A 510,776-nucleotide genomic window follows, 5' to 3' on the forward strand; every position below is an offset into this window, starting at 1 on the left:
CGCCCACAACCGCAAAGCACTGCAAAGGGTGGTGCGAACTGCCAGACACATCATCGGAGGTGAGCTTCCCTCCCTCCAGGAAATATATACAAGGCGGTGTGTGAAAAAAGCTCGGAGGATCATCAGAGACTCCAGCCACCCGAGCCATGGGCTGTTCTCACTGCTACCATCAGGTAGGCGGTATCGCAGCATCAGGACACGCACCAGCCGACTCCATGATAGCTTCTTCCCCCAAGCAATCAGACTTCTGAACTCTTGATCTCCCACGATCAAAATACATCAGCACTGCACTTTATTACCCTTACTCTTATATCTCACACTGGACTGTCATAAATGATATTATTATTATATTATATTCTCTCTTAACAACTGACTATCAACCGACAGCCTGAATGTCAATACAGTACAATACTGTACATTCTATATATACTATATATACTTTTTTATATATTTTTATTTTTTATTTTTATTGAATAATGTGTATCTATATAGTGCGTATTGTATACTGTACAGTGTATGTTATTATTTGTATATTGTTGAGTATAATTATGTGTATATCAGATGTTTAAATTGTGCTGTGTTAATTTGATGTTATTGTAAATTGGTACTGTCTCATCACTGTCATACTTCAACATCACTTCATACTTCAACAATACCAGTCATATGGAAAACATCAGTTGTTATTCCTGTTCCCAAAAAAAACTCATCCAACAGAGTTAAATCACTACAGGCCGGTATCATTAGCCTCTATCATAATGAAATGCTATGAGAAAATGGTTCAAAACATTATGCTTCCATGTGTTCTACCATTTTTGGACTGTCTCCAATTTGCATATAAGCGGAAGGGAGGTACAGAGGATGCAGTGGCTTGTCTCTTGCACTGTCTACTTCAACACCTGGATATCCCTGGAAATCATGCCAGACTTCTTTTTATTGACTTTAGCTCCGCCTTTTATTCAATTCAGCATCATCAGGTAATCAAGAAACTACAGTGTTTGCAAGTTCCATCACCACTAGTATATTGGATTTATAATTTCCTTTCTAATAGACCACAAGTGGTAAAGGTGGACAATGCATTATCGCCCATTATTGTTCTCAACACTGGCACCCCTCAGGGGTGTGTACTTAGTCCATTTCTTTATATTCTCTATACAAATGACTGTCAGAGTCCAGTTGCCACCACTCATTACTTTAAATATGCAGATGATACTGCCATTCTTGCACTGTTTAATAAGGACAATGATTCTTTTTTGGACTATCAATGCTCTATAGCATATTTTAGTAAATGGTGTAATGATAACTTTCTCCACCTTAATATCTCAAAGACTAAGGAACTGGTTTTTAGCTCTTCCAAAACACTGATCCATCCTTCCAGTATTATCATTAATGGAGAGATGATTGAAAGGGTGGAGCATTTCAGATATCTTGGCATTACATTGGATAAATATCTCAACTTCAATCAGCATACTCTAGGTATTTACAAGTGCTGTCAACAGAGACTTACAGATATTCGTAAACTTAAACATCTGTCTGTTCAGCCTAGTCTTCTTCCTCTTCTGTATCGAAGTATTATTGAGCCAGTTCTTATGTATGGTGCCATTTGTTTCTTTCATATGTTAACGGTTAACATAAGAACAAACTCTTGAAGATAACTAATTTAGTGAGAAAAATGATTGGTATTCCTACCCCTAATTTATCAGACTGTGTCATTTCATATACCCTCCGGAAGGCACATAAAATTTTAAATGATCCAGGCCATCCAGTTTATCAGTATTTCATCCTCCTTCCTTCTGGCCACAGGGATAGACTACCCATGTGCAGAAAGGCCAGCTATGGTAGGAGTTTTGTTCTAATGGCTATACGAGCTTTAATCATATAGATAATCTGCCATTGTGATGCCATCTTATGCTCTGGTATTCGTTGAATGATCTTGTTTATATATATATATATATATATATATATATATATATATATATATATATATATATATATATATATGTTTGTGATTGTTTTGATGGTTAATATGTATGGTGTTGTTGTGTTTATGCTTTCTACGCACCCACGGAGGAAACAAATTTCCTCTTTGAGGACAAATAAATTATCTATCTATAACAGAGGGCATTTACAATGAAGTTTAAAGAAGGAGCTGAGGCAAAAATTGAGCTTTTCAGAAAAATGGCCAGAGACAGGGTGGAAAATTATATTATATTACAAAATTATGACTGTTTTGATGAAAAAAAAAAAACTTTACTAACACTATCAGTGGACCTCAGGGAAGATAATGAAACTATAAATAAGAGCATTTCTTGACCCTTTTAACCACTGGAGTCACATGAATTACTTTTACTACAATTGGTTGTGCTTTTTGGAGCTTTAAAGTGCTGATCACCATCCACTTGCATTGTATGGACCTACAGAGCTGAGATATTCTGCTAAAGAAGTCATACACATCTGGGATGGAATGAGAGTGAGTAAATGATGAATAATTGAAAATTAAATGAGAATTTTCATTTTTGAGTGAACTATCTCTTTAAGAAAGTCTGTATATCTTATGCTCCAAGTCTCCAGCAACACCTACATTGTACATAGTAAGTCAGGTACTATTTGCAGACTATCAGCTTGCAGTCTGTATTTTTAAGCCTGGAGTTTTTTAAATGTTTGAGGCTCATCTGGAGTTGTAATTTAGCGGCTGTCAGTTCATAATGTGAATCATGACACTCCTAACCTCCTTAGCAGATCCAGTTCTTGCACCAGAGTAACGGCTGCTTCTGTAGATTCTTCAAAACATCAGTGCTTAGCATTCCAGGCTGAGCTATGATAGTGTGTTCATAAAATTGGTCTGCCAAGACTGTGATTGACTGCTTCACATTTCAAAAATGCTTTTATCCATTAGAGTAAACAAGCATGGGTGAACAGTAAAGCTGCAGTTTAGAGTTCAAGTCAAAAGATTCTGACATAGCCGGGTGCAATTTACTGACACCAACACTGTCAGAAAATTGTACATTTAGGGATACAACAGCTTGTTACTGGGTCAGTGCCCTCAAAGGTACACCCACTGTACCCTTTATTGTTAATCAAAATGTATTTGTACCTCAACTGTCCCGAAAGTGTACATATTAGTACCCTAAAATGTCTTATCTGTCCCTAAAAGATACATATTAGTACCTTTAGGTGTAAAGAAGGTACAGTGGGTGTAACTTTGAGGGTACTGCCCCAGTGACGAGCTTTTGTACCCCTAAAGGTAACATTTTTGCAAATTTTTCTGATAGTGAATGGTTAACACTCTCATGCATTGTGCTCTGCAGTCACTCATAAGGACAAAGCTTGTGCTTACAATTTAATTGTCCTTCATAATTCAGAAGTACAGAGTCTTGTGAATAAAGACACGCCTGTTTTCTCAAACTTATACAGTTGAAGACAAAAGTTTACATACACCGTAGCTAAATACATTTAAACTCAGTTTTTCACAATTCCTGACATTTAATCATAGAAAACATTCCCTGTCTTAGGTCAGTTAGGATCACTACTTTATTTTAAGAATGTGAAATATCAGAATAATAGTAGAGAGAATGATTTCAGCTTTTATTTATTTCTTTACATTCCCAGTGGGTCAGAAGTTTACATACACTTTGTTAGTATTTTGTAGCATTGCCTTTAAATTGTTTAACTTGGGTCAAACATTTTGGGTAGCCTTCCACAAGCTTCTCACAATAAGTTGCTGGAATTTTGGCCCATTCCTCCAGACAGAACTGGTGTAACTGAGTCGGGTTTGTAGGCCTCCTTGCTCGCACATGCTTTTTAAGCTCTGCCCACAAATTTTATATCAGATTGAGGTCAGGGCTTTGTGATGGCCACTCCAATACCTTGACTTTGTTGTTATTAAGCCATTTTGCCATAACTTTGGGGTCATTGTCCATTTGCAAGACCGATTTGCGACCAAGCTTTAACTTCCTGGCTGATATCTTGAGATGTTGCTTCAGTATATCCACATAATTTTCCTTCCTCATGATGCCATCTATTTTGTGAAGTGCACCAGTCCCTCCAGCAGCAAAGCAACCCCACAACATGATGCTGCCACCCCCATGCTTCACGGTTGGGATGGTGTTCTTCGGCTTGCAAGGCTTACCCTTTTTCCTCCAAACATAATGATGGTCATTATGGCAAACAGTTTGATTTTTGTTTCATTAGACCAGAGGACATTTCTTCAAAAAGTAAGATCTTTGTCCCCATGTACACTTGCAAACTGTAGTCTGGTTTTCTTTCGGCGGTTTTGGAGCAGTGTCTTCTTCCTTGCTGAGCAGCCTTTCAGGTTATTTTGATATATGTCTCATTTTACTGTGGATATAGTTATTTTTCTACCTGTTTCCTCCAGCATCTTCACAAGGTCCTTTGCTGTTGCTCTGGGATTGATTTGCACTTTTTGCACTCTAGGAGACAGAATGCGTCTCCTTCCTGAGCGGTATGATGGCAGCGTGGTCACATGGTGTTTATACTTGCATTCTGTTGTTTGTACAGATGAATGTGGTACCTTCAGGCATTTGGAAATTGCTCCCAGGGATGAACCAGACTTGTGGAGGTCCACGTTTTTTTTTTTTTTCTGAGGTCTTGGCTGATTTCTTTTGATTTTCCCATGATGTTAAGCAAAGAGGCACTGAGTTTGAAGGTAGGCCTTAAAATACATCCACAGGTACACCTCCAATTCAGTACACCTCCTATCAGAAGCTAACTGGTTAATTGTCTAAAGCCTTGTCATAATTTTCTGGAATTTTCCAAGCTGCTTAAAGGCACAGTTAACTTAGTGTATGTAAACTTATGACCCACTGGAATTGTGATATAGTCAATTAAAAGTGAAACAATCTGTCTGTAAACAATTGTTGGAAAAACTACTTGTGTCATGCACAAAGTAGATGTCCTAAATAACTTGTCAAAACTATAATTTGCTAATATTAAATCTGTGGAGTGCTTAAAAAAAATTAGTTTTAATGACTACAACCTAAATGTATGTAAACTTCTGACTTCAACCGTAAGTTCATGTCTTATAAATCTCATATCTCAAGTTTGAGCTTCAACATGTAGGGCTCTATTTACATGACTCTGCTAGGCACAGCGTAACACACATATACTGCGCACTATGTCTTATCTAATTCTCATGAGAGCACTAATTCTAAGGGCAATTTTTGTGCCAGCGCAAACGCAAGTGGGCATGGGTGGAAATATTCGCACTATCTCTAGGTGTATGCACGCAAACTGTGGGTGTGTTGTATGCTAATAAAGTGCCGCAAAGTGCAATTTGCTATTTTCCTGAGAAATAGGTAATTGTGCATAGAAGATTGAGAAGCATGTCTATTCTCAGCACAAAATCTAAAATCAGTTCCTGCATTTGCAGTTTGGAAATTCCACCAGCAGGTGGTAATAAAGTTAATGTTCGAACTCTGAAAACATGTAGTGGGACATCAAATTATATAACTGACAATCACTGTTGTAGCCATTTTATTAAGATGAGATATTTATGAGATTTCTGTTAAACTTGTCATGGTTTATTATTATTATTTATAATACTTTCAATTGTATTTGTGATTTTATTTGTATTGGTATTTTTCCACCTGTTGTCATAGAGCGATATTTATATCATTGCAAAGGAGCCTGTTGAAGAAGATAAATGTTTTTAAAGTTTAAAGTTTAATTTGAATTTAGAAATATTTTTGGTTTTACATTTTCTGTTTCAATCAATTAATTTAATTTTTTTTTTTTTTTTTTTAAAACTTACTGGTATAAGTGAAGTTTGTGTACAAATGATCACATATTCCCCAATCCACAGCCTACCCTGGAAGGCCAATCATCACTATAGCCATGATTTGTGTCTCAGTAGATCAGTATGATTAATAATAATTACATTCACTATAATTTAATGTAGCCAACATCTATGTCCTGACGAGAACCACATTTTCCATGCGAAAATAAGACGCACATTAGTGACATTTAAAAAGGACGCAGTTAATGCGCATTAGAACATAAATCCTAGGGGTGTGATGCATCGATCCAATAACCATCGATCCAATGTTATCGATACAACGCGTAAATATCGATATAGACATTTTTTTTTTTTTTTTTTTTAAAGATTTATTTTAATACTCTCATGTCAGCCACGTCCGTACGCATTTCCGTCAGGCGATGAGGCAACCTTATTACATTAATTTCAATTTATAAACACTAAATACGCTTTTTATGAGGGACAAGGATGTGCGCAGAGTCTGTAAAGCCAAACTGTGCTCTGCTATACCCGCGCGCGCGTCAACGGGGCTTCCTGCGAGATCCAGACAAACGCAGAAAGGCTCACATGCACGATTAATTTGGACTTCCATCGATATCGTTGCTCATGCGACCCATTTGAAATTTACATGAGAATTTGCTATTTAAAAGTACCATGGAGCAGTTTAAACATCATGTGAAACGTCTTGACAACGCCGACATTCTGAACAGCACTAATGAGGGAAAGAGAAATCACCTGCTGCCCAGCACTAGAATCAGTTATAAGACTTTACACATTTACACATCAACACACTTACTAACATTTATCCCAGTTAACTGTAACATAATTTTTCATTACAACTGTGGAAGTTGTAGCCAAGAAAACGAGCGGATAGCTCGGACAGTAGGACATGAGTCATTGGTATGTAAGTAAATCCATTTATCATTCATTCATTTCATATTCAATTAGGAATTCAAAATCGAAAAAAAAAAAAAGAAAAAAAAGAATTATTTCATTATTTGTTTACAAAACCAATTAAAAAAAATAATAATAATAATGACTTGTTTTTCGTAATTTCGATTTAATGCTCAAGTTAAAAATAGGAAATTAAATTTCTTATTTTTAACGAGCATTTTTTTAACTTGAGCATTAAATCGAAATTATGAAAGGCAAGTCATTATTTGTTTTTTAATTTTGGTTTTGTAAACGAATAATTAAATAAGTCGTTTTTTGTTTTTCAGATTTTGAATTCCTAATTGAATATGAAATGAACGAATGATACACGGATTAAAGTACTTTGAATTGGATTAAACTGAAAAATAAGATGTAATCAAACGATTGATGATCACTTGTGTGTAATGTTATTTTTTTTATATTATTATCTGTATATTTTTTTTCAGCATCTGAAGTACCTTATTTTGTTGTGGATGTCCCAGTGTGGATACTAAATTTGCACTTTTCAGAGAGCTCAATAAAATATTCAGATTATATTTTGGTTGCATTTGAGGGCAAAAATTTTTTAATTGATTGTGTAAAATAGACTTTGAAGTGTTGGCAAATATCAGATGCAGACCAAGAGAATCCATATAAGATCATATTGTGATGATACCTCCGATTTACACCCATAATATATCCATATTTCTATTCTACTAATTCATTATATACAATCCATTTACACTACCAACTTCTTATGAATGTGCTGTTTTTGTGTATATCACTGGTGCTTCACAGGGAATTATCTATACAATAGGACATAGATGTGCAATAACCGGAGAAGAACCTAAGAATTATATTGCACTTGACCCAGCCCATTAGTGCTTGCAGGAAAATACCAAAACTTCCTAGCCATGCCCACTGACTTTGCACATATGATGTATCACACAGCACTGTGCTGAAGACATTGTGCTCTTAAATAGGGCCCATAAGCTCACTTTGAGAAATTCCTCATAGTTAAAATGCTGTGATTAACCAAGAAAAATTTTGAGCATGTTTAATCATTACTGTGCCATAAATCCTTAACTGTTGAGATCAGTCATGTTGGAGCTGCTCATGTATGTTTTAATTTGTGATGTTTGATTCACAACTAAATCCTTTTAAGCTCGAATCAGTCATTTGAATTATACCAAAAATGTTGCAAAATAAAGAACTGTAAAGAGACTTTTAGGTTGTTGTTTGGCTGTAAGGTGACTTTAACCCATAAACATTTAATGCATGTGCTGTTCCTAAACTGATTCAGTGAAAGAACAGTTTGAAATAACTGATTTGGTCAAACTGTTTGAAACATGAGTGGCTAGTGCTTCAGGTCTTGCAAATCAGAAGATGATCAGAGCAAACTTTAAAATGTTGCTTTCTCCATTTCCCAGACCTGCTGTATTCTTTACTAACCCTTCTTGTGTCTCTAATCACATTTGTGTCTGTTCGTGCATTTTTTCACTCTGTAAAAGTAAAGTAATGTAATAGTCTGGAATGGTGTTCATTTGTTTATTTGTTCGATTTACTATACCTTTTATTTCATTGTTTGTTTGTTTTTTCTTTCACCACTTTTCAGAGAACAAATTAAAAAGAGTCATGTGTACCACTGATAAAAAAATAAAACAAATAAAAAATAAAAACTCCTGTATTGAGAAAACATTTTTTTACCTTCCTATTGTGACTACATGTCCCAGAATGGGTAATTGCCTAATTGTTTCTCTCACTATTGAGAGACTGACATATTCAACAAATGAGACATATCTCTCTGTCTGTATCACTCTCTGTTTGGCTGAATGCCAGTGTCAGACTCCGGCCTCAGGACACATGAAGCACTGTCCCTGAATAGAATATTTGTCCTCTCTGTTCTCCCATCCCCCACCAGCCTCTCTCTCTCTCTCTCTCTCTCTCTCTCTCTCTCTCTCTCTCTCTCTCTCTCTGTGCATTCTGGACATTCTGGGAGTTTGTGCGTGTGAGAGTGGTGGAAATTCACCTGATTTCTTCTGGCTTTAGTTGTTTTTCTTTTTCTTTTTCTTTTTTTCCTGCATGGTTTGGTAAGTACTTATTTATTCAGTTATTTTTGTTTTTTTGAGTGAAGTGAGTTTTTGCGCGGAGGGATGGCGTCTCAGGTTTGAGACGCTATCCTTGCGCAGTGGTTTCAGGTGTGTACCTGCTGAAGGGGTAATGTTGGAGGACGTGCTTGTTGCGACAGGGGAGGTGGTAGGCAATGAAAATATCTGCTAAATTTGATCTGCTTCTCGTATGAATAAAGCAGTTGTGGGTTTTTTTTTTTTTTAAAACACAGCATCTTGTTAATCAGTTGATTGGAAGCGGAATCGTTGTAAACGAAAATTTGGCGCAGATTACTCCTCTCTATGCTGTCTTTTCTAAAATCATGATTTCGAATGTGCCGTGATTCATTACTGATGAAGCACTGGAGCGCGAGTTAGTGCGGTTTGGTAAGATTGCTAGTTCTTTCAAAGCTGTCTCCCTGGGGTGTAAACATCCAGCTTTAAAACATGTAATGTCTTTTAGGAGGCAAGTTTATATGTTTTTAGACTCTCCAGAGCGAGTATTAGATGTTTCCTTTCGAGTAAAACACGAAGGATAAACATATAAGGTTTATGCTACTACAGGCAATCTGAGGTGTTTTGAATGTGGAGATGTCGGCCACAAGCGGATTGCTTGTCCTCACAAAGAGAGAGAAATGGAAAGAAATCGTGTCGGATTGGAGGATAGCGGTACAGTTATTCAACCTCCTCCTAAGTCGCACGGGAGGAAACTGCGGGTCCTTCTGAGGTAAGAGTGTCAGAAATGAATGAATCTGCATCTGTACTATGTATTCAATTGGAAATTAAGGTGAGAGTAAGCGGAACAATGGCCATTATCTCTGAACCTAATGAAGTTGCTATGAATAATGTTGATGACGGAACTAATACTGAGCCGTCAGTTGTTGAAGAGGTCAATATTGATGAGGCAGGTGCTGTACCAAACACTAGTGACAATCAATGTGATAGCAGTGGTGGGGAATTGGCAGATGAGTCTGCTAGTAGAACAGGTAATGATATGAGTGGAGTAGATGAAATGATGTCAGATGAAAATGCATCTCTTCATGGAATGATATTTGTTCACAGAGAGATAATCTATGTGACCTTGTAATGAATTGTCAAGAGGATTCCAGTAGTGATTCCTCTTTGTATACGCAGTGGCGGTTCTAGCTTGTATGGTACCATGGGCGAAACCCGCTTCAACACGCCCCCAAAGTTGTGTGGGTGCCTCGTGCCACCCCCCACAAGATGCCGCCCTGGGCAACGGCACGTGTCACCCATGCCTAAATCCGCTACTGTGTATACGTTGGATGAGATAAATGCTTTTCTGGATGATACATTTGGGAAAACAGGTCAATGGAGAAGTCTGAGAAGTCAGTAATGGTACTTAAAAAGAATGTAGGTTTTGATCTTCTCAGTGAGAAGAAAAGGTTTAGTTTAAAGAAACACATAACAATGATTAGAAAATGTAAAGAGCTGGGGAAAAGAATGTCAAAGAGTATGACTTAATTGACCATCCATACATCACGCGGTGTTTCTCTGTATGCTCTCTATATCTGTCTGTCTCCTTTCCATTTTTCTACATATGGAAGTGTTAAGAGTAGGCTCTCTTAATATTAATGGGGGGAGGGATGCATTATTTTAATAATGTGTGTGCACCAAATTTAGGGTTTGAGAGGTTAATGTTTTTTAATATATTAAGTGATGTGTTAAAACACTGTTTTAATGATGGCAGTATTGTAGTTGGTGGAGATTGCAAACCTGCCAACTTGTACGCATTTTGCGTAGCGGGTACGCATTTTGACCTCAAAGTACGCTGGTACGATTTGTCACTCTAAACTACGCAAAAACCTGGTGACGCCTCTGTGCACGCGTAGTACTCAAATCAAGCAACAGCAAAAGAAGAAGAGTTCGACCAATCATAGCGCTGGGTTCATTCCCCAAATAGCAAGCGGGGATTATTGACAAATGCGCGTAACATTAAAAAGAGACTGCAAATCGTCAGCAACACAAAATCCCACTCGATCCCCCTTCCACTCCCGTCGTCTTACTGATTTCTTAAGCGAGGACAGTACAGTAGTCACGGTCATTCTAACTCCTTAAGGTAAACGGGTTGGGGTGGATGTGGAAAGTTGAAATATTGAATTGAGTTAACGTAATCCTCTGGAGTCGACGATCACGCTGGCGTGATCTCATGGATCAATTTAAAATACTCCGTCATTCATGGTCACTCAGATAAGAGGAAGACATCATTCAGCCATGCAAATTATAAAATGCTCAAGTAATGCTGAACAATAAATCTAAATAAAATTGAAATTGCTATATGGCTTAGTGATTATGAAAGTGCTGTGATATTTCGATGCGCCGCGTGTTCCAGAGTGAAGATTTCCAGAATTGTTCAGGCGCGTGGTCTGTGCTCAAACACGTGGTGTTTTTCCGTCTCAGAGCGGCTCATTTCACTGCTGCTCCACACTAACTCATTTGGTGTGTGTTTGTGCCGCTTATAACGCGCAAGATGCGCAAAGATTTCCCCTTATTTGTAATGAGAATCGTTTATAAATCAGCGTTTACGAAAACGTACCATGGTTTTACCATGTACTGTACTGTAGTAAGTGTTTTTTTTTTTTTTGTTGTTTTTTTTTGGCAGAATGAAGAAATTAAAGACAGACATACAGTAAATATGAGTATTATCCTAGTTTTGGTTAGATTATGACCAGTGATTACTCTAAAATACTGCCTTAACAGGAATAGCTTAATAATTGAATAGGCTAAATTTTTCATTTGGCCTATTTCAGGATGTGTGCCTATATAAGCTGATTTAGTTATTAAACCAAATGGAAATTCTGAACACAAACTTGGGTTTTATTCATATCTCACTGACAGTGTTTTACATCACAACATTTTTTTTGTTGTTGTTTTGTTTTAAACATATGTAAATTAGGGATCTGCGAGACTAGTCGACTAAATGGTACAGCTGCTGCTAGTCGGCATTGGAAATAATAGTCGACTAGTCTGTTAATACTGAATTCCCATAAAACATTTTATTTACACATTTAGACTTTGCATTATATTGTTTTTATCATTACTTAAAAAATAATTATTAACACAATTATTTAATAAGCGTTTATCTGGAGGATGATTTGATTTCATGCTTCTCTCTTTCACTCGCGGTGCGCACAGAACAATGTCCTGATGAGCAAAACATGGTATGTTATTCATGCTTCGTTCTTCATTATTATTCGGCCTGATATCATGGATGACTAACAAGCGCGAGTCTGGAGAAACAGGCGTTTATTTATTCATTCTCAGTGTTGAGAAACGTAGCCTACATGTGTTACGTTTTGTGTTAATAATAACTAAAGTACCTAATTATGTTACATATTTATTTTGTATGAAAACTAGCGCGTTAGTTACTTATGGATTAAAAAGTACCTCTTCCTAAATGTAAATATGTCTTTTCATTAAAAGAGTTATTCTGAAAAAAAATGTGACTGCATTGTTTTCTTCACAACCAATTTATATGTTGACAAATTTGAGAATATATGAACCCCCACTCCCCTCAAACCCCGTGTCCCGTCCCGTCGCACTGATGGTACTCAAAAATTTTTTCCATGGTAGGCAGGTCTGAGATTGGAATTGCACAGAAGATTTTACTGTTGATCATACTGCTGAAGAACCTCAAAAACAGTCCTCTTCTTATCTATCAAGGTTAATTAGAGCCAATGAACTTTTAGTTATGTGGAGGATTAAACATTCAAATGCAAGACAATATACATGGATCAAGATAAATGATAATAGAGTTAGCGCTGCTCGTTTGGATAGAATTTATGTATCAAAACATTTAAGTAGCCAAACTATTGATTGTCGTATCATTACGGTGGGTTTTTCAGATCATCATTTGGTTTTTGTTTCAATTAATAAATGTCAGAGTGTAAAGAAGTAATCCTATTGGCATTTTAATATCAAATTACCTTTGGATAAAGATTTTTGTAAATATTTTGAAATCTTTTGGCAACAATGGAAACTGAGGAAAGGTGACTTTGAAAATTTAAGGCAGTTGTGGGATATAGGAAAAATAAATATTAAAGTGTTCTGTCTTCAATATACTGCTAACCAAAAGATCAAGAGAAATCATTCAGTCAGTTGAAAAAGAGATAATATTGCTGGAAGCAGAGTTAATTGAGAGATATGTCCAGTGACACATAAAACTTTACAACAGAAGAAATTGGAACTGAGGACATACTTGAAAGAGTAAAGAGAGCTCTAGTAAGATCTCGATTTATATCTGTTACAGAAATGGATGCTCCTAGTGCTTTTCTTTTTTTAATCTGGAACGTAATGTAGCGAAGCAGAAACAGATGGTTTGCCTTCATATTCCTGATGGAAGAGTGACCAGTGATGCCAGAGAAATGAGTCGTCATGCAGTAAACTTTTATTCTAGCTTGTATACTGCTGAACATTGTGATGATGAATGTACGGCAAAACTGTTGAAAGATTTGCCTCAAATAGACTCTGACTCAAAGACTGCTCTTGAGAAAGATATATCCTTTCAAGAACTTACTACTGCAGTTGGTCAGCTCAATTCAGGAAAATCCCCAGGTATTGATGGTATTACAACCTGAATTTTATAAGCATTTTTACTGTATTTGAGGAGATCTTTGTGAAGTTTTTAAAGAATGTAATCAAAAAGGTTCTTTGCCTATATCTTGTGAACATGCTGTGTTATCTCTATTGCCAAAAAATGGAGATTTATCTTTCTTGAAAAATTGGAGACCAGTTGCCTTGTTGACTACTGAATATAAAATTTTATCCAAATGTATTGCTAATAGGCTTACAAAGTATTTACATAAATAGTTCATAGGGATCAGACTTACTGTGTTCCAATTTGTTTTTGATATGAGATGTTTTAGATATTTGTAGAAAGTTTAAAGTTAAAATTGGGTTAATCTCTCTAGATCAGGAAAAGGCATTTGATCATGTTGATCATGATTATTTATTTAAAGTATTGCAAGCTTTTGGATTTGGGGAGGGTTTTACAAAGTGGGTGAAATTGTTATATGCAGATGCTGCTTGTATTGTTAAAGTAGGAGGGGGGTTAAGTCGGCCCATTTCAGTGTCAAGGGGCATTAGGCAAGGTTGTCCTTTGTCAGGGCAATTATACAGCTTAGCAATTGAACCCTTTGTTTAAGGAAAAAACTGTCTGGTTTTATGCTACCAGGTTTTTCTAAAAGCCCAGGAATTGTATTAAGCTCCTATGCTGATGATGTCACAGTCTTTGTTAACAATGTGCAGGATGTCAATGTTTTGTTGGATTCACTTTGTTTATGAGAGAGCTTCATCAGCTAAGGTAAATTGGAATAAATGTGAGGCTTTCTGGGTGAGTCATGAAAACTTGAAAGAATGTCCACAGTCTTCTGGGCATCTTAAATGGGGAATTTAGGCGTTAAAAATATTAGGTGTTTATATTGGTTCAGATGAATTTCAGAAAAGAAATTGGGAGAGCATAGAGGAGAGAGTATACACCCGATTGTCTAGGTGGAAGTGGTTGCTACCCCAGTTGTCCTATAAGGGGAGAGTTTTGGTTGCTAACAATCTTGTAGCATCGACTCTTTGGCATAAATTTAATGTGCTACAGCCACCTGGAGGCTTAGTCCAAGGAATTCAAAGACAACTAGTGACTTTTTTTTTGGTCGGGACAACATTGGATACGGTCTGCTGTTTTGTATCTCCCTATTCAAGATGGGGATCAGGGCTTAGTGGACATCAAGGCAAGGATAATTACTTTTCGCCTACAAACAGCCCAAAGACTACTATTTAACAGAAATCTTGCTTGGATAGATACAGTGATGGTACTTTTGAGGGTGGGCAATATGAAACTCTACAAACATCTTTTCTTGATGCAATTAAGGGAGAACGAGCTAGTGGATCTTAACACCTTTTATAAATCGGTGTTGGAAGCATGGAACGTTTTTTCTGTCTCAAGATCACCTGATTTGAAAGCGGATTTGTGGATGTTGGAGGAACCCTTGTTTTTTAACTCTCTCTTCTCTTCAAGACTTTTGTCCTCTGGAAGGCTGTGCTCTCGTATGATAGCTGCTGGGTATGTAAAGTTGGGCAACATTTTGAACAACAGCCCAGAGACTGTGAGTCAAAGAACTGGTGTGAAATCTGTAAGGATGATATGGCAGTTAATCACAGAACTATGTAGGAATCTAAAAGAGTTTTTGTGGAAAATATTTCTTCTCCTGATGGATTAGGGTAGGAGCAAGACTATTTTTTTCCTTCAATCACTATCAGCGCTGCTGTGGAGAATCTGGAAGAAGATGATCGCTGTCTGTTGACCTTTAAAACTCCAGAGCTGGACTCTTTTGAGACTACTGGGAAGAAAACTATGTACTTGATATGTGTGAAGGTGTCTAATATCAACGTTTTGAATGGGGTAGTTTCGACGAGATGGGCAGAATTTTTTGGACCAAACTCCTCCCCCAAAGGTTGCTGGCGTGCTTGTACAAATGTCAGATTGATAAACGGAGTGGAGACCTCCAATGGAGGATTGTACATGGAGCAATAGCTACAAACAGACATGTGGTGCATCTCAATCCTAGTATAGGGGTGGGCTGCCCTTTCTGTCTTGAAGTAGAATCAATATTTCATCTTCTTGTGCAATGTTTTCAATTAGGAAACTTGTTTTCTATTTTAAGTAAATGGTTTTCATCTTTGGGTGAAGTTTTTTCTTTTCAGTTGTTCATTTATGGGCCTAAATACTCAGCACAATGGAAAAAGTAATTTTTTTATCAGGTACTGCAAAACTGGCTCTCTGGAAATCCAGGAAAAATAAACTATTAGGGCAGGATTCAATAAGTGTGGTTCCAATGTTCTTAGGGCTTGTAGCTGCTAGACTGAAAGTAGAGTATGCTTATTATACAATGGTGGAGTGTTTGCCAAAGTTTGTAGAAATTTGGGGGATAAATGAATTTCTGTGAACAATATGTGAAAATGATGACTTGATACTGACTATTTAGTATGTATGTGTATGTATATAGACATACATATATATATATATATATATATATATATATATACACAGTATATATGGATATATATATTATTATTTTTTTAATCGTGGGAAATTGAATAATATGTGATGTCTATTTCTGACCTATTGATGTGTTTGTAATATTAAAGGTGAATTTCAAATTCAACTCTCTCTCTCTCGCTTTACATGTTGGGATTGTTGGGTGTGTGAGCGTTTTACGGGTGAGGAGCGAATCTTTTTTTCATTTTTCTTTCTCCTATTTCTTTTTTGGGTTGGTTTGTTGTTTATTTTTTTCATTGATTTATTTTGTGTGTGTTTGTTTGCTTGCTTGTTTGTTTGTTTGTTTGTTTGTTTATTTGTTTTCTGACCTCGTGGCGGGGTGTGGAGATGGAAGCTCACCCAAGTGAGTGGAATTCTTCTCTTTCATTCCGTCATGGAGTCAGGTGTGTGCCTGTTGCCGGTGCGTCTGTGGAAGATGTGCTCGTGGCTGTCGGTAAACAGATTGGCTTTGAGAATATCATCTCGGCCTCAAGAATGAACAAGGCCGTCGTGATCTTTTTGAAGGAGCGCGGTTTGGTTGGTCGGCTGATTGAGAGCGGCGTGTGGGTAAGTGGCGTTTTTTTTTGTTATTTCACCGCTTGTGTCACTCTCAACGAGGGTTACTATTTCCAATGTCCCGCCGTTCATATCTAACAGTGATATTGAGCGTGAATTGCTGAGATTTGGAAAACTTGCTAGTGGAATAAAAATGATTCCTCTTGGTTGTAAAAATCAAGCGTTAAAGCACGTGTTTTCATTTAGACGCCAGGTGTTTATGTTCTTGGAATCGCAATCTCTGGATATCTCTTTCCGCATTCAGCATGAAGGGAAATCCTACATGATTTATGCGAGTACTGGTAGTCTGAAATGTTTCGAGTGTGGAGATATTGGACACAAGAAATTTGCTTGTCCACACAAAACGCAAACTGAGAATAATGTGGATACAAACGGAACGAAAACTGTAGTGCCAATAGCGGAGGAAGCAAGGGAAGATCAAAATGTAACCAAAAATGAGAATGTACAAGGTGTGGTTGTGCAGGAAAGTGTGGAAAGTACAGCAGGTGTAGTGGTGGAGGATCGTTCAACAGGTGTAGTGGTAGAGGATAGTTCATTAGCTGTAGTGGAGGATAGTTCAACAGGTGTAGTGATGGAGGAAAGTTCAACAGGTGTAGTGGTAGAGGATAGTTCATTAGGTGTAGTGGTGGAGGATATTTCAGCAGGTGTAGTGGTGGAGGATAATTCAGCAGGTGTAGTGGTGGAGGATAGTACAGCAGGTGTAGTGATGGAGGATAGTACAGCAGGTGTAGTGATGGAGGATAGTACAGTAGGTGTAGTGATGGAGGATAGTTTAGCAGGTGTAGTGGTGGAGGATAACTCAGCAGGTGTAGTGGTGGAGGATATTTCAGCAGGTGTATTGATGGAGGATAGTTCAGCAGGTGTAGTGGTGGAGGATAATTCAGCAGGTGTAGTGGTGGAGGATAATTCAGCAGGTGTAGTGGTGGAGGATAGTACAGCAGGTGTAGTGATGGAGGATAGTTTAGCAGGTGTAGTGGTGGAGGATAGTTCAGCAGGTGTAGTGGTGGAGGATAATAGTGAAGTGATAGAGGCTGCTTGTGTTGAATCTGAAGCCTCTGAAGTCATGTGTACTTTAGAAACTGTTACCCCAAGTGCAGAACAGTCTTCTCTTTCACAGATAGAGGAGACAGGAACTAGTGATGGTATGGAAGAGATAGGTGATGATAACATTTCTGAAATGTCGGACATCCCTTCTCAGTGTGGAGATGAACAGCTCTACACTGTAAAAGAAATTAATGATTTCTTAGATGAAACATTTGGCAGAACAGTTGAAGTGCGAAAGTTTTTCCCAGACATCAATAAGTTTTTGATTTCATTGGGAAAAATACAGAAGTCTGTGGGTTTTGATGAGCTTAGTAGAAGGAAACTGTTTAGATTGAAGAAAATTGTCACAAATTTACGGAGAGGGAAAACCTCAACCAAAAGACTAACCAAACCATGTTAATGTCACAAGGGGTAAATCTTCTGTCTTGTTTTAGATTGTTTTCCTTCTCTCTTCTTGTTCTTTTTCTTTTCCCTCATTTCATGGAGAGCTTAAAATTAGGAACAATTAATATTAATGGAGGGAGGGATAGAAATAAAAGGGCAGTTTTATCAGAATATATTCAGACTAAGAACATTAATATTTTTTTACACGAAACTCATAGTGACATGACAAATGAAATGGACTGGAAAATGTTGTGGGAAGGAAATATCTTTTTTTAATCATGGCTCTAATGTAAGTGGGGGTGTTGCTATTTTATTTGGGAAAAATTTAAATATGACTGTTGTTTCTTCTTGTGAGATAGAAAGAGGACGATGTTTAGCTGTTCAAGTTGATATAATGGGCCAACTGTTTGTACTTGTTAATATCTATGCTCCAAATAATGGAACTGAGAGAACTAGGTTTTTTAATAAAGTACAAGATGGTTTAAGGCAATTTGATAAGAATGCTTTTTTAATTTTAGGTGGTGACTGGAATTGTACCCTAGATTTTACTTTAGATAGAAATGGAGAGGAACCCTGCCCTCCCTCAGTAAATGTTTTAAGTAATATTATTAGAGATTATGATTTACAGCATCCAAAGGCAAGACAGTACACCTGGGTTAAAGCGTCCAATGCACATATTAGTTCAGCTAGGTTAGATAGGTTTTATATTAGTAGAAATAGGAATAATAGAGTTTTAAAATCTATTATTTCTCCGAATGGTTTTTCTGATCATCATTTGTGTTTATTTGAAATAAGTTTAAATAAATCACAACACTCTAGTTTTTATTGGCATTTTAATGTTAAGTTATTGCATGATGTAGTTTTTTGTGAAAAGTTTGTTTTATTGTGGCATGAAAGGAGAGAAAAGAAAAGTGAATGATGATATTGTACAATGGTGGGAGGTGGGGAAAACCCAAATAAGAATGTTCCATCAAAATTATACTGCTCACAATAATAGTTTGTTTAAAAAAACTCTTAGAGAACTTGAAAGAGACATTGAACAACTTGAAATGAGTGTAAGTAACAATAATTTAGCAGATATGGGAATGTTGAAGAAAAAAATAATGCTTTAGGTTCTCTTCTTCATGAACATGCAAAAGGAGCTTTAATCAGAGCCCGGTTTTCCTCGTTGCAGGACATGGACGCTCCTAGTTCTTTCTTTTTTAGTCTAGAAAGAAAAGAATCGGAGAGAAAACAGATGCTACATCTGAAACGAACTAATGGAACTTTGACGTCTGATCCAAAAGGGATGCAGACACTTGCAATGGACTTTTATAATGAACTGTTTGGAGCACAAGAGTATGATGGCCCTAGTATGGACTTTTTACTTAAGGATCTGCCTAAATTGAGTGCTGAGCAGCAAAAGAAATTAGACTCTGAAATACAAATACAGGAATTGTCAAAAGCAGTTCAACAACTTTCTGTTGGTCGGGCCCCTGGTATTGATGGACTTCCTGCAGAATTTTATAAACATTTCTGGGACTTATTTAAAGAAGACATGTTAGAGGTTTTTAAAGTTTCTTTTAAAAAGAAAGAATTACCAACAAGTTGTAAAAGAGCTATATTGTCTTTACTGCCCAAGAAGGCTGACCTTGGTCTTTTAAAAAAACTGGAGACCTGTTGCTTTATTATGCACAGACTATAAGATTCTTGCAAAGTGTTTTTCAAATAGACTAAAGCAATACCTTGGGTATGTGGTACATAAAAGCCAGACCTACTGTGTACCCAACAGAACTATAATGGACAATCTTTTTTTATTAAGAGATGTAATTGATTTAGCATGTATGGATGATCAAGATTTGGGTATACTTTCTATTGACCAAGAAAAGGCTTTTGATAGAGTTGATCATTTTTATTTGTTCAGTACTCTTAAAGCTTTTGGAATTGGAAAAAAATTCATATCAGGGATAAAACTTTTATATGCTGGGGCATCGGCCATGTTAAAGGTAGGAGGTGGGCTTAGTCAGTCAGTTTTAATACATAGGGGCATTAGACAAGGTTGTCCTTTATCAGGGCAACTATATTCTCTGGCAATTGAACCCTTGCTTTGTCAGTTAAGGAAGAACAGACCTGTTAATATATCTGTATATGCTGATGATATAACTGTTTTTATAAAAAATGATAATGATGTAAGAGTGTTAAAAGAAAGTTTAAAAATCTATGAAAAGGCCTCATCTGCAAAAGTCAACTGGGGAAAAAAGTGAAGGTTTTATTATAGGGAGCTGGCAAGAGAGAAATCTCCTGTAGTTCCAGGTGGAGTTGAATGGGGTAGTGAAGGGCTAAAAATTCTTGGTGTCCATTTAGGAAAGGAGGGGTATCAGAGAAAGAACTGGGAGGGTATGGTGGAAAAGGTATGTGCCAAGTTGTCTAGATGGAACTGGGTGCTGCATCAGCTATCATATAGGGGAAGGGTTCTAGTTGCCAATAATCTAGTTGCTTCCATGCTCTGGCATAAAATGACTGTGCTTAATCCACCAGAGGATATTGTTCACGAGATACAAAAGAGACTAATTGATTTTTTTTGGTCTGGATGTCATTGGATGAAGGCGGCTGTGCTTTTTTTGCCCGTTCATGAAGGTGGACATGGATTAATAGATGTACAAAGCTGACTCGTGACCTTGACTTCAAGCTGCACAGAGACTGCTATATTCTAGAGGATCAAATTGGATTGAAACAGCCTGCGCTTTGCTGCAAAAAGACATTTTTAAATATGACAAGCAGCTGTTTTTAATAAGGCTGACAGACTTGGATTTGAGTGGCACTTCGTTTTTCTATCAGTCAGTTTTAAAAGCATGGTGATCCACTTTTAAATTGGAGAGAGATTTTTCAAATCTTGGAGACTGGATAAAATCTGAACCACTTTTCAGTAATCCTCTGATAGAAGCTAAGGTGTTAAACCTTAAGAGTTTAAGGACTATAATGGCAAAAGCTGGTTGTACCAAAATATCAGATCTGAGAGCTGGTGAAACGTGGAAAAGTCCTGAGGAGATGTGTTGCCTGATGGGCATTAAATCTGTCAGGTTCATGAAGATGGTACTTAATGAAATTTATTCTTTTTTACCTTCAGTCCTTAGACAAGTTTCTGAGGCCAACAAGATATCTCCGCTGGAGGAGGAAGGCTATCTTTTCTTTCCAGAGATAAAGGTTTTTGCTGCTATTGAGGAACAACCAAAGGAGGACTCGATTCTCAATTTCAGAACTCCAGAACTAACAAAGTTTGAGGAAATCTCTAAGAAAGCAATGTATGTAACATGTGTGAAAGTGTCTCATCAAGCCTCCCTAAAGAAGCTGAAGGAATCAAAATGGCTAGATCTATTTGGGCCAGACTCATCCCCTAGGGGCTGCTGGAGGTCCCTGTATAAGCCTCCCATAGAGAAACGCACTGCGGATCTCCAATGGAGGGTTATTCACTGGGTGGTAGCCACAAACAGACATGTGGCACATATCGATTCCACTGTGGAAAAGGGGTGTCCGTTTTGTACATTTGAAGAGTCTGTAGACCATGTTTTTTTAAACTGTTTTAGACTGAAAGGGTTGTTTCAGACTTTGGGGGAATGGTTTAGGAAATTTGGGGAAGTTTTTAGCCCAATACATTTTATATTTGGACCCAAGTATGTTGCTTCAGAGAGAAAGAAAATTTCTCTGATAAACTTTATAGTGGGTGAAGCAAAGTTGGCAATATGGTTGACAAGAAAACGGAAATTAAGGGGGGGGAAATTCAGTAGACCCTGATTTGACTTTTAAAGCCCTTATAGGTGCTAGAATTAAAGCAGAATATGCTTTTTACAAAATGACAAATAATCTGCTTGCTTTTAATGATTTTTGGGGTATTGGTGTTTTTATATGTACAGTTGATGAAGAGAACAATTTAGTTTTAATTCTGTAATTATATGTTTTTTTTGGGGGGGGGGGCTTAGGATTTTTGTTTCTGTTGTCACAATGTTTTAATGTTAAAATGTTTTAATAAAGGAGTGTTAAAATTCAAACTCTCTCTCTCTCTCACTGTGACCCTTAATCCTTTCTCTCTCTCTCTCTCTCTCTCTCACTGTGTCCCTTAATCCTTCTCTCACTACATCGTTACCTGATTTACATAACTCGTTTAGTTAGGGATGCTCCGATCGATCGGCCACTGATTAGTATTGGGTGATATTCACTTCATTAGATTCATTCTTTGATCTCATAAATTTGGTGATCACATAAACCGATTACATAAGTCACGAAAAAGGCTGCTTTAAGACGTCAGCATTACTATCATGTCATCACAGGTGTCTGGAGAACATTGAACGAATATTGTATGAAAACAAACTTGATTCAGCACTGCTTGCCACATTATGTGCGAAAAGTTTCAAGTGAAATAAAGAAACTTATATTACCAACATCAAACAAAATTAAAAGGCAGAGAGCGTAGTTAAAATAATTCAGTATACAATATTTAAATAATATAATGCATTGGTAAATAAAATAAAAAAATGAATAAAATAATTAATAATTATAATTAAATTAAATAGTGACATTGGCTGTAAATATCCTGATCAGAGCATCCTTACCTTTTGTGAATCGGTTTTATAACAACACAGGCAGCATGTGCAAATAAACAGTGCTATCAGCGGGGGAAATTAAAAGATTTAATCATAATCAGTGTTACTCATCCTCCACTGAAATGTTTTTACCTCTGAATTTTGCATTAGTTAATCATGTTGAGTTTGTTTTGATCTAAAGCTATTGTATATATTTTCACTACCAAGCACTTGGAGGCAGTGCAAAAACGGCCTTCAGAAGAGCATAAGTGTGCAATATCATCTTAATCCTCTAAGTGCTATAGAGGCATATCCTTGTCATGCTATTGGTTACACCTCCTTTGGGAGTGATTAATGGAGACACATCATATTACACAGAAATCAATTATGGCATTGTCGGAATGGAATGATATTATTTAGGAGCTGATTGTGAACCAGATTTTTGAAATTTCCTGAAATGTGTAGGTCAATTTAAGTAAGGGGTGCAGGTCCAAGAATAAAGCTTTTATTAAACTGATTAGGGGTTGTCTGAGAAATATTACCACTACAGAGTATGACTATTTTTGACATTGATTTTATAAGCTGTATTTCTTATTTTTGATGGATGAAAAAGACAGTAGACCCTCTCTGAGCACATCTTTGTTCTTTTGTAGCTTGTTCCAAACACACAAAGCTGATGCACATGAGCAGTGTAGTGCATTACAACCTGTGCATTGCATTGAATTTAATGTAATCATGAGCATTTTCATCATCTTCTGATATAGGGATCTGTTTGCTCTTGAGACTGTGCAATGAATAGCAGGTATTCAGTGACTATTTTGCCCAACGCAAAGAAAAGTTTGTGTTGCCCTTTCAGAAGAACGGTGCTCTCTCTGTCTGTTTAGAAAATGTGACTAAAACTTCTCTTTTTTTGCAGTGCAATGTCTTTGTCTATGGTGTTACACTCTTAACAAGTAAGGATTTAGCTGGGATTGAAAGAATTTTCAGAAGTGCAGACACTTTAACCATAAGTTGACCTTTATTCTCTGAATTAACAAGCTACTTGATGTCTTGATTCACCTGATAATTGAAATAATAAAATTATAGATGGAAGACAGATGTCTGTTTATGTCCAGTGGATCTTTATCAGGCCAAAATAATTGGGAATATTATAACAGTGTGTGGATATACACTCACTGAGCACTTTATTAGGAACACCTGTACACCTACTTATTCATGCGATTATTTAATCAGTCAATCATGTGGCACAGTGCAATGCATAAAATCATCAGATACGGGTCAGGAGCTTCAGTTAATGTTCACATCAAGCATCAGAATGGGGAAAAATCTCAGTGATTTCGACCGTGGTATGATTTTTGGTGCCAGACAGGCTGGTTTGAGTATTTCTGTCACTGCTGATCAGTCTCTAGAGTTTACTCAGAATGGTGCCAAAAACAAACAAACAAACAAAAACATCCAGTGAGTGCTGCCCATACTAACCACCTGGCGTCTGCTTGACAGGAAGTCCAGGATCCAGCTGCACAGCGAGCTGTTTAAGCCCAGAGCCCGGAGTTTCACATCAAGCTTGGAGGGCACTATGGTGTTGAATGCTAAGCTGTAGTCTACAAACAGCATTCTCACATATGTGGTCCTTTTTTCCAGGCAGGAGAGAGCAGTGTGTACTGTAGATGCAATGGCATCATCAGTGGAGTGGGTGTTGCGGTAAGCTAACTGCAGTGAGTCCAGTGAGGCAGGCAGCACAGAGCAGATGTAATCTCTGATTAGTCTCTCAAAGCATTTGCTGATGATAAGGGTCAGAGCAACAGGATGCCAATCATTTAAGCAAGTGATTTTGGATTGCTTTGGTACAGGCACAATGGTGGATGTTTTAAAGCATGTGGGAACCACAGACAAGGAGAGGGAAAGGTTGAAAATATCCATAAAAACACCAGCCAATTGGTTCGCGCACGCTCTGATGCGGCCCGGAATGCCGTCTGGACCCGTGGCTTTATAGATATTCACCTGTCAGAAGGATCGGGTTATATCCGCTACTCAGCTGTCTCCGTGAGGGTGGTGTTATTTCCCTCGAAACGAACACAAAATGTATTAAGCTCATCCGAGAGAGAGGAAGCAGTGTTCACGGCAGAGTTTTTATTCGCTTTAAAGTCTGTGACGATATTAATTCCCTGCCACTTGCTTTTAGAGTCGGGGGTGTTGAACTGTCCTTCAGTCTTGTTCCTATACTGGCGTTTGGCTGCTCTGATAGTTTTGCGGAGGGCATAACTGGTTTGTTTATGCTCCTCCGCGTTCCCGGAATTAAAAGCGGAGGGCCGCGCATTAAGTGCTGCACGAACATCGCTATTAATCCACGGTTTCTGGTTGGGGTAGATCCGTGTTGTTTTGGTCAGCACTACATCCTCTATGCACTTCCTGATGAAACAAGTTATGGTATCAGCGTAGATCTCGATGTCATCATCAGAGGCGGACCGGAACATCTCCCAGTCTGCATGATCAAAACAGTCTTGTAGCATAGAATCTGACTGGTCTGACCAGCACTGGATCGTTCTGAGGGCGGGTGCTTCCTGTTTCAATTTCTGCCTGTAAGCGGGCAGAAGCAGAATGGAAGAGTGGTCCGATTTGCCAAATGGTGGGCAGGGGAGGGTTTTGTAGCCATCCCGGAAGTGAGATGGTCCAAAACCCGGTCCCCTCATGTGTTGAAACTGATGTGTTGGTAGTATTTTGTTGCTATGGGCTTGAAGTTGTCTTTATTAAAGTCCCCGGTCACAATGAATGCAGCCTCAGGGTGCGCGGTTTCCTGCTCACTTATACTCCCATACAGTTCCTTGAGTGCCCAGTCTGTGTCGGCTTGTGGGGGGATGTACACAGCTGTGATAATGACCGCTGTGAATTCTGTAGCCAGAATGGTCAACACAGAAGCATAAGAAATTCCAGATCAGGAGAGCAGAAAGACGTGATAGAATGTATGTTCCTCGGATCACACCAGGATTTGTTGATCATAAAACATACACCACCACCTCTGCTTTTACCTGAGAGGTCTTTCGCTCTGTCCGCTCGCTGCACGGAGAACCCCACGGGTTCGATGGCCGAGTCTGGAATCTCCGCAGACATCCAAGTTTCTGTAAGGCAGATAATGCAGCAGTCCCTTATCTCCCGTTGGAAAGAAATCCGTGCTCTCAGCTTGCAGAGCTTGTTGTCTCTTGCCAGTAGAATGCTGGGTAGCAGGAGTCGATTTGCGCAACGTCTTAGTCTGACGAGAACGCCGGTTCTTCTTCCCCTTTTCTGGCTATGTTTCCGCAGCCAGGCTCCCCAGACAAAGGGCTCCGCTGTCTTTTTTGTAAACAGTGGGTTGGCATCGAGGTATTTAAAGTCCAGTTTTCGGTGTGCTATTGCAAAACCAATGTCCAAAAGTGTTTGTCTATTGTAGACAATAAGGCAGACAACATCCAAGATAAAAAAAAAACGTAAGAATTGTAGACAAAACAAACAAAAAACTGCAATATTGGGTCGGCTCGCAACGCAGCAGCCATACTCTGCGCCATCTTGAACTTACCAGCCTCAGTGAGTGTATTTATTGTGATGTTTCATGCACTCTCTCATACACTATCTTCTTTTCAAAAGAATAAAACTAACAATGAGTGAATTGGTTGACAAGTATTTGATTAGAAAGAAAAAAAGGAAATGTTACATTTGAATGTGACTGCTTTTGGTTTAAAATTCCCTACATGTTTTAGTACTGACACACTAAACACATCAAGAGTTTGTTATAGAGACCTGTGCATCTGTTGATCCTAGTACATGTTTTTTGCCAAGCACTTTTACTCTTCCTTCAGCATTTTTGGGGAGGGTATTGTAGGAAATGTAGGCTTCTTTGCAGCCAGAGCCTTTTTGTTTATGCCCACAAAAAGAACTTTTGTAGCTAAAAAGTGAAGTGTTTGGATGAATGTTATCGCTGAGCTAGTCAATCCAAAGCAAAGAAAGAGCCTTTCACTATCATAAATGAAGTGAAACCAGAGATTCAGTCTTTATGTTGTGGGTATCAACACAAAAAAATCAAAACATTTTCTGGTTATTTTGCAAGATGTTTAAGCAAGCAGTGGTACAGCCACTTCTTAAGAAGCCAAATTTGGATATTACCAACCTCTTTCATTTCTGGCCCATTTCTAAAATACAGTTTTTATAAAAAATCCTGGAGAAAATAGTTTTTTCTCAACTCTCTTCATTCCTATCTGAAAACAACATTTTAGGTACATTTCAGTCTGGTTTTAGAGCTTGTCACAGCACAGAGTCTGCACTACTCAAGGTGACGAATGATTTACTGCTCACTTTGGATTCTGGTAGACCTGCAATTTTAATGTTGCTTGAGCTTAGTGCTGCTTTCGTTACAGTTGATCATACTCCTCCTAGACCATCTTAGTGGTGCAGTTGGTATTAAAGGCACAGCCTTAGATTGGTTTACATCTTACCTTTCAGACAGAACTCCGAATGTTAGGATTGGAAATTCTTCCCCTCCTTCTGCACCTTTCACTTGTGGGGTACCTCAAGGTTCCATTTTAGGCCCAATTTATTTTCTTTATATATGCTTACCCTGGTGTAAGGGGGTTCAGTGGAAAGGAGGAGGTGAGAACCGGCTTGACAACTTAAATAATAATTTAATAAACAATTTAAACAAAACACACAACCAAAAACACACAGTACAGCTGCCTGCAATTCTCTCTCTCTCGAACCGTCGTCCCCGGCCGCCTTTATCCCTCGCGCACCCCATCAGGCTGATTGGGGACCGGGTGTGTCTCATTCCAGCCCGGCCCCGCCCTCCTCGGCTCTACACCTGGGTTCAGTTTTTAGGAAATATAACATTTCATATCATTGTTATGCCAATGATACACAGCTGTATGTCCCACTTAGTTCTGATGATGCATATTCTGACATTTTTAAATGCTTTCAGGATATTAAATGCTGGACAGCAAGAAACGTTCTCCAGCTAAATGAGAGCAAGACTGAAATTGTTGTGTTTGACCTCCCTAGCGCTGTCTCTGATATCACTAGCAATCTAACGACCCTGTCATTAAATGTTCACCCCTTCGCTAAAAACTTGGGAGTGATCTTTGACACAGCTCTAAATAAAAATAAAATAAAAAAAAGTGCTGTGGTGAAGGTCAGCTTTTTCCAACTCAGGTTGATTGCTAAATTAAAACCATTGCTCTCATTTAAGGATTTGGAGATAGTTATTCATGCCTTCATCTCATCCAGACTTGACTATTGTAATGCACTGTACATGGGTCTTAGTCATTCATCTCTGTATCGCTTGCAGTTAGTCCAAAATGCAGCTGCTGTGTTGCTGACTGGAACAAGGAAGAGGGAAAGTATTTCACCTCTTCTAGCATCTCTTCACTGGTTACCAGTCCAATACAGGATTCATTTTAAGATGTTGTTATTTGTTTTTAAAGCTATTTATGGTTTAGGCCCATCTTATCTCTCAGAACTCCTTAGTCATCAACAATCCTCCAGGACTCTCAGATCCTCTGATAAACTTCTCCTGCATACACCATGCTCATGACTGAAGTTTAAAGGGGATCGTGCCTTCTCTGTAGTCGGCCTTAGACTATGGAATAACATACCTCTAGACATTAGATCTGTTCCTACGCTTCACATTTTTAAATCACGTATGAATGTATATTGTATTGTTTATTGTTTTTAATGTCAATCTTGTTTTATTTCCCCTTAATTCATTATTTTATTTGCCCATGTACAGCACTTTGGTATACACTTGTTGTTTTTAAATGTGCTCTATAAATAAATTGACCTTGACCATGACCTTATTTTGGGATTTTGGTTGAACAATAAACTGCATCTGGGATTATTCATTTAGGACTCTTTGTCTGTGCCTGTCATAGTAAGTAAAGAATAAGACTTTTTTTTTTTTTTTTACATTCTATGAATTAATTTTAAAAACTATCGGTTGATTAATCGGTTATGTGCCTTTCCCACCACCTTAGTTATCGGTAAAATCAACTATCGGTCGACCTCTGCTATTATGACCACCATTCTGACCATAATGATGCTCATGTGTATTTCAAAATTAAATTTACTTTCTCGCAAGCACTCATGAAGCTCTTGCTAAATGTGCTTCTGGTTGAATCAGTTTGGATTCTTTTGATTGATTTGGCAATGCATTTGCATATTAAAATATAGGATCTATATGATTCAAGATTGTGTTTTATAATATTGCTAATCCATGAGTAAAATTTTGTCTCTTTGTTGGTTTCCAGGTTGCTGATTGGTGCCCCCAAAGCTAAAGCATTGTCCAAACAGAAGTCACAGATTACTAGAGGCATGTACTAATTCTCTCAGCCCTTCATGCCAACAAGTGATGTTTGACAATGACGGTGAACTCAGACACGCATAAACGCATGCAAAATTATGGCACATTCTGAGGAGTTAATGTGTTATATAATGTTTTAATTGAGGTCATTTTATGCTTCATGTAGAGAACTTAAGTGAAGAAAATAAGCAAAACTAATGGATGGGAGTTACGATACAGTGCCAGGGACCTGGAGAAAAGATATAGGTAAGAGTGTGTTTGTGCTTCAGTTATTGATAGTTTCAGTACAAGTTGCTATAAAATAGATAGTGTTTAAGCCTTTATGCATCTGAAAGGAATAGTTCACCTAAAAATAAAAAATCTGTCATCATCTACTCACACTGCTCAAAGTACGTGTGTATTATTTGGTCCATAGAAGGCCAAAGAAGTAGTTATCTTGCAAAATGCCTAGGCTGCACTTTTCTATGCAATGAAAGTGGATAGGGACCACTAGCTCTGAAAAAGTACCATAAAAGTAGTGCTTCTGACTCGTGCTCTATTCCAAGTCTTCCACAGCCAAACGTTGTGTGAGGAGAAAAACCTAAATTTAAGTTGTTCACTGTAAATTTTATATTCTGCCCTTGCTTTCAAATTTTGTTCAAGCTTCCACATGTTCAAATCTGGCTAGTTCATGATACATATAAAAACATTTTCAGGTTTTGTGCAGTTTCTTTTTCTCCTCCATCTTTTTATTTCTACAGTGTCAAGTGCACTGTACTTCATTTTAACCAAAATGTAGAAGACTTGGCATTAAGTGCACGAACAGATTGGGATTTCAGTACTTTATTGTCTTTTTCTGAGCTTAACAACCGCTGGTCCCCATCTGCTTTGACTTTGTGGAAAAGATCAGCCTTGGACATCCTGCTAGATTACTTCATCTGTACTCCATGAAAAAACAAAAAAACAAAATGTGTTTTGAGCTACATGGGGATGAGTAGATGACAGAATTTTCATTTACTGGTGAACTATCCCTTTATGTTGTAACAGTTTCAAGAAATGTTGATGGTTTTGATTTGTAATCCAGTTTTGTTTTAATATAAATTAAGTTGTATTTGATTTAAAGGGTTAGTTCACACAAAAATGAAAATTCTCTCATCATTTACCCTCATGCCATCACAGATGTGTATGACTGTCTTTCTTCTGCAGACCACAAATTAAGATTTTTAGAAGAATATCTCAGCTTCCAAAATTACACAAAGGACACATAAAAGTAATCCATATCTTCTGAAGAAATATGATAGGTGTGGGTGAGAAACAGATCAATATTTAAGTATTTTACTGTAAATCTCCACCTTTGACCAGCCCCAACCAGTAGGTTTCTGAATGTGCTGCATGAAAAAGATGGAGGGGACTGGATGTTTTGCAATGGGAGAACCAGAGGACCTGAATGCTTTTGTTCATGCCAGCAGGATCTGTCTGCCACATTTACAAAGGACTATCACTATCTGGTGTTTGGAGCACCAGGTGCTTATAACTGGAAAGGTATTGGAGAACAGGCTGAATTGTGCTTGTCTGTATGTTGAAGTATAAGGTGGATTTGGGATTTATTTTATTAATATATCTGATGATTCACTGCAGGCTGCTGCTGCTCTTATAATTATTGTTGGGATAATATTAAATGTTCATTGAAAATTGTAATGTTTGCAAATGGCCAGTCATAAGGAGGGTCAGTTTAAAAAAAGGCAGATGCTATTTGCACCCTGGTGCAAATAATGGTATATGCTATTTACACCCCAGTGCAAATAGTGGTAGATATTATTTTCACCCCAACCTTGCTGCAAATAATGGTAGATAACCAGAACCCTGGTGCACATAGTGTCAGATACTATTTAAATACTAACATACAGTATGGCATCACTGCAGTGTGTTTATTTAAAGTCCCACAGACACACTACATTAACCCCTACCCTAAATCTAACCTTAACCTTACCTTAGAAAAAATAACTTTGGTTTTACTACAGTAACCATGGTTTCACCATTGTATTTTTTGTGAATTTAAAGTAACCTCAAAATTGCCATAATTACTATATTACCACCATATTACTGTACTATTACACCATGGTTAATTTTATTAAAACTTTGGTTTCTGCCAAAAAACATGGTTACTATAATATTAGTAATGCAGTGATGCAATCTACACACAAGCGATGCCGAGCTGTGGGAACGAATGAGATCGGCAGACGCTACCTCTGGATCAAACCCTTCTCTGCACTCCCCTACATTCACCATGACCAAATCACTGCAATGAAATTTATATACATTTTTAGCTATTATTTTAAGTAGTATTAAAGGAAATATTAAGAATGGAAACAGGAAATCAGATGGGAAAAAGAGTGGGACAAAACGTAGATTCGAACCACGATCACTAGGACAACACCAAACATTCACACCATCTTTACACCCCAAGCCAATGCAGCGACACCTATTGTTTAGTTTGTCGTATATTTCTGTGATTCCACTAGACTATTGGGGTGCAAATAGCTGCACTGTGTGGTAGATGCAAATAGACACTCGGTTTAAGAAAGCTGTTTGTCAAACAAGCCCCTTAATAATTTAATTGGGCCATTTTGCACTCTCATGACATGTCAAAACATCAGATTTGTTTTGTCTGTTCATATCATTACTTATTTTAAGCCCATCTCACATTTTGTATTTTATCCCTCATTTTTTGCACTTCCACACATCCATTATCCACCCTTTCACTCATTCACTTTCTCCATCCTACACTCTCTCAACTCCTCACTCACTGGGTGGATGTCAGGAGTGGTGCGGGTGGAGCAGAAGAACAGCTCTTTGTGGGAAAAGGGGATCTTTGATGACGGCCCATATGAGGTTGGAGACGAGAACAAACTTGACCCAGAACTGGTGCCTGTCCCTTCCAACAGCTATTTAGGTGAGTCCATTATCATATAACTTTCCGTTCATCATCCATATCACCCAAAGACCTAATTTCCCCCGATCCTCAGTCATTTATCTGACTCTGTCTTTCTAACTAACAGGCTCTTATTGGCAGGTTTGAGGTCGATATGTCAACTTTCCATTACAGTTGATTTAAACTTTGACTTTTGATAGGATACAATGCATAGATATTTATTGCCTTATTTCTTCTTATTTTTATGTATGTTTAGCTTCTCTCCTCCTATTTGGAATCTTGTTTGTGCACTTGTAGGTGTGCTGTTCATGACTAGTATGTCCAGTAGCCTCCATGATCAGTTTGTGTATCAGTCACCTCCCCTTGAATGGGGAAAATGTGTCAGCAAATAGCTATTTAGGTTTGTGGAATTTCCTGGATGCCAACATTGCTTGCGTTCAACCTGTCATTGGTCATTGTGCTGGTTGTTATATTATGTCATTATACGAGCTCGAATGTGAACGTTGTACCTGAATCCTGCCAATCACTACATTGATCAGTTTTGAGACTGTGAACTTCATGATGCATTGCTGTGTTTGTGTTAGTTTCTTGAATCCACTTTGTGTGACTAGAATTTGCATGATTGTTTCCTCAAAGCATGCCCTTTGATTTATGTTTTTAATATTTACAATTTTGCAGACAGTCCTTATTTGACTTTCGAGACATTATAGAGGAGTGCCCCTGTCAATCATATCAGAATATTTTCATGTGCTAACATGCATGTTTGAACTGGTTTGTGATTCATCATTGAATGGATTTCAGCAGTCAGTCAAAATATTCTATTGGTAAGCAAATCTGCACTGGCACCTTCTGATTGGTTGTATCTGTCACAGGTTTCTCTCTGGACTCTGGAAAAATGCTGACTAAGAAAGGTCAGTTGACTATAGTTGCTGGGGCTCCGAGAGCCAATCACAGTGGGGCAGTTGTTCTACTAAAGAAGGAATCCGATAAATCATCTATGTTGTCAGCCGAGTATATCCTAGAGGGTTACGGACTTGCTTCTTCATTTGGTTATGACCTTGCAGTGCTTGACATCAATGGAGATGGGTAAGATCCCCAATACAACAGCAGTAAAATTATAATGCTTTTTGGCATACTGTTATTGAGCATACCCATGTATTCAAAGGCAGTTAAAGTTATTACAATGTTACTAGAGTGTTACTATTCATTAATGTCTGCTGGCCAGGTGTCAAAGATTGCAGTGTTTTATTGGTTCTAGATGTATAATTATCCTGCACTGATTATTAAACAGATGGCAGGACATTGTATTCAGAGCACCTCAGTACTTTGTTAAAGAGGGTGATATTGGCAGGACCATCTATGTTTACATTAATGAGGAAAGGGTTTGGGACAGGATCAACCCCAAGAGAATTGAAGGAAGCGCCTATTCCATGTTCGGTTTGGCTGTGGAAAACATGGGCGATGTGAATCTGGATGGATATCATGGTATGTGCTCGAAGCTTAGTCTCTTCTAAGTCACTTCTCATACAGATAATACAGAATAAGAACAAACAGGTTGCAGAAAAGATGAATAGAGGAGAAGAGATGCCAGAATAAATTAACACAGATACACTACTGTTCAGTACTTACTTGAGAAATATTTCTATACTAACAATATTTAGTATAAAGTGCTGTTTAGAATGGTGAGCGGGATCAATGTTGGGGTGTTCCTCCTAAAGTCCACTATCATCGCCACTGTTTTGAGCGTGTTCAGCTCCAGGTTGTTTTGACTGCACCAGTGAGCCAGCCATTCAACCTGCCTTCTGTATACAGACTCATCATCATCTTGGATGAGGCCGATGACAGAAGTGTTGTCTTCAAACTTCAGGAGCTTGACAGTGGGGTCCTTGGCGGTGCAGTCATTGGTATATAGGGAGAAGAGTAGTGGGGAGAGCACACATCCCTGGGGGGGCACCAGTGCTGATCGTATATGTGCTGGAAGTGGATTTCCCCTGTCTCACTAGCTGCTGCCTGTCCGTTAGAAAGCTGGTGATCCACTGACAGATAGACGTGGGAACAGAGAGTAGGTGTAATTTAGTCCGGAGAATAGCTGGGATGATGGTGTTGAAAGCCGAACTGAAGTCCACGAAAAGGATCCTTGCATATGTCCCTGGTCTGTCCAGATGTTGCAGAATATGATGCAATCCCATGTTGACTGCTTCATCCACAGACCTGTTTGCTTGATAAGCAAATTGAAGGGGATCTAGAAAGGGTCCAGTGATGTCCTTCAGGTGGGTCAACACCAGTCTCTCGACGTCAGAGTGATGGGTCTGTAGTCATTAAGTCCTTTGATTTTGGGTTTCTTTGGGACAGGAATTAAGGTTTTCTTTGCAATTACATATAATGGAGACAAAAGCTTTCATGTAACAACACTGAGGATTTTGGAATGATGAAATTGAGGATTATGGAATGATGGCATAAACTTTAGGTGTAGTAATTGATACAGTTAACTACAAATAAACCAATATTTGGTAAAATAGTGTAATCTGGTTTAATACCATTGGAACTGAGTTTGACATTCATTTGCATGCCCCTTGCTGTGCTATAAGGAAGTACCGCCACCTAGTGGTGATTAAATCTATGTTGTGGGCTATTTACCATATTACAAAATCAGATTCTGGTGTGAGAAAAGAATTGAAGCCTTTGTTATGGAAGGAAATTATAGTGCAATGTTTTGTGTTGTACAGTGTTCATGTTTGTAATGATTCAAGTATATTATGCACAAAGGAAAACATTAGAGACAAGCTGAGAGGTATCCCAATTGAAGTCTCAGTGGCGATCCTGAACCCATCCTTATGCAGGAGGAGAAAGAATGCTCTCCCAACTCTGCTTCCCATCCTGGATTCGAACCAAGAAGCCACTGCTGTCACCAAGGTAACCACATCTTGCCAACCAGTCTGCAATTAAGAGCTTTGCATCTTGTGTTGCAGCTATAAATATTTTAACCCTCCTAATGACCTTAGTTTCACTTATGATACAAGTTTTGAAACAGTTCTACAAATAAAATAAAATGTGCTTTTCTATGTTTGTTTAGTCACAAAGTCTGGTTCCAGTACTAAAAATGATTTATAACATTCTGTTTACCTTTAAGGTTGATATTACAAGAGTAAGAAACATCCAATCACTAACAAGGGAGATCATGAGATTGTACATGCTCATTCAGTGTTGAACCAAACAAAGATATCTTTCAACCGTTACCTGAGTAATTTTTTATATATTTTTTCAAATGAAATTACCATTTCAATTGTTAATATTGTTAAGTGTCAGAGAGACTGTTGTGCATGAAATCCCAGAAGATCAGCAGTTACAGAAATACTCAAACCAGCCCGTCTGGCAACAACAATCATGCCACGGTTGAAATCACAGAGATCACATTTTTTCCCCATTCTGATGGTTGATGTGAACATTAACTGAAGCTCCTGACGAGTATCTGCATGATTTTATGCATTGCACTGCTATCACGACATGCTGATTAGATAATCGCATGAATAAGTAGGTGTTCAGGTGTACCTAATAAAGTGCTCCGTCAGATGATGTTAGTAAAGTGCTTATACTCTTTCTTCAAAGCAGAACTGAAGCATGAAGAAGAAGAGTTTATTTTAATCTACCTGTATGTCTTTCTCTCAGGGAAAATGGAGTTCCAATCATGTTGCTTAGCAGTCAAAAGGACATTGCCCTAGAGATCACGGTGACCAATCAGGGTGATGATGCTTATGAGGCACAGCTGACTGGCTCCTTCCCCAGATCTCTCTCTTATTCTGCCGTTCGCACTAAATCTAGTGTAAGTCCAACTTCCAGGTGTCTGTCTAACTTGGAACCAGCTACATTATTCGTTGTGCTGTGAGTTTGGTTTGAATGAAATGCCCTGAATCTTTACAGGATAAACCAGTCGTCTGTTTAGCCAATCAGAATGGGTCACAAGCTGATTGTGAACTTGGAAATCCTTTCAAAAGAGATGTTGAGGTGAATATTTCAAAGATATTTCAAATTCAAATAGATTTATTTTCGAATATTCATAAAAATTAATTATAATTTTCTTTCAGACAACATTTTACATCATTCTGAGCATGGGAGGAATTTCTTTGGATACCACAGAAATAGAAATTGACCTTAAACTCAAAACGTGAGTAGTTTCCTAGCTCTTGATGTGAAAGAAGTGCATTATCAAAGCTAATCCAATACTTTCTTACAACACCTGTCTTCATGTCAAAAGATGTTTTGATTGAGCTATTATTCCTTAGTAAATGTCTCTCTTTTCATTAATGTCAGGACAAGTGATCAGAAACAGTTACAATCAGTGAAAGCCAAAGCCATTGTTAAGATCCAGCTGCTGCTTTTCCTCTCAGGGTAGGTTTGCATCACACATTTATGCTCTTTGTAAAGTATGCAGAATTAAAGCTGAAACAACGCTGAATTAACATACCTCAATTATACTCCCCTGATTGCTGCTGATAATGTCAATGTCCCATATTTGTATCTTCATTTACTGTAATTATGTGTTTATCTGCAGGGAAGCAAAGCCTTCTCAAGTTTACTTTACTGGAGAAGTTAAAGGAGAGAGTGCCATGAAGTTGGCAAGTGATGTTGGCAGTCCAATTGACTATGAATTCAGGGTGACTATTCAATTCTATTCTTACATAAAAAACAAACACTCTACAGTATTTGCATTACTGCCTATAGTTTGGGTCCTTTCAGTACTAGCTTTTACATGTGATAATATTCAGAAGCAGCTGCCTGTTGAAAGACTAATCCTTTTAATTATAATGATCAACAGGTTACAAACTTGGGCAAGCCTTTTAAATCGTTCGGCACAGCATCTATGGTTATTCAATGGGCTAAGCATAACTCTCAAGGCAAGTGGCTTCTATACCTCATGAAGATGACCCCAACAGGTTTGGACAGCATAAGTTGCTCCAATCAAGATGAGATCAATCGACTTGGACTTAAGGTATCCCGATCAATTTATATGTACATTACTGTGCAAAAGTTTTAGGCACTTGGGAAAAATGTTGCATAGTGAGGATGTCTTCAAAAATAATGCCATAAATAGTTTTAATTTATCAATTAACATCATACAAAGTCCAGTAAACATAAAAAAGCTAAATCAATATTTGGAGTGACCACCTTTACCTTCAAAACAGCACCAATTCTCCTAGGTACACCTGGATACAGTTTTTCTTGGTTGTTGGCAGATAGGATGTTCCAAGCTTCTTGGAGAATTTGCCACAGTTCTTCTATCTATTTTGGCTGTCTCAATTGCTTCTGTTTCTTGTAATCCCAGACTGACTCAGTATTCAGTGGGGGGCTCTGTGGGGACCATGCCATCTGTTGCAGGGCTCCCTGTTCTTCTATTCTATTTGCAAAATAAATGTTTGGGAGTCTAAAATGTATATTTCCTATTGACACACTAAAGCTGAAGATATAAATAACCATCTTAGGCAAATGCTTTTGTGACACATTTTATGTGCCTAAGACTTTTGCACAGTACTGTATGTATAGTATATACACCGATCAGCCACAACATTAAAATCACTTACCTAATATTGTGTAGGTCCCCCTCGTGCCGCCAAAACAGCGCCAACCTGCATCTCAGAATAGCATTCTGAGATGCTAATCTTCTCACCACAATTCTACACAGCGGTTATCCGAGTTACCATAGACTTTGTCAGTTCGAACCAGTCTGGCCATTCTCTGTTGCTCTCTCTCATCAACGTTTCCATCCACAGAACTGCCGCTCACTGGATGTTTTTTGTTTTTTGTTTTTGGCACCATTCAGGGTAAATTCTAGAGACTGTTGTGTGTGAAAATCCCAGGAGATCAGCAGTTACAGAAATACTCAAACCAGCCCATCTGGCACCAACATACATACAGTTGTGCTCAAAAGTTTGCATACCCTTGAAGAATTGGTAATATATGTACCATTTTTAAAGAAAACATGAGTGAGCAGGCAAAACACATTTCTTTTATTTCTTATGGGATTCATATTCAACTGTAGGTTATAACAGAATGGCAAAATCATAAAACAAAACATGGCAACAATGAAAAAAATGAAATGACCCCTGTTCAAAAGTCTGCATACCCTTAGTTCTTAATACTGTGTATTGCCCCCTTTAGCATCAATGACAGTGTGCAGTCTTTTGTAATAGTTGTCTATGAGGCCCCAAATTCTTGCAGCTGCCCATTCGTCTTGGCAAAATGCCTCCAGGTCATGCAAAGTCTTTGGTCGTCTTGCATGAACCGCACGTTTGAGATCTCCCCAGAGTGGCTCGATGATATTAAGGTCAGGAGACTGTGATGGCCACTCCAGAACCTTCACCTTTTTCTGCTGTAACCACTGGAGGGTCAACTTGGCCTTGTGCTTAGGGTTATTGTCGTGCTGGAAAATCCAAGAGCGTCCCATGCGCAGCTTTCGTGCAGAAGAATGCAAATTGTCTGCCAGTATTTTCTGAAACATGCTGCATACATCTTGCCATCAATTTTCACAAGATTCCCCGTGCCTTTAGAGCTCACACACCCCCAAAACATCAGTGAGCCACCACCATGCTTCACAATGGGGATGGTATTCTTTTCACTATAGGCCTTGTTGACCCCTCTCCAAACATAGCGCTTATGGTTGTGACCATAAAGCTCTATTTTGGTCTCGTCACTCCAAATTACAGTGTGCCAGAAGCTGTGAGGCGTGTCAAGGTGTTGTTGGGCATATTGTAACCGGGCTTTTTTTGTGGCTCTGGCGCAGTAAAGGCTTCTTTCTGGCAACTCGACCATGCAGCTCATTTTTGTTCAAGTATCGTCGTATTGTGCTCCTTGAAACAACCACACCATCTTTTTCCAGAGCAGCCTGTATTTCTCCTGAGGTTACCTGTGGTTTTTCTTTGTATCCCGAACAATTCTTCTGGCAGCTGTGGCTGAAATCTTTCTTGGTCTACCTGACCTTGGCTTGGTATCAAGAGATCCCTGAATTTTCCAGTCATATTTTCAAAATCAATGTCAAAATTTCACAATTTCTGCCAGGGTATGCAAACATTTGCGCACAACTGTGTGTGTGTGTGTGTGTGTGTGTGTGTGTGTGTGTGTATGTATGTATATATATATATATATATATATATATATATATATATATATATATATATATATATATATATATATATACACACACATATACACTACTGGTCAAAAGTTTTGAAACACTCATTCTTTATTATAATTTTTTTCACATTTTAGAATACTAGTAAAGTCATCAAAACTGTGGAATAACATAAATGGAACTATGGGAATTATGTTGTGACTAAACAAAATCCAAAATAAATCAAAACTGTGTTATATTTTAGCATCTTCAAAGTAGTCACCCTTTGCCTAGAATTTGCAGACATTTTCTCAACAAACTTCTTGAGGTATCACCCTGGGATGCTTTTTAAACTGTATTGAAGGAGTTCCCATCTATGTTGGGCACTTATTGGCTACTTTATTATTTGGTCCAAGTCATCAATTTAAAAAAATATATATATATATATTTTTTTTTTATTAAATTTGAGGTTTATAATGAAATAAATGAATATGGTGGCACAATTATATTTTTGTCTACAAAACTAATTTCAAATATTTAAGCATACGCCTTCAGATCAAAAGATTTTTAAGATCGTGAGAAACATTTCAGTCAAGTGTTTCAAAACTTTTGACTGGTAGTGTATATACATGGTACAATCAAATTTATGTAATCCATCAGTTCAAGTCTGTTAATAAAATTAGGAGTTTTACTTCTGTCCCATGGATAAATCATTGGACTCCATAGAGAAATGAACTGATTGTGTGTTGCTTCATGGTTATTTAGGAACCTTCAGTGTTACCGAGAAAACGTGAAATTGGGGAGGAAGCTCCAGCAAAAGAGGGAACATTCACCCTTTTCACTGACAAAAGGAAATACACTGTTTTGGTAAAATCATACTAACATGAAGCATACTACCTATTTCCTTAGTGCAGATTTGTCATTGATAATCAGAGTCATGTTTCTTAAAACATGCTTGTTTTTACATTTTAGTCCTGTGATGATGGAGCCCAGTGTGTGACATTTAAATGCCCTTTAACAGGAATAGACAGTAATGCTGTCATTAGTCTGAGAGCATATCTTTGGAACAGTACCTTCCTGGAGGTGGGTGTATTCTTTGATGTAATATGAGATATTATAGGATTAATATGATTGAAATGACAAGATTTTTGACTCGTGCCTAATTTATTTAAAAAATAAAATAAATTATGGTTGCAGTATGGCACTTCCAATGGAAGTGAATGGGGCCAGTCCAGAAACATTAAAATATACACTGCTTTAAAATTAGTCACAACAAGACGTAAACATTATTAGTGTTACCATGATTTGTGTGATAAAATCACTTACTAACCTTATTTGTGTGAAGTACATCCAATAATACAACTTCGTTGTCATGACGGTGTAACACTGGTAAACCGTGTTGTCTGTTTAAAGCTGAAATGCTGGTAAATCTTTAATTTTAGCACACAAAATCATGTTTACACGTATATTGTTTGTTTTGTAGCTATAATTTTGAAATAGTGTATATTTGAATGTTTCTGAACTGTACCCTTTCACTTCCACTGTAAGTGCCTTAGTGTAACTACGATTTGACTTTTTTAATTAAGCAAGGGTCAAGTCACAATAATTTTTTTGTGGTAATCATCATTATGCCAAAAATTTTGTCGATTGAGCTTAACTTATATTGAACTTGGAACATTCCTTCTAAGTGTAAATTTGCTAATTTAAATTATTTCTAACAGGACTATGCAAAGCTGAACTACATCGATGTCATTTTCAAGGCATCACTTAATTTCAAATCCTCAGCTACAAATATACAGCTAAAGAATGAACCTGCACAGGTGAGCTAGGTTATGCTTTTTGTACATTTTAATCATTTATTTGTTCTTCTTGAAACATGCATTAAGCAATATACTGTATATCCAATATAGAGTACACCCATCAGATGAAAATGTAGTATGAGGGCTCTGTTTAGTTGAATGAACAAATCACATGCATAATGAGGGTATACATGCATTTTGAAAACAATGTGTCCTGTTATAGGTCCGTGTTACTGTGTTTCCAGAACGTAAAGCAGCACAGTATGGTGGTCTTCCCTGGTGGGTCATACTAGTGGCAGTACTGTGATACTAGGACTCCTTTTTCTGGGCCTACTGGTCTTCCTGCTCTGGAAGGTAACATCCCATAACTAAACACTAAAAGCAACTAATAAACCAAGATCAGTGATTAATGTCAAAACCTGTGTTTAAACAACTGAATAAGCCTAAGATAGTTGGTCGGTCTTAGCTGGTCTCCCTGCCTGGTCAACTGGTCAGTTGGCTGGCTTTAGAGGGTTTTTGGGCACATTTTAGCTGGTCAGGCTGGGCTGGTTGACCAGCTTATACCAGGTAAGACCAGCCAACCAGCTTAGGCTGGTTTTAGCCGTTTGTATTTTTTTGCAGGGTACCATAACCTTTGCACTTTAATTTACTGTAATATTCACAAAGTTTTAACCTGATTTTCATAATTCTGTACTTTTGCAATATGACATTAAGTATTGAAAACAAAAACCTTTACCTCTTTTAGTGTGACTTTTTTTTCGGCAGAAACGGGAAAGACCCTAACGAACCTGAAAAGAGAGACTGACATCAGATGCATAGAGAAACAGACAGAGTGCAAGCGCCTCTCTTTTAGGGTAAAAGAAATTTACAGATCAAGCTGACTTGCATGCGTAAAACAAGCATGAAGAGTTGGATTAGCCCAAACTAACCCACTTTGTCTGAAGCACATGCTGCCTTTCATTGCCTTGATCTGGGGTAATGGTGGCAGTTTCCACAGCTTGCATTGGTCCGACATTAGCAAAATTCTATGAGGAATGCAAACTAATCATGTATGAGGTTGTTGTTGTGGGAAAAGTGGTTACACACGTTTGTGTCCACTCTTATTCAGCTTCAGGTGTGTGTGACTAGGTATGACTGAGTCCGAGTCTAAAGCTCTTTTAAGCCTTTAGATGTGGTTTTATTTGGGAACTTGCATATTTCTATGGCCTGCTTGTCACCCCCACCCCCCGAACTTCTCTCTTGCTTTCTCCAGCCAGGGTCTTGCTTAAATGTTTTCTTTCTATTCTTTGTTCTATCCTTATGCAAGGCATGCTGCACACACTGCAAGCATCATGTCTTCGTTTGAACTTGCCATCTTGAGTTTTTGCTTTTGAAGATTATTAGTCTGACATTGTGCTAATTATAGTTTTTCCTGAACAGTGTGGATTTTTCAAACGTTCCAAGTTTGATGACAGCTTACCCAGTTATAACGCTGTGTGAATAAAGAGGGAAGAGAGGGATTATACATTAGAGAAAGAGGAAATGGATCCTCTGGAGAAGAAACAATGGATGACTTCTTGGAATGAAAATGAGAGCTACTCATAGCTGTTTGATAAACTGATTGAAACCAAACCAACTCCCTTCCTAAAGCCTTCAGCGCTTTCTTTTGCACACAGTGAACTGCTTATTCTGTTAGAGTCCCAACAAAAAGTGAAAAGAAAACATTTGTGCATTTATTCATGGGAAAGGGATTTTAAAGATTGTATTTCGAAATGGCTGCTGGAACTTACAAATGTATGAGCTGGTAGAGGACAAAGTAGGTTTACTTGAGTTGTTTTATTTTAGTTGCATTTAAAATGTACAATAACCTATGCTTCAGTGGACCAGCCCATTTCCATTTTTTATTTATTTTTTTTTATTTCACTGTTCATACATCCCACAGTGTATATACATTTAATCTATTTATTCTCTGCAGATTTTTCTGTTGTTACAAAGGCCAAAGACTTTTTTATTTATTTGTATTACTTTGTTTTATGTGCGACATTTGTTAATGTTGTGGTCTTTTTTTTTCTTGATATCCATCTAAAACTGTCTGGATGAATGTAAATATTTGTGTGCTTAGAATTATTATTATTTTTTAAATGTGTTTGCATAATTGTTAAAACCAGTCTGGGACAGATTAGATTTTTATAGGCAGGCTTTTGCTGTACTTTAACTGCTACAGCTGGGACAGATTTTAAGAACTATGTTGATATTATCAGATGTGTGATAAAGTTTCAGGTAACTGAGAAAAATCTGCTCCAGTCCCCTACCAGCTTAGCTTTTTAATGTTTTGTTTTATTTTTATTATTATTTGAAAGTCATTTGAAAGTATCTTTTTTATAAATGTAAAGTTGCTTTCGTTTTCTAAACATAGTAATTATTAAATTTATATTGTCAAATAATACAAAGTATTAACACTATTAAGTGACCTTAAAATGGAGTTTTAATAGTCACACAAATATATTAGTTCACACATTGAAGAATTGAAATATGTTATTAGAGATCACTCTAATCCCCAATTTTTGCTCTCTCTTTCTAAACTGACAAACGTTTTCAAGTGAAACCTGTGATTAAGAAAAAAGTACGATAATGTTTTTTGGTTTTGTATTGTTATTATTTTGGTCACGTGTGAATCTCTAAATATGTCGCTGCAAATGATAGATATAGAAGCTGTGGCAGAGGTAGATAACGTGGGGTCGGCCTCAAATATGAAACGCAGATATTTTCACTCATTTACACACTACATTTACAGTCTGAGAGGATCAAGGAGGTCTAAAATGTCTGGTGAAAGCTCTCCGTTATCAATCCCAATCATCTCGAAAGCAGTTGCTTAGATGCTACGGGACTCGGAAGTACACAATTTAAAATATGGCATTTTTGGTCATGGTCAGTCTGGTTGTTTTGAGCCAATCGCCTAAGGCATACATACCATGAGACTAATCGTCACTCTGGACCTTCAGGAAAATAGGGATAATAGGGTTCAAAACAGTGTTACTATAAATGTAAACTTTAATACAGTGGAAAATACACTCTATTAGCATAACATAAATATGTCCATCTACTAAAATAAAATATTTGATGCCATGAGTGTACCTTCATTTACTATTACTATTATTTTGAATGGCCATGGAAAATGAAGCAATGTGATAATTTTACCTGGTCGCAAAAAGTAGTCCGTTAATTTACCTGATGAACCTTCACCTTTTGCTGACCCTTTATGCTTCGCAGAGCTAATGTGTGCTTCTAAATCACTTGCACCTTTATTAGCAACTGACACATAAGTGCCGTCTTTACATGTCATACATTCTGCTTCCCACGGATCTCGACCTGGACGAAAGCATGGGAATTTTTTGTGCAAATCTTCTTAAAATGTGTACTTTCGTTTGGGCATTGTTTCCACTCAGCTGTCATTTGCTGCTACTGTCAAGCAACTTTTTTTTTTTCTTTTTTTTTTTTTTATTAAACTTCAAACAAACAAAGTCAATGTACAGTCAGAACTGCAATAATACATATACATATAGAAAAACATACAGCCAGGGGGGTAGGCTAAACATTATGTAAATATATTAAAGGACTCACATATAGAAACAGTTTTAATTGCTTTCTTATGTTAATGAAAAATAGTCTTGATATATTTGAATTTCTTTTTGGAGTGTTTTACTGTACTTTTATGTATATGAAATTTAGCGACAAAAAATTTACATTTATATATATATATATATATATATATATATATATATATATATATATATATATATATATATATAGTATTTACTTTTATTTGAGAGGATTTTAGTAAAACCAAATATAACGTTTTCTAAACACAAAGAAAAATTGGGGTCAATGTTATCAATTATAAATCTAGTCAAATCTTTCCAGAATTTCCTTACATGAGCACAATGCCAAAATAAATTAAACAAGGTTTCAGCCAATGTATTGCAAAAAGAACAGTTCAAATAAATATCCTTTTTAAATGTAACAAGAAAATGATTTAATGGGTAGTATCTGTGTAAGATTTTGAAAGTTATTTTCTTAACTTTATTTACCAATAAATATTTGTTTGGTAAAGTCCAGATGGCCTTCCATAATTAACCTTCCACCAGTCTATTCCAATAAACAACAGAGTTTGGCATGGTGACAATGTCATTTTTAATTAAAGAACGAATAGTTTTATTAATATTTAAAACTCCGTGGTCCAAATAAAGTTTTCCAATTGCAGTATCAAATAAATCAAAAGCAGAAGGGGGCGCAATACTGTTTTGAGTATTAGCTCTGAATAATGCCAAGACCCCCATGGGAATCGCATCCATGACAATAGAAAACTCCCTTGGTGTTACTGGGATTTTATGGACATCTAGAAACTCAAAATAAGTGAGCAACATGCCTTCTTGATTTAATAATTGATCGACATGTGTTATGCCTGCTAAAAACCATCTTTCAAAAAATAAAGATTTATTTTTAAATAATATATTGTAATTGTTCCAAATTAAATATCTATGGGGTGAAAAGTTATGATTATATAACAGGGATCAAGATAAGCAAGATAAGTTCAGAGGGATTTTGTCAATTTTGTAATTGCAAATCAAGACCACCTAATTTGGAGAAAACAAATTTGGGTATAAAATTCCAAAGAGAATTTGGATTTAGAATGAAATGTCTAATCCAATTAATTTTAAAAATATTATTTAGAGTACAGAAATCAAGGAAGTTCAATCCACCTGATTCATAAGTATTCACTATTATAGATTTCCTAATATAATGTGTTTTGTTTCTCCAAAGAAAATTAAATACAGCAGAATCAATAGCTTTACACATCTCCTTAGAAACATCGAGTGAAGTAGCAGCATAGACTAATCTTGACAGTCCCTCAGCTTTACACAACAAAACTCTACCTTTTAGGGATAAATCCCTCAAAAGCCAATGATTCAACTTTGCTTTAGTCTTCTGAAGAATGGGATCAAAATGTATCTTACATCTAGATTTTTGATCTTTCGAGATAACAATCCCCAAATATGTTACTGATTCCTTCACTGGGATATTAGCAATAGGTTGTTACTGACAGTCTTTAATAGATAACAGTTCATATTTGCTGATGTTTAAACTAAGGCCAGCTTTAGAAAAGGCATCTACTACTTTAAGAGCAGCTGAGACCTGATGATGATCTTTCAGGAACAGTGCAGTATCGTCTGCTCACTGGGATATGATAATATCCCTGCCAGCAATAGATATACCTTTTAAGTGGCTTGATTTAACATAAATATTCATAAGCTGAGTACAGAACAAAAAAAGATAAGGGGAGATTGGACAACCTTGTCTAATACCACGTTTTAAATAAAATCTAGAGGATGAACCACCTTTAGGTTTAACAGAACAGTTTGCGTTCCTATACATTGTTAGTATAGCTTTACAGAAAAAGTCTCCAAACCCAAATTTTTGGAATGACCTAAAAATAAAAGCATGCTCCACCGTATCGAACGCTTTATGGAAATCTAAGAAAAGAATAAATCCATCATCAGAACTTAAATGTGCGTAGTCCAACAAGTCTAAGGCTAATCTTATATTATTTGAAATATGTCTTTTCTTTAAAAAGCCAGATTGGGCCTCATCTATAACGGGGTCCATAACTGACTTGATTCTATTTGCAAAGATTAAGGCAAAGATCTTATAATCATTATTTAATAGAGAAATTGGTCTCCAGTTATCTAACAGCAATGGGTCTTTTTTTGGTTTTGGAATCAATGTTATTAATCCTTGAGTTAAAGTAGGTGGAAGAAATTGATTTTCTATACTCTCTATATAAACCTCTTTGAGAAAGGGGGCAATAAGTTCAGAAAAGGTTTTATAAAAGTCAGCTGTGAGGCCATCAACCCCAGGAGATTTGTTAACCTTAATAAGTGTGATAGCGTTTAAGACATCTTCAACAGTAATTGAACTATCACAGAGCTCTTTTTGCACAGGGTCGATGGTCTTAAAATTAATTCCAGAAATAGAGTTCAGAAATAGAGAAGCAGAATGTTCACAGAATTTGGATGAATATAACCTACTATAAAATTCTGTACAAAATTTTGATATTTTAACTTGGTCATCTGTGACATCCCCGTCTATTTTAAGTTGTCCAATTGTATTATTTCTAAAGTTACATTTCTCTAAACCAAAGAAATATGCAGAGTTTTGCTCCCCTTTTTCCAACCATCGCTTCCGTGACCTAACGAAGGCTCCTTCTACCTTATTCTTATTTAATTTGTCCAATTCCAATTCCAATTGTAAGGTGATTAACTCAGCTTGTTCGTCTTCATTTGGACATGATTTTGAGGAGAGGACAGCTAATCTTGAAATAATATTGTCCTCCTGAATACGTCTTTCTTTTGCCATTAAGCTTCCCTGCTTTCGAAAGTACTTAGCTACCTCAAATTTCAGTATCTCCCAATTACGGCAGAATTTCTTTTCTGAAAGTGCTTTATACCAATGACATAAAATAAGATTTTTAACCTTTGTTTCAATATGTTCATATTGCAGTAATTAACTATTAAGTTTCCAATATGAACTTCTACCCATGGCATGTGGAGCAGTGCTGAGGTTAATGGAAATAAGAACAGCCTTATGGTCTCTGAGCGGTGAAGGAATCATATTAACAGAGACATCTGAGGATTGTATACTCGCAGATACTAACCAATAACCTATACGAGATTGTCTGTTACCAGACTTGTTGCTCCAAGTATACAGCAACGAATCAGGAAACATAGACCTCCATATATCAACCAAATTAAATTTCTCCATAAAATGTTTAAGGTTTGCATTTTGAATATAAGATGGTCTTGATGGTAAACAATCGAGAAAGCCGTCCATAACAGTATTAAAATCCCCCCCTATGATAAGAGAGAGAGCCGAGAATTGCGACAGTCCCTGAAGGATATGTTCTTCTAAAGTTTCAAATAAATTATCGTTTTCATTTTTAGAATTATACCAATAAACATTCGCAATGAAAAATATAGTACCATGAACTTTGAGAATTTGACACAAAAAATGTCCTGTTCCGTCACGTTCTGTATGAAGAATCTCGCCGGTGAATCTGTTCTTTAGAGAGAGACAACACCGGCGGAGCGCTCAGATCAATGTGCACACCAGATGTCGTTACCCCATTGTGTCCTCCAAAAACGCACATCATAAGGAATCGAATGAGATTCCTGAAAAAAGCAGAAATCAGTCCTATGTTGTTTAACAAATAAAAATAAAGCTTTCCGTTTGACATGTTGTCTTAACCCCCTGGCATTTAGTGTAACTATAGACAATGACAGAACGAAAGTGAAAGTGATCCACAAAAATAAGTGAGATTACAAGAACAAGTGGAAGGAAAAACCGCGTTTATGCTGTTAGAAAAGCGAAACAGAAATTCCAATGGTCAAGGAATTTGTCCTTACTAAAAATAAAATACAAACTTTGAAGACAAAAGAGTCTTCACTTGAAGTCAAATATGTGTACAAATCCCATGTTGGCTTATAAGAACAAAAAGGCAACCCTTCAGTTGTAGCAAGAGTTGTGAGAAAGCAGTAGACTATTGCTACATTTCCTCGTCCATCATGATGGGATCATTTCAATCCCGGCAACAAAGGCACATCCTTAGTAATAATAAAAAAATAAAAATAAAAAAAATAAATAAAAAAATTAAAGACAAAAAGGTCTTCGTTTGAAATCAAATATGTCTACAAATCCCACGTTGGCTTATAAAGCAAAAAAGGTAATCATCCAACTCTAGCAGGGTTGCACTCCAGCAAAAATGCTACATTTCCTCGTCCCTCATGTTGGGTTAAAAAGAGACTGGGGAGTTCAGTCTTCTCTGTAGACAGGACAGCTTGACATATGCAAATAGCTTCTTATCGCACGTCTTGTTTATCGACCTCCGGTACTCCGAATAAACGGAGATTCCATCTTCGTGAACAACTCTCTAACTCTGCTATGCGCAATTCAGCTGAGCCCAGGCGCGCCTCATCATTAGATGCGCTTCTCAAGAACTGCAGATTTCTCCTTAATGTCCTTTATCTCAGCACATGCAAAGCCAATAGTTTTCTTGAGTCCCTCAGTTCGCAGGGTATTATCAGAGATCAGTTTCTCCAACGCATCAGATCTAGAGTTATTAGCTGCGAAAGTTGTAGGACTATGTCAGAGGTCTCATTACAGCAGCCGAAGTAGGTAACTGCTCCGATTTACCGTTCTTTGACGCAGGTGATTTGCTGGGGGTGACAGAGGGGTAAGGTCTTCATCAGCCGTTATATAATCATGGAAGTTGTCCTCCAGGCTAACGCTATCTGACGTGACTGTTGTCTTAGACTTCTATTTTTCACTGATTTCTATCCCTTTTTCGATCAGAAGTCGCCATTTGGAAACTCAGATGTTGTTTAAACAACTAATAGCCAACACTGTTTAACTACAGTAATAATTAGACGATCGCTTTACTTAAAATAATAATTTAAATTCAGCGGTTCTCCTTAGACCATGTGTTTAGGGCGCCATCCTGAGCTCCCTCTTTAAAAATTCGAAGTTGTAGAAGCCTGTTAAGCAACTGTTTGATGCCGAACACAGCGTTTCGCGTGCAAGCCTCTTATAATCGACCAACTGGTGTGCGAGAAGGCGGGACTTACAAAGAGTGGTTAAAGCAATGCAAATATGCGCGCACACACAATGAAGTATCAGACCAGATGCACATCATAATGCAACGAAAGCCGAATCCCGGACATTTTCGCAAATTTAGAAATCCCGGCCGGACGCTTTTTTAAGGTCCGAAAAAGAGGACGTATGGTCACCATAAGCAAATCACGATTTGCGATTGTGATATAAACTTAAGACTATTGGCTAATTAAAAAGAGGGGGAGATTCTCATTCCCTTCATTAAAGTGTATTATTAATTGCAAAAAGCAACTGTGGGATTAAGTTGCTTGCTTTTAATCCAAGTAATTCTCCATCTTCACTGCTGCATTTGTCACCATCTTCAGCCTTCTTTTCAAACACAAACACCTCTGGTGGAGTGGAGGAAGAAAAGCAGTCATATTTTTAATCAATCAGAATGCAGCTCTTTGATCTCATATGCTCCTCAACTTAAAATGAGTTCTTTACAAAGTCCAAATGTATAATTATTAACTATGGAAGATTTAAAAAAAAGACTCCAGTGCTTTAATGCATGTCTTCCGAAACGATCTGATCAGTTTTGGGTGTGAACATACTAAAATATAACTCTTTTTCACTATAATCTTGACATCAGCAGTCTCCTTGGCAATCATGACTTCAAGCTCGATTACACTTCTTCGCATCAAGGGCTTTGCCCAATGTGTCAAGCACTAGGAAGTGTAATCAAGCTCAAAATCATGATGGTGCCTTGCAATGGCAAGATGTACAGTGAACATTTTTGTCTACTCTCACCCAAAACCCAATGGATCGCTTCAAAAATACACGGATTAAACCACTGGAGTCTTATACATAACCTTTATGCTCCATTTTTGTCCTTTTTGGAGCTTGAAAATTTAGTCGCCATTCACTTGCATTGTATGGACAAACAGACATCATATCTCCATTAAAATATCTTTGTTTATGTTTTGCAGAAGAAAGTCATACAAGTTTGAAATGGCATAAGGGTGAGTAAATGATGAGAGAATAATCATTTTTGGGTGAACTTCTCATTTAAGTGTAGCTAATGTGTCCAAAATACTTTCTGGTGCATAATGTCCTAATTCAAACAGATTTATATCTGTATACTAACACACACACACACACACACACACACACACACACACACACACACACACACACATACATATATTTATATATATAAATTCTGTAGTTGTAAAATATTTATTTATTAATACACATGTAAAATCATCATCAAGTGTAACATAGAAGACAATTAATTGCTCTCCTCTCTTTGCAGTAAAGTGTACATCACTAAAAGTTATGCACAAGACATATAAAAAATTATTCTTTCCAAAACGAAAAGAAGAAGAAAGAAAAGTTCTGTCTAGTGTTGTGAAGTGCTCACTTAAAAGTGCACACTTGGAGAGGGAGCCAACTTGGTGTGCCCTTACTAACCCTGGGAATGAGTGTGCATAAACTTGAGACAATCACACTTGGATTGTTAGTTGACTTTAGGCTAAAGTGCACTAGCAGATTGGCTCATGATAGGAATAAGACTGTACATGGATGAAACCTTATCGCAGGACATTTAACATTACTTCGCTGCCCTCTGGTGGACAGTAGTCAAATCATTTTAGTACCACGTACAGCGCCAACCCTCATAACACTCAAGCAAATCTGTTAAAGGCAATGAAATATTCTTTTGTATAATTAGATTATTTATGAATTCCCATTTTTTCAAAGGGCCATTAAGCATGTTGAATGTCCGTGTAGTTAAAATGAATAGATTTTTAACACCTGGGTTGTCACAAGAGCTGTTAAGGAGCTTATCAAAGACACATTTACAGTAAAAACATGTTCTATCAGGCTTAACCGCAAAAAGACATCTGCCTGAATTTTAATGTGTTCTCCCATATTACTTTCTCTCCAGTTTACAAATCATTCATGCACTGTGTGCGAGACAGTCTACTCCATCTATATCAGTCCACATTATCAGTACTCCCATTAGTGAGCTTGCACATTTACTGCCCGAAAAAGGTCCCTTGACTGAACGGGTTCGTTACTTCAGCAGGCTGATTCAAAGTTTGTTGTATTGCTGCTTTTACCTGACCTCTTTCCCTCTCCCCCTTTCTTTCTCTTTTTTTACTTGCTGTTTTTCGAGTTTTTCCTGAGCCTTCTTCATGTCTTTCAGTCTCTTCTTAATGGTGGAGCGATCTCTGTGGCTAGACACACCAAGCTCCTGGTAGAAAACACACATTTAATTGTCATATTAAATTTTAATGCACATTGGCACATTTAATTCACTAACTCAGGAACTCATTAATATTTTTGCACACATTTCTGTGTAAAAACCTGTGTGTTTTCACACAAAAATCAATATTGTTTGCACTTCCATTATTTCAAAATGTAAAGCCACATGTACACAAAATCACTTCTGGTACCGGTAATTTATATCACCATGGACAATAACCCTTTAACAAGTCTTATTTTTGTAAATTTATTTTTTTTATTTTTTTTAAATTCTTATTTCATAGGATCAACAATTTATTGTATTCTGCCCTACAAAGCCAAAATGCAGCAACTACACCAACATTGAAAGTGTGAAAATTGGCTTTTGGATTGTCCAGTCAATGTGGATTATAGTCTTACAATTATTTCTCAGAATCAGAGCGTAGTGGAGTCAAATACATCCATCACAAGACAGATCATAGTCTAGGAGACTGGATTTCAGTCATAACTCAATTTTAAATAAATGTGTACCAGTTTTTACTGCATTTTGCCTTTGCAGAACCACATCATGCAAATTACTACTGTAACTGCAGGCATGTGCTCACTCATTTAAAATAATTTGGATTCATCATTAGAATGAAAGTAGGAACAAATTTGTGTGTGAATCCGGCAACCTTTGAGAACTTTTTCTGCACACAAAATTAAGATGTGTTTAGTAGCAAATGAGTCTCATTGACTCAAAACCAATATTAAAAAAAAGCAGTGATGTTCTTAGACTTAAATTAGGTCTAACAACCTTAAGTTTACTGCTGTCCATGCACAAGAGATGTTGGCCATCCACACTCTTAGCTATAAACTCCGCTATATACTGTTCCATGTTCATGCCCATCAACCAGTGGCAGATCTGCTGATTGGTCCACTCTGAAAGGGGGCGGTTCTGCCACATGTATTGCTTTGCTGCAGGAACAGGGCCATCATCAAGTGTCTGAGAATAAGAGCAAGCATAAAAAGGTTTCAATTAACAGTGGAAGACATCACTACACAAGCCTGTCATACAAAAAGCAAGCCAGGTCTCTCAGCAGCCATACTTGTAATGCCTTCTGGCATTTATTTATTTTTAGCAAGAAAAGCTCCATTTACTTGAATGGGAAGAGTCAAATATCTGTTAGTCAAGATAACATTTAAATAACATATTTCAGCAAAAAAAATAAAATAAATAAATAAATAAATGTGCACATGCACATGTTTTGAGAAAACAAGCACCTGATGTCTCTTATAAAAAAGTGATTGGTTCTTTTAACTGTAGGGTGGGACTTTCATTCCTACAGCCATCATATAGAGTGTGACGATGCCACCATTCAAAAGGCGATTGGCTCTTTTAAATAAGGCGGGATTACAGCTGCCATATTTGCATTACGATTTCTCCCATTCATATGTACTCTTTTAATATCTCTGGCAAAATGTCAACGCTACCCTACATAACTCAAGCTTCAGCACATTTCAAGCAAAAGTTATTTTAAAAGAATAGTTCACCCAAAAATTTAAATTCTGTCATAACTTACCCTCATGTTGTTCTCAATTCATATGACTTTCTAATGCAATAAACAAAAGGAGATGTTATAATGAATATCACAGGCTGTCTTTTCAGCACAATGGCTGTGAATAGTACCTCACTTTAAAGCTTAAATCTAAAGTGTGTAACTGTTTCTGTGTTAAAACACTTGGCTCCAAATTAAATGCAGAGACAGCTATAAGTAAGCCATTCATAATTTATTATTATTATTATTATTATTATTATTATTATTATTTAATTGTAAACACTGGGGGTATTTATACTGGGTCACTTCATGCATTTTTACTGATCGGATTGCTTTCCGATTGAATAAGCACATTTCATTTACACTTGGCCACATCAGTCTCTCTCCAGCAAACAGTTATAAATCCAATCTTCAATTCCTGCGCTATATGCAAATGAGTTCACTGATTATGCTATAACGTGATTATGCTAATGCCGGGCAGTGAATTTAAAAGATGGGATTTATAATTTTTATAGTGCGTGTCTCTGTGTGCACGCTGTGTTACTGTATGCCCTCTGGGCTTGTGGTAGGTAAGATATGTCCATGTGCGTCAGCTGCGCTTATTGTCAGTGTTTAGTTACAGTTTCATCAGCGATCTGCATCAAATAAATTAAGAAAAAAGTTCTGTCTCCTACAACGTGCATCTGTTTCTTAATTTGTTATTATGTATTTCGCCACACGAGCCCTATGCAAATACTCGTTAGAAGCTGTTATATTACACATGTTCCCTATGCTGACGTAGCAATGTTTGGGCGGAGTAAAGTTTAAATGAACATAACATATATGAACAGCCAGATGCATTTACACTTGACCGAGTTTTGTCTGGAATGCATCTGAGTGATCAAATTTATATCCATCTCGAATCCATCTTGGAGGGCATTTACAATTGGTCTTTTCATGATCGGATTGCTATCGCATGAAGTGACCAAGTGTAAATACCCCCATCGTGTCTCTGTGGTGCTATAAAATTCCTCTGTTTGTTTGAGTGGCCCATCCAGCTCGACACAACACATTGACACAACCAGTGACGAGTTGAGGGAAGGACTATCTGTAGGATCGATTAACAGCAGGCGGGAGGTGTCTTCGGAAAACAGTTTGAAAACAATATTAATTTTTGCAATTATGTTAGGTGGCACTAGTGACAGAAATGACACACGTCCTCTTCAAAAAAGGACCCAAAAGTATCATAAAAGTCATTAATGCAAATACTGTGTCATTATCCAATCCATATGAAGGCATACAATCGTTTTTGTTGTGAAAAAAACAACCCAGAATCTGTTATTTTGCAGTGAAAATCTTGACATCCGTTGCTTGTTCACAGGACATAAAGGAACAACATGAGGGTAAGTAAATTATGCCAGGAGTTTTATTTTGGGGTGAACTATTCCTTTAATTCTGTGTACCAGAATTAAAAGTGCCTATTTACAGTTCAGAGACTGTTACCAGGGCAGACAAAATCTGGAGTACACACAGAAGAAATCAGGTCAGAAATAGAGGAAGACATCAAGAAAGAGGGAGAAGATAAGACCATGACAGATTCTAGTCTAAAGGAAATGTTTGACCGCTTCTTTCTTGCCTTAAAATCGAGTCACAGACACACCCAGCACAGCTTGTGAAATAATGTTACCTGTGGCAACTCTGTTTCAACAGGGTGTAGTAAGGCTGTTGCAATCATATGGGGAAATTCTGCATGCCACAAGCATTACAATGCGTCTGGAGAGGTGCTTCACTCATAACCACACCCATATACTGCATATTGCTAACATGCAGGACTCTAACCATAATCAGGATAGCAGGACCTCTGTATTTATAGGACCCTTGGCACTGCAGGCCTGAGCTGTGCTATAACAGTGAAATATGCACACTGAACTACCACATTTCCTTCTCATAATTATGCGCATGATCTCACCCAAGATTTCCATTCCTCCCTCACAGATACACACATGAATTATGCTGACACTGCTCGCTCTCTTTAACCAAACACCTGACCAACCAAAAGCTAAAGTCCAGCACTGCTCAAATATATACAGTGACATGCTAACCATTAACTAAAGGGAAAGGTCATGCAGTGGTGACCCCACGGCCACTCACCTCACAGGAGGAGAAGGTATATGTGTGTGAGTGCCCGAGGAGACAGGGCTCTTTCAGTAACCCCGCCAACACAGAGCAAGGACTACCTGCATTAGATTTGTCCATCACAGATAAGCTCTGTAACAAGTATGACATGGGGACACACATGTAAACATATACAAACAGACATACAAACGATTGCTCACAGTTTTCACAGATATTCAGAGAACCAAGCTTGGGATGGAGATAAAGAAATTAGAAGCATGGTCTAATCAGTTTTAAAGTGGATAATGGTAACGCTTAAGGCCGATGAAGGTGAAATATCAATGCAAATATCACCGTAATTCCTCATTTAACATTCAGTTTAAACTAGGGGTGTGAATTTTTGGGTTGAAAGCAAATCGATTCAATTCACGATTCAAAGGGTTTCGTTTCGATTCAAAAATGATTTTTGCGAAATGATTCAATTCAATTCGAATCATAATGAAATTCGATTCGATTAACGATTCAATTCTGCATTTCCCCCAATGTGTCTTAAGCAAGAAAAAGTAAGGCAAACTACTTAAGATTGTTTAGTCCACCAAAAGTAACTTGAAAGAAAACACATTAAATACATACAGGCTACTTGGAATACATTAATAGTACAATGTGCCAATAAAATATTTACTAAACACAGCTAGAAAATAATTCCATATTCCATTTTTCACTTTAAAAAGTATTTTTATTAATTTGCATTACTTTTTCAGGCCTTGAAATCAAAAATTTTAAATTCCCTGATATTTCCAGGTTTTCTTTGGCCGAGGGGACCCTGAATGACTAAACTAATAAAACCAATAAACTAATCCAAATATTACAACATTAAAGTAACATCATCTGACTACAATTTCAAAGACAAGAGAAAAGCATTCATATAGATGACTTCAATTTAAATGTTGAAAATGTTTAAAATGTTAAAAGTCCCCAACTAAACAATAATACCAGTAAAATGGCACTTTTTTATCTTATAGAAAATAACAGTAATTTCCTCACAATTAAATCACTTTATTTCAGTAGTGACCCAGTGTCAGGAATTAACTTTTACATTTATGGTCAATATTTGATTTTCCCTTGATTTTCAGGGGCATTTTATACCTTTACAAGGGCATAATTTATTCTAACAATTTAATACATAAACTTTGTCTTATCCGTTTATGTCAAAATGTCAGTTTAATCAATTCATTAATAACAAATTCATAAGTCTGAGAGTATCTCACGTCTTACCCATTACGAGGGCATTATTTTGCCCCCACATTTTGAATTTCGGGAGCATTTTTATGATTTTTATATGCCATTTTTGCATCAAGCTCCCCTTAATTTGGGACCATGTAGTGGTCACTCAGTGAGTTGGCATATGTATCAAAAGGTTTGAGCGTGTTTGTCTCGCGACGAGTGCTACTGTGAGCCATCGTTTGCTCATAAGATAGTGGCCATCTGGAGGAGATATCAGACATAAGGTGTTTGAAAGACTCGGAAAGCAGCTCATGAAAAATTTTCAGTCAGTGTTACAGATGGAGCGGAGAGTGGGCGCGATCCCGTAAAGGGTGATGGAAGAGTGCAGCGCACGTCTGTGAGGGGAGAGCTGTGAGGGCACGTGCTCTGGAATGCGCTAGAGGATGATGCGGCGGGCGTGTTATTTAAATCGCACATAGAACGTCTCGGTTACGTACGTAACCTCGGTTCCCTGAGACGAAGGAAATGATACAATGCGTTCATTAATGCATATGGGAGTGCCTTCTTACATGACCTAGTTGAAACTTTTCTACAATAACGCCAATATTCTAATATTGTCTATGGTGTTTGAGCCCCGCCTGTTTTGGCGCAAAACTGTCCACTATAAAAACAGGTGCACAAACACCATTTCCTAAAAATTTCTGACTGAGAACAAGAGGTACATCGCTCGTACCTCAAGAACTCTGAGTCTTGTAGTGCGGCTAGCATTTGCAATGTCTCGTTCCCTTCGTCTCAGGGAACCAAGGTTACGTACGTAACCGAGATGTTCCCTTACGACTCAGTACGGTTGACATTGCATTTATTAACGCATATGGGGAACGGAATCCCATCACACCGCACTACACGACATAACCTCACAGAAAGGAAGCATGACACCGCAGTCTCGTGGGATTGGCGTCCGACTAGAGTATGCAGTGTATGCAGGAGGGGAGCACTCAGGACAATTATATGAATTATAGTCATATAGTATGAATTAACTCCTTCACGAACCCAGTCGGGAAGGGAGTTTATTTATAATGCAAGTGCTTGTGACTTATGGTAAATTACATCGGCCTAATGAAGGCGGTTGTGTAAAAGATGGGGAGCTCGTCCAAAAAGACAGGATCATAAGTATATATATTTGGCTAATGGACAGCATGCCTCTAAACAGAGAGGACTTGTTAAGAAGAGAGACATTACGTCTAGGTTGTAAAACCTTGCGAATGTGTTTTGAGAGGACCATCCTACTGCAAAATGTGTGTACGGACACATCATTCGTCCATGCCTATGAGGAGGCCATGCCTCTAGTTGAGTGTGCTTTAACACCAATTGGGCAAGTCTTACCCAGCGACTCATAAGCCAGAGCAATTTCATCGACAATCCAGTGAGAAAGTTTTTGCTTGGAGACGGGCATTCCTTTTGTGCATCCTCCATACAAAGACACTCAACGTATGCGTGTAGTGCCGCACAGGGCATAACAAATGCAATTATTGTTCCTCATCCGAAAATGAAATAATGGAGGAGGGAAGAAGGCCTGAAGGTGAACCACCTGCTCTCTGAAGGGCATGGTTAGGACCTTAGGCACATAGCCTTTTCTGGGTTTGACAGTGGCTCTTGAAAGACCGGGGCCAAACTCCAGACATGAATTGTCGATTGATAATGCATGTAAGTCACTGACCCGTTTTACTGAGGCCAGAGCCAGCAGTAGTGCAGTCTTAACGGAGAGCATGCACAAATCAGAGTCCAAGGTTCGAAGGAGGGCCCTGAGAGAGCTTTAAGGACTAGCCGGCCGAGGTGGGTTTAATCGTCTTGCTCATTTAAGGAACTTTATGATTAAATCATGCTTGCCTATAGAGGCGCCGGCTTCATGTGCGTGATACGCAGATATAGTTGCCACATACACTTTGAGCATTGACGGGGTGAGTCCTGCGTCTAATCCCTCTTGAAGAAATATGAGAATTGCATGTATGGCAGTTTACTGGGTCTTTGCTATGTGAGAGACACCAATCAGTGAACACCTTCCATTTTAGTGCATAGAGGCATCTCGTGGACGGCACTCTGGCCTGTAAAATGGTGTTCATGACTAAACGCATCAGTTCTGGTGCATCTAGCGTGCTCCGTTCAGGGGCCACACATGCAGGTTCCACATCTGGGGCTGGGGATGACAGATTGTGTCTTGTGCCTGAGAGAGGAGATCCCTCCTCAGCGGTATTTCCCATGGCGAGCTGTACAGCATTTCTATCATTTCCGGAAACCATGGCTGGTTGGGCCATTTTAGCGCAACTAATAGAATCGTTTCCTTGTCCTCTCAGATTTTACATATGACAGAGTGAATCAGGCATACCGGGGGAAACAAATATTTGCATTTTGCCAGTCATTTGTGTACCATTGCGCCCGCTCCCAGTGGGGCTTGGGAATTCGAGTACCAGAGGGGACAATGGGCATTCTCCACTGAGGCAAATAGATTGATTTCTGCTTTGTCAAATATTTCCCAAATCCTCAATACAGTGAGGATGAAGTCTCCTGAATTCTGCCTTGGCAGTTTATATATGCCACAACTGTCATGTTTTCTGAGCGAACCAGGACATGAGAGTTCACTATTTCTGACTGAAAAGCCTTTAAGGCTAGAAATACAGCCGATAACTCTATGTGCCATGTGACAGCTTGCCCCAGCGTGACACCTCGCTGGTAAAACGCAGGAGCTGTCCATGGTGCTAAAGCAGCTATACAGCTGCGGGATATATTGGCGCCAAGCATGTCGTGGCACACGGCGCATCAGCCAGCACTGAAGAGGTCACATGTGTAAGAGATGCCGCCATAAATCCCAATGCTTTCTGAAACAGCTTCAATGGAAGTGTTCTCCCCAGTTTGAACTGAGATAGACACTGCAGAATGGCCTGAACACGCTCGCTCATGAGGTGCACGCGCCTGCTCGTGGAGTCGAGGCGGACTCCCAAAAAGGAGATTTTTTTTTTTTTTGCTCTTCGCCCAGTTCACATTGAGGCCCAAGCTGTTTAGATGCTGAAGCAGCAAGTCTCTGTGCTGGCATAAAAGCCTCTGATTGCGCTAGTAACAGCCAATCATCGAGGTAGTTCAAGATGCGTATGCCGTTCACTCTCAGAGGGGTGAGAACCACATCGATGCACTTTGTGAATGTGCGAGGAGCCAGAGACAGTCCCGAAGGGCAGGACTTTGAATTGATACGCTGTTCCCTCGAACATGAATCTCAGAAACATCCTGTGATGTCATATAATTTGGATATGAAAGTACGCATCCTTCAGCTCTATAGACGCAAACCAATCGTGTGGGTGTACATGTGATAAGATCTGTTTTCATTTTGAATGGGCGCTTTGTGAGTGAAAGATTTAAATGTCTCAGATCCAGGATCAGCCGAAGTCTTGGAACAAGAATGTAACGGCTGTAAAACCCTTTTTGTGCTAGACAATTTGGCACAATCTCTATCGTGTTTTTCACAATGAGATTGTGTATTTCGGCTTGTAACAGTGGTGCGTCTTCGGGTGAAACCGTGGAAGACAGAACACCATTGAAACGGGGTGGCCGGCATGCAAATTGGGTCGTATAACCATGTTCGATCGTTTTTTGCACCCATTCTGAAATACCCGTTAGGGCTCACCACACGTCCGCGTAACGGGACAGAGGGCAATTTGGTTTGTGAGCATCTCGTGCATTTGCAATGAATGCTGTATTCTTTTTTGCACTTAATGTATTTTTTATTGCATTTATTTGAGTGCAAGACACAGAAACAACATTTTGAACAATATTGTGAACAACAATATTCCTTTCCTGGCAAACAGTAGTGGGGAGATGAGGAACAATGTTTCGTGTCTCGAACAGAGCCTTTTTTGGTGCAGACCCGGAGGGAACAGCAGGCTCTGCTTTCTGCTTCAAAGAGTTGTACCCATCAGGAGTGCTTTTGCTGGGCATGCTGATATGCAGGTGCCGGTGTGGTAGCAGGTATGGGGCTTTTAGTCAGGCGCTGGCTCGAAACAGAGTGAGGGCGAACTGGCTGTGATGTACTCCGTTTGGGCATAAAGTGTCTCATAGCCTGTGACTGCTGATGAATGGCGACATAACGCTCAGCAAACTTATTCACAGAGGCCAGCTGGAGACACTGGAGCATCCAACAGAGTGACTTTTTCCTTATCACTCATTTCTGTGAGGGTCAGCCATATATATCGATTCAGAACTGCCAGGTTGCCCATGGACTTGCCGATGACCTGCGCAGTGACTTTTGTGGTATGCAGCGCTAAGTCTGTAGCAGTGCGGAGCTCTTTGAATGTCTCTGGATCAAAGCCGTGCTCGTCCATTTGCCTGAGGAGCTTGACTTGAAATACCTGGAGCACCGCCATTGCGTGGAGTGCTGATCCAGCTTGTCCTGCCACTGAGTAAGCTTTTCCCGCCAGTGCGGACATTGTCGACATGGTTTGGAAGGATGTATGGGGCGTGATTTCCACGCCCTGTTACTCGCTGGGCAGAGGTGTGCCACTCCTGCCTCCTCCACAGGGGGTAATTGGGTATAACCGTTTTCTTCCCCATGATCCACATTAAAGAGGACTGCACGAGAGCGACGAAAAGGGCGCTCGCCAGGACTTAGATAGTTTGTTATGAACTTCGGGGAAGAATGGGGCAGATTTGCGGGACGCTGTTGTTTTGTTTGACGGCGTCCGGACAGCAGGAACCATTAATCGAGGTGAGAACGTTCAGGTTCTTCTGGGGGAGACCATTCAAGGTGAAGCTCTTCGACCTCCCTTGTAAGGATGCACCCGCCTGTCAGTGGCGGGTGCACGTTCCTCGCCCTTGCTGAGGGGAGGGGCGGCAGCATCATCCACTGACCACTCGCCTGATGCAGCGAGAGACATGACATTGTCCCCAGCGTCAGAACCGCTGCACAAGACGAGGCCACCCGCTCGCTCTTTCAGAAGGTCAGAACTCATCTCGCTCATAGCGTATCGGAAAACATGCGCTTCGGAGAGATTGAGGGGCTTGCGGGGCGTGTGCCACCACGAGGACCACCTCAAAGTCATCTCGACCTCACGACCTCACGGCCCTGCCGTGCCTACTCCTGTGAATCCTCAAGTATCACAGAAGAGGTGGTTGGGAGGGCGCATAATGCTGAATCGTCCCTCAGAATGAGGGTGATTCGTGAGCAAAGCGTCTTGAGACTCATGCCCTCACAGTGAGGACAGTCTGATTCCATGAGCGCTGTCTCTGTGTGGGCGCAGCACAGACAGTAAATGCAGCTCTCATGCTGATCTGATGGTAGGATGTGCCTCTCGCACAAGGAACACTTACGGAACAACATCTTTAAAAAGGCACGAACACGTAAGTGACTCTTTTAGATATATAAAAAATAAATTAATATATATTTATATTTATATCACACAATATACAATACACAATATACAATTGCTTTGTAAGGATACACAAAACCTGCCAAAGTGCTGCGGGGAATCAGGATGCTGAGGCCTGTTCACCAGCGAAGTGTCAAGTGGCAAGGCGGTGTGATGTTTGCCAGAGCACTGCAGGGGAGTGGAAAGTCTTTCCATGAAGATTCCTCCCGCTGACTCGTGTATATTGATGGCGAAGGTAGAGGGCTTCTAGACAAGAGATGATCGCTGTCTTGAAGGAAGTAATTCTGAGGAAATGGTGTTTGTTTTTATAGCGGACAGTTTCGCGCCAAAACAGGCGGGGCTCAAACACCATAGCCAATTGTAGAGCCGAGGAGGGCGGGGCCGGGCTGGAATGAGACACACCCGGTCCCCAATCAGCCTGATGGGGCGCGCGAGGGATAAAGGCGGCCGGGGACGACAGTTTGGGGGAGAGAGAGAATTGCAGGCAGCTGTACTGTGTGTTTTTGGTTGTGTGTTTTGTTTAAATTGTTTATTAAATTATTATTTATATTATTAAGCCAGTTCTCGCCTCCTCGTTTCCACTGAACCCCCTTACACCAATATTAGAATATTGATTTCTTATATTGTAGAGATGTTTCAACTAGGTTGTGTAAGAAGTCACTCCCATATGCGTTAATAAACACAATGTCAAGTGTACTGAGTCGTAAGGGAACTAATTTAATATTTATATATACTAAAGTATTGTACATTAATTTGCTGAATCACGATTCATTCCATTTTTAACAGTTTAAATCGATTTTTGACCAACACTAACGATTCTCAATTCAAAAATCCGATTTCAAGATCGATGTCAAATCAAATCAAATCAAATCACTTTATTGTCACACAGCCATATACACAAGTGCAATGGTGTGTGAAATTCTTGGGTGCAGTTCCGATCAACATAGCAGTCGTGACAGTGATGAGACATACGCCAATCTACAATAAACATCAAATTAACACAACACAATTTAAACATCTGTTATACATAATTAAACTCGACTTAAAACATCAAATTAACACAGCACAATTTAAGCATCTGTTATACATAATTAAACTCGACTTAAAACATCAAATTAACACAGCACAATTTAAACATCTGTTATACATAATTACACAACTTAAAACATCAAATTAACACAACACAATTTAAACATCTGTTATACACAATTACACTCAACAATATACAATAATAACATACATTGCACAGTATACAATATGCTGTTTTTGTTTTTTGTTTTTTTTTTTTGTTTTTTTACTATATAGATACTATATAGATACACATTATTCAATAAAAATTAAAATATATATGAAAAAAGTATATATATAGAATGTACAGTATTGTACTGTATTGACATTCAGGCTGTCGGTTGATAGTCAGTTGTTAAGAGAGACATAATATAATGACAGTAATATAATTTATGACAGTCCGGTGTGAGATAAAAGAGTAATAAAGTGCAGGGATGATGTATTTTGATCGTGGGAGATCAAGAGTTCAGAAGTCTGATTGCTTGGGGGAAGAAGCTATCATGGAGTCGGCTGGTGCGTGTCCTGATGCTGCGATACCGCCTACCTGATGGTAGCAGTGAGAACAGCCCATGGCTCGGGTGGCTGGAGTCTCTGATGATCCTCCGAGCTTTTTTCACACACCGCCTTGTATATATTTCCTGGAGGGAGGGAAGCTCACCTCCGATGATGTGTTTGGCAGTTCGCACCACCCTTTGCAGTGCTTTGCGGTTGTGGGCAGTGCTATTGCCGTACCAGGCGGAGATGCAGCCAGTCAGGATGCTCTCCACAGTGCAGGTGTAGAACCGTGTGAGGATGTGGCGGTTCATTCCAAACTTCCTCAGCCGTCTCAGGAAGAAAAGGCGCTGATGAGCCTTCTTCACAACGACTTCAGTGTGGACGGACCATGTGAGTTCCTCAGTGATGTGGACACCCAGGAACTTGAAGCTGCTGACTCTCTCCACTGGTGCCCCATTGATGGAGATGGGACTGTGTTCTCTGTCTTTTCTTCTGAAGTCCACCACAAGCTCCTTTGTCTTACTGACGTTGAGGGAGAGGTTGTGCTCCTGACACCAGTGTGTCAGAGTGTGCACCTCCTCTCTGTAGGCTGTTTCATCATTGTCAGTGATCAGACCTACCACCGTTGTGTCATCAGCAAACTTAATGATGGCATTGGAGTTATGTGTTGCCACACAGTCATGTGTGTACAGGGAATACAGTAGTGGGCTGAGAACACAGCCCTGCGGGGCTCCAGTGTTGAGGGTCAGTGATGAGGAGATGTTGCTGCCTATTCTAACCACCTGGCGTCTGCTTGACAGGAAGTCCAGGATCCAGCTGCACAGCGAGCTGTTTAAGCCCAGAGCCCGGAGTTTCTCATCTAGCTTGGAGGGCACTATGGTGTTGAATGCTGAGCTGTAGTCTACAAACAGCATTCTCACATAAGTGTTCTTTTTTTCCAGGTGGGAGAGAGCAGTGTGTAGTGTAGATGCAATGGCATCATCAGTGGAGCGGTTGTTACGGTAAGCAAACTGCAGCGGGTCAAGATTGAGTGGTAATACAGAGCAGATGTAATCTCTGATTAGTCTCTCAAAACATTTGCTGATGATGGGGGTCAGAGCAACAGGACGCCAGTCATTTAAACAAGTTATTTTCGATTGTTTTGGAACAGGCACAATGGTGGATGTTTTAAAGCATGTGGGGACTACAGACAAAGAGAGGGAGAGGTTGAAAATGTCCGTAAAAACACCAGCCAGCTGGTTCGCGCACGCTCTGATGACGCGGCCCGGAATGCCGTCTGGACCCGCGGCTTTGCGGATATTCACCCGTCGGAATGATCGGGTTACATCCGCTACAGAGACGGAGAGTGAACTAACCTCTGTAGCTTCGGCCGTGAGAGCTCTCTCCGCGAGGGCGGTGTTATTTCCCTCGAAACGAGCATAAAAAGTATTTAGCTCATCTGGGAGAGAGGCAGCGGTGTTCATGGCGGAGTTTTTATTCCCTTTAAAGTCCGTGATGATGTTAATTCCCTGCCACATGCTTCTAGAGTTGGTGGTGTTAAACTGTCCTTCAATCTTACTCCTGTACTGGCGTTTTGCTGTTTTGATAGTTTTTCGGAGGGCATAACTGGCTTGTTTATGCTCCTCCGCGTTCCCGGAATTAAAAGCGGAGGTCCGCACATTAAGTGCTGCGCGAACATCGCTGTTGATCCACGGCTTCTGATTCGGATAGATTCGCACAGTTCTGGTCGGAATCACTTCCTCTACACACGTTCTGATGAAGCACATTACGCTATCAGCGTAAAGCTCGATGTCGTCATCAGAGGCGGACCGGAACATCTCCCAGTCCGTGCGATCAAAACAGTCTTGTAGCGTAGAGTCTGATTGGTCCGACCAGCACTGGATCGTTCTGAGGGTGGGTGCTTCCTGTTTCAGTTTCTGCCTGTAAGCGGGCAGAAGCAGAATGGAAGAGTGGTCCGATTTTCCAAATGGTGGGCGGGGGAGGGATTTGTAGCCATCCCGGAACGGAGAGTAGCAATGGTCCAAAACCCGGTCCCCTCGTGTGTTGAAACTAATGTGCTGGTGATATTTTGGTGCGACTGATTTTAAACTGGCTTTATTAAAGTCCCCGGTCACAATGAACGCGGCCTCAGGGTGCGCGGTTTCCTGCTCACTTATACTCCCATACAGTTCCTTGAGTGCCTGGTCTGTGTCGGCTTGTGGGGGAATGTACACAGCAGTGATAATGACCGCTGTGAATTCCCTCGGTAGCCAGAATGGTCGACACAGAAGCATAAGAAATTCCAGATCAGGAGAACAGAAAGACTTGATAGAATGTATGTTCCTCTGATCGCACCAGGATTTGTTGATCATAAAACATACACCACCTCCTCTAGTTTTACCTGAGAGGTCTTTCGCTCTGTCCGCTCGGAGCATGGAAAACCCCGCGGGTTCAATGGCTGAGTCTGGAATCTCCGCAGACATCCAAGTTTCCGTAAGGCAGATAACGCAGCAGTCCCTCGTCTCTCGTTGGAAAGAGATACGCGCTTTCAGCTCGCAGAGCTTGTTATCCAGAGACTGAACATTTGCCAGTAGAATAGTGGGTAGCGGGGGTCGATTTGCGCGGCGTCTTACTCTGATGAGAACGCCGGCTCTGTTTCCCCTTTTCCTCCTGCGTTTCCGCGGCCGTGCTGCCCAGACAAAGGGCTCCGCTTGCGTGTTTGTAAACAGCGGGTCGGCATTGAGGAATGTGAAGTCCGGTTTACGGTGTGAGATCGCTGAGCCAATGTCCAAAAGTGTTTGTCTGTCGTAGACAATAAGGCAGGCAACATCCAAGACAAGAAACATAAGAATTGTAAACAAAACAAACAAACCATTGCTAAGTTGTGTCGGAGCTCGCAACGCAGCAGCCATACTCGGCGCCATCTTGAGTCCACTTCTCAAAAGTTCTCCTGCCGATTCATGTATATGAATCGGCAGGATCACTAATCGATGCATCATGAAAACGAGTGAATCGTTACACCACTAGTTTAAACTGTTTAATTTTACATGGAGTGGGTCACCTGACCCACATCAAGGGGGTGACATGTTGAGGTCACATGATCCTACGAATTCTACTTGCTTAGTAACCCCCCAATTATTGGGAATTATCGTTCACACACGGAATAATTTAATCATGGATGACTGTATTTCTAAAATGGCTTCTGTAAAACTTTTACTTTTGCTGCATCCATGCCCTTAAGTGTCAGTTTAGGTCCAAGATCACTGCAATATTGGCATTTGTGTCTAGAAAGGAACCGTCAGGCTGGGAAAGTCTCAGGAGAATCTCATTTGTTGTTACTAAGGGTAAGGTTTAGGTGTATGGGTAGGTGTAGTGTTTCTGTGAGACTCCAAGTAAACACAATGTATGTAAGTCGCATGCAACTCTCACAAGACTTCCCAGCCACATGGTTACATTCTAATAGACATGTCACATATTGGTCAGCACAACCTAAACAGTTAGCACGTGTACCTCATATGAGACACATTACCAGTAGAGCCAGTACCTATGTTCCCAGGAAGCAGTAGAAACATGAATCTACATTGTATTACTAATGAGAGTTGGTGATAGAGTGCTATCATACATGAAAACTACTGGCATGCATCTTTCATGTGTTAGTAAAACTATATGCTGTCTAAAACCATCATGAACAATCACTCCCAAAAGCACATTATCAGACAACTAAAACTAAGCCTAGACACCAGAAACTAACACTATGGTAATGCTCCTTTAAAAATTCATTAAGAAACAGGATTTGGCTTTATTAGTGTGGGCCAAATATCATATTGTGAAAAAATGCATTCAATCCACCTTTTTCCTGAACGTGGAATTGTTCCACAGCTTGCCTGTTTCAATTTCCGGTCTCCAGTGTTTTCACCCACATCAGCATTTATACTTAGCAGGTAAAGTATTACATTTGTAGAAGTTGTCAAAAACATGTGAATCTATAGCGCCGATACTCGAGATGACCTTTTTTTTTTGGACAGTGCCTCACCTGAGTTGATGACATGAAGCAGTGGTCCGAGGTTAGTCACGTTGATATCATTAACTACTTTGAGTTGCTATGACAGCCAACAACTGCACAAGTTGAGCGTGAAATTCCTTTGTACTCCAAATAACACTTAAATGGTTGTTGTTCTCCATCTGAATCACTCATTTTGGTTAGTTTTACATAGCATCTCAAGACCAGAAACTGAAAACAGGCAATTAGAATCATCATGGCGCCGCCCAGTGGTTGCTCATGAAAACTGTGGATACAATGGAATATCCCATCTTTAAAAAAATAATGCTAAACATGAGTCCACTGAGGTTAGTAGCTCCTAGTATCAACTGCGTTTACTACTGTCCTCTCACAGCAGATGCAAATGCTGGAGAACTGACTGCATACTTTACCAAATCTAAAGAATGAGTGAGAAGAGACGTCCAGGACAGGTTGATCTGTTTCAAAGAAGTTATTAGTGAAAAACACATTTTGCATAGACAAAATACATTCTTGTGCTTTCAAAATCACTAAGCAGCAAGAAAAGTACTAATTACCAGCACACAACTTCACATCCTATCAGAATAAAAAATGAAGTATGACTGGATTGCTAAAAATGTAACCTCAAATGACATCTAAGCATGCAACCAGTTAACCTTTGCCTAAAAACCATCATTTACAGTACCAATCCTACCTTAGCAATGTTGCCGTCTGCCATATAATCAGACAAGCTTCTACTCTTTTCTAATGTAAGTCTATGGAAGTCCATGTATGCTTAGATAGTTTTCAAAGAATTTTACACTAATGTTAAGTTGTAAACGATTTCAAATTTTACAGTTTGTATTATCATTCTCATAATTTTAAATAGCTTAAAATGCATAGTTTTACAATTAAAATAAAAATGATAGAAAAAATGCTTTGCAATGTCAAAATTCCAGCCCATTTAAGAATAATATCCAAAGGATCAACTGCAATCAGCTTTGCACTCTAAATTAATTTTAAATTGAATGCCTTTATGTTGTGACATTTACTCGAATGACACAAGTCATTAAAACCATGACTAATCTTTTCTTCTCATTCAAAACATTTCTGGAAAGCACATCCTGGAAGTCAAAAACCTTTCCTCATCATCTGAACCTTGCTTACCTTGTTTGTTCGATCCTGCCCATCCTCTATGTGTCCCTCTGACAGTGTATGAGGCAGACTGCCACTAGAAGCAGAGCGCTCCTTTTCTCGCTCTCTATCTTTTTCCCTCTCTCTGTCCCCAAACCAGGAGAAGGGCATGCAGGAAGGAATGGAAGAGATGGAGCCAGAGGGGGAAACATTGCCGCTAGACTCATCCAGTAAGTCTCCTGATCCCCTGAGTTTGGACAACAATTAAACCACACTAATGAAGCTAATTAACTAATGCAGACCGAGACAGATAAAATGTTTTATGTCAGAGAATTTCAACAGATTTTGAAATTATTAAAAAATAATTAACCTCAGTTAATGTGGTAGGTTAATAATAGGATATTTAATATTCAAACCTGCTCCCAACAGATCCTCTAAGCACGGTGCTCTCCCGTTTTCTGCCTTTGCCTCCAGACCTGCGGATACCACTGTAGACCAACACAAAAGCAAGCACACATGTCAGCATCACTGAAATTTGCAATACGAAGTGTGAATGTTGGTGCACAAGAAGAGGTTGCTGGCCAGCCCTACCTGAAATCTGGGAATCGTCTTTTGGACTTTTGTGTTGGTGAACCATTACTTTCTTCATCTGAAAAAAAAAAAAAGAAGAATCAAAATCTTTTCTTACCTACTGCATTTCCTCACAGTCTTTAGATGGATTTATCTGAAGAAAAAGCAGTGACAGTAGTGCAAGACAAAAAGAAAAGTGCACCAAGAAATCAACAGATTATTTTCCCTTGTTGGTACCTCTGCTGTGTCTGCTCTTGCTGCGCTCCTTCGCCTTACTCCTCTGGTTTTTCAGGTTAAGGAGCAGACTAGAGGAGGACTGTGAGGAGGAAGGAGACTGGGGGATGGAGGAGTCTTTAGGGGGCGACAGGCTGGCCTGTGTGTTGCTGCCTCCCTGGGGTGTCTGGTTCTGAACAGAGGGTGAAGTGGACAGATCCCCTCCATACCTTTGGTCGTGACCAGACTGTAGAGATGGAACAGGTATGGAGAGGCTCTCAAGGAAAGATCGCCTTCTTTCACTGCTTGTTCTTTCCAGTTTGTTGTCCTGTGTGCACACAGATTCCTATAACACAGGATACAATTGAGTAAAAAAAATCTGGATAAAGACCATAGTTTACAGCTGCATATACAAGCTTGCAGCAACATTGAACATAAAATGAAGGATAAATATTTAGGATTCTACATAATTTCTGGTCACAAATTAAATTTAAGCAAATTTGTGACATTGACGATGTTAACTCCTTCGTATGAAAGGTTTCTGGAACATTAATTTAAATTATTTGCACAAACCCATGGAGTCTATACTGGCCCAAAAGGATGCAGTTATTAATTAATTCAAAAGGGGGACATACTGTACCAAATATGAAGAAATTCTAAAATGAATACACATTTTCAATTAAAATTGTCATTCAAATTGTTAAGCTGAAAATATCATTTGTAATGAAAATGTTTGCATTCAATTAGAGAATCCAAAATAGAAGCATTTTCACTTGTTATCTCTTAACTCTTGAACTCCACTGTATCACGACAAATAAAAAAGCACAAACTAAATACAGTAGTAGCTATTCCAAAATAACATGTCATTTGCATCAGCATGTGAAATGACAACAATATGGCCTGCAATGAAACTCAGTAATGTATTTAATCACACCTGTGACTGGCTGTGTGCCTGCGAGCTTCTCGCTGACTCTCTGAGTTTATGTCGGGATGGCCGCTTGCGTTGGGATCCCTGTGCCAGTCTGGCTTTGGCTCTGTAGACACTGCAGTCAAGACGATCTGTCTGAGGAACATCTCCCCAGTCTGCATCTGAGGAAAGACTGAAACTCAGACAACTCCACAAAAACTCAGACCAGTTTGTTTACATTATTTCTGGAAGAATTAATCATTAATGAAGGTGAGGATTAAAATCTAGCCACAAAAAAAATAAAATAATAATTTTTACAGAATAAATGTCTTTAAGGTGATTGGAGAGGTCTTCTATACCAGAGTGAAGGTCATCTGTAGACAGTCCATTTCTTTCAGAGGACCCAGAGGTTGGACTGCTTAGTTGACTATCTCCTGCAGGGCTGCACGACTCTTCGGGCTGGTCTGCTCCACTGTGGCCCTCCAGAACAGCTATCTGAGAAATGCACACAGGTAAACCTGCATATCCAGCCATATACACTATATTGCCAAAAGTATTCACTCATCTGCCTTTAGACGCATATGAACTTAAGCGACATCCCATTCTTAATCCATAGGTTTTAATATGACGTCGGCCCACCCTTTGCAGCTATAACAGCTTCAACTCTTCTGGGAAGGCTTTCCACAAGGTTTAGGAGTGTGTTTATGGGAATTTTTGACCATTCTTCCAGAAGCGCATTTATGAGGTCAGACACTGATGTTGGACGAGAAGGCCTGGCTCGCAGTCTTCGCTCTAATTCATCCCAAAGGTGCTCTATCGGGTTGAGGTCAGGACTCTGTGCAGGCCAGTCAAGTTCTTCCACACCAAACTCGCTCATCCATGTCTTTATGGACCTTGCTTTGTGCACTGGTGCGCAGTCATGTTGGAACAGGAAGGGGCCATTCCCAAACTGTTCCCACAAAGTTGGGAGCATGGAATTGTCCAAAATCTCTTGGTATGCTGAAGCATTCAGAGTTCCTTTCACTGGAACTAAGGGGCCAAGCCCAGCTCCTGAAAAACAACCCCACACCATAATCCCCCTCCACCAAACTTCACAGTTGGCACAATGCAGTCAGACAAGTACCGTTCTCCTGGCAACCGCCAAACCCAGACTCGTCCATCAGATTGCCAAATGGAGAAGCATGATTTGTCACTCCAGAGAACGCATCTCCACTGCTCTAGAGTCCAGTGGCGGCGTGCTTTACACCACTGCATCCGACGCTTTGCATTGCACTTGGTGATGTATGGCTTGGATGCAGCTGCTCGGCCATGGAAACCCATTCCATGAAGCTCTCTACGCACTGTTCTTGAGCTAATCTGAAGGCCAGATGAACTTTGGAGGTCTGTAGCGATTGACTCTGCAGAAAGTTGGCGACCTCTGCGCACTATGCGCCTCAGCATCCGCTGACCCCGCTCTGTCATTTTACGTGGCCTACCACTTCGTGGCTGAGTTGCTGTCATTCCCAATCGCTTCCACTTTGTTATAATACCACTGACAGTTGACTGTGGAATATTTAGTAGCGAGGAAATTTCACAACTGGACTTGTTGCACAGGTGGCATCCTATCACAGTACCGCTGGAATTCACTGAGCTCCTGAGAGCGGCCCATTCTTTCACAAATGCTTGTAGAAGCAGTCTGCATGCCTAGGTGCTTCATTTTATACACTTGTGGCCATGGAAGTGATTGGAACACCTGAATTCAATTATTTGGATGGGTGAGCGAATACTTTTGGCAATATAGTGTATGTATAGCCTCTATTCTCTCACCTTTTTTCATGATATCCAAACACTTCTTAATATATTTATTTATATCACCAGGATATAACATATTTGATGATGGCACTTCCGTTTGGCTTTGTGTTATGAGGGATTTTACTCGTGGAACACTGCTAGAAGTCCTGCATAAAACTGCACCTGTGGCACCAACCATACAGTATATTCTTAAGGTCCCATCTCAAATTAAATTAAGAGGAAATATTCCCCATCATTCTTTACTTTCAAGCACAAAACATTTAAAGATCTTTAAATAATAGTTTACCCCAAAATGTAAAATCTGTCATCATTTACTTACCCTCATGTTGGTCCAAACATGTATTTCTTTCTTCTGTGGCACAAAAAAAGACATTTTGATGGATGTCCCGTTTGCTGATTTCAATACAATGACGGTTGTTAATGACTCACCTTAAAGCTTAAAAAGGCCCCGAAAGTAGTCCATGCACCTTGTGCATCAAATTCCAAGTCTTCAGAAGACATATGATAGGTTTTGGTAAGAAACAACACAAAATATAAGTTATTTTAATGTCCTGACGTTGACTTGAGTGTGCAATGTTTTTGCAATGTTTAAACTTTTGCAATGTTTAAAGCTGTGTGTAATGTCTGTGCCACTTACGCCACTGAACGGAATTGCAAAAATAACCATTGTTTTCAAACAGCTTTCCGAATACGCCCCCCGTCTGGAGTTGATCGAACAAACAGATTGTTCCACCTCAAACTCACACCATAAATGTTGTCAGTGTTGTAGTGTCAGGCTGGATGGACTGCTCAAAACACACTGAGCAATTTTTATAGCGCCACGGAGACACAGTGCTTACAGTTTTTGAGAAAATGAACCTACAAAATGGCTTACTTATAATTATCTCTGCATATTAAGCTGGGGTAAGTATACCGAAAAAGTTGCATACTTCAGCTTTAAGTGTGAGCCACTGAGAATGAGCTTCCCTCAAACACTCATGAAAGCACAAAGGAGAGCTGTGGGAGATTTTCACTGCAACATAAATTTAAATCTGTTTGTTTCTCACCAAAACCAATCGTATGCCATTACAATAGTGCATGGGCTACTTTATGACACGAGTGAACAGGACGTCCTTCAAAAATTCCTCCTCTTGTGTTCCGCAAAAAGAAAGTAATACAGGTTTGGAACGTTTTCACTTTTGGGTGAACTATCCCTTTGTTTGGAATCTCATGTTTTGTTAAACTAGAAAAAATGTACATCGCAACATGGTGGATTGTATTCAGTGTAAAGATCATTAGTAAGGGAGGACTTTTATTTCCATGAACAGGATTGCAGTGATCTCAGCAGTCCTACCTTATGCTGTAGTTGCCTCAAACTGCTCTTGTACTCTCTCTCCCTTTGCTCCAGCCTTCTCTTCAGCTGTGCCTCTTTCCTTGCATATTCGGTCTCTCTGCAAGTCAAGCACAACCCAACCATTAACAATACATGATGCAATACATTTTTCAGGCAATCAGTTCTGTTTAAGACCCATGTCTCATCTAGATCTCTTTGGAGCATAAAAACATAATTCAACCAGATTCGGACAGCCACTAAGAACTACATTTCCCAGAATACCTCAGCAGAACGATTCTGCTGTAACAACACATACAGTATGATGCTCAAACACACCTCTGTTGGTGCTCTTGTAGAAATGTGATGGTTTTGTTGTATTTGAGTTGTAGGGCATCATGTTGACTCTGGGCTTCATTTAGGCGCAGGTTAATGGTTTTGCAGAGGGCCTGAGCATCAAGCCAGTATTTTTCCAACTTTGCAATGCGCTCTTGGCTCTCCGCCACACTTCTTTCAAGGGATGCACCTTGAGTCTCCCAAGACTTACGGTCTGCTTCACACACTCGCAGCTTTGATATCACAAACACAAATGCAGGGTTTCGACCAATGACCTTTCCACAATTTTTTTCTTTATTTAAATTTTTTTTTTAAATCCTACCTTCTCTCTCATCTGATTGAGCTCTGTTACAGTGGCACTGTGTTTTATTTGTAGCTATAAGAGAAAATTTGGTGAGAAAGAGTGAACACTTTATAAAGATTAATATTTTGAATACAACTCATTCAAGATGTACTTCATGTAAATTCACTTAATACCTTTTCGAATTCTAGCTCAGTAGGGTCTATATCTTCAGGTAGATCAATGCCTTGACTCTTCAGTTGTGAAAACACTTCCTGTGCCAAGTCAAATGGCTCATCTACTGCCCCCAGCTCCTTTTCAGTCTGTTTCTGTTTATCCTGCATCTGTCACAATATGGGCCCAACAGTGACCTTTTCACTCAACTATTCACAATATCAAGCTTATCTTTATAGTTTCACAATGCGCACACACACACACCTGCTGCTGTTCCTGATGTTGGTGGTCCTGGATTAGGGATATCTGGTCTTCATCCTGTAGCTGGGGGTTCAGGGATTTTTGATGGTCTTCATCTTTGGGCTCCTGGTTTTCAGGGCTCGTCTCTTGTTGTAAAGTCTCACTGATCAGACGGGACACCTCACTCTCCACTCCCGGTTTTTCCCGACCAATGAAAAACCTGCATGGGAGAAGAAGAGGACGTTAAATTCCTTCATGTATTTCTGGGACTATTACCCTTGCTGGTATTATATGCACTATGTGATTTTGGTCTGGTGAATTATTAACAAATGCTTCCTACTTAATAGGTAATTCATGTATTGTTCATAAAATTTCAGGGTAGTGTCATTTTAAACATTATTGAAGGAGTTCCCATGTATTCTGGGCACTTGCTGGCTGCCTTTCCTTTGCTATCTGGTCCAATATTTATTGACAATAAAAAAAAATACTTAAAAGAAATGTACATAGGAGGAAATTCACATATTTTTGTTTACATTTAAGAATACTGTAAACCTTTAGATAAAAAGGGTTTAAAGTTTGAGAGAATCATAAATTCAAACCTTTGGTGATACTGTATTAAAGGGACAAGAACCCAATAGCAGCCGGGGGTTCGCTGCCTTGCTCAGGGGCACAATGTTGATATCTAACAACATTCCTTGTGGGGCTCAAACCAGTAAACTTGCACCTACTGCTCCCGAGCTTTAGGCCAGAAACATATTTTATGCAAGCATGCTAACACAGGCCAACGCATTGCCAGCTTGCTTAGCCAAAGCATTGCTAATGAGCTTGGCCAATGCACTGCCAACATGTGTGTCCAATGCATTGCAGACATGCTGTCTGGTTGAACATTTTAATGTGCAGGTTTGCGTTACTGTGGCGGAAATCAGATGTGTCATTATTCAGGTAAGTTGCTATAAATAAATTTATCTTAACTTAGACGCTCAGTAGTTTTCTCTTTGAACAAATGCTCTGCCATTATAGTGATTGTCTTGAAAGAGAAAACTCACAGTAGAAGCTGACAGTTGACAATAATGTCCACTATACCGCCCCTTGCGACAATGCTGAGAATACAAAGCGTACTTGAATTAAGCAATAGATTGCAGTCGCACTCGGAACGCAACATTGCACAAAATCCAGCTTGCGTAGCTAGAATACAATAGAGTATGTTTTGGGCTTTAGCCACCATTTCATACCACCCACCTTAGCTTTAGTTTTGGTGTTAATACTCACTTGACCAGACCTTTGGTGCTCTTCAGTGTGGTGGCAGCAAACAGCTGAGTGACACCAACCAAACTGATTCCATCTACCTCCACAATCTGATCATTAACTCGAATACTGTTTAAGAGAAAACACCAAATTTGTCTTATTTTATATACAGAACCATCAGAATTAGTTCAATTACATTGTATTGCATCACTCACTAACACATACAGAAAGTTTTATAGAGAAGTTTAATTTTAGACTGAAGGTGTGACTACTACCGTCCATCCCGATGAGCTGCACCGCCCTCTGTAATGGTTTTCACAAAGATGCCCAGTTTCTCGAGCCCTTGATCTGCCCCAACCCCCATCCCAATGATGCTGATGCCAAGACCATCATTTTCTGCAAAACAAAAGACACCGAACAAATACAGGTACAGTTATTTACACTGGAAGTCTGCAGTCTCAGGAATTTAATATGCACGAGGAAACAAATTTTGGGACAAAAGTGTTTGAGAAACCTTTCTGAATGTCTATAGGAAAAACATCAATTTTTTCCACTCTCTTTTCCAGCTCGTATTCAGCAGATGCAGACACGGGGTCCACCTCATCATTCCTGCGATCATAATCATCATTAGAGAAAGTGTAGTACACCTGCAAGAGAGAAAATAGATTAAAAAACCAATGGAGTATATCAGTGTCCACCCACTTTTTCAGCCGTCTTGGTTCCAGGAGTATTTTTTCCATTTAGTTTTTCAAAAGAATTTCATAAAATCCCAAATAAAAGAGTTCTAAGCCATGAAAAAAAAAACAAAGAAGAAGCACAACATTTCAAACTTTTAATTTTGAAGCAAATTTTTATTTCTTTTGAAAAATCAGATGCAAAGAAAAGGTACAAGACTTTGTGCCTTACCTCTTTCATGAGGGAACGAACTACAATACAGTATAGGAACATTGCATTTTAAGATTATTGCAAAATATAAAAAAAAATTATATTATACTGTAGGCGAGGCCAACTCGATTGCGTCATTCACAATGCGACATGGAATAGGGGTGTGACTGCATTGTTCTTGTGGCATGCTTTGTTGGCCGTAATTCTCTGATTGGTGGGTCTTTCTCTGCTGGATCATGGGTAGTGTAGTTCTTCACCAGTAATGCTGCTATTAAACACAATTTTTGTAATTTGTTTTTTTAATGAAATTGAAATAACGCTGACTGGCTTCAATAGAAGCATATATCATCGACTGACAACCTTGGACCTCATGGTAGTTCTGTCTTTAAAGGTTTATTAGTTTACCTTAAAGATCAATTCGCCCATATGGAAAATATTTTTACTTACGGAACCAGACCCTTGCGCTCTAGGAAACATCTGTGCACACCCACATATGATTTTTTTACATTGCTAAGACCAGGGGTGTAAAAAGTACTTCAGTGAAAGTATGGATACTGAGTGAAAATTTTACTCAATTAAAAGTTCACATTAAATTGTACTGAAGTATTAAACAAGTAAAAAGTAACTTTTTTCCTAGCTAGAATGAAATCAAGAGAGGAGAGAGGATGTTGTTAAATTCAATTTGTTTGTTAAGTCACCTTTTTACTGTCTCTGACATTCACAACCTGGTGAAAGAATCATGTTACAATTACAATTAACTACATTTTTGCTAAATGATTTTTATGTGGCGACAACTTTTAGCTCACAAAGTGGACATTTCGGTGTTGCCACAGTCATGCAATGTTCGTTGATAAATGACATGTAGGCTACACATTTAATTACAAAATCCTTTCGTTTTTATATCTATATTTGCAACAATAATGGCCATTTCTGACTTCATAACTGTCCAATCTAGAAATAGCAAGCATTTAGAATAAAGTTTAGGACAAAAACCATCTAATTTTGTGCTCATAGTTTTGAATGGATACATCACATTCAGTCGGGGGTCACACAAATATTTCAACATATGCAAAGCTCAAATAAGATCCGCAATTCCACCTCTGCACAGTGTCTCTTTCTATCTCCCTCCTTCTCTCCCTCCTTTAAGCAGTTGCTTTCTAGCAGGAACACAGGACTGTTTCTTACTGGGACTGAGAGAGACTGTCAGTGAATTACGACTTACTAATAAATTAGAAACAACAGATGTCACAGCGTTCAGGTCAAGAGTCAAACCTGCATTCCACAGTTGGAATGATACAAAAACAACAGTATCAAAGTTATCAGAAATATTATCAGAAATTGTTCAGGAAAAAAAAGTCAAGAATGAAAACAAAAAAAAAGTTCTAATATCGACCTGTTTCATGTGATGCCACTATATGACCAAAAGCCTTCTTCAGGAGTTAAAAGCACCTCTTACATTCATACAGATTGGATCATCACAGACATTTTGTAATACTGTGACCACATCAGACCTGAAAACAACTCAAAACATTTGTAACTTTTGAATGAGAGATATCCACGGTGATGTGCTGGTGGGCATGTGTACTAATTGGTCACACATCAGACTTGCCGGAGTACGGAGATGAATCGTGGATAAAATATATTTGAATGTCCGAGAAAGTCCAACTGGGAAATATTTGTGCTGCTTCAGACCTTCATGAACTTTTCCTGGGACTTGGCATGGGTCAAAAGCAATTTTGTGCTCATAGTTTTTAATGGATACATCACATTCAGTCAGGGGTCACATGCGGTCTAGTCACACAAATATTTCAGCGTATTCAAAACTCAAATAAGATATGCAATTCCACCTCTGCAGATGGTCGGAACTCCACACAGCTGCCATGCAACACTCCATTTGAAATGACTGACCTCTGGTCTGCCATCTGTCGTTTGTCGGATGCAGTGAAAAGGCAGCTTCCGTCCAGTAAGACGAAAGAACATTATCTTCAAAAATGTAAAGAGTACTTTTCAAGTTTAAATAAAACTGTAAGGAGTAAAAAGTTAAATTTTTTTGTTTGGAAATGTAATTAAGTAAAAGTATTCAGTTTAAATTGGACTTGAGTAAAGTACAAATCCCCAAAAATAATACTCAAGTATAATACTTAAGTATTTTTAGTCAATTACTTTACACCCCTGGCTAAGGCCAGAACCTGGCATAACTGACATAACTGATTAATTTCATAGCTAATGCTGATTGTGTAAACTGATGCTCTAAAATATTAAAAAAAGTTGCCTCCCTAATCAACACTGACCATTTATCAAAACTAAGCTGCAAATACTGGCCATCCAAAAACAGGTCATTTACATATAAAAGTCTTAAAGGTACATTTTTTGTCCTAACAGGACAATTTGTTGATCACTTAGTTTTTACAGTATTTCTGTGCTGTTGCTTCGTGAAGCCCCACCCACTGTGGAATCTCATTGATCCAAAATCCTGCTCCAAATAACTGTACATTAAACATCAAAAATCATCTGAGGGGCTGTGATCATGCCACATCGCACAGCAGTTTCACATTCAGTGTAAACAAACAAATAGCTCCTTACTGGAAACTTGGTTAGGACTTGGCGTACTAGTCAGAGAAAGGGTGGGAAACGGTCATGAAAAACTAAATTATGATAATTTTTGGTAAAAAAAAAAAAAAAAAGTTACTATTGAAATTAACATTAAAAGTGGAGAAGAAATTAATAAAAAAAATTAAGTAAATATACTGTATATACAGTATATATATATATATATATATATATATAATTTATTTATTTATTTATATTTTTTTTCTTTAATGTATTTTTGTCAAAAAACAAAACAAAAAAAGAATTGCAAAAAAAATGTCCCTTTTTAATTTTGCATTGTTATGAAGGACCTAGCTGAGCAACATGTACACAGCTCGGTGTCAATGGCTGGCTTAGGTAGAGACAGGTAGTTAAAGCAGGTCAGTCAATGGTGTTTTCCAAGGACTGAAAGCAAACTTGGACAGTGTACAGAGGCACAATTAAACAAAATGGAAAACACTGCTTCCAAATCAGTCATTCTGACAACACAGTTCAACCCAGCAAAGTGGCACAACCAGTTTTCTCTGTCTGACTTTCCTTTTTTTTCCTTCTTTTCTTTCATTTGACCTTTGCTTACACCATCCCTCCCTCTTTCTTTTCTGACTTGATTATTTCTTTCTCTACATCTATCACACTCCTTACCCTTTGCTTCTTTCTTTCTCTGTCTCATTTTTCTTTTGTAAAGCGTCTCCAGTTGTCATGGAGGAAGCGTGCACCTATGAACAATGTTCTTTTCTTTCCAAACATGGTCAAGCACAGTGTCTCTTTCTATCTCCCTCCCTCTCTCCCTCCTTTAAGCAGTTGCTTTCAAGCAGGAACACAGGACTGTTTCTTCCTGGGACTGAGAGAGACTGTCGGAGAATTATGACTTACAAATAAGGAAGAAACAACAGATGTCACAGCGTTCAGGTCAAGAGTCAAACCTGCATTCCACAGTTGGAATGACACAAAAACAACAGGATCAAAGTTATCAGAAATATTATCAGAAATTGTTCAGGAAAAAATAAGTCAAGAATGAAAAACAGAAAAAAAAAAAGTTCTAATATCGACTTGTTTCATGTGTGTCACTATATGACCACGCTGCCAGGTTTGTGACCAAAATTCCATATATAATTGCAATCGAAATTATTCAACGCCCCCAAGACAGTAAGGATTTACAAAGGTACGCTTTTCTGATTAACTAGAATTTTTAAACTTTACATCTATATCAGTTGAGTGACACATTCAAAGTCATAGTGTGAATATATAACCTAATATTTGTAAATAGCAGGATTTTTTAAAAATACAGCCATGTCATAATTATTCAACCCCTATTGCATGTAATATGTAAGGCTACACAAGTAATTGTTTAAAATCAAAATTAAGTCATCAATCTGCAATGGCACTTATTTAAGTTTTCAAATTTAAGTTTAGCGTTGTAAGCAAAAATGTATTTCTATGCAAAAAATGCAATTAAAAATAAGCTGTCTCAAAAGCTAATAGAGGAGATTATTTCATTACACAAGAAAGGTCATGACTAAAAGTACATTTCCAGGGCACTTCAATTTCCAATAGACAAAGTTGGCAGCACCATTCATAATTTTTTTAAATATGGTACAACAGCAACCTTCTTGGGGTGTGGAAGAAAGCAAAACTTCACCAAGGGAAATGTTGACTTGAATATTCAAGAAGTAATATGAAAGAAGTAGGAAAGACCTGTGGAGTCCTGGAAGAAGGTTTTATAGACGTATGACACTAAACTGAAAATGAGTTTTAGATACATGGGTCAGCAGTACGTCTGGAGTAAGATGACAAGGTGATGACAAGAACGACACCATCCCCACAGTCAAGCATGGAGGTGGGACAGTCCTGTTATGAGGGTGTTTTGTGGCTGCAGGAAACGGCTATCCTGACTATGTGACTGACATCATGAATTCTTTCAGGTATCAGGTCATTTTGACACATTAAAATGTGATGCCTTCAGTGTGTAAATTGAAGCTCGTGATCACTGGACTTTCCAGCAAGACAATAACATAATAATAATTATATTTATTTATCACATGTTATACCTTTTGCAAATATACAGTGAAATTCTTTTTTTTCCACATATCCCAGCTTAGCTGGGGTCAGAGTGCAGGGTCAGCCATGATACAGCACCCCTGGAGCAGATAGGGTCAAGGGCCTTGCTCAAGGGCCCAACAGTGGCATCTTGGCAGTGCTGGGGCTTGAACCCCTGACCTTCTGATCAGTAACCCAGAGCCTTAACTGCTGAGCCACCACTGCCCCCAAGATCATCAAGGATACATCCAAGTTGTCCAAAATCTGGTTCAGGGATAGGTCATGGAATGTCCTTAAATGGCCCTTTCAGTCCATCATTAAAATCCCATTGCAAACCTTTGTTGGGATTTCAAGGAAGCAGTGGCAGCACAGAAACCAAAGAATGTCAATGAGCTAGAAGCTTTTGCTCATGAGAAATATGTACAAATTCTAATAGAGAGGTGTCCGAAGCCTGAGAACACTAACCTGAAACATTTATTTGTTGTTATTAAGGATAAAGGATGCTCCACAAATGATTGACTTTGGGGGTTGAATATTTTTGACATGACATTTGTAGAGAGAATTAGTTATTTTTATTTTAAAATTTGGGTAAACTGAACTCTTTGTTCTCAAAATCACTCAAATGTGTATTAAAAACTTACATTGACTGTTTACTGAGGTTTTAGTTGATGTGTTTTAATTCACATCACCAGAATGTATTGCTGGTCAGGGGGGTTGAATAATTTTGATTGCAACTGTACCTTCATTGTGCTGCGCTGTGGGATGTGACAAAAGCCTTCTTCAGGAGTTAAAAGAACCTCTTACATTCATACAGATGGGATCATCACAGACATTTTGTAATATTGTGACCACATCAGACCTGAAAACAACTCAAAACATTTGTACTTTTGAATGAGAGACATCCACGGTAATGTACCGGTGGGCGTGTGAACTAGTTGGTCACAAATCAGACTCGCCGGTGTACGGATATGAATCATGTATAAAATATATTTAAATGTCCGTGAATGTCCAATTTGGCAATATTTGTGCTGTCTTCAGGCCTGTATGAACTTTTCCTGGGACTTGGCATGGGTAAAAAGCAATTTTTTATGTTTTTCTTGATATTGTTCAAAGGTATTTTCCCATTCACCGCCATTGTTTCCTCCCGTTGATGGTCACAAATATGGCGGCTGCAAGGAAAAAGTGACATTAGTGAAACAGGTCAACAGAAATTGATCCATAGCAATGTTTAAAATGTTTTTTATTACACTATACAAAACACCAACTTTAGGAGACCAAGTTCACAACAAACAATTGAGAAATCCAAGCCTTATTTCATGGGCTCTTAAACCCCATATTAAAGACCTATTGTGAATACAACAAAAAAAGCATTTAAGATTTTTATTAGCTAATATTCATGGTCTTAGTTTCTAAAAGAAGTCCAACATAAACATCTGTTGAAAGGAAATCCTTCTTTCAGCACCTATTGAGAGGCAACTCACTTCCTGATAGTCCTATATATGGGAAACAGGATGAGTAAACACAGAACACTGCAAATAAAACAGAGCCAACTGTTCTTAAAGGCGGATAACAAATGAAGGAATACTATAATATACAGATGACAGGGAAGGCATTTGTCCTGTCTGAAACATAGAGAGGGGAGACCCATGCTTTCTGATTCAGAAAGAAAATAATAATCATAAGATACAAGTCAGTTTAGTTTCCACCTCATAATCAAGCTTTTCACCAGCGAAACCTAGCTGGGTGAAGCTGGTTGACCAACACGGTCTTTCTGATGAAGCTAGTTAGGCTAGTTTGAAAGCCTAGTTGCGAACCAGTACACCAAAAAAACAACATAAGCTTGTGACCAGCAATGCTGTTCTTTTCAGCAGGATGACCTACTCTGATCAACTAGGGAGGATCAAGCAAAGAGTAAGGGATGTGGGGGGAGAGTGCCATATTGAAAAGCAAGCTATAATAAGGTGTCATGCACCTATGCTTTGAAGGAGCACAAATTCTGGCTCACTTGGTGCCTTAGGCAAGATAAAACATGACAAAATACTTTTAAAGATATAGTTGATCTTTACAGTACAGTATAGAAGTATACGATAGTCTAATGATAATTTGTACGATGTGAAATCATATTGTTTCGTACGACTTGGCTCGTAAAAAGGTACGACTTTTAATCCCCTAGAGACCAGCCAACTGAATCAACAAACAATTTCAAATTGATATAATACAGGTATTAAATTATAGCAAGTCTCCTATCCAACACTTTAAGAAAGGAAACGTCAGTGAACAAATTTGGTTACTCATTCCATATTTATTTATGCAATACAAATGACTGATGTATGCCAATAACCTGTAATATGGGGTCCTCGTCTCGTTCCAAACCCAATGTTTTCTTTCTTCCGTGGTGCACAAAAAATGATTTCTAGGGCTGCACAATTAATCCAAAAAATAATCGAGATTACAATTACAGCTGTCGCAATTATACAGTATAATCATGAAAAATGTCAATTACAGCATTCCATTTGGGTGTTCTATTTACAAAATATTTTTGGGCTGTTGTGTGCATGTTTGTAACTAGGCAAATCAGAGGCATTTAAATTAGTCTAAAGGCATATTAGTTATGCTCACTATCTAAATTATACTGTGTATAATTTATTCAAAAGGTGAATGACACTTTGTTTTTCATGCAATTAAAATGTTTTGATGCATAGCCCACATAAAGAATATGGCATGCAGCTGCCCCAAACAAAATAATATTTTACTGTAAATTCTGTTAATCAAAATTAATAATTGCAATTACAATAGCAAAGACAATAATCAGCAAATATTATTTTCATCATAATCGTGCAGCCCTAATGATTTCCCTAAATCCCTATTGTATTCCCTTTTGGATGTATTAGTCTGTTGGTATAGTTTTCATTTAGTATATGCAAAGGCTCTCAGGTTCAAATCCTGACCTAATCTAGGCCTTTTTTTATTTTTATAAATCAGGCAAATTGCAACTGAATTTTACAGCCAGTTTTCATAATACATTTTCATTGTATGGACAAGAACAGCTTTGGCATTTTGATAATAGCTAATTTTTGTGGGGAGCCAGTTTTGAGAGACACAAGGGTTGGTAGATGATGACAGATTTTTAAGTTTCCAGCAAATGATCTGCAGATGATCGACTTGATTGTACTGACCAAATTCAGAATGTAAATGGTTGATTTCTGCCACAGTGTTTTAACTAATTACCAAAGACTCCAATTATTATTGGAAGTTGCATTACAATCCACTAGGCCAGAGGTCTTCCACAATTTTCGGACCAAGGACCCCTTGTGGGTAGAGAGACAAGAGCCAGGACCCCTGTTACATATTGTATATAATTGAGTGTTGCGTTTTATGCCTATAAAATGTGTATGGTAGGCTACCATATTATTGAATGTACATACTTTATGATGTTTATGTTGCAAAGCTATTCATTAAATAATGTACAGCGGGGGTCTGCAACTTTTCTGACATAAAGTGACATTTTTAATTTTTCTTGTTAATCACTGTTCCATACCCCCTCCTTAATAAAAAGAAAAAGACAGACAGACAGACCCTGTCCATGCAGAATAATTTTTTTTTATAAAGTTACTAATATGGAGTCTTCTCATGAGAGTGATCAATTTTATACATATATTTTAACATTAAATTTCATTAGGTGTAAATATTTGCATTGAGGAAAACAATGACTCAGTGCACCTTTAATTATTGTTTTTAGAGTCACCGTCTTATGTGTGTGAAAAGTTAAGGACCATGTATGCCATCTTGATAATCTCAGCGGTAACTATTTATTTACAAAAGGCTAGCAGGCTATTGTTCAAAAAGCAAAACGCAACTAATAAAAACAGAAACTGTAGGCTGTCATGTGCTCAACCACACAGCATGACCAATGCAAAGCAGGCACGTTTACTCGTGCAACCCTCTACTGCAGCGCTGCTGAACCTGATGTGTCGCGCTTTGAGCGGCCCGCAATGAGCATGGGCGCATGAATGGTTTGTCCTTCTTCTGACTAGCTCACTTTTGTCACACTTTAATAGTGTTTAGCATTCCAATCAGTTCATAACTAAATACAACAGGATGCACGAATATGAGCAAGGATTAAAAAGAAAGAGGAAGTTTTGGCATGCAGGTACAAGGAACTTCAACATGTCGATGGATTAAAATACATAGACTTATACAGTATCTAGCTGTCGCTCACATCTGAGTGATTATTACACTGTGTTTTGACCCATCCTTGAAAATCCAAAGCATCAGTTCAGTTTGCTCTGAAGAAATACATGTCCTGGTTTCCAAATTTAAGAGATCTTTAAAATGCACTTCCTGTTTGATTGCTAACCAGTCTCTGGTCTCAGACACATGAAATGAGATATATCAAAGAGTTCTGTGTTTGCATTGATCACTTGATATGAATAACTTAAAATCTATAAAAACTAGCATGGTCAAAATTGCAATCACAGTTATATGCTATCTAACAGAATATCATCAAGCAGACACAAACATTACTACCAACAAAATACATGTTATGATTTGTTCCTGTGTTACAAGAAAGGTTCAGACTTAAACTTGATTCACACCAGCTAAGGTCAGAGGTAAAGCCCCCCAGACATGGAAATAATTCCTTCATGTTTCTTGTAAGAAGACTGTCAGTATAAGAAAAATATCACATGCCTTAACTGATGCAAGCTCAAACAGATCCTCTTTTAAGAGCTGTTATCTTAAATGTTCTGGGTAGAGGGTGGTATTTTACACTGATCCAAAATTTTTAAAAAATCATTAAAAGTAAACAGTAAAACTAGAAAAACAGTCTCAGTCAGTTACACCATATTCAGTTCAACAATACTCTTGCTGAACCTACAGATCTAAAAAGTATTTATATTTTCTAGAGACATCACAGACAGAAGATGTGGGTGCCATAAAAAAAAATTAAAAAAAACTCAATCAAGTAGGATCTTGTCATATGAACTTGATTGTAAGCTGCAATAGGACCAACATTTACATGCTTGATAAACACTAAATGAGGGCTAAGGTGTTCACTGGCTGAGCCATGGCTGTCAGCTAAATGTGCTAACATAGATTTGGGTCACTGACAGCAGGCCAATACCTTCTGACTCTAACAAAAACCTGCTAAACCATTGCAGAGTGAGCACAAACCAAAAACAGATGTTAAAACAGAAAATAAAAAAACTTTCCTACATTAAACTCATTACCAGAGTGCTTCTAACAAATAAAGGGTGTGATTAGATGATACATACCTTAATAGGTGCTGTAGAGAACCTGATCTTTCTCTTTGGACTGAGGTCTTCCTCAGCAGAGAGGCCTGGAATTTCTTCAAATTTCTGTGATTCCTCCTCCACTTGAAATTCCAAATCAGTCCAGTTGTCCTTGTCATCCACAAATGCTGCATTCTCAATTCCACAAATTAAAGATCTCTTCCCCGTCAAGCCTGGTTCATCTAGCTGATGCCTCTCTTTTTCTGCTAAGACATCATCTTCCATGTCTCGCTCATCATCATCCTCTAAAGCTTTCATAGCTTCTTCTACACCCTCATCCTCTTTACCATCCTCTCCATCTCTCGATTCATCCTGCATTTCGTATTCTCTAACATCAGTAGCTTTTTGATTACTCTCTCTCATATAAGTCTCTAGAACAACATGATCTATCTTTAGTTCTACTTCCTCGTGGTCTTTTTTCTCTTCCTCCTCTTTCTGCATTATTTTCTCCTCAAGAAACTTTCTCTCCCCTATATGATCTTCCTCTCTTTCAGCCTGTACAGTTTCCTCAAGCTCTCTCCATTCCACCTCATGCCCTGTAATGCTCATTTTTGATTCCTTCACAAGGAATGTTAATTGGACCTCTTTGCTGTCAGTCAATACCCTGCCAGAATCATGATTTGTGGGTTGGTCCTCCTTTCCAGCCTCCTGAAAAACATCATCCTCAATATGTTCTTCCTCATTACCCTCACTCTCGGATGATTCATTCTTCACCACCACCAGCTCAGCTCTAACCGTGGATAAACCAGGACCCTTTTCAGAGCTCTTGCCTTCACCTTGTGCCCCTTGGAGGACAGGATCCTTGGCAGCATCTCCAGATGCATGACTAGAGCTACTCCTTGCTGATAAGTGGTAGATCTTTTGGCTTGAAAACAGAGCAATGGGTTCTGTTGTGATAGTAGTTTCTGATGACTCATTAACATGTTCTTCAGCAGTGGAACCAGAATTATGGAAAGGTAATGTCTTCTTCATACAGACTCCATTCAAAGGAGAAAGTGTGTGTTGTGTGGTACTGTGTAAATCGGAACCGTTTAACCTGGGCACACATGTTTCAGCAGGAGAATCAGCCCAGAGTGAATAAGGAATTGGGGAACTGCAGCTGTCTGGTGATGAAGGGGGATCTGAATGGTCACTAGCAGCAGAGGTTGACTGGGAATGATTGATGGGACTGTGGGATTCGGTGGAGGGCGCAGCCGACAGCGACTCACTATCGCTGTCCAACATAAAACTCTCTAGACATCTGGATATTGGCCCAGCATTCATTGACACACTGAGCTTATGTGGTGGTGTCTCACTTTCACTTCTCCCCTTTTCCTTGTCCTCCCTGTCTTTTGCCTGCCCCTCCAGCTCTTTAGGCTCTCCAGTAACTGACATTTTCCTGTCTTGTCTCTCCACCAGTTGAGGCCAGCTGATAGCTTTAACAGAAGCAGATCTCCCTGTTGGCGACTGGTCTTTAAGGACACTCTCGAACAGCTTCCTAGTCATTGAAAATTTCTCAGCCAGTGCGGTCTTGTCAAAGGAAAGATCCTCCGTCCTCCGCGCCTCAAAGGAGGCTGAATCTAGACTAGAAACACTACTCAGACTGGATCGGTAAGAGGTGGAATCCAGTGGAAATCTGGTTGACGTGGGTTTGGTGATGTTGGGACTGTCTTGATTCAGTTTTCCATCCATTTGCAAGAAGATATTTTTTATTTGGCTCACTTTGTTTCCTGGCGGTCTGCCTCGAGTCTCACTGCCTCCACTGGAGAAAGGGGAAGTCGGGCTGACCAATGTGCTCCCATCAAATGAACATTTGATTGAATTGAAGTCTGATTTATAGGCGTTCCCATGCGGAGACGCGCTCCTCAGCGCCCTTTCGCTTTTGTTTTCACTTTTAATCATGATCATAGATTACAAAGAACTGTTTCGAAGATTTCGGTAAGTACAATTTATAAAACTGGGACTAAAAGAATAGCGTATTTACAGGTGCATGACACAGCGGTGTGTCCTCATTCACACAGGCCGAGATTGTAGCTGCAGGAGGAGCCATGTGAAGCCTGGTTGAGGCTTCAAGCAGTGCCTAGCACCTACCTACAATGAAAAGAAATAAAGACACCTGTCATTTCTAACCTTGTTTTTATAACAACTTATCTTCACAATACTTCTTTTTAAAACCAAAATGCGTTTCAAAATACAATTACACAGAAAGAACTTTAAATTAAATAACTTACAGACTATGCTTCTACTATATGTATAAATAAATAGGCTTTTGTCTTATAGCATGAACCAGTAGCTATTTAAACTCCCCTCAAATGCGACACCAACCTGGAAGGTCTTCTACTAAATTATACTACCATATTTAGATTATTCCTTTCGGACATATTCAGTTCCCATTGACTGCCGCCGCAACCGACTTTCAATTATAATTGAGCCTTGTTATAAGTTTCTGCATGGCAATTTATTTTTCCATTGTCGACAGCAACACGAAAAAATAAAGAAAAGTTTAAACTTACCTTAACTCCATTCATTTTAGCTTAAGGAGGAACTAACACAATCTATGACCAAAACCCAAACAGTCACAAACTTCTGACACAGTTCGTCGTCATTCCCTTCTCCGCAGCCTGTATGCCTTTCTCGGTGAAAGTAACAGCTCAACAAACCTTATCCCTACATGCGCGCTCCCTCCTTCAGCGCCATCCCCGCTGCTTCTTTCCAGTGCGCGCGCGCACGGAGAGCGCGAGAGGCTGAGAAAAGAATGCTTGGACAACCGTGGGAAAATGTCAACCAGAAACTAATCTCATCCATAGAGTTGCAGAGCTAAATCCAAATGAGGGCTCTGGTTTAGCCTATGTCTGACATTACGCATTTTAATGTCATTTGGATCATTGCTTAAGAAAAATGTTAAAAATACATTTTCTAAATTGTTTAGGAACCCAGCTCTGGAAAAAATAAATAAATAAATAAATAAATAAATAAATAAATGAAAAAAACCCAGACTTGATACAGACTATAAATCTGACGTCACAAAAGGATTCCTGAGTTTATATATATATATATATATATATATATATATATATATATATATATATATTGAAGGAGTTCCCATCTATATGCTGGGCACTTAGTGGCTGCATATGTATATATATATATATATATATATATATATATATATATATATATATATATATATATATATATATATATATATATATATATATATATATATATATATACTAAGTGCCCAGCATATAGATGGGAACTCCTTCAATACTGTTTAAAAAGCATCCCAGGGTGATACCTCAAGAAGTTGGTTGAGAAAATGCCAAGAGTACATTTCTGCAAAATCTAGGCAAAGTGTGGCCACTTTGAAGATGCTAAAAAAAGTTTTGATTTATTTAGGATTTTTTAGTCACAACATAATTCCCATATTTCCATTTTTATTATTCCATAGTTGTGATGACTTTACTTTTATTCTAAAATGTGAAAAAATAAAATAAATAAAGAATGAGTAAGTGATCCTAAATATTTGAACAGTAGTGTATATATATATATATATATATATATATATATATATATATATATATATATATATATACACACACACAGTACTGTGCAGAAGTCTTAGGCACATAAAATGTGTCACAAAAGCATTTGTCTTAAGATGGTTATTTATATCTTCAGCTTTAGTGTGTCAATAGGAAATATAAATGTTAGACTCCCAAACAGTACTTTTGCAAATAGAAAAGATTAGAATAGAAGAACAGGGAGCCCTGCAACAGATGTCATGGCCCCCACAAAGTTCCCCACTGAACATTGTGTCTGTCTGAGATTACATATAGAGACAGATGCAATTGAGACAGCCTAAATAGATAGAAGAATTCTCCAAAAAGCTTGGAACATCCTACCTGCCAACAACCAAGAAAAATTGTGTCCAGGTGTACCTAGGAGAATCAGTGCTGTTTTAAAGGCAAAGGTGGTCACACCGAATATTGATTTAGCTTTTTTATGTTTACTGGACTTTGTTTGACATTAAGTGATAAATGAAAACTATATATGTCATTATTTTCGAAGACATCCTCACTATGCAACATTTTTCACAAGTGCCTAAAACTTTTGCACAGTACTGTGTGTATATATATATATATATATATATATATATATATATATATATATATATATATATATATATATATATACACATACATACACACACATACACACACACACACACACACACACACATAGGCTATATATAATATTTATGAAGGTAATATCTAGATAAAGTCTAGTGTTTTCCCTTGTTTTTTTCCTTAGACCGAAATACAAATGTGGAAAAATACGACTTTGCTTTGGGGTAGCCTACTTAACTCAATAAATAAATAAATAAAAATTAATTCTGTTTTCTGTTCTCCAGGATTTTGGACCTCAGAGCTGCTATGTCTGAATGTAATCTTCCTGACAATTACAAGTAGGTCACTATCTTAGTGCTTCTGAGACGAAACAAGAGGAGCAGAGGACAAAGGAAAATAGCTTAAAGTAAAGGAGGAATGCTGAGGATTAAAAATCAGAGCATGCATTTAAATCTTATTAACACAAAACAATTTTGAACATAATGCGAGAGAAAAGAGAAACATCACACACAAGACACAACATAAATGCTGTTCAATATAGACACTGTAAACTGCCAATTAAATTGCACAAAGATTTATGATATACCATTTTGCTCTAGACATTTTGTCTCCTCCTCTGTTTGTTCTGGTGTGGACTGTGTCCCATTGTAAATTTCAGTGAACATGAAACCTCTAACAGATGGCATTTTGTAGCTACATATTGAAAGTAGATTATCTCTGCTGATCCACTGTTCAGTGTGACAATCAGCATAACTGATACATGCAATTTGTTTTAAACTGCTTGACTGATGCACTGAAAAAATATTGCAGAGACTGCAGGGTGGAATTGTGTTTATAAGGCTTTTTTTAATCAAAATTAAAAGGTTGCACATCCCATTGAGTTATTCACATCAAGCTTGCACTATGGTATATATGCTTGTCATTCCTGAGTAATTCCCTCAGACAACCCACTCATTCTGGGAGATGGGCAGTTTTCTAATTAGATATATCATTAGATTAATTCTGAGAGATCTCAGGACAGTTTTCCTAGAGACTTATATATATATATATGGGTACTGCATAATTGGTATTAATGAGGTGCTGTAAACACAACAAAGCACAACCTCAGAAACTGTCACATACTGAAACCCCACAGTACTTCAAATCAGCAAATCAAATGTTTGGAAAAAAAAAGAAAAAAAAAGAAAAAAGAAAAAACGCCACACAAAAAAGGGCCACTTACCATATCTTTGATATTCCTTCCCAAAAAAAAAAAAAAAAAAAAAAAAAGCTTTACATTTAAAGATTTGATGAGTGAAACAAGATTCTGTGCTGCTAAGCTGATAGTCCTGTTTTACTATGTCATACCCTGTGTTATGTTATCTGTTGGAAAGTTGTGATATGACACATCATCATCGAAGTCCTTTTTGCTTGGCCCGGGTTTGTTACATGGCCTGAATTTGGTGCTGTTTTCCCCAGGTGGCCCCAGGACCTAGATTTATAAAAATATCACCCAATCATAGAGGCAGCAAGAGTGAGAGAATGAGAGAGAGATTCAAGAAAATTAGCTGACAAAAAGACTGGACTGCAGTACTGTTTACAAATTCTTATTGAGATGATGAACTGTTGCATACAGTACGTTTCTTTATCTTCTCAGGAAAAAATTCAGGATTTAAGTAAATGGGTGACAATATAATGCATGTATAAAAATAAAAAAAATCACTGGGTAGATGGCTGTAAAGATGCCAGCTCTGGTTAATGTCGCATGGTTCTGTTGAAAATAAAAACATTTGATTAAAATATTTCTAATAAAGAAGTTTTTTTCTCCTTCAATATTTTAAGTATGAACTTATTGTGAGCACTCCTTTGGCATTTTTTGTTTACTCTGACATTTTTTCAACTGTAAATTGTTACATATTGTAACAATATGTGACATGGCTGAGAGTTTCACTGACCTCATTAAATGTATCACATACAGGGATATCATTAACCCTTTTCTTTGACATAAGTTACAACAACAATTCTTTTTAAATCCATCCTGATTTAATACCAGACATCACTGTCTAGAAAACCAGCCCACACAATGAATTCTAAAATCATTTATCAGTCCAGTTATAGATATGATATGGAGGTGTCTGTTAATAAATAAATACAGATAACATTTACATTTAAACATGGGCTCTCACATTCCCAACCCTCAGCTCCTGGACTTTATATAACATAAAGTAAGCTGTTTAGAGAGATCTGAGTGGTGATGGCACTATACAAACACAGATGGTGATCTATTTACAACTCTCTATTTAGAACTTAACTCAGTTTCCCACGTGTTTTGGCCTGCTACACTTGTACATAATTATTCATGGTAACTCAAAACACTGATAACAATGGGGACTCCCACTTGAAGCCAAATTTAGTCTCTTTTATTTAGATAAGACTTACATGCAGATCCATAGAGTCTTTGGAAAACAAGTCAAAATATGTAAAATCAAGACTATTGATTGTTTTTCCATTTTATAATTGCTATATCAGCCAAATACACTAGAAATATACATTCCCTGCTGAAAAGACCAGCATAGACCATCAAAGATTTCAATGGTGGTCCAAGATGTTTGGACCAGCATAGCCATGTCATTCACCGGCAAAAAATGCTGGTCAACCAGTAATCTTTCTGATAAACCTGGTTGACTAAGGAAGCTTTGAAAAAGACACTAGCATGCAAGCATCTCATGCTGGGGACCAGCATCTAAAACACAACATATGCTGTTTGTTTGTTTTTAACAGGGATATTTAGTTTGTCAGAGCTCATTACTTTTGACCCCTGACTGTTTTCATGCTTACAGGGCAAAGGTCAGATGCATGTTTTTTAAAGAAGACTTCATGAAACAACTTGATAGTTTTTCATCTCACTGTAGACTGACATTAAGGACTCCTGGATAAAAACTGGCAGGTACGGTGGTATTTCATTAGTGGATGATATCTTATTTGTTGCTTACTGGTTCAAGTCACCTATCCAATAACATAGTTATTAGCATAGTTCCCACTCGCTGGAGGGAAGGATAATACTTAATGTAAGCAACTTTAATAAGAGCTAAGAGGAGGTTATGTGTGAAATAAGATGTCTAACTGCAGCTGCTGTTTTTAGCAAATGTAAAGAGAGATCAAATAATCAGATTGTTAATTGATGATAGTTGACAATAGTGGAATGTTAAGGACAGACCATCTCACTCTCCATTTACTTTGGAGAGAAAAAATACACACACACACACAAAAATAAAACAACAACAACAACAACAACAACAACAAGTGAGTGTTGACTGAGGCTGTCAGTCCCTAACTTTCTGCCCTAACATTCAAATATGCACATTTTCAATTAGCCTTTTTACGGCTAGACGTTTTGGGGGCATACAAATCCAAAACACTAACCTGTCATTTTCAACCATTTTACTGTTATATGTTACACAATGTTAAGTTCATTTGTAAATTGTAGTACTGGGTCTCAGGATTCTGGAAAAATTTGTTGGGGGTTACTAACCTCAAATGTATCTTAATTTGATTTAAATTAACTGTCTCCACATGGGGACACCAGGCATTTATTTTAGAATTTTTGCCCTGTGCGTGGAATGAGAAGAATTACAGATTTGTTTACAATGCGAATATTAAGAATTAGCTAAAATAAATTCAAAAAATCATGTTAATCATGTTAAAGGGTTAGTTCTCCCAAAAACGAAAATTATCTCATCATTTACTCACCCTCATGCCATCCCAGACGTATGCCTTTCTTTCTTCTGCAGAACACAAACAAATTTTTTTTTTAGAAGAATATCTCAACTCTGTAGGTACATACAATGCAAGTGAATGGAGACCAGTGCTCGATTCTCTAGGTCTAGGAAGTGTAAACGCGCTCGCACTTTCGCCTCGCGCTTTCCCCGCGGCTCGAAACTTTCGCGCCACGCAACTCACATTCAACCCTCACCTCCAGGTTTCAAATGTCCACAATAAAAATTGCTTAAATACCCCCATACAAAACAGAGGCGAATTACAGAGGGGCGTCACACATCAAAAACGCCAGAAATGATTAGTCTACATTCCTTATTCGACAGCGCCCTCTAGTGAAACACATAGAAACATTCTTCCATCTGACTCAACGACATAAGGCTGCGTTTCACAGTCAGCGACATCGTGCGAGACAGCAACACGATCCTATTCATTTTCAATGAGAGCACAGCGACTTCTGGCGACACGTGCTGCCGCGGACGTTGGCGACAGAGATCGCCGCGGAGAGCAACAAGAAGAGTTGAGAAAATGTTAACTTTGTGCAAATGACGAGCGACATTTACGAGCGACTGCCAATGAGAGTGAAGATAACAGAGCTCACGTCATCTGTCTCCTGGCGGACTGGGGATGAGTGCATGCAAGACAGAGAAGAAGTGTCAGTGTCGTGAGGGATTTTTACTGTTCTGTATAATTTGTCTGTAACCACATGCATGGATATAATAAAACAATGATGCGTGGAAAAGCGTGTCAGAAACGGTCTGCATTCCGAGTGAGTTTGATTCATTCATTCATGATAAATTGATTGTCTTATTAATGATTTAATACACTGAACACTGCTGCACATTTTATAAAACACTCAACACTGTAAATGTACAATTTTAGAGACAAGAGAACTGATTCCTTGTCATACTGTAATGATATCTTAATTTAACCAGTATTAGGTGTCATCCGTGATCAAATTTTTAAACGTTGTTGCCAGAGGTGCAGTCCTCCAATAACGTTGCAGCCACAAACAGTAGGAACGCCCATTAGCGACACCGATCACAGAATCTAGCGACACCAAGCCACAAAGTCGCTGGCCGTGTGAACGCAGCTATAAGCGGCACCCGACACAGCAGTCTCTGACAACGGAGTAGCGTCGCGACTCTCGCTCCTGTTGTCCTTGCCTCCAAGGACCTCTCTCCAAGGTTGGACACCTGAGAAAGAAATATTCTCTATCTTTTATGTTTACAATATGCATGATGCCCGGTATTTTGCTCGGCAGGGTTTGTATTTCCAGTAAGCGAATAATACGGAACATGGCGCTTATGCAACTGAAAGAATATGAGGTGGAAACCACTTTTATCTCCTCATATTCTTCATTGTCATCTCTGTTCTTCGGCAAGCAGACAGTCATGCTTTGATATCATTGCAGCTCAGGCCACTGTGGTTGCTGTTCATTCATGCATCATGGCATTATAATATAATCACGTCACATTTGTTCAGTATTCATCATGAGCAGCACATAGGAATAAATGCGGATTATTATTGAAATGGACAAATTATTGAAATTGTCTAAACAAATAGAAAACATCAACAATTTAGTCGTTTTATTTAATTGACTAGTTTTGCCGCATAGGGCAGGTAGTCTGTGCAGTTTCATGTAACCCAACAGCACATATACGAAAGACATGGCAAGCGTTCAATGATATCGTGACATTAGTTGAAATTTATTGCCAAAATTCAAATAAATTAGGCCAATAGTCCAAAGTAAAATTAAATTAAAATACTGTTAATGGGGATTCTATCATTCATAATTTGTAGATATTTTAGAGGTTAATGATAATGTATCCTTACCTGTTTAATGTGGATTCCTTTCAGTGACAAAGGACACATATGACTTTCATCATTATTCTATATTACGGCCATAAAAATATAAACTGAGATTGATTGTTTCCTGTTATGATGAGGTATAGTATAGAGCACATCATATGAAAGTCCATATGTTTTCTTTTAGTATGCCAATAAAATTCACCGAAACTTCTTACAGCCAAAAGTTGTAAACATATAAATAAGGCCATAGACCTGTTGAAATTCAGGGAGACAAGTACTAAATTTTCTCAAAAAAAAATAAAAAAAAATTCTTAACAGTGCTGCTATATAAACAATATGGTTGTCACAGTACAATTACACCATGAATAACTTATTTGTATGTTGAATTATTCCATCTCCTGTTTGCCATTGTATAGCCTGACTGTAACCCAGTGAGAGTTCAGTGATGGGGAAGGAGAAGCTCCATATCAACATCGTGGTCATTGGCCACGTGGACTCAGAGAAGTCCACCACCACTGGTCACCTCATTTACAAGTGTGGAGGCATCGACAAAAGGACCATTGAAAAGTTTGAGAAGGAAGCTGCAGAGGTATAGGAGTAAATGACAATTAGATATTGCTAAATTTTTGCTATCATGTAACTTTGTTTTGAAGTTAATGATTAATTTTATTAAAATGTAAAACAAATATATATAAATTATTATATATATTAAATATTAAATGATTAAAATCCTCACTGTTGAAAAAAAAAAGACCTACATAAGGGGATCGTTCACCCAAAAATGAAAATTCTCTCATCATGTACTCACACTTATGCCATCCCAGTGTATGACTTTCTTTCATCTGCTGAACTCAAATGAAGATTTTTTGAAAAATTTGCAGCTCTTTTGGTCCATACAATGCAAGTGAATGGGTGCCAAAATATTTAAGCTCCAAAAATCATATAAGTCAGCATTGAAGTAATCCATAAGACTTCAGTGGTTAAATCAATATCTTCAGAACCGATAGGTGTGGGTGAGAAACAGATCACTTTCACATTCGTCTTGTGTTTTTGGTGATTCACATTCTTCATGCATATCGCCCCTACTAGGCAGGGAGAAGAATTTCAAGTAAAAAAGGACTTAAATATTGATCTGTTTCTCACATACACTTATCATATCACTTCTGAAAATATTGATTAAAACACTGGAGTCATATGGATTACTTTTATAATGCCTTTAAGTGCTTTGTGGAGCGTCAAAATTTTGGCACATATTCAATTTCATTGTATGGAACTACAGAGCTGAAATATTCTTCTAAAAATCATAATTTGTGTTGTGCAGAAGAAAGAAGTTATACACATCTGGGTTGGCATGAGGGTGAGTAAATGATGAGTGAATTTTTATTTTTGGGTGAACTATCCCTTTAAAGATATGGAATGTCTTCTTGAACATATTGTCTGTTGTGCAGCTTGGCCTCTGGTCTGAGGTCTAAGGAAGTTAATTTATATGAATTTCTGTAACATCCTCTCTGTGCTGGAGACAATTTGTTTAAGAAATTCAGTTGCAAATTCTTTTCTTCTTTAATAGATGGGAAAGGGTTCCTTTAAGTATGCTTGGGTCCTGGACAAGCTGAAGGCTGAGAGTGAGAGAGGCATCACCATCGATATCTCCCTGTTGAAGTTTGAGACCAGCAAGTACTATGTCACCATCATTGATGCTCCAGGACACAGAGACTTCATTAAAAATATGATAACTGGCACCTCACAGGTATTTATATGAGACATCTTAACAGAGCTAAACAGAAAGTTTTATTCTTTCGTTTTAACAATGCAAATGACAGTTCTTTTGGTACAGGCAGACTGCACCGTGTTTTGTGGCTGCTGGCATTGGTGAATTTGAGGCTGGTATCTCAAAGAATGGGCAAACCCGTGAGCATGCCTTGCTGACATACACCCTGGGCATCAAACAAGGAAGTAAGCACTTATATCAAGAAGATTGGCTACAACCCAGATACAGTAGCATTTGTACCAATCTCTGGATGGAATGGGGATAACATGCTGGAGGCCAGCCCAAATGTTAGTTTCATATTAGCTACAGCCGTACACCTTACAGATATTAATAGACGTGTCCTTATACATGTAATATTGTGTATTAACTGCACCAATTTGTTTTTACTATTTTTAAAGAAATTGTTCACCCAAAAATGAAAATTCTCTCATGATTTGAATGGCATCCCAGATGTGTTTGACTTTCTTTCTTCTGCAGAACACAAATTAAGATTTTTAGAAGAATATTTCAGCTCTGTAGGTCCTCACAATGCAAGTGAATGGGTGCCAAAATTTTGAAGCTCCAAAATACACATAAAGGGAGCATAAAAGTAATCCATATTACTCCAGTGGTTAAATTCATGTTTTCAGACATGATATGGTAGGTGTGGGTGAAAAAAGATCAATACTGAAGTCATTTTTTATCATAAATTCTCCTCGCTGCCCAGTAGGGGGGCGATATGCACGACAAATGTGAATAAACAAAAACAGAAGAAGGAGAATGTGAAAGTGAAATGGAGATTAACTGAGCAGGGAGGAGAATTTATAGTAAAAAAATGTAACCACTGGAGTACTTTTATGCTAACTTATGTGGATTTTGGAGCTTCAACATTTTTGCACCCATTCACTTGCACCGAATGGACCTACAGAGCTGAAAAATTCTAAAAATCTTTGTTTGTGTTCAGCAGATGAAAGAAATCATAAACATCTGGGATGGCATGAGGGTGAGTAAATGAGAGAATTTTCATTTTTGGGTAAACTATACCTTTAAGAGATTAAATATTGTGAGCATTATGTTGTTATGCATATCCATATATAAATGATTGTCATAGACTCCAATGTGGCTCCTAAAAGGTGCCAAACTACAGAAATCAGTACATTAACAGTAATAATCTATTGTCTCTGTAGATGACCTGGTTCAGTGGCTGGAAGATCACTCGTAAGGTTGGCTCTGCCTCTGGGACAACCTGCTCTGCCTCCCACTACAGGATGTCTACAAGTTTGGAGGTGTGAGGACAGTCAATCAGAAGAACAGACATTTTATAAAACTAGCTTTAAAACAATATGTATAGAATAGCTAACCTTTTTTACATTAAAGGTATAATTTTTTTGCCACTAGGGTCACCAAATGGAACTGCTAAAATAATATAAAAAAGATTTCCCTAGCACTTCCCCATCTGCCACTGGTTGATACAAACAGATAATCCTGTCTTAAACCTACACCTTAAGCACACAACATCTTTAAATGTACACTCAGTTTTTGTTGTGTTATCTAGGATACTGACACCTAGTGGCCTGGATGCTGCATCATTCAAACACAGTAGTTTTCAGTTACTGATGCCATTATAGGAATTCTATTCTATTTACAGTCAGCCATGATTCATTTATTCCAAAATCTGATTTTTTTCGCATCCGATCTGAGTCACTTCCAAATGTGGTTTTAAATCAGATACATATCAGATATCTGGACATCTGACCTATGTCTAAACACGTATATCCGATTCCCCTTGGCTTTTCTTAACTGCTTATGAAGCAGATGTGCCTGTAGGCGCTCGCACAAAACTCAAAGCTTCTCTTGTTGAGGTGGAAATTTTGTGCCCACTCCCTATCATCAAACGTGTGGACCACCACTCCTGACTTCTAGCACTATTCGGACGGAATTAGTTTTATATGGGGATGGGGGCTAATGTAATAACTACCAGAGCTTCTCAGTAATTTTAATCCCACGCAAATTGGTCATGTCAGTAATTTTCCCAGGACTTTTTCCAGACTGTGCGTCCCCTCACCGATAAAAATTACAAGGGGATCACCTACTTTAAAACGGCTGTAAAATAACCGCTGGTAATATTAATACAGTGCGAATTGACAAAAGCCTGTAAATCTGCATTTTTCAGCACTTGAGCCCTTTAAATATTAAATATTTACCCATGTAAAAGAGAAATGAGCAGTTTTTGATTATGATTTGAGCAGAGTGAGTGCGGGAAATTGTGTTGAGCCCCGTGTTTCGGAACATTTTCTAATAGGTCAGTTACTCGTGACAGCGGTGTGTAAATGCTGTAGACACACCCATCTATGTGATTTTTAAAGACATTGCTTATGAATTGCATGTGAATTGACGGAAAATATTACAGATGTCTGCAGTAATAATTACTTTACAGTCATATGTCCGGAAAACTAATCCTGTCCAAATATATGCTTTAGCAACCAGTGGCGGGCCGTGCATTAAAAGTCTAGACCTTCAGTGTGATTCATGCCATTAAGAAAACTCAGTTTCACAATGAATAAGACACCCTATGCCTTTGGGCATCATACATTATGTCGCAGCTAACTAGTAATACCAATTGACATTTTAAAAACACATCCACGCACGAAAGCCAGAATTTGAAACGACACTTAATGCTCAAGAAAGCTTAATTTTAGCTGCAGCATGACTGTTTGTGAAATGAATGTCTCCCGAACAGACATTCAAAAATCATAATTTTTCATATGAATCTAGCAAGGAGGTCTATAATACCTGGAAAAATCTATCTAATAATATTTGCGATTTAAATGTTGCTTGCAATACATTTCGTTTCGTCAGGGTACACGGTTATGCTGCGTTCCATTCAAGTTGGATGTGGAATATTCCTACTTGATATCTCCGACCATAAATGCATTCCATTCCCCAATATTCTGAAGATGACATTTAAGAAACAAAACTGCAATGCTCCCGTTAGCTTAGCAGGTGTTTGACTCTCATTAGAGATGTCTCCTAGCAACCCTCATAAACAATCAACTAATAAACAGTGCTGCAGCGCTTGCATTTGTGCTTCAGGTGTACGATTATCAAAAGAGATTATAATGTTTTATACACCTGTTTCTGCAGGCGTTTGTTAAACAAGCTTTAATAACGTAATGTGGAAACAAACTCATTTATCGATATTACTTAATAAAGTGAACGTTTATCACTTACTTTGTATATCTCCCTGAGTGTCGACATGTTTGTGTGACATCATGCCCCTGCATCTCGGTTGAGTTGAGAATTTCTGCATGAGCCTACAAGTTGTAATTCTGACTTCAAGATGCATTCCATTGCACTTTTCCTGGAAGGAAGTTGTAAAATCTGACTTTCCGAGCTGAATGGAACGCAGCACTACTTTTCAAAACATGATCCAACACTGAATGCACAAGCAGCCTAACTTACACTTAGAAAACTCCTGATGTTGCTATAACAAATCAAAAAGCACTCAACAGTTTACTTGAAGTGAAAATCAGTCCTCCTTTCCTGTTTAATAAATTAAGCAATCGCATGGTCATGCAGAACATCTCGTGTTTTTAAATCTGTAAGGATCTCTTTCTCAATGGCGATAGCGGCAGTAATGACAGTCGACTCCTCAGCAAGATCTTGCGCTCTTCGCTTTCAAATTACGTCACTTAAAGCGTGATTGCATCACTCAAGGCCAGCTAGAAGGCTTCCACTGAGACATATCCTAAAGATCACACCACCAAGAACAAACTAATCAATCTGATTGGCTGATGAATCTGACAATCTGACTTTAGTTGCCCATCCATTTGCTCTGTTGAGTGATTCTGTGGAAATTCTGAAGGCCTAAGGGGGTGGAGCTCAAACTCACGTGCTACTTCTGCTAATGAGCTTGGCTTTGGGCATGTGATTTGTGAAACAGTTGTCAGGCTTCGCTTGTAAGCATCAAGGAATAAATTCTGACTGGATAAACTTTTTCTCTATTTGTTTGTAGATTAATTAAGAGTGGAAAGCGATTAAAAATACATAGGCAAAAAGGTGATTGAGAATGAAAGGATGAAAAATATTTATTTATTTGGCATGTTAGGCCAGCAGAGAAGGCTTTGCTGGCCCTGAGAATTTGCCACTGTTGGCAACACTTCTCATCTGACCGATGTTGAAATAATTAAAGCCGTGTTTACCAAGGCAGCAGTGAAAAGTCCCTTTTACCTTTTTTTGCCTAATTAATTGCTGTTGCATGCAATTTTGCCTACTTTCAAAAATATTAAATAGCACAAGGCCAATCAAACACTGAGGGTGCGCAGTGGCACTTATAAGTGAAAGCGAGAATCATTCAAGTTAGGGCAGGAGATTAATGTAAACACAGATATCAGATAGGAGTCATGTCTTCATTGATTGTAAACAGGCGTGACAAAAAATCGGATACGACAAAATAAAAAAAGCCTTGCAGTGTAAATGCAGCCAAAGTGTCTAATAACAGGGCGGCTTTTTCAGCTTTTGTGCTCTCTTTTTTTCACTGTTTAGGCATTGGTACTGTGCCTGTGGGACGTGTTGAGACAGGCATTCTGAAACCTGGTCTAGTTGTTACTTTTGCCCCAGTGAATGTGACCACTGAGGTGAAATATGTGGAGATGCACCATGAGGCTCTATCTAAAGCTCTGCCTGGCGGTAACGTGGGATTTAACATAAAGAATGTCTCAGTTAAAAATATCCGATGTGGGAATGTTGCAGGTGACAGCAAGAATGATCCTCCACAGGAGGCGGCAAGTTTCACCGCTCAGGTAAGGGGAATGGATAATGTTGTTCTGATGTTATTTAAGCAGTATCACACAAGCTGTTTTTATTTTATATATATATATATATATATATATATATACAGGTGCATCTCAATAAATTAGAATGTCGTGGAAAAGTTCATTTATTTCAGTAATTCAACTCAAATTGTGAAACTCGTGTATTAAATCAATTCAATGCACACAGACTGAAGTAGTTTAAGTCTTTGGTTCTTTTAATTGTGATGATTTTGGCTCACATTTAATAAAAACCCACCAATTCACTATCTCAAAAAATTAGAATACATCATAAGACCAATAAAAAAAACATTTTTAGTGAATTGTTGGCCTTCTGGAAAGTATGTTCATTAACTGTATATGTACTCAATACTTGGTAGGGGCTCCTTTTGCTTTAATTACTGCCTCAATTCGGCGTGGCATGGAGGTGATCAGTTTGTGGCACTGCTGAGGTGGTATGGAAGCCCAGGTTTCTTTGACAGTGGCCTTCAGCTCATCTGCATTTTTTGGTCTCTTGTTTCTCATTTTCCTCTTGACAATACCCCATAGATTCTCTATGGGGTTCATGTCTGGTGAGTTTGCTGGCCAGTCAAGCACACCAACACCATGGTCATTTAACCAACTTTTGGTGCTTTTGGCAGTGTGGGCAGGTGCCAAATCCTGCTGGAAAATGAAATCAGCATCTTTAAAAAGCTGGTCAGCAGAAGGAAGCATGAAGTGCTCCAAAATTTCTTGGTAAACGGGTGCCGTGACTTTGGTTTTCAAAAAACACAATGGACCAACACCAGCAGATGACATTGCACCCCAAATCATCACAGACTGTGGAAACTTAACACTGGACTTCAAGCAACTTGGGCTATGAGCTTCTCCACCCTTCCTCCAGACTCTAGGACCTTGGTTTCCAAATGGAATACAAAACTTGCTCTCATCTGAAAAGAGGACTTTGGAACACTGGGCAACAGTCCAGTTCTTCTTCTCCTTAGCCCAGGTAAGACGCCTCTGACATTGTCTGTGGTTCAGGAGTGGCTTAACAAGAGGAATACGACAACTGTAGCCAAATTCCTTGACATGTCTGTGTGTGGTGGCTCTTGATGCCTTGACCCCAGCCTCAGTCCATTCCTTGTGAAGTTCACCCAAATTCTTGAATCGATTTTGCTTGACAATCATAAGGCTGCGGTTCTCTCGGTTGGTTGTGCATCTTTTTCTTCCACACTTTTTCCTTCCACTCAACTTTCTGTTAACATGCTTGGATACAGCACTCTGTGAACAGCCAGCTTCTTTGGCAATGAATGTTTGTGGCTTACCCTCCTTGTGAAGGGTGTCAATGATTGTCTTCTGGACAACTGTCAGATCAGCAGTCTTCCCCATGATTGTGTAGCCTAGTGAACCAAACTGAGAGACCATTTTGAAGGCTCAGGAAACCTTTGCAGGTGTTTTGAGTTGATTAGCTGATTGGCATGTCACCATATTCTAATTTGTTGAGATAGTGAATTGGTGGGTTTTTGTTAAATGTGAGCCAAAATCATCACAATTAAAAGAACCAAAGACTTAAACTACTTAGTCTGTGTGCATTGAATTTATTTAATACACGAGTTTCACAATTTGAGTTGAATTACTGAAATAAATGAACTTTCCCACGACATTCTAATTTATTGAGATGCACCTGTATATATATATATATATATTATCATTGGTATCATTCAGCCACAGGTAATCACAACCCTGCTGATGTTCAAACCAACAGCACATTGCAAGTGTGCTTTTATACAACAGTTAAACTATCAAGTAAATAATATTAAGTAACTTTGCCAGATAATTAAAAAATGTCTTCTCCACTAGCAAAAATAGTTCCCAAAGAAAAAATATTAAAGCATCTAGCACAACAATGCTTTCTACACTGCTCACATAGTCTGGTTTTGAACTAGTAGTGTTTCATTCGGAAACGAATCAGTGTTTTTGAACAAATCTTTTTAGTGAATGAATCGTTCTCGTTCACTTCCATTGTTTTGGTGGTGATCAACTTTTTAACAAATTAGTTGTCAATAATTCAATGACCCAGTCATAACATAAAAGATGCTTATTTGTTGCTACCTACCATAGTGAATGAAATCAAAATGAATGAGGAATCAAAATCCCCACTACTAATAGGAAAGCTGCAAACACAGACAAGTGGAGTGACACAAACAGTGAAGCATCCCAGTTCTGTTAATACAGGATCTGCATCCTTGAAACATCTCAAATTCAAGTGTAGTGATAATCACTCTTAGGCACCAATTAAAATGTACACAAGGCACATGACACCAAAGTATGTGGTGAATTTTGATCACATGTCACTATAGGTGTTTATGTGTTTGTGTTTCTGAATGTCAGATGGCCCCTCCCTCCATCCTCGGGGCACCAGCTAAAGAATTTCACTTTAACAGTATAAGAATAATCCAAATGGACCGTTCAATAAATTAGAAATATGTAAATTGGAGGGAGTTGGTCATCTGATTAATCTGAAGGATTTGTGAGATTCAAGCTAACCTTTAGAGCCCTTCTGTATCATCAACACAAAGAAGACACAGTTGTAATAAAATTAATTTTATTTACAAAAAGATAAACAAGAAAACTAACAGCTACTAAATGGTACTAATATGCAAGAAAAATACTACAAATGGGGAAGAAAGTTCATAGGATGAAAAGATGCAAGTGGTTGAGTTGGATAAAGCTGTGGCAGAATATTGGTTATCTTCTGGACAGATAAACTGCTGTTTCTTTGTAAACTATTAAGGTGAAGTTCTTATCTCTAGTTAAACAAATGACTCTAAGGTAAATTTGTAAAACATTTGGTACACAGATTTTGCAATCTAAAGAACATTAGAAAAACATAAACTGATAGTATACACTAATTACAAACACTAATGCCAAGGTCTCTGGAAATAGGTTTGGAAAGTGATATTTACGTATCAAATCAAATCAAAAAGGTTTGCTTGCTAGAGCTTAACCTTGTTGTTTGTTGTCTCTGTTGTTTCTCCCGAGTATGAGAATGACTACAAACTTTCCGTTGCTATTGTCTCATAGAGTAGAACTTAGTGATCTGTTACAGTCTCCTTCAGAGTTATAGAAGTGTGTCCTGTTATCAACCCTCTGGATGGGGACTCAGGACAAAGGTGTGGCTGCTGTAAGGATGCTTTATAACTTCCTGATGAGGAGAAGATTCCAGTTTGGCACCTTCCTGTTTCAGTGTCCTGATTGGCTGTTGAAATCAGAGATGGCACACACAGTGTGGCCCAACCTTCTGTCTCTTGTTTACATAGTTTAAAGTTAACATTTAGAAAAGTGTCTTGAAGGTTTTACTCATGCATTGTTTATTTTCCAAACCACTTCCAAAATACTCTTGGCCTTGTCCAAAGAAGGTATAGAGTCCAAAAATGGTGCTGAAAGGTTGAACTTTCAACATTGCATACATTTATGCATTAACAGCTACATATTTGTGAACTGTTGTGGTAAGCTTATACCATTCTCTGAATGGATATGGAGATGTTGTGATGCAGTTTTAGGAGTAAAATTCTGTATGTGAAGATTTGTCCTCTTTTGGAGCATATCTTTAAGTTGCTCCAGAGAACCAGTTTTATGGTCCTGAGGCATCCTGTGGTCATTCACACCTAGGTCTTAGGCTTGAGAGTCAGGAAGTGAACAAATGGGTATCCAGTGATGAGGGGTAAGCTCCTCTGCAGGTCTCTTTGTCTTCCCAAAAGGTGTCTTTTCAGTCTTATCTGATGGCAAAAGGCATTTGCTTATGTAAGGCATTATAAAATTAGAAACCTAATCACCTCCAGGTTACTGTAGTGGATCAAAGGGCTTTGGAATGTCATTTGTCTTCTTGCTGTCACCACACAAGGATGGGAACTAACTGTTATATATAGTTTTATACCGCAGACTTAGAGTATATTGTATAAAGTACAATATAAGCAGCTATTAGTTTGAAGACTGATTAGGTTTGATAAACATGATTCTAGAAGGAAAAAAATATAATTCTGAATTAAAACACAGCTGTCAAACTGTATACGACAATAACACCAGTTTTGACACTTAAAGGTGCACTCAGTCATTGTTTGTTTATGTTACTAGTTGTTATTGCAGTCATCCTAAACTTACTTACACCCAGGGTTGGGAGGGTTACTTTTGAAATGTATTCCTCTACAGATTACAGAATACATGCTGTAAAATGTAATTTGTAACGTATTCCGTTAGATTACTCAAGGTCAGTAACGTATTCTAAATACTTTGGATTACTTCTTCAGTACTGGTACTTCTTCAGCACTTATTTTGACTATAAAAACTCTGCCAGTACAGAGAGACAAAATACACATGTTAAAAATACATTCTCTGAAAAACCTAAATATCTTATGCAATGTTGTTTCTAAAACAAGAAAAATCAATTGATCTTGTTGTAAGTATTTTTAGATATTTTTACAGGAAAACAATACAAAAATTATTATCAAGAATACAGTTTTTGCCCAAATATCAAAGGTCTTACTAGAAACAAATTTATTATGATCGAACGTGAATTTTCTTGATAAAAAAATATGATCGTGCCTGGTAACATGCATGTAAAATGGCTAGAAATAGCATTTTAGCTTAGCGTAAAACTGACAGTTTACACAAGGTTTATTTCTATTTTTTGTGCTCCAAACTTACATCAAACTTACTTCTCTGTCTGCTCGTATGAATGTAACACATCATAAGAAAATGTTTCACCGCTGTTCAAATGCACTTTGGATCGCATCATTTATATGTATAAATGTTTTCCATCTGAAAGGACTAAATATTAAATTAAACAAATGACAATAAAATGCAAAGTAATCTCTTCAGTAATCAAAATACATTTTGAATGTAACTGTATTCTAAATACCAATGATTTAAATTGTAACTGTAGTGGAATACAGTTACTTATATTTTGTATTTTAAATATGTAATCCCGTTACATGTATGCTGTTACTCTCCAACCCTGCCTACACCTTGTGATATGAGAGAAGCAACACCAAAAAAAAAAACAAAAAAAAATAGAGTAATTTATATATCTATACAGTACTGTGCAAATGTCTTAGGCACATAAGATGTTTCACAAAAGCATTTGTCTTAAAATGGTTATTTATATCTTCAGCTTTAGTGTGTCAATAGGAAATATAAATGTTAGACTCCCAAACATTACTTTTGCAAATAGAAAAGATTAGAATAGAAGAACAGGGAGTCCTGCAACAGATGTCATGGCCCCCACAAAGCCCCCCACTGAACATTGTGTCAGTCTGAGATTACATAAAGAGACAGAAGCAATTGAGACTGTGGCGAATTCTCCAAGAAACTTGGAACATCCTATCTGCCAACAACCAAGAAAAACTGTGTCCGTTTCAAAGGCAAAGGTGGTCACACCGAATATTGATTTAGCTTTTTTTTATGTTTACTGGACTTTGTATGACATTAAGTGATAAATGAACATTTTTGTCATTATTTATGTCATTATTTTTGAAGACATCCTCGCTATGCAACATTTTTCACAAGTGCCTAAAACTTTTGCACAGTGCTGTATATATATATATATATATATATATATATATATATATATATATATATATATATATATACGCACACACACACACACACACCTGGATATATTCTTATATTCCCTATATATTTTTGTCGATATTCCCCGCAGGGTGATCAATATAGTTTCAATTCAGAGTCAGCCAGGATTTTTTTTTTTTTTTTTTTTTGTGAGTGGAAGTGTCCAAAAATATGGGCTACAGAGATAAAAATAGTAATATTCAGATGGTCATGTGATCTTAAATGTCTCCCCCTATTAGGCCACCCACTATATGTAACATCTCTTCATCTCATGTGAGAGCACATCATTAAAAAAAATAAATAAAATAAAATCCTATTCATTTCTTTAGGGGTAAAACATGTATAATTGAGAAAAAATATTATATTTACCTGGAGGGTGTTCTGAATATCCCCAATTGTGGTCTAACAAATGAGATCTGTGTCTTTTATTCTAAGGGTGTTCATCATTACAGCCTGTTCCACTTTCTGTTCAGGTGATCATTCTGAACCATCCAGGTCAGATCAGTGCTGGTTATGCCCCTGTGCTAGACTGCCACATAGCTCACATTGCCTGCAAGTTTGCCGAGATAAAGTAGAAGATTGACTGTCGCTCAGGGAAGAAGCTGGAAGACAACCACAAGTCCCTGAAGTCTGGGGATGCTGCTATTGTAGATATGATACCAGGCAAACCAATGTGTGTGGAGAGCTTCTCTGAGTATCCTCATCTTGGTAAGGGCCACATCTTCAGTTGTATATGTCGGTTACTAAAGGTTATGCATTCCTTTAGTTGCTGGATTACCAAACACAGCGAACAACACTCTATTAGCAAATACAGTGGCCCAAAAACATATTTGGTCACTTAAACGACACTTAAAAATGTATGGATTTCATTTAATTGGATACCAAATATCAAATTAAGTGACATGTTCAAATAAATGATTCTAAATCTTTTCTCATAACTAGCTTTACCTTTCTTACCCAGTTCGTTTTAGAATTTTCAAAGGGGACAAAGAGCTGACTTTCCATGAGCTGGCACTAAATAACTTTATCATCATTTATAATAATTCGTAACAAAGTTCTGTTTTTCTGATGGTCAGAATTGTCATTTCCCAGGACGCTTTGCAGTGCGTGATGTGCGTCAGACCATAGCAGTTGGTGTCATTAAGGGGGTGGAGAAGAAGACCCCGACCTCCGGCAAGGTCACTAAATCCGCCCAAAAGGCCCAGAAGATCAAATGAATGTTGTGCTGGGCTGCGAACACTTGGGTCAGCCACATCAACCCTCCTCTTTTCAACTCCATAGACAAAGCTTGGTTAATCATCACAATGCATCGCAAAAGCAGAAGAAGGAAAAGTAAAACTCATGCCTGCTTTGACTATGATTACAGAAGTGATAAAATGTACAAGTATATTCATGTTTAATTGTATGTTCTGTTCTTGTTGTATTTGTTCTATTGTTGTTATAAGTACCTTAAAATAGCAAATAGAGAAAGTGTGGAGTAAGCTTTGTATTTCCTGTATCCTCAGCTTGTGTGCAACTGCTTAACCTCTGTATCCAACCCTGACCATCCACCTTACTAATATTGGGTGTCAACTTGCTTGCAATAGTAACTAACTGTTCCAGCATCTAACCCACTGCCTATGAGATTTTTTGTTTGTCTGTTCTTATTTGATGTGTCGTGACATAGCTTTAAATGTGAACGTTTGAGTTTTGCGTGTCTTTTTCTGGCTATACGCATGAAGCTGAAGTAGCTAGCGCACTTTACTGTCTACCCCGACAGCGCTCTGAACAAGCATGAGCTATGTTCTACATCAGTAGCCATTTACTTTTAAGGGAATATGAATCTCCAGTATCCAGTGTATATCGGTTCATAACCAACAATAAAATACATCTGAACTCTGATGCCTGCTTCTAAATGACTGCACAAGGAATTGCAAAGTTGTAAAGAGCTTTGAAGATTGCTTATTACTATTTTATTATATAATTGTTAATATAGGTTTTATAATATTTGAGAAATCTAAGGCAAATATTCAGTGCTGGTGGATGTGCCCTCAGAATTAAAGGGTAAGTTCACCCAAAAATGAAAATTCTCTCATTATTTACTCACCCTCATGTCATCCCAGATGTTTATGACTTTCTCTCTTCTGCTGAACACACATAAAAGATTTTTAGGAGAATTTCTCAGCTCAGAAGATCCATACAATGCAAGTGAATGGGTTCCAACATTTTGAAGCTCCAAAATCCACATAAGGGTAATATAAAAGTACTCCAGATGACACTCTGAACTTTTGGTCAGACGATGGTGGTTAAATCCATATCTTCTGAGGTGATAGGTGTAGGTAAGAAATAGACCAATATTTAAGTAATTTTTTACTATAAATTCTCCTCCCTGTTGAGTCAATATCCACTTTCACATTCTCCTTGTTTTTGGTGATTCACATTCTTTGTGCATATCGCCCCCTACTGGGAAGGAAGGAGAATTTATGATACAAATATTTAACTTAACTTAAATACTGATATTTTTCCTCACCCACACCTATCATATTGTGTCTGAACACATGGATTGAACCACTGGTGTCAAATGGATTACTTTTATGCTCCCTTTATTTGGATTTTGGTGCTTCAAAATGTTGAAACCCATTCACTTGCATTGTATGGACCTACAGAGCTTAAATATTCTTCTAAATATCTTAATTTGTGTTCTGCAGAAGAAAGAAAGTCATACACATCTGGGATACCAGGAGGGTGAAAAAATCATGAGAATTTAAATTTTTGGTGAACTATCCCTTTAACACACTCAAATTACTTAATACAATACAAAAAGTCATTACATGTATTTGTGATTTATATTTAAGAATTCTTACGAAACCAAAGATTGTAATGCTCAGAATGTTGAATTAATTCAATACAATGGCAGTAGACAATGACTCATTTTAAAACTTAATAAAGCATCCAAAACTGTCATATACAGTAAGTAGTTCATGCATTATATTCCCAGTCTTCTGAAGGCATACGATCACTTTGTAAATGATGAACAGACTGAAATGTAAGTCATTTTTCACTCTCAAATCATTGCTAAACTATTTAACAGTGCTGAATTCAATGTGATGTCATGATGCTTGGTCACAAGACATCAAAGAACCAATGAAGTTTGGTATTCAACGCCATATTGGATTCAGCTTAGAGAGTTTATCAATGATTTGATTTTAATTTTAAGATTTTTTTTTTTTTTATTATTGAATTCAACCAACAGGACTGGATTAATTTATCATTAAATTATCTCCTTTGTGTTCTGCAGAAAAATAGTAATATGGGTTTGGACCATCCCAAGGCTGAGTAAATTATGACAAAATGTTCATTTTAAGGTGAATCATTCCTTTTGTTTTAAAAAAAAAACAGCTACTGATGTAGAATGGCAACTATGAGGTGCTCTTCCCAACATTTAATTTGCATTACCAAAACTGTACAATTTTCAGCAGCAGCAAATTCCTTTAAAGTATCTGGCACATTTTTTTTTTACATTAGAAAAGTAAACCACCTTTTATTAAAACATGATAAAGTCAGAAGGTGCAAAATATTTCTGCTCTCTGTTGTTATGACACTTTTTTCATTTTTAGTCATGATGTGAATTTTGGGACAGGGCTTTTGCTGATTGAGGTGTCTGTGCGCTGGAAACATGCAATGTTCATGCAGTCCAACTCAAAATTCATGCCATGTCAGACTTATAAATGTTGCACATTATATCTCATTCCGTACATTTGTGTTAATTAATGATACAGTACATTTGAAATAGAACAATGCATGCAATGATATGTCATGTACGGTGAGCTATACGAAAATGAACCGCTTGTTTTAAATAAACCAAACTAACAGATCAATTATAAAAAAAATAGAAAGAGGAAAATTTGTCCCTTTTCCCCATTATGTTTCAAATATTGTTTGACCTCAAGAAAAATACAAAAACCTCTACAATAAAATAAGCTTTCATTTCAAAGTTTCATTTCATCAGAGGCATTTTCTGAGAGTTTGTAACACGTTGTATTGCGTTATTTTAGCCGAACATGCGGCATACTGATAGACTCATTGCTGACCGTATTGGGTGTATGTCCACTTGCTATGGTTTGGCTTGCACCAGCTGTAGTACTTGTTCTAAGCAGCTCAGAAGGTAAGGATGCATCAATGGTGGGCTGGGAAAGAAAGCTGAACCCTTGAGTAAGCATCTTAGTAGAATTCTCCAGGTCTCCATCACTGATGAAGAGATCAGCTTCTCCCCAACCCCTCACCCCCATCTCAATGCCCCCAGTTGAGGAGTCCTGGCTGCTGCTAACACTGGTGGAGAAACTAGCCTGACTAGAATGTCTGTCCACATCCAGACCCTCCAGAACTGGCTGCATAAGGTCCAGAACTGAGAGAGACTGCCCTAGTCCTCTATCACCACTGCATTGGGCTTGAACTGGTGCAAGAGGAGAGACTGCAGACAGTGGGTCCATCTCTATCTCTGCATCCAGACTTACATGTCTCCTCCAAGAACTATCCTCTTTAGCACTGGGTCTGCTTCTCTGCTGAAGCTTGCAGCTCATACTAGAGTTCAGCCCAAAGTCTAGACCAACACCTCTAAAGCAAGACTGGGCATAGTCAGCTGGGTCTGACCTACAGGGTCCAATGCTGCGGTTCAGGCCTGGTTGAGAAGGTACAGTGGAGAGCTGATGTTTAAAAGATGATATGGATGGAGGAGGCGGAGGGAGTTGACCAACACAAGGAAAGTGAACCCCAGTAGAGTGAAGGCTGTTGGTGCTAAGGATCTGAGATGGACTCTCTTGTGCTGATGGACACTCCATGGATGGGGTTGAAGGAACCTGAAAAGTGGATGGGTTAAAAGGTGATACAGAGGCTGGATTGAGCCCAGGAGAAGATGTTGTGGAGTTGTTCTGGTTGAGGTTGAGTTCACTGGGGGCTAATATGAGTTGGAGGGCTCTGGGGTGATTGCTGCTGATGGACTGGCTGACCTGGGAAGAGCAAGAGAGATCCTTACTAAGGATGATGCTTTGATAGTCTGATGTCTCCTCCATTCCAAAGGGAGGAAGAGACGAGAGAGTGAGGGCAGACGATGAATTCTTATGCAGAACCTGGCGGTAGATGTCCAGCAAAGAGTCCAGCTTTGATTCGATAGACTGTACCTGTGGAAATGACATACAGAATACAGAAATTTTGTTTCCACAGCATTTCTCCAAAGAATCAATAATAATAATAATAATAATAATAATAATAAATGTCAAATCTAAGGAACTTTTAAGTTAATTCAGTGACCATCTTCGTAACGTCCACAGGCAGCTATTTTCTATGAAGGCAACAGGGCATTCAAGTACAGCTTTGATATTCTTGAATGGGGAAAGAATCCTGCAAAATCTCCAAAACTTAATGTGTTGTGTTTTTGTGTTTCAATAACATCAAATAAAAATAATGTCTAATGAGCAGTAAAATCTGACAACAATGGTAGCTTTTTTAGCTCAAATCACACAAAAAACAGGCTGGTACAGTTAATGTGAATGTGTTCCAGAGCAGTGGTTTTCAGACTGGGGTCTGTAGACCCCCAGGGTGGCACAAGGGGAAACTTGGGGGTCTGTGAATATTTGAGAACAGCAAAAGATTATTTAACCTCCTGAGACCCGAGCGTGACTGCTGTGTGCATTTTCCATTTCCCTTTTTGATTTGTAACTAGTAGCACCCAATAAACATGCAAAACAAACAATCAAACAAACAAAAAACCTTTTCTAGAGCAAATAGTTTTCCACTATATTGGACAGTGGGACTAAGTTGTGAAATTTTAAAGAGCACCTATTATGGTTTTTCAAATATTACCTTTCATGTAATGTGTTATATAGCTGTTTGTGAATGTAAAAAAGTCTGCAAAGTTTCAAAAATCAAAGCGCACAACAAATGTTATTTGTTATTGACTCCCAAAAGGACCGATTCTGAACACCTGAAATGAGTCGCTAGTAATTCCAGACTTACTTCCTATACTAACCTACGTAATTTGGTAACAAAAAACCCACCTCTGGTCTTCATTGGCTGCTCGCGAACAGCTTTGACCCACCCTCAAACACTACACTAAGCAGTAGACCAATCACAACAGACTGGGACATCTGACCAATCAGAGCAGAGTATGCTCTCTGAAAGGAGGAGTTTAGAATGAATCCTTTAGAACGGATCATTGAACGAGTCATTTTTGACACTGGGAAAAAGGTAATGCTGCAATTTAAAAAGTCAAATTGTTTAATATGTTTCCAGGAGTGTTGGTTATTCATATTTTTGAGACATTACAGACATTACAGCAGATTTTCTGCAAAGCTGCTTTGGAAAAATGTGTATTGGGAAAAGCACAAATAAAAAACTCTAAATAAATTTTTTTTCTTCTTTTTTTTCTACTTTGACAACAAAATCTCAATCTTTGCACTGTCAAAAAAACAAGTGATAGCTAGTGCTGAAGCATTTTACCAATCACAAATTAGCATAATTAATTCTGATTCAAAGTAATAGCCAGCATCATCCATTCACTGCCAACCATGTTAAAATAAAATGTTGCATTATATATTCTGAATCTATGTATTGATTACCATTGTACCATTTCAAACATGTTGAGTGGTCCAAACATAATCTGCAGATAGAAAATGAACTTTTGGTCAGATGAGTGAATGCATTTAGCTGTAGGAAACCTATAGAATGCTCCCTTGCTCCCTATTTAGCGAATGACTTAACCTCCAGTGTGCTGCATGTCTGCACTGGTCTCAGAACAGTTCGAAATGCAACTTATTTTTATTCCAACTCATTATAAATCTTCTGAAAAAAAAAAAAAAAAAAAAAATCACTCAATGTGAAAATACACAGTTAATATAAGATTTCTAATGAAAAACTAGCACTACTGTCCAGTATAGAGGCCATTGTATTTAACAGTGTGCCGTTTCGTAATAAATCACTCAAATTTTAAAAATGGCATATCGGATGAAACTAGAGACTCTAATCTTTTGACTCAAATAGGTTTCAATGTAAAAACTTAATTAGGCTTCTTACCAGATGTAGTTATGTTGCCATTTCTCCCAAAGACAAACTCTGCTCTGTTCGGCGGCATTTTGTTTTGTAAATGACTCTGTACGTCGAAAGTTTAAGCCTTTACTGACAAACCAGAGTTCTCTGAACTGAGATCAGTTGGTTTAAATTAATTTAAATTATGTGTTGTGTATTGCAAAGCCAAAAAATAATGTCCACACAGAAGGACACTATGTCGTGGTGTGCCGCTATAGCGGCTACATACACCTTCAAGGTGGAGGGGGACAGCCACCATTCCAACCTCTCCTGCAGGAAGGAAAGCACCGATCCGACTGTGCATCTCTGGGTGCCTTCGCGTCGGGAAGAACACCACTTAGTGAACAGACGCCACTTCAAGGCATACAGGCACCTCGTAGAGGGGGCCCTAGCCTGAGTGATCCTGTCTACCACTAGATTTGCTTGTCAGGGACCAACCCTTGATATTCATGGGACTATAGAAAATGTAAAACATATGCCGCTTAAGTCTACCGCGTCCCGTCCAGGGGCCAGACATGGAGATTCCAGAGGTCTGGTCGCTGGTGCCAGATGGTGCCCTGTCCCTGAGAAAGAAGGTCCTTCCTCAGGGGAATTCACCGGGTGGGGGGGGCTGTTGCAAGGAGTGTGAGGTCCGAGAACCATGTCTGGGTGGGCCAGTAGAGTGCTACCAGGACGACCTGCTCCTCGTCCTCCCTGACCTTGCACAGAGTCTGTGCAAATAGGCTCACTGGGGGAAACGCATATTTGCGAAGTCCAGGGGGCCAGCTGTGTGCCAGCGCATCTATACCATGAGGTGCCTTGGTCAGGGCATACCAGAGTGGGCAGTGGGAGGATTCTTGGGAAGCGAACAGGTCTAACTGTCGTGGCCGTGCTGAATTTACTACAATAAATTATATGAAAAATTATGCTTAAAAAAAATGAATAAACGCAATTCATCATGCCCCAGTCGACTCCAAATCAGCTGGACCACCTGAGGGTGGATTCTCCACTCTCCCCTGAGGGTAACCTGCCACGTCTGCTGCAGTGTTGAGGTCACCCGGGATGTGAGTGGCTCACAGCGACTTGAGGTGCTGCTGACTCCAGAGAAGGAGACGGCGGGCGAGTTGTGACATACAACGGGAGCGTAGACCGCCCTGACGGTTGATATATGCTATGAGACGTGGAAGTACACGTCCTTCAGGTCTACCGCTGCAAACCAATCTTGATGCCAGATGCTCGCTAGAATGCGTTTTTGCGTCAGCATCTTGAACAGGAGTCTGTGTAAAGCCCGGTTCAGTACTCGCAGGTCCAAGATTGGCTGCAACCCACCGCCTTTCTTCGGTACAATGAAGTAGGGGCTGTAAAACCCCTTCTTCACCTCGGCCGGAGGGACAGGCTCTATCGCATCCTTCCGTATGAGGGTAACGATCTCCGCGCGCAAGGTAGTGGTGTTCTCGCCCTTCACCAAGGTGAAGTGGATGCCGCTGAACCTGGGCGGATGCCTGGCGAACTGAATTGCTTAGCCGAGTCGGACGGTCTGGACCAGCTATCGCGACGAGCTGGAAAGCGCAAGCCATGCGTCCAAGCCCCGGGCGAGGGGGACCTAGGGGACAATCTCGTCGGACGTACCGGCGGGTGGGGCCTCGCGGTGGGGCAGAGCTTGAGGTGCCATGCCGTGTCATGGCCGTGCTGAATTCAGAGACATCAAAGCACTTACCTGGCTCCTTGTGACCACCCCTGGAACAACCTGGGATAGGGGAGGAAGAGGCCTGTCCTCGTAACCCGTGGAGACTGTCACATCGGGGGCGGATTTGTGCCACAGCTGGGCGCGTAGGGGCGGGGAGACCACCGCTGGAGCGCCAAACCTGCCAAAATGGAATGGTGGACGGTGGTAGTGATGACGACCGTTTACACCGGGTATGTGACCCAGGGAACAAGGAAACCGCTCTTTTGCTGAACTCTTGGGTACCGCAGCCACTTGGGCATGCGGCGAAATTAAATGAAAAGGCAACAAAAGATTCTCCTCCCGGCCCTCCACCGGGGGATGGAGTGGTCTGCTTACCAGCTCCAAAGCAGTGGGTTTCGTCGTACCTGGGTCGCCCGTCTCAGGGGCACTCCGAAGCCTTTCACGGGTTCTTTGCAGCTGGCCGTGAGACAGGTGGCGTCTGCTTCCTGCGGTGGGCTCCACGGCGGCGCCGGTGCAGTCACCGCAGGGGGACGCCCTTGGCAACGAGCAGGCGGGGTGCAGGATCTTGAGCCGTGCTGGGGCAGGATGTACAGAATAGCCTCTGTCTGCTGCTTCACCACTGAGAACTGCTGGGCAATGTCCTCGACGGTGTCGCCAAACAGGCCAACCTGGGATATGGGGGCACCAAGGAACCGTGCCTTGACGGCCTCTCCCATCTCGACCAGTTTGAGCCAAAGGTGGCGCTCCTGGACCACCAAGGTGGACATCGCCCGCCCAAGAGACCGCGCCGTGACCTTCGTCGCCCGGAGAGCGAGGTCGATCACCGAGCACAGCTCCTACATCAATCCTGAAGCGGAACTACCCTTGTGCAGTTCCTTTAGCGCCTTGGCTTGGTGGACTTGCAGGAGAGCCATGGCGTGCAAGGCGGAGGCGGCTTGTCCAGTGGCACTGTAAGCTTTGGCCATCAGGGATGACGTAAACCTACAGGCCTTGGATGGGAGCTTTGGGCGCCCGCGCCAGGTGGCGGCGCTCTGCGGGCATAGGTGCACCACGAGCACCTTATCCACCGAGGGAATCGGTGAATAGCCCCTGGACGCCCCACCATTGAGGGTAGTGAGGGCGGGGGAGCTGAAAGATCGGGACCGAGCAGTAAAAGGTGCCTCCCACGACCTTGTCAGCTCCTCGTGCACTTCCGGGAAGAAAGGCACTGGGGCGAGGCGTGGCTGTGAACGGCGCCGCGAGCCCAGAAACCAATCATCGTGTCGCGAGGGTTCAGGGGAGAGCGGAGGGTTCCACTCTAGCCCGACGCTCGCGGCTGCCCGGGAAAGCATGTCCGTCATTTCCGTGTCAGCCTGTGACTGGGCGACCGTACCCGAGGGGGGGAGCCCAGCTGAGGCTTCCGCATCCGACTGGACGAGCCCGCTCTCCGATGCTGCGCTCAAGAGCTCATCACCTTCGCGGTCTCCGGACAAGAGGTCGAACTCACTGTGAGATGAGCTGGCGGACTCATCCGGAAGCCCGATCGGGGCAGACAAGCGTGCTGGGGAATGGAATTTCCATGGGGGACCGTGGGGGTGCTAGCCACGCTGGCCTCATACCCGTAGGTAGAAGGACCGAGGCAGGGAGCCGCTGGGGTGGCTTGCTTTCTTACAAAGGCAAGCCGCGACCGCAATGTTGCCATGGTCATGTTCTTGCAATGAGTACATGATCCACCCACGAACGCTGTCTCCGCGTGGGTCATGCCCAGACACGAAAGACAGTGATCGTGACCATCAGAAGGCGAGAGATAATGACCGCAACCAGGAATAACACACAAACGGAAAGGCATCTTTAAAAAGACGCGTCTTTAAAAAGACATTCTGTGTGTGCCGCTCTTTTAGAGAAATATACTCTTTTATTTCTGCTGAAGCACCCAGGGGTGTTCTCTGCAGTGCACCAGTGCAGAGGAGGGAGAAGCCGCTGAAATGCGCCATCAGATCCAGCAGAGGTGAATGAACAGTCGTGGAATTCAGCTCAGTGAACATCGACCGTTCGGCTCCGAAGAGAAAATCTGAATGAGTGGTTGCATACCAGCTCCTTTTATACCCGTATGTCCGGGGGAGTTGTATGCAAATACCACTTGCCAATTTTCATATTGGCCTTTTATCAAAGGCTTTTATGGTGTGACATAGCATGGGGCACACTGAGGACCAAAAATAAAGGAGATTATATATATGTAATAGAATGTTAATGAGTGTTTATATACTCACCTGTCTCTCTACCTTACACACCCTTCCCAACATGCTCACGTCTTCCAGTATGTCTCCGTCAGACAACAGCTTCTCCCTGATCTTCTTATCCATAGCCATCTGCCCCCTACCAAGAATCTGATCAACCCTGGAAGTGAGAAAGAGAGACATTAGCAGGAAGAGACAAGAGTAAAGAGTGAGTTAGAACTTCATGAAAAGACAATTAGATCCACATTCCAATAAGCAGTAGAGATGGACACATTTACAGATGACAGGAAGAAAGGTTCATGACTTTTAATGTTGATCTTGTGTAGAAAACTTTTGAGAGGGTGAAAATGGATTGTTTCCATTATACCTAAAAAATATTATTTGAATTATTTTTATTTTTTTGTCTTGTATACTGAAATATTCTGTGAAAAATGTAAAATTATGCAGACTCCCAACTAATGTGACTGTTTTTCATTGATTTTCATTGTTTATAAATAACTTTCTATCAGGAATTGTAGTATCCTGTTTTGGTCACATAGTGGCACTGGTCTCACTTCATTTAAAGGAATGCAATACAAGTAAAGCTCAATCTACAGCATTTGTGGCATAAAGTTTATTACCACAAAAATGTATTTTGACTCCTTCCACCTTTTCTTTTAACAAAGCAAAATTTTGGGTTACAGTGAGGCACTTACAATGGAAGTGAATTGGGGCCAATTTTTCCAACATTGAAATACTCATTGTTTCAAAAGTATAGCCACAAGACAAATAATATGCATGTACAAATAATTTTAATGCGATAAAATCACTTACAAACCTTTTCTGTGTAAAGTTATAGCCAATTTTACAACTTGGTTACCATGACGATGTAATGTCAACAAACCCTAAAACGACTGTAAAAATTAAAATGTAAACAACTTTACAGCTCAAATAATACACAAGTTTTAACAGAAGAATTAATGCAAGTGCTTTTATAAAATTATTCACATTTTTGTGTGTAAACCTTCCAAAAATTGGCCCCCATTCACTTCCATTGTAAGTGCCTCACTGTAACCTCGACTTTTGCTTTTTTTAAAGAAAAGGAGGAACGAGTCGAAATTAATTTTTGTGGTAATCAACATTATGCCACAAATGCTGTCGATTGAGCTTAAGTTGTATTGAACCTGGAACATTCTTTTACAAGCCTTGACTATTTGACTCCACTTTCAGTGAGGAAATATCAAGGAAACCATGAAGGATAATTGGGGCGTGGTGCCATGTGAGGGTCGGACGTGTGAACGGCAAGCTCTGCGCACTTTGCTAGTTTTAATACTTTTTATGTCATAAACCGGTGAGATTCGATACACTCAGATTCTTGACTGTTCTAGGAAGACAATATGTCAAAGAATTCAAAATCCTCAGGCTCTGGAGACATTAAAAGACACTTACGTGCTCAAGCTGAAGCCCCTGAGGAGGCCGCAAGCCCGGGACTCAATTTGGACAGTGCGGTGAAAGAGATTCAGCGTCGTTGATGACTTGGAGGATCTTGCTGTAATACATCGATCGATCACTGCCATGGAGACGAAATTCACTGAGATGGTTACAAGAGTGTGAGATGTTGAGAAACGGATCGATTATCTGGAGTCATCATAGAGGGAATTAGCTGCTAATCTGCTAGCGACCAAGACAGACTTGGAGCATGTCTGGGAAAAGTTCAACTTAGAGAATCGTAGCTGGCGAAACAATGTTCGAATTGTTTGAATTCCTGAAGACGAAGACGGTCGAGATATGGTGAAATTTCTTTCCGAATCTGCTTGACATAACAGGCCATAAGCTGGAAATCGAGCGAGCTCACAGAGTTCTGGCTCAGAGATCCGTGGAGGGAGAAAGGCCCCGATCAATTCTAGCCAAATTTCTGAGATAATCCGATAAAGATCTCATGGTATGCGAGGGAAGCAGTAAAGGAAGTCTTTCTTGGAAGAACCACAACATTTTCTTGTTCCCAGACTTTGTGAATTTGACAAGAGAGAAACGTGATCGATTCAAGGAATGCAAGAAACTCTTACATCAACGGAAGGTCGCTTTTGCACTGATGTTCCCGGCCAAATTGAGAATAGATACTACGGATGGCCACAAAATATATGCCCACAGCAAGCGATGTCCTTCATAAAGTCAAAGGAGTGAGTAAGTCATTGTGTGATACTTTCTTGCAGCCGAGTGGGCCTGACTCACTGAACATTCACTTGACCGTCCAAGGAAACTGAGTGCCTTCTTTGTTTCTTTCTGTGCTGGTTCCGCCAAGCGACTAAAGTTTGTTTTGTGGGACAGCACTCTTTCGGGACAATTTGTGGATGAATCTGCACATTCTATGTGCTCACACCTCCTGCTGGTTGGAGTTTGTTCTGTGGAAAATTTCTTGCAAAACACTGGAGTGTTTAGGGCATCTGTTGCACTCATGTAACAGCCGAGTGGGCCTGACTCACTGAACATACACTTGACTGTCGAGGAAACTGGGTGCCTTTTTTGTTTCTTTTTGTGCTGGTTGCGCCTAGCAGCTGGAGTTTGTTTTGTGGAGGAACACACCTTTGGAGCAGTTATGTGGATGAATCTACACGTTATTTGTGCTTATGCCACCTGTTGGCTGGAGTTTGTTTTATAGATTATTTTCTGTTGTGTAATTCTGTCTCACAAAATTTGTATAGAAGCACCGGACTAGCAATCCGACTGTTTGAATTTAGAGGGATGGACGCTGGTTGGCGCTGTCGTGTGCTGGGCTAATGCGCACATTTTTCTTTTCTGTGTTTTTTGTTCGGGGTTTGCTTGTTGCACTAATGTTGGAATGTGGTCGTTATAATTTTATTTTTGACACACAATCTATTTTTTTCTAATAAGTCAAAATGTCAAATAATTAATATAGTTAATATAAGTGGATTGTCTCTCTCCACGTGGAATGTGAATGGGTTAGGGCACCCCATAAAAAGAAAGGTTATTCATTTTCTTAAACGTAAGAAATGTTATATAGTGTTTCTTCAAGAAAAATCTTTCCCCGCAGGAAGCTGAAAAATTTGGGAAGATATGGGGTGGACATGTTTTCTTTAGTACTGGCTCAAGTAAGAGCAGGGGAGGCATTACACTGATAAGTAAACATCTACAATTAAAATGTCTCAAACAGATTAAAGATAAATTAGGAAGAGTCATTATTGTTTTAGCATTAAACAATTATTTGATTTTGGCTACAATTTACGCACCTAACGCTAATGATCAAGGCTTTTTTATAGATCTTGAAGGGATGTTGCAAGCCGCTGACACCCCTCATGATATAATATTGGGATGAGACATTAATCTTTTGATGGACTCAGTCCTTGATCATAGTGAAGCAAAAGTGTGCAAGTCCCCTAGAACAACATTGACGCTGCACAGGATGTGTAAAATCTTGGTCTTACAGATATTTGGAGACTTTTGAACCCACCTGGTAGGTACTATACATTTTTTTCATCAGTCCATCAGATTTATTCAGGAATAGATTTTTTTATATCTAAGTCCCTCATTTCATCTATTGTTGATTGTTCATTTAGAAACATTTTAGTCTCAGACCATGCCCTGGTGAGTTTAGAGGTGTTGCCACATATGGAGAAAAATAAATCATATAGTTGGCGCTTGAATGTATCCCTGTTGCAAAATCCTGAATTCCAACAAATGCTAAAGGCTGAAATCAATGTCTATATGGAGACCAACTGGTCCTCAGTATCCTCTGTGGGCATGGCTTGGGAGGCACTTAAGGCGGTTCTTAAGGGTCGGATCATACAGTATGCCTCATTCACCAAAAATTCAAAGCACGAGAACTTGTGGAGTTGGAAAGGAATATTAAAAGTGCCGAGGCAGAGCTAAAGCGGCGAATGCCGTCTGATGGCCTCAGAATTGACCCGATTGAAATAAAGATATAATACTATTTTGTCGCAGAAGGGGAGTTTTGGCTATTCAGGGCAAGACTATTTTGAGTTGGGGGACAAAGCAGGGAAGCTTTGGCTAGATATAAAGCAGAGAGAGTCTTTTTCTACCATTCCCTCAGTGAAATCTGCTGATGATGAAATATTTACCTCAGCCATTGGTATTAATAATGCTTTTAAAGAATTCTATCTTAATCTTTACAGTTCCACATCTTCGTCTACTGATGATGATATTAGAAACTTTGTGGAACCATTAGAACTCCCTAAACTGACAACTTAGCAAAAAAATTCTCTTGATTCTGAGATAACCTTGGAGGAGCTTGGCGAGGTAATTAAGGCCTTGCCTACAAGCAAGTCTCCGGGGCCAGATGGCTTTGCCGCTGAATTTTTTAGATCTTATGCTACAGAACTGGCTCCACTTTTGCTAGAAGTTTATACGGAATCATTAAAGAATGGAAAGCTTCCGCCAACCATTAAGATCAGTCTGATTCTTAAAAAGGACAAAGATCCAAGCGAGTGTAAGCATTACCATCTATTTTCCCTGATCCAGTTAGACGTAAAAATACTGTCAAAAATTTTGGCTAACAGATTTAGTAAAGTTATGACATCTCTTATACATATAGATCAGGTGGGGTTTATTCGGGGCCGCAGCTCTTCTGACAACATTAGGCATCTCATCAATATTATGTGGTCAGTGGCGAATGAGCAAACTCCGGTCGCTTCCATCACACTTGACACTGAAAAGGCGTTTGATATGGTTGAATGGGATTATCTTTTTAAGATTTTGGAAATATACGGGTTCGGGAATACTTTTATCAGATGGATTAAGTTACTTTATAAACACCCGGTAGTGGCGGTACAAACAAATTGATTCATTTCAGATTATTTTACTCTGGACAGGGGCACCCGACAGGTTTGCCCTCTTTCCCCATTATTGTTCTATCTTGCCCTGGAACCATTAGCAGCCACGATAAGAAAGAAAGATGATTTTCCAGGGGTGGTGGCGGGAGGTATGGTGCATAAGCTTTTGCTTTACGTAGATTATATTTTATTATTCGTCTCCAACCCCACTAGATCTATGCCTTGCCTCCACAGAATTATTAATTCCTTTTCTAAATTTTCGGGAAACAGAGTCAATTGGTCTAAATCTGAGGCCAGTAACGCCATTCAGCCAGGCACCTTCCAGTGGCCAAAACAGGGCATTGATTATTTGGGCATTTTATTCCCAGCAAATTTGTCTGATTTAGTTAGAGTTAATTTTGACCCCTTAATAAAAAGGTTTTCGAGCGATGTGGGCAGGTGGGTTTCACTAAATGCATCTATGATTGGGAAGGTTAATATTATTAAAATGAATTGTATTCCAAAATGTATCTAGCTGCTACAATCTCTCCCTGTAGATGTCCCCCTCTCTTATTTCAAGCAATCTGATAGTATAGTGAAGTCCTACATTTGGAATGGTAATTCCCACATTACACTTCAATAAATTACATAAGCCGATTGACAAAGGTGGGCTAGGCCTACCCAAGTTTTTTTTAATTATTATTATGCATTCGGACTCAGACATTTGGCTCATTGGTCGCTTCCACCTGAGAGAGCCCCTCCCTGGTTTTGTTTTGAACAGGAAGTTATTGCCCCTACTTAGCCATTGCAAAGCCTTTCTACCAAACTAACCGGAGATGTTAAGTTATACCCCGTTATCTCGTATTTGCACACCGTATGGACAAAAGTCCAGAGTCTGGGGGACGAAGCTTTAACTTCTATCAAGAGATTATGGGAGAAAGATTTAAACCTGGTATTGGAGGAGGGAGTGTGGGCTAGGATTCTAAAAAACGTCAAGTCTGTATCTAGAGATGCAAGGGTGCGCTTTATACAATTCAAGATTTTACATAGATTTTACTGGACCCCCTCTAGATTGTATAGGCTTGGTCTTAAAGACACACCCATCTGCTGGCGATGCCAATCGGAGGATGGAATGTTGAGATCCAGGAATTTTGGTTGAAGGTTCAGAGTTTTGTGTGTGACGTGTTGGGCACTCGGGTTTCGTTTTGCCCCAGCCTCTGTGTTTTGGGCGATGGGGCGGTCATCAATGTGGGGAGTAAACACACAAACAATTGGGTTCTGACCAGTGTCGATCACCAGGCAGATTATTTGAAGGAGTTGGAGGTCGGCTGGGGCACCCCCATTTCAGGAGTGGTGCACAGAGATGAGGAGGGTGGCGGCTTTTGAGGAAGTGTCATTTAGAAGACAGGGTAACTTAGATTTGTTTGTTGGGAAATGGGGCAATTATTTGGAGTGTTTGGAGGGCTCTCAGGGAGGGGCAGTGGAGAGAGAGGTAGAGGTATAAATGTATGTGATTATTTTATATATATATATATATATATATATTTGTTTCTTTGTTTTTTGTGTATATACTCATGTGTGATCACAGGAATGTTTATTGAGGGTGAGGGTGGGGTTGAGGAGGGGGTGGTAATTGTGGGGTTTAAATGTTGATTCTATGTATTTATGTTTTGATTTTCTTTATTTACTGTTGGAATCAGTAAAAAATTTTAATAAAAAAAGGAAACCATGAAGGACCAGAAGACCTAACATAGATATAAACAACAACAAAAACACAATTTGGTCCTTAATTACCTCCTTAAAACTGGTGTTTTGAGAAAAAGAGTTGATAAAATGCTTCCTATATCTTTACTTGAAATCAAAGGCCAATCAAACTCTATGGTATTTTGGAACACATTTTCACTTGGTTATATGGTTAATACTAATAACATTTTTGGCTCAGTGTTTATTCCATGTGTTCTTTTGTTGTTTATGATTTACAAAAGTATTATGTGTTCTTAATGTCCTCTTCAGCCTTAATCATGTTAAAATAATTGTGCATATTGTTGTGTCTATGCAGTTCATGGTAAAATGAATATATTTCAGTATTTGATTCTAAGGATTTGTGTTTATTTTTGTATGATAAGGAAATGCATTACTATGTTGGGTCACTACATGACCAAGGAGAACCACTGCATCAGAACCATCAGAACACGTCACAAGATGACATTAATGAGAACCATAAATACCAGGGTGAATATGATATAGATGTCAGCCGTGTGGTCATTATAAATCTCTGTGATGTTCACAATTTTCAATGGACAAGTAATTGTTGAGTAAAGGCTTGTTTTAGTTCACATGGCAGACAGCATAGAAAGATGTGAAAGAAGTGTTGCTCAAGAAAAATGAGTCAAATAACGTTGAATATAATTCTTGATTGCATTTGCTATGAGTGAAATTGATTTAAAATGAGACTATTTTCAGACATGAGTTTTGATTGGTTGTGTAATATGGCTGGGCCTTTTGATTTGGCTGTGTAATGGTTATGACCCCTGGTCCAGCTGTGATGCTGTTAGCTGTAATACCAACAGTACTGTACATAAAGATAGAATGAGTTGTGGCCAAGTGGTTAGTGCACATGCTCCATGTTTTGTGGCGCCACACTCATGTGGTGATGCAAGTTTGAATCTGGTTTATATAATATCCCAATTATTCTTTGTATGTTCTCTGTGGTCTTTAACAGCAAAATGGTTTCAAAGCATTAAAATAATCCATTAGTACACCTCATTAGAAATTGTATGTGAGTACATGTGTGCATGTCTGTTTACTGTATGTGATGGTAAAACATGTAGACTGTAGTTGATTTTACCTACCTGGTCTGCAAACTCTTAATTCGACAAAGCATGTCCAGGTGACCGGCTGAATATTGCTCTATTACATCCTTCACATCATAAGGGCGTAGGGTTTCCTTAAACTTCTTCTTTGCCACATGGAATTTCATGATTCTACATAATCATAAGGCTAAGGTTATTCTTTCATTAAGGATTTTTACACTGATGCACTGCAGACATTTTCTCTCGTTTTCTAGTAAAAATATTTAAAAATCCTTAAAATAAGATACACTGAGAAACAAAACTTAGCAAGATAAGACAAGATAAGAATTTTGTTTTTTCTAACCCCGTTGGCAAATAGACTTTTTCTGGTTTTAAGCATACAACTCTAAATTTAGCTTAAAACAAGAAAAGCCTCTGTGAAAATGAAGTAAGAAAAATAATATCCATCCTTCCATCTTCTATAACCACTTATTCTATGGACTAATTGAACTGTGGGGAAACCCACGCCAGCACGGGGAGAACATGCAAACTTCATACAGAAAGGCCCAGTGAGGCGACAGTTCTAACCACTTAGCCAACAGGCCACATAATAGAACATTTGCTTCTCAAGCAGATTTATCTTGTTTTAAAGATATTTAAAAAAAAATAACAATAATTTGATGGGCAAAAAACAAATATACGCACACAAAGTCAATTTGTCTTGTTGCTCTGAATGAAATAGAAATAATCACTATTCAAGGAATATTCAAGGTTCAATAGGCTACAAGTTCAGCTCAACTGACAGCATTTGTGGCATAATGTTGATCACCACAAAACATTTTTTGACTGGTCCATCCTTTTTTTTAAAAAACAATGAAAGTAATACTCCAATTTTTGAATGTTAAAATACTTAATACTTTTTTAATGTCAACATTAAAAAGCCCTAAAACCCTAAAATGACTGTAAAAATTACAATTTAAACAACATTACAGCTCAAATAATACACAAGTTTTTTATTTTTATCTTCCCAATTTGGAATGCCCAATTCCCAATGTGCTTTTAAGTCCTTGTGGTCATGTAGTGATTAGTCTCAGTCCAGGTGGTGGAGGACGAATCCCAGTTGCCTCCACATCTGAGATCATCAACCTGCGTATCTTATCACGTGGCTTGTTGAGTGCATTGCCTACATAGTGTGTGTGGAGGCTTCACGCCATCCACCGCGGCAACCATGCTCAACTCACCACGTGCCCCACTGAGAATGAACCACATTATAGCGATCACAAGGAGGTTACCCCATGTGACTCTACCCTCCCTAGCAACTGGGCCAATTTGGTTGCTTAGGAGACCTGGCTGGAGTCACTCAGCATGCCCTGGGATTCGAACTAGCGAACTAGTGAACTCCAGGGGTGGTAGCCAGCGTCTTTACCACTGAGCTACCCAGGCCCCCAATACACAAGTTTTAACAGAAAAATTAATGTAAGTGCTTTTATAAAATTATAAGCTTCACATTTCTGCTTTTAAACTCTCCAAACATTAGCACCATTCACTTTCATTGTAAGTGCCACACTGTAACCCAGCAGGTACGACTTCAAATATATTTTTGTGGTCATCAATATTATGCCACAAATGCTCTCGATTAAGATTAACTTGTACTGAACCCAGAATATTCCTTTAAGAAAATAAGTTAAATGAATTGCTCCACTCTATTCTTTCTGCCACTAGATTATTTAGGAAAACAATTTAAAAGTTGAAAAATACATTGGCCCAATGTATTTCAATAATTATCTCAGTTTACCTCAGGGTTGCCTCAGTTTTCAGAAACATTACTGTGACAGCATGTTCAAATACAACACCCTGAGAATGCCTGAGCTTGGCATCACCCACCCTGCCACCCACTCACACACTCAAATTTGTTTTTATATCATTGTGGGGACTCTCCATACACTTCCATGCATTTTATGGATTTTATACAGATCTAACGATAATTTCTATCCACTAGCCCTAACCCTACCCCTAAACCTAACCCTTACAGAAAACTTTTTGCTTTTTTACATTTTCAAAAAAACATCATTTAGTATGATTAATAAGCCATTTCCCTCATGAGGACCACTAGCTGGGCCCCACAAATGTAGTATAAACATGTACACACACACACACACACACACACACACACACACACGAGAGAGACACAGACACACACACACATGACAAGGTCCGTCCAGGCCCCGGCTGAAAGTTTCAGGGTTAACATAGCACTTCGCCCACAGCTTGGAATATGCAGTGAAGCAGGACACCCTAAAGAAGACTGTGTGTTTATTTAAGAGAGAGGCTGGTAAAGATGAGCACATACTGTCATTCTAGCCCTCAGTCTTCCACTGGCCCACACATATTAGACCAAACAAAAAGAGAAGGGAGTGTGGTCTGTTGTATGAAGATGGCATTATTCTTTTTTGTCAGAAGTGAAATGAGACTCATAATTGGACTTATGTTCTCAGTGGCTGTGAGGAATAATTAAATAAGACTGACAAGCAGATTCTGCCAGATTCATTATATAACATTTATTATGTATGAAGCCTAGAGGCCACAAAAACAGCATTTAGTAGATTGTAGATAGCTTGGAATCAGCTTTGATATTATGGGGCCCTTTACACCTGGCACTAACATGCATTTTTAGTAATCCGATCACAATCGGATAGCACTTGACCACGCAGTATCTGGACATGAAACGAATATTAATATTAAGTGTAAAGGGGGCTAAAACTTGAGGGTTTTTTGAGCTTTCATGATTTCATAATATTTTTCATAATATATAGAAGAAAACACACTGGGTCTTCTGTTCTTTATCATTAATTTAAAGGGTTAATTCACCCAAAAATTTAAATTATCTCATCATTTAGTCATCCTCATGCCATCCCAGATGTCTATGACTTTCTTCTGCAGAACTCAAACAAAGATTTTAAGAAGAATATCTCAGCTCTATAGGTCCATACAATGCAAGTAAATGGTGGCCAGAACTCTGAAGCTCCAAAAAGCAGATAAAGGCAGCATTAAAGTAATCCATAAGACTCCAGTGATTTAACCCTTTCGCATGGTTTGATCTGCATTCGTGCTGCTGTTTACAAGCAAAAGAGAAACTGAGCAGTTGTCATTATGAACCAGCTGCTCAAATAGTCTTTTCAACATCACAATAAATGTATTTTTATATGTTACAAACTTTCAAACAATCACTAAATAAAAGTATAAAGAAGTTACCATCAGAGCGCACTGTTTTGATGCAGTGCTGCGGCCCTGTTTTCTGACGTCAAACAAACAGTATACAAAATAGTCGGTCATTCCATCTATCCATCACAACCACTTCTGGGGTTGGGAATGTGGAAAGGCTTGTTTTTAGGAACCTTCCGTGCTCCTCTGTATGCTTCTATGACGAGACGAATTCAGAATCCCATCTTGAATTGCAATGAAAATATGGCGGCGAGCATAGCCGGCACGATCACATCTTATCTATCATAATCAATTATTAGAAACATCTAAAAAGCACATCATATGTTTGATAATATATAATCTGACCTCCAGTTCATCTGCTGTGAAGTGTAAGGAAAGATTTTTAAGTAAATGATAAGACAATTTTCATTTTTGGGTGAACTATCTCTTTAAAAGGCTTTGTTTGGAGTTTTCCTGAAATACTGCATGACAGAGAAAAGAGTTGTGAAATAAAGAATCCTTTGTCTTACCTCACGGCTCTAATGACGGACTTTAATGCGGATGGCAGATCATCTGCTGACATGTCACAATGACACCCTTTCTCATCAAAACCATCATCGACACCAGTGTTAGCTTCACCTGTGACATACAAACAAATACAATGAAAATGCAGAATTCAGGTAAAATTCACCATCAAAAAAATAAAATGTCATGGGGAATTTTTTTTAAGGTAGTATGCAAGAAAAGGAGGTAATATGCAAGAAAAAGATAAAAAGAAATAAACCCAAATAAAATTAAGCTTTATTTTATTAAAAAAAGACCTTCTGGCAAGAAGGGGAGATCCAACTTTTGTAAATCAAAGTAAACTATCAACAAGCAGTGTAGAGTCGTGGAGTATAAAAGGGCTGTAGATTTAGCTACGCACTACTTTATATATAGAGAGAGGTGTAAAGTACTTTAGTAATTGTACTCCATTACTAGAGATACTTTAATTATACTGAATATTTTCCTTAAATACATTTATAAGGAAAAAATATACAGTACATTAATACTTTTTTCTCCGCTGTATACCTCAATGTACTAGTGAAGGCTCTAAAGCAGTCTGCTGCTCAGTCAGTATCGATAAGATTCTGAATAGATACTAGACACTAATATTTATATTTAGATGTTTAGTATTAATTTTGGCCTCCTGCACAATTTCTCTAGCGTGCCAATAAGTGCATGTGCATGAGTGTAGCATTTTTTGTTTTGTTTGTTACATTATGCTGACGCAAGCCCTTGTGTTTTATGGCAAAAAGCTTATTTTATATCTACAGTATAAGGCCAAAAAGGATTCCTTTTAGGCCAACCTAAGTGCAATTAGTCTTTTTGACAGACAAGGTTCTACACTTTCTGTCAAAATTGAATATAATGCTTGATTGTTGTGTGGTGCAGTTTTTTTCTATGTGACCTGAGTTATGGGGGACATCTACACCATGGGAGCACTAACAAGAGGTGAAGTGCAGAGTCAAGCCTTTTCTGTACCTATAAAAGTTTATCTATGGCCACAGCTATGATGTAAACCAGAGATGGGGGAGGGAAAGTGGTGTGCTGGATGCACAGGATTAATTTTGCCTCATGTTACATGAAGGATTCTCACAACCTGACTAGAGAGGCTGCAATCAATCGGTCCTGTAACAGAGAAAGGTATTTATAGCCATAAGGCATCAATGAGGAATGAATATAGGCTTTTGGTTATAATTTACAATTTTCAGTTTGTGCTTCAAGGCTAAATGTTTCTTAGCTGTAGAATTATAATACAGCATGATTAGTTAAATAATTAAACTAACTGGAGTTTACTTTGAATATGCTTGTTTATTCTCTTCTCATGGCACAAGATGCACAATACAAGACACTCAAGCATTAAGACACCTACTGTAAAGTTAAATAGTAATTCTTCATTAACTATTCTGATTTTATAATGTCAGTTATATCAGATGCCTTACAGACTTTCCTCTCTCTGTGGTGTTAGGTTCTTAAAGGAATGTTCCTTGTTCAATACAAGTTAAACTTAATCTACAGCATTTGTGGCATAATATTGATTGCCACAAATATATTCTGACTCATCCCTCCTTTTCTTTAAAAAAAGCACAAATCTGGGTTCCATTGAGGCACTTGCAGTGGAAGTGAATGGGGGCCAATTTTCGAACATAAAAATACTCACTTTTTCAAAAGTATTTCCATAAGACATAAACAATATGCATGTAAACAGGTTTTTGATGTGATAAAATCACTTACTAACCTTTTCTGTGTAATGTTATAGCCAATTTTAAAACTTCGTTGCCATGACTAATGCCAACAAACCCTAAAACCCTAAAATAACTGTAAAAATGACAATTTAAACAAATTTACATCTTAAATAATGCATGAGTTTTAACATCAGAATAATGGAAGTGCTTTTATAAAATTATATGCTTCATATTTCTGTTTAAACCCTCCAAAAATTGGGCCACATTCATTTTCATTGTAAGTGCCTTACTATAACATTATTTTTTGCTTTTTTAAAAGAAAAGGAGGGAAATACATTTTTGTGGTAATCAACATTATGCCACAAATGCTGTCGATTGAGCTTAACTTGTATTGACTCTGGAACATTCCTTTAAATCTCAGTCATACCGTGCCTCAAAATATACACCCGTTAATTCATTTGAATTATACATAATACATACAGTATATTACTGCAGAAGAGATCTCTTATCCTCACCGGGGATCTGTACAGACCCACGGGCAGTGTAGTCTAAGGAGTGGATGTAAGGTTTCTGTTTTATTAGTTATTTGTCACATAATCAGTCAGTTTGGTAGATAGGATTGAGAACTGGTTGAATACAGAGCATTGATCACAAATTCATTGATCACGTGTGTTTGTGTCAGTGTCTTTTCTTATATGTAAACTGCCTAAATGCCACTGGTCAAATGAACTGACATTCCACAAACCTAATTCTTACACTAGGCACGTATTTATACAACAGATATTTAATTTGACTGGATAAGTGACGTTCCAAGAGTGCTGACATGTGGTATAACAGCACTGGGATGTTTCACTCTTGGTATCACCCTGCTTGTCTGTGTTCACAGAGTTTCAGACTAGAGTATGTGAGCAGTGCAGTGTGGAGATGTGTGATTATGAAGCAGATTTTTTGAAAGACGGAACGCCAATACTTTCTCTCGCCCCAGAATCACGCAGAGTTTCTTTTCCCAGTAAGTGGGGAGCAAGCAAAAAGTGGGAAATGGAAAACCCGGAGTGGTTACAAAACTCTTTGAGCAGATAGTGCATTGCTTGGTGACACTTTTGTAATATTTTCCTTGACAGAGAGAAAACAGTCAAACTAACAGGCCGGTTTTTAGCAATCGGAAACGTAAGGTACTCAGTATTAACTCCTTTTTTTATGGAACTGGTGTAAAATAGCAATATCACACTCACAATCATGCTGATTTACTGAATATCAGCACAGCAAAAATAGAAAGATGGCTAAAGAGAGGGACAAGGAAGGAATTCATTCCACTGTATAGTTCTTAAATTTAAAATGAAACCATTATCATTAAAACTATCATAATCGGGGAGTCACGTGGCGCCATGCGAGGATCAGACGTGTGAACGATGAGCTCTGCGTACTTTGCTAGTTTTTAATTCTTTTTGTATCATAAACCGGTGAGATTCGATACACCCTGCTACATAACTGTTCTAAGAAGTCAACATGTCAAGGAATTCAAAATCCTCAGGCTCTGGGAATATTAAAAGACACTTACGTGCTCAAGCTGATACCTCCGACAGGCCCGGAGACCAGGGACTCGGTTTTGACGGTGCAGCGGGAGAAATTCAGCGGCAACTGGCGAGCATGTCTGTAATGTTGACGAAAGTCATAGCGGACCTGGAGGATCTTGCTGTAATACGGCGATTGATTACGGCAATGGAGGCGAAATTCTCTGAGTTGGTTACAAGAATTTGGGATGTCGAGTGACGGATCGATTATCTGGAGTCATCGGAGAGGGAATTAGCTGCTAATCCACTAGCGACCAAGATAGACTTGGAAAGCGTTTGGGAAAAGTTGGAGGATTTGGTGATCAAAATTGGTGAAACAACATCCAAATTGTTGGAATTCCTGAGCATGAGGAAGGCCGAGATATGGCGAAATTCCTAGACAAGCTCTTCCCGAGTCTGCTCAACATAGCAGGCCATAAGCTGGAAATTGAGCGAGCTCACAGAGTCCCGGCTCTCAGATCCACTGAGGGAGACAGGCCCTGATCAATTCTGGCCAAATTTCTGAGATCATCCGATAAAGATCTTGTGTTACACGAGGCGAGGAGTAAAGGAAGGCTTTCTTGGAAAAACCACAGCATTTTCTTGCTCCCAGACTTTGCGAAATGTGATCGATTCAAGGAATGCAAGAAACTCTTACATCAGTGGAAGCTCGCTTTTGCACTGATGTTTCCGGCCAAACTGAGAATAGATACTACGGATGGCTGCAAAATATTTACATGCCCACAGCAAGCATTGTCTTTCATAGAGACAATGGGGTGAGTAAGCCATTTGGTGTTTCTTACATGGCCCCCAAGTGAGCTTGACTCGCTGGGCATACACTTAACTGTCTGAGGAAGCTGGGCGCCATTAATGCGCATGTTTTTCTTTTTTCTGTTTGTTTGGTTCGGCGGGGGAAGTTCGGGGTTTGATTGTTGAACTAATGTTGGAATGTGGTCTTTATAATTTTATTTTTGACACATAATCTATTTTTTCTAATATGTCAAAATGTAAGATGTTAATATGAGGGGATTGTCTCTCTCCACGCGGAATGTGAATAGGTTGAGGCACCCCATAAAAAGGTTATTTATTTTTTAAACGTAAGAAATATGATATTGTGTTTCTTCAAGAAACACATCTTTCCCCGCAGGAAGCTGAAAAATTTGGGAAGATATGGAGTGGACATGTTTTCTTTAGTGCTGGCTCAAGTAAGAGCAGGGGAGTCATTACATTGATATGTAAACATCTACAATTCAAATGTCTCAAATTGAGTAAAGATAAATTAGGGAGAGTCATGATGCTTTTTTGTTTTGGCAGAAATTCAGGGACAAAGGTTGATTTTGGCTAATATTTACGCACCTAATGCTGATGATCAGGGCATTTTTATAGATCTTGAAGGGATGTTGCAAACTGTTGGCACCCCTCGTGATATAATATTGGGAGGAGACTTTAATCTATTGATGGATTCAGTCCTTGATCATAGTGAAGCAAAAGTGTGCAAGCCACATAGAGCAACATTGACGCTTCACAGGATGTGTAAAAATCTTGGTCTTACAGATATTTGGAGACTTTTAAACCCATCTGGGAGGGACTATACATTTTTTTCATCAGTCCATAAGATTTACTCTGGAGTAGATTTGTTTTATATCTAAGTCCCTCATTTCACCTTTTGTTGATTGCTTAATTGGAAACATCTTAGTCTCAGATCACACCCTGGTGAGTTTAGAGGTGTTGCCACATATGGAGAAAAATAATTCATATAGTTGGCACTTTAATGTATCCCTTTTGCAAAATCCAGATTTTCAACAAATGTTAAAGGCTGAAATCAATGTTTATATGGAGACCAACTTGCCCTCAGTATCCTATGTGGCGTGGCTTGGGAGGCACTTAAGGCGGTTCTTAGGTATGCCTCATTCATCAAAAAATCCAAAGCACGAGAACTCGTGGAGTTGGAAGGGAATATTAAAAGTGCCAAGGCAGAGCTGAAGCACCGAATGTCATCTGATGGCCTCAGAGAATTGACCCGACTGACATACAGATATAATACTATTTTGTCACAGAAGGTGGAGTTTTGCTATTCAGGGCAAGACAGTCATACTTTGAGTCAGGGGACAAAGCAGGGAAGCTTTTGCTAGATACATAAAACAGAGAGGGTCTTTTTCTACCATTCCCTCAGTGAAATCTGCTGGTGGTGAAATATTTACCTCGGCCATTGATATTAATAATGCTTTTAAAGAATTCTATCTTGATCTCTATAGTTCCATGTCGTCGTCTACTGATGAGGATATTAAAAAAATTCTCTTGATTCTGAGATAAACTTGGAGGAGCTTGGTGAGGTAATTAAGGCCTTGCCCACAGGCAAGGCTCCGGTGCCAGATGGCTTTGCCACTGAGTTTTTAAGATCTTATGCTACAGAACTGGCTCCACTTTTGTTAGAAGTTTATACAGAATCATTAAAGAATGGAAAGCTTCCACCAACCATGACACAAAACCAAATACTTTTATTGGATGGATTAAGTTACTTTATAGACACCCGGTAGCGGCGGTACAAACAAATGGATTAATTTCAGATTATTTTACTCTGGATAGGGGCACCCGGCAGGGTTGCCCTCTTTCCTCATTATTGTTCTGTCTTGCCCTGGAACCATTAGCAGCCACGATAAGAAGGGAAGATGACTTTCCAGGGGTGGTGGCGGGAGGTGTGGCGCATAAGCTTTTGCTTTACGCAGATAATATTTTATTATTTGTCTCCGACCCCACTAGATCTATGCCTTGCCTCCACAGAATTATTAATTCCTTTTCTAAGTTCTCAGGACACAGAGTCAATTGGTCTAAATCCGAAGCTTTGGCTCTGACAGCGTACTGCCCATTAACGGCTTTCCAGCCGGGCGCCTTCCAGTGGCCCAAACAGGGTATTAAGTATTTGGGCATTTTATTCCCAGCAAATTTGTCTGATTTAGTAAGAGTTAATTTTGATCCCCTAATAAAAAGTTTTTCGAACGATGTGGGCAGGTGGGCTTCATTACATTTATCTATGATTGAGAAGGTTAATGTAACTACATGTTACAACCTCTCCCTGTAGATGTCCCCCTCTCTTATTTTAAGCAATTTGATAGCATAGCGAAATCCTTCATTTGGAATGGTAAGCGTCCCAGATTACATTTCAATAAGTTACATAGACCGATTGACAAAGGTGGGCTAGGCCTACACAAGATTTTGTTTTATTATTGTGCATTCCGTCTCAGACATTTGGCTCATTGGTCACTTCCACCTGAGAGAGCCCCTCCCTGGTTTGGTATTGAACAGGAATTTCTTGCCTGTATTTTGCTATTGCAAATCCTTTCTATCAAACTAATCAGAGAAGTTAAGTTACACCCCTTTATTTCGCATTTGCACTCGGTATGGACAAGAGTGTCCAGAGTGTTTAAGTCTGACATTTATTTAAATGTTGCCTCGAGCATATGGCAGAACCCAAAATTATGTATTAATAAGTCCCCTTTCTGCTGGTTAGTGTGGACTGTGAGGGAGGTTAATACACTCGGTGACCTATATGAGAGTGGAGTGTTGAGATCTTTTGAAAATTTGGTTCAACATTTTGGGATCCAGAGATCTCAGTTTTATAGGTATTTACAACTGTGCCACCTACTCCGTACTATTTTTGGGAGTAGCATACACCCCCCTAGAGTGGCAGATACTCTGGGAGTGGTGATTACTGCTTTTGGAAAAGGTCATGAGGCATCAGTGTATTACTCCCTGCTAATTCAGAGTCTGGGGATGGAGCTTTAACTTCTATCAAGAGATTATGGGAGAAAGATTTCAACTTGGTATTGGAGTGTGGGCTAGGATTCTTAAAAAAGTGAAGTCTGCATCTAGAGATGCAAGGGTGTGTCTTATGCAATTCAAGATTTTACACAGATTTTATTGGACCCCCTTTAGATTGTATAGGCTTGGCCTTAAAGACATACCCACCTGCTGGCGATGCCAATCGGAGGATGGAGACACGGCCCATGTGTTTGTGGTGTATTGAGATCCAGAAATTCTGGTTGAAGGTTCAGAATTTTGTGTGTGACGTGGTGGGCACTCAGGTTTCGTTTTGCCCCAGACTTTGTGTTTTGGGCGATGGGGCGGTCATCAATGTGGGGAAATAGTCACATAGAGAATTGGGTTCTGACCTGTGTGATGATCACCAGGCAGATTATTTTGAGGGGTTGGAGGTCAGCTGGTGTGTCCCCATTTCCGGAGTGGTGCACGGAGATGGGGAGGGTGGTGGCTTATGAAGAGGTGTCATTGAGAAGATGGGGTAACTTAGATTTTTTTTTAGAATTTTTATTTTTTTAGAGTTTGTCGGGAAATGGGGCAATTATTTGGAGTTTTTGGAGGGCTCTCGGGGTGGGACGTGGAGAGAGTAGTGTAGTTTTGGTTGAGTATGATTATATATATATATATATATATATACACAACAGTTAGTTCCGGTCCTCGAATCTGATTGGATGAGAGACGTTCCATGAGCACTGATGGTCTGACACCATCAGCACTCGAACACTTCACTCCGCTTGTGTTCGTGCCATTCTAAAGTAAAGTGTAAGAGCAGTGCATATGTGTTAAGAGCTACTGTTTGTCTTTTTTTTTTTTTTTTTTGGCATAACAGCCAGCAGGTGGTGGCAAAAGATCATTTCCACGTCAATCGTGAATCCACGTCAGCCACTGTTTACATACAACAGCACTCCGTGATCGCTACTACACTACTAAAGCTAGGAAATAGCTTTAAATGAACAACTTCAGCATTACGGCTCATCACAGCTGAGAGACACAACAGACTGATTGATTACAGAACTCAAGGCACTTACCTCTTACCGGAGTTTCCACACTGGATACATACTGTTTAAAATGGCGGAGGACATTGCGGTTTCTATAGTGAATGACTCTTTCGCACCAGCTACCGCGAAATAGGGAGAAATACCCCCACTTGGACGGCTATTTTACCACTGAGAAAGCTGATCTTCAGAAAGCTGACAGCATCTCTGCTTAGGAGTGGCAACAGGTGATCGCACACACTCCGTCTCTCTCTCTCTCTCTCTCTCTCTCTCTCTCTACACACACACACACACACACACACACAAACAAACAAACACACACACATCCATCCTCCTTTCTCCAATAACTTGTTAGAAACAGCACAAGCCCTGATACTATTTCTGAAGTGACATTTTTTAATTACTAATGAAGGCTTGGACGCATCATTTGGTTTGAACCAACAATGGCAAATTCTGATCGGTCGTGTAAGAATGTAGTTCCATGCACAAACGCGTTTTTATGACCTTACTCAGTTTTTCCTATTTTTTTTAAATGTACTTGTTCATTGAACTGTTGTATATAAGCAATATCACATTCGCAATCGTGCTATATGGCCCTAAACCAGCACTGCAGTGATTACCTACGGCACTTGGCCTGCGGCCTCGTGCCTGCGGCCGAATCACAGCAGTGCTGATGTAGGGCCATAGCGCACTCTTGCTCATGTGATATTGCTTAAATATACATATATATATATATATTTGTTTGTTTGCTTTTTTCCTGTATATCTACTCGTGTGACCACAGGGATGTTTGTTTGGGGGCGGGGTTGGGGATTGGGAGGGGGAGGGGTGGTTGTGGGGTTTAAATGTTGTTTGTATATATACACTACCGGTCAAAAGTTTTGAAACACTTACTCACTCTTTATTATAATTTCTTTTTTTTTTTTTTTTTTTTTTCACATTTTAGAATAATAGTAAAGTCATTAAAACTATGGAATAACATAAATGGAACTATGGGAATTATGATGGGACTAAACAAAATCCAAAATAAATAAAAACTGTGTTATATTTTAGCATCTTCAAAGTAGTCACCCTTTGCCTAGAATTTGCAGACATGTACTCTTGACATTTTCTCAACAAACTTCTTGAGGTATCACCCTGGGATGCTTTTTAAACAGTATTGAAGGAGTTCCCATTTATGTTGGGCACTTATTGGCTGCTATTCTTTATTATTTGGTTCAAGTCATCAATTTCAAAAACTTTTTTTTTAATTACATTTTAGTTTTATAATGAAATAAATTAATATGGTGGCACAATTATATTTTTATCTACAAAACTAATTTCAAATATTTAAGCATACGCCTTCAGATCAAAAGATTTTTAAGATCAAGAGAAACATTTCAGTCAAGTGTTTCAAAACTTTTGACCAGTAGTGAATATATGTTTTTGCTTTTCTTTATTATTGTAAGATTTCATAAAAGATGTTAATTACAATGTATATATATATATATATATATATATATATATATATATATATATATATATATCATAATCATCATCACCATGACAATAATCATAATATCTATAAAATGTCACCATTACTGGGTCATTTAGAGTGTAATGAAATTGGTTATCTTATTTCTGAGCAATATGAAATCTCTTAGCAAATGAAATTCTGAGCCTAAATATTAATTGGATCAGTGTTCACTTTATACCCATAGAATAAACAGTACAAGTAACAGTAAATTCTCATTTCCATCAATGGAATTCAGATACAGTAAACATGTGGTTCACAGTTATCTTCAAATCAGAACATTCTTCACCTTCAGGGGTGGACCGTGATTGGCTCTTGAGACGGAGGGAGGGTCTGAATCGGGTGCGGTCGTTAAAGCTCCAACTCTTCTGGACCTTGGCGGGACTCGATCCATCAGTGCTGATCTCGGCTCCAGGGGATCGTCTGTCTGTAACAGATGTCTGTCTGCTTTTAATGCTCTGTCCACGTGGGCTTGCCATCCTTACCCGGTCCTTAAAACTCAGCTTCTGACTAGAGGGGGAGAAGAGAGAGAGAGAGAGAGAATGAGAGAGCGATAGAAGAAACTCCACTTCGATTGCCATGAGTCATGGCAATCAAATACATGAGTGCAGTCCAAAAAGTGCAGAGACCAAGTTCTTTTTATTAGTTCTGCATTGCTTGTTTAGACCCCCATGGTATTACGAGTGAAGTCAAACAAGTGACACTCTGAATCGCCAAGGCAAAATCTAATGTAAGATGAAAGACCCTGAGAGGAATGCCAAGGAAAGAGGCATGAAAATTCATTACTTCAATGTTCATGTAAAAAGAAATGGCTCAAGTGATTTTTATTGATTTACATCAATGGTGGCTTGAAAGGTTGATTTTTTTTACATCATTATGAACATATTGAGGAGTTAATTATTCTTTTATTACATGTTTTGTGAGTAATGGCATGAATGCTCATGATTACAAATTTCTATTATGGAAATGCTAATGAAACCTGCTCATAGAGTGATATTTTAATGCATAGCTATTAACATCATGGAATCTCAATGAGTGCTGCTGCTGGCACACATGAAAAGGGTACATTTTCTGTAGGACACTTGTGAAAATTCTTTATCAATGCCCATTTTAAGAGAAAATACATCAGAATCCTCTCAATTGCAGAGAAAACAATAGGACACACAACTGAACACAATGAGAGAAAAGAGCAGTAGCGACTCTTGCAGCACTAAAATGAGTCATCCACTTCTGCTCAATAATGTCATATTTGCAACTATGCTAATTATTATAGCATTACCTCTTGGTCACTGACGAATACTGCATCATAAATGAGTGAATGAAGGATGTTTCACACAAGCAACTGGTTAGACACCTTCAAAGCACCATACCCAAACACCTTTTTGAAATCTTTGTTATTCCCACTCTCTCAGACAGTTGGTATAGATAAATGGGTGGATTTATTTTATTTGTACTTTCCTTAATTAATTTATAATCTGAGAAAATTGTTTTGTTTGGCTCCATTCAAATTGGCCACACAAGTATGGTACAATCTATTATGGAAATTATACTACTGGTTCTTTCTATTATCTGGGCTGATGACACCATGCATTAGTAGCTGTTGTGTAACACTGTCATTCACAAATTCTGACTTGACTTTCTCATCTCCATTATTTTCTCTCCCTCATTGAAGTCAATGCCCCTAATAAACACATTTGTCTGGTGAATGATAAAATCATGAAAACATGGAGATACTAATACATCCCTATTACTTTCTATTTCATATTCCCTCTGCTTAATGAATATACTGTATGTGCAATGGCAAAAATATAGAGTGCAATTAATAACAAATGGCTGTAAACAGTCTCTAGACATCAGAGGTCAGATTTTTTTTGCTGGCTCACAAATTAAAGCCGGGTGAACAATTGTTGCTTGTCTTCGATATGATCACAGTGAGTGTGAGTGGGTGAAACCATGGCACACTGTGTAACGTTATGACAGACTGTACGATACACATCGTCTAAACTGACAATTCTGACTGGGTGCTGTAACTTATCTTGGCATTGTAGGAGCAATCACACTGCATGAATGCGATACAAAATTTCTGCCAGTACCAGAACCTTGTCAAAGGCTAAAATTCATTGCAAAAGCAATTGTTTGGCTGTGGTGAACATGTCACATACTAAGTGATCAAAGACTGCCAGTTTTTCCAGAAGGCAACATCATGGCCATTGTTCAAAGACTAGTGGTCAGTTGTCGTTTTACAGTTTACCGCAACAATAGCAAGCTTCAGAAGTCTGTCTTATTCTGACAAAATAATTTTTAAAGGATTATAATATTATAGGATTATGTGATGTGACATCAAACACTAAAAACTAAATGAGTATGAACAAAAAATACACACCTTGTAGTTGACTCGCCTTGGTCCTTCCTTTGGGTGTTGAATGTAGGAAAGAGAAATAAATAAATGTGAAAATTGTGATTCATTTCAAATGAAATTATGGTTTATAGTCTTCTTATAAGCTATGTCATAAGATCAATTTCATATGATCTAGTATATCATGAAATACATCATGCATACTAATGCACCAAAAGCAACAGTTGAAACAGCAGAGGATGCAACAGCCAGTTCAAAACACAATGCATGGATAAATTCAATAATAAGCATACAGTATACGTGCATATCAGAAGATGCTCAGTGTATTGCAAGCAACTTCAAAAAGCTTAAGCAAATGAATATGCCATATGTACAAGGAGGGTTTCTGAGGTTGTGTCTCGTTTGGAAGGCTGCGTCCTCCAGAGGTCGCATTTGTTGGCTGCATATGTCATCGAGGCTGTCTCATTTCAGAAAAGTGAGTAGGACGCTTTGAATGCAGCCTTCGAATGCGACCTTCTTTCACGGGAATTCGGAGGATGCATGAGGTGTATCCTTCGTGGGCACTCACAACCCACAATTCTTTGCTTCAACGGAAATGTCTAAAAAAATTATGCCAATTTGCCCGTAAATATGATGTTCAAACGTAAGTAATGTTAATTCCCAAATTGAAGTACCTCAGTAGATGGGCGCAGAGTATATAATATGTATAATTATATTAATATATAATTAAAATAAAGTATTAGACTAAAAGTGCACCTGTAAAATCTATTTTCTTTTCTCTTTACATCATAACTCTCCTAAAATTTACCTCATACATTCCCTTATAAAGGGACTTTGTTCCCTTCTCACTCAAAGCGCTCGCGCTTGTTAAAGAGTGGCGTGCTGTCATAGCAACCATGTTACGTTCCATTTCTGTTTGTCCTATGAAGGCCGTCTTGTTTAAACGAGGCTTGTTTAAAGGAGGACGCTCAGTATATTGCAGCCTTCAAAGGACGTGTCCTACCTAGCACGCAGCCTTCGAAACGAGACACAGCTTCAGCAAGAGTCTAGCATATTGTGTGTGTTAACATTATGCAGATTATTTCATAGCTTAAGTTTTGTGACCTTAAATGAATAGTTCATCCAAAAATGAAAATTTGCAGATAATTTACTCACCCTCAGGCCATCCAAGATGTATATGACTTTCTTTCTTCATCAGAACAGGTTTTAAGATTTTTAGGAAAGTATCCCTGGTTTTTAGTTTCATCCAATGCAAGTGAATGGACACCAATTTTTGACGGTTCAAAAAAGCACACTTATTCAGCATCAAAGTAATCCACACGACTCCAGCTGATCAAGTAATGTCTTCTGAAGTGAACTGATACGTTTGTGTGAAAAACGAATCACTAATTAAACCTTTATTAACTTTAAAAAATCACTTCCTGTTAACACTCAATGCCTCCCGTCACTGTCGCATGACGTCATCACGTTGGTGCGTTCACGTAAGAATTCAGAAGTTCCGCTCTGTTTCCACAGAGGAACGTACTTCATTCAAGAGTTTTAAAGTGCCCATTTAAAGTTTAAATACGTTTTAATTACTGATTTGTTTTTCAAACGAACGTATCGATTAACTTCAGAAGACATTACTTGATCGACTGGAGTCGTGTAGATTACTTTGATGCTGCCTAAATATGCTTTTTGGACCATCAAAAACTGGTGTGCATTCACTTGCATTGGATGAAGCTAAAAACCTGGGATACTTCCCTAAAAATCTTAAATCCTGTTCTGATGAAGAAAGTCATATACACTACCGGTCAAAAGTTTTGAAACACCTGACTGAAATGTTTCTCATGATCTTAAAAATCTTTTGATCCAAAGGTGTATGCTTAAATGTTTGAAATTAGTTTTGTAGACAAAAATATAATTGTGCCACCATATTAAATCATTTCATTATAAAACAAAAATGTAATAATACTAATGTACATATTTTACTAACTTGACTATTTCCTGACTTGCCAGCCAGTATTCAGAGTATTGACATTTGAAATATGGGAAGGGAAGAAAACAATGGCGGATGGTCGGTCGGGTGTGGTAGCTGCTCTGTTACTCTACACGCTAATCTTAAAGTTTGTACATCCAGCAAATATTTATGCATTTAAACAGTCTCATAATAACAGATATTTAAATAAAATTTATGACAATTGTGAACAAGCCGTTCATGGGATCTTTTGGTATAAACAAACAAACATGATCTATTGCTTCTCTGGATATGGAGAGTATGCGTTTACAATCACCTTCCTAACTGCACGTCGGTATTACCGAAGAAAACTGGAAAGAACAGCGTGTAAACAACAACACAATAATGCTGTGATAATAGCCATCTGCTTACTTTTGTCCGGGGACATTCACCAGTGCCCTGGTCCAACCATTGTAACAGATGAGGGAAGCACTGTTGACAATTCCATCAGCAACTCTACCTCTACTCAGGTATGTAGCTCATTCAGAGGCTACTCATGTTTTAAAACTAGACAGCAAAATTATACTGTGTGTCGTGTGCTCTCCCCGAGCTCCATGAAGGATCCGATGACAGCCCAGCGGAGTTTGATGCCGATCTGGCTCGGTCAACGGGCGTTGCTCCTAGCGAGCATCCGCGGCAAAACTTGTGGAGGGGAGGGCTGTCGTTGCCATCAGAGTCCCTGAGTTCCCCGGCGGATCTGGCGGCCGAGTGGTGGGGTCGATCCGTTGGCCTGGTGGTGCAGACTGATGGTCATCCACCGGTGGACTCGTGGACTGTAGAGACTTCGTTGGTGGGAATTCACTCTGTGTCGGTGATGGCACTTTCTCAGGTAGGGGATTGTATGCCCGTAAGTTCAAGTGACACGCAGTTGAACGATAAACTTGATGTACATAAACACGTACATAATAAGAAGCATGCAGTGGTGAACAGAGCAATACAAAAGAATCGGAAATTGAAAGTTTTTCAAACTGTAAATAACTCTAGAATTATTTGGGATCCAAATGTAAAACCAAAGGGTATATTAGGTGGACACCTAAATATACGAAGTTTGAAATCAAAAAGTGATCAGATAAATCATATATTATTCGAATCTAATTTAGACTTTCTCTGTTTATCGGAAACCTGGCTTCATGACAATACTCCATCAGCTGCTTTAAATGTCCCGGGTTATGATATTTACAGGAAGGAACGAACTGAAAGGAAAGGAGGGGGAGTTATGATTTATGTGAGAAACACTATCCGTTGTAATGAGATTCTAGGGCAAAATCCTACTGATCTAGAATGTATGTGTTTAAACATGATTTTATCACCTCAGATGTCCTTCACACTTATATTGATTTATCGACCACCTGCTTTAAATAAGTTTTCATGATGAATTTAAGAAGGTATTATGTCAGTGTGATTTTTAAGAAAAAAGTTATTGTTATGGGTGATTTTAATTTAAATTGGGAAGAAGCTTAAGCAAATCGCTGATGGTTTTAATTTGGTCCAACTGATCAAAGGTCCAACACGAATAACAAATGGCACTAGTTCTCAGATTGACCTAATATTTAGTAATAGACCGGAGAGAATTATAAAGTCATATAATATGATAACATGGTTGTCAGACCATAATATGGTGCTTATATCTAGAAAATTAACTAGCAAGTGATTTACTACACATGCCAGTAATAAGGAATTCTTCAGTATTCCAAAAAATAAGTAAGATGGTTTTAAAGTAGCAATAAAAAATACTAATTGGAAAGATTTATTATCTAATACAAATTTAGAAATAGCTAGTCAAACCTTTACAGAAAAGTTACAATCTACAATTAGTGGTTTTTCAATGAAGATGAAATGTAATTACAATAAACAGTCCCACCCCTGGGTGAATGATAATTTTAAAAAATTAATGAAGGAACGGGATAATGCTTTAAAATTAGCAACAAGATCAAAGATGGTCCATGATAAACATAAATTTGTTATATTAAGAAATAAGGTAGTAAGAGGATTAAGGAAAGCAAAGGCAGATTTTTTTATCACAATTATTTAAAACGCTCATGGTAACTCAAAAACTATATGGAGACAGATTAAAAAACGAACTGGTCAAAATAATGTAAAAAAAAAAAGGCCAATTGAATTAAAGATTAATGATACAATTTTACAGAGCCCGAATGATGTGGTACAGGCCCTTAATCACTATTTTATTGAGTCAGTGGATAAAATAGCTCAAAGTTTCACAGCACAACCTTATTTACAAACAATTAATGCTAGTGAGACAGCTTTGGTATTAAGACCAGTAACTAAGTTAGAGGTTGAAAGAGCAGTCATGTCTCTTAAGTCCTCAAGGGCTAAGGATATTTATGGTATGGACACATTTTTACTGAAACAAATTAGTTCTTCAATAGTTAATCCTCTAACACACAACATTAATGATTCATTAGATCAAGGGATATTCCATAATTCTTGGAAGCCAGCGGTTGTGGCTCCTATATTTAAGGGAGGCGACCCTCGTTTAACTTGTAATTATAGGCCCATTAGTGTCCTACCTACAATATCAAAGGTTTTTGAAAAACTGGTGGCCAAACAAATTATTGATCATCTTAATAATAGTTCTTTCCAATTACATCCGATGCAATTTGGTTTTAGGGTAAATCATTCAACAGAAACTGCTACATGTTACTTTATAGAAAAGGTGAAGGCATTAATGGATAAAGGTGGAGTGGTAGGGGCTGTATTTCTTGATTTACAGAAAGCTTTTGATACTGTAAACCATAATAAACTTTTAAATAAATTACTCAATTAAATTTTTTCGATAGATTTTTTAAATGTAATCAAATCTTACCTCTCTTCCCGTTCTCAATTAGTAAAAATTGATAATTTTAAATCTAATTCATTATGTCTATCAACTGGTGTTCCACAAGGGTACTGGGCCCAATTCTCTTTAGCATGTATATTAATGATTTACCCATGGTGTGTCAACAATGTAATATTCTAATGTACACTGATGATACAGTAATTTTCACACATGGTAAAAATGCAGAAGAGGTTGCAAATAAGTTGACAGATGTTATGGCAGAAGTTACATCCTGGCTCAATCAGGGATATCTGAAATTAAATGTGTCAAAAACAGTCTGTATGTTCTTTTCTAAAGGACATAGTGTTGATATAAAGCAGGACATTTTTATTTCGGTAGAGAAATTACAAGTTGTTTCAGAATGTAAATACCTAGGAGTTCATCTGGACTCCTGTCTTGGTTTTAAAACTCACATAAAAAAGGTTTGTAAAAAGGTCAAATTTAACTTGGTTAATTTTAGGTTTATTAGAAATTTTTTATCAAATGAGGCTGCAAAGATATATTTTCACTCCATGATTCTTTCTCATATCACATATTGTCTGACAAGCTGGTCTAATACACATTTCATAGTTCTAAAACCATTGGAATTATTTTACAAACAAGCACTTAAAATTTTAGATAAAAACAATTTAGTTTTCACCATTGTCACATTTTAAATAAGTATAACTTGCTTAGCTGGGAAAACCTTATTAAGTTTAAAAATGTTTGTTTAGTTCATAAGATTATGTATGGTTTAGCTCCTCCTCCTCTGGCTGATTTTTTTCATTTTAAATCTATTGAAAACAGAGTAACTAGAGGTGCAGCTAGAGTGGACTGCATAATTCCACGTAGGAAAACTTAATTTGGTCAAGCTGTTTTTTCATTCAGAGCATCACATCAGTGGAATTCCACACCACAGTCAATTAGAGAATGCACATTGTTTAACTCATTTAAGTATAATTTTAAGAAATGGCTTCTTCATAATCAACCATGTGAACATTAATGTTGCTCCCTCTATTATTACTATTAATAATTTTATTATTATTATTTAACCCATAACAATACCTTGTCTTTTTTGTCTTTCTTTTTATATATATGTATATATATTGTCTTTTTGTACAATATGTTTAATTGTATTTCACAGAGCTGTTTACAATTTCTGGTTCTATTATTGTTGTTATTGTTTTTCTCTATTGTTTCTTTTCTTTTCTCTAGTTTTAGGCCTAATAACATCTGGCAAAGGGACTACCAATGAAAACTAGCCTTCGGGCTAATTTGGGTACATTTACATTCATGAATGTTGATTAATGTACACTGTCCCTTCTTGAAATAAAAAAATAAAAAAATAAATACAAATAAATAGGCAAGTTTTAGTTACATTTAAATGTTGTTTCGGCTAAAGCAGGTATTTAAATTGTATGCTGTATGATATAAATATGATATTTACATTTATGCATTTGGCAGATGCTTTTTATCCAAAGCGACTTACAGTGTATTTATTACAGGGACAGTCCCCCTGGAGCAACCTGGAGTTAAGTGCCTTGCTCAAGGACACATTGGTGGTGGCGGTGGGGATTGAATCGGCAGCCTTCTGATTACCAGTTATGTGCTTTAGTCCACTACGCCACCACCACTCCATATGATATGTAATATGATATAAAAATAATATGAATGTTTAGATTATATTTTAACTAGTGTTTATGCTGCCTCATTATCATCAACGAAGCTTGTGTTTGCAAATATCTGTTCGGGTGTAAATGTGTAAAATGTGCTGTAAATATGCCCATATTAGAAAATCAGCATATTAGAATGATTTCTGAAGGATCATGTGACACTGAAGGCTGCAGTAATGATGCTGAAAATTCAGCTTTGATCACAGGAATAAATTGCATTTGACAATATATTCAAATAGAAAAGTTATTTTAAATTGAAAAAATATTCCACAATATCACTGTTTTTGCTGTATTTTGGATCAAATAAATGCAGCCTTGGCGAGCAGAAGAGACTTCTTTTAAAAACATTAAAAAATCTTACAGATCTAAAAACTTTTAAACGGTAGTGTAGGTATAAAGTTTTTAAGTAAAATCTTTATGTAAAGAAAATGTGGAGTCAGATAATACATTCAATCATTAAGTCTCCTCACATTCATTCTCTCTCAGGGGAGGGGTCTTTGTCTCCTCAGGTGTGAATCACATCAATATTCATGATCATCCACGCCTCCTCGCATATGGCCTTTCTAACACTAAAAGTGTCTTACAAAAGTTAAATGACTATATTGTTTTGAATGAATGAGTGATCGGAATGGTTTCACATCATTTTTGTAGCAAAAACTGTAGGCTACAAGTTCTCAAAAGTATTGTGAACAAATGTTTAGTATGTGATATATGGCCTTATTTCAGTGACTTACAATTTTTGTTTTTTCAAAAACCACGCATAAACATTATTTTCTCAAAAATACAAACATGTACATACATGTTTTTCACATATTATTGTAGCCCAGTTTGTGCTGGATACAGTGTTATCAGACTTTAGCCATTAATATGTTTTTAAGCAACTGAAAGAAGCACAAATGTCAAGGCATGTCAAAACTTCTCCAGGGCCCAAAACACCCTCAGACCCCAGAGGGTTAAAAAGCATCCCAGGGTGATACCTCAAGAAGTTGGTTGAGAAAATGTCAAGAGTACATGTCTGCAAATTCTAGGCAAAGGGTGACTACTTTGAAGATGCTAAAATATAACACAGTTTTGATTTATTTTGGATTTTTTTTAGTCACAACATAATTCACATAGTTCCCTTTCTGTCACTCACTCGACGTTGTGTCGATGTAGTGACACTAGGGGTCACTCTTGAGAGCCCCAAACACCTCTGATTTTTTGAAAAAATGAAAATGAGAATTGACGAGTGGAATTTGCCACTCCTCCAGACATACGGGTATAAAAGGAGCTGGTATGCAACCACTCATTCAGATTTTCTCTTCGGAGCAGAGCAGTTCTATTAATTGAAGCTGAATTCATCCACGAAGTTCATTCACCTCATCTGCTGGATTCTACAATGCATTTCAGCGGCTTCTCCCCCTCTGCACCCGTGGAGTACAGAGAACGCCCCTGGGCGCTTCGGCAGAAACAACTAAAAGAGTATATTCTAAAAAGAGTATATTTTCTTTCTAAAAGAGTGGCACACACAGAACGTCTTTTTAAAGATGACTTTCCGTTTGTGTGTTATTCCTGGTTGCGGTCGTTATCTCTCCGCTTCTGACGGCCACGATCGCTGTCTTATGTGTCTGGGCGCTGCCCACGCGGAGACATTGTTCGTGGATGGGTCTTGTCCTCAGTGCGAGAACATGACCATGGCAATGTTACGGTCGCGGCTTGCATTCATAAGAAAGCAAGCCACCCCAGCGGTTCTCCGCCTCGGTCCTTCTACCTACGGGTATGAAGCCGTGCCGGTTAGCACTGGGGGCAATTTGGGGACCTCAATGGGACCACCTCCGCCATTCCCCAGCATGCTCGCTTGCCCCGGTCGGGCGCTCGGACGAGATTGCTGGCTCGTCTCAGGGTGAGTTCGACCTCTCGTTTGGAGCCCGGGAAGAAGACGAGTTATCAAGCTCAGCATTGGAGAGCGGGCTCGTCCAGTCGGACGCAGAGGCTTCGACTGGGCTTCCTCCTTCGGGAATGGTCGCCCAGTCTCAGGCCCACGCAGAAATGATGGACATGCTTTCCCGGGCGGGGCACCATCTGGCACCCGCGAATCTCCATGTCTTGAATCTCCACGTCTGGCCCCTGGACGGGACGTGGAAGACCTAAGTGGCCTACCACATGATCACTCAGGCTAGGGCTCCCTCTATGAGGTGCCTGTATGCCTTGAAGTGGCGACTGTTCGCTAAGTGGTGTTCTTCCTGACGCGAAGACCCCTAGAGATGTGCAGTCGGATCAGTGCTTTCCTTCCTGCTTGAGGGACGGCAAACTGGTTTCCCTGATGGCAAACTGCATCTTCCTTGGGCAGAGGCCCCTCTGCCCCTGGTCACCATGCTCTGTAGAAACTCCTTCCCCTTCGGGTAGGACCTACCATGGGACCTCTCCACATGACATACTTCCGACAAGACTCGGTAAGACCATGTGATGTATTCCACTCAAAATACCCCCCCCCCTTTTGGGGTGGGGTGTGGTCTCCGCAGTGTCTTCCCCTTGGGAGGGACACCCCCCGATGCAGACATTTATGGCTCCCAGTCAGTTAACAAATTCCACTCTTTTTGGGGAGAAAAGAGAGGGAAAAGAGGCCTCAGCTGGGCTAGCCTCTCCCTATAGTTGGGCAGCCGACTTGTTCCTAATGGACCGTTCAACGCTCATAAAAGTGTTGGGGGAGGTTACGTGACGGCCTGGTGCGCTGGCTACGAGGCACACAGCAGTCTGCCCTTCACACACCGACAGTTCACGTAACACAGTTCAGCTAGTTGTGGCGTTTTGTATAGGGACCCCTAGTGTCACTACATCGACACAACGTCGAGTGAGTGACAGATAGGGAACGTCCTGGTTACTTTCGTAACCTCTGTTCCCTGATGGAGGGAACGAGACGTTGTGTCCCTCTTGCCACAACGCTGAACTACCCACTGAAATGGCCGGGACCTGGTCACGGCTCCTCAGCACAAAACCTGAATGAGTGGTTGCATACCAGCTCCTTTTATACCCATATGTCCAGGGGAGTGGCATGCAAATTCCACTCGCCAATTCTCATTGGCCTTTTTCAAAAAAGCATAGTGTTTGGGGCTCCCAAGAGTGACCCCTAGTGTCACTACATCGACACAACGACTCGTTCCCTCCATCAGGGAACGGAGGTTACAAAAGTAACCAGGAAATTTTGATGACTTTACTATTATTCTAAAATATGAAAAAATAAATAAATAAATAAATAAAATAAAACTATAATAAAGAAAGAGTAAGTGTTTCAAAACTTTTGACCGGTAGTGTACATCTTGGATGGCCTAAGGGTGAGTAAATTATCAGCAAATTTTCATTTTTGGGTGAACTATTCCTTTAAGTGATATAAGAACATATGGAAGATGGGGTAGTGGTCTTTTTCTTAATCAGTTAACATTTCAATTGCTGCTGATACAATTTGCCAAGACAGAGCACTAATACATATTCACGTCATCCCTGATTGGGCTATTATTACACAGAAAGTGGGCATAAATGTGTAATGGATAGAGTTGTTACTTTCCACTCACTTTGCCTTTTTCCCTTTCTCTCTGAGGGAAAGACTGCAATCAGGTGTTTTAAAGGACAGCTAGACCTACATCAGACCCACTATTGTCTGTAACAACAGAGCCGGGACTACACTGATTCTCTTGGATGGCTGTGAACTAATTTTCATTAGCTAAATGCATAATGGACATAAAATAGTTTGAATGTTGAAATGAATTGGAGAGTGAAATGTGTGGGACATACGCACAAAAAAATGTATGTGGGGAAATCAAACAATCCAATGAACATAAGAGACAAGTTGCCCTCTGCCACAGATGAACAGACAGGAAATAAAAGAGCTGCTGCCAGGGGTTTGTACCTACTTTGTAGGACTGCAGGTATGCAACGCCTTCAAATGAGGCTTCCAGGTAGCAACGGAAACCGAGTTCTCATCAGCCGCATAGCTACGCCACACACACTACATGCAAAAAAAAAAAAAAAAAGGGATAAAGGAAGAAGAGTAAAAGAGTAAAAAAGGAAAAGGGCGGTAGAGAAGAAATGTGAAAAAAAAAGAAAAAAAAAGGAAAAAGCAGATTAGTAGAAAAACAAATGTTTTTTTTTTTTTTTTTGGGTCAAAGCAGGCACCCATACATGCCTGTGCACAGGGATTGTAGACTCATAGTGACGCCAAGTGGCCTCAAGGTAAGGATGACTAGCGTCAGTGGAGTAATATCGCCACGCAGCCTTATGCAGGTAAGGGAGAGTAAAACGCACAAAACACAGAAAAGCACAAAACACATCCACTTAGCTATCTTAATGAGGACATACCTTAGACTTCTATTGCTTTTTTTATAAAGCTAATTATACTGTAAATACTGCCAACATAGTCTCATGACAACTTGGACAAAATTTGTATGAGAATGCAAAATTGTAAAATGACTTGACTCATGAAAATGGTTGACTTTTATTTCCATAGAGACCAACCAATCAACAAACAGAACTTCAAATCTTTAAAATACAGGCATCACATTTTGGCTAGCCTCTCATCCAACATTTTCTTTTTAAGAAAGGGGACATCTGTCAATAAATTTGGTTACTCATTCCATATTTATTTATGAAATACAAGTGACTGATGTACACTACCGATCAAAAGTTTTGACCGGTAGTGTATGTCAATAAACCTTAATATGTTTCTCTCATCTTATTCGAAACCCAATGTTTTATTTTTTACTGTGGTACACAAAAGTCATTTTCCTATTAAAATAATGGTTAGGTTTAGGACTTTACAAATTGGTTTACATTAGAGGTTGAACTTAGGAAAAATCATAATATTGTTTGTTGGATTGTTTATTTTTCTCTATGGAGTAAGTCAGCTCATCTAATTTCTTTTTAATTTTACCTTCACATACTATTATTCACTGATTCTAGAGATAAGGGACAAAACATATCCTACATACAAAAGTGTTAAAATCAAGAAATTCATAATAATAAAAATACTGAAAAAGTTAAATCTAAAGAAAATATGTATACTCTTCACATTATATTATTATATGTTTAAATAATTTAATTAGAATTTTTTTAAATGCATGCTCTATACTTGGAAGCACATGTAACTGAACCTGTCCTCAGCAAGGTCACAATGTTAAACTGCCAAACAAAGTGTTTAAAAAATTCAACAAATTTATCAATATAAGTATCAAATGAAAGGCAGGGATCTATCCTCACTTTGCGTCAACTCTGTCAGATTTTTTTTTTATCCTGAATAAATCAGACAATGTCATGGTCAGCTATAACTGTGAATACCCTATCACTTTCTGCTCATGTTGGATGCAATAGTAGGACATATGGTCTGGTAAGTTTTATATTTTTTTATATTTTAAACAAATAATGTTTAACTCTCCGGTCATAGCTTCAACATGTCAACTCCATCATTGCCATTATGATAATTTCTGTTAGAATTGTGGGATCATTTTGGCATTTCAGCTTAGGTTGTAGAGGCAGCTTTAACTTTTAAGTGTACAGCACATGGTTAAGATGAAAAAAATATTCAATTTTGTGTGAGTGTGAAAACAGAGGGTTTTTTTTAAAGCATGTATTTGATCACATAACTTCTTTACTGAACGCCATTATTAGAGCAAATTAAAATAGAATGCTTTTTAGTGTGACTGATGGAGTTGACACAAATGACAGTATGATTATTAAGTTATGAAGTGAATAAAGTGTTTTTACAAAAAAACTGTTCATTAGCTGAGGTCTTTGTCTTCAAATATAACCATTTAAAATATATTTAGTATACTGTATATATTTAAAACCTGTTTTGTCCCTTATCTCAAGAATCAGTGTATTGCTACTTGTCATGAGACCTGTTTGGCACTACAGACTAAACATAAACCTACCGCTAAAAGATTATTAATATTATTTGGCATTTTCAGAACTTATTTTAGAATTTCCTGTATTAATGATTCTTTTTTTCCCCCCAAAATGAGGATGTCTCCAAAGGTAGGTTTTATCATCTTTCTCTCTCTCTCTCTCTCTCTCTCTCTCTCTCTCTCTCTCTCTCTACACACACACACACACACACACACACGTTGGTGCGGATATCCTTATGAGGACTCTCTATAGACATAATGATTTTTATACTTTTTATACTATAGATTCTATCCCCTAACCCTACCCCTAAACCTTAGCCTCACAAAAAACTTTCTGCATTTTTACATTTTCAAAAAAAAAAAAAAAAAAAAACATAGTTTAGTATGTTTTTTTGTTTGTTTGTTTTTTTTTTTTAAGTGATTTGAATTATGGGGACACTAAAAATACCCTCATAAACCACATTTATAACATAATACCCTTGTAATCACCAGTTTGTAACCTAAAAAAATGTCCTCGTAATACACCCCCCCCCCCCCCCCACACACACACACACACACAGTTTGAAGGGTTCAGTGTATATGTAGCCACAAGTTTGAGAGCAGGACATGTTTACAAACAAGACGACTACTGCAGCAGACTCTTAATCGCTGGTGTCAAATCCAAATCTTGCCATGTCTAAACTAGCGAGACATTGGCTGCCCTCACAAATAAAATCACTTTAGATAAGACCATGCACAACCTCAGCCATCTCATAAAATATTGATCAGGCAACAAAGACCATTTTGGTGCATACTGTACTGTATATGCATCAATCACAGATACATAAATATATGGGAATATGAGCAATAGGGCACCCTACTCAGAGGCATGACGTTTCCCCAAGATTTCCATTAAATTCTCTGTCACAAAATACTGTACAATACCATCAATTAAATGTAGCTAAGAATGTAAAGGCAAAATGTGAAAGCTCTTCAGTCTGACCTGTATGAGGCAGGCAGCAGGGTTCCTTCTCTTCTCAAAGTGCTTCTGTCTGTGCTGTTCTTGTACCTTCAGAGCAAAACCTGAGCCAAGAATACCCTGCAAAGCAAGTGCAGTGGAGCCATGTCACTATCAATAGGATCTGGACAATGGGCTCTAGGAAACAAATTCATGAAGTGATGAAGCATTTGTCCTTTGGTTGTAAAAGAAATTACAAATGTGACTTTCGAAAATTACACCATATACTCTATTTTATGCTTATGTATCAGCTCCAAAGCCACCAGATTAAGGAAGTGTTTTTCCCACAATCCATTAGACTTATTTGACTTTCACCCTGCTAATCCCCTCACCCACTCAACTGTGTGACAGTTTCTCATTCCACGAATGTGACTTCCCCCTTATCCTACTTTTGAACAACATACACTTTGCACATACTATATCCATAATCACACTACAGAGACTGATTTATTGCACATAAAAATATTTGCACTCATATAATTTACTATGTTTGAATATAATATAATATATATATATATATATATATATATATATATATATATATATATATATATATATATATATTAGTACTGTGCAAAACTTTTAGGCAGTTGTGAAAAATGTTGTACTGTATAGTGAGTATATTTTCAAAAATAATGATATGAATCATTTTAATTTATCAATTAACTTCATACAAAATGCAGTAAAAAATATCAATATTTGGTGTGACCACACTATGCCTTCAAAACAGCACCACTTCTCCTCGGTACACTTGCATGCAGTTTTTCAAGGTTTTTGGCAGATAGGTTGTTCCAAACATATTGGAGAACTTGCCACAGTTCTATGTATTTAGGCTGTCTAATTTGCATCTGTCTCGTTATGTAATCCCAGACTTACTCAATGATGTTGAGATCCGGGCTTTGTGGGGGCCACACCCAGGGGTGCTTTAACACATGGGCTTACATGGGCTGAAGCCCAGGGGCCCACAACTCCCAGGGGGGCCCCTATTGTGGCGTCAGCCAACCCATTCTCCTCCATCAATGTTCACGGGAGGAGCACGTCTAAACGTTTTCAGTGGGACACGCTGTTGTAAATTGTTTCATTGTTGTGGAAACTGACAGCATGTGGGCTATTGCTCTTTATAATGTGCCTCCAATGTTTTCCCACAGAGACACCAAATAAAAGTCTGCTTAATCAAAATTCAGCTACCAAAGGACAACATTTCACTGTTTAGAGCAAGCACAAAAACCACAAGAACAGTCTCAATTTGCTAATATTTACATTACGGTCCAGTGTTGTGTCTGGAGAGGCGACAACATGTACAAACACTGAATTTGTAAGTAGTAAAACACACATGTGCATTTTGTATATATTATGTTTGTTGGTTAGTGTGTGTAAAAAATAAGCATTGCGATATGTATGAAAGTGTTTTGGTGCGTGTCATATTTACCGCAGGCAGAGTGAAGAAAGAAATCCCGAGCAGGGCGAAACCAGCAGAGAGCATTCGTCCAGTCCAGGTTTTAGGAGTCTTATCTCCATAACCAATCGTAGTGAGGGTGATCTAATCAAAAAAGCACAAGGAGGGTAAATATGATGCCATGCAAAGACAAACCCAGTAACTACACATTTTGTCAAAATTGAGTTATGACCAGATTTGTCCTGTGACCGGTGGGCTTGGCTCAACTACGTACAGATTTATGTATTTATCTAATAACTGCTTTACCATGTCTGTATGTACAACACATTTGACTGGACAATCAAAAAACTTCGAAACAATTTTCATTTAGTGTAGTTATTGTGTTTTGCCTTTGAAGGGCAGTACCTATCCATATAGTTTGTATTTTTGCATCTGTGTACTGCATGACTTTCCTTTTGATCCTATTAATTATTTAGATGGTTGATAAAAGATTTGCCAAGATGCACATGAGGACCTATTAGATAACTTACAAAGAAGCTATTATAATAATGAATTTCCATTGTGTGTGTGAATACCTGTGTGTTATTTTTCAAGCTAAAGGACACTACATATTTGTCGGTGCATTCTATTTTCGTGACTGTGCTAGGCGCAGCGCAATGTGCAACGACAGTGCCCAGCACCTTATCTAATTTTCATGAAAGCATTTATTCTAAGGGCAATTTTGGTGCGTGCAAAGCGCAAGTGGCTGTGGGTAGGAGTGTTTGTGCTATCTATGGGTGAATGCATGCAAACTGGGGGTGTATTTTATGTTAAATAACGTGGCGCAAAGTGCAGTTTGCTATTTTCCTGAGAAATAGGTCATTGTGCTAAAACGTTTCAGTCTGGTTTCAAACCACATCTGTTTTCAGTGCAAAGTCTAAGCTCAGTTCTTGCATTTGCAGTGTGGATTTTTCACCAGCAGATGTTAATAAAGTTCATGTCCAAACTCTGAAAATATAGTGAAACATCAAATAATGTCCATGACAATCACTGTTGAAGCCAACCTTTCTAGTGGTCATGGTTTATTTTTCGATTATAATTATCATTATTTTGTTTATATTTACAATTGTATTTATGATCTAATTTGAATTGGTGTTTTTACACCTGTTGTCGTAGAGTGATTTTAAAGTCACTTCAAAATGGGCTGGTGGAAGAAGTTGGAGAGGGTAAAATGTTTGGATTTGGGGAGGTGGTTACGTTTTTTTTTTTTTTTTGACCACTTCATTATTTTGTTATTTAAATTATATTTTCATTTATTATGAAAGGTAATTGAATTTAGAAATAGTTTTGGTTTATGTTTTTTGTGTTTTAATAAATGAATTGAATTTTTAAAGCAAAATCGACTAATAAAAGTAAAATGCATGCATGCATGCAAAAAAAAATCTCTGGATCCATAATCTAAACTGGAAGGCCATTACAATCACTGTTATCATAGCCATGATTTGTGTGTCAGAAGATCAATATGATTAATAATACTTACATTCTCTTCAATTTAAGTCTACACTCAAGTCCTGACAAAAGCCACATTTTCCATGTGTATAAAAGGAGCATGTCACCACAAATATGTCAAACCCTCAACAAGGATGCACAAAAGAACAAAAATCCATATTTCTATTCTTCTAATTAATTGCATACAGCCAATTTACACTTCCAAATCCTTATGAATGTGCTGTCTTTGCTTATATCGAAGGTGCTTGATAGGGAATGGACTACATAATAGAACACAGACGGCAGAATAACCGGAGATTTAAATTTGACTCAGTCCATTATTGCTTTGAGCGCACAATAGACCTTTTTCACAGACCGTGATGACGCGTTTCCACCTTATTTAGCAGCGTAAATTTTTTATATTATAAATTTTTTAAATACTGAATGTAAATTTAGAAAATTACGCTTTTTGTTATATTACCCTGGAATTAGTTTTAAAAAACGAATTACCACAGCTGCAAGGGGGTTTCGATGACAGCTGCTGAGAGAGCGACAGTAAATTTGGCATCTTTTCCCATTGTACTGTCTTAATCCACCGCTCTCTATTTTTTTTCCTCTTCTGGAAAGTCAGTCAAACATAATAGTGGATTTTTTCTTTTGGTCTTGGAGCAAATGGGTAAGTGAAAATAACATTGGCTGTGATCTCCCATTCACTCCCATTCACCACTGTCGAAATTTACCCTGCAAATATTTACTTCTGCATTCCAAAACTCAGAGTGTGAAAAAGGTCAATTTTGTCAAACCCACTTGCGCCTAGACTTAGCGCATGCTTGCAAGAAAATACCAAAACTTCATGACCATGCCCACTGACTTTGCATGTATGACATATCGTATAGCGCTGAACTTTGTGCTCTTAAAATAGGGCCCTGTATGTGTATCTCCTCTCTTCTGTGTATAAGTGGCCTTTGTCTTTTCTTTCTGGGTTGAAACAGCCTGAATGAGGCAGACAGCGATTCCTTTTGATTTAGCAACTCCATAAGGGGCCTCCAAGCGTGACCAGAAATGGCACAAGTCATTTTGTACCATTACTTTATATCTGCATGAAAATGGAATCTATAATGAGCCTGAGCATAACCTACATGGAAAAGGTTTCAATTTCCCAAACAAGGTGGAGGGCAATGATAAAAGGGCTGAACGAAAAAGGGTTAGCCTGAAAATATTGCTGAAATGTGATATCACTGATTATATAAAACTGAAACTATTGCAATTTTCCAGTAATATTGCCCAAACAAAGAATGAGGGAAATGACTGAAGAATTACATGCCTTAATAGAAGCACCTGCTTTGTGAAGCTCATGTCTCTCTATGTTGTAGATATGAGGGATGTGGAGACTCACCGTGCCCCACCATAATGCATCAGCATAGGTGGCAAAGTCTTTATTGAACTCTTTCTCCACCAGATAGACCAGGAAAGAGGAAAAGATTAGCACAAGGAACCCAATGTACCAGGCTGTGACCAATTCCTATTGAACACAGAAGCAAATGCTGAGGACATTCAGAGGAACACAGTAGTGGCAAATATCTGTACAGCAGGGCAGATGGATCTGACACCTTTCAAGACACGTTTTGGCTACAGAGTTATTTTAGTGATAGTTAAAATCATGCTTTTAAATGATTCAGGTGTTTTTTATCCAAGGCAACAAGACCAAAGGCACATCATTCTAAATGATGATTTTTTTTTTTTTATAGATGTGATAATTGGATATAACCTCCAGTAAATATAGAACACAAAGACAATATACAACAGCAACTGATGGTAAAGTACTCTGAATGTGAGTTGAAAGCATAGGCTGAAATGTTTTCATTTTGACCCCACACAAATTTGATTAACCATGTAGTTCTGTGAGTGAAAACACTGGAATAGATCCAAATGTGGGGTTACTATTTTCACCATATTCCCAGTGCCCTCTCATTAATTCTCAGAGTATTTGTATTGGTTTGACTGTCTCATATTAATCTCTTATCTGAATGTTTTTCTTAATTTGGAGGCATGAATCCATTAGAGATGGATTTGTCTATCATCCACAAATGCAATCCCATGTGTCTGAGTCATATTCTGCTTCACATGTTTACCTAAAGAAAATAATGCATGGTCCTAAAAGTTTAATATCACTTCAGAATAACAAAAAAGATAAAGCCTCATCTCTCAACATTTACTGATGTTTTACTTTAAACTCTTCTTTAAATTCACCTCAAGTCTGCCAAACTTACTTTGCTGTGTGCATAAACTACAGATCCCAGAAGCTTCCAAGTGCCTCCACGGCGGTCCATGCGTACCATTCGCAGGATCTGTAAAAAACGTAAGCTTCGCAGTGCAGATGTTGCAAAGATGTTGCTTTGGCTTCCCGCCGAAACAACGGCAACAGAAGCAATCAGCACTATAATGTCTGAGGGGGAAAGGAATAAATAAATACAACATTTTATATATAACATTTTAAATATTTTACATGAGTAGCAAGTTTACAAAAATTTTCATCCACATTTTTGGAAATGTTTTCAATATTAAAAGATTCTCTATACTATCCCAGCTTACGATGCAGAGAGATAATACAAATAAGTTATTCATTGGTTGTTTTCCCAGAAAAGTGTAAAAACTGGGGCTCTCTGGCGCCATCAAAACATTCTGCAACTAACAAACTTCCCCTTGAGCATCCCGATAAGCCCGACACAGCTATATTGGTTCAACCAATGGCGTGAGTCTGGTGTAATAAGTATACTGTAAGTATACCTTGGCACAAAAGCAAATGAATAATTTGTAAATTAGAAGACAATTATGTCTTCTGTTGTGTCTATGCAATTTATGAGGTAAATGAGCTCTCAAACTTACACTTCTCAAAGGAAAGTTCATGGAGGACCAAGCAAAAACGAACAGTCCTGAAGTGTATATGAATTAATTAGAGTGATTTTCAATCTGTCGTCATGCCCACACTCTGTGGGAAAAGAGTGTGGATGGAGAGGGGAAAAGAGGGATAAAGAGACAGAAGGAACAAGAGAAGGACACAGGAAGTTCACACAGAAACCACATCCACTTGGAGAAGCGACATCAAACCCTCAAAGAACAAACAATTCCAAGGCACTACTCAACTGCAATAATATTTTCTTTCTCTTTCTTTACCCCCTTCTAATTTCTCATATTCTTTGTAGCTTATGAACTCAAATTTTCCCAAAAGAGGGCCTCCATGCTCTGCCGCTCCAAACTCTGCTGTAGTCTGTCATTCTAAATCAAATCAATGCATTATATGTATGCTTAAATCCTTCAGGGAGTCTTGAGCTGGGAGGGAAAATGCTGATTTAGGTGTAGAGGTGCATTCTAAATGTATAAATTATGATACTGTTCTCCAGCACAGAAGAAAGACGACTCATGAAAAATGCATCAGGCCTTTACACGAAAGAGACCACCACACAATATCAGGCCTCTTGAAAACATGTTGGTGTGAATATTTCTTAAACTGTTTTTATATGGGACATCAACTTGATATCAATCAGGGCTGTAACCACAACAGACTTTGTGGGACTTGACCTCCCAATATTTAGATTAGTGCTCAACAGATATTGGCTTTTCAGTGGTTGATTCTTAAATTATAACTTTTAGATCCTCTCAATTCTGAATATGGAATAGGTTTTTACATCCTTGATGGTAAATCATGAATTGTTAAGCAAGAAAAGTTACACTTGTGTACCAAACCTGGCTTTAATAATACAGAGAATTCCCAGAGAATGACTCTATCAAATACAATGTAAAAACATGAAAGGTTGTCTTTTACAAATCCTTAAAAATGAAATCATGTAAAACAAGACTGATGATGTATTATTGAATTAAGATATATACTGTGCTATTTGATTAAGATGAGAAATTTAATTATATAGCATTTCACAGAATATGATGTTAATGTTATTGGCTCAAGCTGAATGACAGAATTAATTGATGGTGATTTGACAGACTTAATCTGAAACATCTCGTTTCTCTTTGCAGTGTGGTGCACTACGTTTGAGAACAGACAAGGGGCAACCTTTCTTGGTGTTGCTATAAAGTGCTGAAGGGTTGTCCTGCACTAAAACAATATCACACCTCATCATCTGAACACCATTCTTTCTCTGGCAGGGTTAATTTATCAGTTTTACACATAAATACCATCTAATGGAGGTTAGTGACTTGTTAAATAAAACAGGAGAATGTACACTTAATTTAAACTAAAACTAAAAAAACAAACAAACAAAAAAAACAAAAACAGTCTGAATAAGTTTATTCTGAAAACAGCTTCCTAACCACACTTAACACTTAGAAAACAACACAACAATTCCCACCGACAATCTAAGTAAATGACCATAATGAAAGTACTGTCAAAATACAGTCCCTAAAGCATACAGTATAGCAGCTAATCAGTTGTTAGTGACACAGTTTACCCTTAGGTCCTGTAGGACATCTGATTATCAAAATATTCACTCCTAATGGTCATTAAATGATCTCAAACAAACATTATTAACTCTTGGTGGCAGGGACTAAAAACAAAATATTTTTCATTTCGGTTAGTTCTGAGCAAAAACATAATTTTTTCGTTCTGGTTCAGAAGTTCCACAGCCTCCTTTTCAAAAGGTTACCGGTTAGAAAAAATAAAAGAATGGTTAATAATGTTCTTTTAAAATTACAGTACTCTGCACTAAGGGGCAGGTGAAATGCCAATTGCAGTGTTGCCCGAACACGCAAAACTGAATTAATGCATCATATCTAACAATAATTCAGTGAAGACTTGGAAACAACTCTGAAATGTTCTTCTTACCTTTAATAAGTTTTCCTTGTATCTGGATTAGCCGTGCATGTACAGTATACAGTACGTAGTAATTATACATTGTTGTTAAAAAGGTCTTCATTCACAGAATGCAACATCAACAATGAGCAATTAGGCAAAAATGTTAGATGCAGCCGTTTCCCTTTAGTATCAAAGCACGTTTCATTTTTTCGGGCAACATGAAGTGGTGTAGTTCCAAAAATTTGTCAGGTTTCTGCCCTTAGTTTTGGGTTTTTCCCCTTTGGGGCAGAGCCCTGACGTGTTCTATGACTGTTTTATGTCTTGTATCTGGATTCAGCCACTTCCGTTGGATTGGTTTATTTACTCTGTGGCTGAGTCCAGGCACTTGTGTTTTGTCTCGTGTTATGTGAAAGCAATTGGTTTTGTGTGTTCTCATTTCCTTGTGTCTTGTCTTTATTGATACCCTGCCCTCTCATTTGCCTTGTTACCTGTTTGATTATTAGTTTATGGTCTTCACCTGCCCTGCTCGGTATCCCTCCTGATTTCTCTCCCCACTTATTCTCCCTTGTGTGCTCTGCCTTTTGCCAGTTTGTTGTCTCTACTTTGTCTAGTCGGTCATCGTGTTTTCTCTAGTCTTGTTTATTCATTCGTGTTTGTTAATTTGTCTGTTAGTTTTTGTTTCTTGTTTTATCTCTCCCCCGTGAGAGTTTTGGTTATGTTTTCAGTTGTTTGTTTGGTTTTCGGTTTTCTCTCCCTTGTGAGAGTTTTGTAAAAAAAAAAAATTTATTTTCAATAAAATCCCATCTTTGTTCTCTAGCGTTTGGGTCCTCTTCTCTTCACGCTGCTAGCGTACCGTGAAAAAATTGACTATGATAAACCTTTTGGCCTTTGGTTTCATGAAAAAAAAAACTGGAGCAAAATATATCGGTTATAACAGGTTACCACAGCCTTCTACATAGCGAGTAAATTTCACGCTACGTGACTAAAATATGTCTGTTATTAGCCACTGGCTAGTAAATATTAACATTTCACTTGCAAGTCATTGAGTTGCATAGTGTCGAAGCACTGAGACCCTTTTACTGAATAAAAGCAGGTGATTAAGTAGCTGGATTCAGTCTCATCTTTCCCTGCATGCTGTGTCTCATGAGCACGCAGGAAAACTTGTTTGTGTCTCATTCAGTTAAACTCCGAGTGTGTCATGGAACCGTACCGTGCACGTCACCAGAGCAGCTCTCTTAAGAGCGCATGAAGATGAACCACTTCTCAAGTGCTCTGATGTTTGCGCCATCTACAGAGGCTCGCGCCAAACTCCTGCAAAAATATAAATGAGGTATACACTTATTAATTTAATAGTGAACGCAAAGCACTCCAGTTTCACTTTCGTGTAACGACCATGTAATGGCAAATGTCCGTGGTCATGTGCACCTACTCTATTACTATGGAGATGCTAAAATGCAAGAAACAGAATCTCAAAGTCTTCCTTCATGAGAAATAAGGACTTGTGAGTAAATCAGAGAGCCTTAAAATAAAGTTAAAGTGTGCAGAATTTAAGGTAGAAATATTTTACTATTGCATAATATAATATAATATATATACAAACCCATTTCCGAAAAAGTTGGAACAGTATGAAAAATGCTAATGAAAACAAAAATTAGTGATATATTCCCTTTATATTGAAAGCACTACTACACATTATATGATGTTTTAACCTGTGAATTTCATTTTTTTTTTAATATATATATATATATACAGTAATTTCAAATCAGATGATAGCAACACGCTCCAAATAAATTGGGACAGTCGAGTGTTTTTCACTATGAAACATCACCATTTGTTCTAATAACACTTATTAAGCATTTGGGCACTGAAGACACAAGTTTGTTAAGTTTAGAAAGTGGAATTTTACCCTATTCATCTATTATGTAGGTCTTTATCTGCACAATTGTATGGGGTCTTCATTTCCATGTGGTGTGCTTTATAATGCTCACACAGCCATGCACTTGTATTCCAGGCAGTATGTGGTCTGAAGTTGTCCTGCTGGAAAATGCAGGGACATCCCTGGAAAAGATGGTGTTGGATGGCAGTATATGTTGCTCCAAAATTTGTACATATCTGTCTGCATTCATGGTGTCTCACAGATGTGCGAGTTACCCATGCCATGGGCACTAACACACCCCCGGCCCATATAGACACTGGCTTTTGGACCTGATGCTAATAACAGCTTAGATGGTCCTTTTCCTCTTTGTCCCGGATAACACGACGGCTGTATTTTTGGAATGTGAAATGTGGACGCTTTGAACCAAAAAACACAGTTACACTGTTCTACTTTCCATCTAAGATGAGACCGAGACCAGAGAAGTCGGCAGCGCTTCTGGACAGTGTTGATGTAGGGCTTCTGCTTTGCATAGTAAAGTCTTAACTTGCACCGGTGGATGCAGCGGTGAGTGGTGTTGACTAACAAAGTTTACTAAAGTTATCCCAAGCCCATGTTCATGATATCCATTACAGATGAATGCTGTTTTTTAAGACAGTGACATCTGAGGGATCAGAGATCATGCACATTCAAAAGTGGTTTTCGTCTTGCCCTTTACGCACCGAGATTTGACCAGATTCCTTGAATCTTTTAACTATATGAAATGCTTCCAATTTTTCTTTGGGGAACATTGTTCTCAAAGTGCTGGATTATTTGTTGAAGCATCTCTTGTTAAATTGACAAGTCTTGAATGATCCTTGCTCTTGAAGGACTAGGCTGTTTTTGGAGGCTCCTTATACAGTATAAAGTATTATGACACAATTGCCTCACCTGTTTAACATCTCCTGTTTCACATCGCCTTGTTATTTCAACTCGTCAAATTGTTATTAGTCTTAAATTGTCCCTGTCTCAACTTTTTTGAAGCGTGTTGCAATCAACTGATTTGAAATTACTGTACATTAAAAAAAAACAAAAAAAAAAAACAATGAAATTCACAAGGTAAACATCATATAATGTTTAGTTGTAGTGCTTTCAATATAGCAAAGGCTGAATATAATTTACAAATCACTCCTTTTTGTTTTTATTTGAATTTTTCATACTGTCCCAACTTTTTTGGAATTGGGGTTGTAATATAATATAATATAATATAATAGCTATACAAGTGGACTGGGTTACAAAACAAACAAAAGAAAGCAAACTGCGTGAAAATGTAAAATGGACCAAGACATCTGAAAATAAGAGAGATATATTTTAGTTATTTAGAAACAAATACATTGAAATATTTTGATAATTAAAATATGATTTTAAAATGTATACTTTTATATTTTTTACAGCATGGTCTGTTCAAATACTTGATTCTGATTGGCTGGAATACGTGCAGTTCAAACCGTTGAATGCACAGGTAGTTCCGGTCAGTTTTAATCACGGTTCGATATTAATGCGCTGTTTGTAACCATAGCAACATTACATTACAGAGTAATATATTGGAATTCAGCTCAGAGCTGGTGACAGCAGAGTACTGAAGAGGGGGTGTTTGAAATACCGAAAGGGGGCAATGATATAATGCAAATTATTCCCAACTAGAAAAACATATGTAGCCCATTCCCAAACATATTTATCAGGCCGCAAACAAACACTACAACCACGAAACTAAAAGCTACTGAGCAACTTGCAGATGCCAGAGCATGGAATAATCTTACTACATAAAATAAAAAGCAAAATAGCCTAGGCCTACATATTCGAAAACTCAACTCATCGATAGCCATGATATAAATTCGTCTTAGACCACCAGAAATATGTTTTCAGCAGTTTTACCGTGAATACAGACAAGTTACCATGACAGCACCATCACCAAAAGTAATTAATTCTCTCCATTATACTGTGTTGCTACAGTGGACTTTCTCACAAATGTATAAAGTGAATTGCACTCATCAAAAAAATCCCCAACTGCACTCTCGGATGAAATAGCATGCACGATAATCAAATGTAATTGATGATTAAAACAATGAATGTAGGGGACTTCTATGTTTAATTTGTTTTGAATAAGTATCTGCATGCCTCCTTCTCTCCCAGACATGACGGTGGCCTCGTCATAACACTGACTTCGTATTTTATTTATGTCGAGACCAACATTTAAATGCTCTTCAAGCACAATGTTAGTGAGTGACAGCGCATCACACTTGTTTGTGGTCAATATCGACAACAGCCTCTCTTGCACTGTGCAGTTCTGGTCTACATACCGAAGAACTATAGAGATATTCTCACTGCCTGTTGGGTCCTTAGTTCCATCCACCTTAATTGTAAACCATGACTCCCCAAAATCTTTCACAATTTGCTCTGTCATGATCATACTCATCAGTTTAATTAAATCATTTAGCATTTTTTGTAATTGTACTGAAAGCCTGTGCTAGCTCTTTATGTTGTCTCAGCGTGTAATCAAATAGAGACAGGAACAGTACACTGCCCACTTGACCTCTGTTCTCAACTGAATCAACTGCACCCCTCAATGGCAGTTCGTTTGAGACTAGAATTCAATAATGTCTACAATTGCTGACAGGCAATTGTACAGGCAGTTTCGAGGAAGTTGATCAGAATTTACGAGGATTAAAATCTCCTTTCTTGTCGAATATCACAATTGCTGCTCTTGTCAAATAGCCACGAATGTTTGATGCTCTTTACTGTTAGCACGTCTGCAAAATCCCTTCACCTTATCTCCAGCATGCTTCCAGAGTGACTGAGGCGGGCCTGTGTTGTCCAGACTACTTGTTTGGAGCCCAGGACCAGTGCTAGTAGCAGCTGCTGCTGTTGTAGGTTCTTTATTTTTAATCAATTTTCGAATGTCCTTGTTGAAACTAGCTAGCAAATACAATGCAACCTTCATGCAATGTACGCACGTTTGTTCTTTTCGTGGCGTTGAAAGTTCAACGTAACGTAACCTAACATAGGTGTGGGAGCATGCTTAACGAGACAACCAATCAAAATGTGACTTTGCGTAACAAATTGCCCTTAACTAAAATATTGCTACTGTAGCCTAATATTAACACTAAAAAGCTGATGCACTTTGTGATTTTTTTCAAAATCCCTATTTCATCTTTAAAATCCCTTTTCACGTTTATCTTGACTCGGGGGCGGGATAGGCTGGTTGATGAGCCATTGTTCCACGTCATGGTCGATGAGCCAGCGTTCCACGTCATGGCCGCCGAGCCAGAGTTCCACGTCATGGCTGCCGAGCAGGAAATCAGAAGGTACGCGCAACTGGCATGGGAGACATGCGTGCGCCCTGCCCGAGGGCATGAAGGCGACGCCAGAGCCCTGGGGATCCAAGCCTCAGAATATGCAGACCTAGCGCTTGAAGGCAACGAAATGCCTCGCGTTAAGGTGAATGCTAGAACAGGACCCCAGAGGCGCCGATCACCCCGCCAGCAGGGTAGGCAACAGAATCAGGGGGGTGGTGACCAGACTCACCCCCAGGGTCATGGTAGGCCTAAACAACAAAACGTTCGCCGGCCGAAAGGAAAGGCGCGTTTCGAACAAAAACCCAAACAAGAAGGTGGGTGGGTAGAAAAGGTTTCAAATCCCCTCAGAGAACAAGATTTGAGAAAAGAAATGGAGGATATAAGGAGATGCTTGACTGAGTTAGAAACGAATCTTGACATGCTCCGTTGTTCACCAGGTCCGCCGAGCTCCTCAAAGGAACACGGCGCTGAAACCCCGTCAGTATGACTAGACGATGTACCCCCTCCCGTTAACACCAAAGTTTAATTTGTAGGTTGGGGAAAGGGGAACAGGGTCCAAGTTGCTCCCCAAAACAGTCACTCCTAACATGCCACACCCTCCTTTTCTGACCTTCTTGGGCTATCTGTACCGTAAGGGCAACGCCTGACACATGGGTCATTCAGCTCCCATGCACTACTCGACACTGGTTCCGAAATAAGTTTAATAGGTTCCAACACCTTTGCAGAGGTGGCTAGAGCAAAGCTCTCCCTTGGCAAACCGTTATAGACAGAGACCTGCAATGTAAGCATCACAAGCTACATGCAAGATAGGTCGTCTATTACAAAACAGGCCTGGATTGACACCTTTCAAGGGATGATGCTAATACACCGTTTACATATGTCCCATTGATACGGAACCACTGTTATTTGGCCAGGACCTACTGAACCGACTGGCTCCACTCATTGATTGCTGTCGTGGACACGTGGGCTCAGGTTGACATACCGAGACCACTTGGTCCAAAAAACACTTTGCCAGCTTCAGATGGACAAGTCACCATCGTCCAAAAATCCAGCAGAGACGACGACTCCAATAAGAACAATTACAGGGCCTGGGTAAAACCCTTCAGGATACTATAGTCACTGTAAATTTGCACTCCGTTCTTATCAATAACACTCTGCACGCTTTAGGGACTTTGTCAGAGAAGACAACTTATGTGCGTATAGTTAGAGGTCTAATGTAGGACCTACTCAGGGAAATTAGCTCCTCAGTCAACAGTCTGAGGGGTGGAAGGATTCCAGCTTACCTGGTCTCCCTAGACCTTGTCGAACAAATCCTTAGATCTGCTACTATCTCCATTGTGCAACCTTCACAGATACACCTGGCATATAGTTTTGGCATTGAAATTCCAATCCATGTAAATACTCAGAACCTCAATATAGGATTTATCCTCAATCTACCATCATAGGCAGAATATATACAGACTAAAGTCCATATTTAATGTTGGTTTTCAGAGAGGTAATGCACACATTCATCTCAAAACACAATTAACACTCGCCTACCATGATGAGGACCCCTCGCTCTACCTTATCCCTAACCTAAACATGTGTACCAAGACAAAGAACATTCATTGGGTTTGTCCAAATGCAACCCCTTTGTTAGAGAGGTGACTAACTACCTCTGCGGCCTAAGAGCCGAATTCCCTGAACAAGTGTCAAGGTAGCATGTCCATCAAAGATGAAGGAACAGAGACAAGGGTAGATCGAGCAGGCAATCGCTGGCTCGTTAACACACCAGCCACCGAAGTCCCAGTGTCATACAACCGCCATGATACAGCCATTAAACTAACACTACCAAACCAAACGGTGTTCTTAACCGTTCCCAAGGAGCCACTGTGCACATTGACAATATTGTCCTCCATCATCTCAACGTCGACAAACATGATGCAGAAATTGAGATCATGGACACATTTGGAGGTCACAACCTCACCATTGATGACACCCTTCAACACCAGCTTCAGGCTGAAGGGACGAAATTAGTGAAGTTCAGTCTCAAACCGACTGGCTTGACCACTATATTTCCTAGTCACATAAGTGGATCGTCATCTTACTGAGAACACCGTATTGGTTTGGTTGGCCTCTGGCTCCTCCTTAGTGGTTGACGCATCGCAATTATTGCACACGCCATGTACAGGTACATTCAACACCTACAGGCCAGACTGGACTCACTCCTCGTACAGCCACGTTTTACACACCAGTCTGAGCCCATCCCACAGGTTAACCCCAATCATTTCCAAGGATAAGCCTTTTAACCTTTAACCTCCTTTCCTCTAACATTTTGTTCCTAGTAACCAATGTCAGGTTCTACTTTGATTTTGTGTTATGACCAAAGAACAACAAAGGATTGTGTTACAGTTAATGCTGTGCCTTCCAATAACTTGAAATGTTTATGTGTGATGAATGTAGTTTTAGATTTAGCTAGAAGTTCTATGCCCAGATGTGCCTCAATCTCTGTCCAGACGATAAAGCCTCTGTGAACTGTAATGAATTGTATGGACTGTGCAACCATTTTCTTTCCTATCAGGAATACATGGATGGCGTAACCCACAGGTTACTGTGAACCGACAAGAACTGTTCGGCCCTTCAGTTGCTCTAAAGATGCTGGACAACAACCAACTCTTCAGACCAAAGGGGGGAATATTGGGCCTCATGTATTCAGATAGAAGACAAAGGCAGGCCTAACACAGTCGTAAAACCTAACTCAGGCCCCCATATAACAAGTCATAAATCTTACTGATTAAAACCGTGCCAAAATCAAACAAAGGGAGTCCAAAACAGACTACAAATCCCATGAAGCCTTGCTCACTAAAGGATCGAACTCTCAACTCGTATTGGATGAGGCACGCGACAGAACGCACCTCAACCATGACATCATCAGGAGTAGAAATACCTCTGAAATGCTTCCGGGATTTGCTTCCAGCAACTTTGCTCGCCGTGCGTAGACGCAGCTCATCGCTGCTCTCAGGTGCAGCCTTGTGGCACAAGGAAGTAACGTCTGACTTGAAACTGTGGCCATACAGTCTCCATCTCGTTGGACGAGTTGAGATTACTCTGTGTTCCACCGAACACTCTAACTGATCCGAAGGAGAACGCCGAGCAATCTGCATCTTCATCCGTTTGCCTGCAGAAGTGAAGAGATAAAAGATTTCTCTTCCATCTTCAATCAAGTCGATGTCGCTGATTTCTCCGCCAGCCTGCCGAGAATCAGCAGCCGTACCGCCTGCCGACAGAGTGAGGAAATGGCCTCCCGTCATCACCCGAGCCTCGAGGAACTGAGTCTGAGTTAAAGGACGGATGAACACACATTCTGCATCCTCATGCGATTCAAGTAAGAGGTTTACATCTGGGCAGAGATAGAATATTATAGTGTGTTATTCTTGTGTATCAAGGTTATTGCTTATACAGTTTACGGACCGCCATGTCTGCTCATTATTAATACTCAGGGTATTAATTATCACGAATTTGATTTGCTGTATTGTAGTCCAAGCACATTGGACTGTTGTGAATTTCCGCCATCGCGGGTGAGACCGGCACATGGAGTTTATCCATTAAAGAATCAAAGACCGCGGGACGGTTTACGAGCTGTCCACCGTGACTCTGAGTGATAAACTAACAGCTGCTTTCTCTCCCACGATCGCGAAATCGGCTTTGGGGCCGTCACTTAATTCTCTCTCTCTCTCGTACTAACACACACAGACACACACACTCTCACACATACACCCTCATGCGTTATAGGATTATTTTGATTTCCATATCTAATCATATCACTGTTTAGTTTGTAGTTGTAAGTTGGAAGTTGATTGACTGTGTTGTATTAATTATTAATTGATATTACTGCATAAATAAACTTTGTTATATTACAAAGAGAAGTGTTTTGGTTTGTTTTGCATACACCTGTGTCATGCTGACGGGATGTCAGTGCTTGGATTCAAGCCTTCATTCATTGTTTTTTTCCCAAAAATCGATATTCTTCGGATGTCGATTTTCCTAAGAAAACAATCTAATATTGAGACTGTTATACTATCTGGTTATTAGTCCCTGATTCCAGGGTGGTGCCCCGTCAATGTTAATCCTTATTAATATTCTACTGATTTTTGATAATTGATAATTATCTTTGATGATTGTTGAATTTGAATGATCAATAAGCTAGTGTTAATTTTAATTAATGTTTCATCGATGTTAACAATTAATGATTATCTTTGATAATTGTTGATCTAAAGGATTAGAAAAAGCTAACATTGATTCTCATCAATGTTCTATTGATTTTAATAATTACTAATTATCTTTGATAATTATTAATTATTGCTAATAACCAAACCCACTCCTAAACGTAGCGCACTACATTTACTGGAGCCCCATATGAGGTTTTAATGAGTTAGATTCAATTAATTAATTTAAATATTAATTAATAGCTAAAGAAATAATTATTATTTCTGATAGTAGCACTGATCTAAACAACCAGTAAAGCCATACACCACTATGAATAAATAGTGTTTCTAATAGTTGCCAATGCATAAGACTGGCATGGTTGGAGGGTGAACTCTGACCCTGCCACAGTTCAGAGATGTGTAGCTAGCTAACTATCTAACAAACAGTAGTCAGTTAACTTAGTTAACTACAAACTTAAATTATCTTTTTTAATAACATAACTTACTAACCAACTAGCTAACTAACTGTAATGTTTAGAGGTTACATTAAAATACATAAAACTACAACGTTGATCTGACCAATGATACGGTGTTTGTTTTTATTTGTGTAACTTACGTCCTAACTAACTACCAACCAACCAACCACTTCACTAAGTAGTTAGTTTAGTTAAAAACTAAACTAATTTGTTAACTTAAATTAACTAAAAGTAGTTACGTTTGTTAACTACAGTAACTACATTTTTTTTTAGGAGTTACATAAAAAAGACCTTAAACTAAGACTTTAAACTAACTAAACTCTGACTAATGATGGTGTGTTTTTGTTTCTATTTGTGTAACATGTATCCTTTAACAGTATGTAACTAATCATTCTGTGCTCATTGGCCTCCCTGAATTCACACATGTGAAATGAATAAAAAACTCTTTCACCCTGATCACACTAGTCACCATTTCACAACCTTAGCAGAGGAAACCAATTTCACTCCATTTTTTCAAGCTCTAGCAAAACTGTCAGTGCCTATACTTAAACCTCTGCTTAACCTCTCCCTTTCAGATCTGAATGGGCTAAATATGTGACGAGGCAGATGAGGAAATTGGATCTAAACGCAGCTTTTAATGAAACAAAAGATAAACAAGGTAACGCAGAATAAAAGGAAACAAAACACAGTGAAACCAGGCACAGAACATGACAACACGTGTGAAGACTGACCAAGAAACCAGCAGAAACAAGGGCTTAAATACACAAGGGCAAACAAGGGAACGAGGAACACCTGGGGACAACAATCGGGGAAAACCAATCATGAAAGGAAAAAACAAAGGACTACAAATCTAACAAGGAACAGGGAACTAAACAAGAATTTTCAAAATAAAAGTCTACACACAAAAACAGAGAATACGTGACAAAATAACAATCCATGAACTCATTTTCCTAATGCAGATCTCGCTTCTATGGTCTCAACTACATCAATGCAAGTCCTAAACCCTGATCATAAACCATGAAAGCCTCTCAAGCTTCCAGGCTCTTGTTTCCCTGAGGGACACCTGTACATTCATTGAAGTCTCACCTATGACACAAAATGGCTTCCTTGCGAAGCGAAGTCGCCCCTGCCATCCTCTGTATCGGCAACAGCAACCAGCGGACCAGATCCGAATTATGTATTCCAGCCCAAACACAATGATCATCACAAACTCCTGCAAGACAAAGAAAAGACACAGTGAGGTAAAAGCAGGACATGCCTTGGACACACCTACTCATTTATTACTATTTTCCACATTCAAGAATAACAGTAAAGTCATCAAAACTATGAAATAACACAAATGAAAATTAGACAATAATGTAGTGACCAAAAAAACTAAAACAACAACAACAACAAAAAAAATAAAACCCTCTCATATTTCAGATTTGAACATCTTCAAAGTAGCAACCCTTTTTCTAAATTTCACCTTCTATATTTTCAAAGATTACACTCTCGGCATTGTCTCAACCAACTACATGAGGTATCCACATTAAATGCTTTATAAACAATGTTGAAGGAGTTCCTGTGTATGTGACTAGTTAACTAGAAGGTTTCCTTTACTATCCAGTCCAACATTAATCGTCATTAAATAAATAAATAGATAAATAAATATTAATATTTTAGTTTTGTTACATAGGCATGGCATAAATTTTCCCTTTAACTAATTTCAACCATAAGTTTTCAGATCAATGTTTTTTAAGATCATGATGAATATTACTTCAGTCAAGTGTGTCCAAACTTCTGACTGTCAGTGTACATACAGACATACATCTTGCACAACAGCACTTTTACTACAAACACAGATTGAGGTATCCTGTGGGTCAGATTATCAGACAAAAATGCAAAATAATCTGATTATGGATCCATCAGTGAGCTCTGATTTCTGAAGCAGTCGTACATCATTCAATAAAGAAATTATTTTCTAGAATCCTCACATAATTTCCCTGACTCTATGCACACACATACACTCAAACTCATGCACACATACAGCAGCAGATGTTGACGGTTAGGCCTAATCACCGAAAGGAATTCTATTTAAGGGCCTCACTTCCATTAATTCACAGAGGTCAATGGCCACTTTAAAGACCTCTATTAGGTTGACTGATACCTTGACTTTGCATTTTCATTGAAAGAGCCAGCAGTGTCACAGAAAAAAGATCTTCCATTATGATCAAGTCTGCAGATATAGTTTGCACCAGAACACTGACAACAGATCATCATCTATGTTTGGTGTCAGCTGAGTCAATAATCAAATCCGGTCCATTTGTTTGGCCATCATTACCAGTACACAAACCAACAGGCTTCCAGGAAGAGAGAACCAGAGTAACTGAATAGTCCTAACAGGGGGCGAACCTTTGATCGAGTGTTTGTAAGGGCTTGAAAATCAAATAACGATTGACAATATTCCAGCATTCTGCATTCAAGCCAGGGATCAAATTCTGACAAACAAATCACAAAGCTTGAAAAAGAGAATGTGTATTGTCTAAGCTTGACCATGCCATAAGACCTATCAAATTACTGTAGACTTACTATAAATCAACATCAAAGCTTAATGATGCAGTATACCTTTTGCTTAAGAATGCACTATTAAATGGCTAGTTCATGAATCAAAGTGCCATGCTCAATAAAGCCACTCAATGCAACCAATAACCAAAACTTAAATAAATAATAATAATAATAATTCAATAAATATATACAGTTGAATGTAGAGTTGGTCAAATGGTGTTTTGTTATAAGATCATCAACATCTGAGTTAAAATCTCTTGAAATTTATGTTTACTTTTTCAATAAACTGAGTAGCTGCAGAGCATTTGCTTGGATTTATTTTGTGATTTTAATGACTTAACTTGACCTGTACTATACGGTGCTATTACATAACATCCATAACCCACTATGTTTCGCTTCTAGTAGGTGAAGAGCCGCCCGGCAGAGGAAAGTATAGCATATTGAGCTGTTTGAAAAAGTTACCTGTCAGGACACAAATAATTTTCAATGAGAGTCTGTGATGAGTAGGAGGGTGGGGCCGGGCCATGACTACACATGCCCGGCCCCCAATTGGGCTAATCAGCCGAGGAGAGGGATAAGTGCAGCGGAACACGTGTTTGTGTTGTGTGTCTTTTTGTTTAAATTAAATATTATTTTGACTGTTCAGCCAGTTCCCGCCTCCTCCTTTCCCATCCTTAAACTTTGCTACAGAGTCAAATAGTCTCTCCTACTTAAAATCCTGTAAAAATGCCTCTGATGAGAGATAGAGTAGTAGAGAGGGTGTCTGAGTGTGGTTCACAAGCAAGCACCCCAAGCTGCCCTATAGAACATTGCCTAAATATAGTACACGATCCACCACTGTGTGTGAAATAGTCCAGTCTGAGCTTTTTGTTACTTTAAATCTTTGTATTTTTATGCTTTATATTGCTGGAGTTTTCAAAGTGACATCAGGGACCCCCAGGAGGCTGTAAGGGGGTGCTAGGGGGTCCAAAGAAAATCTCAGAAAGAGAGAGAGAGAAAAAAGTTTATTTTCTAAAATTTAGGAAAAATATCAATTAATTACAAAGCTAATTCCCTTCGAACATCAAAAATACACCTATGACTTATTACTGATACATTTGGAGTAGTTGGGTGTCAAACAACTGAATTTTTAGATTTAGATAGATTATAAGACTCAACACATAAAAGGATCTGCTGTATTTCAAGCTAACACAAAGATGTCACATATGATGTTGCTGTTCTCCAAATCTTTTGACACACGACCGTTTTCATGCTTTACTGTATGAGTGGTGAACATTTTGTTTAGCTTGTACTGTAGTTCAGTTTTTACCAGGATGAAGAGACTTTGAGAGGCCATTTCCTGGTGATCTGGAATGGTGGAGAAGACAGACAGCACCAAGCAGCCGAAAACCAGGACAAACCTGAAAATAAATAAATAAACAAACAAAAACTGATTATGTCACTGTCATTTAGTTCAATTGACAGTTTTATTGAATAATTTTACACATATGCAATTAAAAGTTTTAAAAGTTTCTGTATTCTACCATATGTGCTACCAATCACAGATTTATATCCCATTGACACTTTTTTTTAACTGACTTTTCTCATTTTATCATAACTCTAGTTTCTGACATCAGGCAGGCAGTATCGCAGCATCAGGACACGTACCAGCCGACTCCATGACAGCTTCTTCCCCCAAGCAATCAGACTTTTGAACTCCTGATCTCTCACGATCAATATACATCAGCAATGCACTTTATCAATCTCACACTGGACTGTCATAAATTATATTCTCTTAACAACCAGTCCAAATATTGCAACGTCTAAGTACCATAACTGTAATTTTCCATCTCGTCAATATGAAAAATGGCACAGAGGAAACCGGCATTCAGAGAACAACAGTGTCTGGATATTTGAATTATTGACCCCTTCAAATAAGGGGCGGGAGTCATCTGTATTTGATCAAAGAGGTCTGTGTCAGCTTCCTGATTTCTCTCTCTCTCTCTCTCTCTCCCTCCCATTAGCTTAATCCCTCCTACTCGATCTAGTCCTGTTCCCACTGTCACTTACAATTTCAACATTTTTGTTTTCCCCTTTCCCTGTAAATTCTCATGCCCCAATCCCCCTTTTCTCTCTCTTCTTCTTTCTTTTTCACCCTCTTGCTGAAATTGTCTCCCACGTGTTGCACCAAGTGACCTTTAATTATCTGGAGTATTGTGGACATTTATGAACAAACAATATAGAAAATAAAATTAAGAAAGAAAGTAATACAAATCATTACTGGTTTAATTGAATTCAGTTCTTTTTTGTCTGTTTGTGAAGCTACATTTATGTCACATATGTTTGAATTTTTGTTCTTGTTTCATATTTTGATTTATGTCTATTATTTTGTCATGTCTTTTATTTTGAAGTTTAGTTTCTTGTTCATGTCATGTCTTAGTGCACTGTTTTCTGTCATCATTGGTTACAGGTGTTTCTTGTTTGCCCACTGCCCTCATGTTTTTAAGCCCTCATTTTAGCCTTGGTATTGTTCCTTGTAATGTTGTTCATTTAGGTTCTTTGCTCATAGGTTATGTTGTAATTACATTAATGGTCATTGCCAGCTTTCATAGTTTTTGTTTTGTTCATGTCACAGTCATGTTTATTCATTGTTTTGTTCTGTTTTGGTTTGGTTCTTTTGGTACTTTCACATTTTTTTTAATAAAAAACACTTCATTTATTCATCACATTTCCAAATCTGCATGCTACTTTATCACAATTGGTTAGGTTTAGGTTAATGTTTTAGGTTAGGGAGGTACGTTTATCTCTTAAAGCCATCTAATATTCACCTAATATAATCTTTTATAAACCTTGTCTGATTACGACACCATTTCACTCACTTTTGGCGCCCCCTCTGGACATTTCACTGGGAAACTGCAGCCAAACATGTAATAAAGCTCGAAATTTCGTTTTGCAAAAGTGTTGCCACAGTCACGTTATGTGAAATAGACATGAAAGCACCAAAAAAAAAAAAAAAAAAAATGTATTTTGATTTAATGGGATCTTTAAATACCTGTGAAAAGGATCAACAAGACAGATCACTCAACTTTTCCTTGGCTAACCCATCTCTTAGTAAGATTAAAACGTTGATCACTAGCATAGAATCTCTTGTAAGCAAAAGAGCATAACAGCCCACAGGCCCATGACACACATTTCTATGACCTAATACATGTGGACAGAACTGAATAGATCAAAGAAAATACAACCTTGACTGAGTTGAAAAGTCTTTGCTGCAGTATGCAGTTGTCAAAGAGCTCTGCAGCCAGCGGCATTATTATGAGAATCATAATGCTCATTCTCAAACCTTTCAATGCTGCACATACTCTCTTTTCTGTACATTTTGGGATCTGTTCTATAAAAACAGCACTACTTTGCAAAATCATCATTACAGCAATATAAGCAGAGATCATATTTATTGAAAATGTTTACAAAAGTGGGGCTATATGTTTCCCATGGAAAGAGGAAAAATGGGCGCTATGCACCGCTACGGAGACTTCTTTTGAGAAGTGCTGAGCCTTGACTGTATGGTTGAACTGGACACTGTTTAAACTGACTAAAGTAAATGAGAAGAGGCAGTAATTTAGGTCATGTGAGAAGGGGCTCATAAAGCAGTGGACGTGAAGGGGCGCCTCACCCTTTGACCTGCTCTTTGCTCAGGACACAGTGTCTGAGCTCTACTACAGAGCGAACAGGGCAGAGGGCAAAGGGCAGTGTTTTCCATAAACTGTCATATGGCAATGTCATTGCTGCTTGTCTGGACTGGCTCATAATTCCTATTCTACATGAACAATATAATTTTCCAATAAAAGACTGCTCCATTCTCAAATCTCATTCACTCACACATATTTAAATTTGCAGTGGTTAAAATACATGGAAGAACCAATGTGCACAATTTCTTCAACTTGATAACACAGGAAGTCTACATATTGTTTCTGAGATTTCCAGTACCCTAGGATCAGACACATTATGCCGACTCACTGACAAGCACATTTGTCATCAGATGTTTTTGCATCGGCTCAAATGTGTTAACCTTCCGTTGTTGTGTGACCAGAAGTGCATTGCGTCAGCAGTGTGGGAGATCTGGATTCGGGAACTGGGTTGAAACCATGTAGTAATCGCATTCCATAATCAGTGAAGAGCGCAATTTGGAAGTTGTGTTTTTACCCCCTTACATTACATTTTTACTCCACTGATGGTTAGGTTTAGTTTTGGGGTTTGAGTTGGGGGGTACAGTTTATAAAATGTGCATTCCTCTTCACTGTATTGCATTCTATACAGCTGAAAACTCGCTTCACAACTAGCTTTTGGCGCCCCTCTGTGGACATTTCACTCGGAAAAAGAGCTCACATGGTCCCATACGCCCAATAGTACTTACCGCTTTGGCCGCTGAGGGCAGTGTTTCGCATTTTGGTAAGCACTGACCGATTTTAGCTAAGGAAAAATCAAACTTATGTTTACTACTTCACTGTGATATCAGTCAGATTTATTTTCTCCGCCCGCCATGTGGTGTCAGGTGCACTCACTGTACTGCACTTAGGCAAACAAAGATGTTCTCACGGTCGCACCAGATTCGAATGGGCGAAGAGGAAGATATCAGTGAATTAACACTTTGGTCGTTTCTTCACACAACGTTATCGTATGGCTTCAGTAGACCTGAAATGTAGTGCATGCGTGTTAAGGATGATTTTTATGGTGCTTTTGGAGATTGACAGTCACAATCACGATCCTCTCATCCCTCAGTCTTGTATTTCAAGGATGAAAAAAACACGTACTGGTTAGGAATGAGGAGGGTGAGTAAATGATGCAAAAAGTTTTTTTTGGTGAGCTATTACAGTATGTATTAACATTGCTCCTACAAGCACAATCACTTTTGTATTCTATTTGTTTATTTTCTATTTATTCTATAACTTTTGTTCAATAAGTACATTAGTTCAAATCTTTTATTTATTAAGTAACACAGAAAGTACGCAGAAAATAACAATGTAGGCCTAATGACAAAAAGTTAAGATTATATGGATATTATTATATCAAAATTATAATTTCTTTCCATGAAGAGTATAATTTTTTATTATACAGCATAACAGTTAACACTGAAAGAATGCATTCAGTTTTCATTCAAACTTTTTTGTGACATGAAGCTGAAACAAAAGTTGTTTTAAAAGCCTTTTTTCAATAAAAAACTGAAATATTATATATATATATATATATATATATATATATATATATATATATATATATATATGCAGCATTTATTAATTTTTTGATAATGTTTATTTAAAAATATATTTTATTGTTCATTTTCTTTCTCATTACTCGTTAACTATTGTTAACTTACAGTATTTATAATTTATTTATAATGATAAAAAATGTATTACATAGAAATTAACATTAACCAAGATTAATATACTGTATGCTATAAAAGTACTGTTATTGTTCATGTTCACTACTGCGTTAATGGTAATACATGTAAATACAGCCTTACTGTAAACCAACTAAATAAATGAAATTAAAAAAAAGTGCAGTTATGACATTTGCAAAAAACACCTTTAGATGGATTGTTGAAATGAAATAATGGAGAAAACAGCTTTCAACATACATTACAATTATCTGTCATGAAAACAGAGCCTGCCTGTTTTTTATCTAAAACCAGAAGTCCTTTAACACAGGCTCTATTATTTAAAGAGGGCTCCTATGCTCTCCTGCCTCTTACTCAGATAGGACTATTTCAGTGCAGTGCCCGGGGTTGAAATGTCCTTTTTTTTCAGAGCAAAAGGGAAAAGAATGAGTGCATGACACTGAAGAAGCTCCCCTCATCAATCATCCAATAGTCCTAGCTAATTACTCAACCCTGTTCGCCTGCCCTGTTCCCTTTTACCTGCATGTCATTTTCTGTCCTGGTGGGCGACAGTTGGTGTCTGTAGAGTGTCATGGCCTTTGATGCTAGAAGAGAGGGTCTTAACATTTAAATGCAGACCACAGTAAACACAGAGACACATGCACAAATACACACTCTGAAGTGGCAGTTAATATGCATCATTTTGCATAATTAAATTGATTTGTTTGAAGGTGAGTGCCAGAGACGAGTGACTAAAGAACCAAATCTCTCTCTTTCTCTTTCTCTTTCTCTCTCTCCCTCACCCAGATATGTATCACACCATAATTTTTTTCCCATTTGATGTTCAAAACAGCAGATGTCTGAAATTACATTTCTCTTATTCATTGTCACTGTAATTTATATCACAACATGACATTAAGCAGTTAAAATCTATAGTGACCCAACAAATTAACATGTTTATGACATTGTTTAATTCAAATAAAATAAATGTATTTGTAAAGCCCATTCACAATACTCATTGTTCCAAAGCAGCTTTACAAAGAAAAGTGCCTTACAAACACTCTCAGTGAGCAAGCCAAACGTAACAGTGGTATGGAAAACTTAACTTGCATGCATGTATGAAGGTATGGATGCTTTGTGTAAATATTTTACAGCCCAAGGAGGGTTCCCCAGCTGAGCCTTGGTCCCTACCAGGATTTCTTCCTCATCTACATATTACACTAAAAAGAACCTTAAAAAAATTTGAACCTTAAAAAAATTTGAACCTAAAATATATTTGATTCATGTGGTTAAAGGCAAAAATATTATTTAACATGTCTGAATTAACCTGAATAGGCTCACATTAGTTTACACCATCAAAACTAATTTTAAGGGTTAGAAACCTAAAAACATTCACCTAAAAATGTGCCTCATATGATAACATCTAAAAAATTTAATTTAACATCACTGAATCAGCCTTAAATTATTTTAAGGGTTATAAGGTAGAAATAGCTCCTTAACCCTTTCATACGTACCATCACATATATGTGACAGTTAATAACTGGCCCCCACAGAAGTGCATCACACATATGTGTTTCTGCAACAGCCGCCAATTATGTTACAAGCTTCCAGATTCAAACCGGTTTTCACGCTGCTAGCCAAGCACCTATAATTCATATTTGCACAAATTTGAATCATACAGTCTTTTCATGCACATAATAAGTTTATTTTACACTCTAACATCCAAATGGTCACCAAAGTACCACAATAAAAAGTTTACAGCTCAAATACGCATAGTCAACACATCAAACGCAATCATCTGATGCATGGGGCCATGTTTGTTTACATTAGTGGTTATGCAGTTGTCATTCTTCACACAAACAGCTACTCGAGCAGTCTTTTCAAGCATATGATATGTTTATTTTATGTAACAGACAGCCAAACTGTAGGAGAATTTAGACCCTACTCATGAAAAGGTTAAGGTAACCATTTTAGGCTACCAATTTTTAGTGTAAATGCATGCATTTTTAATTTGCACAGATGATATTGATGGTAATGTTGATTTCTAATAGAATAGGAATCCATGCAAAATATGCAAATAGTAGGGATGCGGGCAGAGTATGACAGTGTGTATGGTTTTGTTTAAGCACAAAACCAGCATATTTCTCAAAGTGCACCATGAAAGTGATACAAGCAGCGTATAATTAAATGGAAAGCAGGGGAAAAGAGAGACAACTCTGGTATTGCCCGTAAAAACTATTTTCTACTCTAATGTGCTGTCTAGTGGTCGCTAAGCACTTGTGTGTGAGGCACGCTGGATCACTCTTCACTCAGCAACAAAGACGACCCAGTAATCCAGCAAACAGCAGTGATTCATGAGCTGTCCGTGGTCCTGCACGCAATTATACAAGCTGCACACAGGTCTATAATGAATATCACACAAAGTCATGATCACTGAAGTCCTCTCTATGTGTCCTAGAGAGTTAAAGAGGTATACTGTATGTATTTAGCTGTACCATATCTTTTACTTTTTTCCTCAGGGAGGGGAAAACCCTGAAAGGGCAGTCTGAGGTCACATTTAAAGCTGATGCAAGAATAAACTTTAGACAGCTGTTTTGTATTTATGTAGTTGACACATAATGTGTACATGGATTTTTATTTTTATTTTTTGTTTAACAACATGAAGATTTAAGGTTAAAATTGAATACGAATGCATATGGAAAAGTATACTGTATATTACATGTCCTGAAATTGGTTACCATTTCTTTAAAGCTTATCAAGATTTTAGGTTACAATTTAATATGAATGTATAACAAAAAGTATATATTATATGTCATGTAACTGGCCACTATTCCTTTAAAAGAACCTTTCTTTTTGCATTTACTAGTCCATTTTTAAATGTGTGACATTTCATGTAGTAATTTAATGAGGTCATAAAAGCTACATGTATGCTGTAATAACCATAAAAGAATCAGCAAAATGCTGAAAATGTGGTTTATATGGAGTATAGCATCCCACCACATGACACATCAACTTTCCAAAAGTATTTCATGTCAACAACCCATGTATAGCTGCATATGTGGTGTGAATTTTAATTATAAACTGACTTATTTTATTCACATGCAGTACAAAAGCTAAAGGATACATTTGGAGTTGTCATTGTCACTCCCTTGTTCTGTAACCTTACAACTAGTGGTCCCCATGCCAACAAAATCTCCAGAATTCTCTAAATGTAAAACAAAATATGTGTAGAAGCTAGCTAGCTGTTTCTTTGCATATGAGTGAAGGTCAAAACATACTCATTTAGAATGCAAGCGCTTCTATGCAAGCTCAGTTCTGTGCAATGTTGTGTTCTGAAATGTGTCAGACTGCAATTCATAATGCAGTGCAATACACACACACACACACACACACATATATATATATATATATATATATATATATATATATATATATATATATATATATATATATATATATATATACAAAAATATTTTTTTGCACCACTAACATCAACAAAACGGAAATGCAAAATGGAAAGATGTCTTTTCAATGTTTCGTTAGCTGAATGATCAACATCAATTTAAACAACAGTACAACCCTTTAAAAAGACTGTAAGTCTATTCCTCACAGCCTCGTTGTTATTACAATTTGGACAAAAAATCTAATTGTGATTATTTGAAGAAATATTGCAATTTAAACTGTAATATGATTAAAAAATAGTAAGTGATTCCTTCTGACCAAAATTAAGCCATAGGCAAACATGCTCTACAGCCAACAGAAACAATGTTCAATACAGGGTATTCACACTGGACAGACTAAAAAAATACAGTGAAACATAGAAGGTTCTCATCACATTCACATTGTATCTGTTCACTGTTTACCTGTTTTTGTCCACTTTGTGAAAGGTTTTCAGACCACTTTTCATCATTATTTTTTGGAACCCAATAATCCCAGCCTGAACTCAAAAAGTGAACCTATTATTAAGAAATGTTTACAGAAATATTTTTGTATAATAATAATAATAATAATAATAATAATAATAATAATAATAATAATAATTATAATTATTATTATTAGTTATACAATAGTACCATATTTCTTTAATAATTTCTTAACTTGCAGTGTCATTGCTATGCAGTGGGGTAAAACTCACAAGCTTTTATTTTAGTGGAAAACTGAAGGAAGACTTTTGAGTTTCTGTTTGTAGTTGATAATGGCCTTTTAATGCAGCAAAATGATCTCATCCACTCTTCTGTCCACAAAAACCCAGTATTATGGCATTACTTGAGATTTGGATTGTAACTTTTAGTGCCCAGTCATATTTGGAATTACGTAAATGTGTAATTAGTGAATCTAGACCGCTGTAAATGTGACACGCTCAATGCACGTTAGCAAACCAAACCGAACAGAACTTGAACACCAGAGGGAATTTGTGTGCATCAAGTACAGAACCACTCTAAAAACATTGTATTAAAGGCCTCTTGTATGATCAAACTATGTCTAATACACTACAGACAGAACAGAACCACTGTTGAGCCTCACGTGTGCTTTGAGTATGTGTATGTTATTTAATTAATTAAAATGCAGCCCTTGTGGTTTGATAAACACACTAGGTCACATTGTGATTTAGATTTTATTTAAATTAATTTCTGTCAAAAATTAAATATGGTGCTGCTCTAAATAGGGTCCATTGGTCGAACAAACAGACAGTCCTACCCCAAAAACATGCTGCTGGAGTCAATGTTGCTGTTTCGGGATGTTCAGGATGCTTAATCAAACAGAGCAATGTTCTGATAGTGCCAAAGAGCCACAGTATTTACACTTTTGGGGAAATCAACTGTAGCAAAACTTGCACACAGGGAGGGAAGGAGGACACAGGGAACTGGGTTTCTTCAGTCTCAGGTAAGGCTTTTTAATTGTCAACTTTCTGAGCTTACAGCTTCATAATAACTCAATAGATTCACAATAAATCATTATCTTCACAATAACTCATTAGCTACACATCAACTACCAAGCAGGACTCTAGATCTCTGGCTCTCTCTCTCGATCATGAGGCATGATCCTTTTATGCCACTCTCCCCAATCTCACTACAATTAGAGACAGGTGTTAGTCATAATTTGTCTCAGGTGTATGCACCCTTAACGCTCTCTCTCTCTCTCGAAGGATGCTCGACCACGCCCCCGCGATACATCCGGACTGCCTACCACTCCCACCCCCCCACCCATTTCTGGACAGGAAGTTGGCAACAGCCATCTGCGCCACTGGTCTGTGGACCACCTTGAATTTAAAGGGCTGGAGTGCCAGATACCACCGGGTGATCCACGTGTTGGTATCCTTCATGCAGTGGAGCCACTGGAGTGGGGCGTGATCTGAGCAGAGAGTGAGGACCGACCATTTGATGGCAAGACACTCCTTTTTAACGGTGCTGTACTTAGTCTCCCTCAGCGAGAGCTTGTGACTAATGTACAGCACTGGGCGCTCCTCCCCCTCCACCACCTGCAAGTGTATGGCCCCCAGCCCCCTGTCTGGAGCGTCCGTCTGTAAGAAAAAAAGGGAGAGAGAAAACAGCGGACCCCCACAAAGTGAGGCTTTCACTTGCGTAAATGCCTGTTGACACTGCTCCGTCCACTGGACTGGGTCTGGAGCTCCCTATTTAGTGAGATCAGTCAGTGGGCTGGTGACGTCCGAATAATTAGGTACAAATCTCTTATAATAGCCAGCCAGCCCAAGGAACTGTCTCACCCCTTTTTGGTCTTGGGCCTCAGGCAGGTCGCAATCGCCGCAGTCTTGTCAATTTGGGGACGCACCTGCCCGTGGCCCAAGTGGAACTCAAGATACCGTACCTCCACCCGTCCAAACGCGCAATTCTTGGGGTTTGCTGTGAGTCCCGCTCGTCGCAGCGATCTCAAAACCGCCCTCAGACGTGGCATAAGCCGAATGCGGTCTGAGGATTCGGTCCATGAGACGCTGAAACGTAGCCGGGGCCCCAAACAAACCGAACGGAAGTGTCATAAATTGGTGTAATCCAAACAGTGTGGAGAAGGCAGTTTTTTCACGGGAAATTGGTGTCAAGGGGATCTGCCAATAACCATTTGTCAAATCCAATGACGAATAAAATCGAGCAGTGCCCAACCGATCGAGCAACTCATCAACGCGAGGCATTGGGTACGCATCAAATTTAGACACTGTGTTGACTTTTCTATAATCCACACAGAACCGTACAGACCCGTCGCTCTTAGGAACTAGAACAGCTGAGCTGGACCAATCCCTGTGAGATTCCTCTATTACTCCCATATCGAGCATTGCATCCAATTCTTCCCGGACAATTTTATTTTTGTGCTCGGGCAATCGGTAGGGACGGCTACATACCACCACCCCTGGCTCAGTCTCGATGTGGTGCTGGATGAGGTTTGTATGACCTGGTAGAGGGGAAAACATGTCTGCAAACTCCTGTTGCAACTTGGCAACCTCTGCGAGTTGATACGGTGAGAGGTGGTCTCCACAAGTGACCGGGGTGATATGACTGTGTTTTGTATTCACCTCCGGCCCGAACTCTGCCCTCTCCAGAACTACCATAGCCAACATCACAGGGACCTCCTCCCTCCATAATTTCAGGAGGTTGAGGTGATATATTTGACGTGCGCCACCTCTATCGGTTCGCTTTACCTCATAATTGAGATCCCCCACTCATCATGTGACCTCAAAGGGTCCTTGCCACTTGGCGAGTAATTTGGAGCTCGATGTGGGGAGTAATACGAGTACATTATCTCTTGGTGCAAATTCCCACAGCCGAGTTCCCCTGTTATACAGTCGGCTCTGTCGTTCTTGAGCTTGGAGCAAATTCTCCTTTGTTAGTTGCCCCAAGGTGTGGAGTTTTGCTCTAAGATCAAGAATGTATTGAATTTCATTCTTACTGTTTGAAGGTCCCTCCTCCCAAGCTTCGCATATGACATCAAGCATGCCACTCGGGTGCCGCCCATACAGCAGCTCGAATGGGGAAATCCCAGTGGAGGCTTGAGGGACCTCTCGTACTGCGTATAACAGGGGATCGAGCCATTTGTCCCAATTTCTAGCATCCTCGTGCACAAACTTATGAATCATGTTTTTAAGGGTTTTATTAAATCGCTCCACCAGGCCATCTGTTTGTGGATGGTAAATGCTGGTGCGAATTGACTTAATGCCCAATAATTCGTAAAGCTCGCATAGTGTCTGTGACATAAAGGTTGTGCCCTGATCAGTGAGGATTTCTTTCGGAATCCCCCCCGGAAGATTATTTTGAAGAGTGCCTCCGCAACACTGCGTGCTGAGATGTTGTGCAGGGGCACTGCTACCGGATTGCATTGCATAGTCCACTAGGACCAATACAAAGCGATGTCCGTGTGCTGACCGCTCTAATGGTCCGACAAGGTCCATGACAAATTCTCTCGAAGGGGACCTCACTCAGCGGAAGGGGGCACAATGGCTCTTTTGGGGTGGCCAGTGGATTTACCAACTGACACACCACCTGCGAACATCGCCGCCAGTGCCCGGCCAATAAAAGCGGGCTATTAGTCAGTTCAGTGTTTTCCTTTCCCCTAAGTGACTTGCCATCGAATTATAATGAGCCGCCGGGAACACCATTTCACGGTGGATCCACGGTATTAAGAGCTGGGCTGTATCTTCCTTTGTTTGAGCATCCTGCGTCACTCTATACAACCGCTCGTTTATAATTGTGAAATAAGGATATGAAAGTGCAACATTCGGCCGGAGTTTTTGACCATCGATCACTCTCACTTGGTCAAAGGCGTACTTGAGGGTTTCGTCACATGACTGCTCCAAAGGGAAATCCCCTTCGGGAAATCCCCTGAGGATGGGAGGGGCCGAAGCCTCTCCCCCCTCACGTCACCCTGCCAGAGCATCGCACATTTCACATCTCATCACTTTTGTGCAGGACCCATCCGTGCATATTCCTTTTAATACATTTCTGAATTCAGGCCAATTAGTCCCCAATATCAGTGGATGTGTGAGGCAGGAACTAACCGTAGCCTCCACTCTATGTTTTGTTCCCCGAAATTTGATCACAAGGGTCACCACGGGGTAATTGTGATTATCCCCATACACGCACTTCACCCTCACCCTTTTGGTTGTGCTCAAAGCCTCAGGTTGAACCAAGCATTGGTGGATAGTGGTCTGATTACAACCTGTGTCCACCAAGGTGTGTACTCCCCTTGACTCTTACCAGTATTCTGTACCCCCCAGCCCAATCGGGGGCAGCCTGTGGAGTGTCGGGGATCCGGACTACAGTTCCCAGCTCCATCACAGAGCACTGATCCTGGAAGTGTTCCAGATCCCTGCAACACCAGCAGGCTGGCCCAGGTGCTACGCCCGCATTTGAGGGGGTGGGTGCATCCGCCTGAGGGGGAGAGCGGGAAGGCACTGAAGTTGCCGGGAAAGGGATAAACCGGAGCAAGCAAGGAACCGGCTTCAGGGGTGCAGGAACAGGGCCTGTAGATAGGACAGAGTGAGAGGGGAGGGGGGAGTAGGAAGAGATGGGAGGAAGCACAGGGGGAGGGGAGAGAGAGAGAGGGGTCTTCCGCCCTTGGGCCATATGGTCCTCCGCCAGCTGGACCACTTCCTCCAGTGACGCTGGGCGATGACACTGGACCCATTCCGCCACCCCTTCTGGAAGCAGACGGATCAGCTGTTCAAGCACCACTTGGTCGATAATTCCCTCGACGTTGCGGTCCCCCGCTAGTAGACATTTCCGACAGTCATCACAGAGACGTTGAGAGAAGGCAAACGGGCGCCCGGTCCTCTCCAACTTCATCGACCGGAAGAGCTGGTGGTGTTGTTCTGGGCTCCGGCCAACCCACTGCAGGATGGTTTTCTTCAAGACATCATAGGCCAGGAGACTAGCCGCCAGCAGTTGTTGAGCTGTGAGCTGGGCCTCCCCGGACAACAAAGGGATAAGCCGGGCTACCCACTGAGCATGTGGCCAATGTCAGATCTCGGCGGTCTGCTCGAACAGGTTGAGGAAGGCTTCAGGGTCATCTTCCGTGCCCATCTTCACAAGTGAGGGTGGGTGCAAGGGACTAGTGTTGTCCGGGGTCGCAGCCGGGGCTTTCTCCTGGCTGAGGAGGCTTCGGATCGCCTGCCGGTCCTCTGTTTGAGCCCTGAGGATCTCATAGAAGCAGTCCTGACGGAGCTCAAGCAGGGCCTGTTGGTGGGAGTGATGCAGGCCGGCGAGGGACTTGAGGACTTCAGCCAGAGGCGAGGACTCCATGGGGCATACTTCCTTCAGTTCCATGTTCCCAGGTTTCAGCACCAGTGTAGCAAACTTCACACAGGGAGGGAAGGAGGAAACAGGGAAATGGGTTTCTTCAGTCTCAGGTAAGTACTTTTAATTGTCAACTTTCTGAGCTTACAGCTTCACAATAACTAATTAGCTTCACAATAACTCATTAGCTTCACAATAACACAACTACCCAGCGGGACTCTAGATATCTGGCTCTCTCTCTCGATCTGGTGCTGACATGGTCCTTTTATGCCACTCTCCCCTATCTCACTACAATTAGAGACAGGTGTTAGTCATAATTTGGCTCAGGTGTATGCACACTTACTGCTCTCTCTCTCTCTCTCAACGGATGCTCGACCATGCCACTGCTGCCACATCAACCTTACTTATGGGTGCCTCTGCTTACTATGCTGGAATATGATAAAGTAATTGTACATAAAAAAACAAAAAAACATTACACACAAGACTGCAAGAGCTATTCTTAGCTTTCATAGATCCTGTCACTAGTGCATACAGTGCAGGGAAAGAACCACTCATGCTCTTACTAAGTGCACAGTTAGTATGCAAGTGATGGAAAGTGAGAAAGTCAACTGCTACAACTAACACCAGCACTAAAAACACTGCACTGTATTATACAGTCCGCATGCAGTCTGTTCACACAATGTTTGACTTCTCTACATCCACTAGTGTTTGATAAAAGTGAAGGGATGAAAGCGTTGCATACTCTTTAATTACATTCACAACAACAAGTCCAGACAGAATCCTAAATTAGCATACTGCACAAGCCTAGTAAGTCAGAGAAGACAATGGCTTATGTACACTGGCGGCCAAAAGTTTGGAATAATGTACAAATTTTGCTCTTATGGAAAGAAATTGGTACTTTTATTCACCAAAGTCGCATACAACTGATCACAATGTATAGTCAGGACATTAATAAGATGAAAAATTACAATTACAATTTGAAAAAAAATTCAGAACTTCTTAAACTACTTCAAAGAGTTCTCATCAAAAAATCCTCCATGTGCAGCAATGACAGCTTTGCAGATCCTTGGCATTATAGCTGTCAGTTTGTACAGATACTCAGTTGACATTTCACCCCACGCTTCCTGTAGCACTTGCCATAGATGTGGCTGTTTTGTTGGGCACTTCTCACGCACCTTGCAGTCTAGCTGATCCCACAAAAGCTCAATAAAAAAAAGCTCCATAACACTCTTTTCCAATTATCTGTTTTCCAATGTCTGAGTTTCTTTGCCCACTCTAACCTTTTCTTTTTGCTTTTCTGTTTCAAAAGTGGCTTTTTCTTTGCAATTCTTCCCATAAGGCCTGCACCCCTGAGTCTTCTCTTTACTGTTGTACATGAAACTGGTGTTGAGCAGGTAGAATTCAATGAAGCTGTCAGCTGAGGACATGTGAGACATCTATTTCTCAAACTAGAGACTCTGATGTACTTATCCTCTTATTTAGTTGTACATCTGGCCTTCCACATCTGTTTCTGTTCTTGTTAGAGCCAGTTGTCCTTTGTCTTTGAAGACTGTCCCTTACGCAAAGAAAATATATTTCCTTATATATTAAGGCTCAACATATTAAATAATTGTCAGTATATTCATAATTATATAGAATAATACATTGCGTTAATATATTACAATATACTGAGTAATACATTAGGAATTGCTGCTTTTCATATATTGGGAAATACATATGTCCTTATATATTATAATGTACTCAAAAGTTTGCATACCCTTGGAGAATTGGTAATATATGTACCATTTTTAAAGAAAACATGAGTGAGCAGGCAAAACACATTTTTTTTTCTTATGGGATTCATATTCAACTGTAGGTTATAACAGAATGGCACAATCATAAAACAAAACATGGCAACAAAGAAAAAAATGAAATGACCCCTGTTCAAAAACCTGCATACCCTTATCTCTTAATACTGTGTATTGCCCCCTTTAGCATCAATGACAGCATGCAGTCTTTTGTAATAGTTGTCTATGAGGACCCAAATTCTTGTAGGTGGTATAGCTGCCCATTCATCTTGGCAAAATGCCTCCAGATCATGCAAAATCTTTGGTCATTTTGCATGAACCACACGTTTGAGATCTCCCCAGAGTGGCTCGATGATATTAAGGTCAGGAGACTGTGATGGCCACTCCAGAACCTTCACCTTTTTCTGCTGTAACCACTGGAGGGTCAACTTGGCCTTGTGCTTAGGGTCATTGTCGTGCTGGAAAGTCCAAGAGCGTCCCATGCGCAGTTTGCGTGCAGACGAATGCAAATTGGCTGCCAGTACTTTCTGAAAACATGCCATTCATCTCGCCATCAATTTTCACAAGATTCCCTGTGCCTTTAGAGCTCACACACCCCCAAAACATCAGTGAGCCACCACCATGCTTCACAGTGGGGATGGTATTCTTTTCACTATAGGCCTTGTTGACCTCTCTCCAAACAAAGCTCTATTTTGGTCTCGTCACTCCAAATTACAGTGTGCCAGAAGCTGTGAGGTGTGTCAAGCATATTGTAACCAAGCTTTTTTGTGGCATTGGCGCAGTAAAGGCTTCTTTCTTGCACCTCAACCATGTAGCTCATTTTTGTTCAAGTATCGTCGTATTGTGCTCCTTGAAACAACCACGCCGTCTTTTTCCAGAGCAGCCTGTATTTCTCCTGAGGTTACCTGTGGGGTTTTCTTTGTATCCCGAACAATTCTTCTGGCAGTTGTGGCTGAAATCTTTCTTGATCTACCTGACCTTGACTTGGTATCAAGAGATCCCCGAATTTTCCACTTCTTAATAAGTGATTGAACAGTACTGACTGGCATTTACAAGGCTTTGGATATATTTTTATATCCTTTTCCATCTTTATAAAGTTCCATTACCTTACACAGGTCTTTTGACGGTTCTTTTCTGCTCCCCATGGCTCAGTATCTAGCCTGCTCAGTGCATCCATATGAGAGCTAACAAACTCATTGACTATTTATACACAGACACTAATTGCAATTTAAAAAGCCACAGATGTGGGAAATTAACCTTTAATTGCCATTTAAACCTGTGTGTGTCACCTTGTGTGTCTGTAACAAGGCCAAACATTCAAGGGTATGTAAACTTTTGATCAGGGCCATTTGGGTGATTTCTGTTATAATTATGATTTAAAAAGGAGCCAAACAACTATGTGATAATAAATGGCTTCATATGATCACGATCCTTAAATGATTTTTTTTTGCATATTTTCAAAATCAATGCCAAAATTTCACAATTTCTGCCAGGGTATGCAAACTTTTGAGCACAACTGTATGTCATTTTATATTCAATAATACACTTCATAATATATAGATGTGCATGTGATAAAAAATGGTAGTGTGTGCTTAAATATATTTTTACATATATGTTGTACATATAGTCACATTTATATGGGAATATGTATGAGCAATATATGTACACAATTCTGAGCAAAATATATACTGAAATATATATCCATATATGTATATATTTATGTAATTATATATTTGTAAATATATACATATTGAGTATACATACATTTGAACATATATGCATTATATTTTAACATATATGGGAACATGAATGTTAAATGTATATACACAAATCTAAGAGAAATATATTCTGTAATATATATCCATATGTATTAATTATATATATATATATATATATATATATATATATATATATATGTGTGTGTGTGTGTGTGTGTGTGTGTGTGTGTGTGTACATATATATATATATATATATATATATATATATATATATATATATATATTATTGAGTGAAAAATGGTTGTAGATTTTGTCCAACAGTTTGAAATACTATGTGGAAAGCAAATCTGTCACTGAATTTACATTTATGTCTTCATTTGCCTGAATCTGTAAAGAATTGGGGACCTTTGTAGGCATATTGGGAATATATTTTTGAGACATTTAATGCTGTATGTAAACCCATGCGTTAACTAATGAAAGAGAAATGATTTGAGTGTTTCAATAAAGCTATTACATGTAAAAAATGTAGTACAGTTTTTGTCTTGTTATTGCTATATATATATATATATATATATATATATATATATATATATATATTTTATATGTATCAATATATAGCCATACATGGTTCATGCATATATTGCAGAATATTGAAAAATATAAGCACTAGATTCCCATATATGAAAATGTATTATTTAATATATCACATCATATTTTCCAATATATTCACATATATTTTTGTTTCGTAAGGGGTAGTATACACCTTTGTATGAAATCTTCAGTTTTTTGACAATTTCAAGCATTGTATAGCCTCCATTCCTCAAAACAATATTTGACTGACGAGTTGCTAGAGAAAGCTGTTTCTTTTTTGCCATTTTTGACCTAATATTGACCTTAAGACCTGCCAGTCTATTGCATACTGTGGCAACTCAAAAACAAACACAAAGACAATGCTAATGTCACGTCTAGATGTGTTTTGTTCGTGTTTTTTCATGTCTTTTATTTTCAAGTTTAGTTCCTGTTCCTATTCCTGTCATGTCATGTGATTTCCTGTTCCCTCATGTGATCTTGTCATGTGTTTTCCCCGTTCATGTGTCTTGTTTCCATTGGTTCATTGTTTGATTACTTTGTTATCAGTTCTAGTTTGTCATTGGTTTAAGTTTATTAGTCTTGCGATATTGTTTATAGTTCTGTCTGTTCATTGGTTGTCTTGTTACCCATGTCTGTGTATTTAAGCCGTCATGTTTGCCATTGTCTCTCATCAGGTATTGTGTATGTAACCTTGTTGTTTTGTTATGCCATGCCAAGTCAAGTTCATTTTTATGTTTAGTTTACATTTGTAGTTAGGGTTTTGGGTCCACGTTTGAAAAATAAAACTGCACTTGGGTTTGTCACGTCATCATCTCTTTGTTTACCACATCGTTACAGCTAAGCTTCATTTAATGAACCAAATAGCTTTCAACTGTGTTTGATATAATGGCAAGTGATTTTCTAGTACCAAATTAGCAATATAGCATGATTACTTGAGGATAAGGTGTTGGAGTGATGGCTGCTGGAAATGGGGCCTGTCTAGATTTGATCAAAAATAACTTTTTTCAAATAGTGATGGTGCCATTTTTTTTACATCAGTAATGTCCTGACTATACTTTGATCAGTTGAATGCCACTTTGGTGAATTAAAGTACCAGTTTCATTCCGAAACAACAAAATCTGTACATTATTCCAAACTTTTGGTGCCAGTGTACATGTAAATGCACTTGGGGGAAAAAAAAAATCAGTATTACTGTATAGTAAGCATTTTAAATGCTTAGTCACACGGAGATAAGCTGTGCCAAAGGCTGATCTTTAAAGTGTGATATCAAAGCACTAGTGTAGCACACCAACTCTGAGCAGATGTCGCCACACAAAGCAGGAGTTCACAAAGAGCATAAGAGTGAGGGAAAAAAAATACAACAACAATATTTGTATCAATATGCATAGTTTTGGTTACTGTGCTTAGATGTTTGAAAATTATTTGATTGGCAATTATAAATTTTCTTGGCTGGTCAGTGTTAAATGAACAGTGGATTAAATTCCCCAAAACCTTATAGAGTTAATCCGATAACTCTTTGGGACTGAGATAATCATGATCTAGAAGTGTGCTCTTACAGTTTCACTTACTGCTGTTGTGCTTATGTAATCGGTCCTGCTCGACCAACTCCAAGCGGGATTCGGAACGGGGTCTTCAGCATGGGAGGCGGGTTTGCTAACGAAGAGGCTAAAGGCTACAGCCTCTAACATCAGTCGCTAGTGCACCTCTTGATGCTAGGGGAGTGAGGTTTACACATACCGCTATCAGGTACCAGCTGGCTCCCATTACACTTACAGCATATGTGTGTCTGTGTTTGTGTAAATATTAACAGCAGGAAGGAGCTCCGTTTTGGCAATGTGAGGTGAAGACACGTGTCGGCAGAGCTCCCGACATTTTCTGATAATATTCATTCTAATAGTACTATTTAAGCAATCCAAATTTGATTTTGTTTTCTTTTTTTTTCGTTAGTGTTAAAGGAGTGTTCGTTACAGTCGTACTGATATAGCAAGATGAGTAAGAACAAATCAGCAGTAAATGCCCCGCCAGCAATGAGAACCAGTATAGCTAGCAAGCTAGCTTCAATGGCTAGTGCAGGGAAGTCTGAAGAATCCCCTTCAGATAATGATGGTGTTTCCATGAGCCAACTAGTAATGGAGCAGACAAAGCAATGAGCTTTGATAAAGGAAGATATTTCAGCCCTGATCCAAGAGTCGATGGTGTCGCTTCAAGCATCAGTGAATGCACTAACAGGATTTAGCAGGATTTGGCAGGATTTCAGTCTAAATTGTGTGCCACAGAGACACTCGTGTGCGATAAATTCGCTGCGTTGGTGACAGCCGAAACAACTATTAAAAAACTATTAAAACTCTGAAAGAACAAAATGTGATACTTGAGGCAAAATATAAGTGCTCTACTTTAAGGATTTATCCAGACATCTCCGCTGCTCTCCCCAGAAAGCGCGCTGTCTTTAAAAACGTCAAACAGTTGCTGTACCAGAAGGATGTATGATTTCAGCTGCTTCTTTTTTTTAATAAGTACCCTGTTTTAGGGTGCTTTATGTGTTGCTCTCTGCATTGACAATCACAATGCCTTATTTTTTTATAATTCATTAAGTATATTATTGATCCAGCGTTTGAGGTCAGGTTTAAAATGCTGTACATTTGCTTTGCATTTATAGCTTTGTTTACTAATGTGGCACTGGGTTTATTAATAGTGCCTGTGATCCGTTTATACACTTATTTATATGCATGATCTTATATCTTATATCTCCCCCCCTCCCCCCTCTTTTTTTTTCTTCTTCCTTATTATTGTTGCATCATGTTGGGGGCTATGGGGAAACAATATGAACAATATGTAAGGATATGGACTTGGACCAACGGGAGCCGTGAGATAGTTGTGAGCTGCGGTTTGTCTTTGTTCAACAGACAAATCTAGAAATCTAGGAATCTCTCTTTTTCGCTTCCCTCTTTACCCCCCTTTCTCTCCCATTTCTATCTATGGGACTTCAGTCACAGACAGAACATACATCTTTATATATGGACACAACATTCTAGCACATAGACAACTATTGATAAATAATGACAGATACTGGCAACAGAAGGACAGGTGTAGGAGGATCAGCGGTACGTTTTATTAGTTGGAATGTTAGAGGTTTAAATGGACCAGTGAAGAGAACTCATATATTTACTCATTTGAAGAGATTAAATACAGAAATAGCCTTTTTATGCACTCAAGACTCATGCACTCAAGATCATAACCGACTCAGGAAGACTTGGGTTGGCCAGGTCTACCACTCCAGTTTTAACCATAGGGCTAGGGGTACAGCAATAATAATCCACAAAAAAACACTGTTTACTGCATCTGGAATGATTTCATATCCCCAAGGGTGTTACATTATTGTATCAGGCCAGCTTTTTAATACCCCGGTAGTCTTGGTTAGTGTCTATACCCCCAATTGGGATGATGTTAACTTTGTGAGAAAGATCATTTCCTTGCTACCAGACCTAAATACTTACCATCTTATATTTGGGGGAGATTTGAACTGTGTGATGGACACAACTATGGATCGTTCCAACCCCAAAACGGTACCCCTCCTAAAAATGTCTCAAACTCTTGCTGGATATATGACTCAAATTGGCTGTGTGGATCCATGGAAATTTGTATTTCCTGACAAAAAAATAATTATCTTGTTTTTCACATGTCCACCAGATTTATTCAATGATAAATTATTCCTCACAATAAAAAATGTAGACTACACAGCTATTGTTGAATCAGACCATGCCCCCCTAATTCTTGATATTTGTTTCTCTTATAAATACTCAGCGAGGCTAAATACAACTTTAATCTCTGACTCAACCTTTTGCCAATTCATATCTAGTGTGATTTACAATTTTCTACTAATGAATAAAACAGACTCTATATCGCCATCATTAATATGGGAGACAATTAAAATTGTAATAAGGGGGGGAAATAATATCGCATACCACTTTACGTAACAGAGTAAAGAAATAAGCACAGGAGAAACTTATTGAATCTATATAGGAAAATGATCACCAATATGCTATGGCTCCAACACCTGAGTTATATAGAGAAAAACTGTGTCTTAAGACGAGATATGATTTATTATTGACAGAAAAAACAGAGCGTGATCTGGTTTTTGTTCGGGCTAGGTTTTACAAACATGGTGAAAAGGCAAGTCAACTTCTCGTCCAACAATTAAAAAGTAAATCAGCATCTCAGCTTATTCCCAAGATTAGGAAAACATATCAAGAAATTACAGTCGATCCTCAAGAAATTAATTCTATTTTTCAAAAATATTATTCAGAATTATATACACTTCGGAATTCCCACAAGATGATTCTCATATGTCAACATTCCTGGCTAATGTGAACTTACCCACAGTTAAACAAGAACAAAAGAGAAATTTAGATAAACCTTTACAACTTCAAGAAATAGAGGATTCAATTAAAGCCATGCAGAGTGGTAAAGCCCCAGGAATTCTACAAAAAATTATCCTCAAAATTGGCCCCGCTGCTCTTAGTATGTTCAGTCATTCTCTTGAACAGTCGACACTCCTATCAAGCCTTACACAGGCCCATATCACATTTCTTCTGAAGTCAGGTAAAATTGCTCTTGATTGTAGTTCATATAGACCGATTTCCTTATTAAATGTGGATGTTAAAATTTTATCTAAAACACTAGCCTCTAGAATTGAGCATATAATACCAGATGTTATATCACAAGACCAGACAGGCTTCATTAAGGGGCATCACTCCTTCACTAATATTCGAAAACTTCTTAATGTTGTGCATTCTGCTGCGTCAGAGAGTAGTCCTGAGGTGATTATTTCTCTAGATGCATTTGATAGAGTCGAATGGAATTATTTGTGGTATTAGACAAATTTGGATTTGGCTAAAAATTTATTTCCTGGATTCGCATGCTTTATCATCAACCAAAGGCGGCTGTAATCACAAATAAGATATGCTCACAATATTTTGATCTGTCTGTCTCTGCTATTTATTTTGGCCATAGAACCATTGTCATCAACACTCAGATCATCACAATCTATCAGTGGTATTAAAAGAATGGGTGTTGAGTATAAAGTTTCCTTATATGCTGACGATCTCTTACTATATTTAACTGACCCACTATCCTGTGCCCCTGTAGTTGTGAAAATACTAGAAAACTATGGGCACTTTTCAGGTTATAAATTAAATGTTTCTAAAAGTATAAGCTTCCCTATAAACCATAAGGCAGATCAGATTGTGGATACAGACTTACTCTTTTGTATATCAAAATCAGGATTTAAATACTTAGGAATTAATATCACTCACTCATACTCGGGTCTGTTTAAAGCGAATTACAACCCTATACTTAAAAAACTTCCAATGATGGAGTGTTATATATTTATCTCTAGCTGGCAAAGTTAATTAAATTAAAATAAATTAAATGTTAAAATTAATGTGCTACTCAGATTATTGTATTTGTTTCAGAGTTTCCCTCTTTTCTTGCCAAAATCCTTCTTTCAACTGACTAACAGATTGCTGTCGTCTTTTATATTGCCAAATATAAAACTCCCAAATCTGATAAATTATTATTGGGCAGCAAACTTACAAAAAGTCATTTATTGGTTTCAGTCTCCACATACAGATTGGTGCATAGCAGAGGCTAAATTGTGTAACGATGAAAAACTTGCTGTGCTAATTACAATGAAGTCACCATTCTCGCCATCCCAAATTTCTTCAAGTCCAGTAGCAATTTCAACTCTCAAAATATATAATCAGTTCAGACAAGCATTTCAACTTACAGGTTTTTCCTTAGAAAATCCTATATATAATAATCATCTTTTTACAGTTGCCAAACTAGACTCTACTTTCAAGCAATGGCAAGACCTGGGCCTAGTTAAATGTAGTGACTTTTTTATTGATAACATTTTTGCTAACTACAACGATCTTGTTAAAAAATGTAATGTTCAAACATCCAGTTTTTTTCATTATCTTCAAGTTCGTCACTTCATCCAAGCTCAGTGCTCGGGGTTCCCCCAAAGACCTCCTGAATCAAGATTAGATTTAGTTCTGTAGGTCCCACCACATCTTAAGGGATCTATCTAAAAAATATACAACTTAATTATGTCCTTTCGAAATACATCAGTAGAAAAGATCAACGCAGCATGGGTAGTAGAGCTAGGCACTGATATATCCAAAGACACTAGGGACAAAGCCACTGAAAGAGTGAATGGAATTTCATCTTGTGCACTACTCAATCTGATTCAGATGAAAGTGCTATACCATATTCATTATAGTAAAACTAAGTTGGCCAAACTGTATCCAAATGTAGATGAAACATGTGATCGTTGCAATGCTTTTAAGGCAGATTTAACCCATATGTTCTGGTCATGCTCCAAACTGAGACAATTTTGGTTCTCAGTTTTTGATATTTTAAATTCAGCTTTTAAATTAAGAATTCACCCTAACCCAATAATGACTTTGTTCAAATAACTAAAGATAAAGAGCATGCTATGGCTTTTGCAACCTTAATAGCTAGAAGGAGAATTCTTCTAGAATGGAAGTCACCCAACCCACCTAAATTATCATCATGGCTTAGTGATCTAAATGATGTTTCTAAAAACGGAAAAAATTAAATATTTTTTAGGGGGTCAACCAGAAAACTGTACAGAATATGGGACCCTTTAATAATTTATTTTGAGAAAAATGTACTCCTCCCTCTTTGAGGTAACTTGAAGAGGAATACTTTTGGAAGTGTTTTTGTCACTGAACAATTCTATGTACCTTGTTCTGATAAAAAAATAAAAATACAAATAATAATAATAATAATAATAATAATAATAATAATAATAATATTAACAGCAGAAAACACTGCCAGGTGTTTGTGCATGTATTATTGCATGCCAGCATGCTTATTTCTGAGAACTTAAACAGATGTGTGATAGATAGTGTGGCATCATGAGAGGGTGTGTCACTGAGGGGAGATATGTGCCATCAAGGTGGTTTCAGTGCGGGGACTACAAACCAAGATGGCAGCTCTGACCAGAACTACAATCCACAGGTTCCCTCACAATTGAGCACAGCTGTTGCCACTGAATGAAGTTGCCCTATTCAATTAGCCAGGCTCTCTGAGAGAGATAGTCGGCTGTTCGAATGAACTCTGTGTTGACTGTTTTGTGTTGAAGCTTTTGGATGTTTGAGTTAAGCTTTAAAAGAACCCAGTTTGTTTGAATCCACCTGGACCTGCTTTTTGCTGAGAAACCCACATGTTTGTTGATACCCGGCCTCTCATGATGCCACAATAGATACTTTATTAATCCTATAAAGAAAAATGCAGATGTGATTGATGCTTAATTAAAAATGTTAACTGTTGTCTCTGACGCAGAATCCGAGGGAGCTTTGTAGCTATATAATTAGAGTTTGATGCAGACTAATGATGAGTACTGACAGAATTGTAGTTCATGAACTGCAAAATGAAAACTGCAGGCTTTCTGCAGATGGACAAGTCAGTACATTTTAATAAAGCATGTTTATGTCAAGGGGAAGATAAATAACAAATTTACTAAAAACTCAAAAAGAAAGTGGAATTTTTCTTGCTTTTTCATGAGATACTCCAAAATTAAAGATTTTTTCATTAAAACCAAGAACATTAATCAGATATAAACAGAATGTCCCCTCCTGCTGACTGGCTTCTCTTTCATCTTAATATAAACTGGTTTTCAGTGTTTCTAAAGAGGAACTGTGATTGTTTAGACCTGTGCAGAGAACAGCAGGCCCTGCAGTTTTCATGCCTGAAATAAAACCCTGGCATAGTAATTCTGGAACTGCAGGGATCCAGATGCTGAGTGGAATAGAGGATTACTCCAGTGCTTCTTCCATTTCTAAACCAGCTGCTTCTGAATTTAACGACTCAGTCTGTACAAACTGGTTAATATGTGTAGAAATGTTTATGTTTCCAAATGACTGAATGTTCTGTACCAAATAATAATGTCACAGCAGAGCCCTGTAAACATTAAAGGAATAATTCTCCCCAGAATTCATTATTTTTTCTGCTTAATACTCTCATGTCTTTCCAAACAACATTCAGTGAAACACAAAAGGAGAATTTTGCATCTTCACATGTCTTTTTCTATACAATGTTGTGATCAAAGTGACCATGTCTGATGATTCTGAATCTGGATGTTAACCAAACTGATCTCACAGTGAATTCGTCAACAGTACAATGAAAGTTTTGTTGCTGTTATCTGTCTGTGCTTACTGAAATTCAAATAACTGTCCCCAGTGGACAAAGCTAAAAGGGTTGTTGAATGTTACACACACTTGTGAGCTCCAGTTTTGAAGTGAAATGTCCACAGAGTGGCGCTAAATTTCAGTTGTTTTTTAGTTCTAAATAATGTAAAACAATGAAGAGGAATGTATATTTTATTAACTCTACCCTCTTACCCAAACCCCAACCCAAACCAGTGGAGTAATTGTTTTTATTTTTATAGGGAAAATGCAACTTCCGAATCATACTTATCATTGATTATGTGAACACAATTACTTCCTGGTTTCTATGGGACCAGAAATTGAGCAAGACATTATCAGTAGTGCAAGAGGGAACGGTAAACACTTTTTAATTGATGCAAAAATGTCTGATGGGACCTTCTTTGTCCTTTTTTAAGCATGACAGATGTGGTCACTACTGACTGTCACATGTAAAGACCTGCATTTTTTTTTTTTTTCAAAGATTTTTCAAAAATGTCTACTTTTGTGTTATACAAAAATGAACAACAGAATATGGTTTTTCGAAGGACTACATTTTCATTTTGTGGGGAACTCTGCAGAGTTACAGTACATTACAGGACTAAGTTCTTCCCAATTCCCAAATTATCACTTTGCCTTGTGTGACCTAGCCAGTATTGCCCCATCAACCTCCACTATCTCTCCTTGAATCACCCTCAACCACAATTAAAGAATAACAGATGGATTGTATGTGTCAACCCTCCAATGATATTTCTTAGCAAAGCAGCACGCTTGGAGTAACAGCTGGGCAAAACAAAGAACATAATAAACCTGGCAAGTGTGTAGAAAAATTGCAAAAAACTCTATGTCTTGACAGTTTGCACACAAATCATTGAGAGAAGAGTAATCTACTGTAGTTAGTAGCAAAATTGTAGTTAGTAGCAAAAATAAATATGTAGCCTATTATTTAATTCAGTCACAAGTATGTTTAATTCATTCACAGGTATGTTTAATTAATTTTTAAACATACAAAATTATTACATACACAAAACAAATTCAGTCATGGGCTTCAGTCTTGACAACTCTTGGAAAGATACCACAAGTTAATGTGGGTATGATATATTGAATGGAAATTGGTCTTGGCAGACTAGATCTGCTACGCTGCTGCTGCTGCTGCTGCTGCGGAGCAAGTATGAAGACTTCCTACTGTTAGAAAATGCTAGTGGTGTTTTTGATACATCTCAGTGACTCAAGTCTTTTAAATATTTTCACCAAAAAGATACATTCAGATTCGTTAATTGATCATTTCTTCAAATTATGCCTTTTTGCTAGTAGATGTTGCCAAATGACCATCTTTTATGTTTTGAATGAGTAAAATGCATTGAACCAAAAGCACAGTCATTCACGACTGGAACAAGTCTAACTATCCTTTATTAAAACTTGTGTCTAAAATTCTACTAAGAGACTTCAGCACTGCAGTGTTAACGCATCATAAACGTTTCTCCACAAATGACAACTAAGCATATGAATCGTATAGTCAACTGTTGAGCACAACTTTTTATGAAGCATGTAAATACAAAAAAACAACAACAATGCTAGCTTAAAAATAGTTATCGTCCATACTGATCGCCTGTCCAGGGTGTTTCCTTGCCGTGGCCCGAGACAGCTGGGATAGGGTCCAGCACTACCCATGACCCTGCACAGGATAAGCGGCTATAGAAGATGGATGAATGGATGGATGGAATAACATCCATATGTCATTGTAATGTGTGTTCATCACTCACTTTTATTCAGAATACATCCGGCCCCTTTTCTTGTTGAATGAGATTGACGAACTGAATGAACAACACACAGGCAGCTCCTCCTCCACTTGTTCAGCCAGTCAGTAGATCCTCATTCACAAATGAGATGACTGATTAATTCAATTCATTTGTGAACGAGTGCACATTCACTTAGTTCATGAATGACAACCGGCTAGTTCAGTGAAGGGGTGTATTTGTTCAGTGTCCAACCAATGATATGCTCCTTCACAGCCAGTACTTGCTATTGGCTCGTGCTAAAGTCTTTAAAAGCAGGACAAAGCAATACAAATGGAATTTGCATGTCTACAAATTTATGAATACCATTTAAAAACAGAGTTTAAACACCATAACCATTTTCACCAAAAATGACAGGTCTTATTTTCATATATTTTGTCTGGTGCTGGGTTAACTTTTGTCAAAACATAGTGAAAATTCAAGAAAAGTCTAAATATCTAACACTATGCACCAAAGCAAAATGACTGATTTGTTCATGAATGAAACATCACTAGAAAATACCCATACATACTGAGTTAGCATGTGCACATGCTGCACAATTAGACAAAACACAAGACATGCTGTTGCACAAACAGACACTACAAACAAAACCCCAGCATAGCAGGGAAGCTGCACTAAACACATAACACATAAACACAACCCCCCAACCAAACGGATTGTGACTAGGAGGAGGGCATGTCCAGGCCGTGATGGAGCACGGCCAGCGCTGAATCAGCTGATCAGCGGGAGAGCGAGATAAAGGGCAGCCAGAGATGCAGGTTCGGGAGAGACGCACGCGGCCACTCTGCATGTGTGTCTGTGTTGTTTGTTTTATGTTGAGTTTATCCTTAAACGTTATGTTTACTGTTCAGCCGGTTCCCGCCTCCTCCTTGCCCATCCTTTACCTGTTACACAGATCTATCGCAAATATTTTCGTACTGCTGCTGCTCCAATGAGCCAGTGTATGCTAGCTAGTTGTACCTTGGCCACTGGCCAAATGGTGTAATGCTAATGACCTACATTTCTGGCCTGCTTAGCCGAATACCGTAAACGGCTAGTGACCTAACTCATAATATGTTCCTGAACCAGGACTTAGACTAGCTATGTGTGGATTTATTTAATCAAATTACCTAAGATAGCGATGTGTGCCAGCCAGATTTGGCTAAGGCTTACCTTGTTACAGATGCACTTCTGTGTGTCATGGCCAAAAGCAGACATTACCATACAAGCTGATAAAAGAAAAGCCACAGCAACCACCTGAGCAAATAACATTTTCAGAGAAAAAACTCTTGCAGCGCTGCAGTGATACCGGCTTATCTGCAAAACTGAGCAATTTAAGTGTTAGACAAAAGAGAGACACAAGTGTATTGGCAACCCGATTAGATGTCAAAGGACCAATAAGCTTCACACCATGCAAGCCGATTGGCTTAACATGTCACATGTGAGCGAGAACAGATAAGTTTAAAGAACCACTTAGAGTGGCATTGCTGAACTTTGGACATTTATCTCTGTGCATGCAAACACTGCTGATATGTGATATGAAATTATACAATTACTGCCAGATTATAAAATGTATTTTACACACAGTATACCTTCTTTATTAGCTTGGGAAAGAGGCAATTCCTATACTTTCCCTTTCAGGTTGGGTGTCTCAGACACACACAGAAATCTAAGGGCCAATTTACAATACAATGATCTAAAATAGAGCTAAATTTGCTGATACAGCCTACAGTGGACACCTTTGGAAAATAATGTCACACTTAAGAATGTGTAAATGTAATTTAATTAGTTACAAATGATAAAATCAAGTGGCATCTGAAAACAAATCATGATTTTCCCAGAACAAACTTGAAAAAGCCATTTTTGCAATTAATTTGAGCCTACTGGTGTCAAGGTGATATTAAGTGGAGTAGAGGTTATGTAGCTAAATCAATGCGTTTTCAAACAAAAACATATTAGTGTGGATGTGGCTTTGTTTGCTTTCAGAAAAAGATGACTGTACTACAATAATGAATAGAAAAAAATATATATGTTCATGAGTGCCCAGTCTGTCTAGATAATGAATAGTCTGAATATTTTGGCTTAAATTAGGTGCTACTGTTAATCTCATCTGCATTCCAACTAAAAACCAATTCTTTACTGTCAAATGCGCATCTTGAAAACCTACATCGGCTTTGTGCCCAGATCATCTCAGACTGATTACATCAGTATTGAAAACAAAAATAGATACTGTATATTAGGGCTGGGTATCGCCAGCCACCTCACGATATGATACGTATTGCGATACACATGTAATGTTTCGATATACAGGTGCATCTCAATAAATTAGAATGTCGTGGAAAAGTTCATTTATTTCAGTAATTCAACTCAAATTGTGAAACTCGTGTATTAAATAAATTCAATGCACACAGACTGAAGTAGTTTATGTCTTTGGTTCTTTTAATTGTGATGATTTTGGCTCACATTTAACAAAAACCCACCAATTCACTATCTCAACAAATTAGAATATGGTGACATGCCAATCAGCTAATCAACTCAAAACACCTGCAAACATTTCCTGAGCCTTCAAAATGGTCTCTCAGTTTGGTTCACTAGGCTACACAATCATGGGGAAGACTGCTGATCTGACAGTTGTCCAGAAGACACTCATTGACACCCTTCACAAGGAGGGTAAGCCACAAACATTCATTGCCAAAGAAGCTGGCTGTTCACAGAGTGCTGTATCCAAGCATGTTAACAGAAAGTTGAGTGGAAGGAAAAAGTGTGGAAGAAAAAGATACACAACCAACCGAGAGAACCGCAGCCTTATGATTGTCAAGCAAAATCGATTCAAGAATTTGGATGAACTTCACAAGGAATGGACTGAGGCTGGGGTCAAGGCATCAAGAGCCACCACACACAGACATGTCAAGGAATTTGGCTACAGTTGTCGTATTCCTCTTGTTAAGCCACTCCTGAACCACAGACAACGTCAGAGGCGTCTTACCTGGGCTAAGGAGAAGAAGAACTGGACTGTTGCCCAGTGTTCCAAAGTCCTCTTTTCAGATGAGAGCAAGTTTTGTATTTCATTTGGAAACCAAGGTCCTAGAGTCTGGAGGAAGGGTGGAGAAGCTCATAGCCCAAGTTGCTTGAAGTCCAGGGTTAAGTTTCCACAGTCTGTGATGATTTGGGGTGCAATGTCATCTGCTGGTGTTGGTCCATTGTGTTTTTTGAAAACCAAAGTCACTGCACCTGTTTACCAAGAAATTTTGGAGCACTTCATGCTTCCTTCTGCTGACCAGCTTTTTAAAGATGCTGATTTCATTTTCCAGCAGGATTTGGCACCTGCCCACACTGCCAAAAGCACCAAAAGTTGGTTAAATGACCATGGTGTTGGTGTGCTTGACTGGCCAGCAAACTCACCAGACCTGAACCCCATAGAGAATCTATGGGGTATTGTCAAGAGGAAAATGAGAAACAAGAGACCAAAAAATGCAGATGAGCTGAAGGCCACTGTCAAAGAAACCTGGGCTTCCATACCACCTCAGCAGTGCCACAAACTGATCACCTCCATGCCACGCCGAATTGAGGCAGTAATTAAAGCAAAAGGAGCCCCTACCAAGTATTGAGTACATATACAGTAAATGAACATACTTTCCAGAAGGCCAACAATTCACTAAAAATGTTTTTTTTATTGGTCTTATGATGTATTCTAATTTTTTGAGATAGTGAATTGGTGGGTTTTTGTTAAATGTGAGCCAAAATCATCACAATTAAAAGAACCAAAGACTTAAACTACTTCAGTCTGTGTGCATTGAATTTATTTAATACACGAGTTTCACAATTTGAGTTGAATTACTGAAATAAATGAACTTTTCCACGACATTCTAATTTATTGAGATGCACCTGTATATCACGATACATTGCGATATCATGATTAAATTTAGCTTTTGCTTTTAATTAAAATTATTTTGGGTATATTTCAGTTATAATGTCCATTTTGCTTACAAACAGAATGAAAGAAATCATCTTTCAGCTAATGCTGTTATTCATTATACAGGGGACCTTCTAACTTGTTAAATTACGGACATATCAATTTAAAAAAATATATTTTATCTTTAATTTTTCATCATTTTGTTGATGTCTTAGCTTTTTTTTAAAATATAGTCCATGTATTACATCAATAAATATTGTGTATTGAAATTGCATATATTGTACTGCATATATACAGTATATTGTTAAATGTTTGTTGTTTACATGCCTAATTTGTACTATTTAAAAATATTTACTTAGATACTGTGTGTAGAACAAGTGCAAAACAGTACTGTTTCTTTAAGACCTATGGCAGGGACTTTGACAGTAATGTTCATTTTGTTTCTTGTTTGTTGTGTTTGCTAAATAACTGACTGTAGAGAACAAAAAGGATATTTGTAATGAACATTTTTTATTAAATCATACAATAACAATGAAATGCAATATATATATATATATATATATATATAAATCAACATTTAAACCCCCTCTCCCTCTCCCCAACCCCGCTCCCCCAAAAAACAACCCTGTGGTCAAACATAAGTAAATATATAGAAATAAAAATCAAACAGACACACATATACATATATTAATATATATATATATATATATATATATATATATATATATATATATATATTGCATTTCATTGTTATTGTATGATTTAATAAAAAATGTTCATTACAAATATCCTTTTTGTTCTCTACAGTCAGTTATTTAGCATATATATACATATACATACATACATACACATATATATATATATATATATACACATACACATATACATATACACACATAATAGTCATAATAACTATATTACACAACTCTCTCCACACCCCACCCGAGTGCCCTCCAAAAACCTGCCCCATTTCCGTATAAACATATCCAAGCCACCCCGTCTTCCCGATGACACCTCCTCATAAGCTGCCACCCTCCCCACCTCCGTGCACCACTCCGGATATGGGGGCGCACCAGCTGACCTCCAACCCCTCAAAATAACCTGCCTGGTGATCATCACACAGGTCAGAACCCAGTTCTCTCTATGGCCATCCCCAACATCGATGACCGCCCCATCACCCAGAACACAAAGTCTGGGTCAAAACAAAACCTGAGTGCAAACCACGTTGCACACAAAATTCTGAACCTTCGACCAGAATTTCTGGATCTCGACACACCACCAAAAAACATGGGCCATGTCTCCATCCTCTGATTGGCATCTCCAGCAGGTGGGTGTGTCCTTAAGACCAAGCCTATACAGTCTAGAGGGGGGTCCAATAAAATCTATGCAAAATTTTGAATTGTATAAGATGCACCCTTGCATCTCTAGATGCAGACTTAACGTTTTTAAGAATCTTAGCCCACACTCCTGCCTCCAATGCCAGGTTGAAATCTTTCTCCCAAACTCTCTTGAGAGAAGTTAAGTCTCCGTCCCCCAGACTCTGAATTAACAGGGAGTAGTACACTGATGCCTCATGACCTTTTCCAAAAAGGTCACCTCTCCCAGAGCATCTGCCTCCTTAGGGAGGTGTGTGCTACTCCCAAAAATAGTACAAAGCAGGTGGCGCAGTTGTAAATACCTATAAAACTTTGGTCTGGGGATCCCAAAATGTTGGACCAAGTTTTCAGACAATCTCAACACTCCACTTTCATATAGGTCACTGAGTGTAGCAACCCCCCTAACAATCCACTCTGGCCAGCAGTAACTTAACTTTTCTGATTAGTTTGATAGAGATGCTTTGTAATGGTGAAATAGGGGCAAGAACTGCCTGTTCAATAACAAACCAGGGAGGGGATCTCTCATGTGGAAGTGACCAATGTGCCAAATGTCTGAGACTGACAGCATAGTAATAAAACAAAATCTTGGTTAGGCCAAGCCCACCTTTGTCTATCGGCCTATGTAACTTATTAAAATGCAATCTGGGACGTTTACCATTCCAAATGAAGGACTTCGCTATGCTATCAAATTGCTTGAAATAAGAGAGGGGGACATCTACAGGGAGAGATTGTAGCAGGCAGTTAAATTTTGGAATACAATTCATTTTAATAACATTAACCTTCCCAATCATCGATAAATGTAATGAAGCCCACCTGCCCACATCGCTCGAAAAACTTTTTATTAAAAGGTCAAAATTAACACTAACTAAATCAGACAAATTTGCTGGGAATAAAATCCCCAAATACTTAATGCCCTGTTTGGGCCACTGGAAGGTGCCCGGCTGGAAACCCGTTACTGGACAGTACGTTGTCAGAGCCAAAGCTTCGGATTTAGACCAATTGACTTTGTATCCTGAAAACTTGGAAAAGGAATGAATAATTCTGTGGAAACAAGGCATAGTTCTAATAGGTTCAGAGACAAATAATAAAATATCATCTGCGTAAAGCAAAAGTTTATGCACCATGCCTCCCACCACAACCCCTGGAAAATCATCATCCTTTCTTATTGCGGCTGCTAATGGTTCCAGGGCAAGACAGAACAATAATGGGGAAAGAGGGCAACCCTGCCGAGTGCCCCTATCCAGAGTAAAATAATCTGAAATTAATCCATTTGTCTGTACTGCTGCTACAGGGTGTATATAAAGTAGCCTAATCCAACCAATAAATGTACTCCCGAACCCATACATTTCCAAAATCTTAAAAAGATAATCCCATTCTACCATATCAAATGCCTTTTCGCCGTCAAGTGAGATGGCTGCGACCGGAGACTGATCATTCGCTACTGACTACATGATATTGATGAGACGCCTGATGTTATCAGAAGAGCTGCGGCCCCGAATAAGCCCCACCTGATCTATATGTATAAGAGATGTCATAACTTTACTTAATCAGTTAGCCAGAATTTTTGACAAAATGTTTACTAGTTGGATCAGGGAGATTGGACAATAACTTTTACACTTGCTTGGATCTTTGTCCTTTTTAAGAATCAGACACCGGGCTTGTGTCATGGTTGGAGGAAGCTTTCCATTCTTTAATGATTCAGTATAAACTTCTAACAAAAGTGGAGCCAGTTCTGTAGCATAGGATCTAAAAAATTCTGCGGCAAAACCATCTGGCCTCGGAGCCTTGCCAGTAGGTAGGGACTTAATTACCTCATCAAGCTCCTCCAAGGTTATCTCAGAATCAAGAGTGTTTTTTTTTTTTTTTGCTCAGTCTTCAGTTTAGGAAGATCTAATGGTTCCACAAAGTTTCTAATATCTTCATCAGTAGACGATGATGTGGAACTATAAAGATCAAGATAGAATTCTTTAAAGGCATAATTAATATCAATGGCTGAGGTAAAAATTTCACCACCGGCAGATTTCACTGAGGGAATGATAGAAAGAGACTCTCTCTGCTTTATATATCTAGCCAAAAGCTTCCCTGCTTTGTCCCCCGACTCAAAGTATGACTGTCTTGCCCTGAATAACCAAACCTCCACTTTCTGCGACAAAATAGTATTATATCTATATTTCAATCGGGTCAGTTCTCTGAGGCCATCAGATGACATACGACGCTTAAGCGCTGCCTCGGCACTTTTAATATTTCCTTCCAACTCCACGAGTTCTCGTGCTTTGGATTTTTTGATGAATGAGGCATACTGTATGATCCGACCCCTAAGAACCACCTTAAGTACCTCCCACGCCACGCCCACAGAGAATACCGAGGACCAGTTGGTCTCCATATAAACACTGATTTCAGTCTTTAACATTTGTTAGAAATCAGGATTTTGCAAAAGGGATACATTAAGGCGCCAACTATATGATTTCTTTTTCTCTATATGTGGCAATACCTCTAAACCTACCAGGGTGTGATCTGAGACTAAAATGTTTCCAATTGAGCAATCAACAACAGATGAAATGAGGGATTTGGATATAAAAAAATATATTCTAGAATAAATCTTATGGACTGATGAAAAATTTGTATAGTCTCTACCAGATGGGTTCAAAAGTCTCCAAATATCTGTAAGACCAAGATTTTTACATATCCTGTGAAGCGTCAATGTTGCTCTAGGGGGCTTACACACTTTTGCTTCACTATGATCAAGGACTGAGTCCATCAAAAGATTAAAGTCTCCTCCCAAAATTATATCATGAGGGGTGCCAGCAGCTTGCAAAATCCCTTCAAGATCCACAAAATAGCCCTGATCATCAGCATTAGGTGTGTAGATATTAGCCAAAATCAGACTTTGCCCCTGAATTTCTGAAAACAATAATGACTCTTCCTAATTTATCATTAAACTGTTTGAGACATTTGAATTGTAGATGTTTATTAATCAATATAATGACTCCCTTGCTCTAACTTGAACCAGCACTAAAGAAAACATGTCCACCCCATATCTCCCCAAATTGTTCAGCTTCCTGCAGGGAAAGGTGTGTTTCTTGAAGAAACACTATATCATATTTCTTACGTTTAAGAAAAAATATAACCTTCCTTCTTTTTATGGGGTGCCCCAACCCATTCACATTCCGTGTGGAGAGAGATAATCCACTCATATTAACATCTGACATTTTGATATAATAGAAAAAATAAATTGTGTGCCAAAAACAAAATTATGAAGACCATATTTCAACATTAATGCAACAATAAAACCCCGAACTTCCCCCCGAACAAAACAAACAGAAAAAAGAAAAACGTGCGCATTAACCCCGCGCACGAAAGTGCCAACTGGCGTCAATCCCTCTAAACTCAAAGAGTCCATGTACGCCTACGAGAGCCCCTGCGACAACTTTGCCATCGGATTGCTCAATTTTGCCTCACAAATTTGTAAGGCAAAATTACATAACATCAAATATTTTGTAAAACAAACCCCAGCCAATAGGCAGAATAAACACAAAGAACGTGTAGACTCATTCACAGAACTGTCTTGAAGGTGTGTTCCTTCACAAATGAAATTCCAGCCGATATAAAGCCGTTCAGTTTCCTCGGTCAGACAAATGAATCTTCAGTGAGCCAGCTGATGAGTGCAGCAGATGACATAATCATTCCAATGTCCCACGAAAACACTCCACAAATCATACTCCAGCCAACAGGATGCATAAGCACAAGGAACTGACAGATTAATCCATAACTGTCCTGAAGTAATGTTATTTAACAAAACAAACTCCAGCCGCTCGGCGGAGCCAATGCAAAAAGAAACAAAAATGGTGCCCAGCTTCCTCCGAAAGCCAGAGTACAGTGAGTCAATCCACTCACAAGAAAAACACCCAATGGTTACTCACCCATTGTTTCAATAAAAGACATTGCCTGATTGGGACATGTGAATACTTTGCTGCCATCCTTGGTGTTTATTCTCAGTCTGGCCGGAAACATCAGAGCAAAAGTGATCTTCCGCTGATGTAAGAGTTTCTTGCATTCCTTAAACCGATCGCGTTTCACTCTTGTTGAGTTCGCAAAGTCCGGGAACAAGAAAATATTGTAATTCTTCCAAGAAAGCTTTCCTTTGCTCCTCGCCTGGCGCAACATGAGATCTTTATCGGATGATCTCAAAAATGTGGCCAAAATCGATCGGGGCCTTTCTCCCTCAGCAGATCTATGAGCTGGGACTCTGTGAGCTCGCTCGATTTCCAGCTTGTGGCTTGTTATGTCGAGCAGACTCGGGAAGAGCTCATCAAGGAATTTCACCATATCTCTGCCCTCGTCATGCTCAGGAATTCCAACAATTTGAACATTATTCCTGCGGCTTCTATTCTCAAGATCTTCAAGCTTTTCAAAAACACGTTCCAAATCAACTTTGGTCACGGGCGGATTAGTGGCTAATTCCCTCTCTCCAAATAATCTGTCTCTCTTGTGACTAGCTCAGAGAATTTTTTTTCCATTGCCGTAATCTATCGACGTATTACAGCGAGATCCTCCAAGTCCGCAAGTACCTTCGTCAACATCACTGACATGTTGAACAGTTGACGCTGGATTCCTTCTCCCGCCGCGCCATCCAAATCGAGTCCCCGGTCCACAGGCTTGTCTCGCTTTCATCTTGAACATGTAAGTGTCTTATAATGTCTCCAGAGCCCGAGGATTTTGACTTCTTTGCCATGTTTACCTCAAACAGTAAATATGTAACTGGGTGTATAGAATTTCACCGGATTATATCATGAAAATAATTTTAAAAATTAGCAAAGTGCGCAGAGCTGTCTCTCACACGTCTGCCCTTCGCATGGCGTCACGTGGCTCTCCCCCCGAACAAAAAGGATATTAAAAGAGACATTATTATACAACAAATGGTTTGCTTGGATCTAGTCTTTGGACTCACATCACACAGAAATAGCTTTTACTCTCAGTGAAACGCATGCAGTGAAAAGATCTCAGTGCTGATCTTTTTCGCCACTTCACCACTCAAACACTGGTGAGTGAAATCTAAAAAATGTACCAGCCAGTGGCTAATCACAGACAGCTTTTGTAGCATATGGGAAGTATTTAAGCACATATGATTGTATGGGATTGCAGTTAGAAAGAAAGAGCGATCTTGGCATTTTAAGAATTAACATTGGGATTGTAAAATGAAGATTAAGTGTGTGTGTGTGTGTGTGTGTGTGGTGTTTTTAATAATTGTATACAGTTCATGTGAAGTCTGTAGTTGAATAATGGTATGAGGTGATGTTTTTTGTCTTGTGATGGTGTTGAATTTCTGAAATGTGTAATTGTGTTAAGAAAAATAAAGCTAATTAAACTACAGTACAAGACGAAACATAGTTTACATATTGTTTGATATTCAATCATAGATTGGAGATTTCAAATCTTGAATGGGGGTGGGGATTAAAAACCTATGCTACCTAACAGTAAGCATAAGAAACAAAGGTGCAAAAGTTTGTAAACCAGAGAATGTCCAAACACTTTTCTTTTCCAAATATTGAACAATACATCTATTGTTTTATAATCTAAAACCTAACAAACTTTTTGGTGAAATGTTTTATTTGAAAAGTATGTTTGTGCTATATTTCTGTATTTTTACTAATGTAAAATATAAATGCCACTTGGTTTGAAGTTTTGGTACATAATGGAAAAAAAATGAATATACATTTAAGTGTGGCTTAGTGTGAGCATGATCACACTAGAATCGACATACTGTTTCCGAATGTTCATATATAGTAGTGCCCAACCGATTTATCGGTCGGCCGATATTAGCCTTTCACAGATATATCGGTATCGGCGTATATGTTTTCCAATATGCGCATATATGAAATCTATTATTCAGAACATATAATGCAGAAAACAATGCTATTAGTTTGATTTAATTTGTCCAGCAGAGCACGCTCTGACTCCACTGTTTACAGAGCTGAGCTGATGGTGGTTCTGCAGACAGTGCAGAGTTAAGCGGTGCAGAGTTAAGCTGTGTCTTCTTGGTAAGTTGCTAGCTAGTCTGTGAAATACATACTGGAAAGTTAATAAACAATGACTCCATCATTTTCCCTTTTCAATATAACTAATATAATGTTATCCCTGTCCCTGACAACCATGTCACTCATGTTTATCACATCTGTTTGCTGTTAGCCAGCTATATTTTGTCAGTGCAGTCAGCAACATTGCAGATTGAAAGGTAAACATCAGAGCATCTTTTTGCAGCTCAGCAGACAATAGTGCGGTGGTGGATTGTGTCTGTTGAGTGTTGATTTCACACTACGTTGTTACCTAGTTGGTGAGACGCAATGCTGGTCCATCTTTTGCTCTCCATGACAATGAGCTTATAGCTAACTAGCTAACCACGTAGCTACTTTCATAGCTTGTCAGCTGAGTGGAAGCTAATGTGTAAACATGTATTCACCAAACTGTTTTGTTCAGGATTCACAGTTTGGTACCCCCTTCAGTCGAACATTTCCAGTCGTTGCATTTACAAAATGTAATATTTAAAAGTCTGGTTTTCCACCGGAATACGGTGTAACACATCTGCCACTGTTTATCGGCAGCAGCGAACCATGAGTTATTGTTTGTGATACATTAACAGCGAAATATTGCTGTTGATGTTTTGATAAGCAAGAAAACTGTACTTTAGTACAATTTAGAGGTACTTGTACTTTACTTAAGTATTACCATGGCATTTTCTATTACTTTATACTTCCACTCCACTACATTTCAGAAGGAAATATTGTGCTTTTTCCAGTGCAGACAATGTATAATAATAATGTCAAATATTCTTTGATAAAAATATTTGTTTAAGAAAGCAGCCTTCTGAGTACCTTTTTATAGTCATATCGGTGCACAATCCACATAGAAATGGTCTGTTTTCATTCCAGCTCAAAAATTAACTATATCGGCCACCATATTGGTGATCAGTGAATTTTCCCCCTCTAAAATTGGTATCGGTCTCAGTCTAAAAAATCCCATATCGGTCGGGCTCTAATATACAGTACCCTGAAATCGACCACATTGTGCCGAATAACTGATAAGTGGCATCCCCCATCTCTCAAATTACTGACAAGAGGCATCCCCCATCAGACATTTTTGCATCAATTCGAATGTGTTCTTTCTCTGAAGCAATATTGATAGCACGTTGCATTAGGCAATCTCAGAGACATGGGATTTGGTCCCTTGGAAACCAGGAAGTATTCATGTTCACTCTGAGACATGGGTTCTAGTCCTAGTAGGAAGTAAATGTAACCTCAGAATCTCGCTCACCATAAGTGAACGCGATTCAGAGGTCATTTTCGCTTTAAATTTTCATCTTTAATCCACTGATGGTTAGGTTTAGGTTTGGGGTTTGGGAGCTAAAATATACACACTTGTTGACTGTTTTACATCATTTACAAGTAAAAGTAGAACTCACTTTTGGCACCATCCTGTGGACATTTCACCTGGAAAAGGGTCAACAGCACTTCCAGCTTTAGCCAATGGGGCAGTGGTTTGAATTTTAGTAGGCACAGAAAAATCTCAGCAGCAGAACTTTCGACCTCCTGTCACCAAATTCACAGTGAGATCAGTCTGTAGGTGTCCAAATAGTTTTTTTGTGCCACTGTACGAGCAGACAAAATAAATCCACAAAGTATATTATAACCTTTAATGTTTGATAAACTGTTTAAAAAAATATATTATATTTATATTTATATTATAAATACACAATATAGGCTAAATGTCCCACATCCATCAAAAACTTTTATACACCAAAGTGAACACATTCTTGCTTGCAACTGAACATTTTCAGAAGTTTAATGGATACAATCCCCCAGAACGCTTAAATAAAGATGATGTATAAGTACATTATAATGGCACAGGGCTGGCATGTTCTGCCACTACAGATCATAGTCTATAGTCTGTTAGCTGTTTAGTGTTATCTTTCTTGAGAACAAAATGACACTCTCTGAAATTTGTTGGAGGCCCTAACTTTTAGCACACTGGCTAAAGTGTCAACACTCAATCTAGGGAGTCATACAATTCAAGACTTACAGTACAGCAGTCCAAAACAATGCTTCCAATAATGGTGTCAAGACATCTTACGCTGATGTCATGAATCATTACAGTACATAGACTATAACACTCTAAATGTCTCTTCATTTATATAAAAAGTTTTTTTGTATGCAACCATCTGACATTAAAGGCACAGACTCCATGCCCAGCCACTTAGTGCTAATTGTGGTAAGTCTGTCACCTGATTTTAAACTGTGACCATTTATCTGACCTGTTTATATCTGAAGCAAAACCTCATCTGATTGATCGCAGCCATTTCTATCTCGATCTTCACAAATGGATATTGATGACAGAGGGTCACACTGTAATGAGACGCCAGACACCTTCTTATACTTTCATAATGATGCTGGACTCTCTCTCAGGGGAAAGAGTATGTGTGGCTGTCTCTTGAGACGTGTATTTAGGCAAAGACATTTTTTTCATGGGCCACACAACCTTAGTGCAATGATGATAATGGCTCCTTAAATACCTGAGACTACTGTCTTGACATTTAGAATAGAAATGTCATATATTATATCTCTGAAGTCGTGGTTGTGATGCTTTAAAAGTCAATTGCATTGACTTTTAGCCTTGTTAAATCAGTTTTTAATTCTGACACCATACGGCAACCTGAATCCCATAATCTAAATGATTTTTTTTATCATGTACAGGCTGGGACCTGAGTGGAAGTTCCACCAAAACATATAGAATACAATTTTAAAAAATATATAAATAAAATGTTTCATCTTTATTTTGTGACAACACCTTTATTTTCATCCATTTGACTTTTCACAACAATTTCTATCTTGTCTACTTGGTATTATGAGCTTTCAGAGTTTCATCATCTGTAATTAAATTCAAAGTGGTTAAAAAAGTGCAATAAACTTGCAGACAGTTTAAACTTTAGCTGTTTCAACTGCCAGCTGAGCTTTGGCACCATTTAAATTACACTTAAAACTCCAATTTGCAATTTTAATGTGTTGAAATTTAGCACCCTGGTCAGCTCGATAGTAAAAAAATAAATAAATAAGAGCAGGTCATAAAGGGATACAGGGTCATCAAAGGGATATGTAACTCCAGAAAACAGCACTACACAGAATACATATTATATCATTAAATGCAAATCTGTTTGTGTTTGTCTTTGTGTGCACGTGTCACTGCAAGTTATGAAACCATGACCTGGGATCAGGATTCCAGCAAGAGTTTGATATACAGTATGTGAATGTGTGTGTATTAAAATTAGCCTAACAGTATACAATTCCATGTCTGTTGTAGCTATGCTACAGTATGTATTATATACTTATAACCCCAAGAAAGCCATCTGGGTGCTTGTTCAGAATAATATTGACATTCAATAGCAATATTTAACTCAAACCAGTGTAGAATGAGAAGGGCATCAATGCAGAAATGGAAAAAGCCTGCAGCCAACAATGTCTCTGGGCACAGAGGCAACATTGCAACAAAGCATGGATCAGATTCATCAGATTCAAAATAATATCTTTTGGATTGTAATTATAACGCCTTATTAAAATTCATCAGAAGTCGTGTATTTATTCTTGATTTATTCTATTCCATTCTATTCTATTATATTATATTCTATACTATATATACGTTCATAAAATAATAAAGAATGTTGTAAAAAATATTAAAGTAAAAACCTGTTAATTGGTGAACTCTGAGCTACCTTACCACATACAGTAAAAATTATTATCTAATTCTTAGTTTACATAACCACAAAATACTGTGAATTTTTTTTTTTCTATTCAAGTTGCCTTGTAATTTATAATGAAAAACAGTAAAAGGACATTTTCTAGAAGTTCCTGGGATCTATTTTTGTAAGCGTTCTAAGCGTAGCACTACGCCATTGACCGAGCACTATGTCTTTGCTCTAAGATGTTTGAGAAGCATGTCTGTTTTCAGCGCAAAGCCTAAATTCAGTTCCTGCATTTGCAATATGGAGATTCCACCATCAGGTGGTAATAAAGTCCATGTCCATACTCTGAAAATATTGTGGAACATTAAATACATTAAATACAAAAATTTATGAGATCTGTATTTATGATTTATTTTTTAATTATTGTTATTATGTTTATATTTACAATTGTATTTATAATATAATTTGAAATAATATTTTTCCACCTGTTGTCATTGAGTGACGTTTTAGTCACTGCAAAAAAGTCTGGTGGAAGAAGTTGGAGAGGGTCAGAGATTTGGAGAAATCGTTCTATTCAACTTTTTTTTAGCAGTTCATTATTTTAATTATATTTTCATTTATTTTGAAATTTTATTTGAATTTAGAAAAAATTTTGGTTTACATTTGTGTTGTGAGTTTTTAAAACAAAACTGGCTGGTAGAAGTGAAGTGCATGCAAAAAAAACAAAAAACAAAACAAAACAAATGATCACTCGATACACTTATTTATGCTATTGATCCACATTCATTTATGTTGTGTATGCTGCAATGATTAACGCTGTCACCTTATTTTTACAGTGAGTTTTTTGTGACCACAGCTGCCAAGTTTTCCTTTAAAATTAACAGTATTCTATTCTATTATGTAAAGGAGAGGGATGAGGTATTAATCTCAGCTTTGAGTCTACCCATATTCTCTCTTTTTTCTCAAATCTGGATGATGATGAAGGATGGGTCTGATGGCATGGCTTCGTTTACTGTAGAATGGCTACCCTAGCATGAATTAATCAAAGAAACAGGCTGTGAAATGGCTTCTCAATTAAACAGCTCTTTCATTCTTGCTCAGTTATCTTGAAGCAAGATCAGTCTGAAGGAGTGTGCAGTTTGAGAGCTTCCACAGACTGACTGAGGATCTTTAATGGGAGTCGAGTAGTCCCGAGTCGTGTTCTCTTCTGTTCAGGGTCAGCTAATACAGACACACTCCTGCTGTTTCCTCTCTCCCTCACTCTCACTGTCTCTTTGTCAGAGTTCATCATTACTGTCCCACTGAATATAGGCTACTTTAGACCTGGTCATGAAGTCAAACATGTTATAGGTGTAAAACTAACTTCACCTCTGGAGTTAATGATACAGATTTGTGGCTGGTGTTCTTTTAAAAGTTATACCAAAATTGTACCAAAATAGTACCAAAATCAAAAATGTAAATTTATTAAAATGATCATGAACTGCATAAACCCTACGATACCATTAAATGAAATAAGCTGAATAGGTAAAATAAACAAATTATGTTGTAAACACATAAACCAAGTGACAGGCAAATTTGCAGCAAAACACCAAAGAGTTTGACTGGAAATCATGTTATTGAAATCTAAGTGTTTTCCCCTCCCTTTTAAAAGTTGATACCAATTTAATTTGCTAAACTAAAGATGCATGATTCTATTGTTAGTTGCATTTCATTGATTGCATTTATTATAGATTTTTTTTTTTACCTAGTGTTCACGACACTATCAGAAAACACAGACAACCCACCAGTTGAGAACCACTGCCTTAAATTTCTCAACTTTAAGGCAATTGAAAACTAGGAAAATTATTTCCTATGAGACTATAATGGACACATAATATGCATTCAATATATAGTCATTTTATGTTATTGAATTGGACATCCATACTGTTTTTCTTATCCACTGAACAATCAGTGCTGTACTTCACTGTAGTCACTGAATGAAAAGAACAGTACTCAATGTTAATTAAAGCCCTGCACCAAACAAATAACTGCTGTGTTTTAACTATGTGCCTAAACAATCCTGAACATGTTTATTTAGTAAGAACAAACAAATTTATGAAGCACATGCACACACACTCAAGCAGTCAGAATTTCTCAGGGGAGGGAGCTTGGAGCAGAGCCAGAAGCTAATGAACATGTGGTGAACAAGTCAGCAAACACAAATAAATAAAATACATTACAGGACAGGACAGAAACTATGATACAGGTGAAAAAATTGGTTCACTACAGAAAATGATTATTAAATTACAGAAACTGTGGGGTGTGTGTGTGTGTGTGTGTGTGTGTGTGTGTGTGTGTCAATTAATATGTATGTGCTAGTGTGTATGTGAATTTGATTACATATTAGAATACAAAATTGTATACTTACATTTATTTTTATGCTTTACTCTATCAACTATTTATAGTATTTAATGCTGCTAAAAGTCATTGTTCTCCAAGTATTTAGCAAATGTGTGCATTATCCAAAAAAGTTTAACATCAATACTGTATGACATAACAGGCCTGCTCAGGCCAAAGCCATTTAGCCCAGTCATGATAGCATGAGATGATGGATAGGATGTGGGACCATGATAAAAGTTCTAAGAAAAAGGCAGTACTGCAATAATGTTCCACGCAAGCACACACACACGTTTTCTCAATCTATTTCTCATCTACTTTATAACTGATCATGGTAGCAGACATGACACTCTTTTAAGGATCAATAGAGTTGCTATAGCACTGATTAGTCATGAGACTTGTTCTATCCCAGCTTTTAATCTCCCTGGTTACCAACAAATAATCAAACATTATGAATTTGTGATGGAGACAAAAAAAGAACATGAGCATAAATGGAATGTTAAACTTATGTCAAGCTTTATCAAGAAACTTTGATATGTTAATTCTTGCACATAGAGTTCCATGATCTTTGATTGGAGCTTTGCATATCTTCTTACTCTGGATTTGGTTTCAGCAACTTGTGAATTGACTCTGACATGAGGTGAATACTTGAGATGAGTTTGACATAGCAGCTCCTTGGCCAGGCATGGTGAGTTGTTAGAAAGCTTTAGATGTAATCAATGGGTTATAAAAATCCCATCTGTCAAAGTAATTGAAACAGAAGCAATAAATATATCGATTAGCATCAAATATAGCAACATTTCACTGCTCAAAGAGCAACCAGTAAGGGAGTCAGGGATAGACAGACAGAGAGCAGCGTAACTGTATCCGTTCATTGCATCTGTATGCATGACCCCCAAACTCCTAGCAACGCCAAGGCTGATTCTCAGTGTATCTTTATCTTGACGTATATCAACATTACCTAATTAATATTCATAGATATTTGTACATGAAGTGTGGTTCTATAATGATATGTACATTTTTGTACATTTGCAAAGACACATACAACATTGACATATTGACAGCATCTAAAACCCTTACACATTTGAAAAATTTTAGAGATGTACAAATTTTTACAAATTCTTTCAAAATTTTCGGAACAATTGAGACAGCACTTATGCACACACAAATCAAGAAATGAGTAAAGAAACACGTTAATATTACATTGTAACATTGGTGGTGTTTCACTTATATTTCATACTTGTTGAGCTTTTAATGATAATCAAACTCAGTCATACAAAAAGTGGAAATTATTATACTTATATTAGTCCCATCTGGAAGTAATTTATGCATAAAAATGCCATTTTCTTTCTAGAAACAAAGTTTGTCCAATTTATTAACTTATAAATAAGAGTCCTGCAACAGGATTGTATCAGAGTACTGAACTTGTTCACCTGCAGCGGTTTCCTCGTAAAGGTTCTAAAAAAATTTCAACCAGTCATCAAAGAAAAGCCATAGATTTGCTATAGCACTGATCAGTCATGAGACTTGCTTCATCCCAGCTTTTAAATTCCCTGGTTACCAACAAATAATCAAACATTATGAACTAGTAATGGAGACAAAAAACAAAAAAGAGCATGATTTTTTTTTTTTTTTTTACCCCATCGGTTTAAAAAAATTACAATTAAAATAAAAGAATAAATTACGTTTAAAGGAACAAAACGTACTAATGCTGGTTGCTTGAACACTGCAGAACATCATTTTAGAATTTTAGCAGTGCATTGTTTTTACTGCTACATAAACAATTAACAAACACAATCCTTTCCTAAATTTTTACAAACTTATACTGCGCTACACACTTAGATTTTCTATTTCTCCGTTTTGACAAACCATTAAAAGGTCCTATTAATTTGAACCCCTGATACTGATACCCTGTCCTTTTGTACTTTGTGAATATTCCAGTTAAAGTCAATATTTAACAAGCAAACAATATAGCTGCGAGCAGCAATTAACAGGGTTCAAGCGGTTTAAGGCCTTTAAGCACATGCATAAAAGGGTATTATGTTTTATATAGCAAGCATGTAACCACCTAGATCATAGATGGAATAGACCATTTACAGCCAATACAGGCAATTTACTAAGGAAATACATGGTTTTTAAAGCTTTTTAAAGCTCATAGCGCCACCTATGGTCCGATCTCCATAAAAGTCTGCATGCTTGTTTAGAATCATATGTCACATTTGCTCAGCTAATTTCGTGAAGTTCTGAGTTTTTGGTTAGGAATTATGGCCGTATTTTTACACTTGACCATGCCCATTTTCTAAATGACACTGTTATAGCTACCCAAAGGGTAAAGTAAAAAAAAAAAAAGTATAATTATTGACCTAGAGAGTCCAGAGAATTGCATCACTGCTGCATGACAAAGGCTGTCCCAATTAAAATGCGGCCTCCAAATGCGTCCTTCATTTCACGTGAAATTAAGGATACAACAGATGGATCCTTTGCGGGCTTGCCTACCCCAGAATTCATTGCACGCCAGTGATGACAGGATTTTTTTTTAGAGAAATTGACGAATTACACTTTTAAACGTAAGTATTGGGTTTCAACTTACTCAAATATCTAATGATACAAATGTAAAAAAAAAAAAACAAAACTTTAAAGTGGTTCAAATGTTGACATATCTTACTAAGATGCGATTATAAATAGTTTATACTCTTTATTATATACAGAAATGGACCATGGTGAAAATATTTAGACAGTTTGTGAACCCTGTTATGTTTTCAGACAGTTTAATATAACTTTAAAAAAAGTCCAGTACAAATGTTACAGTCACTCGGCAGCTGTCACAGTTGTTAGGTGACAAGAACAGTCCTCCGTAGGCTAGACTGTCCCAATTAACAATGCCCAGTCTGACTTTCGCGGCCTTCTAAGGTGTGGCCTTTGAAGTTGCGTGGTGGCCATGTTTTTTAAGATACGCCAATGTCCTCATACACAGTCATGTGACACAAAGACACTGCATGCCGAATTTCAACTCAATCAGACTAACGGTTGCGTAGTTAGAGCTCTTTTTGTGTTTTTTCCATGTTATAGCGCCACCAAGTGGCCAAACTCCACGACCTCAGATTGAGCTCATACACATGTATATGGAGTTTGGTGAAAATATCTCATTTTTATTTTAGTAAAAATGGCCTGCACTTTTCGAATGTTCTGGCACCCCTTAGCAACCCTGAGTTGAAATTTCAACTTTTATTTATATTTATTGTTAATCAGACTCCAGAGTATATTTCTGCACTGGTTTGGTTCGGATCGGGCGAAAAACCTAGGACTAGTTCGCAAAAGTAGGTTTTTAACATTATCTGAAATATTTACCGAACTGTTTGACAGACACTAATGCTTCTTGAGGCAAAGTTGTTTAGAATGAGAAGAGCTATCATGTGATATATATTACTTGTGTTTTTTCACAACACTGCATTATATACAACCATTCACACCTACAAAAATCGTGATAGCACCACCTAGTGGCCGATTTTTTTAAAACTTTGCACAATCCTCTCAGACCAAGAGTCATATAGGTCCACCAAGTTTCGTTCCGATCAGTCATTGTTAACCTTGTGTAATAGCTGCTGAAATTTGATTGGCCGATTGCGGACATGTTTTTCAACATACGTGAATGTCCATATAGACAATGATGGCAGCAGAGACAAAGACAATGTATGCAAATTATGAAGTCAATAGGATTGACGGTTTCATAGTTACAGCCAATTTCATGTTTTTTTTGGTATTATAGCGCCACTATGTGGCAAAACCGCGCCAACTTTTCTGGGCGACCAAAGATTGACCTCTTACATAAGCTTGCCAAGTTTGGTGAAGATATCTCATTTCCTTCAAGAGTTGTAGCCATTTACGTAAAATTGGCCACTCCTACTTCCGATGTTTTCACATACCGTAGCTAACTCAAGTCGAAAGTTAGAATCGTTTGGCACTGGTTTGATCCCGATCTGACGAAAAACCTAGGACTAGTTCGCAAAAGTAGGTTTTATGAAAAATCCAAGATGGCGGAATATTTTTATAGGTGGAAATGAAATCGGAGGTATACATTTTGTTTGGTTTGAGCCAAGGATTCTGAGTCTACGACAAACGGTCTGAGCAGTTTCACGTTTTTGATCGCTGTAGCGCCCCCTATTGACCGATTTCACCGAGTGCGTGTTTCTGAGTAGCGAGCAATAGTACTACCATCTGACCAAGTTTCAAGTCTCTAGGCCTTACAGTTTGCTCTACCCGATCAGTTTTATGGTGTAATAATAATAATAATAATAATAATAATAAAAATCTTATAAATTACAATAGAGTTTCAGCACTATGTGCTTGAACTCCTAATAATAATAATAATAAAAATCTTAACAATTTCAATAGGGTTTCAGTGCTAAGCACTTGAACCCCTAATAATATAAAAATCGTAACAATTACAATTGGGTTTCAGCGCTAAGCGCTAGAACCCCTAATAAAAATCTTAACAATTACAATAGGTTTTCAGCGCTAAGTGCTTGAACCCCTAAAAATCTTAACAATTACAACAGGGTTTCAGCGCTAAGCGCTTGAACCCCTAATAATAATAATACAAATCTTAACAATTACAATAGGGTTTCAGCACTAAGCGCTTGAACCCCTAATCATAATGCAAATATTAACAATTACAATAGGGTTTCAGCACTAAGCGCTTGAACCCCTAAAAATCGTAACAATTACAATAGGGTTTCAGCGCTAAGCGCTTGAACCCCTAAAAATCTTAACAATTACAATAGGGTTTCAGCGCTAAACGCTCGAACCCCTAATAATAATAAAAATTTTAACAATTACAATAGGGTTTCAGCGCTAAGCGCTCGAACCCCTAATAATAATAAAAATCTTAACAATTACAATAGGGTTTCAGCGCTAAGCGCTCGAACCCCTAATAATAATACAAATCTTAACAATTACAATAGGGTTTCAGCGCTAGAGCTTGAACCCCTAATAAGTGAAAATGTAATCAAAATACACATATCTGCCTCATGAAAACTGTTCCTACCTTTGCCTTGCCTTTCTGAAATAACTAGGTTTATTATAATATATCGTATGACTCCTTCTGTTACCATAGGTTTGACACACTTTGCTCATTACATCTAATGAATGGCCAAATCAGCATAATTCTATTTTTTTTACATTTTAATGTAAATATTTAAGAGATTAAATTACTAATGTTAACAAAATAAGAGCTAATTAAATAATAAAAGAAAAGAAGTAAACCATGTGATAAACATATAAAGAAAGAACAATCAATTAGCTCATATTTCCATCTCCTGTAAGGAGGGATATTATCTAAAGGAAGTTGGGGATATTATTTAGAACCAATGACCATTTCAAGCATGCATTGATATGAAATGAGTCACTATAAAAAATGAATGTGAGAAACACTGAAACAGCAAAACTCAATTAAGAGTAAATTGTAATGTTTATTCATTCAGTCTGGTCGTGACACCACAAGCAGGTATATTAAGGCCATGCGGTGGAATGTCTGTGTGTCGGTTTAAATGGCAACACATGTTAATGAACTCATGTCTTCTCCATGAAAAAGAAAATGTGCAATGTGGTACATTAATTGTGCAGAGTGATGCAGTTCATGCATTCTCTTTTACTGCAGCCCTGTGAAAGAACCTCCCTGCTTTATCAAAGGGACAAAAAGCAATGTAACTAAATACACGCTCCAAGAAGATATTAACCATACAAACTGATCTACAACCAACTTCCCCAATATATGAAGCAAAATCTTTAATTTAAGGGCCAACTTGATCAACATACTTGATCCTTCATGAGGTTTGTTGTTCTTGACAAGTGAGCCAAGCTGAATGGAAGTACTTTCATTTTGTAGTGACAGTGGAAAGGTTTTATAGAAGGTATTGGAAGTTACTTGACGAATGGGTCCACAAACCTCTTGACAAATTAGTGTTTGTCTTTAATACAGCTACTTAATGTTTCTGCCAACACTTATCCAATGGCAGCTGTCTTTGTGTAAGTGTCTAAGAAACTAAAATCCTTTTCATATTGGGTTGAGGAAAACTTATTAGCTGTGAAGGATTATTTCCAGCTAGACAAACAAAAACAAACATTTTTCCCAAAAATGAGAATTCAAGTGAAATATTAAATATTTAATAAATAGCTTGTGACAGGTAAGAATGCTAAAGTGTTCAGAGACTTCAGCATTCTAAAAATTGTCTACTTCAGTTAGGAGTTGCATTGTATTTTACCCTTTGTCAGCCAAAAGTAGAAAGAAAAGGATTTGATTTTACTTACAGGTATGTAATTAATAATTCTAATTTAACCACTGATATTTGGTAGTAATTTTATCAGTGAACAACGTAGAGTACAAATTCTTGGCAATGCCAGATATGGGCCATGCCAAAGTAAACCTATTCCTCCAAAAGAAGTCTTGTGTTTATGTTACAAAAACAATAGAAATGTGACTATTAATTTAAAAAAGACCCTCTAACAAGAACCAGCCATCATCTGAGTGGAAAAATTATATAAATCCTAAAATGAAATTGACTAATCTAGAGACTTGTTTGGAAGCCACCAGTTGGAATTTAGTGAAGATATTTTCCATCTAATGATAGAAGAGCCAGATGTGCTTGCGTAAGTCATTCCACACATCTTCAGTTCATTGACTAATCTTATCATAATGGAGACAGGCCCAATCATAATTCAAACACACACTACAGATCTGCCCTGGGAGGAAAGCAAAACAACATTCTGTCAAAATGGTGTGGTCCTAAGACGTTAAGAGCTAAAGAGAGCAAAGCAATATCAAAATGTACTGTACATGTCTATTATGTGTTCTAAGGACAAAATGATACTGCACATATGATGAGAGTGTGACTGTTGTCTAAATAAAAAAGGCTGAGATTACAGAGTATTACAAAGGGAACTATGAAAGAAAGTCAGTGTAGGAGAGAACATTATGGATGAAGATAGAATGGCAAAATGAGGAATGATGAGTTTACAGACAAAGACGGAGCCAAATAGACAAACATAATAAAATCCAGGAAGCTTAAAAGGTACAATTACACCTCAGTCTGAATGGAAAACAGATGTGGCTAACATTCACCTGATCCAGTATTTGATCCTTAGCTGTAAATCAAGATTATTACAGAAATCAAACATCCTTTAAAAAGCAGAATGGTTTCATTTGTCCACAGCAGATCATCTTCCTACAGGCATTTTAGGATATTAGGTCTTAACAAAACAAACAAGCTATGCGAAGTGTTAAGGTAAGCATGTTAAGGAGCTACTTCTACCTGGTCTAACTCTTAAAATTAGAGCTGAGGCTATTTAAACTAAGTGTAAATAGCAACCAAAAGCACCTTGTTGGCAGATACTATTTGCACCCCTAATTAAATACTAACATACAGTATAGGGGCATCACTGCAGCATATTTATTGTGTTTATTTATAGTCCCACAGATACCCTACACCACCCCCTACCCCTAAACCTAACCCTAACCTTACCTTACGAAAATTAACCACAGTTTTACTACAGTAACCATAGGATCACCGTGGTATTTTGTAGTAAAATTATAGTAACCACAAAATTAAAACATTGTTACTACATTAACACCATATTACTGTAGTAACACCATGGTTAATTGCATTAAAACTATGGCTTCCACCAAAAAACATGGTTACTGCAATATAACTATAGTCAAAACACGGTTAAATTTTTATTTATTATTATAAGTATTATTAAAGGGAATATTAAGAGTGGAGACAGGAAACAGGATGGGAAAAACTGTGGGGCAAAAGGGGGAATCGAACCCAGATCATCTGCAAAAACAAAAACATACCACACTGTTACCTGTGGACGCAGTTTGTCTTTCATTTCAGTGTTTTCACCAGACTATTTAAAGGGATAGTTCACCCAAAAATGAAAATTCTCTCATTATTTACTCACCCTTGTGATATCTCAGGTGTGTATGACTTTTTTTCTTCACCAGAATACATTTGAAGAAAAATCATTAAAGCTCATTAATTCCTTAAAATGCAAGTTAATTGCGATTTCTCATTTGAAGCTCCAAAAATCACAGACAGTCAGCATAAACATCATCCATATGACTCCAGTGGTTAAATTAATGTTCTCTAAAGCAATACGATCACTTTTGGTGCAAAAAAAGGTAAATATTTTAGTTCTTTTTAACTATAATCCAACGTTTCCGGGAGGGTGGATTCCAAGCGGTCTCCCGTGTGACGTATTCACGTTGCCATGTTATGGACGTAATCTCACATTCTCCTCTCGATTGAGACATCCAGGATAAGCACACAAACACACCATTGTGAGTAAAGAAACAGATAAATACAGATCTAAACCAAAACCAACGAAGCTACTGTGCAGTGTTCCTTCTCAATTCTAAACAGCGCTGCTCTTCCGGCTGTGACTCACATGCATCAATTCTACCATGTTTCAAATGCAATTAGGTCACACGCGCTTACCGCTGCTGATTTAGCATGATTTAGCATGCTTTAGAGTTAAAAAGAAAAGTACTTAAATATTTATCTTTTTCACACCAAAAGCAATCGTGTTGCTTTAGAAGACATTAATTTAACAGCTGGTGTCGTATGGACGATGTTTATGCTGACTATCTGTGATTTTTGGAGCTTCAAAAGAGAAATCGCCATTCACTTGCATTTTAAGGACCTACTGAGCTACGTTTTTTTTTTTTTTTTCTTCAAATGCGTTCTGGTGAAGAAAGAAAGTCATACACACCTGGAATATCATGAGGGTGAGTAAATAATGAGAGAATTTAAATTTTTGGGTGAACTATCCCTTTGCGCAAATAGCCGCACTGTGTGGCAGGTGCTATTTGCACCTAGTGAAAATAGTCACTCCGTAAAATTTGTTTTGCTGGCGCGTACCGGCTCACTTCAAGTACTGGTTAATAATAATTTTTACTTGAATAAAACCAGTTGTCACCACATGAAGCAGTACATACTGTATCACATGGGATTAGTGTACTGTATGTGAATCCATGTGGCCTGCTGAATTTTCTTTTCTTTTTGCTGAATTATCACCAGGGTTAGAATGGCAGAGCCACAGTGATAACTGTCATCTCCAGTCCTTTCACTAAGAAAGGCTTTTTTATTCCAAGCAGATTAGAATAAAGTTGTGCCTCTGCAATCCTGACTTTGCTCATAGATAGCAAGAAAATTCAGCAGGCACCATGAATTCACTCACACTGAACCCTTGTGAAATGTACTGTCTACATATTTTGAAATACTACATATTATATGCTTTCAGTGGATATTAATTATCTTCTAGATGCACAAATATACCTCTCTTTTAAAAAAAAAAAAATAATAATAGTTTCTTGCTCTGTGTGATACAACACAATGATTACTCACTTTTATGTATGTCTTACAGTACATTTAATTAGCTTTCTTTCATTTTAGCGATGCAATGGAAATGGAACTTCTCAACACTCCTCACATGCGATTTAGAATGTCTAAAAGCAAGCTGATAGAGAAACGTCATCCTTGAGATGGCACAAGAGGCCCAGTGTTAGGACTTTTCAAAAGCCCATATACAGTGCCTTTTAAACATTTATGGAACATAATGGTGTGCATACTGATACATCAACACACCATCTATCAGCAGGAATTAACAGATTTCTTTTCATATTGGTTTAGCAACTGTCTAATCCTTTTCACTTTCTCTCGCTCTCACTTTGACTCTCTCTGCCCTATTTTCTCACTTTAATCTCTTACTCTTTCCCATCTCTTGTTTTCAGGCACAGAGCAGTCATACAATATAGCCTACTATCAAAAAATCCAAAAACATATGCATTATTGTAAAGGTGGTGTGTATAATTTCTGTGCCACTAACATCACCAAACAGAATTGCAAAATAATGACATGAAGAACATTTTCAAAAAGGTTTCTCCCATCTTCTGTTGCTTGGAAAAAAACAGATAATCCGGCCTGAAGCTCACACCACTGAGTGAGACAATATTGCTATGTCTGGCTAGTCGTGATGTTCAAACAAACTGACCAATGTTTTGTAGTACAGAGCCACAGTGTTTAGCATACCAATGGCTTACTTACAGTATTGTCATTGCACATTGAAGGGACTACAGATGAAAATTAGTCAATTTTTAGGCACATTTTACATTTCTTTTGTATTATTAATGTGTATTGTCCCTGATTAAATAAATAAAAAAATAACAAAATAAAAAAATAAATAAACTGGGATTGAAGGGGGGAAAAAATACCACCCTTAAGAACTTTTTGGGTTCACTGCCCCATCCTCAGTAAAATACTAGGGGAAATGGGTTTAATAGGGGAGTTATAGGTAAAGTTATTTAAAAACAACAACAACAAGTTACTGGTCAGATTAAATTTTGTCACGGGGCCAAATCATTTATTATGTTAAGCAGGTGTGCATGAAGTATAACTGTGTTTGTGTAGGAGTGCATTTGTTAAACATCTATCTCCAACCAACCTGTTTCTGCTAATCTATGTCTGTGTCTCGTTTGGAAGGATGTGTCCTCCGGAGGTCGCATTTGTCAGCCGCATATGTCATCGAGGCTGTCTCGTTTCAGAAAAGCGAGTAGGACACTTCAAATGCAGCCTTCGAATGCGACCTTCTTTCACAGGAATTCGGAGGATGCATGAGGTATATCCTTTGTGGGCACTCACAACCCACAATTCTTTGCCTCAACGGAAATGTCTAAAAAAAAATGACGCCAATTTGTGCCTAAATATGTTGTTCAAATGCAAGTAATGTTAATTCCCAAGTTGAAGTACCTCAGTAAATGGGTGCAGAGTATACAATATGTGTAATTATATTAATATATAATTAAAATAAAGTATTAGACTAAAAGTACACCTGTAAAATCTATTTTCTTTTCTCTTTACATCATTATAACTCTCCTAAAATGTACCTCATGCATTCCCTTCTAAAGGGACTTTGTTCCCTTCTCACTCAAAGCGCTTGCGCTTGTTAAAGAGTGGCGAGCTGTCATAGCAACCATGTTCCGTTCCGTTTCCATTTGTCCTATGAAGGCCATCTCGTTTAAACGAGGCTTATTTAAAGGAGGACACTCGGTATACTGCAGCCTTCAAAGGACGCGTCCTACCTAGCATGCAGCCTTCCAAACGAGACACAGCCTATGAAGGCAGAGCTGTTGTAAAGTGTCTGTCTGCCATTGCTTTACGATCTCATTGTCAAATTACCAGGCTGAATACACATTACAATTTCTGCTGCTGTTCTTACACCCTGATCCTGTCAAACTAAACAAAAGCACATCTCACTCAACTCTGTATCAGCTCGCTGACACAGCACTCCTCAAAATAGACACTAACCGGTAACTGCTATTCTGAGGCTAAATGTGTTTATATACAATGATGCTACTATTTTCATCTTTAATAAACATGGTGGTTTGGTAGAAAATAAGGAATAAACGATCTTTTGTATAAATGCAAGGTGGAAAGGGAGTTTTGTTCCTCAGGAACGTGTACTTTCCTCGAGCTAAACATTACAAGAGGCTTCAATCTAAGAAAAATGCATCTCACTGATTTATTTGCTAGTGGATCATAAATTATATAACAGTGAAAATTGAAAGGAACCTTCTTAATCTATTCAAGCACAGGCTTTCAATGTGTTTGTAGCAGTCACATTCATGCAGTTCTAAGATCAATTGTGCTATATTTTATTTAGTTCAGGGATTAAACAGATGGTAATCCTAAATGAATTTGAACTTATATTAATGGCTAACTATCTTTGCCACATCTATATTAAACAACTAAGAAAAGACTGTTGATGTGTTGCTGGTGTAGCAGTGCTCATGACTGTAATATAGCAGATGCTGGGCTAACGGTTGCCATGGTGAAACTTGCAGTTAAAGCTCTGGTCTATGATATGTATCCACCAGACCTGTCTTAAGGGGTAGGCACAGACACACACACTTTCATACAGACATGATTTTATATTACACTAATTGTGAATACTGTTGTAAGTGTTCACAAATGTTTATTTGTGTGTTTACTCATGTGGGTGCAATGGAAGTCTAATAATTTTCTTCCATCCATATAGCTGTTGAGACCACATTCCTGTGGGTCAAATAAAAACTTTTAGAAACCTGTAATGTAATGAAGTACAGTAACTCCTCCTAGAGCTTTTAAGCTACATGCACCAAACTCGGCACAGACCTTCAGACTAATCCCGAATAGTGTGCTATATCTTTTCTAACTGATCGGAATTACGGTATTCCAGTATCGGACTTCCGAATAGGCATGTCTCTTTGACTTCCATTCAAGGTATGAAGACTTTTTCCTGTAATAACACCTTTAGAGGATTCAAGCTACATCCTATAACTCCACCACTCATACTTTCTATCTATCACTCCATCACTTTCTTTTTATATCTTTACATCACTCTTTTTATTCTTTCTTTCACTCTATCACTTTAACACCCTAGCAACTGCATACAACCTAGAAACCATTTAGTGCACCCTAGCAACCAAAACCAATTGACTGCCATTCAAAATGGCTTAGATGGATATTTCCTGATCAGAATGTCCTACAGACATGAGAGTTGGCTTGTTTGAATTGGGTGAGCAATCAGTCTTCAAGTATCATCATGGAAACTACTTAGCCACGCCCTAGCAACCATTTAGAGAAACCTAGCAACCAAACACCATTGACTTCCATTCAAAATCACTAAAATGGGTATCTTGGGATCAGAATGTCGTAGAGACTTCCGGGTTGACTTATTTCACTCAGGATAGCAAGGAGCCATGCTAAGTATCACCTTGGTAAATGCCTAGCAACCACATGGGCTTACCCTAGCAACCAAGTAACAAAACACATGTCTCTGCACCAGAAAATCGTAGAGACTTCCGAGTTGACTTATTTCACTCAGGATAGCAAGGAGCCTCATTAAGTATCACTCTGGTAACTGCCTAGCAACCAGATGGGGTTACCCTAGCAACCAAGTAACAAATCACATATCTCTGCACCAGAACATCGTAGACACTTCTGGTTTCATTCAGTGGACTCAAGGTAGCAAGGAGCCTTTTAAGTTTCACCTTGGTAACTGCCTAGCAACCAGATGGGGTTACCCTAGCAACCAAGTAATAAATCTATATCTCTGCTCCAGAACATCGTAGAGACTTCCGGTTTCGTTAATTTGACTCAGGATATCAAGGAGCCTTTTGAGTATCACCTTGTTAACTGCCTAGCAACCAGATGGGGTTACCTAGCAACCAAGTAAAAAATCACATATCTCTGCACCAGAACATCATAGAGACTTCTGGTTTCATTCATTGGACTCAGGGTAGCAAGGAGCCTTTTGAGTATCACCTTGGTAACTACCTAGCAACAAGATGGGGTTACCCTAGCAACCAAGTAACAAATCACATATCTCTGCACCAGAACAACGTAAAGACTTCTGGTTTCGTTCATTGGACTCAGGGTAGCAAGGAGCCTATTGGGTATCACCTTGGTAACTAAGCAACTAAATGATCTATCAATATATCTATCTATCTATCTGATAGACTGAATGGTCTTATAATCTTAAACTTTGAACTTTTAAAACTACTATTTAAACTTGTTTCTACTTCAAACTTAAAACCTTCAAACTTCAAGCTTTTACAACTACTTCAAACTTTCAGGCTGGGCTTTCTCAAGCCAACATCAAAGTTTGTCTTGACGAATCTAGTTATTTTAAATATTATTAATTACACTGAATTACATGTTAAATGGACAGCCTTAATTTTTTCTTAATGAAGTGCATTTACATTTTAGTAATTTTAGCAGGCACTTTTATTCAAAACGACATGTATTCAAGGTATACATTTTTATCAGTGTGCTCCCTGGGAATTAAATCCATGCCATGACCTTTATGTTAATTACTAGCATCATGCTGTACCAGCTTAGCTACAGGAGCTAAATGTATAGCATATCAGATATCAAATAGTTCTTAAGGTTTTACAGTAAATTGGGGACATCAAGTGGTGAGCCAACATGATACCAAACTCATACAAACTAAAAAAAATTACCTGTTGTGATGTGTTCAGATCCATTTACTTTCTTTTGAAAAACTACATTTGGTTTTTAAATGTCTCTTGAATTTTTATTCATGCTCATGGCAGCCAATAATTCAGCATAAAAAAAACACAGTGTGGTCAATACAAACAGCTTATCCTGTTTATAATAAGCTGTTTATGTATAAAAATACCATATACACACAGTCTTTGACATCATCAACAAAAGATATGGAATTGTTTTCCCTTCCCTCCCGTTTTCTCTCGTGGCCCTGCCACAATAGACATGTGACCCATTTTTGGGTTGTGACCCACCAGTTGAGAATCAATGATTTAGTTGTGTGAAGGATATAAAGCAGTGTTTCCCAACCACTGTGCCGCGGCATACTAGTGTGCCGTGAAAGACTGTCATGTGTGCCGTTGAAAATTATGAAATTCCACAAAATAAATAAATGCATGAAAAAAACAATTATTTCAGGGATCCAAACTACTCACCTTTCGGAGAAATTCGCCATTTTGAAACCATAATCGGTCACTTTTGTGATTGTGAAGAGCAATGATTAATGTGCAAAAGTGACTGATATTTATACGCGTTAAGGGTCTTTCACATGACTCGCGTCAGCACTACAGAATACACTAAAGTTTATGAAGTGACGCCACTTTACACCAAAGTGTTTTTTCACACACACATTTTTGCTTCACCAATAATGTCTTTGAGAGTACTAGGAAACAATAAATAATTAAAAACAGTCAAAATTTGTGAAGAGACACTGAATGTCTCATTTTCTTTTAATTAAATATTACCATATCGTTTACGAATATCAGAGACCCCAGTTATTTAACTAATTTAAATTCACCAAGAATACGCTTAGACCTAAACATAAACGAGTCCTTTTATTACTTTCTGCTATCAAAGCAACTGCAAGCTTTTTTTCTCTCTTCCAAATACATGTTTTCAATGTTTATTGTGCACATCTCTTGCTTTTTTACACGGCAAATACGTAAAATCGACCCCTCTGTGACGCTTTCTGCAACTCTTGTCATGTGGAGGGCAATGCGGCGCTTGACGCTGGCATTGAATGGAGCGTTGACGTCTCGACTCATGTGAAATGCACTTTACAATGACGAAAGAACATTATTGAAACTAAAAATTATTATTATTTGTCTATTATTGTGGCCTTTTCTGATAAAAGCCATGCTCAGCAGTTTAAATAGGCTACTGTTGGAAAATTATACCGTAGATCTGCTTTGTTTTTATAATTCTTATACTGAAGTCAGTAGATTTGTAGTCATGAAAGTTTTAATAAAGGAGAAGGTAAGGACATTATTGAAACTCACTATTATTAGACTATTATTGTTGTCTTTTTGGATGAAAAATAATGCTCAGACTAAAGGAAGACTATAGATCTGCTTTGCTCTTTTAATGCTTAAACTCTATAAAGTCTCTTGGTAGATTTCGGTCATGAACGACTCAAAATGATTCACTGAATCACTCATAACGCATAAGACGCTCATTTGTCGCCACCTAGTGACATTTTTAGAAGGGGTCACTGAACTAATCAGTTAATAAAATTGAACAAATTTGTGAAACAGAAGCAAGCCTCACCAAAATACTCTTTAATTTGCAGCTAATTCTGCACAATTGTAAACCTGAAAAAACTTGAATCACTAAAATAGCTGGAATTGGTGCTTTTAGCTTATTCTTTTAAAAAAAAATATCCCCAGAAAAAATGTTCGTGGACCAGTGATTGTCTTACCTTTTTCGCCCCTCATGAGTTTGCATCCCTGTAATTTGCTGTGGCATTGCAAGAACAAATCTTCAAATCAGAAAAGTAGCAAATTTGTTGTTTTTATCATTATCCACTTAGCGCTCTTGCCACCTGTGACCTCACACAGTGTAGCCTACCTATGTGACTTGTTTTTTTTTTTTTTCAAATATTACAAGTAAACACGCTACTAGTTCTTGAAAAGGAAAAATATTGATGATGGTTAGCCTATGTAGGATAGTGGTGTGCCGTAGAATTTTTTAGTTGTAAAAAGTGTGCCGTGGCAGAAAAAAGGTTGGGAAACACTGATATAAAGGATCAGCATTTTTGTGTGTGTGCGTGTGTGTGTGTGTTTATGGGGGGTTGTTTACGGGAAAATGGCTGCTGTTGAGAGGTTCCACCCCATTTGAACTCTTGCAGAGACTTAACACAGATGTAAAGGTCACAACTCTATCATCTGTTACAGACTCTCTCTCTCTCTCTTCCTTTCATCTTATTTTTCTCTCTCTCTCCTTTTCTTTATCTTCTGTCCTCTATGATTGTGCATCACAATCACTCTTTCACTTCTTCTAACTTTTTAATGGTCCTCTGTTTGAAAGACTTCTCTCTGCATATCTGTTCTCCTGCAGTGCAGTTGAAGCCTTCAGATACACAAAAACAAACATATACACAAGTGTGCTAAAGAGCTCAACATCTCTGTGAATATGCGGCCTGGGAGTGGTGCGACATAGACATCTGTTCCCCTTCCTCTCACACATGCATGATCTCTACTTCCTTCTTCTGCTGTACACCTCACTCTCTTTCATCACTCTCTCTCTCACACTCCTCCAGCTCTTCCTCTTGTGCCACTAGCAGGTTATCTGAGGTCAGAGTCTTAATATGAAGATGAGAGATATTAGTGATCACATCACAAGCAGTAAAGCGTGGTTCTCAACTGGTGAGTTGTGATGCAATAATGGATTGCACGTATGTTTAGATATGACAGCAGGGGGGAAAAAAACAATGCAAAATACAAATAATACAATGCAACTAACCATAGAAGCATACATAGGGAAGAAGATCAAAAAACATGCTTTCCATGTATTTGGTTGTTGAACGGCTTTGTATCCAATCAAACTCAAAAACAAACAGTATTTTAGTGCAAAGTCACTTGGTAGAAGCTAGCCAAAAGGGGCAGATACCAACATGGATAGGTCAACATGATGACACAGGAAGTCAACAAGTTGATACCAAATGTTCCTGAGTTACTGGCAAGTGCCATCTCAAATCAGAAATTTTAACATCAATTCAAATGTGTTTATATTTTTCTGAGGTGCTGCTGATAGTGTGTGCATAAACAGCCTCAGAGACATGGGTTTAGGTCTCATAAAAATCAGGAAGCATTTAAAATAAACAATGGTAAGCATTTTGGTGTTGCATTGTCCCTTTAAAGTCCCGTTCACACCGCTAATGGCATAGCATGATGAAGCGACACAATCCCATTCATTTTCATTGAGAGCACAGCGACTTCTGGCAGCATGAGCTGTCACAGAGACAGAGATCGCCGTGGAGAGCGAAAGTTGAGAAAATGTCAACTTTATGCAAATGACGAGCGACATTCGGGAGTGACTACCAATGAGAGTGAAGACAGAGGAGCTCATATCATCCGTCTCCAGGCAGTGAATTTGATACTGGAGTCCAGTGAGTTCATGAAAGTGCAGGCAAGATGGAGAAGGAAAAAGTTTCTGTGAGCGATTTCTCTGTTATATATCATTTGTCTGTAACCACATACATGGATATGGGCTAATGAAATGATGCGTGAAAAACCGTGTCGGCATTCTGAGTGAGTTTGATAGATATAACGTTTGTTTTGTTTGATGATGTGATGCATTAAGCAGTGCTGCAGGTTATATAAAACGCTCTCTGCTGCAGAATGTACATTTTTAGAGGAGAAAGAAGTGATTCATTGTCAGATTAGAATGATATCTGAGTTTTATCGGCAGAATCCTCAGCTTATCCTCAGCTTATCCTCAGGATAGCGCAGAGTATGGCTGCTGCGTTGCGAGCTCCGACACAACATAGCAATGTTTTGTTTGTTTTGTTTACAGTTCTTATGTTTTTTGTCTTGGATGTTGTCTGCCTTATTGTCTACGACAGACAAACACTTTTGGACATTGGTTCAGCGATCTGACACCGAAAACCGGACTTCACATTCCTCAATGCCGACCCACTGTTTACAAACACGCAAGCAGAGCCCTTTGTCTGGGCAGCACGGCCACGGAAACGCAGGAGGAAAAGGGGAAACAGAGCCGGCGTTCTCATCAGAGTAAGACGCCACGCAAATCGACCCCCGCTACCCACTATTCTACTGGCAAATGTTCAGTCTCTGGATAACAAGCTCTGCGAGCTGAAAGCGCGGATCTCTTTCCAACGAGAGACGAGGGACTGCTGCATTATCTGCCTAACAGAAACTTGGATGTCTGCGGAGATTCCAGACTCAGCCATTGAACCCGCGGTGTTCTCCATGCACCGAGCGGACAGAGCGAAAGACCTCTCAGGTAAAACTAGAGGAGGTGGTGTATGTTTTATGATCAACAAATCCTGGTGTGATCAGAGGAACGTACATTCCATCAAGTCTTTCTGTTCTCCTGATCTGGAATTTCTCATGCTTCTGTGTCGACCATTCTGGCTACCGAGGGAATTCACAGCAGTCATTATCACTGCTGTATACATTCCCCCACAAGCCGACACAGACCGGGCACTCAAGGAACTGTATGGGAGTATAAGTGAGCTAGAAACCGCGCACCCTGAGGCCGCGTTCATTGTGACCGGGGACTTTAATAAAGCCAGTTTAAAATCAGTCACACCAAAATATCACCAGCACATTAGTTTCAACACACGAGGGGACCGGGTTTTGGATCACTGCTACTCTCCGTTCCGGGATGGCTACAAATCCCTCCCCCGCCCACCATTTGGCAAATCGGACCACTCTTCCATTCTGCTTCTGCCCACTTACAGGCAGAAACTGAAACAGGAAGCACCCACCCTCAGAACGATCCAGTGCTGGTCGGACCAATCAGACTCTATGCTACAAGACTGTTTTGATCACACGGACTGGGAGATGTTCCGGTCCGCCTCTGATGACGACATCGAGCTTTACGCTGATAGCGTAATGTGTTTCATCAGAACGTGCGAAGAGGAAGTGATTCCGACCAGAACTGTACGAATCTATCCAAATCAGAAGCCGTGGATCAATAGCGATGTTCGCGTGGCACTTAATGTGCGGACCTCCGCTTTTAATTCCGGGAACGCGGAGGAGCATAAACAAGCCAGTTATGCCCTCCGAAAAACTATCAAAACAGCAAAACGCCAGTATAGGAGCAAGATTGAAGGACAGTTTAACACCACCAACTCTAGAAGCATGTGGCAGGGAATTAACATCATCACGGACTTTAAAGGGAATAAAAACTCCGCCATGAACACCGTTGCCTCTCTATCGGATGAGCTAAATACTTTTTATGCTCGTTTCGAGGGAAATAACACCGGCCTCGCGGAGAGAGCTCTCGCGGCTGAAGCTACAGAGGTTAGTTCACTCTCCGTCTCTGTAGCGGATGTAACCCGATCCTTCCGACGGGTGAATATCCGCAAAGCCACGGGCCCAGACGGCATTCCGGGCCGCGTCATCAGAGCGTGCGCGAACCAACTGGCTGGTGTTTTTACAGACATTTTCAACCTTTCCCTCTCTTTGTCTGTAGTCCCCACATGCTTTAAAACATCCAAGATTGTGCCTGTTCCAAAACAATCAAAAATAACTTGTTTAAATGACTGGCGTCCTGTTGCTCTGACCCCCATCATCAGCAAATGTTTTGAGAGACTAATCAGAGATTACATCTGCTCTGTCTTGCCACTCAATCTTGACCCGCTGCAGTTTGCTTACCGCAACAACCGCTCCACTGATGATGCCATTGCATCTACAATACACACTGCTCTCTCCCACCTGGAAAAAAGAACACTTATGTGAGAATGCTGTTTGTAGACTACAGCTCAGCATTCAACACCATAGTGCCCTCCAAGCTTGATGAGAAACTCCGGGCTCTGGGCTTAAACAGCTCGCTGTGCAGCTGGATCCTGGACTTCCTGTCAAGTAGACGCCAGGTGGTTAGAATAGGCAGCAACAACTCCTCATCACTGACCATCAACACTGGAGCCCCGCAGGGTTGTGTTCTCAGCCCACTACTGTATTCCTTGTACACACATGACTGTGTGGCAACACATTGCTCCAATGCCATCATTAAGTTTGCTGATGACACGACGGTGGTAGGTCTGATCACTGACAATGATGAAACAGCCTACAGAGAGGAGGTGCACACTCTGACACACTGGTGTCAGGAGCACAACCTCTCCCTCAACGTCAGTAAGACAAAGGAGCTTGTGGTGGACTTCAGAAGAAAAGACAGAGAACACAGTCCCATCACCATCAATGGAGCACCAGTGGAGAGAGTCAGCAGCTTCAAGTTCCTGGGTGTCCACATCACTGAGGAACTCACATGGTCCGTCCACACTGAAGTCGTTGTGAAGAAGGCTCATCAGCGCCTCTTCTTCCTGAGACGGCTGAGGAAGTTTGGAATGAACCGCCACATCCTCACACGGTTCTACACCTGCACTGTGGAGAGCATCCTGACTGGCTGTATCTCCGCCTGGTACGGCAATAGCACCGCCCACAACCGCAAAGCACTGCAAAGGGTGGTGCGAACTGCCAAACACATCATCGGAGGTGAGCTTCCCTCCCTCCAGGAAATATATACAAGGCGGTGTGTGAAAAAAGCTCGGAGGATCATCAGAGACTCCAGCCACCCGAGCCATGGGCTGTTCTCACTGCTACCATCAGGTAGGCGGTATCGCAGCATCAGGACCCGCACCAGCCGACTCCATGATAGCTTCTTCCCCCAAGCAATCAGACTTCTGAACTCTTGATCTCTCATGATCAATATACATCAGCACTGCACTTTATTACCCTTACTCTTATATCTCACACCGGACTGTCATAAATTATATTATTATTATTATATTATGTCTCTCTTAACAACTGACTATCAACCGACAGCCTGAATGTCAATACAGTACAATACTGTACATTCTATATATATATATACTTTTTTTATATATATTTTAATTTTTAATTTTTATTGAATAATGTGTATCTATATAGTAAAAAACAAAAAAACAAAAACAAAAACAAAGCGTATTGTATACTGTACAGTGTATGTTATTATTTGTATATTGTTGTGTGTAATTATGTGTATATTAGATTTTAAATTGTGTTGTGTTAATTTGATGTTATTGTAAATTGGTATATGTCTCATCACTGTCACGACTGCTATGTTGATTGGAACTGCACCCAAGAATTTCACACACCATTGCACTTGTGTATATGGCTGTGTGACAATAAAGTGATTTGATTTGATTTTGATTTGATTTTGAATCATCTGTAATCAGCATTTCAACCACTACTATGGCCAGTTGTGCAGTCCACCATTAATGTTAGAGCAGTGGCAGCAGTTGGAACGCCCATCACCAACACAGATTGCAAAGTCTAGCAACACCGAGGGACAATGCGTGAAGGGGGCTTAAAAGTAATTGTTTTCTCCACTGACGGTCAGGTTTAGGGTTGGATTTGGGTGTATAGTTTGTTAAATATACATTCCTCTTCACTGTATTACATCATTTACAACTAAAAACAACTCGCTTTTGGTGCTCCTCTTTGGACATTTCTCCCAGAAACTGGACCTCACACATGCCCATCTGTTAAACAACACTACCCACTTCAGCCACTGGGGGCAGTGCTTTGAATGTCAGAAAGTACTGATTTAAGGTGAAGAACATTTAACTTCCTGTCCCTGAATTCACAGTGAGATTAATCTGGACAGACTGCGTGGCATGCCCTCATCCTTGAAAACCTTGTTACCCATGAATACATTAAAAGTGGGTTCACTTACAATGACGATAAACATGAGATTTTTGTGCTGTTAATTATTTTACGAGTGAGTAAAAACAAACGGCAGCATAACAAGCGATGAAAGACAGCTGTGCAGAGTTTATAAAGCAGAGGCTGGATTATGATTGGATGAGATGCCTGAATTGAATGATGTAATGCTACTACGAGTCTTTCTGACATAATGTGACTTGACCTGGACTCACAGAAAACTGTGTTACTAAGAAGGGATTGAAAACAAAGGGGGAAAAAAATCGGGAAAATACAGTAAAAGTACTGTAGTAAAATAATTCTGTTGCATTCCAACATAATTCAATAATAATTAGCTCACAGGCAAAAAACACATCTGGATTTATTCATAATGTTGAGTTTGACACTAATAAGTGTCAAATTGGTGATGAAATTGTAGAGTAAATTACCAAATTAAGACTGTCACATTTAGTAATGCAACTTTGAATGTCCTAGGACATGTTTATTCAAACAATATTTCAGACTAAGACTAACCTGCACCTACACTGGTGGCCAAAAGTTTGGAATAATGTTCAGATTTTGCTCTTATGGAAAGAAATTGGTACTTTTATTCACCAAAGTGGCATTCAATTGATCACAATGTATAGTCAGGACATTAATAACAAGAAAAATTACTATTACAATTTGACTTTTAAAAAAAAAACTTCAAAGAGTTCTCATCAAAAAATCCTCCATGTGCAGCAATGACAGCTTTGCAGATCCTTGGCATACTAGCTGTCAGTTTGTACAGATACTCAGGTGACTCAGGTACTCAGTTTGTACAGTTTTCACCCCACGCTTCCTGTAGTACTTGCCATAGATGTGGCTGTCTTGTCGGGCACTTCTCACGCACCTTACAGTCTAGCTGATCCCACAAACGCTCAACGGGTTTAAGATTCATAACACTAATTTCCAATTATCTGTTGTCCAGTGTCTGTGTTTCTTTGCCCGCTCAAACCTTTTCTTTTTGTTTTTCTGTTTCAAAAGTGGCTTTTTCTTTGCAATTCTTCCCATAAGGCCTGCACCCCTGAGTCTTCTCTTTACTGTTGTACATGAAACGTGTTGAGCGGGTAGAATTCAATAAAGCTGTCAGCTGAGGACATATGAGGCATCTATTTCTCGAACTAGAGACTCCGATGTACTTATCCTCATGTTTAGTTGTACATCTGGGCCTTCCACATCTCTTTCTGTCCTTGTTAGAGCCAGGTGTTCTTTGTCTTTGAAGACTGTAGTGTACACCTTCACTACAGGTGTAGTGTATCTTAAAAAAATTTTTTTTTTTTTTTTTGGCAATTTCAAGCATTGTATAGCCTTCATTCTGTTTCTTTTATTTTTTATTTTATTTTTTTTATTTGTTTTGCCATTTTTGAGCTAATATTGACCTTAAGACATGCCAGTCTATTGCATACTGTGGCAACTCAAAAACAAACACAAAGACAATGTAAAGCTTAATTTAAAGAACCAAATTGCTTTCAGCTGTGTTTGATATAATGGCAAGCAACTTTCTAGTACCAATTTAGCATGATTACTCAAGGATAAGGTGTTGGAGTGATGGCTGCTGGAAATGGGGCCTGTCTAGATTTGATCAAAAATAACTTTTTTCAAATAGTGATGGTGCTGTTTTTTACATCAGTAATGTCCTGACTATACTTTGAGATCAGTTGAATGCCACTTTGGTGAATTAAAGTACCAATTTCCTTCTGGAACAGCAAAATCTGTACATTATTCCAAACTTTTGGCTGCCAGTGTACTTGTTCTCAAACAAGTAAAGAAAGCACAGAAAAAGGAACTAAGAGATGAGGCAGCAGTTGTTCTGGAGTCAATAAGCACACAGCGCCCCACCAGCTTGACAAAGGAAACAGTCAAACATGTTGTCAGCTCCACTATTCATAGGCTGCAAAGACCAAATTACACAGATGTAACATTACAAAGAGGCATTGGCCTCAAACTGTTCGTAAGCCATTTCAAACCTCTCACACTGCAATGTTGTATTGTTCTGACATCTTGAGGAACAAGCTTATTTCCACAGCAATAAAAGCACAAAAATAGTCTGTTAGCAATGAAAAACATTCAGAGTTTTATAGGTGAACTCTGTCATTTTTGTTTATGTTGCACTGGCTAATATGGCCATTGTCTTGGATTTATACTGACAACTAGCAGCGTGAATGCAGCATCATGCAAAACCAATAGTTTTTGGTTACAGATGCCATTGTAGAAATGTGCTATTCACAGACAGCCATGATATATTTATTACGTAAGCAAATAGAGGGGTTAATATTCAGGTAGTCATGTGCTGCTCAATCCATATCACATAAAACAGCTTTTATTAGGTCACTGATATGACAGAATTCTTCATCTCATTGCAGTGTTTTTTTATTTTTTTATTTATTCATTTTTTAAATAATTTAAAAACATATTTCACTTTAGGGGTAAAACCTTTTAAATGAGGAATACATTACTGAGTGCACCTAGGCTATTAATTTAAGAATGCACTCAGATTATGAACGGATCAATGGAGAAAAATGGTAAGTGTGGAGGAATTTTTGCGGTTTTAATGCAAAATATTAAAGGGGACAAAAAGAAAATAGCTCATATCTAACCAGAACAGTGGAACCACATCTAAAACTCCAACAGCATGGAGACTTTGTTTAATTTATGTAATTCAAGATCACATGACTCCACGGACAAAAAGAACAAAACAAATACTCCCCAGAATAAAAATAAAAATAAATAAATAAATAAATAAATAAATAAAATGATTACTGCTTTCTGTCCAAACTTACAACGAAAGTACATAAAAATAGACCAGGACGGATTAAGGAGTTTGCTAATAGAAAGAGCAAATTTTCTGTAAAACATCTGCACAAATCCATTATTCTGTATTGTCTAAAGATATGATGGAAATGATTGTCTATTTTTCTAAAAATACTTTCAGAGGGCTGTATAACCACTCAGCTTAAAATGAAGGACACATTGCAGGAAAAACAGATCAGCATTAGAAACTTTATTGAACATTTTATCTGCATATCTCTGTAGTAGACTCTACAAACGTTACTCTTTTGTGCAAATTAAAACCAAATTGAACACTTCATCTCCTTCTGATCAGAACAAAATAAGGACAGATGTTTATTCACTACATTTTCTGCAGTTGTGATTCATGTGGCTCCAAAGCTCTTGTCACTCTCTTATGTGTCATACGTACTTATCCCAGGGAAGTGTGTGTGTGTGTGTGTGTGTGTGTGTGTGTGTGTGTGTGTGTGTGTGTGTGTGTGTGTGTTTGATGGCCCCAGACACAGTAACTTTGCTAAAGAGTGACGGTCCATAAAGGCTTTGGAAAACCTAACACCCTTCCCCCCAAATTTTCCATTAATACAATTCCTTGACTCAGAATTAAGGAGGGGAAAGAAATCCAGAATGTCTACGTCTGTAAAAGCACTTTTTTTTTTTTTTTTTTTTTTTGCTATTTTTTCCCTTTTAAACATAATGCTATTAGCAGAGAGCAAAAATAATAAGACTTGTTTGCATATAATTTTCTTTTTTCCAGATGAAATGAGGAAAAAGAAACATAATGAAAGTGTAATAATAAAAGGCTAAATTCCCCAGTGCTATGAAAAAGACCATATGTTGTGTTTTGTGTCCTTCTAATAAAATTTAATTAGAACATTTCATATACTGTACGGTGCAAAGAAATAGCACTTTCTAAACATTTCCATGAAAAGACTAATCACTTTAATTTAATAATTTTGCTAAATAAAAATGAGATTTTTAGACCAGTTTAAATTCGTAATGGATGGGTACATTTGTTAATCTGTACTTCTAAGTCACTGACTGCACTCTGTTCTGTAAACTCCAGTGCATTTCTGTTCCATTTCTATCTACAAAGCTTCTGCACATATAAAGACCATATACAACAGTGCTAAATATAGACCTTCACTTCTCAACCTAACTCTATGTGCTATAGTGAGTAAAATCCACTTACAAGAGAAAAAAAATGCAGCTCTCAATAACACTTGCAGACAAAACAGCAGATAGTTTCCTATCAGTACAAGACCATGGCCTTTGACCAGTTCGAATTGTTAACAATTCAAAAACATCTGACCCCTTAACAAAGATGGAGAAATAGTCATCCTGTATTGGATTAAATCAACAGAAAACTATGGTTTAAATCTGTTGTAGAATAAACAAATAATTTATCCAACGATTAACTGATTAACATACTGAATGATGTGTTTAGTGTTAACATCCACTATGCATTTACTTGAGAATAGTTTACCCAAAAATTTAATTCAGTCATCATTTACTATACTCATCATCATGTTGTTCCAATCCCATATTACTTTTTTCTGTGGAAAACAAAAGGTGGATTTTGTTTAAAGAAAATATTGGGCCATTCTTTTCCATATAATAAAAGTGAATAAGGACTGGGGCTGTCAAGATCCACAATGACAAATCAGGCACAAATAACTTAACACAACATTGCAAGCATTCTGAAGTCATACAATAGCTTTGTGTGAGGAACAGACCAAAATGTAACCCACTTAAAAGTGAAGTCACTATAGAGAAGTCTACACACACTTGAAAATATACATGTTCAGGTACATTTAAACACATTCTGAGAATAATTCCCTTTTATTCTTATTTGTATACAGCTAAGTAAAGAGAGTACTTCAATTAATACTATTTTCCTGAATGTTTTTATAACTAAGTTTATGGGTTCAAAAGTCCATATAAGCATACGCTACCGGTCAAAAGTTTTGAAACACTTACTCATTCTTTATTATAATTTTATTTTTATTTTATTTTTTTTCACATTTTAGAATAATAGTAAAGTCATCAAAACTATGGAATAACACAAATGGAACTATGGGAATTATGTTGTGACTAAACAAAATCCAAAATAAATCAAAACTGTGTTATATTTTAGCATCTTCAAAGTAGTCACCCTTTGCCTAGAATTTGCAGACATGTACTCTTGACATTTTCTCAACCATCTTCTTGAGGTATCACCCTGGGATGCTTTTTAAACAGTATTGAAGGAGTTCCCATCTATGTTGGGCACTAATTGGCTGCTTTTCTTTATTATTTGGTCCAAGTCATCAATTTAAAAAAAAAAAAAAATTTTAAATAACATTTTAGTTTTATAATGAAATAAATTTATATTTTTGTCTACAAAACTAATTTCAAACATTTAAGCATATGCCTTCAGATCAAAAGATTTTTAAGATCATGAGAATCATTTCAGTCAAGTGTTTCAAAACTTTTGAACGGTAGTGTATGTTTCTTTAAGAAACCCCGTGCAGGCATTAAAGTTCGGTTTAATTTCACTTGTGCAAAATGTGGTTTTTGCCATCAAGTTTGTTTCCTTTTATTTTATTGGATGTTAATTGCTTAAGACTCACCCTCACACTTTTATGCGGGTTGTTATTAGAATTTAAATAGTCAGTCAGTCAGTCCATCGAGAGCGTCTAGAGTGGCAGGTTGTAAGGAGATGCAATAATGCTCCAATATTGAGAACGGGTGAATTAACTGCTCAAACAAGCAAGTTATAATGTTTTGTTTCATTATAAAAGTGTTTACATTTTGTTTATGTGTTAGAGTGAACGTTTGTAAGTGGCAGACTTTATTATTTGTCTGAGTATTTCTCTTCACCGGTGTTCGAGTGACATCGCTGCTTAAAAGCTTCATCACAAACATTTACTGCTCTTTAACAGACTGTTCGTGAGCTGTGAGATTGGATCACTGTGCAAATCAGCACATATTGGTAATTAACTGCTTATTTTTGCTCCACGAGAGACGCGGAGGTGCAACGAAGAGTGAAGCCACGCTCCAGATAGCGCTACGAGTTCTCGTGGGGCTCATGGCTCCTCTGGCAACGAAGGTGAGAGTGAAATTCGCAGAAGCAATCGCACACCGGAAACCTGACTGGTTCGTGAGTGCTTTACGGACCGCAAACCGTTTCAAAAGGAGAGCAGCTTCTTTCACAGGTACCTTTAACTTTGTTTTAGTTTGCTCATTCAAGTGAAGTGGCCAATTTTCTGTTTCTAAGGCCACAACACACACGAGCAACGGCACAGGCCTGCATCAGGGGGTGGGAGTGAGTGTTTGGGTGTGTGTGTGTGTGTCCACATTTAACTAAGAGTTTACCATTATATGTTCATTCATACTTACAGTTGTGAAAAAGGTTTGCCTTATATTATTTCATATTCACTATTTAAGTAATGTACTTTGAATTCAGTGTTAATTGCACTACAACTGCACTATAAGTGTTTATATAAGTTTATACTGTGAAAACCCAATTTGTGTACAAGAAAAGTTTATACTGTAAAACACAGTTTGCACTTACTGTGAAAGTTCAAGAGATAAAGGGAGTATTTTATACTGAGTATCCAGTGTAAGTGTATATTGATACATATCTGAGTTTTTTCTGTTAATTTTGCACTTAAGAGTTCTGTGAATATGTTGAAGCATATTTGAATATATTCACAAAGTAACATCACTCAGTAACAATAGTTTTAGAGTAAAATAGAGTAAAAATAGAGTAAATATAGCTTTATTGTTTATACATTGAATATTATATTGTTTTATTTCATATCTTCCCTAATCCTTTTATTCTAAAGAAATCCTTTGGATTTTTATTTTTTTATTTTTTATTTTTAAATCAGTCTTTGCTATTTTCTTTATATTTCTGTGGGAATATAATAATAGTGTTATCAGAGTAGGATTTTATTTATAGTCGGGAGACACAAAGTAATTGAACCCGGTGATCCACCTTAACAGAGCTTAGGCAATACACACTTAAGAGGGTTGGGGGCGCTACAAAATTGTAAGACGTTGACAGCTCTAGTCCTCATTCATTTTCATTATATGAAAAGAGAGGTCACCATATTCTTAAAAAATGTCATTTTATATTCCACGGAAGAAAGAAAGTCCAAATGTGGGTTTGGAGTGGCATGAGACTTCAATGAAGACTTCAAATAACAAATTTTCATTTTTTCTTTAAACTTTCAATCACTGGAAGTTAAAAGAATCACATGTACTAAATTACAAGTAAACATACAGGTCACGGCTGACTTTCAGGAAAATTGCAATACTTTTCTCAATGCAAAGAGAATAGTCTGTTAAAATTACAGTCTGGTCCACTGCATGCAAATACAAACAAGAGACTCTTAATTAAAAACCACATTCAATATCTTCTGTAATTAATCAGCTGGTACAATAACTTCCTCTATGCATCAGTGTTGCAGTTAACAGTCATGTCTGTTGCCTGGAATGAATGACTGCATGTTTGCAGCAGGTGTTAATTCTAATTGGAAATACGACCTGCCCAACCACCAACCCACCCAAATCTTTCTCTCTCTCTCTCTCTCTCTCTCTCTCTCTCTCTCTCTCGCACACGCACGCACGCACTCACGCACACACATGCACACACACACACATGCACACACACAAATACTTGGACATAAAAATATTGTCTGGTTCACTCAAATCACTCTGGGGGCCATAGAATAACACAAGCATGCACTAATGAAAACATGATCACAAGATTTTGTGCCTTAAAATGTTCCTCTAATTTATCTCTCATGTCACCATATGGAATTAAGTGGCCACTCTGCCCTGTGCCAGTGGCTTGTGTATAAGCCTGTGAGAGCTCTTCCTGTAAGACTGCCTGGGGACAGCAGCTGTTGGTCTCAGCACACATGGCAGAGCACTAACAGAGGAGAGATATAGGAGTGTGTATGAATGCCATTTGTCAGGTTGGCTTTGTCCCCTTCATTTTTTCTCTCTACCAGTGAACAATTGGTATGTGCCATTCCTTGTCCTCAAGCTAACCCAGCATTAATTGGGATTAACACATGTCTACACTAAAATACCAGTGGACTCTTGCAAACATGCATAAAACACACTCCAACAAAGGAACACATGAGTAACATGGCATTCCGTATATGTGTCCAGTGTTTCAGAGAATCAAAAGGCACTTCAAAAATAGGCAGTGAAATTCCATCTGTGCTTATAAACTTCTTTCCAGATCTTAACATCAAAATGGTCAAATTACTATATGTCACTGTGAGTTTGAAAAGATTTTGTCCAGGAAGCATATGATGTGACAATATAGATTATGTTATTTTTCTGAGTATTGCTCTTCACCGGTGTTCAGGTGACATCACCGCTTAAAAGCTTCATCACAAACATTTACTAGATATTATTTTGCCTTATAATCCTTTCATCCTGGATGTGCTATTTCTCTTTATGTCTCTTTATTTGGGAGTGCATATTTGACATTCAATGATTTGTTCCTCAATTATCAATAGATATCTGCCACATCACTCCATAAGTCCACAGAAGTGACTCCAGCTTGCTACTTGCTTATGTGGTATAGCATCATTTCCTGCACACAGGCAGAAAGAAGCAGGACAAAGCGGTAATTTACCTGGGTCTGAGATGACAATTAGTGGTAATGGTGGTAATGGTGCTGATGTGAATGAACAGCCATCATGATCAGTGGGGTTGTATGGGACATCTGTGGACCACAGTGCGACTATCCAGCTTCATGAAAGTGTATATGAGTGTTTCAAGCACAGGAACATATGTGGACAACACAGGCGTCTCTATCCAGTGTTATTACTGTTAACGAAAACTAAAATGAAAACTATGTGAAAAATTTTAATTTACTGAAATTAAGTTCAGGAGGAGCACATTCATCTAATCTCGAAATCACTACAAGAGTATATAAAAAGGCTTGCTTGCCTCTCTTCAGTGACAATTCTTCCAGCATCCCTCCTCCACCCAATCTCCCAATTCCTTTTTTTATTTTCTTAGTAGGCTATGTATTAACTTCCATTTACCTATTAACATGTATTATCTCTCCCTCTACTGTAGACAGCAAGCCAAACCAGTTTAACAATTTACCATTATCTCAAGATTATTTGAACATGCAAACTCATGAAATAAAAATACAAATGGGAAAACTGAAACTAAACTAAAATACATTTTAATAGCTCCAAAACTAACAAAAACAAAAAAGACCAAAATCATAGTTTTACTTTTTGAATAAACAATAAACATGTTGCTAATCATTTTAAATTATATAATTTAATGCATTAACTTTGGCAGCCCTAAAATACTAAAACTACTAGAAAGCACTGAAAAAACTAAAACTAACGGTCATTGAGTGAAAACTATTAACTATTACTTTTAAACTTTAAAATATACAATAATTAAACTATACAATAACCCGGTCTCTAAGTCTACACTACAAAGCAAAAAACCTTGACGTTTTTACATCAGAGTTTATAGATAAGACACATCTGTTCCCAGATCATATTTGAATAAATAGCCAGACACTCCCTCTTGGTATCCTGTTCACCCTTAGGTTCCGTCTGAGGACTGTGTAGATTAAAAGATGTATTTTTTTTTTTTTTTTAAACAGGGAAGGAAGGAGCCAAGTAAATTAGTACAATTTCCATGTGAGCCATAGTTGTCACCGAAACAGAAGTGCCATTATGGAAAGTTAATGGAGAAATACTGGCTCTTCCTGCCAGTTACTTTTTGCATATAAGGCTATTATGCAGCACTGGTAGAATTTGTCACATTCTTTGCCTCTATTTAAGGGTGGTTGCCATTAAATACTTTTGGAATTGTTTGTGGATGGCAATGTATGTTTTATATTAGACAAATGCAGCTTCAGAGAGTTTAAGACTAACTGACCAAGTAAACTATGTTTTAATATATTTTATTACATATGTGATACATGTGTTGCATTTGCTAATTCAAGAATCACTTATGATTTAATGAAAGAAAAAAAAAAGGGTGAGAAAAAATGTTTGGAAAAAGTTGAGTGGGGTTTCATTTAATTGCATGGAAAACAGAACAGCTGGTCCAGAACACAGAGACAAGATGATTTTGTAGAAGTGATTAAAGATAAAGACACTATTTTACTCTAATAAAGCTACAGGATAATTGCAGAGAACATAATTTAAGAAGAACATTTAGTAATGCTGCTGTGCATTGTTACATGTGTCATCTGTATGAGGAAAACATGCTACATTCACACCAGTGGCGCCTGCTACTTTTCAAGACTGGGGAAACACAGACTTTTGTCATCTGCCATTTGCAATGTTGCTTCCAAAACAGCTCAAACTATTACTCAGCAGAATTTTTAAACGAAAATAATAATCTAAGTTCAAAATCTTAAAGGGATAGTTCACCAAAAAATAAAATATTCTCTCATTATTTACTCACCCTCATGCCATCCTAGATGTGTACTCTATGACTTTCTTTCTTTTGCAGAACACAAATGATGATATTTAGAAGAATATTTCAGCTCTGTAGGTCCATACAATGCAAGTAAATGGGTGCCAAAAATGTTACGCTCCAAAAAGTACATAAAGGCATCATAAAAGTAATCCATAAAACTCCAGTGTTTTAATCCATGTCTTCAGAAGTGATATGACAGGTGTGGGTGAGAAACAGATCAATATTTAAGTCCTTTTTTGCTAGAAAATCTTCTCCCTGCCCAGTAGGGGGCGATATGCATGAAGAATGTGAATCACCAAAAACACAAGAAAGTGAAACTTCAAGTGGAGATTGACTGAGCAGGGGGGAGAATTTGGAGTAAAAAAGGACTTAAATATTGATTGATTGTTTCTCACCCACACCTATCATATCGCTTCTGAAGACATTGATTTAACCACTGGAGTCTTATGGCTGACTTATGTGATTTCTGGAGCATGAAAACTATGGCACCCATTCACTTGCATTGTATGGACCAAAAGAGCTGAGAAATTCTTCTAAAAATCTAATCTAAAAGTCATACACATCTGGGATGGTATAATGGTGAATAAATGATGAGAGAATTTTAATTGGGTGAACTATTCCTTTAAAAGTGCAAATAGGCAAAATACTCAATTACAAAAGCTTAAATAAATGTGTTACATCAGATTGCAAATAATTTTGTGTGTGTACCTCTGAGCCAGTGAACACTCATTTCTGCCATAGTCTCCCATTGAAACACTGCTTTAATGGGGCTCTGTGGGCCGTACGTCCACTGTCTTCAATGGACATACTTAAGGCGGTCGCACAGCGGATGAGAAGTGCAACGCCGCATCGCATCGTGGCTAGGACACGGTGCAGGTATCAAACACAGGGTACGTTGATGTGGTTCAGGTTGCAGACAGTACACACAAAAGTTACCAAGGTTTTTTACTTCTTCAAGAATGAACAATGCTAGAGTGAATAATGTATGTCCTTTGATAATGATTTGGGTCGAATTTAATGGAAAATATTCGGGTTACGCTCCTTGGCATGGCACAAATTTGAGCAGCCTCCAGGGACGTAGCTGGGCGCCGCCAACAGATGCTGAGTGGCAGCGGCAGTGTGCACACCTTCATTGAAAACGGCTGTGTCGAATTTTAGAAACCGCCATGTCGTCTGCCAGACGTGTCCAGTGTGAGACCCATTTACTGTATGTACTATGTAGAAAAAAGTGCAATAGTGATATGTGATGATATTTTACCCTTTTATTTGCTAAAATATTCAAATGAACAAAGTGAGATATGTAATTTATACAGATTATCTGTACATATAAGCCTATTAAAGGTGCTATATGTAAGATTGACAACAAGAGTTTGAAATGGGTACTGCAGTCCTATTTCAAAATATTGGAGAGCTGTCTGCCCTGCCCCAGACTCGAAGCTCATGCGGGTTGCCAGAATGTTGACACGCAAATTAGTCAACTCAGTATCCATTTTAAAGGATTTCTGGGCTTTAAGCTGTCTCCATCTTCCAAAGGCGTCTCCAATATTTATCCTTGTTTGTTTTAAATCTGGCAACCCGGCAGTGTTGAAATACTATTGGTGAGTGGGCAGTGGGCGGGATCACACAGGCCAAAACATAAACAGAAATTCTGGCCCGGAATGGAAACTTCAAAGTAGAATATACTGGCTGTAGCATTGTTATTGGAGAAGCCAGTATTTCAACTTAGCATGTTTCCTAATTCTCTAATGTCATATTATGGTCATTTTATGATTTAGTACAGTAAAAATATTACATATAGCACCTTTAAGCACGTAAATGACATATTTCTTATGACATTTTAGGGGAAGCCATGTTCTCGTGTAGTCTTAAAGCAATCCGCCACTGATTTACACAGCAGCCGAACATGGTTAGTGTGGTTTTAGAGAGCTAAATATTAAGTTCACACCCAGTTTGGTAAAAAACTATAGTTAACACTTCATTCTATAGCCGAAGTGACATCTTTACATTTTCAGGACTCACAACTCACAATAGAAACTCAGCTTGTTAAATTGCCATTAGCATGTTAGGAGACATCTATAAAGACACTACAGAGGTCACATCCTTCACAGATATCAAGTACACTCATAACAGGTGACTACCACATTTGCAACACCAGCATTTTCAATCAATCATGCAATGAAGACAATGATGGTCATGGTGAAGACAGGGAATAGGAATTAAAACGTGTGTCAGGCAGCTGTGTGTTTCTGTTTGTGTACTGAGCACATGTGTTTGTTGTGCATTTCCTCTACCTACTGATTCACTTACGCACTAATACAGTCACTAATGAGGGGCCATTACAGTGGCCAGAAATAGCCAGTGGATGCAAGACCAGAGTCTACCATTTACACTCTGCTAATAAAAATATATGGAGCATACTGAGGCCATATCCACAAAGACAGAAAAGTGATGGAAATAGAGGCAAATAGAGCATGACAGAGAAAGAAAAACAGCCTCCCTCCTCCTAATAATCTTTTGATGTATTTTCCATAGGAACTGCACTGCTATTTGGAGACCTGTGTGTCGTTTAAATTTCCAAGATAGTGTTGGAATGTGTGTTTGACAGCTGCTTTAAAGTAGCTCAGTGGGGCTATATTCTATACTTTTGTAGCATTTATATTATTTTTACAATGTTTGTGAAGGTTTCTTGCAATAACAACAGTCATAATACAGTTTTACGTTACCATTTATGCGCTCTCTTTGACCCCGTGAAATCTCTGATGCATGGTGTCCGCTATGGACAGATATTTAAAAACCATTTATAAACCATGTAGGTTGTGATGCAACATTGAAACCATCATTGGTTATTATTACATTTGACCCTTTCCTTAATTCTATATATACAGTATTTGCTCTTTCTATTTCAAAGTATTTTTTACTTTTGACATAACATAACAATACAGCATGTTGCTGACGAAAATGGTGAAGCACATACTAGTTGCTATCTTCATTTGCAGTGAACAGAGAATCTCCCTCAAAATTTCATTTAATAAAAACAAAGATTAGGGTGATAATGTGTATTCTTTTAAACAATAGTAAAATATTGTGTGTTAGAAAATATTATTTGAAAGAAAACATTCCTAATCTGTTTTAATAACAACAAAAAATAAGTTTTAAAATAGTTTTCTATGTGATTTAATAATTAATGCATCAGAGGGCTACACATGAGGATGCTTTTGCAACTTTACATTTAAGACTTCTGTTATGATTGGCTAACCTCCTATGCTATGCTGAATCCTGACATACGTATATGTAAATGTTGGTGGTCATATGCAGGCATGTCCAAACTCCTGACTGGGCCCCTGAAAAATTATACCTAATGTGCCCCCCTCAGTCTGGCTGAGCGGGGGTGGGAGGATGATCGGGGTGGCTAGTATATGTTGGAGCGGCGATATTTGTCACGGGCAATGCAAGCGCGCGAACTCTTGACGTCGTAGCACTTTCGGGCCCCCCTCAGTGACTGGGCCCCTGAAAGCTGTCCCCTTTTTCACCCCTTATGGGCAGGCCTGGACATATGTTAATGTGCTGATAGCTATGACATCATAACCATGACACATTCTTTTGCAGCTTAATTTCAGCTTAATTTACCACTTTTTAGACTGTGGAGGGAGCTTTGAACAAAATGTTAGATAATGTCTAATGGAGTACAACCATATTTCATGCTTACAAGGTGCACAAGATAAATGTGTCTACTTCTGAAACACAAATAGAGCTGCCTGGGTCTAATCTGTACCAGAGATGATTATATGAACAGCAGACCGTCGACAAACAAAAATACCCTCACATACACAAACAGAACTAGGAATAGATTCACTTTTGTCTGAATGACACCTTTACGCAGTGGAGGGAAGGTAGGAGTACACACACACACACACACAGACTGTGTGTCTGGAGCCGATTTATTTCAGGCCTTCACTTTCTAAACAGGACATTTATACCCCACACATTGCTGGTTTTTATACTTCACTCTAAATACTCTTGTAGGTGGATCAGCTACACAAATAGCTACCTGTTTGTGATTGTCCATTAATGACTGAGACAGAAACTCCAAGCAATAAACTGTTGTCTTACAGTATATACTCCAGGTTATGTATTCTGTTTTCTCTACCGTGATGAAAAAACTAGCATTGCTGGTCCAAAGCATGGGACACTATTATGCTGGTGTCCCTACAAGTCTTTTTAACTAGCTTAACCTGCAAGACCCTGCTGGTTGACCAGCATTTTTTTTTTCTGGTGAACGACATGGCTAAGCTGGTCTACCAGCTAGACCATCACAAACCAGCATAAACCAGCATGGAATTCTTGCTGGTCTTTTTAGAGGTACGATGAGACTTGATGACAGACTGGTGACATTCATTAAATTATAGTGGGGCTTTTAGTGTCAGACCACTCAGTGAGGAAAGGTCAGAGGATAAAGACAGGGATAAAAGAGATGAAGTAGACAGAGTTAAATTATGGAAATGTTTTTAGAAGTTTTAAACAAGAGGCAGATTTAATTCTATTGTGACATCATAATAAGCACTATCCGCAGTAGCACACATTACTGCTTTTAGCTCAGACTGGGTCACCTCACCTGACAAGTGCTGCAGCGTTTTCAAATCAGGGTGGGATAATATTTTTTTCCCTAAATTTCTTTCTTTTTCCTTTTTTTTTACAATGGAAAACAAGTGCTACCATAATTAGCTAGTGTGTAAACTTTTATGACCACTCTTAAAGCTAACCAAGGTGGAGTGTTACAGCCTATCATAGACAATTTTCCACTTACGGACAAGTGGGGGCGAGAGTGTGTGTCTGTATGGTGTGTTTGCATGTGTGGTTTAATGTGGTAAAGGGTAAATTGTTCAAAGCTACACTTCTGCTTTCACTTTTAGTGAAGTAGATGGAATCAGCACGTGCAGAACTAATTGTGACATCTGTCCTTCATAAAAGTTCTATATCACCCCTTTCTTATTTGTTTATTAAATATTTTTTTATTTTATTAAATGATGCTTTCAGCTACCAACTGGAGTATCACTCTCAGCTCCATTTCACACATTATACTATTTTTAAACCCCTTCCACAGAATTCTGAAAAAAGTCTGAAGATTCTGTCTGGGCCTGGTTATGAAACAAGAAGAATGGTGAGAGTGAGAGGAAAAGTTTTAAAGGAAGAAGAAAACAGAGAGACAAAAAAAAATCATCAAGAATGAAAAAGTCAGGACGAAAAAGCTATTGCTTTGCATGAAAAAATCCTGGAATTCTGTCTGCAACCTATTGACTCTGCTAGGTTTGTGTTACACTGCAATTAAATGAGGCTGTATTCCATAGCACAAACCACCTCTTCTTAGATGGAGCTAAATTCTTCCATTGAAAAGGTGCAGTAATCACCAGCTCAATCCTCTCCACCCTGAACTGGGCAGAACTGCTCTCACTCTCTGGCTGACTGCTATTCTGTACCTATTCTATTTCCCCACAAAGCCTTCAATATTATTTTTCTATATCTCTCCCTGTGAGTTTAGAAGTATGAGAGAGGCCCTCAGTCAAAGGCTATTTGTCTTCTGTGGTAGAAAATGAGACAAGACATAAAGAAGAATGAGAACAGGAGTGACATTTAATGATGTGCCGAGTGACGAAAGTGGCTGGTTGGAAACAATTATTTCAAGGCAGCAGTTGACAAGGGAGAGATAAAGTAAGAAAACAAATGAGAAATAGAGAGAAAGAGTGAGTTGAGAAATCAAGAGAAGGTTCTGGAAGGTAAATACCTCAGCAATCCATGGGATATTGCTTTTTATTGGCTACACTGGATAAAAGCAGCATGTACAGTAGCATCAATGTCCTGTGGAGTTCTGGGTCTAAGTAATCCAGAGTGCAATATAAAAACTTCTGCAAAGGTCAAAATACAGACACACACTGAAACTGTTTTATGTGACTTTTTTGAAAAAAGTTTTACAAGCTTATCTTTTAACAGCTAACCATCTCCTTGATGCCTTTTCTAATGTCCATAGTGTTACTGTGTATCACAATCATACTTCGGATATATCTGGAATGAAAAAACAAAACAAAAGGAGCTTTGAAAAATAACCACAGCAAAAATTAAATTAAGGGAAAAGATGGACAAAACCCTCTTCCAGGCCTGGAATTCAAGCAAAGGTTCAAACACACAGTTTTCTCCTTAAACCATCGGCTGGTTCAGATTCTGGTGCAGAATTGATCTAAAGGTGAGATTTTACAACCCAACAGAAATCCAGTGAATCACATATGCAGCACATCTTCGTCATTCCGTTCATTTATTAAAGAGAGTATCATTATATCTCATTATGTTATGTGTGCAAGAGCTCCTGCCAAGCTCAGCTGATAAAAGCTATTTATTTTTTCTTTTCCTGCACTGATGTCAAGTATTGCTCAGAGGTGAGAAAAGCCTCATGATTCAAATGCTCCTTGCAGAATTTACTCCGACAAAAGCTGCAGGCAAACCCCATGGAGTCCTCTCTTTGCACGTGTGCCTGTTACAAGAAGAGATATGCCAAGAAAAATAATACCCATGTCTTCACCGAAATACTGGATTATTTCCTGATAATATCAGGAAAATGAAAATTAAAAAAATTGGCAATCAAATGCTTATCCCAATGTTGTTCCAACCCCATATGACTTTCCTTCTTCTGTGAAACATGAGAAGTGAGAAATGAGAAGTTAAGCCAAGTGACCCTTTGCTAAGCTCCGCCCCCCTTGGTTATGGTTGCTCACTCTGACAGGTTCTGCAGAACTCCCCATTGGAATGAATGGGAGATTGCCGTGAACGATGCGGTTTTTGGCAAAATATTCTCATAAACGGAATGGATAGTATTTTTATGTGGGCTGGTATGAAGAGTGACATTGTAATGCATATTAGGGCTGGGCGATATATTGAATATTAACAATATATTCAAGATAGTTTTGCTGACGATGTAAAATTGACCAATATCATTAATATCGCAATGATTTTATGTGCTTTCATTTGCCCATTAAACTTCATAAAGAGCGCATCAGTAGACTAATTTCACGATCCTTCAGGGCTGCACAATTAATCAAAACAACATGAAAATGGCGAGTTGGTCATATGTGATTATTAATCCACAAAAGGCTGTGATTTAAAGACAGATAAACATGGCTTGTGTGATTCAGAACAAACCGGTGACGCGCTGATTTGTGTGCACGCGCATCAGTTCACGTGCATTGTGAAATCAAAGTAATAAAGGTTCAAGCATTCCAAACATTAACTGCTACAAGATATGATACAAATCTACAAATGTGGCACCATATAACAGGAAAGGAGTAGATTCAAGAAATGCGGAACATTGCCTTTTCGGTATCAAAATAAAAATCCCAGGTTGAGGTGACGTAAACAGGGCAGAAATACATTACTTTTGTATAATGCAAATCTAATAATCATAATAATAATTATAATTCAGCATTATATTATAATAATGAACCTGGCGTGTCCCACAGTAATAATTTTGTATTATGCAATGTTCAACTGGGGTTTCAAAAATAAGTCAGTGAAGTAGCTTTGCACACCTTGTTCATTCACAAAAATGTATTAGTAAAAACATTTGAATGTAAATAATGCTTTTTATTAAGCTACTATGTATCATTGTATATGAAATATAAATATGAAAAGCATATAAATGAAAATGATTGAATTTCATTCTCCTTTGTTTACTGAAAAACGAATTATTATATTTTAATTTAATGTCTTTAAAATATTGAATCTACTTGGCTACAATGGCTACAAGCAAATACAAGCAAATACATAATTATATATACATTATTGTCAATAGTCTGAAAAATATTGAGATATCATTTTTTAAGACATAGCGCCCAGCCCTAATACATATTTATCTTAAGTTTTTTTTTTTTTTTTAAGAAATTGTTAAATTACACATTAATTTCATTGAAAACTGTGCAGACTGTGAATCAGAATCAAGGCAAACGATTATTACAGCCACTTGAAAAGAGAAAAACTTAATTTAATAGCGATTAAACATCTAATAACATTAGCGTAATTAAGCAGCTGTTTATAACGTCTCATAACACTCATTTACTATCGCTTTTATTAACATTCATTTATTAGCTTTAATTTAACTTGGAGCAAATGTAGGTGTCATTGCAGATGATATATGTTCATTTGGGAATGAGGGCTGACACAGTTTAATCCATAACATGCTCTTCTCCAGATTTATTTAAAGATAAAAATAAATAAATACAAAAAACAAAAACAAAAAACAAAACAAAAACAAACAAAAACACTGCGTGTACCCACCCACTCTGGGTAACTCGTGTCACTATTACAAATGACACGGCAACAACTGATGGTTAGGTTTAGGTTTGGGATTTGGGTTAGGGGATAACATACCAACATATAAACATACTAAAATCAACTTTTGGCACCCCTCTGTGGAGATTACACCCAGAAAATGGAGTTTAGACGTGCACATACGCCAAACAACATTTACCGCTTTGGTGACTGGGGAAGTATTTTGAATTTTGCAAAGCACAGACCGAATTTAGCTAAAGAAATTTCATCCAACTGTGTCAGATTTCACTGTGAGATCAGTCTGAAAGAAAACATTTCTGGGTTTTGAAAAACTTAAGGGTGAGTAAATGCTGACAGAATTTTCAATTATTGTGTTAACTACTGTATCACTGTATCACTTTAAGCCAGCACTCACTCAGCGAGATGTGCACAGAGATACGAAAACTGTCATTCACACTCGCACACAAAGAAATCCATGCTCGCAAGCAAATACAAACACACACACACTCACATACACATGCAGTTCTTTAGGTAGGCTTAAGTCTTCATATATCCCTAAGCGCAGGCAGCAGAATATTTTTCCTGCTTTGAAGCAGCAATTTTCCTTCAGCTATATCAATGAGCAAAAGGTCACAACATAGATACAGTCATAGCAGCAGCACTGACGGCCTATTCTTCTGCACATAACTACTATAGATATCAGGTGCTTCCAAGGCTCTGCATTTTATCTTTAGAATGGAAAACCCTCATTGAAAGCTACAGCGAACAATGTGGAAATGGGACGCATCACGTGAAAAGACCTATGAAGCGAGTAGATACTGAATAAAACATTTGCCTTCTCTACCTCAGGACTGATCCTAGACCAGCAGGGTCAGTCAACCCATTAGGCAACATAGGTGACCACCTAGTGCAGCATTGCTTCGGGGGCGCCAATCTAAAGAGCCAGTTTTAGCATGTGTCCAATCTGTGTCGAACAAAATGTGCCCTATGCGTTCTGATAACGTGTTGTGGTGCCCCACGCAGAACATATAGACCGTGTACTGAATGCCTTCCTACCATACTACTCATACTGTTTCTGTTATATCTGTGTTTGGCAAAAACAGTGAGAGAAGTATGGATAGTATGCCATTGTGAACACGGCCATAGAGTGCGGGCCGATGCGTGAAATAATCTCTGTTTTGAGTCGCTTCTTCTCAATTAATTTGTCTAATGTGCAGGCTGAATCATAACGGGATGATTTAGAACAGGGTTTCTCAAACTTTTTTGAACAGAGGACCTCTTTCATAACCTCAAATTCTTTGCAAATCCATGCCCCACCACCACCATCACAACAAATATGATATTATTTACAAGAAGTATAAAAATAAGTTTAAATACATATGATATAAAGCGTTGGGCTTCTGTGTGCAAAGTGTTTCAATTACATTTACATCCAGCAATTATACAGCAAGTTACAAGTGAGAAAAACAACAATACAAAAAATTCATATCAAAGACAGCAGAAACAAACACCATAAAATGAAGTTAGGGAGACGGTCCATTTTAGCACCATTCGCAGGAGGAAACATCACCAAGAACACTACAAAGCTCAAACAGTACTGATTTTTTTATAAATGATTATGATTTCCCCCTATAGTCAAAGCATGAGTTTACACGAGTAAAGCACCATATTCTTCTGAAGAAAAATAAACAGTTGTGGATTGATTAATTCGTTTTTATTTGTTACTATAATATCACATTATTGTTGAGAATTAAACAACAGTATTGATACAATAACACAATTTAATAATTATTTAATGTTTCAAATTATTGTATCATTGTTAACTGTCACTTTTTGCTTTTCTGCAAATAAGGAAGAATTGGAGAATAAAAATTTTTCATAAGTATTCCTACATCTCTCTTCCGTTCAGCAGCAAATGGGATGCGATTTATAATCACATAAATGGCAGTTATACTGAAGTGGAAAATTATATATATAAAGCATAAATACAATGAAATGAACTAATATTGACCATCACTATTAGACAGATGGTATGGTTAAAAAAGGGACACTGTGTGAAGAAATATATGATCGCGTTTGATGTGAAAGCTGGATCGTCAATTGTCATATTATACTAACTTATAATATGACAGTAGCACACTTTATCTAGCAAGATTAAGCAAACTAATTATAAGTATATGAATTCAGAAACAGGACCTTGCTAATCCAGTAATGGTCAGTTGTGGCTTGTGAATATTCACACTCATTGTGGTCGATACAACTTGAAATGCATGTTGTTAAACCCCTTCTCTTTTTTACTGGATAAGTAAACAGCTCTGTGTCTCAATGTTTGATGGATATTGTCCAATGTCATCCACAAAAACTCCTGTAAATAGTCATTTAATCTTGTAGCAAGATTCATTCACCAATCAGAGAATTCACTGTTACCATGAGAATAAGCGGATTTTCCTACACTTAAATTTTGCAGTCCAGAATCTACAAGCCACGTCCCAGAGCCAGCGTTGCAAGCCTCGTCCATCCCAGAGCCAGCGTTGCAAGCCTCGTCCGTCCCAGAGCCAGCGTTGCAAGCCTCGTCCATCCCAGAGCCAGCGTTGCAAGCCTCGTCCATCCTAGAGCCAGCTTTGCAAGCCTCACCCGTCCCAGAGCCAGCTTTGCAAGCCTCACCCGTCCCAGAGCCAGCTTTGCAAGCCTCACCCGTCCCAGAGCCAGCGTTGCAAGCCTCGTCCATCGCAAAGCCAGTGTTGCAAGCCTCATCCGTCCCAGAGCCAGCATTGCAAGCCTCAGCCACCACGTCTGCCTCATCATGCCATGTTGCCAACACCTGCCATTCCTACCTCGTCATGCCATGTTGCCACGTCATGCCATGCTGCCACGCCTACTACGTCATGCCATGTTACCACACCTGCCATGCCTAATTAAGCAGCCCCGCCTTGCCATGTCACCACATCGGCCCCGCCTTGTCAAGTCAGTATACCTATCCCATCATTCCAAGTCGCCATGACCCTAGAGCCTGCCACGGCTCCACCCTCGGAGCCTTCCACAGCATTGTTCATGACCACGGAGGTTGTTCTCCAGTCACTGCCCATGCTCACGACCGCAGAGGTCATTCCCCTGTCACTGCCAATGTTCACGGCCACAGAGGCCGTTCCCCTGTTACTGCCTGTGTCCACTACCACGGAGATTGTTCCCCCATCAGTGCCAGTACTCACGGCCACTAAGATTGTTCCCCTATCACGGCTAATCCCTGAGACTTCCATGGCTCTGCCCTCTGAGACGCTCCCTCCTGAACCCTGTCCAGTGGCTGCAACCCAGAACTCGGTCCCCTCTGCCCTGTGGCCACCTCCCAGGCCTCCTGACCCTGCTCCCTTCCTGGAGCCGCCACCCAAACTGCCAGACCCCGCTCCCATCCTGGAGCCACTTCTCTGGCCACTGGCTCCACCCTGGTCTCCTGTTCCATACCCTGTCTCGCCAGGCTATGCTCCATGCCCTGTATCGCCAGGCCGTGACTCAAGGACCCCACCCCACCCCACCAAGCTCCCTATTGAACTCTATTGGTAATTTTGTTTATGTTTGGGCATCGGCAGCCGCCCCTTGTGGGGGGGATATGTCATGTTTAAATGTGTTTTGTTCATGTTTTGTGTTCATGTCTTTTATTTTGAAAGTTTAGTGCCTGTTTCTGTTTCATGTTATGTGGTTTCCTGGTCATGTGATATCCTGTTTCCCTCCATGTCGCATCTGTTTCCCTCGTCTGTTCCTGTCTTCAGCCTGTCCTTGTAACGAGGCAGATGTGGAATGAGGATCTAAATGCAGCTTCTAATGGAAACCAAAAATAAACAAATAACTAAGAATAGAATTTAAAAAAACATGGGAAACCAAGCACAGAACATGACCACACATGTGAAGACTGACAAAAAAACCAGGGGAAACAAGGGCTTAAATACACATGGGCAAACAAGGAAACGAGGAACACCTGGGGAAAACAATCAGGGGAAAACCAATCATAAAATGTAACTACAAGAGGACTACAAACTAACAGGAAACAGGAACTAAACAAGAGTCAACACAAAAACAGGGTGTGACAGAGCCCTCCTTTTAAGGAGCGGATGCCAGACGCTCCAAAAAACTAAAACAAATTGTCCATGGAGTGTGGGGGAAAACAGGCAGTTCAGGGGGGCACAAAGGTTAAGGGGAGCAGAGGAACAAGGCAAAATAAGGGAGGTTTGAAACCAAGGTGGAGCTGGAGGGATGGAGAGCCAGAGCGATGCTGCAGGCTTGGAAGACCAGGTAGACCAGAGCAGATGAGGCGGGTGGCCAGGAGGCCAGGGAGACCAAAGCAGATCAGGCGGACGGCCAGGGAGATGACCTCAAGGTGGGGACTGGGTCAGGAGTCCTGGGAGGCGGCCGCAGGGCCGAGACAGGGTCAGGGAGGTGGAGACGCTGTAGGAGAAGTCTCTGGGGGAGCGGGCGGAGCCGCTGGAGGAATGGGCTCTGGGGGCGGAGCCGCTGGAGGAATAGACTCTGGGGGCGGAGCTGTGGCAGGCGGAGCCGTGGCAAGCTTGAGGGGCGAAGCCATGGAAGGCGGAGCCGTGGCAGACTCGAGACAAAGAGTCCTGGATGATTGGGAAACGACCTCCGTGATCGCGAACATGGGGAATAGACTCGGGAATGACCTCTGTGGTCATGAACATGGGCAGAGACTCAGGAACGATCTCTATGGTCGTGGGCATTGGCGGAGACTCAGGAATGACCTCCGTGGTCGTGTACACGGGAAGAGACTTGGGAACAGAAACTTTTCTTCTCCTTCTCCTCCTCCAGATGGCCGAAGTTGACAATGCTGGCTCTGGATGGACGAGGCTTCTAGCTCGTTGGCCGTGGCGGGCGCAGACACTTTTTTAGGTAGGGTCTTCATGGACCTACGCAGCGACATCAGTGGCAGATCTTGAAAGCTTCGAGACAGGGGCCGTGGAAGGTTTTGGCCCGGGGTTCCCGGCATAATCCACTGTATAATGGGAACTGCAAAGTTCCAGAGCTTTCTCCACATATTCGCCGAGCTTCCAGTGAGGATCAGCCGGAGGCATCAGTTCCCTCAGTGCACTATTCAGCCCGGCCTGGAAGAAAACCACCAGAGAGCGGTCTGCACAGTGCACTTCATTTGCCAGCTCTAAAAACTCACGGACATGATCCTCAACTGGACGGTCCCCTTGTTGAAGGAGTAGAATTCTGACAGTCGCTAGATCCATTCCTTGGTCAGTCATTCTGTGAAGAGGCAGGTGAGAAATGAGGATTTAAATGCAGCTTTTAATGGAAACCAAAAATAAACAAAGTAACTCAGAATAGACTGAAACAAAAACACAGGAAACCAAGCACAGAACATGACCACATTTGTGAAGACTGACAAAGAAACCAGGGGAAACAAGGGCTTAAATACACATGGGCAAACAAGGAAACGAGGAACACCTGGGGAAAACAATCAGGGGAAAACCAATCATAAAATGAAACTACAAAAGGACTACAAACTAACAGGAAACAGGAACTAAATAAGAATTTCAACATAAGTCAACACAAAAACAGGGAATATGTGACAGTCTTTGCCTGCTCTGTGTCGTTACACATATAAATACCATAATATATTATAAAACCATATTGTACCATCACTGTACCATGATACTGCCACAGCAGGCTTTTGAGAAAGGTCACTTTGATAAACTTCACATTGTGCTGTGTAATGAGAAAAGGTGTCAATATGTTTTTAGTCCATAGTTTCATTAATGCTAACAATATGTAGGCTACTAAAGAAAATATTCAAATGATGCTCCTAAAAATAGTGTTAAATTAAGGGTGTTTATGTTTTGTCAGCCTAATGTAGCTCCGTGACTAAAATGATATTAAAGAGCACAAGGGGGAAGAGAGAGAACAATACACTCTCAGAAACAAGCCACTGCTTTGATCATAATATTCAGAAGTTGTTTTTACTACTGGCACCTTATTTTTATTAACACAGTATAACTGTAATAGTAATAATAATAATAATAATAAAAATAATAATTATATATATATATATATATATATATATATGTTTGGCAATGCTTGTTTTACACTTGTTACTTTGTTCTCTGTTTGAATGAACATTACATTTCAATCCCACAACTTTGTTGTAAGTAAAATAAAGCACATAGTTCCTCTAAATGTCTCTAAACAAATTATTCAGCGTTCTCAATGCGCACACGGCGATCTTACAGTGACGTCGTGTGTTCACATCGTGACAAGCCCCTATGAGGGAAGCCAGAGATCTTTAAATTAATAGAACTAAATTACTGTTGACCATGACATACTGTGTGTCACAGCTGAAGAAACTTAAAATCCCCTCAGGCCATTTAGAACCCTAGATATGTGCATTTAAAGACATCATGCAAGAGCAAAGTTTTGATTTTCAATAGTTAATTCTCCTTTGTGTTGCCACTAAGGTTACACATAACAGTGTTTCCTAACATGTTACAGTAAATTCCTTTGCCATTGGTTCAGCTGATAAAATGAGTGTGTCAGAGCATGTGTGAGTGTGTGTCAGCCATACCAGAAGCTACTGAGGATTTCCCATTAAAAGAGGGATCAAGTTCTCATTCCTCTATTCCACAAACCCCCTCTCTCTCTCTCTCTCTCTCTCTCTCTCTCTCTCTCTCTCTCTCTCTACACACACACACACACACACACACACACACACACACACACACACACACACACACACAACCAGTGTCTCTTTAGAGAGAATTTTAGATCTGTTAGGAGATAACAGGTGCACCATGACCAACAGCCTACAGCAAAGGCTATGTAGATCCCAAGCATAACATTAGATTTATGTAAAATGCCCCTACAACATGGTGCACCAAAGTCATGGGTTCAATTTCCAGGGAACCTATGTATTTAAAAGTATACATTTTATACACAGCAACTTGCTTTGGATAAAAGCATCTATATATTTAGATACTTTTATATACATTATATGAAAAAAGTACATGTACAATGTCAAAATATCAGTGAAATTTCTGCAGGATTACTCTTGACATAAAGCACATTCTGTGTTAGGCGCACATTTCCTTCCCTTCTAAATTCACAGGAATAAAACCATTCTGCACAACTGAAATGCATTCAGTTCCTCATTTTCAGTGGAACTGGAGTATTTTCTGCTATTTGGACCCTGGAGTTGAAATTTTTTTAGTCAATGCAGTTCATCAGTGCCTGCAGACATGCTCTTGCACTCCACACATGAGTGTGAGAGAGACTATAGGGAAGCACAGCGCAAGTGGACAGTGAACTAGAGTGCCTTGTGGCACAAGGATTGGAATAAAGAGAGGAGTGTTTGTGTGTGCATGTTTGTGTGTAATAAGTGGACTGTTATTGCACCTGAGGAGGAAGAATATGTTGACTTATGCACATAGATGTGTGTGGGCATTGCATAACACAAATCCATTTTGTTATAGGAGGAAGATTCAGAGTGCATATGTGTGTGTATGGGGGTAGCCATATTATGTAGATTGTGCATGTGTGTGCGTGTGTGTTTACTACTGATAGCATTTGTGTCTGTGTTTTCTGTGCTCAGAATGGTAGAGTCTGTTGTGAATGTACTGTGCTGTGCTGCAAATTCCATTCTTTGTCGGCCTGCTAGACATTTAGAGCCTTGACAACAGCACAAAGGCACACAAAATCATATTTACTGTACCTCAAAGACAATTAAAGGTAAAGTTTTTTCTATGTTAAAATAAGCTGCTTTAAAGGACATGTCCTTTATTTGCACATAAAAATATCAAATGCACCTTCATGAGAAGTGACAACAACTTATGTTTACAGACTTACAAAACCTTTCGTATTTTTAATATCTAGAAACATGTACAGATTGCATATTTCAAAACTATAAAATAAAAATAAAATTCAGAATAAATTAATGCATAGCTTTGCTCTGTGTAACTTTTCTCACCATATCTCAACTGAGTGAACTTAATTTTCATTCATCTGAAACTCTAAAAAGTCAATGAAACATTCTTAAATCCCTTTACTTCACAACACTGAAAAGGTAAAATGCTAATATGTCCGTACTGATGTTTTGCACAAACCTGCTAAAGCACCAACTCAGTGTTGAATGGTAAACCCGACACAACTACAACCAAGTAATGGGATCATTCCATTGATTGCAAAAGCCACTCTTGCTTCAAAGAAATTTCTCCTCTATTTATCCACCACCTGCCTGCCTACAAGACAGCCGAGCAAACAATCTCCTATTTCATGCTTGACCACGTTTGGCCACTGGACATTTAAAAAAAGTAATACATTCACAAGATAATTTGCAAGAAAAAACTGTGTGCACATTCATGTGTGTAGAAGAGGCATCTTAGCAGCAAAAGTGCAGGGCTTTTACATGAACTAGCAGGAAATTCTATGAGAATCAGTGTGTGTGGGTGAGGAGAGTATTAGGTTCATTCTGAGCTTGATGTGCTTCTGTGAACTCAGAGACTCAGTTTCTCTGCACAAAATCATCTTGAATCACAGCTGCATACATTCACTAGCAGATTATTGTCAATTTCAGAGAGAAGAACATTCATAACATATCTATTTTAGAAGATATACAATACCATAACATCATTAAAATGTTACAACTTCTGAATCCTCCTGCATATGTTATACAGTAACATACAATTTTAAAGAGCACATCTATCTACAGTATGTATGTGTGTGTATATATATACACACACACACACACACACTATCTCTCTCTCTCTCTCTCTCTCTCTCTCTCTCTCTCTCTCTATATATATATATATATATATATATATAATTTGACACATCTTTGATACAATATATGTATACATGCCATAAAATCAGTGGACATGCTGTAATTAAAAGTTGGGCAAAATCTTTTGGCATTTTACAGTAGAGTTTTTTTTAATAATAGGATTAAATGGGCAGATTTAATTCATACCAAACTTTATGGGAAGAGAAATTTAAGCGTACATTGCCAATGCATTATTAGACATTATACACACAGATATGCTGAAAAGCATACTGTATTTCAAGCTGAAGTTTAAAATTCAAAGCTACTATTTTCTCTGGCTGCCTTTCAGTCTCTACAAGTATATCTGGACGCAGTTTGCTGAATGGCCAGGTCATTCTCAGTCTCTATATTGCACACACACTGGGTCTCACTCGGGTGTTTTCGCTTTTGACACTGGTTCAGATGACAGTAGTTGAGCATTTACAAGCGAAGAAATACAACAGCTTGCCCGTATCTCTCATAAGCCGCTTGTTCAGCGCTTGCGGGTGAAGACTCCATTCTCCGTACAGTAAATATGTTCCCGTGTTTATTATGCCTGGTACATAAGTCGCGCATAATGCCGTCCCCACCCTAATACTATCCATGTGGATCCAGTGGCTTAGTAGCCTGCCAGGAACAACTCGAGACAACTTTTTCCCATCACGTGAAATTTCAGAAAGTCAAAAAAAAAAAAAAAAAAAAAAAAAAAAAAAACAGTTAGTGCATTAATTGCTTTAATTTGGAAGGCATTAATCGCTGAAACTAACACATACAATTTTGTCTTGAGGCTGCACCAAAAAGCAAAAAGTTGTTGTTTTTTATGAAAATGTCCACCTTCTCTCTGACCCTTAGAATTACACAGGCAATGTTTTGTTGCTGTGCCATTAAAACTGTAAACTGCAAACACCATCTTCGCATGTGAAATGAAAAACAACATTCATAAACAAGCTGCAGGTTTGCTGTTCTAATATAGTATATTTCTTTTAAAAAATGTAATGTCCCATCCTTCAACTAAAGACTGCCTTACATTGTGACAGGATTTAAAACCAATTCATGCTGCTCCACCTATTAAAATCAGACAAATGATAATGGATCTAGTTAAAAATATACTTAAGTCAGAACATTGGAAACCTTTGATAGGATATGCAGAGCAGCACAGAAACGGCACAAGATTTGATAAAAATGTCCTACACTTTAATCTTATCTTCTGGTATTCTATAATGTTCAGGAATAATAACATATATTCTACTTCCTCCTTATAACCTCACCATAATGTGACCATGTGTTTATCTGTCTGACATCAGAAAGTTGCAGGAGTTCAGAATGAGCCAGCATGCGGTTGTTTCAATAAACTGCCTTTTTCACTAGAGAGGAAGTTTTAAATGTGCTGAAAGTATGTTTTGATAGTACAATAAACTATTTTATCTTTAAATATCATGGATAAATTGATTCTTCATGATTTGACCACTTTAAATGTATAATCCATAGATTTGAATGACTCTGAATATCTGAGAGACTCCATTCACCCTGTCAAAAAAAAAAACAAACAAAAAAAAAACATCTGACTGAGCTACCATCAGTCATGTCTTAATTGAAACACTATTCAGCATTCATCAGGGCCCAATTAAAAATTCTGAAACTGATAAACACTATTACTAGTCACACAGTATTATTTGAGGTATATTTAATTTGGTAAATTCTTTGATATTCAGGACTAACAATACATGCCTCTGTGTCCAGATCAGGCTTGAAAAGTGTGTGCGTGTGTGCGTGCATACACTGTGTGGGCAGCTTAGAGTGCAAGATGGCCACAGATGTTAATACTGCTTAAGGGCCTCTCTGTCTCTCTCTCCATTTACTCCCTTCTTCACAGATAGCCACACAGTAGCACAATAAGAAACAGAGTATACCCTAAGAAGCGTGTGTATAGCACACACAGATAACACACGTTTGTTTTTTTTATCATGATAGGGACTTTACTTTGAATTTTATTGTTTTTATACTGAGCTAATGATATTTCCTACCCCTACCCTACACAGAACCCTCACACAAACCTTTTTGCAATTTTAGACATTAATTAATACATAATTTAGTGTGTATATTAAGCCCCTTTCCTCGTGGGTCAATTGGCTGTTCCCACAATGTATGTTATTTCAGGTTTTATTATCCTTGTGGGGATATTTAGTCCCAATACCAAAATAACAATCCTGCGATATGTGATATAGCAATACTACAATCTGTCCACTGACATCAAAACACTATATTTAACAGCCTGATTTCATGAAAATTATGTGACTGTGGTGATATTTTTGCTGAATTATATTATGTGGCATAAAAATCTAATGTGAGATGAAAACACAATAGCTGAAGCAAGCACATAATTTTCTGATGCTTCTACACTTTCGGCTGACATGCCGACTCGCATGCTCTTCAGGACTCGCACTCCGGTCCTTCGCTTTGCAAGTGTAACGTTCTATCAGTTAATCTAGAGCGCAATTTGACTGCACTCAAACAAGCTTGTAAAATAATTCAAGGTTATTTCGTTTCTATGTTAGAAGTAGGGTGGCATTCTTGGCAGAATTGCAGGGTTATATAAATATGCTAGTATGACCCGAACTGATCTCTACATTTGACAGCAAAAGTGATTGCTTTAGAATTGCACTTTTCAGATACACCTCCAGGCACCAAACTAGAGACATGCACTTATGCTTTATTAGCATTTGGACAATGATACTAAAACTCTTGTCTGCAATTTAGAGGCTTAGACTACTTTACATAGATACATAGATACACAGATACACACGCAACTGAATCCTATCATACAAGTATGCTTATTAAAGCACAGACACTGGCAAACAAATACAGACACACTCACTGTTATTCAGAGTGCCCTTTACTAAATGGTGAAGTATTTTTGCTTTATCTGCTGTTTGATTAGGCTTCATGTTCTATTTACTCCCTGCAACTCAATTAAGGGATGCGAGTATGTGACATTGAAGTTGGGCTTTTATGTGTATATTCGCCACTTTGCCTGGCCTCAGCCTCTCTCTCTCTCTCTCTCTCTCTCTCTCTCTCTCTCTCTCTCTCTCACATACACATTAATGTGCAATTTCTCCATTTAAGAGGCACTTTAGCTCACACCCCATAGTGCATTTACATAACAACCCATTCAAATGCAATGAGAGCCAAAATCTGAGTGACATTTTTAAAATGGTCTCACTTATAACAAACAATCATGGATAATAGAGGGCTGCTAATCACACATACACACACCCACGATCACACACAGACATAAACACATGCTCAAACAAATGCACCACATGCAATTCTGAATTTATGGAAAGGTATAAGGATAGCCTCAGTTATCATATACAGATCACAGGGTGTGGTTTTGGTCTCATAGCTACCAGATGAGTGAGTCAGATCTAGATGATTTTGGGGAAAACAAATGAGTCTGAAATGAATACATTAACAACACAATATATTTTAACAAGTGTACTAAACATAGACACTAGGAATGCACAGATAACGTTATTGGTATCGGAATCGGGTCAGATACCGGCTCATGTACTTGTATTCGTGCTCATAAAAATGCTCCAATACCAAAATCCGATACAATCTGATGCACGAATGTCATTGCGTAAACGGTGCAAAAATTTATATCATGTTATGTCCTAGTATGATTATTAAAGCTGCACTTTGGAACTTTGTGCTCTCTAGCGACATCTGTGGTTGAAACTTAAAATTGCAAGTGATTTGCAGAAGAACACTTTACTTGAGTTGTGTTTTGGCACTGGTCTTCTGCGCGGATGGAGCTCATGATTTGAGCACCTGGACATCGACTGGGAGATATTCAGACCCAGAGTCATTTGTTCAATTTTCATGATGATATTATATTATTCTATTAAACATTTAAAACTGAAATATTATTTGCTTAGATAAAGATAAACAACACTCATATTTACATATTTTGAAATAATTAATTTTACACTTATAGCGCTTTTCTGACATTACACTCAAAGCGCTTTTACCTAGAGAACAGGGGACATTCCTCAATTACCACCAGTTACCAGTATATTTTAATATGATTATTCAAGTGTTTTATCTACGATAATTGTTTGTATTGTTCTATACTTATCAATTTAAGAGGTACAACTTGTGATATGGCTGATATGAGTTCAATGGAAGACTTTATTATTTTAGATTATATTATACAGCCTCAGTTGATAATGCAAGTAAAACCGCAATACTACAACAGTACGTCTATGCACTGTACACAATAACACTGTAAACTAAAAACATAAAATGAGGATTGAATAATGATGGGGATGGAATATACTTTATTAAACATTAAAATAATATGCAAAAATATGCAGTACACAAATTACAATAAAATTATTGAGAGATGGTTACACACTAAAATTAATATGTACATTACTGTGCTATGAAATCGGTACATTTTATCTACTTGATATGATTATATATTTAATGGGGAACTACCTTGTAGTAACATACTGTATAGTGGCTTTTAAATGGACAATCTGCTAAAATGACAATAAGCAATGTTATAAAATACTCAGAAGTCATGAATATTAGTAAACATGTTACAGTAACTCCACCGAACAATGTAGATACGTTGCGATCAGTTAACACATGAGTATTGTTTGATTCATACGAGCATGACAAGCAATATAAGCTTCAACAACCCTACCAGACAACATATTCAAGCATTTTAGCAAGTAAAGAACTTTGCCAAACAATTAACAGATAAACTTCCATCCACTGCAGTGCTGCTGTCCTGAACTGTGTGACAGTGACTAACTGAAACAGCATAGTTTCCCCAGCCAAAACATGTGACAGCCGGTACTTCTTTTCTGTTTACGGACATGAAGTAATGATGCAAGGATCAACGACATAAGCCTGTGATTTCGCACCAAATCTGACCCAACAGCACAAAATACAAATCATATTTTAGACATACCATAATAAATCGGAGTAAGGTAAGGACATTTTTTTAAACACTCTTTTTTTAATGTACTCCATCATTAATGGCATTTTGTACATTTTGAGCCACAAAAAAAAACTTCCATAGTGCAGCTTTAAACAGCAAAGGCTGTGATTTAATGAAATAAATATATAGTGTGCATGTGCTGCTCACTTCCAGTTTGAGCGCTTATGAATGTGTGCAGCCGTTGTTGTGCCAATGCTGGCTGCTCATTCCTTTTAGAGCTCCTTGTCTCATATACGGAAAACACTTTCATGAGCATTGCACGCTCTGTATCAATGACAGTGAGCAGAGAGCTGGTTTACTTTGTAACACGAGGCACATACAGACTACATATTTATTTTATTAAATAGCAGACTTTTATGGTTTAATAATCACTTTGAATCACGTAGTGACCTGCTTAAGTGAGAAACTTAAATCAAAAACTCAGAAACGGAAAGGGCTTCAAAATAAATGTTTCTGCCAAAATAAAAGCTCAGTTTAAATGGAAAAATCAGACAGAAATTCATCACTACCAAATAGTTATTTAATATTCCCTGTAATACTACTACTACTGCTACTATGGGTAACAGTATCACTATCATTGGGTACCGAAAATGAAGTAACAGTACTCATTTTCAAAAAACATTTATTGGGACATCCCTAATATGAACAACCAGTAAGTAATTTCTTCATGCACTTACTGATTTACCCTTTCTTTCATTCATTTTTTTTTTCCGTTCATTCCATTCAGTTTATTCCATTCAATTCTATCATTCATGTTATGTAATGGTGGAGTATATCTTTGCTGACTTGGCATATGTGGTTTCATTCAGTGGTGGAGAAAACAGGGTGTCCATCACAGTCAGTGCACGATGATGTTCCTGAGGACAGTAGTGTTTCTCTTTCATCAGGCCCTGCCTGCCGGCTGCTGATGGAAGCACATTGTAAAGGGACAGATCAAGAACCATCATCTCATCAGCTCATTAAGAACACATACATGGAAACACATTTACAAAATTTCCTGCTGCGGTTCTTTCCTAGTTTCCCGATAAATCAGTTTGAGGTACAAGCGTGCAATCACTGACACACAAACAAACAAGTACAAACAAGACATCAGAAGTTGTGAGAATGACTAAGGGTCCATTCTTACACAATGCGTTCTTGTGTTTAAATAAAGCTAGACAGAGTGCAACTGAATGGAACAGAACACATGTGTCTTGAGACATGATTAGCTGTTTTTAATAGGGTTCCCACATCATTTAATCAATTAATTTCCATGACTTTTTCAGGCATTCATGATTACTGGATAAGGATTACTGGACATGTTTGCCTTGCGGCCAGTGATGAGGTCAGGGATATATTTGATCTATGCCAGTCTCATGCCATCCTCCCAGTACCTTTCCCTCTCTTTCTCCATCTCTCTCTCTCTCCACCCACTCTGGCTGTGTGTCTCTGTGAAATTAAGACTGTAATGAAAGCTCCTTGTTAACACTGGCTGTTGATTTGCTATGGCAATCTCTGAATCAGTTCCTGGACACACCAGGGCTTGAACAACTGCACTTTCAGCTGCTGATATTTACATGAGTCATGAGTAAAGCATGTGTATTTTTGTATTTTCAGCAATTGAATGAAAGTGATCATGTCTTTCTGGTACATAATATTCATAATTGTGTGTATGTCTTAGAGAAAAGGCATGGAAATTACGTTTCGGACACTCATTCTTCACAGCTATATTTAATCGTAAAAAATTAAAGGGATAGTTACTCACCCTCCTGGCATCCCAGATGTGCATGACTTTCTTTCTTCTGCAGAACACAAATGAAGATTTTTAAAAGAATACTTCAGCTCTGTAGGTCCTCACAATGCAAGTGAATGGGTGCCGCTTCTGAAGAAATTTATTAAACCACTGAAGTCGTCTGGAGTACTTTTATGTTGCCCTTATTTGAATTTTGGAGCTTCAAAAGGCATCCATTCACTTGCATTGTTTGGACCTACAGAGTTGAGAAATTCTTCTAAAAATCTTCTTTTGTGTTCAGCAGATGAAAGAAAGTCATACACATCTGGGCAAGGCTCGTAGCAGCCAGGGGGGACGTGGGGGACATGTCCCCTGCACTCTTTAAAAAAGGTGATTCGGTCCCCCACACTTTTCCAAGATAAACCCATTCAGAGTCCAAATGGTGGATTTGTCTACAGTATTCTTTGCGTTTTGTTACTTTGGGCTGACTGCGCAACCATCCAGCCAATCACAGGTGAGTTTCATGTCCTGAAACAACCCTTACGTAATAGGCTGTCAGTCAGACAGTCTAATCAACGCGGCTCCGGTCATTTCTACAAAGTTGCTTTCAAAAATGCTCATTTATCCATGTTTTTTATTGCCATTGATGTTGATCTATATTAATAATCTAGACATGAGGAACACACAAACAACAGTTATTTATTGGCATATCATTCTTGATCGGCAGCATTACGTGACATGCACTTCAGAAAAAAAAACAAAGGACAATCCTTCTTTTAAGCACACATTGTAAGTAGAGTTTATATCAGCACCTAAGTCTTCATTAAATCTTCATGGAGGCCATTCCACAAGTTGCTGCCAATGCTCACGGCTATGGAGGCCATTCCCCAGTCACTGCCAGTGCTCATGGCCATGGAGTCCGTTCCCCAGTCACTGCTAGCGTTCTTGGCCACGGAGGCCGTTCCCCAGTCACTGCTAGCGTTCTCGGCCGTGGAGGCCATTCACCAGTCGCTGCCAGTGCTCACAGTCATAGAGGCTGTTCCCCAGTCGCAGCCAGCGCTCCCGACCATTGCGGTCATTGACGAGCCTGTCCGGTTCCCTGTGGTCATTGAGTCTATCCTGTTCCCTGTGGCCATCGACAAGCCTGTCCAGTTCCCTGTGGTCATCGAGTCTGTCCAGTTCTAGTTCCCTGAGGCTGTCAACGAGTTTGGCCAGTTCCCAGTGGCTGTCGACAAGTCTGTCCAGTCCCCTGTGACCGTCGACAATCCTGTCCAGTCCCCAGCAGCCATAGACCAGTCAGTTGCTCATCCCAGTAACCAGCACCTGCCAGACACCAGCTACCAATCTGTTGCTCAGTCTGTTTACCCCTTCCCAGAGGCTGCCGTTCAGTCTGTTCAGTCTCAAGTGACTGCCGCCCTGCCTGACCATCTAGTGTTCCCAACGACTGCCTTCCAGTCTGTCCAGTCCCAAGTGGCCACCGCCCTGCCTGATCTCCTACTGTTCCCAGTGGCTGCTGTCCAGTCTGTCGAGTCCCAAGTGGCCGCCACACTGCCTGATCTCCTACAGCCCCCAGCATCTGGCACTCAGTCTGCCCAACTTGCCGTGGCTTCCCACCAGTCTTTCCAGCCTGCTGAAGAGGCCCGCCAGTCTGTCCAATCCACCGCAGCAGCCACCCACCAATCTGACCTCTGTCTAACAGCTGGAGTCCTGCCCGATCTCATCCCTGTCATGCCTAACCTCATCCCTGTCCTGCCTGACCTCATCATGCCTCCAAGGCTGCCGGACCCAGTCCATTTCCAGGATCCTCTTTCTCGGCCACCAGAATCAGTCCACTTCCTGGATCCTCTTCCACGGCTGCCGGACCCCGGTCCCTTCTTTAAACCTCCTCCCTGGTCCCTCCCACTGGTTCCACCTTGGTCTGTCCTGCCGGTTCCACCCCATCTGTCCTGGTTCTCTGATCATCCACACTGTTTCTCTGGCCATAGGTCTGACCTCAGCCCATCTCCTCAGTCCCCTGGGTCTAAACCTGTCCTGGATCCTCCTCCCAGGCCACCGGACCACGTCCCCTTCCTTAGGCCTCCCCCCACACTGCCGGATCCCCTCCCTGACTTGCTTAATAAAGCCTTTTTTGCATCTCTGTGTTTGGGTCCTTCATCTCTGCAAATACTTGTTTTAATCCATTTAAATTAACAAAATCACTCTAAAACTACAGATATACCACAGGTGAATGATGCTAGGGTTGTCAAGACACTAAATCATGGTTGCTTTACAGGATATTTCATGTGGATAGACATGGTGTGTGTGAATAAAACACATTATATTTATTAGGTTTTAAATTGCCTCTTGGCGGCTTGTCTGTGATTACACCCTGTTGTCAGCAGCTGTTTGGTCACAGAGAGCATGAAAAGAAAGAGAGAGAGAGAGAGAGAGAGAGAGAGAGCTCTATTTGTCATCAGTCTGTCACATAACAGAATAATAAAGTGTGAACCTAAGAGCCAAAATAAAATACAGAGCAAAGTGATGATATAAAGGACAAATCTTTAACTATTAGAGGCATAGTATTTGTTTGGCACCCATCTGTCACTGTTTGTAGAGCAGACTATAACTTTCAGCTTTGTGTCAGATTCTTTAAATTATGCCGCGGATATACCTGTTCAATAGTGTCATGTGTATTTTGTTGATTCTTGTTTTTCATGTCTTTTATTTTGAAAAGTTTATTTCCTTGTTCATGTCATGTGGTTCCCTAGTCATGTGATTTCTGTTTTCCCTCCATGTTCATGTGTCTTTTTTTCATTGGTTTATTGTTTAATTATCTTGTTTAGAGTTCTGTTTGTTCATTGGTTATGTTCTCCCATGTCCATGTATTTAAGCCCTCATGTTTTCCATTGTCCTTTGTCAAGTATTATGTGTGTTTATGTCAAGCCATGTTTATGTCAAGTCATGTTTATGTTTTATTCGCATTTATAGTTAGGGTTTTTGGATATCACGTTTGTTAATAAAATTGCACTTGGGTTCTTCACATCATCGTCTTCGTCATATTACAAATAGGGTCATCACAATAATAAAATTTCAGTAGTTGGTGCCAATACCAGTAAAATTTCACGATTCTCTATACCAATTTCGAAGCCACAAAAAAATGGTAATACTGTATTCTACTGAATACACTCCTTTATCAATATAATAAATTAAGACAATTGCATGTTTCCTTGAAGTGTTTCTCAATCAAGTGAACACAAGTTTTGTTTTTTGTTTTTTTAAGTAGGACCCTATAAAAACAGTTTTATGTTTTTTCTAAATTTCGTTTTATCCTCAAATTCTGTTTTTTGTTCCATGTTTTAAAGTTTAATCAATTTCATCATCAAAACATTGTCTAATCACATGAAATACTAAATATTGAATCAAATGAAAACAGAACAATTCTTTTTCAACATACTATTGCATTTATTTAAATCAAATTAAATGGTTCAGTCACAACTCACAACATAATCCAAAAAAAAAAGTGTGTCTTATTTTTATCAAATAAAGTATTGCACAACAGAGTATCACATTTTAATTGAAAAACATTGATAAAAACTTCTATTCAGTACAACAGCACTCTTGCTTGTGCGTATTATTATTATTACAGTAAATACTATATTGTACTATACAATAGTTATATATTTTTGTCAGGATTTCTTCCATTCTCCCGTCAAGCTTTCATTTTGAATCAAACGTTTATTTTGACATCCGTTCTGTTTTTGATGGTAGTTTCACACCTCTGGTTAAGATGATGGTTATATGGCCCAGTATAATTATTAAAGCGCAAAATGATGAAATTTAATTATATAAATATAGAGTCTGCAGGAACTGCGCACTTTACAGTAAATGTGCGCTCTCTTCTATCATCTACTACAGCAAGCTCAGCGCATGATGCTCATAAAATGTGGTGTTTTGATCAGTCTCTTTTTCAGCTTACAAGCAGCTTCGCACATTCACGTATGTGCTGAAGTGTGCAGCGCATGCAGACTGTATTTATTTAATTAAATCAGTTTAATAATCACACTAGGACATATCACTAGTTTGGAAGTTGATTAATTGTCAATTTCAGTGTAAAAGGAGTAACGGCAAGCACTCATAAGCATGTGAGCATTTGAAAGCAGCCCTCTCTCAGTCAGACAGCATGGGGGGACTGAACTGAGTCGGTGCTTGGTACTACCGTTACTGCAGAAACACTGGTATCGTGACATCTTTTTTTTTTATTTATTTTTTTTTATACCAGTATCAGTACTTTACACTATAGCAGAATCTACCTATATACGGCATAAACGGTCATACCGCTCAGCCCTAATTCCATCCTACCTCTTAAGGTAATTAGGGATCCAGATCTGCTGGCCATCCCTTTTTCCCTAACTGGTTCTTACATTTGTTGGACTAAAAGTGCTTTTTTAGTGTTTGACTGAAAGGGCTAAGTTTGGTGTTGTATAAATTACTCAAAGTAATTCAATACAAATGACTAATTACTACTCTTAAAATTTTTATCATGTTCCTGACTTTACTCATTACTTCATCGAAAAAGTGTTCTTGTTTCTAATTGCTTTTACCTTATTTTCCAAAACACTTTTCACAGAAAAGTATTTGTTTTTCCACTAAACAAACTTAAAATAATGCATTTTTTACACCTTGTTCTTTGACAGATGTCACAGAACCCAAACAGATGTATATATTAATGTAATTCATGTTTTATACGTTTTCTACATATTCGATATTATTTTAAAAATATGTGTAACCCAAGTAAATTAAACTTACCAGTAATTAAAAATCAGTTACTGTAATCTTATTACAAGAATTTTAAATGTAACGCACTACACTACTTTTTGTACTAAAAATGTATGATTAATTATTTTGTAATTTGATTACAGCCAACACAATTAAGGTTACATTATCATGTAATGCTGTATGAAAAGAATCCTAGTTTTTGATTGCTAAAACTCATGGAACCACTTGCCATACAGGAGCAGGCTGTGTGAAGAGCCAGGGAGGGTACAGGACAAGTCTTAGAATGAATTATCAGTACATGCAATCTTGAACAAAACATTCTCTTTAAAAAGGCATTGCATTTTCATATTCAAGACAAAATTCTAGCATTCTCGCCAAAACAATGACACACTAACTTCCTGTGAAGTGGCAAAGATTCAACCTGATTTCCTGAAAGGCCTTAACAAGAGATGGGGTGGATTAAGTTTGGATAGTTTGGAATGAAACCCAGGTGATCTAGGTGAAGCAGAGGGTGCTGAATGGTTCACTGAGTGCTATGAGATTGATTCCTGCTACTGCTCTGCTGAGAAAAAAGAAAAAGAAAACAAAAAGCTTGGTTCATGGGTGGTTCCTAATGGTGTTGGTTATAGATCAGTTCTGGGCATGTGGTAGATTGTCAGGCTAGAAGACCAGCTGGCTGATCAGCTAATGCAGCAGCTTGGCCAGGCTAGGAGACCAGCTACACCAGGTCTGGACAGAGTAACTTGTTAGACAGAGACCACATGAGAATGCAGGGTCTAATTGTAGAAGAGTGTGGTAGTGGTGAAGTCACATTTCAATGCAAAATATCAACTGACAGAAAAAGTGGGAAAAAAGTTGAGCTGCCAGTAAGCGATAAGGATTCAGTTTCTTATATTTATATTTCTGCAACAAGCTAAACCAGTGAGATAACCTAAGTGTAAGAGGAAACCCCACTATTCATTTACTTAGCTTGCTAACAGAATTTTATCACCTCATTGAACGTAAAAGAGGTCATAAATGTGGCACTCTCAGTTGACACATTTAAATTGTGATTCAGATATTAGATTTAGATAAGAAGCACTGCAATAAGAGAATTTTTTTTTCATAACAGCAGGAGTTTTAAGCATGTTGGGTCAATTGTTGTTTGGTACTTGCAGAAACATAGCAAACAAATACTAAAGTTTAATGAGGCTAATTCTAACACTGACTCAAGATCAATGAACTGTTATCCGAACTTACTATGGTTTTGTATGCACTTTAAGTTGTAATTACAATTAACTGGAAACACTATAGGCTAATTAAAACATGCTTATACAGTAGGTCTGTTACTGGTTACTCATATCCACAAATCTTCCCTAATTACTCAAGTTAAAGCAACTGAAACTGAAACAAAACTGAGGATATCACAAAAACAAGCTGCAGTGCCACTACTTTGTAGTTTGTGTCAATGACATCTATTTACTGTATGTGACTGCATTGCTCCATGACTGAACAAAAAAAAGAATTGGACAGTAAAACACAACGGGGAGGACCCAGACAAATTCCAGCTCAAACTAGCATATATGAAGGACACCTTACATGACAGCGGGATGAAAAAGCAAGAGTGGGGAAAAAAAGATAATCTTTATATTGCAAATGGAGCCGAAGCATTTCAGAGGAAATTAAGGGCTCACTGGCAACCCAGTTCTTTCAGATTGCATACGTGTGAAGCTTAGGTGGATGTGGCTGATTCCTGGGCCTGTCCAACGGAATGAGTTTAATGCAGACTGAGGGTTTGAAGTAAATTTACATTGACCTGGGATCAGTCAGGGCTGGGCGAGAGTAAACTGAGGAGAGAAGGGCATAACCATGGGGGAGGATGCAGGAAGTGGGGGTATGAAAGTTGATGAGGAGCTGCCAAGTAGAGGTATGGAGAATTTGAGGGTGCTGGAAGGTAAAAGGAAAAAAATCTCCATTCCTCTACTTCGCAGCTCCTGGAGTGCAGCTTGAGGGGCAGACATATATTGTATATGCAAGAAGAATGAAATGGAGCTAACACCCTTTGACATGTTATAATAATAAATATAAATTGAAAAAAACATTGAAAAAACTAATCATTAACAATTTACAATAAGGTTGAAAGGTTGTTAGTTTACATTAGTTAACTCCATGAGTTAACAGCATTAAATAACTTGAAGTAACAATAAACAATACTTTTTTAGCACTTATTAATCTTGGTTAATGTTAATTTCAACATATAGGCCTACTAGTAAATTTTTAACATGAATAGTTTTATGCATTAATGTTAATGCATTATAAACTAACAATGAACAATTGTAAATTTATAAAACAACTGTAAATGTATAAATGTTGTAAAAAAAATATGAACTGTTAGTATATAATACCTAATGCATTTCTTTGTAAAGTATTAAAGGAATAGGTCACCCAACAATAAATATTCTCTCATTATTCATTTACCCTGATGCCATCCCAGATGTCTTTCTTCAGCAGAACACAAATTAAGATTTTTAGAAAAATGCTGAAGCTCTGTAGGTCCTTATAATGTAAGTAAACGGATGCCATCAAGCTGCTGGCTATTTGACAGACCAAAAGACATATTTAGGCAGCATAAAAGTTATCCACATGACTTCAGTCAATCATTTAATGTCTTCTGAAGTAAATCGATATGTTGATGTAAGAAACAAATTGATAATTAAAATGTTTTTAACTTTAAATTGTTGCTTCCATGCAGTGCTGTATTTCTGTTTGAAATGACCTAACTCTCGAGTGACGTTCGTTCCTCTGTTGTGTACAAAGCGCTCGATTCCGACTTCTTGCAAGAACGCACCATAGCGGTTACGTCACTGATGCGTCGACTGCTGGCAGGAAGCGATTTTTGTAATTATCTTATTATATCTTTTAATTTAGTTTTAATTATCAATGTGTTTTTTACACAAACCTCGATTTGTTCAAAAGACACTAATTGATCGACGAGTCGTGTGGATTACTTTTATGCTGCCTAAATATGCCTTTTGGACCGTCAAATAGCCAGCAGCCTGATGGCACCCATTTATTTACATTATAAGGACCTACATTCTTATTTGTGTTCTGATGAAGAAAGACAGTCATACACATCTGGGATATCAACAGGGTAAGTGAATAATGAGAGAATTTTCATTTTTGGGTGAACTATTCCTTTAAAGTGTTACCAAGAAATCAAGTATGAATACTTATTCACTCACATACAAAATGCATTGTTTCATGATTAACATATTAAGATTAAGATATTTTAAAATGATTTTCATTAAAAAGAAGGACGTCTCCTAAGCAACCAAATTGGCCCGGTTGCTAGGAAGGGTAGAGTCACATGGGGTAACCTCCTTGTGGTCACTATAATGTGGTTCTCGCTCTCGGTGGGGCGCGTGGTGAGTTGTGCGTGGATGCCGCGGAGAATAGCGTGAATGTCTCCACACGCGCTATGTCTCCACGGTAACGCGCTCTACCAGCCACGCGATAAGATGCGTGGATTGACGGTCTCAGGCCACGGAGGCAACTGAGATTCAGGCGAGTCACTACGCCACCACGAGGACTTAGATTGCATTGGGAATTGGGCATTCCAAATTGGGGAGAAAAGGGGAGAATAAAAAAAAAAACAGCACAGTATCAGGGACTGAAAAAAAATCATCAACAAGAGATTGTTACATCAGTCTCAAATTTTAAAACCTAAACTTTAATAGTCTTTAAATGTCACACTATTTAGAGCATTGCAGTAATAAGAGAGACCAACCCACACACAAGTGTTGTCTTTAGTGACCCAGCCCACCCTGATTTCACAGCTGCTGCATGTTGCTCTGTGGTAACTTCTTGTTTTGGATTTGATGAACCATTCTCAGTCTCTCTCTCTTCATATCTTCATATTTTGGTTTTGTAACTGATTTGTGTGTGTAAATTCTAAATTATTATGTCACACACACACATATACATACATTATATATACAGAGGACGCATTGGACACTCATGACAGGGCAGTGCAACCACTGTGGCACAACCACAACACAGCCAGTTTTTTTTTTTTTTTGTTCTATAAGCACTCCATAAATGGCTATACCAGCTGTAGTACTGCAAGACATAATACACATATATTATGAAATGTTGACATAAGAATGAAGAGTCCAATTTAGGGTAAATACACAAAGAGGACGGCAAGCATAGTCAGCAGTATTCGTTACATTATGTGCTTATATTCATTATGTACTTTATCTTCTTCCTTTTCCCCTTTTTTCATTTTCCTCACTTGCAGGGAAATTTACACACTGCAGCGTTGGAGTGGTTAACTCACCCCTTGTCCATTCACACACACACACATACAATTCAATGTGAGTTTGGCATTTCTAGGAAATTTTCCATACTTTCAGGAGGAAAAATAAGATCAAGTTTTGATTGGCCCACATTATGTAGCGCATTACAGAAACATTCTGAGGCCTGTTATTTCTTACTGGTTAAGAGCAAGAGAAGAGGGCAAAGGAGGATTAGATCAGACCAGCGAACCACTCTGGGAACTATGGCTGACCTATTGAAGCTCATCCACTCTCACAGAAAAAAGGTTTCAATATGAGCTGCCCTATGAGTTTAGTTTTCATACTCTGAAATAAATCTAAAAAAATCTATCTGGGACCATGAGCATATTTCAAAGGCAATATGCATGATAAGCAGATGCACATTAACAGCTATGCAGAGATTATTTTATTATGATAAATCACCTTTGATGGCCAAACTGACATTTTACTGTCTAAACCAGTTAGACATCTGAATAATGTTTACATAAACTTCTATCACCAATTACTTCAAGAGTGAGAGTAATTTACAATCTGACATACATCAGGCATTCTGCTTTCCATTAATAAATGCATTTGGCACCTTATATGACACCCCTTTGGGACACAAGTAGCATGAGCTACATTAATTCAGTGAGTTGGAATTTAATGCTGGATTGTTTATTTTGGAAGGTATCAGGGGTTGGGTTGGACCAGGTGAAAATGACAAGCCAAGGCTGGTAAGAGAGGTTCTTTCATTTGGAAACATACAAACAAGGCACTCTCTCTCCCTCTTTCTCTCGCCTCACACACGCCCAATTCATACACGCACATGCATACACTGAAGCACTTATTCAATCCCATGCTATTGCTAAATTTGAAGTGACCAGAAAATCCACAGGCTTAAAAAAAACAAGAGGAAGGAGACAGACAGAGTGAGTCGGATGGTTTGGACTGATAAGATTTAATTGAAGAGAACTGACCCTGTGTCCAATTTTTGTTCATCAACTTGCACAGTGTATTTCACCTTTACTTACAGATAGATGTGAATAGTTTCTTATAGTTGTGTAAAACAGGACCTCACTCAGAAAATCAATGAACTTCACTAAAGTCCCATTCAAAGCAAGTCAGTCCACTCAGCGGGTAGTGTAGATACTGTACAAGCGGCATGGAAGTACAGCTCCTATCTACTTGAATGGGGAAAGAACAAAGTATCCAAAACGGTTGGTCAAGATTACGATCAAAGAACATATTGGTGTCAACAATGGTATCATAAATTGTGCTTCTTTAGCTCAGATCACGCTAAAAAAAAAAAAAAAAATTTCAAGCCGGTTCAGCTAATGCACATGGCCGTTCTTGAGTTGGCTGACAGGTGATGTCTGTATCTAAAAGGTGATTGGCTCTTTTGTCTGTAAGGCGGGACTTCCTTTTCTCCATCTGTTGGGCATTCCAATTTCTCCCATTCATTTTAATAGAAGTGATCCTTCTCAGGCTAAATAGTCTCTGACATCAGTACACCGTAACATATATCAGCTTAATGTTTCACAGTATCAGTTTAAATCTAAACCCCTGAATAAATTAATCCAGTACTGCTAGCCTCTAACCTTCTCCATAGATCATTAAAATCAAACATAACAGTTTTTAATATTACCATGAACTTTAAAGGCCCAATAATGTGCTAAATAATTAACATAACATGTGTAATTGCATTGTAAATGCTTATACCATGGGTCTGTTGAATGCTTGATTCTGATTCTTTGATGGATGTTCTAAGGTGTGCAATTATTTTTCAAGTAAACGCACAGTTATGAAGTAGTTCCAGGTCTTGACCGCTTAACTGTTCCATATCACTTAGCCAAATTATTTCAGTTATTTCAAAGAGCCCTACAGACTACCACAACAAAATAACCAATTAAAACAAAAACACTGGTTAAGTACATTGGATAAAAATTTCAAATAATGTCTATAATATCCTCAATTTATTTAAATTTCGATTGAAAAGCGTCCTTGGGCTCCCTCTCTTTCTCTCTCTCTCTCTATCTCTCTCTCTCTCTCGCTCTCGTCTCACCCACACACACACACACACACACACACACATTGAGACTCGAATCGCAACCATATACAGCCGCACCCCCCGCGACTTCATCAAAACAATAGTTTCTATAATCCGAAATAACTTTTAATATGTGAAACTTTTTATGTTTCAGTGTATTTCGCCCTAGTCAGTCTCACATAGCTATATTGGAAAGCACCGTGCTACCACTCCCCCTCTCTTTTGCTCTCACACAAACTCTCTAGGGAGCAAAATCAGTGCACCCCTGCAACTCACTGGGATTGTAAACAGTTGTTTAGCAATGGAAAAGCTATATACAAATATGGTGACACTCGCTGCTGCTGAGACTTAAACTTACACTTTGGCAATTTGAAGCGATGTTATTCCTGATGGGAGCCACTTTAAACACAAGTAATTCCACATGCGATCTCTCTGTTTCTCTCTTTTTCTTGCACGCGTACACATACACACACACACAACCTTGTTGCTCCAATGCAGAAAAGCTAGTTCTAAAGTGACGCTTTCGAACTAGCAACGAAGGCTTGAGCTGTATCAAAGCAAGATACACTCGATCAATACAACAGTTTCTATATTATCTGAAATATCTGTGGGAAACACCCTCATGCCCCCCTCTCCCTCTCTTAAGCTCTCACACATGTGGACATACATACATTACACGCATTACCCACACACTTACTCGCGAGCGATAAAACAGAGCCATCATGTCAGCGCACACCTGCATATCAGTAGGGTTGAAAACATTTGTTAAGATTTACATCGGAGAAGCTATTTACAAAAATGGCAACACTCGCTACTGCTTAGAAATACTTAAACTTGCATCTTGCCGATTTTGAAGTGATGTTAATTCTGACGAGAGCTGCGGAAAAAAAAGGGTAATCCCAGAAGCGATCTCGCTCAGTTTCTGAGTTTCTCTCTTTCGATCCCTCTTTCGATCTTTCATCTCTTTCGAAAAAAACATACTTACACACACACACACACTACCTTATTACTCTGGTAAGTGCTCCAGTAAAGCAGCGCAAGCATCGCTTTCCCCTGTTGCTAGTTCTAAAGCAGGGGTTCTCAACGGGGGTGGTACCGCCCCCCAGGGGCGTTCAAAGGATGCCATGGGGAGCTGAGAGCAAATTAATAGAGAGGGGGGCGTTAGGTTACAAATGGGGGGCGTTTATCAGTCATAATAATCAGATCTATCGTTCCTCTTTGCATTAAAACGTTTATCTAGACTTGGAGTATGTCAGTTGGTTCTCAATAATAAGGGTTGGTATGCATTTGTACCACGGTTCATCAGATTTTGAAGTCTAGTGACGCATCTGATTTAGCAGCATCAAATACACAGGCAGAGGCACAACCTCGGCTAATGCATCTGTATGGCTCTGTAGATGGATCCGGCTCAATGGACAGAGCAGCGCGAGCACAAAGCTCTTAAAGCTCGAGCTCTTAAACTTGCAGCTTTGTGAGAATCAGTGAGAAGCAAGACACGAGAAGCGGAAACCATTTGAATTCGGCACAGAATTCTACATCACCACCCTTGAATTTACTATAGTAACACTAACTGTACTTTAGGCAGAAATAGATTGATAATAAATATTATCATATCACTACTTCAGCTCTATTCAATTTGTCAAAGGCTACTGTAACAGTATAAGGATGGGCAAGGAGGAGGCAGGAACCGGCTGAACCGTCAACATAAAGGTTTAATGATAAACAACATAAAACATGAATGGACACAGACACACACAACACTCGTCACACTCCTTCCTAATGGAGATGAGATGGATCCCATCTCTGGACCCCATCTCTGAAGGGGAGACGCTGCCCTTCCGGCCGTTCCATCAGTCAGTGGTCCACCCCGCCACCTGGGAACCTAGGGGAGAGTCGAGGGGAGGTGTGGGGAGAGGGAAAGGGCGTGCGAGAGACACACTGGCGGACAACAGCTCGTTCCTCCCCTGGCGGATGGCAGCGAGCCCTCCATGATAAAAATGAACTTAAAACAACATAAAACATAAACAGACAGACACACACAACGCGGACGTGTGCGTCTCTTTCTCTCTCTCGAACTAGCGTCTCCGGTTCCCCTTTATCTCGCTCTCCCACTGATCAGCTGATTCAGCACTGGCTGTGTACCCTCATGGCCCGGCCACGCCCTCCTCCTCGTCACAGTTACATTTGGGGAGTAAGGGAATATAATTAATATTTGTTACAACTTATAAATATTTATATTTTGTATTTATTGATTTTACATGTGTTTAGAGTAGGTCTACTGTTTATAATTACAAATGCCAACGCCATAGTTTGTTTTATAGAAATCATGTTACATCTAACCATGGCAGTGACGAAGATCCATGCTTCCATGTGTTTACTATGGTCTTGTTACAAATACCACTGTTAAAACTATAAAAATAAATAATTAATTTATAAATGAAAATTTTCAAAAAGGCAAATGTAAAATATATTAACAATATCACTTTTATTATTGGTTTCTGTCTTCGTATTTTCATTTAATAAGCCCCAGATATAGCCCTCCATCTGTTTGAATTCAAGAAATGCAAGATTTGGTCTCACATTCATGACGCATAAGCCTGCTGAATTTATTAAGAAAACGTTAAAATTACGCAATGCGTCAGAGTTGCATTGAGCAAATTAAGCAAATAACATAGTTTTATGTTTTTATATATATTTTTTGGTACAACAAAGTCTCCGCTTTCCAATTATGTCACGTAATTGGGGAGGGGGGGGGGGTCCTGGTGTAAGGGAACGAAGTGGGGTGGGGGGGGCCTGGGGTAAGGGAATGAAGTAGGGGGACATTCATCAAAAAAAGGTTGAGAAGCACTGTTCTAAAGTGATGTTTTCGAACTAGCAACGAAGGCTCTGACTGTATCAAAGCAAGACGCTGAATCCATGGCAAAAGAAAGTAGTTCCACTCACAAGAGCATTTTAGAGACAAAAACCATAAAATGTCTTCAGATAAAACCCTGAACGATGTCTTAAGGTGTGGTAACTGAGGTATAAGCAGAATAATTGACTCCAGCCCATTGAATATTGAAAAATAATGCACACCCAATGTGTAACCTTACCACCTCGAGTGTGCATTATTTTTCAATAATTAAACGGTCCTTCGTTAATTATTCCTTACATAAATAACAGCAGAAGTTTATATACCACCAGCCTAATGCATGGAACACTGGGCCAAATATTGTATTAGCCTAGTATTATCCATATTATCATGTGTAGATGTTACTATTATACCAGTGGTGGTCCATAACGGAATCCGGGGAGGCAAATATATAAATCAGTATTGAAAGACCAAATACTAAATATCATGTTTTATTTAAAGTTTTTTGCTGGTAATTATGCTCCCTTATACAGATGATGTCCTCTCCCTGATATCTAAAAATAGTCTTGATAACTACTGTTGTGTTTCCGATCACCAACTCAACACTTGTCAATACAATAGACGAACGGAACAAATGATGCAGTGCCAGTTACAGAGTTCGATCAATGTAAACATTTATAAATGAATGTAGGGCCCTATTCTGTGTAGTAACATCTACTCACCTTATACAATATGTGTAGATGAACTCCATCCTCCACTGCTTCACTGCATCAAATTTATATATGACCCTGTCGTTCAGTCTTTCACGTGTTTTTTAGGTCTTCCAATAACTTCTATTCATCGATATTTTGGCATATTGTGGAAGTTTGGCTTGATGAAGCATAAACGTGATACTGAAAGCTGGTTGGCTTGAATGCAAATTTTATTTTGCCTCCGTTTGGCCTTTTTTGGACACTGTCTGAATGGAACGAGATGACGCTGTGTCATTTGAATATACATTTTGATTGGTCAGTTTACTAATGACAGGAGGCGTTATGCCATCAGCCTCCTCTGGCATTCATACCGATTCATATAGTAATTTAAACTCATCTGGCTACCGCACATGAAAGAAAACAATCCAAATATGTATTTAGACTTATGTTAGTAGATATATTGATTTAAAAAAACTGTCAAGTTTATCACTTTTATTGTAACGTTATTTTTGAATACATTTTTGAGGAGGCTCAGCCTCCTCTGACGAGCCACCACTGTATTATACTTCATTGTGGTTTGACATTTCCGTATATATTTCATTAGACAGAAATTAGACCAAGAGAGAAAGAGAGAGAGAAAGAGAAAACACAGAGTGCAACAGACATGTAAATATACTGTCTCGCTTCATTTTTCACATTGGTCATATGATTCATCTGAACTTAAACTGTTTCTGAAAGTGTCTGTTACTAGATGCTGACTGTTCCCCTACCAGCTGAAATACTACCTAAACCTACAGATACATGGGGCATGTGCAGTGGTAAACATATCTAGTGGGAACAGGCTCAAGACTCAGAGGAGAACACTGTCAACACAAACACAGAAAGCATAATTTACTCAAACCGTGCTCTTCAAAAAAAAAAAAAAAAAAAAAAAAACCAAGAAGAAGAGAAAAAAAGAAAAGTGTGATTCATTGTTTGTTAAAGACTATGAGAGGGAAGTTCCTTGTGAAAAGGAGAAGTATGGTTTGACTTTTATCTGGGTGTATATCAGTAGAGCTGAGGGCGGTTTCAGAGTGACTGACAGCTTCCTGTAGATGTGAGATGGGAGCCAGTGCGTTTGTGTGATTGTGAAGTAATGTGCATGTCTGTTTGTAAGTCACTGTTCAGGCCTTAAATGTAAATATAATTGGGTCTTTCTTTTAAGTGGTGTCAAACTGAGAGTCTGATGACCAAATACCTTGACTCACCTCCACATCACGAATGTCTCTATCACTCACAACCATCTCATTATGACTGTCAGACTCTCTCTGTCACTCTCATTCAGTCATTTTATGTACTGCATACGTTAGTATGTACTGTATGCTCGAATCCTCGATTTTCTTTCATTTCTTTATATCCTTTTTCTCATTTTATGTTAAACATTGATTCATTTATATTCTTATTACATTGTACTAAGCTGTACAGTATGTCTGAATTAAAAATGGACTGTCTTTATTTTTCTTTCTGTTTATCATGCCTATGTAATGAACTTAAAATTACCCTGGTGTATGAAATGTGCTATATAAATAAACTTGTCTAGCCTTGCCTTTTCTAAATAGAAAGCACACAGCAAACAGTCTATCTCTAGCTCATTGTTTTCTTTTTGCAGCTACAGTGCGAACAGTGCATTCAGAAAGTATTCAGACACCTTAATTTTTTCACATTTTGTTATGTTGCAGCCTTATGCTAAAATGCTTTAAATTCTTTCTTTTTTTTTTCACATCAATCTACATTCCATACCCCATAATGACAAAGCAAAAAACAAATTTTTGATAACTTTGCAAATGTTTTAAAAATTAAAAACAGAAATATCACATTGACATAAGTATTCAGACCCTTAACTCAGTACTTAGTTGAAACACCTTTGGCAGCGATTTCAGCCTCAAGTCTTTTGGGTATGATGCGACAAGCTTTGCACACCTGGATTTGGGGATTTTCAGCCATTGTTCTCTGCAGATCCTTAAGCTCTGTCAGGTTGGATGGGGACCATTGGTGGACAGCCATTTTCAGGTCTCTCCAGAGATGTTCGATGGGTTAAAGTCCAGGCTCTGGCTGGGCCACTCAAGGACATTCACAGAGTTGTCCCTAAGCCAATCTTGCGTTGTCTTGGCTGTGTACTTAGGGTCATTGTCCTGTTGGAAGGTGAACCTTCAGCCCAGTCTGAGGCCCTGAGCACTCTGGACCAGGTTTTCATTAAAGATATCTCTGTATTTTTCTGCGTTCAGCTTTCCTTCAACCCTGACCACCACCATGCTTAACCGTGGGGTTGGTATTGCGTAGGTGATGAGCGGTGCCTGGTTTCCTCCAGACATGACGCTTGGAACTGAGGCCAAACAGTTCAATCTTCATTTCATTAGACCAGAGAATCTTGTTTCTCACAGTCTGAGAGTCCTAAAGGTACTTTTTAGCAATTTCCAAGTGGGCTTTCATGTGTCTTGCACTGAGGAGAGGCTTCCGTCTGGCCACTCTGCCATAAAGCCCAGATCGGTGGAGTGTTGCAGTGATGATTGTCCTTCTGCAAGTTTCTCCCATCTCCACACATGATCTCTGGAGCTCAACCAGAGTGACCATTGGGTTCTTGGTCACCTCTCTTACCAAGGCTCTTCTCCCCCGATTGCTCAGTTTGGCCAGGTGGTCAGCTCTAGGAAGAGTCCTGATTGTTCCAAACTTCTTCCATTTAAGAATTATGGAGCCCACTGTGCTCTTGAGAACCTTCAATGCAGCCAAAAAAACGTGTAGCCTTCCCCAGATCTACGCCTCGACACAATCCTGTCTCTGAGCTCTGCAGGCAGTTCCTTTGACCTCATGGCTTGGTTTTTGCTCTGATATGCATTTTCAGCTGTGAGACCTTTTATAGACAGGTGTGTGCCTTTCCAAATCATGCCTAATCAATTGAATTTCCCACAGGTGGACTCCAATCAAGTGTAGAAACATCTCAAAAATGATCCTGAGAAATGGGCACCTGAGCTAAATTTGAAGTGTTAAAGCAAAGGGTCTGAATACTTAGGTTAATGTGATATTTCAGTTTTTTCTTTTTAATAAATTTGCAAAGTTATCAAAAATCTGTTTTTTACTTTGTCATTAATGGGGTATGGAGAGTAGATTGATGTGAAAAAATAAATAAATAATTTTAAGCATTTTAGCATAAGGCTGCAACATAACAAAATGTGAAAAAATGAAGGGGTCTGAATACTCTCTGAATGCACTGTACATGTGCTTTTTGGCACCAGAGAAAGATTATGTTTGCATTACATTACTAGATTGAAAAAGGCCCTACAGAGGAATGGGTGATGCAATGATCTGCTTATATGAGTGTTTGTGCACATGTGTCTGTGTGGGTGGGAAGAGGACAGTAAGAGGGTAGAGTATAAAAGAGCAACACTGCCACTTAGAAATAGTGAGTGACAACTCCGCCTTCAGACTCAAGATATGACAGTGGTGGGCACCCAAATGTCTCTTTAACTCAAGTTCAACTCATCACATGCATGAACTGGCTTGAGGATCAACTAGTGAAGTGCAAGAGTGCAAACCAAGATGGTTAAAAGGTTCTTAAAAACTTTTGTCTGGTCATATGGTTATATGTTCTCAGAGAAAATGAATGTCCACAATTCACTTTCTAAAATTAAATCGCTATTGTCAGTTGTGCCTGATTATTACACCTAGATTAATTACACCCACTCGCGTAGAATTGCTGTGAAGGGGGTGATTTGTCCCCCAAGCATCTGTCCTTGTTTATATATTTTTATCAACACTGAACATAATTTCATATGAGATACCTTGCAATTGCGTGGCTGTGAGTCTGTCATATTGTTGGTATGGCCCAACTAGATGGCGGTGTCACATGGTACCTGTTGCTTTTCTCAGCGCTTGCCAGGGTGCACGAACTCACAGTCACTTATTATTACTGGATGAGGATTTTTAAAAATGCTTTTATAGATAATGCTGAGGTGGATTTACATTCACAGGTATGAATCCTTGCAATTATCAGTTTTTAATAAAAATAACTATCCAGTGTAAAATGTCTCCAAATGGATATAAAGCATTCTTAGATTTAAATGCGGATGCATGGAGGAGTGCCCCCTGCAGGAATAAAACTCAACAAGACAGTCAATGGCTGACAATGTGCAATTTCGGTCTGTAAGTCTGTTTCCCATACAAAAATTTTGAAAACATGAAATACATCACATGAGTCATATGTGGAGTCACTGAAGATATTAATGGTGTGCATAAAAAATATCAGTTGTTTTTCATGGTGAGCAAAGCAGACAGGCATTTCAGATGAGCAGGTAAGAATTGTAATTTTCAGAAAGGGTAAAATGTTTTCTGAAACATTAACCCTAATGCTTTTTGTTTGATATGATACAGTGTATAAATATTTAAGAGTATGCACTGAATAAGGGATGACACAATTATTTGGTTTTACTATTAACCACGATTAAACATATCACGGTTAATTTAACCGTAAGAATTTAGAATTCACGGTTAAAAACCGTGAAATGTTTTATTTACACGTGGCAAAAATATTATTTATAATGTATAAATATATAATTTAAAAGAGTTTTTTGTAACATTTTGTAAGCCTAAATGGGAAAACTCTTGTGCCCGTGTGGGTACTGGAGCTGTTGCTGTGGTTACGGACGGTGGCCGTGTGGTGCTTTAATGGCCAGGTGTCCCGAACTGAACGTCAACTTTCAATTCACGTGAAACTGAAGCTTAAACACACAAATTCCAAAATATAACAGAGGAATTTGATCTACCAGACTCATATCCACCATAAAAGCGACTTAAATCGGCTGTTTGGCAGCATTTAAATGACTGACTGAAGACGACGAATTTAAAACAAGCAGACAGAAGTCCTAGAAAGACACATTCTAAAAATGGGACAGGATGCACCACTAGTCATCCAACAACAAACTAGTACATTTAATATTTTTAGCTGTGGTGATTTTAAAGTGATGAATTAAAGATGCCACTTTTTGCAATGTTTAAGCGTGCTGACAGCGTGCGGTGCATTTGCGTGTGGTTACTATCAGCGAGAAAACTTGAAAAGTTGCATCTTAAATCGTCCTCATTATTTACAGCATTGCTTCTGTACAAATTCACCGCATTCAATAATAAATGTCAATTTTAGTCATGATCGGACTTTAAATTGCCTGCTGTAAGCAATGTTCCCATTATTATTCATAGTTCACAGGTTTATTTGTAAGGTGTTGTGGACAGTATTTAGAGTCTGTTGCCGATTCTTTATGTTAGGGTGTCTGAGAGAACAACGGATTGCTTTAATAAACTGATGCAGAAGAAAAAACTGGCGTAAACTACATGTTGTGCACCCACAATAATCTTACATTTACACACTTTTGAAGCACTCTGTTTACACTTAAGCACATCACTGAGCTCTGGATGCTTGTGTCAGAAGTGGTGTTGTGCCCTAGATTAGAGCGTCTCTTATTTCCTCCTATTTGTGTGTGTGTGTGTGTGTGTGTGTGTGTGTATTTATCAGTTTTCTTATTGTAGGGCTTCCCTTAGCGTCTACATATCCCCCAGAAATACATCCACTTAGACGTTTAGACAATTGTTATATGACCCATATTTGGTCGCCCTCAATGTTCAAACCAAATCTATACCATTGATTACACTGTGAAAAAGTGCTTCCCAATCCATAGACAAGCACAATGCAGAATTATGCTACATCACATCGCTAATCCACATCAACTGCAACTAACTCAAAAAGAGATTTGTTTTTCAGCTTTCTTTCAATCAGAACTAGAGAGAGACCAGCAAGGCCGATATTTGGCCATTTAGGGATGGATATCGGGCTTGAATATCGGTCGATAACCAAGCCTGCTTGGGCGATTAGCAAAAGTGCTAGTTTCCCTTGGTCAGTTGCAAAATCCATTGATAGCTTCATCATTGGATAAAGCATATTTTCTGTTGTGATTTTTATTTTGGGTAAATATATATATATTTTTAAGTGTTTTACTTTAATTTAGTTTCAGCAATTTTGTATAATATTCAGCCGGATCTCATGGCATTTTTGCAAAATGGCAATACGTGGTTCGTTGCATGTATTTCGGCAATTCCAAGATGAAATATCCACTGTGTGGCACTAAAAGTGAGGCAAATGTTCTCCTAAACAGATGAAGTTAAGATTAATGCACTAGTAAAAAAAAAAAAAAAAAAAAAAAAAAAAACTACCTCCCTACCTTAAACCTAACTGATAGAATCATAAAAGAAAATGTGAGGTGAAAATGCAATTGCGGAAGCAACCATGTCATTTTGTGCTGCTTCTATGACACTTCTGGCTTGTGAGTCGACTTGTATGCTCTGCTGGACAGCTTCAAGCTGCCCAGTTAAGAGTAGAGTCAGATCAGTTAAGTGCAGCTGAAATGCACAGCACAACATCTGACATAGAAGAGGGCCCCCTCTTTAGCATAACGCGTAGAAATGTGCCCCTGAGAAACCCAGGGACACACGCTAGGAGCCGAGCTGCTCCTAGTGGTACAGTCTCTGACTTCGTCCTCAAAGACACCTTTCAAGCTCCTCCAGTGGCCTGCTGGTTGGATGCAGGTGCACCTCCTTACTGTTGCCCTCCTCAGTCAGTTTTCAGTCATGCCACCATCGTTTCAAACCGACTGATTCCACACCACGGAGGGGTGACAATTATGTTCAAGCTCAGAGTGGTGTAAGCAGCTCGAAGATCCCATTAGCCAGGGAGCTGTACGCAACCCGGGGTCCACCCCCATGTGTCGACTGGACTCCTTCCCCACCACGAAGGGGAGGAAGTCGTCCTCATCGCTATAGCAATCCGAGTGACTATGGTGCTTCGGATGACTCAGACGACCCGTGGTCATACCGCCACCAACACTTGCGCATCCGACAACTCGAGTCCCTCGCAGGGGACATAGAACGCTTTGACCCAAGTAATTGAGATTCAAACATCGACAATTATCTTAGGGAAACTGAGCACTGCCTTATATGGAAGACCATGGTAAGGAGTGTCCATGCATTTATGGAAACGCTACCGACCGGTACACGAAACCGCTACTCAGCTCTGTGTAAAGCCCTACGCGAGGAGTATTAGCTGTATATCGACGAAGCCTCTGCTACCATAGCTGCTTTCGCCATCACCCAGAAGAGGCACGAGCCTCCGCGTGAGTATTACAGACGCCTGAAAACCATGTACTTCAATGGAAGTAACACACCAGGTCTGGAGGAGGAAAGAGCTTTCAAGTCTCTTTTCCTTCACAACCTCGTGCGTGCGATATGACGTCACGATGCACTGCAGAACGGGCAACCCCACCATGCAGGAAATCAGAAAGTACGCGCAACTGGCATGGGAGACACGCGCGCGCCCTGCCCGAGGGCACGAAGGCAACACCAGAGTCCTGGGGATCCAAGCCTCAGAATGTGCAGACCTAGCGCTTGAAGGCAACGAAATGCCTCGCGTTAAGGTGAATGCTAGAACAGGACCCCAGAGGCACCGATCACCCTGCCAGCAGGGTAGGCAACAGAACCAGGGGGTGGTGACCAGACACACCCCCAGGGTCACGGCAGGCCTAAACAACAAAATGTTCGCCGGCCGAAAGAAAATACGCGTTTCGAACGAAAACCCAAACAAGAAGGTGGGTGGGTAGAAAAGGTTTCAAATCCCCTCAGAGAACAAGATTTGAGAAAAGAAATGGAGGATATAAGGAGATGCTTGACTGAGTTAGTAACTAAGCTTGACGTGCTCCGTTGTTCACCAGGTCCGCCGACCTCCTCAAAGGAACACGGCACTGAAACCCCGTCAGTCTTACTATACGATGTACCCCCTCCCATTAACGCCAAAGTTTACTTTGTAGGTCGGGAAAAGGGGAACAGGGTCCAAGTTGCTCCCCAAAACAGTCACTCCTAACATGCCACATCCTCCTTTTCTGACCTTCTTGGGCGATCTGTTCCGTAAGGGCAACGCCTGACACATGGGTCATTCAGCTCCCACGCACTACTCGACACTGGTTCCGAAATAGTCTAATGGGTTTCAACACCTTCGCAGAGGTGGCTAGAGCAAAGCTCTCCCTTGGCAAACCGTTATAGACAGAGAACTGCAACGTAAGCATCACAAGCTACACGCAAGATAGGTCGTCTATCACAAAACGGGCCTGGATTGACACCTTTCAAGGGAAGATGCTAATAGACCCTGTTTACATATGTCCCATTAATATGGAACCACTGTTAATTAGCCAGGACCTACTGAACCGATTGGCCCTGCTCACTGACTGCCATCGTGGACACGTGGGCTCAGGTTGACATACCAAGACCACTTGGTCCAGAAAACAGTTCGCCAGCTTCAGATGGACAAGTCGCCATCGTCCAAAAATCCAGCAGAGATGACGACTCCAATAAGAACAATTACAGGTCCTGAATAAAACCCTTCAGGGTACTATAGTCACTGTAAATTTGCAATCTGTTCTTATCAATAACACTTTGCACGCTTTAGGGACTTTGTCAGAGAAAACAACTTATCGTTAAGATCTAATGCAGGACCTCAGGGAAATTAGCTCCTCAGTCAACAGTCTGAGTGATGGAAGGATTCCAGCTTACCTGGTCTCCCTAGACCTTGTCGAACAAATCCTTAGATCTGCTACTATCTCCATTGTGCAACCTTCACAGATACACCTGGCATATAGTTTTGGCATTGAAATTCCAATCCATGTAAATCCTCAGATTCTCAAAATAGGATTTATCCTCAATCTACCATCATAGGCAGAATATATATAGACTAAAGTCCGTATTTAATGTTGGTTTTCAGAGAGGTAATGCACACAATCACCTCAAAACACCACCAACACTCGCCTACCATGATGAGGACCCCTTGCTCTACCTTATCCCTAACCTAAACATGTGTACCAAGACAAAGTACATTCATTGGGTTTGTCAAAATGCAACCCCTTTGTTAGAGAGGTGACTAACTACCTCTGCAGCCTAAGAGCCGAATTCCCTGAACAAGTGTCATGGTAGCATGTCCATCAAAGATGAAGGAACAGAGACAAGGGTAAAGCGAGCAGGCAATTGCTGGCTCATTAACACATCAGCCACCGAAGTCCCAATGTCATACGACTGCCATGATACAGCCACTAAACTAAGGCTACCAAACCAAACGGTGTTCTTAATGGTTCCCCAAGGGGCCACCGTGCACATTGACGATATTGTCATCCATCATCTCAACGTCGACAAACATGACACAGAAATTGAGATCATGGACGCATTTAGAGGTCACAGCCACACCGTTGATGACACCCTTCGACAGCAGCTTCAGGCTGAAGGGATGAAATTAGTGAAGTTCAGTCTCAAACCGACTGGCTTGACCACTATATTTCCTAGTCACATAAGCGGATCGCCATCTTACCGAGAACACCCTATCAGTTTGGTTGCCCTCTGGCTCCTCCTTAGTGGATAGATGATCATCGCAATTATTGCACACCCGTGTACAGGTACATTCAACACCTACAGGCCAGACTGGACTCACTCCTTTTACAGCCGTGTTTTACACACCAGTCTGAGCCCATCCCACAGGTTAACCCCAATCATTTCCAAGGATAAGCCTTTTAACCTTTAACCCTCCTTTCCTCTAACATTTTGTTCCTAGTAACCGATGTCAGGTTCTACTTTGATCTTGTGTTATGACCAAAGAACAACAAAGGATTGTGTTACGGTTAATGCTGTGCCTTCCAATAACTTGAAATGTTTATGTGTGATGAATGTAGTTTTAGATTTAGCTAGAATTTCTATGCCCAGATGTGCCTCAATCTCTGTCCAGACAATAAAGCCTCTGTGAACTCTAATGAACTGTATGGACTGTGCAACCGTTTTCTGTGTGAACCGACAAGAACTGTTCAGCCCTTCAGTTGCTCTAAAGATGCTGGACAACAACCAACTCTTCAGACCAAAGGGGGGAATGTTGGGACTCATGTATTCAGATAGAAGACAAAAGCAGGCCTAACACAGTCATAAAACTTAACTCAGGCCCCCACATACCAGGTCATAAATTATACTGATAAAAATCACACCAAAATCAAACAAAGCGAGTCCAAAACAGACGACAAATCCCATGAAGCCTTGCTCACTAAAGGATCGAACTCTCAACTCCTATTGGATGAGGCACACGACAGAACACACCTCAACCATGACATCATCAGGAGTAGAAATACCATCTTTTTCCAGAGCAGCCTGTATTTCTCCTGAGATTACCTGTGGATTTGTCTTTGTATCCTGAACAATTCTTCTGGCAGTTGTGGTTGAAATCTTTCTTGGTCTACCTGACCTTGGCTTGGTATCAAAAGATCCCCGAATTTTCCACTTTTAATAAGTGATTGAACAGTACTGACTGGCATTTTCAAGGCTTTGGAAATCTTTTTATATCCTTTTCCATCTTTATAAAGTTCCATTATCTTGTTACACAGGTCTTTTGACAGTTCTTTTTTGCTCCCCATGGCTCAGTATCTAGCCTGCTCAGTGCATCCACGTGAGAGCTAACAAACTCATTGACTATTTATACACAGACACTAATTGCAATTTAAAAAGCCACAGGTGTGGGAAATTAACATTTAATTGCCATTTAAACCTGTGTGTGTCACCTTGTGTGTCTGTAACAAGGCCAAACATTCAAGGGTATGTAAACTTTTGATCAGGGCCATTTGGGTGATTTCTGTTACCATTATAATTTAACCCTCTGGGGTTAAAATCCTGCTGGATTTTTCCGCATAACAGCAGAAACAACTTAAAATACTCCGTCATTTTTGGGCATAAGTGTAAGACATCATTAGAAACTAAAGGGTCTACTTTTATTTGTGTACACACAATAACAACAAAACCTTGTGCTTTTGTAAAATAAAGAAAATAAAAAGGGTGCGCTTTCAGCTGTCTCTTTCTCCGCGAGCATCTTTCTGAAACACATCACAAAAATGAAGTGAAACTCTGCGAATACTTATCAGACAAATATGAAACATATGTCTAAAGAAAACTTAAAATGTCTACTTTTAAATAAAAAAATTCAAATTTAAAACAAATATTCTCCTGCAATGTAATCTGTATGAAACAAAGAGATATACAGTTTCTCCTGACTCAGCTCATTATCCCTAATGAGATCACACCCACCAGCAGAGCACGCTATTCACATGGTAATGTGCTGAGGCGATCAATGCAAATGGTAAACACCCCCACAACAATGCCTTAAAAAACATCAAGTTCATCATCAGATTCATTCACTTTCCTGCGCGTTTGGAAGAGATGGCACGCTACACAGGTGAGGAAGCTCTACAGATGTTCCTGGATAGTGACGAAGAGTTCATATTTTCCTCAGAAGAAGAGCGGGACTCCAACGAGGAACATTTACATTTTGAAGAGCGTCTTGATCCAGCCGAGGAAACAATTCCGGATGAGTAAGTCATTTAGTTTACTTACATATTAGTTGACATGCTATTTTATATAAACATGTACATATTTTACTAGCTGGACTATTTTCAGACTTGCCATCCAGTATTCGGAGTATTGAAATATGTCCTAATAGGCAAGTTTTAGTTACATTTAAATGTAAAGCAGGTATTTAAATTGTATGCTGTATGATATAAATATTATATATGATATGATATAAAAATAATATGAATGTTTAGATTATATTTTAACTAGTGTTTATGCTGCCTCATTATCATCAACGAAGCTTGTGCTTGCAAATATCTGTTCGGGTGTAAATGTGTAAAATGTGCTGTAAATATGCCCATATTAGAAAATCAGCATATTAGAATGATTTCTGAAGGATCATGTGACACTGAAGACTGCAGCAATGATGCTGAAAATTCAGCTTTGATTACAGGAATAAATTGCATTTTACAATATATTCAAATAGAAAAGTTATTTTAAATTGTAAAAATATTTCACAATATCACTGTTTTTGCTGTATTTTGGATCAAATAAATGCAGCTTTGGTGAGCAGAAGAGACTTCTTTTAAAAACATTAAAAAATCTTACTGATCTAAACATTTTAAATGGTAGTGTAGGTATAAAGTAAAGTCTTTATGTAAAGAATATGTATAGTCAGATTACTTCTTTTAACTTAAACTTGATTTTGTGAATAAGCTACAAACATTCATTCTCTCTCAGGGGAGGGGTCTTTGTCTCCTCAGTGAATAACATCAATATTCACGATCATCCACGCCTCCTCGCATATGGCCTTTCTAACACTAAAAGTGTCTTACAAAAGTTAAATGACTATATTGTTTTGAATGAATGAGTGGATGGAATGAAAATCAGGATGGTTTTCACATCATTTTATAGCAAAAACTCTAGGCTACAAGATCCAGTCCTCAAAAGTCTTGTGAACAAATGTTTAGTATGTGTTATATGGCCTTATTTCAGTGACTTAAATTTTTTTTTTCAAAAACCACGCATAAACGTTATTTTCTCAAAAATACAAACATGTACATACATGTTGCTCACATATTATTGTAGCCCAGTTTGTGCTGAATACAGTGTTATCAGACTTTAGCCATTAATATATTTTTGAGCAACTGAAAAAAGCACAAATGTCAAGGCATGTCAAAACTTCTCCAGGGCCCAAAACACCCTCAGACCCCAGAGGGTTAAAAGGAGCCAAAAATTTATGTGATAATAAATGGCTTCATATGATCACTATCCTTAAATAAAAGACAATTTTCACAATTTCTGTCAGGGTATGCAAACATTTGAGCACAACTGCATGGCAGTATAGAAGGGTTCCAATTCTGATTCCAGTCTTAAGCTTAATTTGTCCCTTTGCCCTTCCACCTTTCTAGCTTACCCTCTCTCTCTCTCTCTCTCTCTCTCTCTCTCATCCAGTGGGGCTCAAATGCACCAGTATCTGTTGTGTCACTATGGGGTTAACGAAGAGGGATTTGAAAGAGGAAAGAGAAAGTTTTCCCATTCTTTGGAAATAAAAACAGCTCAGCTTCTTCACTTGCCATTCCTTAACAGGCAGGGTTATGTTTTTGACATAAGGTGATTATGAAACGGCAAACAAACACTGTTTTTTTATGATAACTAAATCAAGATTGGCAGCAAGAGAAAGATGTATTTTAGAAAGCAGCAACTTCAGCTTATAGGTTTTGAGGACAATTTATTATCCGCTGACAGAACAAAATCATAAGATTCTAAAATGTGTTTTAAAGAATAACACTCTGTGTATTATCAAAGTATTTCTAGCAAGTCAGTCCACTGTCGGACATTTCTGGAATGCTCTCGGGAGGCTATTTCCAGTCATGACAGTGACTGGAAATAGCTTATCTACTTGAATGGGGAAAGACCGAAATCTCAAAAACGGTTGGTCAAGATTATGATCAAAGAACATATTTCAAATCAGCAATAAAATCTGATAATAATGGAATCATAAATTGTGCTTCTTTATCTCATATTACGCTTAAAAACTAAATTTTCCCGGCTTGTATAGCTAATCGCATGCACATTCTCAAGTTGATTGGCAGGCGATATCTGTATCTAAAAGGTGATTGGCTCTTTTATCTGTAAGGTGGGACTTCCTTTCTACATCCATTGACCGTTGGGCGCAAAAGCTTCTTGGCTGGGCGTACCAATTTCTCCCATTCATTTAAATAGAAGAGGCCCATCTCTAGTATTATTCTGTGAAATTTATTTAAATCCCTATAAAAAACAAAACAAACGAAAAACAAACTCTGACAGTAATGTCTCTCATCTTTTGGCAAAAGATTTAAGCAACACACCTTTTTTTTTTGTTTGTTTTTTTTGTCAGTTTTACCAGAGACAAACTGCTGAACATTCGACAGCATATACCAGTCAATCTTTTCCCGGATTTTGAATACTCGTACATTTTAGTCGGAGGCGTGGCTGTGTTGTTTAAACGCGCTATGAGATGCAGGTGAGGAAGACGAGCAGGCACGCTGGTCAAGTTCTGTCGGCTGCAGAGCATTCATCTTGCGATTCTCTGCTCTCTCCCTAACAAAACGGACGAACTACATCTCCTCACCCACACAAACCAGGACTTTTCAACCTCTGCTGCCTTGTGCTTCACAGAAACCTGGCTGAGTGAAGCCATTCCGGACAGCGCGTTACATCTGCCGGGCTTTCAGCTGTTCAGAGCGGATCGCATCGCGGAGTTAACGGGGAAAACGAGAGGCGGTGGAACATGCTTTTACATCAATGAAAGTTGGTGAACAGATGTAAAAACATTAAAGAAGATGTGCTGTCCTAATTTGGAAGCGCTCTTTATTAACTGTAAGCCTTTCTACTCGCCGCGGGAGTTTTCCTCGTTTATTCTGGTGAGTGTTTATTTCGAGCCAAACACGTGTTTGAACACAGTGCTGCAACAGCTGACAGATCAAATTACAGTTGAGCACATTACATGCCCAAACAGAGACAGAAATATACTGGATCACTGCTACACAACAATAAAGGATGCTTATCGCTCTGTTCCTAGAGTAGCTTTGGGACTCTCTGATCACTGTCTGGTTCATCTTCTTCCAACCTACAGACAGAAATTAAAATCTGCTAAGCCTGTATTAAGGACTGTAAAAAGATGGACCAACGAATCAGAGCTGGAACTACAAGCCTGCTTTGACTGCACTGATTGGAGTGTTTTTGAGGCTGCAGCCACAGACCTGGACGAGCTCACAGATACTGTTACATCATATATCAGTTTCTGTGAGGATATGTGCATTCCTACTAGGACTTATTTAACATTTAACAACGACAAACCATGGTTTAAAGCGGAACTCAGGCAGCTTCGTCAGGCCAAAGAGGATGCTTATAGAGTTGGGGATAAAGTCTTGTACAATCAGGCCAGGAACACACTGAATAAGGGAATCAGAGTGGCTAAAACAAGATACTCTGAGAAGCTGAAAAACAAGTTTTCAGCTAACGACCCTGCATCAGTGTGGAGTGGTATGAAACAATTTATGAATTACAGGACTCCTACCCCCAACCCTGTAGGCAACCAACAACTGGCTAATGACCTTAATGTGTTCTACTGCAGATTTGAAAGGCCCAATCTCACACCCCACTAGGGTTGGGTACCGAAACCCGGTGCCATATGACCGGTATGTACCGGACCGAATCAGAACGCAGATTTCGGTGCCTCATTTCGGTGCCACTTAAATGCCTGAGCTGTCGATTTAAATATTTGCCCTCTGGTGCTCCAAAACGGACGTAAGAAGCATCATCACCGCACATGATCACTAGTTAAATTATACTGCATTCATGTGGTGTCAGAATAATCTGAAAAATAATTTCCCGACTGATAAAATTCACGTGAATGCAAGTTGGAACAACAACACGGAAAGTCGAAGAACATGGCAGACAACAGTGATTGGTTGATGGTAAGAAACTTTTGATTAAAGGGGCAAAATCACATATTGCATATACATTTTTTGCTAACATGTAATTTGTAATATGGTATTAGGTTATAACGGTTAGTTGCTGTCCATGTAGATTGATGTAGATTAATTAGAAAAGTTATTTATTAGCAGTAACCCTGATAAGTCAAGGTAAAGTAATATTTAGTGGTTTCAGGTAATGTACTGGTGCAGTAACAACTCTGGGACAAAATCACTTCGTAATATAAAGCTCTGATAATACAAATCCAACACATCTTTGTAGTAATATTAGTGTCCATGTTGTTTTCACATTCTGACTTAAAAGCACAACTCGGGAAATGAGACCATCCGAGGGGCGCATGAATGCAGCAATTACACTTGCTCTGATGGCAGCAGGTAGCCTACCATTAGCTAGCTACATTAAACATGCTTAAATTAAAATGCCTAAAGCTAAACATTCGAAAGTGTGGCTGTATTTCGCAAGAAAGGATTCCGACACCGCGACGTGCAACAAATATTTTACAACAATTGCGTGTAAAGGGGAAAACACATCAAACCTAATGTAACATTTGAGGACACACGGGATAAACTTCAAAGCAGAGGGATGCACCGTGTTCGACAGCTTGCAGACATCAACTGGCAGTGTGGGCGTCCCCGGCCCCAGTCAGACCAACCCTAGCAATGTGGAGACCATTGATTATGACGACGACAGCAGCCATTCTGCAGGAGCGTATGCTACTGTAACGTTGATTGCAAATCTTGCATTTATGCTAACAAATGATCAAGCAATTTGTAAAATATTTAACATGAATTATGTTTATAATTTTGGCTCTCCAGCTAGTAGTACTAGTAGTACAGTGACCCCATTCACCTTGGCAAAGAAGGCTAATTTGACAAAGGAGAAGGTGGAGGAATTCCACAGGGCTGTGACCAAATTTGTGGTCAAGTGACTGCATTCATTTTCCACTGTGGAATCTCATGTGAAAAAATTATGTCTTTACTTGATGTGTTTAAAAACTGTGCTATTAAATTTGTCAAAAAAAAAAAATCCTTTATTTAATACAGAGAGATGACCACTGCCCTTAATCCCCACTACCAACCCCCATCCAGGGATGATCTGTCCAACACTCTTATTCCTGCATGATACTCTGTTGAGAAACAAAATATTATTCAGGAGTTAGCACAAGTGAGTAAGGCTGCTATTACATGTGATGGGTGGACCAGTGTGGCACAGGACCACTATTTAACAGTTACTGTGCACTACACCAGTGATGATGCCACATTAAGCAAAAGGTGCTAAACACCAAAGCTGTGTATGAGTCACAGACAGGCCTCGTGGTGGCAGACGAGATAAACTGCATTCTGGAGGAATTCCAGATAAACACTAAAGTTGTAGCTGCCACAGTAGACAACGGCAGCAATATGGATGTTGCACTGAAGAATCTGAAGCTTTTAAAGGTGGGGTGCAGCACAGAAGGTTTACAGCATCAGTGCCATTACAAAGTACTGTGCCAGACTTCGAGCTATCGTGGTGTGGCTGAAGAGATCCTCCATGGCTAAGACCGTCCTGCGAGAGAAGCAGCAACTTCTCAGTAAGTAGCGTAGCCTTATAAATCTCAAAAAGTTATGTTTGTTTCAAACATCTTCAGTAAATTGTAATTCAAAATGTGCATTTGTGTTTCAGATCTGCCAGAACACAACATGATTCTGGATGTCAGAACACGGTGGAATTTTCCTGATGGTAGAGAGATTTTTGGAGCAGTACCCGGCCATCCAGGCAGCATCACTTGACCAACGACTCAGGAAGCCAATGGAGAAAGACAAGTGATAGACAAGAAGATCAGTTGTGAAACAATGAATAACAACATAATATTTGATATTTTATTCTTATCTTCATATCTTCTTTTTTCCCCCCCAGACTGGAAAGGCTCACAGATGATGACTTCCAGAAAACAGAGGATTTTATTAAAATCATGAAGTTGTTGTACACCTCAACCCTCTGTGTATCCAGTGAGAAGTCCACCACATGTGGCCAAATTCTCCCCATACTGACTAAGCTGAAGGCGCATTTCACAGTGGCTGAAGAGGACACTCTGTTTACCAGTGCTTTGAAAGAGAAGGTCTGGGGAGATCTGGAAAAACGATACCAGGTATTTTCCATTTCCATTAAGAGCTTATGCTTAAAAAGAAAAAAGGCAAACCACATCATTTTAACTGTTAGACACTAAATAGTTTGTCATGTTTTTATTACAGGATGAAGACATTTAGAACTTCCTCCAGGAGGCCACTTTAATGGACCCTCACTTCAAAGGCAAACTTGGATGTGCTGTTGCTGATGCTTGGGGCCGGTTGGAGAAAACCATAAGTTCATAATCTTGGAATAGGCTATTTAAAATGAATGAATTTTTTGAAGCATGTTTGTCTAAACACTACTTTTATTCTCCATTCAGTCTCCATCTCACAAGAAGTGTGCCAAGAAGTCAGCCCTAGAAGAGCTGTTTGAGGATGAGGACCGAAAGCTACTTCACGCAACGACCACAAAAAGTGGTGCCCTCTCCATAGCTGAACAGATCCAGAAAGAGATTGAGATCTACACAGGTCTGCCTTCAATCCCATCAGGACAAGACCCTGTAGCCTGGTGGTGGGGGAAGCGGGACAGCCTCCCCATATTGTCTGCACTTTCAAACACATACCTGTGTGTACAGGCCTAATCGACACCATCTGAGAGGGTTTCCTCCTGTGCAGGACATGCAATAAGTCAGGAGAAGTGTCGTATTTTGCCAGAGAAGGCAAATATGGTCATATTTCTGCAAAAGAATTGCTGAAATTTGAAGCTGGTTTGTAGCATACCAAGAAAACTTTGCTGTTATTAGTACTGTAACTGTTATTTAGTGTTAAATTACTGTAGTAGGGTTAGGTGGCTTAGGTTTTATTGTGAATTTGTTATGTAAATTTGTTGTGTTTTGTATTTACTTATATATTTAAGAATACTTTAAACTTTTAATATATTGTTCAATTTAAAGAATATTTTTTTTCAATAAAAAAGCCATTCTTTAATGTCATCCACCGTCGTTTTGTGGCTCTTTTTTTTTAAGTATCGGTTCAGGTACCGTTTAGGCACCGGTACCATTTTAAAAGTATCGATTTGGCACCAGTATCGTAAAAAAGACAAACGATACCCAACCCTACACCCCGCACCCACTCTGACCTTCACTTCACGCAAACACCAACACCTCCTGCAACCCCCCTCCTCCCCCCTCCTGCTACTCAACCTGCACTTAAGATCTGTGAAGATGATGTGAGCCACTTCTTTAGAAAATAAAGGATGAGGAAAGCACAGGGCCCAGATGGCATTTCACCTGCATGTCTTAGATTCTGTGCAAACCAGCTGGCCCCATTCTTCACACAGATCTTCAATAGATCACCGGAGCAGTGTGAAGTCACAGGACTTAATGACTACAGACCTGTCGCCCTGACGTCTGTGGTCATGAAGTCGTTTGAGAGACTGGTGTTGGCCCACCTGAAGGACATCACTGGACCCTTTTTAGATCCCCTTCAATTTGCTTGGTCTGTGGATGATGCAGTCAACATGGGATTGCATCATATCCTGCAACATCTGGACAGACCAGGGACATATGCAAGGATCCTTTGTGTGGACTTCAGTTCGGCTTTCAACACCATCGCTATACTCCGGACTAAATTAAACCAACTCTCTGTTGCCACGTCTATCTGTCAGTGGATTGCCAGCTTTCTGACAGACAGGCAGCAGCTTGTGAGACAGGGGAAATTCACTTCTAGCACCTGTACAATCAGCACTGGTGCCCCCCAGGGATGTGTGCTCTCCCCACTACTGTTCTCCCTCAACACCAACAACTGCATCGCCAAGGACCCCTCTGTCAAGCTCCTGAAGTTTGTAGATGACACCACTGTCATAAGCCTCATCCAAGATGACAATGAGTCTGCATACAGAAGGGAGGTTAAACAGCTGGCTGTCTGGTGCAGTCAAAACAACATTAAGCTGAACACACTCAAAACAGTGGAGATTATAGTGGACTTTAGGAGGAACACACCAACAGTGACCCCCCTCACCATTCTAAACAGCACTGTGGCAGCAGTGGAGTCATTCAGGTTCCTGGGCACTACCATCTCACAGGACTTGAAGTGGGAGACCCACATTGACTCCATTGCGAAAAAGGCCCAGCAGAGGTTGTACTTCCTTCGCCAGTTGAGGAAGTTCAACCTGCCACAGGTGCTGCTGATACAGTTCTACTCAATGGTCATTGAGTCTATCCTCTGCACTTCAATAACTGTCTGGTTTGGTTCAGCAACGAAATCAGACATCAGAAGACTACAAAGAACAGTTCGGACTGCTGAGAGGATTATTGGTTGCCCCCTGCCCCCCCCTTCAAGAACTATACACTTCCAGAGTGAGGAAAAAGGCTGGAAAAATCACTCTGGACCCCACTCACCCTGCCCACTATCTTTTTGAACTGCTGCCTTCTGGCCAACGCTTCAGAGCTCTGAGCACCAGAACCGTCAGTCACAGGAACAGTTTTTTCCCTCAGGCTATCCATCTCATGAACAGTTAAAACTGCCCCTTTGAGCAATAATTAATGTGCAATACACAGCTTAGTCTTTTTATATTATCCAACACATCCTACCTCTTCTGGTGTTTAACGCTGGAGATACAGGTAAGTGAGTCTGTACACGAAGTTGAGACCAGACACAGAATGGAAGGGGAGTAAGGTTTATATTGAGGGGTTGATTGATACAATGACTGGAGGCAGGTGTGGGTGATCAGTACTCAGGAGAGTGAGAGGGTTGGGTGAAATTGGTAGGTGGGTCAGAAGGATCCGTGACATATATATATATATATATATATATATATATATATATAGCCTATTGTGCATGCTATATGTACTTTTTTCTTTTCAATATTTATCTATTTTTTTATTCAATTTTAATTATTTTTTAAAAGTCTTGTTGCTGTTTTTGTATTGTTGTGTACAGGAAGCTCCTGTCACCAAGACAAATTCCTTGTATGTGTAAGCATACTTGGCAATAAAGCTCATTCTGATTCTGATTCTGACCTTCTCCTAAATTATCCTCATTATCAGCAGAACATTGTGGTTGGGCAACACTTGGTGAGGAATGAATTGTATTGGAACTTTCCATAATCCTTATGCAGCACACAACAGCAAAAGAAGTCTCAACTCTTCAACACTTATTAAAGGCTCTTCTTCAGACAAGCAGTGCTATTATAAGTGAAATAAAACCATAAAATCTAATTGCCCACTTCATGGCTTATAGGCAAATGCATGAATAAACAGAGCAGAGAAGGAATGAAAATAAGGGCCCCTCCTTATAGTGTTAGATAATGTGTGCAGGTGTTGAAGTCTGTTCTTGTGATTCAACAGGCTGTGCTTGGACACAAGATTTGCACAAAACCTCATGTCATCAAATGATAAATGACACTGACAAATTTTTCCATCACTGATACTATATGACTGAAACCCATGCATTCAATCAGCATCTATTGTTTTGTTTTCATGCATGTCCTCAGGGCTAACAAAATGTGCATTGTGAATGTTTTGGGGCATCCATGTGTTTGACAGCCTGTCCATTTTATACAGCAAAAACAGTGGAGTTGTTTTCAAAGAAAATTTAATACAGCCTTTTCACACAGACAATGAATTACATTTTTAGAAACAGGAATAGATCACTGACCATGACAAATGGCTCTATCATTTTCTATCATTTTTTTTTATTTATTTTTATTTTTTTTTGTGCTATGATACAGATAAACATCATAATGCAAGAGCTGCTCATTATCAACTGGAAATCATTGGTTATCGAATATGCATCTTACCTACTGAGTCCATTAGCGACATATCCCCAACACTTTTAGTAAACTTGTTCTATTTTATCTCTTGGCCTCACTCCTTTTTTAATCATTACTTTTCAAAGACCCAGTTTCTTTTCAAAATGGCTCCTATTTGTGTCTTTGTGCTTGCTGTGTGTGTGGGGGGTGGGGGGGGGGTGGGGTTTAGGTGGTTTACAAGGACATTTTTTTAGGTTACAAACTGGTAATTACAAGGGTATTATGCTATAAATATGGTTAATGAGGACATTTCTAGTGTCCCCCTAATTCAAATCGCTTAAAAATATACTAAACTATGTGTTTTTTGTTTTTTTGAAAATGTAAAAATGCAGAAAGTTTTTTGTGAGGTTTAGGTTTAGGGGTAGGGTTAGGGGATAGAATCTATAGTTCGTACAGTATAAAAATCATAATGTCTATGGAGAGTCCTCATAAGGATAGCCGCACCAATGTGTGTGTGTGTGTGTGTGTGTGTGTGTGTGTGTTTATTTGCGCACAGTCCAACACAAATTACAAGCTCCTAAAGTCTTTCAGGGTTTCCCCCGTCCTGAGGGCACATTGTAATCAAACTATCAGTCTTGTTCTGAATGAGCATTTACCATGTCAGCTTTATTCACAGTAGACTACAATTTTTGGTTTCTCTGAAAATCAAGACCCAGTACAATAAGAACAACCCCCCTGATGCTGTGCCATAGGAGAATTGTTGTTTGGTGTTTATGTGTATGTCAGCTAAATACACTGCTATTATAATTTCTGTCAGAATAAATGGCTTTTGAGGAACATGATGCCATTTCCAAGGCTGAAATCAGTCGGATTTTTCCCTAAGAGAAATTCATAATTTACACATCAAATCCTCTAGATTTCCCCCTTTCAATAGCAACAATATTTAGGCTTTGCTTTAAAGTGCAAATACCCCACATCCAAAGGACGTCTCCATTCAAACGTGGCAATAGTACAGAAAAACCTCCAAAGCAACAGGTACACGGTTGCTCGCTGGAAAAACTCTGAGAAATGAAGCAATGCTTTTCTTGTCGCAAACACAGGCTATACTGAACACAGAGTAAAATGTATAACTGTTGCACTTACACAAAAGCGTGATAGATGAAAGCCCAGGATCTAGGTCTCTCCAGCACGTTGTACAGGTAGTTCTGAATCCTCCGGTAGCGCGCGTTTCTTCGGCCGCTTTGCGCACCGTACACCAGAGGCTTCCCGAGCAGACTCAACCGAGCGCCCTGTTTCCCCCGGTCTCTCTCCGTGCCCGCTGTACCTGTGCCGGCATGAGATGCGGACAACAGGCCGTCCCCTGCCCGTGAGGAATTGTTCTTCATCGTATTATTACCACATTCCACATTATGCAATCCGTAACTTTCGGCGTTTTGCCCCGGAGAGGTGTTCATCCAGAGGCCGGAGCCGGCCTCATCTCCGCTGTGGTTGCGAGGCATGGCATCACCAACGCGGATCCAAACGCGCGTGGCATGAGTATTGTTTTATCTCTGGTAGATGCAACCGAAGAGCCAAGAAACTGCCGACACGAAATCTCTTTCACAAGACAAAAGACTAATCCCCACCACTCAAAATACACAGTTTACCTCCAGTGGTGACGCGTGGACGACACTTTCTTCGCTCCTTGTATGGATACACTTGAGTAAACGGGAGACGAATAAAGTAGCTGCTGGCGCTGACCCAAGAGAAGAGCCCATCAAAGTGACTCTATGTGAATGCAGAGTCTTGCTTGTACAGCTCGAGTTACTCAATTCCAGCTCGCGCCTTTGATGGCGCACAGAAAATCAACCATGCCATCACATTCGCTCATGAGATGGGGGAACTTTGTTCTCTGTGTTTTTCCCCTGACCACAATGTGCTTCCTCTGAAGAAATAGTTCGCCCAATCTGTCATTATTTACTCACACTCATGTCGATTCAAACTCATATGTCTATGTTTCTTCTGTGGAACACACATGTTTGAAAGAATGTTGCATTTGCTAATTTCGGTAAAATAAAAGTGTATAGTGCCTCACTTTAAAGCTTAAAAAAGCACCTAGAAGTGTCATGAAACAGTCCATGCAACAAGTATTCCATATTCAAAGTGAATACTGAAGGCATTCAATCTTTTTTTTTATTCTATTTATTTTTTCTTTTTTTTAATGATTAACAGACATAAATTTAACTCGTTATTTACTCTCAAATCAAATGAAATCATTGATCAATGGTGTAAAAAGAATGTAAGAGTAAAGTCACATGGACTATTTTGATGACATTTCTGTGTCCCTTATAGTTCACCAAAAAAGGAAAATTCTCTTATCATTTGCTCACCCTCATTTCATCCCAGATATTTATGACTTTGTTTCTTCTGCAGAACACAAACAAAGATTTTTAGAAGATTATCTCAGCTCTGTAGGTCCATACAATGCAAGTGAATCCATAAGACTCCAGTGGTTAAATCTATATTTTCAGAAGTGATATAATAGGTGTGGGTGAGAAACAGAACAATATTTAAGTCCTTTTTTACTCCACTTTATTTACACACCACATGTGAATTTCAGATCTAAAAGTGAAAGGGAAAGTGGATATTTAGAGTAAAGACTTAATTTTCATCTGTTTTCACCCACACTTGCATTTTATAGACCTACAGAACTGAAACATTGTTTGTGTTCAGCAGAAGAAAGAAAGTCATACACATCTGGAATGGCATGAGGTTGAGTAAATGATGAGAGAATTTTAATTTTTGGGTGAACTATCCCTTTAAAGTGAGGCACTATCCTGTATTGTATGGAAATCTGCAATCGTGACATTCTTTAAAATGTATCATTGTGTTCCACTGAAGAAAAAAGTATTATGGGTTTGGGACAGGTTTTTGCATGAACGACTCCTTTTTACTTCTGTTCAGAGCACTTTGTGTTCAATATTAGTGAGCATCTAGTGTAATTCTCATTCTAAATAATTATAAAAAAGTTTATACCAGGATAAAAAATACCAAGATGACGAAAACAAATTCAGTTGTTCTTTTTTTTTTTTTTTTTTACACAAATTAATGAATTAAAACAGAATATAACCCCCCCAAATTTATAAGATTTGTATGTACATCAAATTGTTAATATGTTGGTAAAACACTGACAAGGAGTAGCCTAGTCTGATGACTCACCTATGAAATACTCTTAGGGCAGGAATTTTAAACAAATTTCTACTCTGCTTGTTTAGCCAATCCTTTATACTAAAGCACCTCTTATTAAGTCAGTTTCCTTTTCTTTTAAATGCCTAATTTTTTGATGGCTGTCTAATTAGTCAAATGTGGATCATCAGAAATGAGCTGCATTCCATTTTCTCCTCAACCTTCCATACAATGACTCAGAGTCCAAAGAGTGTGAAAACAGTATGCAATGAAGTTCCAATTGGCTACATTAGAGACATAATTACCCTCCGACTCACATTCATTTTGGCTCATCAAGAGCTAAGAATAGAAATATACACTTCACCATCTGCCTGCTTCAGGACTGGTGTTAATGAGGCTCAGTCAGATATGTATTTTACATTGTGAAAAAAACTTGACAAGAAAATGACCCTGTAAAACCCACAATGGAAATCACTCCTCCTTGCCATGACCACTGTGCTGCAACCACCATCACTTGCCATTAGTCATGTCTGGAGCACTGGGGTTATTGGCTGAACACAGGGACATGTATCAGGCTAATTGCTTTGACGCGAGCTTGCCAGGCAGCAGGAAAGGACACGCAATCATGTTGCACTGAAAGGGAAGGCGAGGGACATATAGGTTAAGTGAATAAACTGCATACACAAATTGTTACTTTCGCACTTTAGTTGGAGTTTGGTGATTATTTTTTGCTGGTCAGTCAGGTCAGGCTACTAATGTTCATATTGCCTAACATGTTCATATTGGTGTACAGTATGTTGAGAATGTGAAGCCAAGAAAGAATTTATTTCTAATGCTCTTGATTAAAGGTGAATGTTCCTTTCCTGCACTCGAATAAAAACTATGGTAACCCAAACGTTTTGTAATTGCAGAATTTACTCCTCCTCAGTGAGCTGACCCAACTGACCTCAGGCTTAAGTGTGATCTGTGTAACTGAGGAACTGAGCCCTGACAGGATGCTGAGAGTGCAGAGTTCATGATTCTTAACATTGTGATAATAGGAGATGATTCTCTGGACACTCTGACATAAGTCCTCCCTCTGCTGGTGAGTGCAAGGACAACTCACATGGAGCCTCTCAGTCAGCATGGTTGTAGCAATCTATCTCTCCATAACATTGATGTAGGCAGGCTATGTCTTGTATCATATTTGTACCTTCACTTTTAATATATTTTACTGTTTCTGTTCACTCACACACAAACACACACTTAAATACATAAAGCATTCTCATGATAAATGATTATTATATTTAATGTATTGGATGATTTTGCTATTGTTCTGCTTATGAACCATGAAGATAAACATGACTGGGGGAAAATGGATGGAAACTTCCTGTGAGCCTCAGATAGCTATTAAGATTAGGCATATTTATCATAGTAGGGTCATGGATGGAGTCAAACAAGACAGGTTGCATACAGATGTTATTAAACCTAAGTTTTTAAAGAATGTGAAATGAAGCCAACAGTGTATAAATGTATTAATAGATGGTTGCATATACAGGACAGGAATGCCTGAAGTATAAGAAAAGGCCAAAAGCAGTGATTACAATTTTTGTTTTGGTTCTAAGATCTGAGATAATTTGTGAGCTAAGATTTGTTGTTTATTGTTGATAATAAAGTTTTACTTCTAAAGAAATGAATTGTAATTTCGAAACATGTATAAAATTGTGACCACTCACATGAGATGAGGGCTCTTGTCATATCAGTAACCTTAGAAAATCTGCTTTATTCTACTGCACATGAGGCAGGGGCGCCCTCATGGGGGCTGCCATTTTAGAATCACATGATTTAGAATCAGTAACTACCTTTTTATTGGACACTTTTACTCTTGGATACTGATTGTGAATAGTGAATTTCTACAATGGCATCTGTAACTGAAAACTATTGATTTTGAATGATGCTGCATCCACACCACTAGGTGGTGTCCAAGTCCAAGATGACACGAACAAAAAGTTACTGAGTGCACCTTTAATAGCTAAATGAAAAAGACTACAATTTAAGCAGTGTAGGCAGTCAGGGAAAGAACATGAACATTGGAGCGAAATAACTTCCACACACTTTTTTCTTTTATTTATTTGGAAATAAAAAAATGAACTTTTTTCTTCTTCTTTTTTTTATATATATATATATATAAAACATACACATCGTAAGAGCCACACCTGTATACAAACAGGAATGTGTCAGTGAATACTTTTTTTCTTTATCATCTCAGTGGAACACATACTTTAAGTTGTAAACAGTCAGGATTGTTTTTCATCTCTACCCAAGAATACTGATATAATAAAAACCTGTCTCTCATGAAGGAAAACAATTAAATTTTTCTGATTTTGTGTTCGTAGCATAGATGAGGAATTGGCTTGAAAGCACAGATGATCTGATGATCTGGCTACAGCTTTAGAGCGGAGTGGTTTGGCCCTCTAAAAGTGAAAAAGAGAGCTCTTGACTTGGACCCATATGATAAGAAAGGTGTCCGCTCAGCGGTCCCTTATATTGGGATGGTAGCTCTCAAAAGTAAGCCTTGGCCCCTTTGCAAATATTGCTTAACCACACGGTTGTTTAATATTTACAACACATGCACTAATGAATCTCTGTGCATCTACATTAATATTTAACATGGATACTGGCATGGACTGTATGTCTGATATATTTTTAATATTTCCTGTTTTGATATTGGAATAACTTAATGGGACATATACACATGTTTTAGGTTTATCTTTGTGGTTTTGAGGTAAATTATGATACAGTAAAATCTGTAAAACATGAGGGAGGATTTGTTCAGTGTTACAGCACATTTTCCCCAATGGTATATAAGACTAAAAAGCAAGAATAAGGGGGGGAAAGAAATGTTGCAACATTCAGCACCGAATGGAGGACATCGACTAGTATTTTAGCTGATCTGAAAAGTTTGAGAGAAAGCAAATAGCTTCTTTTTCTTGGTTTATCACTTATATTCAAGTACAAGCAAACTGTACAAGTACATGCAACATACAAGCTGGCCTACAGTATGTTGAACTAACACGTCTATTTCTGTAACTTTTAACAGTTGTGTAGTCTGTTTTACAAAAATGTGCATGCAGCTGGGAACTGATCCGTGTCATGCTGCTCTGCTGCTCTGGAGGGCCTGACAGATGATTGGTGTTTATGTTTCTGATGGCAAAATCAGATTGGTCACATCAACATTTACAGAGACACACAAGATGAATTAGGATTTGCGTGACTCTTTTTGTTTTCTGTTAAGTACACAAAGTGGAAATAAAATGGTCAAGAAAAAAGCTAATTTGTTGGTTTGATTTTTATTTATTTTTTCTCTTTTTCAACTGTTTTTTCATCAAACTTTTGTGCTTCCATTTTTATTTAAGAAATAAAGAAGTCCCAATGGCACATAAAACCTTAAATATGTGCAAGGGCTTTTGAAGAGCTTGGGTTTGTCAGAAATCTTGAAACCTCAGTGGGGTGTAAGTTGTTTTGCTAAAATGTTTTTTTTGCTAAACCCTATCTATTGGTCAACACCCTAACAGGGTAAATTCACATCTACACTGACACTTATTCAGTGTTGTTCAAAAGTCAATTTAGTCACTGAAGTTGTACTCAACATACATAACAGCACATTTATGTACCTTTTCCCTTGTTAGAGTGTTGACAAAACACCCTAAAATGGGAAATGCAGAATTACACAAATATGTTTATCTTGGGATGGAGTGTTTTTTCAGCAACGAAATGTACTTTTTTATTACATTTAATGATAAGTATATCTGAAAGAATTCACTGAATACGATTATGTATTACAGTGTATTGAAGGATAATGCAAAAGTTTCAGTAAACAATGAATTTAAGAAATATATATTATGTGCTAAGAAATGTGTGTCCAGATACTTTGTTCTCAGTTTCATTTTTAGCTTTTCTTTTCATATTCACAGTATACCGGACAACACAAACCTCTTGTTTTTCATAAAACAAATGGGCCAGACATGTGACAACATTCTGAAAAAAGAACAAAACATAACTTCTAGAAGAGAGCAGCTTCCATTAACTGTCACAAACACTGAAAACAGAGGAACTTTTGGAGGAAATGGACCATGGCTTGGGGTCCTCCAGGTTTAGGCACCAAGAAAGGCCCTGCCCTTCCAGACAATGTCCTCATGTGGACGCTCTACGTCTTGTAAGGTCCTGACCGTTGACACTTTTTCCAATCCAAACAGGGTTTAGACAGGGCCTTGGCTAAGGCCCCATAATCCCCTGGTAAGAGGTCACCTTAGTTTTTGGGTTGATACATTCTGATGCTCTGTTAAAAACTAGCTAGCATACATTTCTTTAATGAAGACATGACTGATTATCACCCTGCTTTACTGTATGTCACACTAAAGCAGTGCTTTCTGCATGGTAGTGTAGACAGCCCTAAGTCTCACACAACAAACAGTGAGAGAAACAAATGATTTTGTTTAGGACAAACAAATTTGGCAGAACACTGGCTACCCACAAAGAGGAAAACATAAAAGCAAAGTCACAGGAGTGATTGTCAGATTTTAACAAAGCTTTGTGTTATTTCATCGCATTTTCTGCCTGGCTCTTATTGTTGTCCTGCTGTCTCTCAGCTTGTATTGATTGTGCTTTATATGCAAGTCAACTACGATCTAACCCCCGCAGGTGCCTTCGAACCATCCAGGGATGTCTGAGAAGCACGTCGAGTTAGAGAGGCAAGAGTTGGGTCGACTAGGGAAGAAGGTGGGAAAAGTTTGTACCAGCCAATCACGTTGCTGGAGAGGTCCAGCTCTTCTAGCAGGATCTGTGCAACTCCCATGAAGGATTTGTGGTCCATTCGCCCATAATCTCCCCAGACAATTACCTAATTGGATGAAAATCAACAGATTGTTTATTGATTCAGCAGCTGACACTTACATTTTCCTCTCAGGTCACATAATCAAAGTTAATAATATCTAATCTCACGAATGTGAGCTTTTTAAACTAAACAGTTTTCTATCTTATGCAGCTGCTGTGGGCTTTCCTTGACATTTTGTCTACAAAGTCTCGTTCAGATGCCTGATCAAAGAAAACAGATAGAGAAGCCAAACGACTTACTTGTAACACTTTACCCTGTGGGCTCTCTTCAAACTGCAGAGTTTGCTGGTACAGTGGGTCGAGTGTCTTGCGTGCAATTTTGGTCTTCTTCTTCGCTACATACCCCCCATTTTGTAGCAGATAGACTTTGACATATGGAGCTTTGATTGCAAAGAATGGATAAAATGTAAGATATGTTAGATGAGGTACTAACAGTCTTTAAATATGTAGTTTAAAATTACACAAGAATACATTTCTTAATAAACTAACAAAAAAAGAAACGTCCCTTTTTCAGGACACTGTATTTTAAAGATGATTTTGTAAAAATCCAAATAACTTTACAGATCTTTATTGTAAAGGGTTTACAATAATGCTTGTTCAATGAACCATAAACAATTAATGAACATGCACCTGTGGAACGGTCGTTAAGACACTAACAGCTTACAGACAGTAGGCAATTAAGGTCACAGTTATAAAAACTTAGGACACTAAAGAGACCTTTCTACTGACTCTGAAAAACACCAAAAGAAAGATGCCTCCCTACTCATCCGCGTGAACGTGCCTTAGGCATGCTGCATGGAGGCATGAGGACTGCAGATGTGGCCAGGGCAATAAATTGCAATGTCTGTACTGTGAGACGCCTAAGACAGCGCTACAGGGAGACAGGAAAGACAGCTGGCAGACCACGTGTAACAACACCTGCACAGGATTGGTACATCCGAATATCACACCTGCGGGACAGGTACAGGATGGCAACAACAACTGCCCGAGTTACACTAGGAACGCACAATCCCTCCATCAGTGCTCAGACTGTCTGCAACAGGCTGAGAGAGGCTGGACTGAGGGCTTGTAGGCCTGTTGTAAGGCAGGTCCTTACCAGACATCACCGGCAACAATGTCGCTTATGGGCACAAACCCACCTTTGCTGGACCAGACAGGACTGGCTAAAAGTGCTCTTCACTGACGAGTCACGGTTTTGTCTCACCAGGGGTGATGGTCGGACCCGCGTTTATCGTCGAAGGAATGAGCGTTACACTGAGGCCTGTACTCTGGAGTGGGATCGATTTGGAGGTGGTGGGTCCGTCATGGTCTGGGGCGGTGTGTCACAGCATCATCGGACTGAGCTTGTTGTCATTGCAGGCAAATACAATGCTGTGCGTTACAGGGAAGACATCCTCCTCCCTCATGTGGTACCCTTCCTGCAGGCTCATCCTGACATGACCCTCCAGCATGACAATGCCACCAGCCATACTGCTCGTTCTGTGCGTGATTTCCTACAAGACAGAAATGTCAGTGTTCTGCCATGGCCAGCGAAGAGCCCGGATCTCAATCCCATTGAGCAATTCTGGGACCTGTTGAATTGGAGGGTGAGGGCTAGGGCCAGGGCCATTCCCCCCAGAAATGTCCGGGAACTTGCAAGTGCCTTGGTGGAAGAGTGGGGTAGCATCTCACAGCAAGAACTGGCAAATCTGGTGCAGTCCATGAGGAGGAGATGCACTGCAGTACTTAATGCTGCTGGTGGCCACACCAGATACTGACTGTTACTTTAGACCCCCCCCCCCTTTGTTCAGGGACACATTATTCCATTTCTGTTAGTCACATGTCTGTGAAACTTGTTCAGTTTATGTCTTAGTTGTTGAATCTTTTTATGTTCATACAAATATTTACACATGTTAAGTTTGCTGAAAATAAAAGCAGTTGAAAGTGAGAGGACGTTTCTTTTTTACTGAGTTTATAAGTAATTAATAAATTACTGAATATGATGTGAATGTTCAGTATGAACACCTTTGACAAATTGGGCTGTTTTCTGTATTAGCTAGAGCTACTTGATGAGGTAGAGGGCAGCTGAGCAGTATGTTATGATATACATATGGAGTACAGAATAAAGCAGTGACTCACCAGGTAGTGATTTGGATCCTGGTTTTTGGATAAGACCTCGTGCTCTTATCACTTCCACCTCAAGCTGGCCTTTCTTATTTACCATACCAATCTGAATGTCACCTGGATACAACAGCAGATAATTACTATATAATTACCAAGTCCTAAAAAAAGATGGTAAATGTTTGCTTTCTGGATTTACTCAAATAGAGTACAAAAACGATTGTTTGACATACTGCTGTTTCTCTACTCAGTTATCGTTTGTATTTTATACTAAATCAATATGAAAGTAAATAGAATAACATAAAAAAAAAAAAAAATAATTTTACACACTGCACTTTTGTCTTGTAAATCTTTATGTTCAATGGATGTAAATTCGTTTAGCATAAGATATACGAAGGAAGTGATGATCCGGACACAAAAAATTTAAATGCAGTGTTCACTTTTTACATTTTCTATGTAGACAGCTTTTTAGACTTTGGACGGAAATGTCCTTTAAAATTGGTCAATATTTCATCATAGGGTGCAATGGGGCTAAATCAGAATCAAGAATCAGAATCAGAATGAGCTTTATTGCCAAGTCTGCTTACACATACAAGGAATTTGTCTTGGTGACAGGAGCTTCCGGTGTACAACAATACAAAAACAATACAAAAACAGCAGTATGACATAGATAATAATAAAAAATAAAAAATAATTATACACATACGTACAGACACACACATACATACATACATACACACATACACATGGGTAGTGCAAATCTAATATAATCTGTTATGTATAGTACAAATACAAATCTGTTATGTACAGTGCAAATGTTTATTTATTTTTATTTATCTTTTTCAGAGGAATGAAATGGCAGAAGAGGTAGGATGTGTTGGATAAATATAAGAAAGACTAAACTGTGTATTGCACATAGTTATTGCTCAATGGGGCAATTTAACTGTTCATGAGATGGATAGCCTGAGGGAAAATACTGTTCTTGTGCCTGACGGTTCTGGTGCTCAGTGCTCTGAAGCATCGTGTGAGGTTTGCTTTGTTAAAATCACCAAGAATAATAATAACTGAGACCGGGTATTGTTGTTCCATGTCTGTGATTTGATCAGCCAGCTGTTGCAGCACGGCATTCAAACACGCGTTTGGCACGATATACACACTCACCAAAATAAATGAGGAAAACTCCCGTGGCGAGTAGAAAGGCTTACAGTTAATAGAGAGCGCTTCCAAATTAGGACAGCACATCTTCTTTAACGTTGTTACATCTGTACACCAACTTTCATTGATGTAAAAGCATGTTCCACCGCCTCTTGTTTTCCCTGTTAACTCCGCGATGCGATCCGCTCTGAACAGCTGAAAGCCCGGCAGATGTAACGTGCTGTCTGGAATGGCTTCACTCAGCCAGGTTTCTGTGAAGCACAAGGCAGCAGAGTTTGAAAAGTCCTTGTTTGTGCGGGTGAGGAGATGTAGTTCGTCCGTTTTGTTAGGGAGAGAGTGGAGATTCGCAAGATGAATGCTCGGCAGCGTTGTTCGAAAGCCCCGCCGACGGAGTTTGACCAGCGCACCTGTTCGTCTCCCTCGCCTGCGTCTCATAGCATGTTTAAACAACACAGCCGCGCCTCCAACTAAAATGTCAAACAAAACGTCCGAATATTCAAAATCCGGGAAAAGATTGACTGGTGTATGCTGTCGAATGTTCAGCAGTTCGTCTCTGGTAAAACTGACTGAAAAAAGATTACTAAACACAGGACAAACAAACAAAAATAACAAAACAATAGAAGCGCTCCACACCGAGGCGGCCATCCGCGGCACCATCATGATGTCTAAAGGGACTCCTTAAGGAAATTTGGCTTTTTTCTGGTCACAAAAAATATTTATTTTTATAGAATATTGATGGAGAAACATAATTTGTGTGAAAATAAATAATAACGGAATGTTGTTTAGAATAAAATTCAGTTTTAAAAAAGGTGGTGAGGGAGCCTTTCAGCCCACACCTAAAGGTAAAAGTGAGGGACATAGGGTAAAAGGCCCCTAGGGGGTTTAAAGTGATATTGTATAGATACTTGGGCAATAGTTATAGGGCACAGTTAGTCAACTAATGCAAATATTTTTTGACACCTGTCATTCTCATCAGCCTCTGCTCCTCCAAACTCTTCTCACGCCCCTGATTACTAATTACTTCCACCTGCTCCCCAACAAACAATCAACCAGAACAGTATAAAGTCTCACCACTTTCCCTCAGTCATTGTCTAGTCTTGTTTGGACTTGCTACTATTGTGTACAGCTCTCCCTTGAATCTTGGTTTTCGTGAGTAATTTACCAGTTAGTCTTCGGTCAGCCTAGTTACTTTATACCCTGATTTAATCTGTGGTTTTCCCTGTTTTCTCTCTGTTTACTCCTGAGTTTGTAATAAACTGCATCTGGGTTCAACTCCTTGTCTCGGCTTCGTAACAGAAGACGTCAGCCATGCAGCGTTTTCTTGAGCTTGAGCAACAACTAATACAACACTAAGAGGTGCTTCATGATATGCAACGTTGACTAGAGAAGCTATCACTTACCCCAACTGCAGCAGCATGTTCTCCAGCCAGTCTCTGAAGCTCCTCCTCCGTTCGTTCTGTTTCCTAGAAACTTCTGCCCTCTGGCTCCACCTAAGTGTTTCTCTGATGCAGAAACGTGCAGCGGCTTCCTCCAGTGTTCGCTGGCTTTTGAGTTACAACCCCAACACTTCACCACAGATCACTCCAAGATAGCATACATTATTTCTCTCCTCTCCGGGAAGGCACTACAATGGGGAAAATGCCATCTGGAATCAGGGAGGTCCCATGATGCAATCCATCGTTGCCTTCACAACCCATTTCCGAGAGGTTTTTGAGTCCACTACTTGAGCCTCCTTTGCCAGTGAACAACTAAGCCGTTTCCATCAAGGCATGCTATCGGTCACTGAATACGCCCTGCACTTCTGCACACTTGCTTCTGCCAGTCATTGGAACGAGCCAGCGCTGATTACTCGCTACCGCCAGGGTCTAAACAAGTCCCTTCAAATGCACCTAGCTGGTGTGGATGACTCCCAAGGTTTGGAATTCCTCATTCAGTTCTCTCTTCGTGTGGATCGTCGACTAGAACAGTGCTCGACTGACCGTGATTATTCAGCCCCACCACTTACCAAGACTTAGGAGGAGGAGCCAATGCAACTAGGCACAACCCACCTGACACCAACTGAGCATATGAGGCGGATTATCAACAACCTCTGCCTCTATTGTGGAGCGGCCAATCATCACATATCCACCTGTCCTATTCGTCCTTCTGGACTGTTGGTAAGCTCTGTTTCCTGTGAGCCTGTATGTGGGAAACCCTTTTGTATAGACATCACGGTTTCAACTTCCACTTCCTCAATCCTTGTACATGCCCTTCTAGACTCCGGGTCAGCAGGCAACTTCATCGCCCCCTCACTAGTCAAACAGCTCAACCTCCGGACAGAACCTGTAACTAAGCCCTTACCCATCCACTCTGTCGTTGGCAAACCTATTGGCTCAGGCTTGATTACTCGCCAAACTACGCCACTCACCATCCAAGTAGGAGTCCTCCATCCCGAGTCACTGCCATTACTCATTCTCCCCAATTCCACAGACCTCATACTCAGACTACACTGGCTTCTCCACCACAATCCAATCATTTCCTGGTCCACCAAAGAGGTAGCTGCCTGGGGCGAGCACTGCTTTACCCAATGCCTAGTATTACCTACTCGCCCTTCACCTCCTAGGTCCATCTCTTGTTTAGCCACTTCTGTAGAGAGCCCACATGTCTCACTAAAAACTGCCATCCCATCAGCTTACCAAGACTACCTACCTGTTTTCAGTGCTCAAAAGGCCTCCCGACTCCCTCCACACCACCCCTGGGATTGCGCTATAGATCTTCTAGCTATGGAGGAATATGTGGAGGAAGCCCTGAAACAGGGGTATATTCGCCCATCTACTTCTCCTGCCGCCTCAAGTTTCTTCTTTGTGGCCAAAAAGGATGGAGGTCTTTGCCCATGCATCGATTACCATGCCCTCAACAGTATCACCATGAAGTTCTCTTACCCATTACCTTTGGTGCCAGCTAATTTAGAACTCCTCCGAGGGGCCAACATCTTCACTAAACTCGACCTCTGCAGTACCTATAACCTTATCCGTATCCAAAAGGGGGGCGAGTGGAAGACCACTTTCATCACCTCTAACGGCCACTTTTAATATCAGGTGATGCCGTATGGCCTGGTCAATGCCCCATCCGTTTTCCAGTCTTACACGAATGAGATTTTCTGTGACGTGCTCCACTATTTTGTCCTGGTTTATATTGACGATATACTCCTCTATTCTACCTCCCTAAGTGAACACATCCACCATGTAAGACTGGTGCTTCAATGCCTACAGGACCACAGTCTGTACCTGAAGGCCGAAAAATGCCTCTTGCACCAGTCCTCCATTCAATTCCTGGGTTACATCATCAGTTCTAGCAGAGTTCAGATGGACACTTCCAAGGTGCAGGCCGTAACTACCTGGCCCCAACCTACCACCGTCAAGGAGTTACAGTTGTTCCTTGGTTTTGCCAATTTTTATCGAAGATTTATCCGGAACTTCAGCACTGTGGTCACCCCTCTCACCAGTCTTCTAACAGGTAAACCCAAAACTCTCTCTTGGTCCCCACAAGCCACTAAAGCCTTCCAGCTGTTATAGACTTCCTTTACTACAGCGCCCATTCTCAGACATCCCAACCCAGACCTTCCCTTTGTCGTCGAGGTAGATGCTTCAACTTCGGGGGTGGGGGCCGTACTCTCCCAGCATCAAGGTATTCCTCTCAAACTGTACCCTTGCGCCTTCTATTCCAAGAAACGTTTTCCAGCCGAGACAAACTATGATGTTGGGAACTAAGAACTACTGGCCATTAAGCTGGCGCTCGAGGAATGGCGCCACTGGCTGGAGGGCTCTCATCACCCTTTTACTGTTATAACCGACCACCGTAACCTCAAATATCTGCAATCCGCTAAACGCCTAAACCCACATCAAGCAAGATGGGCACTGTCCTTCACATATTTTCACTTTACAGTCACCCATCGCCCTGGTTCCAAAAATATTAAACCCTTTCCCGGTTGCACTCCTCTGACCAGTCCACATCACCAGAACCCATACTACCTCCTTCACTCTTTGTCAACCCCCTACAGTGGGACATGGACCAACAAATCACCCAGGCAGCTTCCTCGGAACCAGTACCAGCAGCCTGTCCACCCGGGTTAACCTACGTTCCCTCTGCACATCACACAGCACTCCTTAAGTGGCTCCACTCTTCTCCTGGATCTGGACACCCTGGAATCCCCTATACCCTTAACCAACTCAGGAACAAGTACTGGTGGCCTCACCTAGTCCGGGACGTTACCAATTTCGTCCGCTCCTGCTCTGACTGTGCCATGGCTAAGGCGCCTTGACATCTCCCGGCGGGTAAGCTCGTATCTCTCCCCATTCCACACCGTCCTTGGTCCCACATTGGTGTAGACTTTATTACTGACCTTCCTCCTTCCCAAGGGTTTACTTGTATCTTTGTGGCAGTAGACCGGTTTTCTAAATCTTGCCAGCTGATGCCTCTCAAAGGTCTACCTACGGCCATGGAAACCGCTGAGGTACTTATCCAACATGTATTCCGGAACTTCGGTCTGCCCGAGGATATAGTATTGGACATGGGACCTCAGTTCATCTCAAGGGTTTGGAAGGCCTTTAACTATCTGGGTGTCTCAATTAGTCTCTGCTCAGGTTATCATCCTCAGTCCAATGGTCAGACGGAGAGAAAGATCCAGGAGATAGGATGGTGCCTTCGTACCTACTGCCATACCAACCAGCAGGAGTGGAGCCGCTACCTGCCCTGGGCGGAATATGCACAGAACTCTCTCTGTCACCCTTCCACTGGTCTCACTTCCTTTCAATGTGTCCTTGGCTACCAACCACCCCTGTTTCCCTGGTCAGGAGAACCCTCCGAAGTGCCAGTTGTGGATCACTGGTTTCGCAACAGCGAACGGATCTGGAGCACCTCTCACGTCCACCTTCAGCATGCTGTTCGACGCCAGAAGATCCAAGCGGACACCAGATGGTCTACGACGTCCAAGTACCATCCAGGGCAGAAAGTCTGGCTTTCCACCAGGGACATTCGTCTCAAGCTCCCCTGTCGAAAGTTAGGTCCTCGTTTCATCAGCCCATTCACCATCATAAAACAAGTTAACCCTGTCACATACCGTCTAGCCCTGCCTTCACATTACCGTATCTCTCCTTTTCATGTGTCCCTTCTAAAACCTCACATATGTTCTCCCCATTCTCCCTCCACAGAGCTTGATGAGGGTAACCCACCTCCACTGCTGCTCCTGGAAGATGGCCCAGCTTACATCGTCAGGGCCATCTTGGACTCTCGGCGTCACCTGGGTTGACTGGAATACCTCGTCGACTGGGAGGGCTACGGTCCAGAGGAGCAGTCTTGGGTTCCCAGACATGATATCCTGGACCATCACTTCTTACCCACTTCCATAGTCCACATCCTAATCGTCCAGCTCCTCGTGGTCGAGGCCGCCCAATACAGTGTTCCGGTCCACGGGAGCTGCCCGTGGAGGGGGGGGTACTGTCATATCCTCGTCAGCCTCTGCTCCTCCAAACTCTTCTCACTCCCCTGATTACTAATTACTTCCACCTGCTCCCCATCAAACAATCAACCAGAATAGTATAAAGTCTCACCACTTTCCCTAAGTCATTGTCTAGTCTCGTTTGGACCTGCTACTAGTGTGTACAGCTCTCCCTTGAATCGTAGTTTTCGTGTGTAATTTACCAGTTAGTCTTTGGTCAGCCTAGTTACTTTATACCCTGATTTAATCTGTGGTTTTCCCTGTTTTCTCTGTTTACTCCTGAGTTTGTAATAAACTGCATCTGGGTTCAACTCCTTGTCTTGACTTCGTAACAACACCAAGACGCTTTGAGTAACAAATTAAGATGATGCTTCCTTCAAAATAACTACTTCAGAACAAAGTCAACCATTTCCTGTAAATTTGGCATTTTATTACATCTCAAGTATTCTATAAACAAAATAATCTCTTATGATTGGATGATTCAATGTGAACCCACTTTGAAAATGTTTCCTAACAAATCTATTCGGTCCACTTAAAAAAAAAAAAAAAACATGTTTAAGAGAGGCCTTTAGCCCCTGCAACAGGGGGGCTTTTTACCCCAAATGCTATCCTTTCACTTATTGGACAGTTATTTAATGACCTTAAACAAAACTGAAAATGATAAATAAGTATTTTGTCTCAAAAGAAATGTGTTTATTTCAGGGATTTTTATTTGCTACATAAATTGACAATGTTTTAAAAAAATAAAAATTAGATCAAACTGCCTCAAAATCAACCTTTAGACACCACACGCAAAGATCTCATGGAACAGGAAAATTTTCCAGTGTATAGTGACAAACAGGTGTTTAGGAAAGTGCTGTGGTATTTCTTGTTGCTATTTAGTGTTTTGGGAGAAAATTATATATTTTTTCTTCCTTTTACCCACAAAGCCTTTAGCCCCGTTGTACCCTAATTTTAGTACGTTTTACTCTGACTAAAATGCAATATAATTTTAGTCAACAAAAATAATATCTTTTAGTTGATGACAATGTGCAAAATAACAAAACTGTGTGTCAGACCAAACTTTAACCAAATATTCAAACATTTAGAAAAAAAAAAAAAAATTCTTTAAATAATAGCAAATAATGAGTATACTAGTATTGGCTACTCTTTAAAAGTTAACCTACTGTATTCTGAATTCCTCATGCTTTAGAGAATTTTTATAATTTTCCATGTTAAACCAGTTTAGGATATTGCAGATATTTTACAAAAACATTTTGTGTTTCACAACGCAAATTACACATATTATGACTAGTGCATAACTTAGTCCAAGTTCACCTGTTCATTGTCTGTGTAAGTTGCAGTATAAATAGAATGCGTTTAAGAAAGGTATTAACCAGTTTTAAAGCAGTTCATTTTGCCGTTGTTCAATGTGTTCAACTCATGTAGCTCAAGCAGGGAAATTCTCAACATACTGGATTATTGGATTAGATGAATCGTTATCTGATATCTTCTATAAACAGATGTTTCTCTAGATGTTTCTTCTTCTGTTTATATATCTTGCACTGTTAATATCTTGCAGTATTATTTTTTCTTGTCATATTTTCATCAACAGTCTGCTTTAAGAAAATCATTTTATCATCGTCATGATGCGTTTTTTTTCATCTTGTTTTAGTTAGCTATGACAAAAAAAAACTCTTAGTCAACAAAAGTATTCGTTAGTAATTTCGTTGATGAGATTAACACTGTGTAAATGTAATTAATTTATTCAATACATCTGGGAGAAAAACAAAAAACAAAAACCCAGTTTCTCATTATAGGACATTAAAAATCAAATATGTTCTGATTGGCTGAGATTGTGCTGTATCATGTGTGAACAGACAGATTGCTTGTCGCTGGAATCTTATCGCATTGCCTCTGGTTAGACACTATCTAAGGATAGGATGCTGCATAGGAGGTCATATGGAAAAACGAAAATTCAAAAACACAAAGAAGTAGAACTTACCAATTGCTGGTGTGGCTAGGGTTTGTCGACCAACTAACTGAGCAGGGCCCAATCCATCCAGGAAGTCACTGAACTGAGTCTCAACTCGAACCGCTGGAAAGATTGGACTGACCAAGACATACCAATGTAAAATACTGCACGAGCTGTTCTTTCTGACTTAAAGTAAAAAAAAACTAGTAACGGAATCTGGGATTTTTGGAAATTGGAACTCTACTGTATCTTGACCTGATTCGGTCACTTGACTTTTCCTTTTGTGACCATCAGTGGGAGGAAACAATGGCGGTGAATGGAAAAACACCCATGAAACGATATCAAGAAAAACATCAAAAATAGCTTTTGGTCCATGGCAATTTACAGGAAAAGTTCTCACAAGTCTGAGGACAGCACAAATATAGCCAAATTGAACTTTCATGGATATTAAAATATATTTTATCTACGATTCATCTCCGTACGCCGGTGAGTCTGATAGGTGACAAATGAGTGCACACACCCACAGGTACATCACCGTACACATCTCTTATTCAGAAGTTACAAATGTTTTGTGTTGTTTTCAGGTCTGATTTGGTCACAATATTACAAAATGTCTATGATAAATGTCTTTATGAACATTCGAGCTGCTTTTAACTCCTGAAGATGGCTTTTGTCGCATCCCACAGTGCAGCACTAGAGGTCTTCATGGGTCCAAAAATTCATGCCCGAACCCAAAGGGACCCGGAAATGTACTACCTGGACCCGAACTGGACCCATCTATTATATGAAAGCTTGGACCCGTACCCATGCAGAACTGAGAAATGCCGGACCCGGACCTGAACTGGACCCGTCTATTATTTGAAAGCTGGGACCCGGACCTGGCCGGGAGACACAGACCCATTCGACACCGATTTCACATCTGATCACTATTAACAAGTTAATTTACAAGTTGTGAAAACAAAACTTGTAACGTTAGTAGCCTTCTCCCCTGTACCTGGCCGTGATGAATATAATCCATCCTCCTTACGAAGACAGTTGGTACAATACATCCAGGTTTTCTGTGATTCCTCTCTTGCTGATTGAAACAGCATAGCTAATCCACTCATTATTTCATCTTCAAAAGTCCACTTGCTGTCACGGTGACGGATGACAAATGCGACATTAGAATCAGCTTTGCAGTTTTTTTGTATCTCACATAAGATAACTTCGACTGTTTGCCCTTTTGAACTATAATAACAATTGCTCGTTCATTGCCACGGCTGCTAACTTTAGCATTGCTAATTTGCTATCGTGTGCCTTAACTCTGCTCTGCCTCTGACGTCACTCAGCTCATTGTGGCTCCGCTCCGTTTTTCACCTTATTTACCGGCCCGCACTTTCTCATCCTAATTTTACAACTTTGCAAGTTACAACACACACACAGCACCATCATCATCAGTGCTGTCTGATCACAGCCGGGTCTTCTCGGATCAACTCGGGTATTACACATAATGTTAAACAGACCCGGGACCCGCAGCAATAGAATGGGATCCGACCCAGACACGGCTGACCGTATAAAACGTTGATCCAAACCCGGACGGGTCCCGGATCGGGTGTCGGGTCCTCCGGTTAGGGTGGACCCGTGAAGATCTCTATGCAGCACATTGAAGGTATATGGAACTTTGGTCACAAACATACAGTGACATCACTTGAAACAGGTCAAGAGGCTACTTTAAATACAGTATACAAAATCTAAGCATTCTAAGCTAGTTCACCCAAAAATGAAAATTCTCTCATTTATGTATGAATTTCTTTGATGGAATACAAGAGGAGAAATTTTGAAGTATGTTGACACTGCTTTTTATTCCATACAATGAAAGTCAAGGGGAATTGAGGCTAACATTCTGCTTAACATCTGCTTTTGTGTTCCACAGAAAAAAGAAAGTTACAGTAAACAGGTTTGAAGCAACATATGGGAGGTAAATACTGACAGAATTAATTTTTTTGGAACTTTCCCTTTAATTCAGCCTAAACCATAAGCATCTCATGCACATTGCTTATTCACCAGTCTTGCTTTAGTGACAATAAATAATCCATATACCCAAAGTACAGTATATGGGCTTTTACACTGGCATGTCAATCCCACAAACTGGGCAGTAGTTTATCCATAATGGTAACGTCTGACTGACGTTTGTCAGGGTAACAGGGAGAGGACTTACAGAGGCTGCTATTTCTAGAAAATAATGATCCTGGTTAAAAAATGGGAAATTATGGAATGGAAAAAAAATTATGTTGAATCATTGTAAATACAGGAACAGGAAATTGCTGCTGACCAACTGACCCCTGCTTTAGGACAGACATCTACAAACAGTACAAGAACTGGCATCTGGCATGAAATGATAACAAGAATAAATGTTTCCATGTTGTTTGAGAGAATGCTCAACAGATGTTTGGAGAAGTGTGTGTGCAAGTACTATCTTTTCATGGGGAAACACATTATTAAAAGTGCTGTGTAAATTTAAAAGTATGGAAAATTTGATTATCCCATAAAGTACAAGAAAACTAACCTGCCCTCTGAGTTGTAGCTGTTCATGCTGCCATTGTTGGATTCTCGGCTGGGTTGACGGCTCATATTCCTCTGCAATTCCACTGCAATTCCCGTCTCCTGACTACGCTGGATCGTCCCTTGGCTACCCTTTGACTTCTTATTAGTCGCCTCTGATGATAGACAGATTCCACAAACAATCATGACATCTACCTGTAAGAGACCCCTTTAACAATTTGTTGGCATGTATAAGGTTCATTTCATTCATTTGGAGAAAATAAGCATACAAATCTGCATCTCTCCAGCCTGATTACCTTTAGTATTAAAGAGTTTGATCAGTGTCCATATTAGAAAGCCTTTCTAAGCCGCACAATCTCTTGTCCATGCTACAGTACATACTTTTTGATGTTGAAAGCAGACAGCGAAATATACTGACATTGCTTGTAGCCCACCCCCACCCCTTCATCTCTCTGAAAAACAAGGGCATTTCTCCTAATCCTGAATCTCTTTGTGTCTGCTTACATAAAACAGAGAACAGAATGTAGTTCCCCTCCAGCTCTTAGACTCCTCTAATGTGCTTTTAAGACTTTTTCAAAAGGGAACAAGCTCAGTGGCAGTGACACATGAGATTATTATGAGTCGCACTCTGGAAAGTCTTATTATACTATACATTGCAGAGTCAGTACTGACATCTGAAAGCACTTAAATGGCCACAGGTGCCCCTTTGAAAAGCTTTTCAAATTTGATGAGGACAAACCATAGCCAAAGTATACACTTGAACTCATAGCACTATACTAATCAAGACCAAGTGAAATGGGAAAGTTGGCTGATTCTTTATGGCACTGCATGATGAGTGCCCTCTTGTTTTGTCTCGTGAAAACACTTAAAAGGAATAGTTCACCCCAAAAGGAAAATTCTCTCATTATTTTCTCACCCTTAAGCCATACCAGATGTGTATGACTTTTTTCTTCTGCTGAACACACTAAGATTTTTAGAAGCATATATCAGCTCTGTATGCTCTGTATTCAATGCAAGTTCTAGAAGCACATAAAGGCTGCATAAAAGTAATACATACATAAAAATCCATGTCTTCTGAAGCAATATGATAAGTGAGGGTGACGAACAGATAAAAATGTAGCTCCTTTTTTCCTATCGATCTCTACGTTCACATTCTTCTTTTGTTTTTGGCGATTCATATTCTTCATGCATATCTCCACCTACTGGGCAGGGAGGAGAATTTATGGTAAAAAAGGACTTAAATATTGATCTGTTTCTCACCCACACCTATCATATCGCTTCTGAAGTCATGAATTTAACCACTGAAGTCCTATGGATTACTTTTCTGCTGCCTTAATGTGCATTTTGGAGCTTCAAAATTTTGGTACCCATTCACTTGCTTTGTGTGGACCCACAGAGTTATAATATTCTTCTAAAAATCTTCATTTATGTTCTGCAGAAGAAAGAAAGTCATACACATCTGGGATAGCATGAGGGTGAGTAAATTATTTTTCATTTTTGGGTGAACTATCTCTTTAAGACAACACACATACTCATGAAGAATGAGAAGAACAAATTTCTGTGTAAATCGTACATTAAACCATTTTTTTTTTTAAATGTAAATTGTTACATTCAATCCAATGGAGCCATTTGCACCAGAATACATTTCAATTTATTGTTTAAATTGATACAAAATCTAAAAAGATTTACAACACTTTAAGACAACATAAAATGGCTTTTGCCATGGATTTAAATTACGTAATGTAAAATATTTTCAAGTCAGACAGTGTATTTAGCAAGAAATTATTTTCATGGCTTGATTTTATCCATCAGGATTTTAATTGGATCTTGAAATGTGGACTATAATATTACTGGTTAAGGAATAGTTCATTCAAAAATTTTAATTTTTATCTATCTTTATTTACTTAACCTAATGTTGCTCCAAACCCGTATGAATTTCTTTCTTCCATGGAACACAAAATGTGACATCATGCCGAAGGTTTGTTCACAAGATGTGATGAGAACCAATGAGGTTTGATGCTATCCATGTAGCTACCACATTTGATTTATCGCTTTACCAATGACTTGATTTGATATTTGTGAATACTGACTGAATAAGTTACTTTTACTATGGTTTTATGGTGTTATATTATGTCCTTTTTCGATCTTGACAGACTGGAGTCACTATTCACTGTCACTGGCACATGAACCCAGTGATGACTTTTAAAAAATTCACTTTTTGTATTCCACGGAAGAAAGAAAGTCATTAGGGTTTGGAGCAGCATTAGGGTGAGTAAATAATAACAGAATTTTCATTTATCTGTAAACTATTGATTTATAATAATTTTTGCAGCCTGCTTGACCTTTGTTACATCAGCAGACAAGAAAAGCTGTTTCAAAGTCATTTGTCTTCAAATATAAGTGAGAACCCTCTAACTATGAAATCTTAAGATTATGGTGTTGTAGTTGTTGAGACTAACCAGTCTGACTGATTTGTGAGGTGCTTCGGCTGCGACGGTTTCCCACGATAGCCACGAAACGTGCATTGAGGCTGGAGCGCCGTTTTTTCGCTCCGGCTCCAACTGTTCCCAGGGCAGTGTCAGACTGGCTGCCATCTGTTCGCTCTGCTGTGTTGATGTCACCGCTAACACTTGTGCTCTTTAGCATACTCCGACCAGCTGAGGCTCTAACTTGATGACTGTGAGCACTAGAAAATAGTGAAAAGAGAGAGTTGAGTCAACATGGCTGATGTACAGGGGTAACAGAGACAGAGAAATACACAAAAACTAAGGAAAACTTGACTGTGGAAAAGCATACACAGAATCTTAATGCTTTATTATTTTTCTGTGTATTAACAACAAAATTAAAACAAACTACAACACTGACTCTAATCTTAGATTTTTGATCTAGTCAAATTATATTGACTTGCTTTGCACAAACCAGTATGGGATATAACATATGCACTCTATTGTTGGACAACAGCCTTTGTATCTCTATATGAATGTACACTGAATCATGACTAACACAGTAGGGTGATGTCATTTAAAATGGGCCAACAGCATGTAAAATGGTTATCATTGTTAATGTTATATGTTATTAATCTAGCATTCACAAATCCACCTGTCTCTCTCAGCCACATTAAATTTGAAACAACTGTAATATGTTAAAAGAGCCACACAATGATGAGGCTGCTGTATAAATGTAATGGCCCATTATAGCAACACACAGCCATTATATCTAATCATAGTGGTGTTCACACGGTGGAGGAATACTGATATTTAGCTTTTAGGCTTAAAAAAGTATTTTTTTTTTCTTCTTTTTGTTACATATCGTCAAATGAACTGATAGAAGAGACCTGCCTTAAAGGTGCACTCAGTAACCTTTTGTTTGTGTCATCTTAGACATACAGTGACACCTAGTGGTGTGGAAGCAGCATCATTCAAAATCAATAGTTTTCAGTTACAGGTGCCATTATAGAAATTCACAATTCACGATCAGCCATGATTAATTTAATCCAAGAGTAAAAGTGTCTAATAATAAGATAAACTGAGATAAAACAAGTAGTATTCTGCTGGTCATGTGATTCTGACATGGCAGCCACCATGATGGTGCCCCTCCCCCATGCAGAATAAAACAGCTTTAATAAGGTTACTTATATGACTAGAGTCCTCACCTCATGTGAGCGGTCATTATTTTATACAGATGTTTCAAAATTACAATTCATTTCTTTAGGAGTAAAACTTTTTTAATGGGGAAAAATGTACTGAGTGCACCTTCAAAACACAAGGAGTAGTCTGGAAAATGTGCATTGACCTAGGCATTTTAATGCTACTCTAGATGATTTGCCAAAAAGTGGCCTAATTTACCTGACATCACTCTAGTCAACACTAGATTAAGGCTAGATGTGCATCTGATTAATGGTGTTCAAAATCCAAAAGCAATAGATTAAGTTTATTTGTGGAAACTGTTTGTGCTATGACAAAGCAGAACACTTTGACAGTGCAGCCATGCCCTCTGCTGCCCCCTGGGGTTTCGGAGGAGCTGCCGCGTGTCTGTGCCCTCTAAACGGAGTACTGCAGGACTGTCCAGTTGCACTCTCCGTATCACCTCCAGACCCTAACCCCACTGTTGTGAGCTGTGAGATGTGGTTAGGAAGGGAAGAGATGGGTCTCTCCTCCACAGACTGGAGGGCAGTGACAGAGGATGGAGCAGACAGGATTAAAAGATCCGGTTCTGGCTCAGTACTCAAGCATGGGAGGTAAGAGGAGAGGCATGCAAGGAGGGTTCTAATGCACACAACACAATACACATACACACAAATAGGCGAGTGAATGAAGCAGAATAGAAATGAATGAAATCAAACACATTGCACACTGAACCTAGTTTCAAACTACATGTTGGGCACAGAATCATTTCAGACAACAGGGAAGAATATTCCTATACAATATGGATAAATAAAGCCTCTTTATTTTTTTGTTTTTGGTAAAAGTAAAACTATTATGCATTGAACCCAGCAGATTTTATCAGTGAAAGTTAGTCAGTTGCTTTAAAGTGATCAGAGAGCAGCAATTATAAATGTTTAGTGAAGCTCAAGTGCATCAGGAAAGAGATAGGAATAGTAAAGGAAGAAAGATCTCTTCTTATACTCTAGAATGCTTATGATTACCAAAATGATGTCTGATTAAAGGAGCTGTAAGTGATTTGTTATAGAATAGCATGAAGAAGATGTTCTGTAAACAACAAAAAGAAAGACTGTAGGAAGCACTTGTTTAGCCAATCAGAAGACTTTGAGGTTCTCTCTGCCTGTCAGTCATTTTGAGTGTTTGGGTTAGCTGACATCGGGTTTGTTAACATGTCTTGTGGAAATTTGGGGAGAGGGACACTCTTGGGCAGGAGATCTAGTCCATGTTACCTCACATCTCCAGCCACCGTATGACGCCTGCGTTTAAGCTCCTCAGAGAAGCGCCTCTTTCCCAGACTCCTCCTGTTGTCTGTTCCATTCACCCCCCATGAAATCCTTCTCTCCTTCTTCTCTTCACCTTTACAACTCTCCAATGACTTTGACCTTTGACCCCCAATACAACATGCATGCATGCAACAGAACACAAGCCATGATTGCAAGAAAAGGTAAATCATGCAGAAAATACAAATGTTTAAACAGTTAACGAGCCATGCACACGAGAGACAGCCAAGAGCATGCCATGTCAGATACATAAAATTAGAGCAAATTGCGGAAACATCCATTATAACTGCTTGTGTAGAAAAATAGTAGAACTATTACGAATGTTGAAGAGTGATATTCAGAGATAGTATGTAAACATGAGAAAGTGTATATATAATTCTAAAGTGACAGAACAGAATATGAGCCTAGAAAATCTGTAAGCAGAAAGCTATATTGAGAGAGAACAAACAATGGAACTACTGTATTTTCCAGAGCATAAAATTAAACAGGATACCAAGAATCACTTCTTGTATGATCTGATGTGTATATCCTGACCTAAGGCCCGAAGTCTTTGAAACAAGGGTCAAAACATACTCTACGCAAGCACGTGAAAGCATACATTTTTAGCTATCCACCTTTTTCCTGAACATGGAAGTGTTCCACAATTCGACTTTTTTTAATTTCCGGTCTCCAGTTTTTTCACTCGTATCAGCGTATATTCTTAGCGGGTAATGTAATGTTTAAGGTATTACATTTGTAAAAATTGTCAAAAAACACGCTGATACTTCACAGAGTCGAGATTACCATTTTATATAGACAGTGTCTGACATGAGTCTGCAGATGACATGAAGTGATGATCAGAGGTGAGTTACGTTTATATTATTAATTATTCTGAGTTGTTATGACTGCCAACAATTGCACAAGTTGAGCCTGAAATTCATTTTTACTCCAAGTAACACTTAAATGGATGTTGTTCTCCCCTGGATCACTTGTTTTGGCAGTTTTTACTTGGCATCTTGAGACCAAAAACAGAAAACAGGCAATTAGAATCATCATGGCACCGCCCAGTGGTTGGTCTGGAAAACTGTGGATACAAGCTAAATTTCATGCATTGTTGCATTCTAAAATGTGGAATGTACCAAATCATAACTTAACACAAGTAATTGATGCGTTCTCAGTTTCAGCAAGCTTCATCTGTGATAATTTTTCTCTTTCAGATCAACTACTCTCTTGGCAGAGCAACAGTTTAAAGATAGTCTTGCTGTAAAGTTAGATAAAGTCAAAATGTTTATAGCTAGCTACCTGAATGATAACAGATACGGTTTAATGGCACAGACATTTCATGGTAGCTTTATTGCCCCCTTGAGTACTGAGGTTTGTTAACGCCACAGAAACGGATTTTGTACTGTATGCACCTGCACAACCGGACCACACACTTGCAGTGCGTTAACCATGCATTTATATCTGCATTTACGTACTTGTATAAAGATTGTTTCAGACTTTAGAATGAATTGATAGCTGGTAAGCAGCATCATCGCATACTGCATGTGTGCGTGTGCGTGTGTGTGAGTGTCTGTGTATGTGTACCGTCTAACCTGATTCTGCCGTGTGGTCTCTCAGACTGAATGGACATATAGCTGGTGGCACTCAGCCGCGAGACACTGCTGGCACAGGAAATGGCTGATGCATCGCTCATGTCGCTGTCTGATGACCTCGCAGACATGTTATCACAACTCCTCCTCTGGTCCTTATACATCTAAGCAATGAAAAACAAGATATTTTTAGACCTGTCCTTAAAAATAAGTTCCCTATCTGTCACTCACTCGACATTGTGTCGATGCAGTGACACTAGGGGTCACTCTTGGGAGCCCGAGATACTTCTGGTCTTTGATAAAAGGCCAATGAAAATTGGCGAGTGGTATTTGCATGCCACTTCCCCGGGCATACAGGTATAAAAGGAGCTGTATGCAACCACTCATTCAGATTTTCTCTTCGGAGCCGAACGGTCATGCTCACTGAGCTGAATTTCTACTGTTCATTCACCTCTGCTGGATCTGATGGCGCATTTCAGTGGCTTCTCCCTCCTCTGAACTGGTGCACTGCAGAGAACGCCCCTGGGCGCTTCGGCAGAAAAAAAAGAGTATATTTTCTGAAAGCGTTTTCTTCTCTAAAAGAGCAGCACACACAGAACGTCTTTTTAAAGACGCGTCTTTTTAAAGATGCCTTTCCGATTGCGTGTTATTCCTGGTTGCGGTCGTTATCTCTCAACTTCGGATGGTCATGATCGCTGTCTTTCGTGTCTTGGCGCGACCCACATGGAGGCAGCGTTCGTGGATGGTTCATGTTCTCACTGCGAGAACATGACCATGGCAACATTGCGGTCGCGGCTTGCTTTCGTAAGAAAGCAACCCACCCCAGAGGCTCCCCGCCTCAGTCCTTCTACCTACGGGTATGAGGCCAGTGCGGCTAGCACTGGGGGCGATTTGGGGACCCCAATGGGATCGCCTCCGCCAGGTATCCCCCCGCGGACCTCCCATTCCCCAGCACTCTCATCTGCCCCAGTCGGGCTTCCGGATGAGTCCGCCGGCTCATCTCACGGCGAGTCTGGCCTCTTGTTCGGAGCCCGCAAAGATGATGAGCTCTCGAGCGCTGCATCGGAGAGCGGGCTTGTCCAGTTGGACGCAGAAGCCTCAGCTGGGCTCCCCCCCTCGGGGAAGATTGCCCAGTCACAGGCTGATGCAGAAATGATGGACATGCTTTCCCGGGCGGCCGCGAGCGTCAGGTTAGAGTGGAACCCTCCGCTCTCCCCTGAACCCTCGTGGCTCGATGATTGGTTCCTGGGCTCGCGGCGCCGCTCAAAGCATCCACGCCCCGCTCCAGTGCCTTTCTTCCCGGAAGTGCACGAGGAGCTGATGAAATCGTGGGAGGCACCTTTTACTGCCCGGCCCCGATTCCGCAGTTCCCCCGCCCTCACTACCCTCGATGGCGGGGCGGCCAGGGGCTATATGGTGATTCTCCCGGTGGATAAGGCGCTTGCGGTGCACCTATGCCCGCAGAGCGCCACCACCTGGCACAGACACCCTAAGCTCCCGTCCAAGCCCTGTAGATTCACGTCGTTCCTGACGGCTAAAGCCTACAGCGCTGCTGGACAAGCCGCCTCTGCCCTGCACGCCATGGCTCTCCTGCAGGTCCACCAAGCCAAGGCGTTGAAAGAACTGCACGAGGGTAGTTCCGCCCCAGATTTGATGCAGGAACTGCACTCGATGACCGACCTCGCTCTCCGAGCGACAAAGGTCACAGGGCAGTCTCTCGGGCGGACGATGGCCACATTAGTGGTCCAGGAGCGCCACCTTTGGCTCAAACTGGTCGAGATGGGTGAGGCCGACAAGATACAGTTCCTTGCTGCCCCTATTTCCCAGGCTGGCCTATTTGGCGACACCGTCGAGGACTTCGGCCGGCAGTTCTCAGCGGTGCAGCAGCAGACGGAGGCTATCCGGCATATCCTGCCCCGGCGCGGCTACAGTCCCCCTGCGGTGACTGCCCTGATGTGGAGCCCACTGTAGGAAGCAGATGCCACCCATCTCACAGTCGGCCGCTAAGAACCCACGGAGGTCGTCAAAGCACCCCTGAGATGGGCGACCCAGGAATGACGAAACCCACTCACCTGGAGCTGGTAAGATGACCACTCCATCCCCCGGTGGAGGGCCGGGTGGAAAATATTTTTTTGCTTTTTTGTTTGATTTCGCTGCATGCCCAAGTGGCTGTGATACCCAACAGTTCAGCAAAAGAGCAGTTTACTTCCTCCCTGGGTCATATACCCGGTGTGCACGGTCGTCATCACGACATCCACGGATTTTTCCTTGCAGGATTGGCGCTCCAGCGGTGGTCTTCCCGCCCCTAAGCGCCCAGCTGTGGCACACAGCCACCCCCGATGTGGCAGTCTCGAGGACAGGCCTCTTCCTCCCCCATCCCAGGCTTTTCCGGGGGTGGTCACAAGGTGCCAGGTAAGTGCTTCGAGGCCCCACGTGCCGGTACGTCCGACAACGTTGTCCCCTTGGTCCCCCTTGCGCGGAACTTGGATGCGTGGCTTGCGCTTTCCAATCCATTGCGATGGCTGATCCAGACCGTCCGACTCGGCTATGCGATTCAGTTCGCCAGGCGCCCACCCAGGTTCAGCGGCGTCCACTTCACCTTGGTCAAGGACGAAAATGCTGCTACCTTGCGTGCGGAGATCGCTACCCTCCTACGGAAGGGCGCGATAGAACCTGTCCCTCCGGCGGGTGAACCTGCGAGTACTGAACCGGGCCTTACACAGACTCCCGATTTCTGGCGAGCATCTGGCATCAAGATTGGTTCGCGGTGATAGACCTGAAGGATGCGTACTTCCATGTCTCGATCCTTCCTCGACACAGACCCTTCCTGCGGTTTGCATCTGAGGGTCAGGCGTATCAGTACAAGGTCCTCCCTTTCAGCCTGTCCCTGTCTCCTCGTGTCTTCATGAAGGTCGCAGAGGCAGCCCTTGCCCCGTTAAGGGAGGTGGGCATTTGCATTCTCAACTATCTCGACGACTGGCTAATCCTAGCTCACTCTCGGGACATGTTGTGCGCACACAGGGACTTGGTGCTCTCACACCTCAGCCAACTAGGGCTTCGGGTCAACTGGGAAAAGAGCAAGCTCCTCCCAGTTCAGAGCATCTCTTTCCTCGGTTTGGAGCTGGACTCAGTCTCTTTGACAGCGTGCCTCATGAACGAGCGCGCCCAGTCGGTGCTGGCCTGTTTGAAGGCGTTCAAACAGAAAACAGCGGTTCCACTGAAACTTTTTCAGAGGCTCCTGGAGCATATGGCATCCTCAGCGGTAGCCATCCCGCTCAGGTTGATGCATATGAGACCGCTTCAGCACTGGCTTCAGACTCGAGTCCCGAGATGGGCATGACGCCATGGGACACATCGCGTGGTCATCATGCCGGTCTGTCACCGTCTTTTCAGCCCTTGGACCGACCTCTCGTTTCTACGGGCAGGTGTTCCCCTAGAACTGGTCTCCAGGTGCGTCGTGGTCACGACGGATGCCTCCAAAATGGGCTGGGGCGCTGTTTTCAATGGGCATGCATCCGCCGGCCTGTGGACGGGCCCACGACTGCATTGGCACATCAACTGCCTCGAGATGTTGGCAATTCTGCTCGCCCTGCTGAGGTTTTGGCCGTTGATCCAGGGCAAGCACGTGTTAGTTTGGACAGACAACACGGCAACGGTAGCATATGTCAACCGCCAAGGCGGTCTGCACTCTCGTTGTATGTCACAACTCACCTGCCGTCTCCTCCTCTGGAGTCAGCAGCACTTCAAGTCGCTGCAAGCCACCTACATCCCGGGCAACCTCAACACTACAGCAGACGCGCTGTCACGGCAGGTTACCCTCAGGGGAGAGTGGAGACTCCACCCTCAAGTGGTCCAGCTGATTTGGAGTCGATTCGGACGGCCACAGGTGACCTGTTTGCCTCCCAAGAATCCTCCCACTGCCCGTTCTGGTATGCCCTGACCGAGGCCCCCCCTCGGCATAGACACGCTGGCACACAGCTGGCCCTCTGGCCTGCGCAAATATGCGTTTCCCCCAGTGAGCCTACTTGCACAGACCCTGTGCAAAGTCAGGGAGGACGAGGAAAGTCAGGGAGGATGAGGAGCAGGTCGTCCTGGTAGCACCCTACTGGCCCACCCAGACGTGGTTCTCGGACCTCACGCTCCTCGTGACAGCCCTCCCCCGGCGAATTCCCCTAAGGAAGGACCTTCTTTCTCAGGGACGGGGCACCATCTGGCACCCGCGACCAGACCTCTGGAATCTCCATGTCTGGCCCCTGGACGGGACGCGGTGGTAGACATGATCACTCAGGCTAGGGCCCCCTCTACGAGGCGCCTGTATGCCTTTAAGTGGTGTCTGTTCGCTAAGTGGTGTTATTCCCGACAGGAAGACCCCCAGAGATGCGCAGTTGGATCAGTGCTTTCCTTCCTGCAGGAGAGGTTGGAAGAGAGGCTGTCCCCTTCCACCTTGAAGGTGTACGTTGCTGCCATAGCAGCACACCACGACGCAGTCGATGGTTCTTAGGGAAGCACAACCTGATCATCAGGTTCCTAAGAGGTGCCAGGAGGCTGAATCCCTCCGTGCCTCGTTCCTGCATGGGACCTCTCTATAGTTCTTCAGGGTCTACAGAGAGCCCCCGTGAGCCTTTGCAGTCAGCCAAGATTAAGGCACTCTCCTTGAAGTCTGCCCTCCTGACTGCGCTAACTTCCATCAAGAGGGTAGGAGACCTGCAAGCGTTCTCTGTCAGTGAAACATGCCTGGAGTTCGGTCTGGGCTACTCTCACGTGATCCTGAGACCCCGACCAGGCTATGTTCCCAAGGTTCCCAAGACCCCTTTTAGGGACCAGGTGGTGAACCTGCAAGTGCTGCCCCAGGAAGAGGCAGACCCAGCCCTGTCATTGCTGTGTCCGGTGCACGCTTTACACATCTATTTGGATTGCACGCAGAGCTTTAGGATCTCTGAGCAGCTCTTTGTCTGCTTTGGTGCACAGCAGAAAGGAAGCACTGTCTCCAAGCAGAGGATCGCCCACTGGCTCATTGACGCCATAACTATGGCATATCATGCCCAGGACATGCCGCCCCCGGTAGGGCTACAAGCCCATTCTACCAGGGGTGTAGCGGCCTCCTGGGCCCTGGCCAGGGGTGCCTCTCTTACAGACATTTGCAGAGCAGCAGGCTTGGCAACACCCAACACCTTTGCAAGGTTCTACAACCTCTGGATGGAACCGGTTTCGTCCCAGGTAGTGGCACGCAATACAAGCGGATAAGCCCGGGATAGCCGGCCGGGTGTATCGCTTGCACATAGCGCCTTCCACCTCCTTTTGAGCTGAAGATGTGCACCATTAATTCCCAGTAGTGTTCACAAACTTTGTTCCCTGGTTGACTTCCTCCGAGCCCTGTGGCAGTCAAGTTTTCAGAGAGACTCGCTGCCGGCCCAGTGCACGTGCTAACTAAGAGTCCTGTTCTGGGGTAGGTGCTCTGCATGTGGTGGTTCCCTGTAAGGCTAACCCCATGCAATGTATATCTTCTGCTAATTTGTTTCCCTGTTGGCAAACTGCGTCTTCCTTGGGCAGAGCCTCTCTGCCCCAGTTTCCATGTTTGTAGTAACTCCTCCCCCGTTGGGTAGGATCTACCTTGAAGACTCTCCACATGGTCGGAAAGACCATGTGACGTATTCTTCCACTTAAATATCCCCCCCTCTCTTTGGGTGAGGTGTGGTCTCTGCGGTGTCTTCCCCTTGGGAGGGACACCCCCCGACTAGACCTGACGGCCCAGTCGGATAATCCCCCTTCTTTTTTAGGGAGTCGAAAAAAAGAAGGAGAAAAGAGGCCACGACTGGGTTAGCCTGTCTCTATCTTTTGGGTAGTCGACTTGTCCCCAAAGGGCCGTTCGACACTCATAACTATGTTGGGGGAGGTTACGTGTCGACCTGGTGTGCTGGCTATGAGGCACACTGTGGTCTGTCAACCACACACCAACAGTTCATGTAACACAGTTCAGCCAGTTGTGGCATTTCGTATAGGGACCCCTAGTGTCACTACATCGACACAACGTCGAGTGAGTGACAGATAGGGTACGTCATGGATACTTGTGTAACCTCCGTTCCCTGATGGAGGGAACGAGACGTTGTGTCCCTCCTGCCACAACGCTGAACTACCCGCTGAAATGGCTGGACCTTGTCTCGGCTCCTCAGCATAAAACCTGAATGAGTGGTTGCATACCAGCTCCTTTTATACCCGTATGTCCAGGGGAGTGGCATGCAAATACCACTCACCAATTTTCATTGGCCTTTTATCAAAGACCAGAGGTGTCTCGGGCTCCCAAGAGTGACCCCTAGTGTCACTACATCGACACATTGTCTCGTGTCCTCCATCAGGGAACGGAGGTTACACAAGTAACCATGACGATTTCCAATTGAGAGTAACAATGGAATTGTGTACAGTATTAAATTGAAACTTAATCAGCACTTAAAGTGACCTGCCATGCAGATATAGGACACTTGAGTGGCAATTTAAGACTTACATCTCTCTTGTTCTTGAGCTCTGCCTCTGAGTCATGACCGGAGCAGGCAGAAGAGCCCGGCCGATAGTTCTGCACTCTCATCTGCAACTGACGAGCCCGTTCCTCTACTGCTAGTGCTACAAAGAAGCAGAACAAAAAATAGGAAAACGGGGGACAGAGTGATGTCATCTGATTTGAGGTAGCACAAAAAAGACTTATTGATAATTGTGCATTATCTTAAAGGTAAAGTGTGTGATTTCTGTGGCACTAGTGTCACCAAATGGAATTTTTTGGACTATTTTCAAACAGGTTTCCCAAACACTTCCCAATCTTCCATTGGTAATCCAACCAGATAGCCCCGCCCCAAACTTGAGCCAGTATTTGCTATGCTGGGCAGGTTGAGATTCAAATATAGAGATCAATGTTTTGATAGCTCCACAGAGCCAAAATGTTTACACTTCTGGAAGTAATCAATCTACAAATGGCTTATTAATAGTTGTCTTTGTACATTAAGCTAAGACAGGGGTTTTCAAAGTGTTAAACACTAAGCCCCCCCCTCACAAAATTTACAAGACTGCCACCTGTAACGAGGCAGGCGAGAAATGAGAATCTAAATGCAGCTTTAATAAACAAAGATAAACAAAGTAACTCAGAATATATAGAAAACAAAACACAGGGAACCAAGTACAGAGCATAACAAACACAAATGCGAAGACTGATAAACTAACCAGGGGAAGCAAGGGCTTAAATACACAAGGGAAAACAAGGAACACCTAGGGAAACAATCAGGGAACAAGGAACACCTGGGGAAACCAATCGTGAAATAAAACTACAAAGGACTACAAAACTAACACAGGAAACAGGAACGGGGAACTAAACAAGAATTTCAACATAAAAGTCTAAGTACAAAAACAGGGAATATGTGAAAGAGCCCCCCTTTAAGGAGTGGATTCCAGACACTTCACAAAAAAAATTGTCTCTAAGGTGTGGGGGGAAAGGGGAAACAGGCAGTTCAAGGGGGCACAAGGGGAGCAGAGGAACAAGGCAAAGTCAGGGAGGCTTGAGACCAAGGCAGAGCCAGAGGGATGGAGAGCCAGGGCGACACTGCAGGCTTGGAGGACCAAGCTGGAGCCAGATGTTCAGAGGGCTGAGGTGGAGCTGGGGGCTCGGAAGACCGAGGCAGAGCCTGTGGGAGTGAGGACCAAGGTGGAGCCGGAGACCAAGGAGACCTGAGCAGATCAGGCAGATGACCAGGAGACCAAGGAGACCGGAGCAGATCAGGCGGACGGCCAGGAGACCAAGGAGTCCGGAGCAGATCAAGCAGATGGCCAGGAGACCAAGGAGACCGGAGCTGATCAGACGGATGGCCAGGAAACCAAGGAGACCGGAGCAGATCAGGTGGATGGCCAGGAGACCAGGGAGACCGGAGCAGATCAGGTGGACGGCCAGGAGACCAAGGAGACCGGAGCAGATCAGGTGGACGGCCAGGAGACCAGAGAGACTGGAGCAGATCAGGCGGACGGCCAGGAGACCAGGGAGACCAGAGCAGACCAGGCGGACGGCCAGGAGACCAAGGAGACCACCTCAGGATAGGGACTGGGTCAGGAGTCCTGGTAGGCGGCCATAGGGCCGAGACAGGGTCAGGAGGCCTGGGAGGCGGCCACAGGGCCAAGACAGGGTCAGGAGGCCTGGGGGGTGGCCACAGGACAGGGACTGGGTCAGGTGGTGGAACCGCTGGAGGAGGGGTGGGCAGAGCCGCTGTAAGAGGAGTCTCTGGGGGAGTGGGCAGAGCCACTGGAGAAAGAGTCTCTGGAGAAGTGGGCGAAGCCACTGGAGGAAGAGTCTCTGGGGGAGCGAGCGGAGCCGTGGAAGACTCTGTGGGCGGAGCCGTGGAAGACTCTGTGGGCGGAGCCGGGAGAGGTTCGATGAAGGCAGGCAGAGCCGGGAGAGGCTCGTGGGGCGGAGCTGTGGAAGGCAGAGCCGTGGGAGGCTCGAGGGGTGAAGCCATGCAAGCCGGAGCCGTGGGAGGCTCGAGGGGCGAAGCCGTGCAAGGCGGAGCCATGGGAGGCTCGAGGGGTGAAGCCGTGGAAGGCAGAGCCATGGGAGGCTCGAGGCTAAGAGTCCTGGATGACTGGGACATGACCTCCGTGGTCGTGAGCATGGGCAGAGACTTGGGAACGACTTCTGTGGTCGTGAACACTGGCAGAGACTTGGGAACGACCTCCGTGGTCGTGAACACTGGCAGAGACTCAGGAACGACCTCCGTGGTCGAGAGCACTGGCAGCGACCGGGGAGAAGGTGTCCTTTTCCTTCTGCTCCTTTTCCGGACAGTTGGAAGCATAGTCACGGGAGCGGACAAGCATAGGTGCTGGCTCATTGACCGTGGCAGGCGTGGGCGCTGACTCGTTGGCCGTGGAAGGCTTGGAGCAAGGAGCCGTAGAAGAATTGGAGCAAGGAGCCGTGGAAGGCTTGGAGCAAGGAGCCGTGGAAGGCTTGGACCAAGGAGCCGTGGAAGGCTTGGACGAGAGAGCAGAAGATGCAGGTTTTGGCCCGGGGTTCCCGTCATAATCCACTGAGTAAAGGGATCCGCAAAGTTCCAGAGCCTTCTCCACATGATCCAATGATGATCAGCCGGAGGCATCAGTTCCTTCAGTGCACTATTCAGACCAGTCCGGAAGAAAACCACCAGAGAGCGGTCTGAATAGTGCACTAAATTCGCTAGCTCTATAAACTCACAGAAGTGATCCTCAACTGTACGGTCCCCTTGCTTCAGAAGCTGAATTCTGACAGCCGCTAGATCCATTTTTGGTCAGTCTTTCTGTGACGAGGCAGGCGAGAAATGAGGATCTAAACGCAGTTTTAATAAACAAAGATAAACAAAGTAACACCTGGGGAAAGAACCAATCATGAAATAAAACTACAAAGTACTACAAAACTAACACAGGAAACAGGAACCGTTAACTAAACAAGAATTTCAACATAAAAGTCTAAGTACAAAAACAGGGAATACGTGACACCACCACAGACTGATCGCTGGCCCCTGCCTGGCCACCCTTGTGAAAAATTCCCCTGATGTGATTATTTAACTTTTTTCACCTATATTTTTGATAAAATCACATCACATGAGCCAGTCTCCATCTCTATGTTAATCAAACACAAACATATGAAGACCTGTCGACCTGATATCATGTTGAATGTTGTGATTTTGTTCCACATTTTTGGATTTTCTGTGTCCTAGATAAACTTGTGCAGCTATTTTTTCCACTGTGGCGATAGAAGATGTGAGTTGCAACAGATGTTCTTAGTTGACCGTTTATGTAATTTGATTTGCTCACATCTCATCAGCGATCATCAGAATATCATTCTTATTCAATTCGAATTTTACGTGTTATATTGCATTTCTTGTAATCGTTACCTGCCAAATGGCGAGTTGATTCCTCAAACTCCGGTTTGCTTCTTCCTCGATATACCACGTCTAAAGACGCAGAATATTTGGATGAATGAACAAAGGCAGAGCTATATGGCTTTATAATAGATTTGTGAATGCACATGACCGGTTTTGAGCATACACCCTCTGAAAGAGAGCAGGGAGATTTCCTAGAGCAGCGTATAGTAAATATGCTTGCGAGCAGAGAGATTCACGCTCACACAACCGGTACAGATGCGCTCTCGCATGATATGCATGTGTTCATGATATTTAACAGAATTATAACACCACAGAACTACTGTCTATTAAGCTGGACTATGGTCTATTAAACCAATTATTTTCATTTATCTTAACAATAATTTTTAATTGTATTTATTTATTTATCTTTTGATTTTACTTGGTGAATTTATCATAATTCTCTGCGCTTCCCCAACATGCCCTGCGCTCCCTTGGGGTGGCGAGCCTCCCAGTTTGAAAACCGTGGAGCTAAGATGAGATAAAGTATTTTCAACATTGAAAAGCTTTAACAAAATAGATAAATAAGAGCATTTGGACAACAGCAGACATCTTTGTACAGGTATATGGAGAAATGGGGGAAATTAATATTAAAAGTCTTTGTACATGAAATATTTTTGTTCAGTATTTTCAAACAAGCAAATTACTATTTTCAGGGCAAAGCAGAGAATGGAAAGAATGAGATACCTGAGTTCAGTTTCTCTTCAGGTTTACTGTTGATATGGTCTTCATGAGGATGGGGATGAAGGAATGAGAAATGAAGTGAAAAGAGGCAGGAGTAATGAGGAAAGATTGACAAGAGTGAACTTACTGAGCAAATGAGAAAGGCTACAAATAGAGGAGTCATGAGATTACCTGGCATTAATAAAAGGTAAGGTAAAGGTAATTGGCACAGGGATAGATTGATAGGTTTGGGGTGTGATCTTTATGGTAATAGCATTTTAGATTGCTGAGGTATGATCCTGTGAGTTTAGAGAGGGAGAGAGAGTGAATATTCTACCTTGCTCTATACTGCTGCTCTTTGCAGGGAGCTGTGGCAGCTGTCTGCCCCTGCGCCCTAATGACGTCGTCCTTACCGAGGAATAATGTCCACCGTGTTGAAATTCTCTGTGAAGAGACAGAGTAGATTTAGTCAAAAAGGAAGTAGCAGAAAAAGGATTGATGACTACTCTCAATTAATAAATATACAGCAAACACAATGTTTTAAGGTTAACATATTACAGTATATTACAGTGTACTAAACTCCACTATGCACTTATGGAGGCTCAAGAAACACTTTAAAAAAAAAACAATTCTATTCTATTCTATTCTATTCTATTCTATTCTATTTATGGGTGTCAAACATTTCAATAATGGCATCAGTTACATCAAACAACTTTTTCTTTGCTTATGTCATACAGCTGGGTGTCAGTATAACGTCCATAAAATGTCAAATCAGCTAACACAACAAAAATTAAAAATAAAATCACTTAAAGCACCTTTCAGATGTGTTTAATTTTATTAGTTACATGAGTTCTTTTGATCATGGAATTGATTGATCAAGGACAGACAGTGTAATAGCATACCAGCACATTTCTGAGAAACAGATAAATCTTTAATTTCATCTGGTCAAACACATTTCAATAACCAGCAGTGCTCAAACTAAAGCAGCAACAGGTACAGTTCTGAGAGGCTCCCAGCATGCACCTGTCAGCTCGTGGGGAGTTAGGGCAGGAACCCCCGAATGTGGTCTGGCCAAAGGGCCTGAGGGGAGGCTCTCGCCTCCTGCTGCTGCCCCTTAGGATAGAGGTGGGCTGGAGTCTTAACACAGCCACAGCAGAGCAGGCAAAGGGCAAAAAGAAAATAAATAAAAACATCTTGAAATTAAATACTGAAATGATGAAACAAATAATCAGACAAGAAAAAAATCTGTCAAGGATGAAACTAGTAAAAAACTGAACAAAATAATTAGACTAACATTTGTAGAAAGAAAAAAAAAAGAAGATATAAAATTGTAAAGAACAGAAAATATGGACCAAGAATAAGGTTTTTTTTTATGAGTCTCACCTGTCACAATCAATGGTTTTCATGTTAGCTTTCTGACAGCTCGGCCTATCCAAACTGCCGGAATGCCTGTGAGATGGAAAATGAGTGATCGAGAAAAGAAACAAGAAAAAGGAGGAATGTAACAGCTAAATGGAAAGATATGATGGAGTTCAAGGCTGGATGGTGCTTCTCTGACTTAAAGATGAAACAAGCTAAATATGCAGAACACAATGTCCCATACCTTTCACTATCAGGTGAATGGAAATTGGTCTCTGGTCGCAAACAAGTCGTACTGGCACTTCTTACTCTATCTAATGAAGGCTGAAGATCACTGAAAAGAGAAAGAGAGAAAGAAAGAGAGAGAGAGAGAGAGAGAGAGAAAGAAAGAAAGAAATCATATATTATATAATATAGAGTCATATATTAATCATAACCCATCCATTTCACGGTTTCCCTTGGGAGTAAAATAAAATGTTTTGTGCTCTAGCCTTGGCAATGTATTCATAATGTACAATGTTAGGTAAACTTTGCATGAGAAGCAGAAAAACTGTTTTCTATTTCCTCAGCTGAGCCCCAGCCCCTTACCTAACGCTGACCTCATCTGTGAACCTGAGAACACGCTGTGGAATGGCACTAAGGGGAATAACTCCATCCCTTTCTGTTCGCCGTGGTGGTTTGTTCTTTAAGCATGCAGGGAGGGTAGAGCTTAGCATGGGAAGAAACAAAGAAATAAACCAAAGCATGCATAATAAAAAAAAGAAGAAGTAAAAAACAACTAAAAAGAGACTCAAAAAATTAAGCAAAATGAGATAGGGCCTTTTTTTTCCTGTGAACTTCACAAGCATGAGAAATGGCAGTGATTTTCAGTTTAGTGTATGGTATAGAAGCTAAATGGATTTTTGTTTATCACTGACACAGAAACACAGAAACCAAGGTCTCTGCATGCCCACAGAAAAGAGCCAGCATTACAAATATGTACGAGCGCTACTAAACTTGTGATGCAACAGATGTTGCCAAAATTCTTCAGTTGTTATCCAGAAAAACAAAACAACAAATTTTTCTTGACCAAACTCAAAAAGGTGTTTAAATGATCCAAACAGACACTTTTGGTCTGTTGTTTTGAAATCCTCAAAACTGATTACTGATTACATTTTTGACATTAATGCACATAATATGAGTTATTCTTCTAATTTAACCCTGTTTGAGTGGATTGAATTTTCAGTATGGCAAACTATTTTTATTTTATTTATTTGATTAAAAATGAGGTTCAATGTATACAGAATACTTTATGTATCCATTATTATTCAAATCTCTAAAAAATCTGACTATGGTGGAGAAATTAAACACCATTTCCATTATGCAACAATACTGAGTAATTCTGCTTGTAAAAATGTACTGTATAGAACTGCTTTACAGTATCATTCAACAAAGATAATTAAAAATATTCACACTGAGAATATGCTGAAGCAACTACAACAGATTTAAAGGAAAACAACACAAACCATCATTAAACAGAGAAACAACAAACAGACAGCGAGGGAAAACAAATCACACTAAGCAAAGGTGGAGGCAATTTTGCAATTCTTTCATTTTAGGTGGCACTCTTGCAAGGGTTTACAAGGTATCACTAATGTTATGGGAATATGCTCAAGTACAACAATGACACTCGGGCAGATTCAACATGCTTACCTGTAAATGTCTTTATGTATACCATTCACTAATAAGGGCATCTTTGGAGGAAGTGTGTTACAATGCCTAGCTAATTTCCTAATTATATTAGCACAAAAAAAGCAAGCATTGAAAAAAAATATCAAAATGATTACACAGGCAAACACAAGAAAACGTTTAAAATAATTTACATAGCAGGAATAGAAAACTGATAGTTTCTTTGAAAATATGGGGAAACATGCACCATGAGGTAAATCTTTAAAGGACAAAGGAGACCTAAAAGCTGCTAAAACCTGGAACAAAATAAATCTGGTTAAAAAATATGTACCTTCAGTTTTGTCACTTAAACTAATTCTAATAAATATATGGCAAAATATTTGCTTGCTACAAGTGTTAAGACAAGTGTATCAAAAGAAACATAGAAATGGAAGGGATTCTGAATAAAACACTAAAGGTAACTGAAGGTAGTGGCTCAGAGTGAAGGGCTGATTTACAACTCTGGATTTTTACCTGTTTGTAGGCAGGCACTCAGCACTCCCACCTCGGATTGTTCTGTGCATCTCCAGGACCTCGCTGAGGTTGCCATAGTGATAGCAATACATTGACAGTTTGACAACCAAACAAACATAAAAGAAAAGTAAGAGGATGGTAAGGGAAAATAAATAAATAAAAAGGAATATGTGTACAAAACGATAGACATGTATTTAGCATTAATTGTACTATTATTAATGGGAATTAATTAAAAACTATGACTGTTAGTCATATTAGTAGTTTTAGTATTTATTAAAGTAATAGCATAAATAATTTTGTTGTAAACATTTTTCTCAAACATTAAATGTTCCTGATACTATTAAAGAGATAACTATGCATGAATAAAATTATACAGTTCAATATAGCATACAGTACAATAAATTCAATACAAAACTGCACGTAACAACGTACACACACACACACACACACACACACACACACACATTTTTACATTTTAAATAAGTGTTGAGCACTGAAATAGCAATACCTGTCCTCTGAATATTCATAGTCAGAGTCTCCAGAGCGATGTTCCTGGTGGGAGTCATGATAACGGGAGGGAGAGTTGGAATGATGGCGGTTTTTGTGGATCTCATCCAGACTCCTGATGAGAGAATGAAGGGTGATGAGCACACATAAATCACCCTCTAGAGCGCAAGACACTTCACACTGCTGTATCTAACTGTTACTGACAAATCCTTCCATAGCAACTGTTTGCTGTATTATCAGACGAACTTTTGCTGTGCAATTGGATAATTCTCCTTGAAAGTTTACAGACATTTTCCAAAAATATGGTAAAACATTACTGCTGAACCATTTATATTTGACTGACACAGGTATCTAGAGAGAACACACACTGTATTTTTCTACCTCTGCAAAGTATTTAAATAAATGTTAATAACATTATTTAATTTGTATTGATTCAGGTCTTGTACAGGTGATAGTAAATAAAGAGTTCACAATAGTTAGTATGTTGTAGAAATGTTAGGAATAGTTCTGCTTACTAAAACCACGATGCGGATTGGGGGGTTCTCGGGGGTCTCAGACCCCCCAATGCAACAGGAGACCCCCTGGAATGCTAATTTGTATATTCTTGGGGGATCTCATTTGAATTCATGTGATTAATTAAATACAATGTTTTTTTAGCTGTAGTAATGCATATATTCAGTTGACATCAAAATGTTTTATTCTGTTCAGTGTAATTTTCAGCAGCGCAGCTCCCTCGCTCTTGGCTGCTCTCCCTCTCGCTTGCTTGCTTGCTCGCTCATGTACGTGGGTCAAAATGTTTAAAATATAATTTGCCCTCTTTGTATGGTGGAATTTAATAATCACTGAAACTCAAGTGCTACAACGCCATGAGACGTGAACACCAGCGAAGAGGTAGGTCTGCGGCCAGCAGCACACCATCACCTTAACAGTTTAAATCTAGAGTAAGATGCCGCCGCGAATGGCTGCTTCGGTGTGGAGCTCTCTAGCATTTTTGTTACATTTGTTTGTTTGTCATGTTTTTTGTCACTTTTTCCCGATCAGTATCACCAGGAATGAACTGCTGAATATTTGCAGAGCATACCTGATAATTTTTTGATGGTGTTTGATTATTCAGATGTTTTACTAGACATCTTATTTGGAGGTGCAGCGGTGTTCTACTAGTGCTCCAAGAGACGCAAGCGAGGAAAGCGCGCCGGCGCGCTTGTGAAGCTTCGTCAACACGGCTTTACGACTCTGCCGAGTATTCATCTGGTGAATGTCTGCTCCCTCGCAAATAAAATGGACGAACTGCTTCTGCTCACTCAAACAAATAAGGACTTTTCTAACTCCACTGCTCTGTGTTTCACGGAAACCTGGCTGAATGAAGCCATCCTGGAAAGCACCTTACATCTGCCGGGATTCCAGCTGTTCAGAGTGGATTGCGTCTTGGAATCAATGAGAGGCAGTGGAACATGCTTTTATATCAACGAAAGTTGGTGTTCAGACGTTACAGGGTTGAATATGTGCTGTCCTAATTTAGAAGCGCTCTTCATCAACTGTAAGCCTTTCTACTCGCCAAGGGAGTTTTCCTCATTTATTCTGGTGAGTGTGTACATCCCGCCACAAGCATGCGTGAATGCAGCGTTGCAACAGCTGGATGATCACATCACAGACATGGGGCAACAACACCAGACACTCTTATCATTATTCTGGGAGATTTTAATAAAGCTAACCTCATCCGTGAACTGTCAAAATACAAACAACACATCACATACCCCAACAGAAACAGAAATATACTGGACCACTGCTACACCACTGTAAAGGATGTATATTGCTCTGTCCCTCGAGCAGCTTTGGGACTCTCTGATCACTGTCTGGTTCATCTTCTCCTGAACTTTAAGCAGAAACTAAAATCAGCTAAGCCTGTAGTAAGGACAGTAAAGAGCTGGAACTACAAGTCTGCTTTGACTGCACTGATTGGAGTGTTTTTGAAGCTACAGCCACAGACCTGGACAAGCTCACTGATCTTGTGACATCATATATCAGTTTCTGTGAGAATATGTGCATCCCTACTAGAACATTTTAATCATTCAATAATGATAAACCATGGTTTACAAGAACATCAGACAGCTTCGTCATGCCAAACTGGATGCTTACAGAAGTGGGGATAAAATATTGTACAACCAGGCCAGAAACACACTGACTAAGGAAATAAGAGTGGCTAAAAGAAGCTACTCTGAAAAGCTGAAAAAAAAAAAAAAAACAGTTTTCAGCCCACAATCCTGCATCTGTGTGGACAGGCCTGAAAAGCATCACCAAGTACAAGATACCACCCGCTCGCTCTGTAGAGAATCAACAAATGGCTGATGACCTGAATGTGTTTTAATGCAGGTTTGAAAAGACCAGTCTCACACCCCTCCCCCACTCCGATCTTCACTTAACACACACACCAACCCCTCCTGGAACCCCCCTCCTGCTACTCGACCTGCACTTATGGTCTGTGAGGAGGATGTGTGCCGGGTCTTCAAGAAACAGAAGACTAGGAAAGCTTCAGGCCCAGACAGTGTTTCACCTGCATGTCTGAAAGTCTGCGCTGACCAACTGGCCCCCATCTTTACACAGATCTTCAATAGATCACTGGAGCAGTGTGAAGTTCCCTGCTGCTTCAAATGCTCCACCATCATTCATTTTCAGCTTTCTGACAGATAGGCAGCAGCTAGCGAGACTGGGGAAACTCACAACCAGGACCCTCACTATTAGCACTGGTGCTCCTCAGGGATGCATTCTCTCTCCACTGCTCTTCTCTCTGAAGAGACATGAATGACTGCACTGCAAAGGACCCCTCTGTCAAGCTCCTGAAGTTTGCAGACGACACCACAGTCATCGGCCTCATCTGCAATGGTGACGAGTCTGTATACAGACGGGAGGTTGAACAGCTGGCTGCCTGGTGCAGTCACAACAACCTTGAGCTGAATATGCTCTAAACAGTGGAGATGATTGTGGACTTCAGGAGAAATCCCCCCGCACCAGTCAGACACGAGTCTGTCAGGCACTTGTGGATTCGCGAGACAAACAGTATGTCCAGAAAATGATAGAAAATCATTTGTAAATGTGTATATTGTGTAAACAATTTACAAAGCGTATAGAGATGTAAATGCAAAACAGAAAGCCGAGTAGTTATAATGTTATCATAAGATGACAGGGGGCTTTTTTCCTGTCATCTTTCCATCTAATATTTATTTAATTAATTATGTACAAATTATTTGCACCAAAATGGCATACATTTTTTTCCTGCACCTTGTTTTTCATTTCCCCTGGTATTGTTTTCCCCTCATTCACATACTGTGCCTAATGTGAAATACCTGAATTATTTTGAATATAATTTCATATAGGCAATTACTGTATAATGTTGCCTGGGTTTCCAAAATCAGTTACTGCTGGAAAGGGTCCACTCAAACACCCCACCCCAAAAAAAGGAGACCCCGTAAGTCAGTGTGTAATTCGCACATTGAACTAACACTAATGGTATCTGTTGTAATCACTAACAAATTAGGCTGTTTTCTTTTCAGTTCACAGTGATGAGACTGACTCAATTCTGATTTGCGGTCTCTGCATTGCAGTTTCAATCATGTATACTACAATTATCTCTTTAAAGAATAATGGTAGATAAAGTCACATTTCATGATATCGATTCAATTTTTACAACTTTGTGAGCACATTTTACAAAAAAATCATGTTGTTCACAGAAACCTCAGATTCATGCCTAGGTCCCAGTAAAAATCGTCTGATCCAGTAACAGTAACCAAGGAGGGCGGAGCTTAGAAAAGGATGAATTTCATTATTAATCAATGACAATATCAATAAAATGCTGTGAACGAATGACTGGTCAGTTAGGTTGAATTTGTTAAGTAAGTAGATGTGGCTCACCTCTGCATAGGGACGTGTGCAGGTCGTGACCGGGCTCTACAATGGTCTTCTCTGTGCGGGGACACCGACCGCGAGCGATGCTGTATGGCCGCCTGTCTCTCAGGTACCGTCAGTGTGCTTGACCTCTCCCTGTCTCGAGAGTTCCTTTCTGCTGCTTTAATACACATACATTCTGAGTCATGAAATTGTTACACTCAAAATGATGCAGAATCCTTTATGCAGGGGTATTAGCAAAACCCACAGAGTGATAATGTAACAATAACACAACCACATTCACATTTATAAAACTACAACCACAGTTCATGCCAAAAGATTGTGCTGAACTACCAGCACACAACTGCTTCTACTTTACACATGCTATAAAAGAAGCCAAAATATGGGCAGAACAAATTTAGGAATTAGCATTTCTTTGTCATTGTAAAAATGTGCTGCATTTACTTTTGTGTTACAGGCTTATTTCTTGACATATCTATTAACAAATTAACCAACAAAAACAAATCAAAGATACACTGATACTGCCAATAACACCCAAAAGTACTTGTAATCAGTATCAATGATATAAATTAATTTCCCAGAGTACTGAAAAAAACTAATTATGATACTGCAAAGAAATCAATGATTTGATGGTATGTTACAACCACAGAGATTCAACAGCTTTAATTAGGCTAATCCCACCAATCAAATCAGTGTGAAACAGAGCGTAGACTAGTCCAAAACAGTCTGTTTTATTTCTACATAATTTTCACTTTAACACTTGGTAAAGCACTGACTCTGTTACTGTCCAAGCCACACATTCTGTTAGAGATAGGCTACAACACTCATTCCACTGTTACCAAAAGCTGCATGAAAATATTTGATTTTACCCTGTCACAGGCTGGAAAGTCAAGTGAGCATTTCTTTTTTCTTTTTTTTTTTTTTTTTTTAGAACAGTTTAACATTTAAAACTGGAGAAGCAGACTTGTAATGACTTTTAAGCTCTTCATAAAGGAAACATGAATCTTACATTTACAACTTGCAGTTAAAGTTGCAGGTTTGTTTTTTTTTTTTTTAAACAAGATCTTACTTTTTATAGTACATCAGTAAATCTGCTCACATATTTAAAAACATTTACTGTTAAGCTCCAGGAGCTTTCAAGTGTTTGCCTTTGTGTAAAAATGTTTTACATTAATTCAGATGCCAAGACTATATCTTTTCTACTGTGTTTCAGTGCAAACATTTCATGTAGCTGACAATATAGCTTTCTATCAATGAATGTGTCTGCCCCTGCCATCAATGATATGATCCATCAGGTCCTTGACTGACTATGGTAAAAAATAAAATACAAATAAAAAACTGTGAAACATAACAAATTGGCAGCCACAAACATTGCCTTGCACAAAGTACTTGGATTAAATTTATCCAAGATACTGTATATTTACAGTTAAAGAACAATATAATGTACATGGTTTACTGCAAGTCTGACCTCTTGCAGTACTCTATGTTCTTAACATTGGTTTAACATATTATACATGGAACATAGTACAAAACATCTAAAGCTTCAAAATATCAGCCATCATATTTGTTTTTACAGACAAATATATATTCTACAGCAAGCTTTTCTACTGGCATGCAACAGAGGTAACATCCACTTTCATAAGACCCACATTAATCATGTTATGCTGTAATACACTATAATAACTGCTTTATAACCTCTTGCCATTCCAGCTTGAAAACAAAATTAACCAGGTCTTATGATGGGGATAAATGTGTTAAATAGAGAGAGAGAGTGATGACTTACACAGCCATTCCTCCACAGTGTCCATGCACAGATTTCATGTGAGGTGTTTCTGTGGTTCAGTTTAACACTGCTACAGCCCAGCATAGGGGGAGAGAGACTGTATTCTGTGCTTGACAAGCTAAAACCCTATGAACCTTTCTTTTACTATTCAATATTCTATTCTGATCATTCAAAGTCCTTTCTGCTACTATGTTTCCTCTTCAGCCAATTATGAGCAAAACTCACTTGTATAGGGACTGCACTGCTAAAGTGATCTCATTAGTATTCATAGGTATTCATATGTTAAGTGTGGTTTTAGCACACATACATTTTCATAGACACTGAAATATCAGCATAGTGACATACAGTAAGCATACAGAATGAACAATTTCAGAGATGTACAAAATGTTTACAAATCCTTTGAAGTTTATGCAATATTAAATTCATGGAATTAATCAGTTGATTTATAGTATTTATAATAAATTTGATTAATTAAATATCTTTAATCCCATTACATTTATTGATATTGTAACAGTTTCTGTTCTGTGTGGTTTCAAAAGAAAATACAAATTGTGGCAGCACACACACATACAAATCAGTAAATGAGTGAAACACAAACATCAGCAGTGTTTCACTTAAGTTTTAATACTTCTTGAGGTTTACTGACAATTAAAGTGCAGATTACTTTACTTTTATTAGTCATATCTGGATTTCGTTCATTAATAAATTTGCCATTTAAAAACTCTAACAAAGTTTCTCCATCTGCATGAAGTTGAGTGTTGAACCTAAAATGGTACCCAGGATTTGTAACTCTCTGAAGTTGCATACATAAAAGCACTTACATTTTAAATGCTGTCAATAGGTTGATATTGTTTGTTTCAGTGTCTATCAAAAAGTAACAAAAGTAGGAATAATGAAAACTGCTGAGATCACACTGGTAGAGCACTGCGCAAGAAATGGGCTTGGACGACCAATATGAAAACAGTTGTATATATTAGTGACAGTAATTGTCTTTCTCACCCTGTGCTGGGTTTCTACTCTTCGAACAAAGCAATCACTGCCCCCACCCACCTGAGGACACTACCGTTATACCATCATCATAATCTGTCTCAATGATGCGATGAGATCCTGAGACACACATACACACATAGCAAATTCAACTGCTGAGCAAACATACAGAACAACATACACTGTAAATCAATTTCACAACATTATACCTTGTACATCCGAACATTAACATGGGACCCTGCTTTCAAGGCAACTGTGGACTTCAAATGTAGAGGTGATGCATGTAATTTTTTCGATGTTGAGGTACTTTTGTCTGTATGTTTCAGAATCTCGACCAGCCTGACACCAGCAACATTAGATCAACCAATGGTGTGAGTTTGGGGTGGAACTTTCTGCTTGTTCAACCAGTGGTGGAAAGTTGAGTGTTCGTGAAAAAAAAAAATTCTATTTCGTTTGGTGATGCTACAGTGGCACAGAAAATGCACACTTCACCTTTACCTGATGTGTTTTCCTTCACAGACACACATACACGCACATACTGAGTTAGCTTATACTTACTTTGCAGTTTCTTGCTGGGACTGTCTCCATGAACATGTCTGCGAGGGAGGCAGGGGGAGGGCTGGGGCAGGGGGAGGGAGGACACATCATGGGTCTGCAGTTTGTACCAGTGTGGCTGGTCATCTAACAGAGCTGTCTCCAGTTCGATCAAAATCTGATGAGAGCGTGAAAGGAATAGAGAGACAGAGAGGGGAATTTGAACCAAGAAAGAACAATTATTTGGAGGCCAAAATTATCCAAATGACTGCGGGATACACACTGCACCTGAGAAGAAATTATTTTTGAGAGCATATCCACAGCAGGGGCCGGTTGTATAAATTTGCATACATGCAAAATGGGCTTCAAAGAGCACATAACTATTTTCTTAGCCAGTGGGATTTATAAAACCCTTTTGTGTTTGATTCTTACGCATACTTCTACGGTTTTAAGCAACTCCACCGGCAAACTAGTTAAAGGCATGGTTCACCCAAAAATGAAAATTCTCTCATCATTTATTCACCCTCATGACATCCCAGATGTGTATGACTTTCTTTCTTCTGCAGAACACAAATGAAGATTTTTAGAAGAATATCTCAGCTCTGTAGGTCCATACAATGCAAGTGAATGGGTGCCAAAAAAAATTACGCTCCAAAAAGCACATAAAGACATCATAAAACTAATCCATATGACTCCAAGTTTTAATACATATGATCAGAAGTGATATGATAGGTGTAGGTGAGAAACAGATCAATATTGAAGTCATTTTTTTGCTTGAAATTCTTCTCCCTGCCCAGTTGGGGGTGAAATGCATGAAGAATGTGAATCACCAAAAACACAAGTAGAAGAAAGTAAAAGTCATCTGTTTATCACCCACACCTATAATATTGCTTCTGAAGATATTGATTTAACCACTGGAGGCTTATGGATTACTTTTATGATTTGTGTGATTTTTGGAGCTTCAAAATGTTGGCACCCATTCACTTGCATTGTATGGACCAAAAGAGCTGAGAAATTCTTCATAAAATCTTCACTTGAGTTCAGCAGATGAAAGGAAGTCATATACATCTGGGATGGCATAAGGGTGAATAAATGATGAGAGAATTTTTTTTATTTACAAAATTTAAATTTTGGGGTGAACTATTCCTTTAACTGAACACAATGCTTATAAAATGTACTTCTCAGTAGTGTTGAGAACCAAGAACCAGTTCATATTCAGAACCAGTTCCATTTTTTTAAAATACCAGAACTGAATGATGTTCATGACTTTTGCCGATGTGGATGGAACACAGTACTAAAATACTCTGACAGTGTTTCCTGTGCTACCATTCAGTGGCACTGAAAAACCACAACTAAATCAGCAGCGCGAAACATAAGGTGTGACCAGTTTAGTCTGATACCTGAACAAATTACTCTAAAATGACTCTTACTCATTATCTTTTTAATTAATAACTTACTGAACTTCAAGTCATTTATTTATCATGTCTCAAAATCAACCATTATTTTTTTTTACTGTGTTATGTGCACTTAAGGCTTGTGAGGCTTGAATGAGCATAATTACTGGTTGATTGTTGATATGACAATGACCAAGTTTATATGCACTTAAGAAAACGGATTATTGATGATTTCCTTAAGCCGATTAAGGGATTTAGAGAAAGCGGTTTAACACACCTCAGTTTCTCTTGGAGAACGTGGCTTAATGTGGTCATGTAAACACATAAGCGGTCTCTGATGGGTGTTTGAAGAGTGCGCGTGCGTGGAACAGACCTTATAACAAATGCCATAGGATGTAGCCCAACAACATGTCAACACAGCGGAAAGAATTCAACATTTCTGGGAGTACAGTGGGAAAATACAGTATAAACTATACCCATTTATACACACCAATGTAAAATAGTGACAGTCCCTCACATTCATGTATACGCTGGTACATTGGGGGAATCCCTGAATTTTACGTAAGAGGGAAAACCCACTATTGCAGTGCAATTCAGCAGCAGGATATGACAGAAAGTGAAAGGGAAAAAAGCACAGCAACAACTCTGAAATATCTGGAAATGTAGCAAAGCAATGGAGATAAAAATAACAAAGTCTTCCTTGGATCCCATGTATGTAATTTACACAAGCGTCGTGGGGAAAATATGTTGCTGTGGAGAAAGCTGCTTACTGACCGAGCCGCATGTATACGTAAAGAGTACGCCGCTTATACAGTGCATGTAAACCGGAACACTGTTTTCTCACAATAACTTGCTTTCTTGCAATAAGCCGCTTTCTGGAGTCTATATAAATGTATTCAGTTAACTGTGTTGTTAAAGATACAATTTGAGATTTGCTGTGTTAGTGTTATTTAAAATATAATATTATTCAATATTATTTAATAAAATGCAGTATCTTTATTAGCCCATGCAAACACCTTTTGCAAGAATCTGTTCTGTTAAAATATGAAATGAACTCATTATTTTATAACAGGCTGCTATGGGCAGTAAATCCAATAATAATTGCATTTATTATTTCCTCAAATTTCTTTCTTGAAAGCACTAAACAAATCGCTAATTGAACCGTTAAGGAACCGGAATCATTTCGAAGAATTGGAACTGGAATAATTACATTCCTATCACTTCCTCTACCAACTGTTCAGTGAATTCACCTATAAAACGAATTGAAACAAAATAAAACTTTTGTTATGTGATGCTGAACAGATAATGTATGTTCTGAGCATTGTTGGGAAAGCTACTTTGAAGCTACTCAAATAAATTAACTCCATTAGGCTGACAGCATTAATCTTTAATAGATTTACCATAAACACAACTAATACAAATAGAAAACACCATAATTTATATAACTGAGCCGAAACATAGTGATGACGAATATAATAAATAATTTATATCCAAAGAAAATGCTGAGAATGCCATGCAGGGATTTCTGTGTGGGAATTCAAATCAATTCCCTTTTTTTTTTTTTCTACATGGTAAATTGGTCACACCAGTAGAGTACCAACTTTTAGTTACTCCACAACACTACTTCTGAGGTATCAAAAACAGTGGAGAGCCATGCATTTAAAGTCTAGGCCTTCAGTGTGATTCATGCCATTAAGAAAACAGTTTCACAATGAATAAGACACCCTATGCCTTTGGGCATTATACATTATACAACTAGTAATACCAACTGACGTTTTAAAAACATCTCCACGCACAAAAGCCAGAACTTGAAATGACACTTAATGCTCAAGAAAGCCTAATTTTAACTGCAGCATGACTGTTTTGTGAAATGAACGTCTCCCGAACAGACATTCAAAAATCATAATTTTTCATATGAATCTACCAAGGAGATCTATAATACCTGGAAAAATCTATCTGATAATATTTGCGATTTAAATGTTGCTTGCAATAAATTTCATTTCGTCAGGGTACACGGTTATGCTGCGTTCCATTCAAGTTGGATGTGGGATATTCCTACTTGATATCTCCAACCATAAATGCATTCCATTCCCCGATATTCAGAACTGCAACTCTCCCGTTAGCTTAGCAGGGGTTTGACTCTCATTAGAGATGTCTCCTAGCAACCCAACTGATAAACAATGTTGCAGCACTAGCATTTGTTCTACAGGTGTACGATTATCAAAAGAGATTATAATTTACCATGTTTTATACACCTGTTTCTGCAGGCATTTGTTAAACAAACTTTAATATCATGTAATGTGGAAACAAACTCATTTATCGATATTACTTAATAAAGTGAATGTTTATCACTTACTTTGTACATCTCCCTGAGTGTCGATATGTTTGTGTGACATCATGCCCCTACATCTCGGCGAAATCGGAGTTGAGAATTTCTGCACAAGCCTACAAGTTGTAATTCTGACTTCAAGATGCATTTGAATTGAACGAGTTGAATGAAACGCAGCGCTACTTTTCAAAACTTGATCTGACACTTAATGCTCAAGCAGCCTAATTTACACTTAGAAAACTCCTTATGTTGCTATAACAAGGCAAAAAGCACTTACCAATTCACTTGAAGTGAAAATCAGTCCTCCTTTCCTGTTTAATTAACTAAGCAATCACACGGTCATGCAGAACATCTCGTGTTTTTAAATCCATAAGGATCTCTTTCTCAATGGCGATAGCGGCAGTGACATCTGACTCGTCAGCAAGATCTCGCGCTCTTCGCTCTTGAATTACGTACATCACTTAAAGCGTGATTGCGTCACTCAAGGCCAGCTAGAAGGCCTGGACCAGGACATATCCTAAAGATCACACCCACCAAGAACAAATAAATCAATCTGATTGACTGATGAAGCTGGCAATCTGACTTAAGTCGCTCATTCATTTGCACTGTTGAGGGATTCTGTGGAAATTCTGAAGGCCTGAGAGGGTGGAGCTCAAACTCATGTGCTGCTTTTGCTTCGGGCTTCGGGCATGCTATTTGTGAAACAGTTGTCACACTTTGCTTGTAAGCATCAAGGAATAAATTCTGACTGGATAAACTTTTCTTTTTTCTCTGTTTGTTTGTAGATTAATTAAGAGTGGAAAGCGATTAAAAATACATAGGCAAAAAGGTGATTGAGAATGAAAGGATGAAAAATATTTATTTATCTGGCATGTTAGACCAGCAGAGAAGGCTTTGCTGGCCCTGAGAAATCGCCACTGATCAAAAAGAAACTCATTGAACTACACACACCTCTCCTAGAAATTCACTCTCATCCTCCTGGACTCTGGGCTGGTCCCACACAGTAATCTCCAGCATGCGCTCTCTGAAGTCTCTGCGATGTATGTGAGAGTACAGGAATGTCTGGTTCCACTTTGGCTCTGCACTCTTCTTCACGGTCTTCGTCCTTCTCTTGCTCTTGTCACTAGAGGAATGCAGTGTGTTTTTAAGAGTTTGTGTTAATTACTCATTCTTTTTACATGGAATGCATTTTAGAAACTCAGCAATACCTAAAATGGAACATGCAAGTGTATGTACATTATATGTATACGAGTTTATTGTATGTAGCTTATAACAATAACACACATATCTCACATAAAAAAAGATGCCTTATCGTAATGAAAAATGTATTTTAGGGCCACTGATTTGTGCTAAATATTACCAGATGCAATGCAACAATTTTCCAATGACAAGTAATTTTTTTGCTCACACTGAATGTGGAAACTACTGCATGTCACAAAACAATAACAGCCAACAGAACATTTTATGTTTAACATGCAGTTTTATGGAGTGGGAATTTCAACAAGAAACGAAGCAAACAACAAAATTTCCCACTGTTTGCCAACTGTCATGGCTGCGGCTGGTTAGGACAAAAATTCAGCTTTACACAGAAGAGATAGCTTTAATCTTTCACATACCACATTTTGTCCCACCTGGTTAGGATATGTGTAATGTTTAAAAATACTGAAATATAGACTGTAATTTGCAAGTTTACTTACCTTCTATCAGGAAGAAAATACATTTTGACGTAAGGATTCCTGGGTCGTCCGTCCAGTCGAGGGGGCAGGTCTCGTGCTTGTAGAACATTGACAATAAGCTGATGGCCCACTTTATCATACCACAGTTTCACCTTGGTTAAAATAAATAACACTTTCAAGTTCTTGAAGTGGTAGCTATGCACTGTTTAAATGTGAGCTACTGTAGAAAACGACTAACATGTCTCAACCCTGTCACCACACCTTTCTCTTCAAGTGAGAAAAACTGACTAAACATTTCCTCTGCAAAGACTTTTTTTTTCTCTCTGCACTTACCGACAGCTGGCCTGGTAGAACCAGAGGGAGATCTCGCAACATCCCCGGACTGGTGGGAGACATTACTGAGATGGATGGCCGGTCCATCTTTTGGGATTCGTCTATAGAACTGGAACCAGCTGGAGGTTTAGATGGTTGACAAGTTAAATGTACAGCTGAGCACACAAATTAAAATGCAGGCTTAAACTGAGTTCAGTCATGACAACTCTCTGAATATTTAGCATGTTAATGTGGGTATGACATATTGATAAGATTTTGGTCTTGGCGGACTAGATCTGCTATGCTGCTGCTGCAGATGGAGACTTGCTACTGCTAGAAAATACACAGAAATGTAGACATGCTGATGCTGCTGCACAATTAGACAAAAATCAAGACATGCGAGAGTACGGTGATGCCATGCGAAGGGCAGACGTGTGAGAGACAGCTCTGCGCAATTTGCTAATTTTTAAAAAATTATTTTCATGATATAATCTGGTGAAATTCAATACACCCAGTCACACATTTACTCTTCGAGGTAAACATGGCAAAGAAGTCAAAATCCTCGGGCTCTGGAGACATTAAAAGACACTTATGGGTTCAAGATGAAAGCCCAGACAGGCCTGTGGACCGGGGACTTGATTTGGATGGCGAGGCGGGAGAAGGAATCCAGCGTCAACTGTCCAACATGTCGGTGATGTTGACGAAGGTACTTGCGGACTTGGAGGATCTCGCTGTAATATGTCGATTGATTACGGCGATGGAAAAAAATTCTCTGAGCTAGTAACAAGAGTGACAGCTGTTGAAAAACGAATCTATCGATTATTTGGAGGCATCAGAGAGGGAATAAGCCACTAATCCGCCCGCAACCAAAGCTGATTTGGAACGTGTTCTTGAAAAGCTTGAAGATCTTGAGAATAGAAGCCGCAGGAATAACATTCGAATTGTTGGAATTCCTGAGCATGAGGAGGGCAGAGATATGGTGCAATTCCAATTCCAAATAGACAAGCTTTTCCCGAGTCAGCTCAACATAACAGGCCACAAGCTGGAAATCAAGCGAGCTCACAGAGTCCCAGCGCACAGATCTGCTGAGGGAGAAAGGCCCCGATCGATTCTGGCCAAATTTTTTAAATAATCCGATAAAGATCTCATGTTGCGCCAGGCGAGGAACAAAGGAAAGCTTTCTTGGAAGAATTACAATATTTTCTTGTTCCCGGACTTTGCAAACTCGAAAAGAGAGAAACGCGATCGGTTTAAGGAATGCAAGAAACTCTTACATCTGCGGAAGATCACTTTTGCTCTGATGTTTCCAGCCAGACAGAATAAACACCAAGGATGGCAGCAAAGTATTTACATGTCCCAATCAGGCAATGTCTTTTATTGAAACAATGGGTGAGTAACCATTGGGTGTTTTTCTTGTGAGTGGATTACTCTGGCTTTCGGAGGAAGCTGGGTGCCATTTTTGTTTCCTTTTGCGTTGGCTCTGCCAAGTGGATGGAGTTTGTTTTGTTTTGTGGATTAACACTTTTCCTTAAAGAAACTTTTGCATTGACGGAAGATCACTTTTACAATGAAGTTCCCGGGCAGATTGAGAATAGACACTTCGGATGACTGCAAAATATCTACATGCCCACACAAAGGATGTCTTTTATAAAGTTGGCAGACTGTGTAAATCATGGGATATACTTTTATGCGGCCTCCGAGTGAATTGACTCTTGACCATCTGAGGAACCGGGATGCATGTTTCGTTTCCTTTTGTGCTGGTTCCGCCTAGCGTTTGGAGCTTGTTTTGTTAAATAACACTACTTCGGGACAGTTATGGATGAATCTGTCAGTTCCTTGTGCTTATGCCTCCTGTTGGCTGGAGTATGATTTGTGGAGTATTTTCGTGGGACATTGGAATGATTATATCATCTGCTGCACTCATCAGCTGGCTCACTGAAAATTCGTTTGTCTGACCGAGGAAACTGAACAGCTTTATATCAGCTGGAATTTGTTTTGTGAAGGAACACACCTTTGAGACAGTTCTGTGAATGAGTATACACATTCTTTGTGTTTATTCTGCCTATTGGCTGGGGTTTGTTTTACAAAATATTTGATGTTATGTAATTTTGCCTTACAAATTTGTGAGGCAAAATTGAGCAATCCGATGGCAAAGTTGTCGTGGGGGCTCTCGTAGGCGTACAAGGACTCTTTGAGTTTAAAGGGATTGAAGGGTTGGCGCTGTCGTGCGCAGGGTTAATGCGCACGTTTTTCTTTTTTCTGTTTGTTTTGTTCGGGGGGAAGTTCTAGATTTTATTGTTGCATTGATGTTGAAATGTGGTCTTCATAATTTTGTTTTTGGCACACATTTTATTTTTTCTATTATATCAAAATGTCGAATGTTGGTATGAGTGTACTACCTCTCTCCACATGGAATGTGAATGGGTTGGGGCACCCCATAAAAAGAAGGAAAGTTATTTATTTTCTTAAACGTAAGAAATATGATATAGTGTTTCTTCAAGAAATACATCTTTCCCCGCAGGAAGCTGAACAATTTGGGAAGATATGGGGTGGACATGTTTTATTTAGTGTTGGCTCAAGTAAGAGCAAGGGACTCATTATATTGATAAATAAACATCTACAATTCAAATTTCTCAAACAGTTTAATGATAAATTAGGAAGAGTCATTATTGTTTTAGCAGAAATTCAGGGGCAAAGTCTGATTTTGGCTAATATTTACGCACCTAACGCTGATGATCAGAGCTTTTTTATAGATCTTGAAGGGATGTTGCAAGCCGCTGGCACCCTTCATTATATAATATTGGGAGGAGACTTTAATCTTTTGATGGACTCAGTCCTTGATCATAGTGAAGCAAAAGTGTGCAAGCCTCCTAGGGCAACATTGACACTTCACAGGTTGTGTAAAAATCTTGGTCTTACAGATATTTGGAGACTTTTGAACCCATCTGGTAGAGACTATACATTTTTTTCATCAGTCAATAAGATTTATTCTAGAATAGATTTTTTTTTTTTAATATCCAAATCCCTCATTTCCTCTGTTGTTGATTGCTCAATTGGAAATATCTTAGTCTCAGATCACGCCCTGGTGAGTTTAGAGGTGTTGCCACATATAGAGAAAAAGAAATCATATAGTTGGTTTCTTAATGTGTCCCTTTTGCAAAATCCTGATTTCCAACAAATGTTAAAGATTGAAATCAGTGTTTATATGGAGACCAACTGGTTCTCGGTATCCTCTGTGGGCATGGCTTGGGAGGCACTTAAGGCGGTTCTTAGGGGTCGGATCATACAGTATGCCTCATTCATCAAAAAATCCAAAGCACGAGAACTCGTGCAGTTGGAAGGAAATATTAAAAGTGCAAAAGCAGAGCTGAAGTGCCGTATGTCATCTGATGGCCTCAGAGAATTGACCCGATTGAAATATAGATATAATACTATTTTGTCGCAGAAAGTGGAGTTTTGGTTATTCAGGGCAAGACAGTCATACTTTGAGTCGGGGGACAAAGCAGAGAAGCTTTTGGCTAGATGTATAAAGTAGAGAGATTCTTTTTCTACAATTCCCTCAGTGAAATCTGCTGGTGGTGAAATTTTAACCTCAGCCATTGATATTAATAATGCCTTTAAAGAGTTCTGTCTTGATCTTTATAGTTCCACGTCTTCGTCTACTGATGAAGATATTAGAAAATTTGTGGAACCATTAGATCTTCCTAAACTGAAGACTGAGCAAAAAAACGCTCTTGATTCTGAGATAACCTTGGAGGAGCTTGACGAGGTGATTAAGTCCCTACCTACTGGCAAGGCTCCGGGGCCAGATGGTTTTGCCGCAGAATTTTTTAGATCCTATGCTACAGAACTGGCTCCACTTTTGTTAGAAGTTTATACTGAATCATTAAAGAAGGGAAAGCTTCCTTCAACCATGACACAAGCCCGGATCAGTCTGATTCTTAAAAAAGACAAAGATCCAAGCGAGTGTAAAAGTTACCGTCCAATCTCCCTGATCCAACTAGATGTAAAAATGTTATCAAAAATTTTGGCTAACCGATTAAGTAAGGTTATGACATCTCTTATACATATAGATCAGGTGGGGTTTATTCGGGGCCACAGCTCTTCTGATAACATCAGGCGTCTCATCAATATCATGTGGTCAGTAGCGAATGATCAGTCTCCGGTCGCTGCCATCTCACTTGATGCTGAAAAAAGGCGTTTGATATGGTAGAATGGGATTATCTTTTTAAGATTTTGGAAATGTATGGGTTCGGGAGTACATTTATTGGTTGGATTAAGTTACTTTATAAACACACCGTAGCAGCGGTACAAACAAATGGATTAATTTCTGATTATTTTACTCTGAATGGGGGCACTCGGCAGGGTTGCCCTCTTTCCCCATTATTGTTCTGTCTTGCCCTGGAACCATTAGCAGCCGCAATAAGAAAGGCACATAAGCTTCAGCTTTACGCAGATGATATTTTATTATTCATCTCCGACCCCACTAGATCTATGCCTTGCCTCCACAGAATTATTAATACCTTTTCCAAGTTCTCAGAATACAAAGTCAGTTGGTCTAAATCCAAAGCTTTGGCTTTGACAGCGTAATGTCCAGTAACGGCCTTCCAGTTGGGCGCCTTCCAGTGGCCCAAACAGGGCATTAAGTATTTGGGAATTTTATTCCCAGCAAATTTGTCTGATTTAGTCAGAGTTAATTTTGATCCCTTAATAAAAAGGTTTTCAAATAATGTGGACAGGTTGGCTTCATTACACTTATCGATGATTGGGAAGGTTAATGTATTTAAAATGAATTGTTTTCCAAAATTCAACTACCTGTTACAATCTCTCCCTACAGATATCCCCCTCTCTTATTTCAAGCAATTTGATAGCATAGCGAAGTCCTTCATTTGGAATGGTAAGCGTGCCAGGTTAAATTTCAATTAGTTACATAGGCTGATTGACAAAGTTGGGTTAGGCCTACCCAAGATTTTGTTTTATTATTATGCATTCGGTCTCAGATATTTGGCTCATTGGTCACTTCCACCTGAGAGAGCCCCTCCCTGGTTTTGTATTGAAAAGGAAGCTCTTGCCCCATCTCGCCTCTACATAGCCTTTCGATCAAATTAATCGGAGAAGTTAAGTCACACCCCGTTATTTTGCATTTACACTAGATATGGACAAAAGTGTCCAGAGTGTTTAATTCGGATATTTATTTACCTAAACTATGCATTAATAAGACCCCTTTCTGTTGGTCAGATTGGATTGTGAGGGGGGGTTAATACACTGGGTGACCTATATGAGAGTGCAGTATTGAGACCTTTTGAAAATTTGGTTCAAAATTTTGGAATTCCCAGATCTCAATTTTATAAGTATTTATAGCTGCGCCACCTACTCTGCACTGTTTTTGGGAGTGGGACGCACCCCCTTAGTGCGGCAGATACTCTAGGAGTGGTGATTACTGCTTTTGGAAAAGGTCATGTGGCATCAGTGTATTACTCCCTGCTAATTCAGAGTCTGGGGGATGGAGCTTTAAATTCCCTCAAAAGATTATGGGAGGAAGATTTAAATTTGTTTTTGGAGGAGGGAGTGTGGGCTAGGATTCTTAAAAACATCAAGTCTGCATCTAGAGATGCAAGGGTGCGCCTTATGCAATTTAAGATTCTACATAGATTTTATTGGACCCCTTCTAAATTGTATAGACTTGGTCTTAAGGACACACCCACCTGCTGGTGATGCCATTTAGAAGATGGAGACACCACCCATGTTTTTTGGGGATGTCGTAAGATACAGGAGTTCTGGTTGAGGGTCCAGAATTTTATGGCTGACGTATTGGGTACTCGGATCTCCTTTTGCCCCAGGCTCTGTATTTTGGGTGACGGGGCGGTCATTGATGTAGGAGATAAGTACATGAAGAATTGGATCCTGGTTATGGTGGGCAGACAGATTATCCTTAGAGGATGGAAGTCAGCTGGAGCCCCCTCGTTTCATGAGTGGTGCGAGGAGATGGGCAGGGTGGCAGCTTGGGAAGAGTTGTCATATAGAAGGCTAGGCAACATGGATATGTTCATCAGGAGTTGGGGCAGCTATTTGGCCTTTTTGGAGGGCTCTCGGGGAGGGACAGTGGAGGGAGATGTGTTGTTTTAAATGTGTATGTTGTAGACTTTTTGTTTTTGAACATATACGTTTTTACAATGTATTTCTAAATATTTTCTTCTGTTTTATTGTTTGTTTGTGTGTCTTTGTCAATTGTATTTGACCACTGGGGTACCTGTTTGTGTTGGGTGGTGGGGTGGGGTGGTTAATGTTCGGGAGGAAGGGTTGTAAATAATATAATGTGATTCCAAATATTCTGTTATTTTTTTATATATTTGTTATATATATATATATATATATATATATATATATATATATATATATATATATATATATATATATGTTATATGGAATCAATGAAAAGTTTTAACACATTTTTTATTTTTTTTAAATCAAGACATGCTGCATCGAGCATGTATGACATGCTGCTGCACAAATAGACATTTCAAAAAGTCCCCATGTAGCAGATCTAAACAAGTGCAGCTGGGGTGGAGGTGGGTTTCGGAGAGAAAACTCTCGCAACACGCTGCGGTGAAACCATCTCATCTGCAAAACTGAGCGATTTAAATGTTAGAAAAAGAGACACAAGTTGATTGGCTACTCGATTACATTTCAAAGGACCAATCAGCTAGCAGATTGGCTTAACATGTCACATGAGAGCAAACCAGTTTGCTAACAGATTACAAGTTCAAAGAACCCATCAGCTTGCGCCACATTGATTATCATGTCTGAACTTTGATCATTTATACTAAACTCACAAAACGTACTTGACTCTAAAGGAGGATGTGACGTCCCAGGAATTCTTGGTGTATCTCTGCAGGAAAAAAAGATTGAAACATGTGAACAGAATGAAAAATGACAGATCATTAGCTTTTCTCTCTGTCAGTTTTTCCAGGGTGATCTCATTCGTATTCTTTGGTATTCGCACATAAAGTGTACACATAAATTTTTGTACATTTGGATAGACACTGCAAACCTACAATATCAACATGTTGATAGCATCTACAACATAAAAATTTTTAAGTTTAGAGACATACAAATCTTTACCAATCCTCTGAAGAGTGGTCAGAACTGATTTTGCTAGAGTTCAATACTCAATCATTCAATTCCAAAATGGGACTCTCATTTATGAGTAAATAATGGGGGAACTTTGTCCAAGAAAGATGTTTTAATGACAAATTTATTTATTTTATTTATAATTTATTAAATCAAGATGGTACTAAAAAAGTAGTCATTTGCACTCTCTGTATGACTGAATCTAATTATCATCAAAGCTCAACAAGTATAAATTATAAAGTGAAACACCATCAATGTTAGGGTGTAACATTAATATGTGTTTCAGTCATTTACTGAATTGACAGTGTGTGTGTGCTGTCACAATGATTCAGACCATTCTTTAGAAATCACCCAGAACAGAATGAAACCACTATAATGTCAAATTACTAGGTAAATGCCTCAACTGCTGTTAAGAATATTTAATTCATCCTAAATTTTATACGTTTCTATTCGTTAACATTAGTAAATGTGATAGGTATCATGAACTAACAATGAACAATATTTTTTACAACATTTATTTATCTTGGTTAATGTTAATTTATGAGTATACCATTTTTTATTGTTCAAGTTAGTTCATAATGCTTTAACTTTCAATGTTAAATTCAATTCAATTACAAATGCACTAGTATTAGTTTAAACTGATAAAAACGTATTCCTATAATGCACTGTAAGTCGCCTGGGATAAACATTTTTAAAGTTTTTTTTAAAGTCTGCCAAATGCATAAATGTAAATAAAATTAACATTAGTCAAGATTAATAAGTGCTGTAAAAGTGTGATGCATAGTTAGTTCATGTTATCTAATGTTGTTAACTAATGTTAACAAATAAAACCTATTAAGTGTTCCCCTCTCATTTACTTTAGGCCTTAAATTAAATCAACTTATGACTTGCATTGTTTGAGGATTAAAGGATTTGTAAACATTTGTATGTCCCAAATGTTGTCCATAAGTAAAAGTGTTTACAATTTAAAAGTTGTCAATACACTGAATTATACATTTCAGTGTATAACCAAACATAAAATGTATGTGCGCAAGAACTATTCACACACATCATACACTCTCACACAAACTTGTTCCAGGGGTACTCAATTGGCGGACTCCGGTCCGGATCCAGACCGAAGGACAATTAAATCCGGACCGAGCTCTGAAGCTTTGTGCTAGTTATCTGATACCTGGCTAAGTGATTATGTAAGCATACCTGTATTCGCCCGCGGAGCGAGAATAAATAGCGTTCAGCGCTAGAGAAAAATATTTCTCTCTAGAGCGGGAATAAAGCACGTTCAGCGCTACTCACTTTATACCTGCTCCGCGGGCGTTGTCTCTCTCCCCGCTATAGACATGAGGCGCCGAATAAAGCCTAATTTACTGTACGAACGAGTTGCAGGTGCGGTTATTTAAACAACAGCAGCGGAGACACCGCTACAGATACTGGCATCTTTCGCTTAAACACACTGCAGAAAACAAAAATTAAGTAAAAGTGAAACTATCTTCATCTGTCTGATATGTGATTCAGCCGGTTCAACTAAGACAGGTTTGTTAGGGTGACCATACGTCCTCTTTTTCCCGGACATGTCCTCTTTTTCGGACCACAAAAAAGCTGAATTTTTGAATTTGCAAAAATGTCCGGGATTCGGCTTTAGTTGCATTATGATGTGCATCTGGTCTAATAATTCATTGTATGCGCGCGCATATTTGCGTTGCTTTAACGTCCCGCCTTCTCGCACACCAATTGGTAGATTATAAGAGGCTTGCAGCAACTATTGGCCAAATTTCTGCCTGTCAATCTCTCCGCGAACGCGCGAAACGCTGTTGTGTTCGGCATCAAACAGATGCTTGACAGTAGCAGCAAATGACAGCTGAGTGGAAACAAGATTTGCACAAAAAAATTCCCATGCTTTCGTCCAGGTCGAGATCTGTGGGAAGCAGAATGTATGACATGTAAAGCTGGCACTTATGTGTCAGTTGCTAATAAAGGTGCAAGTGATTTAGAAGCACACATTAGCTCTGCGAAGCATAAAGGTTCAGCAAAAGGTGAAAGTTCATCAGGTAAATTAACGGACTACTTTTTGCGACCAGGTAAAATTGTTATCACATTGCTTCATTTTCCATGGCCATTCAAAATAATAGTAATAGTAAATGAAGGTACACTCATGGCATCAAATATTTTATTTTAGTACATGGACATTCAAAAGAATGTTGGACATTTTTATTTATTTATATATATTTATGTTATGCTAATAGAGTGTCTTTTTCACTGTATTACAGTTTGCATTCATAGTAACACTGTTTTGAACCATTTTATCCCCCCGGAAAACCAGAATATGGTCACCCTAGGTTTGTGTCAGGTCAAGTTAACATGCCACCTTAAGACTATAACGTTTTTTCCATCTAAATTTAGCTTCATTAATCAGCATGTTATGAGCCTTTCATAATAAACAGATTTTTGTTCTAATTTTGTGAAAATTAAGCAGAGACGTCATCATGGCAAGGAAGGCCTATGTATCCTTAAATTAATCAAACAGATATTTAATGCTACACTGTTATGTAAATTGTTTGTTTGTTGTTAGTAGATTCTCACTTTAAGGAAAATATAAAAATGGTCCATTCAGGCTTTTACATTTTTATACATTTTCTCTCAGGGGACACCTCTGAACCCACAGTATTTTATCTGTCAAAAGGCCTCCTATGTCCCATACATAGGTATAGATTCTGAATGTAACAATATTTCAACAAAACTGGACTGCTGTCATTCAGCTTCAAAACAAACTGTTGATTTTATCTTTTAATATTCACATCCAAGTGCCCTCAACTGATGCTTTTGGTAGAAAAGATCTCTCAGACCCCCACTAGCTGTCTCTGGGCCCCCAATGTCCTCATCAGGATTTTTATTATTTTATTATTATTTTTATTTTTTTTACAAAGTACTATTGCTGTCAACATGGCAAGTTATAAAAACTATATATATATATATATATATATATATATATATATATATAAAGATACATCATTTCCTAGCCATATAACTACTGACACCATTTAAGCTACATACTATCCGGACCTATGCTGGGAAGGAAATGTAGAGACCGGACCTCTTGGAACTTTAATTGAGTACCCCTGGCTTATTCCTTCTAGAGATGCCATAGCAAAACTGTCCAGACACAGAAAAGAATAGGGTAGGAGAGGACCAATCTATTGCAATGGTTGTGTACAGTTGGTGAAAGGAGGGTCTGGAGCACATAGGGTCACATGGACACACTGGGAGAGAATAACATTCTCAGATATATTATACTCACTGATATGCTCTATAGACCTTTTTCAAGAAGTTTTTGGACAGAATTTGTTGAATACATCTTTAAAATGCAACAAGAAAAAAATCAGCCATAAATCTAAAGGTTCGTTTTCATTTATCTTGTTTACAAGCCAGCTGTTCATTGATGTGGTTTATTAAGCTTACCCAATTGGTCTGGAAACAACTATTTCCACTTGAGGTGCAGACTGGGATTCTAAAATAATGTTGTACACTTCCTTTTTAGTTGCTCCAGGTAACGCCTTCCCATTCCACTGTAACACCTCATCGCCTGAAAAAAACAAAAAACATTAACACTTGCCGGCGTCCTGCATAGCCAGACTGAGTGAATAATGAGCTGTGAAAAATTACATGCAGAAATGTGACCAAAAATATCTACTAAGATCTATTTGCAAAAACATCCATAAAGCTAAGGTCAAAAAAATATTTTATAATACCCGAATTTACTAACAAATATAATATAAATATATTATATATATATATATATATATATATATATATATATATATATATATATATATAATCATTACCTGCTCGTAAATGGCCTACAATGTCAGCCAGACTTCCTCTCTTTACTTTGGTGATGAAGGCCCCGAGTCTTCCTGACTCTGTCATTTTCCCACCAATCACCTGGACAGGGCATATGACACTGTTTACTAACAAGCTGCAATAATGAACTAAGAACCTTTCTTTAGGCCAAGTCCACACTAATACGTTTTCAGTCAAAAACTGTTTTCTGTTTCCTAACTTCATTGTTTTCCAAAGAATGCAGTACTAGAGACAGGGGCGGATTAATGCACAGGCTTACCTAGGCTGTAGCCTAGGGGCCCACAGGGCCTTTTGTGGCTGTTTGACTAAGCAGTCATCGGCCTGGGGAGAACAACCAGTGCAAACGTCTGCTCCTGCACCAAACAGCTACGACAACTAATCATAAATGTGTCAGGTCCATAGAGCTTGCTTTCAAATTTGACACGCCTCAGTCAAACATTGACATGTCCACGTTGACTGCTATGAAGCAGCAGCACCCACACAAATCCACGATATTAGGTTATTAAAATCAAATTAATTTATTTACGTGCCATTAACGTTTGCAGTCAGCAGACCAGTCAATCAGTTTTGTCATATAATGTATGTGATACTTTCTGTTTGATCATTCGCTGTTCATTTTCAATGGTCCTGAAATGCATCCATTTGGCAGGATTTGCTCTCTCTTTTCTTCACATTTGTCACACATTTGGTGTAAATATGAAGTCAGTTTATTTAAAAAATGCAGAGTTACATTAACTCTGATTGACTTGAGATAATACACATCTGTTAAACTCACTCGCTGCAAAACTCTCGCACTAATCACATTGCGGTCTTAATGACATGTCATCTGTCTCTCAAGCTTCAGGTTAGATTTCAAACTGAAAGTATTCTTTAGCACAAACAGTGCGTGAAAATAACAAAGAAAAATTAATAATTGATAATGAAGGCATAAAAGAAAATAATTCCATGCAGAAATTATTGCAAAGAACAAGATAAGTTCTATTTTAAAAACAAATATAAAGACTTTGAAAGTCATGGTTTTGTTCTATTTATGATTGAAGTAATATTTTTGTTTGAGTTATTTCAGTCTTCCTCCCCTTAATACTATGTAATTTCTGTGCTACTTGTGGCGCCAAATGGAATTACAAAAATAAAGTATGTTTTCAAACAACCTTTGCCAACACCCCTCAGACTCATCACACCCTTCCACACTCTCCGATTCACTATGAACAAATAGGCCATACTAAATAAAAGGTGATAAATGTTTAATGTCATAATAAACAAGACCACTATACACACAAGACAGAAAGTGTGGCAGATGAATCGGGTCGTCCAATAACATCGCTGGATTGAACAGGGGATCCAGCACATGAGGTAGGATGGTTCTTCTGGTAATTAGTAAGCTTAATGATACATACTCGAGTATCTTATGAATTTATCTGAAGCTCAACAGTAATGAGTTAACTTGAGTGTAGCTTACCTGCCGAGAAGCAATTCGGCAAGTTCAGCGTCACTATGGAACCCCAAAAATTCCCTCAAAATCCTCCACCTTGTAAATGCGACACGAATATTCACTTTGGTTTTACTCTGTTCTCTGTCTCGTGTCTTTTAGCAAGTCTTCAAATTTTGGCAAAGCTACATATGTTTTCCTGCAAACATGTCTGCCATAGTTGTTCATATTCCCCTGGCTGAACCAAGTAGCAAGCCCCAAATTCATGCTATACGGTAGGATGAGCTAGAAAGGGATGGGTGGAGCTGAGCAGGTCTTTCAAAATATAAACATCAATGTTCTGATAGTGCATGGGAGGCTCAGTTTTATACTTTCGGGCAGGGCCTAAAAATTACATGTTTTTCAACAGGGTTCGTTCTGAGCAAAAACTGTATTTATTTTTATTTATTTTTTCTGGTTCAGAAGTTCCGCTGCCTCTTTTCTAAATGGTAACTGGTTAGAACAAAATAAAAGAATGGTTAATAACTGTCTTTTTAAAATGACAGTACTCTGCACTAAGGGGTGGGTGAAGCACCAATTGCAGTACTGCCAGATCTTGCAAAAGAAACAAGCGACCTGGTCCAGAAAAACAAACCCAAAATAAGCCACTTGCCTCACCAAAACAAGCTAAATTAACCAATAAATTGTTTTCCTGTGTGGTGGATTTTTCAGCATAGAAATCATAACAAGCATACAGTTAATTAACAGTTAAGTATAATTTTAATTACAGATCTGCTTCTGAGTCAAAACCCAGCAGCATCAAATCTGTATTAATGCATCATATTTAACAACAATTCAGTGAAGACTTGGAAACAACTAAGAAATGTACTTTTTACCTCTAATAATGTTTTCCTTGTATCTGGATTAGCCGTGTATGTACTGTATGTGTGGTAATTATACATAGTTGTTAAAAGTGTCTTCATTCACAGAATGTGACTTCCACAACGGACAATTAGGCAAAGAAATGTGTGATGCAGCCGTTTCCTTCAGGATCAAAGCACGTTTCATTTTTTTGTGGAACATGAAGAGGTATAGTTAAAAAAATTTACTGTGATAAATTCTTTAACAATATTAACCAGTTTTAATCGGTTACCACCATTTAAAAATAAAGTTTAAACTCCGGAACAATTGGAAATCACTTTGTTCCCATTTTCGGTTACATTCTGCAAAAAAAATTTGTTTGTTTCTGATTTTCGTTTTCACTCCTTGAACACTTTTTAGTCCCTGCTTTTGGATAAACCCATGAATGGCTTACATATACTATAGTTGTCTAAGAACAATAAACTGGGATATTAGAATGTATTTTGACATCAAAAAAAGTTACATACTTTACCTTTAAGTATTATCCTTGACTGTGGTTATGCTTGTATCATAGGCCTATTCAGTTTCTAACTGAACCTTTCGGCCGTGTAGTAAACTAATATGTTGACAAGCCCAATATAAATGTATTCTTTTTAATATTATGCATCAGGGCCCTTTGGTAGGGCTGCGCAATTAATTGCAAAATATAAAACAATATGGGCTCTGTTGACCTCCAAGCCTAGGAGCCTGTGTAGACCTTAAGGCCTGGGTATACTTTGTTTTGCGTGTTCCAGATCGGCTCGCAGCTGGTCTACCACGTTGCCTTTGTGAATTTACTTTTCTGACTGAGAGCGAATATGAACGCGTTTGACGCATGCCCACTACAACCTCTTGGGATAGCCTTTTAGCAGAGTCAATGGCTTGCACATGTGCCGACGATGTGCACAGACGATGACCATGTCCGCAAGTCAAGAAAATCTGGCAGGCGTGCGGTAAGGCTGCGTGGACTGGATTATGAAGAAATTAGAGAGCTTTTTGAAAGTCTCCATTTTCGGCGGATTTACATTTATGCATTTGTTAGGTCATTCTTATTCAAAGTGACATACATTCACAATAACAAGAAAATTAAAAATTGTAAAACAATGACAAGAATAAACAAAACAAAAATGAGATTAGCACTAGTAGACCTTTAAGTGTAGCTTTAAATCCCTTCAAGTGCAAGGCACTGACACAAATCCAATGTGATTAGCGGTTGCAAACATTCACTGACAAGCTCACCTTCAGACCGAGTAGGGAACCGGCTTCTCTTGGCATGGTGGAACGCTTACTTAGAGTGATGCGGCCAATCAAATGATCTCCTTCTTTGGATGGCTGCCAGCTAACAGGATGCTGTGAAGAATTGAACAGCACTTTTTCACTCCCATTAATTGTGAACATACATTTGCTGATATGACACGTACATGTAGACACACACTCAACAACTGTACATAGGGTATACAAACAAACATATATTGAATTCAGACAGATCAGCGACCGAAACACTATGAAACAACTGCTGATTCTACTAGAATTCTACTGATCCATGACTGCTTTAGATGATTGAAATGGGTAAACACTTACATGCCACACAGTGGGGTCTAGAGGATGACAGTCCCAGTCACCTGCAGAAAGAACATGGTCATTGTAAATACAAAATTATCGGACCCACTTTATATTAGGTGGCCTTAACTACTATGTACTTAGACATTTGATACAATGTACGTATTATGTACATACATGTTGTTTCATTGTAATTACATTAAAAGTACTTGCATTTAATTACATCTGTAGTTACACTGTTAACTTTACCCCTAACCCTAACCCAACCCTTACCCCAAAACCTAACTCTAACCCCTAATCTTAACCCTAACCCACCCTTACTCCTAAACTTACCCGCACCTCAACCTCAGTAGCAGCAAATGTGGGAATTTTGCAGAACAACATGTAGTTACACAGTAAATACATAGTCTTGTATGTATTTAATGTTAGTACATAGTAGTTAAGGCCACCTAATATAAAGTGTGACCAAATTATCAAAATACAGGATATAAGAGTTTGTATACTAACACAACTGTTTGAACGGTGTTAAAATCCCCATGAACTGCCTTGACAATTGCAGGTTTCTTTCCTGTCTAGACATATTTCCTATTTAAACAGGATGTTGTGGTGGGAAATATCAAAGCCCCCACACCCTCTTTAAAAAAAAAAAAAAAAATCCAATAGCCTTTAGTTTACAAGTAAACTGGCGCTGTACAGACCGATTTGCACCTGGCTTGATGCAATGCATGCCGGTTAAAAATGTTGTCTTGACATTCGCTGCTGCATCACCACAATGCATGCCATCAAAGTACTGCAAGAGCGAAGCAAGACCGGCTGCCTGGGTCAGCCACTGCATTTTCCCCAAAGCAGCTGCACAACTGCTGATGATGACTCAGCTTATTCGTAACTGGCCAGACTGCTATTTTATATATGATATATTATGATTTCTTGTTATCTTACAGTATATAGTATATCATGTTTATTAAAAATCATTTTAAATGATTCAAACATACTGACTCATTTATTGGTATCATAACATAGGCTTTTCTTGGCCTTTCTTCTCGTAAATGCAGGCACTGTATTAAGCTGTACATAACCGATTCAAATCAGTAGTGTTTATTGTTATTACATATACTGTGCAAAAAAATTCAAATGCTGATCTGCTATCTGACAAATCTAATGTGATCATAATACTGTTGCATACTATGGGAAACACAAAGTGTCTGACTTGATGACTCTCTTTTTCTTCCCCAACTGCAACTGGCAAATCTTGGCAAGGCGAGGCCAAACCAGAGATTATTTAGGCCAAGACAGAGCACTATTAAAATGAATGGGAGAAATTGGAACACCCAATATTGCAGATGTAGAGAAGGAAGTCCTACCTTACAGGTAAAAGAGCCAATCAACTTTTAGATACATAGATTGCCCATCACTCGACTTGAGAACCTGCATGCACATTAGCTGGACCAGCCTGTTTGTGTGTGTGTGTGTGGGCAGGTTTGGATGGTTTACAAGGAAATTTTTTTAGCTTACAAAAGTGGTAATTACAAGGGTATTATACTATAAATGTGGTTTATGAGGACATTTCTAGTGTCCCCATAATTCAAATTGCTTAAACATGCTAAACGATGTTCTTTTGAAAATGTAAAAATGCAGAACGTTTTTCGTGAGGGTTAGGTTTAGGGGTAGGGTTAGGGGATAGAATCTATAGTTCGTACAGTATAAAAATCATTATGTCTATGGAGAGTCCTCATAAGGATAGCTGCACCAACATGTGTGTGTGTGTGTGTGTGTGTGTGTGTGTGTGTGTGTGTGTGTGTGTGTGACCTGATATCATTGTTGTCAGATTTTACTGCTGACTTGAAATATATTCTTTGTTTGTAATCTTGATCAACCATTTTAGAGATTTTTGTCTTTTCCCCATTTAACTAGATATAGCTTTACTTTCATGCTGCTTGTATCCATAGAAAAAAGCAGTACCTTCCCAATATGGCTGCTGAGTGTACTGACTTGCCTTGAAAGGGACTACTGTCGAACTCGTAGTTTAGCCATGAACATGATTTGCTACTTGCTATTGCTGGTCACAAGTAGGTGGTATTTGAGGGAGCAACATTCTCTTTCTTCTAGTGACCATTTTATTAGAGAAAATGGGTGAGTTCAGTATGAGACATCAATATTTTTAGTCCATATTCCAGGTGAGAGACTGTGAGATATTTTATAAAGTTTGTGTAAATAATACACTGAATACAATGCTGTATCTTTCTGTTGTGGTGCCTAAGTAAAAATAAAAGCATAGTCTTTTTGAATAACAATCGGTTTGGAATAGAAAATATAATGTTAATGTACATTTCCATTTTACAATATAGTTCAAAATTCAGCATTCAGAATTATAAATTCAGTAATAAAACAAATTCAGTAATATAGTTATAATAGCAGGCTAATTGGTTAACTCTTAATTTGACCATGTGTTGCTTCGGTCATGATATGTCATTTATAATTTAAAAGACATTAATTGAATTTTCATGGTCAAGAAAATAAATCATCAAGCGATGTTGTAGGATTTCCAATCAGGCACCGAATAGAATAACCAAAACAAGTTTGCTTTGGGGACCAAGGGGGATCGGCATATGCAGAAGGATTAATTCTTATACAATACTGTTGTAATACAAGGACAAATTATTCTCATGAGTCCAAATAAGATGTATGGTATGCAGGGTTGGAGAGTAACGGAATATATGTAACGGGATTATATATTTAAAATACAAAATATAAGTAACTGTACTACACTACAGTTAAAATTTAAATCATTGGTAATTAGAATACAGTTACATTCAAAAAGCATTTTGATTACTGAAGAGATTACTTTGCATTTTATTGTCATTTGTTTCATTTAATATTTAGTCCTTTCAGATGGAAAACATTTATACAAATAAATGATGCGATCCAAAGTGCATCTGAACAGCGGTGAAACACTTTCTTATGATGTGTTACATTTATACGAGCAGACAGAGAAGTAAGTTTGAAGTAAGTTTGGAGCAGAAGAAATAGAAATAAACCTTGTGTAAATTGTCAGCTTTATGCTAAGCTAAAATGCCATTCTAGCCATTTTACATGCATGTTACCAGGCATGATCATATTTTTTTATCAAGAAAATTCACGTTAGATCATAATTTCTTTTTTTCTAGTAAGACCTTTGATATTAGGGCAAAAATCATATTCTTGATAATAATTGTTTTATTGTTTTCCTGTAAAAATATCAAAAAATCCTTAAAACAAGATAAATTTGATTGATCTTGTTTTAGAAACAACACTGCATAAGATATTTAGGTTTTTCAGAGAATGTATTTTTAACATGTGTATTTTGTCTTACTGTACTGGCAGAGTTTTTATAGTAAAAACAAGTGAAAAAATGTACCATCTGCTGAAGAATTAATCCAAAGTATTTTGAATACGTTACTGACCTTGAGTAATCTAACAGAATACGTTACAAATTACATTTTACAGCATGTATTCTGTAATCTGTAGTGGAATAAATTTCAAAAGTAACCCTCCCAACCCTGACGGTATGTGTCATTGGCATTGCTAGCTTAAAGCTCAGATCCCAGTGTGATCTTGACTCATTCTTCAGGCCTACATAGCCTATCATAATCATCTGTTTGACATTAACCAAACAGGAGGAGGTCATTTTGGAAACTGTGTAGAATAACGTTCCCATACTGCATAGCTAGATTTAAACTACAGAAGATAACCAAGACTGTACATTGAAAACAGAAAGTTAATTGATCATCAGGGGGACGTATCACATAGTGTAGTAGCCTGTTTGGATTCAGCAATAAAGCTGGGAGGTGTTTAAAGTGCCTTGACACCAGTTGTTTAAAAGTGATTGCAAAAATGTCTTAGAAAAAAAAAGAAGAAAAAAAAGGGTCTTCAATCAAAAAAGTGTCTTTACTCAAAAAAGTTAAGTTAGATTTAAGAAAAGGTCTAGCATCATATGTTTGCAGATCATACTTGCTTTGATATTTTGATATAATGCAATGGCATTTAGATATTTTTAAGTGTGACTTAAGTGTCTACATTATTTTTGGGACCACTGTAAATGAATAAGCGTCTCCTACCTTTTTCACTAACACTTTCGATCTCCACATCCTCACAGCTGGTGTATTCAGGCGTGGAGCCACCCTCCTCCTCAGAGCTACTGATGGACATCTGCCTCTTGTTGAGGCCTCGTTTGGGTCTGTAGGCTCTTGGTGGAGGAGGCCGCAACGATTCTGATTGGTCCGAGCTAAGAGAAGAATCTTTACGTAGGATTTCAGCAGCCTTTTCTCGCTTAGCCTTGTGCAAAAAAGCTGCGGACCCAGGTTCCAGATGCCCCTTTGGGCCCCATTCCTGTCCGTCCCTGAGGTCTGGGGGCCCTGTAGGACCCACATGAGGGCCACTGTGGCCCTGTTTAGCAAGGGATACTTGTCCCCCAATGCCACCCCCCATGGTCCTGTCCACGGAATAAGCTCGATGGTTCTCTAAAAAGGACTTGCGGTTCTCGTTGCTGGCTATTCGCTGCCTGCTCATGCGATTTCCAGCGGCCTCACCCCCATCTTGAAGCAATCCCACTTCATTGATAGCAAGGTCGCTGTGATGCCGCTCCTGACGCATTTTGGATACTTTGGCATGCATTCGCATTTCCTGTTCTTCCTTCTGTGGTTTAACAGGGTAGCGGGCTAGGTTCGGGTCACTGCGGTAACGGGTCTGGTACTCCTCCTCTCGTCTTTGACGCTCTCGCTGTTCCTCCTCCTGTCGCCTTCTTCGGTCGGGATGGGTGGTGTCATCCTCTAGGTACTCCTGGGAGTGGCCTTTCTCCAGTCGTCTGCTGTCCCGCTTCTCACCAGGAGCTCGGTCTTCAGAGGCTTGTGATGACAACCTGCCTGGACCTCGCCTTCTCTCTCCACGCCCAATCACCTTTCCATTCTGCTCATGCAGGGACACAGGTCTCTTCCTGTTATTGATTAGATGGAATAAAGGAAGACTTATAAGGTTGTGCAATGCAGCATTGAGAATTTCCATGAACCAGGCCAATTTGCATATTCAGATAATGCTAGAGTGGTTTTATGATACATAGCTCAACACCTGTTAACAACTGTATTTCAAATGGTAGGCATTCATGTATTTAAAATTTTAAAAAGTATTTTAGCTGAATATGCATCTGATAAAAAGATAACAGACGTCATCTTTTAAAGAGATTATAAGGCAAGAGCTGCAGTCAACATGCTGGCAGTTGAAAACAGGTCAGGAAGAACACAGATTTTGTTTAAATGTCCATTTCTCACTATCAAGTCTGAGTGCTGTGAGCTGTTGTGTTTTCATGTATGTATGGGCGTTTCTTCAACTTCGGGTACTTCTATGTCCCAGGGGTGGATTTTTATTAAAACTAATCATTTAAAACTTTTTTTTTCTCTTTTTATTATGAAGGTCATTTTAAAATTTACATGGAAACTTTTTTACCAGGTCTTCACAATTTATTTTTGGTACTTTTCAAATGGATTTTATGCAGAGATTTTATTAATTTAGCCTTGTCCCAGATCCAGACTTTCAATCTTAAACTAAAAAATCCATTATAAAAATATATATTATTACATGTTGAAAACTAAGGTTGTCACGAACTCAAGGACTCCTCCTGCTCACCACCAGAGGTTCCTCTCACCTGAGTTCTGAGGGCACCTCGAACTACACTTCCCAACATGCCAACCTGGACTGATTACACTCATACCTGTTCCCTATTTCAAAGACTATTTAAGCGCTGTTCAAACAGTAATCATTGCAAAGTCTTGTTTTGTTCCTGCCAGAGTGTTTACCTCTGTTTATACTGCCTGCCTGTGATCGACTTCTGTCTGTTTCCCACCGTTTGATACTCTGCTGCCTGCATTGTTTACCTGGATTCTTACTGTGATTGTTTGCTGCCTGCCCTGACCATTGCCTGTTTATTACTACATCTCTCATCTGCCTATGCTGTTCCATTACTGGTGATTTACCCTGCATGTCTGTTTATGAGTTGCACTTTTACTATTAAACCACATATGGATCTTAACCTCTGTTCTCCGGGGTCTGTGTTACAGAAGACTTCGCCAACTACAGATCCAGCGGTGCTCCAGCAATTGGCTACTGAAGTTTTCGCTCAAGCTAATGTGTTGGCTGCCCACAAACAGCAACTCACCCGGTTGACTGCTTCTATGGAGGAATTAGTAAAGATCTTGCAAAACCTCTGCATTCATGCATCAGACCAACTGCCACATGCATCTCAACCCATTCCAGTGAATAACCCTCCTTCTCTGAACACCTTCACAACCAACCCACGTCTTGCTTTTTCAGAGAAGTTTGATGGCACATCAGCTAGGTGCAAGTGGTTTTTGATGCAGTGTTTGATGTTTGTGAAGCAGCAATCCATGCTATATCACACTGATGACAGCTGCATCTCTTTTGTCTGCTCCTTATTAACCGGAAGGGCTCTGGACTAGGTTACCGCTATATGGTCTTGTGAGGGTTCGAGTTTCACCACCTTTGATGATTTTCTCCAGCGATTCCGAGAAGTATTCGAACATCCCGAGGGAGGAAAGAACGTGGGAGAGCTGTTACTCTCACTCCAACAGGGGAAGGACACCGCAGTATGCGCCGAGTATGCGCTTACCTTCCGCACTCTCGCTGCTCAGACTGTATAGGTAGAGGACACACTCAAGTTGCTTTCCGAAGGGGACTCAATCTGGAACTGCAATCCGAGCTGGCATGCCGCGATGAAGGGAGAACCCTGGGCCAATTTATCGTCCTAGCCATTCGCCTCAATAATCTCATCCGCTCTCGAAGACCGGTCCACTTTTCTACTGTCACTTCACAGACCACATCCAGCACTGATGGTTCTGAACCCATGCAGATTGGGCACACTCATCTGATGTCGGAGGAGAGAAGGCCGCATGAAGCTCCATCTGTGTTTATACTGCGGTCAGGCCGGACATCTACGAGCAACCTGTCCCTTACAGCCAGTCCAATCATCTAAACCGGCGGTGAGTGACGTCTTGAATCCTCTTTTCACTTCCTCCTGTATTAAAGTACCCGTCACTACAGAATCAGAATCAGAATCAGCTTTATTGCCAAGTATGCTTACACATACAAGGAATTTGTCTTGGTGACAGGAGCTTCTGGTGTACAACAATACAAAAACAATACAAAAACAGAAGCAAGACATAGATAATAATAAAAAATAAAAAATAGTTATACACATACATACATACATACATACACGCACAGACACACATACATACATACACACATACACATACGTAGTGCAATCTAATACAAATCTGTTATGTACGGTGCAAATACAAATATGTTATGTACAGTGCAAATGGTTTTTTTTTTCCTTCGGAGGAATGAAATGGCAGAAGAGTTTGGATGTGTTGGATAAATATAAAAAAAGACTAAACTGTGTATTGCACATAGTTATTGCTCAATGGGGCAATTTAATTGTTCATGAGATGAGAACCAATAATCCTCTCAGCAGTCCGAACTGACCTTTGTAGTCTTCTGATGTCTGATTTTGTAGCTGAACCAAACCAGACAGTTATTGAAGTGCAGAAGATAGACTCAATGACCGCTGAGTAGAACTGTATCAGCAGCACCTGTGGCAGGTTGAACTTCCTCAGCTGGCGAAGGAAGTACAACCTCTGCTGGGCCTTTTTTACAATGGAGTCAATGTGTGTCTCCCACTTCAGGTACTGTGAGATGGTAGTGCCCAGGAACCTGAATGACTCCACTGCTGCCACAGTGCTGTTCAGAATGATGAGGGGGGTCAGTGTTGGGGTGTTCCTCCTAAAGTCCACAATCATCTCCACCGTTTTGAGTGTTTTCAGCTTAAGGTTGTTTTGACTGCACCAGACAGCCAGCTGTTCAACCTCCCTTCTTTATGCAGACTCATCATCATCTCAGATGAGGCAATCATTGGGAGTAGTGGGGAGAGCACACATCCCTGGGGGGCACCAGTGCTGATTGTACAGGAGCTGGAAGTGAGTTTCCCATCTCACAAGCTGCTGCCTGTCTGTCAGAAAGCTGGTAATCCACTGAAAGATAGACATGAGAACAGAGAGTTTGTGTAATTTATTCTGCAGTATAGCTGGGATGATGGTGTTGAAAGCCAAACTGAAGTCCACAAAAAGGGTCCTTGCATATGTCCCTGGTCTGTCCAGATGTTGCAGGATATGATGCAATCCCATGTTGACTGCATCCTCCATAGACCTGTTTGCTCGATAAGCAAATTGAAGGGGATCAAGAAAGGGTCCAGTGATGTCCTTCAGGTGGGCCAACACCAGTCTCTCAAATTATTTCATGACCACAGACGTCAGGGTGACAGGTCTGTAGTCATTAAGTCCTGTGATTTTTAGTTTCTTTGGGACAGGAATAATGATTGAGAATTTGAAGCAGCATGGGACTTCACACTGCTCCAGTGATCTATTGAAGATGGGGGCCAGCTGGTTAGCACAGGATCGAAGACACGCTGGTGAGACACCATCTGTGCCTCAAGCTTTCCTCGTCTTTTGTTTCCGAAAGATGCGGCTCACATCATCTTCACAGATCTTAAGTGCAGGTTGAGTAGCAGGAGGGGGAGGAGGGGGGTTGCAGGAGGTGTTGGTGTTTGTGTGAAGGGAAGGTCAAAGTGGGTGTGGGGTGTGAGATTGGGCCTTTCAAATCTGCAGTAGAACACATTCAGGTCGTCAGCCAGTTGTTGGTCCACCAAAGGGTTGGGGGTAGGAGTCCTGTAATTTGTGAATTGTTTCATGTCACTCCCCACTGATGCAGGGTCGTTAGCTGAAAACTTGTTTTTCAGCTTCTCAGAGTATCTTCTTTTAGCCACTCTGATTTCCTTGTTCAGTGTGTTCCTGGCCTGATTGTACAAGACTTTATCCCCACCCCTGTAATCATCCTCTTTGGCCTGATGAAGCTGCCTGATCTCTGCTGTAAACCATGGTTTGTCGTTGTTGAACTTGAAATAAGTCCTAGTAGCAATGCACATATCCTCACAGAAACTGATATATGATGTAACAGTATCTGTGAGCTCATCCAGGTCTGTGGCTGCAGCCTCAAAAACACTCCAATCCGTGCAACTGAAGCAGGCTTGTAGTTCTATAACTGGTTGTCAGAACGTAATCACCACCCAAGCCATGATCAAATCTGGTGCCGCAGGCAATTTTATTGATGAGGGCTTAGCCAAGAGGTTCAAGATACTACTAATCCCCTGTGAATATCCTTTGGCAGTGGCAGCGTTAGATGGTCCCCAGGGAACCGGCCATGTTCACTTTACCACTACGGACATCACCCTCCAAGTTGGTACTATTCACACTGAAAGAACACGCTTCTATATCATTCATTCTCCTCACAACCCTGTAATACTTGGATTACCGTGGTTTCAACAACACAGTCCTAAAATCTCTTGGCGTGAAGGACAAATTTCCTGGTGGGACTCAACCTGCATCTCCAGCTGCCTAAAGCCCATTTCACCTGTTTCCAACGGATCCACTACTGTCACAGATGTTCAACGAAGAGGGTTCAGTGGTCAAACTACCCTCTGAGTATGATGACCTCGTTGAAGTCTTTAGTAAGGCCAAAGACTCTCAACTTCCTCCTCACCACTCCAGTGATTGTGCTATTGAACTGTTGCCCAGCACTATATTACCCCGAGGTAGGATCTTTCCTTTGTCTGAACGCAAGTCTGAGGCTATGAAAAACTACATTGAGGATGAACTGACAAAGGGCTTCATCCAACCATCCACCTCACCCGTGGCAGCTGGGTTCTTTGTTGGCAAGAAGGATGGCGGGCTCCGTCCTTGCATTGATTACCGCACTCTCAACGACATTACAGTAAAATTCCGTTATCCTTTACCTCTGGTCCCAGCAGCACATGAACAGTAACGAACCGCAAGATACTTCACCAAGCTTGACCTTCGCAGTGCATACAACCTCATACGCATCCTGGAGGAGGACAAATGGAAGACAGCATTCTCCACCAACAATGGCCACTACGAATATCTGGTCATGCCTTTCGGATTGACCAACAGTCCTTCGGTCTTCCAGTCATTCATTAATAATGTCTTCAGAGACATGCTTAATCGGTGGGTTATTGTCTACATCGATGATATCCTCATTTATTCAAACTCTCTGGAAGAACACATCACCCATGTTCGAGAAGTCCTTCAACATCTGATCCACCACCAACTCTATGCCAAAGTCAAGAAGTGTGAGTTCCATCAGACCTCTGTGTCTTTCCTTGGCTACGTCATCAGCCTAGATGGGGTCGCCATGTACTACAGCAAGGTATATGCGGTACTAAATTGGCCTCAACCTACTTCCATGAAGGAGTTGCAATGCTTCCTGGGGTTCGCCAATTTCTACAGGTGATTTATCCGAAATTTAAGTTCAGTCGCTACTCTGCTGATGTCCATGTTAAGGGGAGGGGGCTCCAAACTGTGTTGGTCTGCAACGACCCTCCATGCCTTCAAGAACCTGAAGTCTCGCTTCACCTCCGCTCTTATCCTGCACCATCCTGACCCCAACACTCATTTCACGGTTGAAGTGGACACCTCTAATATGGGAATCAGAGCCATTCTCTCACAACGTCATGCAACGCCCCCGAAACTCTACCCTTGAGCATACTTTTCCCGTAAGCTATCTCCTGCTGAGCAAAACTACAATGTGGGCAACCAAGAATTGCTGCCTATGAAAGTGGCGCTAGAGGAATGGCGACATTGGCTGGAGGGGGCAAGACATCCTTTCCTCGTGTTAACAGTCCATCAAAACCTCAAATATTTACGCTCTACTAAAAGACTGAATCCTAGGCAGGCTAGGTGGGTGTTGTTCTTTACTCGATTCGGTTTCATCAAAGCCGATGCTCTCTCTCATCTGTTTGAGCCTGACACTCAGAACCAGACATCTGAACCCATCATCCCCACATCTCTACTCTTGGCTCTGGTTCAATGAGATATTATGACCGAGATCGCCCAAGCTCAGATTCAGGTCCCGACTCCTCCTGACTGCCCTCCTGAGAAAACCTACGTTCCACGATCCTTCGGGAAAAGACCTTACAATGGGTCCATACTACCACCAGTTCCGGACACCCCGGTATCACAGCCACACTACAACTGCTTCGGAACCATTTCTGATGGAACACCATGCAGGTGGAGACCATTGCTTACATCAAAAACTGTCCCACCTGTGCAGCAAACAAATCCTCCAGGCAACTTCCTGCAGGACTCCTCCAACCTTTGCCTATTCCTCATCGTCTTTGGTCTCGCATCATCATTGACTTCATCACTGATCTCCCTGTCTCTCAAGGTAACACCGTAATTCTTACTGTCACTGATCGATTCTCTAAGTCATGTCGATTAATCCCTCTGCCCAAGCTCCCTACAGCCTTCGAGACTGCAGAACATCTCATGCATTAGGTGTTTCGCTTCTATGGACTACCGGAAGACACCATCTCTGACAAAGGTCCACAGTTTACATATTGGGTCTGGAAGGCGTTCTTTCAACAACTCAACATCAACATCAGTCTCACTTCAGGTTACCATCCTCAATCAAACGGCCAGACCAAGTGCTTAAACCAGGAGATCACATGCTTTCTCAGAATGTATTGTCATCAGAACCAGGCTGACTGGAGCCATTATCGCTTTGGGCTGAGTACACCCAGAACTCCCTTCAGAAGCCACCCACGGGCATGACCCCCTTTCAATGTGTGCTGGGATTTCAACCCCCTTTGTTCCCCTGGTCTGGAGAACCCACAGAGCTACCGGCCATCAATGACTGGCTTCGGCAGAGCGAAGAGGTGTGGGACCATGCTCATGTCCACCTCCAAAGAGCTGTTAGGAGGTAGAAGGAACCGGCGGATCGTTATCGATTGCCCCAATCCTGTCTACACTCCTGGCCAATGGCTGTCCACACATGACCTTCATCTCCATCTGCCTTGCAAGAAACTCAGTCCCAGGTATGTGGGTCCTTTCAAAGTTCTTAGACAAATTACTTCGGTGTCTTATCGCCTTCAACTGCCCTCTAACTACCGCATTTCTCCTACCTTCCATGTTTCTCTGCTTAAACCCGCTGGTGAGAAGAGAGGAGGAGATCGATGATTCAAACCCCCCGCCCATAATAGTGGATGGCGAGGAGGCCTATCAAGTTCGAGAGCTCCTGGACTCCAGACGTCGGGGTTGCTTTCTTCAGTACTTGGTTGACTGGGAGGGGTATGGCCCAGAGGAGCAATCCTGGGTCAGAGCTGATGATATTCTTGACCCCACACTCACCACTGAATTTCACAGTATGCATCTGGAAAGACCTGCCCCTCGACCCCGATGAAGACCCCGGCGTCGAATGCCTCTGTCACGAACTCAAGGACTCCACCTGCTCACCACCAGAGGTCCCTCTCGCCCGAGTTCTGAGGGCACGTCAAACTGCACTTCCCAGCATGCCAACCTGGACTGATTACACTCACACCTGTTCCCTATTTCAAAGACTATTTAAGTGCTGTTCAAACAGTAATCATTGCAAAGTCTTGTTTTGTTCCTGCCAACATTTCTGAGCGTTTAACTCTGTTTATACTGCCTGCCTGTGTTCGACTTCTGCCTGTTTCCCACCGTTTGATACTCTGCTGCCTGCATTGTTTACCCATTGTTTACCTGGACTCTTACTGTGATTGTTTGCTGCCTGCCCTGACCTTTGCCTGTTTATTACTATGTCTCTCATCTGCTTACGCTGTTCCATTACTGATGATTTACCCTGCCTGTCTGTTTAAGAGTTGCACATTTACTATTAAACCGCATATGGATCATAACCTCTGTTCTCCGGAGTCTGTGTTACAAGTGTAGGGATCCCTAAAAATGTGTATTTTATTTTGAATTACAGTGTATTTTTATTTTAACTGTAAACTGTCACACAGTGTGTGAAACAGTTGGTTAAGAGTGTTTAAACTGTGTTTTATTCATTTATTTGCCAATTGTATTTCATTTTATTTTCTTATAAAGATTTATGTCATGTGAAATGTGTAAACTACATGAACCAAAATGCTTTGTGGTAGTTTCCCAGGTTTTTCTTGAGGTTTAGACCAATGTGAATCATTATTCAACTGAGGTAGTGTTTTCTGACCAATCACTGAGCACCCTGTTCATGTGGAAAGACAGAGAGACTTCTCCAGGCAGACGAAGATTTAACACGTGTCTGATCCTCCTCTCTGGTTCGCTTGCTTTTGGAGACTGATATATTTCAAATATAAGGCCCAAAACGACAAGAAACTGAGCCGTGTGTAACAACGTATTAGTGTAAACGTTATTTCATATTTTATACGAACGATTAGTGAACTTTGTTTGAACATTGTGCTCGAGACATCACATCACCACATGAGTGAGTGCAGAGCAATGACTGTTCGTGACTATTTCTGTGATAACTGTCATTATGAGAACTTCAAACAGTGTCTGCTGAACAGCTGATCATCCACAGAATTGTATCCAGTTTGTGCATCGGACAGTGGATGAACAGTTTGATCGAAGTGAGTTTCCCAGAGACTGGATTCACTTGATGAGCGTCACATTTTCATTCCACGTGAGACGGGACATGAATCGCCAGAGAAAAAGCGTGAGTCACGGAGTGAACGATTCTTCATTTGATTCTTCATGTTTCGTTTCTAAAGGAGGATTAAGTAAGTGAAGTTTGCCTTACATCCTGTTACTAAATGGAACACAAAGTAAAATTTCAACATTTCAAGTGCACCAGCGAAATGGGCCCCAACGTAAGCACGTGCTTGGGTATTTTCTTTTGGGTAATTTGTGTAAAAGACTGACTTGTGAACACTTTATAAAGACTGAAAAGTAATTTTGGGTTAAAGTACATTTGAAATTGAAGTGAAACAAATTTAAGACACTTGCCTTTTGTTTTATTTTTATTTAATTTTTATTTCTTTAATGTTTAAAAATAAATATTGTTATTTCTTTTCCTTAAGCATTGTCTATCTTATCTATTTCATATTGTCATTTTTCATATATTTCTAGGGAAATAATCAAACGTGATTTAAATTGATCATAAAGGTTCTCTAGTGGAGGCACTGTGCTTAGAAAAATAGAAAATAATAGCAGCTGAATACAATTTTGTCTATATAAATATATCTCTAATTTCATTCATTAGCAACGGGACATTACCATATTTACAACTTATTGGTAAGTAGATACATTTATTCCAGCCAGCTCACCATTCAACTGCTGGGAGCCCAGGTTCTTGTTTATTCGTTTATCTTTATATTCACCAAATGTCCCATATGGTTAAGAAAGGGTTACACAAAGGTAATCTAAACAGAGTGAAAATAAACAAACCATTTCAATATCTATTATGTGAAAATGATTTTGATCTATTTAAAAAAAAATCACGTCTGTCCCACAGCTGTGGTGTCATTTCAGCCACACCAAACAATTTTGCCTCTAATAAAGTTTTTTTTTTTAAAGTACTTGTTGACAAACGTGTCAGTGAAGAGCATGCAAATATGAGTGATGCTTCAAGAAAACAAAGAAAAATACTTTTCATACATTTCCAATCAATAAATATTTATTTTGTGTGTGTGTGTTTATTTAGGATACATAAAATGCTAGCTATGGAATTAGCCTATAGAGTGAGAAAGGAGTCAGCCATTTTATTGCAAAAATGTAAAAAAAAATCCACCACAGAATTCTATTAAACACAATACTGAATTTTGAGTGGTGGAAATGACACTATGGTGGGAACAATAAGTGAGGAAAAAGTGTGTTGTAAGAGCTTTCAAAAAGAGAAATCCATAGGAACAAAATTACCCACAGTTGAAGAAACACCCATATATTGTTAAGCAGCGTCTTTGAGAAATATAACTAAGGTTCAGCACACGTATAAATGCGGATTTTTGGCCTACTTGTCTCTTCGCGGTTCACTGCGGGACCGTGAGGCAGGCATTGTATCTGCTCCCCTGGTGGGGTTGTCAGGACCAAGGCTGGATGGCAGAGTGTTGTTAGCGTTAAGGCCTGGAGCCTGGGATCTGGAGCGCAACTTGCTGTCCTTGTCCAACTCAGGGCCACTGAGGGGAGAACCTACACTAAGAGGTCGCCCCCCAGGCCCTGCTGAAAACCATTCTCCTGATTTAGTTAGGATTTCCTGCTGTTTCCTGCACAGGTTACATACCCACATCACCTATGTGGACAAACAAATGTGTTTTTAAGGGAGGTACAGATGTTAAATATGTATAGCAATGCAAATATTTTAGACTTAAAGCTGAAGTGTGTCATTTCTGCCCCACTTGCATCACCAAACAGAAGGGCTCCGCACCAGACTCATGCCATTTGTTGAGTTAAAGTTGCTATTTCAAGCTGGTTGGGATGGTCAAAGAACAGAACAATGTTTTGATAGAATCACAGAGCCCCAGTGTTTTTTTTTTTATTTGTTTTTTTTTTTTTTTAATTACTCAACAAATGACTTACTTTTTTTTTAGCATATAGCGGCTTTTTTACATTGGAAAAAATGCACACTTCAGCTTTATCATTCTAATATCCACACCATTTTAAGTTAATTTGAAAAGAACAAAGACAGACATATAATACACATACATAAATAAATACATGTGTACAAACATACATACTGTACATACATACTGACAAGATTGAAGGACAGTTCAACACCATCGACTCTAGAAGTATGTGGCAGGGAATTAATATCATCACAGACTTCAAAGGGAATAAAAACTCTGCAGTGAACACCGCTGCCTCTCTCCCGGATGAGCGAAATACTTTTTATGCTTGTTTCGAGGGAAATAACACCCCCCTCGCGGAGAGAGCTCACGCGGCTGAAGCTATAGAGGTTAGTTCACTCTCCATCTCTTTAGCGGATGTAACCCGATCCTTCCAACTGGTAAATATCCATAAAGCCACAGGTCCAGAAGGCATTCCGGGCCGTGTCATCAGAGCATGCGCGAACCAACTGGCTGGTGTTTTTACGGACATTTTCAACCTTTCCCACTCCTTGTCTGTGTTCCAAAGCAATCCAAAATCACTTGCTTAAATGACTGGCGTCCTGTTGCTCTGACCCCCATCATCAGCAAATGCTTTGAGAGACTAATCAGAGATTACATCTGCTCTGTGCTGCCTCCCTCACTGGACTCACTGCAGTTTGCATACCGCAACAACTGCTCCACTGATGATGCCATTGCATCTACACTACACGCTGCTCTCTCCCACCTGGAAAAAAGGAACACATATGTGGGAATGTTGTTTGTAGGCTACAGCTCAGCATTTAACACCATAGTGCCCTCCAAGCTTGATGTGAAACTTCCTGTCAAGCAGACGCCAGGTGTTTAGAATGGGCAGTAACATCTCCTCATCACTGACCCTCAACACTGGAGCCCTGCACACACAGGTTCTCAGCCCACTCCTGTACTCCCTCTACACACATGACTGTGTGGCAAAACACAGCTCCAATGCCATCATTAAGTTTGCTGATAATATGACGGTGGTAGGTCTGATCACTGACAATGATGAAACAGCCTACAGAGAGGAGGTGCACACTCTGACACACTGGTGTCAGGAGCACAGCCTCTCCCTCAATGTCAGTAAGACGAAGGAGCTTGTGGTGGACTTCAGGAGAAAAGACCCCTGTTCAAAAGAACACAGCCCCATCACCATCAATGGAGCGCCGGTGGAGAGAGTCAGCAGCTTCAAGTTCCTTGGTGTCCACATCACAGAGGAATTCACATGGTCTGTGGCCATTGTGAAGAAGGCTCACCAGCGCCTCTTCTTCCTGAGATGGCTGAGGAAGTTTGGAATGAACCACCACATCCTCACACGGTTCTACACCAGCACTGTAGAAAGCATCCTGACTGACTGCATCACTGCCTGGTATGGCAACAGCACCACCCTCAACCGCAAAGCCCTGCAAAGGGTGGTGCGAACTGCCAGACACATCATCGGAGGTGAGCTTCCCTCCCTCCAGGACATTTATACTAGGCGGTGTGTTAAAAAAGCTCGGAGGATCATCAGAGACTCCAGCCACCCGAGCCATGGTCTGCTCTTACTGCTACCAACAGGCAGGCGGTATCGCAGCATCAGGACCCGCACCAGCTGACTTCATGACAGCTTCTTCCCCCAAGCAATCAGACTTTTGAACTCTTGATCTCTCACGATCAATATACATCAGCACTGCACTTTATTAATCTTATTATCTTACACTGGACTGTCATAAATTATATTCTCTCTTAACAATACTGGCAACTGACTATCAACCGACAGCCTGAATGTCAATATAGAACAATACAACATGCTGTATATTTTATATATATTATTTTTATTATATACTGTGTATTCTATATTGTGTGTATGTGTATTCTATATTGTGTGTATTGTATACTGTACATTGTATATTATTATTGTATATTGTGTTGTGTAATTATGTGTATATTAGATATGTAAATTGTGTTGTGTAAATCTGATGTTTATTGTAAATTGGTATATGTCTTATCACTGTCAAGCCTGCTATGTTGCTCGGGACTGCACCCAAGACTTCCCCTTCCCCAATGGAGCCCTATTATTGAGCCCTGTAATGGTTCATTCATGAGGTGGATTGCTGAGGCTTTCTAAAATACCTAATATTTCTTCACTTCCTCTCCCCATATTTCTCCCACCCTCTCTCTCTCTCATCTTATCCTCTCTCTCTCTCTCTCTCTCTCTCTCTCAATCTCTTTGAGCAAGCTAGCTAGACAGGCCAGATCTCACATGATTAGCGGGGATGCTAAATCAAATGAACAGCTCTCGCCTTGACAACATGTTCACGGCTTTAAAAGCATAGAGATCCAATCTATTGATCTGGCATTAGGCTCTTAAAGCACCCTGAGAATGACAATAAATCTACTCCTATTGCAATACATAAGGGCTGTCGAGGCTGGTTGCCCTCCCAAAATACAATACTGTAGGTTGAGAAGAGCCTTTATTGTTCAAGAACCAATTTTTTTGTGCTTTTTAAGTGTCTGTGTGATGAAGAACTGTATCATGGATACCATGAAAAGGCACTGCATGTATTATCAGTTGGGAAAATGGTGTGAGAACGGAAAAGCAGACATCCACAACACTCATCTTTAGCGTTTGGTGTTTAGTCACAAACAGGTTATGAAGAGCTTATATGATCCACAAAAACAGGACGTTTCACAACAGCACTGGCAGAAATGCATTATTTATGGAATAATTATAAGAGCTCTGTGAAACCTACAGCTAGCAAGAAATCACACAAAGCGGCTTGCACATCTGCTACAAACAAGAAAACAAATGTTGCAATGGAGGTATGATACCTGAAAACCTAACAATTCATACAGGTTTATGCTACCAAGCTTGTGCCATAGTTTGCCAAACTAACTAGGAGCGTAATCTAATGGTGACGGACAGACTCACTATATTATGCCACAAACGTATGTACTCACAAAGTGGCATCCTCCCTGAGACTGGGTCCCCTCTCACAGGGTCACCATGCAACTCCATGAACATCCACAAATATCTTCGAACAGTAGCCAGTGCTAGATATCTTCCCGGAAAGTGCTTTGATTTTAGTGTTGAGGAGAGAGGGGAGAGGCTGTTCTAGGGCAGGATGGATATGAGTGAGAGTAAGAGAGAGGGGATGAGAGAGCATCATTGTCTGATTGGATCTAGTTGGCATGGCTCCAGCATAATCTGAGGTAAATCAGATGTGCAGAGGCCCACAGCTGTCAGCCAGCCAGAGAAACACTCTCAGGAAGGATTAGCCATCCCTGCTAATCCCACTGCACTACTGCTAGCCCTTTGCCATTATTCAATCCATCTGACATGACAATGCAGCCCGTGCTGTTCCCCTCAACTCCACTGGGAAACTACCTCCAGAAACAGACCACTTCCCCAGTTTCCCTGGGAATTTTTTTTTTTTAATCTTACAGCTATGCATGATGAAAATATGCAATTTTGTCTTGTTTTCCAGTAAAAAATATCTAAACAAAACAAGATGCAATAACTTGAGAGGCAAAATTGTCAAAGATAAGGCTTGTTTAAGAGAATATACTGTATATTGAATTATTATTTAATTACATATTGAACAATGATTTTTTGTAACATTTTACATTAATGTTACTTTTATTATACAGGGGTTCATTAATAAATAATAATTTATTTACAAATGAATGATAAATTATTGATATGAAGTTGAATTTCATGCAATTCTTGCCAAATAGTGAGCCATTTTACCTGACGTTATAAATGATTAACAACACTTATTCAACATTAGTAACCTATGAAAATGTACCTTGTGAATTGTAAAATGTAAAGTGGACAGATATGAAGAATCTAAGGTTCTACTTTGAGGTTTTAAAGGCAACCTGTTTGTGTCACTTCAAGAGAGCAACCATACAAATGTGTTGTACTTCATTTATGTTGTTTCTTTTCTAATTTCATATTATTTTACTTTCATTCCGTATATATATACATATATATTCGTTATTAATTTTTATACATACATTTTTAGTTAGTATTACTCATTTATTTATTTATTCTACTGTTTAAACTTATGTAGTCTGCTGTATGTCTTTACAAGTTAGAGATAAAGAGTTGTCTCCATTCAAGGTCTTAACATCACAGGACGATGTTGTGAAGCAGTAATTTTCCATTGTTTTTTGCTTGGTATAATAACACTTGTTGAACTTGTTCTGGTCAGACGAAGTCTGTAAGTTACTATCTTCTGATGGAGAGAGAAGTCTAGTGGAAACTGGATCATACAGATATAAAAAAAACCAAAATTAAAAGTTGCCAATATTAGAAACCTGAACATAAAAGTTCAGTATGGTTTAATGGTCATCAGGCTTTATTATATGATCTATGCTGTAAATGAGCGTGAAGACCGAAAAAAGTATTTTTGCAGAGGACTTTGGGCAACTAGGACTAGGTAAGTTGGGACACCACTCGGAGTAGCACCGTTTTTTTCACATCTACAGGAAAGTGACAGCACAATTAAGTCAAGATATTATGTAAAATATATAAAACAAAGCGGACAATAGCAAAATGACACTATACCTTCTTTTAATCTCACTATAATAGTCTGTTTTGATACATTGTGGCATAAATCATGATAATTAGGACATTTTATGTTTTTGATCAATACAAGTATGAATAAGTGTGTTTATAAAGCATTTATACCTGAATGTTAAAATCCTCACATTAGACCAATCCTTTGGCATCTTCACTGCTTACATCACAGATGGAAATGGTGGCAAAAACCATGCACAAACAGTAAACTTTTATCGGATTCCGGTGATGAGAAATGATTTCAAGGGCTCATGTAGACGTCTGTGGCTTCAAGCCATCAACACAGCTGACTGGATTTAGGAATTCATTTCAACTCATGTTTTTGCAGCGAATATTTACAGTGAACATTATTACAGATATGTTATTAACTCATGTCATTATAATAATTGTATTGCTAAGAATATTTCTGTATCATTGATGGTTTTGTGTCATATTGTAATGTTTAATGTGTGTTCATGTATTTCATGTCTTTTATTTTGAAAAGTTTAGTTCCTGTTTCATGTCATGTGTTCCCTTGTCATGTGATTTCATGTTTTCCCTCCATGTTCATGTGTCTTGTTTTCATTGGTTTATTGTCTCGTTATCTTGTTTAGAGTTCTCAGGTTTTATTGGTTATCTTTGTCATGTGTTCTCCCATGTTCATGTATTTAAGCCTCATGTTTTCCATCGTCCTTTGTCAAGTATTGTGTGTGTTTGGTAACGTTTTCATGCTCTGTCAAGCCATGTTTATGTCAAGTCAAGTTTTAAGTCAAGTCAAGTTCATGTTTATGTTTCATGTTTGTAGTTAGGGTTTTTGGTTTTCACATTTATTAAAAAAATTGCACTTGGGTTCTTCATTTCTTCGTCATCGTCTTCATCATTGTCAGCGCCAGCAGCATTGTTACAGAAATACCTGACCGACAATGAACCCAGCAATCCAGCTCCTCCTACGTCAGGGGAATCGTCCCTTGGAGGATTACGTTGAGGACTTTTCACTCTGGCCTGCCAGGTGGACTTTAATGAGGTTGCCCTCAAAGACTGCTTCCGATTTGGACTAAATGAGCCTATCTCCACTTTTATGCCTAGCGGTCGCAGTTCCCTCAGCCTCGTTCAGTATATTGACCTTGCCCTGCAGATCACTGGTTCTTCATTCACTGTGGGGGAGGCGGATGCCGAGCCAGAGATTCACGTCATGTCCGCCGAGCTAGAGTTTCACGTCATGGCCGCCGAGCCAGAGTTCCACGACATGGCCGCCGAGCCAGCGTTCCACGACATGGCCGCCGAGCCAGTGTTCCACGTCATGGCCGCCGAGCCAGCGTTCCACGTCATGGCCGCCGAGCCAGCGTTTCACGTCTTGGCCGCCAAGCCAGAGTTCCTCGTCATGGTCGCTGAGCTAGTGCCATCTTTTGCCCCAATGCCTCAGCCTGCTCCATGCCACGTCACAGCTACGCCTGAGCCTGCTCCATGCTAGACACAGCCACGCCTGAGCCTGCTCCATGCCACGTCACAGCCACGCCTGAGCCTGCTCCATGCCACGTCACAGCCACGCCTGAGCCTGTTCCATGCCACGTCACAGCCACGTCTGATCCTGCTCCATGCCACGTTACAGCCACGCCTGATCCTGCTCCATGCCACATCACAGCCACGCCTGAGCCTGCTCCATGCCACGTCACAGCCACGCCTGAGCCTGCTCCATGCCACGTCACAGCCACACCTGAGCCTGTTCCATGCCACGTCACACAGCCACGCCTGAGCCTGCTCCATGCCACGTCACAGCCACGCCTGAGCCTGCTCCATGCCACGTCACAGCCATGCCTGAGCCTGCTCCATGCCACGTCACAGCCACGCCTGAGTCTGTTCCACGCCATGTTATAGTCACATCTGAGCTATTAGACCTGGAGATGGTTCCCGCCCTTGTATCCACCCTTAGTTCTCCTGAGCAGGCAAGGGGAACTTTCAACCCTCCGATCCCGCCTGGACCCTCCGAGCCCTGGACTCCGCCTTGGCCTGTCGGTCCCTCGACATCGCCTCGGCTCTGCATTCCCTCGGCTCCACTGTGGTCCTTCAGCCTGTCGGCTTTGCCGGGGTCCCTCGTCCCTCCGGCTCCTCCATGGTCTGTCGGTCACCTGGCTCCACCTTGGCTCTCCGATCTTCTGGCTGCACCTCATCCCTCCGATCCGTCAGCTCCACCAGTGACCTCCTTCCCTACGGCTCCACCTTGGTCCTCAGTGGTCGCCTTGGTCCCCCCCTCAGCTCCCTACAGAACTTTGGAACTATGTCATGTTATGTGTTTGTTCATGTTTTGGGGTGTCGGGAGCCGCACCTAGTGGGTGGGATATGTAATGTTTAATGTGAGTGATCATGTATTTCATGTCTTTTATTTTGAAAAGTTTAGTTCCTGTTTCATGTCATGTGTTCCCTTGTCATGTGATTTCATGTTTTCATTGGTTTATTGTCTCGTTATCTTGTTTAGAGTTCTCAGGTTTTATTGGTTATCTTTGTCATGTTTTCTCCCATGTTCATGTATTTAAGCCTCATGTTTTCCTTTGTCCAGTGTCAGGTATTGTTGCATGTAACTTCGGTTGTGTTTTCAAGTCAAGTCAAGTCTATAGTCAAGTTCATGTTTATGTTTATGTTTCATGGTTATAGTTAGGGTTTTTGGTTTCATGTTTGTTAATAAAATTGCACTTGGGTTCTTCATTTCATCATCATCGTCTTAATCATTGTCAGCGTCAGCAGCATCGTACATTTTTTTGTTTAATCGTCTAATCTGTCAAATGTAACATAACACTTGGCCGTCTTTCTGCCTCTACTCACTACGCATGTGCTTAAATTTTTGGGAAAATTTGATTGGTCTATTTGAATGAAAGTTCCCCTTAATATACAAGTTGCTAAAACTTCATATCAGTTATTTATAGTGCATTTGTAAATTACGTCTTAGTCATTAATGAACCCCTTTATAAATTCTCAACAAAGGGAACAATAATGTAGTGTTCTGCTTAAATCAATTTGCAAGTTGAGGTTTCTTGATTTAAGCAAAACCCTCATAAAATGCTGTTAGATTTTTTGCAAAAAAAAAAAAAAAATTAAAAAATTAAAAAAAACAGTTTACCAAAGGGGTGAGAAAAACTTGATTCACAATTTTCAGAAAACAAGTAATGTTAGTATATTTCTCAAGTAAAGGTGGAAAGTGGTTTGAACAAATTATGATCATAGGAACAGAGAAAATCAACATGGCTGAAAGACCAGTAAATGTGAATACGCTGTGTCCCATGTGTAAAAAGACTGGATCTGTAGATGGCTGGATTACTCACCACTAGTTGTGTGCAGTCGGGACGGGTAAAATAATCCAAGCCTTTAATCCTTGAATTAGATCGAATTCAAGCCACATGCACAATGGAGGATTCACTTTCTCGCCAATGAGGATTCTTTTTCTCTCCCCCCCCACCAAAGGCCAGTTCACAACAATATCCAGGGCACCTGGATAAAGCCATTAAAGCTTCTCATCTTCCAAAGACTGGATTCCAGAGCCCCTATCCCAACCGGAGAACTAAGAAAGGGGGGACATTCAAAATGTAGGACACTAAAACCTGGCCGTTGTCATGAGAGAGAGAGAGAGAGAGAGAGAGAGAGAGAGAGAGAGAGAGAGAGAGAGAGAGAAGTAAATCTAAGGGAGGGCAGGGACGGTAGTTTCTCTGTTCCCGAAAAGAGTGGATAGACTTGTCTTGTGCTGGGAGATAGCTGAAAACAGTAGGCCCCATCAAAAATCAGAAAGAAAACTTCTTAAGGATAATTATATTAACAGCAGACCAGAGGTCAGCACAGATGGACAGAGAGAGAAATCATTGTGTGTGAGTGTGTGTGTGTGTGTGTGTCTGTGTAGGCTGGTTTGGGTGGTTTACGAGGACATTTTTTTAGGTTTCAAACTGGTAATTACAAGGGTATTATGCTATAAATGTGGTTTATGAGGACATTTCTAGTGTCCCCATAATTCAAATAGCTTAAAAAATATACTAAACAATCCAGGGCGTGCTGAGTGACTCCAGTCAGGCTTCCTAAGCAACCAATTGGCCCGGTTGCTAGGGTGGGTAGAGTCATGTTGGGTTAACCTCCTCGTGGTCGCTATAATGTGGTTCTCGCACTCGGTGGGGTGCATGGTGAGTTGTGCATGGATGCCGCGGAGAATAGCGTGAGCCTCCACACACACTAAGTCTCCGCAGTAATGTGCTCAACAAGCCACGTGATAATTTACTGTCTCAGACGTGGAGGCAACTGAGATTCGTCCTCCTGAGTCACTACGCCACCACGAGGACTTAGAGAGCATTGGGAATTGGGCATTCCCCAGAAAAGGAGATAAAAAAAATAAAAAAACATACTAAACAATGTGGTTTTGAAAATATAAAAATGCAGAAAGTTTTTTGTGAGGGTTAGGTTTAGGGGTAGGTTAGTGTTAGGGGATAGAATCTATAGTTCGTACATTATAAAAATCATTATGTCTATGGAGAGTCCTCATAAGGATAGCCGCACCAGCATGTGTGTGTGTGTTGTGTGTGTGTGTGTGTGTGTGTGTGTGTGTGTGTGTGTGTGTGTGTGTGGATGGATAGTAAAACCCCAAATCACCTATTGTGGAAACCAACAAACAGTCCATATGAAAAAAACAGCTTAATTAACTCACTAAATTATTGTATATATTAACTAATAGTCTTAATGAAAATATAAAAATGCAAGAAAGGTTTGTTTGAGGTTAAGGGAATAGAAAGTATTATTAGCTCAGTGTAAAACAAGTCAATGAAAGGTCCCCAACATGAAAGAAAAACAAGTGTGTGTGTATATGTGTGTTTGTATGATGTATGGGCAAATGTTACCTTTGGGGTGTGAAACAGAGCTTGTGTGTTAGCAGTTCTGTCTGTTTTTGAGAAGGAAGCAGTTATTTTTCATAACCTATTTCTTCTGAACTAGCACACTTGAGCCCCAGTCCTTTTCCCCAAACAGTCACTCCAACAATACTTTCCCCTGCTGACACAATGCAATACCATATTCCTCTCTATCTCACCTGCTTTCATTTCTCTTCCAAATCATACCTATTTCACTGCTTTTCCCCATCCTTTGCAAATAGTTATATCATTGTATTGACTTTTCAACCTGTTCTTTTTACTTGCTGTGTATTTCTCTCTATATTTGAGATGCACACACTCCCTCTGGATGTCTCCTCTCCTCTCTTGTCCCTCATCTCACTTATTTGGTTACCATGGAGAACAGTATTCAGCAAAGCAGGGGGTGGCTGGCACACTTACGCTTGGAGACCAGTAGTGAATGTACTCACACCCATTTAAATGTACACACACACACACATACATACACACACACACATGATGGTGCGGCTATCCTTATGAGGACTCTCCATAGACATAATGATTTTTATACTGTATGAACTATAGATTCTATCCCCTAACCCTACCCCTAAACCTAACCCTCACAAAAAAAAAAAAAAAAAAAAAACACACTTTCTGCATTTTTACATTTTCAGAAAAACATTGTTTAGTATGTTTTTTAAGTGATTTGATTTATGGGGACACTAGAAATGTCCTCATAAACCACATTTATAGCATAATACCCTTTGTTTTTTAACCTAAAAAAAATTCCTTGTAAACCACCCATCCACACACACACCCACACACACATACACAAAGAAACACAAATATTTTTCCCATTCCCTTGGCCCACCCATTTATAATTAGTAATAAGGAGGAGGTATACAATTCTTAAACACCAAATAAAGATGCCATTTCAACTGATATTTAGCTAATGAATAGATGTCAACAGGTTCTCACACCCAAGGCAAAATTACTGCCAAGTGAAAAACAGCCGCTTGTGCAAGAGCCCTTTTCATCACTACATAGATGCAAAAAGCATTTAGAAGACACAAAAGCATTTTATTCAGTTTACACAGAGCAAAAGCTTGTTGACTTATATGTTTTCGTCATACAATACATACAATGTCTTATCGCCCACCTTTGTCTATTTTTATGCTTGCAATTTGATTTACGCTTTCACAAATCTTACCATGTGCATGCAAATCATTTAGGCACTATTTTATCTTCATAGTTATGGCGATACAACAACGAGTTTTATTCACTTTTTTTTTTTTTTAAACAATGAGTTTTATTCAAATAATGATAAAACGCCAGATTATCAGTTCATAAACACTTACTTTTCACCCTGTTCCTCACACAGTGCTATCATATGGCATCACAACACTTTTATTGTAGCGAATTACTTGTAAGGCTAATTTTTATGTTTGCATTACATAACCACATTTACAAGCTTGTTTGTGTGCAGTCAAATGGTGTGGTGCAGCTCAACTGATAGAGTGTTGCACCTGCGATACAAAGGACCGGGGTACAAGTCCTGAAAAGTATGTGGGTCGAAGCACTAAAAAATTATATGGTTGCTTCAGCCATTATGTTTTTCATTTCACATTGGCTTTTATGACACTATTGGTTAGGTTTAGGTCTGAAGCTTAGAAAAAGTAGATCAGTTTTTTTTATTATTATTATTATTTTATTTGACACAACATTAACATTAAAAACATAATCTTTTTGAGAGAACATTTAACTCGCTTTTAGCATCACATAGTTGACATTTCGCCTTGGAGCCAGCATGATATTTATAATGAATATTGTTTAACAAAAATGTCACTACAATCACATAATTTTCATAAGATCATGCTGAACATTAAACTCTGTGAACTAATAAATGCTACGAAATAAAAAATTAAAAAATAAATAAATGAAACATTCAAAACTACTTCAATACTTCATGTTATGTTTAATTAATAGTAATGTGCATTTTTTTTAAGATGACCCAATTCAGTTTGATAAAATAAACTGTATTTTGTTGATTCTTGTATTTCATGTCTTTTATTTTGAAAATTCTAGTTCCTGTTTCATGTCATGTGGTTCCCTTGTCATGTGATTTCATGTTTTCCCTCCATGTTCATGTGTCCTGTTTTCATTGGTTGATTGTCTTATCTTGTTTAGAGTTCTGGTTGTTCATTGGTTTGTTCTCCCATGTCCATGTATTTATACCCTCATGTTTTCCATTGTCCTTTGTCAAGTATTGTAGTTGTGTAACGTCGTGTTATTGTTCTAGCCAAGCCAAGCCAAGTCAAGTTCATGTTTGTTTTATAATCAAGTCGTTTATGTTGGTTTTGTTTGGAACTCACATTTGGATAACTGCACTTTGTAAATAAACTGCACCTGGGTTCTCTTTACTTCATCGTCATTGCCAGCGCCAGCGCAACATTACAAAATACTTGACCCAACCATGAACCTAGCAGTTCTACTCCTACGCCTACATCAGGGGAGTCATCCCCTAGAGGATTATGTCGAGGACTTCTGCGCTCTGGCCTGCCAGCTGAACTTTAATGAGTTTGCCCTAAAAGACATTTTCCGTTTTGGACTAAGTGAGCCAACCTCCACTTTGATGCCTGGCGGTCGCAGTTCCCTCAGCCTCATTCAGTATATCGACCTTGCCCTGCAGATCACTGGTTCTATGTTCACTGTGGGGGAGGCGGATGCTGAGCCGGAGTTCCACGACATGGCCACCGAGCCAGAGTTTCATGTCATGGCCGCCGAGCCAGAGTTTCACGTCATGGCCGCCGAGCCAGAGTTTCACGTCATGGCCGCCAAGCCAGAGTTCCTCGTCATGGTCGCTGAGCTAGTGCCATCTTTTGTCACAGCAACGCCTCAGCCTGCTTCATGCCATGTCACAGCAATGCCTCAGCCTGCTCCATGCCATGTCACAGCAACGCCTCAGCTTGCTCCATGCCACGTCACAGCAACGCCTCAGCCTGCTCCATGCCATGTCACAGCCACGCCTGAGCCTGCTCCATACCACGTCACAGCCACGCCTGAGCCTGCTCCATGCCAAGTCACAGCCACACCTGAGCCTGCTCCATGCCACGTCACAGCCACGCCTGAGCCTGCTCCATGCCACATCACAGCCACGCCTGAGCCTGCTCCATGCCACATCACAGCCACGCCTGAGCCTGCTCCATGCCACGTCACAGCCACGCCTGAGCCTGCTCCATGCCACGTCACAGCCACGCCTGAGCCTGCTCCATGCCACGTCACAACCACGCCTGAGCCTGCTCCATGCCACGTCACAGCCACGACTGAGTCTGGACCTCCTTCCCTACAGCTCCACCTTGGTCCTCCCTGCCTCCGGCTCCACCCTGGCCCTTTGAGTCTTCGGCTACTCTCCAGGTATCCAGTTCTCCATGGCTCCACCCCTCGAGCCTCTCACGGCTCCACCTTCCATGGCTCTGCCCCTCGAGCCTCTCATGGCTCCACCCCCCACGGGCTCCGCCCTGATCCCATGATCCATGCCCTGCCAAGCCATGCCTCAAGACCACCCCCCAGCTCCCTATTGAACTCATGTGTTGGGACTGTCTATTTAAATAATGAAAAAATGCAATGGCTGATGTTCATCCTTTTTCTTGATTATCCTCCCATTCAGGAGGGCAAAATTTGCCTTTGTTTGTCCTGCTCATATGGATAATTTGTGCAGATAATCATTAGTAAACGAAGAACAAATAGATTTGATGATGTTCGGGATTGAGAAATTTGACACACATCTGATTATAGAACCAAACACTATCAGGATATGCATGTATGCAGGTTCAATGATGCTTCACGTTATCACTTTTAATGAGCATGATTGACCCTGAATAGATGAGACACGTCAGTTTAACACTTGAAGAATGGAGAATAAACGTTCATGTGTATTGTATCTTTTGCATAAATACATTTGATTGAATAAGACACGATAAAATGTGCTCACCTAAAAGTTGTTGGTTCATGTTTTAAAGAGCAGTCTAACTGAATTAAGCCCAGACAAGCTTAAACACACACGCTCCGGTCCGGAACTGGACCATGGATCGCTTTTGATGACCACTGATTCTGTTGCATGCGCTGCTGAGTGTTGTTAAACTCTCCGCTGAGTTTTTTCAGCACTGATAAATACTATACTTTAATCAGATATACAGAAAACTTAAATACAACAAGGACGAACACAGCAATAAACACAGATGCCTGACAGGAAACACACCACACACATAATGGTAAAAAAACATACATCAGTAGTCGCAAGTGCCCACTGGAGTGCAGGGTAAGTATTTTTCTCTGAGTGCTTTCATCAATACTAACAGAGTGAACTGTGAATCTGACATTCCCATATCGGGCGTGGCAAAATGTTGAACACTGACCTTGGACTTTCACCCCGTGGCATGCCTATTACAGTCCCAGGGCACAGGCAGGTGCAGTGAACATGCACAGATAAGCATTCGCTTACCACTGGTAGCCCTTTATTTGAAAGGAATTTATAACATGTTTATAACATTTTCATAACATGCATTTTTCGAAAGTCTCTACTGAAAATGTTGTGTAGAGTATAGCTTATTGTAATGTTCAAGTTAAACCCAATTAATTAAAGGGCAACCAGTTGTAAAGTGTCAAAATTTTGACCAATCAAAATACCCCTTTCCCCTAACCCCCTTGCTGTGGCACCTACTTTGGCAACCCAGGAGGTAGCAACAAGAAAGGGAGGGGGATGGGGGTTCAGCAAACACATGCTAGCTTTCTCTTTGCTGGCTCTCATGAGGAAAGAATTGGTGGTCCATGCAGAGTCTACAATACTCAGAATGTCTTACCCTGTCCTTCCCTATGCGACACTTTGCATGAGCAGAAGACAAACAATGGGTGCAAAATTAGTCAAAGTTTGTATGTGGTCAGATTTAGCTAAATTAAGCCAACTGAATTTTCACAACAACAAATCAGTGACAAAGGTTGAACAGAGTGACAACGCCAGTATTCTGTGAGCTCAATACAACTTTTAAAAGGATAGTTCACCCAAAAATGAAAATTCTGTCATTTACTCGTAGGGCTTTCCTTCTTACATGGAACACAAAAGGAGATGTTAGGAAGAATGTTCCACCATTATACCCTGTCTACACCAGGTGCGCCCATTGATGCGTCGTGACGTGAAAATAACCTGTATCCTATGGTATAAACTTTTGCTTACTAAATAATTATATTGTAATGTTATTGTTGCTAAAACTGTGTTTAAATGTGGTTAGAAACAACAGATTATTTGAAGGAAAATTCTGGGTTCACTAAAGTTAAGCTCAAATCGACAATCGATGGCTGCAGTTGTTCTGCAGCACGTCAGCAACAGAACGGGGCATCTGCTTACTGTCAGAGCTACACAATGCTGTGGACGCTTCCGGTGTAGACAGCTTCATTGATTATAATGGGATCTATTTTCTTTTGACGTCATTCACCGTGCCGCTCACATCTGGTGTAAACAGGGTGTTAGCCTTAGTTACCATCAGTGTTGAGTTAGTTACTAAAAAAAAGTAAATCACTACAAATTACTCATCTAAAAGTGTAATAAGATTACTGATTACTTCATTGAAAAAGTAATCACATTACTAATAATTTTACTTTCAAGTAAATCTTGTCATGATCTCAGTGATTCGGCTGGTTTGTTCCATTGTGTTTACATTCTCTTCATGTGTTTCAGGTGCTGCTGGCACACGGAATTAGCATGTCCATGGGAACCCTGATTGTTTCCATGGGAACACTGATCATGCCAACTGTCAGCTGGCAAGCGGCACCTGACTGTTGTTTGTTTTCTGCCTATATTTACCCCACTCTGCTTCATGTTCATTGCTAGATTGTTGTGTGTTTAGTTACTCACCACTCTCTCTCTGCCCTAGTCGGTCCTGTTGCATGTTTCCTGTATTGGTTGCCAGTTTTCGCCATAGTGCCCGGATTGTGGTTACCTTCCTGTTGGTTGCATCACTCACCTTGACGCTTCAATTGAGTATTCCTCATCGGTTATCCCTCTACACTGGATCTGCTCTTCACACTACCACGACTTACACAACCCTATGAACACATTATCCTCCAGAGGATTTCTCGCGGATCTGCGCTCCACACTACCACAATGCACACAAGCCTACAAACACACTCTCCATCTCCACACTGCAGTTGATGCCGGGTCTCCATCACGCTTCGTCAGCTCTGCTGTGTTTTATGTTTAATAATATGGTCTCATCCTTGACAGAACAATCTAGCCAGGATGGATCCAGTGGAGGACATTAACCTTCGGTCTACACTTACTCAGCAGGGAGTTTTGTTGGGTCACCAGCAGGACCAAATCTCTGCCTCCAACTGCGCCATAGAGATGATGGCATCACAGCTTGTGGAGCTCACGTCACTGGTCCAATAACTTCACCTGCCTCCCTATACTGGTCCCACTACGGAAGCTCCCACACTGGCCCCAGTGGTTCCCCCCAGCATCGGACGCTCTGAACCTGGCCTCAACCCTCCTGCTACATACTCAGGTGAGGCAGGGTCATGCCACACATTCCTCTCCCAGTGCTCACTGTTTTTCTCGCTGCAGCCCTCCGCATTCCCCTCAGAGACAGCTAAGGTCACTTTCGTCATAATGCTCCTGTCCGGGAGGGCCGGCGAGTGGGGAATGGCTATGTGGGACAATGGCCACTCCTGCAGCTCATCGTTCCAAGAATTCTCAGCAAAGCTCCGCTGAGATTTTGATAATTCAGCCCAGGGCCGTGAAACGGCGAGGGTTCTAGCCGGTGTGTTCCAGGGTAACCGGTCAGTCGTGGACTATGCCATTGAGTTCCACACCCTCGCTGTATCCTGTGAATGGAATGATTGAGCGCAGTGGGATCAGTTCCTGCTTGGGTTATCCGATACCATAAGGATGAAGTTTTGCCTTGGACTTGTCTCCCGTTTTGATGATTTGGTGGATCTGGCCATTAGAGTGGACCAGTGCCTCACGCATTGACGCAGCATATGTCGCTCTCCACATCCCAAGCTGGCTGACTGTCACCATCACCCCACTCCTGGTGCTGAGTCATCAGAACTGCAGTACGAGGCAGAACCCATGCAGATCGGGAGGACACAGCTGTCACCAGAGGAGAAGCAGCGGCATATCACCAAGGGACTCTACCTCTGCTGTGCTGCCGTTGGTCATGTCTCCGCAAACTGCCCAGCAAAAGCCAACGCTCATCAGTAGGAAAGGGGTTACTGGCGAGCACAACTCCACTGAGTAAAACCCCCACACTATGGACTCTTCTCCCGGCCCGACTGCAGTACAGACCGATCAGTCATATTGTCTGGTTGTTGCCACAGCTTCCAGATGGCAGATTCCAGTGGTCAAGTTAGATGAGCCCAACATGGCCCATACCATCAGTGGCACGCCACTGGCCATCGTCACCCATTCCATCAAACCGCTAACCCTCATCTTGGCAATCACTCCCAACAGCTGTCCTTCGTCCTGGTCCAGTCTCCATCAGCACCAGTGGTGTTAGGGCATCCATGGTTGGTAATGCACAATCCTCACATTGACTGGTCAAGCAATTCTTTTCTTGCTTGGAGTCCATATTGTCTCATTATCTTAACTCTGCTGTCTCTCCTGTCCAGTCTTGTGTTTCATTTCAGGATGAACCGGCGGAGTTATCCAGAGAACCTGTGGCACACCATGATCTGAGGGTGGTGTTCAGTTGGCCCCGTGCCGCGACCCTTCCTCCTCATTGCCCATACGATTGCGCTATCGATCTGCTTCCTGGTACTTCTCCCCCACAAGGTCGGTAATATTCGCTCTCTGCTCCCGAGAGGGAGGCCATGAATAAATGAATCAATGATTCTCTAGCAGCTGGTCTCATCTGTCCTTCCTCTTCTCCTGCAGGGGCGAGGTTCTTCTTCATGGAGAATGAATGACATCATGGTGAAGAATCGCTATCCTTTGCCGTTGGTGTCCTCAGCCTTCAAACTCTTGCAGGGAGCGTCTGTCTTTATAAAGTTGGACCTACGCAATGCTTATCACCTTGTTCGGATCAGGGAGAGGGATGAGTGGAAGAGTGAATATTCACTCATGCCTTTCAGATTGGTCAACACCCCGCTGTCTTCCAGGGGCTCATGAATGGTGTGCTTCGGGACATGGTCGACCAATTTTTGTTTGTTTACTTAGACGACATTCTGATCTTCTCCCAGAATTTCGAGGACTATGTCCAGCACATCAGATGGGTACTTCAGCGACTGCTAGAGAACCGGCTGTTCGTTAAGGCGGAGAAGTGTGCTTTTCATTCACGATCAGTTCCATTCCTGGGGTTCATCGTCTCGTCCAAGGGAGTGCGCATGGACCCAGTTAAGGTCAGAGCAGTTTCTTATTGTCTAACCTCAGATTCCCACAAATTCTTGCAAAGGTTTCTGGGGTTTTCCAATTTATTTCGCCATTTCATTCGAAACCATAGCCAGCTTGTCGTGCCTCTGACGGATCTCACCTCCACCCGTACTGAGTTATTCTGGTCCCTGCAGGCTGAAGCCATGTTTTATAAATTAAAAGAAAGGTTTACTACCACTCCTATCCTTAACACTCCTGACCCTTCACATCAGTTCGTGTTGGAGATGGATGCGTCAGAGGTCGGTTTCGGAGCTGTTCTGTTGCAGCACTCTTCCTCGGACGGGAAGATGCATCCGTGCGCCTTTTTCTCGCACTGCCTCACCCCAGCAGAATGGAATTATGACGTCTGTAATAGAGAATTGTTGGCTGTCAGATTGTCCTTGGGTGAGTGGCACCACTGGTTAGAGGGTTCGGGGTACCTTTCGTGATCTGGACTGACCTTAAAAACTTGGAGTATATTTGTGGAGCAAAGCATCTAAATTCCAGACAGGCTTGTTGGGCAATATTTTTTACACGCTTCGATTTCATCCTGTTGTATCGTTCGGGCTCTAAAAACGTTAAGCTCGATGCCTTGTCTCATTGATTTGAAATCGAGACCTCTACCACCCCTCCGGACACCATTCTACCCACCTCTCGGGTGGTGGGCATGGTGTCCTGGGATGTGGAGGCTAAAGTCCGCTCCGTGTTGTGCAACGCCACTTCACCTGCCGAGTGCCCAACGAGTCTGTTATTTGCTCTGATCGGTCCAGACACACGTCCTCTGATGGGGCCACTCGTCCAACATTGCCTGCCATCCAGGGGCTGCTCATACCAGGGGCTCATTAACCCTCTGGGGTCGACGGACGCGCCGGCACATCTTGCTGGATTTTTTCCTCATAACAGCGGAAACAACTTAAAATACTCCGTCATTTTTGGGCATACAGATAAATGTAAGACATCATTAGAGATTATAAAGGGTCTACTTTTATTTGTGTACACTCACAATAACAACAAAATCTTGTGCTTTTGTAAAATAAAGAAAATAAACAGGATGCGTTTTCAGCTGTCTCTGTCTCCGACAGCATCTTTCTGAAACACGTCACAAAAATGAACTGAAACTCCGCGAATATTTATCACACAAACATGAAACATATGTCTAAAGAAAGCTTAAAATGTCTACTTTTAAATAAAATAATTCCAATTTAAAACAAATATTCTCCTGCAATGTAATCTGTATGAAACAAAGCAATGTACAGTTTCTCCTGGCTCAGCTAATTATCGCTAATGTGATCACACTCACCAGCAGAGCGTGCTATTCATACGGTAATGTGCTGAGGCGATCATTGCAAATGGTAAACGCCCCCAACAGTGCCTTAAGAAGCATCAAGTTCATTCACTTTTCTGCGCGTTTGGAAGATGGCATGTTACACAGGTGAGGAAGCACCTGGATAGTGATGAAGTGTTCACATTTTCCTCAGAAGAAGAGCGGTAATCCAATGATGAACGTTTGAAGAGCGACTTGATCCAGCCGAGGATACAATTTCAGATGAGTAAGTCATTTAGTTTTACTTACATATTAGTTGACATGCTATTTTACATAAACATGTACACATTTTACTAGTTGGATTATTTCCAGACTTGCCAGCCAGGATTCAGAGTATTGACATTTGAAATATGTCCAAATAGGCAAGTTTTAGTTACATTTAAATGTTGTTTCGGCTAAAGCAGGTATTTAAATTGTATGCTGTATGATATAAATATTATATATAATATGATATAAAAATAATATGAATGTTTAGATTATATTTTAACTAGTGTTTATGCTGCCTCATTATCATCAAGGAAGCTTGTGCTTGCAAATATCTGTTTGGGTGTAAATGTGTAAAATGTGCTGTAAATATGCCCATATTAGAAAATCAGCATATTAAAATGATTTCTGAAGGATCATGTGACACTGAAGACTGCAGTAATGATGCTGAAAATTCAGCTTTGATCACAGGAATAAATTGCATTTTACAATATATTCAAATAGAAAACAGTTATTTTAAATTGTACAAATATTTCACAATATCACTGTTTTTGCTGTATTTTGGATCAAATAAATGCAGCCTTGGTGAGCAGAAGAGACTTCTTTTAAAAACATAAAAAATTCTTACAGATCTAAAAACTTTTAAACAGTAGTGTAGGTCTAAAGTTTTTAAGTAAAGTCTTTATGTAAAGAAAATGTATAGTCAGATTACTTCTTTTAACTTAAACTTGATTTTGTGAATAAGCTACAAACAATACATTCAATCATTAAGTCTACTCACATTCATTCTCTCTCAGGGGAGGGGTCTTTTTCTCCTCAGGTGTGAATCACATCAATATTCATGATCATCCACGCCGCCTCCCATATGGCCTTTCTAACACTAAAAGTGTCTTACAAAAGTAAAATGACTATATTGTTTTGTATGAATGAGTGATCAGGATGGTTTTCACATCATTTTTGTAGCAAAAACTCTGGGCTACAAGATCCAGTTCTCAAAAGTCTTGTGAATGAATGTTTAGTATGTGATATATGGCCTTATTTCAGTGACTTAAAATTTTAGCTTTTTCAAAAACCACGCATAAACGTTATTTTCTCAAAAATACAAACATGTACATACATGTTGTTCACATATTATTGTAGCCCAGTTTGTGCGCATACAGTGTTATCAGACTTTAGCCATTAATATGTTTTTAAGCAACTGAAAAAAGCACAAATGTCAAGGCATGTCAAAACTTCTCCAGGGCCCAAAACACCCTCAGACCCCAGAGGGTTAAACAGCGATTTTGGTGGCCTTCGTTAGCGCAGGACATTCGCCAGTTCGTGTCTGCTTGCCCTATTTGTGCATCTACTCCGCCTCCGGCCGGGCTGCTCCAACTGCTGTCAGTCTCTTCGAGACCCTGGTCCCACATAGCCATGGATTTTGTCACTGGTCTTCCCCTGTCCCATGACAACATGGTCATCATGACCGTGGTGGACTGGTTCTCAAAGGCGGCTCATTTCATTCCCCTCCCCAAATTACCTCCAGCCAAGGAGACGGCGGTTGAAGTCATTAATCACATCTTCCACATTCATGGCCTCCCGGTCGATGTGGTTTCTGACAGGGGACCCCAATTCATGTCACACTTTTGGGCAGAATTCGGCCAACAACTGAGGGCTACCATGAATCTGTCTTCTGGGTTCCATCCCCAGATGAATGGGCAGGTGGAGTGGGCCAATCAAGAGCTTGAAAAGACCCTGCGTTGCGTCGCCTCCCATAATCTGTCTTCTTGGAGCTCTCATTTTGTCTGAGTAGAGTATGCCCACAATTCCTTACCATCATCATCTATGGGGCTATCACCCTTCCAGTGTTGCCTAGGTTACCAGCCCCCTCTGTTCCCTGCCCAAGAACCGATGCCCAGGTCCCATCCATGCATCCATTTATTCAACGGTGCCATTGCACCTGGCGGATTGCCAGAGAAGCCCTCCTCTGTACTGGCACACACCTCAGTCGCGTCCAACCTGTGTTTCATGTTTCCAGAATTAAACCAGTCATTCAGTCCAATTTACATCCCTACACTGCTGTCCCACCTCCGCCTCGCCTAGTGGAGGGCATTCTGGCTTATTCCATCAAGCGGTTGCTCAACGTAAGACACAGGGTCAGAAGGGTCCAGTACCTGGTGGACTGGGAGGGTTTTGGGCCTGAAGAGAGATGCTAGGTCCTGGCTTGGGACATTCTGGACCGCGCTCTCATCGATCAGTTCCATCTTTGTCATGGTAACTCTTCTGGGTATGCCAAAAGGCATCCCTGAAGGCGGGGGGGGTTACTGTCAAGTGTTTACATTCTGTATATGTGTTTCAGGTGCTGCTGGCATGCGGAACCCTGATTGTTTCCACGGGAACCCTGATTGTTTCCATGGGAACGCTGATCATGCCAACTTTCAGCTGGCGAGTGGCTCCTGACCGTTGTTTGTTTTCTGCCTATATTTACTCCACTCTGTTTCATGTTCATTGCTAGATTGTAGTTGTGTGTTTAGTTACTCACCACTCTCTCTCTGCCCTAGTCGGTCCTGTTGCATGTTTTCTGTATTGGTTGCCAGTCTTTGCTATAGTGTCCGGATTGTGGTTACCTTCCTGTTGGTTGCATCGGCCGCCTAGACGCTTCACCTGAGTATTCCTCATCGGTTATCCCTCTACACTGGATCTGTTCATCACACTACCACGACACACACAAACCTACAAACACACTATCCTCCAGAGAATTCCTCGCGAATCTGCTCTTCACACTACCATGATGCACACAAACCTATAAACACACTATCCTCCAGAGGATTCTATGCGGATCTGTGCTCCACACTACCACAACGCACACAAGCCTATGAACACACTCTCCGTCTCCATGCTGCAGACGGTGCCGGGTCTCCATCATGCTTTGCCAGCTCTGCTGTGCTAGATATTTAATCAAATCTGTTACTTTGCCTCCACACTTGGATGTCTGGTCTCATTCTTGACAAATTTACTTGAAAATAATTAACTTAATTGAAAGTCATATGTTATCAAAATTTGAAATATATTTAAGAATTTAAAATGTAATGCATTGCATTATTTTTGAGTTAAAAATTAATTCGTTTATTTAATAATCAGCTTACACCCAGCACTGGTTACCATTCAATTTGATAGCATAATCTTTCCATACAATAAAAGGGAATGGTAGCAGGTTAACTTCTCCATAGGGTATCGTCTTGTGTTCCAGGAAAGTCATATGGGTTTGGAACAACATGAGGCTAAGTAAATAATGACAGAATTTAAATTTTTGGGTGAACTAGCCCTTTAACTGTAGGGTTGTTTTTTGCGTACAGAGATAAATTCAAATCAAACTCACACACACGCACACTGAATCACATCTCTCCAATATAACTACTTATATTAGCTACTGATATGCCATTATAGTCCATACAATTCAATGATTGTGCACATTCAGATACAACATAGTTTTCCATAGCAGTAATAAATGTACATTAGCAGGGCACGCAGCAGAAAAGAAAAGAAAAATTCTAACCGCTTTATCCTCCTTGAGTCATGCAGTCCGGGAAGCAGAGAGTAAAAGACAAGCAAACAGAGGGAGTGGGGGGAAGGAGGGAGGGTTGGAAGAGAGAAAGTGTGAAATTAAAGTTGAAAATATATGGTGAGAAATGGAAAGAGAGAGTGTGTGAAAAAGAAATGGGGGAAATGGAAGGAAGGGAAGAGTGGGTGGAGGGAAAACGAGGAGGGAAAGTGTTAGTGAAGCATCTGAGTATTATCCGGTGCATCAAGACAGACATACACTATATTGCCAAAAGTATTCGCTCATCTGCCTTTAGACGCATATGAACTTAAGTGACATCCCATTCTTAATCCATAGGGTTTAATATGACGTCGGCCCACCCTTTGCAGCTATAACAGCTTCAACTCTTCTGGGAAGGCTTTCCACAAGGTTTAGGAGTGTGTTTATGGGAATTTTTGACCATTCTTCCAGAAGCGCATTTGTGAGGTCAGACACCGATGTTGGACGAGAAGGCCTGGCTCGCAGTCTTCGCTCTAATTCATCCCAAAGGTGCTCTGTGCAGGCCAGTCAAGTTCTTCCACACCAAACTCGCTCATCCATGGACCTTGCTTTGTGCACTGGTGCGCAGTCATGTTGGAACAGGAAGGGGCTATCCCCAAACTGTTCCCACAAAGTTGGGAGCATGGAATTGTCCAAAATCTCTTGGTATGCTGAAGCATTCAGAGTTCCTTTCACTGGAACAAAGGGGCCAAGCCCAGCTCCTGAAAAACAACCCCACACCATAATCCCCCCTCCACCAAACTTCACAGTTGGCACAATGCAGTCAGACAAGTACCGTTCTCCTGGCAACCGCCAAACCCAGACTCGTCCATCAGATTGCCAGATGGAGAAGCGTGATTAGTCACTCCAGAGAACGCGTTTCCACTGCTCTAGAGTCCAGTGGCGGCGTGCTTTACACCACTGCATCCGACGCTTTGCATTGCACTTGGTGATGTATGGCTTGGATGCAGCTGCTCGGCCATGGAAACCCATTCCATGAAGCTCTCTATGCACTGTTCTTGAGCTAATCTGAAGGCCACATGAACTTTGGAGGTCTGTAGCGATTGACTGCAGAAAGTTGGCAACCTCTGCGCACTATGTGCCTCAGCACCCGCTGACCCCGCTCTGTCATTTTACGTGGCCTAGCACTTCGTGGCTGAGTTGCTGTCATTCCCAATCGCTTCCACTTTGTTATAATACCACTGACAGTTGACTGTGGAATATTTAGTAGCGAGGAAATTTCACGACTGGACTTGTTGCACAGGTGGCATCCTATCACAGTACCATGCTGGAATTCACTGAGCTCCTGAGAGTGGCCCATTCTTTCACAAATGTTTGTAGAAGCAGTCTGCATGCCTAGGTGCTTCATTTTATACACCTGTGGCCATGGAAGTGATTGGAACACCTGAATTCAATTATTTGGATGGGTGAGCGAATACTTTTGGCAATATAGTGTATGTATAGAGAGTGACAAAGGCAATCAATAAAGTTTCTGCTGTGCATTTCAATACACATTTAACACACATCAAACTCTGCTAATTACAAAATAGTGTCTGTGAGTGATCAAAGGTGTTTTTTGTACATAACAGCAGATGGGTCCAAAACAGTTATGTTTGGCTCTGGTACAGATGAAGTGTGCGAAGAAACTATAAGACATTTACAGATGAATTGCAAACATGAACATTTATGAGGGTCTAAGCAAACTCACAGGATGCTTGTCCAACACTGTGAGACCTTGCTGAATCCATATCTGTTATTTTGTTTCGTTAAGTCTAAACAAGTGACCCTTCACACCCTGTTTGTTTGAGAATTTGTATTTGATTGAGAAGGAAAGTGAGCATCAAACCTGAGGATAGTAGATGAAGCTATGAGACTTTGTATCGGTAATGCCTCCTACAGGGAAACACAAGAACTGCATGCCTTGGCCTTTCAAGGTATTGATTGATTTAGAACCCAAGTGCTAAATGCATTCATTTGTCACAAATTAATCTGTACTGTGCGAATTACCAGAAAACCACAACAACAACAACAAAGAAAGCACTTTCTAAAAATGTACTGAACAGGTCAGATTGTCTACTTAAACTTAACTTAACCCTTTCACACGTACAATTAAACTGGTGTGATTATACTAGGCTGGGCTCAGACGCATACGATCAAACCGGTGTGATCTGCACTCATGCTGCTGTTTACCAGCAAAATGAGTTGTCATAATGACTGAAGCGTTTGTCATAATGAACCAGCTGCTCAAATAGTCTTTTCAACATCACAATATCTTTATTTTTATATGTTACAAACTTTAAAACAATCACTAAATAAAAGTATAAAACCGTTACTGTCAGAGCACACTGTTTTGATGCAGCGCTACGGCCATGTTTTCTGATGTCAAAGAATATACAAACTAGTCAGTCCACTCAAAAACTTATCCCATTCCATCCTTCACAAGTACTTCCAGGGCTGGGAGAGTGGAAGGGCAAGGTTTTAGAACCTTCTATGCTCCTCCTTTTGTATGCTTCTATGAAAATACAAACTTAGACTCCCATATTGCATTGCCATGAAAATATGGCTGCGCGCATAGCCGGCAAGTGCATCTTCACGATCGCATCTTATCTATCATAATCAATCATTATAAACATCTAAAAACCATATTATATGTTGGATAATATATAATCTGACCTTCAGTGCACCCGCTGTGATATAATCTGTCCCCAGTGCATCTGCTGTGAAGTGTAAGGTAAGATTTATTTTAATTACAGTGCGCATTGAAGAACTCACGCTGGGAGAACCATCAATACAGGAGAAACTCAATGTGCGAAAAGGTTAAGAGGATATAAAGGACAGAATTAATTGCTGAAATACTCACAAGCTGAAATCTCAGAGCTGTACCGGAGATTTGAATTGAATTGTCAAACTGTCATTAATTTCATTCCAAAAATTTCACATTTTGCTAATAGTACCATACTGTAGTAAAGTACTGAAATTAGCAACAAAATGATATTGTACCGTTTAAAAAAAAAATTGGTATTGTGATATATAGTTTGTACCGTTATAACACGCAACCCTATAGCATATTGACATACATTATTTCTCTTACTTTCAAACACACATACACACTATAAGGAATAATAACTGTTTAGGAATATAATTAGCATAATATAGTCGAATTTACTGTGAACACAGAAAACTGCATTCAGAGCCCCACTGTTCATATTCCTTATTGAAAATGTTGAGATGGACAATACGTAGTAGGACTCCTTACCCAGCTGGGCAGGATGGAACTAAGGCAGATTGTTCCTCAGCATGCCCAGTGAGATGAGTCCATTCTCAGGTAAGTCACTCGGGGGGGGGGGGGGGGGGGGGGGACAGCAGGAAAGGGTTTGATCTTAAAATAGACAATCTCATGTTGTGTTGCTGGAATCAGTCCCACACATTACCCTGCTGGTGCTAAGCAAAGTCAATGCTAAAAGAGCAGAGTCTTTATAAACCTCAGAGAAGAAATAGGTGGTTTGGACTTTGCAGTCCAAACATGTAGTCTTTTATGGAGAGGAGATACTGAGGTTAACTGTTTGGATTCTGTTATTTCCACAGTTTCAGCAAATTCCCCATCAGGGAATCAGACAGACAGTTGATATGTAGTTATGAGGAAAAAATGAAGGCTTACATATAACAGACAAATAATGAGACAAATGAAATACTAAAACGACACATGAAATAGTAATGAATGATAGAATGGAAAAAGATGGAAATTACAATAAGATAGGTAATATGGAGGATGAAAGAAACAACAATGAAAGAGTCTAGCAGTGGCTCCTCACGTTATTCGAGCGCAGAGACACTCTTCCCCCGCAGCGGGCACAGAACTTGGTCTGGCAGTAGGAACACAGGTGCCCACACCCATCTGCAAACTTGGTCTTGCGGCAGATGCCACAGGTAGGTGCATCATCTTTATGGACAGCCTGCTGTCGTTTAGTATCTGCCCCAATCTTCCTCACCTGCTCTTTATAACTCTCAAACTGCTGGTGCAGTGTCCTGACAGACAGAAAAATGGGCTGGTTAGTTTCTATGTATTGTTAGAGGAACAACAAAATATATGTCTGTGAAAGAGTGCATGACCTGGAAAGCATCATGTTCTATTTAAAAAACATCAAAAATGTACAACATCTAATAAACATCTCAAAAAGAGGGGATTCACATACACTCTAAAGCATAGATATTGCAAGAACTTTGCAGAATGTCATCCTGAAACCAAACAGGGAATGCCATGGCAATGCTTTGCAGATTAGCAAATGCTCTAAAAAGGACTTTAGATGAAAAACGCACATATCGAATGTGTGATGGACAGTAATGAGCAAGCCTGCCGGTGCTATATATACACAACATCATATTATTTTCAAAATGCCTAGAATATAGGCTAGTGTCTAACAGTTGGTAAAGCCAGAATTCAGTCTCTACATGGACTCAAAGTCTGACATTAGGCTACATGTAACTCTCAGCATATAAAGTGCAAGATTGTGAAAAACACCTGCTGAATTGTAACTTAACTCCACTTTGTTTGCCTTCTCCCTTCACTGGAATGAAAACAAACTGTTAATTAATTGCCAATCAGTCTATGCTGTTTGCTTAAAAAAGATGGGGCTTCATTCCAGAAACATATCTCAAAGGAAAAGTACATTAGCATAATAATTCTCTTACAGCAAGTGGTTGGCAGCTCTAATGACAACGGTAAAGACACACAGTCATTTTTCAAAAAAGCTAGTAGTAAATTCATTGCAAACATTTTCTGCAAAGCATCACCTCTGTTTATGGCAAACTGCCATGATCTGAAATGTCCTTTTAAAATCCCAAACATGTATAAAATAGCAACTCCAGTATCCACAGTAACTCTTGAACAAAAGCACACTTCCCATGCCTGTTGGCCTCCATGACTAGAAATCAATTAGCGTATTCTCTTGCTTGCCCACATTTGCAGTTTCTCTTGTGGAATCAGACAGCAGACTGCAGTCCCAGGTTTTTGGATGGAGGTTGTGACTTTGGCGAGTCTTGGCCTGTGATTCTGTATTGCAGAGTCAGGATGAAACCGGAAGTTGAAGGCGTGGTGACAAGGATGAATCATTGGCAAGAAAATCAAAGAAATAAAATGGCCCTCTTCAAGGTTATAGATGCTTAAGAAGATTTGTGGACCATTTTAAAGTGCACTAAGGCACTCGTTTTGTTGTGATACTGATGTGGCAAATATCTTCTAAATTAGAAAGCTGACAATTTTTCAAACCAATTTTCAGTGATTTGAGAATCAGAGATCAGAATGTTTTATATTTTCAAGAAGAATGAGGATTGTAAATACAAAATCAGTTCTGGGAAGCAAGACAATTGTTCTATATGTCAAATAGATTAACATATTGGAGTTTACTGCTATATTTGAATCACAAGAAGATTTTGATTGTGAGAGCTGTTGAGATGGAGAGTGAGGTTGCTCTTGGGTCAGTTTTCTCAGCTGGGAACAGCTGTCACGGCAGCAAGAGACCAGGACTCCAGTCATCATAGAAACACAAGTAAGCCAGAACTATACCTTTTAATATAAAAAATCTCTTCTTGTTAAGTGAGTGACAAAAACATGTGACTTTTAATCCCACTGAGACAAACCAATCAATAATCAGAATTTCAAATCAATATATCACAGGCAACAAATTTAAGGTATCTTCCTATTAAGAAAGGCAATGTCAGTGAACACATTTGGTTAAGCGTTCCATATTTATTTATTCAATAAAAATGACAGATGTAAGTCAATAACTTGTAGGCAAAACAAATCCCTTCTATAGTTCCAAACTCGTTTGTTTTTCTTTCGTCTGTGGAACACAAAAGTTATTTTGCTATTATTTTCACATAAGTGAATGAGAACAAGGACTGCTGAGTCTCACCAGAAGAGTAGGTGTGAGCAAGACAGCAATGAAGGATGAACAGATAGAAGGAGAAGGGCAGCAGCAAGGAAAAGGGAGGAGAGAGGAAAAAAGAGACTATTTCTGTTTTGCCTGCTGATTCCCGTCTGACACCTTGGTGTCTCTTTCTTTTCTTTTTTTTTCTTCTATATGTCTTTGAACTGCACTCAAAACACTCACACACACATTGCCACAGCCTAATGCACAAAGAAATATAACTCCACCAACATACCTCAAACCCATAAGACTTAACACACAGGCTTTCAATAAACTTAAAAAATGACAATGGACAAACAAATTAACATTTGTAGGATAATCAATTAACAAAAGTAAAATGCTAATATTTCCTACAAAATAGTGTTGAAATTGTTATGTACTGTACATAGACCTACTTAGTATGAAAGTAATAAAACAATATTATATTAATATGGCAAGATCCACTACAGTAGTATATTTAAGTTTATTAATACAAATAAACATATTTAGTATTTATATCTATATTTTCATAAACCTCATAACTGGAAAGCAGACAAAGAAGAGCAGACAGAAACAAAACTATCGATCAGTAAATGGTAGCACATTGGTTAGAATCTATTTTTATCCAACATAAGAGACACAAAGAGAGAATAAGAAAGAAAGAGAGGAAGGAAAGAGATAGTGAAATCAATGTTGTGATATCAATGTTTGAAATGCTAAAGCCATTATGGTTGTTATGGATATCCCTGGACAATTTCTGTACCTTTTTCTCTCTTTCTCATTCTGTCCCTTTTTTCCCCTATTATCTGACACCTCAGTATGAAAGCTTTGGAGTGCTGATTAAAAATGAATGAAGAAATAAATTTGAAAATAAAAACATGGATAATTAAACCAATTTCTAAATGGACAAATATATAGACACATTTATTCACAGTCAGAGTCATGGGTTGGGGGGTTCGTTCTGTTGACTGCATCTCGGTTTATGGGTCCCTTCCATTGTGCACACTCAAGGAGGGCCGCGCTCGGCATTTAACAGCTGCGGTGACAAGTGACCATTAACTTTTGATATGCTTCATTTCTGTTTCTTTTACTTGGGCTTCATAGAGCACATAAACTGCTCATACCTCTATCAATGACCGTCCAAGCAATGACAGGCCGTCTAACACCTCCTTTGAGTGGCGCGTGAGGGGGGGGTGTGTCTTAAAACTGAGTTGAAAGTTTATTGGTTGCTCCCACGTGTCAACTGTCCAATGACATTCCAATGACAACTCGATTGTAAAATTGAGAAAGAAAAGCAACTGGCAAATGGAAAAAGAAAGCCAAAGTAAAACAAAAAAGAAAAGCCATTGACAAATAGATGAAGACAATCCAAAGTAAAATGAAAAAGAAAAGCCACTGGCAAATAGATGAAGAAAAACAACTGGAAAATGAATGAAGAAAAGCAATTGCCAAATGCTTTTTTAAAATACAATTTAAAAAGTGCATTTAAAAATGACTTGATGTGCTGTTTTACTGTTACATTTAATTGCATTTTAAACATGAAATAAATACACAATTTATTAATGCAAACATTTAATTGTTAAAAATAATTACATTTTTAAACATGAAATAAATAAACAAATGTAAATGTGTCTATTTATTTATCCATTTATAAATTGGTTTATTTATTGACGTTTTTATTTTCAAATTATCAGATTGATAATTTGTTTCTTCATTCTTTTTTAATTGGCACTCTGCTGCTTCCATACCTGAGATGTGACCTGAGCACCTTAGACACACATATTCTATATCCATCATATGGTACAGTGCATCCGGAAAGTATTCACAGCGCTTCACTTTTTCCACATTTTGTTATGTTACAGCCTTATTCCAAAATGGATTAAATTCATTATTTTCCTCAAAATTCTACAAATAATACCCCATAATGACAACGTGAAAGAAGTTTGTTTGAAATCTTTGCAAACTTATTAAATAAAAAACGGGGAAAAAAAATCACATGTACATAAGTATTCACAGCCTTTGCTCAATACTTTGTTGAAGCACCTTTGGCACCAATTACAGCCTCAAGTCTTTTTGAGTATGATGCTACGAGCTTGGCACACCTATTTTTGGGCAGTTTCTCCCATTCTTCTTTGCAGGACCTCTCAAGCTCCATCAGGTTGGATGGGGAGCGTCGGTGCACAGCCATTTTCAGATGTCTCCAGAGATGTTCAATCGGGTTCAAGTCTGGGCTCTGGCTGGGCCACTCAAGAACATTCACAGAGTTGTCCCGGAGCCACTCCTTTGTTATCATGGCTGTGTGCTTAGGGTCGTTGTCCTGTTGGAAGATGAACCTTTGACCCAGTCTGAGGTCCAGAGTGCTCTGGAGCAGGTTTTCATCAAGGATGTCTCTGTACATTGTTGCATTCATCTTTCCCTCGATCCTGACTAGTCTCCCAGTTCCTGCCGCTGAAAAACATCCCCACAGCATGATGCTGCCACCACCATGCTTCACTGTAGGGATGGTATTGGCCAGGTGATGAGCGGTGCCTGGTTTCCTCCAGACATGACGCTTGCCATTCAGGCCAAAGAGTTCAATCTTTGTTTCTCATGGTCTGAGAGTCCTTCAGGTGCCTTTTGGCAAACTCCAGGCGGGCTGTCATATGCCTTTAACTGAGGAGTGGCTTCCGTCTGGCCACTCTACCATACAGGCCTGATTGGTGGAGTGCTGCAGAGATGGTTCTTCTTCTGGAAGGTTCTCCTCTCTCTACAGAGAAATGCTGGAGCTCTGTCAGAGTGACCTTCGGGTTCTTGGTCACCTCCCTGACTAAGGCCCTTCTCCCCCGATCGCTCAGTTTGGCCAGGTGGCCAGCTCTAGGAAGAGTCCTGGTGGTTCCAAACTTCTTCCATTTACAGATGATGGAGGCCACTGTGCTCATTGGGACCTTCAATGCTGCAGAAATTTTTCTGTACCCTTCCCCAGACCTGTGCCTCGATACAACCCTGTCTCGGAGGTCTACAGACAATTCCTTGGACTTCATGGCTTGGTTTGTGCTCTGACATGCACTGTTAACTGTGGGACCTTATATAGACTGATGTGTGCCTTTCCAAATCATGTCCAATCAACTGAATTTACCACAGGTGGACTCCAGTCAAGTTGTAGAAACATCTCAAGGATGATCAGTGGAAACAGGATGCACCTGAGCTCAATTTTGAGTGTCATGGCAAAGGCTGTGAATACTTACGTACATGTGATTTTTTTCGTTTTTTATTTTTAATAAATTTGCAAAGATTTCAAACAAACTTCTTTCACGTTGTCATTATGGGGTATTGTTTGTAGAATTTTCAGGAAAATAATGAATTTATTCCATTTTGGAATAAGGCTGTAACATAACAAAATGTGGAAAAAGTGAAGCACTGTGAATACTTTCTGGATGCACTGTAGACAATATTATGAATATAGAGATCTATCTAATTCAAATATTCTAGACAGAAATAATTGTACCATATGAATGTTCTTCAGGTTAGTGGAAACTCCTGTTTTAGCATTCATGCATGGGAAGAACCAAACTTGCTAAGACAATCATCAATATTACTATTGCTCATACATCATTTAGGGTAGAGATCTGAAAAAGCACTTAAGCCTTAGTATTAAACTCTGGTGCGTAACTTGTCCCACATGTTTGTGCTATGGACATGAATGATACCTCAAATTGTATGGCTTGTTGATAAGAGGTGTGCCGTTACTTTTCACTTACTTATGCTTTTCACCTTTTGATTTTTTTAAATCCCATATACTGTTGGCTTAAATTTAAGATATAGGGAAAAGAATATCATAAAGACATATCTCTTTTAACTAAGGCAAGTAAGCAACCACCCAGAACACCTTAGCAACCACATAGCATCGGCCTGGCAACCTCCCACTACACCCTAGCATCTTGATTTTTGCTCAAACAAGCACTACTCACATTTTCTTCAAAAAATGTAAAAATCGAGTTACCTTACTAATAAAAGTTAAATGCAAAAGATGAAATTAAATGTCAGAATTGAAGATGATAATCCATGCTGATTAAGATCAAGTGTTACTGTTCAGTTTCCCTTTAACATTAGTATTTACAGTGCTGTAGGAAACCTTGTATGTGGCCCACACTCTCTATGGTTCATATATTATCATGTACTGGTAAGTGGTTTGGTTTAAACATGTTAGACCTAGAGGCTGTCCATATAGTGTCATGACAACTTCTAATTATTCGTATGAGATGGTGAGATCTTATGATATGGTAGAACTTTGCTTGTGCCAAAAGGTATTTTTTTTCTCCACTGAGACCAACCAGTCAACACACAGAATTTATAATTCAATTTAAATCCAAATATTTGACCTTTTCTAACTTCTCAACCGGCCCCTTTTACAGTGACTTAAAATCACTCTGTGACAACAGGTTGAAAAATACCAGTACAAATTAGATCATAAATGCAATTACTGTATAAATATGTAAACATAATAATATTAATTGAAAAATAAACCATGACCTATAGATACTTCAACACAAATCTCATACATTTTTGTTTAAAAAAAAAACACACAAAAAAAAACAGCTACAACTGTTATTGTCAGGGACATAATTTGATGTTCCACATTATTTTCAGAGTTTGGACATTAAATTTATTACCACCTGCTGGTGGAATCTCCAAACTGCAAATGTAGAAACTGAATTAAGACTTGATGCTGAAAATAGACCTGCTTTTGAAAAGTCTTAGTGCAATTACTAATTTCTCAGGAAAATAGCAAATTGCGCTTTGCCCCACTTCATTAACATACTGTACAATACACCCACAGTTTATGCACATACACCCACAGATAGCGCAAACACTCCCACCCTCGCCCACTTGTGCTTTGCACTAGCATGAAAATGCACTAAGAATTAGCGCTCTCACAAAAATTGGATAAGACGTAGCACGCGGCCGTAGCGACAATAGAGCCTTGCATGTTTGATAAAGATATATTACTTTTCTCGCACAACAGCTCTCTTTAAGAAAGGAAATACCACCTGAAATAAACCTAAATACTTATAATACACAAACATTTCTCTGGAAAAAGATGCCAGCATCTTTTACTTTGATGTTTGTTGATAGTGTTTCATTCTGCTACTGTAGGGAGGATTTATGTTTTTATATACTAGGCGCCTTTTTTAATGGACCCTATGCCCACTCTCTTATTCTCTCTCTCTCCCTTTATTTTTCCCAGCATTCCCAGCTTCCGGTTTCCTTTTCTGATTTTCCTTTTTTTACGGGCAGAGTTCTGTATTGTATGTGTTTTATATTCACATGCACACACACACATACACAAATACAGAAATACAGTATGTCTGTGGTTGAATTCAGGGAGTGAACCTCTAAAAAGGTAACATATTTCTCTCTCTCTCTCTCTCTCTCTCTCTCACACACACACACACACACACACACACACACACGGACACAGACAGACACAGACAGACATAGATAGACACCCACCCACCCACATACATACACACACACACACACAAACACACACATGCACTCTCTTTACTTATCATGTAACATGGATGCCCTCTTTTTCCTATATCCTGGCAATATTTTCCCTGAGAATCCCACCAATGCAAATACCAGACACTTTCACGACCAGTAACTACAGCAAGTAACATTAATGAATTACCCAGTAACTACAGAAGGTGTCACAAAGGAGGTGAAAATGAACCTGAAATGGTTATTGACTGGTTGTAATTATTAACCAGTCAAGTCAGCGCTTAGTCAGGGCAGTAAATTGTTAGAGGATCAGATGGACCTGTTCATATCTCAAAGCAAACAGACACACATGAAGCAGACAGCCATCTCATGCACACACACACACACACACACACACACACACATTGGTGCAGCTATCCTTGTGAGGTCTCTCCATAGACATAATGATTTTTAAACTGTATGAACTATAGATTCTGTCCCCTAACACTAACCCTACCCCTAAACCTAACCCTCATGAAAAACGTTCTGCATTTTTACATTTTCAAAAGTGATTTGAATTATGGGGACACTAGAAATGTCCTCATGAACCACATTTATAGCATAATACCCTTGTAATTACCAGTTTGTAATCTTAAAAAATTTCCTCGTAAACATCCCAACCCCCCCCCCCCCCCCCCCCCCCCCCACACACACACACACACACAAACACACAAATTAAATGTAATTAAGAATTCAAGAGGGAATATAAAAAAAATAAACAAGTTGAAAATAGATTGGAAACATCAACAGAAGCCAGTGACAAACTAAATTTGTAAATATTTCAGTAAGACCTTCCAAGTGTGAGCTATTTCCAGCTCCAATTCATAATTTAATGCACACGTTTTATTCTCCCTTGAAACTTTGGTTTGAAAACCCTCCTTTTGCTAGGAAAAAAGTAAGGAACAAGAAAAGATCATCCAATGTTTGTATTTTCAACAACCGATCTTGGTAAAACACATTATCTTATAATAAGGACTTTGAGATGGAGTTCTGGCAAAAGACTGGCCTGAGCAAATGAACCTGTGTCATAAGTAGTACAGAGGAATAAATTGTATGCCATCCTTTCACTCTTCAGACAGATTATTATTTTTACCTAGTCGTACATAAAATTACAATTTGTAGCTACTCATTATTATTTCTAGATATTTGTATGTAACATTTAAATGTACACTTTTGTACATTTGGATAAGCACTGAAACATATAATATGGATGTATTGACAGCATCTAAAATGTAAACATTTTTACGCATTTTCAGTTACAGAAACAAAAATATTTAGAAATCCTTATAATATTATTAAAATATAAATGATAAATATTATAAATATATTTGTATAGTTCAATTTTTACTGTTTTATAGACATTTTAGATCCCTTAACCCTACCTAAACATAATCACTTTTCAACAATATAAAAAATTTTACAGGCAGATAAATGTACAGTGACAATAATTCTAGTTACAAAATACTACTAATATATATAGTTGAATGCCACTTTGGTGAGTTAAAGTACCAATTTCCTTCCGAAACAGCAAAATCTGTACATTATTCCAATCTTTTGGCCGCCAGTGTACATATACTGTATATGTGTGTATATATATATATATATATATATATATATATATATATATATATATATATATATATATATATATATATATATATATATAAAACAATTTACTCGTAAACAATTACTCATTCTTTATTATTATTTTTTTCACATTTTAGAATAATAGTAAAGTCATCAAAACTATGGAATAACATAAATGGAACTATGGGAATTATGTTGTGACTAAACAAAATCCAAAATAAATCAAAACTGTGTTATATTTTAGCATCTTCAAAGTAGTCACCCTTTGCCAAGAATTTGCAGAAATGTACTCTTGACATTTTCTCAACCAACTTCTTGAGGTATCACCCTGGGATGCTTTTTATTATTATAAATTATTATGTTTTAAAAGCTAGAAATATGTTAATATTGTATATTTCAGTACCTATGTTAACTTAAGTTAATGTGCATGTGCTGGAACCACACTTTACGCAAAAATACATACGAATACTCATGAGATCACAATGCACAATGAGGACTAGCACTTATGATAATAATCACACATTCTCAAATGCTTTCTACTGTTACATGTCACATAATGAATCGTTGGCTTGAAACATGCAGGTTTTGAATTCCCTAGACATGTAAGAAGGGCATGCAATGCAATACTATTATAAAAACATCACACACAAAAAGTTTCATATAAGATCCCTGCTGAAAAGACCAGCTTAACCATCAAACAATTCCCAAACTGGTCTTGGCTGGTTTAGTACTGCTGGTTTGGTACTGGTCTAGCTGGTGGGCCAGTATAGCCATGTTGTTCACCACCAAAAGTGGTTGACATGCTATTTTTCTGGTAATGCTGGTTAACCAAGGAATTCTTGCTTGTTAAGCTACAGTAAAGCTATACTGCAGTTAAGCTATAAACATATAACTCACTACCTGCAGCTTTTATTTAAAGGAATGGAATGATCGGAAAATTCCCTGATTCTGCCTTTCCTTTGTGATCACCAGTGACCAACATATTAACATCACTATGGGACAGTGTCTGTTAGTGGTGTCCCTGTTACTCAAGTATTAACCAAAATGCTACAGACTAAAATGTGTCCCTCTGTTCTCCAACCATTCCATTGTCTATTGTGTACAGTTCATGGAATATTTACAAATTGCATACATGTGTGTGAATGTCAATCTTCACTGTCTGCACAAAGTCCTATATTTCCCCTTTTCTTGTTGCCTATGTTGTTATGGACTCATGGTATTAGTGATCTGGCACTGGCCTACCTGTGACCCCTGTGTCATGGGAGACTGCTGTGGTCTATATGACTAATTATTCTTCCTTGTAGCTCAGCACTGATGGCCTATCTAATCCTAACCTTTGAATAATCCTTAGCTCTTTTTCTGGATTCTTTAACAATTGGTGACTGGTATGGGATTATATTTGTGCCTGTTGTTTTGAACATAACTTTTCAAGAAACAAATAAAAATATAAAATAAGAATAAAAACAACCTAAAATGGAAGAAATAAAATAAAAATCAAAGGCAAAATTTAAATCAATCTTCAAATAAACATCATCCTTTGTTAACGATATTCTCTTCTTGCGTTTGCTGATCAGGATTTACGAATGCACTGCTAGAGTTTTCAGTCACGCTCCCTGAAATTTCGTTTGCAGTTCTGGCACAAAACTCTCGTATGGGACGGGGCTAACTGAGATGAGTTCTCATTGGCTAGTAAGCTTTTGATTGACAGCTCTTTGACCTGGAAGAAGAGTTCAGCAAATGGAAGGGGCTCTGGTTTAGTTTTGCATGTAAAAGTGCGAGAATCTGCTAGCATCATCATAATTCATTAATGTTTAGTGATATATATTTAGGTGTTTGCTTTTGTATTATATCTGTATTTTTTTCTCCTAATAATTGGTGTGATATGTTTTCATGAGCAGCACTGACGAATGCTGTCACCATGAAAACACAATTACCCCATTGTTAGCGCATGCTCTCAAACCATCACAATTCCCACTTTATTATTATTATTATTATTCTGAAGAATTTAAACAGATTATGAAAATCGCAATCAAATATGGAGCTTGTTTTCACAGAAGTAGACCTTTAAGGGTATTGCACTGCATGGGTATTCAGTCCAAATGTTTTTGTTGAAAGACATTTTAAATAGTGCTTCAAAATGTGACTTTTCACACATCAGCTTAATAATTGATTTTAAAGTTTGAATGGATTAAACTTGATTTAAATTGTTGTGGAAATTAAATCACTTTATTAGTACAGTTCCGTTAACATTTCAGTCATGTAGTTACAAGATATACAGAATACACAACACTCTTTAAACAATATGTACACATAATACACAATATCCATATTACATAATAACACATTGTACACAATATACAGACAACAAAACAATAAATAATATAGACAACAACAACAACAACAAAAGTCATATACATATTGTTTTTTAATGTGTTACACCATTTACAATTTAACATTCATGAGGACGCCAACACATTAGGGGCTTGTTTATTTTTATTTATTCAGTCTTCCTGTACTGTAGATTTAGCTATTACTGTACAATTTAATTAATCTGGACAAACCATATATTATTTTTAATATCTTCACCTCAAGCATCAGTAAGTGCAAAATCAAGCTAGAGAATAATCATTCATGTTCATTTTCAGACATCAGCTGTCAGTCATAATTTATCATCTATAAAACTCGCCTGTTTCTGGTCTAGAGATAAAGTTCTGCATTCTTACACATTACACAGCAGACAGGTTTACAGAAAACTCTTTGTTTTTTTTTTTTTGTTTTTTTTTCCTAAAAGCCAACAAACACACTATTATGATTTGTCTATAAACTTCAAGTGGTCTCAGGTATTTTTATAAGCATAAAGGATGTTAATATAAGAAATGGCAAGCAGCTGTAGCCTGAATATGAAATGGAATGTGCCTGATGCAAGGGTCCTTCTTAGTGGTGTATCTGTAACACAAGCAGTTTCCTTTCCAAGTATGCATTCTATTGTATGTGGTTATAAGTGCAATTTCAGGCATTAATGTTAATTTGTTTGTCAGAATGCTAGTCAGAGACTAGTGTATGTAAATTGTCTAGTGTAGTCTAATAAAGTGCAACTGTTTGTGTACTTGTGACTTGTAATTGTTTGAATCTAGAACTCAAAACAAATTTAGTAGAACATAGTCTGCATAATATCACAGTATAATAGTGTCTGGAGCTCCTGGTCATTCAAAGATGATGTCAGGGGATGTATTTATCCATGCAGAATAGCAAGATTCTAGTCTTATAAGGGGTAATGGATCTCTGGTACCACCACTCCATCATTTGGGTAATCAGAATTGTTTTTTTTTTTTTGTTTTTTTTTTTTTTGTGCTGTTAAATGAAAAGGAAAAGAGATTATAGTTAAACACTACAAACGGCTTTGAACTCCAATGAAACAAATGGCTGAACTAAATTATTAATGTATTTGTTTTATATTATTAGTTTTTTTGATTACTTCTAAAATTATTTTCTAGAATGTGGATGTGGCTACTCTTAAAATATTGTTAAAGAAATGGCTTATGTCATTACTCATAGCCTCATTTTATTTCAAGCCCATATTTATGACTTTCTTTCATGGAGCACATGCAGAATGTTTGGGACTGACAGCCCCAGTTTCCTTTCACTTTCACTGTATAAAAAATAAAATAAAAATAAATAAATAATAAATGTACTGAAACTGAATTATAACATTCTGCCTTTTGTGTTCCATGAAAAAAAATCTGTAAACCTGTCTGCTGTGTAAAGGGTAAGAATGCAGAACTTTATCTCTAGACCAGAAACATGCGAGTTTTATAGATGATAAATTATGACTGACACTGAATACAAGTAAATAATGACAGAACTCTCATTTGCTAAATCCATACAAATATAAGTAATTCCTTAATCGGGTTAGAGTAACTATGTTCTGACAACTAATGAACAAGGAAACACAATATAATCAAAGAATGGGCTAAACCAAGATCAAACTGCCTTATACTGTTCTGCTCACTAAGGAGCCTCTTATAAGACAGGGAGGATTTTCTTTTTTTTTTTCTGAAATAGTTTTGATCCCTTGCAATAAATTAACAATGGTTTTACCACAGTAACCATAGTCGAACTAAGGTATTTGTTGTAAAACCATAGTAATCACAACATTTACCATGGTTTTACCATAGTAACCCTATTTTAACCATGATATTCATAGTCAAACCATAGTAATAATATAGGAAAACGAAAACTATATGGTAAAAAAAAATCATAATTTTGTGGTTACTATGGTCTTATAACAAATACCATAGTTATGGTTACTGTAGTAAAACCAGAGCTCCTTGAGTAAAACCATGGTTAATTATAATCTAAATCATGGTTACTAAAAAAAATTTAAAAAAACATGGTTAGTACATTCAATGTTGCTACAATATTACTACAATAAAACCATGGTTTCCAGCAAAAAACTAAAAATCCCTCCCTGTCTCTAAGGGACTCAGGCTAGCTCCTTGTCTGAAAAGGCAATAACTATTATTAGACTCTAAGATAATTACTCTTAATTATACTGACTTACCTCTGCCTCGAGTGTCCTGTTGATTATGACGACGATGACGGTATTTGTCAGTGCTGCTCCTAAAAGCTTATCGCAACAAAGTATTAGGAGAAAAAAAAAAAAAATACAGATATAATACAAAATCAAACGCCTAAAATATATATCACCATACAGTAATGAACTATGAAGACGCTTGCAGATTCTCACACTTTTACATGCAAAACTGCACCAGAGCCCCTTCCACTGTCTGAACTCTTTCTCACTCAAAAACTCACCCAATGAGAACTCATCTCAGTTAGCCCCGTCCATATGAGAGTTTTGTGCCAGAACTGCGATAGAAAATTCAGGGAGCCTAACTGTAAACTTTGGAATCGTGAGTGAAAACTCTAGCAGCGCATTCATAAATCCTGATCAGCAAATGCAAGCAGAGAATATCGTTAACAAAGGATGCTGTTTATTTGAAGACTGAGTTTAAATTTTGCCTTTGATTATATTTTATTTTTTCCATTTCAGATTGTTTTTATTCATTCTTATTTTATATTTGTATTAGTTTCTTGAAAAGTTATGTTCAAAACAGTTGGCACAAATATAATCCCATAGACTGGTGCCAAGATGTTTTAGTTGTGCTTGAAATGAACAGAACATGTAATGAATCTTTTCCTAATTGTGCATATTTATAAATAAAAATGTGATAAACAGGAAATGTGAGCACATTTGCATCTGTGGATGTGACAGTGTGTGCATATGTGATGCCACATACTACGTGACCTGACCAGGTGTTGCATTCACACATCACCTCCCAATGATAGCTCTGACCGGTTCTCAAGGCTGCTTGAAACACCGAACAACTTGATTACAGGGTTTTATCTGTCCCAGCTACCCTTTTCTCAGCCAGGACTGTGATAAGACACACTATATTTACCAGGCCAAAAAATCAATATCAACCAACAATACAAAACCAACCATTACCATTTTTTTTTATCTCAGAAAAGAATTTCATCAAATTCTACTGCAGACTTTATCAAACATAAGCCAAACTACAACATTCATTGGATGGTTATTGTCATCTAGCACATAAAATAAGTAAATAAATTACCCAATTAATAAAAGGATAAACAACAACACAAAGACAATGGAAGGGGACCACAAGAACTATCTTAATCATATTTCAGTGTAAGAGAGATGTGTATGACTTTCTATCTTCTGCAGAACACAAACAAAGATTTTTAGAAGAATATTTCAGCTTTGCTGGTCCATACAATGCAAGTGAATGGGTGCTAAAATTATGATGCTCCAAAAAGCACATAAAGGCATCATAAAAGTAATCCATATGACTCCAGTGTTTTAATCCATATCTTCTGAAGTGACATGATAGGTGTGATTGAGAAACAGATCAATATTTACAGGGCTGGTCAACCCATCAGGCGACATATGCGAATGCCTCGGGTGGCATCGCTTCAGGGGCGCGGCGGGCACCAATCTACCAAGCCAATTTTAGCATGTCCAATCTGTGTCAAACAAAATGCGCCCTGTGCATTCTGATAACGTGTTGCGGCGCCCCCCCCCCCCCATGGAACATAGAAACAGTGTACTAAATGCCTTACTACCATACTACTCTTACTGTTTCTGTTATATCTGTGTTGGCAAAAACAGTGAGATAAGTATGGATAGTATGCCACTGTGAACACGGCCATAGACTCATGAACACGGGGCTTGTGAATCGGAGCGATGCCCGATGGATGCATGAAATAATCACTCTTTTGAGTCGGTTCTTCTCAATGAATTTGTCTAACGTGCGGGCTGAACCATTTGAAGCGCAATGTCATGCAGTAAAACCTAATTATCTTATGCAGTGTTGTTTCTAAAACAAGATACAGCTAATTGCTCTTGTTTTAAGGATTTTTAGATATTTTTACAGGAAAACAATACAAAAATTATTATCAAGAATACGATTTTTGCCCTAAGGTTTATTTCTATTTCTTCTGCTCCAAACTTACTTCAAACTTACTTCTCTGTCTGCTCATATGAATGTAACACATCATAAGAAAGTGTTTCACCGCTGTTCAAATGCACTTTGGATCGCATCATTTATATGTATAAATGTTTTCCATCCGAAAGGACTAAATATTAAATGAAACAAATGGCAATAAAATGCAAAGTAATCTCTTCAGTAATCAAAATACATTTTGAATGTAACTGTATTCTAATTACCAATTATTTACATTGTAACTGTAGTGGAATACAGTTACTTATATTTAGTATTTTAAATACGTAATCCCGTTACATGTATTCCATTACTCCCCAACCCTGTGTGCGAGTGCAGTCTGTGAACAATTGTCTACTGCAGGTAAAGACATTTTCTAAATAAATGTGTATCAAAATACTAACATTACATGAGAGCACTTAAAATATTCCTTTGAGTTGCCTACCATATAAATACCATAATATGTTAAAAAAAATACCAAGGTTTTACCATATTGTACCATCACTGTACAATGATACTGCCACAGCAGGCTTTTGAGAAAGTTGTAGCTATTGCTGAAATCTATCTATTGTTGATATGAGTACACACGTGGTCATCATAGTGTAGTAAACAGAGAGATTGAGACATAAAGCTACATTAATTCTGTACTGTGCTTCTCATCTCATTCCCTGCAAAGGCACCGAAAAACCCAACTGCAACACATCATTTCTAGATGTGGTTGTTGAGTTGTGATGCAGTGGTTCCTAAGACTCAATCATTGCATGGTCAAAGCTATAGATTACCATTTCCATTGCAGATTAGTTGTCACAGGAGCTCTAAATATTGCATAACTTTGCCTCAATTTTCTAACACGTCATTTCCGCCTGGAGATAAAATGAACTTAAAATTATTCACGCTAGCGCCATCTTTGTTTTTTAATGGGAATGTCAACGAGGCTGTGAGGGATAGACTTACAGTCTCTTCAATGGCACGAACGGCATAAAGCGCCAAGATCACATCTGATTTTCGACAACTCATGTTGTCTGGAGTTCTTTGTATACTGAATGTTCTTGGACAGATATTTTATCAATGTTTTGTCCGTGGAACGATCCAAAAATACTTAAAACTGCAGTACAGCCCATTGAAGAGACTGTACATCTATCCCTCACAGCCTCGTTGTCATTCCCATTAAAAATCAAAGATGGCGCTAGCGTGAATAACGCAACTCTGAGCCACCACTAGCGCTCGACGTCAGTCATTCATGCCGACGAGAGGGAGAGGGTGGTTGTAAATATTTTAGATCCACAAGCACACGATAATCTTTCAGTCGCAATGTATCGTAATCTATGTCGCTTAAAGTCACAGAATTTCATTTTGTACCCTATTTGTCCTCACAAGCATCGCGTTGAGCGGACTGCCATAGGAAATAATCGCCAGACAATAGGCTAACTAACCACACCCTGGTTGTAAAGCGCCGAAACACAACACGTTTCCTAGATTGTGGACATCTGGGAATAGTTTGCCAATCGACACAAGGCAGACCGTCGTTTAAAATGTTATACGTGTTTTTATTTCACACAACAGCTCCTAACACAATATTATTCGTCATGTAATTTGCCCTACGTTAGACCATATCAAATAGTGTTAGACCCTCGGCGTTTAATCGACTGTTTGAGGCTGGTGAGGAGCACCTTGTGTTGCCCCCGGAGTTGCGTCGGGTGGAGTGGGGTGGCACGCAGTTGCGAAGTATGATTCATCCTCGCGCTCTGTCACGCCCCGTCTCCCCTCCTCGGTGAACCTGTAACTCGCCTGACCGCAGATCTAGCTAATTCCTACTCACACACGCTACTAATAAAAACAACAACATCAACATACTTTATAGTGAGCGAATCTGTGACAATGCAACAGAGGTCATTGCAACCGGGCTTTAAGAGTATAATAGCCTATATGCTTTTATACTAGTAGTCTATATGTAGTGTGGCGGCTCACGCATTCGCAAGCGGCAAAATCACTTCATTTTAGGGAGCCATTAAACACACGGTACGGGAGAGGTAATGGAGATGTGTTTTATAGGAAACCTCTTAGATAAGTGCTTGACTCAGGTCTCGCATGCCTATTTGGATACACAAAAGAAATAGCTCAGCACTTACTTTAGCATGGCTTGTTCCTTCTCCTCTTCCTCCCTTTGCCGAACCATCACTGCCATGATGATTTCCCTTTCCTCCTCCGTGAGGTGACTCAAGTCAGGCATATCAGGCATGGGAGCCGGCACTGTGGGTGGGCGGGGGCCGCTTTGGGGCCCTACCGAGGCGGACATCTTCTGTCCCGCTCCCAGGCTTATCTGTTGGCAGTATCCCGAGCGCGTAGAGCCACACCTCACGACATGGTCCACGGATAAAGCAGCGTTCTTGGAGAATAGTGCGAATCGCTCATGGTTTCAGGCACCCACAACTGTGCTTTTGTTTCTCTTCAGCGTTTTATTTTTATTATTATTTAATTTAATTTATTTTTTTGCTCTCCGCTCCTCTTTTCTTGCTACCCCCACCCCCCGCCTCTCCCCTCCACCTCCAGTTACGGGAAGCCCATCATCTCTACGCCCGGAGACGACGCAAACAGAGGGACTCCGGCATTAGCTAGCAGATCTGTGATTTCCCTCTTCACAGAACCGGGGGCTCGGTATTGGGCGAAGGCAAAGGCGGAGTCCGTCCGTCTCTCTCTCTCTCTCTCTCTCTCTCTCTCTCTCTCTCTCTCTCTCTCTCTCTCTCTCTCTCTCATCCACGGGCACGCTTACTCATATGAAAGGTATAAAAAGGCATCAATATGCGAGTCACACTCACTTTCACTGTTTCAGATCGGCCAAGCACATTCACAGGTTCGTTCGCATCTTGGTATTTTTAGTATTATCTGGCAGTAATTCGATACGCGCTCTAGTCAGCCTATTTTTAGCATCACTCCAGCAGACCTCTTAAAAAATCAATTCGTCTGTTTTGTCGGAGGGATTTCTATAATTAAATTATAAGTGAGTTTCAATATGCGCGCGACCGTGTAGCCCACTATTGCTAGTAAATGTAGACCATGTAGAAAATAAATATTGGATGCTAGTTGGCCAAGTTTAAAACGAAAGCTTGTTAGAAGTTAACAACCCAAAAGTCAGACACGTAGCGCAAATAGTTTTCAGAACCATGGACAGCGACATACGCGCAGAACCCCTACCCCTTTAGCGGACGAACTTTGCTCCGTTGTGAAATCAGTCAGAATATCGATCAAATGGTTAAATATCATGTTTCTTCAGACTTGAGGAAGCACGTTTATTTTTCTGTGTACTGGACTGAGCATCTGCTCATGTATATGCAAATTCTTTTGGAATCACCTAACTCCGCCCAAGGTCATACAGTAGCCTCCTGCACATTGTGTAAGCATGTAGCTACTTTAATTTGTGTTGGTTTACTTGTTTGTTTAAGAACAAACTTGTATTCATTCACTGTTTAAAGCACCACTTTGTTGGAGATGCCCATATTAATCCATAATTATCATAAATAAAGTGAATGACTTCAGTTAGGCTACACAAAATAAAAATTGCTGGAAAATCATGTGTTGTTATGGCACATCAAGAGTGCAAGGTTGACAAGGCTAATTTTAAAGGGTTAGATAAAGCAGACATAACACCATAAGGTAACATGTTAGCCTACCACTTTTTAAAGTGTACATTTGCTAACTTTGTACAGATATTTTAAAGCAATGAAGGTCAGAGTCAGCCTTGAGCTTCTTTGTCTATTGTATCACTGAAACGATGTTTGTAGCCCAAGTTTCTTAAAGTTCAGCACTCAAGTAGGCCATGTTTACGTTTCGTCAAATTTTTGATTCACTCGTTGTTGACAAACTCTCACCTATATTGTCAGGGCTAGACTAAGACTCCTTAGTGCCCCTAGGCATGAGCACATTTACACATTTCTGAATTCATACGATAGTTTTGAGTGAGTAACAGACCGAAATTGCAAATGTTGTCAGCCACTAATTGTGTCCTCTTAGACTCAAAGTTTTCTTCCTGCAGGGGGCGCTTGATGGTTTAGAAAACCGAATCTTTCATTTATCCACATTTAAGGGGGCTTTCACTCTGGGCACGTTTGCTGCGGTCCGATTCCGGGTGCGATTGTTCCCGGTGCCCCCCGCAGCGTTGGTCTGGTTTCACACTCACCTGATTCTATCGAACCCCGGTCCATTTGCGTTCATCTAACATCATCACAAACACGCATGGAGAACACAACGCGACTCATCATACTTTTTTTTTTTTAGTGAATATAGTGAACGACAACTGCGTATATGTGCGCTTCATGGTGTAACTCATCAGATGTCCAGGGGAAGGCAGCTTGCTGCTGCTCGCAAACTGCGTTTTTTGAGGAGACAGCTGATTGCAAGGAATTAATTTGCATCTTTGTTTGCACTGCACGCTTACTCACGCTCGTGTCCAAGGAGAAGTTATCGCCACTGTCATCTCCTATTATACCTTATATTTATAACCTATAATAGTATTTATATATAGTATTTATAAGATAGACAGACAGACAGACAGATAGTATTTATAGTGTTGACTGTACTTGTATGTCATTGTGGTGTCATTACTTTTTTTGGACTTTCAGGAATGAAAACGCATGCGCAGGTTACTTTACTTCCTGAACTAGTCTCGGGTTCGGTACCGCGGTGCGCTCCCCGGTCCGCATGACAGCTTTCACATTACCAATTTTTCATGCGAACCGTGCTCTGTTTCGAACTAAACTGCCAGTGTGAAAGCACCCTAACTCTCAGAACGTTTTATATCTCACTAGAGATATTTTTATGCTGGATAGTATTTTTTTTTTTAACAAAAACTGATAATTGTAAGGATTCATACCTGAATGGAAACCCAACTCAGCAGTATCGATAAAAGCATTTTTAAAATCCTCATCCAGCAATAATAAAAGACAGTGATTGGCCAATCCCGCCCAGCGCTGAGAAAAGTGCATGTTCTCTGTAGCTTAGCTCTGGTTGTTAATTTCAACCTGTGAAAGGCAACAGACAGTGAAAAAGTCGGCATCTCCCGCCCTCTGTTGAGGGGACACAGCATTACATTGATGATTTCTCACTAGTAAAGCAGGCGTTTGTTCTCTATTGTGAACAAATGTATATATCATATCATCACTCACACTTTTTACTCCGGTTAATGTTTCCAACTAACTAACTAACTAAGGGGTAGCTCACCCAAAAATGAAAATTCTCTCATTTACTAACCTTCATGCCATCTCAGATGTGTATGACTTTCTTCTGCTGAAGAAGAATGTTTCAGCTCTGTATGTCCATACAATGCAAGTGAATGAGTACCAAAAGTTTGAAGCTCTAAAATGCACATTAATGCAGCATAAAAGTAATCCATTGGTTAAATCCATATCTTCTGAAGCGATATGATAGGTGTCAGTGAGAAACAATTCAATATTTAAGTCCTTTTTTTACTATCAGTCTCCATTTTTACATTCTTCTTTTATTTTTTGTGATTTGCTTTGTCCATATTGCCACCTATTGGAAAATTATGGTAAAAATAGACTTAAACTTATGGATTACTTTTATGCTGTGCATTTTGGCACCCATTCACTTGCATTGTATGGCCCTACAGAGCTGAAATGTTATTCTAAAAATCTTTGTTTGTATTCTGCAGAAGAAAGAAAGTCACACACATCTGGGATGGCATAAGGGTGAGTTAATTATGAGAGAATTTTCATTTTTGTGTGAACTCCCTTAAAGGAATAGTTGACCCAATGCCGTCTCAAACTTGTATAACTTTCTTTTTTCAGCTGAATACAAACAAATATAAATGTATTTATTTAGTGTCAGGAAATTCACCAGGAGAGTAGGATGCAAGTGCAATAAGAGCAGTTTAATGTGAATCAGGCAACAGTACAGTTCAAACAGCAGGCAAAATCCAAGAATCAGTACAGGCAGAAGGTCAGGCGACTGGCAAACACGGGTAACAGAGCTAGAGACAAACTTGTGCTCAACACAGGCAAAGGTACTATAACGAGATCTTGCTGACTATGAAGGCTTGGTAACATCTTAGACACAAGGAACAGAGCATATACTTTGCCCTGACAAAAACATGACAGGGTTTCTTAAAAAAGTTGCAGTCATAACTGTGGTGACGAGGTGCAGGGGAGGCTGATCAGAGTTCAGGTGATTGGGATCGAGGTAGTGCATTGTGTTGTGGGAATTGGAGTCCGGGGCGGCCATGTTTGGAGGCCGCATTGCTTGCTGGGAAACTGAGTTCATGACATTTAGGATATATGGTGTTAATGTCCATACAATGTAAGTCAATGGGGTCAAAAACTTAAAAGCTCTGAAAAGGACATAAAGGCAACATAAAATTAATCCTTACAACTCGAGTGGTTTAATCCATATTAACTACAATAGTTTTAGGTGAGAAAAAATTCAGTCATTGTTCACCAAAAAAGCTTCACACTTCCGCACAACTCTCCTATGCACTTTTATGAGAAACTCGTTCACATGTCCTCACACTCGATACTTGCATGTTCACGTGAGAACTGACGTGTAAAAACTACACCCGGAAGATCTTTCGTGAACCTGCAAGTGTGCATGCGCGTTTCTCTCATGAACTTCAATTGGCTACAAAAAAAAAGCTATTAAACATTTCCACCATTTTTGCCTTCGGGGGAAAAAAAAAATGGTACTAATAAGCATATATATATATATATATATATATATATATATATGCTTTGATAAGATCCCTTAAAATTTGGAAATCCTTATTATAAATTCATGATTCAGCCATTCATATAGTACTCGGGTGTTGAGTCCATACATTTTGCATTTGTCAGGGTCGGCCATAATACTCATTAGCCATTAAAAACAATTAAAATCTTCAACCAATCTTAGTCAGGATTGTGAGTTACTACACTCAGTGACCTATATACTAGTGGAGTGTTGAGATCTTTTGACAATTTGGTTCAACATTTTGGGATTCCTAGATCTCAGTTCTATAGGTATTTACAGCTGCGCCACCTGCTCTGTATTGTTTTTGGGATTAGCATACACCCCCCTAAAGCGGCAGATACCCTGGGTGAGGTGATTACTGCTTTTGGAAAAGGTCATGAGGCATCAGTGTATTACTCCCTGCTAATTCAGAGTCTGGGGGACGGAGCTATAACTTCTCTCAAGAGATTATGGGAGTTAGATTTAAACTTGGTATTGGAGGAAGGAGTGTGGGCAAGGATTCTAAAAAATATCAAGTCTGTATCTAGAGATGCAAGGGTTCGCCTTATACAATTCAAGATTTTACATAGATTCTATTGGACCCCCTCTAGATTGTATAGGCTTGGTTTTAAAGACACACTCACCTGCTGGCGATGACAATCAGAAGATGGAGACACAACCCATGTTTTTTGGGGGTATGTTAAGATCCAAGTACAGTGCATCCAGAAAGTATTCACAGCGCTTCACTTTTTCCACATTTTGTTATGTTACAGCCTTATTCCAAAATGGATTAAATTCATTATTTTCCTCAATTCTACAAAAAATACCCCATAATGACAACATGAAAAGTTTGTTTGAAATCTTTGCAAAACTTATTAAAAAAAAAAAAAAAAAAAAAAAAAACACCACACATGCACATAAGTATTCACAACCTTTGCTCAATACTTTGTTGAAGCACCTTTAGCACCAATTACAGCCTCAAGTCTTTTTGAGTATGATGCTACAAGCTTGGCACACCTATTTTTGGGCAGTTTCTCGCATTCTTCTTTGCAGGACCTCTCAAGCTCCATCAGGTTGGATGGGGAGCGTCGGTGCACAGCCATTTTCAGATGTCTCCAGAGATGTTCAATCGGGTTCAAGTCTGGGCTCTGGCTGGGCCACTCAAGGACATTCACAGAGTTGTCCCAGAGCCACTCCTTTGTTATCTTGGTTGTGTGCTTAGGGTCGTTGTCCTGTTGGAAGATGAACCTTCGAACCAGTCTGAGGTCCAGAGCGCTCTGGAGCAGGTTTTCATCAAGGATGTCTCTGTACATTGCTGCATTCATCTTTCCCTCGATCCTGACTAGTCTCCCAGTTCCTGCCGCTGAAAAACATCCCCACAGCATGATGCTGCCACCACCATGCTTCACTGTAGGGATGGTATTGGCCAGGTGATGAGCGGTGCCTGGTTTCCTCCAGACATGACGCTTGCCATTCAGGCCAAAGAGTTCAATCTTTGTTTCTCATGGTCTGAGAGTCCTTCAGGTGCCTTTTGGCAAACTCCAGGCAGGCTGTCATATGCCTTTAACTGAGGAGTGACTTCCGTCTGGCCACTCTACCATACAGGCCTGATTGGTGGAGTGCTGCAGAGATGGTTCTTCTTCTGGAAGGTTCTCCTCTCTCTACAGAGAAATGCTGGAGCTCTGTCAGAGTGACCTTCGGGTTCTTGGTCACCTCCCTGACTAAGGCCCTTCTCCCCCGATCGCTCAGTTTGGCCAGGTGGCCAGCTCTAGGAAGAGTCCTGGTGGTTACAAACTTCTTCCATTTACGGATGATGGAGGCTACTGTGCTCATTGGGACCTTCAATGCTGCAGAAATTTTTCTGTACCCTTCCCCAGATCTGTGCCTCGATACAACCCTGTCTCGGAGGTCTACAGACAATTCGTTAAACTTCATGGCTTGGTTTGTGCTCTGACATGCACTGTTAACTGTGGGACCTTATATAGACAGGTGTGTGCCTTTCCAAATCATGTCCAATCAACTGAATTTACCACAGGTGGACTCCAATCAAGTTGTAGAAACATCTCAAGGATGATCAGTGGAAACAGGATGCACCTGAGCTCAATTTTGAGTGTCATGGCAAAGGCTGTGAATACTTATGTACATGTGATTTTTTTTCGTTTTTTTATTTTTAATAAATTTGCAAAGATTTCAAACAAACTTCTTTCACGTTGTCATTATGGGGTATTGTTTGTAGAATTTTGAGGAAAATAATGAATTTAATCCATTTTGGAATAAGGCTGTAACATAACAAAATGTGGAAAAAGTGAAGCACTGTGAATACTTTCCGGATGCACTGTATTTTGGTTGAAAGTTCAGAGTTTTATCTGTGACGTTTTGGGCACTCAAATTTCATTTTGCCCCAGACTCTGTATTTTAGGTGGTGGGGTGGTCATCAATATAGGGAATAAACATATAAAAAATTGGGTCCTAACCAGTGTTATGATCGCCAGACAAGTGATTTTAAGGGGTTGGAAGTCAGCTGGAGCACCCCCATTTCAGGAGTGTTGCTCGGAGATGGGGAGGGTGGTGGCATTCGAAGAAGGGTCAGATAGAAGACTGGGGAATTTGGATTTGTTTGTTGGGAAATGGGGCAGATATTTGGAATTCTTGGAAGGTTCTCGGGGTGGAGTAGTGGAGAAAGAGGGGTAGTAAATGTATGTGATTATTATATTTTTTATTTATTTTATTTTATTTTGTATGTGCTCATGTGACCACAGGGGTGTTTGTTGAGGGTCAGGATGGTAGTGGGAGTTAAATGTTGATTCTGTGCATTTATGTTTTGCTTTTCTATTTTAGTCATAAACACACACACACACACACACACACACACACACACACACACACACACACACACACACACACACACACACACACACACACACACACACAAAAACAATCTGAGTCAGATAATCTTCAGACCATTCCTGACAAGTGGTATCAAATTTATTTTTCTATTCGATATCGTTGGCCTACAAGATATTAACTGAAGTCACCATGAAGTGGACAAACATCTTGGCAAAGCTTTTGCGTCATTCTTACGAAAAAAAAGCATTTTGATAAATTTGAGAATATCATTGACTTTACTGAAAAGGGACTGACAATAGAATGATTAAAAACTACAGGTGCATCTCAATAAATTAGAATGTCGTGGAAAAGTTCATTTATTTCAATAATTCAACTCAAATTGTGAAACTCGTGTATTAAATAAATTCAATGCACAAAGACTGAAGTAGTTTAAATCTTTAGTTCTTTTAATTGTGATGATTTTGGCTCACATTTAACAAAAACCCACCAATTCACTATCTCAAAAAATTAGAATATGGTGACATGCCAATCAGCTAATCAACTAAAAACACCTGCAAAGGTTTCCTGAGCCTTCAAAATGGTCTCTCAGTTTGGTTCACTAGGCTACACAATCATGGGGAAGACTGCTGATCTGACAGTTGTCCAGAAGACAATCATTGACACCCTAACAAGGAGGGTAAGCCACAAACATTCATTGCCAAAGAAGCTGGCTGTTCACAGAGTGCTGTATCCAAGCATGTTAACAGAAAGTTGAGTGGAAGGAAAAAGTGTGGAAGAAAAAGATGCACAACCAACCGAGGGAACCGCAGCCTTATGAGGATTGTCAAGAAAAATCGATTTGGGTGAACTTCACAAGGAATGGACTGAGGCTGGGGTCAAGGCATCAAGAGCCACCACACACAGATGTGTCAAGGAATTTGGCCACAGTTGTCTTATTCCTCTTGTTAAGCCACTCCTGAACCACAGACAACGTCAGAGGCATCTTACCTGGGCTAAGGAGAAGAACTGGACTGTTGCCCAGTGGTGCAAAGTCCTCTTTTCAGATGAGATCAAGTTTTATATTTCATTTGGAAACCAAGGTCCTAGAGTCTGGAGGAAGGGTGGAGAAGTTCATAGCCCAAGTTGCTTGAAGTCCAGTGTTAAGTTTCCACAGTCTGTAATGATTTGGGGTGCAATGTCATCTGCTGGTGTTGGTCCATTGTGTTTTTTGAAAACCAAAGTCACTGCACCCGTTTACCAAGAAATTTTGGAGCACTTCATGCTTCCTTCTGCTGACCAGCTTTTTAAAGATGCTGATTTCATTTTCCAGCAGGATTTGGCACCTGCCCACACTGCCAAAAGCACCAAAAGTTGGTTAAATGACCATGGTGTTGGTGTGCTTGACTGGCCAGCAAACTCACCAGACCTGAACCCCATAGAGAATCTATGGGGTATTGTCAAGAGGAAAATGAGAAACAAGAGACCAAAAAATGCAGATGAGCTGAAGGCCACTGTCAAAGAAACCTGGGCTTCCATACCACCTCAGCAGTGACACAAACTGATCACCTCCATGCCACGCCGAATTGAGGCAGTAATTAAAGCAAAAGGAGCCCCTACCAAGTATTGAGTACATATACAGTAAATGAACATACTTTCCAGAAGGCCAACAATTCACTAAAAATGTTTTTTTTTTATTGGTCTTATGATGTATTCTAATTTTTTGAGATAGTGAATTGGTGGGTTTTTGTTAAATGTGAGCCAAAATCATCACAATTAAAAGAACCAAAGACTTAAACTACTTCAGTCTTTGTGCATTGAATTTATTTAATACACGAGTTTCACAGTTTGAGTTGAATTACTGAAATAAATGAACTTTTCCACGACATTCTAATTTATTGAGATGCACCTGTATATTCAAACTTTCTGCTGTTACTACTAGACTATTTCTTTTTAAACTAAAGAAACGTGGACACTCTGAGTTCCATTCTGTGGTGCCAAAATGTATATGATCCCAGTTTAAATTCTTTAAAAATGTATTTTGCAGACTGACATCGAAGTTTAACCTCTTAGCAGCATCATCACAGCAATTATAACAAATATAAACCATGGATTATATTTAGAACTAGGTGAACTTTTTTCCTTATTAAAACAAATTACATCTAATTAAATGAATTTTAATTTTGGAACTTGGGTATAAAACACTCACATGAAATGAAGACTCTCAGTAATACCAGTAAGCTTATAAGACACTTCATGGAGGCTGCCATGTTAGGATCACATGACCAGCCAAATACTTCATGCTTAATTTCAGTATCCACCTTGTTATTGGACACTTTTACTCATGGTTTAAATTAATCATTCATGGCTGTCTATGCACAGCGAGTTTCTACAATGGCATCAGTAACTGAAAACTATTGCATTTGAATGACCCTGCATCTATGCCCCTAGGTGACATTGTTAGTCAAGATGACATGCATAACAATTCAGAGTAATTACTATCACTGATTTAAAAATATGTTTTTTCTATACACAGCAAAATTGCTACATTAGCACAGTGATGAGAGGTTCATGGCTAATAACTCAGACAACAAACATCACAGAATTGTGATTAGAGTACAGAAGTTTTATTTAAAATTATGTTGTGCAGTTTAAAGAAAAAATGAAACATTGACATTTAACCATGTAGTCAAAACATGCTAACATTTCATTTTTAAATTAGATTCAAAGTCAATTGCTCTTTAGATTCAGACAAACAATTCCAACCTAATCTTATTGCAGTCATCTGGATGTCTTATCGCAATACCATTACGAAGGAGCATCTCCATGTATGGTGGCCAGAAAGTGTCATCGGTAGTCACATAAGGGTCATGAGGAGTTTCTAATGTTTTGTTGGTCAATTTCTGCAAATAAACGAATAAGTATGATTAAATGTGCCATTGATTAAGGTTAAGTACATAAATTTGGCACTTCGTATCAAGATTCATCTTTAGATCTCTCTACATTTTCCTTATTTGTTCATCTTCAAGTAATAACAAAAATACAGGTAATCATGAACATAAATAATATAGTGATGAGTGTCTGAACGTACCTCAATAATCTCACTCAGTGAAATAAGGTTAATATCAGCATCATACACAGCAGCCTGCAAAATCCACCAGAATGAGTGGTTTGTGGTAAACATAGACGTTATTCAGGCTAGCGCCATCTTTGATTTTTTTTTTTAATGGGAATGACAACGAGGCTGTGAGGGATATGAACATTCTCTTCAATGGCACTAATAGTATAAAGCTGTATAAAGCTCCTAGATCACATCTGATTTTCTACAACTCATGTTGTCTGGAGTTCTTTGTATACTGAATGTTCTTGGACAGGTACACTGATCAGCCACAACATTAAAACCACTGACATGTGAAGTGAATAACATTTATTATTTCGTTACAATGGCAGATGTCAAGGGGTGGGATATATTAGGCAGCAAATGAACAGTCAATTCTTAAATTTCATGTTTTTGAAGCAAGAAAAATGGGAAAGCGTAAGCATCTGAGCGACTTCGACAAGGGCCAAATTGTGATGGCCTGACAACTGGGTCAGAGCATCTCCAAAACAGCAGGTCTTGTGGGGTGTTCCCAGTATGCAGTGGTTAGTATCTACCAAAAGTGGTCCAAGGACGGACAATCGGTGAACCGGCAACAGGGTCATGGGTGCCCAAGGCTCATTGATGCGTGGGCGAAGGCTAGCCCAACTGGTCCGATCCCACAGAAGAGCTATTGTAGCACAAATTGCTGAAAAACTTAATGCTGGCCATGATAGAAAGGTGTCAGAACACACAGTGTAACGCAGCTTGCTGCGTATGGGGCTGCTTAGTCGTACACCGGTCATAGTGCCCATGCTGACCCCAGTCCACCACCGAAAGCACCTACAATAGGCACGTGAGTGGTAGAACTGGACCATGGAGCAACGGAAGAAAGTGGCCTGGTCTGATGAATCACGTTTTCTTTTAGATCATGTAGACGGCCAGATGCGTGTGCGTCGTTTACCTGGGGAACAGATGGCAGCAGGATGCACTGTGGAAGAAGGCAGGCCGGCGGAGGCAGTGTGATGTTCTGGGCAATGTTCTGCTGGGAAACCTTGGGTCCAGGTATTCATGTGGATGTTACTTTGACAAGTACCACCTACCTAAAGCTTGTTGCAGGCCACGTACCACCTACCTAAAGCTTGTTGCAGGCCACGTACACCCCTTCATGGCAATGGTATTCTCTGATGGCACTGGCCTCTTTCAGCAGGATAATGCACCCTGCAAAATTGTTCAGGAATGGTTTGAGGAATTCAAATCTCAAATCCACATTCCCCCAATCTCAATTCGATTAAGCATCTATGGGATGTGCTGGACCAACAAGTCTGATCCATGGAGGCCCCACCTCGCAACTTACAGGACTTAAAGGATCTGCTGCTAACGTCTTGGTGCCAGATACCACAGGACATCTTCAGAGGTCTTGTGGAGTCCATGCCTCGACAGGTCAGAGCTGTTCTGGCAGCACGAGGGGGACCTACACGATATCAGGCAGGTGATTTTAATGTTGTGGTTGATCGGTGTATTTTATCAATGTTTTGTCTGTGGAACGATCCAAAAACACTTGAAACTGCAGTACATTCCATTGAAGAGACACATTCCATGTGTAAGTCTATCCCCTCACAGCCTCGTTGTCATTCCCATTAAAAATCAAAGATGGCGCTAGCGTGAATAAGGTCTATACTTCAAATAGATATGGTACCGGTATGTTTCACAGGGTTATCAATTCAACTTATTCTTCTGATATTCACTGATCTGATTAAGAGGGTGAATATGGAACCTACTCTTTTTTTCTTTGTGCCATTTCCTTGAGGATCGGGAAGCGGGAAGTGCTCAGCTAACATGTCGCTCAGCGTTTCCATAAGGCTGCTGTGATAGTCTTTTAAATTGTTAATTTTTCTTTTCATGTCCTGCAAAATACTGAAATGTAAAAAGAACTGGTTAGAATTGGACTACAAAATATAATAACCATCATGCAATCAGCAATGACAATTATATGGCCTATTGCATTACACTTTTGTGTGTACGTGGAAATTTTGGTTTGTACCTCTTTCAAGTGAAGCACACTGACATGAGCTGACAACTCATAGGAGTCTTAGAAAAAAAGCTGCCTTTTTCAACATGGTGGTGGGCACACATTCATGAGCACTGCCATGTTAAAATTACATGACCAGCCAAATATTACTCACTTTATCTCAATAATCATCTGCAATTGGACACTTACATTCACAGAATAAATTAATCAAAGATGACTACGAAAAGAGCATTTCTACAATGGCATCAGTAACTGAGAACCACAAATAAATAAATAAGGGTTTGGAACAACATCGAGGTGAATGACAATTTTCATTTTGGGGTTAACTATTCCTTTAATAATGCACTCTTTAAAATTTCTGTTTATGTTTAGATGAAGCATAATGCATGAAAAGAAGTTCTCAGTTACCAGTGTAACTAAAAAGTTGCTATTCACAGTCATCCATGATTAATGCATTCCAAGAGTATAAGCATCCAATGAAAACGGATTACGGAGATAGAAAATAATATTCGGCTTGGTCAAATGATCTCAACATGGCGCCACTCATAAATGCCCATCCAGCAACATAGAATAAAGCAGCTTTTACTTTAAAGCCCCCTTCACACCGCAAACTTTGTCGCTTGGTGTCGCTAGACTCTACGATCTGTGTCGCTGGTGGGCGTTCCTACTGCTGTCGCTTTAATGTTATTGGTGGACTGCACGTCTGGCCATAGTAGCCTTGGAAATTCTGATTACAGATTATACTGCCGGTAAAACTAAGATATCATTCCAATTTGACAAGAAATTGGTTCTATTGCTTCTAAAAATTAATATTTTGCAGGGGGAGTGTGTTTTTATATTACCTGCAACAGTGCTCGTTGCATATCATGAACAATACGAACAATCTATCAATGTATGAATCAAACTCAGTCAGAATGCCGACAGTTTTCAACGCATAATTTTTATTAGCTATATCCAGTATGTGGTTAGAGATAAATGATAGAACCTTGAAATCACTCAAAAACGTTTACATTTTCTGTCTTGCCTGCACTCGACTCCAGTATTTCACTCACAGCAGACAGGCTCCCGAATGTCGCTCGTCATTTGCATAAAATTGAAATTCTGAAAAATGTATTGTCTCTCGCCATGGCGCCCTCTGTTGCCAACTGTCACTGCAGCTTGTGTCACTGGAAGTCGCTCTGCTCTCATTGAAAATGAATGGGATCTTGTCACTTTGTAGCTCTGTGCAGCCAGTGGTGTGAACAGGACTTAGGGTTGATATCAATAGAGTATTCATCTCATGAGTGTGTACATTTAAACATTTTTTCAAAAAATACTATTCTACTAGTGACAATTCTTACAAGTTTAGCCATTAGCAAAAATTGATGAGTGCACCTTTAAGCACATGTAGGGGTGTCATTTTAATCCAAGCATAAAACAGACTTACCTGTGCTCTGATAACTTCTCGTTTTCATGTCGTAATGTGGTGACTCGCTCAGACACTGCATTCAACACTTCTTTTTTCTCTGCAAGCCATGTCTGTTCCCTGAATTATTTTTTTTTAGTAATTAGTTTATATGTATTATCCACAAATGGATTTTGTGTTGAGTTATTAATGACTAACATGAAGGTAATCTAAAGAGAATGTAGTCTTATATCTGTCACACCTTTTCAAAATCTCTTTCAGAGCATCCAGCTTTGCTTGCGAGTATGACAGGACCATTTTAAGCTGACTGTTGAGTGTCTGCAACTGTAAGGGAAAAATTGTAACTGCACCTATATTTCAGTACACTCATTGCGTAGTTGGTGTAATTAAAGAGACTATTTACCTCTTCTTTTCCAACAGCTAATAAGACTTCAGGATTTGTTGGCAGCACTGGAAAAGAAACAGTTGGAAAAATATGTATTTGTTTTGATATTTTAAATTACAGCAGACCACACTAAAACAATATCAAGTGTGGTGACTACAGGGGTGCTGGATAATGCATTATTTATATTACATAATTCTATACAACACCACAGATAATAGCTTACATTTTGGATCCATTTCCTGCCACTGCTCTAGCTCCGCTGTAATTGCATTCAGGCGATTCAGAGCCTGCCCACAAAGTAATTTGACTTATTTGAGAACTCTATTGCCTCAACAGAAAAGTAACACATTTCCATCCTATGTACTAATACCATGTTCTTAAATGCATAGTTGATTTCAAAACTCAAATATAAAAAAATACCAAAAGACAGACAGACCTCATTTGACTCATCATCATTTGTCTCAGTGTCTGCTAAAATGATCTCATTTTGAAGCTGAAAGACAAAATATGTGGTTATATTTTGTGGTTGATCGATAAAGACCATTTCAAGGATGTAAACAATAACAAAGGAATTAGAACACTACTGGCCTGTGAGCACTTCCGGTATCATTTCGGATCCTTTAAATAAGGCTCTGAGTTAACATTTTCTCAAAGAACATGAAACGTTTACCTGAAGTGAGTTATCCAGACATGTTGTTGATACAGAGAGTGTCAACGTGAGAGAGGCGATGAAAGTGTATGGTAATTTTGATGCTTACAATTATTTCCTTAGAGGAGAGATCAGGAATAATGGATCACTTCTATTATAATCAGTGAAGCTGTTCAATTAAGCTGACTGCGTGACCTGCGGACAAGGTATGGATTTCTTTTTTTGTGTTCCTAATTTGTAAGTCGTTTTGAATAAAAGCATCTGCTAAATGACTAGATGTAACAGTAAATGAATTGTGCAGCTTCATTCATTATAATGGGAGCGATCTATTGTCACATTTAGAGCTCTACCCATCAAACTTACAATTAGCTGGCATAAATTTGGATAAAAGCGTCTGCCAAATGCATTCCAGAGAGATGTATGCTACAGTTGTTAGTACTGCATGTATCTAACCATCTCACTTCATTGCATTGGTTCATGTGTCCATTTGTGGGTTTTTCCCCGGAGATCTAGACACTTTAATTTCCATTATTTCCAGGCATCCAGGGAGCATCCAGCCACCGAACAACATGGTCCACATTTTAATAATTACATTTTATAATCAATCACGTTATTGTTAGTAACGTTAATCATATTAAAGTCACTATAAATGAAGCACCTCCAGCTGTTGTTTTGAATGAGTATAATACATAGTAAGAAATGTTCATGGAACTAAGATGTCACTTCCTTAAACCGATGAATACTCCTTGAAATGCTCTATATTGCAGCTCAGCGAGTAAAGACGCAAATTCGAATCCAGGAATCTGAGCGACTCCAGCCAGGTCTCCTAAGCAACCAAATTGGCCCGGTTGCTAGGGAGGGTAGAGTCACATGGGGACCTCTTCGTGGTTGCTATAATGTTTGGTTCTCGCGGTGAGTTGTGTGGATGCCGCGGAGAATAGCGTGAAGACTCCACACGCGCTATGTCTCAACAAGCCACGTGAAAAGCTAACCGCGAATTGACGGTCTCGGACGCAACTGAGATTCGTCCTCCGCCACCCAGATTGAGGAGAGTCACTACGCCACCACGAGGACTTAGAGCATATTGGGAATTGGGCATTCCAAATTGAAAAAAAAAAACAAAACAAAAAAAAATGGCCTATTGCATTACAAGCGAGAAACAGATGGTGAGAAACAGATCAATATTCGAGTCATTTTTACTGACAATCTACAATTTCACTTCCACATTCTGGTATAGAAGTGACTTTCACATTCAGCCACCTACTGGTCGGGGCTGGTCAAACGTGGAGATTTATTGTAAAAAAGGACTTAACTATTGGTCTGTTTCTAACCCACACCTATCATATCACTACAGAAGATATGGATTTAACCACGGGAGTCTTATGGATTACTTTTATGTTGCCTTTGCATGCTTTTTGGAGTTCTGGTCATAGTTCACTTGCATTGCGAGTAGAGGTTGAGCGATATATTGAATTTATGATTAATCGTAGCCGATAGTTGCGTTTAATTATCGGCTATCTGAAAAAAATCAACTCTTGATAGTTTCCGTTATTTTTGGTTTCATTTCTCCATGGCCAGCGCTGGAGGGTTCTACAGTCTGAACTCTTTGGTTCAACTATATAATGGCACCCTCTAGAGGTTAAATAAAAACAATCACTGACTCCATGTGGAGTTTGTTGTGCAACGTGCCTAGGCAATTTATAGAAATGGACGCTTTAAACACGGGTTTAAAACATCGACAGAGATAAGCCAAGGTATGTATACAATGCACGTTATTATTATTATTGTCATTAAAATTAATAAATTTGTAATTTAAGACAACCAAAGGTGGTTTGATTATTTATAACTAATCGCTACACTGGAGAATTGTAATGCTGATAAGGTGGAGAGGACATGCAAATAGACATTAGCTGTTTGAATGGTTAGAACAATGTTTCAAAGTCAAGGATGGAAACCGCTTTCCTTTCCTCTTAATATGCTGTTTGAATAAAAAAGACACTTATGAATTTGTGCATATCCTTTGTTTTTTGTTGTTGTTTTTTTCGGGATATAGATGCGTCCAATTTGATCCAGTCAGATTCAATAATTAATGGCAACCTTTCATGAATATGCTGCCTGAGTTGCTCAAGTCATTTGTTTGCTTCAGTAGACAAACCGTGCTCACGGTTTGTGCAAATGCACAGGAAATGTTTTCATAGTTTTTTGACGATAACGTTTGTTTAAAGTTTAATTTTTTTTTTCTCTGTTCTGACAAAATTAACTTCTGTCTAAACTTCCTAATTTTATGATGTAGTGGTGAAGAGCATGGTAAAATATATCTGTCTGAAATAAATTTTATATTCATGAGAGGGCACATTGTTATATACTACAATGTGTTCATGTGAAGGCACATGGATATATAATATAGACAATGACAGAGTTAATTTTTTTCTGTCTTTTTTTCTCTCTTCCTTTCTTGTACATCATTTATAGATTTAAACTGACAATAAAATAATGAATATTGTCAGTAGTGATAAAGCATATGGTCACTATTTGGCTTTGAAAACCACTGTTTTATGTTACTAGTGAACAACAAACACATTTGACATGTAATATTTTCATTCATTTCAGATGGCAAAGGCTTTAAAGAAGATACCAGTGTGGAAGAAATGTATTAAAGTATTTCCATGGAAAGTAATACTAAAGTTCAGCACTATTGTACACTGAGTGTAAAGATTTTATTCAAATTACACATTTTAAAAACTATCGGCTGATTAATTGGCTATCGGTCGACCTCTAATTGTGAGGAGCAACAGAGACAAGATATTCTACTAAAAATCTTCTTTTGTGTCCAGCAGAAGAAAGTCTGTTATACACATCTGGGTTTGAGGTTGAGTAAATGGTGAGAATTTTCATTTTTGGGTGAACTATTACTTTAAGTGCTCACCTGTTTCATTCTCCCTCTCTCACCTCAACAGTTCCCTGTAACTTTTAACTGTCTTGTCTAATGAAATGAAGACAAATATCAATAAAACTTCTATAAAAACTCATACCATCTGCAAACATGCTGATGTAATTCATTAATCTCACAAAACTTGCGCAAATTCAGTGTTTTCTTCTTGTGAGCACTTATATAATCCTCTGAAGCACGCATTCTATCAGCTTGGATCAAAACTGTGCCCCTCTGACTCTGAATGTTGCAAGACAGTCAGTCAATGAAGCTCCAAGCAGGCGATCCAGACCGTGTGTAGACTAAAAGCTGTCAGGAGATTGCAGCTTGCTTGATCTGCACTAGCGCATGACCGCAACTTCAAAAGTAGAAGGTTTTGAGGTTTAATTTCGTCTTTTGTGACAAAATGCGATTGCTAATGGCAATCTGCAAAAATGGCGGTCTACAATTAGCAGCAGTACCATGTGGAGCACGCTTTAAATTATTACATTCTGTGATCCAAGAAATCACAAAATCACTTGAGCAAAATATATTAATATAAACAGATGAATACCAGGCAAACCACTGATCTAAAAACAATGGGGGAAGATGGAAGATGCCCACCTGAAGAACAATGTGCATTTACTGTTAAATTGTAGCATATTTAGATTTAAGGTTTAGCATGTGCACAATGAGGTGCATCAACCAATGTATTATCAGGTGAAAAATGGAAAAATTTGCTAATTTAGTTATGGCACAAACTAGAAAAATTAAAAAAACTGAAAATCCTTTATTTGACTTTAATAGAATGCATATTATATGCATGATAATAATTTATAATAATGTAATATTTTGAAAATAAAAAAATAAATTCTGCATTGACTGTTTGGCTGAATAACTGCACAATGAACAGATCAAACATCAGAATGGTAAAAAATTTTCCGATAAGGCAAATTACCTTCTGTAACAGTCCAAACTGTTCCTCACAATCATCTAACAACAATGCTTTTGCCTCCTCTGAACACTGAGCAGACTGGATGTCCTGGTCCATTTCGATTTGCTTTGATGGTGTTGGAGTATACAAATGGGGTAAAACTAAACAGAAAAACAGAAGAAGAAAAAGCTAAAAAACGTTAGCAGACATGATTTTTTTTTTTTTTTTTACATCAACAACATTGTTCTTTTGAGTCTAGATTTTAAACCAAATCCTCAAACATTATCCGAATCAGCTCAGACTCAGATTAAGTGATAAAAAAAGTTATTCGTAGAAAATGATCAGTTTGATTAAAACGATTTAACGAATTGCAATGCAGACGTAAGTTCATGACCCATGTTTGAATCTCAAATATTATAATCCAAGAGCTGGTTGTTCTAAAGCACTACAGCGGTTTGTTTATTTGACACGCTAGCCGTGTAGCTAACTAGCAATTTGAAATAACTGACCATATGTCAGTAATTACAGTAAAGTGCAAAAAGAAAACCTAGTATTTTATTGCGATAAATTCGGTGAACCGAATTTACAGATTCACGTTGGTACTCACCACGTACAGAATTTATTTTGAGCGAATATTACACCCGTGGTTAGCTAACCACCATTCCTGCCAAACAAAAATACCGCCAGCAAAAACGTCATGACGTAAAACTGGCGTCATACGCTGTGGAAGTTCAAGGGGTTTGAAACTGCGCTGCCTGCACGCAAATGCTGAAAATATAGGATTTCCATTTAATCTACCGCTATTTTATCTATTGGTTTATTAAATGAATTAAATGGAATAGACCTTTAAAATTTAGGCTAGGCCACCTCATAAATGACACCTTGCAGATATAGGCTAACATGTATGCAAGTGCAGATGTAATAAAAAGATTATCTTACAAACATAAAAACACAAGACCTATGAATCAGAATCAGCTTTACTGCCAAGTATGCTTACACATAAAAGGAATTTGTCTTGATGACAGGAGCTTCCAGTGCAAAACAATACAAAACAGCAACAAGACAGATAATAATTTAAAAAAATAATAATAATAAAAATGAATAAAAAATAAATAAAAATTGAATAGAAAATAAAGTATATAAGATCGTGTCGCCCCGCCCATAACTTACTCTTATTGGCTCAGTCATCTTTTATTGGTGTACATGATTGGAGATGCGTTTTAAATGAGTGTAGCCCGATTATTATGTTGGCTTGACAAAGCCAACATACTGATCTACTATTTAATCTTATTATTATTATGTTGGCTTGACAAAGCCAACAAACTTATCTACTTTTTAAGCTTATTATTATTATTATGTTGGCTTGACAAAAACTCCACTCTTTTTATTCTCTTTCATTCCATCACTTGAACACCCTAGCAACTGCATACAACCTAGCAACCATTTAGTGCACCCTACCAACCAAAACCCCTTGACTGCCATTCAAAAAGGCTTAGATGGATATTTCCTGATCAGAATGTCTACAGACATGAGAGTTGGCTTGTTTGAATTGGGTGAGCAATCAGTCTTCAAGTATCATCATGGAAACTACTTAGCCACACCCTAGCAACCATATAGTGCACCCTAGCAACCAAACCCCTTTGACTTCCATTCAAAAAGGCTGAGTGTGATATCTTCAGATCAGAATGTCCTACAGACGAGAGTTGGCTTGTTTGAATTGGGTGAGCAATCAGTCTTCAAGTATCATCATGGAAACTACTTAGCCACGCCCTAGCAACCATTTAGAGCACCCTAGCAACCAAACCCCACTGACTTCCATTTAAAATCGCTTAGATGGTATCTCAGGATCAGAATGTCGTAGAGACTTAATTGTTGGCTTGTATGACTCAGAACAGCAAGCAGCCTTCTTGGTTTCACAGTGGTAACTGCCTAGCAACCACATGGGCTTACCCTAGCAACCAAGTAACAAATCAAATATCTCTGCACCAGAACATCGTAGAGACTTCCAGGTTGACTTATTTCACTCAGGATGGCAAGGAGCCTTGATAAGTATTATCCTGGTAACTGCTCAGCAACCAGATGGGGTAACCCTAGCAACCAAGTAACAAATCACATATCTCTGCACCAGAACATCATAGAGACTTCCGGGTTGACTTATTTCACTCAGGATGGCAAGGAGCCTTGATGAGTATCACCCTGGTAACTGTTTAGCAACCACATGGGCTTACCCTAGCAACCAAGTAACATATCAAATATCTCTGCACCAGAACATCGTAGAGATTCCGGCTTTCTTTCATTGGACTCAGGGTAGCAAGGAGCCTTTTGATTATCACCTTGGTAACTGCCTAGCAACCAAATGATCTATCTATCTATCTATCTGATAAACTGAATGGTCTTATAATCTTTAAACTTTGAACTTTTAAAACTATTACTTAAACTTATAACTACTTCAAACTTAAAACCTTCAAATTTCAAGTTTTTACAACTACTTCAAACTTTCAGGCTAGGCTTTCTCAAGCCAACCTAAAGTTTGTCCACAGACTTTTCAATCTAGTTATTATTATTCTTCTGAGACTAAAATTTCTGACTCTAACTCCTCCTAGAGCTTTTAAGTTACATGCACCAAACTCGGCACAGACCTTAAGACTAATCCCAAATAGTGTGCTATATCTTTTCTAACTGATCGGACTTACGGTTTTCCCACAGCGGACGATCAAAATTCGGAAAAATCCCACACACTTACATTGATGGAATGTTCAGATGAGCCACGACTATTCAAACTCCAACTGTCAAAATTCAAATCTGAGCCATCAACAGAAGGCTTTAACATGCTTTAGGCTGCTCTTCTATCAAATCTCTATTTATTTATCTGTCTCTTGATATGCTGAGGTCCACTCTATTGAATCTTTATTTCTATCAAGTTCAATCAAACTTTATTTGAAAGACTGTTTTTACAGTATTGCCATATGAATACAATATTTCTATCTGTCTCTATCTGTTTCTATTTATCAGTTTTCCTCCCTCTCTCTGTCATATCTAACTATCTATCTATCTGTCTGTCTGTCATTTAGTGCACCCTAGAAACCAAAACCCATTGACTGCCATTCAATATGGCTTAGATGGATATCTCCTGATCAGAATGTCCTACAGTCATGAGAGTTGGCTTGTTTGAATTGGGTGAACAATCAATCTTCAAGTATCATCATGGAAACTACTTAGCCACGCCCTAGCAACCATTTAGCACACCCTAGCAACCAAACCCCACTGACTTCCATTTAAAATCGCTTAGATGGGTATCTCAGGATCAGAATGTCGTAGAGACTTCATTGTTGGCTTGTGTGACCCAGAACATCAAGCAGCCTTCTTGGTATCACACTGGCAACTACCTAGCAACCACATGGGCTTATCTTAGCAACCAAGTAACAAATCATATATCTCTTTACCAGAACATCATAGAGACTTCCGGGTTGACTTATTTCACTCAGGATGGCAAGGAGCCATGTTAAGTATCACCCTGGTAACTGCCTATCAACCAGATGGGGTTACCCTAACAACCAAGTAACAAATCACATATCTCTGCACCAGAACATGTTGAGACTTCCAGGTTGACTTATTTCACTCAGGATGGCAAGGAGCCTTGATAAGTATCATCCTGGTAACTGCTCAGCAACCAAATGGGGTTACTCTAGCAACCAATTTGCCATTCATAAAAACAAGCAAGGGGTAGGGTTGCATAGGACTTCTTGCAGCTGGCTGTCTATCTGTATGATGTTCCTTCTGTCTGTCTGTCTGACTGTAAGACCTTCAAACTTCCAACTTTTCAAACTATTTTAAACTTTCAGACAAGGCTTTTTCAAGCCAACATAAAGTTTGTCTTCAAACTTTACTATCTAGTTTTTATTATAGTGCTGTGGCTCGTAAGTGATATTAAATTGTGTTGAACCTCACGGTTCATTGCAAACAGATGTAGTAAGAGTCTGGCTGAGCAGCCTGTTGTTGTTTCAGTCATGTTGAAAGAGGAGGGCAAAATTACTAATCGTACTATGGCGAAGATTCAACTCTAATGTGGTCGTTGTCAGTGTTGAAATAATAAAGGAAGATAATTTTGACTTTAATGCTATGACTCGTTAGTGACTTTGTGTTGTACCTCACGTGTCATTTCAAATAAATGTAGTAGGACTGAGTCGCATGGACTGATGAACAAACTGTATTGATGTGTCTGCTGTCATTCAAATCTGCAAATCCAAAAGTTATGCAATTTCACAAAGCCTTCATTATAACACATGGTTAGAAAAATGAATTATGAATTAAATCAATTATAAAACAGCCTATGTTAATTATTTAATATCACCATATAGTGAAAATGAAAAAAAAACTGTGTCAGTGTTGCTGCTGTATAGGCCTACACATTTTAATTTATGACCCAACATATGGGTTATGAAAACCAACAGCGCCATCTACTCTAAATTACACTCCAAATCTCACAAAAGTAATAAAGATGTAATTTAAACGTATTTTCAAATAACCTAATATTGGGGAACAGAATACAAAAACCCATGTGGTTCGTTCAATCATTCGTTCATAAGGCATGTAATTGTATGCAATGGGCAATTCTCGAAAAAACTTAATGAGTGATTATTTTGCATGATTAATAATAGATTCTTTCATTGACCAAGGTTGCTTTATGCACGCCGTCTGCATCTGATCGATTTATTGATTACTCTGCATTTTAGGAATTTACTCATTATAATATAAGCCAGCAAACAAGAGGCTGATGAACTAATGAAAAATGTTATGCCATTCTTGATAGTTGCGGTGCTTTCACTCGTATTCTATATTGATTCATATTAATTTCTTTGAAGGATTGTAAACGATTATCTCTCCTCCTCGCTCCAAAAATGTGTGCTCCGTTATCTCGTCGGCCTAAAAATTACTTTCTAATTGACATGCGCACAGAAACCAACGCCAGTCAATAAATAGTCCGTAACAGCGGGAAATAAGGAATATTGCATGAGGCATACAGGCACCAAACACAAAAAACACATATACATGCTTTTCAGTTGGCATTTGTTTAAGAACATTTTCATGTCAGTTTCAGCCTTTATAAATCCCGATTTGTTCCTCACTTTTAATGTAGGATAAAATACATGGAATTTATGATTGAATGTCACATACAAGTAGGCACTGGGCCTATAATCAAATGGTTTGGCTCAACTCTCAAACAATGATAACACACCAGCAACTAGGACCACATCTCCTATCATGCGTTTATGAAAGATGAACGAGCCAATGAGACTGTTATGGGCGGGGCGACACGTGTAGCTCCGCCCCATATGTAGCCCCACCTCATTCTGCAAGCTACAGCCAGGTCCTTCTCGATGGCACAGCAGATTCTCCACCAGGTGGCAGTAGAAGAACAGAACTCGTGCTCGGCACACTTTTCTCTCATTGGAGACATAAAAGATGGCATGGCATAGCATCCCTACCACAGCCTGATCTCACAGTGAAATTGGAAAGCTGCCAGTCGCCCCAGGTGGAAAGGTAAGTATATAGAAACCACTGTAAACATGTCTGATAAGAATGCTGCATGTCAGCGCGTTGGTATACAGTCGCCGATCCTAGGTTACCGAAACTATAGGAAACATCATGCCGACTTCACGTATGATCATGCTGTCCCTACCATACTTCAACCATTTTTTTTCTTTGTATAGCAGAAATAGTAAGAGTAGTAAGGTAGTATGCCATTCCGAAATCATGCTCACAAGAAGAGAGAGAGAGAGGCACAAAATTGGATAAAATAGTAAGCTGCATTAATACATGAAAAACTATGTATCGTTTTGAATATTCAATGAGCTTTCGATGGAACAAAAAGGGGTATATAAAAAAAGAAATAAATTTAAAAGGGTCTAAAATAAAACAGGCTACTTTAGGCTACAGTTTTGATCATGTTACAGTCTGATAGTGCTGTCTCGCTATTGTGAAATTTGAATAAGGAAATCAAACTGGACATTCATGGAATCAGATCTAGGCCTATCCGGGAGACTACCACACTCTCACGGCGAAATCGTAAGGATTCATCCGACTTTTCTATATTTGGCTAATTCATATTATATCCTGACTGCACTCGTTTGAATTCCTACGCATTTCACTACAGCCAATGACGTCGCTGGACATCGTTTCCATCTAATACAGGACAATTATTGCTTCTGTCACACACAACAGCTTCCTATCATGTTTACACACTCTACTGATTGGTTAAGTTTAGATAAGGATTTTGGGTAAGGGCATAACATTAATAAGCATGTTCTTAACGCCTAGTGCAGAACTCGCGCTTATTTCCGCATTAGACATCTGGGAATTAGCACATGATGAAGTAGTACGAGTTTATGCAAACAGCAACGTGTGAGACCACAGGAAATAGCCAACTCCTAAATTATGTAAGATTGTTCATGAGATTGGGTGACACATGCATATCCACTATAAGACCTCCATGATTTAATGCAAATGAAACCTTGTTTTGATCACTGTCTAGTTAGCATAACTGGCATGCCTCATGCTGCATTCCATTCAACTCAGAAAGTCGGATTTTCCAACTTCCCACTGGGAAAAGTGCAATGGAACGCCACTTGAAGTCGTAATTCCAACTTGGAAAGTCGTGCGGAAATTTTAAACACCGATGCAGGTGCATGACGTCACACGATCATATCGACACCCAGGAAGATACACAAAATAAGTGCTAAACATTCACTTGTATTAAATACTATCGATAAATGAGTCAAAGTCCCTACATTACATGATATTAAAGCGTGTTTAACAAACGTAAGCAGAGTAGCAGTTGTTCAAAACATGGTAAATTATACTCTCTTTTGATAATCATACACCTATAGCACAAATGCTAGTGTTGCAAATTGTTTATGTATTGGGTTGCTAGGAGATATCTCTGGTGACAAACACCTGGGGCAGGTTCAGCCCCGACAAAACGAAGCAAAACGTTTATTTAAATGGAAACGGTGGTGTTGAACACCCTGTTGTGTTATGCAAGCGTTGCAACTATGGCAGCTGAGAAGGCCATTCTTTGCGTTCTTTTCGAATAATATTCGGAGCCTGATGAAATCGGTTTAAATACGTGTTTAATACTTCAAAATACCTCGACGTTACAGTCACTGCCCTTGCCGTCTAGAATAGCAGAGAACATTCCAATCGAGTGAAGGGGTATGTGGAAACTGTGGTTCCTAATTATGGTGATCCAACATTTGCCTCGCATTTCAGGATGACAAGGCAAACATTTCTTCTAATGTCTTCAGTTGTCGCATACACAAAGCTGCAGTGGACACATTTGTAAAGGACTTTAGTTGAATCCCTTGTGCTCGCTGCCTTTTTAATACGGCGGGGTTTATATACACGTCGCTGCTGATTGGGTAACACCTCTGACACACCCACCAAATGAGAGAAAACTTGTGTGGGTGCGTCTTGCCAGCAGAAGTGACCAGCAGGTTTAAATCCCAGTTGCGCCGACGGGGCACGTTGTAACACTGCGTTACAATGTGCCCCAATTACAAAAAAACTATATGCATTTCCATGCAGTCAGATATGTAATTTACATAATTACCCTTAATGCGTGTGTGTGCGGGAGTGTGTGTTTGTGTGTTATTTCGGTTAATGCTGTGGCTTTGTTGTGTATTTATTGTCAAGTGTCAAAATTATTGCTATATTATATATGACATAGTTAATAAATGGCTTTTATTGACATGAAAATTTAGTTTATCTTCTAGGCTTTTTAATTAGATCAGATACAGTTGTTAAAGGGGGATTTTAAGCTGTTATATGGTCTTGTTACAATGTGCCCCTAGAAGGTAGATTGCGAAAAAAGTACACGCTGTATTCATGAAACAAGAACACATATGTGTAATAGACACATGTGAAATTAATGTGAACAAAGAAAAATACATCCAGTGTTGGGGAGTAACAAAATACATGTAACGGGAATGCGTATTTATAATGCAAAATATAAGTAACTGTATTCCACTACAGTTACAATTTAAATCATTGGTATTTAGAATACAGTTACATTCATAAAGTATTTTGATTACTGAAGAGATTACTTTGCATTTTATTGTCATTTATTTCATTTAATATTTAGTCCTTTCAGATGGAAACATATATACATATAAATAATGAGATCCAAAGTGCATTTGAACAGCGGTGAAACACTTTCTTATGATGTGTTACATTCATACGAGCAGACAGAGAAGTAAGTTTGAAGTAAGTTTGGAGCAGAAGAAATAGAAATAAACCTGGAAATGGTCAGTTTTATGCTAAGCTAAAATGCTATTTCTAGCCATTTTACATGCATGTAAACGATCATATTTGTTTATCACGAAAATTCACGTTGAATCATAATTTCTTTTTTCTAGTAAGACCTTTGATATTAGGGCAAAAATCATATTCTTGATAATAATTTTTGTATTGTTTTCCTGTAAAAATATCTAAAAATCCTTCAAACAAGATGTGTATTTTGTCTTACTGTACTGGCAGAGTTTTTATAGTCAAAACAAGTGAAAAAATCTACCAGTGCTGAAGAAGTAATCCAAAGTGTTTAGAATACGTTACTGACCTTGAGTAATCTAACGAAATACGTTACAAATTACATTTTACAGCATGTATTCTGTAATCTGTAGTGGAATACATTTCAAAAGTAACCCTCCCAACCCTGAATACATCGAACCCCAAGTACGTTTACACAAACTTAAGAAAACTATTTTATTTACAGTATTTTCAAATATTAACATGGTTGAATTCAAATTTGGTTGGTATGAGTACTTAGCAGTACTTATGTGACAAAAATGTTGGTGTTGCTTATTTCGTTCCTGAGATTTATTCAAACATGTTCAAAATGTCACAGCTGAATGTCTCCCGCTGCTATTTAACACTGGACATTTTATCACAAAAGGCTCCCTGGGATAAAAGGCACATTTTATTTTATTTTCTCCCACAATGAACAGCAACAAAAACTACCACAGGAATTTCCTAAACACCTGTTTGTCACTAAACACTGCACAATATTCCTGATCCATGAGGTCAGTGTGTGTCTAAAGGATGATTTTGAGGCAGTTTGATCTAATTTGTAATAATTTTTAAAATGTTGCAAATTTATGTGGCTAATAAATATCCCAGAAATTATCACATATACTTTGATACAAAATACTTTTTTTTTTTTTTTTTAATAACTGTCCAATATGTGAAAGGAGAGTATTTGGGGTAAAAAGCCCCCTCTGTTGCAGGGACTAAATAACCCCATAAAGTGGGGTGAATGGATTTATTATATAGAATATTCAGAGTGGGAACACATTAACTGATCCAATCAGAATGGAGATTAATTTGTTTATAGAATATTTGAAATGTTATGAAATGCCAAATGTGATTAAAATTAACAGGACAGTGGGCATCCTTTTCTGAAGCAGTTATTAGCATTATCTTAATTTGTTACTCAAAAAAGCATTTTGCTGTCTCAAAATTATTTGCATTAGTTGACAAATTTTGCACTAAATATAACACTATAACGAATTGTAATTAAAAAGCCTTCTGTTGTTATTTATTTTCATACAAATTATGTTGCTGCATCTTTCGATCTTGTGACCCAAGCACCTTAAGGTGTGCCTTTTAGCCCCGTATAATCAATGTAATAAGTAGGCTACGTGGGCAATGTTGTGACCACCATTAATATTAAACCACAATAATATCTCTTCTCCTTACTCTTAATCTTTCCCCTCTTATGACAGTATTGAATGAGTGACTTTACTACAACAGTTCATAGCAGGTGTAGATCTATTATGCACCTGCAATTGTACGCACGCGCGGTCAATACCTTTTGTTTTTTTAAACTCGCACGCTCTTTTTCACATGATTCTGTTTTGTGCATTATTAGCCTCCTCAAAGTCAAATAGCCTTATGTAAGGAGAAGAGAAGCTGTATAAACAAAGGACTCCCTTTTAGCAAAGCTGACATGATGGTCTTGGTCTCAACGCTTAACGAGTCCCCTACTTAACATGAAAAACTCCAACAAAATGAGCATGTATTCTTGAACCAAAAAGTCTCCCCACACAAGTCTAACAAATCATTTAAAATCACCAAAAGGGGGACGAAAGTCAGTGCCTCACAAAAAGAGAGAGTTTCATTGTAATTCATTGACTTGTTCAAAACGGCAAGCTAAAAAGGCGTGAAGAAAAGAGCGGACATTCATGGGTACAGATGCTTTCTCGAAGAGAGACTGCTATGTATGGCCTTTGTTCGCGCCGCGTTAAACTGTTTAAAAGAGGGGTTAACGCAATCCATCAAATTGTCTGAAATTGTGTGAAAATTTCAGAAACCATATGGCCTCCAAACGTTTGCGTCCTTTTTATGTGGCGGGACACGCTTGTTTCAGTATGGTGAACCGCAGGAGTCCAACCATGCGCCATTGTCACTTGTCACATCAGGGTGGAAGGCTCATTTGTCCCCAGCTTTCATGCTTTACGCTGGAAATTACAGCTCCACCCGTGAACAAAAAGGATTATATAGCCTTGGAGAAACTGGACCAAAACTTGGTGTTTTTGTGTCTTTCTTCTCCTTTTTTTCTCCCCAGCGCCCAGATTTGTGTTTCTCACATAAATTTCGTCCAGAATGGAAAAACACACGTTGTTGGGTCAAAAGCCAAGTCACGCTATTGGAGAGCAAAAGAGAGAGTGGAGAAAGCCAAAGACTCTGTTTCTTCTGCAGAGAGCAAAAACAATAGCGTTAAAGGGGCAATCATTTTTTTTTTCCTCCTTTCTTTTCTTTCTTTTTTTTTTTTTTTTTTTTTTAGGAAAGAAATCAAGGCAGTTAGCAATTACAAAAAAAAAAAAAAGAAAAAAAAAAGAAGTTTGAGGTTCTTGGCTGCCGTGCACAAGTTCGTTAGCTCTTCTGTCAATTAAACATTTACATTTAGCTACATACCATCTAAAAATGCATTCACTTTTCTTTAAATTAAAAATTCAAATCATAGATCTTAGATCTTAGATATATCACAGTATCGTATAAATAAAATTTAAACTAGCCTACTGCACTAAAAAGCTTAGACTTTTATTATTACAAAAACATGAACTTATAATAATAATAGCAATAATAATAGCCTTACAATAATTAATAATGAGCAGTTAGAATATGACGATTGTTATCAATTAACAGTCTCAGCAAAAACAGCATTTTTATTAGAAGTATAAATGATTTTATTTTCAAACTCAATACATTACATACGCATCGCACCAACAAGCAAGCCCTGTTTTTGAAAGGCACTAACTTGCACGTAAACTAAATAAACAACTGTAAAAAAGCAGTAATATCGATTGTGTACAAAGGGAGCATTATGCAGTAAATACACCTGCACGTTAAAAAAGTTTGTCCTCAATAAGGGGTTATAAATGTTGCCCTGATTCGAGAAAAAAAAATCTCTCATTACATCAATTACAGTACAATATATTATTTAGCTACTGTACATGAAAACACTGAATGCAGAGATAGTTTACTGTAGTGAACAAAGATAAGTTAGACTTGCATAGTTGAGGCTATTAATTAATTTGAGTAATTCAGTTTCAGCCAACTTTAAAATCATCTAGATTGTTAAGATGGGAATACTTGGCGTTTCGCAATGTAACGTCTTAAAACCGCTAAAGACTGGAATGAATTGGGAACACATTTTTTTTTTTTTTTTTAATCTCTCTGTTTTCAAGAGCCACTCTGATTTACATCAGACATCAACATCTATTTCCACGTCTTCGTCCTCGGAGTAGTCTTGACTTGTGTGGTCTGAGAGAGACGACATGGGGGACAGACATAATTTGTGCGCATTCTTGTACTCGTGACCTATCCGTGGCGAGGACTCGGGCCCCGAGTGCCCCGTCACTCCCGTGGTTCCAGTCGCGCACCTCTCAAGATCAGCCAGTTTTACAATTTTATCCAGAGGCACGATACTTGTAGATCTGACAGACTCCACGTCTGCTTTCATCTCCTCCAGGTCTCGCTTCATCTTTGCCCGTCGATTCTGGAACCAGGTTATAACCTGCGCATTTGTCAGCGCCAGTTGATGGGCTATTTGGTCTCTGTTGGCGGGTGACAAATATTTCTGATGGAGAAACCTTTTCTCTAGTTCATATAACTGGTGGTTAGTGAAGGCCGTCCTAGATTTTCGGCGCTTTTTAGGACTGTTCCTTTGACCAAATAGAGTCAACCTATCCCTTCCTGTGGATTAAAGTAAAGAAATAAGTTATTGCGTGATGCTGTGTGATCAAACACTGGGTTACAGTTTGTGATAGGCCAATTGATGTTTGTTGGACAGTTGGAGAAATCGCAATTAATTGAAGTTCCAATTATTGAAGGGCAGCTTGTTTTAGAATATTGATTTGATAATAGGCTATATAAAAAAAAAAAAAAAAAAAAAAAAAAAAACTTAGGCCTGTTAGGCCTGTTTTTAAAGAGACATAATGCTTATCAGATGAGAAGTCAATTTAAACATGAATTAGCCTGAATTAAAATACACGGACCACTTAAATTAATACATTTTAGGTGTACATTTCTAAATAGTTTTACAATGTTTGTTTTTACAAATTGTAGGCTACAATAGGCCTATAATATTGAACCTATATTAATGATGTTCGTTAATGTTATTTTTAATTCACAATCGCATAGTTTGTTCTTACCCTCTGCTGCATGGAGTACACCTAATTCAAGCCCTTTGAAGGTTTTGCTCGTCAGTTCCTGAAGAGCACACAGAGGCGATGTTTGAGTGATAAGAGTATGCTTTGATATAGCGATGCTCTGCCAGGGTCTGTCGGAGGCTGGAATCAGGTGCATTCTTCGAGTTCGTCTGACAGACGGTTTGCTGAGGATGTCTGCGATGCTGAAAGGGGTTAAGGGCTTGTTGGAACTCGCGGGCGCTGGAAGGTGGTCCAGGGGGTTCAGCCCAAGTCTCTCCATTGCCTCGCCGATTTTGACAACTTTGATGGTCGTCATTTAAGTCTATACAAAGTAGCTTTAGTTACAAAAAAAATCAAATAAATATTGTTGGCGAGAATCCAAAAGTTTCTAACTGCAATATAGAATCCAAACTTCCATATGCCTTGCAGCAGTCGTGGCAAAGTCCAGCGAGTTTCTCCCTTTTAGCACCTACCATCAAATGAACAGTTTTTTTTTAGGTATTGTCTTGGCTCCAGTCGGTTTTCCAGTTTAGTGAAGAGTCCAGAAGACTAAGGAGACCAGTTAGTGCTCAGTTAATTAACTATGACGAAAAGGCGGAGTCGTGTAAAGGGATGAGAGTTTGTGTTTGGTGGCTTTGCCTCCTGCACGAGAAACAAACACCTTAAATGACGGGTGATGGCTTAATTTTCAGTTCTGAAAGATTTGCATTTTCTGAGTTGTGTAAGAAATCTAATTAAAAGGGGAAAAAAACTGTTTCGACATTTAAATAGGCCTATTTAAATTACGTTTAATGTTGCATTATTCTCCATACATTGTAGCTGATCATTAACCTTTTTCTGTTACTTTAACGTTTCTTAAAAATGATCCTACGTTTGAAGCGTGTTATCAAGGTGAAATTTAGATTTTTAATTAGTTTTCATAAGAAAAAGCAATCATCCTGAAAGAGGCACTATCAACCTGATAGCTTTTACTTCCATGTTAAGTAGCTTATATTGAAGTAACGGGAACCACATGGTCATCAACATTTTTTCATAAAATTCTGAATGCGAAGATAGTCTAATTTTGATCATTTGTCTGCAGTCCGAAAAAAGAGGGGAAAAAGGTTAGCAAAAAATAGCTAACATACAGCATTTGTCCATGTAATATGTAACATAATGCGGTATTTATAGGCAATAATACAGAATATGAAATGAAGATAAGATGATTATATTGTATCTATAGCCTAGGCCTAATCTATCTAATTTAAATTAAAATATTAAGGTTAAATACAAATAAATAAATATGAAACTATTCATTATAAATATAGAAATATACATTTGACATTGAGTTTAATATTTAATTTAATTCGTTGCATATTAATTGCGGAACTACTGCATTTGTCCAGGATGCTATTTATTATTGAGCCTATTAAAATCCTTATGACCACTATGTTGGTATTGACGGAATGAGTATTAGTAGTATTAGTTAGCTGGTTACAATAATAGTACGAATACTGTAGCCCTAATAATAACTTAACAACTAGGCCTAATAACAAAAAACAAACAAACAAACAAACAAACAAACAAAAATATAGGAAAATGTTCATCGAAAAAAGTTGCATAATAGCCTACAATTTTTGTTTGCTACATGGTCCTGTGACAAATGAATAAAATAGGCCTACAAATATTCCATGTAGTCTTTCAGTTTACCCAATTAAAAGAGTCAATTTAAAGAAAGACACTCAACAAGTAGGGCTAACAATAAAATAATAAAAGCTTGATATCATAAAGTGTTCCTGAACATCAACTGGCAGGATTTTGTTGGATGCAGAGCACACAAAAGTACAATTACACCTTAGTAACAGCATTATTAAAGAGCCTCTGGCAACCCAAGAAATCTGAAAACTCTCATGATCACAGTACCAAAAACAAACTCAAATTTTTTTTGATATCAAAATTGAGATTAAAGGAAGAAAAAGGAACAAACTTCAATTCTGACAACATTAATGTCTATTTAAACAACAATTCAGGTCAATCACTTAAAGAATGCTCTCTCTCTCTCTCTCTCTCTCTCTCTCTCTCTCTCTCTCTCTCTGTTTGACAGCTTCAAATAGCAAACAGCACACACAGACACACACACTCTATGCTTGTGGGATGTGGAGGAAACATGAATTAGCCCACTCAATGCCGGCTGAGTGTTGAGTAAATGGCAGTCTTGACCTGTCACTGCCATCTTTGTTTGGTGTCTTTCTGCAAACTATATGGATTCACTAAAGGCCTGTCCACAATACACTGACAATCACTGAAAACTTGCAGTGGTCTAAAACAGGCTACCACTCAATATTTGAAAGATTCATCAAAATCTTTAATGGTGACTGTATTCTTGATTAAAGCCATCTTTACACTGCAAATGTGGCACAGAAGCTGCATCTAAAGTGGCATTTAGGTGCATTTATGTAACAGGAGCCAGTTGGTATGTGACAGCTGGGCGGTATGTGTAAACCTCACATTTCCATGGCCTCAAAAGGCACACTGGCCTTTAGCCTCCTCGTTAGCGCACCCGCCTCCCATGCTGGAGGTGCCGATTCAAATCCCACTTGGAGCAGGTGAAGCAGGACCGGTTACAGTGGTGCCATGACCCAGATGGGAGTGAGGTTTAGAGGGGTGAGTGTAATGGGAGCCAGCTGGTACGTGATAGCTGTGTGGTATGTGTAAACCTCACTCCCCTGGCCTCAAGAGGCACACTAGCGACTGATGCTAGAGGCTGTAGCCTTTAGCCTTCTCATTAGCATGCTCGCCTCCCATGCCGGCTGACACCGGTTCGAATCCCAATTGGAGCGGGTCGAGCAGGACCTGTAACAGTGGTGCCATGACCCGGATGGGAGAGAGGTATAGGGAGGTGAGTGTAACGGGAGCCAGCTGGTGCATAATAGCTGTGCGTTATGTGGAAACCTCACTCCCCTGGCCTCAAGAGGCGCACTAGCGACTGACGCTAGAGGCTGTACCCTTTGGCCTTCTCCCATGCCAGAGACGCCAGTTCGAATCCTGCTCAGAGCAGGTCAAGCAGGACTTGTTACATTTACACAGACCGTTAAACGCTGCTCAGAGCAGGCATAATGTCAATGAAAATACAAACAGGGCAGTAACTTAACCATATACTTCAACACATGCTTAATGCATGCTTATATCATTTACAGCACCCTGTGCACTTAAGTACTTGCTCAAACCAATCAAAGCATCTTATGCATCTAACACATGCTTAAACCACTCAAAGCATGTTATGCATTTCTAACCAGGATTTAAGGAAATGTATAACAGTTTAACCCTTTAAAGCCTGAGCCAAAAATTCTGAAAATTCCATTCTGTGCCAGAATATGATATTCATATCCATATTCATATTACATTCATATTCATATAACATCACACACCTAAACTGTATATACCATATTGAAGAGAAGAACTAGGGCTTTCAAATATAAATATAAACTTTAAAAAAAATATATTTTCAGATATAAATATATGTATGATAATTTAAGGCTAATCATCCTTTATTAATAAGATTTCACACAGCAATTTTTACAGAAATCTTCTCTGGCCACCATACTTCATCAGACAACTGCATTTTCAACCATTTTAATTACAAGCTAGAGGGAAACTTAGAGTGTATGAAATATACATAATTTTGCGGGCAATGTAGAACAGCAGACAGATTAGAAATATAATCTATTGTTTAAAAGTTATGACCATTCTAGTGATTAGTGGGAAAACTGAATAAAACAAACATTTAGAATGTTAAGATACATTTCACATGACCACTCCTCAAATACTCCTTTTGAGCACCTGTAATAATAAATTGAGATTGCATCTGAAATTGAAGGACACAAACACTGAAATATACATTTTATGTGTTCAATAAAACACACACTTTATTTCATTTGAACATTAGAATTACACACAAATTACACTGCAAAACATTCAAAATCAAACTTTCGAACTATCTATAGTAAATACATTTTTAATAAAGAGTGCAGGAACAGAATATATATAAATTCATAAATACTCAACAACTGCAATACCTGTGGAGAGAAGAGAGGGAGAAAAGAGGGTAGGGGGAGGACAACAACACCAGTAAGCACAGCCCAACCTAGGCCTCTTCGCAAAACTGGTCACACTCAGCTGAGTGCCAAGACTGAAAACAGTTCCTATCGCGAACCAAGCAAAGTCTTTTGCCATTACATTCTGGCGCGCAACAAGCTACTTTATTTTCAGTCCTACTTTTCCAGTAGCATAGCCAACATCTCTTAGAGGACTCTTCAAATTTAGGGACATGGGCTTTGTGGAGTGATGATGAAGTAGGGACTACAGGCTTTAGTGTATGCAAAGGGAAACTTGCGTGAATATCGATACCTCCCAGCTGACGAGCCAGGTTTTCTCTGAAATCTATCTGGGTTAAGTTCACCGGTCTATGCACATCCACTGGTGCCATATGAATGTGTTGCCATTCCTTAAACAATATGAAACTATTGAGGATGGCAATGTCTATGAGGTGGAAAAAAGAGTCTTCCACCACTTCTGAGTTTTTTGTAGGACGTCATAAGATTTTATCATTTGGTCTAACCTATCAACACCACCCATGTTTTTGTTATAATCGCTGATGACAGTGGGCTGGAGGGCTACTTCTTTTGTCCAGTCGCCATAATTTTTTACAAACCTAGTAATTTCGGTTGAGCCATTCGCATTGTGGATATTGGAGAGGCATGTAACTGCACGCGTGTCCTTCCACTGAATTACAAGTATATTCCCCTCAATCCTACACCACCTCATATCCCCACGAGCTGTCTTGTGTTCCCATCTTTGGATGTCTTTAAATTCTGCAGGAAACAGTTTATGATTCACCCTGGATGTCCCACAGGCATTAGTTCACATTTCTAACAACTTAACCTTAAGAGCTGGGGATGTGTAAAAGTTGTCAAACCAAACATTGTGGCTCTGGTCTTTGAATGGCTGCGGTAACAATTCAACTACTTTAGTGGCCAATCAGTGACACGCCCATCAGTGTACCCCGAGTCTGATGTTGCAATTACCCATAATTTAAAACCCCACCGAGTAGGCTTGCCCTTCATGTATTGTTTAAATTCTGACCGAGCTTTAGACTTGACCATACGTTCATCTGTTGCGAGATTTTGGTTAGGCTGAAAGAGCTGCTGGCATTTTTGTTTGAGGTGGTCCATAAGATAACGCAACTTCCTAAGGCAATCCTGATTATCCTCTGTGGTAGGATAATCATGTAGAGCTGCTAAAAGAGCCTTGTAGCGGTCACGTGACATAAATCCCCTCGCCCACGAGCCCTGAAGTGACACTGGTTCCCCAATGACAATGGGAATCGGGGAGAATTGAAAACCCCATGTAAATGAGTAACCCAAGAAATTTGTACAATTCATCGGGGGTCACCTCCATCCAAGCTCCTTGGTAGCTGGAATATGACAGACAGTTTAGGACGAGCTCCCACCCCTGATGGTTTGTAAAGCTGCATATCTCAGCAACTACAGCCTGAGTAAAAAACAGCATGAAAAAGTCAATTTCTTGCAACATCATATTGGAGGTTGACCGCACAGCCTTACACACACTACCTAAGTCAATACCGAATGGACAGCTTGGCTTAAATGGGAGAGGTTTTGGTGCCTGTGAATCGATGTCAGAGTACGAGGGATAAGAAACAGAGTCAGGGAAGCGTTTACACTTTCTAGCTGACTTGGGACCTGTGCGGGAATGGCTAGCCATACCCAAAATAATAAGAGTAACCATGTTAGTGTTACTGTGAGTATCAGTCATATGAGAAATAGAAACAAACAATACATACATATTCATACATACCCAGTTGATGGTCTTGGCTGGGGATCAGGTTCCATTTCATCCTCCATCTCCTCATGGTCCGGGTCTTCCTGCAGTAGTTCCTGGTCCAGCATATCTTCTTCTGCTAAATTATAGAAAGCTATCTACCATTTTTTTTATTACATGGGAAAATCAACAAGCTAGATAACTTATCTAACTAGCAGGCCAGTTTCCAGGCAGGTCTGAACATCATAAAAAAAAAAAAAGGTCTGAACAGCATCTGCTCTCTGCCTCACAATACTTCAGGCAGATTTTTTACAAGCAACAAAATTGGCAAAAAACATTATTAATATTTAGTTAAAAATGTACATAGTATTGCTAGCTAATGTTTATTTAGCCAGTTTCACAGAACTGCCAAAAAAAGTTTGCTATAAAAAGAGGCTCACCGATGATCACGTCAATTTTTCCAGGAAAAAACTAGCTAGTGCTACTCCTACAAATAAATGCTTCATAACTAAAAAGGTTTGACTATCTTCCACAAGCGACAACATTGGCCAAAAAAGTTATTGATATATAGCTAAAAATATACATAGTATTGCTAGCTAATGTTTATTTTGCAAGTTTCACATAAATTTGCTTAAAAATAGAGGCTAGCTGCCTGTCTGATGAACGCCGACGGTCATGTCATTTTTTTCAGAAATAACTAGCATTACTCCTACAAATAAATGCTTCGTAACTAAACCGTTTTGACTTTCAATAGACAATATTGACAACACATGTTAAATAACTTGTCTTACCTCGAAAGATCGCCTCAGTTTTCAATTTGAAGCAGTAAGTCTAACACTGGAGGTAATCTCCCGGCGTATCCTCTCTGGCTTTGCTCAGGCAATTGGAGGATGACGCTGATGATGATACATTTATTATTCCTGCCCAGTAACCCCTTAACCAATCATATGTGTTTTAGCTTATATTGTCATGAGTATCTGGCAGTTTTCAGAAATAAAATCGGTGATTGGACGGTGAAGATACTGAGACAGGAACCATGGGGATAATTGTTCCCAAATTTGAATGCTCCGGCTGGTTAAGGGTTAAACAATAAAATTCCCATTACACATATTTTCACAAATAACACATATTACACTTATTCACCAAACTGGAAAACACTCTGGGCTATAAATCATTAAATTAGATATTATTAATACTAAATTTACATACCCAGTCCTCACATGTGTGCCAAAACGTGGTCAAACTCCACACATGCAATCCATATGCATCCTTCAAAAATTATCCATAACAAACACTCAGTTTTAACATACGACTCTTCTGAACACATATTTAATGTAATTTATAAGAATTTTGTGTAAAATTTGATATTTACCCAAAGAATTCTCAAACGATGAACAAAACTGGGAGCTCTCTTGTGCAATACAAGTTCTCACATTTCTAACACAAAAAAGTGCCAGAAAGCAGGTGTCGCAAAACATATCGGTGCTGTAAAACTTGGTTCTTAAAGGGGCCACGTACAGTTTATGACTAGAGTTAAATTACATGAAATTTCTCCACTTGGCTACATTCTCCCCTGCTAAAAATCCTTGTCCCCGATGACTTAATACATATTTTTTTAACAGCTTCTCTAAAGAACACACTACCCAGGCTTGTTAACACTTGAGAGAAGACTTCAGGATTGAGTGACACAGCATTGCATGCTGATTTTGGCTCATTAAATGGGTTTGAGTTTATGACAGCATTGGCTCTTTTAGTTCTTCTTGGTGCTTTTATGGGCTTTTTCATCTCTGGTTCACACACTCTAGGAGCCATGCCAGTGTCAGGCTCAACCCTCTCTGGACCAAACACTCTTGGAGCTATGTCATTGCTAGACTCAACACCCTCTGGTACCGAACCTTGTTGTTCAATGTTCCCTGAAATCGGTACAGGTTCACCTATAAGGGCTTCAGCAGCTGACGCAGGGTTTTCAGGGTTCACATTCCCTGTCTCTTACAGAATAGGATATGTGACCTCTTCTAACACAACAAAATCAGGATCAGAAATAATTTCTCCACTCGATTGTGGTATTATGGGAGAATGGGTTTCAGTCATCTCTGGCTCAGGAACAGAGTTAACACAAGGGCACAAGTCAACTCTATGGACTCTCTTTATAGGACCACCCTCAAGGGGCTCAATTGTATGTGTGGTACCCTGCACATCTATGACCCTGTATACAGTAGGACCCCATGAATCCTGTATATTGTTCCTACCCAAAGGTCTGTAATGCAAGTATACCTGCTGACCCACATCAATCACAGGGCAATAGACCTTGTCATTCACAGGAGCAAGTCTCACAGCAGCCTTGTGTTTGACATACACTATATTGCCAAAAGTATTCGCTCACCCATCCAAATAATTGAATTCAGGTGTTCCAATCACTTCCATGGCCACAGGTGTATAAAATGAAGCACCTACGCATGCAGACTGCTTCTACAAACATTTGTGAAAGAATGGGCCGCTCTCATGAGCTCAGCGAATTCCAGCGTGGTACTGTGATAGGATGCCACCTGTGCAACAAGTCCAGTCGTGAAATTTCCTCGCTACTAAATATTCCACAGTCAACTGTCAGTGGTATTATAACAAAGTGGAAGCGACTGGGAATGACAGCAACTCAGCCACGAAGTGGTAGGCCATGTAAAATGACAGAGCGGGGTCAGCGGATGCTGAGGCGCATAGTGCGCAGAGGTCGCCAACTTTCTGCAGAGTCAATCGCTACAGACCTCCAAAGTTCATGTGGCCTTCAGATTAGCTCAAGAACAGTGCGTAGAGAGCTTCATGGAATGGGTTTCCATGGCCGAGCAGCTGCATCCAAGCCATACATCACCAAGTGCAATGCAAAGCGTCGGATGCAGTGGTGTAAAGCACGCCGCCACTGGACTCTAGAGCAGTGGAGACGCGTTCTCTGGAGTGACAAATCACGCTTCTCCATCTGGCAATCTGATGGACGAGTCTGGGTTTGGCGGTTGCCAGGAGAACGGTACTTGTCTGACTGCATTGTGCCAACTGTGAAGTTTGGTGGAGGAGGGATTATGGTGTGGGGTTGTTTTTCAGGAGCTGGGCTTGGCCCCTTAGTTCCAGTGAAAGGAACTCTGAATGCTTCAGCATACCAAGAGATTTTGGACAATTCCATGCTCCCAACTTTGTGGGAACAGTTTGAGGATGGCCCCTTCCTGTTCCAACATGACTGCACACCAGTGCACAAAGCAAGGTCCATAAAGACATGGATGAGCGAGTTTGGTGTGGAAGAACTTGACTGGCCTGCACAGAGTCCTGACCTCAACCCGATAGAGCACCTTTGGGATGAATTTGAGTGAAGACTGTGAGCCAGGCCTTCTCGTCCAACATCAGTGTCTGACCTCACAAATGCGCTTCTGGAAGAATGGTAAAAAATTCCCATAAACACACTCCTAAACCTTGTGGAAAGCCTTCCCAGAATAGTTGAAGCTGTTATAGCTGCAAAGGGTGGGCCGATGTCATATTAAACCCTATGGATTAAGAATGGGATGTCACTTAAGTTCATATGCGTCTAAAGGCAGGTGAGCGAATACTTTTGGCAATATAGTGTATTCTCTGGCTTTTTCATGAGCTTCTTTCAATCTGTATTGGTGAATCACTAACCAGTCAAGTTTTCTGTCCACAGTTTGCTCTTGACTTAGTAGTGCATCTACTGGAAGATGCGGGTTGACTCCAAACAGCAAGTAATGTGTTTAGTATCCAGTGGTTGAATGTGGTGTTACATTATAAGCATAAACCAACTCAGGAAGGTGTTCTGGCCAACGCTTTTTCTTTTCAGGGGGAAGTATTTTTAATAGATTATGGAGCGTTCTGTTAATGCACTCACACTGAGCATTACCCTGAGGCCAATTGGGTATGGTGCATTTGTTTTGTTTTTTAACACCATACATTTTACATAGCTCAGCAATCACGTCGCTTTCAAAATTTCTGCCCTGATCAGAATGCAATCGTTCAGGCACACCATATTTCATGAATCACTCTTTCAGAAGGATCTTGGCAGTGGTATCAGCCCTATGATCCTTGGTTGGAAATGACTGTGTAAACTCTGTGAAAACATCAGTCACAATTAACACATTCTCACGGCCATCAGAGGCACATTCAAGTATGGTAGAAAGGGCTTCATAGGAGGATGTATCCTTGGCTGTGGCATCTTGGTTAAGATGCACCTTTGACACTTTTTGATCCACCGCTCCACATCATTATACACGCCAACCCAGAAGCATCGTTGCCTCAACAGGTTTAGCGTGTGCTCAATGCCCTGATGTCCATACTGTCATGAACACTTTCAAGATCTGTTCTTTTAGACATGAGGTTAAGAGCAGCTGTTGACATTCACCACGATGTTGATCATTCACAATGTGATAAAGCAAGCCATCGATTTCTCTAACACACTTCCACTGCTTTAACAGTGGCAGTACAGACTTTGATAAGCTAGATCTCTTACGGTTGTGCTTTAGTTTACGTTCCCAAAGGGTTCTGAAAGAACTGATACTGGGATCTTTCAAATGAAAATCCTTCAGTTCAGCTGTTGTATAACCCGGCAGAGTAGGCATACTTCCTTGAGGGTTACTGCCTTCCTCTACTCCACACTCTAAAGCACAAATCTGTCTAACCCTACAGCACTTCTCACCAGCCATCACTTAGTCAGGCTCTAAGGCTGTTCCTTTGTTTATTATATTGCAGATGGCAATACAGTCATCATATTCTACATCCTCAGGAGTTGCAGGCTCCCCTGCTGATGGCAGCCTAGAGAGGGAATCAACAACTGCATTATGCCATCCTGGGCAGTATTTCACCTCAAAATCGAAGATGGCTAATTGAGCAATGCATCTTTGATCAATTGCACCAAGCTTGGCTGTTTTTAGATGGCACAGAGGGTTGTTATCTTTGATGACTACAAACTTGGAACCCAGCAGATAAACACAGAATTTTTCAGAGATATCCCACCTCAGGGCCAGTAGCTTAAGCTTCATGCTACTGTAATTTCTGTCATACCTTTCTGCTTTACAAAGTCTCCTACTGGTATAAGCTATGACTATCCTATACTCACCCTGCTGCTGGTATAAGACAGCACCCAGGCCATCACTGCTTGCATCAGTCTCCAATGTGATAGGAAGATTGAAATCTGCATACCCTAACACAGGAGCAGAAGTAAGCTTCTCCTTCAGCAGCTCAAACGCTGATTGGAACTCTGATTACCACAAAGCACTAAACTCTCTCTTTGTGGTGCCAAACTGCTTGATACACAGGTTCACTAAATCATGGAGGGGGCCGGCAATTCTAGAAAAACCCTCAATGGACTTTCTGTAGTAACTACAGAACGCTAAGAATATGCGTAATTCCTTAACTGTACTGGGAATTTTCCATTGTTTGTCAACTTTACCTGGATCAGTACCAGTACCTCTAGCTGAGATGTGATGATCCAAGAAAGTTATTTCTTGCTGTCAGAAATGACACTTTTCAGGCTTAACTTTGAGACCTGTTTCTTTTAGTCTGTTAAAGACTACTTCCAGTCTCTGCAAGTGCTCAGGGAAAGTGGCCGAGTACACTAGTATGTCATCAAGGTACACTAGCATGATCTGAAAATTTAGATCACCTATGGAAGCATGCATAAGACGTTGAAACATCGAAGGTCCATTGCAAACCCCAAAGGGCATCCGAGAATACTCAAAGATCAGACAGAGTACCAAGTCTAGTTCTGGCCTGTAACCAGATATCTTCTGGGGAGAGGTTCGCAACCTGTACAGGAAACAACAGTTTTTCTGAAGACACAAGAGAGCGAACAACAATCAGACCGCCAGGTAAGGGTGTGTTCGCTGGTTCTAACAGGAAGTCCCATGAACCATCATTTAACATACTCTTTGCTCCCTTGACCATTACCATTGTAACTGATGAAGCAGGTATGTGTACCATGTCTTTTACAGCTACTCGGACTATGCTTCTCTTCTCTAGACTGCTGGCACTCTGCATTTGCTGAAATGCCTCCGTTTAATCAGACTGCAACTCTCCATCTAGTGTAGTTTCAAACTCTGCGTAAACTAGTTGTCTACATCTGCTAATGATGTTCATACCAATGAGGGCTGTTACAGCAGAAGAGTTTTGTGAGTCTCTGACTACTAGAAAACCACATTCTGGTAGGGTAATACCCATAATTTCAACCTCCAACTCAAGATAACCTATGTAAGGTATGTCTAAACCATTGGCAGCTGTAATCTTCAGCCAACCTGCTGTGGACAGCATATCTTCATCCTTCCCAGACAGGTGTTCTCTGAAGAAACTCTACTGTATCAAGTAAACAAGAGGCCATTACTCCACTAATCTTTAGATTAGCGACAGGACATTTTCCCACAGCACACTGGAGTAGTCGGTCACAACAAGGGTCTTTATTGGCTGAGCCAATGGACTGCCCTCACACTGCCTGGCTCACAGCAAGCGAGGGTGCAAGTTTCCCTACTGCACTGATGATGTAGCATTCTCTGTGACAGTCTGTTTGTTTTTCTTCACACACCACTTAGCTATGTGTCCTACACCATTACACCGGAAACATATTGGCTGATCATCATCTGTAAACCTTGGCTGCATCTTGGTTTTACAATGAGCCACAGGTTCTGACTAAGTGCACTGCAAAGTGAGTTTCTCAACAGGTTGTGTTAGCTCTCTGTGACAAGGTTCTTAACTCTCTCCAAAGGAGGAAGTGGGAGCCGGATAACAATCCAATGTAAGTCTCTTTATTTTCACAAAAGCTTGTTGCATTTCAGCCAACACTCAAACACATGCACACACACACACACACAGCTTTGTGCGTCTCTCTCTCTCTCTGTGTGTCTCACATGACTGCAGCTCTGGTTGCAGCTTTATCCCTTGCCCGCTAACACCGCAATCACCAACAGTTGGGTGAGATAATTCCCTCCAGGTGTCCATCCCGGCATCACTCTACTCCGTCGTCGCTCTGCCCCACCCTGCTCTCCACATACCCCCATGCCTTACTCCTCCCCAACCCCTCCCCATTTCTGGAGAGGAACTGCTGCCCTTTTGGCCGACCTATAGCCGGATGGTTTCCCCACCTCCGGGAAACAGGAACAGCTCTAGGGGAAGGAGCGAGAGAAGGAGAGAGAGAGAGAGAGAGAGAGAGAGAGAGAGAGAGAGAACAGAAAGGAGAAAAAAACTCATCGGCTCCCGAACCTGCCACCCACCCAGTCCTCAGCCAGCTGGAACACCTTCGTCAGTGACGCCGGGAGATGGTACTGGACTTGCTCAGCTGTCCCCTCCGGTAGCCTGCTGACGAACCACTCCAATACCACCAGATCGTGTATGCTCGGCGTCACAATCTTGAGCCAGTAGCGAGGTCTCCAGGACAGCATGGTCTTCCTCCAAAGTCCCAGGTTTCGGCACCATTGCCGAAGTATCTTTATTTTCACAAAAACTTGTTGCTTTTCAGCCAGCACTCAAATACACACACACACAGCTTTGTGCGTCTCTCTCTCTGTGTCTCTCACAACTGCAGCTCTGGTTGTGGCTTTATCCCTCACCCACCAACATTGCAATCACCAAAGATTGGCAAGATAATTCGCTCCAGGTGTCCATCCAGGCCTCGCTCCGCACCGCCGTCGTTCGGCCCCACCCTACTCGCCACTTCTTCAAGAGTAGCAGGGTTTTTCTCAGGTATACCAACAGCAGCGCACTGAGCTTCTGGTTAATACTGAGTTATGATACTTATGATTAATACTAAATTTAAATACCCAGTCCTCACGTGTGCCAGAACTCCACACGTGCAGTCCATATGCATCCTTCAAAAATTATCCATAACAAACACTCCATTTTAACATACGACTCTTCTGAACACATATTTAAAGGTGCAATATGTAATATATTTACTGTATTAAAGCATAAAATTATCATAATATGTTATCAGAGATTTAGGAAACATGCTAAGTTGAAATACTGGCTTCTCTGAAAACAATGCTACAGCTAGTATATTCTACTTTGAAATGTCCGTTAAAGACTGGAATTTCTGTTTGTGTTTTGGCCTGTGTGATCCTGCCCACTGCCCATTTCCCAATAGTATTTCGACACCCCGGGTTGCCAGATTTAAAACTTGTTCCTGTTGCGTGTCCTCAACCTGGCAACCCGCATGAGCTTTGAGTCTGGGGAGGAGGGGGCGAAGGAGACAACTCTCTCCAATATTTTGAATTTGGACTACTGTACCCATTTAAAACACTTGATGTCAATGTTACATATTGCTCCTTTAATATAATTTAGAAGCATTTTGTATATAATTTGATGTTTACGCAAATCAGAATCAAATCAGCTTTATTGCCAAGTGTGCTTACACATACAAGGAATTTGTCTTGGAGACAGGAGCTTCTAGTGGACAACAATACAAAACAGCAACAAGACATACATAATAATAAAATATAATAAAAAATTAATAAAAAAATATAAAAACAAACTGAATAGAAAATAAAGTATATCTAGAATACACAATAAGACAATATACATATATATATATACCCATACATACATACACACATACATACATACATATATACACACAGACACACACATACCTACATACATACACACATACACATACGTAGTGCAAATCTAAATACAAATCTGTTATATACAGTGCAAGGGAATGTAATGGCAGAAGAGGCTGGATGTGTTGGATAAATATAAAAAAGACTAGACTGTGAATTGCACATAATTATTGCTCAATGAGGCAGTTTTAACTGTTCATGACATGGATAGCCTGAGGGAAAAACTGTTCCTGTGCCTGATGATTCTGGTGCTCAGTACTCTGTAGTGCCGGCCAGAAGGCAACAGTTCAAAAAGGTAGTGGGCAGGGTGAGTGGGGTCCAGAGTGATTTTTCCAGCTTTTTTCCAGGTTTTTTCCTCACTCTGGAAGTGTATAGTTCTTAAAGGGAGGGCAGGGGCAACAAATAATCCTCTCAGCAGTCCAAACTGTCCTTTTGTAGTCTTCTTATATCCGATTTCGTAGCTGAACCAAACCAGACAGATATTGAAGTGCAGAGGACAGACTCAATGACTGCTGAGTAGAACTGTATCAGCAGCGCCTGTGGCAGGTTGAACTTCCTCAACTGGTGAAGGAAGTACAACATCTGCTCGGCCTTTTTTACAGTGGAGTCAATGTGGGTCTCCCAATTCATGTCCTGTGAGATGGTAGTGCCCAGGAACCTGAATGACTCCACTGCTGCCACAGTGCTGTTTAGAATGGTGAGGGGGGTCAGTGTTGGGTTGTTCCTCCTAAAGTCCACAATCATCTCCACCGTTTTGAGCATGTTCAACTCTAGGTTGTTTTTACTGCACCAGACAGCCAACAGTTTAACCTCCCTTCTGTATGCAGACTCATCGTCATCTCGGATGAGGCCGATGACAGTGGTGTCATCTGCAACTTCAGGAGCTTGACAGAGGGGTCCTTGGCAATGCAGTCATTGGTGTAGAGGGAGAAGAGTAGTGGGGAGAGCACACATCCCTGGGGGTCACCTGTGCTGATTGTACAGGTGCTGGAAGTGAATTTCCCCTCTCTCACAAGCTGCTGCCTGTCCGTCAGAAAGCTGGCAATCCACTGAAAGATAGATGTGGGAACAGAGAGCTGGTGTAGTTTAGTCTGGAGTATAGCTGGAATGATGGTGTTGAAAGCCGAACTGAAGTCCACAAAACGGATCCTTGCATATGTCCCTGGTCTGTCCAGATTTTGCCTGATATGATGCAATCCCATGTTGACTGCATCCTCCACAGACCTGTTTGCTCAATAAGCAAATTAAAGGGGATCTAGAAAGGGTCCAGTGATGTCCTTCAGGTGGGCCAACACCAGTCTCTCAAATGATTTCATGACCACAGACGTCAGGGCGACAGGTTTGAAGTCATTAAGTCCTGTGATTTTAGGTTTCTTTGGGACAGGAATGATGATTGAGCATTTGAAGCAGCATGGGACTTCACACTGCTCCAGTGATCTATTGAAAATCAGTGTGAAGATGGGGGCCAGCTGGTTAGCACAGGATCTAAGACACATGGGTGAAATGACATCTGGGCCCTGTTCTTTCCTTGTCTTTTGTTTTCAGACATGGCACATCCTCTTCACAGATCTTAAGTGCAGGTTGAGGGGAGGAGGGGGGTTGCAGGAGGTGTTGGTGTTTGTGTGAAGTGAAGGTCAGAGTGGGTGTGGGATGTGAGATTGGGCCTTTCAAATCTACAGTAGAACACATTCAGGTCGTCAGCCAGTTGTTGGTCCACCACAGGGTTGGGGGCAGGAGTCCTGTAATTCGTAAGTTGTTTCATGCTACTCCACACTGATGCAGGGTCATTAGCTGAAAACTTGTAACAGTATCTGTGAGCTTGTCCAGGTCGGTGGCTGCAGCCTCAAAAACACTCCAATCAGTGCAGTCAAAGCAGGCTTGTGGTTCCAGCTCTGCTTCATTGGTCCATTTCTTTACAGTCTTTACTACAGGCTTAGCTGATTTTAGTTTCTGTCTATAGGTTGGAAGAAGATGAACCAGACAGTGATCAGAGAGTCCCAAAACTGCTAGGGACAGAGCGATATGCATCCTTTATTGTTGTGTAGTAATGATCCAGTATATTTCTGTCTCTGGTGGGGCATGTAATGTGCTGTTTGTATTTAGGCAGTTCACGTGGAGGTTTGCTTTGTTAAAATCCCCAAGAATAATAATAACTGAGTCCGGGTATTGTTGTTCCGTGTCTGTGATTTGATCAGCCAGCTGTTGCAGCGCTGCATTCACACACACGTTTGGCACGATATAAACACTCACCAGAATAAACGAAGAAAACTCCCGCCGCGAGTAGAAAGGCTTACAGTTAACAAAGAGCGCTTCCGAATTAGGACAGCACATCTTCTTTAACGTTGTTACATCTGTACACCAACATTCATTGATGTAAAAGCATGTTCCACTGGCTCTCGTTTTCCCCATTAAATCTGTGATGCGATCCGCTCTGAACAGCTGAAAGCCCGGCAAATGTAATGCGCTGTCTGGAATGGCTTTACTCAGCCAGGTTTCTGTGAAGCACAATGCAGCAGAGGTTGAAAAGTCCTTGTTTGTGCGGATGTACGAGATGTAGTTTGTCCATTTTGTTAGGAAGAGGGCAGAAATTCGCTAGACGGAGCTTGACCAGCACACCTGCTCATCTCCCTCACCTGCGTCTCTTGAACAGCAAAGCTGCACCTCCAACTAAAATGTCCAGCAAAGCGTCCAAATATTCAAAAACCGGGAAAAGATTGTCTGGTATATGCTGCCGAATGTTCAGCAGTTTGTCCCTAGTAAAACTAATTGGAAAAAGCTTAATAAATACAGGGCAAACAAACAAAAACAACAAAATAATAGGAGTGCTCCACACCAAGGCGGCCATCCGCGGCGCCATCATGATGCAAAAAAAAAAATTAAATACAAAAAATAATAAAGTGGATGTGTAATTCTCAAACGATGAACAAAACTGGGAGCTCTCTTGCACAATACAAGTTCTCATGTTTCTAACACAAGAGAGTTCTGGAAAGTAGGTGTGGCAAAACTCTGTTGTCGAAAAACTCCGGTTCTTAAAGGGGCCACTTCCACTTTATGACTAGTGTTAAATTACATGAAATTTCTCCACTTGGCTACATTAAATTATGAAATTTTGCTCTATCATTACAACAACAAAGTTGAAGGCTGATCTGATGCTGCATTTTATTTACACAGAATTTTAGCAGCATCAGAACTGCCTTTGATAGGGGCTGGAGTAGGTGGGGTCAGAGCAGACTTAACTCTACTGTGTAAAGACACTTTAAGAATGCATCTGCATGAAAGGCATAACATGATCTCTACATATTTTCAAGGGAAAATTATAGAATGGCTACAGTATTTAAATCCGATCGTAGGGTGGGGGGATGTATATAAGCGTAGGATCTTCTGTATATATCAGCAGTTTACTCCCTCAGAGGGAGTGTACCTGTATCAGGTCAAGTAAAGTTATGTTTATTTATAAAACACATTCAAAAACAGCTGTAAAGAGACAAAGTGCTGTACAAATGTGAAGACTTAAATTTAAAAGCAAATTAAAAAGCAATGAATCAAGAAATAAGGAAAAAAAGATTAATTATATAAAGATGAAAGAAACCAATAAAATAAAAACACAACTTCGACTTAAACAAAAATTTTGGTGCAACTTTATATGTGTACATTTGTATGTATGTTTGTGTTGGAGTGATGGAGGTGGAGGGTGAACAGTAGGCTATCCAATATCTAAGAGAAACATGAGAGCGTAGTAATCCTCAAACCTTTAAAAACAGACCACCTTCAATGATTATTAAGTTACATCGAAGCTTGTGACACTTTTAATGTGTAGGCCTACGTGTTTGCATGAGTGTGTGTTTATGTGTATACAAGCATTTGATCCAGCCAGCCCAGCAATCTGACACTTTAACTCTCCCTGCAGGGAACAGCTTCAACTATAGGTCTCTGATGAAGCAATGTGGCACTGTTTGCTCATTATATAAAATAAAATATCTAAAAGATTTGGAGTAGACCTAAGATCTTTATGTTGTCATCAATCTTTAAAAAGAAAGTTCAGAATTACAAAGTTTTAGAGTGTCTTTACGTCACCCAAGGATGGATTATGAACTGGGTCAATGGGACCTCTGACTACCTTGGTCCTCCAGGGGCCTCAGGCTGAGTACTTTTTTTGTTTAATTTTTTCAAAACATTCCAGAAATTGTTACTATTTTAAGAGATAGTTGGATGCTTTTCTTTTTCTTTTTTTTCTTCTTTTTTTTTACATTTTTGAGCTGATTGTGCTATAGTTCATGTGGTATAAATATCTGCCTTCATTGTTATACATTTTATTTTGAGTCACGATAATGAAATTTAGCTCACGTTTAATTAATTAATTGTCATACAAATAACTGATTTAATAAACAATTTGTGTGTATTAAAGCTTGTCACAGTTATGACAATTAATTGTCATATGATTATTAATTGATACACATACACCTTAAGAAGTAATTTAGTCATGTTAAATTGGAATCATAAAAAATTATATATATGATTTCCTTTAAGGCATTAAAAATATTGCACAAGGGAAAATATGGCACAGGGGTAGAATTACATTAAAATTATTTTTTAAATATTACAATATTTCCAAATTCTTAATATGTCTCTCTTTTTGATCCACTTTTGCCTTGGTCAACTTTACATTTACACTGTTTTTTTTATTTTATTTTATTTATTTATTTTTTTTGTAACCAGCTAAACTTAATATTATATTATATTATGCAATAGTAGGCTAATCTTTCTGTTTCAAATTATTAATCTTCACAGGTTGTGATTAAAACACCAGTCCATGCATGAAGGAAGACCTTTGAGATTCTGTGTGAAAATATGTTTCTTCATTCGGTCATCTCCACAGATATTAAGCGAGTGTCTCCTCCTCTGTATCACTGCATGTAATTGAACCCGCAATGACCAAGAACATTTGCCATTACACAAACATTAAACTAAAGTGAAATCCTCGCTTAGATTTTCATGTGAGTTTGACATCAACCTCAGCACATGGCATGCACTTTAAGTGCTTCAGAAGCAGTTAATCTTTATGACCTCTTCAGAAGCTGCTCTGAGTGTGGTCTGTGGTGCGGTTCAGTGAGACGGTCCGAGTTCATTTGGTGTGTCACAAAAACACCAGTAAATGCAACACAAAAATGCAGCGCTAATGGAATTTCTAGATTCGCTTAAAATTATGTCCCATACACGGTGTATATGATGAGGGAGTGGGGCCTCCAGGAAACTGGAGCCCCGGGGCCTCGCAGGACCATAATCCATCCCTGACATCACCATACTTCTATTAAATTCATGTGGGGGATTTTTTTGGGCAATTTTATAAATGTGAAAATGTTCTCTTCTATTCAGAAGATTTGTTTATAGGTTTTTAATAGCTTGCAAAAGGTTTACCACAAGTTCCCATTAAAGTCAGTTTAATGTTCAATGTTCAACCAAGCCCCCTAACTTTCAAACAAGCCTCAAATGATTGGTGCTAAATAAATAAATCCATAATGAGGCCAGCAGATCTGTCTCCAACATTTCATAATGCAGAACATTTCCCTATTTGAAATTGAGCAGCCTGGTAGATCATAATTTTGAGGCATAGATCATACTTTGCTAATTTATGTGAATGTGAAAAGATTTCATCTTTCAGTTATGTGGGGAACAGCTGCTAAGTTAGTGTGTGAGAGATGTTAGTACACTTTGAACTGATCTAAGTTCAAAGTTTAAAAGGAATAAAAGCATGGATTAGTCACAAAGGAACAAACATTTCTATCTATAATTCAGCCAGACAACACAAAGGAAATCAATCCCCAAAATATGCATGTGTGACTTTGTGGAATGTCTTTTACTGTATCTCTAGCACACATATTTACAATTAAATAAATAAAAAATGCTCCCAATAACAACAAGAAAAGTAACAATAACAGTAAAGCTTTTCCATGGTCTAGCTCTGCTACAGTACTTGCCCTACACTTCTTTGTTTATTTAATATAAATAGATAATAATAGCAAATATTATTATTATTATTATTAACACCTCTTTTATAACAATGAATGTTTAATGAACAGGATATCCTGAAAGTCAAAGGTCAATGCCATTTGATTCCCAGAACTAACAACTCAGGCTTATGTTCAGCTCAGGGGGTCACAACCTTCAAATTAGTCAGAGTAAAACATAAGCCAGAAGAGATGGAGTAAGATAATACACAACTTTTCATGTACAGAACACACACACAATACAGATGACAATTCATACAGATGGAAACAAAATTTGCCATTCCAAGAATGGCATGCATTCCTTTTTCTTTTTTTTTTCTTTTTTTTTTTTTTTCTTTTTTTATATATATCACGTTAAAGGTTACTTTTTTAGTGTAAATTTCTGGTATTCAGTGTGATAGTTTACAGCTGCAGAAGATATATGCACAGATATTAACATTTAATTCAATTCAGAGACTATTGTTTTTTGTTATATGTATTAACCACAATATTGCTCTAGCTCACAATAACAGTGTAACAATATAATTCAGAGCAAACTGAGCTGAAAACCCCAGAAAACTGCCAAGTGAAAAACTAAATAAACAGGGTAAAATCAAATGGATAAAAGCTGAGATCAATCTAGAAATTTTCCCAAAATTCAGTGTGCTTGCACTGGTGAAACACTTTTAAACGGCTGCAGGACTACAGCATAATTAGATTCTAAATCAGTGTAATTAAAAGGCTGAATCACAGATGAAAAAAGCTAATCAACAGTGAAAACTACAGAGAGATTTTAATAGCAAAGATAAATTAACTGAGACAAGGAGCATTAATACAAGAGTGTATTTCCCCTAAAGCTAATGGTGAATGGGCTGTAAATGGAGTTTTGATAGCACAATGTCCCTAAAGGTAAAAACAATGAATATACTGGAAATTGATAAATCATTGATGCAACCATGTCAGTCTGAGCATGTATTAATTTTCTTATATGCATTGATGTGCCTGTTTATTGTTTACCCTTGCTTTTATTATCAGGACACATATTTATTTACATGTGTTTTATTGTGATTATGTTCCAATGTTAGGTATGTGTCATGGTAAGACCTTTTTACAATTATTCATTAAATTTAGAAAAAATTAATAATTAATACAATTAATAATTATTTTTAAGTTAAGTTACTTTCCTAACAACTTGCTTCTGGAATAGAATACTGAGAAAAGGATGTGAGTGCACCCTTGAAGAGCACTGTTTGGGTGCCACCTACAGGACACAAGGAATATTTTACATTGAACATGTAAAAATTGTGTAATAATTTAGAAGAATAAACTTTTTCATACATCATACATTTTTCATAATATTTTATTTTGTATTTTTATTTATTTATCTATTTATTCACTTTTTTTTTTTTTTTTTTTAAAGTACTGGGTACAACAGGGCTAAAGAACCCTGGGGTAAAAGGCACTTTTGATTTTATTTTCCCCAAAAACACTGAACAGCAACAAAAACTACCACAGCACTTTCCTAAACATCTGTTTATCACTATACACTACAAAATCTTGCAAAAAAGAGGGCTCACATTTTACTGATCCAATCACAATGGAGATTTAGAATGCCTGAAATCAAATGAAATGCCAAATGTGATTGAAAACAACAGGAAATTTTGCACCCTTTTCTGAAGTGGTTATTTTGAAAAAGCATGACACATTGTTGACAAATTTTGCCCTTTAACTATTGTCCCTATATGATATCACTGTAAACCCCCATGGGGGCCTTTTATCTCAAATGTGGGGTAAAAGGCTCCCTCACCACCTTTTATTATTATTATTATTATTATTATTATTGTTGTTGTTGTTATTTTAAAGAATTTTAATCAAAATAACCTTCCATTATTATTTCTATTCACACAAAATTAATTGCTCCATCAATATTCAATAAAAGGACATTTATTTTTTCAATCTTGTTACACGTTGTGACCAAAAAAAAACAACAACAACAACAACAACAAAAAAAAAACATTTTACTTAAGTTTTGCCTTTAGCCCCATTGTTCCCTATTATTAAAATCTTACTGAAATCTTTTTAAAAGTGCAACATATACAGTATTTCTTTAAACATGAGACTATAGCTACAAAGCAGTCTGATGCTTCTTTGTCCCCATGGCAGAACATTTGTTACACTGTGCCCATGTGGCATTGTGCCTGTCTGCTTGTTAGGCCTGATGCCTCTTTAAAGCTGTTCACACAGCCTGGCATACAAATGTCACTAATTCTGTTTGAGAATGTTCGATATTGGGGATGAGAGAGCTTTAGTAATTCTATGATATAATGAAAACTCATCATCATTACGCTACAAATCCAATTAAACAACTCAAATTGTATTGTGCAAATTCAAATGTATTTTTATTTATTTTTTAAATACACATTTAAATGTAAATAAATAAAAAAAAGGGAACGGGAATTAGTAAATTATAAAAAAGTAGAAAAAAGAAAATTGTAATGTTTGTGTGTGCATGCATGTGTCTATTTGAATAACTGATGACTCTGTGATTTGGCTCAATGACAGGTCAAAGTGTCAAACCTGAAGTTTTTAATTAACCTAACAATAAAAAATTTAAAAATTGTTTTTGGAAAAACAAATCCCACACGTTATGAGTCATTTCATGGCATAGATTCCGAAATGATGCTGACGAAAATTGTGTATTCTTGAAAACTGCAATGTTAGTGATTTGTTTTTGTGCTATATCACCTGCATGGCAGAGAGTTGCCTGTTGTGTACTTTTTTCAGCAAGATAAAATAGATAAATGGTTGAGAGGCCTTATTAATGCAGATCTGACATTACAGAACTCAAAATAATACACAAATATATGCCACGTCAGTTGGAAATTAGAGTAAGTGAAAAGGTTGAATCTTTTCAAGAGAACATATTGTGCATTATTGAGTCACTCTGATGTCATATGGTTTTCTTGTCAGAACAATGACTTTCTGTTACAGGACCCAGCTTTACTCATCACAGAGCTAGATAAAGAGGACTGTGGGCATTTGCTTTGTGCCTTCAGTTATATTCACTGACATCAATTATATTCATTGTGATGAATGAGATAAGCTGTGTGTGTGTGTGTGTGTATGGGGGGGGGAGTGTGGGTTTGGGTGGTTTACGAGGAAATTGTTTTAGCTTACAAACTGATAATTACAAAGGTATTATGCTATAAATGTGGTTTATGAGGACATTTCTAGCGTCCCATAATTCAAATCGCTTAAAAAACATACTAAGCAATGTTTTTTTGAAAATGTAAAAATGCAGAAAGTTTTTTGTGAGGGTTCGGTTTAGGGGTAGGGTTAGGGTTATGGGATAGAATCTATAGTTCGTACAGAATAAAAATCATTATGTCTATGGAGAGTCCTCATAAGGATAGCAGCATCAACATGTGTGTGTGTGTGCGTGTGTGTGACAGAGAGAGAGAGAGAGAGCAAGACAAATGTAGTGAGGCTTGGTTAAAAGGCTGCACCAATTACACTCAGTTTGATGAATGGGTTGGCATTAAAGTATAGGAAAGCTCAGAAGCTCTTTATGTATGAATAAGTGTGTGCACCAGTGTTGCAGTGAGTGTGTCTTTGTGTTCGTTTGTGAAGCCACTCAGCAGTGTTGAGCGTTTGAACTGTATGTTAGTACTGTATGTTTGTATGTCTCTCTGTCAGACTTTTGGCTGGCCCCTAACAGTTTAACAACAACATCAAGTGGCCAAAAACACTCCCACGTTGAGCCTGTCTGGCACTCATCAATCAAATGGGTTAGTGAAAGCCATTTAAGCAGTTTAACAAGCCAGCCAATCATATCAGAGGGGCCTCATTAGCATACTGAATTGCCCTCATTTAAGGTACACACTGCTGGAACTCAGACTTCATTGTTAATAGTCTGTGAAGTGTTTTAACTTTTTAAGACTGGCCCCAATCTGCCCTTTGACTGGGATCAAATGAATATGTAGAGGCAAAAAAAGGATGATATTTGTGCCATCATTCTAGTTTACAAACCTGTTTACAATTGTTTCCTCCTATTATCAGTTTTATTTTAACCCAAAGACATGGGTTACATTTCCAGGCAACACATGGAATGTATGGGTTACACTTTACACTAATGTTACTATTTTTAAGGGTATATAAAGGGGATCATTAATAACTAATAATTCATTTTCAAATGCATTATAAATGATTGATTTGTGGTTATAACATGCATAAAAATGTATGGGTAACACTTTACACTAATGTTACTATTTTTAAAGGGGATCATTAATAACTAATATTTCATTTTCAAATGCATTATAAATTATTGATGTGTGGTTATAACATGCATGAAAAGGGTGATTTTCATGCAAAACCTGCTAAATAGTGAGCCATTTCACCTCACATGTTATAAATACTTAAAAATACTTATTACCAATCAGAGTAACACCGTTATTTTGACATCAGCATGACAAGGAAAGTGACAGAAATAAGTAAGTCAAAACAGTACAATAATTAATATAAACACAAAGCAAACTGAAGCAAAATTATATAATGCCTCATTTTAATCTCACAATAGTCTATTTTTGCTGCATTGTGACATAAATCTTGAATTACGGCATTTTTATGTTTTTGATTAATATAGGTATGAAGTGTATTTATTAAGCATTTATAACATGTAAGTAAAAATACTCACCATTTGGCGTGGGCCCTTTTATTCATGTTGATTTAAACACATATCAGTGATTTATAATCAGTGTTGAGTAATTTAATCAAATTAAAAATCCACTACAAATTACCAATTACTTATCTAAAATTGTAAACAGATTACATTACTTATTACTAATATCTATTTCCTCCTTGTTCATTGTCGTTGTCCCTTCAGCTGTCACATACACAAACAGATATACATATGAACATAATTCATGCTTTAAATTGTTTCTATATATATAAAATTATTTGAGAAATATGTGTAACCCAAGTAATGTACAGTACTTAAAAGTAATTAACTTTATTCAATTAAGTCAGTAACTGTAATCTAAATACAAGAATTTAAAATGCAATGGATTACACTACTCTGAGTTAAAATGAATCAGATTACACCCAACACTGTTTATAATGCAGTTGTATATGACTTATTAGTCATTAATGAACCCCTTTTTCAAGCTTTAACAAAAAGTGTTAACAACAAACATGTATTGTATTGCCCACATACACTAAGTTGCTGTAAACAAAAGTGTCTCCCAGTATATTAATGTAATGATGTTGTCAGTAATTGCTCTTTTCTTCATATCATTTTCTTTATATAAACACTCTGAATGGATGAGACCGTGATGGCAATTATTTCTTCGAAACTGATAAACTTTTTTTGCATCTGTTCTATAATTGTATTAGCACTAAATAAAGAAAATAAAACTTAACAAACTAGCAAGTCTTCATCCAGTCACACAGCTCTATGTACTGAATCTCTGCTGTATATATAACTCCTCTCTGAATACGTCCACAACCATTTGCAGTACTGCTGACTTCTCCTCCTCTACACTCTGACCCACATGCTTTTCCACCCAAATGAGACAGTGATGAATCCAAGAGTGTTTTGTTTTCTTGTTTTTATGAACTAGGCCTAAATACCCAGTAACTCTATTCTACCCATACAGCTTTTCTGCCCCATTGTGCTTAAAGAGACTAGGGCCACAAAGAGAAGCTACACATTAACACAGCCCCTTGTCCTGTCTATTGAGTGCCGGGGATCACAGCTGTCTCCCAGTACGTGCCATGCTTCTGAAGGGTGAGGGGTGACAGGGGGTTCACTTACGTTGAGCGGCCCCCTCTGGAGCACCGAGTGAAGAGTGTTTGGGAGAAATTGAGGAGGATGGCAAAAAGGCTCACTATTTCCAGTGATGGAGAGGGTGCTTCGTCACACACACAGACAGCTGCAGTGGCCCCTTTCTCTGTCTCTTTGCTAATGGTGTGGCTCAATTTTGACTTATGCCTTTGTGAGGAACTAGAGTATGTGCAGGGTGTTTAAAGTGAGTTCAAAGGTCCTTAGCATAGCGGGTCTGTTCTGCTGTATGCTTGAAGAAGAGTATTTAGACTCTTTAGTTTTTTAATAGCGTAACCTCCCGTGGAGATGATGTTCACAATGATCACACTGACCTGATGGCAATTTCAGTTGTGTTGATGTAAAAATAAACCACTGTAAGCATGCTGCCACTACACAGCGTTATGTCAGTTTTCATTTACAGTCTACGTTGTTTGTCAGTGAGTGGGTTTCATGAAAGTCAAAACATCGACTATGTCACACACTCCATGATCACTCAGAGTGGGGTACTACCACCCTACAGCGGAATAATATAGTTAAACTAACAGCTTCAGCATTAATGGCAATCACTGCTGATAGACACAACAGACGCAGGTGATCACACATGCTCTCTCTCTCTCTCACTCACTCACTCACTCACTCACTCACTCACACACATACACACATGTAATTTTTTCTCCAATAACTCAAGAACAGTCTTTACTAGCTCTAATGTGATGCGTTCAAATTAGTGATGGAAACACGTTTCGAACTAGAAACGGCAGTTCTGTTTTGACTGATTCTAAGCAATATCTGTGGCATAAGAAAGTTGTTAGACACACAAGAAGGTTTTTAGGACACTCCTTGTTTTTTTACTTCTCTACTTATTCATTCTATTGTTGTTTAAAAGCAATATCACACTCGCAATTTTGCTGTTGTTCTGAATATCAGCTTGGCTGTGGTTGCTTATTTGTCAAAGGTGCTGTTAATTTCTTATGTGTAAAGCTTCTGAATGAGGATGAATATTACTGAGTGCACCAACCCCTCATAAAAAATATAATTCTGTCCTTAAGCAATAAAACCAAGCTATGGCCTGAACATATACTGTATAGAACACTGACAAATTGTAACACAAAAGTACAAGCAAAAATGTATATTTTATTACCACAAGAATTTCCAGCTGCTGATTGCTTTTAGCTGGACAGTATATCAGAGTCTGAAAAGGATACCTGAATGCTAAGAGTGAGCTTAGTGAAAGTCCATTTACATTTAGAATTATTAATTTAGCAAACACTTTCATCCAAAGCAACTTACAAATTAGGAATATAGAAAAAATGATTCGTCCTAGGGAGGCAATAATATGAAAAGTGCTGCAATAAAAAGTTTAAAATTGCTCAGAGAAGAAAAAGTAGGCAGGAAGGCTAGAGACAGTGGTGAAAGAATGAATTGAGAATTTTTAGAAAAAGGAGGGGCCCAAGCACTGAAACTGAGGTACCCTGGTAGCTAGTTTGTGTGACTTGGACACTGCTTCCCTCCAAGACCCTGAAGGACCATCTGTGAGGTAAGACTCGAACCAGCGGAGCACGGTTCCTGTGATGCCCATTGTCGAGAGGGTGGAAAGGATTTGGTAGTTAAACATATCAAAAGCAGCAGACAGATCCAGCAGAATGAGAACAGATGATTTGGATGCTGCTCTTGCCAGCCTCAGAGCTTCGGTGATGATCAGCAAGGCAGTCTCAGTTGAGTGTCCACTTCTGAAACCAGACTGATTACTGTCTAGCAGTAATCAGTCTGGGAGAGAAAAGTGTAGACCTGATAGAACACAACTCGTTCAAGTGTGTTTACTGTGAAGGGTAGGAGAGAGGCCAGTCTGTAATTTCCTAAAAGTGCAGGGTTTAGAGTGGGTTTCTTAAACATTAGTATAACTCCAGCCTGCCTAAATGTAAAGGGAAAGGTATACAGGTAGTGTGTGCAGATAGGATAGAAGGAGAAATGGCCAGGAGGAGATAGGAGGGAATAGGATCGAGGGGGCAGGTAGGGTGGCTGTAGAGATGTTTAGAGACCTCAGCCTCAGAGAGGAGAGAAAAAAAGGGGTGGAGGGGTTGTGTGTTGGTCACACAACAATTGCAGATACCATGTTTTACAGTGTCGATGGGGTGGGGGTAATAACTATTTTCATGGTTTAAAAGGATCAGCTGATCTCTTACTTTAATATGGATTGGTTAAATATTGAAATAAATCAATCATAATTATTTTGACATGTTTCATTATTATTCTGTAAGCATTTGCTTTCAGGAGTTAAATAAATCTGCTTATATATACTCACAACCATATTACAGCATGACCCTTTGGTTAAGTCCATACGCTCCAATTAATCTTTTTTCTCAGCATGACACCCCAAGAGAACCTCATCCCTGCTTAAAATGACTGATGCCTCATCCACACTGCTGTGACAGTGGCCTCGGCTGATCACACTGATATCAGATCAGTTTTGAAGCTTCTATTTCAATTGTTTAGATTAGAGTCTATGCAGGGAAGGCCAATCTTCATTTGTGCAAAAACATCTGTCATGCAATACACTTCAGCATAAATCTAATAAGAGCGAATAAGCCAGATGTACACTCACATTGTTGGATTAAAGGGCAGGGATGGAGAGACAGAGTGATTTATCATGCAAGGAAAGACAAATTAATAAATAACCACCAGACTCGGCACTGGACAGCAGCCTTTATCAGCCTATAGGAGTTTAAAATGCTTAATGGACTGTGATTAACAACTTAGCATGAGGCCATGGATATATGGTTTCATCGCTGTGCGTGAGGACTGGAGATATGAAGGGTATCTGCATATGTGTATAACCTGCTTGTGTGGAGCCAAAACTGCAATTACAGTAACTTGTTCACTGTAGTTATACATGTACAGTATATCAGTGTGCTACAGCATTATGACCAGTGACCAGAGATTGTCCAGTAGCAGTCAGTAAGAACTAAATGTACTTGAATTTTCTCTTAATACTTACATAAAACTTTAAAGTATTAGGCCATATACCAGAAATAATCTTTGCAACAATACGAAATAAACACGTCACCTTTGCAATATATAGAAAGAAAGAAAGAAAGGGGCATAGATATAGAAGTTACATATCCATAAATCAGGTGCACAGATGGGTACAACAGGAAAGTGTGTAACTTTGGAGTAATAGCACAGCCTGCTGACCAAATTACAAATGAATCTACAGTGACTTCTTATAATTTGTATTTCTCCCATATATGCCCTTAGTTTAAATTAATGGCACTGATGGAACATGAACAACAATTGTGGTGACAATGTTTTTTTTTTTTTTTTTTTTTTGTGAAATAGCTTACCGTTCTCTTTTTTAAAAAAAATAAATTTCTATTTAACAATATTTCAATATAAACAAATGAAAGAAATTATTTTATCTTAATGATCAGGTAGTAGAAACAGGATACTTATTCAAGACAAGATCAAAATATAAGTTCCTACACATTGCCTAAAAATAGCATGTATTTACCCTCTGAGGAAATTGAGGCACTACAGCTACATGCTGTAAATTAGACAATCGAAATTATCAATAAAATAAATGAACCACAATACGATACAAAAATACTATGATCAGAAAAACAAAAAATACCCCTGGTCATCTTCAAGTGAGCTGGAATCATTTAGCAAATGTATGTTTCAAACAGACATGGACATGAAATTATTTTTGATCAAGCAAGCAAAAGAGACAGAACTGATTCAATTTCAAATGAATTCAATTTATGTGGTAATGGTAACGAAATGAAGAATATTTTTTAATATAATATCAGTGCTATTTTGAGTTGACAAAACTTACAGCCTTTAAAGTTTTCCAGTCAACCTAACATGTTAATTTGTCTTTGTATCAACCAGTACTCAAATTGAATTAACAAGTGTAATTGCCACCTCAACTCCATATACGATATTCGACTAAGAAATATCAATTATTTTAAATCTACATAAAAACACGTTAGACCAATGATATAAACCTGCAAATTACTGCTAAGTGCTAATACAGTATTTACTAGACTATATGACAATGTTTACTTTAGAGTGTTTATATTGTAATACATTGTAGATTATTGTAAGAGTGCATGTTTTGTTTCCCTTGTGTTTGTATGAGCTGGAAGTAGAGACATTTCAAAATAAGATTCCCTACATGCTGTGTATTTTGTTCTAGTTCATATTTAAATATCCTGTGTGTTATGCACCAAATCTATTTTTTTTCTGGTTATTATTGGGATTTTGGTTGCACAATAAACTGCATCTGGGATTTTATTCATTTTGGTTTCTTGTTGCCTCTATATCTGTGCCTATAACAGTATGGAACATGAATGACTCATGAGCTACTAGCTGATGTAATAATTAGCTAAAGTTTAGCTAAGGCAATATATCATGGCCATACAGGCTAATGCACTGTATATATATATATATATATATATATATATATATATATATATATATATATATATATATATATATATATATATATATTACATTCAATAAATTAATTTTAAAAACTTTCGGCCGAGTAATCAGTTATAAGCCTTTTCATGCTTAGTTACTGGTATCTGCAAAATCCACTCTGGGTCGACCTTTAGCCCATATTAAAAGGTTTTGACAAATATACTGTATATTTTTTGTTGAAAGTAATCGATATTCTTTATGAATGGAACTTGAGTCAAAGCAAAAAGATACTAAGTTAAGTAGAGGCAGGCACGTGCACACATAGACATCAAAGGGGGCTTGAGCACCTGCCCTTTTTCTTCCTCGAGAGAAAGTGGCCTTTTTTCTGGGGTGCCTTTTTAAAAAAAAAATTATTTAATAAATGAATATATATATATATATATATATATATATATATATATATATATATATATATATATATATATATATATATATATATATATTCCTGTTTGTGCACAGCTTCCCTGTCAAACAAATATATTTATTGAATAAAAAATCAAAATATTAGGTCGGGAGATGAGACTTTGTCGAGTTCCGATGCCCTCCGTCCCTCCCTCCACGTCTCTGCGCAGCAGTGCAGCACACATCGGCACAACACACAGACAGGCAGGCAGAAGCCCCTCCCAGCTCCTGTCCCAGTTGTGTTTTTCTTGGCTTGTGTGGAGGTGAGTGGTGATGAACAAAAGACTAAGCTACCAGTGTCTCGACTTTACAGCTAATTAGCCAAAAGCCAGAAGATAAATATAGTTAACTTGTGTCTTGCTAACATGAATGACTCATGAGCTACTAGCTGATGTAATAATTAGCTAAAGTTTAGCTAAGGCAATATATCATGGCCATACAGGCTAATGCACTGTACTTAATGGAGACACTACAGGTGAATACATTCAAATTTGTGTCTAATAACGTCATCACAATTGCCACATTGATATGCAAATTAGGCGTTAACTAATTAAAATGGGCTAATTTGCATACATTTGACAAGGCACTGCAGGTGAATAGGATAAACAAAATAACTAAAGCATATCACAAATATATACTTGAAACTAGTAGCATAGAAAACATGCACATTGTGGCATAGTTTCCTTTGCTGTTGCCTGCTCTTGTGATAAACCTAGTGAATACTAAAAAGACCATGGTCTCTGTGTGAACTGATTATATTGTAGAAATCTGTTGAGTATGAAACAATTGCATGAGTATGAGGGAATTAAAATAAATTGGTAAGGAAGTCAGAGTTGTGTTAATATATTTAACGTTTTGTTTAAAAAATGTTTTTAAAATAAATAATTATGAGAAGTGCCCTTTTTTACACTTGAGCCCCTGCCCCCCAAAATGTCTGTGCACGTCCCTGAGTAGAGAGAATATAAAGTACACAATTCTATTGCAATATAATAAATCAATATTCACCATATGTGCATAGGTGCATTTTGTTCAGTCTTCAGGCTTTGCCTTGATTTGACTAAACTAAGTAGCACAGTTTGAACTAAGTTATACCACATAATCTACTCAAATAATACATGACTTTATTTACACCTTTCACTAACTATTAGTGGCATTATGTTCATGCTGTAAAGCCATTAAGAGAATCCCCCTAACATTTACCATTAGCATTTAGATTTACTTACAGAAATTAATGCATGAGTGAACAGCACAGAGTAAAAGAGGGGATGTGACACCATGAATAACTCCCTATATGTGAGACAGTAATTGATTCTCCACAAAAGCTGCCTGATGATACGGACATCGGTCCACACTGAGAGTCATATGACCCAAAATATTTGACCTGAGAACACACTCAGAAAAGCACATGTAGACAAGGCAGCTGCCAGGTCTGCCAGCAGAAGTCACCCTCTGTTCTAGAATCTGCTTCTGCAAACTTGTAACCAGGACTAAGTATAGCTCCACAAAACTAAAACAAAACAAATTATACAGTGCATACAAATCATTTGTAGAGAGTTTAATCAAGACTAATACTAATTGTGACTCATAATGACTAGGGATGTGCTTGAGTACTCGGGTACTCGGACGTGGCAGCAATGATCAATCATGAAAACAATGATCAATGGTGATCATGCATGATGTGACTTCTCACTTAATTCGAAATTCAGTGACAATTACCTGACAACTAAACATAAATGTGTCAAAGAGGGAGATTATTTTTAATTTTGAGATTGATTACATTGTGATTTTGAGGGGTACATTGATTGTCAGAGACGTCTCATAGCAACCAAACTAATATATGACGCTGCAATGCTATCGTTACGATAATCAAAAGAGAGTGTAATTAACAATGTTTTGAACACCTGTCTCTGCAAAACGTTTGCTAAACATGTTTTATTATCCTTTAATGTAAGAACTTTGACTCTTTAATGGATATTATTTAATAAAAGTGAATGTTTGTCACTGACTGTAAATTTCCCTGCCCTGGGTGACGACATGTTTGCGTGAAGTAACACACACCTGCATCTCGACGAAATGAGAGTTGAAGATTTCCGCACAAGTTTCCAAATTAGAAGTCTGACATAAAGTGTCATTCCGTTGCACTTTCCCCAGTTAAAAGGTGGAATGTAACGCTTTATGAATCATCATAGCAACAACAATACAGAGCATCACGGTTTTCCCCACAGGAGCGAACACTTGGGGAGACACACACACACATACCAGACATGTGGCAGTGAACTCAATGTGCTGCAAGTGTTTCAAACAGCTAGACAGAGTGCAGCTAAATGGAACAGAATGCAGCATCTTCAAAACTGAACTTCAACTTAACACGCATATTAAAAACGTGATGGTTATGGCGTCTCCTGTTAAGCCAACTGTGATTTGAAAACAGACGGTTCAGACAGTCACTAAAAAAACTGGTGTGCACTTACTAAGATTACTACAGTACCCTGAAGGAAGAACAGACAGACGCGTGTTGTGCACATTCTTTCATTGAGCGAATTTTCACATGACAAAATATGATGCATTATATTTTGATTATGCAATCTTTTGTACATTTTGTAACAGATTATTTTATAACAGCCTATTATAATGAATAGATGATACACTGGAACAACAAGATGCAATACAGTTGCCAACTACATTTGTCAGACATGTTATTATATATACAGTTATGTACATGTCATTGCCCCTCGAGTACTCAACGAGTAATTAGTCTGAGTACTCGAGCAGACAAAATGACCAAAATGCCAATCCCTAATATTGACCACTACTTTAATTCACTCATAGTAAAAACTTCCTTTGTTATTTAAGAAGGTAAAAAGTCACCATGTTTTGTATCAAAAGTTTCAGTAATATATTGTCTAATTATTCTGATGTAGCTTTTTTTTTTAGCAGGAGCATAATCAAAATGCATGTGAGGAGATAAAGGGCAAATAAAGGAAGCCAGAGGGAGCTTAATACTACACTGCCAAAAGAAACCCAAACACAGAACTATTATTTCAATACTGTCAAAGGTTACTCACAAGGCTGAACGTATGGAGTATTACTAAAACTGTGGGTAAACAAATGTATCTGATTCATATGTTTATACAGAGTACATGATAGTGTATTAAAGTGATATTGCTAATTCTTTGCATTAATTCCTTAACACTTTTAAGCCCTTGAGGGGATGATGCAAAGCTAAAGTCACAGGACATGTCTTCTAAAATGAATAAATGCATTCTGTTACATCTATAACTAATGGTTTAAGGTAGTGAATTGGGTTTGCGGTCACGAACAGTTTCACGTGAATGTATGAATGGTAGCGTAAATGTGCAGTGAAAGACTTTAACTGATCTAAAATATGGCAGTTCAGTTACAGTTCATGTGTAGATTTCAGAGTTTGATGATCATGGTGAGTTCCTGGAAATACAAGAGATTAGTAGGGTCAATTAATTATTTGCATCTGTTGTCTGTGTGATGTACATTTCGGCTTAAATCATATAAATAACACAGAGGCAGATTGCTTCTCTGTACACAATACCAACTGTGTGGTTATACAGACAAACAAAAAGAAAATATTTTTCAGTTTTACTTGTTAATTCTTTGCAGAGTTTTCTTGAAATCACTATTTGTTTTTCTTGACCAAAAGAACCTGAATGTACAATTCTGCATTTAGGCATAAGTCATCTATTTCACTATCCTTCACGTTGAATCTCACCTGGTGCACCAAGTAAGCCAGAATCACCACTGAGTAGTATAATATGTCCGAATCCTCAGTATTCATAAAACAGAGAAATACTTGGATGACCTACTATTTCCAGGGAGATTCTGAAGTGTGCATAAACTGGACACTTTACCATCCCATAATTCCAGGGGAGCTGAGGAGATGTAACGCTCAAAACACTGGATTTTTTAAAAATGGTGTAGAATTGCAAGTCAGGCAAATCTTTTTAACTGTGAGCATTATATATAGGCTACCAAGAAAGTTGTTCCTTGTGCTTAAATGATGCTTGTTAACAAAACCAGAGTTTTTTACGTTGTTGTTGTTGTCACATATTCAGGTCACGAGACAATGTCCATGTTCTCGGATAGAGTATTATGGGTGCGTTCCATTCAGAAATGATCATCCCTGTGCCCTATTCCCTACAAAGACTTAACCATCCACTGTGGAATCTTTTGAGGGCTGAAAGGCGTGGGGCTCAAAAATAATGGCCATTTTTTAAGTCATTTTTATTGAAAATTCTGTTTGGAACCATCTTACAGCATGAGCATGGATATCATAATTGTTCTCCCTTCGAAGTGGCCCTGAAGGCATAATTTATGCCATTTGGAATGTAGGGTACATCCGGAATGCTCACCTGCATACCTAAAGAACATACTTTTTATTAAGTGTGTCCTTCATCAAATGCTGTACATAAGCTACCTGACAATTTTCGGAT

General features: G+C 39.2%; 5 protein-coding genes and 2 pseudogenes across 23 annotated transcripts; 2 read left to right on the forward strand and 5 right to left on the reverse strand.

Annotated features, from left to right (window-relative positions):
* Positions 1 to 8,666: 8,666 nt before the first annotated feature.
* LOC127444751 (integrin alpha-6-like) lies at positions 8,667 to 41,315 on the forward strand (annotated as a pseudogene).
* An 8,861-nt stretch (positions 41,316 to 50,176) lies between these two features.
* Positions 50,177 to 88,847, reverse strand: LOC127444905 (neurabin-1-like). The gene is made up of 20 exons (XM_051704555.1): positions 88,701 to 88,847; positions 86,191 to 88,278; positions 75,921 to 76,053; positions 75,682 to 75,802; positions 75,431 to 75,535; positions 74,186 to 74,381; positions 73,945 to 74,091; positions 73,790 to 73,843; positions 73,471 to 73,700; positions 73,156 to 73,252; positions 70,391 to 70,526; positions 70,059 to 70,213; positions 69,149 to 69,470; positions 68,933 to 68,990; positions 68,758 to 68,829; positions 68,375 to 68,588; positions 67,642 to 67,686; positions 55,070 to 55,186; positions 52,198 to 52,386; positions 50,177 to 51,411 (listed from the first exon to the last, which is right to left on the reverse strand). Exons 2-20 carry the CDS (start codon positions 88,093 to 88,095, stop codon positions 51,274 to 51,276), a joined length of 4,434 nt encoding a protein of 1,477 aa, XP_051560515.1. The 5' UTR covers positions 88,096 to 88,278; positions 88,701 to 88,847; the 3' UTR covers positions 50,177 to 51,273.
* A 6,288-nt stretch (positions 88,848 to 95,135) lies between these two features.
* Positions 95,136 to 110,622, forward strand: LOC127444938 (elongation factor 1-alpha, somatic form-like; annotated as a pseudogene).
* An 88-nt stretch (positions 110,623 to 110,710) lies between these two features.
* Positions 110,711 to 315,351, reverse strand: LOC127444908 (potassium voltage-gated channel subfamily KQT member 5-like). The gene is made up of 14 exons (XM_051704562.1): positions 314,599 to 315,351; positions 176,950 to 177,040; positions 174,183 to 174,309; positions 160,692 to 160,867; positions 159,818 to 159,943; positions 156,988 to 157,098; positions 155,544 to 155,639; positions 152,576 to 152,670; positions 142,232 to 142,258; positions 140,138 to 140,358; positions 130,278 to 130,386; positions 126,607 to 126,738; positions 119,022 to 119,148; positions 110,711 to 113,203 (listed from the first exon to the last, which is right to left on the reverse strand). Exons 1-14 carry the CDS (start codon positions 314,952 to 314,954, stop codon positions 112,073 to 112,075), a joined length of 2,925 nt encoding a protein of 974 aa, XP_051560522.1. The 5' UTR covers positions 314,955 to 315,351; the 3' UTR covers positions 110,711 to 112,072.
* Positions 315,352 to 318,609: 3,258 nt separating this feature from the next.
* On the reverse strand, positions 318,610 to 444,123 carry LOC127444903 (regulating synaptic membrane exocytosis protein 1-like). Of its 17 annotated transcripts, XM_051704554.1 has the most exons (33): positions 443,710 to 444,123; positions 425,856 to 426,069; positions 398,557 to 398,831; positions 387,725 to 388,599; positions 383,652 to 383,692; positions 383,310 to 383,420; positions 379,744 to 379,843; positions 379,361 to 379,484; positions 379,200 to 379,256; positions 375,619 to 375,665; positions 368,798 to 368,916; positions 368,486 to 368,616; positions 367,740 to 367,911; positions 363,090 to 363,243; positions 362,595 to 362,651; positions 359,768 to 359,921; positions 355,863 to 355,976; positions 355,355 to 355,417; positions 353,418 to 353,507; positions 353,198 to 353,263; positions 352,838 to 352,951; positions 352,152 to 352,258; positions 351,839 to 351,877; positions 351,125 to 351,184; positions 347,731 to 347,846; positions 341,235 to 341,395; positions 339,610 to 339,762; positions 337,178 to 337,404; positions 334,723 to 334,873; positions 332,208 to 332,314; positions 323,611 to 323,712; positions 321,733 to 321,872; positions 318,610 to 321,499 (listed from the first exon to the last, which is right to left on the reverse strand). In XM_051704554.1, the coding sequence occupies exons 1-33, from the start codon at positions 443,874 to 443,876 to the stop codon at positions 321,281 to 321,283; spliced, it is 4,827 nt and encodes a 1,608-aa protein (XP_051560514.1). In that variant the 5' UTR covers positions 443,877 to 444,123; the 3' UTR covers positions 318,610 to 321,280. The 17 variants fall into 17 exon arrangements, with proteins under 17 accessions (XP_051560514.1, XP_051560498.1, XP_051560497.1 ...); XM_051704538.1 differs by lacking the exon at positions 339,610 to 339,762 and having other exon boundaries at positions 359,768 to 359,918; positions 443,710 to 444,120; XM_051704537.1 differs by lacking the exon at positions 339,610 to 339,762 and having other exon boundaries at positions 443,710 to 444,120.
* Positions 444,124 to 453,722: 9,599 nt separating this feature from the next.
* cenpk (centromere protein K) lies at positions 453,723 to 463,220 on the reverse strand. 3 transcript variants are annotated; one of them, XM_051704653.1, is made up of 10 exons: positions 463,121 to 463,220; positions 462,531 to 462,667; positions 458,452 to 458,508; positions 458,239 to 458,302; positions 458,034 to 458,080; positions 457,872 to 457,954; positions 457,652 to 457,750; positions 455,975 to 456,110; positions 454,209 to 454,262; positions 453,723 to 454,020 (listed from the first exon to the last, which is right to left on the reverse strand). In XM_051704653.1, exons 2-10 carry the CDS (start codon positions 462,621 to 462,623, stop codon positions 453,865 to 453,867), a joined length of 789 nt encoding a protein of 262 aa, XP_051560613.1. In that variant the 5' UTR covers positions 462,624 to 462,667; positions 463,121 to 463,220; the 3' UTR covers positions 453,723 to 453,864. The 3 variants fall into 3 exon arrangements, with proteins under 3 accessions (XP_051560613.1, XP_051560612.1, XP_051560614.1); XM_051704652.1 differs by having other exon boundaries at positions 463,114 to 463,220; XM_051704654.1 differs by lacking the exon at positions 454,209 to 454,262 and having other exon boundaries at positions 463,114 to 463,220.
* Positions 463,221 to 473,955: 10,735 nt separating this feature from the next.
* lbx1b (ladybird homeobox 1b) lies at positions 473,956 to 475,529 on the reverse strand. Its single transcript, XM_051704671.1, has 2 exons — positions 475,217 to 475,529; positions 473,956 to 474,758 (listed from the first exon to the last, which is right to left on the reverse strand). The coding sequence occupies exons 1-2, from the start codon at positions 475,527 to 475,529 to the stop codon at positions 474,268 to 474,270; spliced, it is 804 nt and encodes a 267-aa protein (XP_051560631.1). The 3' UTR covers positions 473,956 to 474,267.
* Positions 475,530 to 510,776: the final 35,247 nt, after the last annotated feature.

The sequence above is a fragment of the Myxocyprinus asiaticus genome, chromosome 8 (assembly GCF_019703515.2).
Source record: "Myxocyprinus asiaticus isolate MX2 ecotype Aquarium Trade chromosome 8, UBuf_Myxa_2, whole genome shotgun sequence".
NCBI classification, from domain to species: Eukaryota; Metazoa; Chordata; class Actinopteri; order Cypriniformes; family Catostomidae; genus Myxocyprinus; species Myxocyprinus asiaticus.

Coding starts and splice junctions, on each gene's coding strand:
- LOC127444908 (XM_051704562.1), bottom strand. CDS start 314,954: ATGCCTCGCAACCACAGCGGAGATGAGGCCGGCTCCGGCCTCTGGATG. Junction 174,310..176,949: donor CTCAAAGTCTCTTCATCCTG/GTAAAAACTGAA, acceptor TTTGTCTTGCAG/GAGTTTGTGATGATCATTGT. Junction 130,387..140,137: donor ATCACGGTCCACCCCTGAAG/GTGAAGAATGTT, acceptor TGTATGTCACAG/GTGAAGCTAACACTGGTGTC.
- LOC127444903 (XM_051704554.1), bottom strand. CDS start 443,876: ATGTCCGCCTCGGTAGGGCCCCAAAGCGGCCCCCGCCCACCCACAGTG. Junction 388,600..398,556: donor AGTGAACCGCGAAGAGACAA/GTAGGCCAAAAA, acceptor AATCAATAACAG/GAAGAGACCTGTGTCCCTGC. Junction 359,922..362,594: donor TATAACGGTAGTGTCCTCAG/GTGGGTGGGGGC, acceptor TGTGTATTAAAG/CAGCAGAAAGGAACTCTCGA.
- LOC127444905 (XM_051704555.1), bottom strand. CDS start 88,095: ATGATCATGATTAAAAGTGAAAACAAAAGCGAAAGGGCGCTGAGGAGC. Junction 75,803..75,920: donor TCCTATAGACATTCAGAAAG/GTTTCTCAAACA, acceptor TTTGTTTTGCAG/AAAATGATGGTCTTGGCATC. Junction 67,687..68,374: donor GGCAGGATCGAACAAACAAG/GTAAGCAAGGTT, acceptor TCTTTGAAACAG/ATCAACCTGTCCTGGACGTC.
- lbx1b (XM_051704671.1), bottom strand. CDS start 475,529: ATGACGACCATCAAAGTTGTCAAAATCGGCGAGGCAATGGAGAGACTT. Junction 474,759..475,216: donor TGTACTCCATGCAGCAGAGG/GTAAGAACAAAC, acceptor TTTAATCCACAG/GAAGGGATAGGTTGACTCTA.
- cenpk (XM_051704653.1), bottom strand. CDS start 462,623: ATGGACCAGGACATCCAGTCTGCTCAGTGTTCAGAGGAGGCAAAAGCA. Junction 457,751..457,871: donor CTGAAAGAGATTTTGAAAAG/GTGTGACAGATA, acceptor AAAATAATTCAG/GGAACAGACATGGCTTGCAG. Junction 454,263..455,974: donor ATGGCACAAAGAAAAAAAGA/GTAGGTTCCATA, acceptor TGGATTTTGCAG/GCTGCTGTGTATGATGCTGA.